Consider the following 554293-nt stretch of genomic DNA (forward strand, 5'->3'; position numbering starts at 1 on the left):
GTGGACATTTTGTTTGCTGCCCATGCTGAGCATCATTTGGTGCAGGAAAATTGAGAAAAGAAATTCATGAAGAAAAACAAGTGTTTTGGCGGCCTTATCTACTTTAGTTCATTCCCAATATCATATTAAACTTTAGGGATATTCCTTTTCTCTGTTACAAATCTTTTTGTGCCTGTTAAGTTACACCTAAAGGGAGTAATTCTATTACACATTGTTCCCAAACTGCCAGAAACACCCTTTTTGTTGTTAGGACTTTTTCTTCCCTTATTCATCTAATCATCATAAAACTTATTTGCATAATACCTGCCTGGAGGCTAGGTTGGCACACCTCTGAGGAAGACTGAGCAGCTGCCTCACACTGAGACATTTTTGACCGATTATCTGACCAATTAAGGGAGACTTCATGAGAGGAGCCTTAAGGAGACAGAGACTTAAACCAGTTACATGTTGTATGAAGAACTTAGCCATTAGTCACCTTTAAGAAGACGGCGACGTGGGAAAAAAATGGAATGAAGTGTCAATCAGCAGCCTAATTCTGAAATCACTTGAGTCAGAGGTGCAAATATTTTAAAAAGCATTAAGATTAGTTTGTTGAAGTGATGTTAACTTAAATTGCTTTTAGGGAAAACTTTATGTTACATATTTAAAAAGTGAATCTTTCTTGAAGCATAATATGGGCTCTTTATGTGAAGAGGGTCATTGATTAGGCGAATACATCTAGTGTTTACGGTTTAAGGCATGCAAAGATATACAAAAGAATTTTTGTCATAATCATGTATTGTAACGAAGATAATAATGTTCATGATATCTTTAAGTACTCTTCACAATGAAACCATCACAAGGACGCCAACAATGTATATAAAGGATAATACTGATCTATACACACTTAGCGTTGAGACAGAGCAAGTCCTGACTGCATATTTAAAATGTCGTCTTTTGTTATTCACTGTTAGACAAGATTATGCATTACAAGGGTGTGCTAAGGATCCTTTGATGCTATATCTGCAGTACATTTCATATTTCATAGAAAGTGGTCCTAGCTCCACCTGCCATCGAACTAATTTTCTCCCTCACGGCTCTCTGCCTCTGTTCTTTTGTTCTGTGCTTCTCTCTGTTTTGGCTTCTGCTGCTGCTGCTGCACTGCTGATGGAAGGGATTGTCTAGTTTTATTAATATGACAGGTGAGACAGCCCAGCTGCTACCTGAGTGTATGTGTGTGTGTGTGTTGCAAAAAGAAGCAGCTGTCTCATGCACGCAATGCACACATGGTACTATGTGAACCCTTTCACACAGGCATTAACGTGGTATTCAGATTTAATTTTTTTTCATCACACAAATTAAATTTACAGGATGCAATAATGTGAAGTAGATCAACACGTTTAGTCAGACTGGTGGAAAGAAACAACTGGTCACGTGCTCTCCACACTGGAACCTTTTTTTTTGTAATTATTGCCCTCATATATTACCAGTTTGTTTACCTCCTAGCCTGTAAATCACACATGTAATTTTCCCTGCCCATATGAGACAGCCATAACGACCCTGCTCTTCTATATACACTTTATGATTTGACTCATATGTTGGGGACACAGGCTGTATTCATAAAAGAGGCAGAGAGACATTTCAGACATTTCAGTGAATAGATGGTTATTGAGAAGCTCCTGGCAGTTTGATCGACGTGGTTTTCGCCTTAAGAGAGACGTCAGCCTCTATGTCTGTCATTGACTGCAGTTCAGGCATGACGATGGCAGGACAGAGGTCTTCCACCTGAGCAGATTTTGTTCAGAGTCGCTCCATTACCTGAGTGGGTTACCTTTGTCTTATAGCTCAATGTGGAAAATGAATACACACTGAAATGGACCAGGTCAGCATACATCATGGGATTGTTTGTATGTGAGCGTTTGTGGATTTTAAGGTTGAGAATGTTTCTGAATATTTCTATTTAGTAAAGCCACCTGCTGTATGTTTTTTGTTTTTTTTTTATCTGATCATAAATCTTTTTTTTTCATTAGGGTTACTGAAATCAGCTGAAAAATCACTGCAAAACAAATTTAAAGCCCCATAACTTATTTTTGTTTATGTTTTTTTTTTGTGTAAAAGCACTACGTGTATCATTCATTTAACACAGAGAAGTTAACAGATGCCGCCTCCTGAGAGCAATAGAACTGCCTGGAAGAGATGTGTTTTATTAGCATTCTTTGAGAAGTCAACAAACAGGCTGGCGGATGGACAGAGATAGTGCCGACCCACTTAGTTAACAGAGTCAAGGGACAGAGACGGCCTGCACTGACCCGTGACAGCCATTACTGGCTGCTGGGTAATCTGTCAGCTCCGCCACACGGTCATTAAGATTTTTCTTTTCCTCTGGTCAAAAAACCAGCAGTTAGAAATGCCATTATCTTCAATCTTTGGCTGGATGAATTTTAAATTATTGACAATTATGACACTTTATAGGTCTTGATGTTTATTAAATCAGTATTGAGAAATGCGATGTTCTCGGTGTTAAAATAAGCGAATAGTAAAAGTTTCCACTTCAAAGTACATTCAAGAAATGGGTTGCTGTATGACAAAGCTTTGAAGAGAGACCAACTCCATCTGTTTCTTGAGCAACCAAGCTATAAAGGCAGTTGGTAGAATTAGCACAAAGGTCCACTCCCCACAAGGAGGCCATTACTCATGAACTACATTTTCCATAGAGTGGAATATTACGTCTTTCTAGGTGTGGACCTGTCAAAAGACAAGGGGTTAATGCAGTGCAATGCTGCTTAGAGCACACTTTGCTCTTTTCAATTTTTACCATTGTGCTTGGCAAGATCAAACGAGCCCTTTCAACATGTCGCGGTGTTCAATGAGCTTTCATGTCTTACCTCATTACTGGAAAACTTTTCTTTGACTGAGCCGAGGTCTGAGCAGAGTCTAGTCAGACAATGGGGCTGGACGACTTTCAGCGTAATACAATGAGGAGGCAACAAAGATGTTGTCTCAAATCCCTCTCGAGATGCTGAGCCCCCACACTTTACTGTGGCCAACAGGCCTGTGAATTACAGTAAGTCTCCTAAAAGTGAAGATTTGTAACTCCTCTGATCAGACTCAGCTCACGACCAGTGGAGGCTAAATCCCTGCAGGGAACCAGCAGGATGGGATGAGCTGCCCATTTTAAACCCTTTCTGATAGTTTTACGAAGAATGGTTTAAAGGCTGAATTTAACTTTAAAATATGCTTGTTTTAGGAAGGTGAAATATTCAAAGAGTGGTTCAAATGAAAATATAATTGGGAGAGATTTTAATTTGAAATAAAACACAACATTTGTTCTTAAAAAAAATGTTTTATTCATGCCATTTTAAAACAGTTACAAATTTTTCTCTCTCTTTTTTTTGCTAACATTTCATGCCGGAGCTGCAATATTTTTTCCAATCATTTTTGGGCAAACAAAGCAAACAAAGCCTTGAGTGAATCCTTGAGTATACAGACTCCTTTCTGACTCTGAGAATTGGGCTACAAAAGTCAGAAAACCCAGACAGAAGTGATATTTCACTGATCAGCAGTCACTCTCAGAGGAAACTACTTTTAACCTTTTTTTCTTTAACCTCTTTCAAATATAGACACCAGCTCTAATAGCTTCACTTTTTCTATATTTTTCCCGCATGCCTGTCTGTGTCTCTTTTTCTGTATCTGCGCCTCTCACTTTTACAACTTCATTTCCTCTCCTGTTGATTTAATTTGTTTGTTTTGAAACATTTTTATCATCTTTCCAGCGATAACTGCTTTATAGGCTCAGGTAATTGCAGACTGTCAAACCAAAATGCTTGCAGGAGACAATATAAATATTTGAGTGAATATAAAAAAAAAACCCTCTCCCGTGAACTATCTTAAGTAGAAAATTGAAAATGAAATAAACAGCGCCTATTGTGAATTTTCCACTGATAAAATTTTTCCTTTCTTTGAGGGAACCAGCCAATACGAGCAAAGCTTTTGTTCCTGTTATCACTCACTGTTCATTTGTCTCCCACCCGGAAAGCCATGTTAAGATAACGCCATTCTATCATCTGATTGTCTTATCAAAGTTGAACGACACAGCACCCACAGCGTCTTTCTGCTGAAAAAGGTTAAGTGCCTCTTCTTGTGGTCTGCAGCTAAAATACTTTAATAACAACAATTAACCACAATATTCCTTATACACCCACTTTATTAAAGATTTATTTGCCATATAGAGGTACCAGGCTCATACAGACTCATGTTCAAGCTCTGTTTAATTTCTTATGGCCTCCTCTCAACATTTCAAGTGCAAGAGTGTGCAACCCTTATGCAGCATTTGACACCAGGGTCAGTGGAATTGCCCCACTTGAACTAAAAGACATTTAGTTTGGTTTGGAAAGTGAAAACTCGGACACCATTAATTTGTTTGCTCTCCCACTAGTCATGGCCACAGCAAATGCCATCACCTCAAAGAAGTGGTCAGCCGTCTTCACTTTTATTTGTTTGTTTCTTTGGAGGGTGTGAGAAGTTGTGGAGCCTGGCTGCAGCGGACATTGCACTTCTGCGGGGGGGTTGAGGGGTGCAGCTACTATCCAGAAGGAAGGCTTTGCAGGGAGAAAGCTATAGGCAGCTAGCAAACAAGTTAGCTGGTGACAGGGTGGGGGTGGAGGTGGTGATGGTGCTGGTGCTGGGAGGGGTGGGGATTCATTTAGCCAGGCATAGCTGCTCTTGTTTGTGGTTGTCCCTGACAGCGTCGGCAACGCTGCTCCAAAGCACCTGTGTTTGCTCACTAGCTTTCCCCCAATCTGCTCGAAAAATGCTGTGAGCATGTCACATGGTGGCCAGATAGCCTGGGCACCATGGGAATACAAAAGCCGGGGCTTTTAGAACAGTTAATCATTAATGGAGGCCTCTCTTTTGTTCCCATTCAGTTCCATGCTGACAGAGGCTTTGATAATACATATGGCAGACAGGTCAGACGCAGATATAGCCAAGTACATCAACAGGAAAGAGCTTTCAGGTCGCATGATGCAGGGGCATGAAAATGAGCAGCGGTGGAAGCGTCTATCACATGAAAATCCATGATCATCTGTGGAGAACAGAGAGAAAACACAGGTCAATATTACGCCACATTTTATATAATGTTGTTTTATTGTTCAACAATGATTAGAATCCTTTTATTAACTAGCAGGGAAGAGGTTGTTGAATATGGCCAACTCCGCAGGCCCTTGAGCTCAGCAGTTGCGTGTGCTAGAAACTAGAAAAAACTCATGATGACAGCATTGTTGCTGATTGGCAGGGTGGTAATAAGTAGAGCAAGTCTTTGCGATTGAAGGCCATTTTACCAACCCCTCAATTAATTAACATTCCCTAATCTCAGTTTGCTCTCCATCTTGAACTGTCAATGAAAGGTCCGGGACTCATTTCACGCTTGTCAAAGTAGGCTTTGGAACAAGGGTTGGAAATACAAATGCATGAACTTGCTTCCACAAAGCAAGGCCCAATTTATCTGGAGGGGAAGATTAGGTTTGCACAGCTACATTCATATAAAGCGCTAAAAGGTTCAGACACAAACTCTTATCTTTCATTTACCTCAGCATGCCAATAGTTCTTTATTGAAAGTTAGTCTCAACCTTACCCTGACCTCCCCCCCAGTGCTAATAATACTGTATAGGACTTGGGGAGGATAGTGGGACCACAAACCTTTACGGCTGAAAATGCAGCACAAGTGCAGGCAAAGTGGACACTCAATCCAGGATGCTTGGTGTGCCAAGAGTCAATCATTAACGTAGCACTTTTAGTGATATCTGCTCTCACACACTGAGTAGAAGTCAAAAGATAAATGAAGGTTGTGTTTCAGAGAATGAAGTAAGTCTCTGACTTACCAACTTAGGTGCTTTAGCAAATATACCAGCCCACACATTAGTTTCTTTTGAGATGTTTGTAGTCAGTTCTCATGACTCTCTGAGTCTATATGTTCCCAAGCTTGCCAACAACATCAAAATGATTTAGGAAAGCACTTCCTGAAATCTGCCATAGAAACCTTTTGCCTTTCAACTTTTTCAACATAAAATAGTTTGTCACGTATTTTATACTCCCTTATTCGTACATTAGGTAGCATTATTATCCTCTTTTTAAGATGACATTTCTGTAAAAATAACTTCAACCCAATGAACTATTATTGAACCTGAAATATTTTATTTCTGTTTCACCGGGATGCAGAAACTTAACCAGAAAATAAAAACATCTTCTTTGTCATGTGAGCATCATGCAGCCATAAATCTTTCCCTTCTTTCCATGCAGCTCCACTTCACTTCGGTGTGTTTATTTGCAAACCCTGGTCACCAGTGATAAGGGCCACCGATGTCCCTAAACTGTACTGTAGCTCACAATCTCTCAACACGCCCATGTTTCTAACAGAACTCACACTGTGCAATTCACAATAAGAGGAAAACAGGCAAAAACATAGGTGTTAATAAATCCTCTGTCCCTGCTATAGGGAAATGAATTAGGTTGAGTGCAGTAAAAGGATGGGCTTAACAAGTGTATGTTTCAAACAAAAGTTCCTGTTTCTGGAGGGAAGGTGCATGGGTGATGGATGGCTTGGCAAACATAGTTGACATACCTGGGCAATGCCATGGGCCGGTCACAACCCAGGACTGAGAGGGACATTGTGTGAGGTTTTGAGTGTGCGTTTGTGTGGGAGTGCATCAGCGTGTTTCCTCCAAAGCTATCCTTCTTCCCTCTGAGGCTTCCTCTCCCTCCTCTCCTCCACTCGGGCCGTGGGGATCACTTCAGTCAGCAGAGCCCTGTTTGACAGAGACACAGCCTCCATATAAATCCCATCCTCCTATTTATTTGATGTGCAGTTCTACTAGGACGCCTTCGATCCGTCCTCGGGGAGCCCGCATCTCAAAACACTCAAATAGTCTGGGTGTGCAGATAAGCACGGGGCTGGAATTATACTCCCAAATTCCCAAATCCTTGTAGAGCATTGTGCAATTCTATTTTACAAACACATATAAAAAAAAAAGGAAACGTATTTTAGTAATTAGAATAATTGCAACTGCTGTTTTATGTAATTTAATATGTTGTATTATTGTGCATTGTATGCGGCAGATAATAATAGGAAAAATAAGAGGGAAAAAATGTGCTTGTATGTTTTTTCATCGGGTGCAGTTTGAAGTGCGGGAGATGGGTCAGTGCAGTGTGGTGCGTGAGTGGCAGACCTTTACAGGGAACACCCAGGAATGTTTAGTTAACTCACCCGTTGCGTTCAAGGATGTGTGTCAAAGGTGTTTACAGCGTGTTGACATTCACACACTGGCAGAGAGGTAATGTGAATAGTATAGCCATGTCTGGCTGAGATGCTTCTTGAATTAATTTTTCAACAGATATTATGCGAAGCAGAGACATTAAAATATTCCAGTACAAACTGGCATTTAAATGATAAAATTACAATATTTCTAATTATTTTTCTATCTATTATTATTGCAACAGCAGTTGCAAAATGGTTCTTTTTTCATCACCACAAAAATGTATGTCATTGTAAATCACTGAATATATTTTCTGCAGAGCATATTACAATGTTTTAATATCCTTGGTATTTGTTTTTGCTGTAAATATTGCTGTTCACACTCAATCGATACATTATCAAATCATTTCTTTAAAAATAACTTGCAATAACAATAAAAAGCAATGAGTTAAAGCCGACACAGGGGCGGCTCAATAAAGCACCGACACAATAACGGGTTAAACTGGCCCAGTTCTCTGGGGGTATGATTTCATACAAGCAAACAATTCTTTTCATCCATTAATCCAACAATAATATATAAATGACATTCACACTGGGTCACAACAACCAGTTTGCAGCGGTTAAGTTAACCTAGTACTGGATCAATGCAGTATGACCTGACACTGGGTAAATTTTTAACCCGGTGATTTTTAGAATTGACACACTGACAAAGACACATACTCACATTTTTAGATAATTGTCCATATGTACAATTCATCAATAATCTGACACATTTGGTACACTTTTTTTTTTTATTAATGGTATTTGGGTAAGCTTCACATTTATAGAATTCCATCACACTTGTTCTGTGATATCTGTAACATTAGATTGAAAAAAAAATTCTATTTCTAAAAATATGCATGTTTTATGAATCACTCAAAAATCGTATCTAATGATGGTTTGAAATCTAAATATTTAAGTTTTTTATTGTAAATGATGTTCTGGTATTTTAGTTTGACTTTTTTCAGGGATTTATTTTTGGTGTGCATTCAAACTATTTTTTTAAATTGCTTTTTGATAAATAAAGTAAAATTACTCTGATGAATCTCATGTTGCAGTAATCAACCGATAATGTGTTATAAGCAGTTGTATTATATGTCATGTATTCACTCACTAAAACAAAGGCCAAAGACAAGATATACATTGTACAATTAAAGGTTTAATGATTTAAGAGTGCTATAAGTTATACTTCAACATTTTTTTTAATATAAAATCCCTGTTTTAACATCTGTTTTGTTTTATATTTGTGTGTTCATGAAATATTATCTCTGATCAGGAATACTCCTCATTTTATTTTTATTTATTTTCTATTTTCTATTTTGATAAAGGAAGACATTATGCTTATTGGAAGAGGGGACTGTGGGTGATAATGATATTACATGATGATAATATTAGTCTAATCTGGAAAATGATTCGTACGGGTCAAAGTCAAAACAAACAAAAAAAAAAACTTTTGTGTATTTTTCTAAATTTGCCATATCTATGCATGCCTCGGTTTTTCCATCTTAGATAGATGAATATCAAAAGACACAAATATAGCACCTTTTTAAAAAAAATGCATGTGAGAAAAAAATCCAATCACAATTAAGTCATGCCAGCAAGCCCTGTCTGTCTGTTTGTCTGCATGTCTGTTTGTCCACATGACCACCCACTGAGCGCTTCGGGGATGCAAGTGAGTAGACCCACCAACTCTATTACTTTAACCTACATGTGAACAAAAAAAAAAAAAAAGCAGCTAACCTGTTAAAGTGCCTGAACAACCAATTATTTTAGGTCACATCACCTACACATTTAGCAACTGAACCACACACCAAAAATCTACAGGCATCCCTCAGACATTGACTGTTTAAGGTAATTGGAGAGGTGTTGTAAGTTTCCTATGACTCACACGGTTCTTTTCTCCACCCATGAATGCTGGAAAATTGTAGGTCGTAGTTAACTTTAGAAACGAAGTCCTCTCAACTCATAAATTACACGGCAACGGACAACCTTAAGCGGTGTTGAAATGCCTCGAACAGAGCTTTATTTCAGTGTTGCTGGAGCGTGAAGCTGAGAGCACCACCCCACAAGGAGCCTGGCTCTCACAAGCACACATAAGACAGCAATTTATCTTGCCATACCTGAGGTCTGACATGCTGGCAAAGCACTGTTGGCGCACCAAAGGTGGATGTGAACACAAGAATGTACTGTTTCTTAATAATCTTGCTCTTTAAGGTATTGCTTCCGTAACAGAGCATACCTTTTTGTGATTGAGGTCCCTATGAATAAAGTCTGGTCTTAAATTTAATTTTTCTGCCCCAAACAAAAGGGTTTTCCTTCCTGGGGCCTGTCTTGGCACAGCTACTGGCACTTTGAAATCTGATCTTATAGATTAAGAGCTTAGCCATTAGAATAAACCATTGTGGAGTCATCATGGGTTGTGTTTTCACTCTGGTGAAGAAAGCACAGTTTTCATGCAGTGTCTTTAAGTGTAAAAGTCTTCTGGAAGCAAAGATCATCACTCTTCAAAATACATTTTAAACCTAACCAAAAAGCATATACATAAATATGACTTTCACACAAATGTGACAGTACAAACAGTCAGTGAACATCTTTTTTCAAAGGGTTGCTTCACAACATCATATTGTGTTGAAATCATCCTCAGTCTGACCACCCAGGGGGTCCTGACACCGCAACCTTTACAGAGGGGGATGGGTTTCTGTGTGTGTGTTTGTATTTTGGCAAGTGTCTGCTCACATGCATGAATACGCTCCTTCGTCTTATGTGTATTGATCCCCTTGCGTATCCCACTATTCCTCTTTTTTTGTGTTTGTTTGTTTGTTTTTTTCTGATTCATTTACTATTGTTATTTTCTTCCCGGCAGACTTCAGCGGGGAAGCTCACCACTTCCATTTCCTGCCACGCAGACAGCATTTCATGCATTGAGTCTGAATACACATTCAGCAGCAAACCGGTCAATGTAAATGCAAACACAAACCAACACAGCAAAACAAAAGAGCACAATATGGATCCTTCTCTCAGCCAGAGCCACTACACTTGTTGTATTTGCCCTCTCTTCTGGTTGGAGTTGCCATTAGGTCATATAATGGCCACATCTCATTTCTCCCTCAAGAGTCCTCAGAAGCTCTTCACCTTTGGCTGTAAAAAACACATCTTGGTCCTGTTCTAAAATAAGACTTAAGACAATGAGGCTCCGTACATAACATTTTTTTTTTTTCACAATTAAAAGCGATTAAACTGCTTTCATTTAATTCAGCTCAAAAATACGTCATTATCGCACTCAGTTGTTGACTTGTGCTTCCCTCTCTAGGATGAGGAGAGGGGTCATCCTTTATCCCCCCCTCCCTAGGCAGCCCTGCCTTTTATGACAAAGTGAGAGTGATTCAACCCCTAAACGAGTACACATGCTAAGGTGAACTGAGATACACATGCGATAACCCGTTCAATTAGACAACAGAATCATGGCAGGGAGAATGTGGACAGATAAATGACCATACAGTATGGCTTACAATGGGAATTAAAAGTATGGGGCAGCTGGGCTCTTATCTGGCCAGGGAAGAAGAAACCAGGCAACAAAGGGAGGCCTACGACTAAGAGGCTTGATGCATGGGAAAGCCATGGGCCGGCCATTGTGGCTGCCCTTCTGCTGAGCAAATAGTCCAAACTGTTCATTCCCCATCTCCCATTCTCTCGCCGGTACATTGTTTGTGTCCTTGCATTTCATTCTGACTGGAGAAGATTGCTCTCAGGGCCAGTGAGCAAACAGTCCAGAAAGGAGCCAGCTATCTCCTGCCGTTCCCAGGAGAACTAGCATTTTTATTTCAGCTCCAAGCTGTCAAAGGATTGGAGAGTTTATGTCAGGATCCTGAATTAATTGCTTTAAGCCTTGGGGCCGACGCCGGCGTTTTTATCACCAAATGTTCGGTAAAATGTTTCCTAGCAAATTATGCAGCACCCCCACCATCTCCTTTCTGAGTCGCCAAACATTTGGTATTGGATACATATAGCATGACTTTCAGCAACACAAATGATGTGTTTAGTTGTTGTGACAGCACAATGCCATGAATAGTGATGGGGTATAGCACGGCTGTCAAGGATTTGGTGGAATGAAAGCAAACAGGAAACTTTTGTGTGCATGTGTGTCTGTTTTCTTCCTTTTCCGTGATGGTAGGTGCACGAGCCAAGCTTGGCAATAAACCGAGTATGCTTACAGATGCCTCAATAAACCATAGATGTTGAGACATTTGGTGGACCAAGCTTTAAAGGCTCCAAACTGTCCCTTGAACTGCCAAACTGACTTCACAACCGTCTGCCATCCTCATATCCATCCCTTGCTACTGATTACTTTGTAACTATACACTGCATATCATATATTTGGATCTGAAAAACGTGTTCCTATGCCTTCAAGGCATATATTCGCCCCAACTCCATATAACAACTGTTTCATGGTCTTAAACAAGCAAATTAACCCATTGAATTGAGGCTACTTTGTTATTCTAAACTGTCACTGTCAAAAACATCCTCTAATTCAGACAAAAATTCAGACATCGGCTCCACAACTGAAAGGCCTCATGGATCAAACTCTGGCTCAACGGATGAAAGGCACTCAGGCTGAATTTGAAATACAATGGGTCTCTTTGTCATGACAGTTTCACTTCTGCTTGATCAAAAATTAGGAAGCAAATAAGAGCTGTTTAGCAGAAATTACACACAACAAATGCAGAAAATGCTAAATTTAGCCAGACTCCAGGGAGGACGAGCTTAAATATAAACTTTGGACTCAATTTTCTCTGCAGTTAATGCTTTAATGTGTTTATATCAGTAAGTCAAAATCAGGCTTTTGGTGTTGCTGAAAACTTCTGGCTTTTGTGCGCGGTTTTGATTCTGGTGTATCGAACAAAAATTCCATCAGTGCTACCCGTTTTTTTACTGTCAGCTTTTACAAACATCACTTTATTGGCATACTTGGATGTTTTTTATCCCACACTGGGCCAAAACAGGAATAGGCAGTTCAACGGTTAGAGTCTTTGGAGCCACACATCAATAACTGAACCAAGAGCCACCAGCTTTCCACATAGAAATGGAGTGACGTCGTGTACCATCATATTTGCATCCAAAAAGGTTTAACGGTATTTCACTATCCCGCATGATGTTATTCAATTTGCATAAATAAGCCCCTTAACAAATGACCACTCATCCACTCTTTGCTGACTTCAGTAGATCAAGGAATATAAATACTAATATGGAGATTTTCCCAAAAAATATGTACTTCTATTCATGTGAAGGATTTCCTTATGAAAGCAAGTCTATGCAAAATTTTCATCCTTACATAAATGCAACTGTCTCTGTCACTGACACTGTCACTTCAAACAATAGTTGGTTGTAGCAATTCTAAAATGATGAATGAATTTAACTGTAACCATACATTTCGGATGTGCAACATGTGCACTTCAACGTTTTAGCTTTCTATTGCACACTTCAAGAGACGAGTGTCCCAGCTCGGACCAATAAATCTGCCAGTCCACTTCTTAATCTTAAAAGATATTAGGTGACAAACTCCATGATGTTTCTGTCAGCGTCAAGCAGGCAAGGGTTAAATAGTGTGTATCAAGGGACTACTCTGCTGTGGGGAAAACATACAGGCCTCATCCTTCATTATAATCTGCTCAACAGCCCTATAGACACCTCCCAGCTTTCTTCAATCCTTCAACTGAGCATCCATCTTTCCATTATAAATAACACAGCCATTTATATGGGATTAAATTGGGGATTAATTTGATTCACGTCAGGGCATGGGAATTCATTAGTGGGCTGACTGTGGCAGTATACATAGAGAGAATTTAATTTCAATCCCCAAGGGAAGCACAATGACACCGGAGTTGAAATATAGCTCTTAAAGACAAGGGGGGGTATTTTTCCACTCTCAAGATTTTGACACCAGTAAAGTGGAACGTTATTGCTGTTGATGGGTTGTTATCTAATTGAAAGCAGCACTACTATTAGGTGAGGGTGGCCATGAAATGGATAGACCTTGTTGGATAAAGTGAGATTAGTTCATCTGAAGAAAAAGGCTTACCCTCAGATTTGGCCTTGTCTACCTGCATGGTTGAAGACCCTCGCATGAATGGGAGAAAGTATGCGCAGGTTTTTCTCTCACTCATGTATGGTATTAAAATGAGCACATTATTTGAATGTCAGTGATTCTCATGAATGTTGAAATGGCATATCTATTGCGGCCACTCCTGACAACCAGTGCAGTGTAAGGCAAAGGCATTAAATTCAACTCAAGTGCAGATTACAGAATTTACCCTTGCAGAACACCACCATGACATTCTCTAAATTGGACAAGTCCCATTGTAAGATATCCTATCAGTGTGCACATGTCTGCATAGGAGAACATATGCAGGACAAAATATTCTGTAGTTTGTTATTCCGAGGACAGCACTGGGGGCACACAGACTTGTTTGCCTTTGCTGGGAGAGGAGATTGGATTGGGGGTTTAAATGAATCGCTGGAGCACCACGTTTATAGGTTTCATTAACTTTTAATGAGTTGAGTGTCCTTCGCTGCGATTGGCTGGCAAAGCGTTGCCTTCACTTCCTGGAACTGGAGCTGAGGGGGAAGCCAGGACATATAGCAGCATGTTGGCTTCCATGTCATGACCATGTGCTGCTGAATGTGCCACACAGGGTGAAAATGGCTCAGAAAAATGGGGATGTAATGTGGCACTATACGTGGTGCTATTCATCAGCACTGGCAAGAGCTGAATCTAAGACATGGATGTATCGAGTCTCAAGGGGAATAAAGAAACCGTCGTAGATCAATCTCAGTTAAGCAGGCATCCCTTTACCACTTCTGACTGACATATCGTTTTATGGTGGCTTTGCCAGCAAGGTTTCATCTCAAAGACAGGCATGAGGCCCGCAGGGAAATGCCTGTGGAATTGTCAAAGAGGAGCGAGAAGCATGAGTGTGTGCTTGAACACAAATGAACCCATACCAATGCTTAACTTCACATTTTGAGCATCTTTAATCTCCATACAATATCGTATTTTTCTGCCTGGCTGATCACGTTTTTTTTTTTTTTATCATGTATGGCAGGTTTTTCTGTATGCTTTATGCTTCTCCCTGAGAAGCTAATCCACACCCCCCTCCAGTTTGAAGCTGAGCCTCACCTCAGTGCTTTTGTGAAACAATAGCTTTGACAGTCATTTGGTTTTATCTCCATCACACTGACATATGACAGAAAGCTCCCCCTCAAAACTTTACATTAACTTCACCACCCTTGATATTCCGTGGTTCCTCATTGGCTTGGTTTGGTGGGGACTCTTTTGCTTCCATTTGCATGATGAGGAAAAACACTGACCATCCATCCACTTCCAGCCGTATAAAAGCAGCAGGGTAGTGAGAGGCACCCCATCCAGGCCTGAATAGATTGCCTTTAGGTCACTGCATGTCCCACCAGCTGTTGCCTCACAGTACTCAATGGGCATTGTTGATGGATCTTTCTCTCTCCCTCTTTTTCTCTCTCAGGACATGAAGGAGTCCTGCACTGGAATGTCACAGAGTTGTGTCAGAAAAGTGCGGACACATCACAGTTAGCATCTGCATTCTCACCCTGTCCATCCTGCCATCCCTCTCTTTTTCTCTCTGGTGGTCTCTGTCTCACACACACATATCTCCTCCTTTTCATCATCATCGCCATAATTATAGATCATCAGAATGACCTTCCCATAGATTCAGATTTGCAAAATAATATCCACTTCAGTCGGTTACAAATCAAACATTTCTTGGCAATATGTTTTTTTTAGTAACGAAAAGAGGCGAATAGTTAGCAAGTCAACATTTACTTCAAAACATGTCCTCAATTTCTCAAATGTTTTATGTGCTCAAAGCAAAGAAGACTGAAGGACTATTTTAAATTTCAATCAAAAAGCATCAACTGGGGTGAATATTTTCTCTAAATCTCTGATTATACTCTAGAAGAATATCAAGTTAATGAGCACAAAGAATGAAGTTTCTAGTTTCTACTGTTTCACAGCTTATATTAAATATCAACATAACATTAAAAAATGAAAACTAATCACAGAGAGTTACTGACTTTGAAAACAATCATAATTTCCATGTGTTGAGAATGATGATTTATACAAAAAAGAAGAAGCTTATTACTGATATCAATAGGCCATCACAGCCAAACGATTAATAGATGCATTTATGCATTTCTTGAATTCTATCACGACTGTTTCAATTTTCCTCTTCTAAATAGAAAGTTATTTAAGGGAGATTTAACCCAAATGATAAATCTAAATTCAAACTTGAACCTAAAACCATGCAATTAAGTTTTTTTTTAAACACAAATGTACAAGATAGGTTTATACAATCGCGATTTGAATTACTAAATTATCAATACATATATTTTTTTGTTCTTTGGATAGCAAATATTTAAAAAACTCTGTACTATGGGTTCATTAAATGTGTGTTTGTGTGCATTTTAGACTTAAAGTTGAGCCTGTAGTATAGAAACAAAATTAATGAAAGAAGCATTTTTACCAAATGAGCCTATATCATGCAGCGCTGTTTAGTACTGTGCCGTGTTATTATTCATGTCAATTGATGGATTTTTTTTGTTTTTCGATTGTCCTAAATCACCGATAAACTTCCTGCCAAGAACAGAAAATAACAGACTATGGCAGAAAAAGAAGTCTTTCTTAGATGAACAGACATCGACGTCTTTAAAATTTCGATCCAATCAAAGTTTGTTTCCATAGGCCCTATATAAATATTAATTGAATTTGAATCTGCTGCTTTTATTTTTTACACTTTTCTCCAAATTATAAAATTGTGAAAAATTATGAGAAAACTTTTTTTCCGTTTACTTTGGAAAAATGCGGAGAAAATTGGACACGTGTACATCGGATGGACGGACGGGACGGCGGATCGTCACACCGGAATGGGCCGCCCGCTGTGAAACCATGGGTGGCTTTGAGTTCTGACTTTGTGGTCCCTTTAATATACTGAGGGACGACAGTTTGCCTTGCTAAGATATGGGATTAGGAGTATTTCTGGTGAAAGAGGAGTTAAGTCGGGCTAGTGTGGACGGTCCCTCCCCTGCAAAAGGCTGAGACAGAATTACAGCTTGTTGGACCGGTGTCCCGCCGTCTCCATGGAGACAGATCTACTTGGGTGTTCCAGTCTGCGGGCTGCAGCGCAGAGCCTATAGGTGCGGCAGTAGCCTGCTGTGGATATATTACCGCAGGACTCTCTGAAATAACCCACACCTGATTTAATAAATAAGTAGATAGCCCGATGAGGAGAATAATCAAAGATTTAAATAGGCCTAGTCTGTTTTTTGTTTTGTTTTTTATCTGCGGAATGGTTGATTACTAAACTTTCTCGCACTTGCACGTCAAACTGCTCACGCTTTTCCGCTGATGGTAATGTTGATTGCATTATGTCAAACGACTTCGGCCCTATATTCCCTATTTCCTCTTTTGGATAGGCCTGTAGAAATTATGTTATGAATGGAAGCGACATTGCCGCGCTACAGTCTGTTGCGCTGACGCCCATGGGTGGATGCGAATATGGATTATGGCAAACTGAGTCACTCATTGAAACAGAGGCCCAAACTCGCCGTGGCATTAGATTGTCTCACTTTTAAAGATCCTGTATTAATGGACGTTTTTTAAGGATATAAAAAGGGAAAAGGGAAATCTCCTATTGTTGTAAAACAGAATTATCAGAATTAAGATTAACTCATTTCTATATAGGGGTAAAGATATGCTCGTTTCCATGCGTGCCGAGACGCAACAAACTTTGTCACTTCGATGTTATACCTTTGTTGATAACTGGATGTTTCCAGTTCGCGTCATGCAGCCGGAGTCAAGCTGCCTGCAGAAGACGCGCCTGGATGCATTGTGTCTATGTGGGAAAAAGAGGTCTGATTTCCAGGCCCTTTAAGAAATATGCAAATACGACCACAAGAAATGCAGAGAAATCAGGTTAACTGGCGAAAAAGGATCAACAGGCACGACCACCCTTTATTCAGTTGCTATAACAACAGATGTCCTCGTCTGTGATGGCGCCGGCCAGGAGCTGCAGCGATATCCTCCTTGAAAGAAAAGCCGTGTTTAAAGTTTGGAGACGGGGAAGGTGTGTAATGCTGTGGCCTCGACCCACGCTTGTTCGCCACAACAGATTGAGGCTGGTTACCTTTGAACCGGCAAAGATCATAAAGGCCATTCCAGCCCCAGAGAGCGCAAGAGGGGGCTTGACTGGGGTTATCCCGCTTTGAAAGGGTCGGGGAGCGTCACGTTGTGATACAAATATTTATTATTGGCTGGGCGACATTTTGAAGGGCTCTCCATCCACTTAAGATTTAGAGCTGGTCGTTTAAATAGGGTGTCTTGAACACTAACTATGGCAAAATATGACATATTAAATTGATAAACCTTATATTATTATTATTATTATTATTATTATTAATAATAATAATAATAATAATAATAATAATAATAATAATGTTATTTTTATCTGTTGTCGTTGTTGTTTGTCGTCATTTCTGATTGACAGTTTTGTTTGTATAAGTTGTAAAACACTGGGAAATTCAAAGTTTGTCAGTGAGCTATAGCTACAGCTTTTACTTAATAAACAATGATACTACCTATTTCAGTATAATTTAATCATCGCGAGCATTCACATAAATTATCGTGTAAATTTCATTATGAGTAATTAAAATATGCCATGAATGAAAACTAAATAAATCCGTTTCTTAGAGGTGTAAAGACAGTGGCGGGATCAATGCTGCAGTTAAGCTCCCTTTTATGACAGCTGTGCAGCAACAGGATCTTTACCAGCCCGCACACTGCAAAAGAAAAAAAAGAAAAAAACTCCAACAGTAAGTCATCAAGAGCACTCTGAGTCTCATGCGTCTACAAGAGCAGAGATCCGCCAGTCATGTCTGTTAGTCGGTTTGAAACAACAAAGTTAAAGTTAGAACCGCTGACAGAAAACTCTTTCTCACAAAAAATGCCCACATGCGGATGTAAGTGAAATGCACTCATTTTATCTTTGTTTTAAAGAATTTTAACAATGTATCCGCTAAATTACACGTCCGTGCCGGGGTTTTTTTTGCAGTGCAGCAGCATCTCTCTACGCAACATGCGACTCAGTGATACAGGAGCTCAACGCAGCCTCTACAACCTGCAGATCCCTTCAGCCTTGCACCACCCTGTCACGAAATTCAATACGTCTCCTTTCCCATGAATTTAGGATATCAGCCTCTGCCCCCCTCCTCGTGCATGCCCGGGATCGCCATCAAATGATCTCTCCAAGTGGGAAAATAAAAGTTTAAGAGAGCGAGTGTTATGTGGAAATAAAAGCTTCATACCTGTTCAAAATAGCCGGTGCATGTTGTTGGCAAGCCACACAGGAGCCCATTGTAGAAGCTCGCCTTCTGCCTTCTGCAAAGGGCTCCAGACATCACGGCATTTATTTGAGCTCAAACTCTGTCACTGTTGACTTTAGCACAAAGCAAAGATTTCACTGCCCCGCTAGTTAAAAAAATGATTATTTTACAGAGATATCGATCAGTGTGCTATAAAAAAAAATCAGCTTAGCATTATATGTCTAAAATGAATAGAACGAAATTTAATGTCTGTGTAAATTTACAGAGCCGCGGCGTCCTATTCAAAGTTTACACTTGTGCAATTTGGTTTGTGTGTGTACTCTTCCTATATGTGGGCATAGCCTCCACTCTATTGTTTACTGGCTTTGTTTATTCGCAGATCACGCTGTTTAAAGTGCGATCTGTAAAGAGGGTCTGGAGAATAAACGCACACTTTAGGCCCTACGTGTTCGGAAGTCGAAGGGGTGTCATTTGATTATAAAGGGAGCAGAAATGTCCCCAAACTGTCCCCCGGCCTTGGATTTGAGCTCGGCGGGGAAGAGCGGCCACGAGGGGAGTTGGGATTCATGTGGACAACAGCTAGCCTATCTTATCTAACAAGAGGGGAGGGCCCGACTACTTTAAAAGTAGGGAGTAGACAATGGACCCCCAGATTGTGGGGAGAGAAGTTAGAGCATCACATTCAGGCGGCTCTGTTCCCGAATCAGCCCCCTTTTCCAGCAACTATTCTCCTGCGCCACGGGAGGCTGTTTTATGTGACAATGACACTTAATCTTATTCACTGATCTAAACTTTGCAGTGTATGTGTGTGTGTGTGAGAGAGATGCATACTTTTTATGTTTGCAGCATGGATGACTGACAGGCGGTGTGTGATTGGCATATGACTTATGTGTCACTGTATGTATAGGTATTTGAATGGTTGATTCCATACGTGTATATTCTTATTATCTGACCACCTCTTAGCGCACATGTACATTTGCGAGGGTCGTCTGTTTTCGCATTTGTGTCATCGTCTATGGATGGATTTTACCCCAATATATAGCTTTGAATTAGCTTTTTTAGCCTGTTTTCTTGCCTCCCCGCGACCCGACCGATAGATTCAGCGGGTATAGAAAATGAATGGATGGATGGATTGCCTGTTTTCTTCTTTCTAAACACCTTGTTGGGGTTTTTTCAGCACTTTACTTTAAAAAATATCATAAAACTGACGTGTTGGATAAATCTTATTTTACCCTCATCAATATCTCAATTTGTGTTTGGGATTAATGAGCATATATTTGTTTTGTTTGCATTTCCTGAGAGACAAATTGAGAGCATTGTTCTCGGTTTTATCCAGCAAAGCTATTAATCCCCTGCTGAAAGTATGCGCTTTATTTCAACAGTAGGCTACGTGTGTAAAAATAAATTCCACAATTTAGAATAAAACAGATAAATGTGAAACCTATTTCATGCCAATCTAGGGGACTCATTTGCATTAGGCGGCGTGCCAAAAGTGGATCTCAGAGAAACATTTGCTCTCTCTAGAGTTGTATTTCATTTTTGATACATTTTAGTTTAAAAAAATTGTATGTGTTTCTTTGATATGAACCATTCCATTTTATTTTATATGACCGGTAAGTCTACCAGTCTTGTTTATTCAGTCATGCTATGCACCGGTAATGGAAACAAAATTGATTTGAACCTCATCTTGTGGTGGGGAAGCTTATTTCATTAAACCCATGTGTAATAATAATGATAATAATCAATTCTAAGCACACCATATTCAGAAAACAAAACCAATAACACTTTAATATAGATTCTGTTCTTGTCACTACAAGAATACACATATACAAGCCATAAATAGGAATTACACAAATGATTGAACAAATCTTGCGAGGCATTTGGCCAAAAATTCATTTAGGCATCCAGCTATACAGATGTAGGCTATCTTACAGCAAGTTGTTGTGTGTCTTTGGGGTCCATTCCTGAAGCAGAACAGATCTCGTCACATTATCATCATCACTTGAATTATTATCATCAACATCCTCTCTCAAAATAATTATGCTACTAACAAACTCGACAACTAAAACGGTGGGAAACGTCAAAAATATCTGAAATACATATTGTACACAAAGTCTATATTTTTTTGTTTTTGTTTTTTACAAATGTACAAATCGAATGAGGAAGAAAGTCCACATCGGATGGCAGGATGAAGAGTTTATGAGGAGTTCATGATTGGCCTGGAATAGACGCCTTGATAGTATGATGTGTCAGGTATAGGCGCAGAATCTAGACCGGCTTTACCCGCCATCGAGCCCATAGAAAGAGCTCCGGCCATGGGGGAGCCATATCCAGAGTAGTGCATCACCTGCTCGTAAGTCTTAAGGTCCATTTTGTGATGCTGCTGCTCTGAAGACATGAGGTTATTGATGGAGAAGGGGTGGTTGAAGGAGTAGTGGTGCTCCGGCTTAAGGTGGGCTTCGTGCGCAAGGACCGAGTGATGCTGTGACATGAGGTGCTGCCCCTGCGACACCGGAGAAGCGGCGGTGTGCTCAGGGCTCAGGGCCTGGCTCGTCTTCATGTCAGACAGGGACCTTTTGTGGTCGCTGGAGGAGGAGTTGGAGTGGGGGGATTCGTTGCCGTTGCAGCTCTCCGAGCTGCTGTTTGAGGAGCCGCCGTCTCCAGGCTTGCGGCTATCCTTCACGGACATCTTCTTTTCGCACTTGAAGCGCTTCTGCCTCCTCAGGTAGCAGCCGTTCTCAAACATGTTCCCGGAGTCCGGATGGAGAGTCCAAAAGGAGCCTTTCCCGGGTTTATCCGGTGACCTGGGTACTTTGAGGAAACAGTCATTAAACGACAGAGAGTGGCGAATGGAGTTCTGCCAGCGCTGCTGGTTCTGCCGGTAAAAGGGGAAGAGGTCCATTATCCACTGGTATATCTCGGCCAGTGTCAGCATCTTACTGGGAGACTGCTGGATGGCCATGGTGATGAGAGAAATGTATGAATACGGGGGTTTGGCGTGCGTGTAGCTCCTGCGGTAGGTTTTGGGATCCCTGGACCTGTTGATGTTAGACTGTCCGTATATGGGGCTCATTGCGTTCATATTAGTGTACGATGTCAGGGCGTTCATGGACGCGGGCTGTGCGGTCATAGGACTCATACTGGGGCTCAGTGCTGCGCTCATGGCTGTCATGCCAGCGCCCATGCCGTTCATGGCTCCGGTGCCAGGTGACATGCCTGTCATGGAGGGACTCATGCCCGTGTTGACGTATGACATGTTCATTGAGTTGGCCGTCATGTTGGCCGTGCTGCTCATGCCGGACATGCTCATGTAGGTATTCATAGAGTTCATTCCCAAGCCCGTATTCATGTTGCCAACCGAGGTGTAACACTGTCAGTGAGGGGAAAAAAAGGCATTCATGAGTTTGGCACCGGCAATTATACAGTGAGGCATCAAAGTAGATTGTAATCACACATATTCCTTTTTAAAAACTTCTGAAATCATGTTATTGTTATTATTCTAACTCATAATAATTAAGACAGCTTTTTACAGCCGACGTGCATAAAGGTTGAAATTGTCTCGCAGGCGTTTTGGCGAGATGGTTTTAGGTTTAAAAGATAGCCTATGCATCAACAGTGCAATGTCACTTTATCGCAAATAAAGTGAATTTAAAAAAATCTACTAGAATGCACAATTTCGCTTAAAATGTTAACACCCAATAAGACTGTGCTCACGCAAACAGCGATTGCAACACATATTTGAACCAATTTCCCCAAAAGCAAACACCACAGGTGTTTATTGAGCGTAAACGTGACGAAAGAAAAAAAATAAACTGATTTAGTGTAGACACAAATAGACGTATGAAATTATAATCCAAGTGAAAAGTTTCCCCCACTACATGTCAAGCAACTTTGTTAGGATAGTGCGCTGCGTGGAGATGGGGGAGGATTTGGAGGCGCCTCAAGTCAATATTTGATCACAAAGTTAATATTATCTCAGGGCTAATATTGAGTTGTATAAAATGGGATCGGCTTTAGACGGAAAAAAATGTATATTTAAGGTACCCACCTCAGGCTCTCCGTAGTAGGTGCTCCAGTCGGTATGTTCGTGTCCTTCCATTTTAACTGCTCCAAGCATCATGGAGGACTTAAACAAAGCGTCTCCCAGCAGAGGAAAAGCCAAAAGTGTCACTAATAGCAGGTGACTGGGGACCACTGAGAGTATTTGTGTCGTCGGTGTGTCCCTTCGTCAAGGACTGGCGCATGTGTGTCTTACGGAGCCAGCCGCGATGCGTCTGTCAGTGACTGGAGTTCAAATGACGCTCAGTGCTGCTTGTTAACGCTGTGATATAGCTCTGTGCGCTAGGCAAGCCTCCAATCCCTACTTCTACGCCTTGGGCCCTATTTGAATAATCTCCTCGCACCTAGGCGTGAGACTCCTCAAGCTTCCCCCCCTCCCCCCTTCCCTCCCCTCCATCTCCCACCCCACCCCAATTGTACACCTGCGCTGACTGAAAAGAACAGTTTCATATGAAAAGCTTCATTATAAACTAATCTTATTGTTTGGGCAAAAAGCGAATTGAATGTTTGGCACTCTTTCTTGGTGTGCTTTTCATTACACACATCCTCCAACAATCTTACTCCACTTTGGCTGAGCTCAAATCATAATCCATTTTTATTGCGTTGAGTCCAAAGAATTCATAGCCTTAACCTAAATGTACTTATTGATTATTTCACCCCATCAACAAGAGAGCATATGAACACCTTCATATATTAAGGAAGGGTTGATTCTCTGTAATAATATGCACAAATGAATAATTTTAGGCAAATTAAACAACTGAGCAACAGTTGTATAAACATTAGACTGTCAAAAGGAATACAATTCCACACGTGTTAATGTGTTCCTTACAATGTAAAAAATACTTTTAAACATCTGTTTTTTTTTTTTAAACTAAGGATAATAAAGATCTTATATACAGGGAGCCAAAACTACTGAGGTCAATGGAAATAATTTCAGCATGGTTAATTTACAGTTAAACTCAAGCTAGTAAATGTCATCCCTTTGTTCCAGCTGTTTACCAAATAGAATTAAAAGTGGAACATAAACACTATTGATTGACCATTTTCCAAAATGATTTAGCAGATATTAGCCAGAAAATCGCAGGCTTATAACCAGATTTATCGACACTGGATGGCTGAATTACTGTTTCTAAATTATTTAATTAGTGTTGAATATGCCAGGCATGGCTTCAGAGCGCCCTCTCTTGGATGTTGCCGCCAAATGGCTTTGTTTGTGGCACACTGGGCAATTCTTTGAATTCAAACGTCCGAGAAACATTTTCAAATCAATAGGCTGCAATTTGCAAGTATCTTCTTTGATGAAGAATAGACGAAAAGTAAAGTGAATCATAATAAAGAAGAGCGCAAAGATGTCAGACCCCAAGCATTTCGCTATTTGAAAAATAAAAATGCAAAATGAACTGCACGTAGATCTGAGCAAATTCAGAGCGTGTGGTTGGCAGACTGTTATCTTCTTATTCAGTGATATTGGTTTTTGTGAGGCTTTTTAAATCATGGAAGTTCACATAATGTGCTAATCTTCCGTCAAAAAGGCCGGGGAGGCATGGAGTGTTGAGGGCCCCTTAATTCCCGCAACCCGTACAGTATTTGTATGAAACAAACATCAAGGTGAGGCTGCAGAGCGCTGTCAGCCACGTGTCGGTTGTTGTACATCTATTTGACTGCATATTTACGCAAGAGCATAACTATCAGTATAGAGCCCCATTAGTAAAGGCGAGTAAACCTATCGTGTTGACGAGGGACTAACACAGTCTGCTTAACTTGGAAATGAGATCATGAGAAAAAGCGCTGTGTGTTTGAGGATTTGGGATTGCACCGGCGGAGAGCTGGAGATGGTCAAATCTGCGCTTTTCTCTGCTTGACTCAGCCAGCACCAGTTAGATTTTTAGTAATGTCTCGTCTATATCATTTCTAATTATTTCATTGTTTTTTACATGGCATAGCATACTACAATTTCATAAGCAGATACTTAGACGTGTTAGGAATGTTTTGTACGAGGCCAGCGTAAGTGGCGCGTGCGTGTTTCATGTAGGATATCAGCAAATATATTTAACAACGCCGATGATCTCAACATCTTTAATGGCTGTTTCACAGCTGTTCACACGTATTTCTGCTTCATAAATTAAGTCGAGTATAAATAGGTCATACCTCCACACACCACCTGTTTACACGTGTAGTGTTTTTAAAAAGGCAAACAAATTAGGACGATTTCTTGTCAAGTGTTGAAAACCGACCTTGAGCGTTCTCGAGTATAAATCTACGTGAAGGGTTTGATGCTACAAACACTGGATCATTTCCAAATTACAGACGCAATTCTTCAGGATTCTAAAAAAAATTCCGTGACCTGCATGACTTAATGTTCCTGATTGAGACAGGTCGCTGATTCCATCGTTAATCATCAACCTGCCAGGGTCGTCTCATACAGCTGAAGGTCATTTTGGAGTTAGCCAAAAAACAAAAACCTCATCTGGGGCCTCCTGCAATTGCTCCATCACTCTGTTTTTATATTTTTCTTTCTTTCTATTGTAACACGTTTGTGCTGATAAATCAGTCGTTCCGCAACAGTAACTAAACAGAGGCACTTTTCATAGGAGGCACAAAAAAGTTGGCCAACACTGTGCCAGCGCCACAAAGGTATATCAGTCCGTGTTTATTTGACTAGACTGTATTTAGGTTGTGTTTCACACACCTGTAACTTGTCCAGTTTTTGTCTCTGTTTAGCTTGTCAGTGAAATAAATTGTCCAGAAGCAAAACTGAGTATTTTCAATGTTCTTTGGTTCATTTCTTTTCTTTCAATACTTCCAAAGTAAAGAGTAAAGGCTAATGTGATTAGTTATCACTTCTCCTTGATGGTTGGATGTGAGGTGATGAGTCAAAAAACACATATCCAGATTCATTGCATTATATATAGATTTAATATACAAATTGCATGTAAAACTGTTGTTAGACAATATAATGTTGTATTGAGTTGCACCTCTGCAGCTGATACAAACTGATATTAATAAAATACAAACAGATGCCAAATGAATAGAAACAACATTTTCACAAACAAAAAAAAAACTGAAACACAAAACATACCCTGCAGTCTTTTAGTTTCCTTATCATCCAAGAGATATCGTTTTGTTTTGAAATTGTTTTCTTATTTAAAATCCTAAAGTTTCTTTGGTGTGTTGCACAGAAAAATCATGGTTATTTTACCATTTAGTGTGAACCACACTACAATATGCCAGCAGGAAAACAGCAACCCTCACCGTACACTATTCTTTTATTCAACTAAGCTGAAAAATCTGTCTTTTCAATATAGTTCATTTCAACATATTGATTGAAGCTCTGTGATTCTTCATGCCTGACAACCTTATTGCGACATGCACTATTTATTGTGCGTCATTCAGGTCCCAGCTCATGCACTAACAGCCTTGTGCATGTTCTAGACAAAAGAACAGAATGCCTTTTACTTGTTGTCAACAGAACATGTCAAAGCAGCCTGTAGGGTATAGCTCATTATGGTCACGTAGCATTGATATATTTCCACTGAATATGCTTGTACCCACACTTGATTTTCCGGCAGCTTTGCTGCCTTGCCAATTCACGATCAGTTAGCCTCCGTCATAAACCGTGTCACATTTCACACATTCAGGTGTCATTACTTTACTGGTTATGACAAGGGAAAGCACTAAGTGGTGAAAGTTTAATGACTCAGTTAAAGAAGTGGAAGCACAACACCTACATGAGCATGAGGCCCTGAAATGACAGTGGGACGTTTTATCTGGGTGCAGGGCTGGGGGATGGAAACAAGGTGACCTCCGCTCGCTCTGTGAGAGGAAGGCGGAACTCTTCGAACATTCCTTCAAACACCAAGGAGTTGTTGGCAGGAATGTGTTAAATCTCAGCTTCAACTTTCAAAGTAAGGATTTTTTTTTCAACTGAAAATGAAGGATGCACTTAGAATGTCCCTTTTTGTGTCTTTGCATCCCCCTGAACACACTGAGTCACACAAAAAAAGCACAGGGCAAAGGGTTAAGCATGTAATTCATCAAAATAAAATTAATAAGGAGAGTCTTCCCCTCGGAAAGTGCTGGAAAAAGATGTTTGCTGCCAACTTGCCTGTGGTGACAGTAAACATTCCAGAGCCGGGCTGGAGTTTGGACTTGCCATTATCTGCCACAGCTGTGACAACGCCTGTTGGCTGCAGGTTTGTGGCTGGCCACTCTGTGTTTACCTGGAAATGAATCTGAAAAGCGGCTGGACTGGGAAGGCACACAAGCCAGCTAAATAAAAACTGAGAATGGTCACTGCAATGATAGGCAGTGGGAGGGAGTCCAAAGTTATTGCACTGGCCCCAGTGGGCCGGGGGGCAAACACAGGCGTAAACGCACTAAGGACATCCTCAAATACGCACCTTTTTGATATTGAGAGGAATGTGGTGAGGAATGCCATTCGATATGTTTTGTGTTGACTGTATCCAGGGCATGGCAGATTCAGTACTTGTCCCTTGTCATGTTAAGGGACCTTATGTTGACTGCTGCCCTTCATCGATCAAACAAAGTGACAGTTTTTCTATTAGACCACAGGAGTAGAGTAATGAAGGTGGGATACTGAGGGAAACACTAAGTAGATGACACTAAAGAATGCTTGTTCACCACATCAGAGTCTTTAAGAGCTGAGATTGCTGAAATATAATATTTAGAACTTCTAAAACTGTTTTAGGCACCTCCTTCCAATAAGACACCCTTTATTAAGTGATTATAACATGCAGCTAATGATTATGTTAGATTTAATAATTCCCTGTACATCAGTTACCTTCAATGTTTAAAATAGTTTCTCCACAAATTCTCAAAAAAACATCAACCAAAATCAGCACATTAACATTTACAACTGCACAGTTGGTGGTATATTTCACAGTGAGACACCCACAAGCCTTTATTTCATGGATGACAAACATCAGTTACTGAATTGCTGACATAAAGAAGATAAAACCTGACAACGGGACAATTTATTCGAGTAACACAGCTCATAGGTGCAACTTTTAAGCTTCTTGCAAAGACAAATTTGCCTAAAACAGTGTGGATAATTAGTCACGTGTGTCTACAACTAAGGAAAAGCCACAAGAAATGAACAAAAATTAAAAAAAACTTACCAGTAATCTAAATGATGTGACATATTAAATACACCTTCACTCTGACACAGACTGTCTCAGAGGCCATGACTGAACATTCTAAGAACCAAGGACTGGATGCGTATTAGAGCCAGAAGATTTAATATCATGAAATCAGCACATTGTTATTCATTAGTGGACCAACTGCAGAGTCAATACACATTTAATCACAGACTGGAGGCAATTAAAACAGGAGGGAAGAGCAGTAGTGCTATGTTAATTAAAGTGCCAGGCTCCCATGGGAAGCTCTGTGGCTAAATATCACTACAATCAAGCCCATGCAATAATCCATGATGAGCTGCTGGTGTTCACATGTGGCTGCCATGCTGTCAGATCCCGTCAGTGTGGACAAGAAGGTAAACCGGGCCTTGTGATTAAAAAGTTGTGAATCAGTAATGGTTTTTCTAATCTTAAGTGTCTCAGGGGACACAGACAACAGGTAGCATCCTTTCTATGACAGTTAGATTAATTACTCAACCACACTAATCTTGTGTTGATTTAATTAATAGTATGAGATATGGGAAAAATTCAGATCACTTCAAGAGTCTGTCTCTACTGGACTGTAGCCATCGCAAATGAACATCTTGAGAAATGGCACACGTGCACATCTCTACACATCTCACACATCTGAGTAGCCCATTTCCTTTTTCCATCAATCACGCAGACAGTCAGTTAGTGAGGGTCATATCTGCTGCTGTCTTATCGGTATTCTAGGCTGATGGGAAAATTCAACTTTGGGATTACCTCTGACTGCTGACCTGAACTCATCTCAGACAACAGGCAAGCCCTCAGTTTCATTATCACCATGCTTCAAAGCACTGTACAACAAAACCTTGCTCTCTCTTCAAAAGAGAATCACCGCAAGCATACTTAAAACCCCTGAACCTCAATGTTCCATCCTTTTTTGCATCCAAGATTAAAAACATGAAGCTGATAGTGTAGAATGTATATCTGGCCAGCATTACTGGAGAGCTGATATCTTCAACCTTTATCCTGCTTCCTGTATGGACTGAGAGCCCATCCATATGCAGATGGCTAATTTGTGGTGTTTACAGAGGAGCAAAGAGGGGGCGGCAACTCATGAGGAAGGCTCAAAGGGGGCTGCCTACGTGTCACCCCAGGAGCCTGGTGTTAAAGCCTGCCCTTCCAGAGCAACAACATAAGTGTCCAATCTGTGTTTGCTTACCCGTGGACACCGATGGCTGAGTCCTGGCCTGAGGCCCATAAATTGTGCCTTTTTTACAGGCCCCGACAGCTAACAGGCTATTGGGAACAGGGGCCCAATGACACAGCCTCTCAACAGATTAGCACCTCATCAGCCTCCTGCAGCTTCGAACAAATATGGTCCTTGCCTCCTTCAAGATACAATAGGGCGGTTACCGCTAAAGAGCCACCCGGCAAGAGAGCCCCCACCCCTCCCAAGCCACAAAACGTCCTGGTCTGGTCTTTCTCTGGGCCACAGCTGCATCAGAGGGGCCTTCCCCATCTCCGAGCCCACTCCTACCCCAATTGGCAAGATGTGTGTATTTCAGGTGAGCAAATATTGCCACTTGCCTGAGAGTTCAATGACCATCCCTTTCAGGGGGAGGAGGGGAGGTTGCGTATTGCGCCTGCCTGCTTTGTTACAGGGGTGCATGCGGCCTCACACAGCAACCAGTCCACAGGATGGGTCAGGGTAATTCTCCAGGCACAGCTGGAGTCAGCAAATCAAACATACCTATATAGCTCATCTGCATTTTCCCAGACCAGGAAACCATTTCCAGCTTTCATTTCCCCCTCTCCACAGAATTTACAACAAAAGATTGTCCCTGCAAGCCACCACACACATTGCTCTGATTTTGTGATCTAGATATACCTTATTTCATCTTATTTGATAATGTTATCTTTTCATACATTAAAATTCCCTGTAAATGGACAAACAAGGCTCCAGTGATTTAGGCTATTAGGCAAAAGGTAAACATGAATGGCAATCGGAGGTTGATCTTGTCAGCAGCTTGCCATGTTTTAAGCGCTTTTGTCTTGAATACACACAGGCTTCAAGTATAAATGGCCTCTGCTGCTGAATTTGTTTGTCACTCAGGTCTTACTTGTTTGTGTGTTGTGAGATACTAGAACTGATGCCCTATATCTAGAAAAATGAAAGAAAAAGCTGAACAATGAGGTAAGTTTGTGGTATGGTTGCAAGCTGAGGACACATAATATTCTTAACATTTTTGGCTTATGTTGTTTTAGTGTCAAACACTAATTTCGATAATCTGTTTCACAGCTGTATTCTAGATTCAATCTTCTAGTCTACATTTACTCAAAATGTAGAATAATGATCTGCAATTTATTGGCCATAGCGGAAAGACAGCATTTGAAAATGAAAGGTCACTGGTCAAATGGCACACTGACAAGTCACCCACATAAAGAGCAAGCTAAAGAAGAACTGGAGGCTACAGGCCTGTGGTTGCAGCCAGCTATGTGTTGTGAAGATGAAGATGATGTGTTTTGTAGACAGAGGACTGCCTTCATCCCCCCTCAAAGTCAAATAGAAGTGTAGGTATAGCCATGTCCTGGGAGGCCTTCTCTGCCATCATGGTGAAATGGAACTGGCCCAGAGAGCAAACAAGATCTCTCCCCATCTCTCCCCCAAGCCCAGACCAACCTTGTCTGGGTGATGTTTTTTTTTTCTGTTGTTCTGTTTGTTTGCTTGTTAGGTCTGGAGCCCATGGATAGCCAGCATGGGGTAGTGAGGAGAGGCCGAAGTGGAGGAGAAGAGGCGGACAGGTGGATGTGGAGGGAGGGGGCGTAAGGATGCGTGACACACAGGCCTCCCTTCAAGGTGACGAGAGTCCTGCCGAGAAACTACCAGGCGAAGCTGCTCAAACAATACACACAGACCCAGAATTAGTGCAACAAAGACAAGTCACTGTTTATGATCCTTTATCAATTTCCATTTCCAATATGCATCTTGTGCCATGCCTGGATTAAGTTTGAACCAATTGTATGTCATAGTGTTTTTAAAAGGGGGCTGTGTGATATTCATAACATCTTGATATTCATGTGTCTGCACAGGTTTGTTCTTTATGTTGCAGGCTGTTGTAGACATGATTTGATACTTTGTGGTAAATGTATCTACATCCATGTTAATGTGACAAAATACTTCACCTATTAGAGTGTTTCCAGAAATTATCCACAAACCAACAATTCCCTGACATTTTCAGTGGATCAGCCAACAGAGAGTGACACCTTCTGGTGACAAAGAGAATAGTTTTCTTGTTGGACAGAGGCTCAAAGACAATTTACTGGACACAAACGTTAAGTATGGAATTATTTGAGGGATGAGGAGCTTTTCAAACAGTTATTTTCTTCCCTGATGACAGCTTCACAACATCGTATTTCGACTGCATTAACCCTGTCATTATAAAGTCATTTTAAGGCTGATGTTTGTGCTTGACAGCCCCAGCAACAATGTTTAAACATGGCCTCAAGACAGATAAGATTCTCAATTTTGAGCAGTAGTTTGTTTCTGGCATGGTTTTCCCATTCAGAAGTTAAACAGTATAAATACTGTATACAAAAATGTTCCCTATGAATAACCCTACAAATAAAATTTCAGGTAAACATAAAATGTCTTGTATTTTCCTGAGAAGTTCACTCTCACTGTAATGTACTTTCCAGACAGAATTATCTTCTACAGCTGTTGTGGTCATTGAGATCTAGTTGAGGCCCAGAGAAGTGTGACTTATAATGTTACTGTTAAATGGAACTGAGAGTCAAAATACTGCTTGTATGAATGAGTCTTTGAAGAAAAGTGTGAGTGACATTTACACCACTGTGCTGCCAGAGGGGGGAGGCATTGCATCTGTTTTGTCTGATATTTTGATGTCTTAAATACTATGACATCTACAATATGATAAAAGTGACATGGAGGACAGCTCACTAGTCTGTTAAAAAACAACCCTATTGGACACTGCTGCTCGGCGTAATAATGTCCCCCCACAGGGGTTAATGCGGTCAACTGGCCCGCAGAGTAAGTCCACATCTTGAAGTCATTCAGACAAACTGATAGAGGACAGTTGTAGTATCAAGTATCTTTCGCAGAAAAAAAAGGAAAAGAAAAAGCGCCATCAGTTGGTATCAAGGGAAGCCAACTTCAAAGACAGCTCTAAATTACTGGCAGCTGTTTATTCTGTGTAGTAGTTTATGATGAACAGTACCTTCAAACAATGGGCCCATTGAGAAGTATAGTCCAGGAAATGGGCATTTGAATCATACGGACTGGACTCATTTGATACTTGAAGGGATTCTGTAATAGCTTTTATCACAAGTGTTTTCAAAGTCTTCAACAAACCCCTTCATCCCCCCACCCCTTCTTTAACTATGTCATTACCCGCTTGCGGTGAGCAACTGGCTCGGCAAAGTGCTCGGTGCGGTGCAACAATCACATCCAGCTGCAGAGAATGGGATATGACATGCGAAACCGACACACACAATCACTCACACATTACAACGCATCACACAAAATGCAAACTGGGGGTACTTGTGCGCACAAATCTGACGCCTGTCCCTGCACTTTGTGACAACTTCGTTAGAAATGGGCTTCATTGATTCATTTCATTCTGCTATTTGTAAAGTAAGAACAGAGAGACATTCAGTTTTAAGGCAGTGTTTCATTTACTGTTGAGCTTTAATTCCATTTGTATGTACTGAAATATACAAAACACTGACACCTGCCAATCCAGCGGCAACAAAGACAGGAAAATGAAAACAGGAAACAGAAACATTCTCCCAAAACACACAAACAGAGCAAAGTACAAGATTGTAGTTCTATAAACTCCCATGTGACTCAAACTGTCATCACACCCAATTTCTTATTTGTCTATAGTAGACAGAAGGGATTATGAAATGGTCCGCACAACATAAACAAAGAAACAAACAACATTTTGTTTTATGTAAAACTCAGGTTGGCCACCTCTGGCAAAGCAACGTTTCAGATACCTGCAGAGCATCAAAACACTTTCCAGAAGTGGAGGATTCAATCGTCACATTCACAAAAACAGCAAAAATAGAAAAATGGGACACAGAAACATGAGGTTGTGGAGTCCACTGTTTTTAACCTCATGTCGATGATGTGTATTGGCTTCATTACTGGATCTACCAAGTTCAGGATTATGGTCTTCACAAGAAGTTTACAATGTTGAGTAATGAAACTAGTTTGAAACATTTCTTAACATATTTTGGGGTCTATTTCTTCGGGGAAAGCTGACAAAACTTACACACTATTAGCTGCCAGTAACAGATCGAGCTTGACAACATGTTGGTTCAAAATAATTACAGCTAATACTGTGTGAGCTGCATAAACTCTCCGCCGATTATCACACTTCTTCACTTTGCATCAACAGTAGAAGTATAAAAACTATTCGCTCTCCGTAGCAGCGAAAAGAGTTTCTATTCAATTGCTACTTTTAATAGTTATATAGTGCAAAAACCTACCACAATTTCTGAATACATACAAAAAACATACATATGCATGTGATAGTTCCAGTTCATGCCAAAGGACAGTCTCACAAACAGTTAAAAAATGAGAACAAACTCATCATGTGCGTTTAATTCTCAGACTGTAAATCCCTTGTGAATAGTGCCCTTTACTCCTGGTGAGAGCTTTTCTTTTTTGCTGATCTCCTCTCTTACACCAAAAACATAATTGCGCAAAGTTGTCCAAAATTATGTCTAAATTAACATTATTAGCTTTCAGGCTCAACTTTCGGCTCATGGTTGTTCTCAAAAATGAACCAAACTCGAGCAAATCCATGGAATATTTTCACACTTTAAAAGGAAGAAGAAAGGACATTCCGATCTCCTGACAGTCTCTTAATGTGTTTCTGTGATATGCATTTCCACATGCTCACTTCAGCAGTGCGTCGTGCTACAATCTGTTGGGTTTTCCCCCCTTTCGAAGCCACTGGAGAGGCATTTCTCCACTTGTCTGGCTTCTCTTTGTTTCCACAACAAACAGTTCTGGAGGGAAAACCTGCAGGTCCCAAAGCTTCTTGTAAAAAGTCCCTGTGACAATCCCTGTCATCAATAAATGTGATGAAGTAAATCCCCTGAGCAACTAGGGGTCCTCCTCCATGTCATCCAGGTTGGGAGCCATGATAAAATGTTTGGGGTAAACAAGACTGTGCTCATCTGCATACTCCTCCCAGCGCGCATCGTCACTCTCATGCGTGATGTAGCGTTCGCCTCGCCGCGTCTCAAACTCCCTCAGATCCAGCCATGTCTGATAATCCTGAGGGAAAGAGACACAGTTACTATAGTCAGTCAAACTAAGTGAGGAACTGATCCACTTCGAATAATTCTTCTTTTCAATCTATTTAAGTTTCAGGCTCTACATGTCTTAGTCTTTGACCACCATTACTATCTAAGAAATTAGTTGGGTTCCTCTGTATGGATTTCCAACACAGGAGAGTCTCACTGAAGTATGACTTTAACTGCAAAATGGAAATTTTGATACAAACGCTAATATTAATATTATTGCAAATATTTTCTCGTAATTCTTCTAATTTGGGTAATTGGGTAATAATCTTAATAATCTTAAAAGTAAGATGTTGCCATCAAGCCTGCCCTTGCTAAGGCCTTTTCTTAAAGATGTGATGAATAATATATGCTCTGTCCAGTTAACTTCCAATAGTTCTGGTCTTTGGAGAGATTTCTGCTGGCGGAATCTGATCAGATATTTCACAACTCCTCAGTTAAAATGTGTGCAGACAGGGGAGACAGTAAGAGGTTTATGCTGGAGGAACTGTGGAGAACAGCTAGCAGACCATTTTCATATATTCTGGAGATGCCCAGCTATTCAACCATACTGGCAAGAGATCATGCGGATAATCCAAAATATTTTTGGCGATGAAATTCACTGCTCTTTTTCCACAATCTATCTCGGCAATATTGCACCCCATTTACTGGTGCGAGACAAATATCTTTTAAAAATATTATTAGCAGCCAGCAAGAAAGCTGTAACCCGGAAATGGTTGCAGGCTTCACCTCCAACAGAGACAGACTGGATAGATGTTGTGACAAATATTCAAAATATGGAAAGGATGACCTTTTCGCTAAGTCTACGGATGGATAAGTATTCGCAATACTGGGAAAAATGGATTGTGTTTGTGGCCACAAGAGATGCTCACTGAGCCATTACTGTATGAACTGACTTGTATCTCCATCAGCATAATGTCTGTATGAATGTGTAGGTGACCAACTGTTTGTTCTATGTTTTTCTGTATATTGTATGTTGTTTCTTTCTATAAAAATAAAGTACAAAAAAAAAAAAAAGATGTATGTGATGAATAATTGTAGTGTTTTTAAGTGATCTTAACTGTTATAGGGTGAGAATGGTTTCTTTTACACAATTGTAACGTATACTGATGTTTGTCATGGGACTGTTCTCTGTTTGTGTTGTGTGGGTTACTGCCGCTTCCTGCACAAACATAGTTCCTCACAGACAGATTAAGTTATTTTGATTTAATTTGATTTAGAGTTCTGTTTCTTAAGCCTTTGCATGTTTATATTTTGGCAAATTTGGACCCTGAACGTAGAGTATTAGCCTTTCCCATTTGCACCATTACTTTTGATGTTCAGGTTACTATTAGTATATTCAGCCATCAAAACAACTCTGAAAATATGTGTGATTTTTTAAAACATTTTTAAAACTGTCAATTTAAAGAGAAGAAAATAGAAAGACATGTCACCTGTAACCAGGGATGGCTGAGACACTTGTCCACGCTATATCTCTTCCTCATCTTGACTTGGAGAAGATTGTTGATCAGATCTGTGGCTGTGATGGAAACAAATGTTATGCAAAGTATATCAATAAACTAAACTTATTAAATGTATCATTTATGAGAGTAACAGCATATTTATACACAGTTCATGATGTTTTGGCTTTTAGAGGGACAAGTAGACATAAAAAAAGATGTCAATAGTGCATTGAGGTACGATCAAAGCTTACTTCAGCTGGCTTACTAAACAGTATCATTCTGTATTCTGCACTTTACGTAGGAGGAGCTGCACCTCGGACAGTTGGGGAGGATTGAAAGCGATTCATCTCAAGCACAGAGAAAAGTCGGTAAAAAGTTTAGACGACCCAGACATGTAGGTGGGGAGGATACTTCTGAAGCTCTATGTCTGAATTTCAGTTTGACTACAGGTGCAGCTGAGCCAACAACCGAATACAGAAGTAAAAGACAGAGTCCATCAGGTACTCTGGGGTTCTGGGTGAAGGAAATGCAAACAGACTGCTCTTTGTCATCCTACCCTCAGCTGAGATGTCCTTCCAGGGAGTAGGGGGGTACATGAAGGCAGCATTCTGGATTTGGTCATTAATGTCCTCGTCCTCGTTAAAAGGGAAGGTCCCACTCAAGCTGACATACACAATGACTCCCACCGACCACATGTCTAAAGAGCGATTGTAGCCTTTACTTCGCAGGACTTCGGGAGCCAGGTAAGCAGGGGTGCCCACTACTGACCTCCGGAATGACTTTTCACCAATGATACGGGCAAAGCCGAAGTCACAAAGCTTTACCTGCAGAAACGAATAAAGGTACGGTCAACAAAAATTCTCACAAAGAGAACAAAAACGTACTGAAGGGAACAAAAACATGCTTGCACAAATATAGATTTTTGTACCTGAGGAAAAGGCTCTGCAGAGGCCAACAGTACATTCTCAGGCTTCAAGTCACAGTGAACGATGTTTTTGAAGTGCAGATGTCTCAAGGCTACCAGGATCTGTAGCAAACACAAGTCGCATTCGCTCAGATTTAGCTCAAAATATCCAGATGTACAGTAAAGTAAACTCTAAAACATTTTAATGGTATAAACTTTATGTTATAAACAGAGTGCTGTTTGTTTAATCTGTTCAGTATAATCTATGGTGGAGCCATATGGAAATATAGTGGCAATGTAAGCATACAAATACCCTTAAATACTTCCATCTTGGCCACTACATTCACATAAAGACAGATGATTTCATCTCATCATCTCATCTATATTCACAAGGCCTGGCAAAAGCTAGTAATGCACAAATGTATGCCTATGGCTCTGTACCAAAACCACAGTGCGCCTGGCTCCCTGCTTTTGACCCTGGCTTTAACAGAAGTCCTCCACGCCACATCAGAGCCAGGCCCGCCGCAGCTAATGGGACTGTTGTTAATGGCCCCGCTCCCGTTTGGGACCCAAAATTTGTGGAGATCTAGGGGCCTACTGCTCCTTTAATCAGGCCACAAAGCCACCAGCACATGTAGGCTGTAATCCACAGCCAGGGAGGAGGCCATGATGCCATGCGGACCAATCTCATAAACAATTCCCCTCAATCAGCTCACCATAAAAAGACTAATCAGGCCTTAGAGCTGGAGCAGAGGCTCAAAACACCCCAAAACAGGGAAGTTAGGAGAAAGAACAGATAAAACAGTAGTGGAATGGATTTGAATTATGCTACCAACAGTTAAAGAAACTTAAATGCATGAAATACTGGAGGCCAATGAGGTATGCTGTAATTGTAATCTATACTCTCAGAGGGAGTATAGTAACGATAGCTTATGGAGGATACTAGTTTATGCTTGAGAGGTAAAAAAAAGACAGCATGAGACGCAGAGAAGTGAAGAGAATCATGTTTCAGCAGCACAGACCTGTGTAACGAGGAACTTAGTGATACGTTCAGGTAGTTTGCTCTTCTCGCTGGACAGAATCATCTCCAGCATGTCGCCGTGCAGCTTCTCCATGACAACAAACACCCGCTCTGGTGTCTCAAACATGCACTCCAAGTTAACAATACCTGGATGATGCAGATTCTAAAGAGAAGCAGATACAATATTTGGCATATTTGTTTCTAAAGTCCTGAGCATGGCTTGCATGGTATACAACTCCACACAAGGCTTGCCATAGTTAAAGTACATGTTATGCATTGTTTGCTTTATGCTATTAAAGATGGATTCTGTCATTACCTGTAATATGGCCACCTCATTCCTTAGCTGACTCTCCTGCTTGGTGGGAAATCTCATCTTGTCTATAACCTTGATAGCCACATCTCTGCCGCTCTTTCTGTGTTTGCCTAAAATAATATAGATGTGTAAGATGTGTGAAAAGAATAACAAAACCCACAAAATGTAATTTAATACAGTTTAGCCAAAGTATATATCATCAGAGTTCAACAAAAAGAGAAACATACCTCCATACACAATGCCAAACTGGCCTGATCCCAGCACTTCATCAGAAAATATTTGGTACACCGAGGCAATATCCTGTACAGATATAAATTGAATTGTTTTACTTACGGACTGTATTTTACTTGTGGAAACATTCAAGTTAACTTTCCTCGCTGAAACTGGCAGTTGTTAGCAATTACATCACCTATGGTTTGGCTAAATTGCTGCTTTTCCAAAATGTTTTTTGGTATTGCCAAATATTTAACTTTCACTCAGTGCAGAAATGGAACTGAGTCAAAATCCCCATGAGCAAAAAAAAAAAAAAAAGAGAAGAGTCTACAGCTTCCCCGTTTCTGCTGCATAAAAGCTTCCTCTGGTTGTTTTAATAAATGCAACCAAAGGATACGATTTCTGCTCTCACCACAACAGCTACTTTAATAGCACATGAATGCATGAATTTGCACGCTGTGCTGGGAAATTGTGCAATAGCTTGTCAATGAAAAAAAAGAAGCTCTACTTACCACATTCTCCTGGATCTGGCAGTTGGACACAGATATGCTGATGGATAGCTCTTCTGGAGGGAAAACACATGATGTTATTCGCATTCAAAAGCTGAAAAACATCAGTTTACTCATTCACTAGGCAGCAAGTAAATCCTTAAGTAATTGTAGTAAGAGATGCATTGCTCACATTCTAGTATTTCTCCCTTTCAGAAAGTTTCAATCTTATCACAGCTGCATGCAATAAGTCACAGCCCCACATAATGAAGCATTTTATTACACAATAAATTGGCTATAAAATTGATCTGGAGAACTATGTGTGACTGAGTGGTTCAAGTATGCAGTGCATTTGAGAGCTGTGAATTAAGACAGCCACAGGGGTAATACTGCAGACTAGCCAATGAACAGATAGCCTGAGATAAAAGCAAGAAGAAAACGAATTGCACACACAAGAATCTAATTTCAATCTTTGTAAACATGCTTTGATTTCAACTGACAGAAAGGATCACATAAATTACACCAATAGTTCCAAGATTTCATCGAATTTCTACTAGATAACTGAATCCAGATCAGTGTGTAACTTTGGAAGTTATACAATGGTTCCAAAAGCGACATAATAAGTGTCTTATTCAGGTCTGTAGCTTCTTGTGAGAGACTAGTTTTCTAATGTTATACCTCCATCTATCCATCCATCCATTTTCTATACCTGCTTAATCTGTCGGTCGGGTCGTGGGTAATGTTATACCTATGCCTGCAATTCTTTTGTACTAACGAGTATTAATCACTAATCTATGAACAATTCACAACTACAGAGCCCCAAAGGGCGGCTCAGACTGCTTTTATCTGTTCTAAAACTATTAGATCTCTGTCTTGACCCACTCAGTTTCGGTCGTTCTGTCACTACTGTTATTTTTAACAAACAGATACTTCACAGTCTCACTTCCTTTGGCCTATACGAAGACACTATAGCTGGGACTTCCCTAGCAATCAAAAGTCATGACACGTCATCAAATTTATTGGGGCAAACCTGCAACTTTCAACACACATAATGTTAAAAAAAACACTTCTCAATTGTTGTGCGCCTGGTAGGTAGAAAGTCAGCAAGGAAAACCCTGCAAAACTACAAATCCTCATTGAAAGTGAAAACATGAATCAAAGACAGTGGAAGACTGAGCTATGTTAACAATGTGACCTCTTCCCATTCAAGCTCACCATTCCACACAGAGATGCATCAATATCTTTTGCACTGGAGCAATGGAATAAATTCAACTTACTGTGATCTTTGCCTTGACCAGCAGCGCTGGCTACACTTGACTGAGGGGTGACAGGCATCAGGGCCTGTCTGATGGCTTTCTCCCAGCCTTGGGCCACCTCCATGCCGACTCCAGAGGCAGCCAGAGCAGGGCTATGGTAGTGACTGCCGTTGTTCTCCCCGACATAGTAAACCATGGTGGCTGTGATGATCTCAAAGCAGTGAGGGTTGCTACCTTGGGCCAGATTACTGAAGTCTCTGAATGGTTCTACCTGGAGGATCTCGGACAGAGGGATTTCCTGTGGGAGCGGTGAGGAACAACTGATAAGAAAAACAAGAGGGAACAAGAAATGATGTGCATGCTACACTACTCAAACAAATACCGAGTGAGATTTGAAGGTTTTCTTTTTTTTCCTTTTTTTCACTGAGGTGTAAACAATTTATCCTGAATGAAAAAGTGTAAGGGAGAAAGACTCCAACATCTGAAGACACCAAAAAGCATGAACACAGATACATGCCAATCCATACTTGCATGTAATAAGAAATCAAAAGGAAAGGGGTACATTATCTGATTTGCCTATCACAAAAAGAAATGATCCAGGAATAAAAAGCTGACTAGAAAAATATTGCAATAAAGCAAAAATACAAATCTAAAATTTACTTACAAATTCAAAACAACACATCATGTTACTAAATCTGCAGTTAAGACTTTGACTACAAATTTACTACATCCCACAGTGATTGTTGGCTCATTCAAGTAAATCAAAACATTATCTAATCACGTTTTAAATTAAACAATGCAGTGTAATACCAACATAGTAAGATGTTACAAATGAAGAAAACAATTATGATATGGGTAGTCGCACTCACACATTTAAAAAGTCTCCACACTCTGCAGTCCCAGCTCTAACTCTCTCCTTCCCTCTTCTCTGTCTTACAAGCCCAAACAGAAAGGACATTTGCAGCACACACTTTAAAAGTCCCCCCTTCCCCTTTAAACTCACTGTCAAATCAAAGAGAGGAGGGAGGGTCAAAAACCAAAAAAAAAAAAAAAAAAACAGAACAAATTCCTAGCCAATGGGGGCTCACAGAGGCACACGCTGTCCCCTCCGCGTGGCTCACCACACAGTATCAGATGAAGTGCTTGTGGTTAGCGAGGCCGGGTCACGTGAGCGGGCTCAGCTGCGGCCGAAGTGCTTTGGTTGCCTGATTACAAGGCAGAGCCAGTTAGAGGCCCCATCTGAGCACGAGCCGCTGGCGCTACCGCCAGCCACTGAGACGAAAGACAAGGCAACTACCGTTCCCCCACAGGGTAGAGTGTGAGTGGGTGTGTGTGGGTGCAATGTTTCAGTGTGACAGGACTGAGACACAGAGAAGCCCCCTCACCCTATGAAAGGTTCTTCAGAGAAAGCCACAAGTACAGGGGTCTCATCTTCAAACGAGGAGCCATTATGGCTTCCAAATGGTGAAAATGGCTGCCATGCCTGGCACGCAAGCCACCACGCGACCACCACTAATCAGATTGAAGGTATAAAGAAAAGAGGAGAGGGGAGGACGTTGGCCACACACTGATGAGCAGCAGGCAAGAAACTTCAGAGAAATAAAAGGAAAATGCCCAAGACCGATTGTTTCCCAGATGCTGAATGAACTTATAGAAAATCAGTGGCCTCGGCAAAGAAACAAATAGATACTCCAGAGAGAACAGTCTTTTTTCTTTGTGTACAGGAAAGAAATCGCATATCTTCTACCACAGATAAATTATACTCTGAGTCAACATATGTAGGACAATGACTAGCCTCTGGAGAAAAACGGAATTTGCAGCTACAATACCTTCAATTTACCTCCTGAATTTTTAAAACCTAGTTCAAAGCCAAGTTGATAGTAAAGAACCTCATAAAGTTGCCAGTAATCACACCCTGAGGAGTCTGTCCTCACTGAGGTTTCCTCTCCAAGGCTTTAGTGGCAGGGGATGCAGGGTGTGACAGAATAATTGGGAGAGAAGGGAGATGTAATTAAGTTTTCTTCAGTCTTGTTTCACAGCCAATGTGGATCGACAGCAAAAAAAAGGGAGAAAACCAGTACTCTACATAACAGCTATGTATGAACCTAGCTGTTTCACACACAGTCATGTGAACAGATGAACTGGAAATTCTGCATCCTACACACCATCCCACTGCAATATACTTCTGACCACAGCTCAGAGGTGTCAAAGATTTAAAAAAAAAAAACACAACAAAATGAACAATAGAATAATTACACCCACATCACCCTACACACACAACACACATGTGGAAGTCTTTACCTTGCAGGCTGTAGCTCCATCCCTCAGGGCTCAGAGTGTAATTACTGCTCTATTAAGCCCCTGTGGCTGTGTAATGACTGACTAACAGTTCTGCCACAGAGAGGGAAGTGTCACACATTCTCCACAACTGATTTTACACATCAACATTACAGCATTTCAATCAGCACCACCATTCACTTTGAAATGAGTTCAGGATTTCAAAAAAGGCTAAAACTCAGAATCTGAAAGTCTGGTTTGTAGAATCCAGCTGTTTATTAAAATAACCAATTCCGCTTTTTTTTGTACCTACAAATCCAGATACCCAGAGTTTTGACTTTCTCTTCAAATCCCCTTTAAATGTCACAGCTAAAAGATAGCAACTGTGAGTGATGTGACCCTTTCACTACATGCAGGGGAAGAGACCAGAGCTGAGTGAAAAAACCACTGGGGAAATTTCAGAGTACCCAACTGACCTCATTGTAGTTTACAGTCACAACACCACCACGCTTAAGCTGAGTCACATGGCTAACACTAGCTTTTATTTACATACCTCACAAGTATGACAAACATTCACTCATGAATATGAAAATATGAGGTATCCCAACGAAATTACTTCAGTATTAGCCTTTTCAATCATAAGTGGTGAACTGTCAGTTCTATGGAGCCATCATAAGGACTTTAAAAAAACACAGTTCACATCAGAGTCAACACTGAATCAACCTGCATCAGGCTGAACTATTTTATGACATTTTAATGAATGTTACAGTCTGTTTTGTGTAAAGGACAACAGATGTTTTTTTTTTTTCCAAGAACAAGACAGAGATGATCCTTTCAAGCTTACTTTGTAGAACTTGGCTCCAGTGTCGTTCTGGAAGAGACTCAGACTCTTGCTGTCCAGCCTCCAATAATGTCTCTTCCGCTGTTGAAGGGAAAATGAAAAACAAAGTTAGTCTAACATATACCCTGTACCGACATTACAGAAATGTAAGATTTTATTTCACAAGGGAAATACCTTCCGTGCTGAATTCAACACATGAGAACAGGTTGGGAGAGGAGTTTTGCCCAGCATTCAGGCTAAACGCAGTCATTTCAGACTGGGCTCTGTTGGGCGTTTGGGGTTATCAGTCTTACCAGGTTGTCCCTGCTTGTATAATGAACCATCCAGCCCTCCTTCACCACTGTGGAGCTCCGCCTCTTGGTGTGTTTGATGGACTGGACCACCCGCATCAGAGGGATGTTGCTGCTGGTGGAAGGGCTAAACACATGGGGAAAAAAAAAAAGATAAAAGCATAAATACAATATGGCTCAGTTTAATCAAATACTGAGTTATTATAATTTAATTCATCTACAGCCAGAGAAGTCCATTTACAAATTTGTAGAATTTTTTTATTTTATTTGAAATTATGACACAGAACAATTTGATTTCAGCATTTTTTTTGTTTAAGCTCAAGTAAAGAAAAAAATATGGAATAATTCAATAATGTGGAAAAACATTTGGAAATAACCTTGTAATTTGCATTTTTTAACAAATAAATTATCTATGGAAATTAGTCTTTGGTTAAAAGACAGCACTTTCAGAACTTCGTGAGCTGTTTTTAAGCTGAGTGTAAGGAAACATGGCCCCAAAAAGAGAGCTGTCAGAGGAAACAATGGTGAGGATTATAAAACTCCTTCAATAAAGTAATTCAGTTCTCAGTCAGCTGCATATGAAATTTGTAGCAGGTACAAACAAAATGGGAAGGTTGTGAAAGGGAAACATACTGGTCGACAAAGGAAGACATCAAGGCGGAAAACTTAAAGCAGTATGCCTTGAAAACAGAAAATGTACAACAAAAGAAATTAGAGCAGAGGCCAGAATCAAAGTTTCTGACTAAAAATGAACTGTACGAAGGAAATGAGATTTCCATCCAGAGAAGCCAACATAAACCATCACTAATATCTACACAGAAAACAAGATTACAGTGAGCTAAAGAGATGCAGACATGGACTGGATGAAAGGGATATTCTGTGATGAATCAACCATCTGCATTGGGCAAGGAGATGATGCTGAAACCTTTGTATGGTGCAGGTCCAATTAAACAGATAGAGATAGCTGTGTGAAGAAAATGAGCAAACTTCCACAATCATGGATTATATGGGGTTGATGTCAGGTAACAGACCAGGGGAGACGGCAGTCATTGCCTCTATAGTAAATGCACAGATGTACACTGAGATTTTGGACATTTATCTGATTCCATCAATATTATGGAGGTTTGTTGATGCTGAGCTCATTTTCCAGGATGATAATGCATCTTGTCACAGAGCAAAGAGCAGTCAAACTTTTCTAAAGAAAAGACATATCAGTTCAATGGCATTGCCCGCAAAACAGTCCTGATGTCAATTTGATTAAAAATGTATGATGGAAAAAAAGAAAATTTAAAAAATGTCCTGTGACAAGGTTCCATCCTACAAAGTTCATCTGTCAACTGCTGTACAAGAGTTTAAACCTGAATGATGAAGTCCTCAAACAACTCAAGCCTATATTAAAGCCAGAAGAGATGCAACAAATACTGTGATTTTTTTTGTTTATTTGTTTGTTTCGTGATTCCATATTTTTTTTCATCTTAATTGAGTGATTCCAATATTTTTTTCTTTACTTAATTAAAAAGCCAAAAAAAATAGCATTATTGCATTTGTTAGGTATGTTTTAAAAAGCCATAATATTGAATTACATTGTGTAATATGTGTTTTCTTTATGAAATAAAAAAGCTGTATGAACATCCTATAAGTTTGGTGATTCCATCATTTTTGCCAGGAGTTGTAATATAATGTAAAATCGACCTAGCTCGTGGGGATGGGCAGTGGTGAAGTAAATACTGCCACCTACAGATATTTATGTCATCAATTCAGAAAATAAAATGTGTCACATTGGACAGTCTTTAATAAATCAAATCATACTTTCATACCTAATTGTCTTGATAGGCTCTTCGTCCCTTTCTCTATCAATGAACGGGGAATCCATGACGAACATCCCATCTGGGGTCGACGGTTCTTCTGGATCATCCAGTCCTCTGCCACCCTCCATGTCGCTGCTGTCTACCTCCATAGTATCCATCGTGGTGTCTGAGTCTGGACCAGGGCTGGCTGGCTCTACACATTTAATTCAAATTCACAATTTGAAATTGCAAATTTTACTGATATACAGCATGAAATGGTGCTTGAAAGTTTGTAAACTCACAGATTAATAATTTAAATAAAAGACTATATTATGAGTAAAAAGACTTATTACTGATATCTTTAGGTCATCTATGCAGACATAGAAAATTCAAAAGGGCTCTCCACTTTAAGAGCTTACCTCCATTAAAGTCCACCTCCCCTAAACAGTCTCTTGGTACCTTTGAAGCACATCGCTTATGGCAGTTAAATCTGCAATCTGGCACATGATAATTATGGTAAAGCATTGCCATTTTTCTTGAATAAACCACAGAGTCTATGGACAGAACTTTTCAGATATCAATTTTTACCTTTGCACTGCATGCCTTGGCGAAATAGACCCTTGAGTAGCCGCTTGCAGTATTGGCAGATTGTAGGCCGAGTGTAGGTGTGAATGGCGAAGGTGTGCGGCACCTTAACCCGCGTTTTCTCCATCTTATCCATCCAGATAGGCCTGCCGCTCCACGACAGAATGCGCTTCCCTGCCTCCTGATGGGACCGCTGTTGCTGAGATTGGATTGATGAAAAAAGGGGAAGATGGATGGAAGTTAGAAATATGGAAGGAGCAGAAATAACTGAAAAAAGGAAAAGAAATTTGTCAAAACGCATTACCATGACTTTACATATTATTCTCATTCTGACTGGTTTCAACAAAGTTTTTAAATTCGTCCTGTTTTACACATGTGAGACTTTAGTTCTCATTTTATGTGCATATATCAAGCAATCTGGAAGCTCCTGACATAAATGGGAGGGACACTTTCTTTATTTTTTGCCAACAAGTGAATAGATACATAAACTTGGACTTAACTGCTCTTTTAATATCATGAGCATAATCACATTTCCTCATGACCTTTTGCATGTACACAGACAAGAGAGGAAGATTCCAGCGAGGGCTTATGCAAAAGCTGTTTCATAAGACCTCACTGGGAGCTCTGCACTGAGCCCAGTGTGGCTAATTCAATTTTCTGCATCACTGGTATTCACAACGTGGCTCTGGAGATTTAGCCATGGAAAAGAGCCAAATATGATAAGTTTATAAATATTTAATAGTGGAGATGGAGCTGCATGTGGACAACCAGCTTCATACACATATAGATTCACCTGACTTGCAGTCTGATTTAGAGTGATGTCATTCCTAAATCCAGTACATTTCAAGTGTGAGGATTCAAAAGCACATAACACCTTGCCTTTCATTCCCAGGGGAATTGATTTCAATAGTTTGAAGTTTTTGCACTTCACCACTTCAGTGACACCTCCATCAATCAGAACTCACCTCGTCTGGGACAACCACCGCATTTTCAGCAGGTAACGGTCGCGGGACAGAGAGAGACGGTCCTGGCAGTGAAACGTTGGACAATCGCCTCTTCCTGACTCCGGTACAATTATTTGGGATCTTGAAGGCACAACGCTTGTGGTAGTTTAACCCGCATCCTTACAAAACAAAAAACACACATCACGTCAGTCTGAAGAAACTACAAATACTGTGCCAAAAAAAAGTGGGAGTGAAGAAATGTTTCATTTTGCTAATCAACCACAACCAATAAAAAAAATAGTGTGAGAATTTATGACCATGTTTCACAAGTAAATTAATCAACTGAATCATTGGTCAGCAAGGACTTCAAATGCAATTAAAAGTCATTAAAACAACAGGATCTCATTCAAATCTGATTCAACAATGACAAAAAGTGAGAGGCAAGCCAGCATGCCATAACTCCACTGGGATCTGAATGTCAAGCATTTAAATGGCTACAGTTCCCAGACCAAATCCTTCTTGTTTGCATGTGTCTCCCTGATACATTCTCAAGGTCAGATATGTGCTCTGTTTGTACATCTGGGTGAGAGTACAGTATCGTTTCACTGGATTTTTACAATCAATTTTCCCTTTTTTTTCCAGTTCTTTTTGAGAAATAGGGCAGCACTCTAGTGAGATACAGGGAGACCTCTTTAAGAGGTCAGCGGATTGTCAGCCCAAAACCAGTGGGATCCACAGAATTCATTCACATTTGTGTGTCTTCTAACCTTCGCATTTGAGCCCCTGCCGGACAAGACCCCATAGCATCTCCCCGCAGTAGTCGCAGAAGGTGGGGGCCTTGTAAGAGTGCACGTAGAGGGCATGGGGTCGGATCTGGAAGTCCTCAACTGTGGCTTGAGCTTGAAACGAGCGGGGAAAAATGTGTGTTAACTCAAACAAATTAGTAAAACAAATCGACAAAGTAAATAAATATGACAAAAGACGGCAAAAGAAATTCAAAAGGCGAGAACATAGCAGTTTATTCATCATGCATTTGGGAGTTTGAGTAAGGAAAAAAATCTACACATCAGCAGTTAAATTCCTTTTAGTAAACATAGCTGCTATATCCTCATGGCTGCAGTAGAGGGCATCACATCTGCAACAACACAACGTCAAAGTATTCATTTCCTCTATCAAAAGATAAGACACACCCATAAGAAAAACAAAGAAATGCAGAATAATCTTGTTTAATCAGTATATCTATGTTATTATGAACAAATAATCAAATCTAGCACAGCTCTGAGTATGTTTCCCGTTCCGTTTCTTTCTAATTCTTCCCTTCAACTCTCCACTGTTATGTGTCAAACAAGCCACTCTTAGCTCATTGTTGGAAGCAAGTCTTGGTTATTCATGTCTGTGAATCATCATGGATGCGAAGATGACTAAGATATGGAGGTGAACGCTGCCAATCTTTTGTGCGCGTGACTAAAGCTTCTCTTTCTCTGTTCCTTGCTGTTCCCATGCAATCATTTATGTGGCCACAGTGACCAATAAGGGGATAGTTCATCTTTACACTGAAGTTAAATAGCAAAACCTGAGTGGGCAATGGTGATGTCATTTAGCTCGTCTAAGGAGAATAAATCCTTAAAGAAAGAAAACAAAAAGACTTCAGGTGATAGAAATATTCATTTTGAATCAATCTGAATGTTCATTTGGAAAGAAATACAACATTTGCACTTCCAATTTTCAGGTAAAACTAAATGAAGAAATTAACTTAAATCAGTTTTCTTCATTTTAATGTCAATACTTTAAAATGACTATATCAATAAAATGTTCTACTGATTTTTATATAGAGTACCATTAATACCAGAAAGGATCATGTGGTATGACTCGGGACAACGTTTTCTCCATTTCAGGGAACCGCCATGGCTTGTGGGGTGATGGTCGCAGTTTGGGTTTGATTTAAAAAAGATGAAAGAACTGTGGCAGGTCACATGTCATGAGGAGAACATAGCTCCCTGACACCGAGACATGAAAGGCGGCATTCATGAGCTCTTCACACATGTCTGCAAAACAACTGGCCACTTCTTAGCAGTCACAGTGTTATGTAATGCTCGTCTTGCTAATTAGAGTCAAACAACACCAAACATAAACTCGACACGTTGTTTTTTCGCAGCATTTCACACAAGAATGAATGCCCTGTTTGTTTGCTATGAGGCACTGAGCTTCCATTTGAAGGCCAAAACTTTCCATTTGATGAAAACAAGGACAAAACAGAAGGTATTATAAAATACACTCTTCCCATTGCCTGTGGTGGCGAATGAGGAGTTTATGAAAGTGGGTGGAAATTTAAGAGGAGTGAAAAACAGAACAAAGGGACAATCGGTCAGGCCAAACCTCAAACCTCATGGGCTGAGATGGCCTGTGCAGTGTTTGCCGTGTCCAGTGCATCAGAGCCTGTTTACACTGCATGGGTCTACTACAATCACTTACTGAAGGAAAAACAAGCCCTTTTCTTTGAGCTCACAGCCAAGAAAAACCACTTCTACCTCCCTCCTGCAGACAAGAAGAGATTTGGATCGTCTCTCTCCGAAAGACACATAATCCAACAACACACTGGTTAAGGGAAAATGAACGGAAGATGACAAGCGAAAAATTGTGGGTCAGAAAAGGTTAATATATTCTCTTAATCAAACAGGCCTGGGAATGTGGATCTCCCTGTCCCTATCATGGCATTCATTGAGTGTTTGAGTGTGAAATTTAAAAACACACAAGTTGCATGTGTAGCAAACCTGAGATTGTTCTACAGCAAATTTCATCGGGTAGGGTATGAACTGCGTAGGCCCACTGCTGGAGCTTACACCTGCAGATGAAGAGAGCTGAGGTCGGAGGGAAATAGAGCTACAAAGACTGAAACAAAGAGCGCACAAGACAAACACAGACACTGAGAAACAAAAAGAAGGAAGTTCTCCAGTCATAAGTCTACATTCCTCGGCCCCGAAGTATCCTCAGATCCTGGATCTATATGATCATCCGCTGTCTAAATCCGTGCAAACAATACTCTCAGCCCAGGACAGAGGGGAGGATATTCAGCACAGGTGGTGTCAGGTGCCTCCCAATAGAGATAGGTGGAGCAGGAGAGCGGATTAGAGCAACTCAGAAACTCTGAGCCATTCGCTGGTCACAGCACTGCAAAGGAAGCTGATTCATTGATCAAAGGAAATGACAAAGAAAAACCAGGCACCTGTGCAGCTGCTACAGAGGTGGACAATCTGATGGGCACTGTGATGAGGAAGAATGACAACAACGCCAAAACTACCAGCGAGTGAGTGAGTGCCATGTAGTTCTCTTAACATAGAACTGCAATAACATAGAATTGCTCAAGACCTCGTTTTTTTCTGGCCAGCAAAGTTTTAGTGAGTATTGCAAGTTTCTTGAACAAAACTTAACAGGTTGTTTTTACTGGAAGGAGAGAATCATGACTTGGCAAAAAATATAGCAAGAGAAGCAATGTATCAGTTTTAACCATTGTTTGGACTATAAAACACTTGGTTTACACTGCTAAGAGAATTTCTGTATCCATTTTGCTCCTGTTTTGGAAGTCTAAGAAGCATGAGCTTAAGTCTGTTTGGAGTGCAGCAGACTGAACAATTATTGTGCCATCAGGCAATTTGCAAGTTATACAAGTTGTATATAAAAAAGGACAGAAAAATAGTCCAGAAAAAGTATAGTGCCATATTTGGCAAGTTTTCATTGGGTGTATACTGAAAGCATGAGTTATCATCTATCATCTGTGTCTGGTCTTTCCCCTTTCTCTAAATATGTGGATCCAAATATACTAAAAGTCTCCCGCTAGGTCTTTCTCAGATAAATCTAAGTGGATACAACTCCCACTTGTTGCTGACTTCAAACCACTGCATTAAACATTAAATACATATGTCTCTATAATCCCACCTGATTCTGACTGTAAATACTCATAACCAGGGTATAAACTGTGACTGGCAATTAAAAGCTCTTTCTGTACTTTTACATTTGTCAAAAACAAAAAAAATTAAGAGGGTGCGGTGAGGAGCAAATCATCGAAAGGCCTTTTTGTCTCCTGTTTTAACTGAAGCCATCGTAGATGCTAGAAGAAGAGTGTGCAGCAACTTTGAGTAAAACAGCACATGAAATTTTGGTTAATTGTTCCTTTGCGTACATACCAGAGAGCACCACCTCAATCAGGTCCCCTTCATGGATGTCTTCTACTGAGGTCAGCCTCTGCAGGATGTTCTCATCACTTAAGTTGTGCCGGAACAGCAGGATCTTGTCATACATGCCAAAGAAGCCACACTCTGGAAACTGAAGAGAAAATGGAGATACATGTGAGGATATAACATGAGTAAACATACAGGTTAACAACAGATAAATAAGGGTATTACAGATCTATCTGGTTCATCTGACTCCTATTTACAACCTGTTCTATAGTTAAACTGCAACAAATACACTAAACTACTCACCCTCATATTACATCATTTCCAGTGGCTTACATCAGCACTGGTAAACGAACTGGAGTATTCTGAACCCAGTGACTCAGGAAATGAGCCTCTGCTCAGACCTCCTTTCCTCATTTCAAAGGAATTTACACTATAAGGTAGGAGCAAATGCAACTCAAAGGACCCCTCAGTGAATACTGAGTCCCATTTTTTTCGCTGTAATCAAACAAGCGGCCCGCACTTATTTTCATCAATTCATAAAGTCTACGAGCTCTGCTTTTTTGTGGGTTTTTATGAGCAAATCTTTCAATTGCTTACAGTCAAATTCCAACAAAAAGCCAAATTATTTGTGTGCTAGAATGTCTATGACCCACAACTCAGCAGTTACTGCCACTGCCAGGGCCTGGAACTGAACAAACAGGTCAATAACCAACATAAAGTCACATAATGAAGGAAGAGGGAGGTTATAAGGGTGGGAGAGGGACACTGGCAGAAGCAGGAGGTAAACATTCTGAGAGGAGTAGAGAAGAATCAGTGCAAAGGAAGTGCAGCTCTAGTCAAAACTGAGTAACTTCCTGCATCGAGAGCAGCCCATAATCTCTTCGAGAGCAATGTTTTTTATCAACAGGGGAGAAGTGATGAGATTATGTGACCCCATATGCATATTTCTAGTGTAAGCATGGCCGGGAAGCTTGCCCATCAATGTGATACAGTGGATCTGCATTTGGAACGCCTGTTTGGCACTCATCTCCTCTATTCACTCGTAGTTTTCAAACCACAAGGGAAAATTGTGTTTTGAATCACCTGCATAGAATAACAACATGTTTACACACCTAACAGTGCGGAAAAAGTCGATCAACACTGGATGGATGTTTGAAGCTGACCTGTATGGTTTGCATCAAAGTGGAAACTGCAGTTTTACATGATGACATGAGTCTGGTTTTGATGCCAAGCAGGCTGGTATTGAAGGATCCACAGCTGTTTCCCCCTGAACCAGGGTCATGTACAATGGGCCAAGCAGAACAATGCCACTGTGGCCTGGGAGCACCAGGGGTTGGTGCCGAATCTGGGCAGGGGACACATAAGACACCTGGAGCCTCGTAAGTGCCAAGAAACACAGACGGAAAGAAAAATTGATGGCTGGGGAAACATGAGCGCATCAGATGACTTGGGTGAACAAATACAGAACGATAAAGATATATCTTTGCAGAGGAAGTGAGGCTTCTTAAGGTACTTTTGGCTAGTTTAGTGGCTGGATAGACACTGCAAGAAAGGCCCTAGCCTCTCAGAAAATTACATCATCATGACAAAAAAAAAACACATTTCTTGCATGACAAATAGTTTTTCCCCTCCGAGACCCATCAGTCACAGAGTGTTTACAAGTATTCATGAACTGTCTGTCTGTTGATGATTACTCTGAACTGTTTCAAATCAAATAAAAAAAGATTTCATTATTTTTTAGGAACCTCAATTGTGATCAAGTGCTTGTACAACGCACAGCTGAACACGTGACAAACACAGGTGAAACAAACGCATGTGCTGCTTTTGACAGCTACAAACAGTGTGGTTAAAATATACCTAAAACTGTCCTGAGTAAATACAATCAGGCTCCAGGCTAAATCAGGCACTATCAAATCCAATAAGTGTACGCACAGTTTGAGATTTCCTATTTGGAAGAGTCCTTTATCTGACTTCCATTGTGTTTCTCTATTCATTTCCATGCCACTATGATGATGCAAACTCCCCACGTGATCTAATGATTGACTTCTAGGCCAGGGGTGTTTTCATATCTGTGATATTAATTATTATACAGACCTGACCATGAGTACCTCAAATAATTGTGAGTAGAACACAAAAACAAGCCCAATTAAGATCCTATATCCCACAGGAATAGGGAAAGGAACTACTGCCAACATCCTGGTGCCAGACACCAGAGAACACCCCATTCACAATTGTGAATTTTTAGTTCCCATTAAAACATCTGATTGAAAAATTACAAACAATTAAACTGTCCTTTTCTGTTCATTTTAGTTTACGATTAACAGAATTAGTATTACTATCAAAATCAACCATGTGATAATGTTTTCCTTGTATAAAAGTTATTTCAACTTTATCGGAAATACACGAGGAGCTTATTTGTATACGGAAAGAGTTCTGAGTCAAACAAGGCACGTGCCTGCATGACGGAACATTTCCCAACTCACCCCATCTTCTGACATATAGACATCGTAAACGCTGTCACGCTTTGAGGTGATTGATGCTATTAGGCACAAACCATCACCACAAAAGGTGGGAGAAGGGGGGCATCCTTCCTGAGCTGGCTGCCATAGGGTTTTCCTCCACTAGTCTGACTCACTTGCTCTCAGATGCACATAAAAAACACCGAGGTTGATGCATTAGTCTATCCAGCTCAAGTCACCTCCTCTTGGCCCCTGGAGCAGTACTTTCCATTGTACAGAATATGTCCCATTTCAGTGCAGAAGCATCTGCAGGCGAGCATGTAATGGTTAAGGGCAGAGGAAACACAGTTTTTCCATGCCCCATGGAGGCAAGGGGAAGTCAGAGGTACAAGAACAATAGATTGGCAGGTATAACAATGTGCAGTTCAGATCATTCTGATGTAGTGTTAACTGATGTCTAACCTGTGGGTGAACACGTGTATGAATAGTTTTCTCATTGATACACATTTTCTACTCCTGGGATGTGAAAATAAAGTATTCGCCTCCAACACGTTCCTATGCACATGTGCACCCTCACACATTATCATCCACACATGCTATTAGACACAACTCTAAAGGCCATAGTGACTAAGCATCCCTTTTGTCATCTTCAAACGCAAATCCATTCACCCGAGCAGCCGCGACCACACACGCACACCAAAGACAGGGGCATGGAGGAGCTGTGTGTGAGGTCCACAAGTCAGGCTGGAAAGACGAGTGGAAAGGGGCTTTGCAGTAGTAAGCTTTTGTCAAACGAACTAATCTGCCATTGATATGCTAAATCCTATTATGAAGAAAAAAAAGTGAGGGTCAGGAGAGACAGCAGCGATGATGGGGGGGGACAGAAACACATCTGAAATATGGTGATATGTCACAGGAAGCCAAAAACTAATAAACTCAAGACAGCCAGAACAAAATATCGTGGGGTATTAATTCTAACTATCGTACTAACATTTGCAATGTCTAACCCAACATAATAAACAATAACTTATCATGTACATTTTATAAGGAATTCCTCATTTATCTGGAAATGGATCTTCAGTTGTGTTTTGTTGCTTTAATGTGTAACAAAGTTGAAGTGTGGAGGCATTCAGTTGCAGAGGACAATAAGAATTCGTGTCAAAACACGTTGCACTTGATTATGTGGTGGGACATTTGTGTTTTTCCCAACGTTTGATGTGTGGCAGAGGCGGAAGGCAAAGGGGAAGCAGTATTGAGAGCGGCATACGGGCTATGACAGATGGGCACATAATGACAGTAAGGAAAGTATGCTGCTTGACCTCAGACTGCTTCACACCTTTAGTGAGCCAGGCAGATGTGGAAGAAAGGAACAGCTGAATGTACTGCTGTACATCATCTGCAAGAGGTTCAAAGTTACATCAATTGGTAGGCAGTCTTAAGAAGAAAAAAATTACATTTTTAATAAGTAGCCAATAAGAGCTTCATACTTCCAAAATTATTAGTTAGACCAACACATAATTACTGAGAAAAGAAGAGTCATGGCACATTGTCACATTAGATAAACTAGAATTCCCACCCTGAATTGTATAATAATACAAAGTTCCCCATCCACTCTCCCTACACTATGCAGAATTCTCCCTACACTATGCAGAATTCTCCCTACACTATGCAACTCTTTCTTCACACACTGTAAATATCTAATCTAACACAGCCAGACATCCATTGTATAAAGGTTAAGTTACACAACAGTGTGTGGAAAAAATGCAGTGGCCTGTCATTAAGGCAAAACAATCAGCCTTCAAGGCTTTTACCAAAGCCATTTGTCTGTCTGTCTATGCATTCATTCAGTTGTGCAGCATTATCTCCAAAGCCTGCACCAGGTCTTTTCTTATGTGAAATGAAAACTGTCACATTGTAACACTTTATAGCTGCTCGGGCATTTGAATCAAAAGTGTGCCTGAATAAATAAACCAGAACACACAAGAGTGGATGGGGAACTTTAAGTATTGGTACTTTGCTGCAAATTCAGATTCAAAGTCCAGCGGTGAAACCAAAGCTGTGAGAGATGGACATGAAGAAACAACCCTCTCAATCCACCACTACTTCAGAAGTGCCCCAGAGCAGCTGAGCTCTCAAGCGTAAATATGCAGAAGAGCAGATATACTTATGCTGTTCTATTGATATGCAATAACGTTCCAAAAACCACAGGGTATAATAATATCTAACCTTCCAAAAACTAATTAAGGTGCTGAGTTTGAGTAGAACATTAAACCAGAGTCAGGAGGTGGAGAGCCCTCATTTATTTAGCTTGAGGTGGCAAGATAAAGGCTGTCACATGATCAGTATAAGATAGAAGGTGCTTTATTCACCCGATAAATAAATCTGTTGATAAATGACGTTGCAATTGTTTAATGGGGCTAAGATACACATCACACGGCCCCCAAAACACTCCACCAGAAGAAACAACATGAAGATTTTTCTTTTTTTTGCCATATTATAAAAGAAAAACAATAACCAGAGCATTACTGGATGGCGTGAGTATTCAAACATGGTAAATGATGGCAAACGTGACCTGATGAGTAGTGATGCTTTACAGATTTAATAAACAACATGCGCTGCATTGCTCCGTAGTCACTCTCGAAACCGCAAGTTCTACTGAGCTATAAAAAAAAGATTCACAGAAAGGAAAACTGTTTCTTTTTATGTCAAAACAATGGGGAAACCATTGTTTGACTTCGAGGTGTATTTCAACACCCACAACAGAGGAAAATACGCTTCAATACTTCAACTCGTCAAACGACTGCAGTGGAAAATCCAATTATGCGTGCATGCAAACCTTGAGAGAAGGCTACAGATATTCTTTGTCCAAGTCACATCAAACACAATGTGGAAAACTGAGTTCATTTATAAAAGTCAACAGTGGAATTGTAGTCGTTTACTTTACGTGTTATTAATATAATACCAAAGCAAAGTTTTCCACGCAGCATGGTACAATAAAAACACATGCGCAGTAAATTATATGATTACAAGATTGAGGACAACAACAGCAGCCAAATAATTAATTTGTCATTTGGAATGATGCATCAAAAGAGGGCACACTGGAAACACTCTGGTTTTCCACCGTCTTGTTCAACAGTAACTGCTTTTTGCCCTTTCATTAACAGTTTCCATGTAATTTGGCTGGATGACTTCTAAATAATACCCTTTGATGGTGCAGATGTCCTAACTATACTGAAGTATGAAGCAAATTCAGTATAAAAATACACTCGATTTAGTTTTTAGATGAAATGACAACATTTAATCTGAATAGTTTAGTAGTGAGTTGAGGATCTTACAAGTGTGCTGAGGTGCTGCAGCAGCCACAGTGACATTCGTACACATTGTCACCCTCAGATGATACATCATAAATGGTGCTGACTCATGATGATGTATGAGGACTACGAAGGATACATAAAGTGCAAACATAGTCCTTCAACTTCAATTTGATGCTTGTACTGAAATATGTAAGACAAAACATGTATAAATATATTTATATATATCTATATATAGATCTAGATGTAGATATTAGCTTATCCTAAATTTGATGACAGCAAAAAGTTTAGATATGAGGCAACAAAAGGACGGAAAAGTAAGTGGTAGAGGATCAAGTTGCAACAAATTAGGTTAATTGCCAGGTCAGTAACCTGATTGAGTATAAATAGAGCACCTTAGAGAATGAGCTCAGGAACACTTCAAGAAATGAATGTCTGTGAAAAGTTGGTTCTGCCATCAACATAAAAACTCATCGTGCTAAGGCGAAGCTATGCCTGAACACGATCCAGAAATTCTGCTGTCACCTTTGGGAACAAAGCTCATCTAAAATGCATCTCTGATGGTATGGGTGTGCATTAGTGCCTATGGAACTGGCAACTCGCACATCTGGAAAGGCACCCACCAGAGATGCATTTTAGATGCTGAAAGGTATATGTACAGGTTTTAGAGCAACATATGATTCCATTTAGGTTATGTCTTTTTCAGGGAAGGCCTTGCATATTGAAGCAGGCATATTGAAGCAACACTTCATACAGCATCTATTAAAACAGCATGGGTTCATAGTAAAGGAGTCCAGGTGCTCTACTTGCCTGCCTGCAATCCAGACCTTTCACAAACGGAATATCAAAAAATGCTAAATATGTTGAAAAAGACCCAGGACTGTGGAGGAGCTATAATCCCATGTCAGACAAGAATGGGACAACATTACTTTCACAAAGGCCCAGCAACTGGCCTCCTCAGTTCCTAGACATTTATGAATTGTTAAATAAAGAGGGAATAGAAGAAAACATTTTACTATTGATAAAATGTGATTTATGAACTCTGCAAATCATTGTATTCTGTTTTCATATTTTAGACAGCATCTAAACCTTTTTGGAATTAGGGTTGTTTAAAAAGAAGATTGCCAACATAGAGTAGACAAAGTACTTTAAGCCAAGTCATGATCTTTTCTGAACCCCAACAAATAGTGTTTTATGTCTCCACCTTACAAAACGCTAGCAAAAAACTAAATTGTACAAGTTGTAAAGTGTAAAAAATAACTGGGTCAGACAAGAAAGAATTCGTAATGAAAGTCATGTAAATAACTCCACCATCTTACACCTTCAAAGGTCCAAATATGGACCTTTTTTTGCTTGTTAAAACTGGGGGGAAAACCCCAGTTTTAAAAAAGATTTCTTACAATGACCATACTCCTAAATATAATTATTTTTATTTCTATGCACACAAAAAAAGTAAATCATGTTGAATTACCTCACCTGACAGTTTTACAAATGTTTGATAGACTGTGTTGTACTTTTTGATGGTAATTATAACAAAATTCCTTACAAAATACTATATATTGACTGACCACAACCCAAGAAAAATCTAATTATCTGAACTTACATGTTTCCATTAAATCAAATCGTTTACATCATTTTATTGACCAAATTAAACTGAAACAGTTTGATTAATAACTTTCACTGCAATTGACCCTTTTACTCTTTTATTTGTTTAATGTTTTCTTCTTACATTTGATTGTATGTACTGTTATTTTGTGTGAATGCATTTAATGTTTTCTGTAAATTATCTTTGATTGCCTTACTGTGGAAATTTGCTTTGTAAAAAAGAAAAAACAAATTGCCTTTCTTCCACTTTGAAGTTCATAGAAAGAAAGACCAAGATGTATGCTTCATTTCAACAGTACATTATATAAAACTGTTTGTTCCTCTGGTTCCAGGCACAGGCCAAGAAAAATACACTACAGCTGGAGGCAGAAAAAGTGGGGGAAGGTACATTTAGCTGCCTGCTAAAGCACCATCCTCATATGGTTTATATTGACGAAGGCATCTTTGTACACGCTCAGGATCATGCAAACTCATCCCATCGAGCTCCACAGCACATTTCATAATGTGTGTTCCTCCTAAAGTCAACAGAGCTTCTTTTCCACTCCAAAAAGGAAGACTTCACCACGGTGTATCAACTGAAGCCACCGCATGCAGCAGAGAGGAAACACTTGCGGTGGCTTAGTGGCAAGAGAAGCAGTGACTTTCTTGCTCTACAGGCTGACTAACCTTTTTTTCTTCCATGTGGTGGGATACGGCTCACGGCTCATTCGCAGGTTTTACTCTGAGGCTGTGTCATCACGGAACAAAGCAGTGTGCTCTTCGAACCGACACATCCAAAGAATGACATTTGATGCCTCTCAAATGCTAAAAGTCTCAGCCGAGCATGAAATAAGGCTTTATTTGAAGAGTATCTGGTACAACATTTCATTTCACCTTGGCCATGCACTGTCATCACGGTGACACACGCTATACAATGTAACTCGTGATGCGGCCAATTTGCTCACTTTGTTTTTTGTGAGGACAAGGGTCAACATACTGACAGAGTAAGACCTCTGGGCACTAAACCTATTCTCACTCTTTGCATTTTTTCATAACTGTGTGAACACTGCAGCCTGGCTTAGACATAGTAGTGTAAGATGAGAAATGCTGTGGTTTGAAAAGGTGCCATACCTTCATGTGCAATTAATTCACTGCTGGCTTCCTTCTTATTGTAAGCTGAGAGTTCTCAATGCGTCTGATTTCAGCCAGTGTGAATCTGTAGTTCTGGAGCCAAAAAGGTGGAATCACAACTCTAACCATTGAGATTAAGTCCATAGCCTTGTCCAGACCACAACATAGTGGGAGAATATACACCTGTCATTCTAGACCCCTTTCAATCATCATGAGAGTCCAAGAAAGCTATACCGCTTACCCAATTTACATCAACCACAATAGCAGATGGTTTCCAGCCAAATCTCCTCCTGGTTTTACAAAACGTCGCTGTGAAGCATTCCAAAGAAAATCCCACAATTTTTCCACCAGGCCTTTGATTATTTGAATCTTGAGAAACAATACCCTTCTGTGGTAATTTGGCCTAAGACACAAAAGCACTGAAGTAAAGTGGAGATAATGGTGGTGAGGTCACTGTTTGGTTAGCAGCCACTGTATTTCCAAAAGAAGCCAGGTGGCATTTGGTCTAACAGTCAAAACTTTTTACAGACGTACCTCTCCTCAGAGACAATATCCTTTATCTGTGTGGATGTGTGCTTTCATGCATATATGCATGCATGCGTATATGTGTGAGCATGTGTGTGTGTGTTTGTGCATGAGTTTTGCATGCATTAACAGTGTCCAGACAGAGAAGAGGAAGGCTGAGTCACAGGATCTAAAGCCTCGCAGGAAGACAGCAGTGTGATCTAAGACATGCTTGGCCAGGCCCCCGCACACTACTCATGAGTTATAGCCCCACTGCAATCCTACGCCAGCACCTCTGCCTCAAAGATATACTGCAGTACACACTCCATCTTCCGTCTCTGGCCTGAGGTATCAGGGGATGGCCGCCAGATTCACCTCGACAAGGGCCAAATAAACAGGTGAACACAAGGGGAATTTGTGTGAGATTGATGGCAACTGCCCTTTTTCTTGCTCTGGTAAAGCGAGAGGTCAGAAGGTGTGTGGTAATAGCAGGATGTAGGAACAAGCTGCTGTTGCTCAACTAAAACATAATAATTGCTGTGGAGTCTGTTACCGAAAGTGGTGAAGAACGAGAAGCTTAAAGTCTTCATTTTCTTTATTATCGACATTGAAGGCGTACTTTTACCTTTGTTATTTGATAGAATTAGAAATTGAACAGAAAAACAACTACACCGGTGTAATAGAACTAAACTAAGCTCAAACATGCAGCCCAGCCAAATTCCAACACCATAGCGATCACCTTCTTAAAAACAGAGACACCAACAGGCATTTTCTCTGAGTGTTTATACACACAGACAAGAATAATAGCAAGTGCAGCTGAGAGGAAAAGTCATCCAACACAGACTTGAACAGGCTGTACTGCTTTGCCGACCACAACAGATTGGAGAGCAGGAGCAGAGGGAATATGGAAACAGGGAGCGGCTCTGAGGGGAAATAACTAGGGAGTAGGGCTGAAGAAAGAGACACAGTGACAAAAGGAGACATGCTGGGTGGCTGACTGTTCCTCTTGGGTTTTGACATGCTTAGACAAACCAATCAAACAAAATTGGAATTGAAGTAGAACCAATTTGCTTTTCATTAGGTCAAATATTGTTTATTAAACAAGTCTGGTATTACTGAAGCCATTCTGAAGGCCTTCTGTTTTTGCAGCTCTGAGGATTTCGTGTTTTATCAACATGTAATTTCACTTCCTCTGCCACCTTCCTATCAGCTCGACAGATCACTCTACACTGAGAGACAGGATAGGCAAACAGTGCTGAGAAAACAACACAGAATAAGACATTCTGTAACCTTCACATGCCACAGGGATCAATAATGCCACACTGATATGGCTGAGTGGCCACAATAGAGGCCATGTGGTATTTAATGCGAGACATCGGGGAAAGTCTTGGTATGTTAGCATGCTGTAGTCAAATTTTCTTCAGTCAGAGTTCCTCAATTCAGAGCAGTGACATTACTGATTAACTAGGTCAAATATACCCACGTTAATATACTGAAGAGGATAACATTCCTGTTATTAATCTAAGTTTGACTGCTTCTCTTCAGCATTTGTCATGCTTGAGGTCTTTCAAGTGTGCTGAGGTTGTCAGGAAGTGCAGTCAAGGTGGAATCCAGCGAGAGAAGGAGAAGAACACAACAGTTAATGAGTAAATTAATAAGGGAAAAGAGATATCCTCTTTCAGTGAACCGTGTTATGCCACAGTTACGAATTTAAGAACAGAAACACGTGGCGTTGCTCAGGAAGCACTCCTAGATCACTACATGTGGTTGGCTTCACAAGGACAAAGTCACTGGGATTCCTGAGTATTAAATGGCTCTACGGTGCTGCAGTGCTTCCCACCACTTCAATATAATCAAAATCAAAGCCATTTCAGCCAGCATTAGCAGAGATTGGAGTGCTGCGAGATTATCTCCCAACACAGGCTAAAGTCAATTGTAGCGAAGGACATTTGGGCAACTGAGGAGCTCAGAAAACCCAAAGCAAATCCACATTTGGTGGCAAAAGCGACCTTCTTCTGATGGTTTTGGCAGAGAAAATCAGCCGTGCAGGGCCCACAACCCCCTCTGTGCCTCATGCAAATCCTGCCAAGAAGGCTGTCCCAGCCTCCCCAGCCCCCTGTCCCATGAGAGGACCACGCTTCTCCACTCTGTCATTCAGACTCTTGTGGCCAGGCCCTGTGATATGCCTTGCCACTTTACATTTAAAGGAGAGCAAGGCGGCAGCAATGTGCACTGCAGATGGTAGAAATTACTTAGTTTACTAAACTTCTGAGATTTTTTTTCCCTTCTTCATCTCTCTCTCTTTTCCACAAATTACCCCAAGACTGGGCAAATTGATAGATTCCGTAATGTGTCTTCAAGTTGTGCATGTGCATCAATCCCCATTATGATATAAATTTAGTCAACTCCATGGCTTTGGAATACATCATTACGCCTGCAAATAAACACTGAAAACCATCTACGTAGAAAAAAAAGGTCATAACCATGTCATTTAGAATCAATACCACTTGTGAATATTTTCAGTCACGGGTGACCTGTTTCTTTTTTTCTTTTTTCTTTTTTACATCAATGTGCTTTCCAGGAAACTTTTGGCCCCATGTACATCACACATAAAGTTCTGTGCAGTTGGGATGCCTTCTGGGGTGAAATATGTTCACCAGTTCCAAAGGAACATGCAGATGTGGACTAGAGGAGGAGGGAGGGAGGGAGATGGTGGTGATTTATTTCCCGTGTGTTTCACTTAAAGTTGGTCGATCGGCAGAAGTGTAGTCTTTGAGTTTTCCATCTGGACCCTTCTCTTCACATTTTCTTCTCCTTATACTGTAGTTCTGTTGTTATATCTTGCAAGTTTCTATAGAAATTTCTTCGCAGACCACATTCTACATTAAGATCTCAAGTAAGATTCTAAAGGAAGACTGGACACAAAAGCATTTAGTGAATAGAAGTCAAAGCCATCACGAAAGCATACACATGCAAACCAAATAAAAACTTCTCAGTCATTGTAACATGACTTGCGTCTTGCACCTTGCAAGTGATGTTACTCAAAGGTTTAGAGTCCTTTCTTTCTGTTTTTAATTTTTATTTCCCTGTATATTGTCCTACATAGATGGTTTCTGACTCAAAAAGGCCTTTGTCTCCATAATTACAGAGGCAGCTGTACAGCTCTCAACCAGAGACTGGGAGTTAACAGCAATGACAAAACCAGTGGGGGAACGTGTGGCTGAGGCAGCTGCTTTTCACAGCATTTCCAGCTTTACTGCAAACATCCTAAGGAGAAGCACTAAAAAGCATTCAAAAGCAACATTGAAGAAAAAAAATATTAAAAGCTATTTTTTAAATGAACATTGAGGAATAACTTGAAATTTCTTTCCTCCTGGTAGGCGTTACTATCCCCGCTGATAATGAGAAACTTTCAACTGATGCTAAGCTACAAATTCTCCATTTATGTCAAACAAGTTAATTGCCAAAATTCACCAGAAATCTCGGCTGTGCTGTTGAAGGATATTAAATACAACTCCATGAAGACTGAGAAGAAAAAATGCATTAAACACGCCATGGACTTTACAGCATCCTGTGTTCTAAACTACCACAGAAAATATTTAACAGAAAATGTTTAATTTTCCTTGCAGTATAATCCCACCCATATGCAGAAACATCACATCATCCTCAAAAAATGCCTGGGGGGTGAGGAATGTTCTGTGGCTGGCTGGCTGGCTGACTGACTGGCCAGGCTGACCAGCTGGCTTTCTGGAAGTCATTCTCAGAGAGTCGTGAACTTTTGTCCTACCCCTGCTCCCTTGCTGACTGCACGAGAGGACTTGGGCGACACCAAACAGGAAACACTCAGCAAGTGGAAGCTATGGATGTTTATCTCGTGCCATTCATCAAGCCCCAAAAAACCAGACAGAGAAGTCAGGACCCGCTAGTGAAACAAGGCTCTCCCAACTTGGAGTCACATGTAGCATCAGTGAGGCTGTCAATGAGGCCATCATGGATTAGATCTGCCTCCACCGCCCACTGGCTGGTTCCCCTCATCCTTTCTCACAGTCTTTGAGGAGCCTGGCTTAGAACTGATTCTTGTGCCGAGTGGTGACACTATGAAAAAGTCATTTTTACATATTCAGTAGACTGCGGGAGCAGCGACCACAATAGCTGCTCAGTTGGACTGAGACTGAACTCATCAGGATCAGGTTGCTCCATACTAAAATTGATCTCAACTACTTAAATTGGTTATTGTGGTCCAAACCACCACTATCAAAACTAACTTCAGATCAGCACAGAGAACAGAGAAAGCACATATATTCTGTGGAATCTTTCCAAGTCATGTGGTTGAGTCTTTAGCAGGAAGAAGAATCGGTCTGACAAAATCTATACAATGTACTGCTATTATAACAGGCTGCATGACTCCCTGTCAAACAATGAGCCTGATTCAAAGCTAAAGGGTTAAGAGAAGATATGGAATGTCAACCTTGGAGACATGATACATAAGGAAAATTAGAGAGCACATGCAAACATCTGGAAATTTCTTAGCTGTCTAAACACTTCTAGATTGCATTTTCTGCCTCACATTCATGTACTCTCAATTTAAAGTATAATTGAAATGTTGACATGAGCTAGCTTGTCATGATGTTTTTGTCTAGTACACCAACAGATCTAAGAATTTAGTTTGGCAAAACAGTAAAAGAAATGGCTCCAAAGAGATATACAATTGTTTTTTGGTTTTTTTTTTACATTAATATCAAAGGAAAGAAAAGTACCAAGTTCAAAAGAAAACCAATGTTATGTCCTACAGCTATGGTCACAAGCTTTAAGATGATATCAAAAGAATTCAACCACGGACTGTTCAAATACTGATATCACAACATAACAGCAGCAATGGTTTCTTAATTTGTAATAAGTGAGTGCATCCAGCAAAGTGCTATCTACAAGCGCTCATACTATACATAATATACTCCAACCTAGTAGTTAAAGAAATAATAAAAAAGATATTTTTTGTCTTTTTAGTAAAAAAAAAGTGTGAATGTTAAATGTCTATTATATATTATATATATGCATTTTTTTTTTTAAATTTTCGGTAGAGTAGCAGCATCTCAGACCAAAACAGATGTTACCAAAATCATAACCTAACTTTGTCGCCTACGGCAGCTCAGCGGGCCCTCTGTCTCAGGAAAACCAGAGCAGTGTTGACTCTGGCCTTGTCCCTTCCTTTGTGGGATACTTTGTAGCCAATGAACATGTTTTCAGTTGAGAAAAATCTGGACATTTGTGAGGTGGAGGGAAGGTCTCATATGAGCTGACGTCCGTGCACATTCAGCCTGAAACCCGTAACATCAATTTTCAGCAAAGCTGGGAAGTTGTCTAAAAAGCTATAATGTATTAAATAATTTGAACCTAATAATAATTTGAAAGGGAAAAAATTAATAAATAATAATAATTTGTCATTAAGAAAAGTCAATAAGATAAAGAGAAGTTTATAGAATATGAAAGTAACTGCTCTGGAGGTGCCTTCAATGAGCAGTTTAACTTGTGACAGGTGAGGGTTTCAGGATTGAGTATAAAAGGAGGATTTCGAAGGAGTCTTTCTGAGCAAACATGCATATAGCTCCCTGCTTTGTGCCAAACTCATGCCACCATGACCAATATAGCAAGATGGGGTCAGGAGTACCTTGGAAAGTCCCCATGGAAACACCCAGAAATCCACATCCAGAAATGCAACCTAAAACTGTATTATGCCAGAGAGAAGCCATGTATCAACTCTTTACAAAAATGCTGCCAAGTTCCATGGGCGTGACCTGATAACAGATGGATAGAAAGACAGTGGACACGTGATCTGCAGTCAGGTGAGTCCAAGTCTGAGCTGCTTTTGAGAAGAATGAACATCGGATTCTTCTAAGACAAGAAGGACCATCGAGGCTGTCATCAGCAAAAGGTCCAAAAGCCAACTTCTGTGTTGATATGCTGTTATATAAGAGCTCATAGAATGGGTGACTTGCTTATGTATGAAGATACAATTGATGCAGAGGCATACATCGGATTTTTGGAGAGACCTTCCTGGGAAGTTCATGGTAATTTTATCAAGAGAATGTCAAACCCCATTGTGCAGGACCAACAACAGCATGGTTTCATAGACAGAGACTGTTTGTGCTTGACTGACCTGGCAGCAGTCCAGGTCTAATTCCAATTGAAAATGTATAGAGCATCATGCAGAGAAGAATCAAACAACATAAAAAAACCAGACTGTTCAGAAGCTGAAATCTTGTATTCAGCAAGTATGGACACAGATTGCTCTGAAGACCTGCAACAATTAATATCCTCAGTTCCCAAGCAAGTGCAAAGTGTAATTAAAAGGAAAAGTGATGGAACAAAATGGTACACATGACTCTTGTGTGTGTGACTCACAGTGACTCTTAAGTGTGTTGCTGGCATCAAATCAAATTCATCTATTCTTTTTTTTTTTTGCATTTTAGAACACTTGCCATACACTTGTACATAAAGGCTTAGATGACACACACAGAGTAAGAGTGACATACTGTTCTGGTAGACACTAGAACTCCACTCTAGCTTTACTTCATATGTGTTTGTTTGCTGTTAAGCTAACACTGAAAATACTGTAATCTTTAAGAAATTGGTGGGATTCTCATTACCTCCTTGCTTTGATTATAAAATAGCTTTACAAATCCAGTGGGTCAGAGATAGGTAGTTGTTAACTGTGTTAAAGGAGAAAGCCAGAACAGAAATGGGATACAGGTTGGGAGACTTTCACTTCGAAGTGCAACTTTGAATCCAATGAAAAAAGCTCCAGGAAGATGATGTGAAGAGTGCAGCAGGGTTGTTTGAACCCCAAATGCAGGATGATGGAGTAACAAGGTTGGAGGCTAGCAAGTTATCAACATGTTTAACATCATGGTTTACAGGCAACTAAAGACCGCTTTGAAAGTTCACAACAGCTGACACAGCAGAAAGCCTGACAATGAACTGCACAGATTTAAGTTGGGATAAGCATCTCTGTTTGTTGCATTGCTGAGTGGTGAGTCACTTAGTGAATCGGGCCAGCTCTCAGCGGAGGAAACAGCACCAGTGGGGGAATACACTTGCATCCAGACTCTATCTCCAGGCAGATATTACCAGATGAAGTCCAAAGTTTTTTCCTGTCTTGCATTTGCTGACAGACACCTGAAGTTCTGCTGACTGGAGACATCCTGGGACGACTGTCAACAGCCAGTCTAGCTAGGGTCAGAGATCCTCAGCTGGAAAAGTTGGCAAGGATGAGAGGGCTTTGCAAAAACTCACCCCTGTCATGAATATTTCATAACGAGAAGTGAGACAGGGTTGAACTGAAAGCATACAGTCATATTTTCCATTGATATCAAAGCCATATGGCTGGATTTTACAAAATAGTTGAAGCAGCACACTACATTTGGCAATGTTTAAGAGAAGAAATTCACAATAAAGAGGATGAACAGGCTGGATATGTTCTATTGTGATGACACAGTATATTACAAAAAAAAAATGTTTATTGCGCATATAGCTTTCTATTTTTTTTCTAAAGCTGGCCACAACCAGATTATTTCCTTTCCCATCTTTAGATTCTATATCGTCGTTAGTGATAAAACTGCACACAAGAAAGGTGGTCTGGATTTCATCTTGGCAGATTTTGACTCCTCATGAATGTTCTGCTCTGATTTTCTCTAAGGGCTGTCTTTAAAGCATCATATTTCTCACTCTCCCCCTGTCATAGATTCTTGCAATTACACCAGTATGATACAGACTCCATCTAAATATCTGCAGTGATGAGATTTTCTGCTCTGCAGACCAGAACTGCACATAACTAGCTAGTGAGAATCAGCAGACCTCGTAAAGAACAACAACATTACCCTGCTCTTCTGGAATGTCAACTTAGAGAACACTTGAAGCTAAAGTCACAGGCTTAGTGCAGATGGCCAATTCACTGTCCTCTACTAGTTCAGTATAGGTTAGCTCCTCATTCTGTTTTTCTTTATTTTAAATGATCATTTTCTGAAACATCAATATTGCGCTGGCCTACCTAAAAATTCCGGCTAGTCTCTGATTAAAGTGCTTTGTTTAATCACGCTCCTCTTTATTCAATCAATGATAATTACTGACACAAATGGAGTCATCATCATTATTCATTAGAGGCTAAAAAATGGCAACATTTGGATTCCCACACAAGCCATTTCATTAGTCCACAAAGCTTTGCACGCTATTAATCCCACGCAACAGAGAACCTTCATAGGCTGAAAGACGATATACAGTAAGTGGGGAAAAAAGTTAGAGCACATGAATGTGTGTTGAAATATTAAGTGGACAGATAAAAGATTAAATAAACTTTGGGTTTAAACTATCTATTTGAATATTGTTAAAATGTGCAATTAGTTTAATTTGAAGTTTCTGTGCATTATACAAATGCACACACACACACAAGCAGGAACAAACCATGATCAGACTGAATCTGGCGCCACTGGTTTACACTTCAGATATTCTCACACAACCACATATGAAATGGAAAATTCTGTTTAACAGTGCAGCCTATAGTTTTGTTTAAAGCCACTTCTTGTGCTGACCGAGGCTACAACACTGCGTTGTAGTGTCAGATTCACAATACCACTGTCATGGAAAATAAAATGGGTCCAACATACACAATAAGCACATAACCACTCCATAGGTCTGTGCTGTCAAATAAAATCACACCACAATGTAAACAACTGGCACAACAATAATTGGGCCATGTAACTGGAGGAGCTTCAGTGCTGTTGTCTGCATGTTTCTGCCACGTTTGACTCATTTTGAGGCACATGTCACAGATGTCTGCTTTGGAAAACAAAACCTAAACAGATGAATATGGCAGGAGACAGAAAAACACATGCTGGTGCCTCATTATGTTGGTCCTCTACTGCCTTAGACATCGTTTCTAAACTTTGAAAACAAGGTCACTATAGTGAGAATGCATGTGTTTGTGGAAAGCCTTTTACTACACAGGAGAGAAAGGAAAAGTGTTTGATAAGTGCTGACTTTTGTGAGTGAAAACAGAGTGTGGAATACATGAAAATGAGGTGTTTGATGACATTCCTACCTTCTGATCAACTATGGAGCACACCAGGTCCTTGACAGCAGACAGCGAGAGGTCACCGGCCTCCAGGTTCACTGTCTCTCTGGTCAGTCCGATCTGCAGCAGGAACGACACCCCATGGAAAGAGCTGCGGGAGTTGGTAGGGCTGGGTGCACTGTAACTGCCGTTGGACAGCCGTGTGTAGATCTGTCCAGGCGAACTAGGCAACAGGGCAGATGGCGAGGGCGGGTGGTGTGGATGGAGAGAGTGGAGGAAGGCTCGAGGTAAGGACGGGGGAGAGGAGGCAGACATTGGGTTTCTTCCAGTTGCAACGTGAAAGGCTGAATAGTGGAAGGTTCACTAAAGACTGGCAGAAAAAAGCCCACTTTGGTCTCTGTGAATAGACTTGTTGTGCGGGGGAAATTTGGTCCTCATCAGAAGAAGTGAGTTTTTATCTAATTGTTTCTTGTCTCTCTGAAATTAAGAATGCGGTATCCTTCCCACCCACCGAGCTCACGCATCATTCGCTGGATGGGCAGATGACGGATAAAAAAAGGCTTGACAATCCGCAGACTTCTGCTGTAAAGTCACTGCAACAAACTTCATATCATGGGGTTTTGCTCCTTCTCTTTACTGAAGTGAGTAATCCACTCTGACCACAGGAAGCCTGTTACCACAAACATACAGAGAGAAACAGACACATACATACTAGTATTTTCACGATAAAAAGTGGAGTGGAGAAAAGCATCCAGGGTATGTGAATGAATCGGCTCCTGCTCCCTATGCTATGCACACTCCTGTTATACATTTGTATTAATTGCCTTTACTGGAAATGTCTCTTTAAGACAGAAATGTTTCGTTGTTACCATACACTGTTTTGGTTCTTCTTTGTTAGGTTAGGTTTAAACCCCTCTGTAAATGCACCGTGCTAAATGAGGCACCACTTTAAAATCGGTGTGTAATGAAATTTGATAAATAACATTTCCATCAGCCGTTTTTTTCAGATGTTACTACATTCTTTCATGCCCGTGCGTAAAACAACAAGCCTTAAAGACACGCATGAGCTGATAGAGTTTCATGATTACGTTTACACAAATTCAAACTTCACATACATCTGGAACCAAGGCTTCTGAACATCTGCACCCCTCCCACTTTCGATTGGCTTGCTGGCAGAACACAACCCGAGTGGAGAATGCCAGCAAAACAAGTTATACAAGCCTTGCATTTGCACACTCTGAAAGCTCTTTGTTGCAACTAAATCCACTTCGTTAAAGTGTGTTTCAGGCCAAACTTCGGGTTAAATGTTTCTGAAATTATACTTTACCTTCACTTTCAGCGAAAGGCGCTTTTCTTTCCATTGTGAAAGAACTGAAGATGAAACTTTTCAACTCCATCAACTGAGAAAAGCGGAGCCTGAAGTTTACTCTTCTGCGCTTTTCCTGGAGTCACGCGCAAATACACAAGCGTCGTCGCCAACACATGTTAAGTACCAGCCTAAGTTCTGCGAACAGGCTCGCTGAGTCAAACCGTGCCGTCCATTTGAATTCTCATATCTCTTATTCCAGATTGTAAATTCATGCGCATCTTATTATCCTTCCAGCTGTGACTACTCCCCCTGCTCGACGAGAAAAAGTGCGGCGGCCGTGGCTGGGGATTGAAGTCTTTTTATTATCTCCGCATAACTGACTTCCCATGTGTGGAGAGGAAAACTTGAACTACAGTCCATATGAAGCAATGGCGCCTCCGATGGGGCTTAAACCAATGCGCATGTGCATTTCTTTTCCGTTATTTGAACTTGGTCATGCCAAGAAGGGAAAAAAAATTCACATGACCCGGATTGGGTTTAACTACCTTGATTTTCAAAGTGAGATACATGAATCATAAGGAGCGCTTAAAGGGGAACCTTGCCTCGAGCAAAATGAAGGATAAATGGATTACATTTATTTTATTTTTTTAAACAAACAAACAAAAAAAAAAACAGCAAAGTGAATAAACTTGAGTTTTAAGATGTGATTTGTTAAACATCATGAACATCTGAACAGTTTCTTGGACGTCCAGCACTTCTGATATAAAAATGGCATGCAGGAGATACAGGTAGACATGTCATCTACAACGACCTTTAAGAATTAACTGGAAGAAAAACAGGAAGAGTGACCTGATTTTGCAATTACCGTTGTACGTGTTATCCAGATGCCAACTCACAGTAGATTATGAAACAAAAGAAAAGTAGGAACTGGTCCCTTCTTGCAAGAAGCTCAGTATACATACGAGTAAAACAAATCAACAAGATGAAAAACGCCATGAGTAGTTTATTAACAAAAAAGTCATTTAAAATGCATCAGTACTGTGGAAATGTGGGGTCTATTCTCTTTGCCCAAACCATGAGGCCTCCACAGATGTCTTTCACTGTGATACTGTCCACTTCTGATCCACTCATCTTCTCCAGAACCTGCACCGCCCTCTGGGAGTCATTACCTTGTTTACAGATCACATAAACTGGAGGAAAACCACAGAGAGAAAGAAGAATGAGTCGGCAACACTTGCTGAGACTTAATATGATTTAGAAGACTAATTTATAAGCGTCAGATACCTGCATAAAAGCATTCGACTAAATACTACATTAGGTATAACCATGCAAAAGTTTAAAATCAACACTGTGTAGAGTGCTAATCTAAAACCTCACATGGCCAAATTTAACCCATTGATTAAAGAAGACCACTAAAATAACATTATGAATGTTAATTTTCTCTAAAGCAGACCAGCTGCTCAGGTTGAACATACTTGTTTTGGAAAAGAGGTCACCTAGCAACCCTATTATAACCTGTCCCAAATAAGCCTCCGTTTCAGCAGTATGAGACCACACAGCAGACTATGAATATGTGCAAGTGACTCTACGTTCCTGTTTGTTTTAAACAGCACACACAGATCATAAATGGTGTTGTGCCATGTTACCTGGCGGTTGGCAGTCAGCTGCCATCTGCTGTTTCAACTGGCTGATTCTTTCCTGAAGTAACTGGAGATGTTCGCTGTTCTTCTGCTCTAAACTGGAGAGTGGAATATCTGGCAGCAATATAAAGATGATAATCACACAGAAATGGGAACCATGAGTAACATTTTAATGGTATACAGAGGCAAAGATTTGTGTCTCCATTGTAAAAAAGGATACTGAGAGAGAAGGGTAAGTGGCATATATCCACTTCCACAAGGGGGCGCACATCCAACAAGATATGGGGCCCTGCACTGTCCACTATCGATTTATAATCCTGGAATAACATGTAAACATTCATTAACACAAGCACATTATAAACTGCTAAAATAAGAGACTCTTTCAAAAAAAAAAATATTAACTTTAATTTTTTCTTTAGTTTAACAGCTTAACCAAATTACAAAATACAGCAAATGTTGAAGTGTTGCCTGGATTTTTATTTCTGAAGTAACATGAACATTTTTACGGCTTTCCCCTTAAATCACAGGAAGCAAAACTGTTTCTAATTGGAGTCCCTTGCACAATCTGGACTGCACCCCAATCAATCATGATCCCCATCTCTGTGCTTAATGACTCAGCGGGTTTCAAAGCACCAATTCTACAGAAATATAAACAGATGCAATCCACTACCACTGCTCTCAATGCCAAAGGGAACATGTTATTCTTTCCCATAGAAAATCTACAGGCACATTTCAAGTCATTTCCCATTTGAGGCTGGGTCAGTGCTGAGATGTAATCAGTGTATGAATGCACATGAAAACTGAGAAAATTGTGAGTAATCATACAATAAACGGTACTAAATACAAGGAGGCACGCAATGACCAACTGTTGCGTAGGAGTATATACCCTACCTGCACTGTGATCCTCTGATCTTTGGACAGGAGGTTAAGTTTTTGGCACTGAAAAGAAATAATAAGATGCACAAATATCATAGGAATGAAATCCAGTTGATATCATTTATGCTTTACTTCCAAAAGCAACATTCCAGTGAAAATGGGCATAACTCGTATTGTGGTATGCCAACCTTTTCTTTAATGACCAACCTTATCTGTGGCAGCAGACCCACAGAAAGCCTCATAGTTTATAAGCTGAGTCACGCTCGGGTTTTCGCCGCAAACTACACAGCCAGGCTGTTTGGGTCGCAGCCTGATGGACCTGAATCTGGCATCTTGAGCATCAAATATCACCAGCTGCTGACCGCAGGAAGCTGGCACGCCCGGTCAAGGGCAAAGCTACACTGTGAAAAAGATTCAGAGAACTGTCTGCCATGTCTCCCAGTGGTACATTAACAGCTACACGTCCAGGACTTTTGTTGGGAAAACAGATCAGCACTTCCCTTACTGACACATCTTGGGCAGGTGTTAGAATGTGTGCGACAGTTCAAAACAAGGCAGGATAAGGCAAGTCTATTCTTTACTGTTAGTCTCAATATTAGAACCAGACTGCAGAAACCCCAACAGCTCCACAAGACAATGGCAAATGAATAGTCAGTAGAGTCCCGAGAACACAGACAAAATATTACAGTTTTGTCTTTGTTTTGTCAAACAAACAAAAAAAGTTGCTACAATAAAATCCTTTTCAGCAGTTCATTATTGATGAATGACTAGGCGAAAAACTCTGAAACAATGAAACAAAATGGCAAAGCAGTAGGTGCTGTATGTAATGAGGGAATGAGGAATGGAAAAACAAAGGATACAGCCCTGCCCAGAGGCAATTTTCAGGACCTCCAAAGCTTGGAAGCAGCCCATTATACCTGGAACTTAAATAAAAGTGGAACATTTACACAAAGAACTATTATTTAGACAGAAAACATTTAAGCTCTCTGTAACAGTAAGGGTACAAGACTCACCCACTCCTAATACCCCTCCATCAGAACAGTTGGTTACCGTCTCTGGGGGTGCAGGAACTGGGTATAAACATCTGTAGCAGGGGCCTCCACGGTAGTTATACACTGTCAACTGCACACACAAATTATATTTAACATCTAAAGAAGACGCTGGAGGAAAGAGAGGGTTACTTTTCAACTTACCTGCCCCTCCATTCTCAAAGCACTTGCTGACACAAGAGGTTTGCCAGTAAGCACGCAGGCATCATTCACCAGATAACGAGTAGGAACGTTGTCAGAACAATCAGCCACAATGTCATACATGAGGTCAGGGAAGTCAAGGTGTCCTCACAGACAGAGTTTATCCATAAAACAGAACACTCACAGCTTATTACGGCTTTCCAAACCGATACTCAGGTAGTATGTTGTGTATTTGAATACGAATAAGCAGACGGCAGCTATAAGATGTCATTCTGGCCAACATTTAGCCTGTGGCAGGTAACATGAGTTTCCTGAGGATACTGTTGAATGAGTTCCAAAGCGTTTTCCGGCGAGAGCTGCAGGTGGTAGGGAATACACTCAACAGTGGAATTTAGCCTGCAGACACACATTCAGAAAAAGTGCAATCAGGTTGTTTTTTTTCCTCTAGAAATGACAACTTCAATAGAAACTATTTGAGTCTCAAATTTCTTAAGACACAAATAAAAGCCATAAAAGTAGTTGGATTAAATGTCACAGCTAAAACTCTGTCTCAACTAAAAAAAAAATTTGGAAACAAAATAGTCATACTAAAAATAATCTTCTAACTCAAAACTCTATTATTTGTTTGATCATGCGTGTAATGATTGATCATCAAATAAAACAAGGAAGGATGGTTTTATATGTGTGAAACGGCATGGAAACATAGCACAAGCTGTTTGCTAGTCAGAGAACTGACGCCCTCGTGTGGCCACGGCTATGCAATGTGTTTGCAACCTACAGTAGGCCCACTGTGAGGAAGAGAGGCACCATAAACAGCTGCTTCTGAAATAACATGTTTACACAATATTTGTAGACTGGGGAGAAATGCACAACCAAATATAACCTGTGGTGAGACTGGAAAGCGCCAGCAAACATTGCAAAGTAACCAGAGGGTCAAAGAGAACATTAAGAAAACACTAATTATCATAATTACTTAACATTTACTAATAATATCAGACACTAGATACCCTGTTTTTAGTTTTCTTTGGGGTGTTTTGAGACAGATAAACAAGCTAAATTTACGAAATTCTCTTAAACATCTTTGTTCTACAACATGGAATCGGTATGAAGTTGCTACAGACCTCTGCACTATACTTTACAATGTGTGTACCTGTATGCTGAATCAATACCTTCTAACTGCTTTGGCAGCAGATAGAGCCTTGGCCTGGCCCTGGTTCTCCTCCCCATGAAGCACCTGCCTGTGCAGGTTACTTAGTTCCACTTCATCATAGTCGAGCAGGCCGAGGCGGCCTGAGGAGACATAAAGCAATGAGAGTAAGTCTGAAACACTCTTTTTAAACTCTGATACCAGTAAAAAAAACAAAAAACATTGGACTGCAAAAATATAGTCACCAAAAGAAAGACAAATCATGAATTTCAAAAGTTTTCTTAATCCCCATGACTAATTTTAGTCCCCAATGAAGTATATATTTATTGCATGTTGTTGTGATGTGTACTGGTCAGCTAGATCACCAACCAATGCCTGCTGCTGCCAGATACTGTGCCAGAGGGCAGCCCAGTCCACCACAGCCTACAACCAACACTGATGTCTTGGAGAAGTTTAGCTGACCTGCAGACAGTCAAGATTCACTCTGTCATGTTCAGTCATCCCATAATCTTCACCTGACAGAATTATTAATGCATAATATGTCAGAATAACACTATATGTGTCTCTACCTTGAACACTGAGCTCAGGCAGAAGGAGCTGTCTGCTGTACCGCATGATGTCCTCATTGCTGAGTGCTGGTTTGGCCGTCAGGGGGGTTAGCAGGGTCACTTTGTCGTGAAGCTCCGGTACCGAGGCTTGGCTCTGATATCATACCAAGAGGATATCATTACCCAATACACATCAGTCCTTAACTATCTACTTCTATAATATAAAGGCCTTTGTAGAAATATCACAACATATCCATCCCCTGCCAATACATCTAGAATGTGTTGAAATGTTTTCATCTGAAAAATGACTAAAACGTCTGATAAAATGTTTCCTTTTTCTACAATTAATACCTGTAAAGGGCAAAATTCAGATAAATTTAGGGTTTGGTGGATTAATAAATAAACTGGAAAAAACGGGGTCTTAACAAAAGATATGACCTTCCCTTTCCCACCATAAGTGTCATGACTTCAGTGAATTAAATAAGTGCAGGTTAATTGTACTTAGTGCTCTCCACTCTACAGTGTCGGTTAATGAAAGAATAAAAGCTGAGAATATGCAATTTTATTAATAAAGTTCATAATAAACTTGATTTAATTTGCATGCTAACATGAGGAAATAATTATTTGGGGTTTTTTATACGTTTAGTTTCAACAGTGGTTTCATCTGTACTTGTATCAGCGATTGGCAACTAACGAAGACATGAGATTTTGAAAACATCTTCAAATGTTTTGTGAAGTTATGAGTTACTAAAGCTGTAGATACAGCGAAGTAAGAAGTACATCAAAATCACAGAAAAAAGTTGTACTTTAGCATTCTACCAGAGTAAATACTGCATACCCAACACAGTCTGTGCATTCTGATGACTGCATAAAGAGCTGCAACATCTGTCCTGTCTGCAGTTGGCAGACACACCCAGACAGCACTGTTGTGCTGTTAATAAGGATTATCTGCTCGTTCTTGAAATGAGGTAGATTCAACCACAGACGAACAGCGATACATGATGTACTGCACTGTGTCATTGTACATCCAATAAAAGCTTAATAAAAATGCATTCAAATTCAAAGGTGCTTTTCTATTTGTACTGTCAGATTGAGCACTTAATGCTCATGCCAGGGTTTATTACTGTACTGTACGTTTAATAATGTTCCTCACTTTTTTTGTAAAAGTCTGGGCTGTGATTTCATAGGTGTCATGTGTTTCGGCCGTATTTCCAGAGCAGTTTTAATTCAAATTATGAGAGGACACCTGTTTATTTCCCCAGCTGACTAAACAAGTTAGTTGTATATTAAGCCCAAAGTTTCTTCCAGAATATTGAACGTATTGGTATGTTTAATATTTGCTAAGTAAAACAAGGCTACGAGATGCTAAAGGCAGAAACGATTAAAAGGAACAATAATGATGATAATAATAATAATAATAATAATAATAATAATAATAATAATAATAATAATAATAATAATAAGGCATGAAAACTGTGAAAAGCACACCAAATGACAGAACCGAAATCCTCAAAACTGTCGTACCTTTTCCAGTTGTGCCAACTTATTCGTCAGAGCAGCTACCTCTTTTTCTTTCTCCTTGAGTTGTGCCTTTAACTTGCACACCTCCTGGGCCATATCTACTGGCAACCACAAAGCAAACACCAACAGAACATACAGATACACGGGAAAATGCTGTAAAAACGCGATACAATGTAACTGTCTAACAGGAAGATGTTGACAAATGAAGCGCAAGAGCGCAAGGTGAAAACTTCCGGATTGACCACGTGGAATCCGACCACGTGACGAGTGACGTTAGAAACGCTTGCGTTCCTCTTTAAAAACAAAGATAGAAAAGAAAAATAACCGTATTATCGTGTTATTTACATAATGGGTTTATAATCTACTCATACTTAATGTTTGTTTTATTCTTGCAAAGTATGAAAGTAAAAATAAATCAAAGCATGAGCTCCTGTTGTATAAACTCGAACATCTCAATTCAGACATTCCCACATATAAGGTTTCCGCTTTTAGACACAAACCAGTAAGAAGAAGTAATATTTGATCTATGTTGTGTTCCCAATGCTATAGCCTATATATATAGCATAAATATGTTTGTACGTGGTCAAAATAAATGTTTATCAAAGAACTCAAAGGTTATTGTGTAGTCATTGTTCACAAACACTCCTGTGATTACTGAGTGAATGGAGCAGCGCGCGCGCACACATAGCAGTATAGTGACGTGCTGTGGGTTCAGAGAGCCTCCCTCCTGCTTTTCACATGATCTGAAAGCTCCCTCAGAGGAGAGACGGGAATGTGGAAAAGAGCGACAACATCGCTGCCTGGACGAAGCAGTAGTCGCTCCATAATGGGTTCTTTTCACACTTTATTAATCTGGGTAACATTCATCCTTTATGTTAATGGAATCCCTTGGACGCAAGAGAAGGTAAATCAATTGGAGGGGTTTGTTCACATTTTGCTGTCTAAAGATACGCTGTTACAGTGATTCATTGGTATAATTGTAAATGCTCAGAAAACGCATTTCAATAGTGAAACTATTAAAAAAAGAAAGAAAAAATCACCTTGACACGTGTAGCATTTTTGCATTTTCATTATAAGCAACTGCCACTGACTAGTCTGTTTGTCTGCAATTCAGAGTTCACTCTCATTTAAAAGCACGTCACATGCCAATTCTTCTGAACAATTTTGAAATCATTTTTGAATAATGGGAGAAAACAAATTTAGTCTTTGTGTTTATGTTGTGTTTGGGTGTGTGCATATGTTTCATTTCACAGATTGTTGATGGATGGACACTGCATGTACTTTGCCTGCTACTGTCACTGTTGATGGAAAGAAAATTAGAAGTTACCAGATGCTTTTTCATAATCCATGTAATGTGTACGTTTGTTTTCATGCTGTTCCATCACTATTCTGTGCTGCACACTCTTGTGTAACTCCCACGAGATGCACCTGGTTACGCCTGACCGTTCATTCTTAGTTGTGGTCTTCTTCTTGTCTCCCTTTTGCCCGGTTGCTATGGCAGCACAGTCATCATCACTGATCCTCCAATTGCGGGTCTTTGTTCTGACAAACCTTAAGTGGACCCTCTTTTAACCCTCTCTAAGCTCAGTGAGCCCCACTCTTTGGAGGTCTGCATTCATTCTGTGTGACCGTGTAATTATGCCTTTTCCACTTTTCGCCACTGCACTGCAATTACAGTTCTGATATATGAGTCATCCTGTGTGACTCCAGGTCATGCTTGGAACAGGTTTTGCAAGTCATTGTTGAGTTTTCAATTGAAATGAGGACACTTAATAAATGTGCCCTAACCGGTCTGGGAAAACAAATCTTTCATCAGCAGAAGTGAGGAGTCAGTTAGTTTTACCGGTCATTTTTTTTATTTATGTATGAAGTTACAGATGTTAGCCAGCGTAGGACATTAGATTTCTTATGTTTTTTATTATTTATGTCACTTCTGATTGAATTTCCCATGAAATTTTTTTATTGCATCTAGATTCAGCTGGGTTTTTAAATGACAACACATCTTCAAAGACAGGACTTTGGGGACATTTTATAAATTAAGAATTTAGATTTCTCAATCAAACAATAATCAGATTGATCAAAATAAGCCTTAATTTCAGCCCCAACTCTGTGTATAGATTTGGTAACCTAATTTCAACAATGTCTACGTGCTGTCTGGGGAGCCTTATTACAGGAGAGGATGTAGCAGTGTAGAATAGACAGAATGGCTTTGAATGGTCTCTGCTATTTACTGTCCGTTTTTTCTCTCCTGCTCCCTGTCTCTGTTTGTTACCAGGACAACCGTGGTTCTCAGCAGGTGAACTTTGAGACCAAACTAAACACAGCTATGGAACTGAAATATCAATATGTTTTCTTTTTCAAGCCGTTGACTGTAATTTAGCATTTGCTCAATTAACTCTTGGAATTTAAAGCCTGAATCCAAATCCATACTGGGCTCCTTAAACTGCACAAACGAGCTATTTTCCTTTTTTATTATCATGCTTGTCAGAATGTATTTTCAAAAACAAGAGAGAGTGAAAGCATGGTAGCAAGCCTCCCCGCCTCTCCGTTCAATAGATTCTTGCTTCACTAAAGAAGCCTTTTGTGCGTATTTGAAGCCATCCAGTCAATATCTCTTCACACATCTCTAATTAGCTCTTGTGTCTCTGGAGATGTTTTTAGCGACTCATGTAAAACATGGTGATTTTGACAGCATTACCACAGGATTAAATTAACAATGGCTTTTTATAAATATATTAATGAATATATATAGAAAGATAGATGTAGTTGTAAAAAAATCCATTTTTAGATTAATCCTATTCTCAGAAGACTCCCTCATGTGAAACGCTGAAATCCAAAATTCCCCTCTTGGTGGTGTAGTTAGTTATTTCTGGTAATGCAGGGGGGTGAGTGACACACTAGCATCGGTAGTTATTGGCAGTAAGTGTGATTCACATTGTTACACAACTCAACTTAAAGACATCATTGCAAGACTTCCTCTTTCTGTCTTTGCTATTTAGTTGTGGATGAGTAACAGCATCATGACAGACAACATTAATTACAGATCACATGTCTGATGTTTTGCCAGCCAGGCAGTTTGATTACCTTGAAACATTTTTTCTTTCATTCCTGCCTAAATATTGCCCAAATTCCTTGTTAATCTCATCTATCCATGTCCATTTTGTATCACTTTGTCCATTTGACTCTCCAGCTCCAACACAGAGCTATCACACTAACACAAGATGAGGTCCGTGTTGCCACGTCTCACACCGATCTGGAGCAGATGTGGCAGAGGGACCTGACGCCCCTGCTGGTTACCAGGTACCCGGGTTCTGTAGGTAGCCAGGCCGTACAGAATGTAAGTAAAGAAATCATCTAATTTCATTACCAGTTCCCATGAAACATTCTTTATATAATGAGACAAACATATTTTACAAAATTGGCACGTCGGATTAGCTGAATTCTATTATCTTAGATTACCTCATGGAAAACATTTGTTACTGGTGATATCATGGCAACTCAACCCTAAATAGGAATCTTAAACCACAGTTTTTTTTCCTATGTTTTAAAAAAAAAATCTATAAACAATTATAATAATAATAATCCCCAGTCAGCTAATTAGTAAAGATAATATAAGGTAAATTGGGAATTTAACAGCCAAAAATGATGTTTTGTGCATGTTTGTGTGTTTGCAGCATATAAAAACAACCCTTGGCTCCCTCGGAGCAGGCTGGGAAGTGACAGAGGATAAGTTTGTGTCACAAACACCCTATGGCCTCCTGCCCTTCATCAACCTAATTGCCACGCTCAACCCATCAGCCAAGCGCCGGCTCGTCCTTGCCTGTCACTACGATTCCAAGTACTACCCACCTCAATGGCACGGAAGGGAGTTCCAAGGTGCCACTGACTCCGCTGTTCCCTGTGCCATGATGTTGGAGCTGGCGCATGCCTTGGATGAAGAACTGAAAGCTCAGAAGGTGATGAACCAACATGTGCACTGAAGCTGCAGCATATATGAAGTTAAAATGTTGCACAATGCATTAATAATAATGGGAATTTTTATTTGTATTCAAGCCATTTGGGAGGGTGTGTAACTGATGTGTTTTTGTACTTGTAACCAAGTGTTGCAGTGCTTACCTGAGTGAAGAATTTGTAACAATACAGTTAGATCTAGAAATACTTGGACATTATACATTATATTATTATAAGTGAAGATTATCTGCTTTATTTTGAAACTATTTGCATCCAGACTGGCGACAGGGTTTTAGCTCTCTGATATGCAGCTCCTTGTTTTTCAAGTCACTGAAAGTAGCATTTGAATTAATCAAAAATCCTTTCATGGACTTTAGGTTATGTCGTTGTCCTTCCTGTCTTCATTAAGCAGGTAGGAGATTTAGAGCTGATTCTCAAAATATGTGGTATTTGCATCTGGATGCCATAGCTGTCAACCCAACGCACAATATGCAGTCGAAAGATCTTTCGATGCAAATGAAAAGGTTCATCCTTAGGTTGCAAAAACAAAACAAATTCATTTGAGAGGATCCACGGAAGACAACAGCAGTGGGTGATTGCAGGATCCGTTCCATCACATCCAGCCAAGTATAGAACTCTCTCCAGGAGGCAGACATGTTATTATCTGAGTCTACCACAAACAGAAAACTTCACAAGAGCAAATACAAAGTGTTCACCATAAGCCTTAAACTATCCGTAGCAGAAAACCCAGATTATACTTTGCTATGAAAAAAAGAAAAAAAGAAAACATCTCAAAAAGCCAGATCAGTCCTGGGACCGCATTCTTTGGAAAGATGAAACTAAGCAGAAGGGTGAATGCTGAGGTGCAACAGGATATACTGCCAGCTCAGACTCAGCCAAATGCAGCAAAGTTGGAGGGAGCTTCACAGTGCAGATGGTTAATGAAACTGCCAAAGTAAGACAGGAGTATTTGAAGGTAAAGAAGTGGAATATTTTGCAAAGGCTGACTAAATCATCTCATCTCAACCCAATCCACCTCGGGCTTCATTGTAAAATTTATTGTAATATAGTCATTTAAACCCCAACAACAACATATTAAAGAGGTGTCTATTGATCCTGCGAGGTAAAGAAAACTTAACAAATGGATAAAACAACTAATTTAAATTGAGATCATATTTTTGTATTTTTCTGTCCAGGGAAACACCAAAACAAAAAATGTGTTTGTCTGTTCCTCAGTATTTTTTGGAGTTAGCTTTTTTTTTCTTTTGGTGCACTACAGCGATTTGATGATGCAGGTCTTTAAAAACACATCATTAATATACAGTTTCACTTTTTAAAAACCATCATTTTTAAGGTACAGATTATATGCACTACATCTGCTAAATAAGCTGTGTCTTTATGGTAATGAAGAAACACAACAGCCAGTACACGTTTGAGGTGTATATTTGATTATTCTGAGCACCAGTTAAAGGTGGGGTCTGTAATGTTTTCTGGAGCATTTTTTATCATATTGTCTGAAAAATAGAATGTTTGGGAAAAAAACTAAATCTTTTAGTCCATTGTAGAGGGTGTAGCAAGAGGAAATGTCTGACAAATAGAGTAATGATGAGAATTACTTATATTGGATTCTGACACGCCAATCAACCGTCAACCCCCCTCACCCCTCACCCCTGCGCGTTCACAGACTCGTGACTCGTTCATGTGTTTTGAAGGCGTGGTTTCGAGGGGTGGGCTGAAGAGAGAGGCAAGGTTGTGTATTTTCAAAAATATAGCTTCCAGGAACTGTTTTTCCAAGATCTCAGACCCCACCTTTAAGCTCTGTGACATGCATGTTTAAGGCTTACACGCACACCCTACTTACTTTGTGTGTTGACATTGGTAATAGTGCATTTTGCCTGTGCTCACAAAAAGTAAAAAAATAAGAGCCTTCACACCTTTTTCACTGTAGACATTTGATTTGTCATAGTTTTACAAACTTAAATACCGAACATAAATGTAGTCTGTGATCCAAGTAGCCTAATGAGATCCTGGGTTTTGTTCTGGAAATGCTCCCTTGTTGGACATTTTTACAGCTCCCACAGGGATTTTTCTGTTTGAATAAGGAAAGAATGCACTGCTTCTAGCCTAAATATCTTTTTATAGATTGTCAATGTCAACATTTCAGCAAAAAGCCTTTTATTGATTATGTCCACCCTCAGATTATGATTAAGGAAAACATTAGCATTCACATAGCTTCCTTCTCTGTCTTTTCCCTGTTTCATCATTGCTCTCAGACACTTGTGTATTGGCAGATAGTGACATTGCCTGTGACGGGGATCAACCGAGGGTTTATCAGACTCAGCTGTCTGTCACAAAGATCACTGTGGGAGAGGGAATTGCAGTGCATACAAATGCACATGCAGGCTTGGAATACACATTGTATCATAGTTGTAAAAAAAACATGTGGAAAACTTTGCTTGTTTTGGAAATTTGAGGCAGATTTTTTGGGAAAACTGACAAAACTAAATAATTAAATTTGCATTTTACATGACAACTACTAACGGAAATCTTTCTGCTTTGTGTTGCTGTAATCTCAAAACCACTAGATGGCAGTAAATCTCTTGAAATGGAAGTTACTGAGCTTGAGTTTCTTTCCACTTGTCATGTAGAGCTCCAGCCCCAACTTGACCCTGCAACTGCTGTTCTTTGATGGAGAGGAGGCACTTTTCCAGTGGACCGCCACAGACTCGCTTTACGGCTCTCGCCACCTGGCCCAGAAGATGGAAAACACTGTGCACCCCGCAGGAGCCACAGATACCAACCAACTGCACGGCATAGTACAATACTCATCCTTTTCTGTTCAGACTACATAGCATTAATATAATCACTTCAACACAATCAAGATTATCCTTTTGTTTGACCACATCAATTTAACACAATTTGCTCACTCCTTATCTTCTTACACACGTAGCACACAAGTCTCAAAGAAATTTGAAATCACAAAGCTGCTCATTTTGTCACCTGGGAGGGCCTAAAATTGAACACATTTTACTAAACAGTCACTCAATATCATAGGCATTTTGATATGATTAAATGTAATAGGTATTTTTTTCTGTATGCTAGCAATGGGGAGATAGCAACTGCTTATCAAAAAAATCTCGACATTCTTGTGTGCAGAGATGCAAATAAAGCAGGCAGTATCTTCCTGAGGTTGCTGTGTGTGTATGCATGATGGGAGAATTTTGTGGTTGCTGTGTCAGATGCTGCACTGTGGAACATGTGATGCCATTATACACCTCAAAGCACCACTTCTGAGATGTGATTGTTATGAGAACAGCTTCGAGTCAGAGAGCGGTTCTCAGAATTTGTTCGCATTGTTCACCCCGCCCCCTGTGTCTTCTCCTTCAGGATCTGTTTGTGCTGTTGGACCTGATCGGGGCCTCTAGCCCCCGCTTTGGAAACCAATTCCCCAGCACTACACCATGGCTCACCAGGCTGCAGGACATTGGTGAATAACCATTACAGTTTAACGTGATTTAGATATCATATAATCCTATTAACTTGTGTGGACATGATTCATGTGCTACAGTCATAAACATGTTAAACTGTGTGACATGAATACATTAGTTATAGCAGTCATCTCTATATGGACACCAGTGTGTAGCAGTGCTGACAATTAAACATCAGAGTGCATTCCTTACATCTTTTTTTTCACTGTCATGCAAAATCATTGTATGTCCAAGACTGTTACCTGTCAGGAAGTGAAGAGCAGTCAATCAGTTTCCTTCCAGCTCTGCTTTGCACCGACCTTTGTTCGGTATTACGGACGGTTGGAGCCGTGGAGCTTTGCCTACACTTGGAAGATTCAGTAAAATTAAAATGATTAAATTTTAATTTAAGCTCTTGTCGATACTTTTAATTTTTTACAGTCGAGTGACCTGGGGCATGGATTTCTGAAGAAAAAAGTTCAAACTTGGAGATTGAATGTTTTCAATACTTAAGGAAGCCTTTTTTTTAACATCCAGTAAAACTAACAGATGTGCTTCTTTTCTCTTTGCCCATTTTCTTTCATATAAACTCAGAGAAACGTCTACACTCCATGAACCAGCTTGTGGATCATCCTAACAGTGTGGAGTATTTCTGGCCTGATCATCCTGTGGGCCGTGTTCTTGATGATCATGTACCTTTCCTAAACAGAGGTATAGACAGCAAGTAACACAACAACCGCAACTGTGATGACACTCTCGTGATGCTCCTTATAGTAAATCATGAAACTTTTTCTTCTACTTCAGGAGTTCGAGTCCTCCACCTCATCCCCAGCCCCTTCCCGTCCGTGTGGCACACGTTTGATGACAACGAACAGAACCTGGATCGCCCTACCATCCAGAACCTCAACAAGATCCTGCAGATTTTTGTCCTGGAGTACCTCAACACCAGACCTGTCATTGCTTCAAACCCACAAAATGCCCCATAAACTTCGCTGCACAACTTTCACACCATCACACTGTCGTAAAGATCTTCAGCTGAAAGAATAAATGATATTAGAGGATAAAACTCAGCTCTCCCCATCAGATGAGTGCACACTTTAGGGAATGTTGATCATTTACTTTCACTAGAGATACTAGAAGTCATCAATATGAACAAGTACATTTTTTATTTTCACAGTCTGATTTTGTTTTTTCCTTATGTGAGCAATATGAAATTTGTTTTCTAATGGCTTCATGAGTAAGGGTAATGCTTCTCGACTTCTTCCTTTCAAGCTCCCAGCAACAAGATCAGCACACAGGAGGTTCAGTGTATCTTTTACAACACTGCGCTCTTTATATCAGGCCTCATTACGCTGTGAGGAGACATCTTAGTGTCACCTCACATGGCGCTAATGCCTTAGATCGGCTGTGATTGACTCAGGTGAAAGATATTAATTAAATCCCTTAATTTTATTAATTCTCCCTGGCAGGGTTAAATATATGAAAACTTGATCATATTTTAATTATGTGTTGCTGTGCGAGCAACTTAACCTTGAAAGCACTTCATGTAATGATATTCAGAATCCCTGAATGGTTGTGAGAGTAATGCAATAGGGCCACCCACACAGATGCTACCAAACGTATTGGCTGAGAGTGTATGGCAGTGGTGTTTTTTAGCTGCAGGTTATGTGACATTTCCTCTCCTACTCTGAATATGTTCAGTATTTAGTGTTTAGAGAGAAAGCTGTGAGTGGCAGGAAGTGAGGTTAATTCTAACTGAAGCAACATCTCAAGCCCTTTGTATCCTGTCATCTTACATAGAGGAGTAGATTACGCCCTGAGCTGAAGTCTGATGTGTCTGCTTTTGTTTATATAACATTATCAGCCTGATTTTCAAATCAATGTCAGAATAATATACACTGCTTAAGCTAGACTTCCTGCATTTTGTAAATGAATAAATGTTTACATGGAAAACAAAGGAAATGAAGGAGGTTTTGCTTATCTTTACACATCTTTTTTTTAGTTACTGTGTCTCAGGAGTGGAGCCAGTGATAAAGACAGTGGTCCTGCTCTCATGCCTATGATTCAAGGTGTTATGGGTGTTCATGATAATGACTCATGTTGTTGTGAACATTTTTTTATTTTTTCTCTAATCTACAAAGCAACAATGACTCATACTCCTCTAGTTTTCCGTCTCATGCCTTTCCCCATGTGAGACTTCTGCCTTACCTCAATAGCGATCTCATGATTCCCTCAATCCTATCAAGGGGCCCTCTCAAGAATTCCACACCACCTAAATCCCCCTCACTGGAGACCACTCCCGTGAAAAGTAAATGTGGATTTGATTCTGTTTGCTGCAAGCAGAAATGTTTGTGATGCCTGCCAAGAATTCAAAGCAGAATACTGTATATCTTCTCTCAACAAAAATTAAAAGTTAAACTTATCTCAGTGTTTTATGCTCATCCATTACATTCATGGATTCATTGTCACTCTGTTTGCGCTTTTTTTGTTTCTGTCATTTTCTATAAGAAATTACTGCAGACATGTTAAGTGTCAAGTCAACAAAGAAATTCTGAGCTTTGAGATAGTACTGGACTATCCTTAATTCCAAAGGAAAGACTCATTCTCACTCTTGTATCTCTGTGTCTTGGCTGAGTTTAGTCATCAAGGAATGTGGCATGCAGAAAGGCAACAAAAGTTTTTTACATGGCTTCTGATATGTCTGTAACTGCAAATCAATGCATGGAGGTGTGAAATAATTGCACAGCTTTTATCAGCAGCCCATTAGTACAGAGTGCATAACAGCTTCCCGCTGCGTGACTGCCTGGAATGATGGGTAGGGCAGGGACTTTCTCCGATGCAAGGTGTGTTTCTTTCTGTTCCAAAACAATGAGCAAGCCAAGCAAGCTTTATTCTCTTTGACAAGGGTCATTTACTTGGCTCTAGAAAACGGATTTTATAAGTGAAAAAGTTTACAAAGCCTCAAAATAAGGGCATAACTGAAACTTGAAGCTGTTCAAGCATTACACAGACATGCAGTGAATGCACCTTAAGTTTTGCAACTGAATGATGCTTTTGTGTCAGGCATTTTATTTGACATAAATTCAGCGTGAGGTGACCTCTTTGCTGTCTGTTCATGACCACAGCCACCTGTTGCTGCTCTGTAAAGTCCCCTGAACCCTCTGGTCTCACAAATGCCGGTCTGCATCACGACAAATGTCATTCTGGTCAGGGCATGGAATTTTCTCTCATTTAATGTAGCGGCTATCACTGCAGGGGGAAAAGGGACAATACATAAGGATTTCCAGGGGTTCTTCCAGGGATTTCTTGATTATTTTGGGGGGGGATAATTAAGAGAATACTACATCTTTACAAAAGGAACTTTTAAAATGAGTCTCAACTGTACATGGGACAACTAACAGACTTATTCTGGCCTTAAATAACATAGTATTGTAAAGAGGGAAAAGTTCATGTAAAACATTATTGTATTTGTGGGTGTAGCACTGCGAAGCTGCACCTTGCTACATGACACTCAAGTTACCAACAGAGAGCAGTGGTGAGTCAAATTCAGTTTATATGTCTCCTCTGCCTCTTTTGTTTTGATACATGAAAGTCTATCCTGTTAAGCATTAATGCGATTGAACAGACTCTGCAAACATCACATAAAAGACTTAAAGATACGGAACACCCGTTAGGTCAGTGAATACATGCACATTTAACTGTGTCCCACCATTAAAGTTATATTAACGGATTACCATTACTGAAATGTGTGTGCTCCTGCATAACTTGTTTTCCAGACGCAATATAATATAAACTGGGCTACATAGTTTCCCATACACGCCCCCATTTTCAAATGAGGGCGGTGAATCCACAGAAATCACCTACATCATGTGGTGCATTACGGTGCTCTCCGTAAATTGTGCATTTACATGTCCTAAAGGTGCAAACAGCGTGCAATACATTCTGGGACGTGAGAGGGGGTTTTCTTGAGTGTAGAAGGAGATATCACAACAATCAGTCGAAAAAGATCGTGACAGTAAAGGAAATGCTCCATTTTATAATTTCGTTTAGACAAGGGGGGGAGGGGGGGGGGGGGGGGGGGGTTATCATTGTGAAATAATCTGTGTAAAATTATTGAAATCAAGTATCCTTAAAGTTAAAATATCATAAAATATGACTAGACTATGAGTCTAGCAATATTGACGTATAATAGGATGTTTTGTGGCTCGCTGCTTTACTATTTTGCAGATGAGTTGTGATTTTTCCCAGTGTTTCTGGCAGTCCGTGAATGCAGCATAATTCCAGAGCTGTGGGGGGATGTCCGTCCCACCTCCAGTCATGCGTGATTATTCACAATTGTTAAGTGAGCGAACACAAGCGATCGAAACTCTCCAGGCTGTTGAAAAGAATGTGACAGAAGATGGCTAAAAATTAACTTCGTTCTTCATCGGTTTTGAACATTTTGGCACACTTTCTGAAAGCCTGTGACATTATAGTGAAGAAACCATGGAGCCGATAACGAAGTGGACGCCAAAGCAAGTTGTTGACTGGATGAAAGGTGAGTCTGAGGCACTTTGTGTTAAAACGCTGGTTTGTTTGTGTCATACAGGGAAATTAACTTGACGCGTCTTCTAACGCTTCTCCCAGTTGCATCTCGCTTTTCTCCAACTAGTTTCGTAGAAACTGCTCCTGTGTGACAGCATACCTCCACTGAGGCGTATAACAATAGGAGCGCGTTTCTTTTTACTCCCACTTGAAGATGTTCAAAATCTGCGTCCCGTCTGCTGAATTGCTGTTCATTGGAGTCCCACTAATGTGCTGTGTTAAAAGTGACGTGTATCAGTTCACCTGAACACTAATCCGTTGGTAAATAAACACCTGACTGGGTGTCAGACACATTTGGTTTGAACACAATTCAGAAATGCCAAAGTTGGTGACACAAACTCACGTTTTAAAGACATTTGTTCAGTCTGACACGATTTTATTATTTTTTTGTTTTATTTGTCAGCCTGTACACTTAGCCTACTCGTTATCTTTAATTAAGTAAAGATAATGAATCAAACTCTCATTTCACCCTGTGATGGACCTCAGTTTTGAAATCACTGTCTTGTTGTGGCGAATGTCTACAGCTGGTGCAGTCTAATCATTTCATTGGTGTCAGTCCTTTAATACTTTGCTTTTTCCCCTTTCTTTTAAATTGAATCCACACTCCCACTAATCTAAACATCGTTGTTTGTGTTGGTATCTATCTCAAACACGCACAGTTGTAAATACTTTTACATAAACACTGTAATACATAAATATTAACAACAACCCAGTACTTTACATGCTATTAAAATGAATGGTCACAGAGAATATATCATTTACAACACCTGTAAATAGAGACACAAATCATAGATTGGCAATAATTCCTCAAAAGTTACTATTTTTAGGATCTGATACTCCGCAAAAAAAAACCATACTTGTTTCAGGCGCTGCAAGGAATGCTTGCTATGACAGTGACATAATTAATCTTTGAACCTGACTTCAGTCACAGCTTAGGTATGTCTAAGCAAAGTGGAGGTTAAAAGGAATGTGAAACATTGGTTGGAACTGTGAAAATGAGACCATTCCAATGACAGAAACAGCAAAGTTTGTTCTTGTGTGTATCCTACAATTGAGTTACAAACTGTTTAAATGGCCACTGGGGAGGCGAGGCTGTTTCTTATGGCTTTACCCTAAACAACACTTGAAAACTTTCCAAAGCAAATCTTAGCTGATTTCTATTTTATCTCAGCCCAAGCTCTTCTTCTGACTCAATAGTTGGGAGTTATGGGGGGATTTTGGAGCGGGTCGGTGTCCCTGTGAAAAGAAGCCCGGGCAGTGTGTACATGGGTGGAGGATTAGTTGTCCATACAGACCCTATTGCTCTCCGTGTCCCTGAAAATCTGAGTCAGCAGTTGTCTGTGTAGGTCCTCACCACTGGATTTGCAGACCCCTGTAATCACAATAGAGGTGAAGAACTAATTGAAATGCAGCAGCCATTTCGTGGGAACATTTCATTCAAGTCTTTCACATGCAAACCTGGTGGTGCGTGATCATAGGATGGTGAAGATGTGACAGACTTGCTTTTGTGGTTAAATACCAGGTGGTCATGTTCAGACTTAATCAGAAGTAGTTATTGCAGTTTTGCCTTTACACTTGAGATTTAGCAAGTCAAATACAAGCTTTCAGAACCAGCCCTGAAGTCTTGCTTCCCTCATTGTGGTCTGACTTGGCTAAATAACGATTTGCTTTAGTTATAGCTGTTGTCAGTATGTGTAAGCTACAATTACTTTGCAAGTAAGTGGATCTGCTTTTAAGCCACCAAAGCCCCAAAACAAACGAAGAACTTTAGGTCAATTTCAGCATACAGCATCATTTGTTGTCCGAATTCAAAGTCCGAATTTTGGCGAAAATTTATCTTGCACTATTTAATCCAGGTCAGGCTCCAGCATCTTTGTGCTAAAGACGATCAAAAAATGTTACTAAGAGAGCCAGATGTCACCAGCAAAGCCAGAAGAAATGAGAAGATTTAAGTCCACAGCCACAACTGGCATGAAACGACTGTTGTTGTTTGACTAAAGAATAACTTGTGTAATCCTTCCGGTGTGTACCAAATGAAACTGGAATAAAACACATATTCAGAGCAGGGTCATGCCCCCATGTTGACCATTCACACCAATGTCAAATACTGGTGTTTGCAGAGTTGCTGTACCTGTGTGACAGGAGTCAAATCAGGGTCTTAGGAAGCACTGTATGTAGACCTTTGCCCTCATTTGCCTTGGGCTGCTTTCCTCAGTAGGATACTGCTCTTGTGTGTCGAGACGGTTGGTAATCACTTTCATTGTTAGGAGATCAAGTGATGGATTGTGGATGTTTATTGCCAGTGAAAGGAGAGTTTGATTCTTTGAATTGAAACACTTTTTTTTTTTGTGTGGTGACTGAAGACGCCCTGAAGTGCTTTTCCCTCACCACACGCTCTGATCTCCCAGCTGGTCCTGCGATTGGTATGCCATATGTCATGTGTTGGAGTACTGACCCCGAGAGAAATATGTACTTTCCAAATGACAATATGTTTCACTAAATATATTTAAAGGCTGTGTGGATCCTTTAAGATTGAATGAGGGTTAGACCTGAGTTACTGCATCCAGTGACATTAATACAGTGACCCACATACCCGTGTTCACAATGTGAAAAGTTTAAATCATATGTTGCAAGTAATTTTCCAAATATAGTCCTAATTCCACACAGGCACAACTTGCGCAGAGACAGGCTGGCAACATTCAGAGAGTATTTTGCTCCAACTCAGCTATGTAGTTCCTCATTCACCAAATGCATTTTCTTTTACTCTCTACTTGTTGGGGTGTAAGACTGCCAGATTTTAACAAGGCATCCCAGACACGTAAAGTGGTGCAACTACTGTCTGACTGGATGGCTTTTGTCCAATTTTTTTTTTAACAAGCTGAAAGGCTGGGTGCCCTCCAGCATCTTCTGTACGTGTGTTCTGGCTACTCAAATTACAAAACGCTGTTTCTAGAAAGGGATTTGACATGTAAATGTAAGTTTTTGGGTTATTTTGAGTACAAGGTCATAGTTTAGGCTGCTCATCAAGTGACCATCTCACAGCTAATCCTGTCAGACCGTACAGCCTGATTGGTCACAGATCTGGGAACTCCAGTTGCACTCGCACGAAAAAGCATTGAACAAATTTTGACACCATTATAGGGTTTTCTATCAGCATTATGTGCTTGTGTTGTACCATCTTTACTTAGACAAAATGTAGTCTTGTTTTATGCACAGACGTATTTTGTCCATGTTACTTATTTCACTCGTTTTGAGTGAATGAAAAACATATCGAATTTAAACAACAAGACTGATGTAAGAAAACCCCATCAAACCTTTATTGGTTCATTCAACAGCTGATGGAAAATTATTCCAACCCAACCAATTAAGTTGTGACCCAGCACTATTGAATATTTTTAATCAACCCTTATAAATGATTAAAATCAATAGAATACTGAAAGAAAACCATATTGTGGAATTTTGTTCCCCTTTTTTTTCTTTCAATGAATGAACAAATGAATCAATTAACAAACCAAAACTCATAACGCCTTGATTTTTGTAGTTTTTTTAATTGTTTTTGAGTGCTTGTGTGTTTTGTGTGACCCAAGCAGAACTTACTGTGCTGACAAACACAGTTTTTTTGTATGTCGACTTGAGGGTAGACTCAAGGAGCGAGTCAGGTCACAAAGACTTCGGTGTTAACATCCACAGCTATACAAAAAAAACCAAGGCAAAGCAGCCGCTGTATTCAGAAAATTTCCATAAAATTCAACTTGGCTGTTTTTGTGCAATCTTCAGAATCAGAATCAGAAAAGGTTTTATTGCCAAGTAATTTGTACATCACGAGGAATTTGACCTGGTCTGTTTGGTGCCATAAGAACAAAACAAAAAATATAATAATAATAATAGAATAAAGTAATAAATGTAAAAAAAAATTAAAAATATGTGCAAAGTATTTGTAAGAAGAGTGCGTTAATGTAACGCACTCTGTAATGACAGCGAGACAGAACGTTAATATATAAAGTGTCAGTGGGGATAAGGGGTCATGTCAGTGGGGGGGTACAGCGGGCCTTATTGGTGAGGCCAACTGCAGAGGGGAAGAAGCTGTTCTTGTGGCGGGAGGTTTTGGTCCTGATGGACCGCAGCCTCCTGCCAGAGGGGAGTGCTTCAAAAAGTTTGTGTCCGGGGTGGGAGGGGTCGGCCACAATCTTGCAAGCAAGATTACAGCAGGATTGCTTCGGGTGGCATGGGCATTATTCAGTGGATATGCATGGTATCATCGGGTCCTCCCTCAGATCCCTCCCAGATTTGGTTTTCTGACTGCAAAAATCTTAGATGGTGATGACCAAATGCTGAACTGAAGGCTTCAAAAATAGCAAACGTGACATCACAGTGGCTATGTTTGTTGTCATGTGGATGGATACAGCAGTTGAGGCAAGGGTGTGCCCGTATCATACCTCTCAAGTAGCACTAAGGTGCCAAAGTGATAATTAGTTTGGCGTAGGAGTGACAAACATGTGCTGTCTTTGACCGCTTAAATGTCTGAAAAAATAACAGGACTGTGTTGGAGTGTTCCCTTGCTGATTGACCTTGCTGATGGGTACTTAGAGCAGCTTTATCAATAGAGGTGATAAGCAAGGTGTGGGTAATGATGGTCCATGATCCTTATCTGGTTAAAACAGACTTCCTAAACTGGAGTGTGAGCAGATATTGTGCAGATGCCTAACCCTTATTAAGGCATCCCCCAACCCCTGTTTTAGTGCCTGCTCTATCAGGCAAGTGGAGTTCTATGTTTGGATAGACACCACACACATCATTAATCCATTTTTGCTACCCTTATACTAGAGAGCCTTTGAGTATATGCCTCAGTGAGAGCAGGTGGGAAATGAATCCAAACATGTTCTTTAAGAATACCGGATATTTGGTTTCCCCCTCTAGCAGCCTTGCTTATAATAGGGAGTAACAAGCTGACATAATTTATTCAACCAAAAGTAAGTCTTCCCACAAAGTTAAAACTCATGTCTGTGTCGTTGAGCAATTTGCATTCATCCAGTCACACAGCTTTTAAAATCAGCCTTTTGTAATCCATTGATGGGCAGATAACAATGTTACCTCTCTACAGACACTGTCTTTTGAGTTTAGGGGAAGTGGTGTAAGAGGATTCCCCCCGGGGAGATGTTACTGAAAGAAACTGCTGTAGTCACTGTTGCAACCATTGCAGCCTGTTTCTCACACGGTCCAACTCTACCAGTCTTACAGCCTCAGGAGCTTCAACATATGGGAACTCTGAGAGAGGTGATCAATTGTTAATGTGGCTGTTCTAATCTAGTGTTCAAGAGACAAAGACGAGGCAGTAGTGGGTGTTTTAATCAATGTTAGGGTTTTCACACAAAGTTGTTGTTCGCTTTGGCATCAACACCAGCTTTGACATTGTAACGGCAGGGCACAGTAATGATCTTTCGTGTGAATGGCACTTCAGAGGGTAGATAATTTTGATCTGCAATCTAACGTCAGTTTGGATTTGCATTGACGTCCAACAGGATTTCTCACGGTGCAAAGATGGAAGAGAAAGTAGCTCCCCATATCCCAGGCAACCCAGACTAGACCTGTTTGTGTTTCATTCAAATTTCAAATGTGCATTGCAAATCTTCCAGATGACCTCGGCTGAGGAGGACTTGCAAGCTGTTTGGCTTCAGCCGGTCCTCAGAGTATCGGCTATGCTTAACTCGAAAGAAGAAGAAATGCCCCAACCTGAAGTGGAATGAGAGAAGGTGTGATAGAACATAAATATGGGTCATATTTAAACTGGTTCCAAGTGTCTGTCCTCATGTGTTTGATGACATGACTGTACCTGAAAGGCCTCTCTTGTCATCATACAAATAAAGAATATCAAAATAGTCAAGTCTTAAATTGGTACAGTGCTCAATGAGTTCTTGTAACGTGATTTAAACCCATTCACAGGAAAGTCTTTGGCTGTGTTGGTACTGCTATCAAAGCACCACTAATGCATTTATGCTCGAATAACCACAGAACATGGCAGGAATGCGGTTACTGCTGTTACATCTTTTTTTTTTCTACCAAACCAAACCAGCAGCTCTGTGAAAGAGCAGTCTAAACAGGTCACATATGTGCTTTTGTTGCATCTAGGGCCACCGGTTGCTTTTAAGGGATTTAAAATCCCGTCTGTGTGTATTTGGCTCGTTCACGCGCCCACCTGCTCACACTGTAATGGCGTTTAATATCGGTATGATTATGAAGTTAACTGTAATTTTATGAACTGTTACCCACATTGTGACTTAGCTGGGCACTTGCTTACTGGCAGATCAGATGTTGATCAGTACATGTCCAGACAAGTGCACATTTTCTCAGTCCTCCACAAAGACCCACTGTATTTCTATTTAGTTCTCACAGTTAAAAAAGTTAACTTTGTAAGGAAAGGAATCTTGAAAGTTAAGTTGCTCACTACCGTTTAGCATCAACTTTGTCTACATTTTTTTGTAATAACATGATGTTAGCATCACATTAATATACCATCCAAGCTGTTTTGTATCTAAGCTTATTTTGTTTTTGTTTTTTGCCTGTCTTGGTCACTGGTTACATTATAGAGTGATTCTAGATCAATTAGTTGTAATGGACCAGTCTGTTTTTACAGCATTGATGAGCCCTGTCAGCATCACTTTATGTATTCCGAATAAATGAATGGGTGAAGGTTCAATTGGAAAACACCTGCAGGGCTAAAGGGGAACCCTATACTGTTTTTGTTTTTGTTTGTATGTGGTTTTCAAGCACAAATAGCACACAACTAGACATATTTTTCAGTTGTTAGCTCTTAGGATGACACGGTTGTGCTAAGTATCTGTTTGCATTTTATTTATGGCTGAAAAACACCAAGGGAGTCCTCAGAAAATTCCACAAGCACAGTGAAGTTATACTTAAAGTGGTTCTGTGCAGGATTTCTTTCTCTTACTTCCCATCACAGGCATTACCTACTGGAAAAACAACCTTTTCTCTTTACTTATTTAATGGTTTTCACCTGATAGTCTTAGCATCTAGCATGCAGGTACCACATAGAATACTTGCCAGCCACCCTTGCATGCCTTTTTAATCTAGGAGTCTTTCATTTTTACCTTCTGGACTTATAATCATCTGCTGTAAATCTCATGACATTTCTCTGCAAATCTTGTCCAAATGGCTGAAAACTCGAGCAGGTCTCCAACAAAACTCCTTTTGTTCCCTTGATTTAAGCCCAGTATGTTGCACAAAGGATATTTGAGCAAATATGGGTTTTGAATTTGTTTGAAAAGGGAGTGGTGGTTCCTCTTTGAGAGAATCCTGGCCTTGAGAAACAATCATTGGTGATTCTGTTGATCCTTCCTTTTGTTTCCTTTGGCACAAACACCTGGGAAAACTATGTCACCTGCCTGTCGCCTCTGTGTGGCATCTTATTGGACGTTTCCAGTCAACGGCACATTAATCATTTATAGCATGAATGTCTCTTACTCACTTCATCTGCTGACAAGACTGCAATCAAATCTCGCGTGCCAATTTGTCTTTGTGGTGAGAGATTTTAGCCTACATGTCAGGGTGTGTTGATGAAGAATCCGTCGTTAGTTTTGTGCATTTAAACGGCACGTTGCGACATCAAAGCCAGATGGTTGGTAGAATAACTTCAGCACAACATGCATTGTTTGCATGCGTCAGAGGCCCCCTGTCCTGGCCTGTGGGTGAAACACTGTCACTCATTGCCATCTCCCACTGAAGATGACTCACCCTCCCCTTCACTCATCCCTCACAGCAGGGAGAACAGGATCAGCTACCCACAGCCTGTGGGCTGACAAGTGATGTCTGCATTACGTAATCCATTCAAATGCTTCTTTCTTTCTATCGTATCAAGAGAGCATGAGTCAGAATGACTTTTCAGGAAAGGCCTCTGACTTCTGGACTCGTATGTTTCCTGACATGGAAATGTTATGTGTGCTTTTGTCATTTTGGTTAGACATCTACATGATGAGACTAATGATGCTCTCAGGCTTTTCGACCCCTGTCGCCTCCTCCTCTGATCAGGACACAAGACTGCTATAAATTTCCAACATCTCCCCTGAAGCCCATCTCCTCCCTGTAGCCTTTTCTCATTTCCTTGTCACAAAAGTAACCTTGATTTTATTTACAGGCTCAGCCAGTTCTTGTTGACTGCCATTGTGGCTTAGTGGGAGACCACCAGTAGCACTGTCTATCTTGTCTGTCTGAAAGCCAAATAAAGCACTGTCATGTTACAAAATAACACAACAAATGCCATCTTAAATTTGGCTCTATTTCTAAAATATACCCACATGCAACGGTAGAAGGGCAGCTAGCATACCATTCCCATGGCAAACTAAATGAGTGGAGCTCATTTCCTCCTTCAAACCTTGTTCAACTTTTTTGTGGTTTCCATAGGCAGCTATTATTGTGTTGGTAAATTGGTCTGTAATCAACATGCAGGGCCACCCTGATCATACACCATATACACGTGATGGGGAAGTTACCACACTGAATTTCCTGTTTTGCTTTTCTTCCCTTTTAGATGTTTGTGCCTCAGTGGCTGTGACTTACTGCCCAGGTTGACGTTAATTCTGTAATGAAAGAACGTTCTGTTTTTTGGCCTTCGTCATTCTGTGTCTCTTTCTTTTTTCCCACTATCTTTCCTCCATCTTCTTCTCTTTGAAAAGCTTGGAAGTCTTTAATTGTAGTTTTCTCTGTGATGTATAGGTTGTAGCAAAGTGTCTGGGTCTAGTTGGCTACTCTCGGTCTTGCAACATCCTATCTTCGGCAGTGACTCTCAGGCCACACAGTGTGAGTGTTGTTATTACTTCATGACTGAACACTACGGTGATTAAAACTGGGAAAACAAGCAGTACTCAAATTACAAAAGTCACACTCGTACTGCACTTTCATAACACAAAGACTGCGGCTATCTTTGGATACTTGTCAACAGGCGGAACCACAACAATATGAATTTTGGAGGTGCCGGGAAAGACAACATCTTGTGGAGGGGCAGGAATGGGAAAGAAAAGAGCAGAGAAAGGAGGGGGTGTCTGAGACATTTTTGAGGTCTTTGTTGCTTTCTTTAGTGGGTGTTTATGCTAGTGGTAACGAGCTGCAGCGTGGTTAGGCGGCGGACAGGCTGGGGAGCGATGAGTATTTATGCTGGCCTGAGATGTAATTGCGCCAACTGTCGCAGTCACCTGCATAAACCTTCACTGATAGTGGCTTGACTTGTTCAGCAAAGAAAGCTCGCTTCTATGTAGGTTAACAAGCCTGATTTCTGTGCTTTGTTTGTGGTAGTGCAATGGGAGATTTTTCTACCACAACTTGGTCATAGCAGGAGGATCAAAGGTGTAATCAATATCCTCAGTAAGTAATGAAGTGTTCGATTCGGGGTGTTTGGGGCTTCATACTGCTCACCATGGCTCTGTTGCACTACTGAAGTCTTCTACTGTTTGATATTTTTGTAAGGTTTGGCTTGTTGGCCAGTTTTGTTAAATCAATAAATTGTTATTTTTTCACCCAAAATATTTATTTAGTCATCCTGGGCTTTCTGTACCGCAATTTGTTTTTGCCATAATAAAGGCCTTTTTTTTTTGTAGCCTTAAAAATAAAAATCAACTGGATACAAGTGAAGATGCCTACACAGTCCATTAGCTTGGATTTATTTTCAGCTGTAACATGTTATAAGCTATCTGTGTTAGTGGCTTGCATGGCTCATTAAAACTGGCTAAGAGTGCCTAATGTGTAAACATTATGGAGAAAACATCTAATGTTAAGAGAAATTAACACCTGCTTTTTCAAAGGAGGCCGTTCAAGGGCTTGTTTAGAGCCAGTGTCTAAGGTTGAACTATTTCCTTGTGTTTCAAGTTATCTAACAGGTATACTGGTTTCAGGGCAAAATCAGTTTCATGCTGGTCTAGGGCCAAGAACCAGTTACAGGTGAGGGTAGGATTATTGTTACCATTTTATCTATTTCTCTAAAAGCTAGTGTACAATTGGTTAGCCTAATCCAAGGGAGAAAAAAAAATAAATGCATATTTTAACACTGTTGTCTGCAACAGTGTTTCTAAACAGAGAGGTGATATCAAAGCATCGAACAGCGAGGGAAAACAAGCCCATGGAAGAGATAAACTGCCTGTACTGTAGATCTAGAATAAACTAGAGGAAGGTAAAGTGAAATGAAACTGGTAATGTAATAGACATGCATTGACCTAATAACCAGAACTCACCCCTGGTTCATGTTGGATATAAAAGGGGTCATTCTGATGAACATTAAGAAAATCCGGGCCACAATGCTGTTATTAAACTATTTGAGAAGAAAATCTGAAGAGGAAAATCTAAAAAAAAAAAAAAAGTCACATTTCAAGTGCAAACTCAGTGACCCAGTCGACCAGCATTTTTTCCGCACACTTAGCCTAAGGGACAGCTGTTTTGTTTGCTGCCCGTTTGCGGAGACATCCACTAATAAGCCTGCAGCAGTTCAGTGGTGTGCTAATCCCTCTGTCTAATGTCCTCCTTGTTTTCCTCTTTCTTATGATCTGTTTGTTGCCAGAAGTCATCATGTCACAGGCCATACAAGAGTCAAAATACCTCTCATAAACCCTCCTATGGTAATCTGCTCTGACCTGCATTGCCTCTAGACCTGACCTTTCCCCTTACTCCAGCCAATATTAACTGAACTATCCATCCCCCAAACACATTAAAATCTAGAAATTTAACTTGGTATCGTCCATGTTAGAAATGTGGATCACAGATTTAGAGGTTTCATGGGACACTGGCATGAAAAGTAACTTATCATCATACTGGATTGGAAAATCTATTTAAACATCTCCTGTCTCCAGTTATAGTAAAGCATTTGTTTAACCAAAGGATGCCTCCTTTTTCATTCATTTAAAGATCGTGGTAACTGAGAGTAAAAAGAATATTAATATTGCATCATATTTCCCGAGGCATACCATGAAAATCTCACACTGTTCCAACCCAAACTGCCCATGTGCTTAAACCGCAGCAGCTCAGTGAACTTTAACCCCTCTTTTCTCATCAGTCATCATCCATCACCCTGCAAGAGACAGAGCTGCTTTTGTCTTCCAATGGAGGGACTACCTCAGCTGCTTTCTCTCACTTTGGAAACACTCAAGACAAGTAACTTTTGGAGTTGTCTGTGTTTAAGATTAGGGCACATGAAGTGAAACAACCTGTGCTCGCTAGAGTGGAGAATGATAAGATTAAAAGATGTGTTGCACAGGGAAATGTACTGTTAATCACCTAAACATAGATAATAATAGAAAATCTTGTCCAGGGTACAAATCTTGCTAGGAAGAACTTTTGCAGGATTTATCTAATCATACATTCACATGCACTAAACAAGCTTATCTCCAGAGCAGTTTCAGTCGTCAAGAAAACAAATACCAGTATCTCAAAACATTGCAGATCCTTGCCCCTGAACTTATGACTTGTTTAGGAGAGAAAAAGTAACGTTCTCTATAGTCTGCAAATGAGGACAGAACAAGCGTATTGAAGAGATGTAAAGCATCATTGTGCAACTCCTATCCCCTGTTCCCAGTGTGAGCACAGGCTTTGTTGTTGTCCTGTGAAGTCATGCATTAGAGAATAGCTTAGCAGTAGCTGAGTGGAGCTTTTTCTTTCCTTTTAATTACAGCACGCCTGGTCCAGCCAGTGACCATTGTGCCAGAGTGCTGCGAGTTCCCACAATGGAGCTGCTCAGCGGAGAACAATGAGTCAAATTCCTGACCGTTCCCCACAGGTTCAGAGGCCGGCCTGACATATAAAGACAGCGGAGTTACAGTGGCTTTGCTATTCTACACCCAGTAGCTTTCCCAGTGGCTACCTCAGTGGGGATATTGGTTTGAGTTTTGTCCCTGTTTGTGTGTCTGTGTTACAGGGTGGCTACACCTCCCACTGGGAGTACAGGGAAGGGTTCAAAGATGGGGGAGGGAGCTTGTTTGGCTCTCTCTGTAGGACTGTTCATCCTTTTACTCATGTAATCGAACCCTTGAGAACGCAAAGTTGGTAACCAAAGGCTGCATTGAAGGCATTGTTGATCAAAAGCAATCAGCTTTTTTTCTGAGGACAGAACACTGAAGTTATGTAAGATGTCGTGCTTAGAAGCTGGACTTTAATGGGTTTTTCATCACACAAACACTTTGGGTCCTCAGCTATCTTATACTGTACAGACACCGCTTTAAACCCAGTCTGCTTTTAATTTGTTACTGCATTTTGTCAGAGGAAGGTTCTGTTTATATTGCCAAAAAATGAGTGCTTATACAGCCTTTAAGTAGGCTGTGGAGCTCGATGGCCTCCAACTGGGTCTCGTTCAGTTTGTGTTGCCCAGATTGTCCAGTTCTTGCTTGTCCAGCTGTCCAGAATTATGCTTGTTTTAGTTTGTTTATCCATACATGCAATGACACTGTTGTGTTGGAACCTGTTCTGCACATATTCAGTGTTTACTGAAACTGAGATGGTGGGTGGTAAGGAGGACCCCACAGTGAACACCAGGTGCCCCACAGAGCACACTAGGATATGCCAATTACCCCTGCACTTATTGTTAGCTGACAGATTGTATTCACATTTTCTGTCCGACACAGCAAAATGATGCTTTTATCAGTTGGATTTACTGTGAAAATCAGCAAGTTGTTTCCCTGTTACTGTTACTCTAACAGCCAAATCAAAGATTATGTTTCATATGTTTGAAAGACTTCCATGTCTCTGTCACACATCCTGTGAAAGTTAGGCTACGGGCCAAGGAACGGGTCATTTGTTGCAGATTGAGGAATTTGTTTAGGAAAGTTCCTAATATTATGAAACCTGCAACTCTGCACGTTTTAGCAATCTTATCAGGAGCTCCCTCTTCATTTTAATGGAACTCTGTTGCACGAATAGAGTAACTTTGTGTATTTTTTTTCAGACAGAAAGGGATAGAATAGCCTACAAAAAAACAGAGAAACAATGCAAAAAATCATGCAAACATGAATAAAGGTTGACTTTGGAACTCATTTTTTACAAAAACATTGATTTATGTCTCCGCTATTGAAATTAAGCTTTTAAATCCCTTTTTTGTGTTCTTAGATATTTGATGCATGTACCTGCAGCACCTAAAATCATTTCAACTCATGTTTGTAAATGGAATTGGTTTTCATGTGTGGTGTTTGAAATCATCGCTAATATATTTGAATCGTGTTAATGAATCAAAATGAAATTGCGAGGGTAATGAATGCTCATCCAGCCGACTGACAATGAATTTACAGTGAACATTAGGGCTGTTTGACTGTGCCTGTGCTTCGGCTACACCCACATGGTCTGCTTTGAGGACATTTGCCAAGTGGTTCCTTGAGGCTGTAAAACTCCTCCAAAGTGTTTCATCCATTGCAAGCTTTTGAAAAGCATTCACACAGCCCCCTCCCATTCAGTTCACGATAACGTGACACTGTATCTCTTTTACTGGTTTCGCTGCCCTTAATGAAAATTGATAGTCTCACACGCAAACACACACCCTAGAAGCCATTGATGGAGGCACAATAAATGCTTTATAAGGATGCCCCTTCTTTCTTTATACTCAGGTGTTAGTAGTTGATTCCAGAGGGAGAGATTATGTTGGAATGTTCCTTGTTGTGACCCTGAAGTTGGCGCAAGAGTCATGCATTTTCTCTGTTGTGCACATTGGCAAAGTGTCAACCGGCAATGCACATAAACAAACTTGGTTGTTTTGCTTCAAAGCTGTAATACATTTCTCAACTCACAAGTCTGACATGTAGCATCAGGCATAGAACTGGTGGGAAAATCGTGCCGACAGCCTCAATGAGAGGGTAGGCCCCTCTTTCATCAATTAGCTGTTACAGATTATTACCTCCCGCTGTTTCTTTCCAGACTGCTTTTAGGCATCCGGCCTGTTTGACTGATTTTTTGTGTTGGAAGAACAATTGAGCTAAAACAACACGAACAATTGAAGCCCCACCAAGTCCTATTGTCGCTCAAACCCTAACTTTCTCTTGTTGGCATTGGGGACGGTGACACCATTCCACAGAAAATGCCTTTTTAACGCAGCAGGAAGGAGAAACTTCGCCAGAACCCAGGTCTTTGTCTCCATCTAATCGCATTAAGTGACTGGCCCAGTGTTTGTATTTGGCTCAGTCCAGTACTCGGTCCCTTTCTTACAATTTGAAGTGGATTCCTTTTGAGAGCGCCAGTCAGTCAGAGTTAAATAAAAAAAAAAAAAAAAAAAACTCTTGATGTCTTGCCTGAAAAATTTAGCATGCCAAGGAATGAGAAAAATGTAATGAGCCTAACTGGTTTTGACTCGTGTGGAGGCTAATGGTAAAAAGTCAGGAGGGATTTTCCGATGTGGATCGACATATTTTCCCAAAGGATTCTAAAACAAATGGAGTTTAATGGCGTTGAAAGGTGTCGTCTTATTATAAATAAAGATGCTTGAGTTAAAGTTTGACTTCTAACTTAAAGACCCAAAATGAGATAACTTTTCATTATGAATCAGTTCTCTGTGAAATTAAACTTTCACGGTAATTCAGTTTATAAAAAGTGTATTGGTTGCGTAACACTGAAATTCAGCTTATTTACCTCACATGTGAATCATCAGACTCTGATTCCTCCATTCAGCACTGAAATTCTGATTGGTGGATGGAAGTATGTGATGACATAGTGAGCCTTTCCTCCATAACGGTGATGGAAGAGATTAAAAACATGAAACAATAAACGGTTTCAACATTAGTCAGAAAATACCGTTTATTTTGGACATTATCACTGACGATAGAAGCAAATTCGACAAAAAAATGTGTTTGTGGTCATTTAAAGCCTGATAATAGTTGGTCTAAATCTTTCTTAGTTCTTTATCTGTTCTTTTTTGTACCAGCAGTTCAGAACATGACAATGATATGCATATGATGTGCTATATATATATGTAGTCTTGCTTGGTGCTAAAATAATGACTATCAGCAAAAATACAGATTTTTCTGATAACTCGTAACATGTGGAGGCCGTACCTCTGACGCTTTATCACTTGTAGTCTAACCTTGTTTTTTCAGCGCTGGCCACCATATTGCATACACACACACACGCAAGTCCCTTTGTTGTCCGTGTATGCAAACTGTCAGCAACAGGTGCACGGACTGATCGTCACGAAGACGTAAAGAAAATTGGCTACATGACATTTTAATTTCAAGCTCTACATTTTAAAACGGATGCATCTGCTGATGGTACAAACCGCTTAAAGTCGGGCTTTTTGCAACCAGAACGTCGACCTGAAATCTTCATCCTGAGGAATGTTATGTGTGTGTGTTTGTGTGTGGTGTGGTTTGGAAAGGTTTGGGGTTTCTCGCAGCTGACAGGTCTTTCAGAGATGCAGGGCACACGTCCATGTCGCTGCAGCTGCCCCCTCTCTGTACGCTCTTTGATGGGGAAAGACATGGCGTTTACTTCCACACCCACAGCTAGACACACACACAAAGGCTCATTTTCCTCTCTGTCGCATGCGTAAGGGGGGCATGTATTGTCAGTTTGTTTATTGTAACGTGTTTAAGTTTATGACTCGAACTACAGTGTCAGAAAAACCCTTGTGCAAATTTTCCCAGTATTTTCAGCAGATACATCCTTCTACTGTTGGTAGTGTAACAGTGCAACTTGTTTGTTATTGAAGCTTCAAATAGCAGCGAGGGGACGCCCTGAGACTGGCACGTTTCCAGCAAGCACCCACACCCGCACACACTACTTATCCATACACATTTAGATATGGCACCCATTGTTTTACCAGCTGAATAGACTCCGAGGTCTCAACCGTTACTCTGTTTATGGTGTGTTTATCCAGGGAAGATAGCCGTCCCACCTGTTCCTTATCTGCACTGTGCATACACTCACACTTGCACAATTAGAGCAGATGCCTTAACAACACCTGATTATTATTTTTGTTTGGTGTTTGGGCAAAGAGCCCTGTGAATGACAACAGATCATCATTTCTTTCTTTTCCTCTCGTATGTGTCCAGGTTTGGATGACAGCTTGCAGCAGTACGTTTGTAACTTTGAGAGGGAGAAGATCAGCGGGGAACAGCTACTGAAGATCACGCATCAGGACCTGGAGGAGCTTGGCGTGGCGAGAATTGGACACCAAGAACTTGTTCTGGAGGCTGTTGATCTGCTCTGCGCTCTGGTTAGTACATTTATATTTTGACTGTACCTTCAGAAAGGGCTTTGAGAATTGGCTCTGCTGGTCGCTGACCCGTCCCCTCTGGCTCTCAGCGTTCGTATTCAGTCAAATCTGAGCTGGTAGTTTATGATTCTGCAACCAAAGCGACCAGCGATGCAGAAGGGCTCATCCTTTCCCGCACAGCTCAGCAGGGTGTGGAGGTACCACATCACATAAAGCAGCCTGAGGACACTGGGGAACAGCAATATGACGAGGTCATTTAGGTCCTGTGCTTTATTTGGCAGTTTGAAACCGTGGGAGGGAGTTGATTTCTCTTAGTTCATTTCAAAATACCATGTTTGTCTCCTGTTACAGCTGGAGGCAGCTGGCCAGCTGTCCATCATCACAGGTTCCCAAAGAACAAAAATGTCTCTGCCTTTAACTTGCCAGTTAGAGAAGAGAGATGAAAACGGTCCATGCTCCATCTCAAAGAAAACCAGGTTTTCCAGCAGATGGGATCGATTTGGAGTTTTATCACTTCCTGTCCCATAAAAGTCCCAGATTGTGGTCTCTGCATTTTGATCAGTGTCAGCATTTCTGCCTTTATGTTCTCTTAAAACGCTTTACATTAATCACTCGCGGATGGAGAAGCTTGAATGTTAAAGTCTCTCCTCCTACACAAGGCTGTGTCTCACCCTGATGTTGAACTGAAGGCTGGCAGTCAGAGTGGTTCTGATCAGCCACCTTTGTCTCTCGGAACACACTCAACAGTGGAAGGCACATGGAAATTTGATTATTCTTTTTACTCCATCAACACACACTTCTGTTCCCCTTTTTTTTTTATCTTTGTGTTCGATAAAACTGTTAGAAGCAACCTGTCCTTTTATCAGTTTACTGTATATTCTGTACCTGTGACACATGGAAGCACTTGGCACCTGTATGGTTGCTTTTTTTTTTTTTTTTTTTTTCAGCTTTGATAGATTCACTGATCATAAAATTTGCACCATATGGTGCATCCATTTGGATATGACATCCTCCGCTGTTGCTGTAATTAAACCCAGGTTTTTGGACACCCATTTTGCTTTACTGCAATGAAATCTCAAGTTGTTTTGATCTTTTTTGCTCGAATCATTGCTGTCTATGCACTGCATATGAATTTGCCATCTGATGGGGGAAAATTTGCCACTTAGCACTATTACCCTTCTTCCTTTTACTGTGGAACATTCAGACAGGAATCCTGGACTCTGAGCAACCTTTAACCTCTTGATTGAAGTAGTGCAGCTTAATGATTTTTGTCCGTTGGGGGTTTCCTTATTAAGGATGAGGTGTCAGCCTTCTACATGTCCCTTGGGAGGAAGTGAGGCCCCAGATTCAATTGCCTTCAACTGAGGCAAGGTCATTGCTACCAACAGGAACAGAGGCCACCAGCACCCTAACACCCAAACATGCTCTTCCCCTCCGCTTTCTACTTTTTTTATTTACTGCTTAGTGGGACACTTCCTGTTGCAGTCGCATTTATCTTTGCAACACTTGCCCCCCGGGCTTTTGATTTTTAAATGCTTATGCATGTGTGCACATAATAAAGATTTCACCTTGTTGTAGTATCATGTCCTGTTAGCAGTTTCAAACCCAAGTCATGACAACTGATGGCCAAACCTGGGGCCCCATAACCCTTTAGAAAAGATTCATATTAATGTTTCTCTTCCACCCAAAAGCTATTAAGTCCAAACTGCTATCTTGGGACAAAGAAAGAACATTCGATTAATTTTACTGGACGTCTCTCAGCCTTGATGTCTTCTGCAGAGTTAGTGCTGAAACCCAACACCTCTTTAGTTGTTCTCAAACCCCAGTGAACCACTAGCAATTCAGGATATACACACACAAACACACACACACATACATTAGCTGTATCCATAAAACATTGACTATACATTTCATAACAAATCACTTGGCCTCATCATGCCTACAGCAATGCGTTTTACCGTTACGTGGACATGAATCTGTCCTACAAATATGTAATGTAACACGACTTTAGATGGGACATTATAGCAAAAAATGTACACATACTACTTGACCTGGCTTCATTTGTATTTTTACAAGTCGGGTCAGATTAGTAATGCCTGTGGTGAGTGCAGGAAGTGATGCATTGTGAAAGCTGTAAGCTCGTTTCTCCCAGGGACACTTGTGTCAGTATACAGTCCCTTCAAAGAGCCCCAACTTGAGCTAAGCCCAAAAAAAGCTGCTGCCCTCTTGATTGTTGGTTAACTTGGTGTTTGTAAATAGACAGTGAGAGGGTAAAAATATACCTTCGTATGTTGTAAAAATGAAATGTTTTATAGCGTTGAAGCCACTGGATTATTTTTCAAGCTGAGCTGGCAGAGTGGAACAAAAGCTCGCCAGACATCTGTGGAGCCAGTCAGAGCCACTGTGACTGCATGATTAGCCTGCTAATAAACTGTAAGAAGAAATGTGTGATCTGGAAAACGCTCACACTGCCTTTGTGCTAAAGTTGCACTATGATTATGTGAATGGCTGAATGAGAAGCCAAAGCATCAGATGATTCCTTTCTCTTTATTCACAAATCCTTTAATCAGGTTTGATTATCTTTAATGTTTTAATATTCAATTTTATGTCAAGTGTGGCATTAATAAAGCTGCCTCCAGCTACTGTTTGACTGGTCCAATTATTTCAGTGTTTCCTTTGGGACTGAAATGAGTGAATTGATTTGTATGTTTGTTTGAGCTGCAGCAGAATAAAAGGAGACACTAACCACTTGCAGATCTCAGCTGTTGGTTGCCAAACACGTGCTGTTTTACTCCTTGCAAAGCAGTTTTTGGCTACTGGCACATCACATACGAGCAGAACTGCTGGCAGCGATGCAAGACCCTGTAAGCTGATATTTACAAGGACGAGAGCCAGGCCACCCTTCCTCTATTTACCTATAGCAAACACATTGCTCTGTAACCGTTTTATTCAGTCTAAACATAGCTAGTTAGTTTCTTAGACAGGCACTTAACCCTCAGAAAGAATGTGCATTCTATTGGAGCTCAGTCCCCTGCTGATTACTGTACCAAGTGACCCTTGAAGACTCTGAGCGTGGCTGCTTTGTGCATGTGAATTACTCATAAATTAAAGGAATGTGAAGGCAGGAAACAACCCAGGCTCAAGAATGCAAACTTTGCTCCGCTTGATAGAAATCAGTTGATAGCCCATGCACACTCCGAACAAATCTGGAGACTGGTGGTTGGTGGGGGGGTTGCAGATTTTATGCCTGCAGTATCCTCACAGACAAGTGCACTTAAATCATATCTGTCAAAGAAATTATTGCTGCCATGCGCTGTACAGGAAACAACATGTTTTGCCCAGGGGGTAAAAAAGACTCCAAGGCAAAGAGGAAAAAATGTTCGCACATCCCAGATAGACTGTTCTTTCCAGTCGGATAAGCATAGTGGTGCTTCTTTTTTTTTTTTTTATCCATTTTTTTGTTTGTCGTGCCTTATTTGATCTTCATAATACTTTTTTTTCAGAACTATGGAGTAGAAACGGATAACTTGAAGAATCTGGTTGTGAGGATGAGAGCTGCAACAAGTAGTCTACACATGGCTACGGCTGACCGCAGAAAGAGCCCAGCGTATGACGGCAGCAACTCCCGCAAGCCACCCAATGACTTCCTTACCTCTGTGGTGGAGCTGATTGGTGTTGCAAAGAGTCTCCTGGGTTGGCTGGACAGGTGATAACACTTCATCAGCACCACTTAATAGAGCAGATATCAGAAGGCTGTCAGTGGACCAATGCTTAAACTAGCTCCACATTAGCTTATTCATCAGTTTTGGTGTTTTTGTGTTTGCATAGTATTTCATGTAAACTGCAGATGGGATATAATTCTTCCTAAAGTGGTTATGATCATCTAGCAGATAAGCTTTTTTTTAGCCATTGCATGTCAGTTTTAAGCTATAAATGATATTAAAACAGACATGTAAGCTAATGTTAAGATAAGAGATTTGACTGGAGCTGGCAGGGTACCATGTGTCCTAATGTTGAATGGCTCTGAAACACTTTAGACCATAAAAGCAGAGCATATCTAGTACGTTACTAGGATTAGATAATTGCTGGCTGAAATGAAGCTTCTCTCTCTGTGGTAGGCTGGGCTAAAGTGATTGCATTGCATCATGATGTAAATGTTAGTTAACATGTGTAAGAGTTGTGATTTGCTTTTGTCAATCACCAGACTGAATATAAGATGATACCACAGCAAATCTGCTAATTTGTCACCTTTTTTTCAATGGGCTTTCTCTTTGTTGTTTCCTTACAGGACGCCTCTTACAGGAATCAGTGACTTCACAGCCACCAAGAACAAGATCATTCAGCTGTGTCTGGAGCTCACCACCACAGTTCAGCAGGTCTGCGCGCTACTTAATTCAACGTGTAGCTAGCCCCTCAGAAATAGCCTTTTCCACTCAGCACGTACCAGCCCAGGGGCACAGACATGCAGTATAAATTGTACGACAAGAGCGTTCTGGGAAATCTGGTCAGGCAGCCATGACATAAGCCTGAAGCCAGCAGTCTGAGCACATTATTGCAAAAGCTTGTGTTTTTCTTGGGATCTTTCCCCCCCTCATGCTGGCTAATGAGGAGACCCCCTCAGTGTGGGGACGTTTATTGGTAAACGTGGTTTTTGTGTTTCCAGTTTCATAAAACTCCACCACTGTTCTTTTAAAGGTGGCTGCCAACATTACCCGGGCTGCCGTTCTCTTTCAGCCACATGGTTCCTGTTTCTGCGTCTTCAAGATGCTTGCAGCGGGAGAACAAACTGTTTTAAAGTTGTGTGCACAGTAGGCTAAAGCGAGCTTAGAATCGTTAGATTTCACAACTTTATGCATTCCCAATAAATCTAAGTAGAGTTAGCTATCTTCCTCTCAGTTTCAAGCAACAAGTTGTTTCTCGTCATATTTACATATACATTTTACTCAAATTTCTTCATTATCATGAAAGTATGAAAGACTGCATGTACAGTCTTTAACTACCGGTAACTTATTTCTTTAAGCATTTTACACTACCAGTGAATTTGGCTGCTGGGACTCTAGGTGCCATCTTTTTTTTTTTTTAGTGGGTTATTGCATCAAAATAATTTCCTTTCCCAGAGTGCCCATTTCCCCACCAGAGTCTGGGATTTCAGCACCTCTTGTGATTTATTGTGGATGTCTCAGTCATGGTCGTCCAGTAGAAATGGGGGTATACATTTCCCACACTTCCATGAAAAGCACAGAGGTTATGGTGCAGAATGAACCCCTAATAGGTGCTGAAAGAGTCTCATACGACTCGAGCTATTAGTTTCCCCTCACAGAGCAGACAAGTTTGGTTCATTAATCTTGATCCAGCTCATAGCAATTGACTAATTCCATCATTCATGTGTCTAAACTATAATGCAGGTTTAAAAGAATCCTTGCTTCATTTCACATTTGTTTGGATCATTCATGTGGGCCAGCATACGGATCACCGGTTTAAAAAAATAGGTTGCAGAGGGGACTGCCTTTGTAATTAGTTTTATGATGGGGGAGGACAGCGTAAGGTTAGCTCAGGCGGTTCATGAACTTCAGCCAAGAATTAGTCTTTTCAGATCACACAATTTATATGTTGTGCCTGAATGAAGGCTGTGTGCACATACACAATTGAGCAAGGCCATAAAACTGTTAACACACCACCCATCTTGGCTGACCCATCAGAGTGGAGGTTGTTTTCTTTCAAATAATGTACTTTTCATGCCTCCCACTCCTACATTGTGGGATGATGTTAAGTTTATGTCTCTCTTTGTGGTAGAAGGTCTCTCTAATAACAGAAATTTATCTGATACATCCATCGGTAAGATCGCACTTTGAGATGAGACGAACATCAGGATGTCTGGGGGTCAGGGTTGAAATCTTGCAGTCTATGGCCATTATTTGCTTCTTGGTGTAAAGTCAGTCCAGATTGTCCAGCACTGTGGCAGCCCTCCTAATTCTCAGCCACTTCATTTTGGTCATTCAAAGCCAATCTGGTGGCAGATCAAAGGCCCAGCGAGCTGTACACACAGTCATCTGATCCACACTGGTTGTGGGATCAGGTCCATAATGTGAGGGATCAGTACAACCAGGGAATTGTCCCTCAGCCTCTTACAGTGCTTAGTTATGATCCAGCCCCTGTCTTTGGTTTTGGCGAAGATATGAAATTACTTTTGATATCACAAACAGATCTTGGAAGGATTATCTGTGCTTTTTTTTTTTTTTCTCACATGATTTGATACTTTGTAATAAGAGAAAAGTTCAATTCTCTGTAAATGTGGAATCTTGAGGGGGAGACATGCCAACTCACGTCTGCAGCTCATGATTATACTGTTTTGTTTCACGACTTCTAACTTTCAAAATAAGTATTTTTAGTTCATCACTCTTGGCCCAGTCCACTGCGTAGTCATCCAAACATGGGCCAGAAATATGTAGATGCTTGTTTACGTAAGCACTGCCAAATTCTTTCCGAAACCACCATATATTTTTGGCTGACATGAGAGAATTGTATGGAAACATTATTTTGGGACCAAAGTATGTCAAATGAAACCTATTATGATTTTTTTTTTTTTTCTATCTTTGGTTTTTTATTGAATTTTTGATTTTCCATCAAGAAGGGGAAACATGGCAAAGTCGAATGTGTAACAAATGCAGCTAAACACGGATGGAAAGGAATATTTGGGCATAATATTTATCCTGTTTTGATGTGAGACCATCCCTCAAGGCCACAGACAGTCAATCAAATCTCATCAGTGCAAACAAACCAACAGGATGATGAGTCAAGTGAGTTTGAAAACAGACGCTCCCCTTTAGTTCAGTGGAATGTGCAAGCTATGGAAATACAGAGAAACTTTTTCGACCCCCGTTTGCTGACTGCACAATGGATTTACAAAGAGCAACAGTGATGGCTTTGTACTTGGTGCGTGCCCATACATGCCACAACACCAGTTTTCTTTTATTTTTTTTTTATCGACCATAGCTTGTGCCCTGCGAGGCCTTTCAAGAAATAAGAGACCAGGTTAAGTAGACTTTTTTTGTGCTCTCTGGTTTTGATGGAAGACCTCCCTCGGGGCAGTCCTATCATAAAGTCAATTCCAAAATGTATTCCTCCAAATACATTTACAGCAAACTCCCACCCCTCTAACCATGGGCCCTTCCACCACCAGCAACACAGCTGTCAAGAGAGGCTGTTACCTCAGCTGCGTCAGAGCCGTGCTGGGACACACAGGCCGGACAGTCTCCGAGCTGAGTTTGCAGATTTCATCAGCGTTTTATTCTGCCATGGATCTGAGATCACAGTATTGTCTTGTTTCACTCCCAGAGACCCCTGCCTCCCTTAGCCCACCCACTTGAAACTGCTAAATGCCGCACTGCGTCTAAATATTTGCAGAAAACCAAAGCACTATCTGGGGGACCATTTTTTTTCTGAGCATGAGCACAAGTTTGATCCTTGCCATGTCATCTACATTCTTTCTATATGTGTTTAAGCCATATTTAAGTTGTAGCTCAGTAAACAGAACCACAAAAGTCATTATGCTATTATAGCATCCACAGAATTTAGCCAAAGCGGTCATTTAAGAATAAAAGCTGTTAATTTGTGGCTGCTTTCCATTTTTCTCCGGTCTCTTTGTGGGATTCTGATTATATCTTTTTTATCTTACCCCTATACTTTCACTCTCTCTTGCAGTTAAATAAACAACTTCTTCTTTTTGTTGTTTACTGCTCAAAAGTCTAATCTGTCATAATTGTCTCCCCTGCAACAGGACTGCAGTGTTTACGAGATGGAAGAAAAGATCCTTGAAGTTGTAAGTATGCTGTCTCTCTACTCCATATTTCACAAAACTAAACAAGACTCAGCAGTTCCTATTTAGCTGGAGAATGCTTGAACATTTTTTACATGGAGATTGTGTGACATGCTTTCAGCAACAAGGTCAGTTTTCGAGTGAAAAGAGTAGACGGATCTATAGGGTCGCCAACAGAGGAGGCGGCTCTAATACGCCCCAACCATCAATCAATGTTTCCTGTTGCTGACACTCTCCAGACTCTGTGGGTTTAAACTGGGCTTACTCTAGCGCTCCAGACAGCCCAAGTGTAGAATTGTCTTTGCCTCTCCCTTTGTTTCCTTTTCATTTCCCTGCACTTGCCTTGTTCTGTGTCTTCACTCCCTCTCTTTTGTCACCCGTTTCTTCCTCGCTTCAGCCTCTGCATGCATCGTCATTGCCATTTTCACCATAAAGTTGTCATTTTGTGGGTTCCACCATAAACTCAGCTCCACAGAAAGTATACTCCACTGGTTTGAAATGATGTTTGTGCCAAAGCTCCTCTCTAATGGTAGACAAATAGCAGTTTTTGTCCTTAAAGGAGCAAAGGACAAAGAAAGGGGTGTTTGCACAGAGCTGACTCCAGAGAGCGTCCATTGGTCCCTCCAGTTAATGGCACACTAAAAGTCCCTGTTAGCCCATTAAGCCTTGCAGTGAACGCCACCGTAGTAAGGCGTGTACATAGGGAGGAAAAAAACTGATAAAAGATAAGACCTCTGCAATGCAAACATCATGAGAAACGGTGCAACCTGACTATGTCCAACCTATTAAACCACATTAACCATGGGCTATTATAGGCATAACACTATATTAGAAGGTTTAGTGTCCCACTTATTGTGGTACCAGACTTGCTGAAGTCTGGTGCTTCTTACTATAATCACTGATGCATTTTGTTTTGCCTTTTCCTCTGCAGTCTAAGATTTTGAACAGTATCTGTGATCAGACCGTGAGAACCACATCTGACCCCCTAATGAGCCAGTCAGCTTGCTTGGAGGAAGTCCAGCTGACCAACATTAAGCCAGGCGAGGGTCTGGTGAGGAATGCTTATCAATATTTTTGTGTCCTCCCATTTGTTAAACCCAAAACTTGTTGTCTGCTTCTTGCATTTCTAGGCCAGGAATGCATGCAATGTGAATCCAGTTGTGGCCTTGCGTCTCTGTCATACATTTGTCTGCCTTTGGGAATATTGTGTTTATATCGGAGTGTTTGCTTTTTAACTCAGGGAATGTACATCAAGTCTACCTACGACGGGTTACATGTCATTACTGGAACTACAGAACACGTAAGTATGGCAGTATACACCCTGTAAGAACAAATTCAGCCCCTCTTCTTGCAAAAATTGATCAATGACTCTTATTCTTCATTAAAAGCTACTCATTTTGGTTTAAAAACACTCTTTCTCCTCTACCTGTTCTGTGGGATCTATGAGCTACAAAATCTTTACAAGTTGAGTTCTAATTATCCCTTAAGGGGATTGTTTGTCTCTTCACACTATTAACCAGCACACATCACAAATAGCCTCAAGAAAAAATAATTCCTACCTTTTACCCTCATTCAGACAGCTAGTCGGTGACTAATGCCACCAGCATCACTGCCAAAGTCGGATCCTCACATTTCCGATACTCTGATATGAATCAGCACCTGAATCATCCCAATTAATGACAAGTTAATCCTGTTTGGTATCAGTGATACATGAAAAACAATACAAAAACAAAACAATAATGATGATATTAATACTCTTGAAAACATGTTTTCTTGATACCTGCTGACTGAATACGACATATTTAAGGCAGACAGTAGTACAAAGTAAGCTTTGTGCAAGCAGAGATTTCTCAAATCAGTAATTTATCAGTCTTTAAACTTTTGTTTACATTTGTTGTTTAGTCTCCTGCAGACCTGACGAGAAAGATCCATGCTGGTGACGAGGTGATACAAGTTAATCAGCAGACAGTGGTGAGGAGCTCATTTTGTGCTACATATCTACAAGGTTGTAAGTTGAAATATGAATGAAGTGTGTAAGAGTCTTGTTTAATTTGTGTTCACATCCTGTTAATCAGGTGGGCTGGCAGCTGAAAAACCTTGTTTTCAAGCTGAGAGAAGACCCCAAAGGTGTGGTTCTACTACTGAAGAAGAGGCCCACAGGCCCAACTGGTTTCACCCCCGCCCCGCTTAAGAACATGCGCTGGAAGCCCCCTGTACCTCAGGTGCATGCTCGCACACACACTTCTTTCTTTACAAAAAGCCTGTGTATGAAGGCCTAATCATTGGCAGGCAATTATGAGCTTTTTGGTTCCAAAGCAGCAAGTTCAGACAGAGCTATGCTGAAAAGTGCTGCTGGCTGAATGGAATACACCATTGAGTTTTTCTTCATACATAACAAAAGAGGCAAACAAAGTCCCATGAGGCCATTCGGTCAAAGTCTGCTTAGCTTTTATCGGTCTTATCAGCTACAAATGACCCAGATGTTGCCATTAAAATAAATCATTGGGGCGTAAAACGGTGTACTTGGAGTCAACCTTGAACCTGACTTGAGTTTTAACCACATCTTTACACCTGAGTCTCCTAACAGACATCAGACTATGAACTTGGACTGTAAACTGAGACATCCGAGCTGAGGACCTGTCTCGTCATGCGTAGCCTGTTTTAGAACCCGAGAAGGCAAGATGAGACGATACTAGAGTTGGTTTCTCCGAAAACAAAGAGGCTCTGAACACAATGGTTGCCAATATTAACATGTACACCTGCGTCTTGTTTTAACAAGTACTCTAGGATATCAGAGTTGGCCACCTCGGTTTTTCTGTGACAATAACACTTCACAGCCAAAACAAACGAGACAAATCACATACCCTGATTCAAGAAGGAGCCGAAAAGGCTTTGCGGTACGATATAATTTGTAAACATGGGAACTATTTTTACAGGAAAATAAGGAAATGATTCACAAGATCCCAGATCCAATATTTAATTTGTCATTAATACATCATCTGCTACATTGTATTAACAGCTGTACCATTTTAGCTCTGAGACTTGCAGTGAATAGCAGTCAAATATTTAGTCAACATGGTGTTGTTGAGTGCTAGGAAACATAACTGTGGTAAACAAGTATTTGTCTCGCAGGCTATTTGGGGCTTCACTCACAATCTTTCCTTACCTCAAACAAGAAAATTTATTCTCAGAAACACACACGATCACAAAAGGTCTCACCACATTATGGTGAACTCCTCTCATTTTTCCAGCCAGTCATTTTTAGTCATAATTTGTGGATTTCAAAAGGCTGTAACCAGAAACTATAAGCAACAACTTAATTTGATTTCAACGGAGACTGGTGCCATACATGCCTTAAAGTGAGTTGGGCATATTAAGGGAGAGACCCTGCGGTCATAGAAAAGGCAGTGACTCATAACTGTGCTGTATCTTTATTTCAGAATAATTCCTCCATGATCAGAACTCAGTCCCCCTGCAGTTCGGCTAACGGATCAACCAAAAAGGAGAAGCCAGCTATCGTGGACTTGTACATTCCACCTCCTCCTCTTATGCCATACTCCCCACGGTGAGCCATCTGATAATTATTTTCTTTTTCAAAGCCTTTCATTTTATAAGTTTGCCTTTTATTCAGCATTTTGAGCTCTGACGAATAGAACGGTAAAGGTAAACCATGTCAAGACTAACAGAACTATCAGCAGTAAAGGTCATCTGCCCCCTGCTGTGAAAAAACTCGTCAACCTCTGCTGCGTTTCGCAACTCAGAAGTTTAAAGCTGGTGGATAAAGAGTGGGCAGCAGTCACGCTATCACCTCATCTCCCCGTCTTACCGTCTATTATCCTCTGCTTATCATCAGCCCACTCTGCTCCCCCCAGTCCTGCGGTTGTCCATAAGAAACAAGAGTTTAATTTTAACTGAATATGACCATTTCACTTCATACTGGAGGAACTGGATAAAAAAAAATAAAGTCTGCAAACTTGTCATTTTTGTTTTACGAGAATTAGTCTGAGGCCAGTAACATAACTTGCTTGCAAATCATTCTAATCGTGATATGCTGCTTTGTACTGTGATGCTGTGAAATGGCAGATTGAGCTGTGATTAATAAGTAAACATTTGTTCCTGCAGAGAGGTGAGAACAGACTCCTTCTCCAGCATTAGTAAAAGACCAAAGGGCTCTGAGTCACCCAACTCCTTCCTGGATCAGGAGAGCAGAAGACGCTGCACCATCGCAGATTATGACAAGCTGAGTGCTGGCTGCCACATCGAAGCCAATGTCATCGAGCCCAGAATGAGGGAACATAAGCCTTCCCGTGGTCAGTACCTTCTCATCGGGGTATCTCATGAATGTCCTGCTGATCAACACTGAGTCAGGATGTTCTTAAGATAATGCTATTTACCAATGCAAAACTCTTTTCTGAAGGTAAACCTCGGCCGCTGTCAATGCCAGCGGATACCTGTGTTGGAATTGTTGATCCTTACACCAGGCCCTGGGCACAGTGCAGAAAAGGTACGTATACATATATTTTTACAGGTTAAAAATGTCTAATTCCAAGGTATATCTTTATTTAATTATCTTCACTTAAATGGTTACATTGGTGGTTCCTTTAGTTTGCTTTTGAAAGTAGAAATGATACAAATTGTACAGTAATCATCTCAGTAGATCCAAATTGTTACTGACTGTCAAACCTGAATGGTTAACACTGAGAGTGTTTTGTTCCATGACTCACTTGTTCAACCTCAGTTTGTGTATCAAGTTATGAATATAAAATGACAGAGGTAAAAAATATGCAATGGCCACTGGCCAATATAGAGACCTCTCTATCTGAGAGGTTTATTGTCCTCCCTTATGCCATCATTAAACAGACATTAAGACTACTCTCTTGTCTAATAAATATTATGGGGATGTGATGATTTGGGATGATGTTATCTGTCTTCACATTTTAAATATTATAAGAGGATGGATGATAACCGAATGTGCTGCATATTTAAAACCCTTTTCTTGTAGCATTTCATTGCATCGCTGTCCCTTTGCTTTAGGGGAGGACCTTCTGTACAGATACCTGAGTAATGAGCGGATCACCACTATCGCTGAGGAGGTGCCGTCGGTGTCTCCACCCTACAGGCCTGCAGGGGAGCGTCATCTGGTCCGAGTGGACCACATCCGAGGCAGCCGCTACTACTCCAACTCGGACCTCCACAGCAGCGCCACCATCCCCTACCAAGAAGATACGAAAAAGGCCCCCGTAACCCCCATCTCCAAGCGCACGTCAGCAGAACGCTCACTACTGGTCAGTTGGATCACGCGGCTTAAGCTATTGACTCACTGATGATGTGCTTCCCGTGCGGGGCTTCCTGTACCTGTCCTGTGTCCTTCCTCAGTGCCTTTGATATTTAACGACCAGCTGTTTTTGGCAGCTTCGGGCTTTCTCACACTCCTCTCTCCCCAACCTCCAAATTTCCGTGGTGTTACCGCTACTACCAACTACAACTACTACTCCTCAACCAAACTTGCTTTTGTAGTACTCACTACATTAAGTCATTACCCCCTTTAACACTGCGCACAATCCTCATCTCTGACAACAAGCTTCAGCCTCAAGAGGATAAGTTTTATTCAGGTTTAGGACTCTTTGGCCTTGTGTGCTCTTTATAGACTGCTTTGTACATATTAAGTTATGTTTCCATTACAGTGTCCTCTGGTACCATTTTATTTAATATTTCAAATGCTGTAGGTCTTCAGTTATGTGCTTCTTTGGTTTTCATTTGCATTATTATGTTCTAAAATTAAAATGAGTGGATGAAAAAGAAAACAAAAAACTTTTGTTAGTGAAACTGCTTTTGTTATCATGTTAAGATTTTCCTGGATTGAATTTTTTTTTCTCAGTTACTTACATTACTGCCCGCCAATGGTTGCCTCTTGTAAGCTATGCATAATATTTTTGCAGTCACTTTGGTCGACAGTGCTGCATTGGTTGATACAAGGGTGTTTACATCTACTCGCAAGCAAATATTTGTGCATGTTTTAAGGCTATGCACTTCATTCAGTGAACTTCTATATCCTGTGTTTCACTTTACTCTGCAATTACGCACCTGAAGGGCCTTCAGTAAACGTACAGCTGGTTGACAGTGATAACTGGTCTTTTATAGCCAGTATTTTGAACCAATCTTTTAGGACATACAGGTCAAACTGCCTTCTGATGGCTTAAGTTATAGAAAGACAATAGATCATGAGTGAGAGAATAACAGTATTATTTCAGAAACCATAGGGAGGAAGTGTCTTGTTGCTTTATCTGCCTTTTTGTAAGACTGAAAAGCGTTTAATTAAAAATCGCAGTTCATTTCAGTGAACTTTTGTATTGTCTTTATTTTGTCACTGCGTGTTGAATGAGTGCCAAATGTCCTCTTATTAAAGTCATTTTGATTTTATCTAAAAACTAAACTGCTCAGTTTACATACAGAAAATAATCATTTTTAACTGAAAGGCAGCTTAAGACATTAATCATTTTCCACTCTTGGGCTGAATGCAAGAACAGACCGTCAGGGCCGTCTGTCTTTTTAACCTGTTTTAACCTCTGAGGTGAACCCTGCTTCTGTTTTTTTTTTAAGCTTGTGGTGAAACAGGATAGCTAATGTCAAGTTACCTTTTCTCTGGTGGTTATGTAACTACTTTCCTCTTTGAAGAACTTTAAATTCCAGCTGGGGGACCATATGGTCAAAGCAGGTTTTCCATCAGGGTATCCGTTTTCCTGCACATATGTTGTCTTTTAAACATTTAAACACCAGGTTAGGATTACCCTGGCTTCCATTGATTCTTTTTTAAGAAGTGTTTCCCTATGAGCAACCGACATCTTTCATCGTGGAAGTGAAGCTTTGACTTTTGTCAAGAATGACCCACCGCTAACCTCTTTCCCTGCTGCCTGTTGTTTTCTCACTGCATGTATTTAATGTTGAGAAGAGCCTCTTTATCTCTCCTTTACTTCTTCCTTCCATGTCTTGCACTGCCCAAGCTTGCTGAGCTGTATTCGCTCGCAGTCTTCACTAATTTGCACTTTCTGAAAACCTGTGGTCTGCTTAAGTACTACCTGCACCCTTTTTAACCCACTGCATAAGTTTGCTAACCACTAACATTTATGCCTGCACATCACAAATGGTTACACAGGAATGATGTACTGAATTACTGCTAGTTTGTGCATGTGGAAATTCACATCCTACATGCCATTTCCAATCAAATGGAAACATTGTGCAAAATTTGAATTTAAAACAAGAGTGCAATGATTTGCACAACATTATTAGAATTTTTTTTTATTGAAACTATGACCAAGTCAACATATCAAGTGTTTGTTTTTCTCATCTTTGCAGCCTACATCTTAAGTTTGATGTCAGTGACACCTTTCACTAACGTTAAGATGGGGACATTTTTTACCTCCGATGGTATTTTGAAAAGCAGAATGTTTTCTGATTCTCTCCTGTTATAGAATTTCAGCTCCTCACTCAATAGTTTACCTTTGTTGTCATACGCCCCAGAATATACTTTATACGTCATTGTCTCACTATAATGACAAATATGTTTTCTGGGTGGCAGCACATGTCGGTCCACATTCTACACATCCTTTAAAGACATCCTCACAAAGATGCAAATGAACTGTTCCGTGTGAACTGCTGCACATCTTCCACATCATGGATGCATGCTTTTGAACTGCCCTGATGACAAGCTGGATAATATCTCACTTCTGTAGGCCAGAGGGCACAGCAATTGTGGTTTGCAAAAGGGAAAGTAAAACTTTTTGATCAGGCCACAGGAAAGTTTGCCACTTTTCCTCAGTCAGTTTTTAATTAGCTCAGGCCCAGAGAGGCTTTGCTGTTCGATTTGCAACAGCTGTACCTCTTTGAATGGGAAGGTTGCTGGTTTGATCTCCACTTTCCCAAGTCTACATGTCAAAGTATCTTTGAAGAGAACACTGAATTTCCGACCTGCTCCTCACTGTGCTCCTCACTTGTAAGTCTGCTTGGATAAAAGCGTCTGCTAAATCAATGTAATGTAATGGCACAGTTTAATATGCGTCTGTGGATGAAGTGACAAACTGGATTACCGACAACGCTTTTGAGACGTTTTCCCGAGGCTGTGCAGTGGCTCCCACGACAACAACGGCTTACAAAACAGTACTCTTCCAGACCTTCTTTGAATTGTATTTTGTATTGCAGATGATGACATTCCCATGGTCCTTGAAATTTCACCTTGAGAAAAAAGGTTATTCTTAAATTGTTGAGCTTTTTGTCCCTGAAGTCACAGACTGGTGAATCCCTTCTCACCTTTACAGAGACTCAGCCTCTCTGAGGTCCTGTTCATACACAATCAGGTTACTGACCAGTTGCCAATAAACCAAAGTTGTTCTGCCAATAAACCTATGTTCTAAGACATTCCACAAGTTTATAAAAGCATTATACAACTTTGTCAGTCTTTCCTTGTCCTTGTCCTCACGTTTAGATAAGTGTTGCAGGCATGACTTTGCCTATATTAAAAAACAAACAGAAAAAAACATCACAATTTTCAGTTTAAACTCTTAATATGTTGATTTGGTATTATTTTTGATTAAATGTAAAGTTGCAAAAGTATTTCATCATGTTTTCATTAAGATTTGAATGTTGTTCCAACATCTATTTAAACGTGTATTTTGCACTACAAAAGAGCAAACATGTCACCATGCATGAATTAGTTTCCCGCCGCTTGGTTCTTCCTCACAGTTCACATATTAGCAGAAATGCACAAACCATTGCTGGGGCTTCATTAAAACAATCTTACAAAAAGTACTGATGGGAAGGAGTTGGTAAATGTATCTCAAACAAATTGAGCTTTTCAGCATCCGTGCGTTAACATATCAATTTTTATGTATCACAGGGATCTGACTGGTTCTCTAGCAGTGACTTCCTCAACCGGTGAGTTCCTTTGCCTCTCTCATCTATATAGATATATATCGATATATATATATACTGCTGCATAGACTGTAGTTCCAAAGGGAAACATAAGAGCAGGGTGGGCCTAATTTTCCATGCGGGAATGACAGTCAGCAGGCTGTGGAATCTTTTTAAAACAAGCCAAAGGGTGAAAGGTGCGGTGCTTTTATGGTCAGAGAAAGTGCACCCTGTGATCATTTTTCTGAAGTGTAGAAAGGTTTAACTTTCCTTTGAATACTAATTCAATTGAGAGCTCAGTTATCTCTCTGGACTCTCTGTATCCAACATGTCCCACACACCAGTGGGTCTGTCCACCCCCGAGACACCTTCATTTGCCAGAGAATCTTCCGAAATGTCACTGTTATGACAAATCCTGATACTTCTGAGCTAGCAGCTATAAATAACCGTATCTCACTGCAAAATCTGTGAACATACATGCAAGGATTGCTGTTTCCGTCTCCTCATCCTTGGTCCCTGGATCTCTCCTGGTCTTGGATGCAGGCCCTGAGGACCAGTGACACCTCTTGTTAAGAACACGATCGACGACTCGATGTCGTGCACAATTCCCCTGTTCATCCCCCTCAGTTCTATTCTTAGAGCAGCACACAACCACATCGCATCCAGTTTGCTATACGCTTGATCAAAACATATTACTCAAATTTGGAATATGCTATAGTGAATCATGCTGACTCATCGCTGGTGGTTGTTACCAACATGTGACACTAGTGTAGGAAATGGGGTTTGATTGACAGCAGATGTAATCAGGTGTCATATAGATTTTTGCTGGTCAATCTGTGAAACCAAGCCTGTTTTTTTTGTTTTTGTTTTTTTTATTTCCCCATGACAAAGCATATAATGCTGATTCAGTTTTCAATCATAAAACAAGTCCAAACAAGGAATGCATCACTCTCTTTTAGTGAAAGAAGGACACAAATGTGAAAATGTATGGATGACACGAGGAAGGGAGCAAAAAATGTTAGATAATCTAAAGGCAGTAAAACCAAACTGGAGTCTGCTGTCATTTGCTGAAATTGCAGGGTGAGGCCCATTTGAGGTAAACTGAGTGTTCTGAACGTTAGGAATGAGCCTCTTGTCTATCCATGCTGCAGTGGCTGGTTTCCAAGAGTATTATCAGAGCTACTGGCACACCAACTAAATGGCAGCTCCTTAAGTGCCACCAGTGGCCAGATTGGAACATAGATAATCATAATGATTGGTTATAAATAAGCTTGGGAGCAAGTTTTTTATATTCTCAAAAGACACCATATCTGATTTAAAGTATGATGATTAAAGCTCCTTGGTTTATGAGATAACTTTAAAGTGTAGCCTGACCTCAGCTGATGTGTTTCATACAACGAATGAGTTGTCTATCTCTTGTTCCTACAGATACAATCAACCACATATTCGATCCTGGTCCTTCTCTCAAGCAGTAAGTAACCAATTATCCACCCTTCTGCACTGCCACTGTGACACCACCTGCATATGTCAGTGTAAATTTGCAACATCCTCCGTGCAGTGCAATGAATGACTCTGGCCTCAGCCTTGATGAAAGGCGGTGAAATCAAGAGCCTCAATTACATGCCCGTTACATTTCACACAGAGATAAGACAGCATGCACAGTCTCCCGCACACACACAAACCACAATATTGGATGACAGAAATGGAACCTACAGATCATGTGAGAAGTGTTCATTCACAACAGGCCTCAGACTGTCTAAGCACTATTAATTCAGAATGGTAATTGCAGGTTTTGGAGCAATATATGCTCAAAATTGGATAACATCTTTTTTAGGGTAGGCCTATCTTATTTCAGCAAAATGATGCCAAATAACACGTTGCTGATGATACACCAACATGGCTTAATGATTGAAAAAAAAAAATCCATCTGCTAAACTGACCTGCTGACATGCAGTTCATACCTGTCACCCACAATCTCACCCGTCACCCAACTTTGGAGCAACTGAAATCCTGAAACTACAGAAGTTGTTTGTCACAATTTCTTTAAGCCAATTCCCAAATTAGCATATGCGCCCATGTATAACATCAGGCATGTAATTTGTGCACTAATTTCGATTTGAAATTATACAATTATCTGCAAATAATCAGGTTCTGTTTTTATCTTAATCCATTTAAAGCTTCCCAAATTTTTTGGAAAAGTGATTATAAGTTAAATGAACTACTGTCAGATGGATTTCCATGAAACTTGGTGCAGACTTTTGTGTCTCCCATGGTACGAAATTAACTGGTGATCCCTTTACTGTCCATTTTGCACTGTTAATGGGTGTATGAATTTTATCATAGCATATTTCTCTGCCTTCATATTGTTAGCTTCAGCTTTGCCTTGTATTTAGTTCTAATCAGTAAATGGACTTAACTAAAATGGAGCCTGCCATGCTTGCCCTGACTGTGTTCTTTCCTGAAGGTTCTGCAGGTGGTAAAATGATCATACACCCTCTCGCTTTGGCAGATGTGGAAATTAAATGACCTGAAGGGTAAAGGGAGGATTACTTTGCGCACACAGAAACTATACACCACAGTGCCATGAGTTCCTGTCAATCCCTCAGTGGCGCATACCACTCACACACCTCCACAGGGGTCAGATGGATCAGAACCATAAGCCGCTTTCGGACAGACCGTTCCAAGAAAGTAGTTATCAGAACTACCCTCCTCGAATTTCGTTCTGATAACTATCCTTCCCCAGCGGAACTGTTTCAGTCTGCATTCGCACATGAGTCGGGACCTGATAGGGACTGATGCGCCGCGCGCAGCCGTCTGCTTCAGTGACGTGTTAGCCGTTAGCCGTTTAGCGCTACATTCAAACACAAAACAAAACGGTAAAAGTAAGGAGAGTAGAAAAAACACCACCAAGAAGCTAATATGGAAAGCGGGGAGGCCACTGTGTTTATGGTCTGCATGATGGTGACATTAATCATGGACGATCACATCAGGCGTCTAATATCGAGGCTGGAAGAGCACACAGAGAGAGTCAGGAGACAATACTTTTTTTATTTCATGAAGGAAGAAAGGAGAGCACAGCGCTGCAGACAAATGAGACCAGTGTAAGTTGACTTATTAAACACCCGCTGGTTGTGTCTGTGTCATATGAGGAGACATTTCAGCCGTGATGGAATTACATGGGGCGTAGCTACCGACCACCAAACACCTCCCTTAGATTAGTTCTATAGAACCATGAAAAGACCCGACCTCGGAGAAGGAGCTAAATAGTTATAGGAACTAAGGGAGAAAGCCCCGAGTTGCTGCATGTCCGAACACGGGAGAAAACGGCCCCGCGGATTAAAAGGTTATTAGAACTGCCAAAGGTTCCTACAGTCCGAAAGCGGCTATAGTCGGCAGTGGCGAGTAAACAAATCACATTTGTACAGATTTATAGTCCAATTGTGACTTGTTGTAGCACCAACAAGAAAACATTGACCTTGTCGTCAGTCATTCTATAGAATAGAGGATATGGGATACTGTTGCTGTTGCTGTTTTCTCTTACAATTTTTGACTGTGTATACAGCTCTGTAGTATATAAAAAAACTGAGTTATCTAAGACCAAATCCTAATGCTCACTGCTGCATTTGTAGCATGGTCTAAATTGAGGCTGTGATCAGTGCCAGGTCAGTTGAGCGGTTACAACCAACAGCAGGCAAGGAGCATGCAACCTCCAAACCGAGCGAGCTAGAATCTGATATCATTCCCAGCCCTGCACCCCTCCCCCTTTCACACCATGTGAGTTTTGCCCGCTGAATAATAGCCACTCTGTTTGCCCCCTCGCCCGTTTCTCTCCCTCACACACACTTGGTTTCTGGGTTGGGGGTGGGGGGCATTAACTAAGTGCCATGACAATTCTCAGCATGAATCATGATGGGACATTGAGCACTACAATGGTGTGACCAATCTGCTCTCCCGTGAATCTTTTGGGCCTTTGACACGAGTCGCAGGCGAGATTATCTCACTTTGAGGAAAACACGTCTTCAGCAAAACGCCCCTCTAAATCAGCCTAAAGTGGTATGCTGAGTATTGTCTCTCATCACAGAAATGGGAAGGCGCTGAAATTAACCAAGTTAATTTTTTCAGCACAACACATTGAACTGAAATATTAAACAATTTCTTTTTTAGTTCCTTTTGGGAGAGGGGTAACACAGGGAAGTTACTTGATATGGATGAGAAAGACAGGGTGATAGATGGGAGGGGAGGCAGAGAGGAAGCTACAGTGTGAGAATGTGAGAGATAAAAAGGGAGGGGGCTCCCCTCATAGTCACTTCAGACCACTCGCTGCAGCACAATAGCAAGTGGAATGATGGAAAGACAGAGGAGGCCCCTGTCTATTTAAGCAGAAATAAAATGGGAGACTATAATAACGCAGGACTCAGGAATGTGTCTGCTGGTTTACCACCGTCCCAGCACAGACAGATGTACTGCAGGCCGGATCATTCAAGCTTCTGCACGTATACAGCTCAAGTAGTTGTGTTATGGCTTCCAACTTGCTCCCCACTGAGGCAGTGAGGGGTGTTGACAGGCGGGCCACAGCTTTCCAAAACACTGAGTGGACGCTGTAACATGAAACACTGACTTCTCTCGTTCTTCTTGAAAGCAGCCTTACTTGAAGCAGTCAGTTATGACCTTAACACTACGAAACTTATCCAGGAGGTGCACTAACAGTCACTTTCTCTGAACTGATGCATTCAGCTATCTGTCAGTGATTCTAAATGGTGATGCACAGTATGCTTTTAGCACATTCTTAAAGATCTTTAGAAACGGAGAGCCAAGTCTAGTCTAATGTTTACATGCATAAGAGGTGAAAAGTCAGACTACATGTAAAAAAAAAATGCATGTCCAATAATGCAAGAAAAACATGCTTGCATCTGTTGTGGAGTGCACATGGTACACGTGTAGTTTGTGTAGTTTGGTCATTTGATTGGTGTAACGGTAAATGCACAACAAACAAAATGTATTTTGTTTGCACTTAAATAGTTCAAAAGAAAAATAATTAATGTGGGATGCAATATTTCCAATGTTTATTTGAACTTTGATTAAAGTGATCCAGGAATTCCCTTTACATTATATTGTTCCATTCTTTAGATTAATTAAACTGATTAGTTCAATTATGTGACTCGCATCCTGACATTTAAAAAATTATCTGGCCCAACCCTGTATGTGACATAATGAGATTGATTTTAAATGTCAATGCTGTGATCTTGTAACAGCATCCTCTGTACTCTGGTGAATGACTAGTTTTAAACACAGCTTTGGCGATTTAAAAAGCGCAGAGGAGACCTGGTGCCACCTAGTGGCAATAACTGGTAACTGTGAATACTCTGAGAGAAACCATCGATTTGACCAAATAGCCACTTAAGAAAGACAATGTATAAACATATGCTCGCAAATTAGACTTAAGGATTTTAAGTTTTTTATTGCTAAACAGTAAAAACAACACGACCGGAGGGTGCGGAGGGTACGGAGGGTAACACCCACAGAGAACCTGAATTCACCTGAAACCACCCGAGCTGTCTTTGTATTTCTCCTTGGTCTGCATCCCCAACATGTTTGTCAAGATTTGGTCAGAGTTTAGGCGGAGAGTCCGGGTCAAACTATGCTCACTGAGGTTGTGGTGGCAGGTAAAGTTTTCTCAGACTGTTTCATTTGAGTAACTGACTGTTTACTTTCTCTGGGTAACAAGGCTAACAGACCTCAAGCTAGTTTCGCTGGGCAGACAATTGCGACTACAATTACTTTTGCGTTTAAATCGACAATGTTTTACCTCGTTTGAAATAGAAAATGTATTGTGTTTGTTTGCGGTACTTTGCTCTGTGATGTTTTACTGCAGCCGCACATTTGTCAGCTTTTGTGTACAGTGGCAATACTTGATTAACAGTTTTATTTGGGTTAGTTACCGAGCCAAACATTTTATATTGATAAATCTGGCACTAGTTCTACTACAATTAAAATATAATCAACCTAAATATATTTAAGTTTCAGGATTTTCTTGTAGAAAAGGGTTACCAGTAAATTTCCAGATAGGTTTGCTCATTGTGGATCTCTGAACTCGTCTTGAATTACGCGTGACTTGAATTCAGGATGCAAGTTGCCAAACAGACACACGCACAGCTTTGTGCTGTGGTTGATGTGGTGATCAACATCATCGCGTTAAGTCAAGCACCCGGAAAACAAGATGCATTCGTGTTGTGCAAGACAGAAGTTTAGACGAGAGTTTCTCGCAATATTTTCCCTGCAATGAGCAGGCTGTCAGAGTCACAGAGGCTACTGATTTAAAAAAAAAAAAAAAAAAAAAGCTGCTTGGACTGGAAACCTTTCAGAGAGCCAGGTGCCAGGCTCCCTCTTCTCACTGAGGTAATTTGTGGAAAGGACCAGCTACCTGGTTGTTACATTTCCTGAAGCTGCTTTTTCTCTTGTTGCATTAAATCTGTTTTATTAAGTAGGTTCTGGGCTGACATCTCAGATCTACTGAAAGGTGCATTGGGAAGTGGAGTTTTTCTGTATTTCTGTATTTCTGTGCAGTGACGTCCAGCAGAACGAAAGACTTTTTTCAGCTGTGAAAAACTGGTACAAATATATATGATGTGTGTCAGCGATGTTCTCTCTCTCTCTCTCTGTGTCAGTTTTTCACTTCAGAATTAAGGAACTCAAGAAGGCAGAGGAAGTTAGTCAATAAGGGTAACTTTGATTTCCCAACAACAGTCTACTTTTAGGATGTCAAACTGCACACGGACATGTTTCATTTGTCACTAAAAAGGTTTTTGGGCTGAGATACTGCAGAGGTCTCATTAGAAACCTCCGGGTCCTTGCTCTGGTTTCCACCGTGTTAACGAAACTGCTGACACGGAGCATTTTGACGCTTCAGCTGTGAGTCACTGCTGTCCATAGACAAAACTTTCAAATTTCAGCCTTTTTTTTTCCGTCTGACTCAACTTCCTGCTACAGAGATGGAGAAATTGAACTTTTTCTACCTGTTTTGGGTGAACATTTGTGCTTCTTTCACTGCAAAAAAAAAAAAAGAAGAAGAAGAAGAAGAAAGAAACATTGTGCTGTCTACCCATGACGCGACTTCCTCTTGATTTAAAGGAAAAAAAGTTCATTTTCTGCCTATTGATCCGTGGGCAGGGATATTGTTAGCTTGCACATCTTTTCAACACATCTTTCGTCTGATTTCTTTCAAAAGGCTGCTTTCCCCATTTCTGTGGCTCCTTCGATGGCTGCGGACGACTACAACCCTGTGAGTGTTCTGTTGTTTTAATGACATTTACACAATGGAGATACTTCTGCTTTTTCTATTTGATGATGACTGATTCTGGTAAGCCTGTTGGATACAAGAGAGATAAAATATATGGCTGAAAGTGAAGTCACACATGAGGATGTCACTGGGTGTTAGTACAGTGAGTAGAGAGAGCAGCTTAAGAAGATGCATGTGAGAAAACAGGATGTTCCAAACAGCCTCTGGGTCTGAGACTGACAATTTTCTCCTCTCATCTTCCTCCTCTGACCTCCTGTCCTCCTCCGCCTCTGCTCTCCTCTGAAAGGTCTCCCTCCGAAACAAATCCAAGAAGAAGAGCCGAGGAGGTAAGCCAGATGTGTCTTAGCACTGTGTCTGTGTGTGCCTTCAGCTGTAATTTGGACCCACAGTGGGTGGGTGTGAAGTGGCAGGGGCAATTAGTGTGTACAGAGGGATTGTGGGCAAACCCTCGCTCACTTTCACTTCACTGCTTCTCTATTCTGGCTCACTACAGTGTGTCGCATCTCCTCTGAAAGGCTCATTTTGTTTTAAATGTTGCTGTCATTAACGATTCAGGTAGGGTTAATGTCGTTTAGCCCTTTTAAATGGACTGCTCCGGAATTACCGTGTGGGCTTGTTCAGTGTTACTTTCATGCTTAATTTGGTTATTGATCAAACTCTGTGACCTATTTTGACTCAACTGGAAATGTTTTTCCTTGTTGGTGTAGGATGTTAGACTGCACCCTTTTGCTTCCTCTTAAGCTACACTTGGTTATAACCGTGGCTTTATTTCTCTGTGGACGATAAGGACAAAGTGGACTTATGTACATGCCTTTTCTGTGCATAGGCAATGGTACAATGAGCAGGAGACGGGTCTCGGTCAAAGAGCTGGGTCAGCCAGACCACCAAGGCTGGCTGTACAGGAAGAAAGAGAGCAAAGGCTTCCTGGGCATCAAATGGAAGAAGTATTGGTTTGTGCTGAAGAAGACTGCTCTCTACTGGTATGCCAACCAGCTGGTGAGTAAAACCATTTCATTCGGAGACATATTTGTGATGTAGACATGTCCCAGCGCTTGCTTGTCACAGACAGTGCAGCTGCAGTTGCACAAACTCTTACACACACGGAATTACATAAAAGTGTCTTTTTTACCAGCCTCAGCTGCCTGATTGTTCAGGTTGTTAATCCCTCTGTTATGATAGGCCAAGATATGTTTTACAGTTAACTTTTCCCTCTGGTTGCTAACATGCTTTGGCCTCTCCCTGAAATGGAACGCTCCTGTTTCTCTAATGTTTTGTTGTCAACGAAATCAATGAAAATATCAAAACCAACAAAGCATGTAACCACGTTTGTCAAAGCATGAGCATCCAGGAGACTCTTCTTTCTAAAAAGAAGCAACAAACAAAAGAATTTGGTAATATCCTAAAAGTGCTGGACTGAGTCATGTTTAGCATTTACTGAAAATAATTTTCAGCTGTGGGTTTGATGCGGTCATGAAGGAATTTACAGTTACATCGGCATAGACCCTGGGTCCACTGATCCCGTGTAAAAAAAAAAAGCTCAAAGCGGGTCTAAAGAAATCATCTTAATGATGAACCAAACTGCAACCCAGTGAAGTGGGGTGATTTAGTCTGTTTTTAATCATTTATTAGACACGAATGGAGATGAGCTGTTTTGAGTCTTGGGCACATAACTTGGCAACAAAGTTAATTTCAGTTTAGATTTGGATCTTTTCATGGAGTCTTTATTCATTTTTGACAACGTGATAAATGTAAAATGTCACACAACCTTTACACATTGTACTGAAAGCCAAACTGCAACCCCCACTAGGTAGTATTTCTGCATCTTAACTCGCTGTTTAATTTAGGATCCATGAGTATTCAAATAATGACTGAAAATTTAAAAAAAAAAGAAAATAGTCATGTGTGATATTTCTGCGAAGGATGAGTTTTTTTTCTTCTTTGTAAAGTTTTGAACTTAACATCCCAGCCATTATTTTGGTTGATTAAAGAAAATTCTGTTTATTGTAAAGATAAAGGGCCTCAGTTTGACTGTGTGCTTTTTATTTACTTGCCCTTTGTTGCTTCAGTGCTACTTTCTAAAGCAGCTAAATCACATAAAATCAAATACAACTTTGATATTTTTGACTCTTGAGACATTAAACACCTTGTGGGTCACTGTGTGAAACTGCACATGAGTCATGCTTGTTTCTTCCACATATGTGGCCCTGCCTGTCTGCCTGCCTGAAGACTGAAACCGCCCCAGCATTGTTACTGTGTTTCCTGAATGTGCCGGTGTCACCAGCAACCCTGATGTTTGACATGCGTAACTGCCATGTGTGATTTACTGGCACAATGACCTCACTTAGATCTCATTTAGTCACCAATACTGTCACCAAGGCTAAATAGATGCCTGATGGTACGTTCGTAGCTTGATGTGATTGACTTACTCATGTCTCTATTGTCAGGAAGTGGTTTTTCACTGAACTTTTGTTGTTTTGTTTTAATTCTCACTGGTGTTCGATCTGTGTTGCAGGCAGAAAAAGCTGAGGGCTACATTGATCTCACCAACTTCATGATAGACGTAGCCATGGAGTGCAAGAAGAAACAGTAAGCTCATTGTTTCAGGACTCTGTTTATGAGAGAGTTCTGTTTATGAATCTCACAACACCAACATTAAAATGAAAAGGAACTGTATTTATATTTAGAATTGAATCTGAAACACAGAAAGTGCTCCGACACACGTTGATAGGAAGTGTATTGTGATGAATCAGTCTGAAGGATGTTGGTGAAGTAGAATTAAGTTGAACTCACAGTTTTCATTGGTTCCAGTAGAACTTTTAAAAAATAAAAACTTTATTAACACAGCTTTTTTTTGTGCTGATCTTGTCTCATTGTAGTACTTGATTTTATGTATTTCTGCATACATAATACCTGAAAATCCATTACATTTAACGCTAACTCTTGAGTAAACAGAACCCATTTGGATTAATTAGATAAAGAAAGTTCAAGTGTTGCATATCTGAGTGGCTGAAGTATCAAGTGTGACCATCTACTGCAGAAAAAAACTGTAACTAAATGTTTCCTGGAACTGTTAATCAGTCCTTCGCATCAGCTTTAAGTCATTTTACCCCATCCCTCCGTACAGGACTCTTAAATGATAGAACCTGTCACATTTGGTCACATTAATTGCTTGCTTTCAGACCATTTAAACTGGATTTAAGTATAGTGTTTTTTATAGTATGTTCTTAAGGTATATACCGCCACCTACTGTACCAGAGGCTGTTAGACAGGTTCTACTCTACACATGTGGGCTTAAAAGATTAAGAAACAGATTCATTTTAAAAAAGAAAAAATGTCTAAACGAAAAATTCTATTATTGTTCTGTTGATTTCCCATACGCCATAACCATGTGATTCGATAATCTTTTCTAAATTCCATCCTCTTCTGATCTTATCTCTCATCTTTAGTTCTAGTCTGGTCTTCTCCTTACTGTTCCTGCTGCAGAGCATTAAAATATGTGAAATTACATTTCAATGATCTTTTTTTTTAATCCCATCTTTTATATCACATATATCAAATATTTTCTTACACCTCCAGTTTAATTGCTACTCCCAGATGTTCATATGCTTTTGCCACTCACAGATGAGTCATTTTCAGATGATTTTCCTTGATAAAATAAATGACCAGGTATATCGTGTTTAGTTTTATCATCTAGTCTTAGGCATTGAATGAAAATCTGCTTATGTTTCAGATAATATTTAGCGACCAGTCTAAACGCTCTGTCTGCTTTTCCTCTTGCAGTGCATTCAAAGCCTGCCATCATCAGGTCATGATGTTTTATTTTGCTGCTGATAGCCATGAGGACATGAATCTGTAAGTCACAGAAAAGTGTAAAGATATACCAAAGTTTTTATTTATATGTAATTCTATGTTCTTTTGTCTCAGATATTTGGTTAAATTGAATAACTCCTTGTTTTCAGGTGGCTGAATAAGCTTGGACTAGCCTCTATACAGTACGAAGCAACAGATGGAAACACTGCAGCTGGTAAGCACCTGTATTCTTCATTTTTCAACTCTTTAACTGTGTTTTCTTACTGTGCTGTGGGGTCTTTACACTGCTTGTGTCATGTTATAAATTTTGACTTTTCGCATTTCCTCACACAAATGTGGATGGTCAGAGTGTTATAGTGAGGCCAGTGATCACGAAGAAGCTGAAAGAACGGAGATTCCACCTCCACCATACTATGAGCAGACCATGCGGGACTCGGTGAATGTGTCGGATCAACCTGGAAGCACACATCAGGTCAGCCAAACACGATGAAACATGAAACTCATTCTCATCTGACAAATTGATTAAGTTAACTTGAATATGTGCTAAAGGAAACTTGATTGGTAGATGATTCCGTCTAACTGCAGTGTTTTCGTCTCTCAGGGTACGCTTCCTCCCCCTTACTCATCCGCAGTGCTCAGTGAAGCCAACGGCTCGCTCTCATCCCCGGTAAGTACGATGACTTCGCAGAGCTCCGCCTCCTCGCTCGCCAAGCAGCGGCAGTCCTGGTTGGACCTGGTCTCGCAGGCGTCTCCTCCGGCTGGAGAAACGGCAGTGGTGTGCTCAGTCCAGGTCCACTCGCATCAACCTCCACCCGAGGAGGAAACGCCGTTGGAGAGTACGGTTCCTCAGGACTCTTCAGATTCAACTGGGTCCAATGAGGAAAACCATGCAGTGAAGGAGGATGAAGCGAGGGATGTTTTAGAGGCTCAAGATGAAGGTAATGTTTCTTTTACTGCTTTTAATTGGATGTGGGATGTTTTTTTTGTAGCTTTTATGTGCTTTAACGTTCAAAGAGGATATGGTTGTACTGTATTTTCTGGCCGGTTGTTGTTCTATTCTATCTATTTCTGATTTTATAGTATTTTATTATGTCTTTGAATAATCGGAAAAGTGTATTGTTGATTATATTACTGCTGCCTGTTTGTGCTGCTGTTTCAATTCAAATTCTCCCTTGAACTGATCGCTACTTATTGTGTTGTACTTGGACTGATATATTGTAACCTTACGTTGCAGCACGCAACCATGGGAGCAGTTCAGATGAGATGGAAAAGCTGTATATTCATCTAAAAGAGGCCAGCCTCTCGCCAATAGGAGACCGTAAACCTTCCACAAAAAGAGAATTCAGGGCCTCCTTCATCAAACGCTGTAAAAACCAGACTGTCAATGATAAGCTGCACCTTATCAGGGTGCTGAACAGCACATTAAAGGTACATTTTTCTGTCTGCTTCGTTTTCTGATATTGTATTACTGTCAGGATTTATTAGTTCATGAATCACAAATGGATGTAGCTAAATGCAGAGATTTATGCCATAACATATTTCCCTGTTGCCTCTTTTCTGAAACAGTCAAAAGAGGCGGATTTACAAGCAATAGAGCAGGTGCTGTCGGACCCTCAGCTGACCTCGGAAAAGTTCAGAGAGTGGAAGGAGGCAAATGCGCCCTTGTTGCAAGAGATCTGCAACAGACATGACCAGCAGGTGGCACCAGAGGCCGTAAATGCTGCAGCACCAGTCATTGCTGCTCCTGTGGTAGAGACCAGTTTATAAAGACTCTTTCACTTATTTCGCCGTTTTTGGACTTTCAGGACTTCAGACACATACTATGAATACACACACTGCTGTCACTCACTCTTTTGACACTTTGGTTCCATATAAGTGGATATTTCAGTGCTGTTCAGCACTCATTGGCTCTATGAAGAGAGGATCCAGCATGGAGATGGAGACATTGTGATGAGCAGCTCACATCGAAATGTGAATTGTCTTAGTATTACTTTTACTGTTCAGTTTGTGGGATTTGCTAATTTTGCAGCTGATTGTTTTTATGTTGCCATCCTATAATGAACTTGTGCATAAATTCTTATATTGGAATAATGGAGTACGTTGAAATTATGAATCCATTGCTCTCTACATGGAAACGCTTGTTTTTAGTGGGATGATTTATCAACTTCGACTTCAGCTGCAGAGAACAATGTTTGTTTTTTACTTTTTTTCCCTGTCAGTTACTGGTGCCATGCACCTGAATGCCTGTTACACGTGTTTTACAGCAGTGATTGGTGTTTTGCATGCTCTTGATCTGATATCTTGCCTATCAGTAAGACTTTTCAGACTGAGAAATGTGGCCTGCGCTAACAGAACAGATGACATGATCATTTTGAATTTATAGGAGTCAAATCATTAAAGTAATGTCATCATTGTTTGTAGATCATTTTATTCCACTAAGCACAAACACACACTATTTTATTTAAAAATTGCTTAATAAAGTTGGCAACCGTGATAAAGCGTGTACTAGCTGTATATGTTTAACTTAGGGTTGGGTGTAGCAGTATTCATTAGCATTTTAGCACAAGATCCTTGTTAATCCTCCATGACAACTCCTTGGAACCATACAAACCAGTCTGGCATACCCTGTTCTAGTTAGATGGATGTATTGTCATCCATACATATATGAGGCATTATGTGACTGCCCAGCATCAGGTTTGGGAATCTCAGGCTAAACCGGGACCTTTGATCATGACAGTTCCTACTAAAAGTGATCCACCTTGGCTCCACAATGCCTCTCTTTCCCTTCACATTTCATCTCTCATGCATGTTAGATATTTACTTGATGTAAATAATTGTACATTGATGTGTGATTGTTATTCTGTTTGTTTTCTGTTATGATAAGAAAGTCTGTGCGCTTTTGTATACAGGGAAATAAAGTATTGTCAAAGTTTATCGCAGCTCTTTAGTATTGTTATTGGTTGCACTATATCTGTACACAGCAGCTGCTCCATACAGTGGTTTGCAAAGGTTTCAGATATCATTTGCATTGCGACTTGTAATTTAGATGGATTATAGTGGGGATTTTTTTGTCAAATAAATTTGAGCAAAATAAGAAGGTAAAAGTGGTGCATACATATGTAGTCAGCCACCACAAGTCAGTCATTTGTGGAGCCACCCTTTGCAGCAATTCCAGCTGCAGTTCTCTTTGGGTATGCCTATGAGCTTGGCACTTACCGCTCTTAGTAAGTCATGCCACAAATTCTCTGTTGGATTGAGATATAGGCTTTGACCAATTGGCCTAGAAATTCTGAAACCACTTGAGTGTTGCTTTAGCAGAATGCTTAGGGTCAATTGTCCTGCTGGAAGGTGAACCTCTATCCCAGTCTCAAATCTCTAGAGGACTAAAACAGGTTTTCCTCAAGATTTTCCAGTATTTCGCACCATTCATCATTCCCTCAATCCTGACCAGTTTCCCAGTCCCAGCTGATGTAAAGTATCACCATAGAATGATGCTGCTATCTCCATGCAGCCCCAGGGGAAATATGTTCTTGGGTTGATGAGTGGTGTTGTATTTGTGCCAGATATAGCTTTCAAAAAAGTTAAATTTCAGTCTCATCTGACTCAAGGACCTTCTTCCATATGTATGGTGAATCTCCAATATGCCTTTTGCAAAACATTTTGTAAACAGTGACTTTTTTTTTTAACCAGTCTTCCATAAAGCCCAGGTATATGTAGTGTACAGCTCATAGTCCTGTGGACAGATGCATGCTGATGTAGCTTCTTCAGGTATACATGTGCTCTCTTTGTTGCCTCTCTGATTACTGTCCTCCTTGCAAGGCCTGAGTTTTGGTGGACAACCCTCTTTAGGCGGGTTTGTTTGGTGCCATATTCTTTCCATTTTATGACAATGGATTTAATGGTGCTCCATGGGATTTTCAAATTCTTTTTTACAACCAAATCTTGATTTTAACTGGTGTTTGTCCCTGTCCTATTTGGGGAGCTCATTTGTCTTCATAGTATTGCTTACTTGTTGTTGCCTCTTGATTAGTGGTATTACAGACTGTGGCCTGTCAGAACTGGTGTATATGCTGAGATTATGTGACACCTAAGATTGCGCACAGATGGAGCTTATTTAACTAATTATATGACTTAATCACATCACCTATGATATATGCACATAACTCTTTTCGTTATTTATTTACTTTATATTTTTTTTAGATACGTTTTTATTACATTTCACTCAACCGATTTGGACATTGTTGTTACATTAAATGAATTCAAATGACAAGTTGTAACTCAAACAATTAAAAAAAGAGGAGAAAAATAAAACGCCAATGGCGATGAATTATTTTGAAAGCCACAACGGTTCGGCGCCACCTACAGTGTCCCAAAACTGACGCTAGGAGTCGCTGGTCTCTCTAAATTCCCTATTGAGGTTATGCGCCATATTGGCAGTCTCCTCCATCTCAGCAAACGTCGAGCATGCATCTCTTAAACCGGTTATTGAGGAGATATCTGTAAATATTTGCAGTGACCTGCGAGCCTAAACGCAGCACCATGGAGGCTGTTAAAGCCTTTAACAACGAGGTTTGTTTGAAACCCTTGCAAAAATGTCGAACATTTTCAGGATATGTTGTCTAACTCACATTTGCGGTAGCTATTTGGCTAATGTTAGCATCAAGTAGCACAGAGGGAGAGGAGGGTAGTATCATTCAAGGCCGCTGTTCTTACAGCCGTGGAGCGATAACACTTTCTAAATGTGTAATTCACGTGTTACGGATATCCAAGGCTGGTTGTTGTCTTTAAGCAAACTATTCTTTATAACATGTACCGTGGTTAGGGTGAAAGTCAACAAAGACATTTTAGTTAGGCTGGTGCTAACGCTAACAAGCTAGCAAAACCGCCTCAGTTACGTGATAACTTGGTGGGCAAACTAACAGATATGAAGAAGAGGAAAATACCCCTCCATCTTTGTCGAAAAATATCGCCTCGTAACTCTGTCTGCATTGGCTTTAGTTGATTGTAACATGGAATGTAAATTAAGTTGGATATCCGAAGATAATAAAATTGCTAGCTGTGTTTATCGTTAGCTACAATAGGGTTATAAGCTAATAGCGCAGCTATTATTCGTCTCCATTGACACTGAAGGCTGTCTGCGCTGTAGCACAATCAATGTAAATACTGACTTAACTGTTCGTTCACGTTTAACGCTGTTACCTTTTAGATTGCACAGTCAACAGAAGGTTAATTGAGAATAATCCCGTTTTCGTGTTAATGATGACAAAATTAATAATTGCAGTAAAAGACAGCCAGTTTAGTGGACCTCTCACCACTAACATGCCCAAAAAAGGGTTTTATGTTCAAAACTTAGAGAGCTAATGATGCTTTGGTTTACTATTTGTTCACACTGGTTTAATGAACGTAATCATGTGTTATTTTACAGTAGTAACATGATGTATGACAACTATATGACATGTTCTCTGATTTCATCTTCCAGCTGTACTCATTGAATGAGTACAAGCCACCCATCTCCAAGGCCAAGATGACCCAGATCACCAAGTCTGGAATCAAGGCAATAAAAGTAAGTATGCTAAAGGATGAGGCAGGTAATTGATGAATAAAGAAATTGTAATTGATGGGATCTGTTGTCCTCTTCTTAAGGCACAGTGCGTATCTATCCTCAGCATAAACCTTTTATGAAATAACTTTTTAAGAAGCTTAGCTCTGAAACAAATTTGAAGAGATATTTAGCTGCAATTTCAGGCCTCAGTAGACCAAAGACTTGCGCCAGTTAGTGTTTCTAGCAACACTTTAGAGCATATCAAGTAAATTGTGAATATTATGTGTACATTGTCAACATCTGTTTCAGCCTCAGGTGAGAGTTTGCGGTGCAGTTTAATACAATTTCTCAAATTAATGACCAAATTGCACTTGTTCAAATCTAAATGACTAGATGTTCACTAGTCCAATACTTAAAAAGGGATAAACTCCTAGAGATGAAAATGCAAATGAACAATTAGTGCTGGTGTAGCTTCAATAATAAAAATGAATAATAATAAAAATAATAATAAGAAAAAGTGTTCTTATCTCCATATTTTTATACTGAATGGCAATACCTGTGTATATGTTTATTTATTTTATATATATACAGTACTAGATGTTTGAAGAAATAAATATATATATATATAAAATATATATCTTCAAACGTCTAGTATTATAACAGTCCACATAGGCAGCTCACAGCTCTGCAGGTACTGCTGCCACTGACTGAGCAAGGAAGGCAGAGTTGTTGACAGAAGAACAAGTCTTTGCACTTGTAAGGCTATTCTGGCAACTCTGCCTGTGGAAAATTACCTACAGTTTGACCAAAATGTTGCTTTAACTTGGAAATCTGTAGTTAACTGGGTTTGCCTGCACCTCCAGATCTAAAGTGAGGGAGGGGCTGCCCGGACATGACTCTATAAGCGGCTATAAGGAGAAGATTTAGAAAGTACTGGCACAGTTATACAGAAGAAAAGGCTTATAAAGAGTAATATCAAACTACATGGATATACTTTTTGTTCTCATTTTATATCTTGTTTGAAAAAATGACTGAATATCTTAAAGTTAGTATTCTTCCTTTCCATGCGCTCATTTGCTGAGTGACCTCTTAAACCGACAGCTACAACAGCAATCCTACAAGTTAGATCTGAGAAAACAGACAGACTTTTGCTGACTCCCAGACTGTTGACTTGGTGCTTAAAGCTCCTAATAATACACATTCACCTCATGAAGAAGTGGGGAGATGTTGAATATCAATTTGACATTTTCTTTTTGCCCATTACTACGATGCAATGGTGTGTGGATTTGCACCCTAATCCACAACTTCAGTGTCTGTTGAATGTCATACTGGGGTCTTGCAAATGTTGATACAAGTTAAGTCTTGAGATAAACAGTGGATTGGGGGAAATTCTCCACTCAGGTGCCATTAAACCTCTGCTTGAGAATGAGATGATGACAACCTTAAATTTGTGCAATGAAAACAGAGGGATGGAATAGTTGAGGAAACGTCAGACTTCTGTTGGTTTCATCCAGCTGTTTATTTAGAGGCGAATGAAAATCATTGATGATTATTTGAAATAACTGATCCTTTCAAATAATTACAACCAGACAATTATGGAAAGGGGGGGATTAAATGTCAGTGAGGTCAAACAAGATTTTAGCAGATTTAATTTGCATTCTTCAGTTAAAATCAGATTAATTTATCTTCATAGATTTTGCATAATACCTTCTAACTCTATACACTGATTTATATAGGCTATTATGTTAAAGTAACAATGGGCACATCTTGTGGTCAACATCATGGGCTATGGTGGTACCTTTTCTCAACAAACGGCAACAACTTTTACTTATCGTTTCATGGTTGAATATTTTATTGAGTTCCAGACAAGATTTCAGAGATCTGAGAGATTCGGTTTCAAATCATTCAACTCATTTTACTCAATAGCTTTAATGTGTTATTACTGGCTGCGATTTAACATCGTACCTGCATTTTAAAAGGTTTAAATTTAGCTTAGAGAAATGTATAGTGAGATCGTGTTTGCAAAGGCAACACTGTGATGGGGTTTGTTGTTAATAAGATGTCTTTATAAAACTAATCTTATGAGACCCAGAGAAAAAGTTGAGCTGCTAAATGTCCTGTGTAGTGTGGGAAATGAGTCTGGATATAATTAGAAGTGCTCCCACTGTCTTGCTGTATGTCAGCTTGACTTGCGGACAACATTGACTTTCTTTGATTCTGAAGAACTTTTTAAAACCTGAAGATTCTCAAGCAAACCTTCCCCTTTCTGAACCAATTATTTTAATATATCCAGTTACCCAGTGGTCTGAAGTTTGATCCATGTGTTTTTTTTAGACTGTCAAAAGTTCAGGAAACTGAGTATAATTGTAAAGCAGTTAGATATGCATTCTGACTTACACACTGTTTGTGGAGTTGAGATTATACTCATTTTGATGGAGGATAGGGATAGGATCTTTCAGTTGCAGCATTCATTTTGCTTAGATATAGCAGAGATGAAACAAAGGCTTGCTTTGTCATCCTGGTTTGGTTCATGGTTGCCCTTATCCCCCTTGTAAATGACACCCCACACCCAAATTGATGTCTCAATAGTTAGCCCTTCGGGTGATTTGGTGTCATTTCAACCAGTCGCATACTTTAAGATTTTTGTAACCTGTCACATTAGCTACTCGAGTGATTTTAAAACAGCAAGCTGAGGCAAAGAGTGTCTGAGCAGCTGTCTCTAAAGGCACCTGTACGACATTTCAAACTACAATTATTCTAGATGCTACAAAACATCCAAAACAGCCATTTTCTCAGTACCGATGTACAATGTTAAGGAAGAAGACTGCCGTGAATCCAGCATGCCTGATGTGTTAATATAACTCGTTGATGGTGGTGTGTCAATCTCACATTTCGCCCACACAATGACCAATGCTCAGAGCATAAAGGTTAAAGCTCCGCACATCAACTATTAAGGGCATATGTTAAAAGATGTACGGTACATGGAATTATAAAAGTAGATATCGGATTCAAAGGAAGATTATGCTGAATCGGAAAAACCCAGTCCTGTCTATAACCATTCTTTGAACTAACAACCGAACATTGCTGTGGTCTCTTTATTGCAAAACTTGTTAAAATATAACACGTGGGATGTAAATGACTTTTGTTGTCACCTGTTATTTGTTACCTCAGACACAGTTGCGTAGCATTAGCAACTCAGCACACCCTTAATTAATCATAATCTGGTCATATGCACACAGTAGACACTCAGAAAACTTCTTTGCATAGTATTTTCTTGCTGTATCTTAGAGTACATTTTGATTTATGGTCAAAGTGATTTTACCATCTTAAAATATGTTATTGTGGAACTCTGATTTTCACATTTTGTACTCATCCAAAACTCTTTGATATTTGAGGAATAATGTCTCCTCTTCATAAGTGTCAAGTTTTTTTTGTATAAATCAGGATTTGTCTCTATTTCTCAGTTGTTGTTTTTTTTAAATGTTATATTAATAAAAAAAAAATTGTGGCTGGTTTCCTGCACCCTGGTCCTGATGTGAAAAAAAAGAGGCTGATCAGTAATCTCTGACCTGATGACCATCTTTACTTGTCATTTGCATGAAATGCACAACAGTATAAATGACAATCCTTTCGATAAATCTTTTGTTATCCATATCATTAGTAATACTACACGTTGATTAATTGACGAGACATAAGTCCAGGACACCAGCCGTCACACTATAATGTATTTCTTTGTCATGTTCATTTATAAAGGCATTGTAGATCTAGTGTTGCTGTGCCTTGTGTTGCCTGTGAATAACACCCGTCTCCCCTTCCCTCAGCAGCTCTCCCAGCTCCCCCAAAGCACTGAAAGTGAAGCAGGAGGATGGGGTGGAGAGAGTTACAAAGAGATAAGAGAATCCCTAACCAGCTTAGGTAGGAGTATGGGTTGTTTCACAAGGAAGATGGGAGAAGACTGTAGCTACTTAATTTGCTCCCACACACCAGTAGAAGCAGAGTTTTTGCTTTCTGGTTGTCATCCGTTAGTTGGTGTTGAGTTGTCTGAAGCTGAAGGTGCACTCTTGTCAGTTGTTATTGTCTTCTTTGGTAATTGTAAGTTAATGCCGTGACTTTTTCACATTTTCCTTTGTAGTCTCAGACATAAAATGGTTGAAGCTTGAGCAGTCATTGGTTATCAGAGGTTTTAAATTCAGGAGTTGTCAGGAGGCAATTAGACAAGTTGCCATTAGTGGTTTGTAATATCTGGAAGATTTGGTTCATAGCCAATCGCATCGGCAACATACATTTACAGTGAAGCAGCACTCATCTGCAGCACAGCAGACATCACATATATGCACTTGATTTTTGCACAACAGAATAGGATGGGTGTAGTGGTTGGATAAGGATATCCTTCATAGTGTTCCTTATAGAAGTAATTCAGCAGGAAGACAGGATAGGTATTGCATTAGTAAGACAGCCTCTATTAAAACAGTCATTTCCTACTGCTTGTTTTGACAGAGCAACAGTGTTTCCTGTGTTACACACATTACACACACAGAGTGCTCACGAGTTGAATTTAAATGACTAAATGTCAGATGTGTTTTTGTTCAGCACTGCTTTCTAATTACCTGTGTTCTCAGTGAAGAGAGCAGTAATGGTGATGCTTTAGAGGAACCTTCTCCCTTCCTGTCACACAAGGCAGAGGTTGTTGTGTCTATAGTTGATAACAGGCCGTGTTTATTTTTCTCACATTCATAATAGTTTGTCTTTTGATTAAAAAGCTTTATATCACTCATCAGTGAGCAGCATTCTAATGTTTTTCTGGCCATAAAGGAAGTGACGCACCGAGCCGGCTGTCGGTGGACGTCTGCTGCTCTTGTCTTTTCAGCGTGTCCCGCACTGTTTGCACCATTGGACCCCCACAGACGTTTTTAGCAGTAAATGAGCCCTAACAGACCCTTTAACATGATATAACATTAATCATTGAGTATAGTTTGTCAGTGCATGATAAAATGTTATGGAAAAACATAAATGAATATGATTAGTTTAAATTGAAATCTAAAGACGACATAAAACGTGAGCTAAAGCAATGTTGGACATTTAAAACTAAACTGAAAATGACTTGAAATGCAATGGATTGAAAACACATAGTTTAGGACACTTTCAGTCATATTTTCGCCATCACTGTTGTACACTTGTAGGTTTTCTATCTATATTTTGTTAATCTTTGTCCATTTTTCTTCAGGCTGTAGATTTCTTACTGTTTTTTGTGTCTTTGGTTTGTTGTTTATGTTGTATTTCTATTTCTTTTCAAAGATATTTCCGAAACCCTCCTCTTGAGACCATGTAGTGCTTGATAATGCACAGATTGCTGTTTGCAACAAATCCTCTAGGACTTCTAGTGACCAGTGACAGATTGAAATGAAATGTTTGTGATATAATAGTTACAGGCGTTTCCAATGTTACATGCTGCTGAGCAAAAGTACACTGAGTTAACTCTTTTTCGGCAGAAACAAAGGGGCACATTAGCCGCTTTCGGACTGTAGGAACCTTTGGCAGTTCTAATAACCTTTTAATCCGCGGGGCCGTTTTCTCCCGTGTTCGGACATACAGGAATTCGGGGCTTTCTCCCTTAGTTCCTATAACTATTTAGCTCCTTCTCCGAGGTCGGGTCTTTTCATGGTTCTATAGAACTAATCTGACGGAGGTGTGTGGTGGTCGGTAGCTACGCCCCATGTCATGCTGTCACGGCTGAAATGTTTCCTGATAAGACACAGACACAACCGGCGGGTGTTTAATAAGTTAAACTTACACTGGTCTCATTTGTCTGCAGCGCTCTTCTCTCCTTTCTTCCTTCATGAAATGAAAAAGTATTGTCTCCTGACTCTCTCTGTGAGCTCTTCCAGCCTCGATATTAGACGCCTGATGTGATTGTCCATGATTAATATCACCATCATGCAGACCATAAACACAGTGGCCTCCCCGCTCTCCATATTAGCTTCTTTGTGGTGTTTTTTCTTCTCTCCTTACTTTTACGGGTTTTGTTTTGTGGTTGAATGTGGCGCTAAACGGCTAACGGCTAACACGTCACTGAAGCAGACGGCTGCGCGCGGTGCATCAGTCCCGACCTGGTCCCGATTCATGTGCGAATGCAGACTGAAACAGAAGGACAGTTATCAGAACGAAATTCGAGTAGGACAGTTCTGATAACTGCGTTCCTATAACTACTCTGTCCGAAAGCGGCTATTTATGCATATGAACTACTACTTATCACTATAATGTCTGCAATAACCAGTGACTGCCCTGATTTTTTTTTTTACTCACATTGTTGTAGGTGGCTTAGGTCTATTAAGTAAATTAGGATTCATGTACCGAAGTGTTTGTCTACACTGCTGCTTCAAGACAAGCTGGTGTTTTCCATAAACATCTACCAGCTGTCACTGTTATCAAAGTGTCACTTTAGTCAGATTTACAGCGAGAGAACTACTTAAAAACAGGTGTGCCAATGAGAGCTAATCTGGTTCAACAAGACTTTTGCTTTTAAATTCTTTGCTACAATCTCTTTGATTTGCAATAACTTATCCCCACTTTCAGTATGAGATTTTCCTACACTTTGAGCCGTATTTAGAGCCATCAGATACTCTGGAGCTTGAGATGGGATTATATAAAAGACTGGCTATTGTTTCTCATTTCCCTAAAAATTTTAGTGTCCAAATTTGGTTAATTCACTTGCTTCACATAAAGAGGATTCAACTTGAGGGCACCACTGAACTATAAACTGATCCGATCTTTCTTTTCTTTTTAATGGTCATCTCTTTGAACGGTATCGGTGTTAGTCTTTCTTTTGGAAGTTCCCTTTTTTCAGTGTGCCCTGAAAAAAGTCTCATTATTTAGGACTTCTGCTCTTAATTGTTGTACTTATGGTCTTTGCACACTATTTCGAACAACTTTTAGCCTTCATTTTCTGTGAATTACTGTATTTGATTTAGCCATTTCTAGTTTCTTTGGTTGATTATTGTTGTATTAATCTACTATAAAACAGGACAATTGCAATTTTAGCTATAGTCTCTATTTTAGGAAAGATTCAATAGGGAGTGTGGCGTAAAGCTCAGCACTGGGGGGGCCTGATGTTATCTATGTGGATCACTCGGGTGATTTGATTGTCTGGCGCCTGCACAGCCGCTTGAAAACCTGAACTGATCTCTACTTTCCACCACAAGCTGCACATGCAATGTGAAACAATGGACCCAGAATTCAACTGAGCAACTCAAGATCTCTCCTCATTCAAAGTAAATGAGAAGGGAGGCAGTTCACATAAGAAATCCGTACCAGTGATAGTTAAGCGTGCTTTGGAAATATTTGCCCTCATAAATCATAGCTAGCTAGATAAGAAGAGCCCTCTTCTTCATCAAAGTGAGGTTGTAGATTAACCATCAGCACTCATATATCATAGATCCACTCATACAGCAAGCGGAAACGACCTGTCTTCCACCTCATTTAGCTTAATTTGCAACTTGTTACTTTCTCATCTAGAATACAGCTGAGCTACAACTCGATGCCAGCAGTAACTGGCCCGGCAGATTCCCTGTATATTGTCCATGTTGGCAAACAGGAAGAAATTGGCTGCTTACAGAGAAACCAAATCATAATCTGCTTGCTGCAGGTCTTTTAGCCCCAAACACTTAGGGTTAACTGTTTCTTCAAGTTTACAACAATCAAATCTGCTTGTAAACATATTACTGAAAGATGCTAAAACAGTAACAAGAGCGTAGGTTTGTGTTGAGGGAGACTTTGGGAGGACCGAGTCTTTCTGTTTTTGTTTACATTTTTTCTGTTTCGCCGCTGTTGGCTGAACATTATTAAATGATATTGCTGTAAGGGCAACATTTGCAGTGTTCTCTGAAGCTATGCTCAACACTTGGCATCCCACTCTAAAATTTAAGCACTAATCTAAGGGCAAAGCCTCTTTTGTTCTTATGGGTGGTAGACTGGGATGCAACTATTCCATATTAATGATAAGTTTGTGACTGATGTGAGATGAAATTACCCAAAGATGCAGTTGTAGAAATTAAGTCCAAATTTACTTACCTGACTCCCGGCCTCTGGTATTCGCATACCATCTGGGACGAGCCCACAACCGACATGATTTCAAATGGGGCTATTTTTTCTAAAACTCGTGCATGTGATTGGATGAAGAATCTGTCCGTCATCTTGACTGACACGCCACTTCAGCCACTCCCAATGACTCAACCCGTGACGTAGCTCAGAGCTTACCTGACTCCCGCCCTCTGGAGCATGAATGGGCGGCCATAACGCCGCCCATTCATCCAAAGTCCCACCCAGCGATTAATGATTGGCTCTGATTATTTTCTAATCGGACGAAACACATATGACTCCCAGGCTCCTCAGATGGTTGTGTGAGGAAAGTGAATGCCCCCGCGTGTAGTTGGTGAACGCAGCCAGATGACGTGAGTCAGGTTACAAATTTACTTCCATAGCAGAAAACATTTCATGATTTTTTTTTGTTTTGAGGATTAAGCTTAAACTAAATCTGTGATGGTAGAAATATGTTAAAGGAAAGGTAGTAAATCAAAGAAAGGCCTCAAAGATGAGACAACAAGTTGTCATATTTAAAAAAAAAAAATCATTGTCGATAGTAAATCTTAATTCTTTTTATCTGTTCATAGATGCTTGTTGTTTTAGTGGTGGTGTGTAATCTGGTGAAATACTTTAATCTTATTGTATATTCTTTTCCTCTTGTTGCGCCTGCCTTTGATTCTCTTCCTGAGCATAAATTCTACAAACTCCCTAATCTGTCAACCTGTAGCACAGCAAAAATAATATTGACCGCTATGTCTGAGAGCTCAAAGGTCTTTACCACTTCTTCTGTTTGTCAGCAGCTAATTGTCTTTTGTTTGCCTTTCTGTGTTAACACGGTGTGAATCCAGTTAACCCATGTCATGATTTAATTGGCAGGAAAATAATTGGTTTTCAAATTTAAAATGTCCATTTTGCTCTTCAGTTTAAGAATACAGTAACTGAACCACAAGTAAAACTGAGTTTAATACTCAGTCTTATGAAAATGCCACATCTACATTTAGATCTACATAGTTCAGACTCACAATAGTAATAGTACATCTTTCTCCCATTACATAAATACTGATATTATATATATATATATATATATATATATATATATATATATATATATAAAATATAGAGTTTTTTTTTTTTTTTTTAAGTGCACATAGCTCAAGATATACATTTTTTTTTTTATCTGTGCTCTTAATCAATAGAGCACCTATAAAAAAACAGTGAGTGCATTCTGTAATAAAGTAAAACTTATATTCATTATAATTAGTACTTTACTAAACAAGGCTCATGTTATGCTCGGTGAACATTTGACTTTATGAGGTTTCGCCTGGAGCCAAGTGATGCAAAGTTTGCCATCAAAGCATGTATGCGACATGTATAATTCATGCCTAATTTGTTATATAGGATGTTTGCTACTTGGGGTAGGTTTTTGCAAATCTAATGAAACGGATAAGATTTTAACCCTAGACATTGAACAGAAAACTTAAAAAAAGTTGTTGTTTTTTTTTTTTCCATTATTCCTCTGTTTTTGACATCCTCTGTTTTGACTTTTGAAGTCATGTTGAGTAAAAGCAGGCAGTGTTGTTCTGCATTATGCTTCATCAGTTGTTTAAAGTCAGTTCTACACTGCAGAAATTACTCTGGGATTGTTTTACATCCAAAAAAGACATGTGCTCATTTAAAGCAAGATTATAATTGATTAGATATTAATATTATTTTTAGCTATCACAAAATTAGACATGCCACAATGAATTTTTATTCAGTAAGACCTTTTTTTTTTTTTAACTATCTGACAATATTTGCAGTATTTTGAACGTTTGCTACAGACAGTGCAGTTCCCATCTTTCCCCTGCTCTCAGAATCAGAAATAAAAGAAGTTTGAATACACTTAGCTGAAGTCGGTGCTCAGTACTGCTCGCTGGAATCAAAGCAACAAGTCTTTTTCACTGAATCACATTTCAGTAGAAATAGTTTTCCGCTTCCCAGTTAAGCATTCATTTGCAGTTGCCCTAAGCATGTTTTTGTTTTAACACAATAGGGACCACACACACAGAGTTGAACTAAATCGTTTAACAGAAATGATTGATTTAAGGTAACCCGTAGCCACATGTTTTTGGAGCTGCAGAAAAAAGTTGTCTTACTTTATTTCTTCCCAATTTATTTACTTTGTTTTGTGTGTTTCTGAAGAGAGTCAAGGAGTGCTCGGTCTTATGATCACACAAAACAAGAAATCCATCAAATCCAATATTTTCATTATTTATACAGTTGTAGGTTTAAAGAGAAGTGTGATTACTTACTGTGAATATTTCTCCAAAGCCTCTAAGATATTGTCGTGTGAGCAGCTGCACACTTTAATCTTACTGCTTGGTCAGTCACACATATCTTTTTGTGCCCTGTAGATAACAGCAGTATCAGCATGTCGTGTCTCCATTTTTTTTGTGTATTTTTGCTTTTAAAAACATTATCTGGTACAACAACATACAAAAGTTGATGTTGCTAGACGATACAGCGGTTTGTCTTGATCGCTGTTATTTCTTCCCTTATAGAAATTCTGGATTTTAGATATTAAGTGAACATTATGTCTTCGTACTGTCAGTTGCTATGCAAGTCGTGAATTTCAGTGCTTATTGATCATAACTTTTTCTTAGATGTTTATTTATTATAGTTGTAGCTGATTTGAATAAATGAAAAACAGATTAAAGCTCTAAAGCTCACATGTAAAAAGGAGATGGCCTCATTTGAATTCTTGCAGGGTGCAGGCAGATCCCATTGAGCTAAGCTGCAGTTATTGTTTGATTTCAAATAATTATTTTTTTACCGAAAGCATTTCTAAGGCGGCTGTGGGGCTCTTCCTAGGTAACAAGAGCTGTATATGAAAGGCCAAAAACAGAAAAGCTCCACATACAAGGTTCTCATCCTTAACATACTGTAAAGTAAACGGCAGATCCATCCTTTGAGCAGTTTTCAGCATCCTAATTAAGCCAGACTTTTTGACTGTAAATGACTACACTTTTTACATCAGTACATCGATGTCTTCATCAGTCTGTTAAAGCAAAGTGGCTATGATTATTAAACACTATTTACTTTTATATTGCTGCTGCTAATGGCTTCATTCAGCCAGATTAAGGTTTCTTATTCACAAAGTTTTAAAGCCTGATTGTCAACTCTAAAAACAAAATAATCACCTGGTTTTCACTGTGGCAAATTAATAACTGTAGAAAAAAGAGCTATTTTACTGAAAAGTTTGGACATTGTTGTCATTTATGTACTGATGTAATTTGTTGGATTGCTCTGTAAAGAAGATCATATTCCAAAATTGTTAAAAAGTGATGCATTTAGGGATGCTATCTCTGACTAATTAAAGATTGCAGTCAGGATTTATTACAGAAAAGTGCCAGGGTGCCCGTCCATACGTGAAGCTGACATGTTCATTTGCTCTTAGTGTTATTGGAAAATTATGTGTCTGAAAAGGCAAAAGTAGCACATATATCTCACTTAAAGGAACAACGTTTCTCTACTGCCCCATGAAATTCAAAGTTTTTTGAAACGCTGTTAAACCACCATTTCCATATTTCTTTTTCTCTGAACGTGAAAATAAAACCCCCAAGTTTGCCAAATGTAAGCAATTCTTCTTTGTTGAATTACCTTGCGAACACAAAACGTATTTGAATGCACTAAAAAGGATTGTTTTTGTAACTAAACTATATTAAGAAATAAACCTTAAGTTAAAGAACCCTGAAGGTGGAGTACGTTATCACCAGTTATCAGTGAAAATGAGATCTGTTTGAATTTACAACCGTTGCTGTTATTTCAGAAACCCCAGAAGAAGTGCTTCATCTTCATCTTGATATTTAAGCTTTTTCACATAGTTTAAAAACTTCTTAAATGCCACGATCAGTACAGTAAAATGTCTTTTCGACACACTGGTTTCACCACCACCACCACCAGATCTTTTACGCACTTTATCTAGGGCACAGTTTTTATAATTAGAATGAAAGACTAACAGTCGAGCTTTTTTTAAACTTTTCAGTCTTAATGTTTTCTGCCACAGCATTCAACTGTGGCAGAAAGCCAGTCATGCTTTCATTGTGGCTTTTCCTTGCAAATGCAAAGTTGGTCATTTGATATTATCGTTTGTGACGGTTAAAGAGATCGAATGTACACAGGTTTACAAGTCATTACTCCAGATTTTATGTCCTTCAGACCCGTCCATGCCACTAATCTGTGGAATAAAAGTCCAGGAAGCACCTGATGATCTGTGTTGAAAAAGGAAAGCCTACTGGCATGTGTATAAAATAGCTTTGGCATTGCAAAGAATACAAAGTATAACATGCATTGCTCTTAGTTTGGCTAAACATTTGTGGGGAGAACTCTTTTAACCGGCTGAACATAAAGCTTAAACAAAGCAGGGACAGATGAACTGGAGGGGTTGCAACGAAGGCAGACATATTCAGTCCACTAAAGACTAAATTGATAGTGCAGTTTGACACAATTGTAAAAGAAGATTCATTTATCCATTTTACATAAACAATAAAGAATGTAGTGCATTTATGAGTTAGTTATCATGTGACAACCATTTAACTTCATTCAGATTCTTTCCCATTATAACTGTATCACTGATAAATGCTTTCATATAGATGGATACTGTCACATTTGTTTGTCAAATGTAAGGATAGATATTTGGAGATTAATTAGTTTATTTTTAAATTTGTTTAGGTTAATCCATTTTTTCATTGAAGCACCACCTCAGTTTGAGACTTTTTGATTCAAAATGAAACAGCAATTTGGTGTTGAATGTCAAATTGAATTGTGCTCCTAACTTTTGTCTCTTGTAGTAAATGCGTCTGTCGACTCACTTTAAAGTTTTTAAAGTCAGCAAAATAGTGCTCGTTTAACCCAACTTATCTAATATCAGTCCACATGTCACTGGACTTTATTCTATTTAAATGACCATATTCATAAAGAGTTTTTTAAAGAAAGAACCTATATTCAGCTCATCTCCTGTGTTTTGACTCCATCTACTGGCTGATTGTGTAACTAGAATCAGGCAACGGGTGGACCGAGCACTCCATCCAGCACAAGCTACTGGAGCCGAAGATACATTTTCATTTGCTGGTTATAAAACACAACCACCCTCTTATATTTGTCTTTCCTGAGATTCTACCGGGCACATAATCAATCCTGTCAGTAATGCAGTTTAGTTTTGTGTGTAAGCTGCAGTCAGTTAGGGAAAAATCATAGTCATATTGCCATGTGTGTTGATAATCAGTTCATTCATATTGATTTTCAGACCTCCTTTTTTGGTGTTGTCCTTGTAAAAACAGATGTTTATGTAACGCCTTGTGTTTTCAAATATTGAGCGTCTTGTCTGTTGTGAAAATCCTCTGTTAATGTGTTGATGTGACATACAATTGGGAATCTGCACAGGATGTTAAGTTTTTGGCTTGACATGCTTTCCATCACAGATATACTAGGCGTGTTGTGAATAGCAGTCCCTGGGACAATTCTAAAACACAATGGTGTATATGGTGGGATTGCAGGCATTGTTTTGAGTGGCGGTGACCATTTCTGGTGGCCACATTGCAGCCAGACACAGTGAAATCCAATGATGCGACCGTCTTATGTTCAGATACACTTTGAAAGGGGAAATAGGAGCAGCAGATGGCACAGACAGCAGTAGCTGATTAGTTAGTGCACTCAGGCAATGTGGCACTACAGCAATTTCCAGTGTAATTCAATAGCAAACAGTGGCTTAATTTGACACAGTGTAATTCTGTTGCGGATTGTGTGTATGGCCATGGAGCCTTGGAAGTTACCCAGTGTACTTGTTGTTACTCATTTAATTTAATTTCAGTTCATTTTCTTTATGTAGCGCCAAACAACAACATCATCTCAACACACTTTAAACATACAGTCCAATTCAAGCCAATTACAATCCACTGCCTTGTAATCCAGTTTTATTTATCATTTGATTAAATCATTATTTTACGTACCTTTCCATAGTATAGTGGGAATATTGCTTAACATTGGCGCATCTTATTTAATTGAATCAAATTGTGTTTAAAAAAAAAAAAAGAAGCCAGGTACGGCTCTGTCTTTGGCGTTAGGTTTAGTCTAAATAAACCTTTAAAATGACATGAGTCATACAATGGTATACTATTCTCAGCTAATTGTGGATAAAAGCAGAGATTTTCAACCTCCAGAGAACAAATGATTTGTCAACAAAGAGCTTTTTAATGTTTGGGTATTTTCTGTTGATTGATCTGAAGTCTGTGCAGCCAGGCTTCTTCTTCTTCTTCTTCTTCTTCTTCTTCTTCTTCTTCTTCTTCTTCTTCTTCTTCCGTCCCCGTCTCACTCCAAAACACGCTGTGCTTTTTAAAAAAGTTTTTCATAAACTACAATTTTGGTTGGTCTGTAATCCATGACTAATCAGACAATGAAACGGTATGACAGAAACAGAGCTTACCTCAGGGTGTTGCCATTAGTATAAGCTGAACATGGAAGATGTCAACATCCCAGCTGTAAATCGCTGCTCCTCTGCTAACTTTTACTTTGTAATGGCTGTATTTTACTGGACAGTTACACGGGCTGAAGCTTGCAAGCCTTAATTTCTAACCTTGTGTGAATGTGTCTGAATGAAATGAAACATGGTTACTTGTGTTTTAAAAATTTTTTTTTAGATCTACTGTTTAACAACCTGTTTCTAAATTATAGATATAGACTATTTCTGTCATAGAAAAACATCTACTACACATTAAATTACACATAATCACACAAGTGATCAGTTTTTGTTATTTGCATCATCAATGCTAAACAGTTTTTAAAGAAATTCTATTGATTTCAGTTCAGTTATATTTATATTTCATCTCAAGGCACTTCACAAAGGAAGTTCAGTCCAAATCCAGCTACATGCAGGGCTCTCCATGTTAATACAGTCCAATCCCAGTTTATTGTTTTGAAAGAGTGCCATTTATCTGAAAGCAGCCTATGTAAGGAAACCAAAAGATTGCATCAAATCTTCACTTAGATTAAGCCTCCGTCCTGAGCATAGTTAGAAGAGAGAAAGAATTCCCTTTTAAGAGAAAGAGACCTCCTGCAAAGTCAGATTCAGGTTGGATGGCATTCTGCCTCAGCTGTTTGGGGGGGGGGACAGAGAATACCTGCTATGTGAAATGAAAAAGAAAAGAAAAACACGTTCTTAATCACAACAATATTGGCTCATAAATACATGAATGAAATTAAATGAAAAGAGCGCAAAGTTAGAAGAGGTGCTTAGTGCATTGTGGGATGTCCCCTAGGAGCCTGTACCTCCATAAGTGAAGACATGGCTCACAGTCATAAGCTGCATCAAAAAGGAAAGTTTTAAATCCAATCTTACTATGAGGATTTTGTTCTGGATCTTCTTAAAGTCTTCTGGATTTTACATACTGTCGGTAAACTATAATTGGATATGTATGATCTCCTGTCCTCTCATCAGAACCTTGGCTGCAGCATTTTGGATCAGCTGGAGGCTTTTTCAAAGAATATTTGAGAAATTGCGGGAAAAAATAAAAAACAAAATCATAAAGTAATAAAAACAAATTAGTCTGTCTGTATCACTTTGGGAAAGAATCTTACCAATTTTGACAATACTGCATTGTTGTAAGATGGTGGTTTCAGTCACCTTTTTTTATGGGAATTAAGTTACATGCAATGGTAGAAAATAACTGATAGTTCACTGTAGCACTGAAAGCAAAGGTAATGCCATTCAGAGTAACTATATGCTCAGATACTCTTTTCCTGTAATGTGTGGACAAAGCCTGCTGTTCTACTAATGAATCTGTGCTCTGCATGTGCTTTTTTTTAAATTCCTATTTTCTCAGGTTTTCATCATGTTGAGCAGCTGTTTCACACTTTAGTGGCTGTAACTTTGTTCTTACATAGTTATGTTGAAGTCACTCAAATCTGTTCTCTTTACTTTTAGTTCTACAAGCATGTGGTCCAGAGTGTAGAGAAGTTCATACAAAAGGTAAGTTGTTGTACAAACTGAGATTAATCAGTCATACTGACACACAGTGGGGTTACATGGCACTGAAAGGATTGTATAATTGGCTAAATAACAATAAGAGTGAGTTGAGCAAGGGAAATTATCCTTGGATATATGCCGATGAATGAATCGAATCAAACTCAGGCATTCGAGAAAATGGCGAATGAAGAGCAAGATGAAGCTACGTCCCTCTACATTTCGTTTGTGATGAGCATGCTTATTGCACAAACACGATGCACAACGGCGCATTCTCCATCACGCTGTTTGTTTGTTTCTGACGGGGACAACAACAGTAATATCGTCTCTTCCGACTTCCGGTTCACGACCCCGGGAAAAAAATCTTGAGCATGCGCAGAACGCAAAGTCTAATTCACCACTCAGGGTCTTAATCTGATCGCGAGTAATCTGATCCAATTTCTTGTCCGATTAAGGTGTCTACATGAACTTAATAACTCTTAATAACTTATAGTCTTATTGTAATTTACCAATAATCCGATCCCTTCAGTGCCATGTAACCCCACTGACTGTTTGCTTAGTGACTTGCTTGTTTAGTGTTCTTATGACACAAGTAATGTGTAGACAACTCAGATGGCAATTTATTAGATATGCTCACCGTTTTTATATATCTTAACACCAACCGTCTCGCTGCTTCCGCAGTGCAAGCCAGAATACAAGGTCCCGGGGCTGTATGTCATCGACTCCATTGTCAGACAGTCGCGTCACCAGTTTGGCACAGAGAAGGATGTTTTTGCTCCGCGCTTCAGCAAGAATATCATTGCAACGTTCCAGCACCTCTACCGCTGCCCTGGAGATGATAAGGTGAGACGGTTTCTAACAGCTTTTCTTTCACTCGCTGCGGCTTTTCATTTCTTTAATTAGTCACGATTAAGTGGGAGGTGGTTTTTTTTGACAAATATATCAGGGATTGGCCGAACAATGGCTCGCTTATGGCTGAGTACTCAATTCAAATGATTGCCTGACAAAGGTTACAAGACCAAAATATACCTTTTTTGAATAATAAATTGTACTTTCTTCACATATCACTCAAACACCTTTTACTGCTGTGTCACAGTTGTTTTTGCCATGTATTGTTGGTTTGTCCAGAGTAAGATAGTGCGAGTCCTGAATCTGTGGCAAAAGAATGCCGTCTTCAAGAGTGACATCATCCAGCCCCTGTTGGACATGGCAGCAGGGATTCCTCCTCCCAGCGCCACTCCTGTTCTACCCAGCAGTGCCGCTCCCGTCAACAACACTACACCTGGTCAGTAAGACATCAGATATATCAGATAACTTATTTGACAACATTCGTGGTTCGTGTTACATTTGTCTCTCTGTCCGTTAAGGTACCCCAGCGACACCGGCCACTCCAGCAAACATTGTGCAGGGTTTGCCTGATTGGGCATCGCAGATTACAAACACAGATACTGTGGCTGCTGTTGCACAAATCCTACAGAGTCCCCAGGGACAACAGGTTAGTCAGCTATGGAACCAAAGGGTTGTGTACTGTTAACAGTTGAACCGGTTCCAGTACTGATACCTGGAACATGTCTTTAATTGTTATTTTAATATAGTCGCATTAAACCAAAGGTTTCTGATCATGGGTAAATATTTGTACAGAATAACTTCTTCATTTTCATAGAAACCTCTGTAATTTGTCAAACTGTTGGTGTTAAAAATGTGTCATACTCCATGTTGTCATGTGTTACAGCTTCAGCAACTGGTACAGAGTCTGCAGATGCAGCAGCAGAAGCCCCAGCCATCCCTGCTGCAGGCCCTGGATGCTGGGCTGGTGGTGCAGTTGCAAGCTCTGACGGCTCAGCTCACTGCCGCAGCGACTGCGAACAGCCTCAACCCGTTGGAGCAGAGGGTCTCCTCTTTTAATAAGGTAACACTGCAGTCAGCAGTCTCCTTATTTCTTGTTCTGTCTGAACCTTACTAATGCGATTATGTTTTGTATTTGTTGTAGAAACTTTTAGGTCCTTTTGACTTTGGGAACGATTCTGAACGCAGTGAAGAAGCTAAAAAGGACACCTCATCATCTCAGCTGTAAGTTCAGTTGGTTTTAGTGTTGTTGTTTTTTTTCCTCCACACCAAAGTGCATTTGTCTAATCAAACTCCTGACCACTTCTAGGCCTATGGTGTCTGAGCCCATTAACAGCTCACTGTTCCATCAACTGGCTGAGCAACTACAACAACAAAATCTGGAGCAGTTTCAGAAGCAGCTGCTAGAGCACCAGCAGAAGGTATATCAAGCAGACTCTATTATTACACATTGTTATTATGCTTGTCATTATTGGCAAATGTTATTTTTTGTTCCCTCTTCATTTTGCTCATTGTTCAATATTCTCATAGAAAATAGCTTTAAAGGGGGTCTTTCCCCCTTAAACTCAGGTTGAAGCACTTATGAGTAGTCTGTGTCTTACCTGCAGTAGGCAGCAGTCAGTCGCCTTAGTTAGGAGAATCAGAAGCTTTCGTCATGGATAATCTAAAGTAAAACGCAACGTGGAACATTGCCAGGGTGTGGTCATGCAACAGTAATGCCCACAGTGCCATCAATCAGTCGACAATATTGTGAGACCGCAGCAGTCTGAAGTGGGTATCTTCCAATGTGAGCCTAATTTGTTGTTGGAACTACCAGGGTCTTGTTATGTATGTTATGTTTTTTTTCTAGTCTCCTTTCATGTACAGTGATTTCTAACAGAAAGAATATGTCAAGGATTGTCGGCGTAGCGACGAGGTGAGGAGACTAAAAGTAAAGCTGGGCATACACTGTGCGATTTTTGGCCAGATGTCGACAAGATTTTCACTCGTGCGACTATTTTGGAGATCGGGCCGAGTTTTTGCTCAATCGTGCGTCTCGCATCGTGTAGTATACATGGGGTAATGACAAACGATTAAGCCCTCCCGACCACCTCCCGATCGATCGGATGAAAATCAAACTTGTTTGAAATCCTGGTCGCCCCTCGTGAGGCTCTTGCATATTTGAAGCAGTTGCACGAGCCGATTTACCTCATCCTGTCACACTACGCATGTGCGAACATAGGTACGGAAGAGAAAATTGTCAACAGAAGAAGAAGAAGAAGAAGACAACAGAACAGCATGGCAGCGACCGAGTCCGAGGTGTCGTGCAGTGTGAGCAGCCAGATCGCATCAGACCATCGGGTCGTACAGTGTGAGAACAGGAATCGTGAGCTGTGACGTTTTAACCCTTGCGATTCACTCGTACAGTATGAGCAGCAGCTGAATACCGCGATTGAAAGAAAATTGCACAGTGTATGCCCAGCTTTAAACTGTTTTTATTCCAAAAACTGTAAGACAAAACAGCGAAAATAAGAACTTGAACAGACCAATTAGCCATCAGGCGGTGAGGATCTGACAATGAGTGAATCCCAACCGGGAGTTTAAACACAGAGGAGGGTGATCAGTGAGTGAAGGCAGCTGAGGAAAGAAATGCAGGTGAAGTGGAGCTGATGATTAGACAGAACAGAGACTGAGGAAAGTGAGGAAATGGCAAAAATCACAAAAAAAACCAAAATCACAGACGTGACAAAAACCTAAGATGCAGATGTCACGACTCTCAAAACAGAATAATAATTACACAAAGAAAAACCTTTTGCATGGTAATTAAAAGGTACCCGACCACAGTTTTAAGACAGACTTTAACAATTGTGAGCCTGTTCTTAAGACTTGGAAGCACAACAGAAATGCTCAGGAAGAGTGCTGGGTGTGTTACTCAGTCCACTGATACTCTTAGATGTGCCTTCAAGTGCTTTAACAGAAAGCTGTTAACTCTGCTGTTGTTCCTGCTGCAGGCAATGAGCATAGAGGGGCAGGACTCAATCTTTGGGCAAGAGAACTCCGTTGCAGCTACTCAGAACAGCAGCCAGCCACAACTTCCTGAGCCAGAGAATAAGATGGATGACTCCATCGACAACCAACAGCAGGTATTTGTGGCAACTTCTCAGTTATTTATCATTTCTGGTTTTCCTCGACATTAACATATTCTTTTTTTTTTTAGGATATGGATCTGGATGAGGGGCCTGATGGAATGGAGGAGGAAATCTTTGAGGCAGAAGAAAAAAGGACTCTCAGCACGCGGTCCAGAACACGTTCTCGGTCACGCTCTCGGTCAGTCTCACATATCTCTGTAGCTTACTGTACATGGTAGAACTTTTTTTTTATGTCCCCAATTTTTCCAAGCACATGTTTATCAGGAAGGGATGTGATTCCCATCTATAGATGGATGTGTTAAATTCATAATGCATCAGAAACTAAGAAATATGTGATTATATTTTTAAACAGGAGTCTGTCAAAGCTATTATTATTATTATACAAGCTTGGAATATAAGAGTGCTGTAGTTTTATTTGTGATCAAATGATTTTGTTTTGTCTTTGGAAGGTCTCCCAAAAGGAGAAGATCCAGGTCTCGCTCTGGCTCACGGAAACGTAAGCATCGCAAAAGGTCACGCTCACGCTCCAGAGACCGCAAAAGGAAGTCGTCACGGTCTTACTCAAGTGAAAGACGTGCCCGAGAAAGAGAAAAGGAGAGGCAGAAGAAAGGATTACCTCCCATACGATCCAAGACTCTAAGTGGTAAGATGAAGTCTTCATTAGTTGTTGTGGAATGTTTTCATTTTCATTTCTTGCCATTGTTGTCATGACTGACATCAGCTAATCATTTCGTCTTTCCGTCTCCCTACTTAGTGTGCAGCACAACTCTGTGGGTGGGCCAGGTGGACAAAAAGGCCACTCAGCAGGACCTCACCAACTTGTTTGAAGAGTTTGGCCAGATTGAATCCATCAATGTAAGTTGACTAATGCTCCAGTTAACCCCTGAATGTAATTGCAATATGTTTTCCAGTCCTTAGATCCAACATCTGTCTGGTAAAGTTGGTAATGGTCTGAGAGTTTCCAACTACCATCTATCTTATAGTTTTCTGTTCCTTGTATTCTTTTAGTTGCTTTTGTCATTTAATTTTTTTCTTCAGTTGTCACACAACTCTATTGGTTTGACTGGTAGAGACTTGCGTTGTTATTTAACCTTCTCATCCTGTGTGATATGATCTGTGTGTCTCCACAGATGATTCCTCCCAGAGGCTGTGCTTACATCTGTATGGTCCACAGACAGGATGCATACCGTGCCCTTCAGAAGCTCAGCACTGGTTCTTTCAAGATTGGCTCCAAGATCATCAAGGTCCCCATTAGCTCTATAATTGAATTAATTCTATACTTAATCTCTTTGATGGTCCTTATATAATTTTCCATTGACCACCAGTGGTGATAGCCTAGCTTTCCAAGCACATCTTAAAATTCCTTTGGCTTTGTTTTGACCTTTTATATGTTTATCTGATCCAGATTGCATGGGCTCTGAACAAAGGAGTAAAGCAGGAGTACAAGCAGTTTTGGGACGTGGACCTGGGTGTCACCTACATACCATGGGAGAAGGTCAAGCTCGATGATCTGGATGGTTTTGCTGAGGGGGGAATCATTGACCAGGAGACTGTCAATGATGGTAAAAAGACACTTCTTTCTTTGACATAAACACTTAGTCTATTGATTCATTAGCAGTGCTTGTTAAAGTGTAAGCAGCCCTCATAATGAAAGCATAACAGCTATTCCAACAGGCACTTCCTGGCATTTTATCATGTTAATGGATTTTTTTCCCTGCCTCATTTATTTGTTTTGCAAAGTTAACGACCATATTCCTAAAACAAGTGTTGTATGAAATGTAATGATGATTTAAGATTAAGCAAGAAAAATCGAACTGATCTCCTGAATCCAAAAAAATAACTGGATGATAATTGTTAACATTAAAGTTTCTGTGTGTGACTGCAGAGTGGGAAGCAACCAAGAATTCTGAACCTGCCAAGGAAGTTCTAAGTCAGCCGGTCAGCGCTGAGACGGCAGCAGCATCTAATGCGCAAACCGAGACTTACAACCACCAGGTTACCATGATGCCTGTACAGGTACAGAAGAGCTTCTTTTACACTCTGTGGATAGGCTGGAAGCAGTCTTCCCAAGCATTATCTTGTCTATTTTTATTTTTTTATTATTATTGGTTACAGTTAATCACTCTTTTCCATTTGTACGACTGTGTCAATTGTCTTGACTGGTTACCGGAGACTTGGATTGAGGCATAAACAGCAACTGAGATGTGTTAAGCAATTTATGTCACATGAAACCAAGTTAAAAACTTTCTGTTCTTTTTCTTTTTTTTTTTTTGTTTAGCTCCCAGTGGCCCAGGCAGTTCCAGGTGCAGTTGGTATGGTGCCTCCTTCCTTCCCGGTCACAATGGGCATACCTCCACCAGGCTACGGGCCGCCACCACCATTCATAAGGGCTGGCTTCAATGCCACACAGCCTCCACCAAGTAAATAACAGTTACATTGTAGTGTAAAAAATGGATTGACACAAATCCTTCAGCTCACCCTGAATTATTTTCTGTTGTTCAGATTTCATGCAGGCCGCACAGACTGCAGGCATGCCTTCAGTAACTTCATGTAAGTCTTTTTTTCTACAGGCTCTCCCCATCACTTATATCTGCATATTGGTTTGAATGCCCTTTTAGATCTTTGTGTTCATTTTTTTTGTTTCTTTTGCTCACCTGTAGCTCTAGTGCAGCAGTCTGTGGCTTCCAGCCAAGATGCTGTCAAAGACTCACCATTCAGCACTATGATCCCTCCAACCGGCACTATCCCATGCGGCTTCATGCCCTCGGCCATCCCTGGAGCTGGTGTGTTCAACCCAGTGGGGCTTCAAACTCAGCAAGGCACGAATGAGAAAACTCCACAATCTGCAGAGGGTATGGATGCTGCAGCAGAGCTCACACTACAGGGTGAGAGAATGCTGACATGTTCTTAGATAAAAGAAACAAGCTTTCTCTGACCCTTTTTATAAAGTTTATATTTGGACTTATCAGAGTTGTTTGCCTTTGAACAATTTTTAACCTTTTTTTTTTTTTTTTTCTATGCTGTGTTTTATACCCAGGCATGCAGAATGCAGTCCGCAGCGGGATGGGTCTACTTGGCATGCACCCCGCAGCTTCCCTCAGCCACTCCCTGCATCAGTCTGGTCTGAGTGGACAAAGAATGCCCGGCCTGTTGCCCCTGGATGTGCGACCCAACCTCCTCCAACCTGGGGCTGCTGCCCGCTTTCCGCTCCTCATGCAGCAGGGTTCTGCCCAGCAAGCCGCTGCTCTCCTCGAAGGGTCGCTCCAGGCTCAGATCCGACCCAGGGCAGCCTTCCCTCCGGTGGACCCCTACAACAGGGCCCCTAACCTTATCAATGATAATGTATCCAAAAATGAAGATGAGTCCTCCTCAGGGGCTGATGAGGGCAAAGACCAAGACTACCGCTTCCCTCCTATGGAAAAGCAGAGCACAGGCCTTCTACGGACCCCTCCACCAGAGCATAGGGAGCCCCTTGGAGTTGGTGGAGGGGGAGGGGGAGGCAGACCACCCTTGCTCCAGACTCCTGGAACTCAGCCAGGCAGATCCAGCTTAGTGGGACGTTTGCAGGCTCTTGCAGGCTTTACTCCTGATAACCGCTGGAACCAGGCCAGAGGGGACTTTGATGAACGCGATGGAATGCGAGGAGGCCCACAAGCCCCGGGAGGTCCAAAAGGCTTTCAGGATGAGCGGCCCACACCTGGGCAGAGCTTCCCTAATCGCTTTGACAACCGTCCTGCAGCAGCAGGGGGAGCATCGGGTGTAAATGCTGGAGCAGTTGGGGGCCCACAGCCTTGGAACCGTGGTGGTGGTGCCACGGCTCCTTTTGACAGTGACCTACATAAAGACCTTGATGACCGTAGGCGTCCATGGGAGAGGCAAAGAGACCGAGATGAAAGAGATTTTGACTTCAGGAGAGATCTGAATGGTAACCGTCGTGAAAGCCGTGAAAACCGTGAAAGGGAGCGAGGCCGAGAGCGCAACAGAGAGCATGAACGCGACAGGGACCATGACAAAGAGAGGGACCGTGAGCGTGGAGGCTGGACTCCTCTTCTTCCTCTACCAACACCACTGCTTCCCACTCCTCCTCTAAATCCCAACCTGACACTAAATCAGGGCAAACTTCTCGCGCCACTTAAATTAAACCCTCCGATTCAGCCACGATTCCAGTCGCCACTTTTGCCTCAAGCTCAGGGCAAACCTCCTCTCCTGGCTCTGAACCTGCCACCGCCTCAGGTTCAAATGAGGTCTCCTCCTCCAGTACAGAGCCAAGCATCTGTACCGGAGCGCCAGTCAGAAACCCCAGCTCCAGCTGAGACCCCTCAGACACAGTCGCCACCCAGTGCCCATACACCCGATCCATCATCTGACGATAAGGGTAAGATCACCTTACCTGAGCCTCCCACTCAGTCCAAGTCATCACCACAGCCAGAGACCCGCCCACAAACAGAGTCGCCACCCGAGCCCACTGCCCAGCTTCTTTTAAAGACCACTGCTTCTCCAGACACTGAGACCCCAAGCCACACCTCACTGCTGCCTGAGGCCTCACCCCAAGACTCACCTGTGGCCTTCACACAAGCTGAAAGCCCCCCTGAAGATCCGACTCCCTCTGTGGAGAAGCAGGAACACCCTCAGAAGGATGAGGAGGAGTCACAAGAGAGCGCCTCCTCGCCTCAACCCCAATGGGTCAATGGACCCGGGAAGGACAGTGTCAGTGTGGCTGAGCCCACACACAAGGCTTCTCCTCAGCCCAACCCAGACCCCGCCTACGATTCTTTGCTCCCTGAAAGTGAAGGAGAGCCACAACAGGAGCAAGTTTCATCTCCTAAGGACCTAGACACTGAACAGAGTGAGTCCATGGAGGAAGCTCCGAGTCAGCCAGTGGTAGACACTGTCACAGACACTGAGGGGACATAATCATCACTCAGTAGGTAAAAGATCATTTTGTAAAGTTGTCTCTTCTTCTCTGTACTCATGTCAGCAAACCACCACCACAACACGGGACATGACGAATATTGACTCACACCAGTTGTTGTCTGATAACCAGTAACAAATGATATTATCTCTCACAAAAACCAGTGTACTTAAATAGAAGGCTCGTTAGGTGATTAATGGATAGATTTGTTTGTATTTTATTTCCTTTTTTCCTTTTTTAAGTTGTAAAACCACACCTCCCATTTTGATTAATATAAGCTTGGTAAATTTTATTGAATTGCCTGCCAAAATGTTTCAATTGTATATGGGGAAAATTAGCTTTGACCTTCCTATGGAAGAGTGAAAAATCCTTGCTGTTGGACAATGGATTGACTGCAGATCACATGTGGTACCTGAAAACAGCAGCTGCTCTCCGATTTCTGTCTCCTCTTCTTTTAAACTGATTCTACAAAGTTTTTATCATGAATGCTTTTATTATGTCCTTCAATACTTTGTTTTTAAGCAAAACAAATTGCCTCTATTACAGCGATACCAGAACAGCTTATTGGGTGAAAAAAAAATAAATTAAGAAATTTCAATTGAAAACATGAAAATGTTGTACCCCCCCAAAAAAAATAAATGTCTGTAATTTGTTTCTAACTCTACATTTAACACAAACGGAAAATCACTTGCCCGGGGTGGAGAAAATGAACAGAGGGATGTTCTGATGTCGGGTGCATTTTGTTTTAGTTTGAAATAAACATGCTCTGTCTGTTTAAACACATGCTTTAGGACTGTTTTCTGACCCAAGACCAGTGGAAAAATAAGACTGCTTTACTTTACAGACTCGTACACACTGTGTGTTGTCACATCAGTCGATTTGATGCTGTCAAGTTGCTGCTTTACCATCTATCCACAGAGCACTTTGTTGGATGCAACTGCAGGATTTGTAGTTTTTAGCTTCTGATGACTTCAGCCTGTATGTTTGCCTAAGCTTTTGCTGGGTGACTGTTGAGGATGGGATTGTGCCTTTTTTGAATGGATTTGTCGTTCACGATGCTGTCCAACACATCTGTGTGATGCACACCAGACTGTGCGTGCGGCTCGGTTTCAGAGGGCTCTCTGAAAAAGAAAGCTACCTGCACAGAATTGACTGACCCACCGATTGAACGGTAGCTGCGCAGTTTGTACAGCACTCACCTAGAGGAGAACAATATGTACTCCATTCTGTGCATGCAGGCCTGTAGCCATGTTTTAACCTTCCTGTCTTTCTTCATTTCATGCTCGTAGTGGTTTTCTGTTGAGACATCCTGCTAGAAATCCATAGTCTGCTGTTCTCTCAGACCAAATGTCTTATACAGGAGTTGTGATGTTGAATAAAAGTTGAAGGTGCATCTGATTTTTATTTTATTTTTTAACCCTGTTATTGTCATGAATTCCAATTCAAGCTGATCAGATGAATTATTTCATACACTACACTCCAGCTTGAAACACTGAAACATGTCTAGTTTAAACCGGTGAAAATATAGACTTGAAATGGATATACATGTGAAGTGTAGTTTTGTGTATTTAGATACCTACCATAAGCCCCTTTCTCTAAGCTAAGAAACCAAAGCTGACATTTAGGCTTTTAGAAACACGATTTCTTTCTGTAGAAATTTCTATAACATTTTGGACGAAGGCCAGTTCCACACTCGACTCAAAGCAATATCCAGTATTTCACACCAAGCAATAAAGATGTAGATCATTACCAAAAGCAGCCAAATTACTCGCTTCTTCCATCTAAATAAACCACGACAAGTTGTCCGTGTCCTCATATTTAAAAAAAAAAAAAAAAAAACTACCTGGTGCTTAACTCTGCTAAACAAAAAAGAAACCAAGGATAGCGGTAGATGTTAGTTATTTCCCTCCACCCATCCTTTCCCATCCCTGCCAGGATCCCAGCTGCCACGGGTGGAGGGAGTGCTTGCTCAGCACACGCTCTCACCAGCACATCTCTGCTCACTCATGGCCTCGCTGTTGTTAGAAAACACGTGCTGGAGGATTTCTATAAACTATCTTCTCCTTCGTGGTGTCTGCTGGTTCCATTTCGGCCCTTTTTATTTTTTATAAATAGCAATGGGAGAGGAACAGTGCTGAATAGTGTCTCTGCCTCCGGTTACACCTGAGCTTAACCAGATAATCCAAACAATACACAGTGAAACAAATAAACTCTCTAATTTGGCTCAGGATTAAGCGTCTGGAGATGTGTGGAGGAGTAAATCTAAGCTGAAAATATCCAGTTGCAAGTCTTCTATTATGACTCAGTCCATAAATTTCAATGTCCCCCTTGGCTCCCAAAGGCCCGGGCAGCCGGCCAGGGCCAGCGTCCTGCTGACCTCTCCGCTGAAAGATTTGACAGGCCGAGACTTTGAACCAACAACACTATCTGCCCCGAAACAGACACTCGTGTACACCACGGTTGGCTGCTGCTCTCATAGACAATAAGAAAGTAAATCCTCACTCCACCGATCCCTCAGCCTCCAGCAGTTATTCATCTGTAGGAGAGTGAAATAAATATCCCTGAGCCAGGTTGTTTTAACCAGGAAATATGGTGAAACTTTAAAATAGTGCCCGAGTGTGGGCGAAGGTATGATTTCTTTTTTTTTTTTAGGTTAGATTTCTCCGCAAATCTACCATCAAAGCTCACAGAGTTGTCTGTGATGCGAGTCTAATGATGTTTACTGTGCCTAGCCACTTGCACATCACAGCCTTTTTATGCTCTTTATAAATGCTAGCCAGTCCCATGGGATGGAAGCAGAGCAGCCGTGACCTTTAGCTGAGGATTACCCCAGTATGGGTCGCCCATCAGAGCACCAAAACAATAATGATACACTGCCAGTTCATGGCCCTGTGGAAGTAATAACGTGTGGTTTTAACTGGAGGTTAGATTGCAGAGACGTTCCCTACTGTGAGGAAGTCAATTAGACAGATTGCTGAATGTTAGCTTGTAAAGGGCTTTTACTACGACATAGGGGAATCATAACATTTTCTAGACTTGTATTGGCTGAACCTCAATGTCTGAGTTATTCTATTAGGAGCAATTCTCTGTGATAAATGATATTACAGAGTAGAGTAGAGGTACGTCCCTTCCACAGATACTGTGTTGCTGCTGCTCCAGTCGCCGTAGTGCCACTACCAAGTCTGGCCATCTGAGGTCAGTGTGGCACTGCACAACTCATCGGCATGACACGAGTGCGCGCCGGATCTTTGGGAGTGCGACAGCTTAAAATCTGCAGTGCTCACCTCTCTTACCAAGTGCAACAGCAAATCATATCCACGCATGACGTTTCTCCCTTTGAAGAAACCATGGATTTAGTATGATAAAAGCATAGAAAACCCATGCAGTATGTTTGTGGCGTCGCCTCCCTTAAATGCATCAGATGCTCCTTTTCATATCTTTTTCGGATCGATATGGGGAGCGGTGGGATGAAAGCAACACAGTCCTTTTAGTGTGAGACTTGGCTCATCTGAGCTACTTCTCAGTTGCTGCATTCTTGATTGATTAAAACTATTGATTAGACCTCCCAAAGCTCCCAAGACTAAAACCAGCCTCTCTCTCTGCCATTGCCAGATGCTCAGATATCATATTAGCTCATGTTGCAAGTCTGTGCCAAATGGGGAGGGACAGAGCGTTTGTGTTGGTGTGACCGCTCGCCCAAATTCGCGGGTGCCAGAGAAGGGGTTGGACCTAAGAAAACAGCCATCCATCTTTGGTCCACCTAGTTATTCAGGAGAGGAATCCCCTATCTCTGCTGGCACTCGGCTGCCACGGTAATTACTCACCAATGCGGGAGTGAACGCAACTTTTTGTCTGCTTTCAAGAAGCCACCGCATGCCTGGCTCTCCGTTATCAGGGCCAACAGACTCTCCTAGACTGGGAGGTGTCCAAAGTACCCCCCAACTCCCCCCCCCCCCCCCCCCCCCCCCCCCCCACACACACACACACACACACACACAAACCCAGCTTCGTCACAAGTTCAGCGCAGCTGCAGGCGCCTGCAAATCAGTTTAGAGGTGAGCAAGGTCACCTGCCACCATCAGCTGGGGGTTCGATGTATTGTTTTCAACATATGAGCTTAGCCAGTGGTCCTCTCACTGTCTCCCAATTTCCTGTATGAGCTCTAATGCCACGGCCAGAGGGAGGTTAGATTTTACCAACTGAAGTAAGAGAAGCAAAACTGAATCTCTAATTCGAAAAACATGATGCTGATGTCATGATGGTGTCCATTAAACGAGACAGAAAACATGGGAAGAGGAGAGTCCCGTTCGGTGCTTTGCAGTTGCATTGACACGTTCTTCTTCTGTGGTTTCTTTGATAATCAGACAGTTTTCATGGTGCCAAATTATTTCTGTAACCAGACTTAACGGTAAAGTAACATTAGGCTTGTGCTCGATAGGCCGAATCCCCACAATTTCTGCTCTAACATGTTTATCAGAGTTGCTTACTGGTGTTTTGTCAGTTTGCTTTTATCAGCTACACTAAAGGTACAACAGTTTAGTTTTTTTTTTACAGAGATTCATGTTCTCTGGAGGATGTGCCCTAATGACTTGGATGATTTTTAAAAAAATGTTTAAATACCTGATAAACTCAGCAGAAGCTCACGCTAAACTGAGCTCGTTAACACGTTGCTTTAGATTTTTCTACCTGAGATATTGTTGAAACCTCAGGAAATCTAGCGTTAGCATTTCTCCACGTTATGCTGTTAAACTGGATAAAACTGTCGTACCTTGCCCCTAAATTTGGTGCCAATTGTTCTCCTTTTTTCACGTGCTGGGTGCAGGAGGAGAGAAAGCCTGTGTATGCCAAGACAGTGTTTATTTGCATACCATTAAGGCATGTGTGTGTGTGTGTGTGTGTGTTTGTTATCGGGGGTGTAGAATGCTGTCACAGAATTGTACACTCATAAGTAACTGTCTGCGTGTGTGTGTGTGCAGCCAGAGTTGAACTCATCAGTGCAAACATGTGTCACAGAGGTAGAGACATTACACTCTCATTCCTGGATTGATGTCAACAACTGTTGACTCTGTTGTTGGTGGCTAATCTTTCCCGTTAATTGCCCCACCCCCACCCCCCATTGCTCAACATAAATATCAGTAAACAGACCTCGTCTGTTTACGTGGTGCTATCTGCCCCGCCGCGACCGTCTTTGAATCATTACAGGAGTTCTGCCCGCGCCTCTGCTTCTCGTCTCCCAACTGTCTGCACCTTTGGCGGGGTGAGTGCGGGGCCACGGGGGAGTGAGGGGTCACAGGTCAGCGCTGTTGGAAACACGGGGAGGAGCGTGGGGAAATGAAGGAGTTGTCAAGGAGACAACCACAAGCAGCAAACACCTTTCCCGAGCGCCGTGCATTTTTGCGTGGAGACGGGGGGAAGCTTATTAAATCTGCCAACACAAACCGGGATTGTGTGTGTTTGTTTGGGGGAGGATGGCGAGGCGACGAGGGGGGGGGGAAGAGGGGAGATGTTCAGGGAGGGAGGCGTGCAGAGGTGCTGAGCAAGCGGAGCGAGCTGTTTGACAGCGCAGCACATTGTGCCTGGAAAAAATGGGGGCAATTGGGAGACATGAAACGCATCGGAAAAGACAGGCAGGTACGAGCTGCAGCCTCTCGTCTCTCATGAGGCCGAGCCGTTCACACTCATTTAATTTTCTGAATATGAACCCTCGGCTCATTCTTCCTCCGCAGCTACAGGAGGTGAGCGATAAAGGCTCTGGCAGCATTAATACACTGCAGGCGCTTCGTATCCGCTTTATTCTCATGCAGTGTGCATCGCCTCCTTTCACACGCCTGTCATCATTTGAGACACATTATAAAACCTCGTTATTAAAGGCTGACTCAGCTCCTTCCTGCAGCTGTGACACCTGCCTCATCAACCGCCAACGCAAACCTCATTGTTTCCATAAAGGTGTACAGCATGTGTGTGTGTGTGTGTGTCTACCTGCCCACACATGCACAGTGTTTGTTCACCCCCCCTCGTGTGCTCCTGTGTGGTTTGTTAGCCGCAGCTAGCTGATAATTAGCCCTGAAGGCCTCCTGGTTGTCTGCCTGTTTGTTTACGATGGTAAGAAGCAGAATCCCTCCTGTGAGTCGGAGGTGTCCCTTACGAAGTGTGCATAAGAGCAGACGGGTGTCACATTAAGACGATAGGAAATTCCTGACGCACCATAATCACACAGGAGCAGGAGGGGAAAGAGAGGAAGTTACCATGTTTGCAAAGGTTAAGGTTGTACGATCAAACCTGGCAGTGTTTTTTACTGAAGGATATGAGCCGCGTTTTTCACTTAGAACCAAATGGATTGATGAAGGCTGAAGCCAAACAAATGACCAATATTAGCCTTCTCATTAACAGCTCCAGAGCAGCTGCTCTGATTTCAGTGGCCCAGAAACTGAGATCGGTTTGTGATTTGTGATATATGCAGTGGACTTTTAGAGCTGATACACTTCTACAGAAAAGTAACAGTCGTATTTATTTTAGAAGAAATGCTCTTTTTATTCTGTTTTTAGAGGCGCTGGTTGTCATGCAGAAATTGATGTGAACATATTTTTGCAAACAGGTAATTTGGTATTTCCAGCACTGTTGAAATTGCACTTAGTTTTTTTCCTTCCTCTCTCAAAATTCTTCACATCGTACCACACACCCACATCTTTATGGTCGGGTTAAGAATCACAACAAAGTTGTTCCTTTATTGTGTAGGAGTGAATACAAGCTGAAATAGTCAAAATGCTTCTGTTGTTCAGTTTTTAGTTAATACAAAAACCTATTCACGGTATCTGAAAACATCTTTGTTTCAGTTCAAATGGCTGAAATGAGCTTTTCTCCTTCATGGAGCACAAAGAGTTATTGTTTCTTGAACATTTTTCCAGTTATACACCGCATTCCTGCTATCAGTCCCTGATCCATAAATAGACTGCTCACACAGAAATCCCCATGTTAGTGGTGACGATGGGCAGATTATACTTCCACACACTCACTTCACCAGCCGGATTCTTGCTGCAGAAATGAAGACAGTGTAACCAGAAAGTTGTAATGTGACGCGTCAGCTCACTAAAGGCGTTCGTACTTTTTGGGGTTGTTATTCTCTCCCACAGAAAGCAGTAAAAGTGCGAGGCTGCAGACAAGATGGTGGACCATCTTAAGACACAATGATGTGATATCATCATTCAAGCTGACGGCCGTCCTCTTAACAGCTCAGCACGCGTTTTTATGTCTCGTTTGCAGTTAGAAAAGATTTTAATCAGTAAATCTAAAAAAAACAAAAACAAAAAAACAGGTAGTTAATTCTTGAAAATGTTTCACTTAATGTTTAAGTCAACGATTTCGACCAGTTTCCTACACAATGTGAGTCATTGTCTTCCTAACGGGAAGGCCCTGTGAGGTACTGATGAAAGACAGCCATCCTTAGTAGTTTTATTGCCTTCTTTGCTGTAAAAAACACTATTAGTCCCAGTTTACATTAAAAAAAAATAAAAACAAGCAGCTTGAATACTTGAGACCACACAGCAGGTTAAACTGACTAATGTTTTGCTGCCAAGTTTAATCAGCGCACAGTTCAGAATATGAATAATTCAATTCTTTCCTCGTGTTGACTTGTGCCAGTTATGATGAAAACAGTCTGCACACTTTCGTCAGAACCCAGTAACATATACATCCCTGTTTTATGAGCTGATTTCCCCACAATCTGCTTGTGTTAATGGACTGACATCAGCTGCATGGTACGCTGCAAGCTGTGACCTAACCGAGGCTTCGCATCTGAGCAGCTGCTGCTGCACATCAGCCGACTAATGGAATGTGATTCGGTTTCTTCAACACTGTGGTATCCATTATAAACTCATGTTTCATTTAAGCTACACAAACATCACTAAAAAGTAACTTTAGCTGCCACAGCTACGAGCGCTTAACATTTTCAAGTTGAAAGAATTAACAGAAAACAATGGGTTAAACCTCAGAAAGGTCCTTAACAGGCTCCATCTTTACGGCAGTAAACTTCTCCAGCTTTCTCGGGGATCAAGTGCACGGGCAACGGAGAAGCTCGAGCAAAAACGGCATCGAAAAAAGAACAAACTGTCAATGTTGTGGGTTTTAAGGGAGGACACGGATGCGGATTTTCCAAAAGTAAAACTTGATTTATTTAACAAAACAAAGTATCAAAAAGAAAGCGCGGCTGAGCCGGATAGAAAAACCTGAACTGTGGAAAAAGTACAACAAAACAAAACACTTGGCATACTATGGAAAAACAGGACTTAGCTTTGTGGCGTGGCGTGGAGGGTGACGTAAAAGAATCTCACAAGAAATGAAAGGAAACCTGGAAACTAAATACTGTGGAGGGTGATTAAGGATGGAGTGCAGCTGAAGGAAATGAGTGCAGGTGACGTGAATGAAACTAATCAAGACCTGAACCAAAAACATGATCTAAACTAAGAACTAAAGACATTATCTAAAAACCAAACATGATCTAAAACATAAAACACATGTCATGAGTCCATGGCATGACACAAACCTCATGTAATTTCTTCTTAGCTACGGTGGTGCCTTTAAGGGTGGTGCCCCCACAATCTGCCTTTTTGTCTGCTGCCAGGACTCGCTCCTGAAGTAGAATAAGCAGCTGGTACCTTTGGGTGGGGGGCAAGGAGTGAAGGAGACAGGCAGTAAAAGAGAGGGAGTCACAAAAGAATCCCCCAAAAAAAGTTTGAACCTGTAAATGTGCATAAAATGGATATCATAAATATTTGTGAGAAATTCTCTGTTCCTGACACCAGTCCTCTTGTAAGACCTCCTTCTTTTATTCTGATTTTGATGCATAGTTCATTGGTAAATTTGATTTGACTTGGACTGATTGTCCCACCTCAAACTCTTGTCTCGTTTCCCTTAATGGATGAAGTTTACAATAAATAGGATTGTCCCGAATGAGCCTTTAACCGCTCTTGCTCAGGAGTAGTTAACCCCATGTTGTGTGCTTGGAACCTCCCTCCTGCCACTTGTCCAATCTGTCACGTGCGTGCATGTGTGCAACAGTGGGGGTGTGGAATTTTGTCAATATCGCCCATGAGGGGTTTCCATGCCACCCCACTGATGGTGATTAAACATTCATGATCATGTTTATTAATGACCAGCAGGCGTCAGGGATCTTCAGACTGTCTCAGACACACACGCGCACACATAGATAAGCAAATGCACATAATGGTTTCCTTTTAACTCACACACATTTGCAGTTTGCAACGCACACATCCACAACCTCCTCCCACTCTCCCACCTCCATATATCACACGTACAGACAGACAAAAAACACATTCCAACCCACAATAAATGCCATAATGCACTGATGAAACACACTCTGGAATGAGAGCCACTTGTCTGATTTCATGCTATAAAGCAGCACCAAGGTCTGAAGTGTGTGTGTGAGTGTCTGTGTGTATTTATGGATCCACTGTCCTGTTAAATTGAAAAAGAACAGATTTCCTGTCTCTCAGTCTCTCTGGACCGCCGGCTTGAACTCTCCCAAGGGTGGAGGGATGGACTGAGGACCTCGCTGAGAACATCTGTGGCGGCCGGCCCCAGCAGAGACTGCGGTGTCACAGATCCTATCCACAGCAGATGTCACATCGTTGTGTGTGTGTATGGGAGAGGCTGAATGTGTTCAGGGTTGGGAAGTCTATGACCGGTAGGAGATGTAGAAGGAAATGGTCTCCGCAGTCACACTATCTCCCATCCTGTCCCTCTTGCCATTAATCCTATTTCCTTGTTAACCCCTGCAGATATAGTTGTAAATAAGGAAGTGGGTAAACATGACACGAGCGTCCTATAATTATTCTTATCAAATAAACTAGGAAAAGCTTTGAGTTTTTTTTAAACTGCATCGCCGCGTTTCTAAATGCTGTCTGCGTTGGCTCCTCCTTTCAATGGAAGAGCCATTTGTCCCCCTCTGATGTGATATGAAAGCTATACATGCTTTGCCCCACAGGCTCCGCAAATGAAATGACAAATGAGGGATGAGCATGGAAGTGCTGATGCTGCACTCCTTACATCCTACCATCTGATTCCACATCTACCCACTCTGCTCTCTGTGTCTCTATGGTTGGACTCTCTCTTCTCTGCTTTACCCTCATTATTCTTTTGCTATACTGCCCCCCCCCTTTTTTTTTTCTATCTTTTGGCCATATTTGTCTCATTTTACCTCTCTGCCTCTAAATCTCTTGTGCTCCGCTCTCCATTCCCCACTCATCTTTTTTTTAATACTCCCCACTACGTGTCTCAGTCTGCTCAGACTGCCTGGTAACAGAGCCCCTGAGAGGGAGCTGCTGTCCGGATCATAAAAACACTTCAAAAAATTTCCATCGCGTCAGAGAAGCTGAAGAGCAGTAAAATAGTCATCTCACAAAAGCAATTAAATTGAAATGACCAGTTCAAAATCACCAGTTAGCTGGTTATCATGCCAGTTTCATAATGAATGGATGCTTTTTGATTGCAGTTATTTCCAAGTGAGTAGCTTTGGTTTCAGAAGTGTGGCAGATGTATAGACCTGCAGTAGTGCTTTGAAGCAGTGAACTTTGACCTAAAACTTCATCAGATTTTCACACTTAAAAAAGACAAAGAAAATCTGTTTAAACATATGACTTCATTCATTTTTGAGAAAAAATGCTCACATATATTACACATAACAATCAAATGTGAGCGGGCGACCAGTTTTATTTAAAGAACATGGATCTATCGCTGTTTGATCTGTACAACACATGTTTGTGGAAGTGTATTGTGACGCAAACAAAGGAAATGTCAGAACAAGAGCTGTTGATGCTAATCGGGATGGAAAAGGTCAGAAAACTATCTTTAAAGAGTCTGCACTCCACCAATCTACAGTCAGATGGATTGTATGTAAACAGAGGAAAATTCAAGACCCAGGAGTGGTCGACCAACAAAGATCAGTCCAGATTAAAAGCATTTTTTAACCTGCAAGATCCCAAAGGAGCCAAGGACAACTCTGAGCAACTTAACGCCTCCCTCATTTTGACTAAAGTTAAAGTTCTGTTGATCCATCATTATGAGAATAGTGAACAACAGTGGTGTTCATTACTGGCATGGCGGGACTGCGAGGAGAAAAAAAGAACATTGTAGCAGCATGATAAAGATCCCGAGAACAAGGAGGCTGTTTTGCTCAGTGGAACATGAAAGAAAATTAGAGTCTTTTGGTTTGTGTGACAAGCTTGAAAAGCTAGAGAAGGAAATCACCAGATTCCAGCATAAGAACCTCGTCCATCTTTGAAACATGGCGGTGATAGTATCGTGGTTTGAGGCTCATATGTTGCATCTGGACCAGGACAGCTTGCCATCACTGATGGAAGAAGGAATTCTGAATGAAAACGTCACAATATGTGTCAGTGAACTTTGAAAGTGGGTCATGAAGAAGGACAATGACCCTGATATTAATAAAGGGACCGCTTTGGAATGGCCAAGTCAAAGTCCAGACATCAGTTCAGTAGAAATGTTACGCATGACACGAACTGAGCAGTTCCCACCAACATTCCCAAAGACGAAGCTGTTCTGTACGAAGGAATTACCAAGAGCTTCGGTTCAGCCTCGACGTGACATCAGTCCTTCACAGGACCAACACAGACAACCATTTGCTTTCACGCAGCTGACCTAGAATCAGCAGTTAATCAAGCATGCATGTTTTCTGACTGTGGGATAAAACCAAAGCAACCAGAAAAACCGCACCCAGGCGCCATTATGCTGCTCATCTCTTTACATTCGTCCCGTAAACAGAAAGCCTGACTAGCTTTCTGCATATGCATAAATGTATCAGACTAATCAGACTTCATCATGTTTGCGTAGCTTTCCAGGCTTTGTGATCAGCTGTTAAACATATGAATAAAACGTCTGATTGTTTAGTCTGAATAGCTGTCCTTTGTTTTTGATGCCTCAGCACAGGCTGTGCAAAAGTGACAACAACCTGATTTCAGAAAAATCCACGAACTGGGAAGCCGCATTGACGTCAACCAGCAGACTTAAAACTGGCTGCTGTGCTAAGAAATTCAGTCTGCCACAGTGAATGGAGCTATTATATTCAGCTTCGGACAGAAACTGAATCTAAACCTGAGAAAAAAATTAAATTCAAAAGAGAAGCAGATGACCTTGAAGGGAAAGAGGAGGGTCAGGAGGTTGGTGCTGCGAGTAAGCAGACCATGTGCCCTTCCACAACCCATCTTGGCTTTCACCCACCACACAAACACACACACACATGCACGCATATATTGTGTTGTCATGAAGGACATGAGTACAAAATGAGAAATTTGAATCTGGCACTCATCCCGACGTGTGAGAGTTATCGTGTTAAGACGGATGAGCGCGGGTGAGGTCCGAGCAGAGAATTCAGGATCCAGGGCATCGCTGGGGGATAAAGCGGTTAATGTTTAGAGGGTAAATGAGATTTCATCTGCTTTCCAATCATCCTTTTGTTGTCACGGTTCCAATGCCAGCAGTGCTCAGAAAGTGGGCAAGTATGCCCAAAAACACAGGCCGGGTGAAAAGGCAGTAACATTACGTTTCTTCATCATATCATGATTACAAGGTCAGAGTAACGAATGTGCCAATTAGTGGTGAGTGTCGGCCATAAAAGAGGTCTGACGATCACAGTTTAATGATTGCTTTGTGGCTCAGATGAACTCCAATGTGGATTCTTACATTTTTATAGTTTTATATTAGGCTGATAGTATTGAGGATGTTACCATGTTTTATATTTGGAAAGGTTTCAGTTCATTAAATACAGACTTCTCTGCTGTTCACGTCACTCTCTATTTTAACAGCTTCTACAGTCAGATATCCACATGTGTAAAAAACTTCTCTGCAAGAAGAAAAATGTCCATGTGCTTTTATTTCTGGAATGTATATTGTTATTAGCTGACAGAGTGTCGCCTCACTGCTTCAAAACTATTGATAATGAGATTTGGAGAAAAAGTGAGACACAATTTGGGATTGTTTATGATGAATATAGTGTCCATATAATTATTGTCTTTGCAAAGTGGCCCCAGGGCAAAAAAACGAATAAATAAATCAGAGAACCCCTTTTTTTTTCCTGGAGCCCTCTGTATTGGGTCTGGCTGCAAACAACAAACGCCGTTTTTCAAAGGTTTACGAGCGTATGATATTCAGATTGAACAGCCTATTTAGTGTTACTTTTTAGTTTTCAGACCAACAGTTAAGATGACTCCTAATTCAGTTTGAACATTCAAGAATAATTGTCAGAAAAGATTCTATTTATTTGTTGATATAGAGTTTAGATTCGGTGGAGTTTTCCGATCTGGTCTGATGAGAGGGACGGCTGTATCTAAAAAGTGTTTCGTATTTACGTAGCTCAGTATTTTTCAGTTTGGTCTTACAAGTGCGGAGCTGTTACTGACTGAATGCAATTATGTTTTCCAGATGGAATTAAAAAAAAAAAAAGAAAGTCTAGGGATTAAGACGTTAACTCAAATGGTTCCCATGACCACCCAAATCACCAGATTTAAACAACAATAAACCTGTCTGGGATGTCCTGTGTATCTCCCTAAGACTTGGAGCATCCTCCCCTCACAGAAAGCTCCAATATCCTGTTAGACACAGTTCAGGATTTTAGCAGCAGCACAAGAAGGCATTAAGCTGTTTGGAAGGGGACATGAAGTCTCATATACAGTGAAATGTTTCCATCTTTTTTGCAAGTTGTTTTTGAATGAAAATCAAAGGAGGGGTCGTAGGAGATCGCTTATTGCTTAAAAACTAAACTAAACTGAACAAAAAATGCATTAAACATCATCACACAACACCAATGCGTCACAACTAGTCTGATTTAACAGCCCGAATGCAAAGAAACGTGCACACATGGACACATCTATTACATACGATTTGCTAAATAGGCTAATAGCTAAACACACAGAAACACTGAGAGGTCTGTTAGGGACAACACACACATGGCAAAAGATAATGAAGTTTCATCTACAGGACAGCCCAGATTCTTTCAGGCCAAGTTTTATCTGGAACTTTCAAAACAGATGAGTACTGGTTTGGTTGCTGTTGGCAGATCAGAGCTGCTGAGCCAAAGGTTATCTTTGATAGAAAGATAAGCAGATAAGGAGCAGCTTCCACTCAACACAGCTCATGTACAAGTCAGGAACTTTCAACTCCACAAGTAAATGTAGTTAGCTAATTATATGCTCTTTGGCCTTGAAAGTGATGTTTGTGTACTCCTCTAAGTATGGGTTACTTTGCAACAGAGAAAGCCATCTTCTATCTATTCCATATACCTCCTCTTTTATGTGTTAGATACATTCAGCTTCATGCACACCACCTCTGCACTGCTGTTTGGATGATCAATGTGTCGAAGGGGTTTACCTAAGACCAGCGAGAAAAGGATCGTTTCAATAGTACACTGAACAACATTTTCACCAATTTCTTTAGAGATTTAGCGCTTAAGTTTATGCAAAAGGTGCAAGATGGACGTACCCATAATCCTAAAGCACGGACACAAACCTGTTAGATTAGGAGCACATAGGCCAATTCATTGTTGTTGCACATACCTCTAACAGACCTGTAAACAAACCAGTCAAACCAGGAAAGTTTCTGTTTTCCAATGAGAGCTCATGGTCACTCATTTCCTACTGTGTTTAAAACCTGTGCTGCCAGACGGACAGCTACTCAGACTGGGTTTGGTGCTGCTCTGCATCGTTGGAGCTCGTGTTACTTTTGTGGGAGAGACCCAGAACAGTGTGTGTTTCCAATTAAGAAAGTGAAATGAGCGGATTTTAACAAGGTCATTTTAACAGCCCTGTACTCTGCTCCCTTCACACGGGTGTGAAAGTGTTTCTCAGCGGGGAGAGAGGATGTAATGGATGTGGGAATGTTACCTTAGCCGATCCAGTGGAGAAACAATCACAGTCCTAATGGAGCAATACGAGTTTTGTCCTCAAGGCCAATAATATCAGTCATGACTTCATTAAAAGGTAAAAGACTAATTTGTGGTTGAATTTTGTTGCAATAAAGATTCATTTCTAGACCCTTCGCTCCAAGTTGTTTGTGTCTGGTTTGCCTGGCTTGTTTTCAGTTGGTCTGTCTCTCTTATTGAATTTGAATGGGCTGAATTTAGCCTCAGTACAGCCCAATACAAATCACATTAGACTTCAGAGTGAATGATTGCATTTGTCTCATTGGAATCAGCCTTCACCCTTTCTTTACTGAATGGAGCCTCTGATATCCAACAAATATTGGTTGTCCCGTAACGTGTTCTCTTATTTGACTCAATTTAGGCTTATGAGAAATAAATGAAATGTCCCCCTGTTTATTCCCGGATCACCTCGATTAGCTCCAGGGCTGTGGTTGTAATCACTTGACCAGAAGTGAAGAGATTGGAAGCAGCTTAAGCTGTCAGGCAGGCCTGGAGCTGCAGACTACACCCGTATTCTCTTTTATTGAGCCTGTAAAAAATAGAGAAATAAAAAAAAAAAACAGGGCTTGTCTGGAGCTGATCTTTCAGTAGTTTCCCCAAAGTTAATCAATCTTTTATATCCCTTTTTTTCCTCTCATGTGGGATGTTTGGCTTCTTACATGCTCTCAACTTTATCATTGTCAAATCTGCCCTACATTCAGTCGGGGGAAAATGCAGAAAATGGCCGCTTGAGTTCTCTGGGATGCATTTTTAGACTGAGTTGTGATGTCATACTGACCACACATTAAGCTGCCCACCATCAGTCTTGTATTAGTTGTAATTCCTGTCTCCTAGTCTGCACTTGTTACAGAGCCACAGTGTGATGGGAAAACAAACATGAATTTTTAGGGTTTTCTTGTAGAGTCACTGGCTGTTATTGCCAGAGAGAAAATCCAGGCTGAATGTTTTTGAGCTAAAGTAGGTGGGCAAAGTTGCCTGAGAGGAATTGCTAACAAGGTAGAAATTCCGTACAGATAAAGCTTGGGGGCTTAAAGGGATGAAGAAAATGTTGTTTTCCCCCTCAGTGTTCTTTGTGTAGCTCTGCAGCGTTAAGCGATCTGGTAAAACGATAGAACTGATTTCACACGTCAGATGCTCATTTATATCTGCAAAGCTTGTTGGATAGAGCCAAACGCTGTGTTATTCTAAAACCTAGATATACTGCATGTGAAGTGAAAATATTCTGATCTGACAAAGTAAACCAAGAGCAGAAGAAAGCAGAATACCGTAATTGAAAAGGGAGATATAACAGCGGCTGTTTTTTTTTTTTTCTGTTTTGACTGATGTGATGGCAAGTTAAACAGTGAATTTAAATTGTGGATTTTGATGCGCAAAAAGATTCTACATGGGGATGTGAAATATAGTGTGACTCGGGCAGCATTCACAATAACACTCCCCCACATTATTCTCACCTACAGGGACAGTCTGTATAGTTCATAGCTAACCCAGTTTCACAATAAATCAGGAGACTGAAATAAAATGAAAATAATTTCACTGGCGATCATGACAATTGACACAAATTGAGCTTCTTTTTTATACTGTGACACACATCACAACATAATAGTAATGCAGTAAGTGGGAGGCTTTATTTGTGCTTTCAATCCGTTTGTTTTTCACTTCTGGAGGTTGCAAACTTCAACCTAGACAACAAGATATTTCTGACTGTGACATGTAGGTCTGGTTTGTGTTTCTGCAGAAAAATGTTCAGGACATTTTACTGGTTCTAACTTTCTCTGTGGGAGATCACTATACATGTAAGTATAGCTGAATTCACGGCACAAAGACTGCTTATAAGTTACTTGAATTAAGTTTATTAAGTTACTTTGTCAGATGATGCTGCGGTTATAAAAAAAATCAAGATTTTATTAGAGCAGAGTGACAGTCTGGAATGCTTTAAGCTACCGTGAGTAGACATGTAGTCTCATTTGGCTTATTTCTAGTCACAATTTCTGATTTCATTTGGCTGTCTGACAAAAAAACAAAACAAAAATGTGGTAATGAGAGCAGCTTTATTGGAAATTCTACTGTGTTAGTATAAAGTTACTATACTCTTTACTGTTTTTACAAAAAGATAGAGATTTGGATCCCAACCACTTCTCATAGTTCAACACAATATTGTGCACCTAGCTCAAAAACAAAGGGTTTGAACCCCTTTGTTGTAGCTACTGTATGTACAAATATGAATAAAACCTCCAGCCTAACCATCACTATCACTGCTTTTATCAGTTAATATATGTTGAAGCTGCACAAGTTAGGAGACATTTTGACTTCTTCCTGCTTTTTTCCTGTGTGTTACTAATTTGTGGTCCTGCGCAATCCACAATCAACTGCTCTGGATTAGTTAAGCATTAGCATCATGACCTAGTGATAACATCCTAATCCCTGCTGGATGTCTCAGAGAGGCGTGAATATCCCTCCAACAACCTCAAAATGATGTTTTTTTCAGGAAGTAATCAATATAAATAGGTGGAAGCAGGAAATCAACCAAAGAAAGACAAATGGGGGTGATTTCCCATGAGGCACTTTCAGGCCCTTTTACATGATCTTGCTCCACAACCTGTCATTTATATAGATCAAATCTTTTACTGGGATAGCAGCACACCTCTTTGTTGTTTTTGTGGTCACCTTGTGCAGACTAGCTCTGGACTGTCTGCAGTCACATCCTCCTGTTCGTTAAATAGCCGGCTAAATTCGTTCTCCACATGCAGGGACACAAAAGACTAATTCAAGTCATCACCCTGTCACACTCTTGTGATAGTTTCCTCACCTAGAACTAAAGTAATCAACAAGCCAGTGGCCTCCAGCTCCCTGCTTTCTGTCGCTCTACCTCTTTTCTCAGTAATGACATATCTTTGTGGCAGACAGATGATGCAACGTATGGGGAACAGATCCATCATGTATGTGGTTTCCCACACCACTGCATCCATATAGGTTTATTCATCTTCTGATAACAGGTGCAGAACACTAAATCAATCCCTTACCTGCTCCATGACCGATCATTTGAAACTAAAGGATTTATTTCTGCACACGGTGACGTTTCTGCTAATTAATGCTCACGAGTTATTGTGAGACAGTTGAGTTTTTAAAAAAGAATTACAATAATTAATCATAATTAAATCATGTAAGTCAGGTGGTTTGAGTGCTCAGTCTGTACTTTAAAGACCCAAATAATACTGGCACAAGAGGTCAGCTGCCCTCACGCACAGTCCACTCGTCGTCGTCATTTATTTCTCATTAGCTTAGCCCACAGGAACCTGCAAGCTATCACTTGGATCAGACCTGTCGTTTTCAATTAAAAGCTTCTTCAACATGGCCCAGATTTTTCTTGCCTTATCTTTACACGTGCTCTTCTAAAGCCTTTCTTGGGTAATGGTTTCCTTTGTCTATTGTGCTGGCTGCTGCAGTAGCGTCTCTGTGTTTCGGTTGCCACATTTTGAAGCTAGTAAGGAGTTGGTTCAGGGTGTGGCATGGGTATGTCTTATTATTGCCCTTTCTCTTTCTGTCCCACACACCCACACCTTTTCACAAGCCCTTCCTTGTGTTTCTGGACCAGACACTTGCGCAGCACCTTCCACTCATAGCTGCTGAAAAAAACTACGAGACCATTTTCCTCCAGCCACGTGAGCCTTAAAACCTACAGTGCAAAGGCTGAGACCGGAAACTCCCTGTGGACGCTGAACAGGCCACACTTTGCAGCTCGCCACCTCATACAGTGGTAATAATGGCCAGATCACATCTAACAATAGGTAGGAGTGAGCACGGGTGGAGCATCACTTTGCAGGGGATGTGCAGCCCTTCCTCCGTTTTCCTCAGTAAACACTCACACAGACATGCTTTTACTTTCACAGCCCTATTGGAGTAACCATGTGGTGAGAGTCAGGATGGCTGGACTGTGGGTGTTAAGAAGCCTCCATTTAAGAGAAAGAAGTGGGGTTGAGATGATGGTTAGTGTGCGACTGCGTGTGTATTGTGGAAGCCAACACTGCCTGCCTGTTTGGGAAGTATTTTTTCAGTGTCAGCATTAAAAAAAAGGAAAATTCTGGCTGAGGTCACAGTTTTTCTGCTCCCTGATGTGTCTTAGAGGAATATGGTGACATTACCAGCATTTAATTTAATTTGTTATTCCTCTGGGAGTTAATGGGAGCAGCCCAGTCGTGACTTGCTGCCTTGTGTCAGACCAACAGACAGATTTATGGGAGGCTGATTGTGGCAAGATGATCGTCAGATCCAATTATGCTTAACGGGAAGTAGAGTGACCAGAGCTCCTGATCGAGAGCAGTATGTGGGTGGAGTATATCCAGAACTTTGCACTGAACAACATATACTGGGCACAGGTCTGTAACATGGCACTGGGAACACTGATTGCATTTGCCCTGTGGATTACTATTGCAATAGTTGTGCTTTTTATTATACAGCACAGATAAGAACTCCTTCAAATGTCAGTCATTTCAACTTATTCACGTCTCTATTTGTAATGCTTTGCATTCTCTCACAATCTGTTTGGGGGAATCCTTGACACTCCTACAGTTGCATAATAAGATATGTAAATTCCAAACAACATGTCTGGTTAACTGGAGCTGAAATCCCCATGGCTGTATCTAACCAAAGGGGTGAAAAGCTGTTTGTTCTATAGACAGATCCTGATAGGTCTTTGATGAAAGCAGTAAAGCTTTATAGGATCTGCTGCTTCAATGGGCAGAACAGAGATAGGCATCATCATTCTGGCACCCACTGATATGGAGAGTGGATAGGTCTGGCCAAGCTGACACGCCTGGCCAAAGAGCCACATTACGAAACACAAGATTTACAGGCATTGTCAAGGAGTGTGAGAGTGAGAGCATGACAGACAGCTGATCTTGAGCTTGTTATCAGGGAGTGGAGGCATTTAAACAAGGAACCATGTAGAAATGTAAAAGAGGAATGGAGGTAAGAATAACAATGACTAGGGTCATCACCAGCTTCCTGTCCAATTGTCTGAGGAGAACAAACCTGTTTCTTATTGCTCTGATCATCAATTTATTAGTCCATGTGACAGACAGGCTCGTCAGTGTTATGTAAAGTGTGACATCTTATCGGTCTTTTCAAGTAAAACAGCTACCTGGGAACCAAAGGGCAGGGGACTGTGGAGGTGGTCACTATGGCCACCATAGCTTACTCATCACTTTTTAATTTACTTAATAATTCAAATTGAATAATTAATAATAATTAAATTAAAATGTAATAATTTAATAATTAATTTAATATTAACTTGATATTTTATTCATCAAATTGCTGAATTTATCCGGAAGGAACTGTGAACACAGTGGCTGGAGGACTTAAAACAATATAATGTGATTATTTTAAGCACAAAGTGCGGTTAACCTTCATTTAGCAATGGAAATATACATACTTAATTCAAAGGCTGTAAAGCCTGTAGTGAAACAAGCATATAGAGCATAAACCAAAGATTGATGTAAGGTTTCCACATGGCTGCATTTTTACCTGGATTGTATTAGGGTGATTGTGGATAAGTGTTGCCAAGCTCTTTTGTGTTTTGGCATTGGCTCATTTATGCAAGCCAGCTCTAGTCTAATAATGGCTGCCAGATTTGGATAGGTTTTGTATTTGCACATCATAGCCAGTTTAGCCTGAAAATGGACATTTTAGCCATTTTTGACAACGCACTGTGTGACTTTTGGCAGTTTCGGCATCCAGATTTGGGCAAATGTGCATCCCGAATGTTCATCTATATTCTGTACTTTGGATGTGTTATTTCGTCCCACCTTCTCTTTGTGCCAAACTATTTTGGCCACCAAAGAAAAGCTGCTGTTACATGAAACCCACCTTCTTCCCTTGCCTGCGAGGATTCAATTAGTTGGTGTGCCTACTAAACACGTGAACAAGCTCACTTGGCATGTATCCAAAATGATTTGTCCAGTTGTTCTTGTGTCTGTTAACTAATTGTTTTGTAATTGCACTTACACAAAGTGTGTTGGCTCACAAAAACAACCACCTTCTTTCATAAAACCAAAGATTGTCTTTTCATGAAAGTGGAAGTGACGAGCATTTAAACCGCCATTGATTTCGCTTTAGACCTTGATATCCCCGTTAGGGACCTACAAAAGCCACGAGCCACTGTTTTGGAACCCCACCCCTGTCTCCTGTGCTGTGTTATATCAAACCGGTCTACCTTTCTCTAATCCCCTGGCACTTCATGCTGTATTCAAGCATACGGCCATCCCCCTCTCAGTGTCCGCGGAAAGGAGGAGTTTAACCCCACATTGTCTGGGAGGAGTCCGCAGTCTCTTGGCGCTGAGTCCCAGGATCGTTTGGTTTGGAAACGGAGATTTCGTGGAAAGAGACTGCAATCAAGACCAACTTTATATAGGTATTAAAAGCCGCTGCGTTCTATTTAAATGCTCCGAAGAGGGAAACGTGTGAATGCAGAGAGAAAGCGGAGGAAACATTAACCGGTAAGTTCGAGGCGAACTTAAACTCAATGACTCCGCTCATCCGAGAACTTGTAAACGCGCGTCTCTCACTTAAGATTATGCGCGCATTTCCCCTTCCACTTACTGATAATAAAATAAAAAAAGTTTGCGGCTGCTTCTTCTCAGCGTGTGAGAGATTGATTTCCAACACCGACCTCTCATTGGTTCCCGTGAGAATTAAAGCCCACCGTGGCAGCAGAAATCCTGCACGAACACGCGTTTGTCCGGTGATTTCAATTGTGTCACGTTGAAATGCGTTTGAATATCATGTGGCTCTGACTGGGGAGTACAGTGTGATGATTCAGACCTGTCCTTTTATAGCTCTAATTCTCAGATGTGAACACTCTCAGCGCTAGGGCTGTTTTATTCCTTTCCTTAATAAATCTGTGGTGCTGTGTGAAACTTCATTTCAGTGGGGTGATTTAGATCCATTTCATTCAGTCCTTATGTGCAACTTCAGAAATTAATTAAAACTTGCACCAAATGTGTTTGTTGTTATCACCCCAGCAGATCAGTGCAGGGAGTATTAGTGCGGACTTGCCTCTGATTTATGGACTAAGACATTGGGAGCATAAGTCATTTCACTAAATGTCGGGTTATGCCTCGATGTTGAGTTCAGATGTGATTTACATTCTATTTGTATTGTTGTTGGGCCGTGTGCTGGGGTGGAAGGGCTCTCCAGCCCTTACACAGAGGCAACAAAAGGGCCCTGGGACCCCTGGAGACGAGGGGCCAGCCCAGAGCAAACACTATGAGTCAGGAGGGGAGGGCCTTTTGGCATATTGGGCCCTCTGTCATGGAAACCCTGCACGGGAAAGTGTCTGACTGTCCTGCCACCGGTGCATGCCACTGAGGAGGGTTGGGATCCTAAAAAACACAGGCTAATGATTGACTTTAACAGGCTGGATGGGCTGCTCATTGATCTGTCTGATGGCTCTGGCTGGAGTCACTCTGGAGTGTTCACGCGGGCCATATTTTGGGCGTGGAGTCCAGTTCTGAGAGACGGTTAGGAAAGTGGTAATTAATGTGACTAATGATTAATGAAATATGGACTTATTATGGTGTTTACTTTTTTCCTTTTCATCCAGAAATATGTCTCAGCCAAAAGAATGCCTGGTGTTTGTTTTTCTTCGGGGGCAGACATGCTGTGTGATTGGTTTTCATGTCATCAGACCTTTCAGCTCCCCTGCCTGTTTAATGGGCTGCACAGAAATCATTATTTACTTACATAATTGGAGTTGTTCTCAAGTGCACCCTGTTTTGTGTTTGTTTGAGTTGGAGAGCGGCAATAGAGCTGCTGGGTCACAAGCGCCATCTGCATATTTGGGCCTTTGTGGCTCACATTTTTGCGGCAAAGAAATCTTCGACCACAGGGAACATTATATTTTTACTATTCTGTTTTTCCCGGGGTTGGAAAGGGGTCTCGAGCCAGATACATACAGATTGAGTGTGACTTGTCATTTTCCTTTTAGTGGGAAACACATGATTGTTTTGGGTTTCTGTCTTTCCTTTTGTAACACAAGTTGTGAGTTATGCTTTGTAGCTGGCGGGACTTTCAGTTGTAATTGTTTACTCGTGAAGAAGGGGAGAAGCGGTGCTAGCTTTTCACTTTGGGTGACACATCGATGCATCTACATCACTTGTCATGAAGTTCTGGGTCTCGGTAACACAGGGGAGCTGTGACACAATTACCACTGGAACGTCCCTCATGAAACAATCTGTTTTGAAGTAAGTTGATACACAGCGCGTAGCTTTGTGGAGCTATTTAAAGAACAGCACACAAAGTGTTGACTGCTCCTGTCTTTGGTGCTTTGATGCCTCATGTGAGCAGTGATCCTCATCAGCCAAGAAACGGGCTGTGTGAGCGCCCATCTTCAGTCCTGAAGTGCTAGCACCCTGGCCGAGAAACAATGTTTCATGTCTTCTACCCTGCACATTTTTCTCCATATAAGGTGCCGTGCGTGTGACTTATCAGGCATGGGTAACGTCTGTGCTTATTGTCACACAGAGTGTGCTTACTGGCTCTAGGTAGAGAGGCCTTGCAAGAAGGTAGCACACGATGCAGGCGAAAGATTTGAAATGGTTTCAACTTTGTTTTAATTTCTATCTGTTTCTCAACACGTTCCCCTCCTCGATTGCAAGGAAATGTCATTTTCAGGCTTCTTTTTCTGCTCTGATCCTGGTGGGATGTCTGCTTCTATTTCTTACTGCTGTGGTTGAAATTATATTTGTCGGTCAAAGTGTTTGCTGGTGGCGTGCGGCCAGCAGCGTCTGGGGTGGATGCTATAAAAAGCAGGTGGACTAAAAGCTGGCGTTGACAGCATCTTGGTCAAGACTTCTCATTTGCTACTCAACCGAGATGCGGGCTAAAGGACACGTGGCACTCTTTGGCCCTTTTATGAGTGCTCACAACTCGAGGTCAAAGAGACATATAAGCACAACAGCGTAACAGTTACAGATCCTGTCCTGAAGTGGCACCTAGGATAGAAGTTATAACTAAACCCTGTGATATAAAAAATAACCAACTCTAAAGAGATGCTTTGTACCTTCTGTTCTGCATAACTCAGTGATTCTGAATCGAACTCGTGTCGCTCCTAGGCTGGTACAAACACGCACACACATTTCCTATCTGCCCCAGTATAGATCCCATGCTCTGCTGTGCACACAGGAACCTTCTGTCCAGCGCAGCCGAGCTGCACAGTCTCATCCAGCTTAACCCACGAAGCCATTCATGCTCCTCTTAACAGCTACAACTTCTAGGTCTTTGAGGAGATTAATGTAAAGGTCTAAATTCATCTGAGCTCATTCTGGGTCAGCTGCTGAACAGCTTTAATGGTTTGAGTTGAAAATGAAAATTGAATAGAGGAGGACATTTTAAACAATGTGTTAAATTAGGTTTGAGATTAAGAGCTACGTTGCTGCTGATTGGGGTGTGTAGGTAATTAGTTGAGTGAGGTAGCTTTTAAAGAGCACCAGGCGACTTCACATGTGATTCAGACTTTCATTAACCTCAAAGAAATAAGTGCAAGACACGCAGTTACCACTCTTTTATTGATGGCAGCATAAATCACGCGGCGATTGGTGTGCATGAGGCAAAATGCTCCCGCGGCAGCAGTTGAGAAGCAGTGCGTGCGTGTAAATCCTGTAAGCGTACAGCTTTTCTGTCTGATGAAGATGGACTTTAAAGCAAACCAAGAGATGTACAGGCCATACAGGAAACTGATTATCAAAATATATGAACAATGGGACGGGGATAAAAGGGAGCACTGGGTACAGAAGCTGGTTGCAGGATTATTGATCCAGACGTGGGACTTCAAATCTTAACAATACGGCTGCTTCAGAGAACCCACTCGCAGTGTGTGTGATCTTTTATGCTCAAAGCATGTTTTTCTTTTTTCTTCAGAACATTGGTGCTGTGTGTAAACCCTGTTTGAGCTTTTGATTACGAATTCAAGCTGGACACAGTCAAGGTGCTTCACATCTGTGCTGCTTTGTGCATAGAAAGGCGTGATATTTGTGTTTCGGATACCTGCTTCAAAAGACGACACGTGCTGGCACATTCAACAGCCCTGTTTTGTATGGAAATAAGCCGTTCCACTCCCACTCCCCCCCCCCCCCCCCCCCCCCCCCAGTCATCGGCCCTGAGCTGGCTTACAGGTCAATCCTTACAACAATAGAAATTGGGATTGATCTGCCCTACCTTGGTCCAGTAGCCATAAGGTCCCACTTACTATCCATACCCTATTGGAAAGGCAAACACAGCTGGTGCTACAGGCTAAAGTGCTCAGTGTCGTGGTGTTCAATAGGCGCCATGTTGTCCCAAATGATGGATGGAGTAAATTCTGCGTCCACATTTACTCAGACACATTCCACCTGCTCACCAGTGTGTGGAGATTGAGTACCTTTTTTTGTTTTAATGGAATTTTTTTTAACATTTTTTTTTTTTAATTTTTATTTCTAATCAAGCAGATGAAAACAATTCTTTGATCTCCAAACCCAGTCTCTGAAAGATCGTTTAGCTTGTTCCATTATTACAAATAACACATTTCTGAATTACCTTAGCGGTAATTGGTCTCCTATTTCACTGTGATTCTTTCAAAACATGGTAAATCTTTGCTCTATAGAGACACAAAGAGCAGATGGGGGAAATGTTGAGACGCACATGAATCCGTCACTGACCGCACCGTTTCATGCATCCATTTATCATAGTCTTGCCTTCGGCTGCTGTGTATCCATCATCACAACGCTACATTGCTATAACTCTGCAGTTTTGCAAGATATGGATGTTTCTTCCCTTCTTTTGCTTGCTCAGAAGCTCGCTCCAGTGAACTGCGTGGAACTTGGCGTGCCCTTATCGGCACAGTCTCCTTGGCTTTGCGGTGGACGAGAATTGCTTTGAAGGCTCTTTGACTGATTCGTGTTATGTTGAGGAATATTTTCGGGCTCATTAGCACTCCACTGCCTCCTCAGCCCCCAACCCAGCTTTAAACAGTTGGTGGTTTGATCTCTGAGAAAGATAAGCTCTTTTCTCCACTCCTCAGTCTCCAGGCTTTTGTCATGTTGGTTCAGTCATTTTGGCGTCCGGCCAGCGTAAACAGAGGCAGGGTCCTGATTGCTTTAGGTCGCCGGCAATCCTGGCATCCACTCAGCAAACATGCTTAATTTAAGTTTACTTGAAAATCCTTTCCTCAAAGAGGTGAATGTATCTAGATAACCTGTTTCCGAAGGTGATATCATCGTCAGGGCTTATTTGTCTGACAGGCCTCGGCTGTTTAAAGGAAAAGGGTACAGCATACAAGTGAAGGGCCTCATTGTAACACATGTCAAGATAAGTGGAAAGAAACAGAAGTTGTCGGAACATTTTTATCAGCTGTTTAAACGCAGGACTCTAGATTTGCTGCTAATTGATGTAATATGTGTGTTTCATTCTCAGTGTAAGGGAAACAAGTAGCGTATCAGTCAGGCTGCATTTGGGGACCCTGTGTGTGGGCTCATTTTTTTTTTTTTTTTTTTTTTTTTACAGCACCCTCTTGATTCATAACGCCCGATTAGCCTTTCTTCGCTTCTAATGACGGTTGACGCAGGTCTGCCTCATTTTCGAGAAATTTCCATCTCCACCTGTCTGTGTTCAGTAAGAGCCAAGACAGGTTCATTGCTTCTCTGCTTCATGAGAGCTGTTTAACTGAGAGCTCAGTTTATGGGTGCCAGATTTCTACGTGGACTCTTCTAGCCAGGAAGCCCTGCTCCGTCTGAGATTTAGAGGAGAACCACTTTCTGATGAGCAGGACCAAATTTTTCAACTTGCATACCTTCAGCTGAAAATGGCACTTATTTCCCCCCCCCCCCCCCCCCCCCCCCCCCCACCCTCAGTTCTGCCATATTTGTGCCTCCTAACAAACTAACAGACATCACTGAGCAACTAAGCTCACCATTTAACATACAGTAGACACACACAGGTCAGTATTATTTGTAGCTGGTTCCTCCAGAGGTTGATCCCGAGCCAAGGAGATTACACAGAATGCAGGTCGCTGCTCAGCTTGTTTCAGCTTGGGACAGTTGTGCAATATTAATACCTGTCTGTCCTCAAATGATGTCGCATCAGATGCCACGACGCTGTCTCATAGATGCTGCCTCTCTGCAGTCTAGCCGATGGAGTTCACAGCCATGTCAGAAGATTATTAAATCTTGCCTCGCACAGAAACTCCGAGCAATAGTGCTGAATCTTTTAACCTGATAGCAGCAGATGTAGGGCAACCAGCTCACTGGGCTGTTACGCACACAGCAGAGCCGTGTGTGAGCTGGCTGTGCGGGGTAGGCTATTAATGGTATCTGACATTCTGGTGTCATTGGAGAAGCTGCCTCCTAATTTGTCCGCGAGCTCAATCCTAATAATATTTAAGTTGGTGGAGCCGAGAAAGTAACTACTTGGTTTGTAGACTCTAATCTGGTCCTAGTCCTCTAGGAACTCCGCTTTAATGCAACAAATATAATCAGTATTATTAGGGCTAAACAACAGTCCGGGAGTGTAAAGCAATAGTTTGGAAATGAGCATGCGTTCTCCCCTAGTATTAGACCAGAGTGATGCCACTCTGATATGCAAACAAATTGAAGGAAAACCAACAATGTCTTGGTACGGTTTTGAACCGTTACACCGTGTCACTTATTGTACAAGTTTCCGGAACTCTGCTGGAGGGAAGAAGAATTTGTTTGATAGTGAGACGGGTTACAGGAGAGTATTGGACTGACGTGCAGGTAACCCCAGGTTGATCATGGAGGGCAGTGCGTGGCTGTCACTCCATAGAAGCTGTAAAACTTTGATTTGCACATGTAAAAAATCATTATACATTTACTGAATTCTCAGAAGTTCGTGTTTGGTTGAGTGTTTGAGAGATTTTCTGAAATTCCTGGAAATAAAAAAAAAAATTCTTCTCCACAAACCGCTGACAGATGTATTTAAAAAAGAAAATGAAAAAAAGCACACCTCACAGACACACAAAACAGTTTCAAACTACAACAAAGCTCAGCTTTTTGGGGCTGCCTCTAGGAAAACGGTTTTAGAGCCACAGATGAAAGCGTTGTTGCTGGTGGTTGTAATTCAGGAGAAAAAATAAAACAAGAAATACAACCCATTTAGATCTTTGACAGGTCAGATGTGGTTGGCAGAAATGTTTTCGTGCCCCCTAACGCTCATTGAATCTTCTTCGAAACAGGCAATACCCACATCAAGTGAGTATATAAACCTTTTTTTAAATTTTATTTGCATCCTTTCATTAAAAAAATCAGACACAGCAACTGAAACCTTGCTACTTTCCTCACTGTGCTTTTTGCAAATAATTGCACTTCAGAGATAAACCATTAAGACTTGTCCTCAATACTGATGTATGTTGTATCAGGTCTGAATGGGTTAAAGCAGCCTACAAATGATCATGGTTCGTCCATGGATTTCTTAGCTTTGCTGCACAGTGACTCCTTTTTCTGTATCCCACGAGACTTTACACCACAACTGGAACGGTAGCCCGTATGGGTCACCTCACACAACCACTCAAACTTTCTGGTGGTTTGACAAACTCAACGGAGATCTTGTTGGCTTTTCCAGACGTATCTCCCTGGATGTGGATGTGTGTGTGTGCACAGTTTAGACTGTCTCTTTGTGGTAAAAGAGGGAACAACGGTTTCATAACCTCAGGGAATGTACAGATTTTGTGTGGGGAGCACTACTGAAGTATGAGGGGCGAACATGTTGTATAACGGCTCATGTGCTTGCATCCTTTTTAACTGAACAGTAGGAAGTCTTTGTTACTCCGCAGAACTGTCTCAAAGCTCTCATCCTGCATGTTGTTGGAGGAGCTGTGTGCGAGGCTGCCTGTTTAGAGTTTTGATCTCCCTACCTCACCTGCTTTCAGCAAACACGTCTTCTGCAAACACCCTTTAATGTACACCTTGATCTTCACCTTCCACGTTGCAGGATCTGGTGTACAGGAGCGAAGTCATTCCTTTTAAATCATTTCACTTTTGGAAGGTAAAATAATTTTAGTCTTTTGAGGTTAGTGATCTGAGAAGCACGGCCATACGGCTGACTAATAAGTGGCTGATGTTGTGTCAGACAACCCACTGAAGTGCAGCGGATCCTCTTGGGTGTCTAGGTTACTGTAATTCATCTTTAGCGTCAATACGACTACTAGAAAGTGTCATTTTGCTTTTCTAAGGCTTTAAAATGTCTGTTTCTCCCTCGCAGAGACTCGGGCTATAAAATAATGACTTTAATAACGTGTGATATGATATTGAAGTTATTTTAAAAGCAATTCTTGTCTCTTTAGGCACTGGTCCTGCTCCTTGGTAGTAATTTTTGTGTGTGTGCTAGCGAGCGGTCTTGTCTCCAGCGGCAGTCCCTGCGGTCTATTCGCGTGGAGAAACCGGCTTCACTGGGAACTTGTGGTTCCCTTTTTTTTTTTTTTTTACTGATAATAATATTTTACTGTCCATTGGCCCAAACTGGCATGTCCAGGCTTAAGCTAATAATAACAATGTCCATAACCACCAGGAACTGGGTTTTCCCTGACTATTAAGATAATTGTTGTCAGCTGAAAGCTGAACTTTCACTGTCATGTTGTGTTAAAGGTCTCATCTATCATTTCTTCATGGCCCCCCCTTCACTCAGTGTTTTGCATGTGTATTTAAAGTAAATTAGATTTTCATTTAATAAGTGGAAACCCTAACACATTTGAACTTCCTTCTATTCATTGTCTCACACACTGAATGGGCCCTTAAATGTGCCCCCCCCTGAAAAAAAAAGCTGGCCATTAGTCAGGGGGTAGCTTCTCCACCATAATGATGATAATGTGTGTATGTCTGTTTAACAGGGTTGTCTAAACGTTCATGTTTGGTCCCAGACATGCCTGCTGCTTTTGCTAATTAAGCTATCATGCTGTGCCACAGGCGAGTATTTAAACAAGCTGGAAGAGTGCGCTCATTCTTTCCGATCTTTAACCCTCATCTATATCATCCTGCTTAATGTCTGGGCCTCTTGGCAAGCCACGCACTAAGCTTAGGGTAGCCACAGGATTCCCAGGTCAGGATACATTTGAACATGGCATTCAAAACGCTGAAGAGCTGTTGATGCTGTGTGCAGTTGTACGTCGGAGCCGAAATCTTTCAGAGACTGGGATACATCAGAGCCGCAGCTTTGCACACGCTGCAGAAAAGTCGGATCAGGTTCGATTGTTCAAACTTCTACATCATGCGTCTGTGTGTTAGTATCGGCTGTGATTGTTGTCAGCATTCCATATTTTCCCTCGATCACTTAGGAGAGAGATCATCTATGAATTTCTTGTATTCTTCAGCAACTACTGTCCTTCTTTTTCCTTTTTTTTTTTTTTTTTTTTCTGGAATAGTTGCTCCACTAGTAATGACACAAATAGTGGATGGTTTGTGGTCAGCCAATTTTCTGAAGGGTTAAGCATCCTTCTTCATTCCCTCTGAGCCCGTCCCAGCTCAGGAGGAAAGCCTGTGAATAAAAGCCACCCTTGTCCTCTCGTAATGGAACAGCTTGACCCCTCGAGACCTCTGCTGGTCGGAGCATCTGCCCGTCCATTTTCCCCACACCCATCCTGGGATCCTGTGGGACATAAACGGCCTGTCACATCTGCCTGTGAGCAGTAACTCAATTAGTTGAGGAATTCATTTTACTGGAAAAAAAAAAAAATTAGGGACTGGCCTGTAATTTTTCAAAGTCAGAAAAGAAAGGCTGTCAACGTGAACATGACGCTGATTTACTGTTGGTTATCGTGTGAATGTTTCTTCCTGCGCGCTGTGCATAATAACCGCATTATGAGCATGATCCTCATTGACATTCTTGAGCCTCTTTGTATAGATGGGATAATAATGAGTTTGGCAGGGGCTTTAATTTAATTCGTGTCTGTAAAAGTGGTGCACATGTGGCACAGCTGCTAGTGTTTAGCCAAGGCTTGCCATGCCCTTGGATGAGGTGCCATTCAGTGCCAGCGGTGGCTTGTTTCTGTTTTATCTGCCATTTACGAACCACATTCCTGAGTCAAAAGGCTTTGCAGAGCAGCACAAAGAAGTTTGTTTTGCAGAGAATGTTGGTGACTTTTCCGCGGCAGTCGAATAAACTCACGTGCCTCGACATCCTTGTGACAAAAGAAACTAGTTCCACAGGTCAGTCTTTGTTGATGCACGTATTAAACTTTAGTGGTTGAACACAATGGCTGCTCGAGAGCTTTTCGTCCAGCACCTGTGGCGGATTATAGGTCAGAAACGGCTTCCAGCTAATTTCTTGTGATAATTCAGCTTTTAAAGCTAATCTCGGATTTTCCATTTGTGCTATTAGGGGGTGAACTCAATTAAACCCTGTTAAAAGGGAAGGTCTGTTTTTTTTTTTTTTTTTTTTTTTTTTTTCTTCGGGTGAAAACAGGCTGGTGACAAAAAGGTGTCACACCACATTCTCTGCTTTCTGAGGAAACGCGTTGTAACCTATGACGCAGTTTTAGGCATGGATAGTAGGTCATGCATCGTGTTCTGGCCAACTGCTGGACAAGAAGGCATGCAAAGTTGTGTCCATGCAAGCAGAAGCACACGGACCATTGGTGTTAAAGCTGTTTGCAAGTTCTTTTCTGTGATGAGTTTTAAACATGTTTAAATGACGAGCCAAGCATCTATGTTCTCACATGAGCTCCAGGCAAACTCATGCAAACGACTTTTAGTTGCTTTAAGTGTTATTTGGATGAAGCTATTCATCTTTATACATCAGACTACCAGTCTGGTATAATCTCGGCCGTCTTCCATTTTAACAGCCAGTTCACTTCGACACCTGTGGCTGGCTGCATCTAGTTGTATTGAGAACTCTTCTCTCATTTGTGCTATTGGCAGTAAGAGATGCCGTAGATTCTGGTCAGCCAGGCTTGAAGCTGCAACAAAACAACTGCTGTTTCCTGTTGGAGAAGTTGCTGGGGGAATTTGCCTTTGAATAACTGCCAGTCCAATAGCAAATCTGACATATTCTTCAGTTAATACAGATTTGTATTAAAGCTGTCCTGTGAGTGGGATACAGAGACTCTGTAAAAGGGACATTTACACTCTGACCACACATAAACATGCATATGTGTAAGCTGTAGGTACAGAGTGATTCATGTAAACAGACGAACTCACCTGAAGGATGGTTTATTTAGTTGTGCAGCCTGTGGTCCTGTGTTTACAGGGCTGTGATGTAGGTCCACAACCTGACACTGACAACTCCACCACTTTATCATGCCATCTACAGCCAGCCTGCACACTCCACTCTGCTTGGCTAGAGATGAGGTATACGCCTGTCTGACACAGGCTTGTCGGTGTGAAACCTCTCTCGTGAATCATCGCACCAATATTTCCTTTTTAAAGTGAACAAAAGACGCCTTCATGCATTGTCTAACACATTTGTGATGTGGTCAGAGTTTGCCAGCGTACAATAAAAGAGTTGAACATAAAAAAATCTGTTGTGCCAAGCATAGCACTCCTGAAATATGTTTGAGTTGATTCCTGCATTCATTTAGCGGAGATGATTCTGTGTTATGGTGTTTCTGTGAGCATCCGCGTTTGAAAACATAAAATTTCTGGTGTTTTAAGGGAGGTTTAACATAGTAAAAGTGAGTTTATTGTACTAAACCTTCTCCCACATGCACTAATAATGCGTTCCCACCAGGAAACGTCCACCCTGAGACCTCCCAAATGTGGTAAAAGAAAGACTTGTATTACTACAATTAAAGGCTTCAGGTAATGGCTCCTAATAGTTTGCCGAACATCGACTCCTTTGTTGTCTGTGATAACCTTGACCACAATGAGCAAACCAGCTAGACGGGCCCAGACTAGTTTAGCCACAACTAATGGACTTAAAGCATCACTGTGGTTTCTTTCTGTCAGTTTGTCACAGTTAAAGGCTTAAGTAGACATGACTGTGGTGCATAAACTGCTGCCAGAGTGCTGAGCTAGCGCCAACAATTACAAGGACCCAGTTGTTACCTGGTTTCTGATTTCCCATCTATTCATCACTTGTAAGGTCACTTTCTTATCAGTGGGGTGGTCTCTCTTCCCGAGTCGGTCACGGCTGAGTGATTCATGTCCTGCTTAGCCCGACTTTGAGCTGCACGTCGGCCTTCGATTGACCATAAAAGTCGAGATGCTGTCAGTTTGAGAGCTAGTTTACCGTGAACGCGTGGCTCTGCTTGGCAAAGGAAGATGGAGTTTGAATTAGCTTTTCTGTCAGTGAGCCTGAATCGCACATAAGTGATGCGCGTTGCCAACAGATTTTGAATAAAGTTTAGGCTTGTGAGCGATGCCCGACACCCATGTTGGGGGGAAGGCCACACAAGCAAACTCCCTCTGGCGTCAGAGCTCCTCAAGAATGCAGAGAGGGATTAATGCATGCCTGTGGCAGTGATGGATGAGACTTGGCGCCCCCCACACACACAGACATATACCCACAGAGCATCTGGATGCAGACTGTTTGGCCCTCCCCTGCAGCTGTATATGCCAGCTTAGCAGGTGTGTGTGTGTCTGCTGGGACAAAGCCAGAGTTTGGTTGTTTGCCCTACTACCCCAGAATGAGCTGTATTCACCAGCCGCATGTCAGTTTGATTTGAACGCTCGGCTTTTATCATGCCAGTTCACCCCCGGGACACTTTGAGTGATTTACTTTGTCCCTTTCAAATCGCAGATGGATCGATTTCTTCCCCCTCAATAGCTTATTCTTTCCTAATGTGTCCAGTGATTGATGCTGCACGTGTGTGTAAGTTTCAGTGTGAACGTCTTCCCTGTGTGAGCATCGATTACTGCTCGTGCACGTATCTAACTGCTCCCAAACCCCCCAGTGCCTTATCGTTTCCATGCTTCTGCGTGACCTCCAGCGGCGAATGCCGTGTGTCTTGATTTTTGTTCTTTCAGTGGTCAACGGTCTCTGATGGATCACCTTTGGGAGCCATGAGTGTCTCTCACATGGCTGCCAGAGTACAGTACAGTGGCTGCTGCTATGATCATGAGTGATTTAGTGGGGGGCTGAGCACATTAATCACCCGAGCTCGCACCACGTCGCGTGTGACCGATTATCCTGCAGTACACAAAGGACGGCAACAGTCAATTTGAGCGGAGATAATGCGGCGTGCGACTGGGTTTATTGCAGGTGTTGTCTGCAGGCTCTGCAAATCAGATGTGCAAAATCCACAAGGTCATTGTGAACTTCAGCAAAAAGCTGAGAATTTTGACAACACTTTTGTTCTATTTACGATGCCAGAGATTCAAACCGCCCTTCCTGAAGGTTAACAACGACATTGTTGTTCTTTTCCCCCCTTTTTTTTTTTTTTTCTTTTTCTTTCCACCTCAAAGGCACTTTTCTTCCCCTATCTCTTATGACGGGGGAGATAATTAGACGTCTCATTCCCTCTCTCTTTGAACGAAGAAGCTTTTGTGCTTTGCCCCGTCTTCCCGGGCAAGGCTGGGCATGTGCTCATTTTCCACCAGCCTCCAGGTCTCTTATCTGACCCTGTGGCTGCCACTGACTGTGGCACCACATATTTGCACCGCCTGCCATTCATTCACCAACTCGTCCCATAACCTCCAGGCATTTTTCTCATAACTCTGCAGTTAGAAAAAGGACTCTCCCAGCTCGCTGTGCTGAGATGTTCTGCTGCAGCACAGACGTTGAGGTGAGTGTGAGAAGATGCCGAAAGCACTGGAAAATCAATCCCACTAAATTGCTGGAATAGCCGGGTACTGCGTCTCTGGAACAAGTTCAAGTCCACGCTGTGTGTGTTGGCGTCTTCTTCCTTCACAGGTTTAACCCTCAAAATGACCTTCCTCTGTCCATTAAGCTGTTTAATTAGCAGAGTAGTTGATGAAAAGCTGATTTGCATCTGCAGTCGTCCAGCTGTTGGCGAGACATCCCACGCTTCATTCGCATTTTCGAGCTGTTAAAATATGCACATTTAAAAGTGCCCATGACTGTAAACACACTCTTACACAGCAGATGGACACTGACACCCCCTTGAGGATGTCTACAGTCACTGTCTCCTCCTGAAAAAGCCTCGGAACAGGTGAATGCCACATGTTTCAGTTTTAGATGTCTACACTGCCACTTGAAGCTGACAGCGACCCCTCTGGTGTTGTCCTTTCGCTCGCACATTGTCCCTCTTCTGTTAGGAGTGTGCACGTCTTAATTAAGTTGATTTAAAGTTCTGAGAATAAAATCTTGGGCTGAGTTGTTTGAAAAGGAGCTGAGGTGACAGAAGGGGAAGCATGCAGAAAACGTAGATTTCACAGTTACCTTTGAATGATTTGAATTGCACAGAACATAAGAAAGATGTTGGGAATGTTTTTCTGTCCCTGATTTTTGATAAATTCCCTCCTTTTCCCATGCAAAGAAACTCATTCATTTGAATGACTTTATATCAAGTTATTACTTATCGCCGTATTCTACATGCCAAGATGATTAGAGCGTACTGGGATTCCTATACATGCTCTAGCCCACTAGTCGCATTGTAAAGGATAGGGAGTGGATCTGAGGGTGGAACCCTGTGCCAAACAAAAGACTTGACCTTTCACCCTGATTTTAAAGCACGCCAGCTTAAGTTAATTCCATCTGTCACGCACACACACACACACACACTCACACAAAAACGCTCCAACTCCCTCTTCCGCCATCCGACTAATTTCAAATGCATTTCCAGATGCTTGATCTTTTAAATCCATGTTTCTTTGTGAGGCAGTGTACTAATTGCTGTTAATATTAAGCAATTAAGATCAATTTATTTCCTCCCAGTGGATAGTTTGTTCTCAAATTGCTGCCGACCGGAGTCCCCTGTGAGCCCTGCGATAATCAATGGCATCAAACCATAAACGGCCTCCAGCCACCAGAATGGCTCCATTATGCTGTTTATGAGCGAGATGTGAAATATTACCAAGCTGGCTGAAAACTCATATTTCTCCCTCCGACTCTCGTCCTCCTCCCTGTTTGTCAGAACGCTCCAATGAGCAGCACTCCACCAGTGCGTTTTTCACCAGAGATGGATACTCACAAGTAATCAGCCTCAGATTAAATGTGACATGATAAATGTGTTTTACATAAAAAGAATCATTTACTTGGAAGGTTAAGGCGTCTGCCACGCCACTTTAATGGGATGGATGCCTCACTGTAGTTACTTAAAAAACCTATGAGTAACTGTGCAGTCACTAAATTGGGTGCCTGCACAGCTGCCTTCCATTTAGTTGGGATGAAAATAAAGCACATTTCTATTCGATGTGGTCAGCATCTAAAGTTATGGCGATGGCTTGTTTTTCTGCCCTCTTATATTGAAAGTCTCTTAAATATCATTTACAAAAATCAGTGAAGTTATCTCTGATCGTCCAGGTTAGGAAGAAAATATTTCCATTTAAATGTGAACCTTTTTGAATAAGAAGGTATATTTTATGTGTTAAATCCTCCCATTCATCTCTTTATCTATCCACCTTTAGCTGCTGGTTTAGGTCCTCTTTAATTATTAATTCATAGATGTAAATATATTCATGCGCTGAGAGCTATTTAAGGTGCATTCAATGCGATTAAACCCGATTGGACATCCTCAAACCATTTTGAAACCATGTCAAACCGGCTCATAAAGCAGGTTTTACGTCTTGTGCTTGGGTCGGTTTTATTGTTGCATTAATCTTAAATTGGAGCAGAGGAATTTCTTGTCGCACTTTTATCATTAAGCCAAGTGACTAAAGGCCATCGGGAGTTATGTAGACTGCAGTATCTGGAGGAATTCACTGTATTTCAAAACAATATTTTGATAACGTTCTCGAACCCTGCGTCATCACACAGATACACACAGGAATTGCACACATTATTTTCCCCGTGTCAAAGCACTTTAGATACGCTTTCCTTGCATTCTTCCCCGCATTTCATTCAAGTTCTGCTCCTGGGGAAGACGCAGCAATGGGCACGAGTCTGACTTATCAGTATTTGCTTGTATTATTTCATTATTCAGTCCAGTGTGACCTTCAGCTTCCTTTTTGCAACTTCTGCATCTATTTAGAGGTTAGAAGATGTGAATAAAAATTACTTTGAGTTGTGCGCATGAGTCATGCGCCCAGAGCTCCGTAGAGGGATTTAATTCGGCTCTGGAGAGTTGAGCTTATTGGAGCCTTAATTGATCATAATTAGGGGTCAGACAATTTGGCCGGGTGGAATTAGGCCCAGCACCTGCTCTGTATGCTCCTCCCTGCTTTCTCTCCTCCTCAGTGCCTCACTCTTTTCATGTCACTGTCTTTCCAGGCGTGGCGTTGACCAAACTTAGCTGCCTGCATCTATAGGCGGACAAAAGCCTTTGAGAGGATCTGAGACTAAGCCACGGGGACTATTGTGTTGTTGACAATGTTGTGCAGCCCTGGTGGATGCTGCTCGTATTGTGTCCCTGAGCTGATGTCTCTATGTCAAGCAGCAGGCTGATGGAAGGTTATTCCACAGCTGCTCATACAGCGTGACATGGACATGACTTTGAATAGCTATTCAGACCAGGATGATTTTCTAGGGAAGAACCCAATTGAGCATTCTAGGTAATAGGCCATATGCTGTAATGTTTTTCACTTAAGGATTGATGTGATGTGTTCCTGAACTCCAGTAGTACTCTGAGGTTCTGGGATGTAAACAGCTGGCTTCCGAGCAGCTTTTGGAGCGGTTTCGTCCAGCTCTGGTGCTGTGTTGTGTTCTGCTGTGGCTTTTTGAACGGGTCCAGTTTGACTGTGCGACCACAGTAATGCGAACCATAGACAAATGGAGGCATGCATGTTTTTAGACCGACGGCGGTCTCAAGTTAGTCTCTGCTGGGATAAGACTTAGTCACAACACTTTCAGAATTCCTAATTCCAGGGAAGCTTCTGTCGCATTTCTTTGCGTTAATTGGCGGCTGATCAAAAATTGGCCCCTGTGGCGCCTCAGAAGCCATCAAACGGATTAGGCATGTCACTGACTCCTGTGTAATTTCCTCCCCCCCCTGCTCTTTTTCACCTCTCCTCACTCACTGAACTTTTTCTCCTTTTTCTCCTCCCGCACACACACATATACACACACTTTCTGTCTGCCCAGTTGCTGGCTGCCTCTCCTGCCTCCTCCTGGGGTCATTGTGGTATTTAGGGTCAGACAAGAGCTCCAGTCATTGCACCCTCCCCAGTGCCTCCCAGGGAAAGGCTGCAGTCATTACACGCCAACTTGTCTCGCCCAATCTCCTCAGACTGCTCTGAAAAAACCGCCTTGGCTGCAACAAACCCTGCATCTCCTCCTCCCAGCCAACGGAAAAGCTGGATGCTGGAAAAACAGGGCAGTTTACTTGTGGAGCCTTTTTTGCAGAGGATGTATGAGAGCTATAAAACATCTTTGCCTCTCTTTCTGAGAGGGCTCTTCTGTTGAGAACTTTTTTCCTCTTTGCTCTCTGGCTTTTCCTCTTGGCGCTCCGCTACCCAGAGTCACCCTGGGAGGATTGTGATTTGCTGCTCTTCCAACGCCGGGAGGGAGTTTCCACGTGTCCTCCAGTGTGTCTGGATGTGTGAGTCAGATGTGGTGTGTGCATGTTGCTTTAAGACTCAGCGAGCATTGGCAGGGAGAATCCACTTTGAGATTCAGAGAACACCAGCTAGATTTCTCCTTTGCAAGCTCTTCAAAGAGCTTTTAGATTAAAGCTGGGGCCACAGAGGTAAGACATGTTCTGGACTATGTGTTTTATTTCCCTCCCTTTGTTTCTCCTGTTTACTGGATGAAGAGGAGGCCAGGGTGAAGAGGTTTCACTGCTTCCTGTTGCTCAGATGCACAGGTGTGGGTTCCACTGCCAGTTTATTTGTGAGTGCTGTTTATTCCCTAGCTGTATGAGCTAGATATCGCTCTATATCATTCTATGGTCAGTGTCAGTGTGTAAGCCTTCAGCGTGTAGCCTTAAAGTGCAACGATGGGCAACGTGACCTTTCACAGTTCAAACTTTATCACTTCTGCCGATAGGTTTCATGGTTTTGAGCATTTTTCCTTGACTCACATTCATTAGAGAATAACTGCATTTGATAACCATACCATCTTGTCTAACTTATCTAAAATGTCTGGATGCCTGTACTGTGGGGAGCGCATAGTTTGAAAGTGTTTGGAAACATTTTCATTTAGTTGGCACCACTCAGGAGTGGCGGTGGCATACGTGTATAAATCTTTCTGAGGGCTGCCATGTCATATTTGGTCGGGAGCCAGACGCAGAGTTTCTGAACGTATAATGAAAAAGTCTGAAAGACACTTAACAAGCACTTTGATGGATGTTTGGTGGCTTTGGCTACATCCACCACACAATAATATCAGCTTGCAGTGAGTGATTCATGCACAGACATTTCTCCTCATAAGCAAACAACTGCGGGATACTTTAAATCTTGTTCATATGACAAAAGCTCAACAGGCGATGGACTGGTCTTTGGCTCCAGTAACACAATTTTCTGTTCTTCCTCACTTCCTGTTGCTGTTTGTGTACTGAAAGAAGTTGGGGATTGTTTAGCATCGGTTTGAACTGAAGCTTCAAGAGGGATGGTTTCGGCTTTCTGTTCCTTTCAGAGCTGGGTTGACGCAGCGCCAGAGAAAAAAGCGATAAGAGGCAAGTCCTGTAGGCTGTGATTTGACAGGAAGGCAGTGCGATTCAGTTAACAGTCCTCCAAAAACAAATGACCTCATAGCTCTGAGAGGGTAGTATTGTAATTCAAAAAGCATGAGATCTTGTTAATACCTTATTTCTTTTGCCACTCCCTTTTCCATTGTGATTTATTATTTCTTCCTTAAACCACGCATTAACTAGGCATTGTGCCAATATGATTGCTGTCTTTTGTGTTCTTTTGTGAAGCAACAGAAAAGTTCTAACAAGACTTCTGTATCTAGATTTCATGGCAGAGTGGGAAAGAAAAATTGCACTTACAGCGTCGTGATTTCACTGTGAGGCTTAGATCTCTGGGGAATTGTCTTGTTTCACACTGCTGTGTCAATGGTTTGTTCATCCTGCTGTGTTCATCGAGTTTAGAGTCGGAGACATGAGGGTCAGACTCGGCATGCCCAGGTGGATTTGTGAAATAGCTTGAGGTCTGTGGTTGGTGTTCAATAAATGCATGGTGGTCTTCATGAAGGAAGAAGACGGTGCGATCCTCAACACTTTGTGCACCTACTGTGTTTACACCACACCAAGGTGTGGCCCATTCCTTACCAGTATCCCAGACTGAAGACACACACGGTGTCAGACTAAACATGAAGTAGGAGTCACCCGGGGGCAGAGCTAGAAGAATGCCAGGTCATGGGGTGTGCTGGGGAGCACTGGGGTGGCAGTGGTCTCTCGGCCTTAGAGCAGATGGCCTGTAAGAAGGCGTTTTGAGAGGAAGGAGGGAGGGAGAGTTCAAGACCGGGAGCAGTGCTTTGCAGCTAAAAGGAAGACTTGTCTTGTTGTTCTCTCCAAACAGTCGCACAATACGCCAGTTGAGCTTGCAGCAGAAGGCGAACGTGTGTGTCTTAGGGTCTGTGTGTTGGCACGCCTTTGAGCCTTTCATACTCGCAGCCCTGCTTTGCCTGAATAAACTTTTCAGGAAAAGCATCAGTAGTGGCGTTTAAAGAAAGCAGTCACTGTGACAAGTTCGACAACCGGCTTTATGTTGACTCCCGGTGTTGTCAGCAGCTGCTTCCTCTGTCTTTTATTCATGAAACAGAATTGTTTAGTACTCTCCATTCACGAAGAGGCGTTTTGAAGCGTTTTGCCTTAACTTTTGTAGTCTCTGGATGTGAGAACGATATTCTTCTGCTTAACTTGGATCATTGCAAGGTGATGACATTGACAAAAGTCAGAAATTTAGTTTGAAAGTATGCCACGTTTCCCACAGGTCAATGGAGGGAGTGAAATGTTTAGCAATGGACCAGTCCAATGCAGTTGACCACATGTGCATAAAACTTTATCAGGAGTTCATATGCGCCGTGGCTCCAACATGACAAAGCTGAAAATGATTAACGCATTACTGCAGGTGGATTCGTCTCTTCTCGGTATGCTCAATTTCAGAGTGACGCAAGTGTTTAGTTCATCTCCTCATCAGCCCAGAGTGATGGTTCGAGTTCAGTACCAGACCTGCACATCTCCAGCCAAGTTTCTGCTGGACTATGAAATGCTAGTTTTTCATACATCTGCAGACGCACTGAATAATTTCATTGTGTGGCTCTTGTCGTGTTCTCCCTTTTCCAGGACCCCTCGCGCATACGGTTTTCAAGTCCCCTGGAATTTCCTACTTGAATTCACATATCAAACACACGCTTTAAAAAAAAAAAAAAAAAAAAAAAAAAAACATGAGTCAACACAAGTTAATCTGACCTCACAGTCTGGGTGCATCCAAGCAGAAGCAGTTAAAGAGTAAAGCTGCAGGTCACTTAATCCAGAGGGTTAGGGCTTTTGGCAGTGGGCTATTTGCACTGTAACCGTACACATGTGTTGCAAAGCTTAGTGAGGTTAGCACTATTCGAAAGCCCTCTTGAGTGCGAGCTGCATGCATGTAGGTGGATTACATTACACACACGACAGTCACACTGCCTCAAGAAGCCACAAGACTCCTGGTGCCTCCACAAACGGCACTCTTCAGCGCTTCCTTGCTCTGGGTCCTGCTCGCAGACAAATTTGGCGATGACGAGTGGAGGGGGAAAAAAAAAACGGAGCAGGCGCGGGTTCCAAGGTTTAAAAATAAACAGACGGGTAAAACTGTAGCCGCCTTTGAAAAACTTTTTCCCAAACCCGATGAAAGACGACGTCATTAACTTGTGCAGAGGTGGAAAAATGCCACATATGTTTGGTTTGAGGCTGATTCAGGAGAGCTAGCTTTCAAAGGGAGGAGTGGATTTTTAAACTGGTCGCCTTGTACAAAGAGAAAATATTATACTGTACTGCGGTGCCTCGTACAGTATAAAGCTTATTAGACTGGTCAAATAATTTGTGTTTGTTTTTAGACAAAATATTTTGTCTCTGGGGCATTTGCTTAATATTTTGCTGCGAAGCCCAGAAAAGTACCAGTTTTCTATTTATAATCTGATAACGAGATTCCTTTTTTATTTATTAATTTTTTTTATGTGTGTGTTCAACTATTAGACTGATTTATCTCTGTGAGAAAAAGATGATGCCAAACACTGTCCTGTGCAAAAAGAAACTAAAAAAAAAGCTGGGGATTAGGTTTGCTCTTTAATCAGCACACCTGTTATCAAGCATGGAGCTCATTACACAAAAGAAATTACAGTGTGGTGGAAAAAGACTAAGTCAACTTCTTCCTGTGTGTTTCAGGTGAGCCAGATGACGGAGGAATGAAGCGCATTTAGAAGCTCCACTCTGAGAAGAGACTTTCAGAGAGGTGAGCATTCAAGTCCAGACATTGTTAGTGATTGTTCTGACATATTTGTTGTTTTTTCACCATAGTATTCAAATAGCAATGGCTGTTACTGTGACTGTGCATAATGAGTTGCAGGACAATGCCACATGTTTTCAAAAGGTTTGTCTAAGTTCCCTAATCTGCTTGGTGAGCTATTTCAGAGACTGGAAGTCTGTTGAAGGTTTTAAACTGCGCTGGTTATGTAATCGCACCACAGCGGACGCAGCGACTGCCGCTTACTTGTGACGGTTTCCCAGCAGTTTATGTTCCACAGCCCTGGAATGAAATGTCCGTCTGGTCATGGTTCTCCGTATCTAACGTAAGAGTGTTGTGGACAGTCTGGAAGTGATATTTCAGTGTTCTAAGGATTGTCACACATAACAGCCATGACCACTTAAACCTTTTCATCTCACTTGAGTTTTCTGCTGAAAGAATGTCGTAAAATGAGAGGACTGGGGGGAGCAAACCTTACCCGTTAATCACCAGATGTAATTGAATTAGTTATTGCTATTCTCTTTGAAATGCTGATGGAAGATATTAGACCTGCTGCTGCTTCACTCTGTAAACAGCCATTTCATATTGAATTGTGTGTATGATGTGACTTAATATAATTAATTACTTTTTTTTTTTTTTAAATAAAGAAGTATCATGTCATAGCACATGTTAGATGATGATAAATAAAATTTTCCAGCTTTACCATGGTTTTGTTTTCTGTATTTTTCCAGGTCAGGATGGGAAATTCAGAGAGCCAGTACAGCATTGAGGGTCCAAAAAGCACAAGCTTAGTCCTCCCTGGGAAACAGAAGCCATATTCGTTGAAGCCCCGTTCAGCCAAAGATGACGTTCTGTCACCACATACATGGTGGAAAAACACTCCAGTTGGCTCAGGATACAAAGCCAGGTGTGTTGGCCGTGGCTGTCTGTCTCCTCCTAAAAGCAAACAACCTTACTCTGCCCAGCACTGTGACTATGTCTCCAAAGGAGCCAGGGGCAGCCCAAGTGAGAACCGCTGGCATCGGTCCCCTGGATGTGGCATACGAAGGCGGCATGTGTCGGATGCCTATGAAGAGAATCCGTATGCCACTGAGCCCAATGGGCAGGGACTGAATGGACATGGTGACGAGCACGAGGTTTTAGAAGAACAAAGTAGTCCAAGGGTGGTGATCAAGAAGGATGGTACCCTCAGGGTGGAGTTCACCAACACCTCAGGGAGCCCCCTCATCTTGGATGAGGCCTCAGGTCCTGTTCAGCTCCTCAAATTCTCTCCCAATATGGAGTCTGCTTCCACTCCCAGCCTGCCTGGTTCCAGTGGTAGTAGGCAGGATGACCACCGCAGTGGTGCACCACCAGCCTCTACCTCCTCCACGGCCAGAACCAGCAAGGGAAGCTCACTGAGTTCTGAGGGCTCCTGGTATGACTCCCCCTGGGGACCCAGCACAGAGCTCTGTGAGCAGGACCAGCCTTGCTCTGCCAGTAGAACATTGGTGCACTCCCCCATCCATCAACTTGAATCCTTTGCCGAGCAGTCGTCTCCAGTGACCATCACAGATCTTTACAGGAACTCCACAATGGCTGCTACTTTTCCCACAGCGAGGGACTTGTCCTCCCAGTTACAGGAGCAACCACCGAGCCAGAGGCCACACCGAGCCTCCTTTGCTGCTGTGCTGGATGCTCCTTTGGAGGAGGAATGCACAGAACCCTGCCAATACTCCTCGTACACCCTGCCATGCCGCAGGCCCAAAGCCCACACCATTACTGAGGACATGGATCGGTACCAAGACCAGGCACAGCACCAGGACCAGGCTGGGCACGAATTTGGCTTCCAAAAAAAAGGCTCTATCAAAAACCGCATGAGACGCTTCAGTGACTGGACAGGCAGCCTCAGCCGTAAGAAGAGGAAGTCTCAGGTGAGTTTACTGACAGTGCTCACACTGGGATCTTCTTTATACAAAATGTAAAACAATAGGTTGCATAGATATAGTGTTTGGAGTGATCCTGTCACCCATGGCCACTCCTCGGTTTTAGCTTCCATAGCTTCTCTATAGCTAGCCCTAGACAGGGAGGGCATAGGTAACAACTAAACACAGACAGTTCCCTGTCTGGCCAGGTTTATATTATTTAGAGCCACAGCGGTTGTCCTGGCATGGCTGGGAACCAACCGCCGTCCTCTGGTCCTTTAGCACCACAACACCAGCTGTCTGAGGACAGGGCACAGTAGGGTGGGACGAAATGAAATTTGTAGGACAGCCGGCGATGGGTCTTGTTGTTTTGTGAGGATGGAACGAGAATGGGAGTGAGTTCTGATACAAAGCAAGACATGGGCGATCCTCAGAAGCAGAGTCAGGGAGTGAAAATCGGATGCCATGATGACATTTTCTGGGTGCGTAAGCCTGAAATATTGTTGCATTCTGCTTGTGATTGATTGTGCGGTTAGTATTGCATGTAAGAGGTTTAAGCTCGTTTGTGTACATGTAGGCTATGTCGGTCTGACTGAATGCTTTTCCCGGATTTCTGATCAGAAGATCACATTTTTGTGCAAACGTTTTATATGTTTCCGCAAAATGATCTCAGAGAAAAGTGCAGAGTAATTTTGATTTAGTGGCTTGATGACGGATGATGACAGAAATGGGTCATGCAAGGTTTTAGAAATAAATACAGCTTGTCTGCATGCTGCTTGCACTTGTTTTTAAAAAGTCATGTGACTTTGTTGGACAAACAAAGTCTGCATTCTTAGAAGCTTAAATTTGGCATAAAACATTTGTTTAAACTGAGTCTGAACCCACCTCCCTCTCTGTGTCTTTGAGGCTGAAAAGCAATTGTTTCTGCATAAATTCATTTAGCTCTGCCTTGTCAAAGTTTAAAGAATGCTGTTTGGGTGCTGCCAAGAGGATAGCTGTAAGCCTGTCTCTGTGGAGCGAAACTAAATCCTCGCTGAAGATTTAACCCCACCCTCCTCTAATGTTAATGAATGACTTATGGTTGTTGTGTGCAGATTTGCTGGGCTCCTCTCACGTTCCTTAGAAAGTAAATCTGCTAATAGGGATTTGTGCTCAGTCACTCGAGTCTTGCAGCAAAACAAAAGACAAAATGGAACAATTACAGTATTCAGAGAGCATTTTCTTCTGTGCTGGTTTAAGTATTTGTGAGCCTCTTTTTGTGTTCAAACAGCAGATAATCTTAAATGAAATATCCGACATATTCTGCACCTGACCCTGCAGTTGCAAATGCCTGTTGAACTTGCGTTCCCTCCTAAATCCCTTGCTGTGATTTATGTCCATGTGTGGTGCTTAACTAGTTTGTGGGGCATGCTTGGATCTATAGATTTATAGATAAAACATTTTTTCTTAGTTAAGAAATAAAGTTGGCGTAAGGCTAAAGAAAAATAGTCTATTGTATTTATTCCAAGTGGGGATTTAGTTGTGGAGATAAATGCTTACATTTTTACTTGACTCACTTGGGGGCAATTCAGGCTCTTGTCTCTTGTCTCTCTTTTGAGATGACTGATGAGGCTTGCAAAAAGTCGTGGGGCTGAGTTTCCTCCTTCCTTCAGGGAGCGTTTTGTTGCGCAGTGCTGGTCACAGTGCTCCTTTCAACAGGTCAACCGAAATCGGGAGCACCTCCAGCGCTGGTTCCCCTCCACCTGAACTTTTGGATTTAAAGGTCAAACTGTGACCCTGATGCCAAAGACCATGGACCTGCTTATAACGAAAAGCAGCTGCATAGGGAAGGGGTGAGGGGGGGAAAGGGAAAAGCTGGGCTGAGTTGGCTGAAGGAAACAAGGGAAAGTTTTGGAAAGACCCGTTCTCTGCACAGCGTACGTTTTACTACAGCTTTACTGTATTTCTTAAACGTCAAACAAAGGTTGTTCTGAAAGGAACACAGAGTTCGCTGCTGCTCTGGAAATGTAAGATGAGCTCTGTGCTATCTTGTCACAGGATGAGAGATGGAACGTTTAATCAAATATGCAAAAAGGGACAGCAGAAACGGCAATGGATTACGATGGAAAAGACATGAACCGAGCCGAGTGAAACACGCGAACAGAATAAAAGATGCCGAATGAGCTCTGCCATGACGGCGCATACTGTGCGTCTGCGTGTTGAGAGTGCTTCACTCGGCTGCCAGCGGCAGAATCGATGCTGCAATCTATTCAAGTGTAGGTAGGGCTGTCATTAGGGATGAAAGGGTGCAATTCCATCAAGTGTTCATTTGGGGAATTGGGAAGCCACATCAGACCTGAAATGACGTGAAATTGTCTGAGCCGGGAGGGCTCCAACCTCCCAGGTGTCATCACAGGAGATTTGTCCCACTTTTTCAACTCTGTGAAAAATGTAGAGACTTTGAAGTAGGTTCGAGGGGTTTGACTAGATTTATAAAAAGTTGCCTCAGGGCTAATTGAATTCTGTCCCAGTGTAAACTTCTAGGAGCTTACCTTATATACAGAAGTCTGAACATAGATCCTCTGTGCTTCTGATTGACATCTGTCACACTGCCTGTGCCTCCCCAGGAGATGAGGTACAAGGACCTGAGCGATGCCTTTGACAGTGGGGTTGATGGCCTGACTGCAGACACCAGCTCCCCCTCCCAAGTCTCCAGCCTCCTCTGGTTCCCCGGAGCCTCGAGGGCCCAGTCTTCTGGAGCCATTCACCAAACAACCAACGATGCCCTCCGCCAGAACATCTATGAGAACTTCATGAGGGAGCTGGAGACGGGCACCGGACAGGCAGGAGCGGAAAGAAGAGACCCTTCCACCGGCACAGAGGAGGGCGATAGCAGCAGCGAGTCGGCCGAAGGCTCCTTAGAGCAGCTGGATCTTCTGTTTGAGAAGGAGCAGGGGGTAGTCAGGCGGGCCGGCTGGCTCTCCTTTAAACCCCTCGTCACCCTGCACAAGGACAGAAAGCTGGAGTTGGTGACTCGCCGGAAGTGGAAGCAGTACTGGGTGACCCTGAAAGGTAAGCTTGAATCTCATCTCTTTGAAACTAAGCTTAAGACCTGACGTGTGGTTTTAAAATAATTCACAGGTGAAGTAGATTAGCAGATAGGTTCCTGTTTATTCTCAGGGTTTTACTTTTGTTCTTGACACAGTTGACATTTAGGGACTTCCTTCTCTAAATGCTTTCTGAGAATTATGTTGTTTCTGACCATAATGATACAGTAAAGCCACCAAATGAATGTGGTTCTGCTTTTTTGACACTTTTTACTGCCGTTTGACAGTCTTCTCATTTTTTACATTCCACGTAGGCTTTTGGGAGTTGCTCTAACTTTTTATATTTTTGCTGGGAAAAGACCAGGCCTGTTGAAGTTTATCTCTCCGATGTTCTTTTGCGTCTTTTACAGAAACTGACATGCAGCTCACTCTCTGCCATCTTTCACTTGTTTACATTTGAATCCATCTCTCTTTTTTCCTGTGTCGTCCTCCTTTTCCAGGATGTACGCTACTGTTCTTTGAAACTTATGGAAAAGGATCTCCGGAGCAGGAGCTGTCACCCCGCTACGCCCTCCTGGCCGAGGACAGCATCGTCCAGGCTGTTCCCGAACACCCCAAGAGGGAAAATGTGTTCTGCCTGAGCAACTCATTTGGAGACGTCTACCTCTTCCAGGTGAAGCACGTCTGCTGGCACACTGCTCCTCTCTGGTCATTGTTCTGGAGTCTGTCGCTCACCACTGGCAAAATCATAAAAAATCATTTTATTATACAGCACTGAGATGCAGACACAACAGCATTTTGCATGTAGTTGTAGTAAGGAGATGAATTGCAGCATAAACATTTCTGGATTACTTTCCCTGGACTTCCACATCTGTGGAACCTGGAGGCAAAGCACACAAACTCTCCAGCAAAGGGGCTTGAAAGCGCATGCTTATCGTGCGTACTGACCTACATATTCCTGCAAAATTCATACCCTGGTGATGTCTCTTTCCACGTTGCCTCCTCCTCCAGTGCGCTGTTGTAGTGTTCAGCTTTACATCGAATAAAATACCTGTGTGTGGAGCTGACATATCCCCAGAAGAAAGCAATGAGAATGAGGTCTTTAACATGAAGGCAGCCTGGGTTTCATCAGTTTGTTTCCACTCACATGGCCCATTGAGCATGATTCATTGTCACTTAAAAGGAAGTCCAACTGAATTCTCAACCAAAATATTGCAACAGTGTTAACGGCTATAATCATGAAATGGCTTTACAGAAGAAATGCATGTTCATGCTCTCTTACAGAGGCACTGTTAATCAAGTTGTCTTTTATTGATCCAGCCCAGCCCAGCTCAATGGTCTTTTTGTAATAATGCATGGCAGAATAATAAAACGGAAGTGCACTGGCCGTCCTAAGAGATTTTCTCTGGCGTAAGATCTCGGAATACAGATGCTAAATTGAATACCGGCCTTGCTACTCCATCACATCCTTGACTCTCTTTACCCTTCAGGCCAGCAACCAGACTGACCTGGAAAACTGGGTGACAGCCATCCACTCTGCCAGTGCTTCGCTGCTGGCCAAGCGCCAGGGGAAGGAGGACACGGTGCGTCTGCTGCGGAGCCAGGTCCGCGGCCTGCTGCAAAAGATCGACATGGACGGGAAGATGAAGAAGATGGCTGAGCTGCAGCTGACCGTAGTCAACGACCCCAAAAACCGCAAGGCTATTGAGAATCAGGTGAGGATGACATGGACGGTAAAAACATTAGCTGAACCGAGCATGTTGGAGGGCTTGTGGTGCAGTGTGTGCTGAATGTTAAAAGTACTCTGCGTGCAGTTATTCCACATCATGTTTGTAGCAACCACATCGTGTGCCCTACTTAATTTTTCTGAATTGGTGACTGCGGTGACAAGCCGGTGCTTTATTTCTGTCTGTGGGTGGGTGAAATGGCCTAAATGCATCAGTCCCCAAATGCATCGTGAGGGGCCCAGGGGAGCAGCTCGTTCCCCGAGCATCAGATTGGGATTCCAGATGTTTCCTGGTAATGGGCTCTCAACATGCATTATCCTATTCCTCCTCCTCGTCAGGCCTGGGGGGAGAATCCAAAGCACTCAGCGCTGTGTTGTAGCCTACATACAGCAGATTACAGAGGGGCAGAAAAAGACCTATAACTTAGCTGGAGCACAAATACTTTCACGAGAAATTAGTGCTAGTTTCACAATGTGGCAAAAACCAACTTTATTTTGTACCTGCATCTCAGGTGGTCAATGACTTAAAGTGCCTCTCAAAGGGAATTCATAGTTTCTACATCTTTGTTGCCACGAGGGACGGCATTTCATGAGCTACTCTTTGAGTATTTGTACTTGTTGAAATGCTCCCAGAGTGGAGATGATGAATGCTGGAAAACTCACTGCAGCAATGGCCAAATGGAGATGTCACTGCCTGACTGCCACACTGACTGCGCTCTTGTGTCTGTTTCCAATTAGCCGGCATGCCACCTCAGAGAGACAGACGGGGTTGGAGTGATAGGGTCAGAAGTGGTATGGGACAGCACTCTGATACAGGCGCCTTGAGGCTGATGATAGATTTAAGGTTTTGGTGGGGTTGTCTAGCACCAGCAGGGCACTACTTTGATGTCCCTGCCTACCCCCACCCTTCGTCTACTGAAATTAGTGCCAGTAGACCTTGTTTGAAGTCTGCCATTGCCCCCTTTCATACACGCAAGCTCACGTTAACACACACACACACACACACACGCACTGTGATCAAGTTGCATTGAAAGACTTATCATGCATTAGAGCTTTTACAGAGAGCAAGGGGCAGATGTTGAAGGGGGTGAAATAAGAAAAGATGAGAATCTGTTTAAAGAAAGGCTTTTGCTGAGCTTAATGGCTCTAAAATGGATGTAAATAAGTTTTGCACGCAGGCCAGATGGGCCTAAACATGCCTCTCTTTTCACTGAGGTTGTTTGATGATTTCACTGCACTGATTCAATCCTGCATCAACGCTTGATGCACAAAGAAAAAGACTTAAGTGTTTCTCACCGTTTCACCCCTTGCTTGAATCATCGAATCAAATTTTACTCGCAGGACTATTTTAGTTCAAGGCTCAGATATTTGACTGTTGACACACTGTATTCAAGGAATTTGTGCCATGTATTTACACAGAATGGATTTTCCCAAAGCACTAACTCCTGTAAATTTGTATTTGCTTTTAGGGAAGGAGCTTCTCTGATGTAGTCAATCCCTCATCTTCTAACGTCATCTTCAAACTACTCACTGGAGTTTTATTTAATTAAAATAATAGCTGGATAAAACAAAAAAAGGGAACAAAACCAAAAAAAAAAGCGTTTGTTTCCTCATGTCAGAAGATTTAGGGTCTTTAAGGTGAAGTAACACCAAAATCTGGACCAAGCAGAGGGACCATTTGACAAAATGTCGTCTTTCTCATGAAGTAATGAAAACACAACCTCCAAAACCTCTAAATTTCTTTAGGAAATAAATCACTTTTGTCCTAAGCGTGCACATGCTATAGTCTGTTTGAAACCAGTCCTGTTCAAATTAGAATACTTACCATTTAGCTGTAAGAAGTGCTGTGTTAAATATGACTTTATATCCCTTTTTTTTTTTTTTTTCATTCCATCAGTCACACATATTCTTCTGTAGTACAAACTCATTGCTGCTAATTAGTGTCCCGGTTTCTAAAACTCTTTAATTTTGCTGACATGTGGCCACAAGTAACAATTGCAGGATGATGCTAAGACACAAGGAAGAAAAGTCATCAATTTAGCAAAGTGACAAAGTGATGATTGATATATAGATTTAACTTACCAGCTTCTGTAAGGCCCTGCTTTAGCTGAATGAAGTGAGTAAGTGTACAGCTTTATTGCTTATGAAGTATTTATTTGTATGAGTAGAAATGCAACACTGGTTCTTTCAAAATTGGCTTCGAGGCAAAGCATTTATGCCTCTGTAATAAGCAATTCTTTAAATGAATGTGGGTTTTAAGTCTTCTTTGTGTACAAGCTTACGCAAAATAGAGAGCCTAATTTCCTGAAAATCATTAGAGAAACAACATGGGCAAAGGAGTAACCCTGTACATATTGGTGCAGATCTGGCTCATCGTAAAATTGTGAGATTTTTGGCAGTGGATTTCTCACTCTGAGTGACCCCTCTCCTAATTAAATTCTCCAGTTGAACAGTTAATTATCAAGCCAAATGAAGTGTATTTTTAACAAAGAATGCACATTCCAGAGAACTCTCATAATGGTTAAAGTCAATGGGAATCTCTGAACGTTTTTGACTCGAGGCTTGTTAACTGAGGCCACCTGCAGTGACATGCATAGTTTTTCACAGAGTCTATTGGTCCCACAGTAATTTCTCTGCAAGGTCTTTTGTTTAAGATGTTTGTTTAGGATGTTCATAAAACGTAACGGTTTGTTCCTAATCCCAAAGAATGCAGTCAATGTGAACGAAACCTAATGGGACAACGCCATAGGGTGCGTTACTGTAAGTGGACTCACCATACAGACCAGACCTATTAAAGTCAGTTGTTATGGAGGGTTGTTTAACTTGAGTGTAGCCATTAAAGCCAGTCTCCAGCCAACAAAATAAGCACTTTCTTATAGCTTACATAGTGCAAACGGGGAGAGGGGAAAGCAACTGTAAAAGTGGGAGAGAGTGGAAGTTTGACGGGTGGTCTGCTCAACATCACTGGCCTCTCAGGACCTGCTTAAAAAAATGTGCAATTTGATTACCACACATGCACATACGCTTCTCTGCTAGATATGCAGTCATCTTTCACTATCAAACCTCCACTAAGTTATGCCCTTGCTCTCACCCAACATCTGTAAGCAATTGCAGCATGAATGAAAGCACTCGCCTGACCCTGGATCTCCTCCTTTTATTCCCAACCACCCTCCTCCTCCATGTAGCCCCCCACCCCCCCAAACACAAATTAATTTAAACCAAGTCTGACAATTTATTATTCTTTCTCCTCCCTCAGATCCAGCAGTGGGAGCAGAACTTGGAGAAGTTCAACCTGGACCTGTTTCGGATGCGCTGCTACCTTGCCAGTCTACAGGGTGGAGAGCTGCCCAACCCAAAGAGCCTGCTAGCCATCGCCAGCCGTCCCACAAAAACCACCCTGGGCCGCCTGGGGATGTTTTCTGTCTCCTCCTTCCATGCTCTGGTAAGGAAGCTCGGGACAGACCCCGCAGAGAGCAGATGAATGACTCAAAGATCAGCAAACAAGCTCTGTGTCACATTTAAGTGCTTCGTAGTAATGCTTTTTGTATGTGACGCATCAGTTTTAATTCTCTTGATGAGTAACAGTAACTTTGAAAATCTTCTAATCATCTGAATGTCATGTGAACATTCTCTGTAGGCACTGATTGAAGAAAATAAACTAATTAAGACGGGTTGATGGGCTTTTTTTCTTTTTTCGTTGATTTGCGGTCCTGATATTGTGTATCTGCTCAGATCTGTTCCAGAGACGAGGCCACAGTCAGGAGGCGCTCATTCTCCCTGACATGCAAACAACGGAAGAGAGGCCTGTTTTCCTCTCTTAAAGGCCTCGACAACTTTACTAAGAGAGGCCGGGACAAGAGACCCTCTGCATCTCAGGTATTACAAATAAACAGACCCACGTATTTTTTTTGTCTTTCGATGCAACAGAAAGTTGAAGCAATTTCGTGTGAATTTTTCACTTTTTTTTAACTTTGTTTAATGTCAAATTTTCAAGGCTTGAAGTTGCAAATTTGATCAAATGTTGTTAGTATTTATTCTTGCGGTCAAAGTTTGACATGTGGCCAGCCCATGAGCGACAACTTTAATCAGCAAGAGTCATCGCAGACTGCAGATTTCCACCTAGGCTGACATAAAATTCCGGATCCGGATTGACTTAAAAAATCAATCTTTTCTGAGTTGGGCCATGTCATACCTCAGATAGAATTCTCATGCAAATCCTAATCCCATCCCTAATTACAAGAGGGATGGGATTTGCTAAGCGGGCAAACAACTAAACCAGAACAACCACATAACGTCTTTAGCAGAGGTGAAAAAGTCCTGAAAGGGGTAATAAGAGGAAAGATTATATAATTGAACCCCATGCCAGGATCTTTGTGTCCAAATGATGAAAGCTGGATGGCAACACTTAGGCCTTGAGGTGACACTAAGTAATCTCCACTGAATCCCAGAGTAATGAAAACGCTTCAGGGGGTCTTGATTAGCAGGTCCTTAATGCAGGATAGCCCACCTCATGTATTCAGCAGCCGGGGAAACCATTGGCACACACAAACTTACACAGAGAGCATGAGCATGCAGAAGTCCCAAGCAGATAAAGTTGACATATTCTATGTGTGTGAGCATACACTCTCTCTTTTTGATGCCTAACCTCTCAGTGCACTTGGTGCATATTTGTTGATGAATTAACCTAAAGTCAGGTTGTTATTATGCTTACTCACGTACTGTATCTCTGTTGACATGAAAGAAAGCGAGAGATTGTTACAATCATGATGCACTTTCAGCACATTTCACTCTCAGGGGAGTTTTTATTAATTAAATGCACATAAACTCACATCCCTCCTGCTTTCCACTACGTTTGAGTGCAACCCTCTCATCAGCATAGACACATGGGAGCATTCCTCAGCCAGGTGCAGACTGGGAACTAAAGCCTTTCGGATTAGTAATTAGAATCATGTGGGCTGCGTGTTTATCAATACAGAAATCCATCACTCTGTAGGGCCCTGGAGAATAGTCAAGAAACGCTCATTTATTCTAGTGTTTCTTGGTGCTCCTATCATTATTTGAGGAACTACAAAGGTAGTGGCACGTCTTTATGCTGTGACCTCAATCTGGTATTTTATAAAAACATTTTTAAGCCACGAGTTAGTCATCAGTAGGTCACTCCCCGATGCCTGACTGCGCACTTAATGTTTCCTCCCCTGTTTCGCCCCCTCTTGCCCCAACCCTTCATCCATCCCACCGCCTGCCGTTATATGTATGCATCTGTCAGTGTCCAGGTAAGCATGCGTGTGTTGTTATTTTTCGGGGGAGCTCCAGCCGGCCTGCCTAATGAGGCCCGGTTACATTTCGTGGTGCAGGCAGCTGAGGTGGCTCTGCAGCACAAACATGAATTATTAAAAGCCATATGTGGTAGATGGCATTCTCCACTCTCTTCTCAGCCCCGCAGATACCAGCAGATGGTTGGTGTAAAGATGCTAAATATTAAACAGCCTCCCTTTATTTCCCCCCCCAGGTTTCCCTTCCCCACAAGCTCTATTTAGTGCTTTCTGGTCTTTCTGTCCTTACTTGGAGGCTAATAAGAGGCAGTTAATGCCTGCTAAGTGCTTCAAGAGATTTTCAGAATGCTGGGTTTTCCTGGACATCTGCTGTTTTTTTCTTTTCTTCTTTTTTTCTTTTTTGAGGAGTGAGAGATCACTGCAGTTTAAGTTGTCTTTTACTCTCTGAGGGGAAATTCAGTCGCGGCCACTTTAAATTGCATCATCATCTCGTTGGCTGCTTTTACTGTGACTCTGACAGGAGACACATCTTTTGCTTTAGGAGGACAGAAAAGCCGCCTCAGGAGCCAAGCTCTCCTCCATGCACCTAAAGTGCTCTTACCTTCTCAGGTTTTCTTATTCTGCTTTCTCCAAGATATTATCTTGCCTTGCCTCACTTTTGCCCTCCATTTATCCCCTTCGGCTCAGCTGAAACAGACAATCTTTCAGCTTCTTTTTTCACATGCGTATTTAATCTCTTAACCCCCCCCCCCCCCCCCCCCACACCCCCCCCAGTTCCTCTCACCATTTGTCCTCCCTCTCAAACCCTGTTTCTCAGAGCTTAAACATCTGAGCGTTACCCAGCGGCCCTTCTCCCACAATTTCCATACCGACTCATTTGTGTTGACGAAACCTAAATCCCATTTACCACTGTGACATTGGGCTCTAGAACTTTGCCCCCAAAGTCATGCCCCCCCTCACCAACCTCCTTCCCTCTTGGTTACTATTCTCTCATCTATCTTTGCAGGGCTACAGTAGGGAGCTGGCCATCAGTCGGCTGTGGGAAGTGGGCCAAGGTCTGAGGATTTGTGGGAGAGTTGGTTAAGCTTTCTAAAATTAGGCAGTTTACGGTGTAGCAGTACTGTTTACAGCCACTTTGTAAAAGTGCTCATGCTGGGGAAGGAGATGGTCTGCTGATCCGAGGTCAGACGAGGCCTTTCCATCATGACAGTGGTTAGAAAGTGTTTTTTTTTTTTTTTACTCCTGGGAAATGAGCCAGTTGTAAACAGAAGTGTGCATGCTATCAGGAGAAAATCTAGGTTGAGCTAATTTGATTTCATAGCAGAATACGAGAAGCTTTTAGTTTGTCTTAAACCCTTTTGAAGAATAAATTTCTGTTAGCATCTGTGCCACGTATTATGTGTCTCCTGCCCAGCAACAAACGGTCAATGCAAAACCTGATAACAGCCGTCCGTTTGGACTGGGCCCCCTCCCTCTTTATAACGGGTGGCTCTGTGTTACCACTGTACTGTACAGATGTTTACCGAGCCAGACACAGCACACCTCATGATCATTAACCAGAGAGGAGGTTGAGGAAGCTAGAACCAATCAAGATGCAAGACATTTCAGCGCAGAAGGCTGGATGTAGCTTGTCCTTTCGTCTCATCTGCCAGACTTTTTCCATCTTTCATCTCTCTGCAATAAAGAAACCTCTCGGTGTCCGTGCACATCCCCTCTGCGCACACACACAGCTTATTTCCACCATTGCACCTTCAAAGGCTGCAGATCCCGTTTGGAAGCAGTATCAAAGTGCTGCTCTCGCCACAAGTAGTTTTTAATTAACTACCTTGCTACTTGCACTGTGCGGGTCTTAATTTTGTGTTTCTGCTGTAACCCTTATGAGTCAGTTATTGTGGTGCCCTCCTGTCTGTGATCCTCACTCTATGCCTCTTGATTTCAGATCTTTGAGAGCAATGCTGGAGGTCAAACGTACGCCCTGCCTCCCAGAAGCACCGAGGTGAGTTAGAAAATTCTGTAATTCTGTCCGTTCTAGTTTGTGGATCTTTGATGTATATTCTTCTTCTTCAAAAAAAAAAAAACACTACTGTCAAAGCCTACTTGTGGCACAGTTGTCAGTGAGAGCGTGAAGTATCCATGACAGAAACGGCTCCTCTGTTACTTTGACCTCTGCTGTCTTTCATGGCTTTGATAGTGTGCTGTGTAACGATATTTTTACGCTTGGTGTGTGCGTGCACGTTGGGCATTAACAAGCTTGTGTGAGTCTGCCTGAGTACATTACTTGTTCAGGATCAAAGCAGAGATTTCTTTCATGTTGATCTGCGGGTGTCTGCAGGATAAACAGCAAATCTAACAGTTCAAAGTGGTAGAAGCCTTTTTAAAAACTGGTGCGAACAGTAGCTTAGTACATGCCATAACTAGAGTCAATGGAGTGAGCAGAGTGGATGCGTGTATGGCACATATGCTGAATGATTGAGGCGTGTGTAATCTGAACCTGTGAGCAGCCAGATGTTGGAAGATTGTTGGGTCATTAAATATCTGCATTACGAAAGTGTGAAATACTGCTGTAGATCTCAGCTGCAATCCTTGCTGGTTCTCAGGCTTCCACGTGTTTTCAGCTCGATTTATTTCCCACCTCAGCGAGGTCCTGTGGTTAAAAAGCCCATTTGCAAATTCATAATATTCTTTTTGGGGATCTTGTTGAATAGGTCCACATGTTTTAATGTAAAAAATGGTTTCCTCACACTGAACATGCCTGCAGGACCTTTTGTTACTTTCAGTATGTAATGCCTCACTTTGGCTCCTGCTTCTTTGAGATTCCCCTGCCGAAAAGCCTTTTCTGCTCTAATTGGTCAGTTATGCCAGATTCACCCATACACGTTGCAGGCTTCAATACTTTTGCTTCTCATTCACTTTGAATTGGGTGATAACATGTTTTCAGGTGTAGCTTGCAGTGGAAAGTTGCTTATAGTTTAACTTTTTAAAGCGGCATCGCCAGGCACTCAAATCACCCGACGAATCGCGTCTGATACTGTGACCGATCTTTGCTACAGTTCCAAACGTCAGGCTAGCCCACCATTGAACGTTATCACATTTCATTCGTGGGAATCCTGCTGAAATTTGCCTAAAATGGTCAGGTATAATGCAATTATGTTCCACGGTGATGTAGACAAATGATGGAAGAAAAGCACTGCCTACAAATGAGGCTGTTCGGGGGCAGTGAACAGTTTCTTCTTTGGTTATAAAGTTCACCAGCCCCCAGATAAAAAGATACTCGACTGTGAAATGGATATTCCATTCCTGTTGTAATAGTCTGGTTGCCCATGGGAGCAATAGCTGAGCTGTGTGTCCTAACAAAGACACTGCTGCACTTATGGTAGTCGCACTGCTGCTGGCAACAAGAAGGGGTTTGAGAAATGGCTGTTTTTATCTGTTTCAACCACATTTGAAGGACCTATATATTTAGTCCTTTGTTTTATGGTGTTGGTGTGTAGGATTAGACCAAATTAGCTGAAGAACTGTTAATGTATGGAAGGCAAAAACACATCTCCTTGTTCGGACTATGAGATAAAATCATTTCCGGTGACCCCCGAAAGCTAAAAACTATCCGTCCTCATGAAACGTAGCACTGATGGATGAGTATAATGGGCACTTTCAGGCAGAGCAGCTTGGTGTTATGAAGACCATGGTTTAGCAGGATGTAGTGATTCATAGTAGGAGTCTGTGGTGAATGTGGCGAGTGTTACAACAGCCTTTATTTAGGGTCTAGAAAGTCTCTAGAAAGAGACTTGGAACAGGAAGTGGTTTTGGAAAACAAAATGGCTTTCATTAGGTCGACGCTTTAATGTTGATTTAAATGCGGCGGTTTTCCCTTTCGGTCGAGTGTTTAAACCTCTAGTAGATATGGATGTGAAGATGGGAAAATGGCTCATCACTGGGATCCGTTTCTATTCAGTGGGGATAAAGACTGGTTGGGGAGTAAGAGTAGAGTGAACACGGCAGAGCAGCATTGATTTCTCTCCTTACGCCCATGCGTCATTCATTTCCGTCTCGATGACTTTGTGCCTGTTGTACTCCTTGGGTCTCAAATCCTGGGAGTTACTCTGATAAGCATTCATCTTCCTCTGATCCTTTGTAATAAAGTCAAGTTAAGGGTATGTTTGTTTGAGTGTGTGCTCGAGGATCGGTCGACACTGTCTCGCTGCAGCAAGACGGAAAGAAGAAGAGAATAAATATCTGTACGGGATGGACCTTCCAGTGCTACAACTGACTAAATATTACACAGAGTGGCAAAGTGTTGCTCCTCAATTCCTCAGTCCACCCACTCCTTCTGTCAGCAGTGGAGTGAGACTATATGTTTTGACTGCTTGGGGAAAAAATGACTTGCATGACTTGCATCGCTTAAGTTAGAGCCGTCGCTGTTTAATGCCTGCATTTTTTTACACTTGCAGTTTAAGAAATTAGCAAATTCTGAGCACATATATTAGTCTGCTATTGTTTTGGAAATTGGAAGACCTTTTTATATTCCTCCGCTCTTGCATACTAAAATGCCACTGGAGATTTCTTTTTTTTTCTTTTCCTCTCATCCATGAAAAATGGATCCCCTCTCTGTGTCACTGCCTTTCAGCACAACCCCAATACTACTGGAAACACACAAACTTCTGTATTTCTGAAACTGATTCGGGAGGTGCCGGCGTTTAGTGCAAAGAAAGTGCGAAAAAAAATAAATGGAAAAAAAAGAAGCTTAGGTGGAGCTTCAAGAAAATGAAGAGCGATTTCATTTCAATTGAAGCAAAAAGGGTAAAAATGATGGAAATTGTCTCCAACTGTTCCTTCATGGTTAGCCTCTCTGTTCGAGGCAGTGCAGTAATATTTGCGTTGCTAAGAGGAACTGCGCCCGTTATTCCACGTTCCATCTTTAGAAGCTCCTGGATGGGGAAATAATTTCCACACTTCAGAGGAAAGGCTGAAATATTGAAAGATTTGACTGAGTGCAAATATAAATAGCATACACACACTTGCCACACAGAGTGCCTGTTGAAGTCCAGCGCACGTCTTCACCGCACTTTTGGCAACCGATCATGGAACGTTGACAAGGCAACCGTCAATTTTTTCTTAAAACCATGAATGAGTGTACAGTGTTAGTCAGCATTTGGTCAAGCCAGTGTAGGAAACCAAATTTTTTATTTTTTTTTTCCAGTTACGCTGATGTTGCTGGGACACAGATGAGCTTGTTATGTAAACCTGTTGCCATGGCGCCCTTTTTTTTCATCTGCTGTTTGTAAGCATGACCTCACATCCCTAAAAGTGCAGGCAGGAGTTGGTGTGGTACCTTGTGTTCATTCTTCTCAGCAGGTGAAGCAAACATTTAGCTATGGACACCGATGGCTTTATTTTGGCACAGACTCTTAATGTAGCCCAGTTTACGGGTCATTAAGAGGAAAAATTAGGCAAATGTTTGTCCACTTGTGAGAGCACTACATGTGTGTGTGGCTAAGCTCTGAATCAGACACTTCTGCTTGTCCCTTCAGGCTGTCTGTCTGGCAGTGAAAAAGGTCTTTCTCCTCCTGAGGTGATTCATCAACAGTAAATAACTTCTGAGATGGACAGAAAGGCTCACACACATCAGACAGAAAATCACAAACACACACATTCTCACACCAATCATCCTTTTACGATCTCATAATATTTTTTAAACATTTGTAATTATCCCTGTTGGTCCCATGTCTCAGTTAAACTTGATACTGTCTGTACATCTGGTGTGATGGAGACTTTCCTCATGAGCTTGGGCCTTGATAATTGTGGTTTAGACCCCACACCGCAGCAGTGTTTTTCCCTCAAGAGACACAGAGTCGTAACCAAAAGCCCCAAATGGCTGCCTGCGAGGCCGAGCTGTGGGCCACCCCCAACCCTTAATACCCATTCTCAGACCCAGCTGCTAATGCCACGAATAACACATAATTACCTCCAGAATGGTGGACATAAATTGTCCCTTTACATCACTTGCCTTTTTATTTATAATAAAAAAAAAAAATAATAAAAAAAAAAACCTGATTCCTATAGAACAGCATCAAAAAAACATCCAGATATCATCTAGACCTGCCATTTGGCCCATGCCAATCCGCTTTTGTACACGGTCATTATGATGACTATAATGTAGAGCAACTGCTGGCTATGTCGTCAAATGAATTTCTGAAAGGCTGATTGTATGACATCTTTGCGCCGCCGCTTGATCAACAGCCAAGCATTTAGACTAATGGAACTGCATTGATTTGTATGCTAGGACTCTCACCCACCCTTTCCTTTCTGTTTACCTCCTTCATCCCCTCCCTTTCTCTCTTGACTCCCTCTTCTGTCTAATGCTACCCACCCGCTTCCCCCTAAATCCTTCCTTCCGAACCATTTTCCCTCTTCTTACAGCGACTGGATGTGCTGGCCAGCATCTACTCCATGTCGCCCCCTGAGGGTGGCATGTGGGACGGTGTCTGCGGTGCCTCTGACGTGCTGATGTGTGTCCACATGCCAGACGGCCTGACAATCCAAGTTCCCGTCAGAAGAGACCAGACAGCTGCCGACCTTCTCTGTGCAGCCTGCAAGGTTGGGTTTCAAAATGACATTTCACTACTGTGGGAGAACAGTATTTCTGACGGTTACAACAGCAATAAGTGCCCAACAGGTGCAGTGATGTCATTCGGGTTTAGTTGTCATCTGACATCTAGTTACGTGGGTACGGAATGTCGATATAAAACCTGACATAATCGTCAAATAGCCTTTTCTGAAGCATCTGCAGCAGCATATTTGGCTACATTTAGCTGAATTGTAATTACACACACTCATCCCCTATGAATGGCTGCTCATAAACTGATACTTCCACACACAACATGCATGCATGCAGTCCCACGAGCAAAGCATTCTTAGGTTTCATCACCAAGTGTGAAGTCGGTGAATAATTCACACCTTGGCTGCACAGCAGCTGCTAGGCTAAGTGTTGGTGCACGAAATATGTCAGATTACTTTGTGCACACAGGCCGCTGAACATTAAGGGCCTCTTGTGTAAACAGGTGAAACAGCTGGACCCGGGTTCTCACTGCCTCAGACTGCACAGGCGGGCGGGACAGGACGTGGAGGTGCTGTACCTGGCTCCTGGCGAGCTACTCCGCGATGTGGTGAGAAGAACAAACATGCACAGTCCCACTTGGATACACAAAACTCTTCATTATTTTCTCTTTTCTTTATTGAGTATTGATTTGATTCAAATGAACCTGTAGGTCGGTGATGATCTGGAGGTGGTCCCAGCTAATGTGTTTACACTGCATATGAGAAGGCCGAGCAGCACTGCGGACTTTGGTGAGTTGGCCGTGCACAGGAAGACTGATGCCTAGTTGAGTCTGTTTGCTTATGTACAGCTCATCTTTTATGTAATCCTTCTGTTCAGGCTTCGCCGTCACAGGGCACATAGACACCCAGAAGAACAGCAGGATTTTTGTTAATGAAGTGCTCCCTGATGGACTGGCTTTCTGTGAAGGTTGGTGATTGCTTACTTAGTCCTAACTCCAAAGACAGTGACACTTGTGTGATCCGTGTGTCCTTTCTGTGCCTCTATGAAACACTCTTGTCTGTGTATTCAGGTCTGTGTCCAGGCGATGAGATCCTAGTGCTGAACGGCCGTGGTGTGTCGGGATTGGATCTGACGTTGATCCAGACTCTGTTTGCTGAGCAAACCCTGCACCTGAGGCTGAGGAGGGACGCTCCGGTGCTGCCAGCCGTGGCCTCGGACTGCTCGGCTCCTTCCTGCACACAGAAGCAGGAGCTGAGCAGCAAACACCACAGAGCCAAGTCCTCATCAGGTGCGTTCTCACACATGCACAGAACATTTCTACCAGCAAGAAAGATGTAGATGTGTTTTTTTTTTTGTTAGTTCTTAGTGCATATGACCCGGTCACCAGTTTAACAATTTGAGAGCTGAGGTGCATTCTAAGCATAGGAAATGCAATACCCATATGCTGCATCCGGTCTTAAACGGCCACTTCTGTGGAAGCTGTGTCGTTCTACCGGGAAACAGTCGGGAAATACTGCACCTCGAAGTCTTTTTCTAGTTAGCCTTTTCTGATTTTGGTTGTATTTAATGTGAGGGTGCTGTTCTTTAAGCCATGTTTGGTAAGGCTGTCAAACTTAATTTATGTTAACCGAACAGTTATGGTCTGTTTCTCACATTAAGGGTAACTGCTGAGCTTGTGGGTGGTTTTGTCACCTCAGTCACAATTCGGCCATTCCACTTCTGTTTTAGTCGAGGTTTTAACTTCCTCGGAGGTTGCGTTGTCTCTTTTCTGAAGAACAAGCTTAAAGAGGCAGTTTAAAAAAAAAAAAAAAAAGATGCTTCCTGTTACAAATATATATTAGCCTGTCAGCTTGGTTTCATCTCATTGTGGGCAAGAGGTTTCAGAACTGAACACTAAGCAAACGCAGCTGATACCAGCTGGTAGAGGAGCGGTTTGTTGTTCAAGCCTAGCAGTGAAGGTAAGGGGGATTCGACCTGAGAAATTTATTGTTGTGATGTTGCACAGAAATAGAGGATTTTTCAATACGGTCTTGTAATAGACCATTTTATAAATTGCCTTTCATAGTACGAGTCAAAACAACAGAAATGATTCAGAATAAAGTCTTAAAGAGCGGAACGTTTATATTTGACCTATTTCTACTTATTTATTTTCTTCTTGTTCGGCCATGTGAAACGAGATGGTTGCACAGTGAAGCGTGTGACTTGCAGACTTGAACACAGGATGTTCATGAAATTAACTTGATCAAACTGCATCACCAGATCTGTAGATGATTGAATGTTCCTTAAAGTTTTGTTAATATTCTCCTTCAAAATGTGCAGGGCATGTTGTGACTGTTTTACTGCCGAGTTGATTTCATGGAAAGTGTTAAGCGTCATAATGTTTATTGCAATTCATTAGTCTTTCCTTCAGTATCGACAAAATAGAACACGAAAGGAATGCAGACTTGAGGTCCTCGTTTTTGTTGTTGATCAAAGTGCCTGCAGTTTTCTCATCTGTCTCTAGAGGGCGCATTGTCCCAGGCAGGCTGATAAGGAGGCAGGGAGGTGAGCGCAGACAGCAGAGAATTAACACTTATCAGACAGCAATTACAAAAGCCTTCCAGAAGGAAGACGTATGTGACCTGGTATTCATTCACCTTGATGCCATTGTATAAAACAAGAGAAATGAAAGCAGATGACTGGATATCTTTAGATATTTTCTTCTAACTCTTAAGAGATTTGTTGACAGTGATTGCATGCTTAAAACTGTGAAGTTTCTCTCCACAGGAGTTTTTTTTCCCCTTTCATTTCCTGCAGTCACATTGGCTTGCCTCCCTGGCTACAATCAGGAGCAACGTCTTTTCATGTGCCAACTGCTAGAGTTTGTCCTTGAGAACTTGAATTTCAAACTAATTCTCTTGTTTTATAATATCATCCTGTGATGGTGGTTGATATGCAAATGTGCATTTTAATGAAATGGATTTGAAGTAAACTAGACGTGAACCTTGTTCGCTTTTTGTCCAAACAATGAAAAATACAACAGTCTTTAATTAGAACTGCCAAGTCTGTGCCCTTTTTTTTTCTTTTTTGGGATAACTAATTGCCCTTGCCGTTTTTAGTTTTGAGATATATTTAAATTCTCGGAGACTGGCAGGCACCCATGTTGGTTTCAGACTCTGACCAGCGAACATTGTTTATGTTTTGTCGCTGGGAGGATGAGCTTTAGCAAAAATGACTGTGGGACAGAGCTGGTGGTATGTAAGCATAAGACACAATTCCCACACAAACAGACACCCTCTCTCCTGCTCTGTCTCCTCAGATGTGTGTGCTGCAGTGGACTGTGGTGAGTCCCTGTGCGTAGGATTGGAGAATGGTCACTCCCACTGCGCACACAGGCCTGTTCAACACAGCAAGGTAGGAGGGGCTCAAGTGCAAGAAAGACTGTATTTCATCCACATACTGTACCCATCTTTCCCTCCAGGTGTGTGTGTGTGTGTTGGAGGGGGGCGGGACTATGCATGTTGTTGGGAGTTTGTGCCCTCTGGTATGGCTGCTGTAAAGCTGTCAGAAAGCCAGACTGGCACCAATCCATAGCACTACCATAATTAGGATACTCCATCATAGCCACCAATATATACACAGCTTATTACTGTCATGCAGACAGGATGTAGACTGAGAGAAGAGGCTGTGTTTCACTCCCACTGCCTCCAACATACACAAGCATACATGCACATGATGACAATGACAAGTGGGGGGAAAAGCCAATATTTTTGCTTTTTTTTTTTTTATTGCAAATATTCTAGAAATTCCACGGATTGTGGCTTTTGTACAGTGCACTGCATTTAATACAAGTCCTCCTTTCAAACCATTTTACAGGAATATCTGTTCTATAAACCTGCCAGGAAGTTGTCCCTAATGACTTTTGGCAGATTGCATATCTATTCCTGTCCTGCTGGCTGTTGAATTTTCCTGTCAGGTTTTTGATATTTAAACCAACTTTACTGAAGTCATTAAACTGAGCGCGGGCCTGTCCCTCGGGAATTACGCCACAGTGATGCTGTAATATAATACGGGAAAGTCTGTGTGGTGGTGTTTGATGGTGGCACTAATGAGTGTGTGTGGTCACTGCAAAGAGCCATGTGTTAACAGTGTAGACATGGCAGGAAGCCTGGGAGCGAATGAAAATGTGTTCATGCATATGTACCTTCTCTTGAGTCATTCGGCTAATATTTCATGTTCTCCAAAGCTGCATACAGTAATTGTTATTACAGTTGTTGAGTGCATGTTTGGCTAATTTGCTCATTGTGTGATATAGGCTGAATGAAAAGGGAACCAGCATTTACTCAGATTGCCTGCGTCAGAAGTTACCTTGCAACATCTGACTTGAGGTCAGCCAAGAGGCGGATTTAAGAGGACAACTCTCCTCCGATCTCTGCGCTGGCTCTATTCTTTTCTCTTTTTGTCATGAGTCAGTTCCACTGCGCTGGGATCTGCACTGCACCACTGCTGCTGCTGCTGCTGCTCAGCCCCCTGCCAGTTGTGTTTTTACCGGAGAATGAGTGGAATAAAAGTGCGTGCGTGAAGGAGGTGTTTCAGTGGGTGTCTGTGTCACTGGTGTCATTGTGCACACATGAGAAACATAAGGAGACGAAGCTCGCCTTTTCCATCAGGGAGAGTCAGCCACTGTGAAGGGAATTTGAAAAAAAAGCAGAGATGAAACACACGGTGAGATATTGGTGCCGGTAAATCACTTTTTCTTTTTTTTTCTTTGCTGCCATGCAGAGCTGGATTTAATCGCAGCACAGCCATCACTTTGTTCTCCAGGGCAGGAAGAGAGAAAAATCGAGTCACCGGGTAGAAAATCGGCCGTGTATCAGCATATATGTTCACGCATGCGTGCACACTGCCGATGAAAGTCAATGGAGATGGATTGAAGGGTAGGACTAATTTCAAGCCTCTTGTCGCACCTTGTAATCAGCTGCCTCACTAGACTGGCTACGTTTGATTAATTGGTCTGCCGCATTCCAATTTGCAGTTACTGCAGGAGAGAGATCTGTGTGTGTGTCTGTTTGAATTTTGTTCTTGGCGTGGTTAAGGTTATTGTTTATCATCAGGATACTGATTATGATTCAGTACCTGGGAGTTACTTAATAAAATATTTGGCTATAGAGTGCTGAAGCAATTGGTTTAACACAGTGTTGCGCTTCTGTTATGAGCTTAACCAATTGATTGCTGATGTCAATTAAGGTTGTCTTGGGTAACTCTCACGAGGCACCACACATAGAATTGATTAAACATGGATAATGTCTGGAAGGATGTGGACAGGGACAAATTTAAATTGGCTGTAAGCTCCATGCGTCATTATGATTCAGCGATATTATTCAATAATTAAATAATTGTTTTAATTGTGCTTTTGTATAGCAAGAATACTGAAGTTCTGCTGTTTTTCAGCTTCTCATATGGGAGTAGATGCATGCCTCGATCTATTATGACATTAAACTAAATGCATTTGGTTGGTAGGTTAAGAGAAACAATTTTAAGATGTCACCTTTGGCTAACACTGAGAATATTTTACTTGCTCCTTTGTCTAATCTAAAGGGGTTTGTTTGCATTTCTATGGATAACGGACTGATGGCAGTGCAAAAAAAGCCTGTCCTGAAGTTGGAAACAAGGTGCCCCTCAAACTTCGTGAAATTATTCAGTGACTCTAAATGTTGGAGGGATTTCACCCCTCTTTTTCTTTTTTTTTGTGTCCACACTATAAAAATATCTGTTAAACTGCATTTGTAGGGACTTTTAGGTACCGTTTTAGCTCTTATCTTGTAATAGATGTTCGAACTGCACACGAGGAACCATCTGAGTGTTGGTCCTGAACCAGTTCAGAAATGGTTTGGTTTTCCACATGCACAGATCCACTATAGAGCCATGTTATTGCATCACCTTAAACGTCCTTTCCAACATATTTCCTTGTTTTCCCTGCAAACTGGTCTCTTAATACCACCAGTCTAATTTAGAAATGCTGCTGTATACAATCATCTATGTTTGTGAACATGTCAGAGTGCTGAAATCCTTCCCAAACCCTAACTGGAATTTATGAAAGCTAATGCAAACAGGATTTATACACACTGTTTCGAGCGGGATCTGTAAAGGTCAGCTGGTGAAATGAAAACAAAACCTGTATTATGGATTCAGCTGGAAACGATTCAGACCAACTATTTCAAACCATCAATGTCAAAACTTTAAAGGCAATTGAGAGGAACAGTGAGCTAACTTTTTCATTCTCCTCTTTTAAAAGAAGCAGATGCTACACAGGCTCTAGATTTTTAAAACGTGGGGGGTCACAACACATTAGTTGGGCTGGTAATCCCATCCCCAGCCCCTCCTGTAAGCTGTTCTTAACTGTGGACCGGCGAAAAGACTCGGTTGGACTGGAGCCAGTGTTTTGGTGGCTGAAACAGACACAATTCTCCCCCCAGGTACTGTCAGAGTCCCTTGAGCTTTTTGATCCGAAAGCACCTGAGAAAGCCACAATTATTCTAAATGAAACGTAAGCAAAAGCGGCGGCAAGAAGCCTTTCAGTGAAGAGTTGAGCTCAACTTCCACCAAATGATGCTGTGCAATGTTTTGCTCTCAAACTGAATTCAATTAGAATTATATAGTAAATACAGTATTGTTCTTACACTCAGTTTGATGTATTGTAAAGTAGATTTTTATGTCTTGTTTTAAACCAAAGGTTAGATGGCAGACAGACATATTTAAGCCTCTTTGCATTTGTCCAGACCAGACATTTCAGTAAGAGCATTTGAATGGACTTATGAAGGGGGTTATAACTGGAGCCATGCTCTGTCTGGCTGTCAGTACGAAGAGATTTGGCTTGACTCACTTGACTAAGGCACTGATGTTATTAGGGTCTGACTGTGAGTAATAGTGCAGAATAGACCTACACACACTTGGGGGATGGCAACATTTCTGCTCCTCCCCCCCCCCCCAGTCTGTCTTCCTTTTTTAATTTTTTTTTTTTTATAGATAACATCTCTGGGTGGACAAGATAAGTCTGAGGTGTTTTAACACCTTTTAAAAATGTGTGAATTAAAAGCAAGAGTCTCGGTTCTCCTTTCTTCTAAGGCCTTCCAGACTTTGCAGATATTTGCATGCACCCTCTTGGAACATGATCTTGCCTTCCTTTAAGCCACACACATCCCCTTCCTAAACTTTGGAGAATCTCCTTCACCCGACTTCTGCGTGTGTGTGTGGCTGTTAGATGGGAGAGTTGGGAGGGGGTAATTTGGGAGTGTGTGTGTGTATGTACATTATGACTAAGCCCATCAGCCACCATCTGGCCTTGAGCAGGCTAATAATCTGGGTTTATTACTGGCAGCCCAGTAAACACTAGCCTTCTCTCGTCTGTCCATTTCTTTGTAAACAAGTCGAAGATAAAAAAAAGTTCCAAATTTACAGGAGCCACAGAGCAACTAACAGGGACCCCCAACCCACTATGACACCGGTCTGGATGTAATGAGCACTCCGGGGGCTGCCAGTGCTGCAGCTGCACCAACGGTAGCCCCAAAGAGGGACGATGAGGAAGCAAAGCCGTGCCTCTATCTCACCACCTTAATTGGACTCTTTATGCACGAGCAGTCGCCGGCCCATGCCCTGTGGTCCCTCTTTGCCATGTGCTGGTTCTGGTCGTCCGGCTGTGAAGCCGAGGAGGATGAACTTTTTCTGGGTTCGGCGCTGCTCGGCCTGGGACGGCTACTTAAGGACAAGCTGGCCTGCCTGGCTGAAGACGTGAGTGCCTGCATGCCCTGCCAGAGAGACGCCAAAGGGGACAAACAGCCGGTAATTATGAGCTGATGCGACGCTCGCTTGTGGGTGGCCTTGACGGAGGAAGCCAATAATAAAAGGATTCACGCTCGAGCTCCAGTCTATCACACAAAAAAAAAAAAAACACAAACGTCTTTGGATATGTGGTGAAAATATCTAGTTGTTTTAGTATCCTAGAATTCATAAGCCTGTTTTATGCATCGGTCGTTAAAGGCACTTGTAAATTGCAGCATGGCTCAAAGGTTGGTTGACAACTTTGGTCCAAGTTGTAAGATTTACTGTTACAGAAGATGGGAGCAGGTTAAAGGGTCTATCCAGCCTTTACTGCTGTGATATCAGTTGTGCAGCTTTAGTTAGATCTAATGTGACAAGCAGTTCATCAACAGTCTCCTTGTGTGGCTTCATTATATCTTATAGTCCTCTCATGTTTGGTAGTTTTAGGACGTCTATAGTTCAGCTTTTATCCTTTACCTAGATTGTGCATGTGCCTATTCAGGAAGTAACATTTTGTCAGGACGGTGGTTCCTTTTAAGTCCTCATACTTGTTTGTCATCAACAAGCATTTCCACTTAAACTTTCATTTATTTTTAGGCATCTCGGGATAAGAATAACGTATAAATCTGGCATTTCTTTGCCTTTGTACCAGCAGTCATGCAGTGGAGTGGATCTGAATAGCCTGGGGGACTGAGTAGAATGGGTGCTTTAATCTGAAGCTGGTTTCATTATTAAAACACACTCCCCTCCCAAAGTCCTCAGAGAATCGATGGAATAATATTTGTTAAGGATGAATAATAAAAGGCGTAAATGGGCTTGTGTGGAGCGCGACGGAACCAGCCCTTCCCCCTCATCTTCCTCTCTCCTCCCTACTGCTCTGTTTGATTTATGAGTCGGTGTCTTCTTTTATCGGGCTTTGTAAAGAAGATGGCATCGTGGCACTATGGCCCACTAACATGGCAAATGAATCACCAACCTGCCCACCAGCCACCGGGCAGCAGCTCTCACTCTCTCCGCCTAACAGTGTCATGACAGGGCTGTTTTCTGAGAAGGATGGGTAAAAACCAGACCCTGGGGCATATCTCTAGTTCACGCTGTTTTCTTTATCCTCTCCCTCCCAACATTTGTTTGTTTGTTTCGGTAAAGATAGGGCTCCGCTGCGGAACAAGCGCTAGGCTTCTCTTTTGAATTGAGCTGCATTTCATCTGCAAAGCAAGCTGAGCTCTGCACATGACTATGACTCGGAGCACTAAAAGGGAAATGGTGTTTAGTGTTAATCACACACCCCTCCCCCTGTTTTTGAAAGTGCTTAGGCCCAAAAAAGTATTGATATAGAAATCAAATGGGACTCGATTATTTTTAGCACCGTGCTGTATTAGCTTAGTACATTCAAAACTCTTACATATGCAATCAGGAATTTAAATGAATTAATTTCATGTTACTATAACATGTAGCACTTACCAGACCAAACCCCCTCACCCCCTGACGGACGCAGAGCCTCCCCTCTGCAGGACAACGTGTCCTGTGCTGTGACAAAGAACCCAAGGTGTTGACCTGTCCTCCCCTGATCCAAATCCAATCAAGGAAACCTGATCCAGGGGAAGCCCACTCTGCAAATCACAGGATCCAAAAGGACCGCTGCCGGTGTCTCAGAGACGGACATCACGGGACATGGATGTCTGAAAATATGTTAATGTGCCAGCTATAAACCACAACAGCCAGGGTTCATTTCCTCACCTCTTGTTTGTTATATTCCTAAACAGAGAAGAGGAACATTAGAAGGATCTAATATGTAAACATTTACACCTGAATGATCTACTTGTACGAATCTATGCAGAACAGTCACCTTCCTAATCCTTTCTATAAGGATCTGCTCTCATAACAGTTTCTAAAAGCAGCCACTTTTTTTAATAGAAACAGTCTTCATCTGTTTATTTTTATTCCACATGACACTACCCTGTACATCAAGCGATACATATCCCGTTTTATTCTTGCGCGGGGCCATAGTTAACATTCCTGCCCTGTTACCCCCACCAGCTCAGAGCCTCCCATTTTCGAGTCAGCCATTCTTCTGTGTGTGGAGGTAACAAGCCAGAACTCTCTTCATTGTACTCCCGCTATTGAGAGACTGGACACTGATACAGCTCTCGGACTCTCCATTCAGCTCTCTGGAAATCACACCAGAGAGGTCACTTGTACCCAACGAGGAGGAATTAAGATCTCTAGAGGAAAACAGACAGAGGGGAGGTAGGATGGATGGTCAAGTGTGGAGGTAGAGACATAGGGGCAATACTGCTGATGCAAAGGGATGGATGGTAATAGCTGCTAGTGGAAGAATTCCCCAAAGTGGCCAGAGTTTACCCCACTGTTTAATATGCCAAACGAGCCGGCTGCAAGCACTTCTTCTTTGCCTACGCTCACAGAACCGCAGGACCAATGGCTCAATCCCCATCAAAGCAGACTCCACCTGAGAAGCAGATGTCTACTCAAGTCTGAGGCTTCTGACCCGGGCCTAACGGGGAGACGGGGAACAAATTAGAGGCAGAGGGTTGGGAAAGTCAGAGAAGACTTATTGATCATCAGTTGAAAATTAGAGGTGGAGAGCGCAAAAGGTAGGAAAAAAAATACCCAAGACGATCGAGCCGTATTTTCTCAGACTGGGTCAACTTTAACAACCACACGCGGTTGTGTGGAGCTGTCATGCCGACATCCAGAGGAGGCAGGCTGCGGAGGAAGGGCTGCTCACTGGCCCGGAGGACCCAGCGGCAGGCCACAGCAGCGTGGAGGCTGCTCTACAGACTGCTGTTCATGGTGACCAGGAGACTTGGGGAGGTAGCAACACTTCCAGTCTCATTTTTCATGTTTTTAAAAGAGCCCCATTAAACATGACAATAGAGAGTCATGAGCTCTTGACTGCTTTTTTTTTTTATTTTCTCTCCGCTCCTGAAAGTGAGTAGGTTCAATAAGAGCTTTTTGGTTTAACGTTGACAAAGATGTGGTTAAACTTCAGTGTGAGAACAACGCTGCTGTGTGGGTTTAGCTTGTATGTCACAGGATTTTCCATTGTCTGTTTGGACTTATGCGAGCACAGTTAACTAGAAAGATGTAGCATTTTGGAATGAAACCCCCCTTTGCTTTACTTTTACATATTCGATCACGCAAATGGATGTAATGTACCTGTGTGCAGGCAATTGACTGGAAATGAAAAGAAATGCTGCTGGATGTTGCCACAGTGTAAACGGGAGATCATGATAGATATTTACAATCTTCAAATGCTGTCAGACTTATTTTCTTCGTCGACTAAAGAACACGAGTAGAGGTAGAAACATGATGTGAAGCTGACACCTGTAAGCAGGAAAAGCTGAATAGGAATTTGCAGCAGCTCGTGCCAGATCCACTTTTTTTCCGTGGCGCTCCCAGGCTTTCCTCCTGCCTCTGCTGGCTCTCATTCTCAGCTCTTAATTGGTTATTTGGGCTAGCTGTCAGGCTGCGTTGGTTGGACTGTTGTGAGGCAGTTGCAAAGTCTGAGTCATGACAGTGTAGCCCCCACCCACCCTCTTCCCCTTTTTTTTTTTTTGCTTGCCCATCTTCTCTTGTCACGCTCCAATGCAGGTATCTGTTATTTAGTGCTGATAAAAACCAGTAAGAATGTATCTCTTTGTGCACGCGTTCCTCAGCATCCAAACAAGCGTATTCACTCCTTTTTCCTGCTCGGATGAAGCTTCATCATCTCATAATCGTGTGCGTATTTAAGGTGAGCATGTGCTCACATTGTGCCCCTGTGGGGGTGTGATAGGAATTAATTTGGTACCTGAGTGGTGGTATATGCACACGTGTTTACAAAGGCCCCAACAAGCCTCCCCTTTACGGTGCCTGTTGCTGAGATAAGCAGCAGATATGGCTGTTATCAGTCTCTACAAGGCTGCTCTCTCCTGTCTGGAGCTGCTAGTGGGCTGTTTGATGAATTTGTCGCTCTGATATCCTTCAACCCCTGTGTTTCCAATCTTCCCACGTCCGTCTGCCTGGTGGGAGTTTTCCCAAAAGGTGCATTGGTGAATGATGGCTGACTGCCTCTGTGTGTGGCATCATCACAGTCGTCATCACCGGTGGCTGGGGCGGGCTTTGTGATCTTTAAAGAGAAAGTCTGTCAGCAGCAGTATTTGCAAGCTAAACAAACGCTGACATGCATGCAACCACACGCAAGCGTATTCGCATTGCTTTTACATGTTTGCTCACATGGCTGTACACTCTCGATCTCGTTTACAGAAGCATGAGATTGCTTGTGAATTTACATGTTGAAGTGTGTCCATCGGCAGCAAATAAGTGCGTCTTGTGCTCTGCAGTTTAGTCCCTCCACCAGTGCGCAGGGAGACATTAACTCCTTTCAAAGAGCTCCACAATGGAGCACTGCTGTGGGTGGCGGATCACTTGAAAGAGGCTTAACCCAGACATACATAAAGGACATGGAGAGGAATTTTCTTCTTCTGTCTCTTAATTCTCTTTCACTCTGAGACAAGCAGTCTATACTGGAATAGTGGGAGGGCCATCTTTAGAGTGACCATGCTATAATGAGCTTGCTGATGAGTTGCCGGCTTATTAATGGAAGCCTTGATTGTCTCTGGGCTCCCTGGGAGTGGGTAGAAAGGGGGGTTATGGGTGGTAGCTCACACCAGTATTGGAGCTAAATGACTCAGACGAGTTTTCACACACTGCTTGGGTTCTGCGCATGCATGCGCATCAGTGCCTGTAGCTTCAGAATGAAGGGTGTATCGATCTATGTCTGTTGCTGAACACTCTTTGGTAGGGAGCTGCACTTGACTGCTTGCTCATGCGATATTTTGAATAGCAACACACACACACACACACACACACACACACACACAAGGGGAGGCAGAGACTGCTGAGCAGCTGTTTTGTTTGGCACTGTGGCTGTCCCACTGCTCTGTGTTGCTGTGCAGCAGATTGGAACCTGCTATTACTGGCACTTATCAGCCTTTGCTGATTTCAGGGACCGGCCATAGATTATAATGCTACATCATGTTATTCACTTGGAATAAGAAGGACTGGCCATCATGAAACTATTTTTAGCTCTAAAATCACATCATAATCGATGGCTTGCGCACTTCAGTCTAACAGAGCTTGCTGCTGTTGAGTAAGTTTTTTGCTTGTGTAGCTTGTCAGGGAAGAAATTTTTGCAAATTTTGATGAAGTGGACGTGCATTTATAGTAGTGCTTGAAATGCTTAAACCAAAAGGTGGCAACCATGTTGTAAAGTACAAGCCCAGTTCTAAAAGTGGGGATGATGTGTAAATAAAAAACATAATGCAATGATTTGCAAATGCCAGAAACTAATATTTTATCCACAATAGAACATAGAAAACATATAAAATGTTGAGATGTATACATTTTTATTGTATCTTTAAGTACATAATATCAACCAAAGATTCAGAGAATCTGAAGATGTAGGTTAAATCTCCGTCATATCAAGAACGGGCCCTTTGTGAACATGATGAGAAATGCCACCATATTCTCTGGGCCATAGCCAATTTCAAATGGACTGAGGCAAAGTGGAAAAGCTCTGTTGTCAGACACATTGATTTTTGTTATTCTTTTGGGAAATCATGGATGCTGTGTCCTCCAAAATTGTCCTTCATCTTTGAAGGTATGGAGTTGCATTAGGGTCTATGGAACTGGCAACTTGCATAAGGCTAAAACGCTCAAAGGTACAGTATATTTGGATTTTAGAGCAACATATGCTCCCATCCGGATCTTTCTCAGGGAAGGCCTTGCATATTTCCGCAAGACGATGCTAAACTTCATGCTGCATCTATTACAACAGCAAAGCTTCATAAGTAGGTGCTGGACTGACCTTTCACAAGTTGAAAACATTTGGCACACCATGAAATGCAAAATGCAGGATTGTTGAGCAGGTAGAATCAGACTAGAATTGGACTTCATTCCTCTCTCAAAGGTTCAGAAACTGTTTTTTTTAGATGTATTACTGCCATCAAATTCAAAATGAGATATATGAAATATCAAAATGAATCACTTTCAAGATTTGATATGATTTCTATGTTCTGTTCTGTATTGGTTGGGGGTCATTTGTAAATCATTGCTTTTTGTCGTTATATTTTACACAGCTTCCCAAATTTTCAGGAATCTGGGTTGTCAGTTTTGCCTTAATTTCTTCTCAGGTGCTCGAACTCTGAAGCTTTTTATTGTTAATCTCTCTGCCACAGCTGCTAAAAGACTACAAAATCTTATGTGCCGCAGGCTAGACTTCCCAATATGATGCCTCTATCTTATGTTAATTTTCCTTTCCGAGGCTGTACAGTTTGAGCGAATGAAAAGTGACGATTATCTGTCTCCACTGAATACCCGTGTAAGTAGTACAGTATGAAGCTTTGTTTTCCACCAGTTCCACCTCTAAAAGAAGTATACTGGAAGAACTTTTCTGAGAATAAGCACCCTCTTACTCTCTAATATAGACTATTAGAAACTAATACATGACCTCATGGGATTTCCTTGCATGTCAAATTTTAGGAAAATGATGTGACATAAAGCTTCACAACTTCTCGTCATAGATTTAGAGGGACAATGGAATGTCTGCTGGGATATAGTTAGTAGTAGGTCTTTGATACAAAGCCAATTAGTAAAAACTGCATAACTAAATCTTTATAACCCTCTTAGAATACCCAGAGGGATCACTGATCGTGCACGTTGCAGAATTATATACATAATTATCTTATACAGCTTGGGAGTGGAATACATTAGAAATAAATGGTTAAATTAAGGATAGTTTTAATGGATCCTTGTGTGTGAACATGCAGTGTGACCCTCATTTCATCCAGCTGACAGTTCTGATCCCCGAGCTTCCTAACCTAAATACACCACCCTCCTCTCTTTTGCCCCCTGCAGAGCGTGGACACGGTGTGCACCCTCTACCAGTCCTTCCAGGAAGGCTCCGGTTCGGGCGCTGGGGGTGTGATGGACGACAGCAGGGAACCCTCGATGAGGCAGGGAGGGGAGTTGGGCTCGGGTCCTACCAGAGAGGGCACCTTACTCAGACCTTGCCCCAAGCATATGAGCGCCACCGAGAGGCTGCGCAAGGTCATCCAGGAGCTGGTGGACACGGAGAAATCCTACGTGAAGGTGAGACCACGAAGCTTCCACGGCTGTAATATTTGAATTGAATCTAAGAAGCCAGCATGAATATTTAATCAAACTTGACCTTGTGCTTTCTAAAGATTTATTTTCCTCCTTCCTTATTTTTCATATTACAACCCCTTTCTCCCTGATGCACATTAAGAGCCACAACCGTGATCTTATCAACTCTGCAACACCTGTAATGGCTCGCATTTTCCCTCTTTCTTCTTAATTTCCTAATTTTCTCCATTTGGTCTCCCTCCCTGTGCACCCCTCCTCTTCAGCCTGATATTGAGTTATAATTGAAGGAGGAGATTGTATTCTCAGAGTTGCTTGATGCAGGTCGTTTCGTCTGTATCCATGCGCAACCAGGCGGGATGGCGTTGGGAGGGAGAAGGGGGGGGGGGGCTCATATATCAACCTAATGAGAATATCCCCACTGATATCAAGACAAAGTTACAGCCACATTAAAGGAGAGTAATAGAGTGGAATAAAGGAAGACAGTAGGAGGTTACAAAGGGAGAAATCTGATAATGAAAGGGGTTGTGTGGAATAAGCAGGTAAAGGGATAACATGTAATGACTGACCTTCTGAATTTCTCCCATGTAGGATCTGGACTGTTTGTTTGAGATCTACCTAAAACCTCTGCAGAATGAAACTTTTCTCACACTGGACGAGGTGAGTGATGCGCCTTAAAAACAACAAAAAAAAAACTGAACATGAATGGGGGGGGGGGTGAAGGAACCATAGACGAGCCCTGGTAGTTGCTGATTTTATACAAGACATCAATTCATTGTGTTTTTTTTACCCACCAATAAACTTATGAACTTCTCTGAGCCATCCCCCTTATTACCATTTCAACTGCCTGGGGGACAAATTAGCATTCCCCTGCACTGACCTTCCAGCGTCCCACACTAATAAAGGCAGGCTTAAGAATAAACCCACCCTCGAAGCACACACCTCAGTCCACTGATTGCGTTGCGTGCTCCTTATTAAGAATGTGCGATTTTTTTTTAAAAAAAAAAGAATTTTTTTTTTTCCCCCTCTTCATTTAAAACCCCTTTTAATTAAACAGTGACAACATACAGTGTTGCTGCAGCGTGCTAATGAACTCAGTTTCCTGCTCTCTGCCAGGCATGACCTCAAACGCAGAACGTCCCTCCCAAGATACGCAAGTCAATAGGCTCCTGAGCACTGGGGCAAATCAAAAGGCCATTAAGAGACACGGGGACGTGTCCAGACACAGAATGGACAAGGGCGTGTTAGCAACACTCTTCATTAAAAGCCATTAAGAGCTGACTCTTGCTATATGTGTTAGACAGTAGATGTTGGTACGTGTATATGTGCTACATTTCATAGAGAGATGGAGCCATCACAAGGGGGGGTGGGGTTATAACACTTTAGGGTGCCTGTCTGACTGACTGTTACAAATTACAAGTTCACAATTTATTTTTTTTCCTTCGCATAACTTTATATTTGCTCATTCTCTCCCTTCTCCCTATCTTCATCAATCAACTTCCCCCACTTTCACCATCCTCTTTCTCCTCTTTCTTCCCATAACTCTGCTTGCCTCTTCCTCCTTTGTCCTCTTAGATGGAGAGTCTGTTTGGCAGCCTGCCCGAGATGCTGGACTTCCAGAGGGTCTTCTTGCAGACGCTAGAAGAGAGGATTGCCTCCTCACCGGACTTCAGCACCCTTGAGACCCCATCCCAGTTTAAGGTGAGGTTCAGACCCACAGTGATAGATCTCATCATCGATTTAAATGTGAACGTCATTCTCAAACAAGGCGATTTGAGCCACTCTTCAGAAGAGAGTGCATGATCTTTGAGTTGTTGGGGTTTATAAAAAGTTGAGATGGTGCAACAGGAGCCTCTTCGGCTGATTTATAGGCTTGACATGACAAGGTGTGGGGTCTATCGATCGAGGCTGCGGTTCAGTGGTTGGACTGAGAGCTGCTGAAAGCCAGAGTGCTCAGAAGGTTAGTCGAGAGGGAGAGGACAGAGGGGGCGTCTGAAACTGCCCCAGGGGAGGGAGGACGGTCATGACTTTACATGTTCGCACCCTTTCATCCTCTCTCTCTCGCTTTGTGTTGAAGCACTCTCCATCTGTGTGCGACACTCACAACCCTGTATTTATTTTTCTCCTCACAGAAGCTGCTGTTTTCTCTTGGGGGTTCGTTCCTCTACTATGCTGACCACTTCAAGCTCTACAGTGGCTTCTGTGCAAACCACATCAAGGTCCAGCAGGTCCTGAAGAGAGGTACTACATCCCGACTAGTCAACACAACACCCTGAATTCACTTGTGCTGCACAGAGACTGAAAGTGGACATGAAATAAATACATTTCATTCCAAAGTGTGCCACACTCTTGCTATTGTCAGCATCCTTGCACCTGTGTTGCATCAGAGGTACCTCACGTAACTCACTTTGGGATTTTGGGGCCTTCTCTTTTGGGAAGCAAATCAATTATGCATTAAAGTAAATGTCCCAAAGTGAAACATGTGGATGAAAAATGAGGTGAGAGATGCCTCTCCCTGCTACATCTTCAGCATCCTGCACAGAAACACTCACTGCCTTAAAGCTGCCAGAGGAGCATTCTCTACCTTTCATTTTGTGATCTACAGTTTCAAAACAGTCGCAGTTTAAACAAATATGAGCACATCGTAATACACAGACTTGGAAAAAGCTTTTTCACTGCGTGCGAGCCCTAATAATTCCTTCCTTGTCCCACAGCATGTGACAGTGTAGAAATTTTTAAAGTTGATTCATGCCAGCCAAGATGCCGGCCTCTCTGACACTATTTGGGAACGCTGCCCAGTGAAGTGAAAGATGTAAGATTATTGGCTTCTTTGCCAACATGGGGGAAGGCTGGGAGGGTAAAATGCATCGCTGTGCCACTTAAATCTTCCCCCATTACCAGAGCCGTTAGGGGTATTCCTTGAAGTTAGCGGCAGGATGGCTGTTTAATAGGATTAGCGCTCAAAAGTCTCAGATGAGTTACCTGAAGGAGAATAAATACAGTAATTAAATAACACTGGAGTATGAAAGAGTTTTAAGCACCGGTGAGTATTTTTACTATAAAAAAAAAAACATTATTAATGCTTTATACTAGCAAGAGGTTTTTTAAAAAAATAAATAAATATAGCCCATGTAAAATCTGAATTAGTGAGTGGTCTCACGATGCCTGCAGTATGTGTGCAGTGCCAACGTGGCACAAAATGTCTCCAAACGTATGTATTAAAGGAGAAAATGCCAGACTGTGGGTAGCACTATTCTTTAATCAAAGCTTTAAATGACTGGGTGGGTGCGTTACAGCTGCTGAACACAAACTAATATTAGAGCGACAGGTAGCACGAAACTTACACATGACAAATCAAAGCAGCCAAGTGCACACATCCAGCAAAGGCTGATCACAACCAGCGGATCCAAGAAATCAGTGGGTGTTTATCAACCCTTTCAGTAATTATATGCAACTCTCCGCCATCTCCATCATCATGGATGTATTATATTACATCCATGATCATCGCCCCCTCCCTTCCCCGTTGTGCCGAGGGCTGTGGGCTGCCTCAGTTTCTCTCTGTTTATTTGTAGACTCGTTAATTGCCTGCCAATTACTCTGGGAGGTGCCGATGTGGCTGCCAGTCAGCGGCTGGAAGTGTTATAATTAATACGGTAATGGCCCCCCTCTGGAAGTGTTGTGGAAGCATACAGCTGAGGGAAAATGTCACCACCTTTTACAAAAGAGACGATCCTCAGTATACCTGCAATTTCACTCTTTCACGCTGTTGGCTTGAAAATATGTTTTTTTTTTTACTTTTTGCTTTATTATGATAAATTTGAGCAAATGCATCGAGTAGAATTGATGCAATACAGGATTTTCATGGTAGGTTGAGGAGAGGAATATATCACCCCCTGCTGGAGTTATAAAATTGCTCAATAATTCTGCAAGATCTGAGTCCAATATCTGGTTAAAACCAAAAGGAAGTAAAGTGCACAGAAAAATCCCCAATGATTCAGTGTTTGTGTACGTGTGTGTTTTCTTCTAAGCCAAAACGGATCAGGCCTTCAAAGAATTCTTGGACGCGAGGAACCCCACCAAGCAGCACTCGTCCACCCTGGAGTCGTACCTGATAAAGCCAGTGCAGAGGGTGCTGAAGTACCCCCTGCTGCTGAGGGAGCTGGTCTCCCTCACCGACGCAGAGAGCGAGGAGCACTACCACCTGACCGGTAAGACGCGTCCTCCCAATTACAGCCCATGGTCACACTTTGCATTTTAGTGTCACGTTGTTATCTCATGGTTGTGAATATCAAGTGACCAGTCATCAGACAAAACAAACATTTTTCAGTACACAGAAAACACGTGTTCTCATCTGCTACTGTACTGCAAAGCAAACATGCAAAACAAAACATCTGGTAACACTTTTTTTTTTCCCCTCTTTCTGTCCTTGCAGAGGCTCTGAAAGCCATGGAGAAGGTGGCGAGCCACATCAATGAGATGCAGAAGATCTACGAGGACTACGGCTCTGTCTTTGATCAGCTAGTCACTGAGCAGACTGGCCACGATAAAGAGGTGGATACGCGTTTCAAAATTAGATTTACTATCACTTGCAAGATATATATTATTTACTTAGTTTAGTTTAGTTTAAAACGTATGCACACTTGCTAGAAGGCTTAGTCAAGGAAAAAAAAGAAAAAGCAAAATCCGTATTGCCATTAGTTTCTGCTACTGAGCCCAGCTAACTGTGAGTACATCGGAGTGGAACTGTTTAACTTATGTGCACCGCCTCCAGGGATTGAATACATTTACAAATTGATGGAATATTTATTTGAAAATACTTGTATAAGTATTCAAAGTGAATGCTAAATAATGTTGTCAAGAGGAACTGTATGTTTTTTTTAATTTATTTATTTATTTTTTATTTAAATGCCTCTTAAAGGCCATAAAAAGGTTTCCCTTAAAATCAGCTTCCAGCCCGTGTACCAACTCTCGTTTGTAGTATTTGATGAAATCCATTCGCGGAAGTGGTTACTTAGTATTTATCTCACATTGCCTGGCCACAAAGTCTGGCTTGTTATTCTAACTGTCTGTTGCCCTACGCGTGCGTCTCTCAGGTCACAGAGATTTCTATGGGAGAGTTTCTCATGCATTCCTCGGTGATCTGGCTCAACCCTCATCCGTCGCTTGGCCGCATGAGGAAAGATCCCGAACTGACTGTTTTTGGTGAGTCTCATGTCAGTCATGGATGCTTGCAGTTGAACGCTTCATCTGTACAGAACAAGTGAACTGGATTTGTTAAGGAGACGCGCAGCAGCGCTTTAAATATCCATAGCCGTAACGTTGATATGGGCTTCAAGCTGGCATCTAAAAGGCTTCTGTAGATTGCACTCTTTCAGTCAGCTTTCCCCAAGAGGCATTTACAAAACTAAGATGCCTGTGTTATTTATTCCCCCCCCCCTCTCACCAGTCTTCAAGAAAGCAGTGATATTGGTCTACAGGGAAAACAACAAGCTGAAGAAGAAGATGGTAGGAATCGTGCCCGTTACACTTTGGATTGGTGTGAAACGGCGTTTTTTTCTAATTTCCCTCACGTGTGCTTTCTTTCCGCTTGGTGAACAGACCAACCCTCGTTCAGCACTGTGTCACGGAGATTCTGACCCGTTTAAGTTCCGCTGGCTCATCCCGCTCTCTGCGCTGCAGGTCAGACTGGGAAACACGGCAGGTAAGATGCAGGAACACTGCCACATTATTCACTTGAAATCACTCGAGAAATATGTAGACTGAATCTTTGTGCTACCCTCTCATTTCCCTGCACACACTCCTGAGATCATTGTGCCGCCCCACACCCCCGTCTTCTGGCACTTCTGTTCTGCTCTCCCTTCTTATCGCCTTCTGAAGCCGTAAACCGCATTTGGACTGTGTGATTAAGTGTCTTTCCTCTTCTCACTGCTCTCCCAGGAACAGGCACTGAAAGCAGCTGCATCTGGGAGCTGATTCACTCCAGGTCTGAAGTGGAAGGCAGACCCGAGACCATCTTCCAGCTGTGTAGCAGGTCAGAGATTTTTTTTATTTACTCATCATTTCTGATTATGGAAGCATGATTTGTGGTTCTACTGGAAAAAGTATTAATATTAATATTAATGTTTGAAGCCTGTTATAGAAAACTATGATATAACGGGGTAGGGCAGGTCATATATGAATAAAATTAATACATGTTTTATTGGGAAACCTGTTTGACGGCTGAATCCCAAATATTAGAGCAAAGTTACTGCAGCTTCTACTGGGTGTTGGTCAGATTTCCAGTTTTTGATGTAATTATAAAACAAATTTAGGGTCATTAATCAAAGTATTCTTAGAAATGTCAAACTTTTTTTGCATATTGGGACAAATGTGTACTCTGATCAGTTTGGCTCAATTTTCTATGATATTTTATCGAATACAGCCGCCAATTTAAAGGGTCAAATCAAGAACTTATTTTCCTTTCTAAATTGAAAAAAAATCCTTAAAAAGTCTTACAAATATAAATCCAATATATATTGTGCAATTCATTGTTATAGGTGCCTAATGTGATTAAAAAGTGACATTATAGATTTATTTGAATGAATTTCTTTAAAAGAACCTGATAATTAAAGGCTCTCAGTCAGCCTTAATCTTACAATGAACCCTTTTACAAATAAAAACTCTTGTGGTTGAAAAGATGCTTATTTTTTTTGTGTTCCACCTGTTTGGAAACACATTATTAAACATGTCCTGACTTGCATAAAGAGGCGAAGCATGATGATGAGTAAAGTGTGGTGAGTGAGGCCTGTGACCAAACTGGTAATTCTCATTACACACTGTGAAATTAGGATCTCTCTTAATGAATTACATCAGCCATGTCACACACACACTGTGGAACTCTCGCCCCAATCCTCGGGATCTATATTTAGTTTCTGAAATCAAAACGCACCATTTGCTCATGCTATCGCTGATTTCTCCTCAGTGTGCCAGAGAGCAAGGTCAACGTCATCAAGGTGATCCGCTCCATCCTCAGGGAGAATGTGAGGAGGAACATGAGGAGCGAGGGAACGCTGGAGAAGAGCTGCAGGGAGCGCCTGGTCCCTCTCGGCCGCACGCTGCCCTCCTCCGCCAAGCTCGGTGAGTCATTGTTATTGAGAATATGTATTTTGGATGAAATGTTTCTTTTAATCTTTCAATTCAGGATCTACAAAGATATGATTCTTGTCTGGAATTTGGAAGGTCATTTAAAAAGTATTAGCTTAGTAATGTTAAGTACTTTATAGATGTTTTATCTTACTTTTAAGGTCACGTATTGTGTATTGTGAGGGTGTTTTTTCTTAGATAAGAACCGCATTTCTGACTTCCATTTCCACCTATTTTTTTTTTTAACCAGGTTCCTCCAGGGCTTCCTGGTTGTGTAAGCAGCAACATGAGGAGGTCTCCACCCAGGGTGGGAATCCCAAGCTGGGGCAGGACTCAGATGAGGGAAGCCTGAGTAGTGGAACCTACAGTTTTTCAGGGGTTCCACCAGCTTGTACCTCCTCTGATTCGCATATTTTCCCTGCTCAGCACAGCTGGTCTCAGGCTCATGGGTCCGACTCGCAACCCCGCTCCACTTCTGTCAAAGAGTCCGACATTTTAAGTGACGAGGATGACGACGGATTTAGTGAGGGGGTTACAAGGAGGGATAGTGGAGACAGCAGCTCCCCAACTAGCGCAATCGAAGCTCAGTTCATCCAGCTTAAACTGTCGGAAGACGCGGTGCCAAAATGTGCCCCGGCCCCGTGTGTTCAACCGGAGGGAATCGGGGACACTCCAGAGATCAAACCAAAGACCGTGCAAGGACACTTCAGTGCTGTAAAGAGAAAAACCAGCAGTTTCAAAAGTAGCCAGGGCATACGGTTGCACAGGAACGAACAGAGCAGGTCGGTGGACAGCCCGACGGATCCGGCATCGTCATGTGGCGCGGTGGACCTCAGCACGCTGTTAGAGAGGGAGTTCAGCGTCCAAAGTCTGACATCTGTAGTGAATGAAGACTGTTTCTTTGACCCAACTGAGAGCTGTGCTACAGACTGTGGAAATCCCACCTCTACTTAAGATGCTAACTTGGACAGAGCAGAACTATACCGTATCTAACCCAGAAGTTAGGAGATGTTAAAAAAATGAGGGGGCTGTCTAAGGTCCCGGTCACAAGTGGGGAAACCCCTGTGGCTAACTGTAGTCTCTGCCAGGGTTGCTCAGAAGTCAGTACGTCTGACACCTGCCCGCAAAAGGTTAGATGTAAACGATCTCTTGGCTGGCTGACCTGGTGGAGAGGTGCCGCAAAGTGATTTCTGTCCCAGTGATGACTGCAATGAATCTGCCAAGCGCTGAAGTGAATCTGCGAGCTCCTCAGTTCTCTCCACAAACCATCTGAGTGACATATTACATTCTATTCCCCCCACGCAGCTCATGCTGATTGGCAGTTTTTATTTTATTTTTGACCTTTTCTGAGAAGAAATGGAGAGAACGTCCTCGTCTGTCAGTCCCAAATGCTCAGAGAGAGGCTGAAGCTCCCTGTGCATATATAGCCACAGGATACTGAGATGAATAGAGTTTCTCAAGCAGGCGCAGTAGTGATTTGGCTCCGTTTGCCAGGCAGCAGGCTTTCACAGGACCTCAGATTGCTGAATTCTTTGGTTTGACATAACCAAAAACTCTTGATCAGTGCTAGTGCAAATGAAATTGAGCTAAAACTGAATGGAGGACAAAGAGAGAGCTATCGCAGAGTTCCACCTTAAGATCTGCAAAAGTTATGTCGGACTTCTAGGTTCAAACAAGCAGGAAAGAGATTGACTTGCACAACGAAGCCTTTTTGCTGTATTTTGTGCACTAAAGTACACTGTTTGCCTATATATTTGAATTATTTTTTATATATGTACAGGTTTTAATGTTATTATTGCCGTTTTTATTTATTACTTGGATTGATTATGTATATCCTGGCTAAGAAACCTTTTGGGTGAAGGCTTGAACTCTTGGCTACAGATTTGATCTACTCTTGAATTAAAAAGATAATACAGTTTGTTGTTTCCCCACTTCATTTTAAATGTAGCCGGCTGGATTTCGTTGTTTCGCTGAAGATTGTAATTTCCAGTGGATGCTTTGGAATTTTCATGCTTTTTGGAGAGGACTGATTTAAACTGCAATAATGTTTTAAATCCAGTCTTTCTTTTTATTTTTGTACCTATCCTGTATATATTATCTTTTCTATCTAACATTTGTGTATATATATTTGACACTGTACAATTAAGAAATAAGGCAGGAATATGCAACAAATGCAGGTAATATTTTTGTAAACATGGTTTGCCACAGTAGAAAGTACATTTTTAAGGTACTAAAAGAAAGGCAAATCGCTTCCCTACAGTTAAAGTTTTACCATGCCTTTAATGCTAGTGTACCAATGAATGTGAAAGCTCCGTTCTCATGGAATTGTTTTCTAAATAAAAGTTTGATCTGTGAAGGATATCTGGGGAACAGTGCGTTCGACTTCCCATGCAACATCTGCCACTTCAGTTTTGCTGTCCTGTATTTAATGACAGGTGAAGCAGACCTGAGAGGTAAACATCTCATCTGAGGCTCAGTTCTATGGTTGGACTTGACGGATGGTTCCTGATTGCATGCCTTGGAAGCAAAAGGCATACCCACAATAAACTCATAATTACTGACAGAAATGGGGCACAGAAACATGAAGAACAGTGGGGGGAAAGTGGATTTTTATATCCAAACGTATGAAATTAACTAATCTACATGCTGGGGAATTTTTTTGTTTGGGTGATTACATTAGGCAGCTCCACGCAGACAATTAGTTTCTATATATAAACTGGAGACATCTTTTCAACATGCCCTGGTATCTGTACAGCCACGTCGACTCAGTCTCATTTTGAGACATCTGCTTGTATTCTACCAACATCCAAATGAAGGGAATTGAAATGAGGGACTAAAAACTAGCTCCAGTGAGTGTTGCTGAACAACAGCTGCTTTGTTCAGAATGTGAAACGTTTCATTCTAAATGTTTTAACGGTAATGTCCTTCCATCCCATCACACCTAACCCTCTAAAGTCGAGTATGAAAACTTCTATATTCCTCAAGAGCATTTCAGATATCTACGGCATTTTTCGCAGGACAAATGTTATCACGTCTCTCATCCAAAACTAATATTGAGGATATCTGGATGAAATTCTGACTTTTTAGAGATCAAGACTTTTGAAGTTCCACTCAATTCAAGATAAACTACACTATGCCTTTTAGATATCAAGTTTGAACTAATCAGAAAGACATTGTAGAAACTTGAATCATCAACACAAAATTTAGTTGTTGTAATTATCCGTCTTGTGCGTAGTAAATATGTAAAATGATGCATGGGAAAAATACCTTTTATGTCAGAGGCTACAGCAAGTTAGAGGCGGGGGAAGAGACTTGTTGTTCCAACATTCTTTGGCACTGCAAGCGTCCACGGCTACGGCAAACCGTGTTACTGCTGTGTCGAGCCAGCCCGAGGCTGAATGTCGAGTTTGATGGGGTTTCTGTATGCTGCAGCCCATTCATGGTTGGAGCTTTTACTAAGATATACAGAGAAGCTCCACTTCGCCTTTGCCAACGACACATTATCAAACAGGTCCAATTGGCACAACCCCAGAGGCCTGTGGAGTCAAGGGGCTCTCGTGTTATCCAAAAAAAATGCATGTATCTGTGGAAGTGTCACTAAATGTGACAATACTACAAATAGTAGAAATACTACAGGTATGACATTGTCAACATGTCTAAATCAGATCCATGATAATGCTCGACCCTTTTGTAAAACATTCATATTAACACATTATATTGTACAGTTATTCTGCACTACTGTCCAGGCATGTCTCAGTGCTGAACTACCCCGCTGCTCCTCGACATGACAAATTCTCACCATTAAAATCCTCCACATGCCGCCAAAATGATACATAAATAAAAATCTTAACGTAGCACTACTCACGCTCCATTTCTTATGGGTCACAGAGCAGGCCGAAAGACACACAGCGTATCTGCAATGTAGATTCTTGATTGTTGCAAGAGATTTATCACCCACCTCTCATCAAAACCGAGTCTCCCATTGGCAAGTTGACCGAAGCACACCATCTGCCGCACTGGCAGGGAGCGGCACGGCCATGTTCTGTCGGTGGCAATCTGTTCTAGCATTCAGAGAGAAGTATTTAAAACTTTTATTTATATAAAAGCTTAAATAAGAACAACAGATTAACATTTATTCACCATCTGTATTGTTTTATTTCTGCAACTTACTGGTAATATTCCATAATTTCAGTTTATTTACAGTTCATTTGGGAACCCAATCATTTAGATTAACATGGACATCAGTGCGGAAACATCTAAAGCTTACATAATGTCACTCACACATTAAGCGACAAAATGTAACAGACAGATATTAGATTTTTTTATAGGAGCCCTTTGAGCTGACAAATTCACAGCAATTTCTTCCCCCCTTTAAGCTCTGTCTTCCAAGTGACAAAGCAATACACGCCAAAGGGAAAGATGTCCTGGATATGGTGCTGCCATGTTCCCATTCTCTAAATCACCCTGAAAACACTGACATTTCATTCAGGTCCCACAGGACAAGGTGCTAGACAGAAATGAAGCAAGAATTGGGACATAAATATATATACTTATTTATAGGGAAGCAAACCATCTTGCCTTCTTTCTCTTTCCAAATACACATGACTGCTATGAGGTGTCGCATCCTAGAAAAAGATCCACTTAAACCATTCATGTATTCCAAATGACCCATTTCATCCTGGGTGAAGGAAGAATGTTTAAAAATGCATGCCTATAGCAGGTGGAAATGTCAAGGCTAAGAGCAGTCTGTTGTCTCCCAGTGCAAACAGAGGCTATAAGTGGGCTTCTCTGTGTTTCCATGCTTTTTCTCAGCAGGCCTGCGGGTCACTCTGAGTTGTGCTGCTTGACGGGTCCATAAATGTGTCCACGGCTTTGTTTTTATTCCTATTGAGGTGCTTCAGTCTGAGCTCCTCTCTGAACTCGTAGGTGAGGAGACCGGGCTCATGCATGCAGAGATGAGCGTATGCATCCGCTAAAGCCCTGACGTGGGGTATGGTGAGCTCTGTGGGGCGGAGAATGGGGTCCACGTCAGCCCTTTGCATCATCTCCCGTGTCAGCTCCACGCGGCACGCCTCGGGGAACAACTTTCTGTGAGATGCGAGAAGATAAGATGTTACTGATTTCAACATTCAGGTCGCTTTGATATCTCAAGGATCATGCAAGTTTAATGGCATGAGAAAGTTCAAACAGAAAGAAATTATCCCTCAGCAATTATTTCAATTCTGTGAAGTTAATTGAAATCACACAAAGAGCTGCTCATGAATTGTTAATTTACTCCGCTGCCATGTTTTGTAGTCAATGGATGTCAGAAAACTCACAGATGAAAACTTTTTACATAAAAAGCTGTGATTTAAATTTTAAATGTTTAGCAATTTTGCTAAGTTTCAACTGAAGAAGTCTCCAGTGCATAAAAAAGACAGGTTCTTTTATTTTTAGAGACATTTCCCTGTCTGAGATGTTCATCTGTATTCTTTTGCAGTGAATTAGTCAGCATTAGCCATCCGTACCCTCTGCAGTACTGGCACCTTTTTGGGGCTTCAGCACCGATTCTTTTTTACCAAATTGATGCCGCTGCCGCCAACCCGCTGCTGTTACATAAAATATGCTGCCTCGTCTTCCTGTGCCACCTCAGTGACTCATAATTGCAGCTCTCTTTCACACAGCCAGTCTTCTTTTGTTAATCGGGCCCACATACGCTTCCCCAACAAGCATGGGGGCGATGGGCAGCGTGCACATGCATGTGGCTGTGTGGGCTGGTTGCTAGTGGTTATGAATAGAGCTCTGAAGTTAAGAGTTTGGTTACAAAAAGACTCAAAAAGCTACATCTCCAACTGTCAAAGTGGTGTATGTGGAAAAAAGATTTCTTTTAAAAACCACTCTAATTAATGGTGAGATGAAGACACTGCTGTCTTCAGAGGCAGAATGAAAAATGTAAAGACAGAATGACAGATGAGGATGAGTCGAGATTAAAAAGTAAAAGAGAGAACTTGAGGATAGAGGCCTCGCAAGCCACATTGAATTTTAGAATTGTCCTTACTCTATTCCTTTATGGCAGTACTTCCTGCGGAACTGGAAAACATTCCTGATGACTTTCTCCACCAGCTTGAAGGGTTGTTGGATCTGGGGCTGAACCAGAGGGGTGAAGTGAACTACTCCCACGTCCACCTAGACACACACACACACACACACACACACACACACAGGCAGCATGAGGAAATCCAAACAGCAGGGAGGTTAGCAGAGACTGCAAAAATGTGGAAAAATTGGGAAAAATCCTGGCCTAAAAGAGCAGGCAGGTGTGATGAGAGTGGAGAATGCCAAGTGTGGAGAAGAATGCTCGAGAGAAAGCTCGCCTGATAAATGGCAAGAGAGGTGCAAAGCTGTGAAAAGAGAGGGATCAACAGACTGCGCTAAAACAAAAAGGAGAGGCAGCACATAAGATGACGCAGCATGGCTGGCGAGCTGGTTCCAGTTGCCACAGTAACACCTGTGCGATGGACCATAGAAACCGAGCCTCTCTCTGTTCCTGCATCACCAGTGAGCTTCTTAATACCTACAAGCCTGACTCACTGTAGCGTACATCTCTACCTCACACTCTCTCCATCAACACAGCATAAACACTGTGAGTGTGAGGCCAGTGCAGAATGACCACATACAGATCTAGTGATTGCTGCATTAGGCAGCCACGGAGCTGCTTTATGGAGCACTGGACGGATTTCATAATAACTGCCGTCAACTCCTTCCGAGCGAAAAAAAATATCAAAACATCTTAATAAAGTCACAGGAAACCAATCCCACGATAACTCTGATTTTGTCAAGCTTAGCTTAGCAGGCACAGTTTTGAAGAATGAATGCAGTAGATGTACATTTTTGAAGGTCAACTGAGCAGAAATACTACCCACGAGTGTTACAAAACAAACTTGATGGATAGATCCCAGCTTGATCTACAACAGCCCAGTCAGACAAAATCCGGTGGCTATTTGACAACGCCCAACACGTTCTACAAAATAAGAAATAACACGAATCTTAGGTTAAGAAAGACAAAGTATGACTCTTTTATTTTATCTGTTAAATTTGGTTCTTTAGAAAACAGCGCCATATTTATATATTCCAACGTTAAATCCTTACCTTTGATTTTAAGAACTGCTTTTAGCCAGTCAGGCCTTTTTAATCCCGACTCTACTTCACACCTTTATGTTGTATTTTGTTCAGGTTGGACCCTGATGCTCCACTGGCTCCAATTTTTACTTTCATGACACCGTCAACAGCAGCAAATATTGAACGTTGCAGCTGAACTGTAATTTTTTTTCCCCAACTGATCTACTTTACAATTCACATGGTCCCTGAAGAGGACTTCTGCGCCACCTTCGGCAGTGCCCGTTTGGAAAACTGAGCTTAACTGCAGTAAAGGACCGGCGGTGGAAATCTGGGCTCTTGTTGCACACTGACAGCCATCACCCGACCCTTCCTGCGTCAGCTATAAGCTGACATGACACGCTGTTGAAGGAAGTGTGCCAGCCTCAGCAGATCCTTAACTTTAGAGCCCAAATACTGCACATTTCCATATTTTCCCTTCTTATTCCATCACCTCTTCCCCTGGAAAACGTCATCTATTCAAAAGATCCAAAATACATTTCTTTTCTGAGATTTTGCAGCACAAAAAAGGCAGTCATCATTGAAGGATGCCTCACATCACGCCATTCAGTCCTACATGGTATAGCCTGAGGGGCTACTGTACAATCAGGGTGATCTTCCACTGTGTGCAGAACAATGGCACAGCCAGGCAGCGGGCAGCAGAGCAGAGCAGTCGGCTGTCTATCTTTCCATAGTTGGTAACAGCCTTCCTTCCCCGGTGAGAGAGCACTGAGCTGAGCTGAACATTGAGTGGCTGAGCAGACTGACAATGGGGCTCCATGGAGACACATCCGCGGCGGTAGTCATAATAATAATACATTTCATTGCCTTTAAGTGCTTTTGTAGCTTCAAGTGCCTTTCAAGATGGATGAAGAGTTTAAATATAGCAAGACAAAAATATGCTTCAACATGTAACGGACATGTCCACCTGAATGGAAACTTTTGAGAGCAGAACAGCAGATTGTAAAAGCTGAGAAGAGGAAAAAAAAAAAACACATCAGGTATGTAAACAGAGTGAGGCAAAAGTCTGCAGATAATTTAAGAGGATGTTAAAGTTTGAAGGTAAACAAACACAATTGACACACATTTTCAGGACAAGCTCAACCCCCCTATTCACACTTTAGAGGTAGAATTAAATGACATCTTACTCGGTTCAACAGCCCTCCTGTTGTGAAAACAAGCCCCGTGGAGGTCCTCGTGCATCTCTGCAGCTTATATTTCTGGACTGTGTGACTCATTCACAGCTGCCTTTTGCTACGGGCTTGGGGCTGGCGTCGATAATTAGAGGAAAGCTAAAGTGGCCCAAGGGCGTGCGAAGGATTTCTAATGAGAGGTTTAGATGCCACTTCTCTTTGAACAACAGAGGTAGTTTTCGAGCACTTGTAAACTGCAGCACTATCTCTTATCAGATCTATAGATCCCTGTGTAGTCCAGAGATGCCTGGCTGCTGCTGCTGAGCTTCCTGCCGCAGTGGCGTTTAATGGGAAGGCAGTGGTGGGGCCTGTTTGTTTCAACATCCCTGAAGGCTGCGCGATATAATAGACCAGAGAAAGCTTCAAAGTCTTGGGTTCAGCATTAGATGCTACGACAAGCAGGATCAAACAAAGGATGTTCCAGCTGTACAACTACACAACCGTCAAGTAAATCAACTGTTTTACTTTCCATGTGGATATTTGTCATGTCCGACATTGAATTATGGCTTCAGGATTTACTTGTAGTGATGAATAACCCTTTTAGTTCACATTTGAAAATAAAGGCCATATGGACGGCGTTGTCAAGGGCACTGAGAGCCGAGGCTGCATTGCTTGCTTTGTATTATGAGAATGAATTCTTCCACCTGTCCCACCAACATGTATGGAGTCTGATGAGGATTTCCTATATGGATTTTTAAAATGCTTTAAATCGGGGCTTCAGTGATGCGAGATCAAACCACTGTGTGTTAGGAAGAGGCAATAAAAAGCAATGCCTTTAATTTCACTCTACTGATATAATTAGGTCATTAATATTCCACACTTCATGATATAAGAGAGAAGCAAGGGGGAAAAGTCGATATCGGGACTATACAGGCAGCAGCATTTCAGCCATCAGCTTGTCCAAGTCACTTTGCTGCTATGATTTATGTATGGCCTTGCTACACGGCTTCACTAGGTAGTGCCACTGTAATATATCCCACTGCCTGCCATTAATCCTTCCACTGATAACCTCAACATGCAAGAAAACTCCATCTTAAATCACCTACTGTCACCTGGCCCTTTTACTGGAGGTGCTGTGAACATGTTTTCACCTCCCACAGGCCTCTCCACAAAAAAATTACTTTTTTTCCCCCTTTGCTGGTAGATCCTGAATTTGAGAGGCAGAATGAGAACCTTAAATATCTGTCCCCCTGGTTCAACCTGCTCTTGTTTGCAAGGGTAGCAGAAGAGATCAGGCATGCAAAGAAGACAGATACAGAAAACTATCCAATGGTAAAAGCGTCTTTACAGCTTGTGTAAACAAATGTATTAAGAAAAACAAGTTGACACAGATTTGGCCTTTTCATTATTACTGTTATGTAAGGACCTATACTCCGATTCTCTCAACTCAAAAAACACGATCGGTTTTGAAAAGAAATACTTCAAACACTCATACAGACTTTGAACCAATGTTAATATGTTAAACCAACAAGGACTCGCTTATTTTCTCTGAACGGAGACACCTTCTGTGGAGATAAAGTATTATAGAAGCGGTTCCTCTAGCAGAGAATGTGAAAATGTGAAAGATCTCTATCTAAAATCTCACATCTACCTTAGTCTGGAATTTAAGACCTTTTCCCTCCCGCTTGAGAACAAAAGTCCCCCATACTTATTAACACACTTGTTCATTTTCATATTTCATGTTTGACCTTCCCAAAGCTCAGCTGGGAGCTCCATTAGTCCAGCTTTGCCCTGCGGTTCTCCGGCTCCCCTTTCCACCTCCAATGTGTCTTTCTTGGTGAGTTCTTGCTCAATGGGGTGTGAGTGGTAATTTGTCATATCCCTCTAAGCGTAACCAAAATGAGATGGCAGCGGCCCTGGAGCACCACCTGAACCACCAGCACTGGCGCTTACATAATGGCAGGTTATGAGCGAGAGCAGTGGATGGAAGGAAGCTATAAACAGCCAGGGAATACAAGAGAGAAGCTCGCAGATATCCTGCAACCAAAGGGGGGGAAGAGCTGCATTAATCATGACAATACCTTGAGAAGACAACCTCCATTACATCAGTGCAGAGAGGCAGCCTCTTGGAGAGGAGAAGGCAGCAGTCAGAGCCACAGAATATTCCAGGATGACATTGCTTGAGGGGTTTCACAAGAAATGGCTTAGGCTTCCCATGCAGGCACTCCAGCATGCTTCCCATGAAATCGCCCATGGCATGCACGGAGGACATTCAAGACTCCAGCCTCAGTCTTAAACAAGTTCAGCTCCTTTGAGAGATGCTGTCATCATAGAAAAGCTTGAACTTTGCCCTAAAATGTAATTTACTGTGCCAGAAAATGAGGACTGCATGGGAAAAAAAGGTTTGATGGGATGCTCAAAATCTCATAAATGCTATTCTGCACTGTACACTTGGGAGTCATGCCTTAAAATGGAGTAAGATAAAGATAATCTGTAATAAAGCCAATGCCAGTAATATGTCATGTGTCTTCTTAAGACAGTTTTATACATTATGTATAGTAAGGCTGGACCTGGGCGCTTCTACACAAGACTAATACGTTGATAGCAACATCACAGCTATCAGACAACACCAGCAACTGCAAACAAATGATCCTTGCAAGATGATGAGCCCAAAAACCAATTATGCAAGGGAGGACATAAAAGAGGAAAATGCAAATTGATCGATAAAAGCTCCTCATGTGGGCAAAAATAAGCAGGGATGGTCCGGCTGTGCCTCAGAGCTATGCTGCAGAAAGCCCAGAGAGCTCTGCTGCGAAGTGGCACAACAAAGGGGACCACATTTACAACACCCCTCCAACATCTTCGCACATCACAGCGTCGCACATCTCCACTCACTGGGTGTATGTCAACTACATTTTGCTCTTCACTCCTTCCATCTTTTTCTCTCCTTTCATCCATTCCCTGGATAATCTATTTATTTATTTATCTTACTCCCAAAAGAACAACACCGGCATCAGCACTTAAGATCTCATCAGTTACAAGGAGACGGATCACATGCCATGCTGTAGTGTGTCTGCAGGGAAGCGGGATATTTCTCGTCTGCTGCAGCGGTATCCCACAAGGAGTTCTGGGAACGTAGTACTACTAAAGGTCGACGCCAACATCACACCAGACACAATGTGGCGTGCACGATAGCGTAAGCTGGCAAGAGCTTGTTTTAAGAAAAGTGTCTCTAAGAGACGGCACTGAGTCGCATTAAACAAAAGGATCAATAACTAAACAAATCAGCCAACAGCCTTTGGGCACGTAATGACAACACATCACTGCGACCAATAGCTGATTACATACTGAGGTTGAGGGATAAGCAAAAAAAATTACACAATTTCCAACAACTGGCCTTTTTTGTTATTTTGTCCATGCAGCAAAAACAAAATAAAAAACAAACAAAAAAAAGCAACACACATCTGCACATCTGCATTTATAAGGTCTATTAATCTTGGCTGATCCCCACCCCCCACTATCATTTTGTCCTCTTTGTCATTCATGAATCAAGGCCGCCCTGGCCACTCCCTCCCCTGTTACATGTCCTCTACAGAGAGGAGAAGAAAGACAAGCAAAGACAGGGCAGCAGCTGTGAGTTTTAGCCTCCTGCTGACTGATGAAGATGACGCTCAGGGGAGGGTCAGTTTTGGCATGGTGGAGTACACACGCTTCTCTGGCCTCTGGTCCAGGACATAAACAGATCAAGCCTCATACAATTCAAAATCTGACCTGCTCATCGTATCATAATGATGGAAGCTATTCCTTCCATCTAAATTTGATGAACCTTCCTGGGTGGGTGGTGAGGTTGCGATTGGAAATATTATCATGATTTTAAATTGCAGTCACCTCTTATCTTGTAATAACAGCAGTACTGTAGTATGATTACTCTAAAGCTCAGTGCAGGAACATGATTGATTTAATTCTTTTTTTTTTAAATCAGTTTATGTTACAGAGCAAGAGGCATCTTCTCCACTCACAAATAATGTCACTCTCTAGAGCAACTGGCTACCAGTTTGATAAAAAAAAAAAAATACCATTCAGGAAACCATCATGCTTCAGTGATGATGAGTGAAAAAGTTTCATTGGCCTGATTTCTGTAACAGCATACAATTTTAATTTTTACATTTGTCAAGTCAAATAAAGTTTATTTGTATAATAGATTTAATTAACTGGGAGTAAACTTGTTCAATTAACAATGAGTATCTGTGTCCATTTGTGTCACCATGTATTATATCCTTACAGAAATCAATTCACCAGACACATAATATTCACAGGTTACCTAATAATACAATACATACTGGTTAATTTACTAAGAAATTAATTTTGTATTCTTAATGCCAGATTTGTTACAGAGTTATATGCAGAATGTCAAACCCTCTTCCCAGGGTCAACACCCTGGCCCCGGTCAAGCTGCAAAATCGACTGAAATCCCTCAGCTTGTCATTTAAAGGCATGCGAGAAAATTTTCAAGGTTTACAGACTGCTGAAACAGGTTATCCTGTCATACAGCATGATATTTTGATTCACAGATTTAATAAACAAGAGCAATCTGACCATTAGCTCAAAACTAAAGTAAATCCACTGCTGTATCTTCTAAAATCTATAACTGACTAGCATCTATAATAACACAACATTTTTTTAAACATCAAATTTCAGAAATGTGGCTCATCTGTGATGGAAACCGATTTATCAGATTATTGGCAAAAAAATAAATAAATTCCCCTTTTTGCATGAACAAAAGGAGCAATTTTGTCACATCTTTCACTCAAAGATAAATACAGGGGGCCATAAATGTTAGTGAGCAGGGACAATAGGCAAGAGTTTAAATATGGTTTGATGAACTGTGCCGCTCATTTAAGATGAGGTCATCATGACTCGTTTGGACCGTGTCTCAGTGTTTAATTAATATGAAAAAAATATATATATATATATAAATATAAATATATAAGAATAAAACATCTGTTTGAACTTGCTTAAATAGAATGATACTTTAATGAAATGCTTCCATGTGTGTAATAAGTTAATTTCCTACACTCATAACGTGTTACCATGGAGATGATCTGTCATAAAATCACCTCAACTTCACCGGGTATGTACATTAGCCTAGCTAACACATATAGCTAACTTCATCTCAAGTCCAATATTTTGCTTGTTCGCGGTGGCATAGAGGAGATTTCTTTGAAGAAATTATGATAAACTAAATAACAACGAGAGGAAACAAGTACTGTAATTAAAAGCAACAGAGAGTTTGGTAGGTGTCCAACGTTTAAAATGAACTAGCGGTTACTCTGCTTCGGTAGCGTCTCGCACGCTCGTTGTCGTGATTGGGTGGAGGTGGTGGGGTGTTCAGTGCTGTTTAACCGTCGTTAAGTTGCGGGGCAGAGCGCACACATCCTCACACACACAAGCCGGCGAGGAAAGGGAGGGAGAGCAGAGCAATGAGAGGAGGAGAAAGAGGGAGACCACGGCAGCACTACAGTTACTTCTCGCAGGCGCCGACAGAGCCTGTGTGGACCCCCCTGCGCTGTTGCTAAGGAAATGGATGGCTTGAATGGATCCGTGGTCCTGGTTGTATCGTCTTCCTCGCCCCCTCACCAGCCTGCTCTCTTTCATTGTGTGTTTACAGGGATCACTGCGAACAACGTAACGTGTCAGCGACTGCTCTGCACCAGCCGGGGTAAGGGATTATTTCAACGTCGCTGTTTTCCCCTTAGCGGATCATAAACAACAGTAAACAACTAGACTGATCCCCGATTTTATTTATTTAAAGATAAAAAAATAAAAAATAGAGAGAGCACAGTGCACCAGCTACAAAGTAGACTTCCTGTGGCAGGCACCTTAAAAGAATGTAGTATAACTACTTAAAAGCTGGAATCAGATTAGTGGTTAACAACATAAAAATGAAAGTGGCAGTAATTATACTACATGAGAGGGGCTCTTCAGCTTTAGTCCTCATTGCTATTATTGAGCATTGCAAATACCACAAATGCATTTCTCCCTCTCCAATAATAGGTCTATAAGTATCTGTTTTGGTCTCTTTCCTCCAGTTCAGTGGATTTAAGTGGCAGCTGGTGCACCACCAAAGGAGGAGCGAGAGGCAGCCGGGCATTGGGGCTGACGAGCGTGGCTGCTGCTGGGTGAATGCTGCCTGGAGAGGACAGCGGCTGAGGCAGCAGCACTGACTTTAAAAGGAGCATGGCATCCACAGGCATGCAGATATTTGGATTTGTCCTGGCGCTGTTGGGCATCATGGGTGCCACAGTGGCCACCTTGCTGCCCAACTGGAAGGTCAGTGCAGATGTGGGCTCCAACATCATCACAGCAATCTCCCAAATGCAGGGGTTGTGGATGGACTGCACATGGTACAGCACCGGCATGTTCAGTTGCACACTTAAGTATTCAGTGCTTTCACTACCTGCATACTTGCAGACTGCTCGCACCACCATGGTGCTGTGCTGCGTACTGGCTGCCATGGGCCTCTGCCTTGCGTCCCTGGGACTAAAATGCACACGCTGGGGAGGTGGACGACGCTCCAAGCGTCATGCTGCGATTGCCAGCGGTGGCTGCTTTGTTGCTGCAGGCTTTCTGTGTCTGGTGCCTGCGTCTTGGTTTACCAACGAGGTCATCACCAAATTCCTGGACTCCAGCGTGCCCGAGAGCAATAAATTTGAGCCTGGGGGTGCTGTGTACGTGGCCTTTGTTTCAGCAGGTTTCCTTTTAGTCGGGGGGTTTATCTTCTGTATGTCCTGCTCAGGGAAGAGGCATGGCCCCCAAGACCTGGTTCTGCTCCCTCCGCCGGACAAATTGCTGCTCCAGCAGCAACAGCAACAGCTGCTCCAACAGCAGCAAGAGCTCCAGCACCAGTACTGCTCTCTGTCCCCATTAGACAATAAGACTGGCTACAGCCTGCAGGACTACGTGTAATAAAGCAGCGCTGTGTGCGCTACGGCTGAGGGAGACGAGCCAGAGGGGAAACCATCACATCGTATGCTACACTCTGGGGTCTACTCCAGACTGGGATGGAGAAGAAAAATGAGAGGAGGGCAACAACTTTGAATTAATTTCCCCCCTCTCCTCTATCTTGCTTGTGTCTTTTTTTTTTCTTCTGTTTTGCAAGCACAAGCAGTGGAGGAATTCCCCAAACAGCGCCTTGGAACAGTGTGAATGTGTGAGGAGCCAGGATACAGTGCTGCAGAATCGAAGGAAGCCGCTAAACAACACTGAGACATACTTCATCAGCAAATCACTGAAAGATCTCCTTGGGGAATGGATTAAGCAAATAAGGAAGCCTTCCGTGTAGACCCCCCCCACCCCACCAAAGGTTTGAATTAAGAGGAAAAAAAAAAGCAATCATTTAGCTGCTATTTACAATCGTTCATATCAGCACCCACCCCTATGAGAGGATAGGCAATATAAACCTTGGGCGCAGTTAGTAAAACCCCTTTTCATAGCAAGCCATTATAGTTTTTGTGTACTTATCCACTAGAATGCAACCTGGAACTGATTGAAATAAATGGTAATGATATTTTTGTTAGCTACTAGAATGATGTTGATATTTTGCCTCTGAAGCATGTGCTGTGTGGAGCCTGTCTGTGTATAAATACAGAGGAATGCCTGGTAGAAGACTGAGCCACACAATGCCTGTGCCTGAAAAGCTGTAGAAACATTACCCTGCTGTAACTGTTCAAAGAGGACTGTCAGGAGGAAAGAGATGTGGGGCTACTGGGCTGGATTTGGGAAGGAAAACGCAGACAAACAGATGCCTGCGTCTCTCTGCAGGTGGAAATATGAGAGGGATGGAGAGAAACTGACAGGAAGAGATTCACTGCTTCAGCAGAGTGGACTATCTGATATGGTCTTTTCATATTTCCATCCAAACATAAACAACATGCCTGTAAGTAGCAGCTACCCATCACTATCCATTCCAGACATGTGCACCCACACACTTACACATGCTCCGTGTGCCTTTATGCACACAGAAAACATTTAGGTGCTTTTTGCATGTGCTTTTCACTGCTGTCAACCGCCTCTGCACTGCCATGGAAACAAAATTCAATAGTAAAAATGTCTTTATTGTCTCGTGGGTATGTGCATGTCAGTCTGAGAGGTTGTTTAGGAGGAGGCATCTTTTTCTCTCACCATGGCATACCAGAAGATAAGCTTTAATCAGAGCCTTTGTTTTGATTATTAGCCGGTGATGTACCTCTGGTCAGAGGTTTTGGAAAATGCTCCTCTTTGCAACCTTTTTGTTTTTGTTTTTCATGTCTATGCCATAGAAGTAGTCTCAACAGATATTTAGAGGCTAAACCAAAGCAGAAAGTGAGAAGCCTCCTAAGTCGATTGGATAAGTGTGCAGCACGCGGCTAAAAAAGGTTTGAGTCATTCTCCATATGTGACTTGTTTTTCAAGTGCGTCAGCAGTGCGCATATGCTGCCAGTCTATACCTGCAGAAGGTCTTGGTGTCTTAAATTGCATCCACTTGACTATGCCAACATTCCTCTTATACGTGCCACTCACTTCTGTTTTTCCCCCCACTCATTCCCTCATTCTGCTTGTGTCACACACCACGTGCATGTGATCCCTGACAAGAGAACGCTGATGCATGTTGAAAGCGTGTCCTCCTGACACACACACACATTCACACACAGACAAAACCCCACCGACTCATATGTCACTCGCATGGCTATGCTTATATTCGAGAGTGTGTCTACTTTTTTTTTTTTTTTTTTTAACTCTGAGGGAGGGATGAGAGAGGTAGATCGTGTTTAAGCTTGAGACAGGCCTTGGGAGGCTGTGATGTATAGAACTGCACATTCTCTCCTTCTCTCGCATAAACGTGCAGCTTCCTAGGGGAGAGCAGATGGCCGAGCTCGCCACCTGCAGGCGGCTGCCAGCACACCACAGGCATCTCTGTGGGCACCACTGCCGGCCCTGGCAGCCCCGTAGGGCCAGGTTTCAACCCCACCCTGCCTCAGCCATCTTGCCCAGCTCTGACTTTAGCCGACGGAACTGGCCTCCTGACAATAACTCACTGCCCAGGCACCATAACCAATGCAATAAACAAGTAAAGAATGTGCCACGTCATTAACTAATACTGACACGTTGTGTGTTTTGAGAATGTGCCAAATTGTCTCATGACGACTCCTTTTAATAATATCTGGAGTTCTTTCCGTTTTATTTTTTTAATGGCGATGTTTGTACATGACTTATGCATTTGCAAATGTTTTATGGATTTGTGATTTGTTCTGCCAGACTGAGTCTCAAGTCAACTAGATGCTTGTGTACAGTCCAGTGCAGCTTTTGAGGGTTATTTTAAATCCTCTTTATTCCTCATTCCCCAAAAGCACAGCAAGACTTTACTTGGTTTGAGAATTTCATTTGGAAAACACGAGTGTGGCATTTTCTTAAAAAAAAAAAACTAAAAAAAATGTATTTGTGTGTTTCACTTTGGTCTGTGATAACTGTACACAAGTGTCTAGGTTTTTAAGGAGTTTGTTTTTCCTGAAGGACCAGTAGTCTTTCGGATTGTGTCAGTATTAAATATAAAATCATATCCATGCCATATCTTCTTTATAAGAAGACAACTCAGTGCACTTTTACTTTGTGTTACTATTTGACAGCAGTGTGGTTCAAATGAATGAGCAAGTCGAGCTCTCTGGACCAGTACAAATACATAACACAAGTGGCACTCGGGACAAGAAGGGAGCGATTTCTGTCTGATAGGATTCAGCAGGGAAATACGAGCTAAAGATTTCTCTTTTTCATGGCTGTGCAGCTTGATCATCGGCACGCAATTTCATTCGCTTAGAAACAGCCAGAGTGCAACGTGACTATGTCCGAAAAGTCTACAGAGAAACAACTCTCTCGCATTAAATGTACCGAGATGTCGATTTATCATTTTGATAACTGCAGCTTATTTTTGTGAATGCTTTAGCACTTCTTACTTTGCCGGAGCATATTTGTGATGATGAACAGTTCACAAGTTCTGATACAGTTGTCTCAATGTGCTTGTGCAAGTAGTTCTATTTTTTACCAATAAAACTATTTTGTGAAAGCAACGTGCCTGCTGTATGTTGTGTGGTTTTATGTGTGCGGTTGATAAGGAAACAGCGTCCATCCTCATGCCAAATGTACAGATTGCCTGATGGCACAGGCTGTTCTGAGTGCAAGCAGGAAGGCAGTCTGCTCATACGGAGCACCCACGAACACAGCAGTCCAACTAAAACAGGCATCCATAAAACATTGCTGTGTGCAAGAGGGTTTTGAAGTATTCTGCTAATACCACTCCCAAAAGCTCCTCCAGTGTCTGCTTGCTAAGATGATAGCATAAGCTAATACATGAATGGAATAATAACACCCCTGGGAGTTTAAAGGAATGCCTGTTATCTGGGTTAGCTGCTTTATCTAACACAAAGTAATGTGTTTACTGACAACATGTAAGCCAGAATGGTGAAGAAAAGAGCAGCTGCTTAGAAATAACAGCCGCAGAGGAAAAGAGAAAAAACAAAACAAAACCATACATGAATAACTGCTCTTCCAGACAAAGATTTGCAGATTTCGTCACCAAATACAAGTGCAAATAAAAAAAGATAAATATATATTTTTTTTTAAGAAGTCATTTGTATCCAATAATGGCTCATCACAGAAAAGGCCAAAAAAAATTCAAAGCAGATGCCTCTGCTGTCCAGAAATGAGATCTGTCACTCAACAGGTGAAATGATGAACTGATCAATGCACAAACTGATGGACAAAAATATCTAACAGGAGCAACTGTCATCATAATTACATTATGTAGGAAAAAAAAAATGTTTATCTACATTAAAGTAAAAAATGCTAATTTTCTCTGTTTTCAGGGTTAAAAAACTAGAAATAAAAAGAATAAAAAATACTCCATTAAGTGTTTAAGAGAAACATTATATATGTAATCAACAGAAATAGCTTAAGAAATGACACATTCCACCTTTGAAATATTTCTCATTAACCCAGTTTTGCTTGTGCTGAAGGTAATTTGCTTCCAAGTTTTCTTGAAATAAATCATCAGAACAGCAACATGTAGAAAGACGGGCTCCAATCCTAAATCCACACAATCTGCTCTGAATGATCAAAGTGTAGAAAATGTACTGCATCAAAATGTCTTTAGCCTTAAGCAGAGCTCGTTTCAGACCAGAATCCTGCACAGTATTGTCTTTAATATCTGTGTCCTACAGTCTAAACTCTTCACATGGAGCGCTTATTAAATTAGTTTGAATCTGGGCTCTCATTAGCGCTGATTGGAGTCTTCACGAAATCCGAAAGCGAGTGAGCCGAGTGCCTCCTGAAAATACCATGGATTATTAAAGGATCTCTCTCTCTCATTCTCCCACTCCTCTTGGTTATGCAACAAGAGTGCACTTCAAATAACTATCCCTCTTGTGGCGAAATGTTAATAAGATCTGCTCCTCTGTGTATTTAACCTATATTTTCCATCAAAGGTTTTCACCCCGAGTTATCGCAGCGACAGATCTGGAATGTGAGTTTTAGACAAGAGGAGGTGAGCAATTGTCAGCTACAGGCAAGGGTTAATTATGCACCAAGCCTTCCGTTTAAACTCCTTTTCTATGTCAAAATTCACAGATTATCTGGGCAACCCTCCTGACCAGCACAATATCTCCCAAACAATGTTATGCAAGCACACACACAAAAGTAATAAAAATGGAAAAGGAGCAAGAGAGTTGGAAGATGAGGCAATGATGGCACACTAATGAGTGGTTGACACAAAGACCGAGGTAGATTTTAAGAGAATATTGAAGAATGATTTTCCTCATTTACAAAGCTCCATTAAAAAGAAAAAAAAAAAAAGAAAAGAATTACTACATTCCTCAAAATACAGCGAGCACTAAATGGCGCCAGTAAGTCACCACTCCTAATATCCGGCTCTTTGTTCTGGACAGCTGTTATGCTCATGAAGGTTCACACTAGAGATATAAAGCAGGAAGAAATGACCTTCCTTTGTTGGAGCAGCTTCGCTGTGGTCCCGGTGCTCATGTGAGCCTGCTGGAATGATAGCAACGACCTTGGCTGCGCAGTAAACTGCTGACAAAGGCAGTAAAAGCTACGGAGATGACAAAAGGAGAGCTCGTTGGAAAACAATACTGTCTGACAGTTCAAAGGAGGCCTCTTAATATTTCAACTTAATGCATGGGACGGCACGCACGGCAAGCAACATTCTGCAAACCGCCGGGGAGGGAGGCTAAAAGCTTGAAGGGCGCAGACACGTCAATCGCTATTTTGCAATCTATATCTTCTTTGACGGCAATGATTGCTGTAGAGATTATGCATTGTTTTAAAGGAGACTGCAACGGAAAATGTAAGCAGAGAGACGATGCTGAGGCAGAGGAGTCCCCCAGCATACTTTCACATCTGCACAGAAATGTTGATGAAACAGAGTCTGTATGAATCTGATCAACATTCCTTCAGTCTTTAATAAAATCATACTACCTGAAGTTTACATTAAGATGTTGAACTCAACCTTCAAGTTAACAGCTTAAAAGATTGATGTCCGATTTCATTTCTCATCCGTGTATCTCACGCTACTTTACTCATTTGTGGACACGATTCCTTTCCTTGGAATGCAGCCACGGTTTAGAATAATTCCTCAAAATTCCTGCACCACCCCTCCTATGTGCTCACTAACTTAACATAGCTGAATTTGCTGAACTGCGAACGCTGACACTGAGCGAACCTGCACAGTTCCTTATTAGGTGGAGCAATAGATCTCCAGAGATGCTCATAAGACAGCTCTGCCAGCCTCTGCATTTTGTTTAAGGAGACAAGAGGAGGAGGTGTTGGGGCATTTTTAGCATTTCTTTACCTCGGGTCTATGATATATTGAGACCGTACCTTCTAGCTTTTTCCCCTCTGGCACGAGTCATTGAAATAACTTCCTCAATACTCTTGATATGGTGTTTGACCCCGTTTATGGGATAGGAATAAGTCTGGATGAATTGTGAGAGAAGAATGTGTGGCAGGAGGTCAGAAAGCAGCACAGCCCCTCAGAGTAGACTCTCACTCCTACTGTTCAGGCAAGAGCTGGGCCACTTGAGGTCACAGAGGAGGTATCCATCACTGTGACTGTGTTTTACTGGACTGTGGCGGGCGACAGTGAACACTGAAACATACGCTCCAATTAAATAAATATATATGTGTATTTCCATACATCAAACACCAGTTGACACCTTAGCTAGAGGGAAAACTATCAGGAATCTCCAGTTAAAAATATCAGCTAAAATGGAGCTACAGTACAGATGCAGAATTGTTACTGCAGTCCAAACTCTCCCCAACAACTGCCAGCTATTATGGATGTTCAATTCAGCATTAACAAATTTAATTTAGGCTCTGCTTATCTGGCCTGTGCTCTTGGTAGACGATTGTGTACAAGGCGAACATCTGTAGGGTTCTCTTCTTGTTAATTGGTGGCTGACGCAGCCATTACTCAGAGCGGACTCAGACAACCATCTGCTGGAGGTACGCCTCATTCTCCCTTCATATTCATCTCTGTCATGAATCTGTCTTCTGGTGCTCTGTGCTGGTGTAGAGTAGGCACCCCTGGCAGGCTTTGTTTCATTACATGCATCACATCCAGGCTATATTACAACCTTTATTGTTTTTATCTGACTAATTTTAGTCAGTTACACATGTCTTCTGTCATCTATCACGTTTTTATTTTGCCCATTTCTCTTATTTGTGTTTCTTTATTGCATTTTCTTTTACAGCTTCACCTCGTAGAAGAACACAGCTGTTGTTGAACAAAATGGAGCCTTAAAGACAGTAAAGTTTCCATTCCAATTCAGCTCAGATGCAGAGAGGCAGGGAGAAGGGAGGATAGATGTACAAGCCAACACGTAATCAGATCTCATCTATGTAACAATGATGCAAAGATGAGTTGAGATGACTTAATGTTAACAATGTAGATGAAGATGTTTGATAACAGAATGCACTCAAACTTGACCCCTGACCAGAATATAAATTAAACACGAAGATGAAAGCAATAGCAGAAAAGTAGTTCCTGCTCTCAGTTCAACGCCTTTTTCCAGATGTGTGTAAAGCTGTGAATGACGGAGGCAATTAAGGGATTGCTCACTGTGTCCATCTCTGGGAGAATTAGCAGGAGATAAACTAATAAGGAGGCAGGTGTGGTGTGAAGCAAGGCAGACACAGGGCACAGAGCCTGAGAGGAACACCATCAAAGCAGCCGACTGCAGCTCCCTGAAACCTTCAAGGACAATCTCAGTCACTCACTGAGACACAAAAGAAGTGCAGTGCAGTGCAGTCTGGGGGCGAGAGGGACAAATTAAACACCAGGAATAAGAGGCTGTCAGTACCAACCCATGTCAATATGGACCCAGCAGCTGCTGATGTAAGATAGAGTCAACATTTCCCTCTCATTAAGCCATATTGGTCAGCTCCTCTAGGTTCTCATCAACCAGCCAATAAACCAGCACTTCCCCTCCATTTCAACCAAAGCTTTTTTTTTTCATCAGCAATTTTGCCTCTTTTTCAGCCCCTCTTTGTGACTCATTGTTTATTTGATTACACAGCATTAACCACTTTAGAGGTTTTTCACACTTCACTTATTGCCATATGTGTAACTTCACCTGCCACAGCTCATTTCATTTACCATCCTGTACAAAGCTTTCCATTGGTTAATGTAGGGGAGCACATCTATAACTGCCAGGCGGTGAGAGGGGGGAAGGTGCTTAAAAATACAAAATTCGCTTTTACGAAAGATGGCTGAGCTAACATGATAAAGGAGGGACAAAAAGAACACATGAAACACAAAGAACCTCGTGTTCAGATATGACAATGAAAGTACAAGAAGAGACAAAAGCCCAGTTGTGCTTCTGTTTGAACAAATCCCTTTTCATTAACACAATCAGTGATCCCTGAGCTTCAGTAGGAGGGAGATAATACCTGCAATTAGACCACTGAGCTGATTTATTGGCTATAGGTATATGGCACAGTCACACACAGTCACACACACACGCATACGCAGAATCCCTGAAAAAGCTCAGGTGCAGTAGAAACCGAGAAAGACAGAAAAAAAGAAGAAGCTTGAAACAGCAAAGGGAAATTTGCACATTATTTTTAGAAACCACATCTTAAGGTTTTCACACAACATAACCATGAGCAGTGCACAGTTGTAAGGAGAGTAATCCCTCCAACCAACACAAGTCACCCGTAACATCAAAACCACCCGTCTAATTTTGCTTGTACAGCCCAAAACAGCTTCGACCCATCCGGACAGGGAGACTGGAATATCAGAGCTGCTTTCAAACACACACTGCAGCCCAGGAAGTTTTCAGAGGCTCCAGAGGGACGACATGTCAGAATGCAAAGATCACAGCGAGACAGAGTGTGAATGTAGCAGCTATTCGTTCGCAGCATTTACAGCGAGCTAGTGTGAAAGCTGGGGTGTACACGCTTCATAGTTTTTCTGCTGACCCGTATTATGCTTTCCAACCTACATTTTAAATGTATCCACTATATTACTTTCCAACAATTTTGCAAATGAAAAAAAAAAAACATGCGCTGTTGATATCAATACATAAAGAGCCATCAAGGATCCTCATCTGCCATTCTCTGCGTGTCGCAAACAATAAACATGAATTTCCGCAGCGTGCCCTCTGCATCATCTCCTGTGCGCTCTACGCAGACGCACCTGCACCCTCCCAGGTCCAGCTGTGAAAGCGCATCTCCGGCACACAAATCTCCTCCTTGGCAGTACACGTGTGAACAGCAATTGTGGAGAAAGTACAGATCGAACTGTCCACATATTTTCCTGAAAATTGTAGGAGTTCGGTTCTGAACATGACAGGATCTTTTGGTTCCTGTGGGGGTTGAGGCCTGTGTCACATGGTTTGCTTCAGCACGCCCTATGGATGCTTGTTTAGACTAGGATAAGGGAAGTTTCTCTGCTGTGTTAGTCAAGTGGTTCTTGAGCTGTTTTTGTGGTGTAGTGCCTAAGCATATGACTGGAGAAAAGTTCAATAATTCAATTTTATTAATGCCATGATTTGACTGGTTTAACTTCCAAATATGGGTGAGATTAAATGTTGATAATGAATAGATTCCCAACATATTTGAGTGTCACACTGGTAGCTATCGTGCCTCTTTAATCCCCATTTTGGCCGTTATTATGCTGGCTGTTTTTCTAATTTTATATTAAAAGTAATTATTAGAGTTAAACCTTTGGCAGATAGCACAGGCTACAGTCTGTAAAGTAAACACATCTTCACATAGTGACAGGGACTCTAAATGAGAGTTAACCATGCACTTTACTCAATAAAAGTGAGGTTTAACCACACCCAAATTAAATATACAAACAAATCAGATCATGGTAGATCCACCCTGCAGGGATCTACTGTGGAATTTTATAAATCTGGCCTAACTATGGTGAAACTGGGCAGCAAGAACTGTTCAGAGTTGATTTTATGTTTAGGCAAGCGCGCATTTTAACTTATATGATGCAAGTAACCTCCCACTAAAGCAGTTTTTTACCCTGTTACTGTTTGGGTTCTACTGTAAAATCAAATGATCAATGTTATTCACTTCACCTGTCAGTGGTTTTAATGTTGAGGATTATTGGTGCTATAACTTAGTTGATTCCATATATTGATCCATTTTATAATAAAAGAAAAAAAAATAACAACTTTGTTTTAGTTAGAAAATAATTTATATTCCTAAATATCACATCACAGCCTGGATCAGTCGCCTCCTCACAGCCTTTAATGTTCCCCATAAATCAGGCGAGACATTTTTACTGTTTCTGCAATTCTGCGTAATTACTCTGGTGTGCACCAGTAAACAGAGCCATAGCCATGCAGAGCCATAGAACTTTTTATGAATTATACTACATGACATACAGTAATAGTAAAAACGGGCCTGTATGGTGCAGAGGGGATTGTATTAAAACACCCTCCGTGTTCTATGATCTTTTATAGGACATCAGTGGCAGGAGGCCTGCTCATCAAACAGTCATCATCTCTTCTAATTATATTAATTTGACCACATGTCCATTAAAACATTTAGTGGGCATAGATGGCCTGAGTTGGCACATGTGGAAGGCGCTGAATCATCTGCACTGCCAGCACGCATGTGCAGCTTCAGTGCTCACATTTATAAACTATGCATATTGAAGGTTTTCAGAAATATTTCAAGCTTTGCATCATTTCTTCTTCGGACATTTCAGACTAATTTGAAATTCCTTGCTCGTGTGGAATAATGGATCCTCCTCTAAGCGTAATGCCATGGTTTGATCCTCTCCCACTCCGCCTGTGTCCGAGGCAAAAAACGGAGTCCCACACTGCCTCTGATATGCTCATCAATGTGAGATTGTACAGAAACAGCTTTGTGTAGAGGACTCAGTGCGCACATATATAACAGGCACTGTTTGAGTGTTTGTGTGAAACAGCAAATAAAAACACATTTTAAAGTGCCTTGTAGAGCTTAGACAAGGTTAAAAGTTGTACTTCTAACGGGCAACGCTTCTACTTTGCATGTTAGATTCCAAAAAAGTTGGGATGCTGCATGAAATGTAAATAAAAACAGGCTGCAATGATTCCATAAACCAACATTTCAAAATGATATTAATACTGATAGTATTAGAATTAATCTGAATAGTAATTTAAGATTTTTGACTTCCACAAATTCAGGTTAAAGCTCTATCATGCAAAAAGGAGGCTATATTTGGAAAGGCATCCTCATCTATATTTGGTCTCACAGTCAATGCCGTGAGATGGAAACCATTGTCAATACACACCTGCGACAGGATTGTGGGGAAGGATACAAGACTGCAGAATTTAAAGTGCCAAAAGCACAGCAGCCTCCATCATAAATGAGATGAAAATTACTCTGTGAAGACAGAGGAATCTCACAAAATGACAACCACTGGTGCAGCACTCAACCACTCAGGCCAGACAGAAGACATTTCCTTGTAAAAGGCACATAACAGCCTGCTGTGGGTTCGCAAAAAGGCGCCTGAACGAGTCTAGGACCATGAGAAGCAAAAATCCTCTGAGCTGATGAAACAAAGTTAGAACCATTTGGCTTCAATTTCCAACAGCCCGCGGATTCAACCAAACACCAGACATTACCACATTTACACCATCACTACAGACAAGCCTGGGGATGGCAGCATCATTTCTGCGAGGACAGAAACTGAAAGACCAGAAGAATGAATGAAGATAAATATGGATGGGGAAAAATATAGAGCAATCATGTCGGTTTGGGAATGGTTTGAGTGTTAGCAATTCTGATTCTAATGAATTCTTAAGTTTCAAATAAATAAAAAAAAGGTCTAATGTTTAGGAAAAATGTATCTTCTGACGATGTAAAACAACATGTTTGTTTTTGTATTAATGGGAAACCTCCTCATATAAATCATTCGCAATTTATGTTGATGCACAACGTTGTGCAGCCAGGTCCAACTTAATCACATACTAAGGTCCTAACAGAGAGAGCTGATCCATCGCAAATTGCTAAGAAAACACAGGAGTTGCTTTAGGAAAAGTTCTGGAGTTATTCAGTCATCTTTCCCAAGAAGAATTGAGGCTGCTTTTGCTGCCAAGGGTCCTTAAATCAAGGGCTAAGTAGTCTGCATACTTTATTTATTAGAAATTTTGAGAACAAGTCATAAAGTCATGTTTTGCTTTGTCATTGGGAGAAATCATGTCCAGACTGATGAGAAAATAATTGCAGAATCCATTTTAAGACGGGTCTGAAACAAAAACAAAATAAGGAAAACTTTCCCTATGAAGTGTTTATCATGTGCATGTCAACATGCACATGCACGTGAAAACTTTAGAGCAGTAACAAGCTGGCTGCAACCCATTAAGCCACAGTTTGACATACACAGTAAAATGAGAAGCTCTAGAGAAAACAAATGCAGAGAAAGACAGCAGTGTGTGATGAAATAATCATTGCAATTCATCTCTTCTAAGAGAATGAACAATCAGCACTGGTCCCATTCAGTCTGCAGCATTTTACTCTATGCAAGAGATAAAACATTCATCAGGAGTGGGTCTCCTAAAGAACCATGACATCTTCAAGGGACCCACAGCCCATGTGACATCCATCTAACACCTATCTTTTAAGTGTGGAAAAGGAAACATGGTTTCATTTGTGCAAAGATGTAAGAGAACCTCTGAGTCATTTAAAGTCCTTTCAGTCCCCAAGTCAAATTGCACCTCAGTGGAGCACTCTATTGGCCGAAGCTGGTGTTTAGAAAATTAAATGTACTGCTGCAAAATTCGAAAGTATCCCCTGGTCTTACGATAAATCATTAAAGGGAAACGAAAAAGAAGAAGTGTCATGTTGCATAAGACTGAACATCTTCTTCTTTTTGCCACTGAAACACTCACGTGGGCTGAAATATACAGAGAGTGAAATTGGACTCAAAAAAGAATGGGGCCCTCGTTATAGAGCGCAGTGTGATTGCGCCACAGCTCAAATACCCACCAGGCATCATTACAACCTAGAAAGGGTGCAAAGGAAGCAGAGAGACAACAGTGATTCAACGTGGTCTTAATGAGGCCTTAAAGCGAGAGGAGTGAGGGACAGATGAGTGATGGCGACATGATGAGGGACTTTGATGGGAACATGGGACCAGACGAGGAGTGGAGACGTGAGGAGGTCCCATTGCTGCCCGAGGGGACAAAGCTGCCAGCTGCCACCTCTCAAATACTGATACTAAAAGACATTTTATTTCAGCTTCGCTTTCGAAGGATGAATGTGCACGGGGGTGTGTATGTGTAGGCAGGGTACAGCTTTTGCAAATAAAATGAGAGAGTTTGCACAAACACCAAGAGACAGAGTTAAAACGACCAAACAGAGGCTGAGATGTAGCCTTGTCGGGCGACCTGGTGAATAAGCTGTCCTGCTGTCTTACCTCTGGCTTGGGGACAAAGGCTCGTCCAGGGATGGTGAAGCGGTTATGGACAGTGCACAGATACTGAGCCATGATGGAAAGACGACTCCTCTGCTTGCTGCCTGTGCTGGCTGTCAACCTCTGGAATGAGAAAAAACAACTGCTGTAAATTATGAATATATATTCAGCAACAGACTAATTCTTGATGTCATATAAAGGTTATATAAAGGTTTAGACTTGTCAAACGTGGGTGGCGTGTACACATACAGCGAGAAGGAAAATCTGCAACACGGTGTTCATCTGAATGAATCTCGATGATATTTTTGTATCATACCCGGATATAACATCAAGAATAATTAAATTCTGCTGTGGCCTGAATGATTTAGAAGAAAAATCCCAGATTTATTACTTAAGAGGCAAAATATTATTAATTATTGATCAAGAAATCCATATTTGATCTTGGCAGTAAAATAAGAAATTCATCACACCATATTTTCAAAGAGTTTTGACTGTATAGAAAAGGCAAAAACATTCAGGAAACTTTGCTCATGTTAAAGTTGGGATGCAAACATCCCTGAGCTGGTGACTGGAATCAGACGATTTTCAACTTGACTGGCGACTGACAGATCAACGCTAAGATAATTAAAGATCTGGTTTCTCCAAGTAAACACATCATGTGCATAGCCAGGCACAAGAAAATCTTTGGTGCGGCACTCTTCTATTTACTGTGAGTCAGAAAGACCCAAAGCTTGCAATATCTGTGAGGCAAAAACAAGCTGTAGAGGAACAACTAACAAAACTAGGAAAACAGCATCGATCGGCAAAACATGACAAATTTTTACACTAATATTAAAGTCAGGAAGGGCACACAGCCAGCCACAGCAGCTTCTGTTATCTTTCACTGTAATAAGGTGAATTATGAGGAAAGCCTCTTCTGATTCCCTTTGTTTTTATAACCTGTGCAAATTTCCTCATTTGCAAAGGTACAAATAGTTGATATTGCAGATATTAAATCTGGCGCATGACCAGAAATCTACAGTAATATCTCTTCAGCAGGTTTTTATTTGTACAAACACGTCTGTCTGATAACCTGGAGCACTTTACTTCCAGATTAGCAGTGAAAGAGAATGAATCTCTGTTACCTGCTGTATTTATGTGAAAGTTATCAACGGTCAATATTTTACTATAAAGACGCAGGTGAATTCTGAATTGAAACAAAAATTGAAAGTGGAAAAGTCAAATTGGATTGAGAAAGACAGACCTTTAAAAACAATTTAAACTTGCAATCAGCAGCAAAACATTTAGTTGGTGCATCTTAAATTGTCAAAGTGGTGCATGTTTCTTTTCAAGCCGCCATCAGCTTCTTTTGGAAGAAGCACAATATGTAAGTTTTTCCCCAAGTGTGGATCAACCTCATCAAAACATTCACAAACTGTGTTCGAATGGATGACCTAATCAAGCTGATCAGTCAGATTCAACTGAAAGGAAATACTTTTAGCCCAGAATCATTTCATTAGCTTCCCAACTTTGGAGACAATTACATGAATTTCGTCTATTCAAGAAAGCGATTACGACGGTTAGGACAGCAAAACCAAAGAAAAAAACTCAGCTTTTAGTCATGAATTTAAATAACTTAAGAACTTTTCTTGGAATATTAGCCGTTAATCTACAGCGGTCATCATATTGTAAATGAATGAGTAATAGATCAAAGTTAAATCAATTTTAATTAGATTTTGGGAAGGTATCAATCTGTACTCTTGAAGCTGTGACAAGCACCGGTACCCACCTCTGCCACCTCTTTCTGGAAAGTGAGTGTGAGTCGGGTGCGTCCGAAGGAGAAGGGCCCAGTTCTGTTGGCTACATGTTCCAGCCACTTGATAATGAGGGGGGTTGAGACGTTGAACGGGAGATTCCCAATGATGTGAAGGTTTGGTGGGTCTGTGGAGCAACACACATTCGCAGACATTTTAGTCACAAGTTTTTATGTAGTTCCAACAACAGCAACACCTTTTCGTACTTCATCCTCTCACCGTCCTCCCATAACTTAGAGATATTTTTTGGGAATCCTCGATCCAATCGGTAGTTGAGTATGTCCCCGTGGACAATCCTCATCTTCCCTGGTGCTGCCTCAGACAACAGCTGCGGAAATGACATAAAAATGAGAACATTTTAAAAAGGCCTCCACAAGATCTACACAGTCATTAATTACTCTGGAAGTGACTAATAATGCTGCAGCTGAAAGCAGATCGTGACCTCACTAACATTGGGTTACAAGTGTGTTCAGTTTACGTTGAGTCCAGGGATGAAGCGCGAATCTTTCTCCACAACAAGAAGATCTGTTACTCCGGAATTGAGAATGGAGCGGGTGAGTCCTCCAGGACCAGGACCCACTTCACACACATGGGCATCCTTCAGACTGCCTGCTTGACGAACTATTTTGTCTGAAAAGATGGAGAGATGACTCAGTCTACCTTCTTGATACTGGTTTTGGACACAGTCTGTTCAGTTCATGCAACATTATAATACAAAACACACTCAAATCAAAGGCCGTCATTCGACTCAGGCATTTACAATATGGCAACATTTTTCAATACCTGTAAGACTCTGTGTGCTGAGGATGAGATGCATTAATCTAACGGTCACCTTTTCGAAGGACAAGACGGCATATCTGATCTGCACTGCATCACTGATAATTATATTAGGGCTCTGGCTTTCAAGGGCTGCAATCTACTGAGTAGGTGCATTCACAGAAGAAGGAGCTCTAACTTAACCCACCCACGCAGGAAAGCCTGATACTTTCAGTGCCATTAAATACAGCAATGCTAAGACATGCTTTAAAATGAAAACACGTCACTGTGCCCATAGCAGGACCTAACAGTGCGCTCGCTGCAGAAAAAGGAAACAAAAGTGTGAGGCCGGACAACAAACCTGTGAGCCTCAAGTCCAGCAGAAAGTTCTGGGACAGCTGTTTCTCAGCTCGTAGGTTGTACAGCTTTATCAGCTCACCAACTGTGGGGAGCGGAGGCAGGCGGAAAGATGCAACTTTCCTAGAGGCTGCCATTGTGCTGGTGATCACTGAGGAAACAAACGCAATTATTGGTCTACATGTTGCTTTGTCTGGTTGACCTTTCACTATTGTGATTAGGTAATGCTACTGAGTTTGCATCCCGCAGCTTATGCACAACAGGCATTCCTTAAACTATTGATTTGTGTCTCTTCTGGCAATTGGTAATAATTCCAATTACTTACACATCAGGGCATGAAATTGATCTTCAATTTCCAACCTCCAGCTGTGGGCTCAGTGTTGAACAGCTAATCGTTTTAGTGACATAAATCTTTGACTGCAATGTCGAGCACTACCCAGTGGTGTTGTAACATGTAAAAATGTCTAACCTGAAACCACAAAACCTCAATTACAATTGGACACTCAACGTTTTGAAAACAGGGACATGTTTAATTTTTTTTCCCCCACTTTGCTACTCTTTTTTGCAGTCAAGAGCACCACAGCTTCAATCATAAATTATTGCTAATGTATAATATCAACTGCCAAGAGCTGTATGATTCATTAATCAGTCAAGAAGTAATGAAGACACCTCAAATAGGAGCCATGCGCTGTAGTAACACTTGGAGAAACTGTTTAGCATTTGCAGCTAATATTAGCTTCGTCGTTCAAATGCTGTTTACAACGTCCACAGGAAGGCTGTTTGTGTAACGACACACTAAACATTGTTTTTGAAAAGCGTCATAAGAATCTTACTAAACTATAAAGAGTGAAATGTGCACACAAGGCTGCAAATACAGAAGGGTTTACCCACACTTCTCACTGGTGCCTTGTCCTTCTTCAGAACATTTCCTTATGCGTCATCGTATGGAAGGCTGGGTATCCAATGAGCTTACGAGGAGGAACTGTATAACCAATCAAATTAAAGTAGGCGTGAATTCGTGTTGTCCTTGAAAAAGCTTTCGTTGTTGATGAAATGTTGTTTCTTAGCCAGCAGAGAGCGACATTTTACTGATGATATTCTTTTACTTACAATAAAAACTACAAAAAAGAATGATTGACTCAGGAGACCGATCGTTTCCCACCTTTTTTTCTTTTTACGTTATTTTCTCTCCAAGTGGCACATGATAAAATATCAGGATAAATAAGATAAGTAAAAACAAGCACATTATACAAAATAGAGGTTATTTCATTTCAAATAAAATATTATCAATTTCAAAGAGGAGGAAGAGGAGGATACTAGTTAACTTTCATTCCTCATGGTTAAAACTAGTTGAAGGCAGCTTGTGTGCCTTATATCTATTCATTGCCTAAGTACTTTTGTCAAACTGGCTAATCCATAGCTGTTGTTTGGAATGAGCCCAACGGTCTTGTGGTCTCCCCTCTCTGCTCACGACCCACGCTGGGTCATAGACGTCTGAGCTTGATTTGGAAATACCCATTGCATCCAGAGTTTGGCAGATGACTGGCAAACTGTCTCCTTTTGTGGCTGACCTTGGGACAGAGACTCAGACTCCAAAGAGGGAAGACAGAAAAACACTAGCGGCTGGTGAGAGTCATGCTGAGTCTACTGCTATGGAAACTACTTAAAATTTGATCATGCAGGATAATGAAATATACAAAGTAAGATGATAAAATAGCATAACTATTCCCCGCTAAAACGTTTTACAATAATTTTTATTATTTTTTTAAAACAAAACAATACAAAACAGTCTCTCAGAGAGTCACTTCCTCCATGTACCTCAATAACATGTGATCAGCAAACACAGGAAATGAAACATACGTAATTAACATTTCTGAGATGGTAAGTCATCACTGGAACTGGGAGATCAGAGGAAAAACAACGTCTGAAATTTTTAAGAGTATATAATTTTTGGAGCAATTTAGACTGTAGAAACAGACTCACTTCAATAAACACAGAAACCACAAGAGATGAAATGCCCGTATGTTCAGCAATAACTTCAGCCATGATGATAACTCACAGTTGAGTCAGTATTATTTTCCTGTATGTAGCTAGATGTGTTATTGATGCTGCAACAAGTTCAACAGGGTTAAAATCCCCTAAAGTGAAACCAGATGTATGCTATTATGAACACGCTGTTTACTATGGTAACACTAAATACCACTTAACAGTGCATTTTCACTACTGCATTGTGTTAATCAAAGATGAGAGTAGTTTGGAGGCAGAGTGCAGAAGGAACTATATGGTGAATAAGGTGTATGCATTTCACTGTATTGCTAAGTACGTTATCCCATCAAAGATCCTGTTAATCTTTAAATATCACTGGAATTTGACACGTCCAAATCAATCAAATTAAGTTTCACTGATATAGAGCAAATTTATACAGGACTTTATGTCTTTGAGACATGCAGATTTGTTGAATCTGGCTCATTAATAGTAGTATTGGTATAGTTGAGTATCATCAGTGTAGCAATGGAAATTTATGCCATAGGCCTACTGTCCAATAGCATTATCTAATGCAAATTTGTAGCCTATGTAAGTAAAAACTACTGGAACAGATTACAGTTTACATGGCATCAAACTGTAATCTTTCAGATAAATATGACTCAAACCAACGTGATGCTGTTCCTACAATCACGATAACATGTTCAAGTTTTGATCGATTGTTTAAATGAAGTACCGAAATCCAACGGGACAAGCACTGACTCGAGTTCAAAAGAGCTGCATCTAATCTTGGGTCGAGGACTGAATAAAAGCCCTGATGGCTACTTCTCCACCGGTCTGCTTATGATTTGAGGAATGTGTACATTTAAAAAGCTCGGAGGAGATGACTTACTGATGCTAACATGTGTTAATAAATGTTAAACATTATTACATCTGCGATAGTGTTGAACTTTTGCTCACAGATTCACAGATTTATACCGTCATGGTAAAATTCAGTCTTAATGTGTTTCATCTTGGGTGTCTTGCAATGAATAGGAGTTCAACTGTTTTATGATGTCAATTTGATCCTTTTTATAAATGCATGAATGATGTACATTTATCATTTTTGGACAGTTCACCATAACTGTGTTCAGAAGAGGAAAATCTAAACTGAATCTAAACTTGTCTGTCAACCTGAAAAAAAAAGAAGAAAAACCTATTGTACATGGCCACATAAAAGAAGCTGCAGTACTTCAACACTGGAATTCCTGTGGGGATGGTAATCCAGTGACACATGTTTTGTGGTAGTCTGAGATTTTTGTTAGCCGTTGTCTTTTTTCAGGATGATTTACTAAAAGACATTTTCTGTTCAGTTTCTGTCAGTTCCCTGTTGTTGAATATAGAATAAAACAGTGTTTTTTGCATGCTGTTTCAGGACAACATCAGTGTAATCAGTCAGAAGTTTTAAGGTTACATTGATAAATAGATTAGGTTTATCTTCAGAAAATATTCCAGATAGATCCCTGAACCAAGTTTTAGTTGATGCATGTTTGCATTGCTGACTTGTTGACACGTTTCTTCAGAATGAGCCGTTGTTTTGGAAATTTCATTCATGTCGTCAAGTTAATTAGTTCTGGCAGCAGACACAACACAACAGGACATGCTGACCTCTGTGCTGCACAAATTTGGATGTTGTTCCAAACACTTCCAGTTTAGTGCAATTTATCCATAAAACAAAAAAAGGAAATGTTAAAAGACTTTGTTTGTGCAGATATTTTTTTTCTCTGTGATTTTGCAACATCACAAGGACATTTATTCACCTTTCCAAATAAGAAATTTAGCTCGCTACGCTGAATAAAGTCTGCTGTTGATGAGTTTAAACTTGGAAATAGGGCTACCAAGTCTTGGAAATCTTTTTAAAACTGTTGCATTTCTGATGCAACTGAATTACACACTGCAGATATGGTTTGAATAATTATTCTGTAGTTGTAATACAAAATATTCCTGGAACTCAGAGAATTATGCTATTATTTGACTTTGCCTTGCAACTCATACCAATGTTACTTACATTAACTGTAGATCATCAGACAGCCTTTAACAAGTAAACCATAAAATCTTCTCAAAATTGAATAATTACACATTTTTTCCGGCTCTCATCCCTTTTTCTAAAAACCGCTTCAAGCACATCTTGGCAGCAGGCCAGGAACACCGCGTTCCCTGTTGTCTCTTCGTCTTATCTAATCTCACTCAGCTTGGAAGGCTCATTAGCATCTGTCAGCGCTCCCAAAACTGAAAACGATCCGAGAAAGCTGAGGTGATGTCTGAACAGGACAAGTGGAAATGAACTGAGGCTTACAGGGCTGTTTTGACAAGAGACAATGTTGGGTGGGACCTCAGTCATTGCATCAGCATAGAGAAACTTTCGTGGAAAAAAGGGGGTCTTTCATCAAAGATCATATGTTTGTCGAACACTATACTGTTTTTTACTCCAAAGATTTCTTTGATAAAACCTTAAAGAAAAGATTTGCACTGAAGCCTCCAAGGAACTCGATGACAAAACAGACAGCTCACTGCAGTATTTTATCATCCATCTTGTATTAATCAGATCTGAGAGCTATTCCTCCTGATTGCATCATACAAGTGTGGGAAGCTAATTCAGCCATCCCAAATCCTGATAATGATTCATAACAACTGCAGCCCCATTGAGCTCAGACAGGACCACCGTCCTGCGGGCATTGCATATATAACGGGAAATCACAACAAACCTCTTCCTCTCTGAAACCCACCACATTACTTCATTTTGGGTGTGGGAATTATGGCATCCAATCAAAATACCCTTCTCATGACCTTCAGTTTGGATAGATCTTTCTCTTTGATACCACATGTAAGGAGATGACTTCATATGTGGGGAGAAAGGTGCCTGTCAAACAAGTGTGCTTTGTTTTTTTGAGTTTTCATGTGCTCTTATTCATCAGTATTTTAAAATATCCTTTGAGGTTTTTCCAGTGCTGGTGAACTCTACGTTCTCATCTTCAGGTTAATCAAGAGGCGCCACAGACGCATGAACAAAGAAATGACAGCTGAAGGAAAATGTTTTAATGTGTAAATAAGCAACAAAATCAGAATTAAAAGGGCAAGAAATCAGCAACTAAGACCTAAAATAAGAATAAAGTTATTTTAAAACATGATTTGTGGGATGGTGCGGTGGTTAGCACTGTTGCCTCACAGCAAGAGGGTTCCTGGTTTGAATCCCACCTGAGGCCTTTCTATGTGGAGTTTGCACGCTCCGGCTTCCTCCGACTGTCCAAAAACATGCATGTTAGGTTGATTGCTGACTCTAAATTTTCCCTAAAAGTGAGTGTGCATGGTTGTGTCTCTGTGTGGCCCAGTGATGGAGTGGTGACCCGTCCAGGGTGCACCCCGCCTCTCGCCCAATGAGAGCTGAGATAGGCTCAAGCCCCCCTGCGAACCTGAATTGAATTAAGTGGGTATGGAAAATGGATGGAAAGATGGATTTGTGGAATTGGGAGGCACACTCGGCTCCTCGGCTTGGCGGGGATGTGTGTCACTTCACCAAACAACCACTTCAACCTGCAAAAACAAACTTTTCTGCCTTTTAAATGTGAAGTAAAAATCCTTTTGTTACTATATAACACGCTAAGAACGTTTTCCTCTGTGTAGTTTTTGTTTTGTGCCCATTAACACTAAAACACAGCAAAACTTGTCTCTGTTGACAGCTTTCATGATTGTCATGATTGTGTGTGAGACTGGTTTGGGCTGAGGGTTTTTTATTACCATCTTTATGGTTCTCTGTCTGTTCAATAGTCATCTCATTTCATTGAACAAAACATTACATCAACACCACACCCACGTAAACCAGAGACAGTATTGTGTGAACAATACAACACTTGGGTTAGACCATCATTGCAACACAGAAGAACTGACAAATAGGGAGTGAATGTGTCTGCATCCATCTGACATAATTCTACAGGGAGTTTATCTTTCTATCAGCTTTTATGTCTTTTGTTTGCTTTAGTTTCTACTTAGAGATCAAAATGTCATTCTGTTAACCAGGAATTTTCCCCTGGTCACCAGATAAAACTTCAACTTTAAGTAAAGGAAAATGCAGATAGCTGTGCACTCCCACGACTCCTCATGCGTCATATTATGTAACATAATACCTCAAAAATCACTCAACCACAATATTTCAAGTATTATAAAAGTAAGCGCAAAAAGAAAGGCCCTGCAATTGTTATGAGTCACAAATTAGGCAATTATTAAACAGTTACATAAATATTAGGACACAAACAAAAAGATTTGATCTGCAGGTCTTATGCCTCAGCTCTGGTCTGCTATGATGCCAACATTTTTAGACTGGGTATCATTTAGATAAAGAAGGACAGAAGTATTTCCTCTCTGCATGACCTCCTTTTCTTGCATATCTCTATCATAAGTCATGCAAAGTGTTGACTTTAGTGCTTACATTAAGATGATTTACAAGCTTAAAGAATCTAGGAAACAGCCAATGATCCTCTTTACAGACATTCACAAGTAATTAAAGAATTGAATCTGACATTAAAGTCATTAGGCCGCCATGTTGGAAGTCGCCATATAGTTGACTCCAAAGACCAGTTTTGCAAGATGTGAATATTACCAAAACCATCTGTGAAATGAAAAAAAACTTAGCCGTGTAATTGGACCACAATCATTGTCCCGGTATACATGCATGTCAATGGAATCAAGTTACTAACTGAAAAATGTCCGACACTGTAACGCTACGAACTGTGTGAAAAAACTTAAAAGACATTTTGCTGCTTCTAACTTTCTCTGAGCGAGATCGTTGGACATATAAAGCTGAATTCACTGCATAGACATTGTCTTTAAGTCATTCAAATGGTGTGAAAAAAACTGACTGAGCTGCAGTTATAAAATCGTTATTTTATTAGAGCAGAGCAACATTTTGGAAATGCTTTAAAAGAAAATGAGTTGACAAGTAATCTTAATGAGGTCACAATTTCTGATGCGTTCAGCTGTCTGACAAAAGAAACAAAAATATATGTAAATGAGAGCTGCTTTATTGGAATCATGGCTGTGTATACTTGTGCTTCACTGTTGTTACCCCCCCAAAATGCTAAGAGTTGTAACTTTGAAGCATGTATAGAGTACCTAGGCCCACTTGAGTCTAGATGAGGAGTGATTCAGTGTTTTCTGTTGGACAAATGTGTTTACATGCATTTTAAAAGTCCAATTTATGTCTGACTAACACAATAATTAATTTAGTTTGTCATGTCTCGTGTTTATTGCACTTTAGAAATCTACTTTTATGCTTTTTAATGAGTTCTACAAATCCCACTTCTTTAGCAAAAGTCTGAAATGTACTGTGAATTTGAAAGAAACCTTTCACTGAAGAACACTAATTTAGAAGTCACGGTGTGTGTCATGAAAGAAATGCACAGTTTCTGTCCATCTGCACAGATACACTCATTTTAAAATCTTTGCAACTGTTTAAAAAGTATTTTCCCTCAGAGATTATCCGGTTTGTACTATTCTTATTTTGCTAAACAACAGTAACTTCCAATATAATGTACTGAATTTACTTACATCTTAAATGTCACCATTTTAAAAACTGATGGATAAGACACCACCACAAATGCAGCTTTGATCTAACCTGAATGGTTTCAAGATGTTTTTCTTTAGAAGTCAATTTAACTTGGATTACCTGCGTCTATAAATGATCAGGATTTATGGTGGACCTGAAAAGCAGGTTAAGCCCCAAATAAATAGGTAGGTGAACCAAGTTTCTGCGTATTTACTCAACAGTGCCCTGGCAGCAAAGTTAACTATTCCCATTGATGCAGTGTACAATTACTGTACCTCAGATTTAGCAGCCCAAAATTAGATTGTTTTCTGAAAGCGGGACCAAAACTACAGTTTAGCTGCCAAAGTCCTGTAGAGTTTGGCCACACTCAGCCCTCCCAAGTCAGCAATTGGTGGTTCCTTCGACCACTGTTAGGGCTCTGGTGGCTGCTGTCACTGGACTTTCCCAGGACGAAAGAATGGCATTGCACGGTTCAGCTGTCACCAAGGGTCAGCAGAGAGAGTTGGTTCTCTCGCCAGCCGGCCAAAACATCCAGCATTCAGCTAGACTCAGCTGCTAGCAGCACCCATTCTGGCGAAAGAGGACGAGTTAAATTTAGAGCTATACCGTCGGCTTCTGGGAGTCTAATCACAAAGACAAGATAGGGGACGTTGGAGGAGTAAAAAGATCTGGCCCTGTGACAAAAGGCATCACACAGCACCTCTGCCTCTGTCATCTCTGGGCAACGGCTACTCTCAACTGCTGAGAGTACTGGCTGGCTGCCTCCCTCCCTCATCCCACTCTCCTTTTCTTTTTCACACACTCACCAACCAGCTTCTTGCGGGGATAGGGAGGAAAGAAAACGAGAGGTGCGCGTTTGCCTTCTGTGTGAAGCGGAATTGGGCAGGCTGTGGGAGTGACAGAGGGAGGGAGGGTGAGAGGGAAGTTACAGTGCTCTGTTATTGCTCTCTGCCATTCCCTTCTTGACCTGAAGGACTGAAACAAGAGAGAGAAAGGGGAAGCAGAGCTTGGGATGGCTCTCAGCACTACTCTGTAGCTGAAACTACAAGCGGACTACACCAGCCAGAGGATATAAGTGGACACTTTTCCTCCTTTTTTTTTTTTTTTTTCCTTATTATAGGATTACTTGGTGTGGCTTTTAATTGCCTAAACCTGGGGATATCTTAGTATTAGGTAAGTCAGCTTCTTTTGTTTTTGCTGCTGTTAAGTTAGAAACAGATAAAGACAGCCATGTGCTTCTGACAGAAAAGAGCTTATCAGCTGTTCTGGCTTCAAACTGAGAGACACAAGGATGAAGTGCAGGTGTTACTGCTTAGCTCACATCAGTATTATGGAGCCAGTAAAGAACAATTGTCAAATAAAAATCTGCACTTCGTCTGAGCTGTGGTTAGAACAGTTCCACACCATATGAATGGATGACTATTCCCAAATGTATGTATGTAATTAATTCAGCTCCCTTATTATGCATTCAAACAAAATTTCTACATTTTGCATTAACTTGTAATAACCGTCTCCCAGAGAAGACAAGTGGGGACTCAGTGCTGCTAATATCAATACAGCTTTGGCATTACGACATGCAAAACAGAGAAAGACACAAAGTCATGAATCAGAATGAATTTTTTTCAGTGACTTACATGTGACTACATGAATGAGACCATTTAGTGCAAAGAATTTTGTGCTTTACATGTGGGAGGAGAATCCCACAACTTCACCAGACAAAAGGGGATAGTGGTTCACTATATGTGATCTAGAAGCTCATTTATGAGGTCATTGCTGGGGATGATATGCACTTATGCACACATGCGACCTTTGCTCATAACTTCCCCCACAATCGCCTACCTCAACACCTCTGCAGCACTGATTAGTTCCTACTACTGCGCTGCAAATACACACACACTTAATACTGCTTTAGCTTGAGCCTCGATGAGCTGCAGAAGAACATCTTTCATCTTGAATATTTTTGGGGTTGTAGTGACGCCAAAACAAATTCCATTTCATACACATGAAGTCATCAGCGTCTCAGAGGAGAAGCATGGCTCCCGGGAGTCGCCGTTTGTCAAAGCATACATCACCTTGTCACAGTAAACTGAAAACAAAATGTGAAAGTGCAGGGGTGGCTCATGCTACTGTCAAATATCCTTTCCAACACTGCCCAGGGGCACCCCCCCCCCCCTCTCTCTCTCCAGCTTATATAGCCCCGGTGCTCTCAGTGGTATCACCACTGACTCAAGACAGAGAGAAGTGGTTTAGAGATATAACTCATTAACATTTTTGTGTTTGTTCCAGCTTCAACTGAGCACATGTCATGGACAGTTTGAAAAGTTCAATCAGCCAAATGGCCATTTTAAAAGGTTAGATCAGTGAATGTTGACCAGGGTGTTATCAGTCACAGCTTGTACATGAATCACTCTTACTATCAATCAATAATGAGGTCCCTGTTTTAAACTGAAATCGAGCCATCTAAGCTTGGGTGTTTGCCAAAGCAGCGTTGAACTAAGGCGCACCAAATGTGTCACTGGCTTACCTCATGCCATTACTGCAGCTCTATGTCACCTGAGTTGTTGATGACATAGTTTATCTATGAGGTGGGCTGAGAGAAAGCTGAGCTTTCTCTATTTTGGAACTCCAGAAAAACCCTACAGTAAACCAAAAATGCACGATGAGGATGATTGTATTTGCTATTCGCTAGCACCTATAAGTTCTTTTAGTTTCTCTCAGTTCTTTCCGCTGCATGTTCATGTGGGGTGATTCATTTAAGGACATGTCAATGTACAACATGAACAGAAACACAACATGCTAGGAGGTGGAGCTCATGGCTGTCAGTAGTGGGTGTCTCTCCTATAGGTCTGGAGGGCCTCACCAGCAGCTGTCACTGACACATGCAAAGCTCCAGTTGTATAAGAGCATCTAGTCTTGAATTCCAAAAATGCAGTTTAGACACATTTGGATGTTTCGCAGAACAGTGGCATAACTCATAACTCATGTTGCCTCAGTTTAAAAATAAGTCCCTAAACTCCATAGCAACCCAAGATCTTCTCTAGATAATTTGATATGTGGTGCGCAAAATGTCAGAGCATTCTTACTGTAAAAGGTCTACTGGTTAATTGGCCTTTGATATCTAATATCAGTGACCAATGACGTCACCCATTAAGTTACATACAATGTGCTGCAAGTGTTTCCTGTTTTTCAGAGCTTTACAGGCTGCCATTTTTCAAAAACTTTTTGAGCAAAAGACATTTCACTTTGCAAAAATGGGAGGAAAGGATTTCGATAGTTCCATCCTCCGAACCCATCCCATATGCATCTTTGTTGAGGGAAAGTGACACAATCATCACTGCTTCCTTGAACTGTGTGAAGACGGCGGCCACTGAAAGACCTCATCTGCGCAGTGATGTCAGAAAAGGATGAGTGGTCTCTGTGACTCATGTTGGTTATCTACGAGGACTGGATATTCACATGTCTTGAGACATAGTGAGACATAGTTCTTTTCTGCCTACCATCCCACAACAATGCATCCATTTTTTTCTCTGTGAAAAAGGTAAACAACAGACAATGGTACCAACACAAAACAATACTAATGCTCACTTATAAAACTTAAATTGGTTGTGGTTTGGAGATTTGGGGTGGTGTGGTCAACCAAGTGTTGTATTATCATTCCAAACACTCCAGGGTGCAAAATACTGTGTTTACCGAAAGAAGAAGTAAAAAAAAAGCCTCTTTAAAAGCTTAATTTTGTGGTTTGTAGGGGGCAACAAAAGTCCAAGGCAAACACACATATTTTATCCTTAAAAGGTTGTTAAGAGGCCCTTTTGGGACAAACGGAGTAACATTTGTCACTTTCTCCACTTTGGTCTCCAATAACTTGCACTAGGTGCTAAACCATTGATAGAGTCCTCTGAAGATTTGGAACACTTCTCTCTGATACACTTCAACTTTCTAAATGTTTGTCAACTGAGTTTTATTTGATTTCATGTTGTTGCTCCAGCCCCTACTTGAATTGAGTGGGTTTGGAAAAAATCTGGTACATTTGGGAATGGTTAGGGCGTTTAGAGATTGATTTACCCCAAATCCTGCTGCCTGCTGCTCAGACTGGGTTCATTACACGACCCAGTTTCTCAGTAACTAACCCAGATGTACAGTAACTATGTTGATCCACAGTGTAAAATCTATTCATCTTACTACCAGCACTTTAGGCTTGCTTCTCGAAAAAAAGTAAGGTTTAAGTCTAAACTAAACCATTTCACAATGTTAAGGCTAGACATGGGAGAACACAATAAAAACACATGTGACAGTCGATGGGAAAAAATATTTTTGCCGTTTTTTTTAGAATAAAATTTTACAGAAACAAATCAGGCTATTAATGAGTCATGAACAACATCTGTATTGTATATGATAAACAGGATCTTGCACTATGAGTCACACTTACACCACTTCCTGACCCAAAATACAGATGTAACAAAAGTAATTTGGTAGGTATTCTTACTTGTGTTTTAGAGTGTTTAATTTCCTGGAAAGCAGTAAGTGATGATGACTTATCTTGTAAATTGCATGTGTCAAAAAAAAACATTCAAACGTTTTTCAAATTTCAGCAAAGCTGACGCAGAGTGGTTGTTTATGTGTGTTCAGGCCAGTGGAGATGACAAGCTTAATCAGCAAACTTGTTTTAAAAGGGGGCTGGCCTCCCTGACCCTTGATATTACACAAAACATGTCAAATATGGGTGAAGCAAATAATACTCTACCAGTCGTTTATCGTGAACGTTGAGACCATTTTTTTGTATTACAAGACAAATGGCTGACTCTGCACTTGAGTTTGTTTCATCCATATGTTGCCTTGCTGTTTCTATTCATAGAACAGCCACAACTCGATCTCCTACGTGATCTCCATACTGTAAATATGATATCCAGCCTTTCCACTAGTCTGGAAAAATCTAGCACTTGATTAGTTGGCATCGGTTTACAGATACTCCGGCTAGATTTAATAAAATACTGTTCCCATGGTAAGTGCTGCTAAAATTTCAAGGTACAGTTTACCATGTAAGCCCTTTAGATTATTGATGAGTTCATGTTATCCATTATTTCTATTACACTAATCATGACAAATGAAGGTGAGTCATATTCCAGCAACTGCACCAATTTGTTTGCTCGGTCACAGTATTCGGGTTGTGTGAGTAAACACAAAATAACCTACATTAGCAACTCCCTCTTGCACAGAAGTGTTTGTAATGCATGACATAGATTGGAGCATGGTTCAACTTGTAGAAGTTTGCAGTTAAATCTGTTAATGTATGGATAATGTGTGAGTTTATCAAAGAGTCGAGTAAATATTCAACTGCCCTTTGCACAGCTATCATGAATACATCATTTCTTATAAGTGACTGATTCAGGAACTACCTGCTCTGAGATGCTTATGAGGCAAAGGGTAAGTCTGTTTTTGCTTTCATAGTCATAAATGCATACAGAATGCATTTCTTAGTTTACTGATTAGTGAAACTGTACCTGCTTAAGCTATAGTCTTCTCCAGTGAGAGGATCAGGTTAATGTGACATCAGAAAAATACTACAAGATGAAATCCACTACCAATGCTGACATTTTGCTCCAGTATGGCATGTCAGCGTTACTTTTAGTGTTATGTCGCTATGAGGTATTAATAGAAGCCGTAATTACAGTAGGACAAGCTGTAAATGCTGGAGTTTTGACCATCAAATCTCTTTGACATCTCAATTTGATGTAAGCTGATAAAAGCTTCCAAAGAGTAGAATGTGTGCCTCTTTCAGAGGATTACTGTCTGAATTCACATCACATTCTTTTGTACAAAATAAGTTTTATGTCACATTGAACTTCACTGGATGTCTCGGCTATGACGCACTGACCATGAAGATCCAGGAACAGACTTCAGCTTTGTTCCCTTCCATGCTCACAATTCTTTCAATATCAGATGGATTGACTTGTAGCTTCCACTCTTATCCACGGCCACATTTTTTAAATTGAAATTCCCATATCTTGGCAAACTGGTGTGTTTTTCTTGTCAGGACAGAAGGGCTTCATGGGCATACCAAATTTCATCAGTGTTCTCTGGCAGTACGAGTTGCAAAACGCTCACACGCAAAGAGCATTCCCCACTTCTCGCATTGGGTTTGTGATATAAATGTACATCACCAAAAAAATAAATCAATAAGTTCCCCCGAAACAGATTGTTACATAAATTGCAGCTGCTGTTATGTCCCTTGTCTCTGACAAATAAATCTGGCTGCATGCCAGATTTGATTCTGCTCACCTCTTCCTCATTTTTTCTCTCTTCATAAGCAGCACAGATGAACATGATGTTAACCCGAGTTACAGTTGAATAATTCAGAATATACTTCAAAATAAGTGCCACTACAGCATGATCTCTGATACGATTAAAGCTCCCTGTTTTAATCTTGTTGACACTAGTTTTGCTACTTTTCTTTATGACTCAATTTAACTGCAAATTCAGTGTAGGTATAAAAATTCAGTTACGATCACAATTCTTACTTTCATGCACATTTTTTCTCATTGATCATCAATCACAATCTGATACCAATACATTGATTCCTGAATATTTAAAAGGATACACGCCTTTAAGACTGACCAATAACCACAACTCTGAGGAGATTTGCTTAAGACATAAAGCACACATATGCAGCTACATATTTCTCATTTTCGCTGAAATAAATAAATGAATGAAGAAATAAATTATTATCTATCCCTGCTCCATTCTGTTTTGCTTTACAGCCTCTTGACATGCCAGAAATATTCATGCGTATGGCTTTACATTTGCAGGGCTGACACGAGATTTATTTTTACGACTGTTAGTGTTACACAACTGTAGAGGGAGAAATTAAGAAAGAAAAAAAGAAATCAGCCAAATGTATGTGTTACTTAAAGTAGAACCATTTCCAAATAAAACAGGAGGTAAAGCTAGCAGTTACATTGCATAATAATCCAGAAGTTTAAAGACACACAACCAAAACTAGTGAGCATGATTTCATCTCCAGTTGATTGGCTCTCTAATTAAGAGTTAAGTTGAATTTAAGAAGAACATATTTAAAGTAAATGCAATAAAAACAAAAGATAAAAGACTACAGATAAAAGTCACATCAGTGTTGATCTCGGACAAAATTTTACAGCACCTTTTTTTAACTTTGGAATGGATGCACGTGCTTTGGCCTATAAATACATATATATGTGACAGCTGGACCTGGGACAAACCTTGGGATAGATTTGGGGTTCCATTTTAAATCTAGGCTCAGCCCTTGACTGGAGACTTGCTGGGTTTCATACCCTTTCATACTAGAAAGGGTATCCTCATTGTATGCCAGTCAGTCAGTTGTGCTGATGATTTAGATGCCATGAACGTGTGTTAGCATTGTGGCGGAGGAAGACCGCAGAATGAAGACTAATTGTCTGCCAGCTCTCCTTTATATTCCATAAAGACAACTGGGACTGTTGCATGCCAGACTGGAATGCAGGGCATGCGGCTCAGGAATCCCTACTTGTTTCAAGAGAATTCATTGCAATCAAAACCTCACTGATCACTCAAGGTGGATCAGACAGCGAAGACTTCATGGTGATGACAAAGAACTGCTGACAGACATTGATACCTAACTATTACTTAGTTACGATCATTCTGTGTTACTTGGGAATGTGCGACACTCATCAGCTTTAGATTAAAAATTTGCTGTAATCAATTTTCTATGGTGGTTCAGATGGTTGTGTGGAATGCGATGACATCTTGCCTCCATTTTCTTGGTTATACATTTGGTATATCTCAATGTTTTTCATTCTCTATCTATGAAAGCCCCATCGTGATGCGCTATAAAATGTATAAAAATATATCACCTCCAGATTCATTGTTATTGCTGTTGTTCTTTTCTTTTCATTCCCAATTTAACCCCTCAGACAAAGTTAGCGACTATCTGAAGAACATAGTGCAACATTTAGTAGTTAAACAGACAGTAGACCAAATTGGAGTTAAAATGCGCTTATATTGGAATTTTGAATCTAAATGATGATGCTGACTGTCTGCTCAGTGATGTTAATAGGTAAATATTCAACTGTGCTGTAGATTTTTGCTGCATTAACCTTGTGTATTGTGCCGTACAAGCAGCCAAAAATGTTTGAATAAAATGTTGGAGCTTTAAAGAGTCCATTCTCACTCAATAGTTCACACAACAGAGCAAAAGTGAGTGCTACAATATCTAATCTATCTAATATCAACCAAAAGCAATACTTGTTTGTCAGAGGGAGATATTTCTGACCCTTTGCGCTTTTGTTTGAGATTTTATTGTACAATGTAATCTTTTACTAATATTGCTGTTAGCTATCACAAACTCATTCCCCTGCTTGTTCTGCTGAATGAGAATGATCCTGCAATGTGAGACGGGCTGTTACAGTGGCTCCTCTGGATCTTAATGGCATCAGCCCAAAAATTAAAAATAAACCATCAAGTCCTAACTCAGCGTCAACCATTTTGTTGCTTGTGCTCAGGAACTCTGCCCAAGTCATTTATAGTATTCATTTGCACACGTTTTTGTGTTTCATCACTCTCATGACCCTGCGGTGGCCCTTTTTATGCACACCTCTGGGCATCATTCAAATTCCCTGGCAATGCTTGAATGGTCCCATGAACACCTTGTGTAAACTGGTGTACTACAATATTGGACTCAGTGATAGAGGGCCAACAGCTGAAACTAATAGTTATGGACAGGAATCAGGACACTGCAATTAATCTCCAGTGAAGAAACAGATCTCATTGAAGCCAGAGTGCACTCGATGAACTCCAAAAAACAAGATAAAGGGTGCGCTTAATGTGTTGGTTTGTCTGATTTTTGTCTCTTCTTTTTGAACTAGTGGGAGCACACTGTTATCTTGTAGCCTCCTCAATCTTGTGCATGGGTATTTTTCCTGGAAACAGATTCGATTCAAAGAGACTTCAAGCATCATTAGACTTCACCGTTTTCTTTACTTTCCTGACCACTATTACACAGGAAGATAAACATTTTTCCTCATGTTAACCAAAAGCTTTGATACTCACTTTCTAACCTCTTGAGAATCTATATGTGGAGTCTAATCCTCTTAACTTTATTGTCATATCATGATGTAGACTGATTCAGATGGGTAGAGATGTTTCACCAGCATAGTAGCTATGCATGTACAAATAATTAAATGCCACTGCATGCATCCTTGTGCTCAGAGAGAAATTGTAACAGTCTGGCAGGCTTATGTAGGGTGTTTCAACACATGATTCAGAGGTCAGGGTGCTATGACATCATCGGAGTCCTTCAGAGGGGATTTTGGGGGTTGAGGTTGTTTTTCTGTTTGTAATTTAGAAGAGACATTGATGTCATATCTGAAATCCTCATCAAGTATGAGCACACATTTTGTTTCTCAAGGCTGCTCAAAAGAATTTGAGCACATACAAGCACTGCAAGAAGTTCATGTAAAAGGCAAGCACACATTTATCGCGTGTTTTTCATAATTTTTTGACTTGAGAAAAACAAATAAAGAAATGTGTGAACATATTTGTGTAAAGGGCAACTTTAGGATTACGTAATGATGCAACCCGGGTCTTTAGAGAATTTAATTTGTCATTAAGCACCAGCTAAGCCACCAGCCAATTATTTTCTTCCCACCAATGTTCCGCCTTGAGGATACATGGAAACTAGTTTTCAAGAGAGAAGAGAGGTACAAGTTATTATACACATAGGAAATAAAGGGGGAGCAAAAGGGAAATAAGTCATTACTTTAGAATAAAAGAGATAGGCCAAAGAAATTCATAAACAGCTAAAACTGTTACCTGTAGACAGCAAAACCAGCTCAGGAGTTAATGGTAGTTGGCTAATGGCTAAATTGTTCAAATCATTTGCAAAAAAAATTATTTATTTTGAGAATTTTGAAGTTTTGAAGTCAGCAGAGAGCTTGAAAACTAAAAAGTGTCACAACTGTGCTTCCAGACCACCAACACTGAGCATGGTATGCACAACTGTTAGTAATGTGATGTATCGGAAATGCAAATTTGCACATCCCCACACAGCAAATACACACTCCTGGGAAAATATGAATATTTATTTCAGGTTAGAAATGTTATGACGGAACAATGTCATCCATTTGTAACATATACAGTATGTCTGCGTTTGACTGAGTGTGCACTTCATCTGATAAAAAGGGGTCGGAAAGGCTGTGAATTCTTAGTTACGTTAGAAGAGGTAGTCAATGCCAGAGTCATAAAACTCACTGTCAATTGTTACCAAGCAACAGCACAATGTGGAAAATTACACCAGACTTATTCAGGTAAATTTGAGGTCATACTAAAAATAGCTTAAGTGGAAAAATAAACATGGTAATGACATGTAAAAGGAAAAAAATAAAATCATATTTTTTCCTTCCAAGGTAAGATGAGATCAAAAAACAGCGGAGTGGAAAGCCCAGCTGATGGAGTGCTTGGGGTCCCACAAAGTGACCATGACATCAGTCAGGATCAGGATGTGGGTCTGGCTGTGAAGAGCCTGAAGGCCAAAGTTCAACAGAAGGAAGGTGGGGATGAGTTGGAGGTGATCTCTAACAAAGAGAAGCTGCTGTTGGATTCCACCGAGGCTGGAGAAGAAAGAGGGAACAATATAGATCTGTCCAAAGAGGACCTGATGAAACTACTGGGAATCATGGAAGGAGAGGTTCAGGTAGGCTGGTTGTTGTTTCTCTTTGTTTTGTTTTTTTTCTCATTCTGTATGCGGCCTGTGGTGATAGTTTATGAGGCCAGTGCAATGATGTTAAAGAGAACATGCCTCTAAAAGGCACTGTGGATGAAGCCAAAGCCATTTTCAATGGTTCGAGGCAATTTCAGCACAATAGCTCTATCTTGTGGTTAAAAATGACAGTTCAACATGCCAGATGAAATGCACAAATGTGACTTAAAAAAGGATTTATTGTTTTTAAAACATGTGATTAAATAAGAAAAAAATAAGAAATCCATAACACGTACTAATGTTTGAGACCCTTTTTGATGCAAAATGTCTGTCACTCAGTGTCACTCTTCCTCAAGCCATATTCCGTAATATAATTTATGTATATATGTGGGGCTTCAGGCCAGGGAAGATGTTATCTGCATGCTGAAGTCCCAACAGACTCCTCAAGAGGCTCTTGAATCCCAGTATGGTTGCGCGGTCCCTGGCTCAGCTCTCAAGGCACTTCAAAGGGATGGCTTCATCACTGGCACCAAGCCGCATAACCACAGCGTCTACCAAAAGCCTATGGCTGAGGTCAGTAGGCTATAGCATTTAGTTATGGTGATATTTGTATTGTTGGGAATTAAAGCAATGCTATGTAACATTTCTACCTTAAAATAACAGTTTGAAAAAAATTGTGCGGTTAGAATGAGTTTTAATATTACGATTGGCCTGTCTCCTATGCCCTTCGGGGGTCTGAGTTGGAATAACTGCGCAATGTAACTTTGCTGGAGCGGCCCGGGAGCTGAGCGGAAGTACTTCGACTTGCTTTCTGGCACACCTACCGCAAAAACAAATAGACCCCTCTCACGCTCCCAGGTACATTTGATTACTCTTACCTTCTCGGTCGACATAGCTTGCACCTTCTGCCTCCTCGCCGGTTCGTCAACAAACGTGAAACGTGAACGCGAAAGGGTGTTGTATTTACGACAGTGTAACCGTACATATTACCTCCAAGCCTGTAGGGGGAGCTCCATAATGGGCTTTTTGAGAAGTTACATTGTATTGCTTTAAGTCCGTAGATATAATAAAGATTTCATTTTAAATTAAAAGTTTACGGGGCTCGTGCTTTCTCAATCCTAAAGGTTAAAGCAATACAATGTAACTTCTCAAAAAGACCATTATGGAGCTCCCCCTACAGGCTTGGAGGTAATGTACGGTTACACTGTCGTAAATACAACACCCTTTCGCTTTCACGTTTGTTGACGAACTGGCGAGGAGTCAGAAGGTGCAAGCTATTTCGACCGAGAAGGTAAGAGTAATCAAATGTACCTGGGAGCGTGAGAGGGGTCTATTTGTTTTTGCGGTAGGTGTGCCAGAAAGCAAGTCGAAGTACTTCCGCTCAGCTCCCGGGCCGGTCCAGCAGTTACATAGCGTAGTTTTTCCAACTCAGACCCCCGAAGGGCATAGGAGACAGGCCAATCGTAATATTAAAACTCATTCTAGCCAGGAAAACGCAGAAGAGGAACATTAATACCAGTAATGTTTTTGTTCAACGGTTTGCAGGGGGTTATTGCTACAAAATGGTTGACATACCACACCCATGTAGCCTAGCAAGCCAGACCCGTACAGCAAATAGCTGTACAGTAGCTGTTTTTTTTTTTTTAACCTCTCTCTGGAACTACACACTGAAACGTCGCACCTCTGTCGTCACTAGGTAGCCCGGCCTCCGACCCCGCTCCTCACGATTTGATTGGCTCGATCAAGTTTTGATTTGGAACGTTGCAAAACGACCACAAGTGACTAGACTAGCCCAGGAGCAAATTCCATTTGCGGCCGCTAGGGGCGTCTAGATTTCTAGGCTAACACCCATGCAAATAGAATATAAATGATCTCGTGTTTCCACGGTCCTCCTGCGTGCTTTTCTTCAGCTGGAACGTCTGCAGGAGAAGCACAAGGAGACGTACCGGCGGATGCTGGGTCAGCTGCTGCTCGCTGAGAAGTGCCACCGTCGCACGGTCTATGAGCTGGACACAGAGAAACGTAAACACGCTGACTACATGAACAAGAGTGACGACTTCACCAACCTCCTGGAGCAGGAGAGAGAAAGGTGAGGAGATGAGGGGTGTGGCAGGCAGAACGTGAAATTGCAGCAACAAGGCCTATGCATCTAAACCCTTTGAGAAATTTTGGTTATCTAACTGTTGGATTATTTAGAATATGTTTGGTGTAATTAGTAAATATACCACAATGTGTATCGAGATAGCCAAACTATGACAACTTTAGGTTTAAGCAAAAATGAAGGTGCTCTATCTGTGGAAGAGATGGAAAACTGAAGTGAAGAAATTGTTGTAAAATACAGTCCGGGAGACCCAGTTTTTGTTCCTCAGGCTCTGTGCTTCTGTACATTCAGTTTAGAATAAGGTGCTACACTGAATGCAGTGTCAGTCTGATTGAAAAGGTAACTGGAGGTCAAACTAACCCATCGTGTTCAACATTTTCTGGAAAATACTCGACCAACAGACTCCCCAGATCAAAGGTGTCAGGCTTCTCAACCAGTAAAAAAGTCTCATGGGTTGCTTTGGCTGTATTTTTTCAGATCCTGTTGAACGATAAGATGTTTTCCACTGAGTTTTGATGGATTTGCCTGGCTCTGAGCTCACAGAATGCTGCTGTACATCAGTAAATGCCAGCATGCAAAGTGATGCAGCACATTTTTCAGAACTTTCCTCTCTTGACTGAAGTCATTGTTTGAAATACAATGACATCCAACAGCACAGACAAGTATAAAGGTCTGACTTCAGTAGCTACATAACATACTTTGGATATCTGTTTTAGTTTTCTCTTTATCATTACACATGCAAATCCTTCTTGGACTTTATCAGAAATACAGCTATTTCATCATAAACCATGCAACTCTCCAACTATTCACCAAACAACTGTATCAGTGCACTAAACAATCTATTTTTGTTCAGAGTATTTGTGTAAAATTTCAGAAAAGTAGGTGTAAATGTAACGTCATGACATACATATTTGTAATGGATTACCAAATGTAGCAAATGTCATGGGAAAGAAAAATAGGTGCAACTGTCACATTTACTTAAAGGTGTATATTTAAGGTTATTACTTGTGCAAATAGCATAACTTTTGTTTGTACTGAATTAGCTGGCGAGACAGACTGGCTGAACAAACAGGAGAAGTTGATGCAAAGGAAACCGGAAAAACAGGGAAAGTGAAAACATGAATTATATTCCCAGTGTTTTATAAACACTGACTTCTTAAAACCGGTGGGATTAATTATTAGAGACAGGAGTATTGAGGGATAAAGTGCAGTGAATGATTACACCAACCTCTGAGAATGGCCTCATCAAGCTGGGAGGTGTTGCTTACTGAACCGATAACCTTACATACCTTTGTATGTGTGAGGAAGGGCGCGGGCTTTCTGACGATGGAAAGATGGGGGTCAGGCTTAGGGAGGGCAGGAGGCGCTGAACGGTGAAACAGGAGCACAGACAAGTGAATGAATGGAGCATTTTAGGGGAACAAATCTCTCATGACATCACCTGTGAAATGAAGTCATCGCTGAGGTGGTGACCTGGCCTCTTGGTCAAGGCGAGAAAATTGACGAGCGGGGGGGTTGGTTCACATGTGAGTTGAGGGCCTCACAAACAAGCTTGCTTGTGAGAGTGTTCATGCGCAATGAGAGCGTAAGAGGAAGGAGGCCCTACTAATTAAGAGTATTTACAAATGAAAGGGTTTATTGATTTTTTTATTTTTATTTTTATTTTTTTATTTTTTTTTTTATTTATTTTTTTTTTCAATTTTGTAACACACAAGTGTTCAAGCTCCCGCAATTACTCTGAGAGATGGAGATTAGTTGTACAAAGGGAAGTTAATTAGTGTTTTGCTTTGAATATGTACATTCAGAGTTTGCCAAACTACAAATATAATACTTTTTTGTAGAGAGAAAGCTCAGCCATTGACCAAGTGGATATCATTATCACCTTTCTTTTGACTTTACTGCAGGTCACAAAAGACAAAGCAAAATTAAAATCATGTCTGCTGAGCTGCCATCACGCATACAAGAAACAGCTCGGAAATGAGACTTGATTCAGACTCGAATCGTGACCTGAATCATGACTTGAATCATGAAGAAGGCACAGGTACCAACGATAGAATTTTCTAGAAGATGTTCTATGATTTCTGCCAGTTGGTTACAGAAATACTCATTCTACAAAACACACTGTTGAACACACCATGTCATACTGAGAATTTAGTTAGACTAAAATTCTGCTAACCTGACTCCAAAAGCTAAGTGTTTTAATGAATTAATTAATTTAGTACACCTGCAAATTGGGTTTAAAGATTAATGTAGCCTCAGGGGGACGGTTGGTAGATCTGAAGTGCCTTTAACCCACATTGTTTCTGCTGGACAGCAGGGAAGTTTGTGAAAAAGAATATGAGGAGATTACCCTACCTCTCTACTTGATCTGTTACCTGAGTGAACAGTTTTTGAGTGAATTTATATTCTCAATTGCTTTTTTTGAGTCTTATACAAGAGTGAAATAGAAAAAAAAACATCAAAGTTGCAACCATATGGGTATACGGCGGTATCAAATGGATCCAGACCTCACCAAGAATCATTAAGACTTTTAGTTGGCTGCAGAGATCATGCAAACCCGTGCCAATTAGCCAAGTTACAAGTGATTAGAATCAAATGTTTTGTGATCAAAATGACCGCCCGTGACTGGAAACAGCAAGCCTAAACCTAAGTTTGAAGCATGTGGTGCGATTCAAAAGAGAACTGAATACTTCACTTCACCTCAAGTCTTGGTTTGCACATAAGAGAGAGTTGACTCACCTCCTGTGCCAGGTAGTTTCCATGAAGTTCCTTGGCTCATGCACAAGTTGGGCTCTGATACCTCAAAGAAAGGGGGCAGGAGGTGAGCTCTGCTAGATCCTACCTTTTCAGCACTTGCAGAGCACAGATTCTTCTCTTTGTGCTGTAAAAAGACACAACATGTGCACAGAAGATGAAAATGTCATGATAAATTAAGCCAGAGACACATTACCCTTAATGTTGACACTTTTCATCATGGAAATTTTTGTGCTGAGACCGGTTACTGAAAAACAAACAAACAATATTTTTAGAATGTCACCCTGATTATTTATTGAAGATGAAGTTTTTTTACAACCCCAATAATAATCAAAGTTGGAAGGATTTATTTAAGGATTTTTCAAACATTTGTATTTACTGACCCTCTTGTTTGGCTGTTGTTTTTTATTTTTTTATTTTAAATGTTGTTTCTCAGACCTCAGTCTGGCCAGGCTATAGGGGCGAGTGTCTCCAATGCACTGAGCCCAAGGTTGTTCATTCTGGGCTTACAGGTGTGAGGATGTTACTCATTGAAATTTGGGATGTTTTTCCAGGTGGATATTTCCAAAAAGAGCCTAGGGCTTATGGAGTGAACATACTATGGAAAAACAGAATTAAAAAGCACAAAAACAGGCACAAATAGTTTCTTTCTTCAATCACTGTTTTGACAATTTGCTCTCTCAGAAGTGTGTCATCATCCCATACTCATCGATTTGATCTCCTCCAGCCATCTGAGGGTGAAGAGAGAAAAGTGAAAGGTCTTGTGCCAAACATCTGGAATGCAGAGGATGGGCACAGAGGCAGCTGTTGATGACTGGTAGCAATCAGCCATTAACACTCTCTCAGACAACAAAGCAATTTATATGTCAGGGAGTTCAAATTTTTAAGTGGCATAGTGGAATGTTTGGAGACTGACAGAAGAAACGGCCCCCACTCCTGAAGGGAGTCTCAAAGTCACGCAATCAAATTGAATATGCTGACCAGCAGCAGATCCCCAAATGTCGAATCAAACTAAGCTATCTTTCAACATCAGGGAAGATCTGTTTCAGCTAGTCTGAAGTCAACATGGCCTCTGATTTCCCTCTTTTAACACCATGTCAGTATTTGCAGTAGAGTGCATTGCGGCTGTTGCTCTCTTGCGTAATGCTTAATGCTTTTTATCCGTCGAGGGTTGTGATAACTGTTCAGCACTGTGTTTTTTGGCAGTGTTTGTTACAGTGAATCTGCAATGCCTCTGAGCAAATACCCCAGGAAACATGGGATGAAATGTTGTTCCCATGGTGAAAAGAAAGAAAAAAAAGTTCTCTCACGAATGTTGGCTTATGGATCACACCTGTGTATCTGCTTAGAAGATTACTTTTCACACACACAGTCACATAAGAAATTGAGACCATTCTTTAGATAATTCTGGCAAAAAAATAGCATTTATTTTCTATTTATGTTTTACATCTGCAATGGCAGTTAAACAGTTATTTTTGCCTGCTCAGTACTTGGTTCATTGCACACAGCAACTATTTCTTCCATAGCAACAGTAAACGATGGTTCTCACATGGCTTAACCATCAGTGTCAGACCACTGACATCATGCCTTTGACCTTTGCATGACAGTAATTTTAGAGTGCCAGTTTCTTAAGAGTAAATGACATCAGACTGTGTAAGTATGGATATTATGAGCTACACTGCACGGATCTGGGTGGTCTCTTTGTACAGTAGCCAGGTTTACTAATCTTTGATGGCAATAAAAGCTGCTAGTAATACAAATCTGTGGAGTTTCCAACTGCATTCACTCACAGATATGCGGGGTTACAAAACCTCACATATTTTTTTCAATGATTTACTTTCAATGCAACAATCTTGATGTAGAGCTCCTTGAACTTAGTGGTCCTATCCTCCCAGATCTTCTCCACCTCAAGAGAGACATCCAACTCATCCATATCTGGTTTCCTCATCATATGTTCTTTGCAGTGAAGCCCATTGAAGTTTCCCCTCAAGTGAAACTGCAGCACACATAAGTCTTCCCTCTCATGTACCAGCATATCTTCCAGTTTCCAGGAGCAACATCTAGTGCTCCTGAAGATATTATTTGAAACATGGACTGACATTTTTTTTCTATTTAATCATTCTTTTCAATAGTTTTGTAAACTGTGAGTCAAGCTTGCAGTTGCCAAGTTTTGAGTTGCAAAACACTCCCTCTGTGGTGAGGGTTCCACCCCCTTCCCTCTGTCCAAAGCAGAGCGGCACACGCACTCTCATACACATTAGTAGCCTTTATAGATGATATGACATCACTCAGTAGAGGTGCTCCAGCAGTGCTATGCTGTATTTATCCAGCTATCCTTGTCCTGGCCACATGCTTGGAATGAGAGTGTGCAGGATCTGTGGGAAATGATGCTCTGGTACTTCTTCTGCACTCTCATTGTATTTTAAATGATTAACTATCTGTAAATCCTACTTGTAGAGCTTCTTTTGTGGGTAAGTTTCGAATATACTATGATTCTGAAGGATCGTGACTATTTGTGTTTTGAACCAGACTAATTTTGAACTTTTAGAGGCTGTTATAGACGCACAGTCTTCCTCGTTCTAATTTGCTTTATTTTGCAATGCAAACATGTTAATTTTGAATATTATGCTGGAATTTCCCTGGGAGTGTACAAGAAGGAGATAGACTCGCATGCTATCTGTTTTGCATGCATTTTGTTAGAGCCAGGGTTGAGAGTGGGCATGAGCAGCATAGAAAGAAGCTGAGAGAAAAGGCTACCACTTGGTGAGGGTTTGTGTTCTTAGTTTTTATCCCATCAGCATGGGGCTAAATGTTTTTTTTCTCAGTTTGTGTAATCTTTTATGGAAAAATACTGCATTTGGATATTTGTTGTTTTATGTGTGGTTTTCTTACATAATTAGACTTTAAGAGTAGAAATTGTTCGAGAAAATCTAAATTTCATTAAATTTGATTAAAGAAAGTGTATGAGAGCTGTTACTTTCATGAGGAAAACTATGACATGCATGTAAAGCTTTAGTTTCTAAACAATCTAAGTATACTCTAAACTATCACTGATTATGATTGAAGAGTTATCCAGGATTAAACAGAAAATCTTTCAAGCTGAACGTCAGAGAAAGGTAGAAATAATGTCCTACTTCTTTGTTCCCCTAAATCTTTTAGATTGAAGAGGCTGCTTGAAAACGAGAAAGCCTACCAGGTGAGAAAGGAGAAGGAGCACTCCAAACGTCTGGCAAAAGTGCGAGAGGAGCTGGTGAAGCTGAAGTCTTTTGCTCTGATGTTGGTCAATGAGCGCCAGCAGAACCTGGAGCAAATGGACCAACAGAGCCAGCAAATCCAGGAGCTCAGCCAGCAGCTCCAGCAGCGGGAGCAGACTCTGAAGGAAGCCAGGGAGCGTGCTCAGGAAGATGGCCACAGGGTGCAGAGCCTGGAGGCTGAGCTTAAAGAGAAATCTAGTAAGCTCACCCAACAGCATGAAGAGATGATCGCCAAGGTAGCTACTCAGGAGCTCCACAATCGTCAACTTAATGCCAAACTTATGGGTCTGACACACAAAGTAGAGGAACTAGAAGAAACCAACAGGGCCTTGAAGAAATCTGAGGAGGAACTGCAGGAGTTAAGAGAGCAGATCAGTAGAGGGGAGCGTGGTAACTCCAACCTGCTTGCTGAGTTGGAGAACTTGCGGAAACGGGTGCTGGAGATGGAAGGAAAGGATGAGGAGATTACCAAGACAGAGCATCAATGCAAGGAGTTGAGGAAGAGACTAGAGGAAGAGGATAGCAAGAGTAAAGACCTCAAGCTGGAAGTAGAGAAACTCCAAAAAAGAATGACGGAGGTAGAAAAACTTGAGGAAGCATTCAGCATTAGCAAAGCTGAGTGTGCACAGTTATACATTGCTCTAGAAAGAGAGAAGGGTCTGACTAAAGGGCTTTCAGATGAAGTTATAGCTCTCAAGATCCGTATGAAAGAGCTGGAGTCTTCTGAACTGAAGCTGGAAAAGTCTGAGCTGAGTCTCAAGGATGACCTGAGTAAGCTTAAATCGTTGACAGTTGCTTTGATGGATGAGCGAAAGGCTCTGATGGAAAAAGTGAAGTCTGATGAAAAGAAAAAGGATGATTTGAGCAAGATGGTCAAACTTGAGCAGGGTAAGGTTATGGAGGTGACTGAGAAACTGATAGAAGAAAGCAAAAAGTTCCTGAAACTAAAATCGGAGATGGAAACCAAAGTAGAGACTCTAACCATTGAAAAAGGGGAGCTCAGTACTAAACTAGCTTATGAAATGGACAAAACCGAGGATCTTAATTCTAAGGTAAGCCAAATGAAAAAGAGGCTAGATGGGTTTGATCAAGCAGAAAAGCTATCTGTGAGGAATTCCATGATGTGTGATCTGGGACGAATGTCTGATCCCATCAGGAGAGACGATAACAAAGTTAAGGAACTAACATTTGAAATTGAGCGATTGAAAAACCGCCTCAAACAACTTGAAGTCGTGGAGGGAGATTTGATCAAGACAGAAGATCAGTACGACATGCTGGAGAAAAAGTTCATGACTGAAAAGGACAAAGCAAATGTTCTCTCCCAGCAGGTAGAGGAAATGAAGAATCAGATAGCCCACAACAAAGCCATTGAGAAAGGAGAAGAGGAAAGCCGGGAAGAAGACCTCCGACAACAATGCAAGAGAGAGGAGGCCAAAACCAGGGAACTACAAGCTGACATGGTAGCCCTCAAGGAGAAGATCCACGAGCTTATGCACAAAGAAGACCAGCTTTCTCAGCTCCAAGTGGACTACTCTGTCCTACAGCAGAGATTCTTGGAAGAGGAGGAGAAGGCCAAGAACATGGGCACTGAAGTTTTCCATCTTACCAAAGAGCTCGAGCAAGCAAAGCGTCATAGTCGAGCACTACGGCCCAGCTTAAATGGGAGGCGAATGGTGGACATAGCTGTGACATCCACTGCAGTACAGACAGAGGCATCGTGTACTGGACCAGCAGAGGAAGAGACCCCAGCTGTGTTTATCAGGAAGTCTGTTCAAGAAGAGAATCACATAATGAATAACATCAGACAGAAATGCTTGAAGAAGCCAGGGGAAAAAAGCAGCGCTGTTGAGCGTTGCCCTTCGTCTAGCAGTGACTTGGGTTTTAAGAAATCCTGGATTCCCTGGATGAGGAAAAAGGACAACACTCCTCATGAAACCAACCTGGACAAACCTCAGCATATCAATCTGGATAATTTGCCCTCTGAATTGACCATGCCTCAAAAGCAAGGGCAGCCTTTACACATCCGAGTAACACCAGATCACCAAAACAACATAGCTACTCTTGAAATCAGCAGCCCAACTGCTGAGGATGTTTTCTCCAGCTCAGCTCCCCTTAGCCCAAACCCATCTCAACCTAAATCCAGAATCACAATCATTCCAACCTGCTCTGCTCTGGCTCACCAGAGAAAGTCCCCTGCTCGACCTCAGGGCCCTGAAAGGGCAAAGTCTCCAGTCACCATCACAGCTATATCTAGAGCCAAGTCTCCAGAAAGCAGCCGACCCTCCTCCTCTATCTCAGGAAGGCCACTTTCCCCAGTTTCTATTATGACAGTAAGCACTGCTACAGTGCCTGAAGCATCTGCCTCCCCAGAGCCTCAGGAGATAACCATGGGCCGGGCTGTGTTCAGGGTTACGCCTGAGAAGCAGATGGTCCCAGTGCCTGTACGAAAGGGCCACAACAATGCTAACATAATCACCACTACGGACGATAACAAGATCCATATTCACTTAGGGAACAGCATCACCCCAAAGATGGTTGTCAGGCCTGTGGCTACTTCAACAGAAAGCAAAGAAATGACCCTATCAACAGGGACAGTTTTACGCTCGCCCCGCCAAATAACCACCACTACCACAAGAAGCACACAGAGCAAAGTGATGAGCAGTATTACGATATCGCCCGTTACATCTACCACTTCAAGACCTACCCAAAGCATGGTAAGTTTTGCTTTATTCAGCGTTTCCACTTTTTCATTTAGATTTCTATCTTTAATTTCTCCTTCCACTCTAATGGGATGGCAGCTGTGGCAGGTATTTACTTTATTTTACCAAAAGTGTCCAATCATATCTTGCTCTCTTCATTTTTGAAGTTTTAGAAAAACTGTTGTCAGGACCAATCAGTGCGACTGTTATTTCACAGTCATATTTGATGTTTCATGACCAACTCACAATGAGCTTCATCCAACATAGCTGGGAATGATAGTGAAGTAACAGTGTGTTGGGGTCTCGTGGCCCCTTAATAATATGTTCTGAGTAGATGAGATGAATGGCGTGACAGAAACAACCCTATGGGCAGGCCTCAGAGAAGCAGAGCTAATGATGTGGCATTTTGCCACCTTACCAACAGTCATGCTGTAATTTATAGTTGTTACACAGTGTTTACATTCACAAATAGGACATGCAGGGCTCAGTGCCCTCTGGCTGACACAAAACAGATTTGCACCAGCATCAGCACACTGAAACCTAATCTGGATGAAGCGAAAGAGGGAATAAATATTTACAATTTTCATTCAGGCAGTTCTTATTAAACATAATCAGTTACAATGTTTAGATATTTAGAATTCCCTTTTCCCTGTCATGGGGTTATGCCTGCTTTTTAAAGTATTCTTCTCTCTGTGCTACTTCTCCGTTTTCATTCTTCCTCCTGAAAAATGGTATTCTTTCTTTTTTGTCATACAGGTTGGGCATGATACCCAGACACCTCGCACAGGGCTGACCCGCATCCCGATGTCCAAGAGCCTGAAGACGGGAAAAGCTGCACTGGGATCCCTGGGGATTTCGTGTGGAATGAAGCTGGAGTCTCGAGCTGAAAGTCAGTCTATGAGGATAGAGGTTAAAAAATCCACTGTCAATAGTAATACTTTACAAAATGGTGGGAAAGTCTGATTGACACAACAGTTATGTACAGTATGTGGTGCTTCACAAAGAGTAAAACTAAATATTTTGCCAATGTACAAGAAAGTAAAAAGTACAAGAAGCAGAGGCATAATTTTTTTGTAATTAAATAAGCCATTTGTCTTTATTTTTATAAATTTTTTTCTACTTGTTTGTCTCATGCATTTATGCTGTTTAGATGGGGGCATATCTTTGTTTTTTCTGAGTGTTTTGTGATGGGAATTTGGATTTAATGTTCCATCTGTCTGCACTGCTATTAACATCTTCTTGCTTTGAGTGGTTGTCTGACACATAAAGAGTTTGCCGACGAGTTTTGTAAACGACACTTTAACGTGAGGACACATTTCTTTGTGTAAATTATTTTTTTGGCTGAAAAGACTTTTTACTGAAAAGCATTTTGAATAAACGTGATATCAGAGGGCAGAGTGACTTATTCGTGTTTGGAAGATAGGAGAGAAGAGACAATAAAATATGCTGCAATGACAGAGACAGGTGTGAGCAATCAGGCCAAACCTACGGTAAGTGAATGTGTAATATTTTTGCATCCAAGCAATGCTTTAATGATGCTAAAAGTCCACTGTGAATTATTTAGGCAGGGCACACGCACACATGCACACTGAACAATGCACATCAGAGGTCAGTCTTAGTTTTTGACTTTGTCAGAACAAAGACTGAAAATGCTACCATTCTCTAAATCTATTGTAAAATTTTATATAATATAATGTAAAATTTCGTTATATGTATAAACTGTTATAGGGACTCTGACCTTTCACTTAGTATTTGGTGAGAGTACCTTTAGCAACAATGGTGCTTAAACCACTAAACAAAGACCTTTTCAGGTCTCTCCAGAGATGACACAGTGGACTCGAGTCTAGATTCAAGCTGGGTCCTCCCATGACTTTTGCAGAGACTGCACACATTTTTTTCTTGTCCTGGGACCAGCAGACTGCCATGAAGCTATAAAAGGAGTTTTGCAAGTGGTCAAAATGCTTATCATTAAACCCTGAATCATCAATGTATTTTAAATAGAGAGTTAATTCTCGAAAACTTGCTGCAGAGTTCCAACAGGGAGATTACAATCATATAAATCCAGATAAGAACATGTTGATGGAAGTACAAGTTTCATGCTATAAATTCAGTGGTTTTAAGATCGAATTTAATGGAACTGAATCATAGTTCATATCCCAAAGGGACATTAGATCGGTGCAGGATTTAATAATGACCAAAACTATTTAAATAATAATAAAATAGAAAATGAGAAAAAAAATAGTCATAGTAATTATTTTTTGAGGTAAATATAAACATTACTCGTTTAGAGGTGACTCAAAATTCTAAAAGCTGTGGTCTTGACTCCTTTGTTACTTTTTAAACTATTTAAAACAAGAAAACCAACAGGTGTCACCGGATTCCTCCGCAGGGCTGTCAGTCTGAGAGGAAGCAGTACAGGGTTTCTCCGCGATGACGTAACTCCTACGTGCATCATCCCATTGGCCTTATAACTTCCGGCTTCTTCTCCGTTGAGAATAACAAAACAGATGAAATCAATACCAGTATGAGTCGATATTTGTATTAGACTGGGCGTAGATTTAACTTCTTACAAGGTTTTATCGGCTTCCCTTGAAGTTGTGCGCCTTGCTTGCCGTCTTGGATTAACGAATTACAGCCGGCTGTCAACTGAGGTGGATTATTTTACTCGAAGCGGATTGCAGCCATGATGGCGTCAAGCTACAACGCTAAGGAAGAGGACGGTCACCTTTCTGGTTCTACGAGTCACGGCGGGCCAGGGGCTGCAAAAAGTAAAAAACCGGACAATACGGCCTTTAAACAGCAGAGACTACCAGCCTGGCAGCCCATCTTGACCGCAGGAACCGTGCTGCCTGCATTTTTCGTTATCGGTCTTATCTTCATCCCCATCGGCATCGGCCTGTTTGTTACATCAAACAACATCAAAGAGTTTGAGGTACGGTTACAGCAATGTTTTTCTCCATCTCAGCTGATGTTAACCAATGTTACAGCCACCGCTGGGCAGCTTTGTCCACACTTTTCCACGCTTTCGATCATTTAAGACACGGCTGCTATTTAACGGGGCTGAACAACCATTAGACCAAAATAAAGTAATGTAATGTAAACAAGTGAACCCTATTTTGGATTATTTGAATGTCAAATTTAAGTCAGACAAGATCATTCACATTCCCACGGAGTAATATTTGTCAGAAGTTCGATCATATCCTTTTACACTTTGGCATTTCATGAATTTAATGTCAGCTCGCTTCAACCAATGTAGGCTACTGTATAAAGGCTTTGCTCTATGGAATTTATTAAGTTAATTTATGTAACATTATGCTCGTTCTGTTGGCTATTGTCTGCCCGAAAGCTTTAATTAGTTAGTCCGCCCATTTATTGGAAGAGAACTTCTCTTAGAGAAGACACCATTTATATGTTAAGAGTACAAGCAAAATATTCAAAAGTAGTCCAAGTATACCTCCCAATTCATAATAATAAGGCTGGGAGGATAACAGCTTTTAGTGTAAAACCTCTTTTATTGTAATAGGGTTGATGAAATAATAGAAAACTCAAAGGGAGGAAGGAAAGGTGTGTCCAATGAAAACATTTGATACAGTTCAGAGCCCCACAAACTGACTTTCATGTTGAATCTGTGCACAGACAGGCAGACTATAATGTATCCAAATAAGTATGTCTTAGCAGAGATGCTGGATAGCATTAATTCACACTGAATGAACTGTGTTTTTTTTACAAGCGTGTGGGCATAGAATATGTACAGAAATGTTTATTCCTCCTAATTGGTTCTTCATTTTCAGATTGATTACACTGGCATGAACAACGATAGTCCGTGCTACAACTGTGCTAAGAACTTCAGCTGGAACAGTACAGCACCGTGCGTCTGCACTGTGAACTTCACTTTGGAGCAGCCGTTTGAGGTGAGCTCGGGTCCTGCACCAACTTACGGGAAGATAGAGACAATGAATAATACATGACCTCAGCTTCAATACCGAGAATACCGAGAGCTACTTCTGCAATAAAAGGGGAAAAACAAACAAACCTGGCCTCCTGACACTGACCGTCCATTAAGATCTATTTTGAGTCCAACACTCAAGGTTTGATTCGACACTGCTTTATTGTTGATTATTGATGAGAGCCTTTTATGATTCTCTACAAAAAACTGTCCACTCACTCCTTTTTTCTTAGAGTTTTTGGACGAGATAAACTGGATTTAGGTTGTAATTAAGAACGTAAAATAGTTGAAACAAAATTGAAACGTGGGTAAAATAAATTTTTTTCTTTACAAGAATAAAAAAAATCTTCATTTGACAAACATGAGCTCAGCAGATCAAGTTCCGCTGACTGTGCTGCAGATGAAGCAGACCTTTAGACCAAGATAACAACTTTTAGTGGGCACTGTGGGATAAACAATATTCTTATCATTTTCACTGTGTTGTTAAAATGATACCATGGTTTTTCCAAGTGCACAATCTAAAAGAAAATTATACTTTTGATTTCCAAGAATATTTCAAAATTTGACATAAAGAAATGAAAACCACGAAAACAAAATAGTGGATACGGTTTACAACAGGCCAGCTGAACAAAAATCGCAGATAGAAATGGTAATTATTGTATTTGGCATGTGTATAGAAAGTCACTCATCCCTTAATAGACAGTATGGTATCATGTCAGTATCTATACGCTCTGAACTCTAGTTAAAAGGAGTTTTTAGCTTCTCTTTGCCAGTGATTTTAAACAAGTTTGACACTCCAGCTTTTTTACGTTGATGAACTCTCCTCTAAATACTGAACCCGTGGAGTGTCAGTTTGAATCAAATTTATTTGGACTAATTGAACTTTACTATGACTTCAGTTGCGTTGCCATGTGGGTCTGGAATAAATGCCCAAGCCCCGGCAGCAGTGAAGCTCTAAAAACGAGTAGATAAGAGAACAGAAACAGAGTTACCAGATGGGACACGAAAGCCTGCTTCAGCATATTTATTTCTGTTTATTAGGCTTGGGTGCGGAGAAAAAACTGCTTGTATGCTCACCCAAGTCTCACAGTGGTAGTTGAAAAGTCCTCTTTTTTTCCCTTTGTGTCATGTTTTTTTTAAATTGTTGGTTACAATCTTACGTAAACAAACTTGCATTTAAACACAGTGACAAACATTGAGATCAGCAAAAGTTATGAAGGTAGTGATATGATAAAGGCTTTGATATAAGTCTATAAAGTGATCATTGTAATATCTCTTGTGGGGGTTTCCTGTAATCATGCAAAGGATACACCCATTGTTGATACCTAACGGGGTATTCTTTGTGTCTTTGTGGGACACTTGCAGTCGCTTCCTTATTTATTGTAAAACAAAATATTTACAAGCAGGATGTCTTCCAGTTACCACTCTTTGCTGAGGCATTGGTTCCTTAGTAACACATGTTGATCAGAGACATGGTTTGACCCCAACCAGTGCTCTGGTAAGACCATATGTTGTGCCATCCATGTGCAAATGTATGTCCTTCTGCACTCTGCAGAGCAATGTCTACATGTACTACGGCTTATCCAACTTCTATCAGAACCACAGACGCTATGTGAAGTCCAGAGATGACAGCCAGTTGAACGGTGATCTTTCGGCTTTGAAGGTAGGATCTTTTCGTTGTTGTGGTGCAGAGAATCCACAAAATGCCTCTTCTATCAGCTGAGCACTCTTTGCTTTTTGCAGAGCCCCAGTAAGGAATGTGAGCCATACCGCACCAGTGAAGGACAATCCATTGCACCATGTGGGGCCATAGCTAACAGCCTTTTCAACGGTGAGTCAAAAGGAACCTTTTCTCTTTAGCTGCCCAGGGATCAGTGCCGGTATTGTGATCAACTACAATCTTGTCTGACCAGTGAAAATTTGCGTATGCACAGCTGCAGTCTTGACATTAATATTCCAGAAATTAAGCTTGTTTACAACATTTTCTTAAAGTCGCAATCTTTCTCTGTCTCAGACACTCTGGATTTGTATCACATTGAGTCCAATGGCACCAGAAATCCAGTTCAGCTCGCAAAGAAGGGCATTGCATGGTGGACAGACAAGCATGTGAAGTTCAGGAATCCTGGTGGAAACAGCAACCTAACTGCGGCTTTCCAGGGTGAGTTTTACAAACCTCTGTCAGATTTGTAAACATAAATCTGGGCTGACCAGCTTGGTTTTGTGTCTTTTCTCTTTCTCAGGCACAGCTAAGCCGGTAAACTGGAGGAAGCCAGTGTATGAGTTGGACCCATTGGATTCTGATAACAACGGCTTCATCAACGAAGACTTCATTGTGTGGATGCGCACGGCTGCGCTCCCCACCTTCAGGAAGCTCTATCGCATCATCCACAAGAAACCGAACACCACCCCGACTCTGCCCAGTGGCAGATATGCCTTGGAAATCACTTACAGTATCCTTTGATATTCACCTATAAAATCAAGTTTACACAATCATACCACATAAGTCATGTTGTAGCCTAGTGTCAATTTAACTCAATCAAAGCTTCAAAAGTTAAAATTATTATCTAGAAACACACATAAACCACTGATTTCTCTGGTTTACTGGGTTGAGTTAAAGCCAGTTCTGGTCATTTTTTGCTGGTTTGTGTTCCTGATTAGAGTAATTGGAGGGTAATCTTGGTTTTACTCTGCACAGTTATCCAGATATGTTCGTAGACCAGAGCTTAAAAAAAAAGCTTACAGTTCACATGTACAGATATATAAGTAAAACTTGTTAGAACAAATACATATTAATAATTTGAAAATATCCTTTTCTCTCTATTATTAAGTATAATAAGTGTGAGTACACTTAAAGGGTTAAAGATTTTGGTTTGGGGGCTCTTGAAGGCTACAAACATTTTTCTTTAACGTGATGTAATCAGATTACCCTGTGCTCAGCTTTGATGGCCGTAAGCGAATGATCCTGAGCACCATCTCCTGGATGGGAGGGAAGAACCCCTTCCTTGGCATTGCCTACATCACTGTGGGCTCCATCTGCTTCTTCCTGGGTGTGGTCCTGCTCATCATCCATCATAAATATGACACCCGCAGCAACAGTGGAGATATTCCGAACTGAATGGCTCCTGCGTTGGGCTTTTCAGTCTCTGCATGCTGAACTGCTTGTTTATTTTAGCTTGGGTACACTGTGAATGTCTGTGGTGCGATTGATGCAAAGCAGTTGAGTCTCAAGTGTCTCATCATAGCCATGTTTATGTGTTGGTCATCTATCTGTGTGTCTCTGTGCATATAGCTTCAAGCTGGTTGCTGAGAATGTAACTTCCTATCTTCAGATTTTTTTTTTTTTTATCCTGTATTTATCGACACATTATCAAAGCTTGTGTTTTATTTTTGGCAGTGCTTTGTGAATGGCTTAATTGAAGGATGTATATATTCTTAATTGCAAGTGTTTGTCCATATTATATACTGAAACAAGTCCTGCTGATGATTGTACATTGATCTTTCATGGACATACCTTTGTGTTTTTTGAGATGACCCTTGTTACAGAATAGGATAATCCTCGCTTGTGTGCTGATTCATTCTCATTAACATTGATGTTAAAGAAGATCTATTTAATCCTTGGAGACATATATAGAATATTCATGACAAATACTCCAGCTGATGTCGTTGGTCTGTACACTGAGCCTGTCCTCTTTATTTGCTACATAATGCCTATTGTGGATGGGGCATTACAGTTTACCATATATCTAGTATTCTTTATCCCAAGACTTTTGGACTGTCTCTGGATAGTTACACCAAAGTGATACAAAGTACTTCTTCGATGTTGACCAAATAATATGCACTTTAAAAGTGTCACATTTGTTAATTTACCACGTGTTTCACGTCATCTTCTTGAAATATTGTGTTCTTGAGTTATTGAAGATGAGAAAATTGTTTTAAATTAAATAAAATATTGGGTTTTATATGGTTTTCAGGGTCCAATTAAAGAACTTGGTGAATTATGGAAGTCACGTGTGGTTTTATTAAAGTTTTAAATGCTGACAAATCCCCAATTTCTACCTTTATTACCTATTTATTTACGAGCTAGCTGTCAACGATGCACGTGGTCTCTCCCAGTGACAGCTCTCAGAGGCTCTAGTCCCCACATGACCCTGAATTGTATTAAGCGGGTATTAACAAATGGATTCATTCACGGATGAATTAAACAGCATTCACACTGGTATAACACCATTGCATCGGATACTGTGACCAGACTGAAGAATTTGAGGCCTTTAAAACCAGTGACGCTGTTATAACTGCTATCGAAACCATTGACCTTTTTCTGTTGTATTTAACATAGACGCCATGGAGCCACTTTGAAGGTGACACCTCGTTATTATGTATATAGACTATGATGTAACATTCGTGCAACGATATCACAGCTAAAATATATATTTGGGTCACAGAACCGGTGGTTCACGGGTAATAACCATAGACATCATAAAGAACACTATGTTCTATATGATGTCTATGGTAATAACAATCCCACGCGACCGGAAGTAACAGGCTCACCAAAGGATTGTGGGAAGTCCGACTGACAGTGTCCGTCCTTGTGCAGCACCTTTACGTAAAGCTCAAAGTTTGCCAAAATGTACAGACAATTTACGGTAAGAAATAAGCAAATTTTCATTGTGTTTGTCTAAAACAGCTCTAGTTTGAATAATGTACGTGTTTTTTGGAAAGTTTAACGTAAAAGTTTGGGCTACGTTCGCCCCTCGTTCCGAGTAACGGTCTCAAGCTAAACTTAACCTACCGGTAATATGCTGTGAAAACAAACCCCAATACGATTATTTCAAGTTAAGTACATGTATTATCCTTGTTATGTGATGTTGTTTTCACATGTTTGTAACTTAAGAACAGCTACTCTGTTTGACCTGAACTGTTCTACCTGCAACTTTAACCGCTTTATTGAGCGGTTACTTAAAGGAGGTCAGGGTGGAAATTAGTGACGTCAGGCACGCACGAAGCTGAACATTTTAAGGCACTGACCATTAAAAGGTTTGTCAATTTTCTGGCTTTCTGCTCAACTAAAATCCGTTTAACCAGATTCACGTTTGCTTATTAGCTACTTTACAATGTTAAAGAGAAAAGCCTCGTGTTTTTGCTCTCTTATGGTCGATATGTAAAAGAAAGATGTAAAGTAGCCCCTTTTTTTCTTTGTGTGTGTGTTTGTAAAATGATCTTCAGCCTCTCTCAGATAATGTAGTCCAGATTTGTCCAGTCTAAAATAAGTAGTAGTCAAGGACCTACACTTTGTTCAGGATGGGCAGTGTTAGGTTTAGATCTTGAGGCCTAGTCTGATTTAGATGTGAAATGATAAAAGCAATGAAATCTCCTTTCTTCTCTTTTCTGATGTTAATTTTCACGTATTAAAGACTGTTTTTGACTTTCAAGCCCAGATGTGACCTGTCCATGTATGAAGTAGTTCTTGATCTGGACCTGGAGCATTCTCGTACTGTCTAGATGTGGATAAAGTAGTCAAACCTCTCTGTTTTCAATTAAGCTAATATGATAAATATTTTACAATGGTTGATTCGTATCACTGCAATAAATAATATTGACCAGCAGATGTCAACATTTTACTGTATCACAGACTTTAACACATATTTACTTTTTTTTTTTTTTAGCACACATGCTTCAAAGTGTTTTTTCTATCACTACTTAAAGTCAACTTGCTACACATTAATATTGTTTCTATGCTATTGTGTACTATAGTGTGTTAATAACACCTATCTGATTTGATTTATTTACTGCTTTTTATGACCAGGGCCTTTGGCAGCTTTCCAGGCGGACCATCACCACCAGTGCCCGCAGACAGGTTGATAACAGTGTGAAGAAAAAGCAAAAACTGTTTCAGGTGAGGTGAATCTCTTCGTGGGAACTAGACGTGTCTGTGTTCCTGTGTAAACTTTAAAAGCAGCCTAGTCTCAGGTTGAACTTTCTTTTTGTATGAACTCAGGCTTTATTAGTTTTGAGGGGAAGCCTGTTTGATATCCATTTATTTCTCATCAACAATGCTGCTGCAAAGGATTGTTGGTATGAGAAGGTCCTCAGCATTGTTGACTTAAATCACAGGCTAAACCTCATGTCCCTGTTATTCTGGTATGACTTGTGGTTTTAAAATGAGACTTTCATAGAATGAGTTTACAGTGCTTTGATATGAAAATATTAAGGTTTCTGTTTTATTCGCAGGTTCTGGGGACAGAATCTAATATTATCCTTTTTTTAGCATGACAGATAAGTATCAGTGAAGTTCCCCTTTTAATGTTTAACTGTCATAGGCTTATAGCTGGTGTTGGAGTTGAACTAATTATGCTTAAAGAATCATAACAGAATTACCATTCCAGTGTGGCAGGCTTTACTGATATTGCATAGTGCAACAAATGTATGTAGCTGTACTTTGACCACAGGCATATTATTGCTTTTAAATCCCAGAGCAAACACTGCTTTATTGCAGAGTGCACTCTGCGCCGTGATTTATTTGCTGCGGTTAACCAGAGATGAGCTCCTTACCAGAAAACTGGTTGATCGTTTAAAACACGAGACATATGCTCGCTTTGTCATCTTTTTAAACAGTAAAATGCCTTCATTCTTCTCTCTTTGAACAGGAGGATAACGGTATGCCCATTCATCTGAAGGGCGGGTCAAAGGACGCTCTGCTCTACAGAGCCACAATGGCTCTTACTGTGTTTGGTATGTCAGCATAGGTCTGAAATTTGATGAGTCAGGCTGTATATAGATGTCTTTGACTGCCTTTTAGGGATATAACACATGTAGTACCCATAGCTTCGCCCCAGTGTTGCTACTGACACTGAGTCTTTGATTGCAAAACTACTCTAATTTCATGATACACCTTCAAGGGTTGTTTAAAGTTCAGGTAGTAAGTTGTGCTGTCTCATAATCACATCTCTGACATTTGTCTGATCTGTTTGCAGGCAGTGCATATGTTGTCTATGAGCTGTTTACCGCTGCAATGCCCAAGAAGCCACATTAAAACAGGACTGCCCTTCTGCGCACTACTGTCTGATGAAAGAAAACGATACACAAGCTGTATGTGATTCATTGAGTCTCTGTTGTGCAGATTTCAATATAATTTCACGATTGAAATGTATATTTTTTTGATTGTACAAATCATGAGCTGCAAATAATAATAAAATAAATTTAAATATTGTGAAACCGCGTCAGCGTCTAAAACTTTATTCCTGCTGCAGATGTTGTAAACTTCACCACAATGTAATGACGTGTCGGATTATTGTCACCAGCCTAATGTTTAGTAGGCCCTCCTCACACCGCCAAAAGAGTGCTGAGCAATCAGGGCGCTGTCAAAGAAGATCTGAGGGTGGGCGGAGGTTTGTGGTGCCAGGACGATGGCAATAGATCCCTTGAGCTGCCCCTGTAGGGTGAAGCTGCTGCCATATGGGATGGTTCTGACCTATCTGTGAAAATGTTAAGGTAGGTGGCAAGTTTCAAAGTAACATCCTTGTAAGCAGAATATTGGATTCTAACAAGATGAGCAATGAGACTCACTTTACCTGGCAGTAGTATCAACATTATGGCTGATTGATGCATATTTAATTGAACAAATCAAGAAGTTGTTAGTTGAAGTTCTTAGTTCACCAGAATTTTACGAGGTGGTTGCAGACCGGTTGTAAGTGGTACATTTTAACAGACAAAATTGAGTCCACTTATCCTTCTTTAGTTCTGTATTGTGAGCACTAGAGGGCACCACGAACCTGTAAGTAAGTAAATCCAGTTGTCGAAGTGAGTGGCAGGATGAGCTGCTGCTGAAATACTTCACCATTCCCAGCGAAGTGGTTTTTTTTCTATTTAGTCTCTACATTTTAAACAAAGGCGAAATAAAAACTTGAACCCCCTTTGCTCTTTGCTGTTCTTGAATATTTCCCCCCATGCATCTTAAGGGCATAATTAGAAATCGCCATACTAAAATACCAATACACTTGGCTGAAAATCAAGAGAATTGTAGCCTATGTATACATACAATTTAATAAGCTGGGGGAGGGTGCCTGCTGAGCCAATAAAACACTTCCCCTTAGTGTTGTCTGTCCAACTGATGTGAAGTCACATTGGCTTTAGACTCATTAAATTGGCAGACCAAAGGAATGCAGGAAAAAATGTAATTTCCAAACTCGGGATCAGTCTTAGCAGGGGCTATATATCAACCGAGAGGCAGAGCTTTCGCAAGAAGCCCATATGCTGGAAAACGAGAGCTTGGAACTGCCCCCCTGTTAAGTAGCCGATGGTGGAAAGATTCTTCCCACTTGGAAAGAGGCTTTTCCTTCTTGAACATCTGTTGGCGGAGCCTCCAGTAGCCCGACACAGGAGAGAGGGGTCCAGCCGCAGCTTCTGACATTTCTCTGTTACTTTTCAGAGGAGGAGGCTTCAAGCAGGCTGCTCTGAATTAGGTCACTTTTTGGGGGGGCTTTAATAGGTGAGTAGACATTCTTTTATCCAAAGTAAATAGGTTATTGAGGTATTCAGGAAGGATAAATATCTATTTCACACAAAATCTGCGATTATCATTTTCTAACTTTTTTCTTATTTTTCACTTTTTTTTCCACTTTTTTTTTTTTTTTTTTTCTTTTACTGTGGAAGGTTTTGATCGGTGTACTTTTCTATGCCTACGAAGTGGGATGAACGAAATTAAAACAGGCTCGGGAACTTTTACTGAGCAGCTTCTGTTTTTTTCAACTTAACTGGATGGAAATTCAGCCACTGCAAAGAAGAAAGATGATGCGCTTAAGCAGCGGAGGAGTCAAAGCCTATCTAGCCTATAATATGGTTTATGCTTAATCTGATAATGCAGGTCAGATGAGTCCCTTGTGTCCGAAGGGCCAAGCGATTCATATCGGCCCCTGTGGCTGCAGTGTTGCCGCCTGTGCACCAGGCGGGGCGCATAGCCTGTGGATGAGACGATTGAAGCTGAGTTCGTGCTGCTGTAGCTTACTGTTTGGCTGAGGTGAACTTATTTAGCAAAAAATAAATCTACTCGCAGGAAAGCATTTCCATGAAAAAAGACATCTAGAAACACATTGTGCCCTATACATTTATGTAATTGTAACAAAGGAATATAATAAGTCAACGAAGAGGATTAGGGAACAAGTTTCATGATTCCAGATGGAAAGATTTGATAAAGACTAAATAGGCTACTGATTTTAAAAATATCAACGTAGCCTACAGTTATTGATGCATTTTATTTTCTACTTATCACGACAGAGTTTCTGGTTAGCCTACTCAAATTCCATCACTGTAGGGCTTTATGTAAGTGAGAACCACAGGTAAGACTCTGCTGCATGTAGTGATCTGCACATTGAATCACCAACGTGATCAAAGCAACCACAAAAGCAATCAATTTTTCAAGATGATATCTTATAAAAATGAAACCAGATGAAACACACGTTAAGTGTTTTTCAGTTCCTGACGATCCACAGTGTGTCATTCAGTGATAATTATGTACCTCAGGGCATTGGTGGTAAAAGGGTGCAAGGTGTGGCACTCTGTGCACAAAGATCTTGCAGATCTTTTTTTGTTTTTTTCACGATTTAAAGTGAGGATGAAATAATCAGAGCTGTCAGTGATAGTTTGGTAATTGCCCTTCCAAGGATCACTTTGTTTAATTATATCCAGCAAGACACAGTAAATTAAATTTGTAGCGGTTGGTCTCATCTCACTGACAATGTGATCTGCAGCTGAAGCACATGTCTCTTTGTCCACAGTCTGATTGATGCGCTGCTGACCCTTCAGGGTGAAACATGAAGATCAGGCTGTCACTGGCCACGGCTGCCTTCTTTGCAGCCCTGCTGTCCTCAATAGATGCTCAAGGTAAATAAAACCACCTGGCCTCACTCCTCTTACTGTCCTACTCTGTCTCTTTATCTACTCCCTTTCTCCTTTCATCCTACATCTCCACTGGTTATTGATGTTACAGGATATAGCTTTTGACTTTAATGTCAGAGTTATCACACTGGAACACTGTTTGTTCTGATAAACTGAATAAAGTTGTTCTTATTTCACGTGTATGCTTTTAAACTATGTGAGTGATTCCTTGATGACTGTCATTGTTTTATCTCTCATTTGAAGTACGTTTTGTTTGGTTGGCTTATTAGAGTTTACTAGTGGCTTTGATATGAGATCCAAATCCTATTTCCTTGTATTTAGGTGGTCATTTAGATGGTTTAAAGAAATACCGAGGGAGCAATTTTCTCATTCAGATTTGGCAGATATACGGAGCAAAGACCACGAAAGCTTGTTTCACTTAAAATTTCAGACTAAATGCATTAAACAGCTGGGCGCTAGCTAAAAGTAAAAGAAAGATAATTTCATGGCTGATGTTTCCGTACAAATGCTTGAGCAGGGCTGTTGCTGTTTCAGTTTTATGATGGCAAGTCTCTGCAGTTTTTCCCTGTAAGATAGGAAAACTACAAAACCTGTGGTGATTAAGCTAGACCACGACTTTTAGACCTTTTAGTAGAGCGCAGAGTTTGGTAATTTCATTTCTTTTACATCTAGAATAAAAGTTCAACCTAAACTTTAAAGTTTTAAAAATAGTGTGGCTGATTTTGCTAAACTTGCTTAAAGTGAAAGTACCGATTCAGAGGCGCTGTCGTAGTATGGATGGAGTTGTTTTCTGGGTTGAAATAAGTAGAAACAGCCAAAAGTATTAAAAACTGTCATAATTTTTTTTTCTAAATCTCATTTGAATTTTAAAAATGACCTTTTCAATAGAAATTAAATTCTCTAGCTGTGGAGATGTCATAGACGATTAACAATCTGTAGAAGCAGCAGTAGTTTTGACAGAAAGTGACTCATTTCAATCTATTACGCAAACATCTCAGTTCAAAATAATAGCAAATATGGAAAAATGGTGTGGAAACCTTCAGATTTTTTTCCCCTTTGAGAGCGCGCTTGCCTGGTGAGAAGAGTCTACTCTCGCATATCTCCACTAGCGGAATGGAAAGATGAAATACGAGAGTAGCAAATTAATCCTCAGACAGCACAAAGACAAAGAGCCTTTCTCGAAGTCTCTGTGGCCGTTCGCAAAAAACGCTGAGTTGCAGGACATATGGAAAGTTAATATGCAGTAATGTTTAATGTCAGCACATGTTGTGGAATTACTTTGGCATCCGTCCTGCCTCTTTGGGGAGAGTTGGTGTTCTTTCCTCCTCCTCTTGGTCTCTCCTCCTGGCGGTAGCTCAGTTCAGGATTGCTGGCTGGCTGGAAGGATGGAGACAGAGGTAACAGCAGTAGGCAGACTGTGGCCCCTGTGAGCCACAGGTGTCCTTTATTAAAAGCTGATGGACAGACATCCATATTATAAGAGCAACCACAAGGTCCTAATAAAATACCAGAGATTGTTATGTTGACAAAACCACCTTTGTTCCTCAAGTATATTTTCAAACCAGAAACACATAAGGTCAAAGAGACTCCAACAAATTCAGCGATGCGCTCCAGCCATCTTGCCATAAACAAACATGGGCGCGTCCGGTGCGTCATACAACTGAAGAGCCACCTAAAACATTTTTCCTGAATTTTTCAATCCATCATCCATTGCTTTGCTACCCACAACCCTTCTCCCTACTCATCCAAACCAACACATACCTCTATACCTCCACTTGGTGTTGGAGATGAGTTCTCGTGAAGAAATGCGGGGGAACACGGCCCATCGGGGCTCCTTGAGTTGAAATGCCAGGTTGGTGATCCTCCAATCCAAGTTTTTAAGTATTTGGCAGGCTCCTGTTTGTCATCTGCCTGTGCATTCAGTGTGTCCCAAGCTATGGCTTCCTCCTCATAGTGTATTTTACAATGATATTCTTGTCTCTCTCTTGTGTTAACAGGAAGCATGCACCCAGGCAGTGCAGCTCTTTGCTGATGCCTTGACATCTAATGCATGTTCACATACCTTACATCATCTGCATCATAGTGTGATATCACTGTGGATAAAGGAATCCTTGGATAAAAACTACAAGGAAATGCAAAATATACTAACCTCATTAACACCTTGAATATTAACATAACATTAATTTCATGAGTGTTAATGTTCTATTATGTCTAATAAACCTTTTAAAGCTGCATGTGACATGTCAAGATTATAGTTCTATTACTTAAGAGTAGCCTAATTTGGGAGATTTACTCACAAGTTATCAGCTAATACTGATAACAACAGGAAACTACAATACTTTGATGCACGCATATTATTTCTTCTTAAGGTTCACATACTCATCTTAACATGATCTATTTCCTTTGCTAATCACCTAAAAAAAATCTAAGACAGAATATCATTTTAAAATACGTTTGTCATCTCTGTCTGTGTGGTCCCCACTGTACATGGAAAACTATTTATTGTCCAGTCAGACAAAGTTGTTGAGTCAAACAACTTTCTCATGTACATGATGCATGACGCTGTGATCAAGTCAGCTGAATGTAATGGCGCGTGGTCTTGTACTTAATTCAATGTACACCCTTTCTCTGTTATCGAACATTTGATTGCCTAAAGAAGTCTTGTTCTCTCATGCCTTCTCATGCATTATGCTGCCAGTGAAAAAGTACACAAGAGTCTCCGGCGACAAATTGTGTATTCTTTTTAAAAGGTTTGCAATGGATGTGTGCCACTCACTTGTGCAAAGTGTTTTAACCAAATGAACAACAAACCACTTTTTGTCTTTGAAATATGTTTATATACAATGTATATATAACATATGGTGTTCAGTTCTGTCAAGAGTTACCTCAGTAACTATATGGCAACCTTGATTCCATTGTATAATCAGTAACTTGAGAATGAAGTCACTGTTGTGTTTTTGTAATACTGAGCTCAATTCCACCATGAAGGAGTTTAGTTCGTGGTCGGGGCATGCCATGTAATGACTGCACTTAGCATGTGTTGGATGGTTCACTCAGTGTTTGCACTTTGGTAGAGTTTGTGTGGAGTTGTGCACCTGATGTGTATGCCAGTGCTTGAGTTGCTGGCCATCTCGGTTGGGCAACTCAAACAAGTGCCATTTTGCTCCAAAATGGCTTCTCACACTTTTTCAATGTTGTCACGTGTTCCTTACCCTTTACCCTCACAAATGGACGTCAGTGCTGTGTGTCTGCCACCAACAACGAACAAGTCCACTTCAGTCATGAAGTGTTTGTTGTTGGGATTAATATGAATGCTTGATGAAATATGCCTTACTTTAATGTGATCATAGATACAACCACATTCATACACATTTTGTTTTTGTGTGTTGGGATTTAACAGTGTTTCATGTCTTATTTGCAGTGGAACCACCCTCAGACTTAAAATTTAAAATTCTAAATGAGAACACAGTGGAAATGTCATGGGTAAGACCCTCGTCAAGGATAGATGGCTTCAGAATACAAGTTGTATCAGACGCAGGTAAGTATAATTTTAGTCGCCGAGCTAGTAATACACATGCACACAGTTTAAACACACAGTGCTCTCCAACAACCTTGTAACTCCTAGTTTTCTTCTTCCTAGATGAACCAGTCAGAGATTTTACGCTTGATGCATACTCTACTACAACCTCAATCACTAATTTGACACCTGACTTGGACTATTCAGTGTCAATAAACTCCTATTTTGGTTCAGAGGAGAGTATCCCCATGTTTGGACAACTGACTAGTAAGTAAATGCCCTTCTCAGTGCATTTTCACTTATAACTTTAAACCATATGCACTATTTTAAAAGCAGCTTTAGCAGTTCATACTTATCTTCAGCAGTGTGCCATTAAATATTTTCTTTTGTAAAAAGGCCAGAGTGTAAAAAAGTATTGCTTTTAATTCAGGAATTTCTATGTGTTTTGTATGTTATTATGGACTTATGTGTTTATCAAATGTATCAGTGGAACATCAGAAATGAAAATCATTTTGTTGATGGCTACATTAATCAGAGAAATATGAAAATAGTTAATGGATACCATTTACCATTTAGCCACGGAGGCTGTCAGAAAGTAGCAGGAAATCACATCTGTTTCCTTTCTAGTGTTGTTCACTGTTCATAACTAACGAAGCACAACACTTTGAGTTTGCACGCATGTGTTTTTGATCCTGCGGACCAGCTTTTATGATGTGTTGATTTTCTTGCCTTTTTCCTCTGTGAAAAAGTACACAGTGAATCAGTGGTGGCAGTGTGCGGTGCTAACTCATCAAGTGTTTCCTGTGTTTCAGTCCAGTCCAGTAACACCAGTGGACGAGTCAGGAGGCCACCATCAGATGCAATCAGTGAGTATTAAACTAGTGGGCACATTAAGAAAGTTGGAAAGGAAGCCTTGAAGCTGTGAAACAATTGCTCTGTTATGTGTCATGGAGTGATGAGGTGCAGGAGACTGTTTTTAACCAATGAACTATTCACTTTGACACTCTTAACTGTTGAAAAATCTTATTTAGACATCACCTGTTCAAATTATGGTGAGTTTGAAATCTGTTGTGAGTGACTGAAAAATATGCTGTTTTCCCCAACCTGCTGATCAGAAACTGTAACCCCACTTTCATATTCATATATCATGTTCAGCATGTAGAAAGTCTTTCACAACCACTTAAATTCACCAAAAAATGTCTCATCGAGAATGTGGTTTATGAGATATGGGGAATAGAATTTAGAGTCAATGAGACCAGGGGGAAGGAGGATTAAAGTCCATCCACATAAGCCCTGCCAACTTTTTCAATAGAGTCATTTTAAATGTTCCAGAAAATTTCATTCATGATTTAAAACCCTGTGGATTTTAATGTAGAAAAATGAACATTGATGGTGGAACCTCTGCTGAATGTTTAGTCTATTAAGCCAAATTCTGCCTCCGTCTGTTGGAAAAACAATACCAGCCCACTGTTTGGCATCGGTTAAAGTTTCCTTTGATGTCTGAATGCATCTCTTAGTCGTCCAACTAACTGTCAAGGATTTTATTTTATTTAGAAATGGGCCAACATAACATATTGTTCCGAGACCAAGTTGCTACCACACCTTTATTGACACTTTTTTGGATTGAAAATTGATTTACAAAGGATGTGGTTTTCTCTATTTTGAGTCTTTACACCCATCATTATCCACTAGTTTAACCGTTTTGTGAATGTTTCTAATATATCAGTCAATCTATGTTAGATAATTTCTAAATGTTCCTGCTTTCAACTGACTGCCATATATCTCCGCTGTGTTTCCCCAGAGTGTTCCGTCAGTGCATTAGCAGATTTGGTTTTTCTGGTGGATGGTTCATGGAGTGTGGGCCGGGAAAACTTTCAACACATTCGTAGTTTCATCGCTGCACTAGCAGGGGCCTTTGATATTGGCGAGGACAAGACCCGCGTGGCTGTGGTTCAGTACAGCACAGACACACGCACAGAGTTCCCCCTCACTAGTTACACCAGAAGAGGTGAACTGCTCCAGGCCATCAACACATTGCCATACAAAGGAGGGAATACCATGACTGGTAAGATACTGAAATGGATTGTCATTCATTTTTTAATGTCTAGATATAGATGCAAATTATTTGAATATACATGCACACTTCTTTTTTTAAGGTGATGCCATAGATTACCTTCTGAAAAACATCTTCACTGAGGCTGCTGGATCAAGGAAAGGTTTTCCAAAGGTAGCCATGATCATCACTGATGGAAAATCCCAGGACCCAGTGGAGGAGTATGCTAAAAGACTTAGGAACATTGGAGTGGAAATTTTTGTCCTAGGTATGTTTTATTACTCAGTGTTTTGTTCAGTTGTGCTTTCCCATGTGAACGTCTGCCTGTTCTTGGAAACAGTTTGATTTTCCATTGATTGTTCATCTTAAGATTCATATTCGCCTCAAAAAAAAGTCAAATTATGTTTCTTTTTCCTAACATAAGCAACACTCCAAAACCACCAACATTTCATCACATCTGCAAAGCAGACAGTAAGAATGCATGAGTTATTGGTGTTGTTGTACATTTTTCCGCTCAGGTATCAAAGGAGCAGATGAGGATGAGCTCAGGGAAATTGCCTCCACACCTCACAGCAAACATGTGTACAATGTGCCCAACTTTGACCTGATCCAAGAGGTACAGAAAAAGATCATCACAGAAGTATGCTCTGGTGTTGATGAGCAGCTCAGCTCTCTGGTCAGTGGGGAAGAAAGTAAGTCACAAGATGTTGATCTAATGTGCATATGGAGGTGTAATTTTCAACCCCCAGCCATAATCTGAACTTTCTCATTCTCCTACAAATCTTTTTCTTTTATCTTGTTTTTTTTTCAGTGGTGGAGCCTGCCTTTAACCTGCAAGTAACAGAAATTGCATCTAAGTCAATGAGGGTGATGTGGGATGCATCATTGGGTGAAATCACAGGTTACAAGCTCACCCTTATTCCTATGGTACCTGGAATGAAGCGCCAAGAGCTGTACATTGGACCCACACAGACGTCAATCAATGTACGTGACCTTTCCCCAGAGACTGAGTATGAGATCAGCTTGTTCGCTCTCAAAGGTCTGACTCCCAGTGAACCCGTCTTGGATCTAGCAAAGACCCAGCCTGTGAAGGTGTCAACAGGTAAGGTGCTTTCTTATTTTGAATCAGTATACCTATCGTTTCTGGGAGTCACTGTAGACAATGTTTCATTTTTGAGTAATCCATGATCTCCCATCTTTTTCAAGAGTGCTCTCTTGGAGTGGATGTGCAGGCTGATGTGGTCCTATTGGTTGATGGCTCATACAGTATTGGATTACAAAATTTTGCCAAAGTCCGTGCCTTCCTGGAGGTTCTAGTCAATTCCTTTGACATTGGCGCCAACAAAGTCCAGATCAGCTTGGTCCAGTACAGTCGTGATCCATACACCGAGTTTGCCCTCAACACCCATCATGACATCAATACTGTCGTCAAAGCTGTGCGCACCTTCCCCTACCGTGGTGGTTCCACAAATACAGGAAAGGCCATGACCTATGTCAGGGAGAAGATCTTCATTCCAGTTCGAGGAGCGAGAGAGAATGTCCCCCGCGTCATGGTCCTGATCACGGATGGAAAGTCTTCGGACTCGTTCAAGGACGCTGCCACCAACTTGAGGAATGCTGATGTGGAGATCTTTGCTGTTGGTGTGAAAGATGCAGTGAGGTCGGAGCTGGAGGCCATTGCTAATCCACCATCAGATAGTCATGTTTTTGAGGTAGAGGACTTCGATGCCTTCCAGAGGATTTCCAAGGAGCTGACTCAGTCCATCTGTCTGAGGATTGAACAGGAGCTGCTGAAAATAAAAAAGAGAAGTAAGTAGGAGAAGAATCAAGAATATCTTGTACATCCTCATTATAGTCGCTTAATTTCTTTTCACCCGTTATAATTTCCCTTGAATGATTATGTGTTTACACCTTCATGCTAAAAAGTGTTATGCTTTATCAGATACTGTGCCATCTGTGTGTCCCAGTCAGATTAAAGGTGTAGATGTAATGGCAAAGAGCAAATCATGATACAAAACTGATGGTGCTATTTCTACTCAGTCATACTTTTTGTTCAAAAAGCCACTCTGGGTTTAAACCTGGTTTGGACCTGGGCTTGTTTGACACTATGTTACAGTGCGAAACTCCACCCACTTCACTGGTTTTGCTTTTAACAAAAAGATAATTAGAGCTATTCATTTAACAGAAGATGTAAGGTGCAATTTAAAAACTTTTTTACGTGATTTGACCCTGTGCACTTCCCTTTACACACAGTTCTCAAAAAGTAATCTTTCATTCTCAGACCTGCTTCCACCTAGAGACTTGCAGTTCTCTGAGATCACCTCCCGAAGCTTCCGGGCCACCTGGACAGCCCCTGCTGCCAGTGTTTTGTCTTACTTGGTGCGTTTCCGCAAGGCAGAAGACACGACTGGAGACTATATTTCCCTGGCAGTGCCTGGAGATACCACCACAGCTGTTCTTCCCCATCTTTATCCCGTCACCGCCTATGAAGTCAACGTCTATGCTCAGTATGAAAAAGGAGACAGTTTCCCTTTGACTGGTGAAGAAACCACTCTTGAAGGTAAGAAATTCACTTAGATTTGACATGACTCAATTGAATATAGAGTAAATTTTGAATTTATTATATTCTAACCCTTTCAGAGCAAGGGACTGTACGAAATCTACGAGTCACAGAGGAGACAACAAACAGTTTTAGGGTTTCATGGCAAGCTGCTCCAGGTTCGGTGGTCAGGTACCGACTGTCCTATGTTCCACTAAGTGGCACAGGAGAAATACTGGAGGCCCAAACCATTGGAACAGAGACTACCATAATTCTCCAGGAACTCTTCCCTGTTACCACCTACCGTGTGTCTGTGTCTGCTGAGTATGCAACTGGCATAGGAGGCGAGATGCTGGTAGATGGTACCACTAAGGAAGGTAAGTCAAGAAATTTTTCGTCATTAGGAAATTTTGTGAAACTAGCAGTTCTGTTTGATGAATATTAATTAGTTTTCTTAATTATTTTGGTTTACTTTTAGTACGTGGCTCTCCTCGTGACCTTCGTGTCTTTGATGAGACCATTTCTACAATGAAGCTGGCATGGAAGGCCGCTCCAGGAAATGTCCTTCAGTACCGCATTGCCTTTAAACCTGCTGAGGGAGGCGAGAGGAAGGAGATATCCGTCAAGGGAGAATTGACCCAGGCTGTGCTGAAGAACCTCAAACCAGCCACTGAATATGAGCTGTTTGTTACTGCACGCTATTCCACCGGTTTGGGTGATCCTCTCCTGGGTACAGGAACCACGTTAGAAGGTAAGGAGGAACGTCACATAGCTCAAGTCCAGTTTGAAATCTTTGAAGTATGGTTGGTTTATTTCTGTGGTCGATGCTTCGTCACACTTGTGACGATGAGGGAAAAATGCATTATGAAGTTCTGCTACTTCTCAAGAAACCCGAAGGATTAAAACATGACCAGTTTGTGAGATTTTGTTTAGTATGTACAGCTTTCCGATGCCCTGCTTGGATTAAAATGGCATTCATCTCTCTGTTTGATGCCACAAGAATGCAGCATCTGGGATCTCTAAATGGTTACTACAACAGAATTACAAAGATGTGTTTTAACTTTGAGGTTGGTGAAGAGAAGAGAGAACATGACACTTGATAAAATTCCTTTGGCACAGACAGTCAGTTTGGGTAGGTTTGCCGCCCATGAAGGCAGCGAGATGGAAGTGGGTGTGGAATGCTTGTAAACTTCGAAAACGTATGGAATGGCTTGGAACAGACTTTGAGAGCCATATGCCAGCATGGTAATACCTTTACACCATGGCCTGTCTGGGACCTATGATTTACTGCTTTTCAATGGCTTGAATGATAAATTGGGGATATTTTTGTTATCAGTCCCAGATAATGTTTCGCTTCATCTGTAAATAATCGCCCATTATTGGCTCTCGGTTTAGCTTGTCTTACATAACTCAGCAGTCAGCAGCTGTAGGCCAGCTGTAGACTATATTGTAGAACACACCACAAAGGTCTGGTCTTCTGTTGGTTTCAGACAGAGCAGAAAGATTGTTATAGTCACATCACAGGGAAGGAAGTCAAAGAGGAGAGAAGGAGTGAGGTCTGGGTGGTCAACAACAAAGTCTCCTTGTCTGGCAGAGGAGAATGCCACAGATTTTTTATTTTTTTTTCAATCCCACCTTTGTCTTTAAAGCCGGTAAACTTTGTATAAAGAATTGTTCCAGCAAGGTGCAAGGACATAACTTGACGAAGCAATCCTGGACTAAATTGCCTATATTAGCTTCTGAATTTGGATATACAATAAAATCTCCTGCTTGGCACAACAATGGATAACATGCTTGTAGTAAGGTAGAGTGCATTGTTTGGGCCCAAGTGTCCAAAAAGGAGTAGAAGAGAGAACAGGCTTGGATGGTTTCAATTATGTGTTCTTTCTTTGGGTGCTTAAAGATCAGATACTGACTTTGCAGTTATAAGAAAAAGTGGAATTGTGTTTCATTCATCACTTAAGAGTGCCAACATGAAGAGAGCCTAGTAACTGTCTTTAATCATGCCCAAGCTTTGCTTTAACTAAATTGGACCCCTCTCTGAAATCAGTTTAGGCTCATGCACATATGAAAGAAATTCTGTTGGATGTGGTATATAAAGTGGAGTTTATGTTCTTTAATGTTGCATTTTTGCATTGCTGACAGTTGTGAAGTCTTTTGTGCTGCACATCTGAAATGAATAGGAATATACTACTGATCACAAAGTACAGTAAATGTTGAATGAAGTGGCTTCAATTCATTTTTGTGTTCTGTAGAAACATGCATATTTTTCTACAAAAATGAATGTTAACATTTTGGTTATAGAAAGAGGATTTTCTTTCAGAAAGGTTTCTTTTTTTCCCTTGTTCCCACAGTGGCCTGCCCTTTGATTACAGAATAAGTTTCTGCAGGTCAAATCTGTGTTGTCATCTGCCACACACCCCCACAGGAAAAAGCTCAATCTCTGTACAGCTGTCATGACGCGAGCATGCCACAACAATGACCTCATTGTTCTGAGTGCCACTTTTTTTGAGTGACCCACTCTGTGAAGTCCTCGTAGGCAAGAACTGGAAGAGAGTGCCTTGCACAAAAGCCTCCCTTGTGGCTAACAGGGATGCTAGCCAACACAGAAGCCTTAACTCAGCAGGAGCACAGAGACAGTGTCACAGGGAATGCTTGGATGAACCACCCAAATGTGAATATTGCACAAACATGGGAAAATTATTTATTTGAGAAGAGGGAGTATTATTCAGCCTGTGGAAGAAGTTACATAAGAGTACCTTGAAGGTTGTCTGTCTCGTTTCTGGGAAAACTGTTCATCTTCCTCAGGGGTGGGGCAAAGAACAGGCAGAGGCAGCAACAGAGGGGGAGGATGAGAGGAAAGAATGGTACTTCAAAATGTGAACTGCAATGCCTCAGGGTTTCCTGGTGAATCAAAAGCTTATTCCATAATTATTAGGGCCTATGTTCAACTCGAGGTGCAGCAAGAGTAGCCACTTTGCAAAGTACTTAACTACTTGCATGACACCTCAAATGTTCTCACATGTGACACAGGTTCTGTTTATTGTCTTTTTGATTTCCTCTTAAATTGATGGCTTTGGCAGCTTTTACTCAGCACCAGGTGGTGGGATTCAGTCAGTGTGATTGCCAGATTGATTTCCTTTATCTCTCTAAAGGTCATTTGAGGTAAATGGCCACGGAGAGACAACCTTTGCTGACAGCGGCTGAACACTTAATGTTGTAGCTCATGTAGCTCATGTATTTGAGAATGAAGGAAAATAAGGTAACGGAAATTTTAAGCCAGGTGCTTGGGCTGAGATGTACTGATGTGTTTTATGGAGCAATTTTAAAGGGTTTTACAGAGAAAGTAAGACTGCATAAGTCAGAGCTTAGCTCAATCACTCAACTAAATAAATAAGCATAGTTATTACTGCATAAAGAAAAGGTAGAAAACAGTCTTTTTGGATATCAGGACATTGTTGGTAGAATGGTTGAGCTTCGTGTTTCGTTTTCACTCATTTAGTTTCTTTGTCTTTGGCTGAAGATGTGAAGTCTATGCCATCACATGCCCAACAAAGAATGATCTTTGTCTCATATGTTGTTTATTAGACACCTGGGCGAGGCTTTCATGTGTATATGAGCTCCTTAATCTTAATCTGAAGTGTAGAGCGTTGCATATAGGTTGCTATTTGATATCTACAGCTGTAAACAATTAAACAAGATGTTAAAAAAATTTTTTGTAAACAAACACAATTGAAAAATGACAAATAATGAATGAATATTTACTGCTTGGCTGTGAAGCTTTTGCACGTCTGTGGACCATGTGTTTCATGTATGCGTGCCTTGGCTTTTGGAGTGGCCCCCTTCTCTGTAGCTTGTCTGCAAGCACTGACAAAAAGTGAGCCGCTGTCTGCAGAAGTCATTATCTTGAGATCTTTTCACCCCTTGGTTCACGCACGGCCAGAAAAGTCAGTCAAGTCAAAGTCCAGTTCATCCGCTTTTTTCTGCCTGGCAATGATAAATCTTTTGATGGGATTATGTAAGTTTTTGTACTAGACCCACACTGTTTTCATGATTCTCCAAAACTGGGAACTCTTCACTAGTTTGTGGCCTTGGCAATTACTCCCGATCGGTGGCCTCTGCTCTCAAGGTGTAGATCGCTCGGCTTGGCAACCACCCCTGCTGCTGTTATATTTTGTCAGATCAATTTCCAGGAGGAGTGGGTGGATTCTGAGAAAGACTCCTAGGGTGACAGACAGGATACTGTTGCTATCTTGTAACTTAAGATTATTTCAAGAACATCATGTATGTCATTTGTAAAAGATTTGTGCTGTATAGGGCATTGTGCTTGCACCCTGCTGCAAGGTTCTGCTATGCCGGTGATTATATTGTCATTAGCTACTGGCATGTAGGAGTTCAGGAGCTTGAATGAGGATCAGGATTTCAGAGGTTGCGTGGGAGGCAGCCCAAGGTCGAGTGGTAGATCCACCACTATATGACAACCAGACCATAGAGTCCACCTCAACGTGGGTATCCCTCTCAGCCAAGCATGTGCTGGCCAGTTGTCATGAAACACCACCACAAAATTCCCTCCTCTGCATTTCCTTGTCTTTCTTCCTTCACAAAGGTCCCCTTGGAAAAGTGAGTCAAGGATAGAAAAGAAGAGCGCAACATCTGTAGCTGTAAAAAACACACTTTTGTGGATCTGATTTCCTCTGTTTCTATGGAAAATTAAAGTGCTGCTGAGGATATATGAGGATATGTGATTTGTGATTAGTTTTGCAGAATTTTTTTTTCCAAGAGTCAAACAGATCCTGAGGGATTAAAGCAGAGGCAAATGAGTGACTGTTCATGGTTTATCGCTGGGGTTGTCTCGCTCATTTCCTCAAATCTCCATACATCTACATTGGGAATCAGCAACAGCTGGACAGGACTATTTCTGGGCTGGAAAGACCGAAAGCATTTTATACCTTGCTACCAACTCCACCACCTTACACCAGCTGTTACGCATTGATTTGAATCAAAGCAAGGAAAATCCTGGGAAAAGTGTTTAGGTTACCAAAGTAAAATTGTGCTCTACTTACGTTTTTGTTTATATATTTATTATGCACTGGCTGATCTATAACTTTGTGTTATACTGTCGCTTTTATTTTACCCACAGAGCTTGGTTCACCCAGAGACTTGGTGACCAAAGATGTGACTGACACCAGTTTTGGGGTATCTTGGACTGCTGCTCCGGGTAAAGTTCGCCAGTACCGGATCAAGTGGAAGTCTCAGTTCAGTGATGAGGCTGGGGAGAAGACAATACAAGGGGACACCACCACTACAGTTCTAGAGGGTCTCACCCCAGAGACACGTTATCAGGTGTCTGTCTTTGCCGGCTATGGCCACGGAGAAGGCCAGCCATTGGTTGGAGAGGAAACCACAGATGGTAAGTTATTCTAAATCCGTTTTTCTTGGTATATTCTGCTTTCTTTCTTCCTAGTCTCTTTTATTTTCCCTTTTTCTCAATTTTCTAACATCTCTTCATTGACTGGATTACCTTACTGCCGGCCACTATGTGTGTTACCATAAATTGTACCACGAATCAAAAAAAGCAAACTTTTTGTCTCGTGTAACACTTAAGCATATGATTTTAAAACCTAAGAGTGAAAAGGGCTTTTCATACTGTAAAGGCATTTTTTGTGTAATGTGTAATGTGTCATGTTAAGCTATACATTTAAGAACTCAAAACTAATCAGAAATTGTTCAGCTAAAAGTACCATTTTGGGTTTTATGTAGAAGTAGGGACCCTTACTGTTCAGTTATTTCTGCTTCAAAGATAACGTCATAGCTGCTGGGATTTGACTGAGCCATAAAGAATATGGCGACTTAACACGCACATCTTAAAGGCTGTGGATGTACGTTATATATAAGTGTGGAGGTGATGTCATGTCCCAGACACCTCCACGGAGTTTTCATGGGAGATACAGAACAGATAGACACTGGCCTCTCCCTTTTTAGACTACACTCATGCACGAATGAGAAAAGCACATTGAACGGAAACTTTGCACCAGTTGGGAGGAATTCGTCCACCAGTTAGTGAAATGGAATGTGCTCAAGGAAAATTATTTCCAACCATCATTAGTGTTTATTGATTCTGGCAAGCTAGAAAGGTGGTACAGACACCAAATTTAATAATGTGCCAGCTTTGTCGACGTAACCGTTAACCTCAGTAACTCCTTCCTTTACTTTGCACTACTATCTCTTGCTTTCATCTTTTGTGCTTAACATAAATCATAAGTCTCTTTGGGCTGAGCCACAAGTGGCAGACTTGGACGTGTTGCTATTTTCCGTTAATAAAAGTCCTTACTCTGAAGTAGAGCATTCTGAATATTTTCCTTGAAACTTTTTTTTTCAATTCACACTCGCTTTTCCTTGCTCTGAGAATAAAAAAAACATTCTATCGACACACGATGGAAAAATAGGAACCATGGGGTTTGCTAAAGACATCTAAATCTCATTCCCAACACCACTGACTAAACACGATCAATCATGTAAATTTGTGCCTCTTTGATATGCACGTCTGGAAATTTGAAGTTTGTTAGTCGGTTTTATTCACACACATGTGGAAACTGAGCAGATTTTCGAATGAAAGGCTGCAAAGTAGTCAAGCATGTCACTGTTTACGTAACTTACCAGAACCAAAGCTACGCTGCATATAATTTCAATGGTATATTGGAAACATGGGTGGTTTAGTGCAAATTTAGCACAGATCCCAATCTGAACAAAGCCCAAAGTCTGCATTTTCACTCAAAGCATTCATTCATCATTTCTCCTCTCTGAAATTTGTTCATATTTTTCTTTCTTTGCAGTCTCAGCCGCTGGCAGAGTAATTGTCGTCTCGGATGAGACAGAGAAGAGCATGAAAGTGACATGGCAACCAGCACCTGGAAATGTACTCAACTATCGTGTTAATTACAAACCGCAGCCAGGAGGACGCCAGCTTGCAACCAAAGTACGAGGTGGCACAACCGTTACTGTGCTTAGACAGCTCACTGCCCTCACCACCTACGACATCACCGTTTTGCCAATCTACCGTGATGGAGAAGGCAAAGCAAGGCAAGGAGAAGGAACAACATGTACGTTGACCTATCACTCTCGACACGGCAAATGTTGCCTTTTCTGTTAAGAAAAAATTTGACCATGACAGGCTCAACCACATCCTCATCACAACCATAAATAACTCATGCTAACTGAGTATAAACTCTTGCAGTAAAATTAGCCGTTATTTTTCTTCTTTGTCAGTCTAAGTCAGTCTGAGCATTTCTTTCCTCTCCAGTGTCACCTTACAAAGCTCCAAGAAATCTCCAGACTTCGGAGCCCACCAAAACCAGTTTCAGGGTAACCTGGGACCATGCTCCTGGTGATGTTAAGGGCTATAAAGTCTCTTTCCACCCTGTTGAGGATGATATCGACCTGAGAGAACTTCTGATCAGTCCCTATGACAACACTGTGGTGCTGGAGGAGCTCAGGTGTGTCTTGAAACAGATTTCTCATTTCATTTTCATCGTTGCCTGAATTCTGTTGAATATACCCTAATATATGATCTAAAAAATCTTTTTGCTCTACAGAGCTAATACCAAATACACAGTGAATGTGTCTGGTATGTTTGAGGGAGGAGAGAGTATGCCACTGGCTGGAGAGGAGAATACCACTTACTCTGATGATCCCGATTCTCCACCTATGGAGACACCAAGTAAAGTTTCATAATATTCTACCATAAAATTCGCCTTTATATGATCTCAGGTGTACAACATCATTTTAAGACACATTATAAAAACATGTTAGGTTCAAATACTAACAAGAACAGAAATACAAGGAATGATTTTAGTCGTTCTGTTACTGTCTGTCATCACCTTTAAGGCAGAGTCTTCAGTATGTTATGTCTCTCAGCAGCAACAGTAAAACATTGCAGGCTGTATCACATAATAAAATTTTGCTTTGGAAAATATACTCTAAACCCATGCCCTATTAAAGATGAAGAGTCTCTCTAAATGCCTTTCCTCAAAGCTAATTGTCTCACACAGTAACAGATGTAATGGCGGTTCCATATGTCTGCCCTTTTCTTGCTTTTTTCTTTGTGTCACTTTGGGCTTCCACTTTTATTTCCAGTCCAAGTCCAGCCTGCGTAGATACGAGCCATGCACATATAATCTGTTTGCAGTTAAAAATGTTTTACTACTCAGTGAGTCAGAGCGTGGCAGGAATTAAATGCAAGAGGAGGAAAAATGTTGTGTGTGCTGGAAGGAACTGTGAAGGTCAGTTTGACTGCTCTGTCCTTAAAGGGAGACACATTCAGATTCAGAGACACCTCAAAGCTCTGCAAGATAAAATGAAGAGGTGAGAGAAAATCAAACTTTCTGTAGTTTTTTAAGCTTGCCCCTGTTTTCCCTAGTATTTGACTTAAAATATAGATATAGATCTTTGCAGTTGGAGCAATAACGTCACGATCAGCAGTCACTAAATGGCTGCAGTGTATCAACACAGGGACAATCATACTTTGCAAAGTAAAAGTACTTGTATTTACAGTTCAATTATAAATGTGTGACAACACTATGAAGAGGAGGCCTTTAGATGTGGTATGGACATTTTTGTTCATGTCACCCCTCTTCTGGTCACAGTTGTGTCATCTCTTCCAGTGCCTGCTACTTGCATGTAAGTGATGTCATATGATATTTTTAAAATGAGAGATCATGTCACTTCTAATCAGACTTGACCATTTATTTGAGTAATCACAGTCTCAGACTTAAAGGAACTGCCAATATTGATTTATTTCTATTTGCCCGGGCAGAATATTCAGCTGATGTTCAGCCAGATTCAATATTTTTGTTCAGGAAAAGGTGCTTTGGTGTAAGATTTCTTGTCTCTCGTTTTTGGACTGGCAGTCGTTATTTCTTTTGAAAATGTTCACCGCAAACACCATTGCCAGCAAGGCGCAGTGTGTTGACAGGAGTCTTTTCAGGCCTTTAGTAGAGCAGCATGCAACAGCTTCAGCTGGCCTTAGTCTTAGTCTCCTGAGGGCCGCCTGTGAAAGTTTCAAAAGGTATGGCTGAACATTTTGTTAGCATAGATTTGAAAAGTAAAAGCTCAAACCGCTGTTTGAGTTCGCATTCATGTAAACCAACTGTGAAATTTAACAACACACTTCCCCTCTCAGTCCACTCGCACAGTTTACACAGCAGACTTATGTTGTCAGATGCTTGTAATAACTAAAGCACATTCAGTTTATTGAATGAATGGGCCTGTGTTTATATACTGCCGTCATGTCAGTAGATCCATTTTTGTTCCACTGTAGGTTTAAGTTTTTTTTTTTTTGTGTAAGCAAGCCAATCTGTAAATCAAATGTAACCTGTTTTCAGTTGCAGCAAGTGGCAGTTAGTGTAACATCTGCCTATCACCTCTGCACATCTGGAGCCCTCTTTTAGGTACACAGGATCGGATGCCTCCCTTGTCATCATACAGGTGTTTGGAGGACAGGATATAAATATTACCTTGCTGCTCTGAATGGCACAGTAATTTCTACAGCGGAGGCCTTTGATATGCCATTAAGTGCATATTTTCTTGAAGCTCCTTTGGGATGTACTTGTGGATCCAGGATGAACAATTGAGAGGAATTACTGTCTCAACATGCTGCAGAAAAGAAGATCATAAAAACACCTTGGAAATCAAAGATTTTTAAAATATTGCAGTCAGCATGCAATGTTGTGGAGATGTTATGATTGTTAAGATTACTGGAAATCATTTTGATCTTTCGTTCAAACAGTGAAGTCCAATTTCACATCAAAAACTGTTTTCCCCTTCTTTCTTTACCTCTTCCATTTCCGTGAATACCTCTTTCATCATCATATTTCACCTCAGACATTTTTTGTGCATTGTTGCTTTATTACATCTGCTTTTAAGTGTGCATCTCTGCTCCATCATAACATAAACTTCTGTGCTGTCAGACGTGATGTGTAAGACCACTGCACAAGCTGACATTGTGCTGCTGGTGGATGGCTCCTGGAGTATCGGACGTCTTAACTTCAAGACTATTCGGGCCTTCATCGGCCGCATGGTGGGGGTCTTTGACATTGGTCCTGATCGGGTCCAAATTGGTGCGTCTGACCAGAGCAAGCAATATAGATTAAAGTTGACCTGTTATTACTAATACAACAAAAAAAAAAGTCTTTGAGTTGCTCTAACAAAGAATTTGTGGTATATCCAGGGCTTGCCCAGTACAGTGGAGACCCAAAGACTGAATGGCATTTGAATGCTCATCCAACCCGAGATTCACTCCTGAATGCTGTATCTAACCTGCCCTATAAAGGAGGAAATACCATGACAGGTACTTTGTACTTGTCTGATTCTTCATGATTCAGATAGTTTTGCAGTCGGAGGGATTAATGCACTGGGATTTATTCATTATAGGTCTGGCTTTGAACTACATCCTTCAGAACAATTTCAAAGAGAATGTTGGGATGAGACCCAACTCTCGTAAGATCGGTGTCTTGATCACTGATGGCAGATCACAGGACGATGTCATCGCCAACTCTCAGAGCTTGCGAGATCAGGGCATTGAGCTCTACGCCATAGGTAAGCAAACACAATTTCCGTAAATTTTCATTTATTTATTGTATGAATTAAATGTATACCACTGCTAATCATCACTAAATGAATCATTTTAGGTGTGAAAAACGCTGATGAGAATGAGTTGAGGTCCATTGCCACTGATCCAGACGATATTCACATGTACAATGTGGCTGATTTCTCATTTCTATTGGACATTGTTGACGGTCTTGCTGACAACCTCTGTAACAGTGTCAAGGGACCAGGTATGTATGAGTTTACATAAGAGTATATATATATATCTCGAGCTGATTAAACTTAACAACACACAGCACACTGAAATGCAAGGGTAAAAATTAGATTCTTAAAAAATAGAAGGTCTAAACCAACTTCCTCACTCCAAGTTAATTGATAAGCTGTGGAAACACATTGTATTGCATCCCAGACGTATATACAGTTGGATTCCTGTTTCATGGTGGAAAACAAATAGATATATGGAACCAAGCAAGCTCTTGGAAGTAACTGCAGATCTATTATTTTCTGCTTCCCTTATATAATTTTCTGCCTCCCTGGAAAAGGAAATAATTTGCTCCATCATCAAATTAAAGAGCTTCTTAGGAAGAATGCGACTTTTAGTCTCAATATGTACCATGCTGTCTCCAAGGTTCTGTTAGGACTTGTAGCTACAGAGGCATGCTATATTTTTTATCTGTTGCCAAATAATTTTTCCTCCTTCATATATAATGTTTGTGAAGAGACTTTTCAACAAGTTATACCAATCCATATTTGTTACTGCATATGGCTAATTTTAAAGGAGTGATTATTAGTCAAAGCAATAAAGGTAGAAGGCAAACAGGTGTGGTTTTAAATGATGGTGTATGATCATGATAATGCAGCGGTTTTCATGTTTTTAATGGTTCATCTAAATAGGAGGTGCTCCAGATGCACCTACTGATCTGGTGACATCAGAGGTGACTCACCAGTCCTTCAGAGTTACCTGGATTGCTCCAGAAACCCCAGTGGAAAAGTACCGTGTCCAATACATGACTGTGTCAGGAAGCCCGCAGGAGGTATGCCAGCCAAAAGCTGCCTCTACAAAAAAAACACCACCACTAATTCTTTCAGACCCTGTCTCTGATACTACTGGGACACTCCACTCAGTCTTCTATATCCAGCCTTCTGTGTTGGCCTCTGTTTTGGTGTCAAATTTCATTACAATCTAATCCAGGGCAAGGAAAAAAAAGCACATACACACACAGCTTTCACTTTAGAGGATTAAAAAATTATTTTATGAGTGATAGCACTACTGGCCAGCAGGGTCTTGGCTCCAGAACATGCAGAATAGATGCACTATTGGTATCTGAATCTAATTACATCGTAGGAAGTGTTCGTTTTTGTCAAGTTCTCAAGGTTTTGATGAATGGTGATTGCAGATTAGCTTTTATTATTGTTCATGTTTTGGGAAACTGGTTCATGGGGGAGGTTTTTAACTTTATGGAGGAAAATTGTTGGATGACTTTCTGGTTTCAGCTGATTTCCCAGTTCTTGCTCCTTCACACTACTTTTGTAAATGTACATTCTTGAAAAGTTTGTGTCTCATGAATGTGAGCTTTGAACCAAATACATTGCAGAAAAAAAAAATTGAAATTCTTCCAAACTATTCTTCTGACTATGCACTCTATTCCACTGTAGGTGTTTGTGGATGGTACTGGGAACACTGTGGTTCTCACTGGCCTCACCCCTCTGACAGAGTACCTGGTCAATGTCTACTCTTTGATGGGAGAGGACAGCAGCGAGCCCCTGAAAGGAACTGAGACCACACGTATGTCTTCCGTTTTTTTGTCTCCACCACCTTGAGCCATCTACCAACTGAAAAACATAGCCAAATTTATTCAGAAACAGTTCTACAACAGAAAAGTGAAACTGAACAACCTCACATGCATGAAGTTTTGCCAACTTTAATCCTGGCGAAATTTAATGCATTTCACAGTTCTCCTAAGTCTTTTTCCTGGGAATTCACCGCATTCATGTTGTCATTTAACAATTAGTCAGTGACACTGATATTATAGAAGCTGTTCAACAAACTGTCAGCTGAATGTCTACCAAAACTGTTGCTACAGAAAAGAAGCACAACTGATTCTTCATGCATTTAAGTCATTCTAGTATTAGATGCCTCTTCAATCTGGATGTCCAAGGTTTGGAAACCCTCAAATCACTAAAGAATTGCAGTTTTTTTTGTTTGTTTGCTTGTTTTAAATAGAATTACAGCCAGATCATTTGCAGAAGGCTCCAGGGTAGAAGTGATTAAAAAAGATTCAATTATTAAAATACGAGTATGCTGAAAATTGTTGAGTGGGAATGAACATTTGTTCAGCCTTCCTATGGAAACTGCACTACTTCTGCATCCGCTAAAAAGAAAATAAATTGGAGCTTTATTAGTAATTCCAAATAAGTAGATTAATTAAAGATTAATGTGGTTGACAAAGACTAAGAATTTTAATTTCAATATGCCTCTGTGTACTCATGAACCTTTAGCCATTTGTTTAATCAGTTTCTCTTTGAGCTGGCCACCGTCACTGAATTCCTTCGGGTCAATTGCACAGATTTAACGCACTCAGTGACTGTGATTCCTGTGTGGTCTCCATCAATAAAATGTTCAAAAGTAACATCTATATCATTGTCTGTTTATAAAACCATGTGTGGTTCCAAAAAGATTGCAGTGGTAAATCTTAATTAAACACAAACTCTGAAGGAATTGAAATGATTAGATTTGCTTTTAAGTGCAATTTTTTTCTCTGCTTCTTTTTAGATGTTAGTAGCTGCTTTACTGGTGCTCTCTGGGTTAGCAGAGATTTAATAGTGTTACATAAAAGTACATATAAAACAGCACTGTTTGTGGACCGTGAATGGCGTGCAAAAACTAAACGCCGTAGCATGCAGGAAAAGAGAGTGTATCATTTTGTACTAATAGTATTTCTCATAGATGTTTAATCTGGATTCGGTAATATCAATGGGTTAGAAGTGCGTAGGCACAGATAGATACATTCTTTAATAGAGTAGTAGTGAAAATCTCAGTTTCAGTGTGAGATTTATTGCTGCCTTTAACATCACTTCCTGGATTTCTAGTGCCCGTAAGTAGCGTGCGGAGTATGACGATTTATGATGCACAGACGACTTCCCTGCGAGTGAGATGGGAGAAAGTTCAGGCAGCCACCGGGTACCTGCTGCTTTACAGCGCCATCAATGCCACCCAGCCGACCAGTGAACAGGAGGTAATACACACAAAGAAAACAACGAGCAAAAGATTGCAGAAAAACATACCAAACAAATCACTAAACTCTGAAGATGGCTAAGTACTTGAAACTGATAGCATTTTTTGATTAAATACAGATGTCACATATTAAAATAACGTTATACAAAGCCACCAGTATTTGTGTCACCATTCAGCCAACAATGAAAAAGGGAAATTACAAAGGAACATTGTTAGTCAGAAAGGGGTGGATGAACTATGAGCTCACTCTGACAAGGGAACATCATTATTTGCTCATGAAGTGTTGAACCCAGTGGGTTAAAACCAGATTCAGCAGCATAAACTCATTTTTCCTCTAAATGTTTTCAGCCACATGTCTGGTTCTGTGTAGCTGAGGTGTGTCCGTCATCCGCTTCCCCTCTGACCTTGTTGTTGTTTGTTTGGTCTCCCTCCAGATTAGAGTGGGAGCAGAGACAACTGATACCCAGCTGTTGAAGTTATTCCCCAACACAGCCTACTCAGTTTCCCTCTCTGCCCTTTATGAAGAATTGGCGAGTGAACCACTGATCAAGGACGGAGTCACCTGTACGTTGCGATTAATCACATGTGTTTCAGTCATTCAGCACACATTTAAAGATGCTGATTGTAGATTACAACAGAAAGTTAATCAGCTATTCTGCTGTAAACTCACCAGCTGTATGTTGAAAGTATTTCCAACCATTGTTCCTTCCTCAGTGCCCATGCCTCCAGCGGGTGAACTGAGGGTACGTGAAGTCACTCACAGCACCATGGTGCTTTTCTGGGATGCTGCTAGTGGTCCTGTTCGCAAGTACCTCATCACGTACAAGCCTGAGGATGGAGAGGCTAAAGAAGTGAGTTTGGTTCCAGACATGTTGAACTTTCCGTCCCAGTCAATACTAAGAACAAACACATATGGCAACCTGATTGTTGAGTAGTTAGGGTGTATAACACATGGGTGAAAATGCTCCTGCAGTTCCCATATCTCCTGTTTGTCTCCATTGTGGTCCAAGTAAAGGCATACAAGCAAAATGTTAGCAGTCTATGTTTTACCAGTCCTATTCTCCTTTTGCATTACTTGTTGTCTGTTAGAACCATTCGGTTTGATAGTAAGAAATTTATATGTAGACTTTTGACTGATACTTTATTATATTGGCTTAGACCACATGATGAAGACTGCAGCTGGTTGGGTGGAATTGAGCAACATTCTGGGATCCAGTGAGAAGATTATGAAACTATCAGAACATGATTTTGAAGGGCTTAAGGGGGGTCATCATGGACAAGTACTTTATGGTTGCATGCCCCCTTTTGGGAGTTCCTGAGCCAGAGCAACAAAATCTGTGGTTTGCGTTTTGCTACATCCTTAGTCATAAATCAGGTGGAGGTGATCCTCAAAGCTCCCAGGGTGGAAACACACATGTGAAAGTGAGTCACAGGCAGAGGAAGTATGTGATCGAAGCCAGTGACAGCATGCCACTCACAATACAAACTGCAGGACACATTCCCTCCAAGTGAGGTCTTTAGCATTTTTTTTTTTGGTCTGGTGAGACAAATAAAGTGCCACTTTAGACAAACACATAGCAGCTGTTAATGGTTATTTGTTCAGTGCACATAACTGCTGTTGCTCGTGTTCCTGGAATGTCACACTGAGAGGAGAATTAATAGTTTAGAATACGTTCCAAACGATTTTTTAATTTACTTTGAGTTTACCACGTAATTGAGTTATTTGTTTTGTATAATGTTTAAAAAGCGTATTTTCTTATTTATTCATTTATTTTGTTCATTTATACAGCTGGAAGTGGGAGGAGGTGTCACCACCAGACAACTGGATAACCTGCTCTCACAGACTGAGTATTCTTTAGGTGTTACTCCAATCTATGATGAAGGACCTGGGCAGCCAATGTTGGGAAGCGCAATCACGGGTACATTAAAAATCATTACCATGATGACAGAGTGAAAGGAGCACTGGTCCCTTTTTCCCTGCTTTTGAGTGACATAGAAATTTACTTCCTTTGCTCTGTTCTGTAGATGTGGTCCCAGCGCCAAAGAACCTACGATTTTCAGAAGTTACCCAGACCAGCTTCAGGGCCACCTGGGATCACGGGGCCCCTGATGTGGCCCTGTACCGCATTGGCTGGACAAAGAAGGGAGAGGGCAACTTCCAATATGTAAGAGAAAGCCAGCTGTCAAAGATGTTTACATTTGAATAAATTGTGCAGGTATTTTGTCAAGTGCTTCTGCTTTGCTTTGGGAAAGACCTCCGGAGGAGGCGGCAAGAACATCTAAAAAACAGACTTTAGCAGAAAATCTCCAGTATTGAGCTTGCATTGCTTCCCTTTGATTTGTATTGGCTACGATTTTTGTGTATTTGTTATGTTTTCCTCACCAGGACATCCTGGGCAACGATGAGACAAGTCGAGTCCTGGAGGACTTGGAGCCAGACACGCCCTATGACGTGTCTGTCACTGCAATCTACCCAGATGAATCAGAGAGTGAAGATCTGCTGGGCACCGAGAGGACATGTAAGATGCGCATCCTAGCAGCTGTGTGACCACATCTGAACAAAAAGTCTTAACACTGTTTTGCTAAAATTACTTGATAGAATCTCTGTGTTGGATCTTGACCAAAGGCTCGAGCAGTTATTTAATTTTTGCCTACCTATGAATGAGCTGATTGAAATTTGAAGTTCAGGGTATGCCCATTATACCTTTCTATTTCTGCCTCTATAGTGTCCAAGCCAGATGGTAGACCAAGTAAGTATGTTTGCGGTAAAGCAAAAAGAAAAAGCATGTCTTAATATCTCATTAAGTCATCACAACAGTTGTTGTCTGGACAACTGTTCATCACCGAGAAAGGCTCTTAACCCATTGACCGCTCCAATGGTGCTGCTTCTGACACAGCCCAGATTTATTATGTGTTTGTTTGTCCTTGTCTGTGTTTGGCCAATTGTCCGTGCTGTTCATCCAAAGGCTTCTTCCTGAGTATGTTCGTACTCAGATGAATTAAATGGCTGAAGATGGATTTCCACCATGCATGCTTGGCAAAACAGAGATTTAAATCCCTGTTTTTGAAGCCAATCCCATCAATCATCATCTCTTCATCTCTTCATTCATCCATCCATCCATCAATTCATTGCATTTATCCATGCATTTATGAGTCCTTTCATCCTCCTCCTCATCATTATCATCATCATCCTCAATCCAGTGCCATTTAAAAGAATCCGTCTCTGCTTCAGAAAAGACAAAATCCCTGATGATTGTCTTTTCCTCTTTAAAGCTGCAGTCCTTGTCAGTTACAAGTTATTGATAGATCATCTTTGTTTGTGCATAAAGGAAAGGTTATCAGCTAGAGATTATATTATTTTAGAAATGACTAATTAAAGAAAAAAAAACAGACATGGTAACATACTTTCACCAAAATGATCAAGGACTGTGTCTTTAAAAGATATTCTGAGGACATCTCAATGATAAATGCTCTTACCACATGCAACAGATCTTGATTTGGTTGTAACTGTGATTTTTGTGTGTCTTTGTGCACTTTGCAGCACCTAATGCACCTCCCACCAACTTAGTTGTGTTCAATGAAACCACCACCACTTTGAACGCCAGGTGGACTCCACCTCCGGGCCGTGTCCAGAACTACAAGATCACTTATGTCCCCTCAGCTGGAGGCAAGAGCCAGACTGTAAGTCACACTGAATCCAATAACAGGAATTTCTCAAAAATATTTTTAAATGGTTGTGTTGAAGAACTGGAGCAGAACTAGACTGCAAATTAGCAAGCTTGTGATCCTTGTTAGCTTTTGAGTTCGATTTTATTATCTCTAAAAGGAAAACTGTCTGTTGCTGATACATTTTTAAATATAATTTCCGTTTTCATTTAAAATCAGTTACACACTTCCTTTTTCTTTTTGCTTCTTCACTGGACTTTAGTGGTGAATCCACAAGCCACTCCACAAGTTGTGTTTCATGGCTTCTTAGGCTTTAACTCACTCAGTAAATCTATTTCTAACTCCTGAGCAGCTTTGCCTCTAAGAAATACATCTGTGAAACTACTGGAATTCTGTTTGCTTTTTCATGACATTCTGACACTGCCTAAGGTCACCTGCTGGTCATGCATTTTTGGCTGCTGTACTCAGTGTGTAAATGTTTTTTTGGATGACAAATTTTTTGGTTTCAGTTTTCTGTCTCACATTTCTCATTGCTTTTTTAAAAGCAAGACTTAAAAGAGAAATACAAGAATGCTAGCTGTGCTGGCACACATGCTCACACACATGTTTACAGATTGAGAGCCACACAAATGAGCTGTGATGCAAGCTAAATCAAGGTTAAATGTTCCAACCAACTTTAGTTCAAATATTTCTCCTTCATTTCTTAGCTTTTATGGGATGTTAGAAGTTGTGCAAGAGAGTAAATTTAAAAAGTTCACACAAAACATCTTGAGGGCTGACACTCCAAAGACTCCATAGGGAGAACTTTTATCTGCAATGTGGTGTGACGATCATCTGCAAGCTGTGTGTGTGTACATGAAAAATGGAAGGCACTTGTCCAGCTAGGTCAGTGTAAGTGTAATGAGAGAGTACTGCGCCATGTGTGTCATATATTATGCAGCAGATCATGTTTAAAGTGCGGAGCAAAGATGCTGTGCTCCCAAACCTGGCTTTTAATTTGCTGTTTTTACTCACTGTTAATAAGACCCAGATGCTATCCAACATATTGGAGAAACCAACAAAACATTTCTAAATTTAAATTTCTTATAATTCACTTTGTTAAACTTTTTGTACAAAAACATTAGCTCAGCTGGTGTTATGTAGATCTTCTTGAATGAAGATAAAACTCCATATTTAGCCAAATTGTCTTGATTTGCTGTCAGTATTTCAAAAAGTATAGCTAGCTCAGAGAGTTTTTGATTATTTTGTCTGGGACAAGTGGGTTTTTCAGAAGTGCCTTACCCACATTGTGCACTTATGTTCAAGAAAAGCACCACTCCTCAACATCTGTCCTCCTGTTTTCATTCTTTGCTGGTAAAAGATTCAGTGATTTGTTTGAGAAAGCTTGTGAAAGTGTTCAGCAATAAGAAAATTATTAAGGGATTAACTTGGATATGCACGAACAGATATTAATACATACAAATCCACATGCTAGCTGACGATCTTAGAATGAACTTTTTATAGCGATCATGTCCAAAAACACTCAAAACATTCCTCCTTTGAAATGTTGACAGCTCCACAGTTCTCACGGAAAATACTTTTTTCCCATAAGAAATATTTTATAACACCCTAAACTAGTTGAGCTTTTGTTTGAGTAGCTTAATTCACCACATCTCCGTTCCATGATATCACTTAGAGTTTAGGCTTTTGAGGGCATCAGTAACTGAATTAAATCACATATTTCCCCCAAATTAGACTCAGATTGGAGGAAAGAAGACAACTGTCCTACTTCCCAAGCTGACCCCTGACACTGAATATTCCATCAGCGTGGTGGCAATATATGCTGGAGGAGTTAGCAGGGATCTTAATGGGCTTGGAAAGACCAGTAAGTAACCTATGACTATAAAAGGATTCACAAAAAGAATGTAGTATAATGAGCCTGTGGCTGTGGCAGTATATGTGCTGTTGTAACTGTATTATACATTTCTGCCTACCCCAGAGCCTTTGGGTGGTGTTAGGAACTTGCGGGTAACTGACCCCACTACTAGCACCTTGAATGTCCAGTGGGAGCCCGCTGAGGGTAACGTCCGCCAGTATAAGATCTTCTATGTCCCTGCAGCCGGAGGAGATGAAGAGATGGTAAGCCGGAAATAAGCACTGAAGCTTGTTTCTATAAAGCATCGAAACAAGTGAAGAATTTGAATCCTTTTTATTACCCAACATGTTGTATGTATTGTGCTTCTAGGTGCAGGTGTCAGGAAGCACCTACAGCAGCGTGCTGAAGAACCTGCAGTCTGATACCGTCTACACTGTAACTGTGGTTCCTATTTATCCTGCTGGAGAGGGACAGCGCATGTCTGAGAACGGCAAAACATGTAAGGACTGCATGCATGTAATCAGTATGAGTTACAAGTTGCAACTTATACCAGGGTGTTTTTAACTTAAAGAAGAAATCGTGACATTCCTTGAAGACAGCTTTCAGGGTTTAGAAAAGTCAGTGGACTTTGAATGACAAGCTTGCATTACCACAGAGGGATTGTTTTCCCAAGTCGGGAAACCATTCATGTTCGTCCAGAATGAACTCACTGGCCTTAGTTGCTGGCTTGTTCTTGCTTAATGCTGGAACCTTCAAGTAAGGGATTCGGTTATAACTAATTTGTTCATGATATCATCCAAATCCTTCCAAACCTTTAAGCCAAATCGACCTGGTCAAAAGCAAATTTGTTGCCTGGAAAGTAGATAAATTCACTTTATGTTTAAAATGTAACATAATAAGACAACAAAACTGTTCAGCTTAGTTTAAACTGTGACAAAGAACATGGATATTCAAGTTTCTCCAACTATTAAACAAACCAAACTCATGCTAGGAATGAGTCAGCATTTTGCGGGGTGATTGCGTAGGAAGGAATTCCTCTGGGCTGGCAGCATCATAATGGTGTCTCCTCTCTCTTTACTGTAATATTGTCCATTTATAGGTTGGAATGAAGGGTAGTGGTTGGGATAATGGAAGGACTGGAGAATGGGGGAAGGGATATATTGAGTATTTGGCTCTGCTATTGGGAAAAAGTAACAGGGGAGCTTTGAAATGAATGGCTAGCATTATTTCTTTTATGGCTCTCAGCTCACTTGGCCAGGGTCATGCTCCATGCATGCTACTGCTACCCCAATTTTCCCTCCTGTAGCAGGGGTCCTTCATGGTTAGTAGCTTTTTTTTTCATACATGTTAAACAAATTCTTATACAGTTTGTAGAGTTTATCACTCATACACTTACAAAGATTTTTTTATTGCTTATCTTGGAAATTGTCTGCCTGTTGTGCCCACTTAAATGGCAGTTCTTTAACTTGTCCTCATTTAATCTATTAATGAGGAACCTGCACTCGCTGTTTGATCTAACATTGCCTCTCAGCTAGTCCTCATTGTGTCTGACAATTCAAAGCAGCTTTCTCTGCAGCATGCTTACGTCTGTGAAACTTTAAAAGTACGGAAGCTCGTTCTCTGTGCTCTTCCCCCTGTGTTTCTCCTGCATTTATGGGGTTATAAGAGGGAGCGGCATAGAGCCTCTAAACATCTGCTTTGGTTTTTTTTTGGAAGGCATGCCTCACACAAGGCTGCAGATACGCCTTGTATATCCTTTTCATTAACCTTTAGGGCACTGACAGGAAGCATCCCATTGACAGCAGTATTGTTAAATAATGTCTTAAACATGTCCCTCTTGGTTGCTTTGGTGAGTTGTTCCCATTCTATTGAAATGCTCTCATATGGTCCTGTTATGGCTATCCACAAAACTAGTGTAGAACTTGTTTTTAAAGCTTTGGTAGTGAGGAAGAATTATAGTACCACTGGTTCACAAAGGTAGCATTTACATTTTCAAGTAACTCCCATGAAACTACCTAAGCTAAGGCATAAAACAGACTAACTCACACTAACCCTTGATGTCACCCCTGTGTCTGCCTCGAAACCACCTTCTTACCATCCCACCTTTTATGTCTCTGCAGTGGAGCGCAGCCCGGTCAGAAACATCAAGGTCTACAATCCCACAACCAACACTTTGAATGTTCGCTGGGAGGCAGCAACAGGCCCAGTCGAACAGTACCGGGTGGTCTACGCTCCTCTGACTGGTACCAGGCCTTCTGAGTCGGTAAGTTTCCATCGGCTGTATCGGAAAAAGTATAGCACAGCTCATATGGATACAAAGAAAACACATCAGGAGTAGTGTACAACAACATACTTTAATACAGTGCAAGCAATGCACAACAGAAGTATGCTTCCTATTTCTGAAGCATTTGAATCATATATTATATATGCTTACACTGATGGTCTTATTGGTGTACTTAGAGTTGGAGATGTGACTAGATATGGCCTCAGTCACAGTTTTTTAAAACCAACATTTACAGTACACCGTGTGTCAGGGTATGCTGTTAAACACAACTTGTCTGCTCACCAAATGGAGTAATGCAAGTGCTTTTGCATGCATGCATGTTTTTAATTACCTCCAACTGTATTCTTTAATGCATCTTAACTACTAAACTGTTAAACCAAGACATGCTCATTAAAGCAGAAATGCTTTAATTGCAAATCCTGCTTGCCACATAACATGTGCCATATGCCATCAGAGTACCCACATCCTCACGTGTAAAGGATCCATAAAAAGCTCACCATCACACCGTAAGCATCAGCATCTGCCAGAAAGATTGCACCATTAAGAACAGATTCTTCCCATGTCTTTTAAAAATATCACAGTCTTTTAAAAGTGACGCATATTTCAGTTGATTGATGGATAGGAGGACTTAGCCTTTTTCCCTATCTGTTAGCACATTTATGGCAGGTTAAAGACTTTTCCTTGGCCAGAGCCAATGATTTGCGTCAGTGGCAATGCAGCCTTTTTCATCCAATACCATCAAATTCAACACCAGCTGGAGATTTGTAGCACGAATTATTAGCTTTACTGGTGTCGGCTGTTATATTATTTTTTATACTGACACTTCCAAACACCTCTGAAAATTTTTAGCCAGGAGAGACGGGAGCAGACTGCAAGTGGTACAAACAGAGGAGAGATAGATTAAACAGGAAAACATTGTTGTATCTGCAAGCGACATGAAAACATGGCAAGCAGATTCAGACATCCAGCTGTAGCTCTGTGACACACACATGGTGCCCCCTTCACACACACAGCCCTCTTCAAAACCTATTTTTTCCCTATTCATCAAAAGCCTCAGAGGATATGTTTACCCCTCCACCTCTGGGACTCCCTCAGAGAGGTTATCACCAGGTCAGAACCCTGGAGGAGCTCTGACCTTACTCTGTCCAGCTAATTAAGACAAAGACAAAGACAGATTGAGGGGAAGGTAGCCTCTGTGTAATCAGCTGTCACACTGTCAGACTGTGTTAATCATCCATGTAGACTGTCAAGCCCCCCTTTCTAACCACCACGACTCTGAGCATCAAAGGAATATTTTGCTTCTCCTATCCCCTTGGTGCTGACAGTGAGGGGCTGTTGAGTAAAATGGAGGCGGTAGTGCTACGTAAGGTTCAATACAAGCAGCTGTCAGGAGAGAAGTGAAAGATCTTCATTTTCTGTACAGGTTGTGTAAGGATGTGTGTTCCGCGATGCAACTCTTTTATTTTGTTTTCGGAAAATTGAAAGTGTTACTTGGATCCTCTTAATGTTGCACGTGTCTGTTTTGGTTACATTTGCACAGTTTCAACACCAACTAGCTAAATGATGACAGCTGATATTTCTCTGCTGTCTCTGCACAGATTTTGGTACCAGGCACCACCACCACAGCTCTGCTGACACAGCTGCTTCCAGACACTGATTACAGTGTTGGAGTTGTTGCACTGTACAGCGATGGCGAAGGAACCACCGTCACTGATAATGGAAAGACATGTAAGCATCTGGGCCAGAGCGTTTAAAGAAAACAGCCTAAGGAGCGGAGCTATGAGTTATAAAATGTTTTTGTCTTTCATAGTGCCCCGTAGTGGTCCGAGGAATATGCGTGTATATGACCCCACCACCACCACTCTCTCTGTTAGCTGGGAACATGCAGAAGGTCCTGTCATGCAATACCGCATCACCTATTCTCAGACCACAGGAGACCCTATCGAAGAATATGTGAGCATATTTATAACTCTATATATTCAGTTTGAATGAATTGTCTTCCCTGCTATTAGCTTTTAGCCATACTGTAGCCCTGAATAATGTAGCATCTCTCAGTAATTAGAAATGTTAGTAAATGTGTAATTTAAACATCCAAATATGCTTTTTATTTGTTTCTTATATAAATGATCATTCATAATGTGATATAAATTATTTTACAGACTACAGTTCCAGGGAACAGAAACAATGTGATCCTGCCGAACCTGGATCCAGATACTCCTTATAACATTAAGGTTACTGCCATCTATGCTGATGGACCAGGAGGAGAGCTGGAGGGAGATGGACGCACAGGTAGAAACTGATCAGTCCACGAAATCCCATAAATGTGTCCTTTTCCTTTAAACTGATGCTTCAATCAAACCCTGACAGGTATTAAGGATACTATTATCTGCTGCACAAACATATAATCACCGGCGTGCATAAATCTGAACTGACTGGTTCATTGCTTCAGTTCATGAATCATTGTGCAACGGAGCAAAAGTAAAATTCTTTACTTTTCAAGAATGCCAACAGGGTATAATTATGTGTTGCTTGTACGCCAGTGAGGGAGATTTAGTACTTGCGGTGTTGGCAAGTGTCTTGCCTAATTTTGCTTCTTAAACAAAAGAAACAACAGAGTATATAATAATATCCAGAGGCCAGAAGCTACTTGAGGCAGCTTATAATTGTTTTGTAACTACAATACAGTAAATACACTGCTGATAGATTACCACACTGAATACATTGAAATTCAAAGCTTCTGCTGTGTTGACTGTGTGCTGTTTTCTGCAGTGGGAATGCTCGGCCCCAGGAACCTCCGCGTGTCTGATGAGTGGTACACCCGCTTCAGAGTGTCCTGGGACCCAGCCCCCTCCAGGGTCAGCGGATACAAGCTTATCTACCAACCTGAGGGTACGAACAAGCTTTCATGTGGCTGAAATAGTGTTATTTTCAGGAGAAAATACCATGTCTGCAGTAGTTTCTATTCAATTTGAACCCTTTAAGCTGTTCACTAAACTCTTACATGCTATTTTTTTTATTTTAATATCCATTTTCAGGCTCTGATGACTCCTTGGAAGTGTTTGTTGGTGACGTGACCTCCCACCAGTTGAATAACCTGAAACCTGGAACCACCTATGATCTGAAGGTGCTGGCACAGTACAACACAGGCCTCAGTGAGCCTCTGATTGGTCAAGGCACCACATGTAAGTTGATTATTCTGTTATCTGTTGTGTGGCAGGCATTGGCCATTGGTTATTAATTAGACATGATAGAAATATGTATTAAAAGAGTTCTGATTTGCTCCCTTTTAGTGTATCTAAATGTGACTGACTTGACGTCCTACAATGTGGGCTATGATTCTTTCTGCATCCGTTGGGCACCTCACAGAGCAGCTACCTCCTACAGGCTCAAAGTCAATCCTTTTGACAGTAAGAGCTTTACCCAGTAACACATTATAGTAGCTAAGCCATGAGAAGATGTATTATACCATAAATCCATTCAATTTATATGCTGTTTTCTTGTTTCTTTCCTCTTCTGTAGCCTCTAAGAGTGGAGCTCAGGAAATCACTGTCAGAGGCTCAGAGAGTAATTATTGTTTTGATGGCTTGACCCCTGACACTCTTTACAATGCCACCGTGTACACCCAAACCCCCAACCTTGAGGGACCTGGAGTCAGCATCAAGGAGAGAACATGTAAGAAAATGTCCTTTGTGTCAACTCAGAGCTAATATTTCAGAATACAGGCCTCCTATACAATTTGAGCAAAATCTACTAGGACTGCTAATTCATTAACTAAACTACCATAAAGAGCTATGATGCGGTTTTAAAGTTTTTGCATTTAATTTCACTTTTGCATTGCAGTGGTCAAACCCACGGAGGTGCCGACTGAACCTCCCACCCTTCCCCCTCCAGCAGTTGTCCCCCCACCTTTAGATGGTGAGGAGAGCTTTAAAGTTTACATCTCTTGGCTAGGTTAGTTATTTTCATAATACAGGTGAGATCAGTCATTAACTTTGTTTTACCTGCACCACAGTGTGCAAAGGTGCCAAGGCCGACCTGGTCTTCCTCATTGATGGCTCCTGGAGTATTGGAGATGAGAGCTTCAGCAAGGTCATCCAGTTTGTTACAAGCATGACTGCAGCGTTTGATATCATCAGCCCTGGTGGCATGCAGGTCAGCATCTTTTTTTGGGCTTCATCCATCTATATACAGTATTTGTTAGTCTATGTATTTCTGCTATGGCCACCATCTTACGATACTCACTTTCTTTGAACAGGTTTCATTTGTGCAGTACAGTGATGAAGCCAAGACTGAGTTCAAATTGAACACTTACCATGACAAAGGCATTGTGTTGTCAGCTTTGCAAACAGTCCGCTACAGAGGAGGCAACACCAAGACAGGTACCCCGCCAAAAAGAAATAAAAACTCTTCGCAAACTAAAAGTTCCGAAGAAGGTGGATTGTTCAGATTTGTGGTTCTCTGTCTTCTCTCATCCTTCCTCCAGGCATTGCTCTGAAGCATGTCTACGAGAAGGTATTCACGTCAGACAGCGGCATGAGGAGGAGCATCCCGAAGGTGCTGGTTGTTGTCACAGATGGCCGCTCGCAGGATGATGTCAAGAAGAGCGCAGAAAAACTACATCATTCTGGTATGTGTGAAACTATCTTCATCACTGTCATGTGTGTTCAACTTGTCATTGTGTGTACAGCGCATGTGTAAAATGTAATAGTGAAACTGTTTGTTCCCAAACTTTCACTTGCTTCAGTGATGTGAAGCTTGAACTGAAGAAACTCTTCCAGTGGTGATTAAATCTTCTGTGGTTTTTGCTTGTCTAACAATGGCCTTTGTTTACGTTTTGTGTGTATGTGTGTGTGTTTTGCCTACAGGCTATAGTGTATTTGTGGTTGGAGTTGCTGATGTGGAGAAAAGAGAGCTGGCACTTATCGGCAGCAAGCCCAGTGATAGACATGTGTTTGTTGTGGACGACTATGATGCTTTTGACAAAATCCAAGACAACCTGATCACCTTCATCTGTGAAACAGCCACTTCGAGTAAGGCAAAGATTCATTTACTTTTGACTTTGCAATTTCTATAGTGGTTATTATATTGGTTATTAGCACACCTGCAGAGGAAGCTCTTCTAATTACTACATACTTTAAATCCTACTGTTTATTTAACTCCTTGTAACTTCTTGTCATCTTTCAGCTTGCCCTCTGATCTATATCAATGGATTCACCACACCTGGTAAGCATACACCTTCAACATACACGTACACTAATCCCAATATATAGCTTGTTGACAGTGTTAAAAAGACATTTTACCTTTCTATTGAAATTCATTGTCTTTTCTTACTTCTCAATATGACTCCTCTTGTTAATTCCTTTCAGGCTTCAGGATGCTGGAAGCTTTCAACATAACAGACCGGACGTTTGCTGGCATGAATGGTGTGTCCATGGAGCCTGGTTCCTTCAACAGCTACATTGCCTACAGGCTGCACAAAGATTCCTTCTTAAACCAGCCAATAAAGTAAGAGCTGAAGCCAAACATTAATTGTCTTAGAAAGTGGTAGTGAATATATTCTCATACTATTAGCCTTATCTCTTGTGTCCTATAATACTATTCAGCCCACATCATTATTTATAATGATGGTCAATAGCCTCTGCAGTAAGAGGAAATTAAGTCCAACACCCTTTTTTTTGTTGGAGCTGGTTGAATATGAGCAGGAATAAATATTGCGATGACAGAATTCTGTGTAACAGGCCCTGCTTCCTTTTATACTAGGAGTATAAGAATAACCTCTTTGTCAAGGGCTTTGTATCTTGTTTAAGGCACTTAAGTGCAGAACTTGCCTGAACTTACAGAACTGCTGGAGTTTTTAAACAGTTCAGAGAAATACATTTATATACATATATCCACCAATTTAATTCACACAAAAGGAAATGCTTCGAACTATAACAAAGGAGAAAAGACAGGAAATACTTTCAGTATGTGGACTGTTAATTCAAGACCATGTGGGAATCATTTTCATGCTCTGCAGCCTGTGCGACATATTCAGTATCTCACTGGAGCTAGGTTTAATTTAATTTTGTTACTGTAATGTAATATCCTGACTGATAGTGGGATGAGAGCACAGTTTTAACTCACCACGATGTATGATTTTAATGCTAACAGGGAGATCCATCCAGAGGGTCTTCCCCCATCTTACACCATCATCCTACTCCTCCGCCTCCTGCCCGATACACCCTCTGAACCTTTTGATATCTGGCAGATTTCTGACAAAAACGACAACCCTGAGGTCGGGGTCACTATCAATCGTAAGTCTCCATCATAAGCTGGAAAGGAAGTTGTTGTACCTGACGTAACATTCATTTGGCTATTCAGTCTATCTTTAGCCACTTTCTTTCTCTTTTATGCAGCTAAAGTTAACTGATCCTTGTAAAATATATACAATACATTAAGGTGAAGTAGAAAATTATGACTGACTTATATCTACTGTTCTTAGGTTGATTTTGGACTGGCGGGACTTTTTCATTCAGTCATATAGAACCTTACTCTTTCAGTCTGTTACAGGATTGGGGTTCCACACATGGTTAAAACACACAGGGAGTTCCAGAAATATTTTTAATCTCTGCTTGCCTCCCCTTTATCACTCCTCTCTTCATAAGCATATGGTCTCTATAGTCCTGTCTGTACTTTGCGTGCCACTGCATCGTAACACTCTGTCAGGGATTCATCAAAGCCTCTTCTCTCTTCAGCTTCCAGCAAAACACTCACGTTCTACAACAAGGACACCAGAGGAGAGATCCAGAGAGCCGTGTTTAATGAGGAGCAGGTTAAGCGGGTTTTCCACGGGAGCTTCCATAAGGTAAACACACCGCAAGCTTCTTAAAGAGAGCAGCACTGTCTGTGTGTACCACATCGTGATATTTATAAAGGTCGACTTTTTGTCATCTATTGGGGGATTTTACATATTGTTTTCATTCTTTACACTTCCCGTGTGGCTCTTCTGCCTCATTTAATTTGGCTGTATAACTCTCATGTGAAACTCCGACAGCTTGTGCCATGTAGCTGTATCGTGTTACCTGTTGAAGAGCTCTTGGTTTCAATCTTCAAGTCAATCTGCTCTCAAAGTGGCTTTTGGCTCGTTTTTATGATTTGACTTTTAAGCTTTGTTTTATTTAGACTGGGCCCCTCATTTGATAAATGGGCTGTGGTGACTATAAATAAGTTTAAAGGGTGGTGGGAGGGAGAGTCTGATGCCTCAAAGACCAAGAATAATGTGCAAACTGTTTGGTGCATCACGGAGGTCTGAACACATCAAGACTAAAGACTATAGTGGTCGTTGTTTAGTGAATCCCTAACAAATCTGCTCTGAACTGTATTAATTCTTGGTTTCAAAAAGAGGATCATACACTCTAGTAGTAGTTCCTAAAGTCTTGTGCACGGTTCTTAAATAATTAAGTATTTTACTAACAGAAAGTTGGGAGAATCGTACAAAAAGAGATTTCAAAATTATTGCAGATGCAAGGACATCTTTGTAGTTGTGAAGCAAGAACAGTGCAACATCACATATGAATAATTTAAAGGTTGTATCCATTTGTTTGCAATGGTTTTCATAAAACATTTTCTTCATTTAGAAACTGATCCATGCCATCATCTGTCCTGTCTTTCATGTGATAAGTTAAGCAAGGACTCTTTCTGTGGGCCCTCATTATTATAAGAAATTCACGAACATCCCCACTCATTAAAGTGTCTGTTTAAACCTTGTATCTAACTGAAAACATTCAACCCCAGAACAATAAACAGCACTGTTTTGCAAACTCTTTGTTAATCTTTAATAGTTAAACCCCTGTATAAGGCCCACATGCCAAGCTTATATTATGGTCTCCCTCGGAGCCACCACAAGAGGCCTAAAGAGACATCAGATGTCTCCACGTCGAGCGCAAAGCAACAGAAAATGTAAAACATCCTGTGCTATTTTCCTGCACAGTGCGGTGTATAAAGTAGAACAATAGTGTATATATTTTTTTCATTTTCACCCAGAATGTCTTGAGTTAAATTCACGAAACTTCTTAAAGTCCAACCGCAATTGAATTGGTAAGGATAGGAGGTCCCCTATTTTTGGTGCACAGATTCCTTTCTCCCCTAATTGTAAAGTAATCAAAATGAATGACCCCATTTCAATGAATAAGAGTCTTATCCAACATCAAAGTTCGCCCACTTCCTGACATTACACAGTACAAAGCGATGTATTGGCCCAGATATCAGAGCACACAGTAAATGGCTTTCCAGATTGATGATTTAGCATCTACATGACTAATTGTAGGGTACTTTCCTGAGTAAATGAGACTGGAAAATGTTGGGTCAGGACTTGAAGAAAATTACATCATTCTCTGCTGGTCTAGTTGGAAAGTAGCCTAATCTTCTTGTGTGAGTGCACGTGTGTTTGTGTGTTTTTGTTCTCCCCGTCTGTGGCCATAATGGAGACTGTAGTCTGAATTTGCAATGGGAGGCTAGTGTGTGGTGCGCTAGTTGTTATTCCATGAGCTGGCGAGTCTGCAGTGGTCTACCTAGCTGCTTATTTGTTGGTCTGCTGAGTAAGTGCCGCTGCTGACTGCGGTAATGGTGTGAGTTTACATGTTGTCAGTGGTTTTCCAACACTTTCTCCGTAGCTATTAAACCTCAATGTTTGTGTGTGTTTTTGTGTCTGCGCTAAAATCTTGGGGACAATAACCCTAGCCATAACTCCAAGACAGTAGTTAATACTGCAGATCAGGTACCTTAAGTTATGGCTTTTCCAGGTAGTTGATACTTAAGGAACTTTCAACTCAAAAATCGCTTTGACTTTATGTAATGGTACATCACTGTCAAGCACTATGGAGGGGACATATCGGAAACCTGACAGATATAAAATCATTTTTGGGTGGGACAAATGCGCTGGTCTCCAATATTGGGGGACACACGTGCCGCCCGGTTCCTACGTCTATGCTGTCAAGCAAAAGAATGCATCTAGATATGGCTTTTTCTTTCTGCGGTTAGTTGATGAAGAATAACCCAGCCTGTAGAGGTTATGGTCTACTGCTAGTTATGACATATGGGAAAGCTCTCAGAGGTAACAGACGCTGGCCATTCAGTAGCCCACTGGGGAATCCCCTGTCACATAGGAATGGTGGGTGTTCTTGTAAAAACTAAGTTAAAAGGACATTTCCTTAAGTTATAGTGAGTCATTTTGTGTTCAGAAGTACTCTGGTAGAAGTTTCAGGGTATAAGTTGTTGTGCCCAATGAAAAGCCCTATGTAGTTTTCATCTGCAGGTGGAGGTCTTGAACCCAAACTTTCCTTTTAGGGATTTGGTTGGGAAGGTTGTTCCAACTTGAATGGTATGCATGCCCTAATTAAGACAGAAGAACAGTTAATTGGAGATAAATAAGGAGCCCAATTCTTTAATGATGCTGGCTTTAAGTTCTCTGTTGATGTGATGGTCACTTTGCCCAATTGATCCCTATCTGCATTCCTATTCTTCCTTTGCAACAACAATACATGTTCTTTCTGTAGCTTAGCCAAATAGAATTACAGAACCAAAGTCCGCACTAAGAACACAGAAAGTTGTACATGAATTATTTCCATCTGCCAGATTAGACCCGTAGTTTCCCTTTTGTAGAGATAAAGTGAAACGAATCATTTCAAGATTAGTCACTTTTTGCATGAACACCAATGTAACTGAGAATCTATTCAAAGTATTTATATCCTTATTATCATAACAAGAACAAACTAACCTTTGTTGCTCTTTGATAGAGAAAACTCAATTCTAACAATTGGTACATTCATAGAATTAGAGCTATAAATTATTCCAGGTTTTGGATTGTAATAAGGAACAATCAGAACAGAGCCAATAACAATGAAAGCTAATCTGATAGGAATCATGGAAGCATATGACATATATTGAAGCAAAGCGTTGACACAATAAAGCACATCGAAACCTACTGTGTTAATGAATGAAAGTTTTCGATCTGTCAACACTTTGCCTCAGCAGAACCAGCACCATCTCACGTAACAGCAAATATCAGCTAAGGAGATAGTGGTCGCTAGAAAGTTAGTTTTCCCGAAGACATATTTTCCAATGACTGAAGTGTTTTCATTGGGTTTACTTGTTGGTCAGTGAGGTAATATATACATGCTCATTATTTGCCATCCCAGTTTACCATCCAAAGTTGTTTTAGTAAGCCCTCAAGAGCATCATCATACTTTACATCTATGCCAGGATCCTGGGATAAATGGCATACATTTCTCTTTGTGGTCCACCAGTTGGTTTGTTCTGTTGCCAAGGAAGTCGACTGTAATTTTGTTATTGGTTGCCAGGAACTATGGCCTAGGCTGTGGTTGGTATAGCTTTGTTGAAAGAAATGGTAGCTTGCTTTTCCTGACAGAAAGGCTTGTTTGACTATTGAGCAAAGGGAAATTTGCAACTGCAAAGGGAAAGTATGGAAAGTGTAGGACTTTTGATGGCAAACCACAAAAGATATTGTTTCAAGATGTGGGGCTGGGTTTTCTGCACAGGAAACTTAACAATCTGGCACTTTGTCATTCTTTGTTGTTATATAATAGCTGATTACCTTGAAATTGTTAGATGTTACATATTTCCTTATTTTATGTTCCACTAATTTGTATAGGCATCAACGATCAGTCTCTTGCTAAATCAGTAACCATTTGGGGATAATATGAAAGTCTATAGTTACTTCTGCAGATACTTAGCAGTTCTGAACTCTTGCAAGAATGTGAAACACTGTTTTTTTAAGCTTCAGGCAACAAAAGGTTCCACTAGGCTGTTACTAGCCTCATGGTAGCACTTTCTTAAAGAATTTTGCTTTTCTTTCAAAGTGGGAGTATATCTCCTCGAAATACAAATTATATCCAAATGCATCTTTTTAAAATCCTTAAATGTTCTTGGTACAGTTTGCAAAGTAATTGTGCTATAGGCAATATTTGGCAGTCTTTGAGTTCTGAGAGGACAAGATTTTTTTTGTTAATAGCAGACCCCTCCATCATCTCTCTCCTGCAGCTCCACATTACCGTCTCTCCAGAGAATGTCAAGCTCAACCTGGACTGCCAAGAGGTTGCAGAAAAGCCCATCAAAGAGGCCAACAACATCACACTGGAAGGCTACGAAGTGCTTGGCAAGATGGTCAAGACAGGAGGTGGAAAGAGGCAATCTGCTACAGTAAGCATAAAATAAGTCAAACTTGATTAAATGGCCAAAGCTTGAAAAAATATGTTAGGAAGAGCATCTTACAATGTTTCAAAGAATAAATATCTGAAAGCTCTTGTGCGTAGATGCTCAATGTGGTCTTAATTGCTCCCAGTGATGACTAATGGAAGGATGAAAGTCTGCAACCTTTTTATTTTTCCGAGGTCATTCCGTCTGTCTTTAACATAGTACATTTTCATTCTGAATGGGAGCCATTTGTAACACTCCTCTTTTTTTCCCTCCCATCTTTAGTTCCAGCTCCAGATGTTCGATATTGTCTGCAGCTTGAGCTGGATCAGCCGAGACAAATGCTGCGACCTGCCCTCCACAGTAAGAACAACGTCATTACTGAATAGTTTCATAGACATATCAAAATAGGTACACTACAGGGATGCTTTGCTGTCATGCATACTGTGATACTATTTCTTTTTTTCAATATTCTTTGTGAAACTGGGCCCTTAATTTAGTTCTTAGCTTCCAAGGTTAGTTGTTTAGATTAAACTGTATTTGCATTACAGACTACAAAAGATATTTACTGATATGTTTTCACTAAGCGAAAAGCTTTGGGTGAACTGAAAGAAACCTTGTTTGCTGTGTAATCATGCAAATTGGACGATTGAATGTATGACCTCCCAAATGCATGAAAACAAGTCCTCCTTTGGATAATGAAGCAGAGAGTAAATCACATTCATTTTTCTACTGTACAATAAATACCGGATATCTGCACATTTTGCCAATTTCCAGTAATTCATCTGTAATTTGCTTCAGATATTAATATATCACATCAATCACTGCTGGGTTTTATATCAGTGAGCGTTTGTCCTCAAAGCCCAACACTAACTATACCAGTTCCAGTCACATTTTAGAGAAAAAGCTGTTCCATCATGACCTTTGCCGGGCTTCTGAATTGTCTGCGAGGAGTTTTGAAAAGAACAAAGTAAAAGTCCTAGTTTGCCAGGATAAAGTCATAAATCACTGTACATTGTCAAAGCAAGTTCTCAGTGAGCAGTCGGTGTGAAATGGACATGATAATGCTCAAGTGTGCATGCACATTTATTTCTCTGCATCCCCTTTTTTTCATCTCAGAGAGATGAAGCCAAGTGTCCATCCCTTCCCCACTCCTGCACCTGCACACAAGACAGCATTGGCCCCCAGGGGCCTCCTGGACCTTCGGTAAACACCCACTATCCTTGCTTCTTGTCTGTCTACTTTACCAGATAAAATGTTCTCTCAGAGGTCTTAGATGTTTATGATGATGTTAAAGCCATGTTGTTCTCTGCTAGAGTTACAGTGACCACACAGCTTCATATTTGCTGCACAGTTTGAACTTAAAGAGGCAGATGATGTCCCTTGCATAAGAGGAGCTTTTTTTTATTTTTACTCGAGAGAGAAATGGAGGATGAGACCGATGGCAGGAAAATAAATGTGGGATGAGGGAGAAGTGTCAAAAGATAAATGCCTGTCGGATATCAAGAAGAGAAGTCGGAATATTTGTTTATAGGAACCTCATAGGTCCCAGCGAGGATTTCATATGGCCTGGGGTTTTAGGGCTTTTGGAATCTGCTCCTGTTGTTATGCTCACTCTGTTTCTGGCTCCACACTTTTCCAGGGTAGCCCAGGTTCTAAAGGACCTCGTGGAGACAGGGGAGATACTGGCGCCACTGTGAGTTAAACATGACATTACTTCAAGCATGCTATGAATTATTATGTATGTTCTTTCAAGGCTTTGCTTTCATACATCCATACAATAAGATAAATATTAGGCATATAATCTGTTCATTGTGTGCTAACATTATCAATAATCATTAACTGGCAGCTTCTTAGACTTTGATATGACAGCTGTTATTGCTGCTCTGCTTGCAAAGTGCACACATCTGAATTCAGTTAACGACTGTATATTTTTCCACAACTTGATTTTAAGGGAGGCCCATGTCAAATACCTGAAAGGTCCATCTCCCAAAACTGTTAACATTCATTATCTATCTGCACAGTTACTGGTCTGATTATGTCTGTTGCATTCTTTCTAAAGAATGTGACTTTGTAACACCTCTGTGAACTTATACCAACACCTTGGTGATGGTATAAGTTTACATATTTATGTATTTTTATCATATATTGCTTGTTTTTTCACATTTTGCCTTTCTTTGTTCACTAGATTGAGTTTACATGTAATGAAATGTGCTACATAAATAAAATTTTCATTGTCATTGTTTTTGTAACACTGTAGGGTAGTATGGGTCCACGTGGTGAGCAAGGAGTCCCAGGCTCAATGGGACCACCAGGTCCACAAGGCCCTAACGGACTATCGCTGCCTGGAGAACCTGTAAGTTATCCTGCACTTCAGAGAAATCCCGTCAGTGGGAAATGGGTCTTAATGAATGCGACAGACACTGTCACTGTCTTGCCTTACGATAGGCTCTTATATGTTGACAAGAGTTTGTGTGAAAGTTGTAGAATAACTGATCTCTGCTGTCCATCCATCAGTGAGTAGGATTTATTACTAGTGTCATAACACCCCTCCCCTCTCCCCTCGACTTGCACTCAGCCAGCCAGGATACTTTATTGTTTTTTATATTTCCTGTCTAAATTAGTCATCAATCACAATTATAGACTTAAATTGTAAAACAAAAGACTGAAGCCAACTACAAAACCTTTCTTTTTTTTTTTTTCTTTCCTCCACCCTCAGGGTCGCCAAGGACCAAAGGGAGATGCTGGAGATCCAGGCCTGGTTGGCCTGCATGTAAGTACTCCTTTCTCATTTGTGGTTTATGAGTAGGAAACAGGAGACTATCCGCAGAGTGTAGCGTCACTACTGGAGCCTGGATTCAGTCCACACGGCCAGATTGAAACCACACTCAGAGTGGGAGGTTCACCATGCCATCCTCAGGGAGACCCACACTCCCAAAGCAGCTCGTTGATTGACAAACGGTAGAAGGCCAGTAATGCAGTTAAATTATTATGAACCATAGACTCATGTTACTGAAGAGGAAACAGGGAATGGAACATGTTTTTCTCCAGCCTTGTAATCGAGGATGATTGTGATTTAAAAAAGACTTACAGTCTCCTTGAAGTTTTAGCATCTTTGGCTTCCAGTTGAAATCATCCTGAGAACTTTTGTGGATGAAAAGGTCTGCGAAAACCACATTTACTCTTACCAAAGTTCTTAAGAACCTCAAAGTGCTTTTAGCCTCTTCACATTATAGATATTAATGTCAAAAGCAGATCTGAAGTTAAGCTAAACCCATTTTTCACTGTGTGGGAAACATTTGGTGGAAAGGTCATTTCTAATGGGCTGGTTTTGCAAAGCTATCTAGCTGTGGTCATTCATCCAACTCCCATTATCGAGCTTGAGTGAACGTCATCACTGGTTCTTCTGGTCTCTGGATAAGCAAATATGGAAGAAAGTCTCATTCTGTGATATTCAGAACATCTTGGCAGCATTATGTTAGACATTTTATGTAACACAACTGATTATAACACCGATTGTATTCTATTATCGTGAACATCATATGTCAAGACACAAGAGACTTTTTCCAGTTTTACAAGGAAAATAATGTATTATCTTTGGCTAAATAAATGGGAAACTGCAGGATTTTTTTCTGTATATTTGAAGTCAACAGAGGCATTAGGGAGCTACATAAATGTCCAGTTCTCAATCATTAGCATTTGATTAAGTGTCTCTGCTTTTTTTCCCAGGGTCCTCCTGGGCCACGCGGTCCTCTGGGTCCTGTTGGACCAAACGGAGTACGGGTAAGATCTCCCTCCAGGCTTGCATAGCCTACATACCATTTTATAAACTAGATCTAGTTTTTAAAAAAGCACGTGTTTATATGTTTATGCTGCATTCTCACTTGTGTCAGCTTTAATATTGGAGCTACTTCTCAATTTTGAAATACACACTTAAGGCTAAAACCAATATTAAGTAATGACGCTGATGTATTGCATAAATAGAGTCCCCAAGGAGTTGTAACCCATGTGTTACTGCCTGTTGTTTCTTCTTAGGGGCCACCAGGAAAGGAGGGACCATCTGGACCCAGAGGCCCACCAGGGCCTATGGTGAGTGTCTATGAGAGCCAAAAGAATATTGCTCAGTGTGCTTTATTTCAGGAAATATCTTCAACAATTACTCTTCTGGCTCCACAGTTTCATTCTGCTGGAACAGCACATAGAAAACAGACTGTAGTCTTCAGGCTCCCCCACTGTTGAAAGGATGGTGCATGCATCTTATTTTCTTTTCCTGTGGTTTGTGGAGGTCTGAATCTACTTATCCAGCCATCGTGTCAACAGGCAACATGCCAGCATTGAATGCACATGGTCTATACCATCCTGAGTGCTCCAGGAGCCATTAGCAGTGCCTGGTGGCTAGTGTGCGTGTGTTTGTGTGTGTGTGCACGCATCCTGTCTGTACTGCTGCTGTGCATGTGATTGTTTCCATCTCCTCTTTAGCGTTCTTGGCAGCTTGTGCCCCCCTCACCACTGCAGATGTCAAAGCATAGATTCCAACTTAAGGCTTGTTATGAAACCATTAACTGGGAGCAGGAGTTAAACATTACAATTACATTTACTGAGCAGTAATTAAATAAACACCACTTTTCCCGGGATGTTTTCTTTTTTTCAGGGAAGCCCAGGAAATCCAGGTGTGCCCGGAATAACTGGAAAACCAGGGAAACCAGGAGAAACAGGAAACCCCGTATGTATTGAAAAACAAGGCACAAATATATAACCCTGATGCTGTTTAGGGAAGAACAAGGCCAATGCTTGTACTAACATTATTCTTCTTGTCAAAGGGAGCTGTTGGCCTTAAAGGAGAAAAAGGAGAGAGGGTATGTATTTTGTTTATAATGAAATGTTTACACCTATCGATAAGAAAGAAAATCCACCTCCTCATGTCACTGCCTTTGCTTTCCAGGGAGACTTTGCATCCCAGAACATGATGCGCTCCATTGCCAGACAAGTTTGTGAACAGCTTGTGAACAGTGAGCAAAACGTCCTTTAACCCTTTGGGAATGTTACTGTCCTTGAATCTTACAGCTTACTCAAATCCATCTTATTTTGTTCTGCGTTTGCAGGCCAGATGAGCAGAATTGACGTGCTGCTCAACCAGATTCCGTCTGGATACCGCAGCAACTCTCCTGGGCCGACCGGTCCTCCTGGTCCCCCTGGCAACGAGGGATCCCGTGGAGAGCCTGGACAACCTGGAAGAACTGGTTTCCCAGGAAACCCAGGATTACCTGGAAGTCAAGGAGAAAGAGGTGTTTTTTTTCTCTCCATATTCTGAATGTTAGTGTTCGAGATGTCCAATGATCAGCAATAACACAATTCAAATTGTGGTGATATCCTGACTATAGTGCAGGTTCAGGTGACAATTCCAAGTTAGCAGTGGAAACTTTTCATACATTGTCTTTAAATATGAATTTATTTCTAGGCACAGGAAGTTATTGCTAAGACATTTCTTTTCTTTGGTAATGCAGGTTTGCCAGGAGAGAAGGGAGAGAGAGGATCTCCAGGAAATGGTATCAGAGGACAAAGAGGCCCATCTGGACCACCAGGTAACACAGTTAATCTTTTTCTACTTTTTCCTAAATGAGATAGTCAATTCAAGCTAAAACTTCTGTCACAAAAAGCTGAAGAACTGCTTTCATGTTGCGTTAAATATAGTACTACAGCAACTGGAGACCCCCTGCTTGTCTCCCACTGTTCAGTCCCATCCACACACTAAAACAGAGTTCACCTTTTTGTGGAACTTTCTAAAACACAGAGTACTCCCATGAGTCCAATTAAGAATGACACATTCCAGCCAGAGGCTTTAATTTACCTGCAGTATGTGTGTCTCAGGGACCTTCATTTGGGCAGCTGCACTACATAAATTCTTTGAAATGACCCCAAACATATTCCAAGTTCTTTCATTTCTATGGATTTATGTCATGTGTATATCATGCTTCTTCTCCAAACACATTTGAAATATGTCCTGGTTAATGGAAGGTATTTATGGGAATTATTAAGAGGATGATTTCTGTTTGTAGAGTAAAGACAGCCCTATGTGTGTCTTGACTAAATGTCATGATGCTGTTCAAGAACGGTTGCTAAAAATGATATTAGGGCAATTTTTGTTTGGTTTACCTCAGTTGTAAAATATATCGAATATGTTTTTTTCAAAATAACGTTTCAGAAGATTTCCTTTTCTTTGGGAACTGATAACAAAGCAGCATGAAGCTTCAATTGAAGTCTGCTTTAAAACACCAGACACTGACAAGTCTGTTTCTGAATGAAGTGAGAAACAACCAGTGGGAGGAAGTCCACACTGATGACTCATTTCAGAATGTGTGCGTGCGTGTGTGTGTGTGTGTGGGAGAATCAAATTGTTGTACAATGAGCTTTCTTTGGTGGCTTCATTGACAACACATGGGCTCACTTAAGGGAGTGAAAAAGAAGGGGAAAAATTCCATCCTGAGTTTGGGATGTCTAGACAGACGGGGCCGGGGGTAACTCCACACAGCCCCAGACTGCATCTCTTTTTTTTTTGTCAACTGTTTAATTTAGCCATTGAAAATTGAAGTTACAGCACTGCTGCTTTGTTTTACCCCCACTGTTTCCACAGAAGGTTTACAGGTGATGTCAGGGGGTTCTGTGCTGAACTCCTCTCTAACTGGCCTCCCTCTCATTTGCAGGGCCACAAGGAGAGTCAAGAACAGGTCCCCCAGGTACCTCTGGCTCCTCTGGGCCTCGTGGCCCTCCAGGTCGTCAAGGTATTCCAGGTGTGAGAGGACCACCAGGACCTTCTGGATACTGCGACTCCTCTCAGTGTGTTGGCATTCCTTACAATGGACAAGGATACACAGGTACCCTCAATACTATCTAAGTCCTGCATGCTTTTACATTAAAGAAGAGGCTTAGTGTACGCTCACTAATTACATTTGCAACTCATAGCGCTACTTCATTGGTAATGTATGGAGATATGAATGTAAGTGTTCCAACAGATTTTTAACAGAAGATTGTTACAGTTCTTTCAGACACAAGGCCCTTAGAAATAGTCACTTTGTTTTACAAATTTCTAAAGGTATTATGCCTACAACAGACTGCCAAACTATTTAAAACACCTGGGTAAAGGCTTTTCTTCCAAAATCTTAATATGAATGCCGACTTGTTTTTATATAATTCAGGAACTTCAGACTGACATCTTTATCAGCTTTTGCACCGTTTTGCCTTCAATATGGTGTCTGTCTGGATGTCTCATTTTTATTGCCGCACAGGTATTTGTCAGTGTGGCAAGCTTACCCAGCATCACACAAAACTTTGCTCAATGCATTTCCAAGCTATTTTTGCAACACAAACCATAGTAAATTACATTAGTGTTAGTGGTGTTGCATTACAGTAATAAACAGTAATAAAAGGCTGTTTATTGCCAAAATGAATGACTTTTTTAAACAAATTGTGTACAATAACAGACAGTGGTGGATAATACTTGTAGACATACTTTTCTAGCCAGCAATATTTGATTGATCCACTTGCTAATCAACTTTATCCCCATAAAGTGGCTGCTTTTTCAAATTTATGTGTTTTCAATGTAGCACTAGTATCCCAGATTGTATTAAATCCTCCTTGGCCTTAGCTGCCATGATAGTAATTCCATCTTACATAAGGCTAGATTAATAGCCCATTTGATCCAATCTTTACACTCAATGCACATCTATTTGCTTTTTGGAGAGACTAACACAAGGCAGTCCCATGAGTACCATTTCAGGAAGTGAATAAAGCCAAAGCTTGGCAGGCCTCTTGTGCTAAGTTACTGCTGCTAAGACAGGATTTCACAACAGCTGCTCGGGGGAGGGGTTTAGGCTTTGTGAACTACTATATTTTAATACCTCCATACATTTGATGTAGAGTTTTGAACCTGGCATGTGAAGCATTCTAGCTATATGTGTATGATGACTTAACATTATATCAAATAAGATGCTAATAACTTTGTTCCACAGAGAAAACTCACACCTTCTTTGAACTATTTTCAGGTTTGGCATAGTAAACTTTCTAAGTCATCTGTGCCGCTTACACTCTGAAGTCCAGTTTCTGAGATGTTTGCCCAATTGCTTTGGGGCTTGTAAGGATAATCACCATGGACATAATTACAGAACATTAAAACAAACATTGCGAAAGCCAAAAAAACAGAGCGGAGCGGACTGGCACTAACATCATCTCACAGCTACAAGCTACAGTGATGGCAACCTGCTGGCCTGTTTGCATCTTGAACTACAAACCGTTGGGATATAAAAAGATAAAACATAAACAGAGACTGAGCATTTCTACGAAGGAAGTAGCATGTACAAATACCAGCCAACACAACTACTAACAAAGAGGATATCATGATTTTAATTATGAGGTGATATTTGTAAATAAAACTAATTTTTTGCCTTGTAAATGATTGTATGAACCAAGACATTTTACTAAAAATCATGTTAACATCTTTATTGAGCTTGTGCCTCATAACCCACTGCTTACTTACCACCAGCATAACCTCTGTTTACGATGCCTAAGTGACTTATACAGCTCTGGTCCACACTAAAGCATGTTTCGTTTGTTCTTTTAATTCCATTAATTTTGTGTACATTGGCCAAATCAGGGCTAAAAGTTGCTCTCCTTCCATTTGTGTGTCTTGTGTAGTATTAGCTGGTCATTTTACTACAGCTTATAATCAAATAACTGTATGGGTTTTATTGTTAATGTCATAACAGCATTTGGAACAGTTTTTTTTTTGTAGATCTTTTGGTACTTTAGGAGGCAGTCATTTGACACAGGGCATTTTTTTAAGTCCACGTTGTACTATATATAAATTGTGCATGGATAAGTTGTAGATGCAACCTGTTTTTTTGATTGGCCAAATATTTTCTAGCCCCCCGCTACCAGCCTGAACCTGAGGTAGTGTCTATACCTGTGGAGCCAGCTGGAGAGTTTGAAACAATACAATCACCTGGTTACACAAGAGACCAGCGAGGAAAGAGATCACTACCACAAGACAATACAGGAAGACTAGCATCATAGCTACAAAGCGGAGCTCTCAGAAAGAGTACTATTGAAATAAATTTCATAACAACTTCAGAGCGGATGAAGTGATACTCAAAACCAATACTTATATGGGTTTGATACCCCTGGCTATATTGAACATATATTTTTTTGACATGAAAAAGTTTAGCAAGATGAATAGAAACCGTCATGTTACAAACCTGTGTGCTTGCTAAGTGTTTCCCTTCAGTGTCTGCTTGTAATATAACTGCAAGTGTGTATCAGGCTCCAGTGAGTAAAGCACTAATCATGCAAAAACCAGCAGAAGGTTTGTGCAAACTAGTACAATATGTGTCCTTTTAAGCACTAACAAAGTACCCAGGTTTTTTTGGTTAAATTTTGAATTGTTTAGCAGTTTTTTTTCTCTTTGTTGGCTAAAAGCAAACTATTTTATCCCCAAAGACTTCTTTATTGTGATGTTTTGTGCTGCCTGTAAACCAAATGATAATCTTACCTATTGTAACACACCAAAGTTATTTTTTCTCTTGTTTTGTTGCCAAAAGTGGAATTGCATGATTGTGCTGTATATTTACTGAAGTCAGAATATAGTTGTTGTTTTCTATCAATGCAGTTTGGATTTGGTTGCAAGACTATGGACATAGGATTGCTTTTCTCATGTTTTAACTGCACATTTTGTGAATTCCCCACAGCCTTATTTTCTTATTTATTTCTGAAACGGAAGAGGCATTTTTCAATAAAACTACTGAAAATGTAGCACATGTCTTGGATTTCAAATCACTTCTGTCTCTGACTGATTAACTAAACTGCTGTCTGTACAGTACCTTGTGTATCTAGCCAAAGTTCTGGTAGAAAAACCATCAAAATGTTAGATCTGCAACAAACATCAATTCTGAATTCCTATAGACAAGTTTATTTCACCATGACCAACATAGCCTATGCTTTTCATCATTAGGTATTGAAAGATATGCTTTGAAGTTAAAACATTTATTTATGTTGACAGCTGAAGGCATTTTGAGCTGCCTAGAAAGTTAGGTCATGTCAGGGCAAAAAGAAGAGAAAAGGGAGGAGTTTGAAAGCAACTTCTCCAACATGTGAACTGCTTCGCAGACCTTTACATGCAACCACTTGGCTTTCATGCTATCAGGTTCTAATGATTATGTTCAGATATCCCAGAGGAAACAATGCAAATGTATTTGGACCAGCACCAGTCTAGCAGAAAAATTTCCACCCATTGAGCATGTCTAATGGTGAAATAAGAGCTGTATGAGGTCATGAACAATGGTTTATTGTGATAAAGGCAAAGCATATTTAAGAAGTTTTGTGAAAATGCCAGAGATAATGGCTAGCAGTGAGCTTTCAAGGCCAAAATCACTTCAACAAGAAGGCTTGGAAAAACTTCTCCCAGACAACCTCTTTTATCTTTTACCCTTATTTCTTTATATGCACATGCAAATTATGAATCACTCTGTAAAACAACTCAAGAGTTTCACTTATATGCCACTTGAGTATGATAAAAGTAGTGAGTGTTGTGCATAAGCATCTGTTGTGTGTAAGTCATAAAGGAAGCAGTGTGATGATGTAAAAGCTCTTCACATGCACAACAGTGCTTACATGGGGAAATACATTGTAATATGTGGAGGAGATAACAAAACCCACAGCTGTGCTCTAAGTGCACACTTTATAGTTTTTCTGTTTTATAGTTTTTTTTACTGTAAAACCTTCCCGTCTTTGCACAGCACTCTTTTAGTGAGACATATTGGCATCGTTGAAGCACGTTCACCTGTTTTAGGCCATACGCTGTTCATTAGGCATTGATTTTTGCCATAATGTCACTCCATGAAATTTCCCAAGACTTTGCTAAGGTCCATAAATGCCCCCTACAACCATTTTCAACCATTGTCCCCTCCAATGTCTAGAAAAATATACAAATAATGCTGGACATCATCCTTACTGTATTCCTGTCTGGTTTCTATCCACTAATTTCTTTGAGTTTGTTGACAATCTGGCAAGCATCTGTGCTCACTTTGTGGTAAAAGTTTTTAGGGAGCTGCTTCAGAGTTTGCGGTTGTTAAAAATTCATCTAATTCTGGTTTATCTTCAATAGTTACATAACAAAACAGCAGACAGTCTTTTCAGCAACAGTCAGTGAGCTATTTTTGATCTTTTGAAGCACTTACTTACAAATTTAAAAAAAAGATAATTGAAAACTAGTATTTATGTAAATATACATGTTCTCTTTTGAGCTGGGAGTTTGATAAGAAGACAAACCACTCTCATGTTTGTCTGTAATGTTTGAAATAAAAGCTCCAAATTTCCTGTTATCTCAGATTCAGTTTTTGACCCAAACAACCAAAGAGGTAATTATTATTATATTAATCCTTGCTCATATTTAAGGAAATACATCAATGATGTTTATTAAATGTATATCATATAGTGGTTAAAATTTGACCCCACATAACAGAGAAATTCATGTTTGTTACCAGAATTTTGAAATGGTGACCCTAGGAACTTAGGCTCTTGAGAATAAAGAACCTTGGTAACATAGCACTCTTAGACCACACCCAGGAGAAAAGAGACCCTGGAAACTTGAGATCATATGAACACAGGACCATGGGAATTTAGGACACTCGGAACGTGGAACTCTTAACATAGGACCTTAGCACCATATGCCTCTGAGAACATTGGACACTTAGAATTTAGGACCTCATAGAGGCCTGTTGGAACTTAGGACATAGGAACATAGGATTCTTGGAACTTAGGTTCAAAAGCACACAGTGTTCATAGAACACAGGACTCTGGAGACATAGTACTCTTGGAAGTTTGGACCCTGGGACATAGCATCCTGGGAATACAAGACTCTTGGAGCTTATAAACCTAAGAACCTTGGGAATATTGGACCGTAGGAACATAGGAGTCTTGGAACTAAGGATCCGTGAAAAATGAGAGTCTTGGAATTCTGAGAACTTAGGACTTTGGGAATATAGCACTCTTCAAGCGTAGGTCACTGTGTCTATGGGACTTTTTGGACTTAGGACCTTCCAAACATAGCACCACAGGAGTGTATGGCTCTTTGAAATTAGAACTTCTGGGAACTTAAGATCTAAGGAATATAGGACGCTGAGAACAGGAGCCTAGTAACATAGGAGTCTTGGAACTTATATCCCTTGGAACTTATAACCCTTGGAACTTAGGAACATAGTACCTTGAGAAGGTATTATTCTCGGATCCCTAGGACTTTTGGACCTTGGGATTATCAGACCATGAGAACACAGGGCTCTTGAACCTAAGACCCTTGTAACTAAGGACTCTGGGGACATTAGAGCCTGGGGCGATATAATCGTGACAACATAGGACTCTAGGATGAAGGACAGATCGTTAGTTTACTTCTGCATAATGACTGAAAAATAAAAATTGTTTGGCGTGTCCTTTTAATTTGTCATTGGTTTGCCTCATGCAAGTTTAATCAACCATTCATGTAGCTCTCAGTAAGAGGAGAGCGATGCTGAACTCCTACCATCTGTTCGTTAAATAAATGTTGAATAGCATGATGCGACACATACAAGACGATGTTTTTCTTAATTTTCAAAAAAGCTTTTGCTTTGTGGGTTAGGGTTAGGGTTATGACTCTCAATCATTTTGCCATAGACAAAACAGTAGCTGGGGGACCTTTTGTATGAGTTTGTTGTCATTGTTTAAGTTAGTCAGATTGTTTATGTAATTGTTCAGTGCTCACAGTAATGACAGCGTACTTACCATTTCATTAAAGAAAATGATCAGAAAGACGAAAAGATGAGAAACACATTATACTCTAGATCAGTTTATATAACAATGACGAAAACAGCTGTGTGAAAACAACAAGGAAGTGCCTTATAATGTAGTACCACAGACAGTCACTTGGTTCTGACTCAAAGAGACTGTTCCAAAAAAAAAAACAACTACTGCTCCCATGAAAGACAAACTTTTGTCACGGTTACTGATGCGAGCAAAGGAGAACCCAAAAGCACGACAATGAGGCAGGCGACCAGCAAGGGAAGATCGGTTTATTCAGTCCAAAAACAGTCCAGGTCACAACCAAACGATCCGAGTGAGGCAAACAAATCCGACAAGGAGCAGGCAGGTATCAGGAATCCAGGAAAGGCAAAACTAAGTCAGAACAGGTAGGCAGGACTGGAAAATGCTAGAGAGCTTGGGAAAGAATAACACAAGACAATCTGGCAGGAAACAAGTGAAAGTGATTAGTATATATACACTGAGGAACTAATAAGCAAATAGACTGCAGGTGAGGAGGAGATGGGCAGGAAACCTAGGTGAGGGAAATGAGTAAATTGCATGGCAGGATCTGAAATGACAGGAGAGTTAGTGAAGTGACATGAAATAAAAATAAATACAAACTAAGAATTAGTGTAACTACGTTACACTTTGTCAATTTTTCTTCCAAGCTATTATGATGTCATTAGACAGTCCTTTTTATTGGTGTGCTGGTGGTCCTGATTGTTTCGTTCACAGAAACACATGGGATGTTGTCTGTAGAAACTATGTAAGAAAGTACAGATATTTTCAAAAGAAAAAACAAACTGACAGACATACATCTATCAAAGTCAAGAGTGAACTTAACACAACAGCTGAACCAAGCAAAACCACCATGGAGCCAGTGAATAGGGGCCACTAATGCTGATTGTTGTCATTTGTGGCATTCACTATAAGACATTGAATGGTACAAGTTTGTGCGATTTTGCCACAAATGAAGAGCTTAGAGCATGATAAGATTATCTCCTAATCATAATTTTGCAGATGCAACGGGTTCTCGAGGTAAGTGCCTGCCTCCACTTCTTACAGCAGTCTATACTGTATGCACAGCTCTACCTGGCTCTACAGACACAAGACTTGGGTGGTAACTGTGTAATGTGAACTTATTTTTGGGTCAGCTGATTGAAGGGATACATTATGTACATGCGGTTACATGAGGTTAAAAAACTAAAATAGCACCATGTAAAAGGCTGACCAATAAGAATTTTTGAAGGCAATAAAAATAGGGCCTTCACTTCAAGCAGATATTCTATTTATTTTTCTTTGCCCCTAAATGTGAAACAGCACTATGTTACTCTCCTAATTAGTAATTAGAATAAATCTTAACTGAATGATTTATTATTTTGGATATTTTAATGGAATCCCAAAAAAACCCCACTAGAATCAGATTACACTACTATCACCTTGTATATGTTCAAATTTTTTAGCTTTGCTTTAATATTGTTCAAAAAGGAACACACATATAAGATCTACAAGGCCACATATTAGGGCAGAGTGGCTTTGATTCTTGGCTTGCCAATTAAAACCTAAAGGAAGGAATGAAGTAGTTCTTTTGAACTTGAAGGGGAGCTGACTCCTCAAAGGGCAAATATTCAGTCAGTCCACAGGCAGCAGGTTTCCACCGACTTAGATGCCAAAAGCAACAGTGGAGCAGTACTCCCTTTTAAGCCAACAGTTCTCCAGCTGAACTTGTAAAAAAGAAGCACTGGTCGTGAATCATTTTTCTTAAAAAAACATGTCCTCGTTTGCTCCATTACCTGTCACCAAAATGTCCCTACAAGGAACTATGGAGTGTGTTTTATATCTAAAAATCACATTCAGTTTATTCCAAGAGATCCTTTTACAACTACCTATAGTACGGTATTCTAACAGTTATTACATAACTTTCTTCACCTGCACAGCTCAGAATTATTCTGCTTGTTACAGGGTAGATTCCCATGAATATGGACTTTCATTGGGCCCTGAACTATATCACCACCATGAGGCTCTCTGTTTAGTGGCATTTAGCCATTGGTGGAGAGCAACTTTACTCAAGTAATGCACAACTTCTGGCTATTTGTGTTTAGAATAGAATAGAATAGAATTGAAAAATACTTTATTCAGTTTACTTCAGTATTCTCACTTTACTCCACTACATTTATTCATAGTTAAACTTTAGATACAGTGCCTTCTGCTGCAAAAACTGATATACATTTTACTAAATGTAAATATTGATTTTATGTGTTTTGTGTAGTATTGTTCCTTTTAGTGAAAGAAAAGATCATTTCACTACTTCCACACCTTGGTTCAAAGCATCTCAAGCTACAAAGAACAAATATGCAACATGTCTGTAGCCCATAAGACCGCATGCTGTCATTGTCTATTTTGAAAGCAGGCGAGTCTTTAAAAGTCATCCAACCTGTTCACAGCTCTGCCCTCTGCTGCAGGAAGGATCCCATGCAGAGCACAGCTGTGGAGATCACTGGTTGAAGGCCAACAAATGTTTTGATCCTTCTGCCGATCCCACAAAAAGTTGTAGCGATGATTGCGAAATGTCTGACCTTTTTTTGCAGGGTGAGCTGCGGTGGTGTACTTAAAGAGAGATGAGGGTGGTCTCACATGTTGTGACTGGAGGGCTAATAAGGTGTCACAAAGGAACATGTGAACATGAGATAGTTGTTGGCAGGAAGTGTGAGATGAAAATCAACACCTTTATTTCTGTTCAGCTCATCCAGGATCATAGGTATGGATGAGCCTGTCTGTAATGTTTTTCTGCAATTACCTTAAACATGAATGAGTAAACATGTCTACAAAAATGGTTTAGGCCAGTTTAAATTCTCCCAGGCAGCTGTGAAGGATTTCATTGCAATATGTTGTCACAACTTTTGATTAAATCCATCTGCTTTTTTTTTTTTACTTTCTTATGTCTGCATTATTGTCCAGTGCATTGTGCCCAAGAAGCTGTAACAAGCCACATTTTGCAGATATCAAGCATCTTGAGTTGGCTCATTACGACTAGGTTTAGTGCGTGTCAACAAAGACATCAGACACTGAGCACAGCTGCATGTCAGAGGGATCTAGCGTGAGTCAAAGACAAAGTAAGGCAAATATGTTGAGAGATTTCATCCTTTGCATCTTGTAATAATCAAGTTACTTGTAAATACAAAAAAAAGCTTGGTGTAGAAGGAGTCAGTTTGTCATCATTCTTGGAACATCAAATACTGTTTCAAGAAGAGATATGCACAAAAGGTCCTTTGGTGTTGGTGCTGTGATGCAAAGGCTGCACCAGTCTTGTATGACCAGAGTAAATTCTTAGGTGACAGGAAATAGTGTATTATGACCAAGGGAAGGAGGAGTCTTTAGACTTTAACCCTAAAGATCCAGATTCAACTCGTGTAAGATCATTGTCTTTTCATTTAGTTTTTGTTCCCTTCACCAAGGATTTAAGTTGGTTGATATTATTTGTCTGTTTGATAAGGATTACACAGGTTTATGTCATGTTTTGCATATTTGGTCATGTTTTCTGTCTAGTGCTCTAGTCTTTAGTTTTGCCATGTCTTCCCCTTCCTCAGTCTCTCTCGGGTGTGTTCATCAGTTCCACTCCCTTCACCTGTGTTCATTCTCATCAGCTGCACTCACTCGCCAATCACCCTCCATTTAGTCTCCCATTTTGTTCATGCTCATTGTCAGATCCTCACTGTCACTCGTGTCTGTATCAGATTTGTCCTTGTCAACAATTCATGTTAGGTTTTTTTTTTTTTATATTCTGGCCTCAGCTGCGCTTTTTTTTTTTTTACAGTACCTTAGAATAAATCAAATTTTCATTTAAATATCTCCATCCGGGTCCTTAATCACCTCCACACCACATGTCTTGACAGATTAATCAAAAAGTTACACTTAGTACAAGAATAATTCTATAGAGGAGATCAAATCTGTGAATATGAGTAAGTTGAGAAGATAGGAAAAATTTACATTTGTTGGGAAGGAATGCTCCTATACAAAAGTATTTAGTGCAGAGTGATATGATTCAAATGGATGGTTTCCAACCTCTTTTGCAATGCCTTTTAATATAAAGCTAAGTGCAGCCTCTTTATTTCTGATCACTAATACTTTGGTGTGCTGTTATGTATTCCCATTGAATTTTACTCATATGAGACATTAAAAGACTTAAAAAGGTATCTGATATCTATGTTATTTCAAAGGACTAGTTGAAACACTTTCAAATAGCTGAGATCGAAACTCAAATTTTCGACATGAAGTAACAGCTAGCTGCTGTTGTGTTTAGCTCTAGGACTAGAAAAAAAGAGGAAAAGGCTGGCTTGACTTTTTCCAAAAGTCACAATCTCCTGCCTATTGCCAATTCTAAAGTGGTAGTTTCACCAACTGAGTATTAGCTTGTCCACAGAAAATATGACTATAGATGATGATCTCGCTCAGTTTATCTTTTGTCGGCACTTTTTATTATTCTTTTCACTCCCCTTGGCATTTTATGTGCTATCTCACATAATTTTACACAGTAAGAAGTTGCTGAAGAGGGAAAACTCAAAGTTCTCATCGGAGCTGACAACTTGTTAGCTTAGTTTGGTTGCTAATGGGACAGTGACTTGCGAACTGTTCTTTTGAGAATCATTTCGTACAGCATTGGAAATTATTAGCATGTTGAGACCAATTGGTTCAAAGTGCAAATTCATGAGTCAAATTAACCCCACCAGCTGAATGGCACTTAAGCTTCGCTGTGTTTTGTTGAGTGGCTCAGCTGATCGTGGTGGTGGAGAGTATAGTCCAGTAAAATTACCAAAAATGGTTAACTATTTCTTTAAGCCTTTCCCTGAAGTGGTCCTTGATTTAGCATTTAACGTTTTTAGAATCATGACAACCACAAATATTTTTGTAGGGTTGTAAAGTATTTGTCTCACGGGAAAAACGGAGAAGACTAAATAACCTTTTTCCAGATTTAACTTTTATCGCTTTCATAATCTGGTTACTCCTCAGATTTATCTCAAAACTGAGACAACTCATCAAGTTAATTCATTAAAACATATCACTATAAGATGGATTGCAACAGAAAAACCCTAAAACATTTGTCACTGAGAAACCAAAAAGGTTAATTTCAAAAGAATTAGTGTGTTATGCGAGCACACATTACTTCATTTAGACATTTGTGTAGGCGATGGTTTAAGATGGCTGGATATGTGGCCCTGGGCACTCAATGCCTTCCCAGGGGGTGAGGAAAAATGCTTAACAGGGTCAATGCAGTGCTGTGTCACTCTTTCCTTCTGGAGCAAGTTTGAGAAAATCCTCCTCATTTTCTCTTCTGGGCAACAGCAGCTGTCGAAGTTGTGAACCCCCAACAGAGGAAAGGTCTCCATGACTCAGCTCACAGAGACATCTGTGAAACTAAATGAGAGGAGGAAAGGGCCTGTTGTTCTGGGAAAAGATTAAAAAAAAAGTGTGGGAGGAAATATCCATGAGAGCAGGTCATGATGTCATTCATTCTTTTTTATTTTTTGATGAGAGGAAATCAACATAAAGCTAAGAATAAATCATTTTTTAATTTTGAGATAATTGCAAAAAGATGCTTTAAAATGAGAGCACCTGTTCCAGTGTTCACCATTAAGTGGTATTATATAATTATGGTGTAATTACAGAAACAAGATTGAATTCAGGGTTCCCTTGTTTTAATTTGACCACAAGTAACCATGGGTTACCATCACAAACTCTTACTAAAAAGGGATGGAAAACAACACTGTGCACATAGTACTTGGACTGCATTTTTTCCCACATTTTTATTTTTCTCTATCAAACACAAAGTCATGCACAGAGGAACAGATCAAAGTCAGGATGGGGTTCTGAATCTTTGTCTGACATTTATCACATTGACTGGTGAGGCCAGGGGCGACTGATTCACCTGAGCTTACCCTTAAATCCTATTTCGCTATGATCTAAAATCTCAACACTGTTTTCAGTGACATGCTATTTCTTTAAATTACTTTTTTTTTTTTAAGTTAACGATACGAGAAATCTTATAAATAGAACTAATATATTTCAGCAGATACTGAATAAACTATGTGTGCAGTATGGAATTAAGAGGTATATGTGCGATATAAGTGTCGAAACAAATGCCCCAAAAATAAAAAAGAATTAAATGTGAACTGTGGGTTACCTACATTTAATACTGGAGGTGTGGCCATCAAAGGGAATGTATTTTTTTGCCTCGCAAGGCAGTAGACTTACCCACAATTTGCAACATTACAGTGGTGGGAGAATTTATTGTGCTACATGCTTTTAGCTATGTTTGTGGTTAATCCACAGTAGGTTTGAACAGTTGGTGCCTTTCAGCTTGCTGGTAGCTGCAGGTGTGTGAAAATAGTCTAAAGTGGTGGCTCATAGCGTAGATTCTGCTATAGCATCAGTTATATTATTTCTTGAAAATATTTCTCCATTGAAAGAAGAGCCAATGACGCTTGATCATAAGCTTTTATTGAATGACGATATTGCTCATCTTTTTACTATTGCCCTGCTGAAACCAGTTTGATATTCTAACTGGTTAAAGTTCTCCTCTCTTACAACAAACAGATGGATATGCTCTTCCCCACACAAGGATGATTTATCACATAGTTCAGCGTAAGAAACCAATTTTGATGACGACACAATTATTCCAGTGCCAGAAGTGATCTGTTTGGTAGAAGCAAGACCGACCGATCTTTAGAGGGCAAAATTATTCACTCAGCGGCACAGGTTGAGAAGCTCAGACATCTGGAAGGACTTTGGAAGGGACAACTGCTCCTTCTTGTTGAGATAATTTACTTGCGGTGGAGTGGTTTTGGTGGAAGGGACACTTTCCTGAGTCACCATCCCAAGTGACTCAGGAAAGTATCCAGAAAAAGCTAGAGAACATAGTTAGGGAAAAGGACCCTGGGGCTTCATAGTAAGGCATTGACTAAGCATCATGAAAATGATGGATGGAAGGTTGGTATGAGACTAAAGGTCAGGAAGTCAACAAAATAATAATATCTCCTTTGAGTTTCTAAAAACCTACTGTAAATTGACTGATAGACAACTGAGAAAACTGTGTTTTGTCATGAGTCAGTTGGTTGATGGAAAACTAAAACAGGATTGTGGTGCTGGGAGTGAAATAAGGGAGTCTCCCATTCATGAGAATGTGTCAGTCATACCTCATTTGATGTCTTCACATCTGGTGACACCAATTCGGCAGCTAACCAACCCGTAGTTGGGAAAAATTGCAGTTGTTGTTAAACAAGGGGAGCGTCTAAATTTAGATGTCACTTATTTCTTGTCAGTATGGCCAGGTTGGATTTCATTTCAGGGTAAAAGTGGTTTTCATTCTGTCCAGAAAAGCTGCCATTCCTATCCTCATACTGAAAGCACTGAAAGGCTATGTTATTTCTATAAGCCCTAATTACATGCATACTGCTGCAGTCTGCAAACAGTAAGCAGACAGAGGAAAGAAACTACAGGCGCGGCTGCTGCACCATGTGTCCCTCATTGGTCATTTGGAGGCATTTTACAGCTTTACACTGAAGTCATTGTCAAATGTCTTGCTGGAACATGTTAGTTTAAGGTTACAGAACATAAAGTACATCGTATCTCGGTCCATTGACTTGGTGTTTCCATGACGACCTGTAAAACTGTCACCATGATGAAATGTAGCTACACCAGCTCTGGAAGGAGTAGATCCGTGTATCATTTTAACAGATAAAACACCTAAAATTATAACAAGATCCAGTACGCTTTTCGTCTGTACTTTCTTTTGAATTCTCCTGCTGAATGACTCATTTCTTTTTCAGACTTAAAACAAGGGGGGCAATTTGCTGAAGGTGTTATGAGGCCTGATGGTCTTTCTCCGTGTGGGAAGGACATTCCAAGTGGATGACAGTTTGTTTTATAATCCTGTTCATATCAGTGATTGATTTCCCAGACAATCACCATTCACTGCTCTGCTGTTATTGAGAAACCGTATGACAACTGAAGGAGTTTTCCCTCTATTACCCCCTCTGGTCCACACATGAAGCACATGTCCTCAACAAATAATGCGTAACAGCAGTTGGCCTTGTTTTTTTTTTTTTTTTTTAAGATGGATGGTGCTTAGTTTTAATATGGAACAGACATACTGAATGTGTGTTTGAAGTGAATCGGTATAAATAAATTCAAACTGAAATCTGTAGGGGAGGCATTCAGAGAATAGTCAGCAAATCACTGCCTACTTGTGAGTTCATTCATTCAGTTTTGTTTGTTCACAAACAAGTGTGATTTATGATACTCTTTCCCTAGCATTGTGAGAACATAAGGTGAACAGCAATACCAGAACACAGCACAATATTGTTTTGATTCATTTCAACCACAACAATTACAACCAGATCACATTAACACTAGAATAATCATCAATCTTTAGTGGTCCATTATGTCTTCATGTGATTAACAAAGGTCTGTTCCTCTCATGGTTTTTCAATTTGGAAAGACAACCCAGTACAGAAGGAGCACAGATGCTGATGCAGAACTGCAAATTAAGATTATGAAATCGTTTACAGGAATGTCAAACTAAAGATGAATCAGAACCAGTTTGAGAAATATTCCCTGCTGTCGTCTAATATAAAACTGACAAACATGCTATGAGAACAAAAGCTTTCAGTGCAACCTGACTTCTAAATTTGGTGGTTTATTTCATTTTAGAAAATCACATGCTCATTTTTTTGTGTATGATTCTGGAAAACAAGCTGCAAAGTTTAAACTGATGGACGATGCAAGCTCTGTGTGATTTTTTTTACAGGCAGTTTGATCACTTTTGCCTAGATTAATCAAATTTTCAGTAAAACTTTTTTGCCACAGCTGAATAAAATTGTCTAATCACTGTTTGAGCTTCTGATGGTTTTAGAATGAATCACGAAGGGAAGGTTTTGATGTCTGATGAGGTTTTTAATTTGGGCCTCATCCTTAGCCCAAGATGTCAACTGAATGATGATTAAGAGACTGTTTCTGCACTTATGCAGTTTTGGTTTTGCCCTCAAATGGCACACAAAATGTTGTACTCTAAATGGAAAGACTTGGGTTCCCTGCCACATGGTAAGTTGGAGTGTGGAGGCACATTACCGTTACCACTGATCTGACAGTTTTACGCTGCTTTGAAAATCAGATGAAAGCCTGAAAATTGATAAAACTGTCAAATATCTCACTAAATGTCACACCTGACATTAACCAATCAAAAGTTTGGACACACCTCCTTATTTGAAATTAATGGGTAGAACTTTAAGGTATGGTATTCTGATTTTACATTCATTTATCTGCATTTAAATACTGACAAAGCTCCCTAACGGCATCAGTTTAAATCTGATTTTTCACAGGACATTTCCAAACTGTATCACATACTCCACCACAGGGGCACAGGGTTTATTTTACTTTAAGATGATGGCTTTTCATCTGAAATTACCCCAGGCCCTCTGATTGTTCTGTCAAAATTCATATATCATAACTATGGACCAATTAAAGGCTTTTTTTGGACTTTATATTTTAGAACTGTAAGGTCAAAACTTTCCTTTGCTCAACTGCAGGCTGGAGACACAAGATACTCTGAACAATGGAGGCAATTTTCCCTTCTACCAGGCTTTTTATACTAAGCTCATTGGTTTATTGCCTTATTCTGGGCTGTCTTTATTGCAACTCCATCTGATAGGCTTGTCACACAGCTTGCCAGCTGAAAATGATCCTGACTCATTTATTTCTACTGGTGACTTTGCAGTTTAAGGTGTTCATTTTGCAAAATCTGGCAAAGAGACTACAAAGTGTCCTTTCAGTCTTTCTAATAACCAGTGGGAAAAAGATAAGCTTTTAACTCCTTATTTTGTACAGTTACCTTCAGGTTGATGTAAAAACAACAAGCTATGATTAATATGGTTACGTAACTTGAAGTGAAAGTTCATGGGTCTGACCATCCTCCACAGAGTTTATGTTGTGGTTTTCTAGTGGTTTGTTTCGCTGCTACTCATAAGAAGTCACCATTCTGTTGAATTGTTCTTGTTTGCCAAACTACCCCTCCCCCCAAAAAAAAAGAATCACCAAAAAGCTTGAAACTGCATGTTTACTTTGTTGTCAAGTCCAATTTGTCAACTCTATCCCATTTGGAATGTTTTCTGAAATGCTGCAATAACCTAAACCCATACTTTGTTCGTTAATTTGAACCTTTATTGAAACAGACTCTTATCCATATTTCTTGACTCTATTGCAACATTGGAAATAACTTTGATCCAAAGGGCATAACACAGTCTGCCACTGCATCCAAAAATGTAACCTGAAACTGCATTACTTTAGAAGAAAGCCAATTATCAACTCAATGCGGAAATCCGACTTTTCAGGGAACACGCTCATCTAAGATCGATAGAAAGACTCAGTGGACACATGTTCTGTGGTCATATGAGTCCATGTTTCAAGAAAACAGACATGAGGAAAACAGACATCGGGTTCTACTTGCCAAAGAAGGTAAAGATCTTTCAGGCTGTTCAGCTGCAAAAGCCAGCTTCGATGATGCGGAGAGGGGGAGGGGACGCAGTGTTTATGGTCTGCATGACTTCAAATGTGTGAAGATGTCAATGATGTAGAGGTATATAAGAATTCTGGGGATATACAGTATATTTTACCATCAAGGTCATTTATTTTCCCAAACCTCATTCAGGACGACTTCCAACAGCGTGGCTTTGTAGACACAAAGTGTATGCGCTTGACTGGCCTACTTGCAGTCTACATCTGTCTCCTACCAAAAAAGGCATGGAGGAGAATCAGACATCAACAACCACGTCTGTTGAGCAGCTGAAATATTGTATCTAGCAAAAATAGACACAGTTTACTCTAAAAACTGCAACAATTACTATCAGTTCCCAAACAGTTTTAAACAATCAATTAGAAGGTAGGGTAATGTAACAAAATGGGAAACATGTCTCTCCTGAATCATTTTTTTCTTTTTTGGCGCTGCTCAAATCAAATTCAACACATTTATATTTTCTAATTACGTCGAAGTAACAGCAAAGCCAATATAAATTCAATTCCTTTGTACTTTTATCTGTTAAATGAAGGTTAAAGAAGGTTATTAAAAAATGTACAGATTTAAGTTGCTGCATACATGCATGCATGGATATATCATATCCTGTGCAAATAGCACCAGCATCATAATTCTGGGCATGAAAGTGAATATGATCATTTTCCACAAATTTTCTTTAAAAAAAATAAATTCTATATAACGGTAGCAAAACGTCCTTGTGGTGGTTCTCTGCCACTGTGGGTTCTGTCAGCAATGATGCTTGAGATTTGGTATGGTTTGATATAATGTTTTATTTGTACAGTATTATCTCTCTGTGGAGTCGTTCGCAGGCCTTCTCCCTCCCGGATTCGTGCTGCCGACTCCACATCCATTGGCTCTGCTCTCTTCTCCCCAGGTCCAGCACGCTACTGTTTTTAAAAGAGGAGTGATTAGACAAATGGATGCTGGTGTGCTAATCACTCACCTGGTGCTGCTTCCTGAGCTCTTTCCACACCTCTCTCCTGCAGCTGATGCACCACGCCCCCTCCACAGTCATGTTGTCACTGCTTCGTGCTTTTTCATGAACAAGGTTAGCAGTTTTAGTTTTGGTAAACATGACTCAGGCTTAGGCTTTGTTTGGTGGAAGACTTTAAGAGACCTTTTAGACCTTAAGTTGGAGCTCTGGTCACATCATAGACAGGCGGCACATTGCCAAAGAATGGCAGTGCCTCCCAATCCTCATACTGGATCCTCTGTGATCCTTACCTCTCCAGTCTATGAGAACACTCTGCTCCCCTTGTGTTGTGTTATTCATTATCGAGTGCTAGTTGTAGTATTTCAGTGATGTGACTGAACATCCATTAAAATACTGACTGAATTAGGGCCTTCCTCAAGAGCTTAACTGATCTCGAGAAGGCCCTAAGGCCGAAACGTTGAACAATAAATTTGGATGCATATGTAGCCAGAGTACGCTTTTTTGAAAGTTTTTTTTTAACGATTGGTTCCCTGTGATTGGCACCTCACTAGAATCTTTGGTGGGCTGTACCTTTCTACAATATATATGTGAGTGAACATCCAGCCAGGTTCTAGCAGATGTCTTTGATTTTGGTTATTTTTACAGTGCAGAAAAAGAGAACAGCTTAGATCAGAAAGAGTGTAGTGCAAGTACAGTTCTAATCCCCCGTCTGGCTTCACTTAGATCCCTGCAAAGTTAGATAACAGGCTCTTGCATCAAATCCTGAGAATGACTGAGTTACCGCTCGCTACCCCTCTTATTTTACATTAAAACACAAAACAGAGTGTTCAGTATAAGTGATTTCATGCTCAACATGTCAAGAAAATAATGATAAAATGCGTTCCCAAACCATTTAATTTATTTTCCAATGAAATGCCGTAACAATGATGAATGATCTGCTCCTGAAAGCTGCGACATCTGCATATGGTCTAATTTAACTTAGATGTAATCTAAACATTGACAGACAGCTCAAAAACATTTCATAGAAATACACAACTCTGGCTCAAAGTGGTTTGTGACTTTACCAGCCTAACCTAAAGGTAATCTCTGTCCCATCAAGAACATTTCAAGGTTTTTATCTATAACAGACCAGCCTCAACAGAAATTAGGTATCACCTGACCGAACCGTGTTAATTAATCCTAACCCTAACAATGCAGGAGAAAAGTAAGAAATTCTGAGTGGGAGGGAGGTAGAAAAACGAAATGACTGCGAGGGAAAAGTGAAACATTTGGCAGGATAAGTGCATGAAGGTCACAAAGGTAAATGGATTAGCACCCTCAAACATCCCTTCCTTTCTGCATATATGTGTTTTATGGCCTATTGAATACTTTTGAGACATAGAAAGTGGATGTCATCATATATAAACATACATGCAGACAAAGAACATGGAGAGGTTGATTGATCAGAAGTTAAGTGACGTCTTTGAAAGAAAAATGTAGTAATTGTACACTTTTGAGCCTATAATGAGAGGCACTTTTTGCTGTAGACTATTTCATGTTCTATCATGAAATTAGTTATAAAAGATACCAACCTGTTTGATATATATCTGTCCAACCTCTGTTAATTAAAAAAAAGTGCTAACGAGCTTGGTCTGATATTCTCTTAATGATCTAAAGATATCTTAATATTGATGTAGATGGTATAGTATATTAGTCTTAAACAGAAAGGTAATTGATGAGAGTTTTTTTGTATGACAACGTCAAGATATCTGGCAGTTATGAATTCGTGACATTGTAGAAAATGTTTCTGAAAAAGATTTTCCAGTTACACTGATTAGTATTACATGGTAAAACTCCCCAAAACAATGCATATGACTCACAGTGGATTAGTCTGAGTCTAAGCATTTTCACAATGCTTAGAAATTTTCACAATGCAAGCTGGATATGAACAAAAATCAGGTCTTTGGACACACCACACCATGGAAATATACTCAACCTCTGTGAGAACATTCTTCTTTGTAAAGCTGCTTTCTTTGGATTCTCACATGTGTGTCAAGATCGTTGGTTTATCTGCAAGTCAGGGCTGAAGTTCACAGCGGTATCCTCTTGTCAATGAGTCATCACACAGACTTTCAAAAGAGATCCTCTGGCTGCATGCCACACGATTTGGGCCAAAAAGGCCACATTTATGATGACAGCCCCTGAGACGATGTTTATTGGAGGAGCGGTGCTGCCTCCAAGCGACTGGGAAAGTCCAGTCTGCCATTGGGTGTGTGGGTATGAGCAAGAGAGGCTAGTCAAACAGGGTCTTGTCTTTCATCGATTCATAGATCCCGCCTCCAAAACCTCACAAAATCGTTCAAGCCTCTTCTGGCATTTCAAAGGAGCTTATATCATGAGAGTCTGCACAAGCTGAAATACCAGAGACAAAAAGCATATATGTTGAAAGCAATTTTTAAAAAATTAAAGGAGGTTACATGTCAGGTTGGAAGTACCGGCAATGTCCACCTGCAAGTTTGATGATTGATCAGAGCCAATGCTGCCCAAAGGATCACGAGGAACAAACCAATTGAAGAAAAAAGTTTATTTTCTTTGTACCATACATGTGAAAAAAGATTCCTACGATAAGTTTAACACTCTGAGAATGTTGAGATGCTCCCGGAAAAAGGCAGTGAAGGAAACAAGTGCAGGTACATAGGTGTTAGGGTTTGTGGTTTTTGTCAATTCTTTGGACTTTGGTTAAGTTTTCTCAGGTTTTGGTTTTTCTGTGGTTTACATTATCTCATTTCCTCGTCTGTTATTTAGTCATTTGTTGTTTTTAGGATTTTGCTGTTTCATAATTTTATAGTGTAGATTTGTCTCTTTGTTAATAGATTCCTCTTGTTCCTGTTCTTAGTTGGGTTTTGTCTTTATTAGGTTTACTGTGATGAGTTAGTCTTTTCCTCAGTTCCTTCCTGCTTATTCATGAGCTCCTCTGTCTCACCTGTGTTCATTTATCCTCAGCTGCACTCATTCACCAATCACTCTCCCCCCACTGGCCCCAGTATTTAGTGTCCTTGTCGTTTTACAGCATTTATTGGATCCTCACTGTTTCAACCTCTTGTTCAGTCTCTGCTTTCTCGTTTCATTTGAGTTTCTGGTTTAGTCACAATTTTGGTTTGTTGTCTCCTGTTTTAGTTTGTATGTACTTCCAGCGATGCCTTTTGTTACTATTTTGGTTTAATATAAATAAAAAGTTAAGCTCACTATCAACCTCCAGCCATCATCTGCTGGTCTGCATTTGGGTCCTTCATCAACACTCTTCACTCAAAATCAAAACACATAGGTTTCATAGATTAGAAGAAGATGGAGGTCTTGCTTTGCAAGTTCTCTATGATGGAAAAAAAACAAGTTTAATATGTTACAGCTCAAGGATATACACACACACACCTCACAATTCAAGCATACCCGTTTACAATAAAACTCCAGAGAATATCTTTAGATGTAGTTTTCCAGACAGGCTTTGAGTGCAGCGCAGAGATGCTGAAAGACTTGTTCACTGAAAGTGTTTTGACGTTTCACAGCTGAGAAAGCACAGGTGTACACAAGTGTCCACTGCCACACCACCAAGTTTCTCTGCGGTTTTTATTTTCTCAGACCGTGAGCCAATTTGAATAATTTCCCAAAATCCACTGTAACTTTTTTAATAAGTCTTTTTTTTTTTAATGAATAGCATGAAGAGACTAAATCTCTAGATTTTTTTCATGGTTGTATGATGATAATTGAATTGAATCAAATTGATATAGATCTAAATTGTACTTTACAGGATGCTGTTATTGGTTATATTCAAGGGTATGAACAAACAACTTTTATGACCACTTGTTAGATGATCAGACAGTTTTGCAAGCTGAATCGGTGTTTTGGAAAGAATAAGGTAAAACTGAAACCAGCCAGGGCTAATAGTGATGCAGGTTCTAACATCAGGCAACATGTTCATCAGAACATCAGATAAAAAATCAGGAATTCTGAACCGTTTTCTGTTGTAATTTTGCATTTCTTCATATTAATCAAACTGATGTTGAAGATAAAGAAGACTGCCTTAAAATCCAGAGATTATTCTGCCATAGAATACTTTTTAGTGGACAGGATGAATGATGATATAAAACACTACATCTGAAAGACATGGCAGCCCCTTTTCTTCTCATTTTATGACACCCAATGTCAACTGTGATGTCTGCTTTCTGTTAAACAAGGTGGCTGTGAAAAGTCTACTTTGGCTCCCTGCAGACATTTTACACCTCTAAGTTGTTATTGATTTATTCACTCAAGGCCTGAAAGCCTGCCATGTCGGCTGAGAGGCATGTACAGAAAATGGGATCCTTGTCTGTGCAGTCAGACACTGTCTGCTTCAATTAGAAATGTTCAAACTGAAGCTGAATTTTTTTTTCCAATGTTTGCTCTTCAACCACTCACGATTTCCATCCTTTATGATTTTGTTCCAACATTTGGTAGCAGGGAGCAATTTCTTTTTGCTCCTAACCTAGATAGAAGATAAAATGGATTTTGATGCTGGATTCACTTTTACAGTTCTCTCATTAGCTGTTATTGTAAGAACACACTGATAAACTCCTGAGCTTGACTGGATCTTGGGGGTTTCTATTGGATTTAGTTAAAAAATGAACACATTTTTTTGCTGAGTGATTGCATGCACTCTGTTAAGACACAGCTATGTATATCCTTTTTAATAGCATTAGCCCCTTAATTTCCACCCTCTTAAAAAAAATCTCCTAACTGGCTGTTTATAGATGTGTGGTCATTACACGTCGGTCACATTATGCATCAGAAAGAAACCGTGAAATTACTGGAAACTGTTAAGAGAAACTCTTGTGTCATTTTCCATAATCATTCCAGTAAATCTTTTTTCTTTTTTTTTGTAGAGACCAGAAATGGCCTAGGAGTGAATGTTTCTTTGGCAAGTCTTACAACATGATGTAAACCGGGACTGGGATATCATTTTGGTTTTGGTTCAGCCACTGAGCTGTGGAAAAATTGGTCTTATCTGGTTCAACTTCCTTTGATGTATTTGCCGATCGCACTCGTATCAAAACTTCCACACATAGCAGGAAACTTTTTGAGAACCCCGGTCTGGGTTCGTTGGCTTGTAGGCACATTTTTGTTTGGTCTTCTGGAAATGATATCGAAGGCGAACGTATTGGGAAAAATTGCCATTTGCTGATCTGATGTTCAAAATATAGGTGAATCTCAAACACTGCTGGTTAAGGGAAACAGGCAGCATTTTCAAACAAAGCAAAAACAGATGCCAAAATATTTTGGCTTTAAGACTATTGTAATTCATGTTGTAAAATGCCTGCATTTATTTTCTGTATTTTCCACAGTAGAAGATTACTACTGTACTCAAATGTCTGGGAACATGGCAGAAACGCAAGAGAAGAGTAGCTGTGAACTTTCCTCCTGCTTCATAGCTTTAAACATTTTGGTTTTTTCTTTGATTGAAATTTAAAAGCTCGCCCTATCATTACACTATAAACTTTGGGGGTACAATACCCACACTCAAAGAGTCACTGCCAGGAAGCAGAATTATACTCTTCTTGTCTCAAACCATAATTCTCTCGTTATTCTCTTCTCCAAATGAGCCAAAGCAGCATTGAGCAGAGGGTGGAAGATCATACTAAGCCAGTGCAATTCAGTGGCTGCCCAAGAGACAACCAGAATGTTTTCCTAATAACTTTCAACCTCTTTTTGAGGGATGACGCAGGCGAGGGGAACGAGGTTGCACTCGGAGAATAACTGGAGTTCATCGATGTTTTCAGTAGAAGAAGAGGAAGCAAGATAGTGATCATTGTTCTTACAGAAAAATCCAAGCTTCAAGTCTGCACATGTTTGCTTTGTTTCCATCATTAAAACAAACAGCACCTGAATAAATGACTCATATATGTAATTAGAGACTTGTAAAACTGTCAGTATGAAGACTGAGGTTAACGAGTTTATGGCAGGCAGGCAGAGTTATGACGGATACTCGGGTATTATGTTAATCTAAATATCTTTATGGCTGATATCACCAATATTTTATATCAATAATGAACCAAACCAACATGTGAAATGTGAAGGGAATTCTGCAGGTCCCTTAGGTACACAAAGAAGTCCAGCATTTTTAAGCTAAACATTTCTATTTTTCTAATTATTTGGCCTGCAACTTTGTTTTGGTTCTCTTTCAAGGCTCTCATAAATGTTTCATTTTTTGCCATCAGCTGCAGATGATTTCAGTTCAAAAGAAACTGACCAGCAACAAACCGCAGACAGATTGACACTTTGCTGGTGAACATATTGAAGCATGGAGCTTTAAATCCAAATTTCAAGCTGCAAAGACTTTATATTTTATGGACATACACTATGCCATACCTGAAACATGAGCAGATATGAATGCTAATGATGCTTTGTGTCTGCTGAATCTGTACAGTCATTTTCTTCTGATTAGATGGTGGTTTATTTGGAATGAATACTGTATCCCACTGTTGTGTTTTCAGCTTTCTACAGATTTCATAAAAATGTATACAGTACGAAGCTGCTGAGTTCTCATGAGATGTGGGTGATCAAAAGAGAATCCATCCAGGATTTTGTGGATTGGTTTGGCAGAAATCACCTGCTTTTAAGTGTGGCAAAGACCAGAGAGATGGACATTGACTTCAGAAGGAGGAGGACGGCCTCTGTGCGTTCTGGGAGAGGACGCTGCAGTGGTGGACTACAAGTACCTGGGAATGCACCTAGACAACGGACTGAACTGGAGGACCAACACGATACTGTCTACAAGAAGGGGATGAGCCGATTCTATTTTCTGAGGAACCTGAGATCCTTCATTGTGTGCAGCAAGATGTTGGAGATGTTCTATCAGTCTGTTGTTGCCAGTGCACTCTTCTTCGCTGTGGTCTGCTGGGGGAACAGCATCAGAGCCGGTGACACCAGCAGGCTTAAAAAACTTATTAAGAATGCTGGCTCTGTCATCGGCTGCAAACTGGACTCATTTGAAACTGATCAAACTTTTATCCATCATGGATAACCCCACCCATCCTCTCCACCAGCTGCTGGTTGGACAGCGGAGCTCTTTTTCCAACAGGCTCATCCAGCTCCGCTGTCACAAGGAACGATTCAGGAAATCCTTCCTACCAGCAGCCATCACCATCTACAACACCTCCCCTCTGGCTGGAAGAGAACTTCAAGCTCAATAGGCTTGAAGTCTCTCCTAAAAAAAACAAAACAAAAAAACAAAACAGAAAAAACTCTTCATACTGTAGATTTGTATATAGCTAATGTTTATTCACAATTTTTATTCTATTCTATTTGCTTGTTTTTACTTTGATTGTTTACATATTTATACTATATGCTGCTTCAACACAATAATTTCCCAAATTGGGATGAATAAAGTACTTATCTATCTAGCTTATCTATCTTGCCATGCTTTCTTGGGTTTTTTAGGTATGATGACAAACAACAATGTTGGCCCGTATTCACTGGCTGGTTTTGTGTGGTTCTACATGGTTCCTCTGTCTGACTGAAGTTCACTTTTGACGGACACATGCTCCAATCACCCTTTGAGAAATGTTAAAAGGGCCTGCCCTTCCAATTGGTGTCTGTGTTGAACTTCCTGGGTCATTCTGTGAAACATTTCTGTATTACTATGGGCTACATTGCTATTAATGACAAGACAGAGTGCTATGGCAACGACCTAATGAACATGTGTGCCATCACAAATTTTATCCAAACATTTAGTAAATTGCCAAGAAAGGTTATGATAAACTACACTGGCCCAAGACATGATGGTGACTAGAGGGGTTCCTAATTACAAGCATTACTCTATGCATACACATGCAGGGGGCACATATGTGGTTAAGAGTAAGAAAGTTGTTTCATGGTTGTTGTCCATTTTTGTAAATTCTTGTTGACACACTGATGAAATAATTGTTTTATTGTTTTATTGTACCACTACAGCCATTGTTGCCTCACAGCAAGAAGGTTCCAGGTTCAACTCCCGACTGGGGCCTTTCTGTGTGGAGTTTGCATGTTAATTCCAATTCCATACTGATTCTTACTTATTAGTGTCAGGCAGCAGAAAATATTTAATTATTTACAAATGCTACTGGCCCATTGTGGGGGCAGTGAAATATGACAAATACTGTCACTTGCTATTGTTTATAACACAGAGTAGTTAGACAGAAACCCGTCCATAATTATGTGTCACCTTTTCAGAAACGTGTGTACAAAATGAATCACATAGGATTATTTTTTGCTGAGTCTCTTCATTCTATTCTTTTTGCATCAACAATCAGCTGAAAAATCTCTCACAAACTTCATTACAGGCCATTACATGAGTAGTTAAAAAGTGCGAATCTTCACCAGTGACAGAGAAAACGCTGTTGTTCTGACTCCAGCACTGAGAATAAGAAGCATGACCAATTTTCTCTCCCTGAGCACTGTCTGCCCATTAACCACAACCACAAAAGTGCCACTCAGCAATATGTGAGCCTCAGGGCAGTTGTAACTTAGACTCAGGGTTTAATGGTTATGGTGGCCACTGAGGTTACTCAACTGAATATAAAGCACCACCAGCTGTGTTGGTGGTCTGAGCCCAGTTCTTCTTTAACCTTTTGACTATCTCAGCTTGCTATATAATTTCAGGTAATCACCATTAGGTCATCGTTACTAAAATGGCTAATTCTCCTCCAAACAAAAGACATTGTATAAACAGCAAATGCAATTGAAACACAGCAGATTGGTTGTTATCTGATCTGACGATTTTGTCAGCAGAAAAATATATCTGCAGCTCATTCTATTATAATAACGACTTTGCAGTCAGCCATGAACAATCGTGTCTGAGAAATCTCATCAGTATCATACACAGCCTTAATGTTACAGGAAGGAAAATGTAATACCTTCTACTGTTGTCACTAATATAGATGATTGCTGTACATTATGTATGTGGTTTGCATGTTTTCATGACCCAAATGACCAAATGTTTCATCCACTCTGTGGTTCCAGGCCCACGTCCAAGCATCAGAGGGCTGATTATCAAATCTGTCCGCACATGACCTCATGTATACATCCATAGTGCGGGTAGCAGTCTGCTGGCTTTCAGTCAGCTTCAGTGTCGGGGAATGCTTCTCATTATCCCCTGGTTAAATATCACATCCTGACTCACTCTGTAATTTAACATTAGGAAGGAGCTTGTAACACTGAAAATAGCACACATCACTCTATTTGTTGCTAGAGTCAAGGGCCAACACAGTCTGCTTCTGTGCCATGACTTGTGGCTTCAGGAATGTTTAGTCATGATTTCTTAGTTTTAAACGGTATGGTGTTTGAAGGCTATTTTATCTTGCAGTAGTGTTTCCCTTCAGTTCCCAGAACGTACTAATTACTTCAACGTAGTTCAAAAGTACACCAACTGTTGCTGCTTTTAATCGCCAACGAGATTTGCAAAGCAGAACCTCACCTGATCGCAGACTGCCCCCTGGCTGGGGCTTTTCCGTGTGGAGTTTGCATGTTCTCCTTATGCATGTGTTGGTTAGTTGGTTACTCTCTGGGTACTCTTCCTCCCACCATCCAAACACATGCATGTTAGGTTAGTTAGTGATTCTAAACTGACCCTAGAAGTGAGCGTGTGTCCATGGTTTGCTGTCTCTGTTTCTCTGTGCTGGTCTAGTTACGTACTAGCGACACATCTACGGTGTGCCATGCCTTTCACTTAATGACAGCTAGGATAGCCCCTTTTTCCCCCATTTTGTCAAAACTGTAAATCACGGGCTAAATGACAGCAACGCAACAATACAGTGATAGGGATATTATTGAATCCAGCTCTAATAAATCTTAATTGCAGGTCTACCAAGTTTGTTGCTGCAGAAATGAATTCCACCAAATTTATTAACTAATTTTGCCATTGTAGTATTTGGTAGACTCTTCAGTGAGACTGTAATCCGTGAAAAATTGTTGCAATGTCATTACAAATACACCCAGACTTAGATCAGGGGGCTGAAAGGAGGAATAGGTTAAATCTACTGCAGGACCTTTAAACAACGCTGATGATTTTGAGACTGTTAAAGGTGTAAATGTTGTAAAATTGCAGAAATCAGTTAACAAAGTGTGTTGAATAAGAAATATTATTTTATGAGGTGCTGAAATTTACTTGATCAAAAACTGTAAACAAACAGCAACAGTAAAGCAGTCTGAAAAACCTTGTGGATTTACAGAAACTGCTACTGAAATACCCCAGAGCAGCGGAAAAAAAACGAACAGGATGTATCCTCTGAATTCAATCTCTCAGACGAAAAGATAAATAAATACAGTAGTTACTTCCAGTAGATGACAAATGAGAGCTGCCTTGGTTAGTGTTGCTGCTAACAGATGATTTACTTTAATGGAGGTGACAGTTTTTTCCGGTGACCTCACACTGGGCCTAAAGGACCTTATGGGATCAGCATCCTATAACATAGCATGGTTTCCATTAGAAAGCGAACTAATGCAGAATATACTGCAATATGATTATTGTGAGCTGTTTCACTGATACTAACCTTTATAGAAAACATGAAGTTGATGATGATGTTGAAAGAAATGTGATATATTGGTCATTTTTGGGTATCCACAGTGAGCGCCATCATGGTCAGCTTTCCATGATATGGTGAACAACCATTAAATCTCACATTCCATTGATTCATTTCCTCCAAACAATGCTTTTTTTCCCTTGAGCTTGACTTTATAGGTGGAAACTGTTAAATGAGAGCATGTGCTGTGTTGTCTGGTGTCAACTTCAGCTTCTGTCATTCCATCATAATGTTGTTGTATTAACATTTTGTTGATGCGTTTAAATGAAAATACCATGACACTTTAACAACTTTCAAAGACTTAAGCCTATATGTTATTAAATTAATGAATTAAAATGTCTCCTTTCATTCAATGTCTTAAGGGTTTTTCATGCTCAGACTTTTCTGACAGTCAGCTGCAGTAAAACTAAAGGTGCCTTTGTTCGCCTTGCACTGTTGTCCTTTTAAATGAACCACAAAACCACACTTTCCATGGTGCCGATCTGCCAGACAGCCAGTTCTGCCACCACCGGGCCCCACTACCTGTGGAGGAAGGATCTGAAGGCTGTCTGGGAACTGACTCATAATGTCCACAGCTGAGATGCCTTCCACACACATTCATAGATGCAGCAGTAAATCACTTTGCACATGCTTTAGTCCTGCTGCAGCTTGCCTGAGAATAGCAAAACATCAATGATGTGGGTATGTCTTTTAAATAAATGATCAGCAGAGATGATTCACAACTATTCCCTGAAATTCAGAACAACATTTGCACTGTTGTGTTTAAAGGAACAATAACCACATTTGTCCATAGTATGCACATTCTAGAAAAAAATGCAATGATAAATCAGTTAAATATTAATGCAACTATATGTAAATAGTTTGTAAAGTATTCTCATCACTGATTAGGACGGACAGCATGTGTTTTGGCAACACCTTCCATGATGGGGGCAGTAGGCCAGGAAGCCAGCCAAGACTGCATAGCTCACAAGATGAATTACAGCAAATGATGCTGTCTGCTTTGTCTCTGGAGTAAACATTTGGAAAAGGACACAGGAGGAGACTAATGATGTAGTGGAGAGAGATACAGAAGCAGAGGCTAACGCTGTTCCAGCAGAGGCGAGGCGATAACTTCTGTCTTCTTTCTCTATTCCTTCATGATAGAGCCATACATTCAGTGCTGCACCAGACAAAACTATTTTAAAGCAATGCTTGATGTATAGGTAGCTGCATGTGTGGCTACGAGGACCCATCACAAAACTGTAAGAAAACAGATAGAGGGTATTTCTGTCTGCTACTTCACGAGGGAAGTCTGATGTAGCTTTATGAGTCTTTGAGATAATGCTATTGGTTCAAAGAGGCGGTCTAAAAACACATCCCATTTTTATTGCACAGCAGAAATTTGAGCAATTTTAAAGCGTATGGACCATTCATTCAGTTTAATTTGATCCTTTTACATCAGCACTTATTAAGTTCTGTTTATTGTTTCACAGTTGAGCTTTTAACTTTTTACGTGAGGAATAATCAGTGAATCATGGTGAAACTTGGCAGATTAAGGGATTACCAAAATACCGACTAGTTGCAGCCCTACATCCAAGACAATTATTGGTTCAGTAAAAACAATTTAACATATCAGAAAGTTTAATTGAGACACAGAATCCTAGCTGCCTTTATCAAACAGTTTTGGAAATTCCACCAATTCTGAGCGACAATTTATCAAGGTTTATCAAGACAGCACTGACTATTATATTGATCTTCATGTTTCTTTTTTTACCCCCTTCATTATAAGATTTCATGATCAAAAGTGGTCACGGTGTTCAGGCTAACATATTCAGATCTGATCTGATTAATGGAAAAGTAGTATATATCTGAAAAGAGCTAAACACACTCCTGTATCCTGATATACAAAATAGTGTTCTCGATTAAAGGAATTTCCATGGAAAAAAATAAAAAAATCTCCCCTGGACCTTCAGCAGAGGATACAGAGGATAATTACACAATAAACAATCCTGCCAAGTATAATAAAGTAAGATTCTGATAAGTGAAGTCTCTGTGTGGGTTTGATTGATACTTAAGCCTGCTTAATTGTGAAGTTCTGCCAAAGTGACTGTATCTCTGTAAACAGCCCATATTCAGAATGCACAGGTTTAAGTTCTCATAATGTTTGGTAAAGCCTGGGGCCTAGAAGTCCATGCAGGGGAAAGAAAAAATGTATGACACATTCTCGCACCAGTGGAAAAAGTTCTCTTAAGTGTTGCCACATGTTCAAGTAGACATCAAGCAACCATCATGTAACAGGAGAAACGCAGACAGGCACAGATCGTTTCTTCCTTGTGGTTTGCCGTAAGACTGAAATGAAATTACCATACAGTTCCATGATCATCAAGATGGATATTTTGTGTTACAACCATCAAGGGAGGCAGTGAAGGAGACGTCTGGGATGGTCTCAAGCTTCGGTCAACATTCTGACATGATTATCCACAATGTTATGTAGCTGTCTTACACATTAAAAATATCTCAGATGTATTTTCTAATAAGGCCGGCTCCTCTCTTTCAACTGCCGACCAATTCTGCACACTTAGTGTTATTTTACTGCAGTCAGAGCATGAAAGAGAGAGACAATGGCTGTCATTTTTTCTCCACTTGACCTTATTCAGTGTAGGGAAACAAAGTACGTAAGACCTAACACCACATTTTCAATACCAGAATGTTTCCATTGAAATTCAATCTCAATTCCAAAAAAGTTAGGATGTTGTGTAAAATGCAAATAAGGACAGAATGTAATGATAAGCATGCCGGGACAGTGTTGAGCTTGGAGCAAAGTTCTGCTTAAAACCTGTGGGTCCTGATATGTATGTGAAAGCTGCTTTGACTCATCCCATCTATCTAAACGTTATTAAAGATCATGCAAAGTATTCCTCTGATTGTAGTCACTTTCAGCGGGACAATGTGCCAAAATGTGGATCTTGTTCAGGAATGGTCTGAGGAACAAAATAGAGTTCAGGGTTTTGAATTCAAATTTTTTCCAGATATAATCTGACTGAGCCTCAGAAAAAAGTCCAATACATGGGGCCCCACCTCACTGTGAAGGACTGACAGATCTGCAGCTAAATGTCTTGGTGCCTGATACCACAAGACACAGTCAGAGGTCTCGTGAAGTCCATGCCTTGGAGCTGTTTTAATGGCATGAGAAGGAGCTACACAATAATAGGCGTGTGGTTTTTATGGATTGTATTACAAAGTGTAATGTCTTACTCAATCGGCTGGTTATCATTTGTCTTAATGCTGTAAGAAAATTAAATAGTCTGGTATGCTGCTCTGTAAAAATGATAGATCAGCAGGAGAACAAGTCAAGGGGAGCTGTAATTTGGGAACAGAACGTGCTTGAACAGAACTAGTCATTTGCAAATCTCACATGATCATAAATATAAGTTCATTTTAAAAGACACCCCATCATGCACCACAGTGGCTTCCAGACTGGTGGAATAATCGGAAACACATGCTGCAAGAAGCTCTTAGGAACGAATATTATTGACTTTAAAATCAAACAAAATGAATAGAAACTAACTCGTAAATAGTACTGTGGTCACTACTGTTTAAAACGTGCATTAGTTTATGAGAACTGGCAGGGCTAAATTGTGTGAGAACAGACGGTCTGTGTAAAGTAAAAATCAAACAAAAACTCAAGGTGTCACAGCATATTTTAGAGAGTTCTGACCTCCAAGCTCTCAGCGTTAATAATCATGTCCTGATGTCATGGTGGTAGCATTGTCACTGACCTGTTTCTCTCTCTAATCCCCTCTGGTCAGGTTTGGCCTTTGAGTGTTTTTACAGCATAAATGGACACAGACTTTCCACAAAGATCTGTCAATGGGGGATGAGTAAAAGTCTGCCTGGGCCACGTCCATCTGAGGAAGACTCCAGATATCGGTTCCTGCCAGAAGGCTGATTTGGAACAGATGTGCTTGAGAGGAGGAAGTAAGCTTGAGAGACAGATAATAAAGCAGCTACTGCATTTAATCCTGCTTTATTCAATAAAAATTAAACATTCTTAAAAATATTACCACAATAACGCAGAGCTAATGGGATACTTTGGGTTGAATTTGTTGACAAATAAATTTGTTGACATCACCCTGCTTTTTTTCTTTTTGGCTGCATAATTTGCCATTTCTCTCTCTAATACACATGAAATTTGAAAAATCTTCACCAATGCCCTTTGAAACCTGCTGAAATTTGCAACAGTTCTCATAATTGAAACCATAACTCTCCTCATCGTCTGTGGCAGGCGTTAGCTTCATTTCAACGATGACATCACCCTGCAGACACCATACACCGTGTTAACAACAGCTGCAGCTATTAGTGATAGTCATCACAGCTGTATGAATCGCAGATGAATTATGGAGCCGCAGAGGCAACTGTGATTCCTTTCTTTTTTTAATCCCATTGTTTACCCTTAAATCGGCGATAATCCTATCATTACTGAGGAGATGTGCCTTGGCCGCAGCTGACAGTCTGAATTCCAGCATGGCCCCTCCTTGAGCATGAACATGATGGTCACTGCCAGACTGCATGCAGATTAATAACTACCTCTGAATGGAGTCAATGGGATAATGATAATGACATGTTTTTGTTCAGGTAGACTATATTAGAGTAAATAACAGAAAACCCTTTGCAAATGTGATATAAATTAAAATAAAATTATATACATAAAATATCTAAATTGGAGACATATTTCCCTGAACTAAAGGTGTCCCTTTGGATAATTTAGGAGATCTTTTGTTCAACAAAGGTATCCTTTCTCAGTTCTCTACTGCGATAAAGTTCCCTCTACAGAAATCTTTGGGACCCATTCTTTGGAGTTGGTCCAGTTATGAACTACAAATCTTAACAGTGGCTACAATCTAATTTGTGGGGCAATTTCTCATAAAGTACTTGAATTTGCCTCTTGCACACAAATGTAAATTTGTGACTAGAGATAATGACATAAATTCGCTATCTAGAACAGTCATTCATCAACTCCTTGTCAAAACTCTGGAATGTTTCAGAACTGCAGCGCATTTGTGAAACTGGCTTAAGTGGAAAACATATTATCATAGTGTATGAACATATTAGGTGGAATGGAGGAGGAGTAATTAAGATGCACAACTCAACGTCTTGCAGTTGTCAAAACTGTGCTCTAATTGTGTGAATTATGTTGCAACTGTGCAGAACAACAGCATACTATCAGCCTTACACTAAAATATTAGGGCTTAGAGAAATAATCTATTCAGTCTAGTCATTTTATTTATCCATTTGCCAATAAAGCATAAGATTTCCCTTTGAGAGCACATCTGTTCTACTGGGACAATATTTCTGAAAGAAACTAACCTAATCTATTTAGTAGATTTGGACAATACCTCCTTCAAATGCAAATATCTTTGATAAAGCAGATGGCAACACACAGACTGGTGCTAATGTCGACTCTGTGTTAAAATTTGAGCTCATAGCATTTGAAGGGTGTCAGTTAATAAAGAGAACGTTATGATCCAACTTTATTAGGTGATTGGCTCCAGTTCTTTTGTGCCAGTTGTGAGGTAATCTACAATGAATAATACAGACAATAAAAAGACTGGAAAGGAGATACAGGCACAACAAAAGGCACATTCAACACAGAAACCATATTAACTGCAAATGAACTGCAGATTTCTGGAGTGAGTTCATTCAGGTAGTTGATAAGATTGATTCTGCTCTTGAACTACAAAAAAAATGCTGTGTGGAAAATTAAAATGCCTGGCTTCTAAGTTCGGATAAAGGGGATAAAAGAATACTTGCGGAAAGGTGAAAGAGTAGCACAATGAACAGAAGAGAAATAACAGGACCTGGACTGTTATGTTGGATAAACAGTATAGATTATTTCAGACATACAATCAATTGTGTGTCAGCACCTCTTTTTTTTTGTAATTTTGTGATGTCAAAGCTAGAAATCTTTGATGACAAAACATGCAATCTATTCCTTCATTTCCCTTCTTTGCTAGTAGCACCTGCAGGAAAGGCCCAATTAGAGAAGAGCTAAAAATCAGGGCTATAGCGCAGGAAATTCTCTGTACACTCCACAATGCACCATTTTTTTTTTACAGTCAGCATTGTGTATCTCAACTTCCCTTGAAGTTGCATCATGTCGGCGCTGTATATCCAGCATCTTTCTATCTCAAGCTAGTTTTAGTTGCCTGTATGAAATGGGTTGGTTAGGACAGGCCTCGAGAAATTTCCTCTATTCTTTTCTTGTTGATGTAAATTTATTTATTCTGTAGTTTATTTGTTATGAATTGTTTTGTTCTATTCTGAAATATTAAGTACACATTATTACTCTCTCCTGATGGAGGGAGAGAATAGTCTGAATGTGATCAAATGTGTGAGGAGATCAAAGTTTTTAGAAGTTTCACGTACATGTTGCTTTGTAAGTAAAAGCAGAAATATGTCTGATCCAACTCATAATCCAGGACCAATACCCAATCAGGCACGCTGAGTGTTGCCAGACTTTGTGTTCTCTGAGTGGGCAGCAGGCAGTGGACCAGAATCCCCAATTATTCCTGCATCTGGCCATGCCATTCACACCAAATGGATATTAATGATGATAATAGAGGGGAGTGAAATTACTTTCTTTCACTGAGATTACATGCTCAACTTAGACTCAGGAGTATGGATCAAATGGAAAGGTTTTTGCACTGTGTGATTCAACATGAATAATTTCCAGAGCTCGATAACAACAAATGGGAATTTGATGAGCTGTTGTTAGTACCTGTATTTGCCTTCTTTGCTTATTTTCTTTAATTTTCTAAAGAATTTAAAGCTGTTTGGGGAAAAACACATGCATGGTTATTAGACTATTAGTGGGTTTTCCAAAACATGAACTTCAAGTATTTTATTTTGTACTTTTCAGTCATCCAGGTCGTGGTAATCATTTACTTGAAAATGGGCAGCTGGACTTCTTCTTGGATCTTGAAGACGTTTCACCTCTCATCCAAAAGATTTCTTCAGTTCTACATTTACTTTACTTTTTTTTTTTTTTCAGGACATTGCACATTAATGAACATATACATAGTCTACATACATGTAAATGTGCCAGATTTTAGCACAAATGCTAATTTCCATCTGGTGTCCAAATAGACAGGCTTGGTGGAGCAAAGAAATTAAAAATCAAAGACAACCATTACAAACAAGAACACTGTTAGTAACAAAAGAAATGGTACAAACACAAAAGCAATAAGCATGTTAATAGAAACAAAGAGACCCCAAAGTAGGGCTATGTATTAGTGATGTGCGTGTATGCATGTGTGCGGGTTCAAAGTAGTGGTTAATTTGAGACGCCAATGCATTAGTCTAAAGTTGATGGTGGGGAGTATCAGCTTATAAAACAGACATAGAGAGCAGAGAGGGTCGCTAAAATAACATGCGTCACTGAAGAATGGAGTCCAACCCAGACCCAATACCGGCAGCATCAACTTATTCACCTATGACATTGCCAAACACCTTGCCTCCATCTTAGCACCACTGGTAGGAAACACTCTGCATCACATTCAGAACTCCACAGAGTTTGTGAAGAAAAAACTTTGATGTGACCTCGCTTTTTACCTGCATACCAATTTCAGCAGCAGTGGAGACTGTCAGGAAACGGCTGCAGCAAGATGACTCACTGATCGACAGAACCAACTTCAGTCCTGATCAAATCTGTGTCCTGTTGAACATCTGCCTCTCCACCACCTATTTCAAATACAATGACTGTTTCTACAGACAGAAGCCCCCCATGGAGGGTAGAATGAATACGGTCACCAGAATGACTTTTGAAAAAAATTAACAGAGTTGATGTTTCATTTGAAAACTTTGTGTAACGTAGTTACACTAATTTTTAGTTTGTATTTTTATTTCATGTCACTTTACTAACACTCCTGTCATTTCTTCCCTGCCATGCAATTAAATAATTTCCCTCGCCAAGGTTTCCCCGCCCATCTCCTCCTCACCTGCAGTCTATTTGATCATTAGTTCCTCAGTGTATATATAGGCAACTATTCCCTTTCACTTGTTTCCTGACAGATTGTCTTGTGTTGTACTTTGCCAAGCTCTCCAGCATTTCCAGTCCTGCCTGTTCTGATTCTGTTTTGCCTTTCTTGGATGTTCAGCAATAAATGACTTGTAGTCAAAGGTATTAAACAGCCATTTAGAGCACCTGACAGCAGATGATTACAAAAACTTAAAAAGCTTAATAGGTATTTAAAACGTATTGGAAATATCTTTCAAATTGGTATGCCGTGACATAAAGTCATGTGCGTTGCTGGTTAATGATCCGGTAAAAAATGATTGGTGATTCCCTGGCTGGAATGGCAAAGGTAGAAAATTGCCCTTACACGGCAGATGAGACGGACGTACCTGAAGATGATAGAAGGGGCTGCTGAGCGCGGCCTGAATGGAGGTGCGAGGCGGTTCCTTTCTCATGAAGAAGATGGTGAATAAAGAGTAAAATATGCATTTCCACGTATGAGTGAACTGGCCGTCCATTCACTCTTTTTGGAAATCTCCAGTCTTCGATAGGTGTGTGAAACTCACCTTTTTTGTATGTTGTATGTTGGGAATTGAAAGTTTTGGGTGTGGATTTGGGAAAGGCTGCTCCCTCTGCTCGGAAGTTGTATAAAAAAAACTGAAAACTTGAAATAAAAAAGTTGTGTTTAGTTAAAATTGAGTTTTAAATATTTCTTTCACAAAAGTGATTCCACACCGAGCAGACCAGACTACAAACTAACAAAAACAAATGCATTCCCAACTTTGAATAAAGAATTATGGGTCAAACATACATACGCACACACAATTAAATATATATATATATATATATATATATATATATATGTGTGTTATTTCATGGCAGTGTAAACCAAACTGAGTACATATGAGTGATTGAGCCTCTCCACATCATGAGCCAGCCATGTGCTGAAACATTTTCCTCTGTTCTCCTGTCTGGTGGTTTATGGGAAAGCTTGTATTTCCAGAAGATTTGTTTGAGGCTTTGAGAGAACACTGGAAACACCTCCACTGGATTTTAAATCAAGATGGAGCCTGATCAGAGGGTGGTGGGTGAATTCTCTGAATCGGCAGAAAGTCCCACCAACCGGCAGCAAAAATGGCGGGGGAAGAAGGCGAAGAATGCCAGATACTATCAGAACTTTATAGATTGAACCATTAACATTTTTCGGGTTTGCGGATTTTTTTTTCTTCTCTGACCTTTTTAACATGTTTTCTTCTTATTATGAAATATATTCCGTCCGACTTGTCATCACAGGTTAGCGTTTCTGCTGTTCATCATTCTGATAGAACAAACAGGTTTCCTGTGCCATTAGTGTCAATGCCGCATTTTGTTGTTCATGGTCAACCCACATTTATTAGCGATCTATTTCAACCCTGACACCGCTGTAAACAGATAGAGAGAATAATATTATCTAAAAGATTTCCTGCGATGACAGTCCCTATTTGTGTTTTGACTGAATGGTAGGAAAGAGTTCCTCTGGGTCTTCAAAGATAAACAAGAGCATTTAATGAACTTTCCAGGTGATTGTTTTGTCCATATTATGACAGACGAGGCTTGAAAGCAAAGAAATGTCACTGCTTTGCTGGCTTGCAATCTCATCTTCTGTCTAATCTCACCTGCCTTTCTGATGAAACTGGAGCTTTGCATCAACTTGTGTCTGCTAGTTGTTGTTTTTCTCAGGTTTGGACCAGATATAACTTTAGTTGGAGAAGTTAAAGAGAAATACAAATGTCTGTCATGACTTGTATCTACACTGTGTGCTTTATTTCATGTGTGATCAGTTTTGGCACTTTCCATTTTTTTCCATTTGCTTTCCCCAACAAAGAAGCTCAATATATCTTCCTTTTTGACAGAAAGTAAGGGAACATATTCTGTGTTTTTTAACTTTATACTTCCAAGCTACACTTTTGGTCTCCTACTTTGTTTAAAACACAACAATGTAGCTTTTAAACGGAGTGGCTGAATTATACTGTTTTAAAGCTCATCATTCAGTTCCTCACGATCCATGCTGAGGGGAACACATTGGATGTAACATTTATAATGAGGCAGCTCAAGACATGTAAACGTGCTTTGGGACGTTTGGGATTTCCAAAATGCTTTGAGCGTGAGTATCTTTTAGAGTTTTTGCAGATGTGTGAGATACACAATCCTTTGCAGGCTTTGGGCATAATGTCACTTACACCCTATCAAAACACTCCGCACACCTTAACGCCGTTCAGCCAGCAGTCAAACCTGATCACACTGAACTCCCTTGACCATTTTCACACATTTTCATCCAGGCTGAGATCATTCAGTTCCTGCAGCTTTGCAGACACTGAAGGAGTTGTGGGTAAAATGAGTCCCTGCAGATTTTTGTCTCACTGCTGCCAGACTTCTGCTGAGTTGAGGTTGGAGGCAGTCTTCATTCGGAAGAAAAATGTTTGCAGAGAAACTGCAAATCTCCCTACTTCTGCCATGCATAAGACGGATGTGATGCACACGAATTCAAGAAAACTTTGTCAAAAACTAAGCTCTGTCAGAACATTTTCCATGTTTAAAAGAACTTACTGGTTGCAAGAACAAATAAAAGGGAAGAATAATGTTTTCAGCAGATTTTCATGTGGATGGTTAAGAGTTGCAGATGTTCCTTTTTTGTTTTCCCCTTTGGCTGTCTGTCCCTATTTCTGTGTGTTTATGAAACATGTGTATGCGTGCGTCTGTGGATGGGGAGCAAAAGAAAGCATTATGGGAAACAAAGTACTTATTTATCAGCCTCTCTGTAAATTATTACTCTCAGTATCAACAGGTAATGCTTGACAGATCATTTCTCCTTGGTGATTCAGATGGTAAGAAGTTGTGTTTTTATGCTCAAAGCTTTAGGCAGGAACAAACAGTGATCAGTACACCGGCTGTGGCTCATTATCACAAAGGCAGCTGGGTCATCTGGTATCTGCTGCTCGGTGGGTCTTTATGTTGTAAGTTAACATTTTGCAGGAATGGAAGATATTTCTATTTCATACCAAAAAAATGCCTGACCTTTAAACTTCTAACTCACTTTTTCTTTGGTGTAAATCAGTACCAAGAAATTGTGTTTTTTCCTTTGTAATTCAAATAAATTACACACAAATTTAATCTGAGCATTTAGGATGATTAAGGATGATTTTCAACATTCAAGGTAACAATTATTTGGAGCATTTCCTGAAGCTTTTCAAGGACATGTAATTGCTATCAGATGACTCCCTTTACAGTAACTTCAGAGCTGGAATGATCCACTTATGGACCTTGGGGAAAAGATGAGAGCCCCTGCTGAGACTCTAAATTCATTTTTCTGCAATCCATTTAGCCCAAAATCCAAGACAAAAGTGAGTTTTTTACACTGTAATACTACACAGTTCAGCTGTAGGTCAGCGTGAAGGTTTTCGGTCACCTCTAAAGCTAGTTTGAAGCAATAATTTGAAAAGACACAAAAAAGAAACATGAATTGGTGTGAAGTAAATAAACTTTGCTGCGTACTGTTTAAGAGTGCCAATACACACTATGTTGCCAATGGTTGTAAGCCAACAGATATGCTGTGTGGACATCCATGAGAGAAAGATGGACAGAACTCTTCTACAGGAATTACTTTCTTCCCTGGGAATATCTGGGATATTAATTATGGTAAGACAGCAGTCAGTCAAGGAAGTTTTTGTTTGGCGGTCACCGGAAACATAGAATAGAATAGAAAAATACTTTATTCATCTCCCAATGGGGAAAATTCATGCAAGGGTTCGTATTTTTAATCTTTGCCATGAAAGATGTGATTCTTGGAAGTTGTTTTAATTTCCTCTAATGCTCATTAAGTCTTCTTTGAAACAGACAAAAAAATCCACTCAAGTCGGGTTTTTGTACATTTCACAGCACATTAGTGGAAGTTTTTCCCATCTTCCAATTTTTCCCATTAGCATTTTCTTATTCCTATCCTCTAAATGGGTAATAAGGTTGTTCTACCTAAATGAAACATAAGAAATACTGAAGGAATTAAAAGCAACTCCAGTAGATTCAAATTTGTAATCTTGAATGGAATAACTTAACTACTGATTGAACTGGCATGTAATTAAATCCAGACTTCCATGTTTAAAATGTGATTTACTGTTATCAGTTTGGTCAACCTTGATGTCCTCACAAGTACCATAAACATTTCAGCAAAAGATCAAAACACCACAAGCCTCAACTGTATCTTGTTTTCAGTGCAAATGACAAAAGCATAGATAAAACTGTAAACATGATCTAGCTATTGTAAACACTGTTTTTCCTCAGTTAGTCAGTTATGTAGGTTTATATGCTCTCCTGAGGTGGTTTTTGCACGTCAGGGCAGATGGATATGACCTTTGTCCAATTTGCACATCTAACAAAGTGAACATGCTTCTCACAGACTGATCACATGATTAATTGGGTGTTTCTGCTTCTAAAAAAATCATAAATGGCCAACAACTAAAAGTTTGGTTTGTGGTTAGTGACAACTACTAACCGCCAGCCTACACTTTGTACTGCTGAAAACAAGCCTTCTAATTTATTCCCTCAAATTCAATGAATGTAAATTAGCTAGATGCGTGTTTTCTATGCATCAACATTCTAAAAGTTTGCTTTGGAACTGTATGCCTTTCTGAACATGTCGCTAATATGGTGTCACAAAGCTGACAGTACGGCTGATGACTTTTTCTCTTGTTTAAGGTGCACATACACAGATCAGAACAGAAGAAAATTTAAACCATTTCTCATTTGATCGTAATGGGACGTGTGAGATCACTGGCAGATGAAATGAGTGAGCTTAGAGCCCTGATGAGGTCAAAGCAGAAGCTGAAATAGAGTTAGCATTTTAAAAATACAGTACTGGAACAAATTACACATGTACTCTAGAACATGTGGAATCCGTTATATTTTGTGTAAATTTCCATGTTGCTGTTATTGATCAAAAGACACGTGGTCTCACCACAGCTGATGAGCAATTACTCCAATTGTTTCTTGTAAAATGTATTCATTTTCAGTGAAAATATAGATAAAAACAAAAGCAAATAATACAAGTAACCATTAACAAAACTGGCAACCTGAAAGGTGCAACTTACTTTGATATGCAGGAGACCATATTTAACATTTAGAACTGATCAAGTTAAATTACCTTTATGAAACATGCTGGCCTAAACATCTACTCCAGTACTGTAAGGTTGACAATTTACATGTAAACTGATTATACATTTTTCAAATGTACATCAATCTGATTAGAGTTAAATACTTGTCTGATTACAGACTACATGGTAACAGCTACCAAGCAGAACAAATCTGTAATTAAAATCATGGTGGTATTTCTTGGCAGCAAGTCTGAGATACAGTAAAAACATTTAAAAAAAAATACCTGTAATAACCCAGTTGAAAGGAAGAGTAGTTTCCTCTCTGCAGATGTAACCAGTAAAAAAATCCATCCTCTAATTTTGTAACAAAATTTTGTCAAGTTCAGACAACTTTTATAGGTTGCTGTGTTCTTTTACAGCCTCTATAGGAAATTAAAAGTAGTGCATCCTCTCTGAGTGGAAGTAACAGGTAGAAACCCAAGGTGCTTTCAAAGAGGAGATTCCCTCCATCTTAAAGCTGACATGTGTAACTGTTTCACAACCCATGGGAGTACTGGCAGAGATAGGAAAGTTGGCATGCAGTCAAATCCAAGATGGAAGACTGTAAAGATGATTTCACTGCCCATTTCTTTGCAGGCTGTTGGTTTTTTCATGTTGTGGATTTATTTTATGGAGTGAGAGGAGACATTTGGAGTGTTGAAAGTAAAGATCAGCAGATGAGCCGTGATGTTTGAAGTGGACTGCACCACTGTAACATCTAGGTGCACTCACTCTGCAGATGATCATGAAGCTAAACAGAACTTCAAATTAAAGCCTGAATGTAATTATGGGTCCCCTCGCTTTTAATTTTCAGATGCTTATTATGCGGTGGGCTTTCCTCCAAAACTCTCCATTTGTTTGTCCCCCAGCTGTGCTTGATGCATTTATTTTTGGTATCAGTCGCAAAAAATGGGCCCCTTGACTTTCTCCGATTGCTAGGTGCCAATCATCTTGTGAGTTTTAACAGCTTCTCCACATGAGGATGTGGCGCTGCCACAACAAAGGCTGCTCCGCCTCTGCAGCTGAGACACAGGAGTGAACGAGTTGGGCGTCTGCCCAAGAAATGATTTATATGATGTCTGCTGATTACAGTGTACACAGCCCGTGTACATTATAACAACATGGCCCACACATCTGTATGTTATCATTACCCAACTTTTCCTTAAAACACACTTAAAAATTTTTAAACAATATGCCAGTATCAACAAATGAAAAAAATATTCATATTAAGCCCTTTTCAGAGATACTCATCTTTGGCTCCATCAGTCTGTGAAACTGATGGTATGCATTCTTTTAGACACTGGTCACTTTTTTGTTACTTATCTTAATGCTTCATTCAGAAAATTAAAGTAACAAAGAGACAGATGGCATGTACAATATTTGCCATTTGCACAGGACGGGACTGTATTTAATATTTGTACAACATAATAATCTTTATAGATTCATAGGTTCCTCAGAATAGAGAATCTTGTATATGTCTATGTACTTGGCGAAATAAAGCTGATTCTGATTCTGATCTTATGGAGCTGGTGTTACCAAAATAATCCAAGCACATTTTAAACATTCTAGTTGCAAAGACTTCTGGCCTTGACTTGGCCTATGATCGATCATTGTCACCCATATTTATGGCAGTTTTGACAGTTATTTCAGTTTATGTGTCTGCACAGTTGTAACCATTGCTGGTCTGAGCTGCTACCTGTCTTGGCCAGGACACTCTTGAAAAAGAGATTTTAAATCTCGTGAGTTTTTATCTCATGGTTAAACACTGGTGTAATGACAACCCTGCCACATGTGAATCCATATCTTTAGCTTATGCAACATGCTTTTAGGTTTGTAATTGACTTGTATTCGCTTAAATGGGAAGTCCCTGTATTCAGTTTCCAATTCAATGCCCTCAATTTTGTAAATTGTGAGCAGGGATTTTTAAACAACTTTTCTCCTCAGAGAACAAAGAAGTTTGCTGTTCCATGCACGAGTTTAGAGCCACTGAGAAAATATTACTCTTACAGGTGAGGATTCTCTAACCTGTAAGTGGTCTGCTGGGTTTACACATCCTGGTTTTGTAAAGCTCAGTTTGTTTGGACCCTCAGTCGAGGTGGTGTAAAAAGAAGTATGTGATTAGAGGGTATTAACAACAATAAAAACCAAACAATTGAGTATATCACTGGGGATGAATAAAGTATAATCTATTCTATTCAATATCAACTTCAAGTAAAAGCTCCTTTTATTTGCACAATATTTCATGTAAGTTTTTCCTTTTAAGTTTTTAAGTTCTGTTTTGGCAGATCATCACCACTCCGAATGACAAAGCACATGAAAGAAGGAAAGGACAACATAAACACAATTTACATCAAATGTGTTGGAATGTTCCAAAGAGAACTTGGACGCTAATCTGGACATCACAGCTGAGTTTTTAACGTCTCTGGCATCACATCATCTGCTGCAGAGCACTGCAATAAAGCAAAAGCATGTGAAAAAAACCTTTTAACCGAAAGGAAAATAAAAAAATATGTTAATTGAATCCATTTGTTACAGACCTACATCGATGCATTACAGACAAAACACACAGTGCGATACCTCCAAAAATTCAAAGCTGTATTCCAAATGAAGCAGTTGCAGGTGTTCAACTCTCAGTTTATGCCATTTGTTTTCTTTCTTTTTTCAGTTTTATATAATCTTGTGCTAAAGTAAAACCACAGTTTGTAGATGTTAAGATTTCACAGCTGTGTTTTGTGTTGTTTTAGCATTATTATGCCAAACCTACAGAAGACATGACACATATCAGGGTAGAACATGGAAAAAATGAGGACGAAGTAACACTGATGATACTGCGGAATAAGTAAAGTTAAGGTAATTTACATTAATGTGTGGGTTATATGCAAACATGTTGTGATGATGTGTCTATTACTTTATCATCAAAATGCTAATACTAATGGTTGTATTGTTGTCAATAGGAGGGTCCAGTTGTGTTTGCTTTATCTCGAACCAATCCATGACTGCAGGTATTGCTGGATTATAATTCTTTTCAACAAGGCCACCTATCCACTTCGGCATGCAATGAAGTCAACTTTAATTTATTGATCCAAAGAAAATTCTGGAAAAGGCTTAACAGCAACGGGCGGATCGTCCCTTTATTTTGTTAATGCTGTCAAGTGGAAAAATCTTCAGAAATGCATTGAGACACTCAGACAAACTATGGTAGCAGCTGTTATAAAGTTAACTGTTTCTTCATCTGTGAAACGCTGGTAGCCTTACTGGTCTTGTGATCCATCCCCCAGACTGAGGAGAGGTGAGACCACGTTGTTTGTGAGAAACCAAAACGATTTTGGCCTCTGTGACACGTTCATTACAACCCAAATGTCTTTCACATAATATTTGTCCAATACAAGGTGTCTTAAATAACTTTAGATGGCACTGTTATGTCATCAAAAACTCCCTTATACTCAGTCTGCTCTGGTATAACTCAACCTGTTACGCAATTATTTTATGACAGGCTCCAGATTTCTGGCTGCATTAAGCTTTCAGCAGCACACTTGGTGCTGTTTCTCCTCTCCAGGCCACACTCATCTCCATCTAAGATAATGTGCGTTCTTCTTTAGAGCTCAGCCAACGTTTTTCCTCTTTTAATACACAACACACATTGCGTGATGGCAGATTTGAGGAAAAAGAAAGACTTTCCTTGCTCAGATATGTTTTCTTAGCTGTCAGGGAGAATTAGAGAATAGGCTTTTACTTCAACAGTTTAAGTGTTAAATTAGCAAGTTACACAGAATGGATATTACATTTTAATTCTTCAACTATAGAATGGTATTATCCTGTGTTTATCTTATGTCAGGAAATATAAAGAAAAGGCCAAAAGCAACACAATTATTATTCATTTCTCAATTCTCTCTGACATTCCAAACCTGTCATTGGCCCCGATTTGTTCCGACTGAATATATGTTTTGAAATAAGTTTCATGTTAAGTCTATCAGGTAATGCTCTGAAACGGGTTGGAATTGTAGTTTTTTAACCAAATATCATTTAAACTAGATAAAATTGTGAATTTATTATGATCGTTTTCAGAAGCACATTAATACACATTTGGTGAAAATTTACACCGACATGAGGTTGCGTGTGGGGTTGTGATTCACAATGTGTGCATTCAGTCTAATGAAAATGTGTCTGATTTGTATGTTTAGATGTGGGACAATGATCAAGGTCTATGGCACGGACAAATACATTATATCAGGCCCTGGCTACAAAGATAACATTTTTCAGTAGCAGAAAGTCATGGTTGTTTTTTGTCTTTGCTTCACATTGCGAAATTGACTGTATATAACAATCATTCATTTGCTTTTAAAACACCACCCAACAAGTGGTACACACTTCCATTTAAAGACATTCTGTGGGCAATAATTAGTCCATAAATCCATGTTGTGCAGTCACTGTGGCAGCTGCGCAATGAAAAGTGATGGTTAAACTGTTAATTTGTTTTTCTTCTGCATAGTTATGGGTTGATTAATGTCTTGCCCACAGGCCACTGAATTTAAGCTTTGAAATTATATTGGGAAGTAGCAGAACATAAAACCTTTTTCCAACCAGGTGACAGCACACAATAAGAAGAAAGACGTGTGAGAAGACTAGATCAGATTACATGAAAATAAAGATAGTGTTGTGATTGTTTTTTTGTTTTTTTTTGGCTTAATTCTCTGGTCTGGACCTGAAAGTGCTGTTCATCCAATACTGTCAACTACTTGCAGTTGCATTTCTTACATCCAATTTCCTTAAGCTTCAACTGTTTTTGCACACAGGCTCTAATAGAAATCAGTGGTTGTCATACCTTATTATCTCTATCCTATGTCTTGAATTAGGTTTCATCTTATATTTCCATGAGAAGAAAACTTCAAAGTCTCATTAACTTTTCTTTGTTTAAAGGCTCTGATATTTAAAAAAAACCCAAAAAAACGAGGACACGGAGAAAATTTAAATCTGGATCAATGTAAGAAGAATAAAGAATGACTTACATGTGTTGAACATCTGGAGTTTTTGGAGGTCCTTCAAATATTAAGCCTTAGAACTGCATTAAAATACTGTCAAAGTTCACATGTAGTGCATTGCTCACACAGCTTGTGCACATTTGCATTGCCAACACTCCAAAGGGTGAACTTGCTGAATCTCCCTGCAGTTAAGTTACCCACCAAAACTCATATATCAAAAGCTCAACAATTCAATAAAGGACTTCATGGCGTGTTACCTTTAAATGGATTGTTCTGCGTCTGTTGCACTGTTGGACAGACACCCATGGGAATTATTGTAGCATGACAACAGACGGAATTACATGAGACACCGAGTACCTGCATGTCCTGAAAGGTATTTACTGAATGGACAAACTGATGTGGACCTAAAACCAGATGGTTTTTCAACAGTGACATCTGGATGGTTAAAAATACACCAAACTGCATCCTTACGGCTGTAGAAGACAGAGAAAGGCATACTAAAACATCGATTTTGGAGCATCTGGGTCGTAGATAAATGGGACTAATTCCATGTAGTTTGAATATTGCATTGCAAGGTTTTCAATGAAAGGGTCAACGAGTTGTGAAAACGATAAATCAATTTCTTTTGTATAAATACGTGTTTGAAATTGAGAGGCTCAAAAAAATATACAAACATCACTTGTGATTCTATCTGTTTTGGAGAACGAATGTTTTGTTTTCTTCTACATTCTGTACAATTCTGCTTCATCCTGCAACAAACCCTGTTCAAATCGTGCTTTGCAAGTTGATTCATGATAAACATGTTATGCATTAATGTAGGATTCATTTTGTGTCAATGTCAGTCGCACAAACTCACAAACAGTCATGGATCACATAAGAAACCAAACACCAGCATGCAACAAGACTGGGACTGAATATGCAGTCCAGTCATTTTATACTGTTGACATCTCTGTGTGTTTCTGTTTGAAGACTTGAGACTGATGGGGAGATCTCAGAGCCCACCAACAAGCCTAAAGTGGAACCATGTTTTCCTTATTACGTTCTCACATAATCCTATCCCACATCTGCTGATTGTATGTGTTGGACTGTATGCCCACCCTCAATTACTGAAGCACTTTAATGGGAAGAGCTCGGTTGTTGAGATGCTCACGGTAGGCTCCTTCCCAGGATGTGGCAACCATTCATTGTGTAAATTGAGCCTGTGAGGAATGTGGTTTGAATAGCTTTAAGTGTAAAGCTGACAGAAAACATCAATTTTATTTATCAGCTGCAAGAAAAAACTTTTTGGAATGAAAAGAGGTACACAAGGTAATAGTTTGCAGTACAGATTGTAAGAAGTTTGAGTCCCTTTATGCTAGCTTCATGGAGTCAGCTGATTTAGTGAAATAAAGTGAGACTGTAAGTGTTGGTTCAATAGGTGCCCCTCCCTCTGCCCAAAGGCATGCAAAGTCTGTTTACTGACAAATCTGCTTTTCCTAAAAGAGTTTGGTTGGTATAAATCATGTCTTAAAGGTAGGGGGGGAGCAGATTGCAGTTTGATAGACGGCATCAGAATCCAATCATTGTGAACGGATAGTGTTTTTCCTAGATTGTACGTTCTAGAGGCCACTAAAACTTTTCATATTTGTGTCAAAACTTTTAATTAATTGGTTGCAATGAGGGTGTGAAGAGTATTTTAAGCAATATGTAAAAAAATGTTCCAGAAAAAGATCCCCTACCCCGCCTTTAATTGCAAAAAAAATGAACATGACCACAGAACCAATAAGGGTTGTCTCCACATGTCATTTTTTGGATCTTTTTCAGTATTTCACAAAGCTGTATATATGTATGGTTGAAGGAACATGGGAGGTCTGGATGCTTTGCAATCTGTGAGGGGATTTACATCTCGATCCAGACATCCATGTTCTGAATCCTGGGAGAGATTGAGTTGTGCAATGACAATGAACCACAGTACCAAAGTAAATAAACCATATTATAGTTGAAAAGCAATAGAATTGTTGTTCAAGACTGGCCAAGTAAAAATTAATCAAGACACCCTTGAAATGTTGATGAACTGAAACAGTTGTATAGGAAGAATTTGCCTAAATCTCTTACTCACCAATGTGCTCGTTTTGAGCTGCTACAAGGTCCCCACTTTTCAGTCGCTGTTTTGTAAGGTGCAGGCAAATAAATTACAAGGTTACATCAAGATCACAGTTTGGACAGCAAAACTACTCAGTGTATGCAGATATGTGAATGAATTTCCAGAATGGCAGCGCTAGATGCAGGCAGCCTGCTGCAGTAGTTTTGGACATACTGTGTCTTTCTTTGTGAGCTTTTTTTTTCTCAAACATTTTCTACGCTGGTTTGGCTGCTGTGCTGCTGGAAAGACTTCTGCTGGTAACTCTGGCAATTTTTCATTTCTGTTATGAGGCGTAACCATGACAACAGTGAAATTGTTAACCTGTTGGAGCAGCTAATTGAGCTTTCCAAAGCCCAAGTAATGTCTGGAATAAAACCCTGAATCAAGATGAGTTGAAAATGAGACCTCTAGGATGCAGAGCAGGAACAAAAATGGACAAAAAGGTGAAAGAGGGTTAAACCATTTCTTCCCTTGATCTCCATTGAAAGTGAGATCACTCAAAATATCAGGCTGGCAATATCATTATTTTCATCAGGTCATGGCTGCAGGAACAACTCTAACACATCTCTATTCAGCTTTAAGACTACACAGACAGAGACTACAGCCAGAGAAGTAACGGTAAAGGAGGAGAGATTACAGTGCTTGTTAACAACAGATGGTGTAATTAAGGACATATCACAGAGAAAGAGCATCTCTGCACCTCAGATGTTGAACTGTTTGCTGTGAGGTGCTGTCCATGTTGTCACCTGCCAATGCTGCCAGTGCACTAATTAACTAAGTTGTTGCCAAGCTGCAAAAAACAACTCCCCAACCCACTGATGACCACCTCTGAAGATTTCGACCACATCTTTCTCTCTACTACACTTCAACTTTCTACTTTTGTCAGCTGATTTATATTTTATTTTGTTATCTTTCTATAACAATTGCATATATTCAATCATATATAATTTCACTGAAATTGTCGAGCAACAGCTTGCATTGCTTTCTCTGATTCTGACGCATTATTTTAGAAAGTAACATGCCTCCACAACGTTCTGTGCTTTTTAGAATTTGTGCTCCTCACATGATATTGTGAAAATTGTAACGGCAGGTTCAAATACACACTATTTACAACTGGCTTTTAAAATGCATTTTGATGATCTGATCAAAAGTAGTAAGCTCTTTAATTCCTTTAGTTTACTACTGGTAAAAAAGCCTTCCTTCAAATGACCATATGTAACCCAGTGTGTCATTTTCCACCCCTTTAAAGCAAATAAATCCCACAAATTAACATCAATAGAATGTCTACTTAAAAGAATCTCAAACTTATTCCAGTGTCGTGACTACCATGTTTTAGGTTTAAGTGAGTCACAAATAGCTGCATTCTGACAAACACATCAAAAAGCTTTGCTATATGATAAATGTTATTTAAAGAAGTAGTAAAAAGAGCAAATGGTTGATTTAGGAACCTCTGCTGACTAAAGACAGTCAAAATGAAAATTTTAAACTCTGCTCTGAACCAGTCTCTCTGCTGAAGAGAGCAGGGAGAGAAGCCTGAAAAGACTGTAAACAACTCTGTTCGAGATCGTTTGCAAATAAAATAGACAAGCTTGGAGCACTCACGAGGACACAGCAGAAATATCAAGAATTCAGTATTATGCATTTCGTTGAGACATGGATCCAAGATCACATACCTCACTTCAACACACGGTTTTTAAGACTATACCGGGCAGACAGAGACATCAAAAAGAGTGGCAAAAGCAAGGAAGATGTACTGCAGTGCTGGTTAACAGCAGATGGTGTGATCCTGGACTGAAGAGGTGTTATCTGGGAGTTTGTGTCTGTACTATCAATGGAGAGAGTTCACTGTGTCATTATGATACCGGTGTAAATCTTACCCTGTGTTGCTGCTGACACTGCCTGGGTTGTCACCAGCTGAGTTGTTGCCAGCTTCCAAACACATCATCTTAATGCATTCAAGGCAATCTCTGGACATTTTAACCACATCTCCTTCCCTGGTACACTTCCAACTTTTCTAAAGTTTGTCAGCTCCTCTGCCAGAGACAATAAAACAATTTATTTATTCTACGCAAATGTAAGATGAAACAACTCATTTGACAGGTCCTCCATTCAGCAAATCAGAGCACAATCTCATACCTCCTTACCTCAATCTATACAACTATAATTCCGCGGCAACCTTAGATGAAAAAGAGTTTGAGGAGATGGTCTCTGGAAGCTGAACTAACTCTGAAGGGGTACAGATCAGAGTGCATTCTGTGAGCCACATAGAGATGACATCAGTCTCATGACCAAGTGTATGAAAGACCACATTATTTTCTGTGTGGAGAGTAGTATGCCCAGAAGAACAGTGAGGTGCTTTCCCAATAACAAGCCCCTGATAACTGGTGACCTGAAAAAGCTGCTGAACATGAAGAAGAAGGCCTTTAGAAAAGGTGACAAGGACTTATTCAGAAGTCTCACAATCTATGAGGGGAAGGGGGATCTGAGAGATGGAGTTCAAAACAGAGCTAATAAGCTGAACGTGTTTTTCAATAGATTCAGTTCAGAACAAGACTCAGCATTCTCTCCTCTTTTGTAATTTAAGGTTGTATTGGAGTAATTTAACCAAACACTTCACTTCTTGAATCACATCTCACAAAATTAAACAAAAAATCTCAAATTACATGACTAATGACCAATGATGCCCAACAAATGATTCAAGGATAAGTAGAAAAACAAGCCCTTAGTTTAATTTTTAGTTGTTCAGTCTTAGATTGTTACATCTGAATTTGATTTTAGACTAAAAATACAATTTAAAAAAATCTTCATCTCAGTCTATTTCTCTGTTTTGTGCTTGTGTTTGTACATCTGATGATACATATGTTTATTTATTTTTATGCATATGTTTATTGTATGTTTATTTGTCTGTTAATTAATATGTCATTGGGTTTTAGTACCCATCTGATAATGAACCATCAACTACAGCTTTCAGGTAAACACTGAGTGACAAGTTGCCTATAATTTTCTCTCAAATTAGAGCAACATTACATTTAAATATTCAGCTGAAGGTGCAACCTTTTTAGAATTGCAAACTGAAACTACTTTAATAAATTTCCTCAAAACAACTCTTTTGTTAATGATTTCATCTTGTATCGTGACAATTCTGAAACACATTCCTCTATATATGCATACAAAACAAAGCAATACTTTCAGTTAATACAGTTACAAAAAATGGAAGAGTGGTTTGATGTGTAATTTGTTCCTTTAAGCAGGATTTTTTTTAAGAGTTATGCAACAACTTCTCATACTTTTAATTTTAAAGGTACAGCATAATAATTAAAACTCAATTGCACATTCTTATTAATCCCATATTGCATGGTGACTCCATGCCATGGAGATAGCTGCGAACTTAGGAATGACTTTTTACAGTGATCTTGTGCAACCTACTTTGGGTGTTTCTGCTCAGGTTACCAGGGAATGTTTATAAATTTCTCTTTTGCTCGAGCAGGCTTGAAATGTTTAAAACATGTCCTTTTTCAATTGATTGAAAAGAACATGAAATGTATTACTCACTACTTCTCCTGTCACAGCAGAATGACTTCAGTTTCTTACTTTATATGTCAAATGGAGGAAGACATGAACTTGGGCAGTGTATTTGAAGATGTTGGCAGAAGAGATAGTGTTTTGTAACAATGGATTTAATTCATGTTAAACCTGGTTAAAGATGCCATATACATATGACATCTGACAAATGATGTATTACATTCCCGTAAGAATTTCCCTTAAGTGAGTTTTTTCCCCTTAGATCCAAAAATAATGAATAAAATAAAAGTTTTGGGAGTGCTTCACATCTGGTCTGTAAAATGGCCTCTCACCACTGGAAATTCTGTGTGCCAACAAAGTATGCTATGGAAATAAATTCTTTTTACTTTTTTTTGTGAATTATTTAAAAGGACTTCTGATTGGTAGATTAACAAAGGTTGTATTTGAAAATAAAACTCAAACACCATGAGCTTTCAGATTATGATTTCCATGACATTAAGAATTTTGTGCGGTCACTCAAATGATTTATTTATTCTGTTGTAAAAGCCTCTCCAACTCCATTTACTTCTTCTCATGTCCCAGTGGATGAAAGACGACGAGCTATTCCCACTTTGATCACAACGTGTCTTTAAGTGGCAGGTTTGAACTTAACAGCTCCAAACATTTGGTGCGGTTCAACTTTGGAGCTTAGAAAACCAGTTTCCCAGTTTGCCAGATTACAACATCATCTGTTGAGTGATAGCATTTAATCCACCTGATTTTTTTTTTTTTATTTCCACAACCCACTTCTACACACACATGTGCCCGAATGTGACCTATAACAATAAATAATATCAATTGTTCTTTCGAGTGAGCACTCATATTGTTTCCAAGATGGCAAACCAGCTATTATAATGTTGTAATTCCTCAGTTGCATTTAATGTAACAACTCCCATGGGTGTACTGTGTCATGATATTCATTAAAACCACAACGCTACAGGACAGAACAATGGACCTAATTATAAAAAGGCCTGTTGAAACGGCTATATCTTCTCTATTGGGTAAGAGTGAATGATTGCAATTAAACAGCAGATGTTTTCAAGTCACATGACACAATGATTTACACAAACAAGCACCACCACAACATAGCTTCTTTCATTTAGCAAGTTCTAAATCTTCTCTTTGTTGTGAACAAATGTTTGTGGTGAAATTAAAAAACTCTTTCCAAAATTTTGAGCACAATGTCTACGAGTATGCAGCCCTACAATCACAAAATTAGCTTCATTGTGTCACAATATACAGAAACGAGAAGTCTCGTCATTTAAAAAAGTAAAAGTAAATGAAACTCAGAGGATAGTCAGAATTAGTTACTTTTCCTACTTTAGTCTGACTAAAGTCTGACTCTGAGGATAATAAATCTTAAAGGGATACGCCACCCCCAGGCCAAATTAAGTGTATCCCTGCATTCCCGAGACATAAATAAGTGTGTGGGAGCGTTTTCCTGGCGACCCAGGCATTGTCCGAATCTCACAACAGTGACCACTGCTTGGTTGTGCGTAATACATACATGCTAGCGTCACCAGCGTTGCCAATCGAAATATTTAGCCCAACGTGAATTAATTTACTTGATTTACCTTCTAATTACTGTTGCTCATGTCGGTTTGGGAACTAGTTTCCGGTGCGGAAAACACAGCCGAAGCACACTCCCCGCTACGTCATTGGGAATCCCCACCCCCGACTTCCTCAAACAAACCAGCGTGAAGCAGCCAGGGGGTGGGGATTCCCAATGACTTGGCGGGGAGTGTGTTCGGCTGTGTTTTCCGCACCGGAAACTAGTTCCCAAACCGACATGAGCAAACCAAGCCTTTCGTGTTGATTTACACAGTCATTTGCACTCGATGTGAAAGTACACCACTCACACAGTAATTAGAAGGTAAATCAAGTAAATTAATTCACGTTGGGCGAAGTATTTCGATTGGCGACACTGGCGACGCTAGCATGTATGTATTACGCGCAACCAAGCAGTGGTCAGTGCTGTGAGATTCGGACAATGCCTGGGTCGCCAGGAAAACGCTCCCACACACTTATTTATGTCTCGGGAATGCGGGGATACACTTAAGTCCCCTGCTTCCGAGCAGTAAACACCGTAACAGGTGCAGCTATCGCTAGGTGGCTAGGGAGTGCTCGGTCTGCTCTTCGGTCTGCACAGTTTTACATTGGACGCATTGATATCAAGGGAGGCAAAAATAGCGCCAAGCGAAGTGAGGTCTGACTTTTTCCTGGACAACATTTTGTGATGCAAATGTATTACTCTTTTCAACGGATATTTTTTTGAGAAGCAAAACGCTTTATTTGTTTGACCCCAGCCAACTAGCCGGACCACCTTCGTGGAACGCAAAACTCAGCTGGAATTCGGCTCACAGGACGCAGCGGAGGGTAAGTCAATGTTCATAAATGATATTGCTATATGGGATGTCATACAGCTTCATGTCAAAAGAGGCGAACTATCCCTTTAATTTGGCCTAGGGGTGGCGTATCCCTTTAAATATTACACAGTCCAGACTGATTATGCTTAAATATAGGAAGGCATAGGTGGCAATGTGGACAATTGTTTTTTCATTAACCCCAATTGAAGAGCAGGTGGTGTTGCTATTGTGCACAGAAGAGATAGTTTCCAGACATTAAAGGACATAATGCGGAAAATCATTCTATGTTCACATACATCTGACAAACCTTCAAGGAACTGCACTGTGCTAGAAGTTTAATTGTTTGCCTAAAATCATGAAACAAATTGCTATTTCTTTAATTGATATTTAAAGTATCTTGGTAATTACTTTTTACCTCAAGAAAGTGACGGGACAATGTAAAAACTGAATAAATTCCCATCAGGTTAACGCAGTATTTGTCACGGTTGTGTGTTGTGGAGGACCCAAATGCAGACTCACAGGTGATAGGCGAATGAAGAACAATAAAGAACCAAGAACATAGAATCCAACTAAATGAAGAACAAAACAATGGAAGAGCTGGTGACAAAACCAGAACATGAACAGAAATAGAACCAGTGACTATCATGGTGGACTACAGCTGCCATCATTAGAAATAAATACAACAAAAACAAGGAGCATATCTTGGGTTTATCCCTTATCCCAAAAGTGTGTATTCTTTTTACTCCCAGCCATCCTGTTCTTCCCAACTCTGCGGCTGGACCCAGTGTTGCCAGATATTCTAACCAAAACAATTGCGCAGTTAAGGTGTATACATGTCTACAGAATTTGAGTGGGATTTGCATGCTTCACATGGCTTCATTGAATAAGTACTTGCTCTCAGAATGAACTGAACTGAATCCAAGAATGAAAGCTCTCACAACATAAAACATGTACTAGGGCCATTCTCTCCACTAAAACATGAGGGAAAAACTGTACAAGAGTACTGAGATTCAAAAAAGTATTGAAGTGAGCCAAAAAGCTAAATGATATGCTGCCTAAGAATGCTATATTGTTACAGTATAAAATCTTTGATTAGATGATTCAACATCTGATGTTGTCCAAAGAATTTACCAATGAACCAATTTCAAAAGCCAGTCTTGAAAGAAGAGTTTTAATTACTTTGCATAAAACTCACTAATTTGATAAACTACAGATAAAAACAGGTGATACTGTGCAGTATCTGCTGTTCTTTTAAACACCTCATTATCTTTAAATAGAGCCAGTAGCTAAATTTAGAGCTTGAAGTTTCGCCTCGCCATTATAAAATGACCCCAAAAAACATTTGACAGTGACTGTTAAACTCCACAGGATTCATGATTCTGTAAAAACAAACTCAGCTTTTATGTGGGTAGGTGGTGCCTCTAAAAAGAGCAGCTGGACCTGCCGTGTCCAGAGGAATGGAAACTGCCTTTCCACAAGCCAAACCTCATGTATGGCCCAAATCCCCTGACTTCAATGTAAATGTGCCCTTCTAAGATACTGAGGATCGGTTTACACATACTTCATCCAAACCACAATCCTGATGAATGAACATGCCCAAATGGATCCAAAAGCAGTCTTGAGGAACAACTTTTCCCTGTTCGATCATTAACATAATTTGAAAAATGATTTTTGCACCCGGCTTTTTTGATTCCTGCAACTGTTAACCAAAATTGCTGGGCAGACAGAAAGAGAGAGGCATACATGGTGAAAATTTTAAGGGTTTCTCTTTGCAGCGTGGATGCGGGATCTCTTGAAACCCCCTCCACCACCACAACTAAGAGCTGGATGACCACAGATATACTTTGCTTTGGTTGTTTGTATGGATTGATGTCCCCTATATAGAAGCCAGTAATGAAGAACAGAGAAGAGGGGTTTCCTATTGGTTAACATTATAGAATTCAATAGATCATAGGCGTAAAAAAGAATAGTGTAGTGTTTGGTTTCTGGTGTCAACTATGAGAGTATTTTGGCTGTGTAGTAGCTCCATGTGACTAAACAGTGACATGATGCCATTGGAATTACAAATACCAACTGGTAATATCTAGTTGTTCATTTTCTAAGCATAATCAAGTACAACAAAAGAACAAAACTTAACTTCTGGAAAAGGTTACAACATTAAACATTTGATGATTTGATTACTTTCTAATAGTCTTCTTGCCCCTTTTCTTTGCTGAGCAGGAACACATTAGACTTTTGCATTTTATGTACTGCTAAAGAGCAGTAAAAAGATCTGTGGGACACTGTGACAACATTTCAACCAAATGAATTCAAGGTTGCGTACAAACCGTTGTGAACTAACCTCCCAACTTCCATTCATGTTCAGACATGAAACCTGCTGACACTCTGGTCAACTCCCTGATGGATGGCCAATTAAGAGCCATTAGTTGGTTAAGCCTATTATGGAACTATGTTGGGAGGTGTCCCCAAGCTTTAGGCTACGGCTACACGAAAACGAAACGAGGTTTTTTTTGAAAACGGGTTCGAAAATTCTTGCGACCACACGGAAACGCGCTGCTGGTCCAGACGAAAACGATGAAACGATGCAGTACACACGCCACTGTGTCACGCCACGCTGTGAGACAATAGAGAAGTGTTAAAATTGGCACCCAGCGTCAACGTGTGACTGACGCAAAAACGTTTTAGCTGTAACAATGGAAACGAAACGAGGCCGTTTTCAAACTTTCCCACTCTGGAACCCGTTTTCAAAAACTATCGTTTTGGGGTAGTGGGAACGCCGGCTCCGTGTGGCCGCGACAGCGAAACGATAAGAAAAAGTATCGTTTACAGTGAAAAACGTTTTCGTGTAGCCGCAGCCTTAGGCACAGTAACCTGGAGGTATGTTGAAAATGTGGGGTGAAGGATTCTCCTCTCCACTGGCAGAGTAAGACAAGTTTTTGTTTTGAGATTTACACAAAATTGCATTGCCTCGTGACCTAATGACTGGGAAAATCTTTGATTTAGCAACACCAAATTCTTTTTTTTAACCTGCAATCATCTATGAGGATCTAATGGTTTCATAGTGAAAAAAAAAATCTAGGAGCATTTCATCATCTCAGCAGTTAGCTATTAAAGAGGCGTTCCCTGGTGTTCCACTGATCTATTTTTTTGATAAAAATCCTGACCCAGCTTGCAGACAGGATCAAAGAAATAAGCTTGGATAATAAATAAAACTTGGTTCTCTCACATAATAATAATTTTAATAATAATCCTTATCCTTCTGTTATCTGTAATTTACACTCGTTTTTTCTCCTTGATGATATTCATTTATGTCACCTGACAAGAATTTAGTCTGTAAGTTTTTACAAGGACATTCTAAAGTGGTAGGGTGCAAAGCAGTTGATGGGCCCTAAATGCACTTTATTTTACTGTGTGTAATAAAAGCTAAATTCAAATTAAACCAAATGACATAACTACTTCAGAAATGTTGGGATACTGAATCAGTTACTGCTGCAGTGTTTGCAACCCAGGATTTCCAGTAATACTCTATAAGTATAAGGAATAAATCTGCAGAATCAGAAAAAAAATGCTCTCATGCTTCTCAATTTGTGTGTGTCTACCAAGTGAATATTTCAAGTAATAAATTGTGTGAATTGAAAACAGTCACACAGGCATGGTTTCTCTTGCGTGACAAGCAAGAGAAAACCAAAGTGGCCTTGCTGCTCAGTGTGAGGAATAGATAACTTTCACCTCCAAAGACATGTTCAGTTCGATATATGTGCACCTGCCTTTGAGAGGAGGTGTCAACGTTTCTGTTTGCATGTGTTTGAGTCTATCCACTCTGCACTTACCATCAAGTTGGACATAATTTAGGATTCTTACAAGATGGATGAGCCTCCTAGCCCCTGGATGCCTTCAGTTTGTGAATGCTACCTCCAGTATGAAAACGTGTATTTCTCTTCACCTTCTTTGTCAAAAGCAAAATATTGTTGATATTAGAAAATTGCTGACAAATGAGCCATTTTTTTACACTAAACAAGCAGAATGCCAACTTCTCCTCCACATATTTGCATAATAACAGCCTCGGGGAGTTGGCGGCTAGAGAACTTCAGAGCCTTGACGGGTTGCAATTTAACAAGATATTTTCTGTTTTGAAGGAATGTATAACAGAGACTAAACAGATTTTCAGACGGTAGTTTTAAAGATCTGATATACTATCAGGATCACCTCTGAGCTCTTCTCATTCTTTCTTTCTTTTTCAAACCCACAGCCACCTCGAGAGGAGGTGCAGCAGATAAATGGTGACACCTGCTGGCTAAATTTTCAACCCCCACTCGTCTAGTAACTCCCCTGCAGTTACTAGTTACTATTCAGATTACAATTATCATATTTCTTGTCCTGTAACAGCCTATATCTGCAAATGTAGAGATTTAGAACTTTAATTTTTGTCATAAGCTGCAGCACTGAGTTTTTCTGAAAGGGTTTGATGTTTTCTCATGATTTATAAATTATTAGTAAAATCTTTTGTGTGAGCTGGAAAACATATTGCAACAAAGTTGAAACCAAAGCTGTTTTTCTAAGATGGAGACTTGACTTTTAAGAGCCACATGGTTTCCACAGGACATCAATACTAAAATCACATAAGACAGTAAAGTTAATTAATTTTATTTAATTTTTTTTAACATTTCTTTAAACTTGTTCAAAAACATCTTACATAATAGGAAGACACTATTGCTCTTCCAAATCTTTCATTCTGAGTATGATTTAGAGCATTTTACTCTTGAAGCTTGAGGAAAAGCAACACTTTTATTTGTTTTCACACTATGTTATTGCTCTTCTTCAGTGAAGGATCTGAATACTCCCTCCACCAAAAACCTTGAAAAGGAGACGGATGAATAACAAATTAATTGGATGTGGGAGAGAGTTTACCTGCACAGCAATGTAAAACAAAATAGCTTGAAATGATAACGCAGGAATTGCTCACAAATCATCAGTTTTCTGTGCTCTCCAACAACTTAGATTCATTGAGTGATTTCAACTATACATCCATTTTAATGCCATTATCAGCAACAGATCTGGTCCGACATATTGCTTAAAAGACAGGATCTGAATGTCAGACCTTGATCAGATATTCACAATGTTGTATCTGTGATCTATCCACAATGTTGTCGCTCTATCTATCCATCCACACACTGACTGGCCTGGCTGCCCGCCTGTCTCTCCTCATGACATCATCCCACACCGCTCTGGATCCCATTACCAGTTTCTGGTCCTTTCCTCCTCCCATGCGGAGTCTGTGATGCCTCTCCGTCTACTTGGGCCTTATCAACAGCCTCCATCTCTCCCCAGGCAGTCACTTTGACCCATGACCCCTTTAAAGGTTTAAGAAACAAAGAATAACAAATATAAAAGCCCTGTTAAGTAATGCATTGCTTACTGTGGCGTTCTACTCCAAGTATCAGCATAGCCCACCAGATAGGATGCAGTCAGAAAGAGTGCCTTTTTGACTTTACTGTACACCTATTCCGGCCACTTTCAAGAAAATTAAATCACTTCTCAAAGGTCTATATATCCACTTTGAGGTAGAGTAAATATGCTGAAAAACAGCTGAGTTTACCCCAACTGAGATGTACATGGTTTTACAGATTCTGTCAACGGCTCCAGTTTCCCTCCATCCTCCGAATACACTCAGCATCTGCGGCTTGAACTTCATAAAATGCCTCTGAGCAATTCCTCAGTCTGGGGAATGGTCTGGCTTGACCAAACATTTTGGTGAATTTGACATTCTTCATTAACAGACAAGGCAGAGAAGGTTTACAACAGCTACAATCTCTGTGTGGAGGCAGACAGACTGTAGACAGCTTCTGGTTACAGCACACAGTAATCCCCCAGAGCTGAAATTATGGTAAACTAATTTTCTGACTCAAAGATGCTGATTGCTTTTTGTGTTTGGAAGAGTCCAGCCAACTTTTCCTTCAGATGTGGCTCTGTTGTGGAAGCTGCGATGTATAAAGAACGAAAAATAAGGACAAAATATTTCCATTAGCATGCTAGAGTTCCAGCTCCTGACATTCTGGTAGGTTAAAGATAGTTTTAAACTAAGATGTAGACAAGGAAAGTATGACTATGAAACTCACAGCCCAACTGCAAACTATCATGCAACAAAATCTACTGATTCGTGTTCTTGGGTTTACATAGATGACAAAAATGACTTGCATGACTGGTATGCTTGAAAAGGCAACTTTCAGGTCAGCAACCCAAGTGATTAACATCCAATGGCATGAAGCAAGGACCAGGTTGTTTGAAAAGGTATGTCTATAGGTGAATAGCTGTTTTAGTATCAGAGTTTTGTTCACTTCAAAGACAAAATAGCTCCACGCAGGAGTTTTAAAGCTAAAGGGACTGAAAATGTAAATGTACAAGCATTTGAGAGACCACAGCCCCATAATCATAAGATTGATGGGCGACGAATAGACGTCTCAGCACAGTCGCATGCATAGTTGAGTCAAGCTAGTGTTATAGCTCAATTTGACTGTTTAACTGGACCACCAGCCTTAGCCCATCAAGAGCAGCTCAACAAAACTATCCATATATCTGATGTTAATAGCAAAGAAACAAAGCAAAACTTCCACAGCATCTTTCTTTTCTCAGTTGTATTATGGAACCCATGAAAGATGAAACTGACATGTCGGTTAGACAGTTATCGAGGTGATTTTTGAGACAACCACCTCTATGTTGTAGAGTTCTTGCATAACAGTCCAGGCTGAATTGTATTAAAAATACTGGAAAAGTCAAAGAACATAATCCTCTGAAACCTACAATCATTTTAAGCTACATATATTTTCATAAGAGCAGTTGGTGTTTCGGTCAGCCATTTTCCATACTCAGTTTGCAAAAAGTGTTTGCGTAGTATAAAAGTGCCGGAAATGTCTTTGTGGGAGAGGGCCCCTGACAGAAACACCTATTGTGTCCTGTGTTTTCTCTGCAGAACTACAAAGATCTCCTGAGTTGTGAAATTACGCTGAAAATACAAAAAAGTTTATGATCAACTCAGGGGGTGAGTAAACTCAATGAGAGCAACAGGAGGTAACTAAATCTCACTGGTAAAGTGCAAACTCCCTGACCCCACTGTGATGTAATACATATTTCTGAGTGTGGGCTTGTGTGTTTGTGTAGCACGAGCACCCCTGAACCTACTCTCCAACAGTCAATAAAACCTCCAAGCCTGAGAACCAGGCTACTCCTGTAACCAATGTGGGATGAGGAGGAAGTGCTGAGTCGACACACTGTTGTATTGTTTTAGTGGAGAAATGTGATGATGGGAGAGATTTGTCATGCTGAACTGAAGTTCGAGGGCCTTTCTTTAATAAGCGGAAAAAACAGAGCCAGGGAGCTGAATTTGCATGAAAGGCTTGGAAACTCATCATAAAGTCTGGTGGGTGCTGGAAAAGACAGAATCCTTATGTTGTCTGTAGTCAACAGGGGCTCCAACTCTCAAGATGAACTACTTTCAACACATTTTTGCACATGTTCAAAGAAAGAAATTATGACATGACTTCATTTTATGGAGTTGATACATCACTTTGTCTTGGAAAACCTCATTTCCAATTCTATCTTCTACATTACTGCTATCAGCACCTTCCATTTAGGCTTGTTCACCATGTGTTAAATTAGGTATGAAGTCACTATTCAGGCAGACAGATTGTGTCAGAAGCAAAGATTGTTAATAGGGTAGACTTTGTTTGGCTTTAATGATGTCATGACTTCTGTTCTTTTCCTTGCACTTTTTTTCAGTGAAATGAAAATAAAAAATGGCAGCCTGTTAATTTCATTATCACATTAGGATCATTGGGCCACATTCAGAGATAAGGAATTGCTTTCATTCACACCAAATTCAACACATTAACAACTTGCATCTTTTATATCATCGCTGCATGGTTTAGAACAGCTTAAAGTTTATGGGTAGAGGCGGTTTAAGAAATAGAAAGTTCATGAGCAAGTAGTTTAACAAGAGAAAATATACCAATGCAGCAATCATTTGTGAATGAATTCAAGTTATATTCAAATCACTGTTGCACCAATGTATTTCCCCTTGTCATTGATGGCCTGACTTATTAAAATGTATTTATTAAGTTTTTGTATTAAGTTATATATGATATGAAATCCTACACTCATTTAAAAAATAAAGGATTTAATTTTTTATTGGAGTGGAGTTTCCTTCTTTATCTGACATGACTCTCTTGAGTTTCCATGAGGCATGAACACAGCATCAGACACAAATCTAAATCCTAAAGTCCTTGGTGTTACCTGATGCCATTTGTAGGGGAAGAGTTCACGTTAAGTGCCGGGTAGGGAAGTGGAACTGCACCAAGTGGCGACGGTCTTATAAGAAATCCTAGCTTGTTCTCTGACCATCCTGCTTTCACATGGTTGCCTGCCATGGGCTTCAGCCAGCGCTACATTTGCTAATTCATTCATTCTCAAGCTGTCATTCAACACAGACACGGTTACAGAGTGAGTAAAAGAAAAATTGAGTCTCTAGACTCCACTACTCATTTTTCCACTCACGTTGAATTGCAGCCAGACTGAACACTAGTGACTCAAGTCAAGTCAAATTTATCTATAAAGCACATTAAAAATAAATTGCCCATTGACCAAAGTGCCGTACATTAAAGAGCAATTAAGGCATCACATTAAATTGATGTAAAAGACAAAAATTTAAACGGAAATTAAAATAGATTTTAAAAAGCAATAAAATAAGGGGAAATAATCAAATACTGGGAAAGTACCGCATGTGGAGGTACAGCGTGGTATTAAATGGCCATATGAGTATATGTTGACTGATTAACACGCTAACTTCAGCAGATACTGTAACTCTGCATAAAAGGGGGGGAAAAGAACACATGGCGTCTGTTCATAAACTCATCAGTTATCAGGGAAAGAGTATGCAATTCGTATGCCAAGATATATCACTTCTTTTTTTCTGTTCTCCCACAGAGCTCTGACCAAAGTGATGAAGGTTTGTACTCAGCACAAAAGTCTGAGTTCTCCCTGTTTGACACTGCACACCTTCTGTTTCTAAAATGTCCCATTTCAAACTTCAGCTAACCGAAACCAGCAAAAATCCCTTCAAACTCTCAAGTAAAACTCCAGTAAAACCACAGACTGTGCCTAGTTTTAGACGGAAGAAAGAAAACATTTTGTGCTCAATGTGCTTTTTTGATAATTTATATTTGTATTTAATCCTCTTTAGTAATTGAGAGGTGTTATATAGTATGTTTGTTATTACGGCTGCACAACAAATTGTCCCTCTGGTGACAAATAAAGTTCTCCTTGTCTCTGTGGTCTTGTATCATCAAATGAAGGCTAAAAGGGCATAAAGAATGGAGTAAAACTTTAAATGTTATGACAAAAAAAAGTTCAGCCAATGAGTAAAATACTGAGAATGGTGGCAAAAAAAGACCAACTGAAACCATTTAGCATTATTTATCTTTTCACTGTTAGTGATTACTTATTAGTTTCCCATCCACTTCTCATTCCAGGAAGTCTGTGATTTTTTTCAAACAAATATCAAGTGTTGTACCTCTCTCTCACACACACACACACACACACACACACAGACACACAGAAATACACATGGAATGATTCACGCATCCTGTTTCCCCTGAAAAGCTCTTGAGTTGTTTCTGTTTAGTCTTGCCTCCACAACATGCTCTGCCATGCTTACATGCTCAGCCCACATAGGACTAGAAGCAGAAAAAAAATTATATTTCAAATTTGAAAAATAAAAAAGTTATTTTATGAAATGATACTACGATTCTCATTTTGAATTTGATTTTATGTGAATGACTTTCCCCTTTGATGAAAATAACCAAGTGATTTGACTGAAAATGTTGGAAAACCTCATTGTGACATTTTTTTTTCAACCAAAAATAATGCTGTTTTAGCTTCTCAGAGCAGAAAGAATTATCGGCAGCCCTCTGACATTAAATGTGTCATTACTTATTTAAAAGCCAAGCAGCCATCATCACTGTCCTGCTCAACAGCTTTCTAAGTAATTGGAATTTTAAAGAGAACATCAAGGTTCTTCCAACGTTTACACACGCCTGCAATTTCAATGAGAAAAGCAAGTTAATATAATTTGATGGAAGTCATGTTACTCACACTAAACTTTTAAATATTGAGCTAAACTGCACTCAAGACCACAGTGAAAGCAAAGCAAAATATTTTGATGTGCAATTAAGCCATGCATGCTGAAAAAAAGCCTGCTCCTTGTCTGCAGCACCGATGCGTGACATAACCTTGCTGGGTGCTGACAGGGATGGTTCAAATTCAGGACAAGAGGAAATCCTCTCACTTGGTCTGCATCTGTTTAACAGCTCAAAAGCGATGGTCAGTGGATGAATGAGCATGAATGAACAACATTTGTTATCAGACCGGTAAGGACCTCTAATGGTTCGATGGGACCAACAGAGTCACAGTCAGACCAGTTACAATGGGTGGATTTTTATTCATTCTGTTTAAATAAATGGAACAACACCAGTATATGGAGTTAATCTTTTTTTCAGACTGTAAGATATTCAGAAATGGTTGATCTAAAACTATTAACAAGTTTGACAAGCCTTGCTCCTAGACAGAAATAAAGTAATTTTATGTCAGATCTCATAAAAAACAAACTTAAGTATTCAGTTTTTTTATTCCTCTATATCAAAATAGCTCTCCCCCTCTGAAGGTGCAGCGTCTGCTGACTTTCACAGTACGTCAGCGTTCCAGCGGCATAATGACTTGACCAGGTAGGATGTTCACCTGGGTGTTCCGCCAGTGAAGCAAGTGTTGATGTTGAGATTAGAGTGAATGTGGCAAAAATGGGGCCTGAGAGATGTGAATAACATATGATCTATAGTTGAAGGTATATAGTGGAGCCATAATGGACCAAGTGTCTTTCTGTGGGTATATTAAAACGGATGTGGGATGTTTAAAAGTAATATGGCCCACCTTTGATACCATTCGGGCTTAGATGAGAAACATCTACATAAAAGAGTACGCAAGAGTGATCATTTGAGAGGTTTACAAGACAGTATGTGTAGATTGTTTTCTGCTGTCATAGACAGAAGTGACTGCTACTGTGGACAAGATGAAATTAAACTATTCTGATCAGGTTCTCTGCTCTTTGCTCTTTACTAATTGAAGGAGGGGATGAAAGTCACCAGAAACAACACACACATCCCCCCTTATCCTAACACTCAAGCACATATGCAACTCCCTCCCTGCTGCAAGAGCAGCACATCAGCATGTGGTTTAAAGTGGAAAAACGGATCTAAATCTGAGAACCACAGGCAGGCTGCAGGAAAGTTTCAACAGTCACTATTACAGTGCACGTGCAGCCACACGTTTGCACATACACCTCTTGGAGAGAGCTTTCTGGTTAATGTTCTCATCAATGCTTCTCACCAGAAACAAAAAGGAAGACTAGAGAAATAGTTGAAGGAGTGAGGCTATCAAATTAAGCAATTAAAAGCTTTGAGGCCAGGATTTTCCATGACTTAATTCTAGCAGCTTCTGGTGTTCACCATGGAGGCTCCCAGGCGTCTCCTGAAAAGAGGCCTAAAATAGGGAAATAGTGGTCTGATACAGATGGATGTGCATCCTCTGTTCAGTGGTCCATGCTTCCACAGTATTTCAGGGGAAGTCCAGACTAAATTACTGCTCCTGCCACACCAAGAGGAAATGATGTTCTATCAATCATCACTGTCTTTGGCCCTTTCTTTTTCTTTCCTCTTTGTGTTGTTGGTTTCCATGTCTGTATTGAGACTTTATCTCTTAAAAGTTAACTCTCTAATTAACCACAAAGGTTACCTGGAGAAAAAGGGCAGGGTTTTAGCTTCAGGCAAGCTGGAATACAGTCTGTCTGGGTAGGATTATGTAAGACTTGGCAGGTCTGGTTTTCACAGCTCCCTCCCTCTCTCCACAGGCTGCGGCCTGCATGGCATTGAGTTTAACCCAATCTTATCTCATGCCAGATTATGCAAAGGAGGGAGAAAGATAATGTCTGCTGCTGCTCACCTCTTCTTAATGTTTTTTGCATATGTTGGTTCCCCAAGCTGAGAAGGAACGGCTGAAAAATCTATTTAGGTCAAAGCTATTATGTTACAACCCTTGTTCCCTGCCTCAGCAATTCAAGGGGTTCAGGGTGCCTTAACTCCATTCGTCTTAATCCTGTGGATGTTTCTGCCTTATGTATGGAACATAGTTTTCAGGCAACACGGAGGACAATGATACAACACAGACAAAAAACTGGTTAGATTGAGGTATTCAAGGTAATTAGCTCAGCGTGCATGCTCATTTTCCTTAACGCTTTCCTGACAATTGTCTTGTTTTTCTATGGTAAATGCCAATTCGTAAAGGTCTCCGAGGTTCTGCACAGTGTAAATTCTGCACTTCAGGACATTTTACCTGCAAACCATCAGTCTATTAACCTCAGTGTATTTGAATCTTTGGTGTTGGAGCTATGATGAACCATAAATGGCAATAGTAGATGCAAGCAGCATAAACATGTGCATGCCGTCAGAAAAATTGGAATTAAGATGTGAGCAGGGTAGAGATGAAAAAAGCTGTGTTCGTTTTTAAGCATTATTTGGCTCTAGTGTCTTTAGCGTCACATGTAAAAAAAAATTTGTTGTTGTTTTTTTGGTCGTCATTCTCAATGTTTGGTTTGTTTTGAGCACCAAAACTATTTAAGGGTAGGAAAATATAATAGGTCTGCATAGAATACAGCCTTTCACAAGCCTGCTTGCTTCTGCATGCTGTATGTGACGAGTTGGGAGTGACACCCTATTATTTGAGATCAGAAACCCCCCGATGAGTGACATTTGCAGAAATGTCCCAAGCCAGCATTTAATTCTGTTTACCGGCCTAAAAGAAAAAAAATTCCAAGTTTGTTTGAGCTGCATGGTGTGTCCTCATGCAGTTTGTGACCACTCTGACTGTACTCATTGCAAGTCCCATATGTGCATGCCCCAAGATAAAAATCAGTGATTATGGCTGTATTTGGATATCAGTTTCTAACCACAACTTAATTAATGGAATTGAATGTAACACAAATGACATGACATAGTTTTTTTTGTTTGTCATGTTGAGCAATGAGGTTTTCAGTTAAACATTATGTATGTGGCCCACTGACACCCTATGTGAAATATGAATGGAAATGCATGTGTACAGTTGCCCACCTCGACATATGCCAATCATATGCCAATCAAGCATGTGTGGGTGAAAATCATGAATTTGCCCTCAGATTGGAGAGACCCAGTGGCTGGTTAACTTAGCTAAGGAAAAACATAGGAGTTTTGCTGTGGAGCTGGAGATTACCAATTGGAAAACTATCAGCTGCTTTGAATAAAAGTGTCTTCTAAATGAGTAAATGTAATGCTTTATTTCTTAGTCTAAGGTACGCATCTACAAACATAATTCATTCCTAATGGGAATTGACAGCATGCAAAAGAATATTGCTTGTAGGTTGAATGACTACAGTATTTAGCATGTAGAGGATCTTGTATTTTAATTTCTTAATGTTCCTCCTTTGTTGTAACTGTTACTATACTGTGTAGTGTAGTGGCACAGGGTTTAGTAAACAATCCAATGTAACATACATGTCCAGTAGTCACATCAACATCATTGGTTTTTACACATTTTAAAACCCAATGATGTTGATGTGACTACTAGACATTTATGCTGCCTTTTCCACTCATTTAAAGTTGAACCAAGAAGAAGATGCGTGAATGAATGTACCTGTGGTTCGACTTGGCTATCGGCCGTTCAGAGAGATCCAGCATGTATGGTAGATGCTGCTAGATGAACTGAGGTAGTTGTGTTACTGTGGTAATACATCCCCAACAGGCAAAAAGGCTCCTGTGTAGTGATGTGATAACACACACTGTAATACTTACGTCTGTTTATTCAATTAAAAGTAAGTCAAACAAAATTGGAAAATTTGATCAAACTGGGTAATTTAGTATAAAACTGGTTTATTTTGGACACAAAAACCCTGTTTCCTGATTGTATGGCAAACAAAGCTAACAAGCCACTGATGATAGAAAAATATTCACAGCCAGGTTTATGCTGCATCATACACTTACTGTGATTTGCTACAGTAGAATTCCATAATGGATGAGTTAGCACTGGACTGTAATGATTTCCATCTCACTTGTTCCAAGTGAAATATGCTTTCAGCATATTCTTGTGTGTGTGTCTGTGTATTCTTGTACAATATCAATGAGTCAAATGCGTATGTATACTGGAATGGATGCGTTTGGAGGTATAGTAAATACTTTCGGCAGCTGCTGAAGAATATTCATGGCAGATGATGTCCAGCCTCATGTGGAACTCAGATGTTAGATGCTGTCAGAAAAAGAGAATTCCACAGAGTACAGACAATATTTCAACAGCCGCAGACACTGCAGCACTTTGACAGAGTATATGGTATGTAAAAGGGCAGATCAGAGGGAGTCAATTTGAAACAGAAACAACATGGCTGACAGTTGTGCAAGAGAAGACTTCGGTGGACGGGTCCTTTCAGTTTGAGGAGACGAGGGCAAAGGGAGGTCAGAGTCCGACTGTAATTGTGGGACCATCCATCCTGCGAACAGAGATAATTTTAATTTAAGCACAGAGTGTCCAGACAGACAGTCTAGGCTCAGCGTGAACCTGGCAAACATTACACAATACTCCAGATCATCACTTAACGTGCTCTGATGGGATAAAATGCTGTCCATCAAAATCTGAGATGAGACAGGAAGTAGTTCTTACATTCTTGGTTAGATTATTTAGTCTGCTTTCCTTTTCTTTTTTCATTCATTCTATTTTTTGCAACATCAGTTATTTAAACTACATTGCTGTGTTTCAGAGAGTGTAACATGTGCTCACTGCTCAGGTTTCCACTGGTGTCCATGGTCGCATAAAGAATATTTCACTAAATTGTACATCTATAGAGGGCTGCATGGCAGTCACTTCACAGCATGAAGGTTCCGGATTTGAATCTTGGCTTGGGTCTTTCTGTGTGGAGTTCTGTGCATTTGTGGGTTCTCTCCGAGTGCTCCTGCTTCTTCCTACGGTCCTAAAACATGCATGTTGGGGTGATTCTTAACCTACAGTGAGGTTGCATGGGTGTTCATCTTCTATGTTTCTTTGTTGGCTCTGTGATGTGTAACCCACCTCTCACCCAGTGGTAGCTGGGACAGGCTCCAGCACAGCAGTTGCGTTAAACAGCTGGGTTAAAACTCTTTCTCAAGTCAACCCAGACTGATACCCACTACATCTGTCACAAATTCTGTTTTGGAAATAATTTTTTACTGTCAGTGTTTAATAACAAGTTTCAGTGGCTACTTTCCACCTGGAAGCATGGACACAGTGATTAGGCCTTGCTGCACATGTTTTTATGGGAATATGCCCAAAATTCAAGGATGGCGTTATTTAAATGAATAACATACTAATGTGCTGAACCGTTCTCTGCTTTTTTTTACTCCAACCAAAAAAGCATTTCATACAGTTTATGCCTGACATGGCTGCATAGGGATCTCTGTGCACCACAAAAAGACAGTTTCACACTGATGGCAACTAATGAAGTGGATTAAAATTAAGTTGAATGTATAACTTAAAATGAAAACAGATTGCACCAATAGTTACAAATGTGTATGTGTTTAAGTAAGTCCACTTTTTTGTTTAGTGAATTAACATGTCTAACATGTCTATTAACAACAGGTCAATTGCATTTTTACTTTCCATATTATATTGCATGAACAGAAGTATTCCGTGCAGCAATTCGAACATAAGAGATATTCAAAGGTTTGGTCTGTTGTCCATGGCTTCATGTGCTTCCAGCCTCTCCCATGTGTTGCCCTGACAGACATTCCTTGTCTGTCTGTCACAACAAGAGCACATCTTGTCTCCAATCTTCACAAGTTGGATGGAGGGGGATCTACAGTTATGAGTAAAATCAACAGATTGGATGTGTGAGTGTGTATTTCCCCTGAGGTATTCAAATGGGTGGAGTAGTGGTTCATACAGTGCATGTATATACTAATTCTGACTTTTGGCAGCAGTACACTTTTAAAGAACAATATAATGATTGGCTGAGATTTGGCTGTTCCTGTATGACTGTATGGGTGTGTGACTGTTTGCGTTGTCTGTATTTGCACAACTGGGGCTTGATACCACAGATGGATTTTTAAAAAAGAGTCATTTGAGTAGCATTTAACTTGCACAATTTCTGAATGTCTCATTCGGCCTTACCGTTGGAAATATGAGAAACAAATCATCCTCGCTGTGGCCGTCGGATATCATGAAAAGACATATTTTGCAACCAAAATTGTCCAGAATCAGTTTGTTTTCACAAAAAGTACACTTTAATGAGACATAGGAGAAGAGATGAGAGAATGACTGTCAAAGTAATCACAAGCTCCACTAAGCTTATAAAGAAGGACCTGGATGCATATTTCACTTCTCTGAGCCAAAACATAATCTGTTTGTCCTGAATGTCCACAAGTTGCACTGTGGCCTCACTGATGAGGGTTCAGGCCAAAGATCAGACTCAAAAACATTACACCTGTACATATATACACCTTTGGAGCATGCCTTTTATGATCTGAATTTATGACCTGCAGATGCCGACTCGCACGTCTGGATGAAACTCATGAGTGTGAACCTCATAACATGCTAGCAAAAGTACATCCATGCTCATTAATGCTAATGGAGTGGCAACATTTTACATCTTGAAGATTACACTTTGCTTACCTTCCATGTGGCGACACAGGGTGCCTTCCTATAACTCTGTCACTCACTACATCATGGCCTGCAGTGATATGCCTCTGAGTTTTACAGCAGCAGTCCTCCTGCAAAACTCCTTAAAACTGGCTGTGACAGGAAATATTTAGACAACAAGATCAGCGCTGTTGAAATCACAAGACACAAGGGACCAGGCAGAATGTGGACAGACCGAAAGAAAGAGACTGTAGCATAGCAGCATGACCAATTATGAAATCTTCAGAATGTTTTCCTCCACGTTTGCCAGCCAAGTCTGCAAAAGATGTTTGTCTTCAAACAGACCTTAGACATAGACTTCATCAGCACTTTATGTGTTAAATCCTGAAATCATTGTGTCTCCTGTGTTTCCTGTTATTCTTTGCTGTCAGAGACCATGGCCAACACAAAGGATTGTAATCTTAAAAGGGTAATTTAGTTCTACATTTCTCCATAAAGTGAAGAGACTTGGCGGGATTGCACATAATGCATCCATTAATGTATTATTTGCTTCGTAAAGATCCCAGACACCATATTCCAGTTTGTAATTTTCATTAAATTGTCCTTACTTAAACCCAAATTGAGGTAAAATTATCACTGTTATTCTTCATTTCACACTTCGGAAGTACCTCCAGAACGTCAGAGACATACAATTTCTTTATCAAAAAAGTCTTTAAATTTTCAGAAGATTTGGGTAAATCCAAATGTTCTATACTACCCAGTGGTGGGAAATACATTGAGATAATGAAAGTTCAGTTAGTGAATGTGGAGCAGGGATGGGAACTGTTAACAGCCATTCTTGATGTTGCTCATCAATCCTATTCTAGCCTTATCATTTTTTTGTCTGATTTTCTACAAAGAAACAAGTACACTACACAAGTTCTCAGTTTCAACTCAACTGCTCACTTTCTGGTATCCCAAACCTAATAAATTTTGGTTTTCGTGTCTTTGTCAACTCAGCACAGACAATTTAAACCAATTAGAGTAGATTATCAACATGGAACTTTACAATTGTGAATCATTTCAGCCACAATTCTCCAAATGTCTCTCCTGAGCATCTTATTTTCATACCTGACGATAAAAGAGCATGTAGCCTGACCTACATGAAATGTTGGTCTTCTGCTGTTAAGACAGGGCGTAAACCTTTTAGAACTCTTTTGGTGAAAGCAAGGTGATACTCTTTCACCATTTTATCACTCATCACTTTCCGTGCCTGCAGCAAGTTGTAAGATGTTTAGCTGAGCTGTCAGTAGTCTGGGAGCTAATGTTAGCCGTGGCAACAGTTTCTCTGTCAACATCTAAACTGGAGGAAATTAAACAATATATTTTGTATCAGGATTTCTGAGTCAGAGAAAAATGGGGAAAAGCATGATGCTTATGTTATTTTAATCCAAGATATCCATCATTGGTTACAGAAGATCTGTTGGGTTAGTAAATAGTAAGAGTAGAACGTGTGCTGCATGTATGGAGAACTTCTTGGCTCTTTACATGTTTGCTTCTCCCCCATGCTTGTTTATCCAGTCATTTCTTAGAGCTACATAAAGCTGCCATCATTCACAAAGTTTTATGTGTCTTCTATCTCATGGCAAAACAGTTCTAAAATTGGAAATGAAAAGGCCACTCATCAACTCGCGGTAACTTTGAGAACATTTTCGAGGCGGCTATTAAGCTTTGATAAATATATACTATGACTTCCCATCCAAATAAGTTAGAGACAATGTTTGGGCTTCAGCTATATTTACATGTCTCGTGCAAATAGTATAACACACTAAACGTTTTGAAATAGTTTTTTTTTTAGTGTAAGAAAATGGATATGTGGTGTGACAGCCTTTGAAAGTGTGAATTTTAAGTCTCACACTTGAGATCTTGCCTTGCGTTTATGGCACTGATTTTCAATCAGTGTGCATGTCAGCACCTGCTGGCATTGGTAGACAAAATGATAAGCTCAGAGATGTGTGATTCTGATGCTTTAAACATTTTGGAACTGGTTCTCATTTCCCATTTTTAGTGCTGAATGTGGAAAGTCTCTTTGACTGTAATCTCCTACGCTGGCTGGGATTACGTACCTTATTATCACTTTTACCATTAGATTTGGTGACAAAGGAAATGTTTACAGGCACAGCAATATTACAATATTAATACAATATTTATTATGAGACACTGCCATGACAACAGTGTTTTCATATTACCTTAACACGAATTAGGTCATATTTGGAACAAGCTATCACTGAATTAAGTTGTGTGGAGTATTTTAATTGTGGTCACAATATGTAGATATGTACACTCTTTAATCTCATTATTACATCCTGCAGAGTTCTCACAGCATTTTGTTACACACACTGTCACTTTACAACTTATGTCCTAGTCTCTTCCACTCAGCGCAGAACAGGGTGGCTGTGGGAAAAAGGAGGACACACAAGGAAGAGAAACCACAATCATGCTCCCTGTGTTAAGGGATATAGATATATAATATAGATTTTGGACATCACACAGACACACAGCAGAGAAATGTAAGGTGAGCTTGAGTCATTAATCCAGCTGTGCCTCTTAAAGTAAACAGGCTTTTGTTTCAGCAGACCAATAACAGTTAGAGACAAGATGACAGTTTGTTGGTGAAAACAGGGGAGCTTTCAGGAGCTATAGTTCAGTCACAACCAAAGAGATAAAAGCACGTGTATACTGGCCAAACATTCATCAAGTGGCCAGAAACTTAAACTAATTTGATATCATGTGTTGCTTCCACTCCCCCAAGCCGTCAAAAACAATCAGTTATTGCAATTTTCAGTAAAGTTCAGTTACTTTAAAATTGTATTTTCTTTGTCTGTAAAAATGTATGAAATAAAACAAACTGGAACATTCGTTACTGTTTGTATGCAGTAAGCCTTCCGAGTGATTTATAGCACAGAATTTCATCATTTGATGAAATACAATTAATGAGGTGCTGCCAGATGACTAAGCAGGGAGGCTTATATCTGATTCATTACTCTCCGTTTCAACTGTGACTTAAGTATTTCCAGCAGCATTTATATCTGCCATTTCAACTGTTCATTATTATCGAGCCATTCGTCAATGGAATAACACAGTTGGGACGTTTGTTTTCTCAACTCCCTCCATTCATCAATCCTGTGGATAACTACTACAGCGTGAAACCTCAGCTCACATGAGTTTGGCTGAGGGGTGCATAGCCATCGGGTTACCACCTCAGGAGTAATCAGAGCAGCTGATTGAACAACTGCAGACGACTCAGACGGTGCTCGGTTCTAATCAGTCTGCAGGAACTCCCACTCTTTCTGTGGTTTTAACCCAAAATAATCTCATGTCAGTCAGATCCGTCTGTGCAAACACATAGGCTATGTACCGCTGTCACAAGGCTTCCACACACTTTAACTTCTTCTCTTCTTTTTTGTGTGCTCTTTTTTTATACCTTCATTAACAAACACTTCTGTATATACATCCAGAATCAGTCGAGCAAACCTCTTTCCACCTGTTTCTGATTACTGTAATTGGCCAGTGAGTTGAGGAAATGTGTGACAGCGGAATTTGGGCCAGCAAAACTGACCCCGGTGAAAAATGAGTGGAAAACTAGGAGAGTGCCTCAGCGGGAGAGGTCATACTTGCATTTGCAGTCATGATCCCCCGTCTTTGTGTTTAGTCTGTTTTTTACTGGGAACTATTAATTCTCTGACTTTCTTTTTTTAACACACACAAAACTTGAACTGAGCCCCACAGCCAGACTGACTCACAGACTGATGCCAAAGAGTGTGAAAGTGGGTAAAAGGAGCACAGAGGCAACAAGTCAAGAATATATCCTGAGTCAGACTGAACCAATCAATGACGGTTCAGGAGCTGTTTTTTTTCATTATCAGCGATGACATCACAATTTTGTGATGAGTAAAAAAGAGCATCTGCCCTCTGTTCTCAGTCACCATCTTGTGTGCAATTTTGCTCTCTTGTTCAGTTTAATGATTCAATTTTTTAACCTTTTTTCTGTGAAATCTCTAAATATTATTGTCCAGGTCAGTTTTAATGTATTAATTGTATGTTATGGTACTCACGACTGCTTTCTAAATGCCTCCACTGGGGAATTGGACCATATTCTGGGATGATATGCAGGTTTGAAGGCTTCTGTTCTGTCTCTTCTGTTCTGTGGTTCCAACCACAGATTCTGGATGGAATTTAAGTCCAGATTTCAGAATGTTGATTTGTGTTCTCTGTTAATCTCTCAACGACTTCAGCTGTAAACTTCCTGCCACTGTCACGTTGGAAGGTCCACCTCTGCCAGTTTTCAGCAACCAGTATAATGTTTTCCACCAGCAGTGTTTTCCAAGACAGAATAATGTCAGGTTTTTTTTTTTAAATGTTGCCAAAACAAACTTTTCTTTTTCCACATTTGATATGTTTCACTTGCAATTCAATTCAATTCAGTTTTATTTATATAATGCCAAATTACAACAAAAGTCATCTCAGAGCACTTCAATAATAAAGTCCAATTCAGGCCAATTGTTATCATAATCCAATTAATTAAATTCAGAGCCAATTCAAAAACTATTTCCTAGCTAAGGAAACCAACAGATTGCACCGAACTTGCACTATTTCTAATTAGATATAACTTTTTAATAGTTCTAAGAACATATCTTTCTGTTTTTATTTGCATTTTACAAAGAGTCCCGAGTAATAATGAAAGTGGGGTTTTAATTTTAAGAAAAAGCCTCAAAATAAGAGTGATTTATAGGAGTATGCAGGGATTCATTTCCATCTCATGAACAGGTCAGTTATATTAAACAGTAGGGCCATGTAAGCAGCAATCAGGAGAGTAAGGAGTTCACATATCATAGACAGAAGCAACCTTCCAACTATTCAAAGCTTTTAAAATTAGTAATAAAATCTGACAGGTAACCAGTGTCACGTTGCCTTGAAGTTTTCTGACCCACATGCAGTATCACTCGGAGAACCAGTAGATTTAAATGTTTTATTTACAGTGACAAACAGGGATCCGGAAAACAGGACAAAGTGGACAGTTTACGTCGGTGAAGTAACAACCAGCCTTCCGATTAGTATTGATTGTTGAAGGGGGGAACATGGACTGGGTAAAGGATTTGATGCGGAGGGTCTGCAGAAAGTTCCCTTGGTGATCCAGGAAGGGTGAGAGCGAGATCCGGGAGGATAGGGTTTGCAGGAGGCGTGGCACTGGAGAGTGGGCAGGTAGGTGAAGGAGATTGAAGACAGCTGTACACAAGTTGGGCCTTTCCAGGAGGGTCAAGGACGAACTGGGCTCTCTGGTCGTCTAGAGGCAAAAACAGGATTCACATGAAAAGTTCACAAAAAGGGCAACAAAGATTCACAAGAAGGCAGATTCTTATTTGAGTACTTAATTCACATTCATGCTGGAAGTACCGTCAGGGTTAATCATCCGGTGAGGAGAGGTGATCCTTCTTCTCCTTATAAGCACCAGCCAACTTTGGCCCCAGGTGTGCAACGACCCAGAACTGGCCAACTCTCCAGCAAAGATCCTCTCTGTAGCCGGAACACTCACTCTCACACAAAACACAAACACCAAATCCTAACAACCAGGGAAGGAAGGACAAGAGGCAGGGAGGTGGTCAACCACTTTGTGGCCTGGTGTGGGAATAATCAACTCAGCTGTGGATTTTAGGAGCGTCAGCAACAGCGTCTCCATCCTGGGAGAAGAGGTGGTCGAAGAATACCTAGGAGTTTACCTGGGCAGCAGACTGTACTGGATTCGCAATGCTGAAGCTGTCTTAAAAAAGGACAGACCAGACTGTACTTGTGAAGGAAATTTAGATCCTTCAATGTCTGAACCAAGATGCTGCATATCTTTTATAAGTCTGTGGTGGAGAGTCCCATCTTTCTTCAGCGCCATCTGCAGTGGCAGCAGCATCAAAGCCAGAGACTCAAAGAAACAAACTGCTAAAGGCTGGCTCTGACCTGGGGACTACTTTGGAGCTGTGTTTGATGAGCACTCACTTCACCAACTGCTCCATTCAACATCCACCTGGAAACGCTCGGTAGCCTACCTGTACCTGCCCTGTCTCCAGCTCCTGTCTCCGTCTGCTTCAAGAGGAATTAACTCTTAAATCTGGCTTTCTTGTTTACTGAACTGTGAAAAATCAGTTAATAAATAGTCTTCAAACTAGTTGGCTTTTGTGCCCAGGAGTCTGGTATCATGACACTAAATGTAACCCACTGTAACATTAAAACAGATCTCTGTAACCTTAAGGAGAAAGTTGTCTTTGCTTGAAAGTTTGAGCAAAAATAACTTGTAGGTTCTTACTGCTCCCTTTCCACTGTGCTTCAGCTCTGATTCCCCAGACTCTCCCTGCAGAGGCCACCACATTCCACCACTGTCGAGGTGGCAGTTGCTCTGGATAAAAGTGTAAACAAAAGGAAAAATATTCAAGATGGAAAAAAGGGACAAATTAGTAAATTCTTGTTTTAATCCAAGCTCTCTTCATACCTAAGGTCACATAACAGTCATAACACCAAATATATAACACAACAAATGTATATGAATAAAACCACCATTTTGATTAAAGTACTCCTGACTAAAATTACATTATTTATATAACAAATATATATTTAACAAAGACAAGTGCCCTGCAGCTGTTCTTTTAGCCATTTAAATTGTTCAGACAAGATTCCTGTCAGACTTTAGTTTTGATGTGGATTCAGAACAGATCCTAGGGAACATTCACATCCTCCATGTTGCTCTTCCACTGTCCAAGCATCAACTCATAAGATGCAGTCTCAGCCTTTGAATTTACACAGTCTTGAAAGTCACAAGATCTCTCAACTATCCAGTGCCTGATTCGATAATATATCTGTAATATTCACTATTTTAACACCATGTCTGCTTGACAGAGAAAGTGTGAATATCATCATTAAAGTAATTAGGATTCATCGCCTGAAAACCATAATTATCTGTGCCATATTTTGTGGGAAACCATCCAGTGTGGGAGGAGATATTTAAACTTGATAGTAGCTCATGTAGATTTGTCATCAGCGCAACACTAATGTCTGCACAAAATTTCCCAGTTTTTTTTCTGTTTCTTCCCAACAGTTGTTGAGATCTTTCAGTCTGGATATGGTTTTCTAATCTTAACTCATTCCTACATCTTCTGGGAGAACAGCAACACTCCAGGGAAGGACACCACCTTGGATTTTACATACCGTAGTTTATGTAGATTTTACCATTTGGACAATTGTTTTCCACTATGAGCACCTGTGACTGAAAAGTCCAGACAGACAGTCTGATAGGTTTCTGTATCTGAGCCACAATGTTTGGTTTAATCTCCCATTAGGCTTGTAACAGCTCATAGTTACACAAACATCAAAGATGCAGAGAAAGACAGATGTTGATGAACAGTTGATGACACATTAAGAGACAGTGATTCACCCAAGGGGATAACACTTGCATGTGCATGTACATGCGGACAATAATCCCCCAAACATAATCTTTGGTGGTGACACATCATGATCCAGACTCCTAGAGTCCTCTCATCTCTTCCTGAGAGGATCACACCACAGTGATTGTCTATGTTAACAGTCAGTTCTGCTGTGTTGCTGTTCAGGACAGATTTGTCTGTCTGGCCTAGTCAGCACAAGGTCACCGGGGGGTTGTGTATATGTACTCTCCCAGTGGGTGGGATAGAAGCGCAAACGGATTTTCCATGACTCTCCCAGTGAATGAAGTATGACTGGCCAAACAAAATGAGTCATCCTCGTCCTAGTTGACATAGGGGGCCATTTAGGTAGCATCGCCTGGGAGTTAGAGATTTTCCCTTTGATTCGTCTGTGTCGTTGTAGCAGCTCCATGACTCAAACTACAATAGCTTTCCATAGGATGTGCTTGTTGATTGTGATGGTGATTCTTTCCTACTGATGTAATCTGCAGCAGGGCCATAGGGAGCAATTTAGTACCTCTGTTTTTTAGATACATGTGTTAGTGAAATAAAGCAAACTTGCCAAAAGCACTTCCTGTCCATATCATCGGACTCTGGGTAACAGCAGTCACACAAACTATCATATTATCATATACTATCATATATTACTATCATATTATCACATTATAGTAAATTGTTAAAGTTGTTACTATACCTCTTATCAATATATCCTTGTAAGTCACATCTATCAGTGCTGGGTGAACAAAGGTTCTACATGGATATAAGTAGTCTAACTTTATATTTGATGCACATGTTTGACAAAATCTGTTTTTAAAAAAAGAGACTTCTCTCACGTAATACGAACCACTCCAAATCTGCTGTCAATGTTAATTGTTTATTAGAACAAAACAAGCACTTCTTCTTGCTTTCTGACAGTGAGTCCAACAACAATATTAAATGTTACTAACCCCTCCCGTCGGGAGATGAAAGTCATAAATAATCATCTCCTTCGCTTTGTTTATCCCATCTGCACCTCCTTAATGGAAGGCGTGTTGCCTAAATAATTCTTTGAACAGCGACATTGACGAGAACGAGTGTTATAAATGTCTTCACACTTAATGGACCTGATTTAAGAGTACAGACATCAGTGCTGTCTTTGCCATGATGCGGGCTAACCACAAGCTCCAGAAACATCTGAATAAACATTTAAGTGATTTCTATAAAAGCCTTTTTATTTTCAAAGAAGATTTTACATTTCTTCCTTTATTATCTCATGGTGCTCTTTACAACTTCATGGCGGAGTAGTGAAAGATAAATGCTCTGTACAGACATAAATCTTCTCCCCCCACACAAACCTTTATGCTGAGGAAGGCTCGAGTTCTCTTAATACTTTCACTGCACTTAACCTAAGCTATCTGTCAGATAAGGCCATTGAATTTATGTGGTTGTCAACCCTCAGACATAGTGACTGCATGACACCATGACCATTGTATGCGACTGATTGACTGTCTGTTTTTGTAGCTTGACCTACAGGGAGGACCCAGGTTTGCAAGGTTCGTTTGTCATGACCTTTGCATGTGCGGTTATCTCACACGAATACATATTCAGAGGCGCAGTCAAACAAACAAAAACTTGCATAGGAAACCTTGCTCTGACATTGCACTGAAGACTATTCATTGTAGACAGCCTAAACAATCCCCTAATCTGCACCCAGTTTTCATTCACACTTTACTCTTAATCCCACTCTTACCCACTTGCCTCATAAATATAATTTTCTTCATTAGGACTACAGTTTGCTTCCCAATAGGACACCAGTAGGTGTCAGTAAAGCTGGTGATTGCACTATAAGAAGTACCAAAGAGAAAACAAAGTACACACCCACAAACATTTAAAAGTAATAAATCTAGTGGTAGCGTACAGTCATGTGAAAAAATATTCAGAACTAAAGTTTTACATGTCAGGTCATAGCTGAAAACATTTTTTCCTTTCCAGGTTTTATAATTTGGGAAATATTATACTATGTTATCATCTATTTAACAAAAAATAAGACAATAAAGCCATTGTGTGTGGAAAAACTAAGTACACTCCATAATTCAGAAGAACCACCTTTAGCAGCAACAACTTAATGTAATCATTTTCAGTCAGTCTCTCACATCACTGTGGAGGAATTTTGGTTCACTCTTCTTCTTATTGTTGCTTCTGTTCATTAATTTCATTCCATTTCAACACCTTGATTTACTTTCTTTTTTCTAGAGAGGACTTTCACGATCGACTCAATGACTGTAAGACGCCCAGGTCCTGTGGCTGCAAATCAAGCACAAGTTATCCCCCCTCCACCACTGTGCCTGACAGTTGGTATGGGGTGTGTGCACTAATATTCATAATTTTTGTTGCTGTGCATCATCTCCACTTTGATCTTGTCTGTGTAAAACAACTTTGCTCCAGAATTCTTTTCCAAAGGCTATTTTTGTGTTGCCTTTTAGAGAGAAGAGTCTTTCTCATGGTAACAGTTTAAAACATGCCGTTCAGTATTTTTCTAATCGTACCATCTTGAACTTAAACATTTGACACGCTAATTGACGAGGGTGTGATGCAGCTCTTGGACTTTTTCGCAGTTTCTCAGAGCGTTGCACAGTCCGACCTTAGGGTGAACTTGCTGAAATGGCCACTCCTGGAAAGATTGGCAACTCTCTTGAATGTTTTCCGCATCTTTGGCCTCGTAACCCTTCCCAGGTTGATGGGCAGCAACAATTGCTTCTCTAAGATCTTGCAGATGTCTTTCCTCCTTGGCATTGTGTTAACACACACCTGCATGCTCCAGACCATCAAACTGCTTTTATAGAGGTGCACACACCTGCTGATAACCAGATAATAAAGTGCATTTGATTTGGATTGATTTGATTACTTATCTTCTTAATTCCAACAGAAGCAGAAATGGTACTTAGTTTTTAACAAACTGCTTCTGCATTTTGCTTAATTATTTGTTACATATTTGATGACACATTCATGAGATCAGCTCAGGTTTTATTTACCTAACTATAACATCTGGTATGGACCAGATGATTCTTTATTATATCCTGATTCATAAAAGTTCAAAACTGAAAGGGGGAGGGCTATCTTTTTCACATCACTCAAACACTGGTGGTTACTCACTTTGTACTTGTTATATTCATTAGTGATGGCAAAGTTATCCAATTAAAACACATGTAAAGTGTTTAGTATAGAGATTTCTTTCCTCTAATGTGATCCACGCATGTATGTTTTCAAAAGTTTTCACCGAAGCTTTGAGGCCATCACTATTATGATACCAAGCTTGCCATCTAGTGTTTGTAGATTCAGAACTGCAGCTTTTGAGCTTTTTATGGGATCTGTATTGAACAGCTGTAGGGTAGCTGGCAAGAGGTGTCCAGGTTCTGGTTTAAGTTTCATGTTAAGCTACTGTTTTGCACTAACACTCAGAGCAACATGCAATATACAACATAATGACACACAACTGTAACATCTGAAAACAATATAAGAAGCAGGGTGAATAAGTTCAAGACAAAATATTCACAATTAATTCTCTATTGAAGATGGAAGTACCAAAAGTATCTTCCATCCAATTAAACAAAGCACCTGTTACAATTAGAAATATATTTAGCTTTTCTTTTTTTTTTCCTGTAGAGCTTACTTTGCTTATATTCAATTAGAGAATAATGCAAAGGAAATGATCCTACGACACACAAGCTGTAAACTTTAATTACACGCAAAAGAAGTCAAAGGTTTAAGGTGTGTGAATACTGTATTTGCTTTTTGAGTAACACCAACAGTTCTCTTTCCCATCTCTGCTTTTGCTAATTAACAAAACATTGTATTGGCCCAACATGGAAACTACTTTGCCTTAGAGCATATAAAATAAGCAATTCATAAAACCCAGACATGCATTTCCTTTAAAACACAAAAGATTAGGACTATTAACTACTGATGTACTTAGAAAAGCAGAATGTGGCGTCCCTAAAAAGAGGTTCATTTTCATGTTCGGCTTGTCAAGCAAATGTCAGCAGGACATGTTTTAATTTAAGCATAATGACCACTTTTAAAGTGAAATGTTCAGAAGAACAAAAATAAGTTTTTATTTTTTTTACAAAATATGCCATGCATTGAGCAAGAAAGGGCAAAATTTACCAACAGCATTTACATTTCATGATACTGTCACTGATGTCAAGCCTGGTTTCTCACTGGAGATGACTTCCATCTGTGTGTTCGCTCTGCATACTTCTGTAGGTTGGTATGCATTCCCCCTACTCACAGTAATATGATAAAACAGAAGAATAAAGTAGGCTTTATCTCACTCTAAAGCATATCCACCCCCTTCTGCCATATTGACATTGTAACTCAGACACATATCATGCAGTATGAAGATATAAAAAGAATACAAAACGATTATTCTATGAATCTGCTTTCCAGCTAATGGCTAACTCATGAGTTCAATTGCTTTGACTCCTGATATATAACATTACTTAATAAGTGAACCAAACTTAACTGTCTTCTGCCAAAAGTGTGAGAACAGGACACATATGGAAGATAGAAATAAATCGCCTTCATTTGCTCTCCTGCCATCCATCCTTCAGTTTCAGTTCTTTATTAAATGTTTTAGTACAGTCAATACATGGAAACATTTGAGGAATGGAAACTAAAAGACTAAAAGATTTGGTTGAATTGATTTTTTTTGCTTCATAATGTATATAATTTTCAAAAATGCTTTGCATAAATTAATGAACTTCACAGTGATAGAGTTCTAAGGACAATCATTTTTGATCAGCTTGATTTATAAAATAACAACAAAACACAGTAAACTTGTGAAGTCTTCATCCAATCAAACTAGAAAAAGAAACGCAGTGACTCCAAGAAACAGGCAACTTAAGCTGAAGGTTGCTCCGCTAACTGTTTTAGATAACAGTGGCGGGTTCACTGTGATTGTGATTCCCGGCCAACAGAGTGCACAGTATTCACCACAGAAGAAGCAGGAGTCCGTGTTGCGAAGAATGTCTGAGTTGTATGAGCGTGTTGCTTTCCTCGCTGAAAATATCATAATGACATTGCTGCGTCAAACTCTGCGTCTATCACAGTCTACAACAAACTTTGATAGCATCACAGCCAAAGGAACATTCTGTGTTTCAGGTTTAGGTTTGAGATAACAAAATGATTTAACATAAATGCATAGTGTCCCCCAAAAAAGTTACATAAGTTTTTGCAATTGTACTCACTTGGTTCATAGTAGTCATAAACCTGCACCATGGCATCCTTTACACTGGCCACCTTGTAATGTCTGACCATAGGGAGTTGGATGCAAACCTCTGTCTTGGTGAGCTGCAAATGATGTCAGAAAATATGAGTTATATAATACAAGAATTGTTGCTCACAGCGTTAAAAGTTATTTGACTTTTTAAATATATTTTGAGCATGTATTCACAGATTAACCACACACTAAAACTACTATTACGTAAATAGCACTGACTAATTACTATGCAGGAAGCATATTTTTGAAGTTAATGTGCTGGATGCAGGAAAAAGGATAAACATGAAGAATTCTGTGACTTTGATCAGGTGATGGATACAAAACTGGGTCAGAGCATCTGTAAAACTGATTGTGTGTTCTCTGTGCAACCAAATGTGGTCCAGAGATGAGCAATCAGTGACCCGAAGTGGGTCATGGGTGCCTTAGATTCATTTACAGAGACAGGCTCCACCTGCACAAACTGCTGAAAAAGTTTTATTCTGGCTTTAGAAATATGTCAAAAAACTCCCGTGGTACTGCAGCTGGAGGAGTTTGCATGGAAACAGGATGCACCATGAAAGAAGGCTAGCCAGCAGAGTCAATGTGATGCTCTGGACAAAGCTCTGCTGCTAAACCTTGGGTTCTTGGCTATGCTTCTCTGACATATACTGTACTACCTTTCTAAGCAATATTGTTGACCACGATAGGAATAGGAACTTCCCTGGTTTCAGTGGGATAAGGACTAATTGATGATGGAATTTATAAGTATGACAAAGAATTAAAGATGATCGCTTGGCATCAAATCAGAAAAAAGCTTCTCTGGGATGCCCTTTAAAAACAAGTCTCATAAATGGCGACTCCATTTAGTCATTTTTGGTACTCCTAAAAATCTGCTGCTAAGGTCTCTGAGGTTGTTACTACAGGAAGTCTTATGTGGAATCCATTCTTCAGCAAATCGCAGCTGTTTTGATAACACAAGCGGGAGCCAGTGCACACAAAATGATGTAAGGGATTTTCAAGTTGTAGATTCTTATTCATATCTTTTAAAGAAAACTGCTGTTTTTTATCTGGTGGTGAGGTTTGGATTAAAGTAAAACTTTAAATAATAGAAAGTATAGAAAGAGCAACAAACTTCAGGGTTGGTAAGACATTCCTGCTTAGATGGCTACTTTTGTGGGTCTAAAGGGATGATGCTGGTTGTTTTTAGCATAGACTATTTAAACAATCAACAAAGCTATTCAGGCAACACACGCCGGTTTGTGCTCTACCACTTCAAAGCCTTGGGTATAGCATTGCAGCCACTGCCATTTAGTTTTTTTGGAAACCAGAAGTCATGAATGATGGGTGAAACCATGAAAAGTGTAAATGCCCCTTAGTATTTCTATCTTTATCATCTGCTTTTCTCTGAAGGATAACATACATTACAAACTGTATATAATGGTACATTGAAAAAGACTTCAGACTAAAGATGAAGATAACTGATCAGATAATAAAGGGTTTTGTATAATTCACCAACCACAGGACTCACGCAGTGCTGGAAATTAGAACGAGAACAGATCTAAGACACTTTCACACTGACTTTATTTTTCAGACCTCATCCTATGTCTATCTTTCATATTCAGTCTATTTTTGAGATAGCAAATGCTTTAGAATGAGACTAAAAAAACACATAAAGGTAAGGAAAGACAAACACTCACTGAATCCAGGTACAAGATGACTTTCTCTGGAGTTCTCTCCACCTTCTTAATGAAATTTGCCTGGACAGCAACTCCAGGAAAAAGAGAAAAACCGCTCAGAATGCTCACATCCAGTATCACCATACCTGTATGAGCCACTGCCTGATTTTCCTTTAGACTAAAGAGAGCAAACACAAAACATCATGACTCTACACACATGCAATCCAACACGATGAGATTATCATCCATCCATCCATCCATTATCTATACCGCTGAATCCGTCGATCGGGTCGCGGGATGAGATTATCAATACATTTTAAATAAGAGTTTATTTTAAATTGACATTTCCGCTTTGTTGTTCTTACCTGGTACATACAGACAGCGTCATGTGACTGCTGTCACTGTCCACGGTAAGATCAACCTTTAATAAGAACGTTTCCCCGTCAGAGGCCTGCTCGAGGTTCTGCGAAGATGCTTCGCTCTCCACATTGTAAAAAACGTTCAGCTGAATGAAATCATGGAGATTATTTAAATGTGATAAAGAGCTGAAATCAACAGTTTTTTTGCACTCAATCTGAATGTTTGCTGACTTCGTTTCAGCAAATTGTTCAAATGTGCAAAGTTACACAGGGCTTAAAAACACAAAGTTTAAAATAAGAGCGTTTAAAAAAAAAAAAAATAAGCTTGTTAAGCTGAATACTGTGAAAAAAAAAATACTCTTGTCACTGTTCTCTTGAGTGATGTTAAAATAGATACACTGAAAGCAGATAAATAAAGTCCGCATTCCAGATGTTTACTTCCAGGAGTCCACTATCATAATATATTGGCATCTGCTGCTTTGATTTAGCATTTATAATGTGGGTCATTGTTCTGGGAGAAGCTATCATGCACAGCTGCTGCCATCAATGTATCCAGGTCATGCTCCAGTGGTTAAAGCTCTTAACTGTCTGTTGAGCAAAACATGATTAAGGTACGAAACATTACAGCTGTTCAGGGGAAAGTGGAAATAGTATCATCTGCATCTTAAAGTTAACCCATGTTATGTCAAAGCCATTTTAAAAGCACAGAAAAACTGATATATATTATTTAACTTTACCTGAAATATGGCAAATCCTCTTCCTTCTGTATATATATTTAGAGGTAAATCTTTATCAGCATTGATCTAAGAAATAAAAAAATGAGGTGATTACAGTGTATCATTTATACCTCTGTAGGGATTTTATTCAGTTAATACAGCACATATAAAGCATTGATCTAATCAATTAATGAATAAACAGTGAGTTTCCACTGAAAAGTATTCCTCTGCTACCTCTTGGCTTTGATAGATCCGATAGTTAGTGGAGTTGATTTGAAAGAGTGACACAAATGAAGATGTCGGCGCAGATATATTTAACCTGAGGTCAATGGCATTGGCTCCACTGAATGCAGCATAGTAAGCCAGAGCTTGGAGGGCAACTACAGTGTCCTGCAGAAAAACAGAGGCAAAACACATCTGGATTATATCAACATTTATATTATGAAATTTTGCACAAAGTTGGGGGATATTCTGTCAATATGATACCAAGTTGGGGTTGAGACAAATTTACTATGCAAGCAAATGTCTCCAGTTTTTATATAGTTCGTATTCAATGTTCTGCTTTATAGTGCAAAGATCAGTTCCTCAAAAACTAACAAAAGGTCTAGTCTCACCTGAGTGGTCCTAAAGCTCCCAAGATGGTTCCTCTGAGTACAAAGCCACTTCATAAGTGCAATGCCTTCAATAAAGCTGCCACGCTTAAATAAAGCCAACAGCACATAGGAGGCCATCTCAATCTGTGTCGAGTGTGGTTGCCAGTCATGTGACCTCAGACCAGCAGAGGATGTCCACATCATGACTCCATCTTTAGAAAATAAAAGACAGATTTAATCAACCAATGAGGTTGATTGCATATTGTCCACATGGGTAAAAGTACATTCTGACATTAGGTTCTAACCGCCAACATTGTGTAGAAATCTTGTTTTTGTTTGAGTATCTGCAGCTGAAGGATAAAAATGGGCTGCAACATTTAGTTCAAATGGGTTGAAAAGGTGAAAACTCTCGTGAAATTTTTTTTCTTTTTAATGTTTCTTTTTCAAAAAATGGTTGAACTACCACTTCATGGTAAAAGATGGCTCAAGAAGGCTTTCTTCCATTTTCCACAAGATAGAATAGTCACAAAAAATGTGCTCTATCAAACGGACATTGAAGGCTTAAAATGATTGGTCTTTGGGGCTTATATACAGCTACAACATCAGCTTTTATCTTGAACGCAAACCTTTTCGACTCCTTGTGGTAGAAAGCTATGGGAAGGCCCACTAAAACCAACATTTGAAAGTAAAAGTTATGAAAGATATTCTGGCATCTTGTGAGTTTTAGCCACAAAGTTTTTATATTTCGGATTTCATTAAAACACGACATGAAAATTCTGGTAAATTTCAGTTTAAGCTGGTGTTAAAATAATCACTAAATTCTTTGAACCAAGCTATAACATAATATATCATGCATGCTTGTGTATGCCTAATGTAATATCTTATTACATTTGGCATGTATACATATAACATTAAATGAAATGAGATTGAATAAAAAAGTAGAACAACAGAAAACGTTTCACCTGTGTAGTCAGCTCTCTTGATGAGCTCAGTGAGCGCCTTCCCAGCCACAGGACTGTTTCCCAGAGCTAAAGCATAAGCCACTAAACAAAGGCTGTAGTTACTGACAACACCACTGGACACTTTGCTCTCCAGGTACCTCAGGGCCTGAGACACATTGTCTTCATGCATTTCCTTTAAACAGAGAAACCAGACAAAAGCTCATTGTGTGGCTCAATGTGTTCTAAAGAGTCAAATCTACATTTCCCAGTTGGCATAACTACAAAAGAATTTTAGATCAATTACAAAGTGTAATCAGCTCTTTTTACTGACACACATTGTGCTCCTAACTCACTGCATAGGTATCGTCCTCCAGAAATGCCAGTAGCACGTAAGCAGTGAGAGCCACTGGGCCATCATCCAGCCCTCCCTGCATCTCAGTGTGGATTAGCCTGCCGCCTTCGATGAAGTCCCCCTGAGGCCTTTGATGTTTCAGGAGCCAAGTCATGGCTCTGGTTAGGAGCGTCTGGTTTACCTGCATGTAGGGTTGAGCCTGAATGAAGCACCGGAGCACAAAGGCTGTCAGCCTGGCTCCAAACATAGGAAGAGGGGAGGAGAGAAGAAGAGTCAGAGGCAAAGATGAATCTACACTGAAGACTCGATGCATGAACCCACCATGACCTACCATGTGCTGCCAGAGGTGTCGCTCGATCCAAAAGCACTGAAGGAACCGTCATCTCGTTGGTAGGACAATTGTTTTTGATATCCTACAGCATAAAATACAACTTAATATAAAATCTTAAATTAACTGTGTCATGACACTGAAAATATTAATAAATGCCTAAAAAGAATGAAAGAACCATAAATCAAATCCTGGAGATTATCATTCCATATATGTTATGTCACATAAAGAACTCAAAATAACTGTTATATAAAACGCTGCGCATATAAAATAGTCGGTGACTGAAGCCAGCTTACCTTTTGTCAGATATTCCAAAGCTTTGCTCCTGATCTCTTTGTCATCCTGGGTTGACTTGTCCAGGTACTGGAGAACATAGACACTTGGAGCAAAGTGGATCATGTTCTGCTCCCCACACCCAGTCGGCATCTGAACCAGTGAATCCAAGTTGTTGATGGACATAGCCAAAATATCACCTGTATAAAGCATTAGTTGTCTTAAGTTGAAAGGATTTGACTGTTGCACAACATGTTCTCTATCAGGAGAGCACCGCAGACAGGACAGACCTTACTATCTCTAAAAGATTGTCAAAATAACCACTTGGAAAGTGACATCACTGGTTTGTTAATTAAGAAATAAAACAAAGGGAAGCCAAACAGCTTAGCCGGATTTCAAAGTCTGCCTTCCATTATTTTTCCTGTTTCACGTCTACCCTACCTTTTTCCCCTACCCTACCATTTTTCAACATTCAGTATACCCAGGGCTATTGTCGTCACTCAAAAGAGAAGAATTAACACAACAGGGAGAGCAAATGGCCAACGTACCACCCAATGCTACATAGGCTCTCTGGCTGCCTGGAACCACATGTGGTGGAAAAGAGAAGGAGACCGATCTGGTATTGTTGAGCTTCTCTGGTGCCAGCTCCAGGAACACAGTCTGCGAGAAGGACTGTTCAACTCCCTCAGGCTGCAGGAACATGGAAGTAGTTCACTGTTACTACAGGATTAACTAAATGTCACGTAGCAAGTGGAATTTTTAGTGCATTAAGTATAAATACACATTTAGATTCCTCACAATCCTATTATATCCAACCCCAAATTAGTTAGACTTCATAGACTTCATGCACTACATGAATCGATATGATCGTTTCTTTTTTATATGTCATACCTTCACCATTACTCTCCGAACAAGGCCGCCTGTGGCCTTCTTAGATACAGCATCCACTGATATTTCCATCTCGCCCAGAGCCAAAGACCTTATAGGGAACAGGGCTGAGGCAGACATGTGTCTCTTTAAGCTGAGTTTCTTGGCATTTATCACAGACCCATCCCCTCGGTCCATCATAACAAACTTGAAGGCTTCACTTTGTGCTATTATCACAATGACCTACAGAGAGAAACATACTGTAATGGAACAAAGCGTGGACTTTTAACAGTAAGAACAGAGATAGAAGTAAATGATCTAACAGTGAGACTCTTGGATCGACGTCTAAAAAGAGAGCCGGATAATTGACTTGTTCCAGTTTCATTTTAGCTATCTCACATACCTCAATGTCCTGCTCTAAATGGTTAATGACGTTTACTTCCAGCACAATTTCCTCTCCTCTGATAAGGTGTGGAGGGACATCAAGAGACAATGAAAAATCTTTGGATACAGTCAACTGTCAATGAGAATGGAACCAGATTAGTGGAGAAAATCTACTTTTAATGGCACAGCACTCGAGAAACACCACAGTCTTATAGAGGTGAGGTTTTATTACCTTTTGTGGCACAGGAGTGAAGCCCAAACCCAGGTTCTCTGACATCACCAGTGCCACAGCTCTCAGGGACATTACGCCATCAGGCACAGTTATTTTTCCACTGGTCCATATCTTATCACTGAAAGATTTCGATAGGAAAAAACATCTTTCGATCTCAACAACCACCTGCATTGAACTGATATGGATCATTTAAAATATCACTCTTTCCCAGCATGTGCAACTTTTAACCCTCACCTCACATTGGTGTCGAACCACAGGAGGGATTCACTGGTATCCATCCAGTGGCTCAAGTATTTCTCCACAATTAGATAATCTCCTCGCTTTTCTGGAAGATTTTCACCTTGTGAAAGCCATCCAAAAAAGATTAAATTTTAATGGGTTTACATATGAAGACATTTTGAAATGATTGAGTGAAGACAACATTCTAAATGAACACTAGAGGGAATTTCCAACGAGAGCAAATTTTACCATTTTTAGGTCCATTTTTCTGATTTTCCGTATACAATCCTGTATTGGTCAGCATTTTGAGATTAAATACCTGCATTGTGAAAATAAAAAACATGTAATATTGTATCAGCATGTTTTTAGACGTGTAGAAAAAGAGATCCACTTTCAGATGTCGCTTTGGTGTCAATACCCATGAAAAAGAGGTCAGGTGATGTAACCTGTAAAATAGTCTCAGCTCTGTCGATGCCTGAGGAGGCTCAGTTTTTAAATAATCTTTTATACTACACATAATACAGGCCACCAGATATTTGGAGAAGGAAAAATATGGTGAACCTTTGTTTCCTCCTTTTTACAGCCATCATATCCCTCAGGTCCTGCAATCAAAAACTGTAACATTTCCAGCTCCGAGAGAAGGAAAACACCTCTGAACAAAGCAAGCAGATATGTTACATCTAGAGCAGCCGGTTCAATGGCCACACTCTGAATACTCACATTATCTTACTATGAAAAGAGCCTAAAGGGATTACGATGACTTGAGAGATTTCTTTGTTATAAAAGCAACAAAAGGGCCATGTGTCGAAACAGGTGAGTTTCTGATAAAGGTCAGCAGAAGTTTCTGTTTCAGAGCTTAATTTTTAACGCTTTTGCTTGCTGATATAAACAGTATCTACTCGAGGCCGGCATGTCACTTCAGAGTTCTGATCAAGTGATTCTAAATCCCATTTTAAACTAATATTAACATTTTGGACTGTAAACAAGAGTCGACCTTTAGGGCTTTTCTAATCCACAGAGTTGTTATACCTGCTCCACTTTAAAGTCCAGATCAGACTGGGGGTCATCATCATGTGTCCCCATTACCATGATTCCTACTTGGAATCTGGATTCAGGAGCAGCCACGGTGAGTGACACCTGCTCACCGGGCTTGGCCCTCTCACTGCTCCAGTTCAGAGTTACCTGTGGAGTTTAGGCAAACAAACTATCACCAGAGAAGCCAGCAAGATCACTGTATGGAACTATTAGAACGATACAATATAATTCACATGATAAAACAATGAGTTACCATACATGGTTGTGCTGATGGATAGGTATGTGCGCTGTGTCAGTGGTAACCTCTCCGTTAGAAAGGATGCAGTAAACGGTGACAGAGGCCTTGGGAGACCAGGACAGCGCCGGTGTCAGGGACAAAGAGGAGGAGTTTTTTGTTCCGGCAGCCACCACCTGACCTTTAGAGCTCACCTACAAATACAAAAAAAAAACAAATAAATAGGAGAAGATTTATACTTTTTGCATCCAGATGAAAACTTCCTTGCATATTGTGGCAAAAGTGCATAAAAATGTGTTGACCGTTAAAACAAAAAACTCAATTTAATAAAATAAAATGAAAACAAAAATCCATCTTAAAACTTTTCTTCTCTTCCAGAAAAATATGTCTCAGCTCCACATGGTTGATGTACTGGCTAGGCTTCTAGAATTAGGAAGAATATGTTTATATCTATAGAGTCACTATATCATTAATTGTCATGTAGAAATGTGTTATATGAATAAATTTACGACTGCCAAGACTCATTTTACATTATGGTCTTATGTTCTTATGGTCAAAGAGATATTGCATCTTGGTAATGGAACTATCATAGTTTTATATTTCCACAACATGATTATGTTGGGCGGCCTGTCCAGGGTGTACCCCGCCTCTCGCCCATTGACTGCTGGGATAGGCTCCAGCCCACCCGCGACCCGATCGACGGATTCAGCGGTATAGATAATGGATGGATGGATGGATGGATGATTATGTTGGCCAAAAGAATTTACAGTTATTGTATTATGGCGATATCTACACAAGATTTGAAAATCTTTGCCTCTGACTTTTCTTCTCTCCTTCTCTTTTGCAGTGTGTGATGCCAGGCTAAAAAATAACGCTATCATTCAACTAACCGTTTCTCTCAGTATTTTGTATATTTCCTCTTTTTTTTTTAAGCAAATTAATTATGCACAATAGTACAATTACTCTTACAACTAGATAAAATGATCGAAATCCACAGACCAAACATCTTCCTACTAGTTTTTTTCACAGTATCTATTCAAAACCAGGTTTTCCCATACAGCGGTGGGCGTATTAAGCAATTTACAACAAACTGTTCATGTATATGGACAATTAGGGACATTTAAGAACACCCTACTTAGACTACAGGCCTTGCTGTTGTTTTTCCACTACCTTTTATCTGTAAAATACATTCAAAATGCTGCATTTGGGTTACGGTTAGTTTTTAAATCAGCTTGAAATGATTATCACCTTTATTTCTCCTCCATAGAAAACACACTCTCTCCCAGGTACATTATGTGGACACAGTATTTCATTGTTGTGGGAAAGAAAATTGGTAATTGTCTGATGAACTGCATGCATTATTTGATGGATTTCAACTTTCATACCACAAAGTGAAGTGTCACTGGTTTGAAGGTGCTCTCCAAATTAAGTTGAAGCGGAAATCCAATCTGAAAGTTTAAGATAATATGTGTATTATCCTTGTTTTCCATACAGACATTAATGGTACAAAATGTGTTTCGAGCTACCTGTGCAGGTAATGTGTTGACTGGGGAGAGCTGAATATAGGAGCCACTCGGAGATGAGTAGTTAGTGTAGACCCTCAGGGTCTCCTCGCTGGACTGGAATCTGGCCTGAATTTACAAGCAAAAAAATTCAGTTGGGGCTCTGTAAATTATGTCCTTAGTCCTTATGCGTTCTTTCAAAATCAGAAAAAACACAATCTTACACTTCAGATTACATAATGTAAATTTCCTTCTGTTATTATTCTTAACATTAATGTATGTAATCTTTATGTACTGAAACTGCTCATCTTATATGCGATGAAACTGCTGAAAAGAGCTTTCCCAGAGGAAAAGCTTCCAGGAACTGTGACTCAGAATACTCACTTGAACAAAAAGCATTACTATTTGATCCTGTAATTTAAACTTAATGTGGACATTTCCATCCTCGGGCACAGGAAATGTAAGAGTAGTAGCTTCCATATCATTCAAAGAGACTCCCTGAGTGACTTCAACCACTGCAGAGTGCGTGAGCTCCAACAAGCTGAGAGGCTTTCTATCATATCTTGTGATCTTAAGCTGTGGAATGCAAGAAGGACAGGAATATCTCAGGAATGATAGTTTTGATTATCTGTAAAATAAACATAGTTCTAAAAAAAATTCAATCACTTTTGCAGAGAAGTGCAAGGATGGCTTTAGTGATGGTGGATAGTCGAGGAACATCATCTGATATGTGTTCTGCATGAGATTGACTTCAACAGTTTTGTTGACTTTAAATCCTAAAGAGACAGCAAAACAGAATTCTGCAGCTTAGCATCGCAACTGAAATAAATATTATACATGAGCCAAAACTGGATTAAAACAGATATATACCTGTGGAGCTGTCATTAACACAGGCAGCAATGTGCACTGCAATATGACCATTGCTGCTAAAATCTGATGGAAAGGTTAGAGCTTGAATCTGTTCTTTGCTGAAGAGAAACTGTGTTGACCCATAGATCTGAAAGAGATTAAATTACTTCATTAAATAACTTGATGTAAGATCCATCCTAATTGGATTCCAGTTTATGTTTATTGATGAATAGATGAGCAGCAGAGACACTAAAACCTTACCTCTTTAGTTTGAGTAAGCAGGAAAAGAGAGGCTATTTTGTTTGGAGGAGCCTTCAAAGTGACATTAACAACTAATGTTCCATGTACAGGTTGTCCGCTGGGGTAACTAGAGGGAAAAACATACTAAAGTATGACTATATACTTGATTAAAACATCTTCAAGTGTAATATTATTCAAACTGAACTCACAGTGCTCTCACTGATCCTGAAATGTTATCTCCAAAGAGGAACTGTGAAGAAGTCTTTACCAGTACTCCAAATTGAAGATGCTCTGCAAAAGCAAGTGGTAAAATTACCAGGAACAATTGTTTTCTTTTACCTCTGTCACTGTCTTTGTTTAAGGTGTGTGCACATTCATTTGTTAATTAGAAGCGATCGTAACACAGAGTGCTGTGGAAGCTGATGTCTGTCCCTGTACAACATTTTGTGTCAATTCATCCAAAAGATCTACTGTAGATCTTGTTATATCATGTCGTCATACTGAAATGTCTCGAGTATGATGTTCAGAGGCTGTTTTCAGTAATTTAGAGTCTCTTTAGTCATTTTGAGGATGTCTTTTTAAAGGCTCCCACTTCCAATCCATTTTCTAAAGCACAACTTGGAAAAACACATTTTTGAATGTGCGGACAGAAACGGAGCTATTGTTTTGATTCTTCTTCCTTCTTTGAGGTTTGACTAACAACAAATATTAATCAGTTCAAACAGAAACCCTGGACCCTTGGGCCCATGGGCCTCCTCCTAGTAGGCCCCTACAGAAATCCTCCCATGACAAGTGTTGCTAAAGAAAAAGTCCTGCACCATATCTGTTGTAAATAAATCTGATCGTTATCATGATGATTCACTCTGAACACCGGACATCATCTGCTTTGTGGCTGTACAGGAAAAAAATCATCTGAGTCATCCTCTGGGGACCATGAATCTTCCAAATCCATTTAAAAAAAAAAAAAAATGGCTGAAAATGTAACAATAAATTGGTAGAAATGTTACCGATATGCTCCACAATGAATGCTTTCTCATCAGTCACGCCCTATAAAGAGGAAGGTGGAGGAAAAAAATGGGATGTTTCCTGTTCAGTTCAAAATACAAAGGCCAAACAAAGGTGAACGCTTTACTGTTTTTCAACCTTACATTCACTGTTGCTGTGATCTCCCACCGCCCAAGAGGAGACATCTGGGTTAGAGTGAAGTCTTGCAAGACAATCCCCAGATTCCCTGTGGACACCCACCTGTCAACAATGCTCCCACTGGGATCCTGTGTGACAAAGGAACATCAGTCAAGCCTCCATTGGGACAACACACCTGATGAAATATCTTTTGATGTCCTCTGGCTTTGTTCTTCCAAACAGAAAGCAGAAACTTACACGTAGAGAAATGTCCAATCTGCCTTTGTAAGGAAGGTTATCCAGCTGAACAGAAACTACTCTGATTAAGACAGTGTCCCCCGGTTTGTAGCGTGATTTGTCCGTTTGAATGAAGGAGGTGACATTCCTGAGGTTGAAGGCGAGGGTGGTGGTGTTGGAGAAAATTAGGCTGCCCGTCTTGTAGGCCCTCACCGTCAAGTTTAAGAGGGAATTCTGCGATATAGAGCCGGGAATCTGGAGAGATTATTAGAAGCATTCTAGATTTCATTTCAGATTTACCCTAAAATCATTTCTAAGAATTATTATCTCACTTTTAATAACTTTCTAAATTAATAAAGATGGAGGAAAAGGAAAATATACTCACAGGAGGAAGCGTAAGGACTCTGGTCAAACCTTAAAAAAACAAAAGATGTTTTAGCCATCTACAAAGTCAAAACAAGCTTACAATAAATTCTTGAATAATTGTTGCATTACCTCCTTGGAAGTTTGCCGTTTGGGCTACTTTGGTGTTGCCATGTGTCAATTCAGCCGTCACTTGGCCAGGAAAGTCATCAAAAACAGTGATAGCCAGAGGAGTGGTTGTACCAGCATGTACCACCTCTGGACCTGAGATCAGAAACAATGTGGTACTAGAATAGAGTGAAGAAAGGAGCATTATTGACGAATTAAACTATCATGACTTAATTTGCTTTAAAGTGATTTTTTTAGGGTAAAAAAATGTATGACTGCATTCCCCACAAACCACACCACTTACTTGGATGAAGTCTGTGCTGAAACAGAAACAACACAAAACCCAACCAGGGTCCAGATCCTGTTCATTTTGTCCCGCTGCACTTTCAGTCACACGTCAGGCTTCACTTTCGGACCCCAAACTGAAAGCCACTGCTTCATGTATCTAAATCAGCCTGTCGTGCACGTGACAAAACTACCCCTCCCTGGAGAAGGGGATGCTCTCACATTATTATCACCTTTGCCCAGAGGGATGAGTCTCATCTGTCTATTCAGAGACAATTCCTAGCCCTATTAAAGTGTTACCGTATCCATGCTGAGAAACAAAAAACACGTCTTGGATGTCTGAGGGGACAGAACACTGCATGAAATATGCATTAAAAAAAAAATCCCCTGGGAGTTCAATTTATAATTCTATAATATTAAAAAAGATGCTGCCTTTTAATCTGCATTAAGAAAACAATTAAACACATTACAGAGCTCTTCTTGGACACCAACATCAACACAATATTAGCAGGGTTCAGCAACGTGGTAAACATGCTTGACATTTTAATTAACTTGTGACAACACAGGATGACAGCCCAGGAGTGGATGCTTTGTCTCAGGACACAATGATGAGAATGATCAGGCATCAAATGACATTTATGCAAAACAAAATCCCAAAAAAACACAAACCACAATTGATAGAGTACTTTAAAACTAAAAAAAAAAAGTGTCTTGTAATTGTTTTACACTGAACGAATGGGACAGAAAAAAAAAGGTTCCATTAAGAGCAGCTTAGAGGATACAGGTTGACATTATGGGTCCAGCATGAACCATGAGTTAACCATATGTATAATTCCATTTCTTAACCGAGGAGCATGATGATGCAACAATAAATGCCTGTATTGAGCCGTCATTACCAGCAGGTGGCAGTAAAGCCATAGCTAACAGGGCACTTCAAATTAGCTCCTCCCAACTCCAGCTCAACAAACGGAAGGGTTGAGAATACCTCACCGAAGCCCATAAATGGATGTCCATGTCAATTCTTTTCACTGTCACAGCTGTTAAATATTAACATCACATGATTACAGAATGCTCAACAACATTTCAGCGGTTTATTACTTTGGCATTATCTTTTCACACTAGTTACATATACACATATTTTACAATGGAAGGCATATGTGTCCAAGATTTAGCATGAACAACTTTGGCAACAAACTCAGCTTTAAACGTGTCTTAATAGTACCAAGTTGCGCATCTTTGATGATGTAGATAAGAGGTGAGACAATGTTGAAATTGGATGTGCAAGCCTGTGTAGGCCTGTATTTGCCTTAGCATTCTTGCATTTCACATCCCAGAGCAACTAAACATCACTGGCACGTTTGTGATAACATGAAGGCACTGTTGGAACCACACTGTGACCGTTTTCTCTGTGAGAAAACACACCAGCTCACAGAAATCTGATCTTGGCATCAGTCGTTTCTGACCAAACTGCAGCCCTGCTTTTGTTGAGCCCTTGAAGAACACAGCAGTTCTGTGACATTTGTTTTGTACACTGTTACATCCTGACTCTAACAAAGTGCTGACAAAAGTGCAGATTTACAGGGTGCTAAAAGGGCTAGAAGAATGCAGAATCCTTTGAAAGAATCACATGAGAAAAAGCGAATAGAAAACATTTTGACAGATAAAACCATGTGCAGCTGGACAGCTGCTTACAGATTTACATGAATTACAGTACTTTCTGCCAGTGAAGTACCAGTGTGGAGACATTAACAGCAACATAACATCTTCCTGCTTGACATCTAGTATTTCTGTTGGGTAGATAATGATTCTTATTTTGAAAACTGTAAATGCAACCTTTGTGAATAAGGAGTGGTGGTGCTGCCTTCTTTCTCACATATACAACAGGCGTGTGCAGTGCACTAACACTTATTTTATTGCATGAGCAACCTTCCCTTAAGTCACATAAAAAATAAATGGAAATGGCCTGAGTGTGCACAGCTGACGATCGTCTTAGTCTCTATCTTTTGGTTTTGCAGGCTTTTAGCCATTGTTTACTGCTATTTCTAAGATTTCCTCTCTTTAACGTCGAGCCGAAAAAGTTACAAAGTGTAGCTTTAAATGTAATTTCGATCCACCAAAAGTAGCACTATTTCTATAGCTGTATTTTCCTTGCTTAAGTCCTTTAGTATCCACAGTGGGGTTGTTTGTCAGTACCTCCAGCAGTCACATCTCAAAGTGACGGTACATACTTTCCACATAGCTCAGGACCCTCTGCCAGTCAGGGCCACCTGCTCTCAGCATCTCTTCCACTGTCTGTTCAAAAAGAGTTTCATCCATATTAGGGGGTTAAAACAAACAGAGCCAACTTTGTGTGCGTGTTACAAAGAATTGAATCTTACCAGAGATTGTGCAATTCCTACAGTCTCTCCTGTTTTGAAAGCCAGACTGAGATTATCTCTCTACAAAAAAGAACAAATCAATAAGTTTAACACCATAGCACACTTTGTCCAGTCCATAACAGTCAGTGTGCACAGTTTTTACCTTGTTCTCTGGACTAAGGGTGCTGTAAGGGATGTGAGAGGGGAGGTAGGTGTGGTAGACAGCACAGAACGCGAGACCATCGGCCCAGCTGCTGCTGAAGTTGGTAATGTCAATATTCTGCACAAAAAGGAAAGGTGAGATTTGCCTTTACTTGAGAAACATACACATCTAATACATGCATTGCCTCAGTGTTTAAAACCAAATCATATGTAATCTACATCAGCCTAGCCTTAGGAAAAGCACGCCACAGGCTAAATCAGGTTCAGGATCACCTTGTAGCCCTGGGTTCGGCTCTGACACCAGCGGAGCAGCGAGTTTCTCTTTGAGCCTCCATGGCGACGCAGCAGCAGGTTGAAACCATCCTGGGACCTGACAACACGATAAAAGCAAAGTAAGAGTTACAAGTCTCAAGGCTTTTTTGTACAGCGATAACAAAAAACATCCGTAATACACAGTCGACTCAGACAGAGAGAGACAGAAAAAAGTTTGCCTAACGATGCGGAAGGAGATGTTCTCTATGTGGAGGTTTCATCACACAAATTGGATGACAACAAGTTGGAATATTTTAAAAGGATTTGAGTATGAGTATGGGCTTAGTAACACAGTGGTAAGTATGTAAGTATGTGTGTGTGTGTGTGGACTCACTTTGTGGTTGGCAACTCAGTGAGGGCAGAGTTGTACTTGTTTAAAGAATCCTCACGTCTTCCTGGAAAGGTAAGCAACAGTATGAGACACACATAATGACTAAATTCCTTGTCAAATAATCTGTTGAATATTTTTTATTTATTTTCTAAATGTCATTGTTTCCCAAAGCCCAAGATTATCTCTAACCCTAAACCAAAATCTCCAAGTTTGTCTACAACACAGAGATATTTCTTTAACTGGCATTAAGGGAGTGATAAAAATCAGTCATGTTAATATAAAACGTTAAGAGGATGTGATCATTGATGTTTCTTTCTCATTCAAATGATTTACTTGCTCAATAAAACTGCTGGTAATTAATTCAATAGCTAACAGCTAATCCTATAATCAATTAACTTGTTTACTTATTTAATTTAACTGTCAATTCAAACACTTGGATCAATAGGGTTTAGTTTCACCACAAATGCAAACATGAACACACTAACAAACTTGTTAACAGCAGCCCAGATTTATTAATTATTATAATCCTACTAAATTGGATGTAATTTGATTTAATTTAATTGGATTGTACTGAACTGGCTTGTTTGCAATGGATTAGAATTGAACTTGTTCGCTTTCTCTTTAAAGTGCCCTGAGATTACCTCAGATAACCAAGGGACAGGATAATCCAAACTGAAGGGGGTTGAACTACCAGAAGGCATTAACGCAAACGTTCAGGACAGCTAAAAAATACCCTGGGGTCCCACAGGCAAATGGCAACCATGGCCGCAAGGAAGTCAGCCCCAACCAAATATCCAAAAAGAGTAAGGTTCTAAAGAGTCAGCTGAGTGGGAAGAACAAAGTCCGAGTCGCCAACATTTATGCTTTGCCAGTTACCAGATACCCTGCTGGCATGAAACCTGGCTGAAGGAGGAGAAGCCACTGGTATCAAAACATGAACATTCCTCACAATGCATGGAGGATTTCACTCCCATTCCAGCACCCTCAGGCTGTGCACTATGTGGAAGGAGGGAAGCCGGGAGCTAGTGAGTGTCAAAGCCACTATCCAGGACAAAACAACAAAGATACTAAATAGATCAGGAAGATGCCCTCACTGAGGAATTGTTATGCGAGTGCTTCAGACACCTGAAACCCAGAGAAGGGGAGGAGGAAGAACCATCATGGAAGAGGAAGCCTCTGCATGGCGATTACCACATACAAATATCGAGAAGTCCTAAACCTGGCAGGAAAGGAATGGTCGGAAAGACAGTACTAATCATGGCAGCTCAAGAACAGGCCCTAAGCACAAGAAAAATAGGCGCCAGGGTCAGCCACACTAGACAGGATCCATGGTGGAGGCTATGCAAAGAGGCCTCCGAAACAGTCCAGCACATAGTTGCAGGGTGTAAAATGGAACGCCATGACCAAGTGGAGGGAATAGTGTACTGGGACTTCTGTGCCGAATATGGGTTGGAAGTCCCAAAGTGAAAGCGGTAGATGGCTCCAAAGGTGGTAGATAATAGCAGAGCAAATTCCTGTGGGACTTCCCGATCCAGACTGATAAACTGGAAGTTACTAATCAACCAATCGGACTTTGTGGTAGTCGACAAACTGCTGGACAAGTTCTTTCCTTTTACTCTCCATCGTACTCAGTTTTTTTTCTTCTGGGAAAAGTAAATGACTAAAAACAACCTTACGTGAGAGGTGAGACTGACCCAGCAGTAATGCTGAGGATCCTACGTTTCACAGTTTCAAAGGCCAGCTCAAGTCATCAGCCAACTATCCCAGAACCCAGATTTTAAGTTCTGAGCTTATTACTTTTGGCCAAAATGTCCAGAACATTGTTCATGAACAAGAACCACAAAGGCTCTCTGCAGTTTAAAAAGCCCGACAGTTGTTGTCGAAATAAAAAACTGAATTAGTGCAACTTGGAAGTTCTTTTGTCGTATATATAAATGCATGTTTACATTCCGTGATGTTCCCAAAACTCATAGTTCTTAGAGTCTAAATAATATCCTGAATACATTTATTTGCGACGCTGTCTTTTTTTCAAATTTCAGACATATAGCAGCTGTCATTTCCCCTGCTTCTGTGGGTGTCTTTTTTTAGTATTACCACCATCACAAACTGGAGCCTGTTGTGTAAAAACCTTGGTCCAGAGTGCCAAAAAAAGCTCCACCACTAATTCTAACATACCGTGACACAATGCAACGGCATTTTGTAGAAAAATGACCTGACCTGTGTCATTGCTCGACTTGCTGTCTTGCCATTCCAGATTTCCGCGTCCTCTCAGTTGACTTGAGTTCTTGAAAACAAAGAAACGAATTAAATGAAATCAGGTACCACAGCAAATCAAACTGATAGCATGTATAAAATCTTAACTGATCAACAACCTGAATAATTTTGCAGGATCTTCGTCATGGGAAAGTATCTCACCTTGTTTGTGGGTCCAAGAGTTGAAGCAAAGTTGGACTGGGATGTTCCATTGTGCAAGGTAAGGGAGTCTGAGGAGGCAGGTAATCTGGACAGGCTTCTGCAGCACAGTAAAAGACACAGATCAGATAAACCAGCTGTTTTTGTCTGGGACTTTTGTTACATTCGACTCTAGCTATAAATTAAACTACTCAAACTGTCCTCAGCTGGCCCAGTGCAGCTCTATGGGTCGAGTGCAACACATTCAAAAGAAACCACAACCACAGTCCTAACCAAACATGGTAATTGTTATCCATCTTTGCATGCCAGAGAAAAGAAATGTGGAAGGAAAAAGGCTTTGTTTTGCAAAAAGTGTCACAGTAAGGTCCCATCAATACAAAATGTGCTTCAGTGATGTGCTGCAGAAGTATTGTGTTATGTCTTTCCAGGCGAGCATAGGTTCACACCGTCTATCTCACCTTGATCTCTCAGTAGTTATCATCCTTCGCGTCTCACTGGATCGCACATCTGCTCCTTCTCTGTCCTCATTGGTCACATTTCTCAAGTAACGCTTTGTCACACTTTTACAGTCTATTCTCGCATCATCACTGACCACCCTCTGAGTCACGTCACTCTGATTCTTACTTTCCTCCTCTTCTCTCCCCAACCTGTACACCCCCCGTCCCCTGCCCCTCTCTGTTCCCTCTTTTCTTTCAGTCTTCTTGGAGTCTCCACTGGGCCTCTCTGGTTCCTGACAGGGAGCCGGTGTCTGGTCTTTAGCCTGGGTGAGAGTAGCCAGTCTTTGCCTGCTCTCCTTTAACTCTTCTCGCAGGGTGGCCAGCTGCGCATCAGCCTTCTTCTGTCTCTGCTGGGCAGCTGCCAGCTCCCTCTCGATGTCTTTATGAGCTGTTCTGAGTGCCGTCAGCTCTTCGTCTGCCTCAGCTCTCAGGCGGTCTGCCACTGAGACCGCCACCTGGAGGTCTGCCTGGAACTGCAGCCATTCCTCCCTTTCCGTCTGGAGGGGAAACAGCGGGTGTTTGTAGTGACAGAACAAAGTTAATAAGAACAAATAACTAAAGGAGCTATTGGGAGGAAAGTGAAACAGTTTACATGTATTAATTGCTTTTTCATTGAGTGAAAAGACTGCAACACTGAAAAATGTACTATTTTTTCAAGGAAATCAAGAAGATGCAGCATCAATAAATAAAGTGTTTCTACTCCACTACAGCACCAACAGTATCCAACACTTAATATCACTTTAAAACATAGCACAACACATACCCCCCACATAAATCCACATAGGCACGAAAGACAAAAGAGGTTTTAACTTGTGAAACCTGTAAAGCCAAACAGAAATGAGTGAAAAGGTGTGGGGAGGCTGGGGTCAACATCAAAGGAGCATTTCATTCACAGAGGGGCACATTACTAGTCAAACTGTGGTAACACAGGCAGACAAATCTCCACACTTCATTTTAGCACTGCACCATCACTGTGGAAAACTCAACTAAAGCTTCATTTGCATCAAAGTTCACTGTGTAACATCAGTTAAAACTGGAACTAATTTTAGTCTCTTTATCTACTGCTCGGTGGCTTAATCTAGATTACACAATGTACTGGTTTACAATACTTTCTATTTTTTAATCTACGGTAAATCTGCCTAAAAACAAATTAACTAACTAGTTACAAAAGACACAGCCATTATACACAAATATAAGCAACTATACTTTTAAAATACCTCAAATGGAAAAGTCAGTAGTTTAACAAGTTATTTATTTTCTTTGTTAGTATTTCTTAGGCTTTACATCCTCTTCCAATTGGTAAGTTTCTTTTTTACTTAGAACAACAGAGCATTTTCTTGGATCCCTCATTGGTATTTGTAGAAAAGGTTCAAACATATATCTAGCTGCTGTTGTCTACTTTGACTTTCATTTTAGTTGCTCCCCTCTGGAAAATGTAGCTGCACAAAATGTTACTAGAGTCACCAGATAAACCAGATCCAAACCAAATCTCTCATATCATGCAAAATACAGTATACTAGTGCTGATAGACCCAATCAGCATTTTGTAACCTTGTTCGGCAACATATGTTTATTAATGTGTTAAACTCCGACTTTTTTTTTGTTTGTTAAGCCACTTAACACTAATCTATAAATCATTCAAGCATTAAAAGGCACCTAACACCAGGGATGTGTTGTGTCTACACATAACAGAGAGCTTCCAGTTTTAAATAGTAAAATACAGCACTTAGTTACTGTTACCCTAAGAGGGTTCAGGATGTGTTCAAAAATAAAAGGTGGTCATGACAAATATTGACTTTCAAGCTTGTTAGAATTGCACAAACACTGTTTTTGCCATATATACTTCCACTAATGTTTGCACGTGTTTCAATAGTCATTACACATATTTCCAGTGTTTCTGGAAATTTGCAAAGAAATGAAAAGCAGCACAAGTTTTTTTGCACAGTACTGTAATTTCCACAAAAATGTCCAACATATTAATTATGACTGGAATATGTAAACGTACACAGATTGCCAGAAGCAAACACAGCTGCCCCCACAAACTGACTATAATCAAATGAGCAATCAAATATCCATTTAGCCACCACAAGCTGAACTGAACTGAGCAGCAAGCCTCTGCAAGCTGAGAGGAGTGGAGCTGGCAGGTCACTTCTAATGAGGCATAACTGGAATGAATACCGATCATAAGCAACAAATGTGCTTTTTATTTGTTTGTTTTTGTTTTTTTCGGGAAAAAAAAACCTAAACAAGATTACATAGTGAGACTGCCCTTTTGTCACCATCACTGTGGCTTTGATCCAAAAACTTCTCTTCACCTTTTATAAATGGGCTGCAGAGCTGGATAAGAATCTCACTCTGAAACAGTCTCACTTTTGTACCTTTGAGGATGAGTGAAAAAGTTTATTTTCATTCTGCCAGTACACTAGCCTTCGACATGTACTAACATTACCCCAAGACATCTAAAGAGGCACTCCAAACCATCAAAGCCAAGAGCTAAACGATAACAGACTGTTTCGAAATTTTAAGCAACCATTATCATAACAAGAGAAGAATGGGGATATAAAAAAAAATGACAAGAGGAAGCAGAATAAAAGGGGTTTAAGTCACACGCTGCTTCAGCATACAGACTGTGGAGCTATGTGAGCCAGAGAGCTGTGATAGAGTGCTGAGAATGGAGGGGTAGGGAAGGTTGGTAATTAGATGAAGAATGGATGGAGATGTGGAGGAGGAGGCCATGTCTGAGCCAAGTTGCTCCCTCATCTGACCGGTGACTCAAGACCACAGCTGGACCTGATTACACTGGATTCATGTGCACACACACAAAGACAGACGCACACATCATATCATGTTCCTTTCCTCTCTCCCATACATACATCCCTCCTATTCTTTTACCTCAATGCTGAACCACACGCTCTGCCTGGCAACATGAAATGAACAACGAAATGGTGGTTCCCGTTTGGACTTTGGCGTCTAAGCTCTATATTAAGCAATCTTAAAAGACCCACTTAGTCTTGACAGATATTGTCTTCACAGAGTCTTTCTTATCTGAATGTGGACACTCCAACTGGAGCGTGTCTGCTTAAGGAAACAGGAAGGGGCGCTCCTCAGTTTACAGTGAGATAAGGGTGTGGATTGTCTGTTTTTACACACACTCACTCAGTCCCTAAAGACCTGAACTCATGCCCCACTGCAGGGCCAGATGTGGTGTCCAGCCTTGACAGGCACACATACACGTTTCTGTCCTCTTGATGCACATCTGAAATCCTGACAGTTCCTGAGGAAGGGATCCAAGCACACTTGGAGATTGTGGACTCTGTGTGCATTGGTGTGAGTGTGTGTGTGTGTGTGTGCGTGTGTATGCGTGTATGTGTGTGTTGATGTGTTCCTTCATCCAACATCTGTCCCTAGTTCACCTCCACACCCAGTTTTTCTAATACATACTTGGGGAAACATCCCAGCTCTGTAATGGCTCTTCAGTTTTCCACAGCCTTTTCTGTGTATTCTACAAGAGGCCGATCACACGTCTGCGTCTTTTAAAAGACATTTTACGCCATCTATAGCAGTAACACATTTTTACTAATCAAAATTGCCTAAATCCTGTCAAATGACGCACACAAAAGAACTTGGAAGAGCCTAAAAGTTATTTTCTCTGAACGTCTACAGTTAGACTATTAAGGAACTCTCTCTGCAAAGGAAACCGAGCACCACATGCACACACCCCCCTCCTTGAATCCAGCTTGCTTGACCTCCAGGCACTGGCCTTTTTAAGCCTGGCTTGTGGGAGCAGTCGAGCGAGTAAAAAAGACAGCAGAGTGAACCTGGAGATCATTCCTGAAAATCTCTGGCAGCATTCACCTGGAACTGATTCCAAACTTCTGCTTTCAGATCAATTGGAGGGAACACAAATCTGACCAGCCATCCACACACCCAACTATCCCCCCACTGAATGGAGTGTTTTCATTTTTGTTAGTTAAGACAATTGAAGACTGGCCGTGCACATAAGCACTGACAGATGGCACATTGATGTTAAAATACATAGGAAAAGTGAATAAAGGAAGAAAGGAGCATTTGGGAGGGTGGTAATGAAGGAAGATGAAGAAAGCATGTAGGAGAGGCTCGGCTGTGAGAATGTGACTGGAAGAATAATGACTACTTGAATTACATGGAAAAAAGGTCAAGCAACAGGGTCAGACCTACAAAAAAAAAAATGGCTTTAGCAAGCTGGGCTCAGATAAAAGATGGATAGAAGAAGTGAGAAGGAGAGAGTAAAGTGAGACAGTAGAAGTGAAGGAAAGGTGTAGAGAGGAAGGGAGGATGAGATGGAGCATGGCACAGCAGCAAAAGTCTTGTGCTAAGGTAAGGGCAGTCAGCAGAGAGTGAGAAGAAAAAATAAGGCTTTGAATGCATTTATTTGAGTTTGTTAGTCTTCCTTCTAATGTGCGTGGCACTCAAAAACACATGGTTAGTCAATTAAGCTGCAGCCCACAGCCTCCTCTACCTCACCACACAGCACAAAACAAAACATGTTTTGTGTCCTGAACAGCCGAACGTGAACCCCCTCCTCCGTGCTGCAATTCCATTCTCTTAAGACCGCAGAGCAGACCGAGAGGGTTCATAAAGCTGAGCTCTGCTGGCTCATATCGCCCTACAGTGGGCCCATGTAAACATAGTATTAGGTTGCCCTGCATTTCCATAACACAGCTCCCTCGCAGCGCTGTACCACAGCCTGTCTGAGGTTAGCTGACCTGTGAAAGCATTATATTTCTATGTTCCTTATATGGTGGGAAAGTCTACAAGAAACTGAAGAAAAGATATGGGGCACTGAGACTGAATATAAAGTTGACATCACAGAAGTGTAGAGTACAGGAGGTAGAATGTGTGATGATCAAGTGTGTCAGATTTGTACTACGGAGTAAAATCTAAAAAACTAACAGATGCAAGGGAGGAACACAGCAGGTCATATTCCAGCTGTTGTAATCTGTGGCAGGTCTAAAGGAAGCTGGGAGCCTCTGGCTACAATCATAAGGGAGGGTCAGGAATTGGAACAGGCGACTGAAAGGAAATTACTAAAGAATATCCCCCTCATAAGAGCATGGAACACTTGAGCAAAGGGACTGAAGAATTCTTGCAGAATTTTATTTCATTCTTATTGTGCTGAGGCTATTCAACTTGGGGTCTGTGCTCTGAGAAACATCTTTTGCCCTGAAGTCCAAGGAAGAAATATGACTTTCAAGTTGAAGTCTTCACTTCTTACTTAAGATGTGTTCTGCTGATTCCAAAGACCAATTTTTCTTTCAAAAGGAGCCATAACAGTCATCACTATCTTACAGAAGATGATTTCAATGATTTTTCTTCTTTGGGCCTCTCGAGAGAAGCAGAGAACAGGAAAAACTTTAATTAGCAAAGCTGCAGCTCCGAGGGGGGCCGAGCAGGGCCCATTCCATGGTCTATTGTGATTGGCAGGAGTGTGACAGAATGTGTGTGTTGGTGTTATCTCCTGGCTGAGAGTTCATAAGCATTACACTGAATTTATCAAACGTGTTGCCAAATAAATAGCTTTTTATCCCTAAATCCTAATGATATGAAAAGTTCGTTTTAGAGAAGAAAACAACAAACTTTATTAAACTGAGACAACAAACTTCAAAAGAGTGAGGTCATTTCTCTGTCAGTTCAGCCCCAATATAAACGTTCACAATTCCTTTCCTCACAGAGGGATTTAAGGAATGGTCACGATTGTCAGTATTACAATTCGATGAGCACACAGATAAGAATTAGTAAAGAAAGCCATCAGGCACATCTTACCTGCAAAGTACTCTTCAAACTCTTCACTTCTGTCAGCAGAAACTTCAGCATCTCTAAGGGAGGGATACAGAAATGTCAGAAGACATCACATGCATATCAAGCACCAAAAAATGCCAAGGACATGAACTTGCCCTTCTTAAAAAAGTTAAAAATTGTCCAGCAATGCAAAGCTAAAGTACTCAAAAGTTCTGCTGGGCAGATACATTTTGCACTAGAATATAGTGAAAACTGGATTAGTAGTAGTGGAAAGAATAATCTCATTCTTGCCTGTTGTGTTTGCGGTCCCGTCTTGACTGGCAGTAATACCAAGTGTTGTCCTACACTCCTCCAACAGGTCAACCAGCTCCTCACCCTGGCTGTCCCTTTCTTCGTGTCCTGCTGGCAGAGACTGACTCAGACCCATGTTTCTTTCCTTCCAGTTCTGCCCCAAAGAGCTGGTGGGAGACGGGGCACTGGACACCGAGGAGGGACACTTTATAGGGCTGACAGCCACACTCTTAACTTGGGAAACGGAACTCCTTGGTGCAGAGTTTGGGGGACTTTCATTCCTCCCAAGAGAAGCTTCTCCTCTGCCTGCTACGGTACTTCCTGTCTTCTTGTGCACCGAGCTAAGTCCAGGAGCAGCTGTGGAGCTGTTTGAGGTGACCGGTGGAGGAGGCCTCCAGTCAGGAGGGGGAATGGGAGTGCTGGGAGTGACTGGGGTGCTTTGCTGGGATTTCTTCCCACTGGAGGTGACAGCTGGTGCTGAAGATGAGGATGAAGCTGGGACTGCGGGAGAAGATGGAAGTTTGGGAACACTGGACATGAAGCCAGTCCCATCACTCTGTGGAGAAGAAGGTGGAGTATGGAAACTCTCCCCACAGGCTGCTAGGGGGAAAAAGTAAATAAACAGGTTTGTAGTTTGTAGGCAGCTTTTTAGTTGTTTCTCTTTCTTTCAGTTTGTATGTGCATGTAAAATGTCTGCAAAGTTGCAGAACTCAGTCCACAGGGAGTTACTCTTTACTCTTTAAGTCCTGAAATGCCTCATTGGTATTCCAGGATTTATCATCAGAAAATACATTTGCATTATGCCAACAAGAATGCAAGTTTGGACTTTCTAAAACATAGAATGAGCAGCTCCCCCCAAAATATAATTATAAAGCTGCATATGAGTACAAGATAGGCTTTTTAAATTCATATTGAAACTGAAAGACAATGCCACCAAAAACAACCCCAATTCTCCAAAAATTGGGATGTGTAAAGTATAAAGTAAGACAGAATGTGATGACTTACCAATCTCCTAACATCCTATTTACAACAGAACATGGAAAACATATTAAAAGTTTAAAGTGAGACATTTCTAATATTTCATAAAAAAAAAAAACATTTGCACATCTTGAATTTGATGGCAGCAAACAAACCCCTTGGAAAGAGTCATGCTGACCACTGTGTAGAAACTCCTCTTCTTACGACAACATTCTGTAAATGTCTGGGAACTGAGGAGACAAGTTGATGGACCTTTTTGAGAGGAATGTTATCCCATTCTTGTCTGATATAGGATTCCAGATGCCTTAACAGTCACTGGCTCTTCTTTGTTGTATCTTCATGTGCCAAATGTTTTCAGTTGGGGGGAAGGTCTGGACAAGCAGATGGACTCTTCTACTAAGAAGCCATGATGTAATAATAGATGCAACATGCATTGTCTTGCTGAAATACGCAAGGCATTCCCAGTAAAAGATGTCATCTGGAGTTGCTCTAAAACCTGTATATAGCTTTCAGTATTTGTGCTGCCTTTCCAGATGTGCTTGCTGCCAGTTTCATAATCCAGTAATCTCCACTAATGCATCCTTATACCACTGGAGATGTAGTGTGGAGGACTGAAACTGTCAGAATCCAGTATAAATACAAAAACATATAAACTGCTAAATAAATAAGTTGATATGATGATAACTGCTACTAAATTTAAATAGAAAATTAATTTATACAGAAATACTGATATAAAATGTGAAAGAAAGAAATTATTCTGCTTCCATTTGAAACTACATTCTTTTAAACTTGTGTCAATTTTGCTATCTATTTGCACGATGGTGTGGTGGTTAGCACCGTCACCTCACAGCAAGAGGGTCCCAGGTTCAATTCCCAGCTGGGGCCTTTCTGTGTAGAGTTTGCATGTTCTCCCTGTGTATGTGTGGGTTCTTTCTGGGTACTCTGGCTTCCTCCCACTGTCCAAAAACATGCATGTTAGGTTAATTGGTGGCGCTAAATTGTCCACCAATTTGGTGTGAGTGTGAGCGCCCAGCCACTGGGGAACATGGGTTAGTGTATTTCTAGTGCCGGTTCAAAGCCCAGATAAAAGGTGAGGGTTGCATCAGGAAGGACATCCGGCATAAAACATGTGCAAAATCAATGACGCAAGATCGACTCGCTGTGGCGACCCCTGATAAAGAGAGAGGCCGAAAGAAGAGGAAGATTCTATATTTATCATATTATCTTATCTATAGATGTATTTACCTCTCTTGTCCCCTCATTTGCATACGGAAGTAGAAATGCATACACAAATGCCAAAACAGGGACAGGGAAAATGTAAAAAGAAAACAAGGAAACAAATGGGCTTGGGGAAATAAAAGGGGAGAAAATGCAAAGAGGAAATGACGGGTTAAGTAAATAAATTGATAAACAATGTATAATTTAGAAAACGTAAGGTTTAAAATGAAAGCAGAAAAAAATATTTATTTCACATTCTGTTCAATTATTTTTGCATAAATCATTTTTCTTTTAATTGTAGAATGGATATAAATCTATTCTTTAGCCATTGATATACTTTTGTATTTATTTTGGATTGTGGCAGTTTCAGTCCTCCATATTGTAGGCTTTTGAACTGAGTGCTTATAGTAAGTTGAATGATCCCCTTTCTCTTTAGTCTGGAAGATGCAGTGTCCATGATTCCCAAAAAAGGATTTCAAATTTCAATTTGTCTGACCGTAGAACAGTTTGCCTGAGTCCATTTTCAATTATCTCTGGCCCAGCAAAGATGGCCGCGCTTCTTAATCAACTATGTTCACAGACATGTTCATTTCCAGAAGCGTTCCTAACGCCTTACGCCCACGACAGAATCATCCCTTTTTTTTAAAATACAATTTTCCTTTTTCAGCAAAGATACCTATTTCTTTTTTAATCTTAAATAACATATAAGACAAATTACACCTCATATATGAACATGACTGATATTGAAACTAGCTGTGACATCACAAAATCAGCTAAATGATTGAAGCGAAATATATGCTTAAATACAAGTTTTTAATCTTCATTAAAACAACTGAGAGGACCAACTCAACAAATAAACTGTAGACAGAATGAAGAAGGAAAACTGTTTTGTCTTCAGTGACACTGGTCAGTCACTGGTCTGGTGTGTTGACACTCAGTGAGGTGGTCAGGACACGGCACTCACAGACCAGCTAAACACCAAGCCATACCCGTAAAGATGAATGCTGCAATACAGACATTCCTCTTGGACTGTTCATCCATTATGTTCCTGCAACCCCCATTTTCCAAATTCAGGAAAAACGCACATACACACAAAGCCCTAATGTTTCCCAAACAGAGACATACTTTCAGCAGTGGGCAATCAATACATTTCCAAATCTGACACAACAACACAAGTGATTTCAACTTTTTTGGGCTCAGCATTCCTTGCCCAGCACAGCGTGGCAACAATAATAACTTTAGAAGCTATGGGAACCAAAAAGCACAGTGTCTCGTTCGTTTCTTCCTTTCTTTTCCTTGTTTGGACAAAAGCAGCACTGCTAGCAAAGCTAGGATTTTTTTTGCTTAAGTGATGTAAGAGTGAACATTTGCAAAGTTATGCACCACCTGCTGCAAGGCCAGAATCCCAGAGAAAGAATGACAGGATGGTCTAATAATGCTCTAATGCCACCCCTGCTTTTTATTCTCAATTCCATACCTTAATGTGCTCCTCCACCCATGTGCATCGGTGGCAAGACTGAATGAATGAGAGAGGATAAGTGTGCGTTAACCAAGGTCTCTATGAGAGTGTGTGTATGTTTGTCAGATAGCATTAGGCTTCCTATGATTAATCTGCTGCCCTTGTGCCGAGCAGGGGAATTCTGCCGATTCATCACAGCTGGCCCGGCGGGGCCAGAACGAATCACACGGGGACGCGAGGAGAATGACCACTCACTGAGCAACACACAGGAGGGCTGCCAAGATTCCTGCAGCCACACACACAGCTTTTCCACTTGTTTCTCCCTTTGTTGCCTTCAGTTTCATGATTACCTCTAATCCACCCACTCTTTTCAGGGAATTCTTGTGTTTTCCTTTTTTCTATCTTCCTCTTGTTCTCACCCCATCACTGCAACTTCTACCCTTCCACATGAGTTCAATCTTCGAAAGTCAACCGTGCAAATATCCTAAATCCATTACATTAAATACACTCAGCAGAGAAGAAGCAAGGGAGGTGATCTGCTCAGAAATGATAAGAACAATGATGCAATCTTAGACTTAGTGTTTGTGTTGACCTACCTGTGGGTCCATGGCTGTCCTTGCCGGAAAAGTTGCCCATGCTGCAGTAATAGAGTGTGGACCTGTGATGCGGCCCTGCAGGTGCTTGTTGCACTTTCACTCAGCCCAGACCTATGTGGCAGCGTGGAGGTGACCTACACGCGCGCGCGCACAGCCACAGGCACAGGACATCCAGTAAATTGACGGGTGAAGTCGTGCACTGCTATACAGATACAGAGAAATAATTCAGTGAACACAGCTCTCAAAACCAACGCGAGTCCTAACAGTGAGTTGAACGTGGGGCTCGTGCTGATGCTTATTTACATGGTAATAAAATCAGTCTCTTTACATATTGAGGCTAAATCACATGGATGAGGTCAGCAGCAGAGCCAGGACACTTTTGTGTGATCACAGCAGAAAAAACAAAAGTGCTTATGAGTGAGTATCGATTGTTCACAAGTGCAAAAAACAGCCGAAGCAGCGATCCACGCAATCAAGGACGACATTACTTGTCCAAACTGACAACAGGACGAACGTACTCGGTCTTAATCTTTGAACCATAGTCGCGAAATCGAAACTTTTATCCACGAGCTCAATAAAGTCTTACAACCAAGAGAAGGGAAGCTAAAACTCACACCTTTAGTTGGAAAAAGCCACAAAAGTGGATACAAACCTTTAAAAAGCGGACAAATAGTTCCCAAAATCTTCAGATCTGCGTTTCATGAACCTTCTCGCTGTCCTTCTTTTCCAAGCTTTGCTTCCTTCACCGCAGCTCAGCCGGACGCACAGCCGCCCAGTCTGCGCAGAGGAGCGGCTCCGGCAGCAGGAGAAATGCAGCTGCAGTTCAGACTGAGTAAAGCTTAATCCAAGCAACATTTTGCTCCTGAAAGCATCCTGCTTAGAAGACGAAGCCTGTTTTTAATCCACACTATAGGCTAAAGGAAAGGGAACTCTGAACATGGATGACCGAGGGCACCGACTTTCCTGGATGCGTCCACTGGAGGGCACAGTAAGACTGTGTAGGAAAACCTGTTGCTCCTGGGACGTGTGGCCCGCCCTCAGTTTTCTCTTACACTAAGTTGAAGCCCATGACCTCCTGACAAACTGAAAATGTATATTTCTACACTTTAAAACTCTATTCAAACCAACTGGATTAAAGTGGGGAGGAGGAGAAGAAGAGAAACCTTGATTGTGTGAAATTGAACAAATTATTGTTTTAAAGACGTTGGAGCTGTGGATAAAACGGTGATCGATTAAAAAATCATTTAAAATCGTCGTGTTTAACCCTTGGATGCATGAACGACCGATACCTACACTCTTCCATGAGTGGGGTCAAAAATGACCCCAATTAGAATCAATGTGTTTTTGCAATGAATTTAAAAAATGTCTTTCATTGTGGTTAAAGGTGATTGTATTTATTATATTTGAGTCAACAAAAAATGATTTTACATTTAACAAGTTTATTTATAACTTCTTTTTTTTTACAAGAAATAACATCAAAAATCTTTTTAAAAAAAATAGAAATAAGCCATAAGTCATTTGATTTGATATTTCAATTGCATTTTAACATATTCACCTTTTTTCCAGACTGTTTTCCCCTTCTACCAAACACGTTTTAGTACTGAATTATCAGTGTTTCCATCCAACAGTATTTTATATTCAAAGATAAATGATTGAAGAAAAAAAGAAAAGAAAAGAAAGTTCAGCCAATGGATATTAATGAGCAGCGTGTGTAATTGTTTCGGAGGTATATTTCATTCAAATGTTTACATCTATTTCTAAAGAACGTCTGAATTACACAGTTGAAAAATCGGGTGTGCCAAGAAATTTGACCGTCTCAGGGTATGTCATAAAAAAAACAAGTTTTGGATGCAAGTGTGTGACATAAGAAGAGTTTTGTGGGCCGCTTCAGATTTTTTTTTTGTTTTTTAGTTTTTTGTGCCACTTCAGATACAGATTTTCCCTCACAGGAGTATGCATATTTTCTTCCAGGCAGGAAGCCTCTTATTTCTATCCTTCTGATTGCTCTTATTTTGTTTCATTTTACTGCATTGTTATATCTAGACAGTCGTTATCATTTCATATCACTTTTGTTTAGAGCCAATCAGGTTTCAGTCACAGCCAGACTCTGCCCCCAAGTTGACTGAGCCAGTAAGATATCAGCAGGACTTGTCTCCTTCCTCTTTGATGCCACATCAGTTTATCTGAATGCCATATTGTTTCCTTGCTTGCTCTCCCAGGTTGTCTTCTTTTTTATATGCAGACCCTGAATTTTAACTTGAGGATAGTATTTCTATGCTGTCTTTATCTTTCCTCTTCGACTTCTTTTACCCCACGTAACAAAGAGAGCCTGTAAACTCTTGCATCTTCCTTTCGCAGTTGGTAAGAATCAAAGGTCCCCAAAGCAAACCCTTGAGATTCTATAGGAAAGGCTTGGGGTCATTTTTGACCCCGCAAATGAAAAACTGGGGAAGTGACACAAAAACTGCAATTTCTTAAAATGTATAAAAACATTTTTAAAAAATCAAATGGTCTCAAGTCACAAACATGTTTTATGAGGAATACCTGGAATATGGAATTGTAAAAACTTTTAATTTCAGAGATTTTGAAGACCCCACTTATGCATCTAAGGGTTAAGCTCAAGTAGTTTTCTCTAATGAATCATTATGGTTTGTACACCCTGGTAGCAGATCAGTAACTGCCACCCTGCAGCCTTGAACTGACTTCAGTGCGATCACATTACGTGGTCTGGAATGGAATGACCTTCCTTTGGACATAAGACAGGCCTCTTCACTTGTTGTTTTTAAATTCCTTCTTAAGACCCATCTTTTTTCTTTGGCTTTTGACACAATCTGAGATGTTTGACTTCGTTTTATTGTGTTTACATTTTAATTACTTTAGTACTGCTTTTATATTTGACCCTTCTATTTTATGATTGTATTGTATTTTATGATTGTGTATAGCACTTTGGTCCTGTGGGTGTATAAAGTGCTTTATAAATAAAGTTGGTATGGTATGGTGGTCAATATTATGTTAATTTGTAAGTTAATAATTTGATTTTGGGGTCTTCGAGAGAAGGTTTTCAATAATTGATAAAAGGAGGTCTTCACAAAAGGGCTGTTACCTAGAATATGTACAAAACATTTTAAAATCTTTTAGGTCAAAGTGCCTTCAACAGTAATAATTGCTGTGCTCAGACTGTTCAGAGGTGATTGCTTTCTGTATATGTTGTAGAAATTTATAAGAAAATGTTTCAGGATCAGTGAAACATTGATAGTTTTTTAGCATTTCCCAAAAAGTATCAAACGTTTCTAATTCATGACCAACAGATTTTCAAGTTATCATAATACTCTCAGGTCGTTGGTGAGCCTTATATCTGAACAGGTCTGATCTGATGCTTAGGTCTGGTGTTATTTTTATTTGTTTGTTTACTTTTTACTTTGCGGCACAACACGTAATTTCAAAACCTTTATTTTTTTCTCCTTTTGTTCCCCTTCACATCCTTCCACTGAGAAATTCTATTGTCATCGAAATATCCTCGTCTCTTTAAGCCTTATTACATCAAAACAAAGACGACATGCAATTCTTTTGCCGTAAAACATTTATTTTCTTTGTGCAGAAAAAAGAGAAAGACTTCATTTCATAGGTGTGTGGGATAATTGACCCACAGCTGTGACTAAAGTGCAACAGTAGAACAGAAGGTTCTCAAAACACTTTTAATAAATATATCTTTTCCAACATGGTCTCATTAAATATGAATCCTACAGCAGACTGAACAAACTTATACCTTAATGGACACAGCTGACATAATGTTTGCAGATCTACTCAGACAGTAGCAGATGAGCACTGACGTGTGACACACACAACATCCCCTGCATTTTCATTCCAGCAGCAAAAGTTTTCAGATATTCTTGTTTTCTGGGGCTCTATTGTGGCAGTCTTCCCTCGTAAACTGCACAATGCTGATTGAAGGTTTACTGCAGAGAGGAGACAAGCTCTCCTCCCTCGCAGTCTGATTGAGATCAATAGGTTTCCAGAGTGCTTGGTGCTCAATGTGCACCACTGCAGTATGGACAGAATCCATCAAAACCATTCAGGTGCATTACACAGCCTCCAGCCCATAACCACATTGATTTCAGAACTCCAAAGCATGAAAATCACTACCGAATGCAGTTTGGAGCAGGGATGACAAATATGTCAACTTGGATGTTGGAACAGGTAACGACCATAGTTGCGTCAGACATGTTTGTGCACCAGAGCTGAATCTGTATTTTCTTTCCACATTTGTTCCCATTACAACCCCATTATGAAATTGTTTAGAGGTGTTGGTCGGTATACAGTATAAGGTGACCAATTGTTCAGCATCTGATGCCAGTTGGAGCCATTAGCTCCCTCTGCTGAGTGGATTATGACCATTTAGTAGGTGACCTGCTGCGCGAACGTTCTGCAGGGCCTCGGGGCTCTAATATTCCCAACCTGCTACAACTCGCCGCTTGTCCAATTTGGCTGACGGACAAGGCTGGCTCTTTAGCTGCGAAAAAGGAGATTACAAGGTCTGGCTGACCCCTACCTGATAAAACACTCAACTTTGTCACCATCTCACCATCTTTTTCACAACACTGCAGAAAGCCAGGGAACTCCTTACTCTCCTTTTAATGACTTGTGTCACCAGTATATGTGATACACCTCCACATATCTATCAACTCAACTAAGTCAAGACGGTGTAATCCTGTGCAATCCATAAGGCACAGTGTGCGTTCTCAACCACGCTCAGTGCCTCGCCAAATCTCAAGTCCCCTTTCACTGCCTCATTTTTGGTGCAGGCATGAATGAAAACACCAACCCCATAATCTACTCTATAAATCCATGTATGACTGTGAGACGGATGGTGGATACTGCAGGGTGAACAGCACAACGTTTGGATGCACAGGAGCTGTCTGCCTCTCATGGGTCCTTGTCTCTCTAATGCCAGATTATGTATTAATGAGTGTGTCTGTGCCAGGATTGATTTTCCACCAGGGTTAATCCCCACTGAGGACAGGCTTATCCTGGTGGAATCATCACTCCACCTTGCCTGACTGTCTCGTCTCTGACACCCAAATTAGGACTCATAATCCAATAAGGTGTTGTTGTGAAAACATTGTCTGCAGACTCATATTGAGGAAAAATGCCAAATTACTTACTTCCAATGAAAGCGCTGTTTTGGATTAAGACTTCAACGTGTATCACTTGATGGACGACCAGTGAAAGCTGAAACAACACGGTTAGTTGATTGATGGCACCTGCTCCTCCTCAGAGGAAATCAGTTGAAGCCATGGGCATGGATGGGCTGCTCAAGCACTTACATGTGGCTTTTTGCCTGGAAAAGGATAGAAGGGGGGGTCACGGAGAGATTGCTGCCAACCATCTGCGTACAGAGGGGCCCTGCCAACCGTCAGTCCCTTTTTAAACCAGGGTTTGAGAAGACACACAATGTCTCCAAATTAAACATGCAAGCTTGTTAAAGCCACAATCAGCAACAGTCTTTGGGAAGCTCCAGCAACAGTCACGTACTCATCCAGTCACTCTTATTGTTTAGTGCCCTATCAATGCTTTTGAAGCTATTGTAGTGAATGAGCTACACAATCAAGAAGAAAGTAAACTATTCTTACTGAATATGTATTGCACTGGTTAGAGAATTCCATTTTACTACAATTCCCAGTTGCCTTGTCTACGTGTGGGTTAGGTCAGGTATCTACACTTGCCCGTCTTCAGAGAGCACATGGGCCACATTGCTGCAATGGGCCAGCATAGCTACAATCTTAGACATGCGAAAGTGTAGCTACTCGAGCTCAACCTATGATGCTACCCAATCCATATCCAGTAGGTCATCACAGGTTATTTCAAAGGAACTTTCTGGCCCACAAAGGAGAGAGGTGGGATCTCCTGATAAGCAGCAGCCTGGCGAGTAACATCCAAGACGGGGGTCCGATGTGCTGCTGTGCCCATGCTGCTGGCATCAGTGTGGGTGCCAACCCGGTGCAGCACACGGGCTGAGGGCCGGTGGTGGAGGGCCAGCTGCCTGGAGCTGTAGCCACACATCCCGATCCCCACAGCCCCCAGCAGCATAGCCATGCCAGGCATGGTCTTCTCAGCTTGAGGTGTCATAGGCATATTATGGTAGGCTTGGGTCTGAAAGGAGAGAAAAGTTAGAGCTGCCTGCATAAAATAAGTGACGCATGATATGCTCATCTCCACGACTGCCCCATTCGACCCTCCCACCAATTCTGTAGAGATTAAAAACCCATCTTTTCTCATTTACTAAATTGTGGTGTATCGGCATCTTTTGACAAACAAAAACCTCATCTATCTTGCGACATGGACAATTTCCTCCTTTACGGGGCTCTTGACAATTATGAAGAACATAGAGGAGCAAATAATAGAAGGCTTCATAGTTTCTAATGGAGTTGTGTCATAGTCTGTTAAGAGGCCATTACTGTGGCTCACTCATCCACTTCCCATTTCTACTTACAATGCAATGGACCGTGACAGCTTGGATTTCTCCATTGTTAGTGTTAAACACAACTACTACTGAGCTAAAATATAAACAGTTCAATAATCACTGGGACAGCAACCTGGAAATATCTCCTAATTGTGTTTTGTGAGTATATCATACTTAGTGGTATATTTCATCATCTTGTCATGAAGAATTTTGATGCACTGTTTGAGCTGCCTCTTTTAATAAAACTGAGCATAATTATAAAAACTTTACACTTTAGCATATCAAATATTCAAAGTGATGTCTTCTAACACTTTATTCTACCTCATAAGTTGTGATTGAGATGGAGCATGGTAAAAACACTGCAATCTACACAGTAAATCCAAAACATTTGGCAGGTTTTTTCCTTTTTTAAAATTTATTATTCTTAATTTAAGAATGAAAAACAAGTGTCCTGGTGCAGATAAAATGCACTCTATGGAGTCTTCTACTCTAAGGAGCATTGGTGTCATTGGAAAGTAATCTCAACAAGACTTGAGCACAGAGATTTCCATGTTTTATTAATGCTAAATTTGACAGAATAATTAAACTCTTCTGAATCTACAAAGGTTTACACTCACCTGCAGCAGCCTGATGTAACCAGGCGTAAGTCTTGGGATTCTGAAAAACATTTTGGAGCCCTCCACGATGATCTTGTGGTGAAATGTGAGTTCAAAGGCCGGATGACACTTGGCTCTTTAACTTGAGCTCCTCTCCCTGGAGTCCCGGGACAGGAAACCCACTCAGAGGGTCTGTCTGGGTGTGAGTGTCGACTCTCCAACCTGTGCTCAGCTCTCTGATTCAGGATCGTCAGGTCAACCCTTATATCTCCTCCCGCCGGTGTTTACATAATAGGAAGGCTGCAGGAGGTGTTACTAAGGGGATTACAGGAGCTGGCACACAGGGACGGAGATGTCAGTAAACAGAAGGAAGACTTTGGGTTAGATGGAAGTATATGGTTAGATGATACTTTGATGTCAAGGGATACCAACTTTTAAGGGAATTGTGTTGAAATGACATAGAATTGTTTAAACATTCTACAGCTTAAGGCTACAAGGTTGCATGTTTCCATCCTTTTCTGACTGTTTCAAGGTTTAATATAAAAACAAATGATGACTAATTCAGGTCCACAACAGAATCAAAGGTGAAAGATTTCTGACTTCAGCAGCTTTGAAATAAGTAATCTGAAGTCGGAAGCACCAGAATCCCTTTGACTCACTAGAATCCAAGGCAAGGGTGGCCCCTCCTGCCATGTCAGCAAATTTCTTCAAGCTTTAATATCCCTCCTGGCCTCAGGGTCCTTGGCCAAGTGAGGTCTCATGATGAGATAGCGTGGTTGCTGCGCTGAACGTCCCTCACAGGAGACAGGAGGGATTTTCTCAAGTGATGGCAGGCAGTGATGACCTCTTCTAATCGCTGTTCACAGGGTGCAATTTTGCCTAATCTCAAAGCCCTGCAATTATGCTGCAGTGCTTAGTTGGTACTATAACTTATGATGCCCAGAGGCTTTCATTTAAAAGAAAAAAGCATTTCACATTTAAAGAACTGTATGGGAGAGATCAAATCACCAATGAATACTGTGTAATAAAATGTAAAACAGGCAAATGTGAAGGCTACCCATCTATACTTAACTGAGACATTTCTCTAAAAGACGAAAAGATTAATAGTGATGAATAGATGTATTGTCTGGGAACTAGAAATATCCACATTAACATTTTAGCCTATCCAACAGAAGAGAAGACATTGCTCTGGCTACAGTGTCTGAAGACTTCAACGTGCTTTCACCAGTACAGGAAATGACATGGATCACCAAAAAGTTCAAATTCATGCTATTGGCATGCTGGATATCTGCCCTTAATTTAATGGATATCCATCTAATACCAACATTCCACATCAACCCAACCAGGGATTTCCCTCCAATATATTTCTGGTTTGTTCTTTTTTTTCTTGGGAGGGATGAATTTATATGACAGAGCAATTGTATAAAAGTCATGTGGATAAAAGGTTATCAGGCAATTTTATAGTGAGTCAGACTCACAAATTTCATCCAAATTAAAGAGGAAGTTTAGGAGTAAAATAAGCCAACTTGGAAATATCTTAAATATATATATATATATATTTTAAGTAGAACGATAGTCCTTGACCTATAAGATTCAGGTCAGTTTGTTGTATTTGTTTTTGTTTTTTTCCAGATACAAGAACCTAAAAATGTGTCAAAACAAATTTACATGACTAAATTAAATTGTACAGTAAGTTCTCTACATCCGGATTTTTAAAATCCAAACTGACCGTTGAACACTTTCAAATGAAAATGTCAAATTTAGCTTTTATAAAAAGAAAAAAATTACATTACACTTAGCTGACGCTTTTCATCCAAAGCAACTTACATCTATTTAGATACAGGGTATTGGTTACAGGCCCTGGAGCAATGTGGGGTTAGGTGCCTTGCTCAAGGGCACTTCAGCCATGAATAGAGGTAATGGCAGCACTTGAACTTGCGACCCTCTGATCTTAAGTCCACCTCCCTAACCACTAGGCCACGGCTATATACGTCTATTATATTGTATAGTAACATTATGAAAAAATATTTATAAACCTTTATTTTGCTACCTAAAATTGAGGCCTGCACTCATATTCCAATAATAACCAGTCTATGATTTCACCTTAAAGTGAGAACTTTTAAATGTCGTGAAGGAAAATATCTAAAAGCAGCCGTAAGGCAGGATTCACATGAACACATTTAAGGCTCCAACTGTCTCGCTTCTTTTCACTTTCACTTTGGGTGTCTTGCATTGCTGAACTTGAATTCTGTGCCAGTCAATCCAATCAACTAGCTGATCGTTTGTTTGATCAAAAGGCTTATTGTAGCACACAATTATAGATGTCAATCTCGCTCACTGTCGAGTGTTAAAAGGACTGCTTCAATGTAAATCCCTGAGCCAAAGGTAAAATTTGAGGTACGGAGGATTGAAAAAGATAAAAAAAAACAAAAAAAAAAAACTCCAGTTGTTGTTAACCACCACTGAAATCCCTCGAGACATTTAGTTTGTCTGAAAAACAAAAAACGGCATTAATCCTTTAACGATAACCTTTCTTCTATCTTCCATAATCATGTCCCACACTGTCTGCCTTTATCTTCTCCTCTGGTTAATGTCTGCATAATGAGCCCCTGAACTTCCATCAGATGAAGCACCTGGTGCGTTCATCCACGACTGAAGACCACAGATGGCCGCCCCCGTGTTAACTGTTAAATCCCAAACTCACACACTCAGATCTGTCTGTCCCTTATAGTGGAAAGTGTAACCTGCTGCTGACTACTGGCACATCCCATATCTACAACAACAGTTACACTAAAGTTGGTAAATAGCAAGCAGCTTTCACTAAGGGCATCAAAATGTCACTATCAAGCTGAGATAATCATTTGCCCTTTACCTGAACTCGTCAGTTGGCACTGAGCTATGGGGAAATGTATTAAAATAGATTTCCTGAGAAGCAGGCAGATTTGCTGTTGATGTAGCGGGTTAAGCTAACAGCTCCCGCAGGTAGCACCGGCTTAAAATATCCATCAACAATAGTCTGTGTGGCCATATTAAGCACATAGTTGGATAAAGGGGAATGATTGTAGTGTTCCTTATCATTCATCTCTATAATGAATATCTGTAAAGACATAGTTTGAATTGAGGATTTTCCACCCAGCGCAGCTAGTTTAAAAGCAAAGATAAAAAGGCACAAGGAACAGCCATACCTGGCAGAGTAGACGTTTGCTTTCCTGGCAATAAGAGGGCTAGAGCAGAGCAGATAGTGACGCTGAAACCAATTCCATTTTTTATTCATTTAAACCACAGAAGAACAACAGGACTGTAAATAAAAGTATCAAAGGATCAATTAAGTCATTTTCAAATTAACTATTTGTAGGTGAAAAGATACTCAGGATTTGATTTTGTTCTCACAAATGAGACAATGCAATGTAAAAATAGACTGGACACAGAAAGCAAAGTTTAAAATATGTATTTATAAAAAAATAAATTACATGCAGAAGAAAAGGCAAATTTCCAGAGTTTGCAGTAAAAAATAATCCCTTTGTTTCTGAGTGATTGCTAGTCTCAGGGGTGTACTGTGGAAAGTCTTGTTTTCTGGTTTCTTTGCATGGGAAGAATGTCTCTGATCCAGTATTTGAACAGTGAAACGACCGCAGTGGTTTCCTCTGAAAGACAAAGAAAGAAAGGGAAACACTTCAGCTTCTGCTGACAAGACAACTCCACAGGGACACTCAAAGTTTTATTCCTATACTGAAATAAAGTTAGTGCGACTTCTAACATTAGCAGCACATAAGATTGTTCAGTCTGTATAAAGGGGAGCAATCAATGTCATTCGTGAGAGGAAGTCTGGGATGCACTGAAATACGATTAAAAGAAATCTACTTTAAATGTGCCCCTGTGGTCAGCAGATTGCCACTGCGAGGCTAGACAGAAAAAGGAAAGGTTTAGAAAAATCACCTGAAGGGCTTTAAAAGCACGCATGCTCCTGGATTAGCTCCTTTACAACAGCGCATGTGGGCTATGTTTAACTACAAGGCATGCTTCAATGAGGTTGATGAAAATCTTAATAATAAATACATCTAAAATGTTCCAATTGCAGTGATTCATAAATGTGAAGTCAGATGAAGAAAAGTATGCAGCAGAATACTGGGAAAATTACACCGATATATTTTCTGTTTCTCTGATATTTTACGCAATATTCAAAATAATTACTTGATTAGGGTTACTTGGGATTAAATTGTTATTCTTCAATGTTTGGGTTGATTTCTTAGAGGTATTAAAATAAAACAAATTAAATAAAAATGATACACAATTAATTCAATTGAACAAAACGCTGATGAAGGGGCCCCTGTGTGCATCTGACGTAGGAACTGTCATTATTCAGGAGCGCTATTTCCTTTTGCAATGCCGCTCTTACAGTGGCCAAAGAAAGACTTTTACTCTTTGTTCTCTCCAGCATGAGAGGGAGGAGGCAGCAGAGTTGTGATCACTCCGGCCTGCAATCAGTAAGCAGGGAGACACGCAGGTGCATGCATGGAGAGAGAAAGGGCTCACCTGCCCAACCCCTCCCACCGTGGGGAGGCACCGGTGGGCCCTGCTGTAAGAGCTGGGAGGACTCCTGTCAGAGCAAACAGTTCACCTCTACCAAGACGCTTTGCTGTTTTACACTTCTGAATAAACAGACTTATCTCCTCAACTCACTGTGTTTCTTTTGAGGAACCAATATTTCCTCTCAGATGAAAGTCTTTTAAAGATTTGTTATCATTCATTATATCAACTGTTCTGTTATTAGCTATATTTTTAAATGCCTCCTCTTAGAGGAAAGTTTATCCATGTTTGTTAGCTTTTGTTTATTTACTCAAATTACCTGTTACAGTTATACCAATCCTACTATTAGCTAAATTTAATTTTGCTCTGTTATAGTTATACCAATCTTACTGTTAGCTAAAATTACCTGATTGATATTCTGTATCTGTATTTCTGTGTTTGATTTTTTTAATGTTTTTATTTCTGTATTTCTGTACCTGATTGTTGTTTCTGTGTTGTAAAGCAGTTTGGATCGCCTTGTTGCTGAAAAGTGCTATATAAATAAATTTCACTTCACCAAATATTGGTTTTCTTCTGTTCCTTTCTTCTAAAAGGTGCAGATCGCTTCCAAGCGGGAACTCAAGCTTTACAAAATGAATACTGATTTATAAGTTCCTATGCTGTTGAGCTGTAGTTAGACAGGACCGCTTTCAATCTGATTGAAATGCTGCATTAAAACCAGTCGAGTTTTAAAACTGTGAATGGAAGCAAGACTCATCCAGTGTGATGAGGGTGGGGTGGTAGGGAAAGGATGGAAAAGTTTTGAGTCAGAGAATCAGAATCAGAATTCGTTTTTATTGCCATTGTTGTGTTCACTAACTAGGAATTTTGCAGAGGAGAGAATAAGCATAGTTTCTCTTGTATGCGTTTCAAAACTAGCTCATCCACCAAGTTGTGGGGTGACAGGAAGGGGCACAGACAAACGTCACTCTGTGGCCAACGTAACAAGGCCCAAATCTTTTGGCTGGTTTCCCTCAAGCTCATTCTCATACACGTGTTTGTGTGCGTGTAACAACAGCAAAGTCCCTGCTGATCCAGTTAAATAACGAGCCTGCCAACAAATGCACAAACACACTCAGATGGTGTCAGGGGATGCAAGAGATGTTTGGCTGTTGACAGACTTCAGGCGAGATTAAACATGTTAGTTCATTTTAGACGGGGGTAACCTGTGTGTGAGATGCATTATGGACAAGACCAGCACCTGAATTAAATACTCGTGGGCAGGTATGCACACGCAAAAGGCTAGTAAAGACAAGAAAGGGCAAGTATACTCAAGTAAGCAACAAATATTAATGTTAGAGCAGACTAAATAGGAAGCAAGCATGGGCAAACAAAGGCAAGTATTAACCTGCTGGGACAGGTCAGTGAAGTGTTCCAGCAAGAGGAGGCCAGTGTGCACCGGGATGCAATAATAAGAATGCGCCTTCACACAGGCCTCCTATCAGCCTCCTTCCCTAACAAACACCCAATGTTTTTAACTTCTGGTACTTTTACTCACCTGCAGACATGGAGGGGTTGTGGTTGAGCTCATCCAGTGCCTTTTCAAGAGCGTCTGTTTCACTGTGTTGAGCTAAGGCCTTCAGACAGCATAGCTGCTTCAGAACAGAGCAAGGCTTGCATCCACTCGCTATGCTGCCCAGAAGGTCATCCACTGTGGCAGACAGGTGTGGGGCCTTGATTTCATGCAGCGAGGCTGTAGGAGCACAGAGAAAGGGAGAGTTGGTCTGTTACTGATAGTGTTTTCTCCCCATTCACTGTCACTGTTACTGAAGGTGCTCCAACCAGGATTTTTGGGGCTGATTGACCGACTGAAACTGGTTAAATGGTCTATTTGCAGCATATAATTCACAATGCGACCAAATATTTTTTATTATTTTTGGGGGCTTTTTATGCCTTTAATGTGCTGTTAGGACAGTTGGAGAGAGACAGGAAGCAGGGGGCAGAGAGAGGGGGAAGACATGCAGCAAAGGGCCATCCGGTGCAGGACTCGAACCAGGACCCGCTGCAGCGAGGACCGCAGCCTCCGAACATGGGGCGGCTGCTTAACCCACTACGCCACCGACCACCCCACAATGCGACCAAATTTAGTGATTTAACTATACTGTCATTGAAATTAGAAGATGAGAAAGTATAATGAATTAACAACTGTTAATCTATTATTGGGAAACATATGTGTCCATCCATCCATCCATCCATCCATTATCTTCCGCTGGTCCGGGGATCGGGTCGCGGGGGCAGCAGCTTGAGCAAAGAGACCCAGACGTCCCTGTCCCCGGCCACTTCCTCCAGCTCTTCTGGGGGGACCCCGAGGCGTTCCCAGGCCAGCCGAGAGACATAGTCTCTCCAACGTGTCCTGGGTCTTCCCCGGGGCCTCCTCCCAGTGGGACGGGCCCGGAACACCTCACCGGGGAGGCGTCCAGGAGGCATTCTCACCAGATGCCCGAGCCACCTCATCTGACTCCTCTCGATGCGGAGGAGCAGCGGTTCTACTCCGAGCCCCTCCCGGATGACCGAGCTTCTCACCCTATCTCTAAGGGAGAGCCCAGCCACCCTGCGGAGGAAACTCATTTCGGCCGCTTGTATTCGCGATCTCGTTCTTTCGGTCACTACCCACAGCTCGTGACCATAGGTGAGGGTAGGAACATAGATTGACCGGTAAATCGAGAGCTTCGCCTTCTGGCTCAGCTCCTTCTTCACCACGACGGGCCGATGCAGAGCCCGCATCACTGCAGACGCCGCACCGATCCGTCTGTCAATCTCCTGTTCCATTCGTCCCTCACTCGTGAACAAGACCCCGAGATACTTGAACTCCTCCACTTGGGGAAGGATCTCATTCCCGACCCGGAGAGAGCATTCCACCCTTTTCCGGCCGAAGACCATGGTCTCAGATTTGGAGGTGCTGATGGTCATCCCAGCCGCTTCACACTCGGCTGCGAACCGCTCCAGTGAGAGCTGAAGGTCACGGCCTGACGACGCCAACAGAACCAAATCGTCCGCAAAAAGCAGAGACCCGACTCTGAGGTCGCCAAACCGGACCCCCTCAACGCCCTGGCTGCGCCTAGAAATTCTGTCCATAAAAATTATGAACAGAATCGGTGACAAAGGGCCGCCCTGACGGAGTCCAACCCTCACAGGAAACATGTCCGACTTACTGCCGGCAATGCGGACCAAACTCTGACACCGGTCATACAGGGACCGAACAGCCCATATCAAGGAGTCCGGCACTCCATACTCCCGGAGCACCCCCCACAAGAGTCCCCGAGGGACACGGTCGAACGCCTTCTCCAAGTCCACAAAACACATGTAGACCGGTTGGGCGAACTCCCATGCACCCTCCAGGATCCTGCGGAGGGTATAGAGCTGGTCCACTGTTCCACGGCCAGGACGAAAACCACACTGCACCTCCTGGATCCGAGATTCGACTATCCGGCGGATCCTCCTCTCCAGTACCCCCGAAAAGACCTTACCAGGGAGGCTGAGGAGTGTGATCCCCCTATAGTTGGAACACACCCTCCGGTCCCCCTTTTTAAAGAGGGGGACCACCACCCCGATCTGCCAGTCCAGAGGCACTGCCCCCGATGTCCACGCGATGCTGCAGAGACGTGTCAACCAAGACAGCCCCACAACATCCAGAGCCCTGAGGAACTCAGGACGGACCTCATCCACTCCCGGGGCCTTGCCACCGAGGAGTTTTTTGACCACCTCGGCAACCTCAGCCCCAGAAATGGGAGGTCCCACGTCCGAGCTCCCCAACTCTGCTTCCTCATCGGAAGGCGTGTCGGTAGGATTGAGGAGGCCCTCGAAGTATTCCCCCCACCGACTCACGACGTCCCTAGTTGAAGTCAGCAGAGCCCCGCCCTCACCATACACGGTGTTGACGGTGCACCGCTTCCCCCCCCTGAGCCGCCGGATGGTGGACCAGAATCTCCTCGAGGCCGTCCGGAAATCGTTCTCCATGGCCTCCCCGAACTCCTCCCAAGCCCGAGTTTTTGCCTCAGCAACCGCCGAGGCTGCGTTCCGCTTGGCCTGTCGGTACCCATCAGCTGCTTCCAGAGTCCCACTGGCCAAAAAGGCCCGATAGGACTCCTTCTTCAGCTTGACGGCCTCCCTCACCACTGGGGTCCACCAGCGGGTTCGGGGATTGCCGCCACGACAGGCACCGACCACCTTGCGGCCACAGCTCCGGTCGGCCGCCTCAACAATGGAGGCACGGAACATGGCCCATTCGGGCTCAATGTCCCCCACCTCCCCCGGGACATGGTTGAAGCTCTGCCGGAGGTGGGAGTTGAAACTCCTCCTTACAGGGGATTCCGCCAGCCGTTCCCAGCAGACCCTCACAATACGTTTGGGCCTGCCAGGTCTGACCGGCTTCTTCCCCCACCAGCGGAGCCAACTCACCACCAGGTGGTGATCAGTTGACAGCTCCGCCCCTCTCTTCACCCGAGTGTCCAGGACATACGGCCGCAAGTCCGACGATACGACTACAAAGTCGATCATCGAGCTGCGGCCTAGGGTGTCCTGGTGCCAAGTGCACATATGGACACCCTTATGCCTGAACATGGTGTTCGTTATGGACAATCCGTGACGAGCACAGAAGTCCAACAACAAAACACCACTCTGATTCAGATCGGGGGGGCCGTTCCTCCCAATCACGCCCCTCCAGGTCTCACTGTCATTGCCCACGTGAGCATTGAAGTCCCCCAGCAGGACGAGGGAGTCTCCCGGAGGAGCACTCTCCAGTGCCTCCTCCAGGGACTCCAAAAAGGGTGGGTACTCTGAACTGCCGTTCGGTGCATAAGCACAAACAACAGTCAGGACCCGTCCCCCCACCCTAAGGCGGAGGGAGGCTACCCTCTCGTCTACCGGGGTGAACCCCAATGTACAGGCGCACAGCCGGGGGGCAATAAGTATGCCCACACCTGCTCTACGCCTCTCACCGCGGGCAACTCCAGAGTGGAAGAGAGTCCAACCCCTCTCGAGGAGGCTGGTTCCGGAGCCCAAGCCATGCGTCGAGGTGAGTCCGACTATATCTAGCCGGAACCGCTCAGCCTCGCGCACCAGCTCAGGCTCCTTCCCCAGCAGAGAGGTGACGTTCCACGTCCCAAGAGCCAGCTTCAGTAGCCGAGGATCAGACCGCCAAGGTCCCTGCCTTCGGCTGCCGCCCAGCTCACACTGCACCCGACCCCCATGGCCCCTCCCACGGGTGGTGAGCCCGTAGGAAGGGGGACCCGTGTCGTTTCTTCGGGCTGTGCCCGACCGAGCCCCACGGGCACAGACCCGGCCACCAGGCGCTCGCCGGCGGGCCCCACCCCTGGGCCTGGCTCCAGGGGGAGGCCCCGGTGACCCGCGTCCGGGCAAGGGAACACGGCGTCCAAAAGTATCACTCATCATAAGGGTTCTTGTGAGCTGTTCTTTGTCTGGTCCCTCATCTAGGATCTGTTTGCCATGGGTGACCCTACCAGGGGCTTAAAGCCCCAGACAACATAGCTCCCAGACTCATTGGGGCACGCAAACCCCCCCACCACGGTAAGGTGACAGCTCAAGGGGGAGAACATATGTGTCATATTCCATTATCTCAAACCAGAGCATCTCGTGGTTGTTGGACCAACGCAGAACTTTTTAAATGTAGGTTTCTTTTGGCACAAGATAAATAATATTTTATGAAATGAGAATTGGCAAAAAAGTCAAGTGTATACAACACACCAGATTAAAAATAAAGTAACAAGGCCAGTAATATAAAACAGTTCTCTGAGAGCTGTTTTTTTTAATGAAAACTGGACAGTTTGTTCCTATTTTTTTCCCTTCCTCTGCCTTTCAAATCAGAGTGTGCAGCATAGCATGCCTGCTGTAGAAGGCAGAGGTTCTAGCATTGTTCCAAAAATGGCAGATTCGGGTTGGATTAAGAAACACAGATATTTTGGCAGGGTGACTTGTAGTAAGCTGGTGACAAATTGTTTGAGGTGTCTCCTTAAAGTTTAATCAGTCGGGGCGGTCGGTGGCGCAGTGGGTTAAGCAGCCGGCCCATGTACAGAGGCTACAGTCCTCGCTGCAGCGGGCCCTGGTTTGAATCCCACATCTGACAGCCTTTTGCTGCGTGTCTTCCCCCTCTCTCTGCCCCCTGCTTCCTGTCTCTCTCCAACTGTCCTATCCATTAAAGGCATAAAAAGCCCCCAAAAAAAGTTTAATCAGTCAAAGACAATTTCTTGGCAATGATAGTGAGTCAGTGCTTGGGTACACATATTGTCCAACTTGTAACTATCGAATCTTAGATATTCCCATCTAATACACTCAATTAGCAGTGCAATATCAGCATTTTTTTAGTTAACTATGGGGCTGCACAGTAGTGTGTTGGTTAGCACCATCGCATCACAGCACAAGGGTTCCTGCTGTGATATGCATATGCATTTAAAAAGGTGTTTCGTGACACAGTCACAAGGAATTGTCTAGTTTTATGAACTCTTTTAGCGTTTGTCAGTAAATTATATGAAAGAAATTAAGTCCAACGGTGAGCATTTGTAGAGAGCATGGTCACTGTCAAAGAAGGCAAGCAAGAGGGATCAGTACTTACTATCTGACATATAGATTTCCGTTGTTGTCCTTAGGAAGTCTGACAACTCAGCAGCTCTTCTCTTGTTATCCTCCTCCTCTTTCTCCTCTCCATCTTTATTGTATGTGAACTCCAGTGCAGCAGCCCGGGGCAAAAGACCCATGGACATCATCTTCTCTTTGTGCCTTTTCTTCTTCAGCTTTCTCCTCTTGTTTTTGCTCATGCGCTCCCATTCTTCATCCACAGGCACCCGACTCTGACCTGTGCTGGACTCACTCAGGGCTGCTCCATGTTTCCCAGAGTGTCGAGCAGGGGCTGGTTTCCTCTTTCCTCTCCTCCTCCTTTGTCGCTTTTCTACCTCTTTCTCACCTTCCAGCTCTTCGTTGCTTTCATGGACACTCTCCTCTGCAGGAAATATGACAGTAAACACTCGATCAGTTTCAAAACGTGTGCACTTTGATGCATCTACACCGCCAAAATAATTCTTTGCATGAAACAAAATGGGGAGGAAGTTCGGATTGGGATGGACCACAGAAATGCTGTGAAGGCTGAGACTGAAGGTTTCCTTCCAACTGATCGCTGCAGCCACTGATAAGTCTGATAGATATATATCTGTATATCTACATCTCAGTTTGAGCATTTGTATACACACTAGAAATGAACAAATTTCCGCTAGTTTCATTTTTTTTGAGTAGAATTTTTTCCACACTGCCAAATATCTTTTCTGACATATGCTATTATTTAAACTTAACTTAACCAATGGTGACTCCAGTTTCACTGCTACATCTCCCCTAAACTTAACTGGAGGTGTCGTCCCATGAAAATATCTAAAGCATGTGCACAAGGAGAATACTTTGTCTAATATGTTACAACCGAGGATCCAAATGCAGACATCACGAGGAAGAAGCTAATACATTTTATTAAACAAAACCAGAAGCGCTGACATGGCAGGATGTCCAAAACACAACGAGACAAGCAAGGCAGGAGGAGAACAATACTTAACATGGGGGAGAAAATAACTATAGGCACAACAACAACAAAGAGGATCTGACACTGAAAGGAAACCTGTCAGTAGTCCTGTCGACTGAGGGATGTGTGTTCCAATCACTAACTGAAACCTGGGGCCTGTATTACGAAGCAGGTTCAACATATCCACAATAACTTGTAGTTATCTGGCTTGACTAACCCTAACAATGGAGATTTAACCAAGTGGTACCGAGACATTGGTTAACAACTCGATAAGATAACTTTTCCAGCTCCGGATATCTGCCTGTTCAAGTAAAAAAATGGTCAGATTATCAATAACAATACAGCCTTGGAAGCTGAAAATCAACAACAGCCGCAGCCAAAGCAGGAAGGAAGGAAAAAATAACAATGTCAACTATGTATATGTGTAAATTAATAAACTGATAAATATCGCTGTCATGACACTGCAGGATGAGTAGATTAAAAATGCCTGATTGTGTAGCCTGTTTTATTAACCGACTGTTGTGTGGGTGTATTCTTGAGATAATCTTATCCTTCAGACACACTTCTGACAGTTTTTTATGCTTCTTGCATCAAATAAAGAACAAACAAAACAGCAATTTAAACCACTCGTGGGATTTAGTGCAAATGTCATCCAGGTTCTAAAATGTTCAGTAAAACAGGTTTTAGTTGTTATTCTAATGATCTATTTTAATAGCTCAAGCTGCTGCCCCCGCAACCCGATCCCCGGACCAGCGGAAGATAATGGATGGATGGATATTTTAATTAGTTTTCAGAACATTTCATAAGATCAATGTGGATGTTAAAAGAAATATAAAGATATCATTTGATGATATCCTGCACTGTGAGAGGAAATGTCGAGGAAACAGTTAATAATGCAGTGATGATTTTAACAAATAAAAACAATTATCGTTAGTTCCAAAGCTTCAAACATCATCAAGGACGAGCTATACAGTAATCCGTCTCCAAGTACAGAAGCGTTCCCTTCTGACGTGGTATCTTGTTGTCAGTCAAAGTCAAACAGCTGGGTTGGACTTAGGAGAATCAGAGAGAAATTCTCTTCCTGTCCAAGAACCGATATCTTATTTTTTATGTTCCAAGAGAATTGTTTGCTCGGGAGTAGGTGGTTTTACATGGGTTTATGTCTTATCTGAACCATGCATCCTGATAAGAAGTGAACCATCTTCGCGACGCTGAAAATCCGATCTGAACTCTAAGTTTTCTTGCTAAGCCACTAATCCTGCTTTGTAGTACACCTAGTGTGGGAAGGCAGGAAGCAAAACACCTTTCAAGCTAATCCATACACTTCTTAATTAGCCACAACTGCCACAAACACACTGAAATCAATAACACTGATGAATAAATATCTCAGCCTGATACATGTAGAGGCAGAGGCGCATTCTTTGGAATCCAGAAATGTTGTTTTCTTTGGAAACCAGAGCACTGCTCCCTTAAAAAAATATATTTGAGTGCTACAATGTGTGAATATAGCATTAAACCTGCGAGTGTGCTGGTGAAGAGTTGCTGCTTCATACCCTTTTCTGCTGACCAGTGTGTAGATGATCAAGTGCTCATTGCTATTGTGGAAACATTCAGAATATTTGCGGCACTGATAAAACACAAAATCCTGTAGACTCATCCGCCATTTTCATGTCTCGCCTCAGAAATCTGTTTCTCCGTATTCTCAGTTTGCAAATGATGAATCCAACTTCCAAGCACTTTGAATTGCCTTGTGTACAAATTGTGCTCCACAAATAAACTTGCCTTGCCTTCTCATCTCAATTACTGTTACGAGTCTTTTGCTTAGAAATCCTGATATTCAATTCCCTTTTTGTCAACCTAACACAGCCCACACACTTTAACAACTACATGTTTAGTCCGACATGCGATCCTGTCCCTAACCTTTGTTTTTCCGTCTCTGTGTGGATGTAAAAAAAAAAGAAAGAAAGAAAAAAAAAAAAAAAGGTCTGTTTTGATCCGAGCATTGCAGTTCACACAGTTAAAAAAAGTGAAGATTGCTTGGGGGAGGCAAGGTTTAAAGACACTTGGTGAAGACAGATTTCTCTGTAAGTCTATCCCTCAAATTGCTTTATCGCTTGGGAGCAAAAATAGGAGGGTTTACAAACACGACATTATGATCACTGGGCAAAAGATGCCCGTGTTTTCTAACCACCTCCTCCAATGACTGAGAGATAAGTGAAAAAGCAGTAATCAAAATAACAATGTATTTGTCTTGATTACATAATGTGGCTCAGTTAGCTGTTGATCACCTGTGAGACCACGGTCTCAGTTTGAAAAGGATTACACCCACTAATGCATCAGGTGCGCTGAGGAAAGCTGAGGACCGAAACGCTTCCGTTTTTGTTGCCGTTTAAAGTTATTACAAGACTTCTTTGCATTTCCTTTATTATGCCTCGGCTCCTGCATGTCTGTATTGCAAAGGCCATTGTGTATCATTAAATTAATTTTTATACTTTCAAACCCCTTAGCGAACCCTTGTTTCTTATGGATGGGGGCTTTGCCATAGTAAAGCAACCAGATCATCTCACTGTCAGGGTCAAAGATTCAGGGTTTTTTTTGACACCCATTTGTAGATCTGGTCAATTAAGAAAACCACAGGTTGTCTTTTTTGCGCACAACACATTAATCATTACTTTACCACACCAACTAGATCTGTTCTACGGTTTCTGTAATGCCACTTTGATGGCTTATTAACCTTTATAAAAATCAAAGCCAAGCTGACCTCAAACAGGACTTTAGATAGCAAATTGCCTCGTAGGTTCAGTACACAGTAAATCAAAAAATATGTTCAATTAGGAGCTGTTAGGCTGACCGGGGCAATTAATCAAACTTAATCTTGCCATTCATTCCAGTGGGTACCCTCAAACAGTGTCCTGCGTAAGCCAACAACTTTCTTTCATTTCACTGAAGTAAGCATTAGTCTGTCACGAAGATCAGCATTAATGGATATGATGAGCACGGCCAAGTGTAATGAACCATGGCTTTTACTGCAGCCTGATCTTTTTCTTAGAAAATAAATAAACAGTCATTAAATGACTCACACCAATGGCGGAGCATGTGACATATCTATGAATAAGGCAGCCTTCAACCTCAACGCATCATAGGTCCAAAAAAAAAAAAAAAAGGCAACTTATCCAAATTTATCCTGGCAATCACTACAAACAGATGAAAGTGAAAACATGATCACAGAGACTCAACTAGTATCTCCACTGCATTCAAATTCCCTTTCATCCAATCTCCAAGAATTACTTTCATTCTGGACAGCCAACCAGGAGAAATACCACACCATAAATTTGTTATCGCTCAATCGTGCATAATAGGAGTCCATAATAACAAAGATTAAGCTTCTCTTACCAGCTGGATCCTCTGCACTGTTTATGCTTTCTGGCTGGGGAAGTGTGACAGATTTCTCTGAATGTAAATTGTAGTCTGGGGGAGGCGGTAGAACCGTGTACATCCGCTGGCAGGGAATGTTTCGCTCACCTCCTGAAGGAAACACGGCCAATTAAAGAATTAAATTAAACTCAAATCAAGAGCAGAAATGTGGCGACAATGGTGTGTGTGTGTGCGCAGTGATCATATGATTTCACCAAACACTGTGTCATCTCCAGAAGTTTTTCTTTTCACATGAGTTGTTCTGGCTTTGGGATCTACTACAGCTGGAGGGTTGTGGTCCTTTGCAGGTGTGGAGGTTGTGGGGTAAAGCTTCCGAAGAACTTTAGACTGAAACGCTATGGGTGACAGAAGAAAAACTCTCTTGAACTGGTGCATTACTATTGTCAAACACCTATTCAGTATCCAAATTATTGAATATCATCAAATCAACCTTGGAAACTGTTGTAGACCATTTGTATACAATTCCCACATTACCAACAGAAACAATGCTAGTTGTAATAATAATGAACAGTGTAAGGCACCAAAAGTTGAATAAATAAATAGAACACCACAAAAAAAAACTCATGAACGCATTGAAAAACCTGTAAAAGTAGGTCTATTTACTTCTAATGTTGGCGAATGACCAATAAACTTATGATAAATTTTAAGGACATTTAGAGAATAAGATTGAATGAGTGAGTAAGTGTTTCATATAGTATACGTTGTACACATAAGGAGTATCGGTGCGCTGGATGTGAAAAGAGTGAATGTTCTGTTCATTTGACAGTGGAGCACGTGTATTTGTTTACAACAAAGCTAGTCACCTACTTTGGCACGAGAGTAAGAAAGTTAGTTACATTAGCAAGCTAGCTTACTGCATTTACTTCTGTTTGATTTCAATCATGTTTTGGGGAAACACGTGGTACTCACCTTCTTTCCTATGAGCCATATTGGCATATCCAACTCAGCCGAAGCGAAAAAGCCACGGAATTTGAGCTCGCCTAGCTTCCGAGACAGTCAAGCTAGCAAGCTAGCTGAATCAACAACAAATATGCTTTAAATTTAGCCCGCTTTGGCTGTCTGCCTCACATCCGGTATTACACACAGGTGATATAACAGACTTTTGCATCTCTAGGTACCGATAAAGCGCTAAAACCAATTTAAAGGAAACATTTAACTACACCTAACAAACAAGATTAACGCCCAGTCCACTTTTGCTGTTTTCCACCTCTTATGACTCGCATACTAGCAACGGGGACTACAAGACCTCCGCCCGGCTGCGCCAATTTCCACTCAAAATCATGCCAATTTAAAGTTGACTTTATTGACAGAACAGAAAAGGATCATTTTATCTCGAGTTCGTCCACATCTTGAATAAGTCAAAACCACTCCTCAAATCGGCATACGAATTAAGCTTTTTAGTACAATATCACAGTTTGACACAATGTGGGGCACTTTGATAAAAACAACTAAGGGAATAACAGCTGTATATTTTACCCTGACTCCTGGTGATTTGAAAATAATCACAAGGTGGTTGAACGATTGTGTCATTGCAGCCAAAGTAACCAGAGCTTCTTAGATTAAAAAATGTATGAAAATGATTTACTTTCTTCCATGATGATACATTAGGATAGAGCTCCCCATGTGTTTGAATGTAGTATTAACAGCGGCTTGGGGCGTGCGCACACCACACCAGCTGTAGGACGGGGTTGATGCGAGATGAGAATACTAAGCAGGCACCTCATGGCTCAGCATCAGCACCGAGCTGAGTTGAGATTTGCGCACCCATCAAACTTGGCTTGGGACCTCAGCATGTGAACAGGCTTTGCTGGAGAAGGATCCACCTAGAATGTCAGCTCTGAAGAAGGTAATTCCTCTTCTCCCCTTTTAATGTCTCAACCTTTCTGCACACATTCTTTCATTCTGACAGTAATTATGAAAATGTAAGCCTGAGTGACAAATTGTGTGTTTTAGCAGTTTGGTGGTAGGATTTTTCTTCCTTGTGCAAGAGAAGTCGACTAGAAATCACATGCATGAGCCTTATCAGTCAGACACAAACAACAAAATGTAGCGTGATTTTTGCCATCAGGTTTGACTTGTTACATTTCTTGGATTTGATAACAGTTGCATCAATTCGTTAGTAAGGAGCTTGGGTGTGGAGAATGTTGCGCAGAAAAAGCCCTCTTAGCTTAGGGTAACTTCTCAAATGGATGTTATATCATGTTTGATCTCCCAAAGACTCCTTCTTTTGTGCACTGTCACGTAATACTGTAAGTGCCGACTGTAGTCTCTGTGGGTGGAAGAGCTTCACTGACTGTCTGACAGAGCCCCATCCTGAATGAGAGTGGAGCTTCCTACAATCAAACAGAGAAAGGCATTGGATGAGTAAAGGGCACTGTAAGATTCCACAAAACTACAGTGATTCGTGTGAAAATGTTACATAATATGTTGTAGTGCACAAGACACTGAAAAGCACATGCTCAATTTGCATAAGTCTTCTTATTAATCACAGTGAGACTTGCACTCCGACGAATGGTGTAAGAGTCTGTGTAGGAATTTCGCTGTTGAGAGGATATTGAAAGATGAGAGCAAGTTAAGCACAGTTTTGTGTAAAAACCTCGTCATCACTGTCTGCTGTACATTCAAAAATTGTGTGAAAAATTCAGCGCTGTTGTAAGTCTTGATGTCTCACCACAAAAACAAAGTTGGATAGAACGCCTGCTTCAGCGCTGCTGCTGAATCCACAGCAAATACACAGCATTCAGCATGCTCTGTGAGTGACAAAGTGCTGGCTGCCAGCACTCACACAGAAGACTTCATAATCACAGAGGTACTAAAAATAGGGGATCGTATTCATTGCAATTCTTTGGAAGCTCCGTGGAGTTATTGCTGTTCACCCTAGTGGCTCGAAGCTTTGCCACAATACACCTCAATGGTGTACACCCAACCTGTTCAATAATACAGAAAGGTTTTTATTTTTAGACAGCTGGTCAGCCAGTCTTTCCTCAAAGACTCACAGTGACATGCATGAGTTGCGAATGCATGTGGACTTTTTGCATAGATTACACCCTGTACCTGGAAAATGCATTTTCTGAATGTTTTATGAGGGACCTTAGAAAAGTGCTCCGTTTATTCGTAATGCAGGTGATGACAGGCGCTTTAGAACTGGGATAAGGAGTACCAGGGCAAGAAAAGGGCCTTCGAATTTGTTCCTTGATGGCTCAATCTGTAGATTAAGCATGTTCTATGGATTCTGGGTCTTTGGAGAACTTATTTCTTATGTAAGTACAGAACATCACAAAATGAGCCCTTAAAATACATTTGCGAAATTTGAACTGTGGCAAAATCAAGCAATCAGCTGCCCCCGAGCCCTTTAAGTAAAAAGATTACAGAACACACTGAACACACTTCTCTATGGACCGTGCATCTGTTCTTCTAATGTTAATAGATCTTTGATTCAATATATTTTGAAGTCTGCTCCACACTTGGAATAACAGCCCAGTTTGACTGAACAATGTAATATAGTAACAAAACAGAAAACTTTGGATTTGAGCTTATCAAGACAAAATCTTGATTAGCACTGTAACCTGTCAACCTCAAGCAAGCTCATAAACAACCCTACCGTGCCACTGGTGATTTGTTGGCCAGATCTTTTGGGGCTGTGCTGGCTCTCCCTATTTTATGTTGCATGTCCACCTTCCATCCAAGTTAAGTTCTGCTCTGCAGTGTCTGACTGACTGACAGCAGCACGAGAGAAGGGCAGGGAAAAAAAACAATGTGATCCAAAGTTAACTTTAGAGGACACATTAAACTATTCAGTAGACCATTGCCAATGATATTAGAACACCCTCCCACTCTCGTCTGGGCCAGTAACCGCACACTATGAGCCAGATAATTAAGATGCATAATAATTGATTTTAAACTGCCTTTTTTCCCTCCTTCCCTATTTCAATGCTGTGTGATTTATCAGCCTAGCTGTCCAGCGGCCCAGTAAGAAAACACCTGGTGCTCCTGATGACCAGTTCACTCTTGTCTGTGAAAGTGGCAGCGAGCTCTCAACACGGTTAGATGCACAGTGGAGGCGGGCTATGGTTGCAGCTAGACTGGGCCGTTTCACTGGAGCACCGTCTGAGTTATTGACTGAAGTATGTCCGACACCATAACGCTGTGGGCTATATGCCAAAAATGCACAAGAGATTCTGCTGTTTCTAACTTTTTCTTTGAGTTGCTGGAGTGGTGACTTTGTCAGAAGGTGCAGTCGCAGAATCAGGATTTTATTGCAGCGGAGTGACAGTCTGGAAATGCTTTACACAGGTTGACACATAGTCTAATGGGCTAATTTTCAGTTATAAATTTTGATTTGTTTGGCCGTCTGACAAGAGAAACTGTGTAAACGTCACTGAGAGCACCCTTTATTGAAAATTTGGCTGTATTGATATACACTTATTCTTTATTGTTTTTAGGATCCCACACAGAGCGCCTAGACTTGTTGAGTCTAATTGAGCACAGATGCAGGAGTAAATCAAGCTACAACTGCATTATCTCGGTGTGTTAGTCTGGTTTGAGGAAGTGTTTATACGTGTATATGTAGAGGCTGTTCAGTACGTTCAATTATGTTTAGCCTGTCATACCTAACAAGAAACCCTGTCTCTGGGATGACAAGTGGGAGTCATCACTATAGGTACTTATGTGACTGAAAAAAGAAGTCATTTACCATCATTAAAAAGGCCCCATATTTTTACCTCATTCCCATCACCACGTCTGCTTTACAGGCAACTTCTCCCACTTTCAGTGAAAGGAGAATGATTCATATTACATGGAAGATCTTCACTCATCATTTAGGCAATCTCTCTCTTTACAAAGAAGACAGCTCAATTTAAGCCACCACTTGAGTTAAATCAATGAAGAACAAAGACAAAAAACATACTTTGTTCTTTTTCAGGTTATTTGTAAGGTTTCAAGTCTTCAAGCTCACTCATATACATGCCCATACAAACAAGAGTCATCAACAGGAAGCTTGTGTGGACTTTGCTCACTTGGCTCTCCTAATCCATTTGAGGATTCACAGCAAACTTGAAACACCACCATCGTGTACATAGTGATGTCATGTTGATTTACAGGGGGATAGAAGCAGCTGTGAATGTGAATCGGTCTGACTAAAAGTAAATGTTGAAACATTCAGCAGGCTCTTTTCTTATTCATCCACTGACCGTCTCAGATGTTTCTGCTTTCCCCCTCATTTTTCTGTTTCACGTAAAAAAACATTTTCTAATCTTCTCATGCACTCTTATTCACATCCTCCTTTTTCTATCACTTCTGTCTACATGCTCTTCTTTTTTAAATGCTTGTAGTTTTTCAAGGATGAAAGCCCCTGTATATCTGTAATAGTTTGGCTATTTGGATGAGAGCCAAGTGTGTGTGCATATGGGAATTTATGTGTCCTCATGTACCTACCTGTGCCCCACTCCTGCTCAGTTTATATAACCTTCGAGTTGAAGGTGGACCGAGATCTTCCGGGCAGGTGGATATCAGTGCGTTCTCCCAGTGTTGCTGTTGGCGCAGCAGCTGCATTAAAAGTCACATGCGACCCCTTGCAAGATCCATGAGCAGCTGTCCTTTGAAAGTTTTCACAGTGTACACATCAGTGCCCGTATCTCTCATCAGCTGCAAGCCTTTGAAACCCTTTGAGTGGAGACAAAGGCAAATCATCTTGTGGTCTAATTGGAATTCTAAATTTGTCCGTTACAGCTTCCTGTGTTAAAGCCCTGTCAAAATGCGAAATTCAATCCAAAGACAAATGCAAAAGACCATATACAATTCAAAATTCACTTGAGTTTTTCTTTATCAAATCTGGAAGTCATATAATACTATTACTGCTGGCAAAAGGCCCAGCTCTTTGCAGTAGACCCTTTAAAAAAAGCAACAAACCTGACTTTATTAGCTTAATAAAGAAGGCCAAACTAATGACAGACAATCAAGACAGCAGGATTTTTTAATAGGGGGAAAGAGTAAAAGAATTGATTAAGCTCCAGGGAATAGATTTGTGCTTTAGACTCAATGTGGTCCGGCTGTTTCTACTCGTATTACCTAGACTACTCAGATACTTAGAATTACGGTTATTTGTAAAAAATCTGATGCTCAGGGTACAGTGTGTTGCCCATACCATGTTTACAGTTCTCTTGGGTGGTTTTTATCTTTCGCCAAGAACTCAGCGGTGAGAGGAAAAAGAAGCATAAAAACTCTGTCTTTATCTTTTACTGGGAAGTGCACTTAAGGTATTGAAAATGAAATTCAGAGCAACAGAACTGCACTGTAACAGCGAACATTGCAGATTTAACAAACATAAAAAATCTGAGGTGGATTTAGATAAGCAGCACTTGGACAATAATATTCTTTTCTGTACAGTTTCATGACATTTTTTAGAAACAACAGAGCACTTTGTTTGCTTTGTTCTGTTCAATGGAGTGTAGAATTTTTTGTCAGCCGTCTTACATCTAACTGGCTGACTCACTCGGTGTCTGTTTTCCATTTCCATCTTTTTCAAATCCAAAATGTCTGGCGTATTGCCTGACAGACTGTTCCTGTAGACTGATCTTTTTTATGCTTTGGACTTACATTTGATGTAAAGGCATTGCAACATGTTATTCCATATATGGCTTCCGTCATCCAGCCATCCAACATCACTGCACTCTGCACCCCTTGCCTCCATGCTTGAGCATCTGAATGGCCTCTCAGCTACATGCTACTCAGCTTTTCCCTTAATCATGCCTTAACATTTCTCTTATCGGGCGTGACACATTCTGAGGAAGTGAAGTAAAGTTTGCATATTAAATTTGCTGCTCCATGTATCTTCCATCAATATTGATGTAAAATGAAAAGTAGCATGTGTTATTTAAGTTACCACCTTGTTAAATAAGAATATTGTAAATAATTTATAACAAAGCTCAAGTAAAAGTTATGTAACTGTAAGTATAAACTATGTTGACACTGAGCTGCAAAATGTCTATTTAAATTTTAACATGGTGCTCTCCTGTCAAATAGGATCAATCAGGGTTCAATAGCATAAAGCTAATTCATACATTTTTAAACACCTGTTTGGCAGTGTAGTCCTGTTATGGATACTATATACTATACATACTCACACATGTACTATCTGAAGATACTAATTTGTTAGAGACACTACGGTGTTAATTCAGTTCTTAGATTGGCGAGTTTGATGTGTCGTTCAGATCAACTTCATTACACTGAGAGTAATTTTGTCTGGTGTGTCATGACACCCATAGTGACTGCAAAGCTGCGTGCAAACCTCATCATCAGCTCAATCTGTACACCATTGAGTTCCAATGCTTTCATGGATAGAAAGGGAGCAGGCGGCGCTCAGGTAGACAGGAATAGCTTTGAAAAGCTCTGGAGTGACTCTACTTCCTGTTCATCCACTCAGATCTCACCAAGTGGTGTACTCTACCCATCCACAGCAGGCAGCAAGACATTATACACTGTGACGTTTTAAAATTGCCTACAACCTGCAGATGTAGCGTGTCAAGATCACTATTAGTGAGTCTGTATTTGTTTTATGAATATCCTGAAACATCACGGGGACAGTAGTGGTCCCTCTCTGCTGTGGTCCATTAAGGCTGTGATTCCATTCAAATGAATGTAGTACACTAGAGTCTAACTTGTTTGGAGGCATTTTTGACAAAGTACACTTCAGTAAGGTCCACAGGGTTTGTGCACGTCACAGTGCATGGCCATTACTGGGTGGAAATCCGTAGTTCAACAGGAAGAACCGAGACTTGTTCAGTTGAACATTTTCATTTTGTTGCTGAACTTTTCTGAGCATCGGTTTATGCACGAGTTCAATTATGTAGCCTATCTCTCATCCTCACTCCAGTCTGATGAGGTAGGTTCCATCAAACACTAGACAAAACAATCTTCTGCACTAATGGATTTTCATTGTAAAAAGTAATCTGTACTTTTATATCTGAGGGCCATTTTCAGAGAGCTTATGTCACAGAGAAAAGTTTTCTGATCAGACTTAAATGGTGTGTGACTCAGCCAGCTTGCCCCATTTGGCTGTTCATATATGTTAATGGAAAATGCTTTTGGTTGTTTGTCTCTTATAATGCACCTGCCTCACCGGTCTTTGTATTTGAGTGCTCAGACTCTCTAAAGTGCACCACTGCAAAAGGATTCACACTGCCTAGTACCCGGTTATTAGAGACGTGAAACCATATTTACAATACGACAATCAAGTATTTGTGAAAAAACTAATTTTGTTCTGATTATTTTCAGAGGAATCCTGTAAATCTTAAGTGTGCCTTATGGCAGTAACAAGTCTTAGCCATTGCAAATTAATCCTAGAGGCTCAGCTATGAGGCTTGCTATGCCACTCAAAAAGGCTGGAATATACTGTATATTGAAACTGAAACACCATGCCACAATGCAGTCTCAAATAACTTGGCTTGTGCCAAATCTGTGGCTGATCGATTTTAGTCCTCGTGAAAAAAAAAAGGTTTGTAAGAAGATAAATAAATAAAAGGTTCCTTGATCAGCACTTTCTATATATTCTCTCTACCTGCTCTCTGATTAAACAGTATACTTCACACTTGCATTTCCAGATCAGCCAACTTATTTGCAAAAGTTCAGATATCATTTTAATAACTTTATTCTAGTTTCTTTACTTCAGCATGTTAGGCCTTTGGTTTGTTCACAGTAACATTTACCAAAGACTGGGGGCCTTTTCTTATGCGGATGTGTTTTTCTTGCCATGCCTCTCACTTGACTGCACCAGGAACTGCGGAATCATGTGACTGTTATTAAATGGACTCTGATGTGGCTGGTCTTAGTATGACATCAAGCATTGTTAAAATCCTCTATAAATATCCACAGTATCGAACCTGATTCCTGATTGCTTTGTAAGTTCCTCATGTCCCACTTAGATGTGTCCATTATGGAATCTTTCTTGTTGAAAAATGTGAAATAAATCTTCTCTTGAGCTTCTTCCGAATCTCAAAAAACACAAACAGATGCTTAACACGTTTTGTATGGGAAATTAGAAGCCTTCCTTCTAGACTCAAATCCTTTTAAAGCGTAAATGGGAGGCAAGTGACAAGAGTATCCCTGACAGCTCGTTTTCCATAATCCCCCAGTACAAGCCTCTGCCAGCCAATAGCATCAGTTATATCTGTACGTCGTGGTCTGTGTTTGATGTATTACAAACCAATTGGTTGTGTCATCATCTTTTCAGGGCTATCAATTTGTATCTCCTTACCTTTCTGATCCAGCTCTTTACTGATTGGCACTTTGGTGTAGTCAGTTCATGTGAAGCAGGTATATGACCTAAAGAGGGACCTAAAGAAATATTACTACAACAATAAATGTTTTCTTTTTCGTGCATCACCGTCAGATAAATCTGATAAATCAGTGGGCAACAACACGCACAGTGCACTAACACAAGAATATTAATTATTTTCAAAAATCTAATTTGACTTCATTAAATAAAATACAGCTGATAAATTACTCTAAACCAGATTTTATTTCACAGCTGCAACTTTTAAAGTACACTAAGTGTTCACTGTTTGCAAAGTTGAAGTAGACCTCAGGTGTACGGTATCTTTTACTGTTGCTTGTTTTTAATTCATTTTAATTATTTTAACTTATCTAGACTGTTGCTTGTTCCATGACAGATGTGAATTTGTACATAATCCGCAAGAGTGATGCCACGACAGGTGTGTTTTTGTACATAATCTGCGATAGCGATGCCACGACAGGTGTCTTTTTGTACATAATCTGCGATAGTGATGCCACGACAGGTGTCTTTTTGTACATAATCTGCGATAGTGATGCCACGACAGGTGTGTTTTTGTACATAATCAGCGATAGCGATGCCACGACAGGTGTGTTTTTGTACATAATCCGCGATAGCGATGCCACGACAGGTGTGTTTTTGTACATAATCAGCGATAGCGATGCCACGACAGGTGTGTTTTTGTACATAATCAGCAATAGCGATGACACGACAGGTGTGTTTTTGTACATAATCCGCGATAGCGATGCCACGACAGGTGTGTTTTTGTACATAATCAGCAATAGCGATGACACGACAGGTGTGTTTTTGTACATAATCCGCGATAGCGATGCCACGACAGGTGTGTTTTTGTACATAATCAGCGATAGCAAACCACGACAGGTGTGTTTTTGTACATAATCAGCGATAGCGATGCCACGACAGATGTGAATTTGTACATAATCAGCGATAGCGATGCCACGACAGATGTGAATTTGTACATAATCAGCGATAGCGATGCCACGACAGGTGTGTTTTTGTACATAATCAGCGATAGCGATGCCACGACAGATGTGAATTTGTACATAATCAGCGATAGCGATGCCACGACAGGTGTGTTTTTGTACATAATCAGCGATAGCGATGCCACGACAGGTGTGTTTTTGTACATAATCAGCGATAGCGATGCCACGACAGATGTGAATTTGTACATAATCAGCGATAGCGATGCCACGACAGGTGTGTTTTTGTACATAATCAGCGATAGCGATGCCATGACAGGTGTGTTTTTGTACATAATCAGCGATAGCGATGCCACGACAGGTGTGTTTTTGTACATAATCAGCGATAGCGATGCCACGACAGATGTGAATTTGTACATAATCCGCGATAGCGATGCCACGACAGGTGTGAATTTGTACATAATCAGCGATAGCGATGCCACGACAGGTGTGTTTTTGTACATAATCAGCGATAGCGATGCCACGACAGATGTGAATTTGTACATAATCAGCGATAGCGATGCCACGACAGGTGTGTTTTTGTACATAATCAGCGATAGCGATGCCATGACAGGTGTGTTTTTGTACATAATCAGCGATAGCGATGCCACGACAGATGTGAATTTGTACATAATCCGCGATAGCGATGCCACGACAGGTGTGAATTTGTACATAATCAGCGATAGCGATGCCACAACAGGTGTGTTTTTGTACATAATCAGCGATAGCGATGCCACAACAGGTGTGTTTTTGTACATAATCAGTAGCCGCTTTCGGACTGTAGGAACCTTTGGCAGTTCTAATAACCTTTTAATCCGCGGGGCCGTTTTCTCCCGTGTTCGGACATACAGGAACTCGGGGCTTTCTCCCTTAGTTCCTATAACTATTTAGCTCCTTCTCCGAGGTCGGGTCTTTTCATGGTTCTATAGAACTAATCTAAGGGAGGTGTGTGGTGGTCGGTAGCTACGCCCCATGTAATTCTATCACGGCTGAAATGTCTCCTCATATGACACAGACACAACCAGCGGGTGTTTAATAAGTTAACTTACACTGGTCTCATTTGTCTGCAGCGCTCTGCTCTCCTTTCTTCCTTCATGAAATAAAAAAGTATCTCCTGACTCTCTCTGTGAGCTCTTCCAGCCTCGATATTAGACGCCTGATGTGATTGTCCATGATTAATATCACCATCATGCAGACCATAAACACAGTGGCCTCCCCGCTCTCCATATTAGCTTCTTGGTGGTGTTTTTTCTTCTCTGCTTACTTTTACCGTTTTGTTTTGTGTTTGAATGTAGCGCTAAACGGCTAACGGCTAACACGTCACTGAAGCAGACGGCTGCGCGCGGCGCATCAGTCCCTATCAGGTCCCGACTCATGTGCGAATGCAGACTGAAACAGTTCCGCTGGGGAAGGATACCAGAACGAAATTCGAGGAGGGTAGTTCTGATAACTACTTTCTTAGAACTGTCTGTCCGAAAGCGGCTAGTGATAGCGATGCCACGACAGATGTGAATTTGTACATAATCAGCGATAGCGATGCCACGACAGATGTGAATTTGTACATAATCAGCGATAGCGATGCCACGACAGATGTGAATTTGTACATAATCAGCGATAGCGATGCCACGACAGATGTGAATTTGTACATAATCAGCGATAGCGATGCCACGACAGGTGTGTTTTTGTACATAATCAGCGATAGCGATGCCACGACAGGTGTGTTTTTGTACATAATCAGCGACAGCGATGCCACGACAGGTGTGTTTTTGTACATAATCAGCGATAGCGATGTCACGACAGATGTGAATTTGTACATAATCAGTGATAGTGATGCCACGACAGGTGTGTTTTTGTACATAATCAGCGATAGCGATGCCACGACAGGTGTGTTTTTGTACATAATCCGCGATAGCGATGCCATGACAGGTGTGTTTTTGTACATAATCAGCGATAGCGATGCCACGACAGGTGTGTTTTTGTACATAATCCGCGATAGCGATGCCACGACAGATGTGAATTTGTACATAATCCGCCATAGCAATGCCACCTCAGGTGCACGGTATCTTTTACTGTTGCTTGTTTTTAATTAATTTCAATTATTTTATTTGTTTCTCTTTATATTCTTTTATGTATTTTTAATGCTTCTTCCACTCCCCGCTGCAATGCTTTTATTTTATGTGAAGCACTTTGAATTGTTTTGTACATGAAATGTGCTTTACAAATAAATTTGACTTTGACTTTGACTTAGAAGTGCTGCCAGTCACAGAACAAAGCAGAAAATCAGAGAATTGAATTGTTTCACAGTTGTTTGATTGTAAAGTTCAAGTAGAAACCTCAACGGAGGGGAAAGAGAATGCAAATCTATCTGACTATAGGATTTATAGTCATTACACTCGCGCACTGTTTATGGATGGTGTCTAAACAACCTCTGTACCAGCAGGTAAAGGTGTCGGCAGAGAAATGTTTCCCCGCAAACCTCTAAAGCGTTATCAGACATAATTGAAAGGAATTTCCCTGGTATGAGTCTATATAGTCTTTAATATACTTATCATTAACTATTAGCCTTGCAGCATTCTTTTTTTTATAGCCTTGCAGCAATTATTTGTTTAGCTCTCTACTTTTGTGACCAGATCAGGTTGCTGTCTGTTACGTCCTATAAAAACACTGTTTCACCAAAATGGCAACATTCTAAGAGTCATGAAAAACTACCCTTTTTATTTTCTTTAACCTTTGTGAACTTTTCTGTTCAATGCACCAATAATGATGGTACAACTTTGACTTCCTGCTGAACAGATACTACTCTACTCTACATCTGTCTTAACGCACCTCTGAGCCCCACGTCAGTTGTTGCTCTCGGCAATGTTTCCAAAGCGTCACTTGTGTTTTCTTTTTATTGCATTTACATTAGATGTATGTCTGGATCAGATTATCAGACTTTCTTTCTGATATGATGATCCATGTGGGTGTCCCGGTCATGCAGTGGTTGGATTGTGTAGATTTTCCTTTCACAGTAAAAATATTTGTATGTTTGGTCAAACAGAATTTGACCATAGTTCTAAGTTTAGTTGCTCAGGGTTGTCTGTCTCTCACTGATGTACTGACGACCTTTCCAGAGTTACATCCCTTCTCTCACCCGGCGACAGTTGGGATAGGCAGTATGAGGCACAAACTGATGTCATGACAGATCTACTTATATTGCTCCACAGGGCAAAACACTGAAGTTTCACATTAATGCTCAGCACAATAAAGCTGTTTTCCTTAATCTGTTCCCTGCACGGTTAAAGCTTAAGTTTAAATTCATCACTACATTGATGTCGTATGTGTCCATACATGTTTCTACGTGATGGCATTTGTTTTCCATGTGTTGCTAGCATTTATAGGCTACAAACCTTTATAAGAGGCTGGGAGGGTATAGTGCAATCTTGGAGGGCCAGCAATCTGTTGCTGGCTTGTTCTTCACAATGTTCTCAACAGCCCTTTGGCAATTCCTTATTTTTTTCTTGGGTACTCTCACCCATAAATGTTTAAGGTTAGGCATTAAAAGTACATGGTTAGGGTTAGAAATAATGCACGTGTTTCAGGCTATATGTTGCAAAATACACAATAAGACAGTTAGAAAATCTGCATAATTAGGACTTACACATTTTGGAGTGGATGCAAAACAACGGCCTGAGAATATAACACTATCTGACAATTTGCAGCCATGAATTGTAACATTACTAAATACTGGAACAAGTTGACAAATTTACCTACTACTTGTTTTCTTCTGAGACTTCTTGTGAGGTGTAAAGCAGCTGTGGTATACTGCAAATGATCTCCAATATTTATATTATAACTAACAGACAAATACTTACTTTATTAATGTGATTGCATAGGATTTTTCATAATATAGCAGGATTACCTTTTGTGTACAGGAAAAGTTCAAATTGAGCGTAGATGTAAAAAGCATATTTTCTTGAGGCTCTTATCTTGTATGAATGATGTAGCTTCATGATACATCTCTAAGTTCCGCCCAGAGACGAGCGGTTGAGTTCATTTCTGTTTTTATATCTGGTCTTTTCTCTCGTTTCAAGAGCTGCTATCCTCTTTAATTAAAAGGGATGCTTATCTGATGTTTCCCATTCAAACCCTGAAAGAAGTGTAATAACTTTGACAGACAGAGGAGCTTGAGATGGTCGGAGAAGTGCTAATGTAAATGAATGTCAGCTTTGTTAAAATTAAGTGGAGTAAAATAAGAGGGGGATCTGTCTATATTACAGTAGTAAGGACATTTGGGCTGCAACGAGCCTGTCAGTCAGGTACAAGGACGAGGAGGCATTGTTAGCACATGCTGAGCCACCTCCACATTTCATTTTTTCCAGTTGAAATTTTTCCACATTTGTTCCATTTAAACACCAAAAATGAAATTCACTCTTACAGCAAAGCTTAACAAAATTGTTATTATGCAAAGAAATGAAAACAGCATACTCTATTTTGATTCTCAGGTCTGCAGGGAGATGACCTTGTAGAGTTTGCTGCACAACAGCACAAATGATGATGCTAGACATTTGCATCTCAGTTTCAACTGTAGATCAGTTGAATTTTTAGTGAACACCTCACAGAATAGATTGTAAGCATGCATTATTGATTTGTGTGGCCACCTCAGGCCTGTAAGTAGTCCAATAATTGGTTGTTGTGTTTGCAGCCACAAGCCCCTGCCATAACAAAGCTGCTGAGGAAGCAAGAAAGCTTCTGAAGTAACCACCCTTTCTTCCCTGTGAACTGAGCAGTATTTTAACTCTATGCTCCAGTGTAACAATGGATTCTTAGAGTATCATAGTTGCCTTCAAATGCCATTTACCCCACCTCTAACTGTTTGTAGACTGAATCAGAGACACAAAGTTTAAAATAAATCCTCCACGCACATACCCACGCCATAACCATCATTTAGTGCTCCATTGCTCAGATCACTGTGCAGATGAAAGATCTTAGATAAATGTGGAAGCAGCTGCTTTTGATGCAAATGGTGCCAGAAATGGGTATCTGTTGCTGCTCTGTAAATGAGGGTCTCAGCATGCCTCAGTGCGTTTCCTCAGAGCTCCGACTTGTTTATCTGCTTTGAGCTGCTGTGATATTTACGTCTTTCTCCCTCTCCCTCTCTTCTCCTCCTGCTACCCCCCGGCCCCCTTGTTGTTTCCTGGAAGGTGTTGCCAAGCATACTGCAGAAGCATTGCTGTATCTTACCAGACGGGAACACAGGTAAGGGCTAAGCAGAGGTTCCCTCTCCACTAAACACACCAGTCAGACACATGGCTGAGACAAAAGTAGAGAGTCAGACTGTGAGAATAATGAGTGGGTGGCAATGCTGGGGAATGGATACTCAGAGAGGGGACCTCAGTTGCCTGTCAACCTGTTTTTGTGTGTGTTCTGTGCCTCTCTGTGCTCAAACTGTCTGCTGTCCATATTCACTCTTCTTGACTGATGTGTCTCACATGGTTTGAACTATCCCAATGCTACTGTCTAAACACAAACATATTACTTCACCTTTGCCATTCTTTTTATAAATTTGCTATTCTTTTAGTCCTCTTGTGAAAGATTAACATGTTTCAAAATGGTCTAAATTAAGAGGGGTTCTCATGCCTGAGGGAGGGAAAAAATTGAGAGCAATAATTGCGAACTTGTGATGATGACAGGCTTCTTCACATCATTGCAGGTGTGAAGAGGTTGCTGATGAAATTGAAGAGCAGGGAGATATATTCAGGTACCTGGCCGCAGTCCTTTTGACAATAATTTTTTTGTACCTCTATGTTCCTTTGGCAACTCAAGCTCCCTAACCTCTCGACTGGGCTGAGACTGCATGCACATGGGCTCAAACACCATCCATCTCACTTATGCTGCAATGATGAAAAATTTTCAGCCCCTTGTCCATTTTATCATCTTAGAAATCTATTATGACCTTCGTCCTCTGTTTCATATTTTTTTTTAAATTCTCCTAAACTAGCTGCACACTCTATCCAGGTGTCAGCACACACACTGAGCATTAGATGAGGGTGCAGCAACCTTGGGGGTTACATGTGACACGTAACCGCAAAGCATCTCACAGCACAAAATCATTTTTTGATGGAACATAAGTAGGTAAGGAAGCTGACAAATCTGTAAAAAGAAAGTTTCAGAATCATACTGAGCATGAAAGTTTAAATCCAGTCCTATTTGTCTCTGTATTCAAATGATGCCAGATGAGTGGGAATAGCTGTTATGGAACAGGTAGGTTCAGTCAATCACAGAGAAGTGTCTGAAGAGATTTAACAGGACTTGATTTTTCCACCAGTTCTGTTGAGTTGTGTGTTTAGTCACTACATGAATATTTAGGACTCCAGGGGCGCAACTCTTTACTGATCTTTGAACAGAATGTTCTTACGGAGTGAACAGTGAATTAGAATAACCTTCTAATAACCTTATATGGATGTCTGAATCTCTTAAACTTTCCCATGGAGATTTTTTACACACATTTTTCACGGAGAGAGAATTTCCTTTTATTTCATGATATTTGCATACGGGTGCGTGTGTGTATACATATTTGTGTTCAGTCTGCATTATACAGGTATGCTTACAAGTTCCATTTTATTTGGAAAAAAATAGCTCCTCTCTAAAAATATATTTATTCTGATAGACTGTGTTGTCAGGAAGACACTGTACATTGCACTTCTCTTCAGTTCTCAGCAGTGGTGCATCCTTAAACGTCTGATTAAGTCAAAACATTTCCACCGAAGTTTATTGATCACCACTGAGCTACATGTTTAATCTAAAATTCAAGGCAGGGCTTTTGCAGAGCATTGTCTACCTTGGCATCCTGTTGCCATGGTAATGCAGCTTGGAGCATAGGTGCAAAGATTTGATCCGTTTGTTAGGAACATTACTCATCTGCAGTGACTGGATAATGCGAGATTTTCACATGCTAAACAGATGCCATGAATTAGAACTGGCATTAGACAATGCAAAATTGCAAGTACAAAACTGTTGAATCAGGCCTGAGTCTGCCTGACAAGAGACCTGAGGAAACAAAGACAGATGACCTTAAAGGTGGTAAAAGAGGGGTGAATGTTTAGGGTAGGCTTTGAAAGTAATGGCCATTTCCTTGTATTTCTTTGAGAGGAATATAAATAAGATTGTTTTGTAAGTATATTTATGTCAATGCTCATGAGCTCTTCTCGGTTGTAGTACTTTGATGCAGGGCGCCCTCTCCTGGCCAGTTTCCCAGCTTTCACAAATCCATCCTCTCAGAGACCCCTCTCATCTATCCCCTGCTTCTATTCTGTACTTTGAAAGCCTGTGCATAGACACTGAAGGGATGAGGCTTATCACAATTTGTCACTCTCCCTGTTATCAGTGTGTCCCTTTGCTCCTAATGGACTCCATATTCAGAACCTCTTGTGCTGATGAGCACTCTGCATTTCTATGCTCCCCATTCACAGACTTTTCCTATTTATAGATATTAATTAGTGTGTGAATATTTCACCATTCTGTTGCCACTTATTATGTCCATGCTGAGTTTTTTGTGTCCTTTTATCAACCTTTACTATGCCTGAGTCACAGTAAATTGCCAAATCTTGCTCTGGTGTTCTGGAAAAAACTGGTAATTTCCACTTTGGCAATTCCTTTGAATCTGCTGTTTGAATTTAGTGTACTAGAATATAATGATACTGAGCACATGTTCACATCCACTGAATGAACATCAGGGTTGTTCTGTTGCAGAGAGCAAGTAGATTTGCATGAGTTTCACTCCTTATGTTAGTTTTGTATTAAGTGGAAGACTGCTCTAAAGGGACATGCTGACTGTTGCATACAGGGAAACCCTTCAATCATCCTCTCTATTCTCTTTTGCATTCATGGCCTACTTCTCATTGATTTTTGTTTCCCCTTGTGTCTCATAACAACCTCTAACAGTATCCACACACTTGCAAGAGCACAGATGTTTTCATTACCCGTTGCCTCCATTTTCAGTTCCTATCTTAGATGGTGCACCTTCGTGTTATTGTTTCTTGCACATTTTCGAACAGGACATAGATGCAGGTGATAGTGATACGTATTCCATGCGTGCACTTAACATTTCTAACACAGTTATCGTTGCCTAGTTTGCAAATGGGAGAGTTTGCAAAGTCTTTAGTGGACTTGCATGCAGACTACATCTATTTCTTTGAAAAAAAAAAAAAAAAAAGGCAAAGTTTTATACTATACATGACAACACTGTATGATGTATCTATTTTAAATATGTACAACAGTTAACTTTAATGTATCATTCTATTATTTACAAAAAGATCTGAAATAGAAAGAAAAGCAGCAACACTATTCATTTAGTGTATTTGAATCAGATGTGTAGTATGAACAATTATGGTACATCATAGCTTTTTTAACCCTAGCAAAGTCCCAGGTGGGCCTTTTGAATTACATAAAACTAAGCATAGAATATGTAGAAGTCAGTTGGGATACAAACACAAATACACAAGGAATACAAACATCACACTCACCAGGGCCAGGCATTATAAGATACAACATACAGACTACAAAACAGTAAGATAATAAAGGGAGAGGTGTCCAGTCAGTCTTGACTACTTCCAGTATCTGTTCTTCCCTAAAAACTCTCTCAGTTTTAGTCAAAATGATTCCACAACTTAAATCAACATCATTGAGACATTTGGATTACATCAAGCCTATTAATAGATAATATTATTGCTAAATGCTGGATGTAATTGCCAAGAAAGACAAAATTAAACAATTGCCTTGAGGTGCAAGTCCATATTTTTTGCCATAAAATTGTAGCTTCTTAACTCAAACACTCTTACAGTAAATTTTGGTTAGATCCTGAAAATGTAATTAAATTAGCTAATTCGCAACTTCTGCTGTGTGTTTTGTGTCAACTTAATGTGGAAGGGTTTGTCTGGGGACACGTTGCTATAGAAACAAATCGGCCTGGAGGACTTTGCGAGTATGTATTAGCTGTAGTTCGAAAGCAAGAGGATTTTATAAAAGATGAAAGATAACACTCAGAAGGAAATAATTGGAGAATTGTGTTTTAAAGTCGTTTGAGGAACTTCACTGCCTTTCAAGTAAGAGACCTTTTTAAACTGAATTCTGCAAGCTCTCACAGTCATACCTGTGTCTGCGGTCTGAAAGTTTCTCATATGTCCTTTTCCAGAGACAGCAGAACTCCCTGAACTACACCAGTGGCTCTTCTCTTCCTCACCGTATGGAGCCTCAGCACGTCCATCTTAATGCTCCGCATGTCCTGCTGTGAATCTCTCTGACATGAGAGTGAATCAACAGCTGCTCTATTAGCTTGTGTAATTAACGTGCGGGCTGTTGCTTTCCATCTGAGTGTGTCCAGCCTGCTTTTGTGAAAGCACACACACACATTGTACATAAAAACACATGCTCCGTGGACAGTCACATAATCAGCCACCATACAGATTGACAATGTGTCCTGCGGCACACTTGATATCAATCCTTAACAAAGCGCGACTTCTCTCAGATGCCTTGAATGCCAACTCTGTGTGCATTTCATGGCAGCTCGAAAAACAGACTCCCAGAGAGAAAGAGAGACACTTTGTTAGAAAATTACCAAGCACAAATAAGATGTTTTGTATTCCAAAAATCGAGACAGAGAGAAAAGCAAATATGTTAGAGCTGTGTTTCTCTGTACCTTCTGCTGTTAGTCTGTTCTCTCAGCAACTGTTCACCCATCTCTCTCTCTCTCCTCCTCCTCTGCAGTCCCTACAGCGCCACAAAGGCGTACTCAATGAACTGTTACAAAAGTGGGTAGCTTTGCAACAAGACTGCTTTCTCCAGGCCTCCCTCTCTGTGCATTCAAACTACAATGGCACCAAATTGATTGCAAACAAATATGACACGGGCCCAAGGCATCAGAGCGAAAATCAGCAATACTTTTTGGATGTCTCCCACAAAGTGCCAGAGATCCCCATGGTAGATAAGCTAGTAAAGATGCAGCATCTTAGCTGAATATTCACAATAAAATGCTTGTCGTTATTTTGAGAAACATAATTTATTGAAAGCTCAGGTGAGCAATGGCTGATATGTTTAAGTGTCAGGTCCCAGTAATAGCTTTGGCCACAGTTTTCTCGTGTGTGTGCACTGGCACATGAAATGGGAATATAATAGTTTAGAGACAATGAGACGTTTAAACTATGGACAGAAGTGACAGAGTCATATGATCTGATCATAATAACTAATGAAGGTCCGTGTCTAAAACATTCAGCGAGCAGGTTCTGATTTTTTAGCCAATGCAGTAGGTAAGAATAACAAACTTTACCTTCAAAAGTTATATCTACTGTTGCATATGAGCTTAATGAGTAACCAAAAGTTTGGTTTTGTTTGGTTTGTGGTGGCAACATCTCTGGTCTCAAACTCAAACTTTGGTTTCATGGCTAAAGGTTTATGAATCATGTCATCACCACCAATCAAGAAAGTCTTTGCTGGTTTACAGTACTGTACAAAAGTCTTGAGCCACCCAACCAACCACATTTCCTCACACAATGCCAATAAAACAGGAAGTAAGGGCTAAGATTCGTTGAAAAGTGTGCAAACATGAGTTGATATTTAGTATATTAGGTAAAAACAGATTTTGTGCAATTCTAATGACCATGAAAGTCAATGTTTAGTTAGTCTGAACCCACAAGCTTTCTTGTCATTAGTCTTGAGGAGTAGTTCTTCAGGCTTCTTGAGACATCCTGAAGTTCTTCTTTGGATGTTGGCTGCCTTTTGTTCTGTTCTCTGTCGAGATGATCCCACACTGCTTCAATAATGTTGAGGTTAGGGCTCTGGGGAGGATTCATCCCTCCATAAAACCTGTTGCCACTGACTTTCAGTCCACTTCTGGTACCATTTGGCATACCTCAGCCTTTTCTCATAGTTTCTCTTAAGAATGGCTTATTGACATCCACCCGTCCACGGAGACCATTTCTGATGAGACTTCAGTAAATAGTAGATGACAATCTACACTGTTTATCTGCTTTACATATTTTACAGTCTGCCATTTCTTCTCTTGTCCTCCATTTATCCAGCTTTTATGCCAAATATTTGGCTGATAGCTTCAGAAAGCCTGGATAACTAGTGCTCAGAACCAAATACAAATATATACATAAATGTATATATTTGTACATGTATGTGCTACTCTCTGTTGGGACCTTTGCTATTTAACTGCATTCTTTCAGTCTGGAGGACAGCTGGTCTCTGTGGACTATCTCTCTAAGCCTCTCCCTGACATAATGAGCAAACTGGAAGTAAGCTTTGATCTAACGCTGAGTCACTCAATTCCGGCTTGATCATTAATGACTGGATGACGTGACAGGAAGAGAAAGAAAAGAGCGGTTCTCGTCGTTTTTGTCGCTGTACTCACAAACATTTCATTCCTTTTAATTCTCTTTGTCTCACATCTCACTAGCCCTCTGCTTGCTTCATCACACACACACAAAATATCTCTGTGGGATGCTGCGTTCATTAGCAGACAATCAATTCAAAACCTATACATCTCTGCTAAAGGAAAACAACGGTTATCTAGTTTCGTCTTTTGTTGAACGGTTATTATACGTCATCCAGGCAATAAGAGCTGTAGCTTTAGTCTTGCATGAGGAATGATTGCTTTGCAGAAGAGATTAGGAAGGAAGACCCACCTCTCATTTCTGCTAAAACAGACTGACAGTAAAGAAAGGGAGATATTGAAACCTGAAGGTGTTGAATTTTATCAGTATTGGAGTATAATATTAGTGAGACTACAGCTACTTCAGAAAAATTAGATACTGGAAAGACATTGTCTTTTTTTACTACTGTCATACTTGTCAAATGTATCCATGCTGGACTAGCTGCAGTTGGAAACACATTTAAAGCTAAATTCAATCCATACATGAATTGCACGTGCAAGAAGAAGAGTGGAAGAAAGCAAAAGAGACATAGGCAATTTTTGTTTGAGGAAATTTAGGGGAAAGCTGCAGCCTAGTACCTGCATGCTAATACCAGCCTCCTTGGAACAGCCAGATAGAATTGGGGTTGCAAGGTGACAGAGAGGGCCGATTATAAAAGCTTATCTGGAATCTGTGGTATGGTTGATCTGCTAGATAGTCCAAATAAAGCCGCCAATAATCTATGCGTGTGTGTGCAATTTTGCGCTTGCAAATCTAGCCTGTGTGTGTAATTCAAATCCAACTCATGAGACCACAAAAAAACATTGATGCAAAAGATGATCCATGCTTGTTTTTGGGCTTTGATGTAGTTTACTTGCCTTCGTTATCACAACAGACAGAATTGTCAAACATACATCTAAAAAAAAAAAAAAAAAAAAATCACAAAAACATGCTGCAAACTTTTTAACATATTTTTAACATATTGTTTTTCATTTTCAGGATAAAAGTTATACAAACAGCATAGGACCAATATGTAAATGCAGCACAACTGATATTTGGTCGAATGTCCCTTTAACAACTTCCATATCGACCAGACACTTTTGTTGTCAAAAAAGAAGCTTGTGGTTTTTGGCTTATTGTGGTTATCAAAGCATATTTCTTATCACCTAAGAGTCCTTTTTTAGATTTCATCATAATGGCTACATCTAGCAACATTTGTGTAGAATTATGTTAACTGATCCGAGAAAATGCAGTTGTTTAGAAAAGGCTCCAAGAGACATTCCTGACTGGTGCAAAGCTGCGATCCTGTGCCTCAGCTCTTTAGTGAGCTCTTTTGACTTCCCCATTGTGCTGTGCATTGATCAATCCCATAATTGCTGTCAAGCAGAACCTTTTTATGTTGGCACGGAGCGGCTTCCAGTGCCTGTTAATTATGATCACTAACACAAAGTTAAAAGGCTTTTGTAAGTTAAAAGTCATGTTGGAACTTTCAGCACCGTGAATTTAATCATCTCAATGGGTTTATTGATTAATTAAAGCTAATTAAAAATTTGGTTAATTAAACCTTGTGCACCAAATTTTGTTTTTGCTTTTTTGCAAGAAGCCACTTAAAGCCCAATTTTGCCCTGACATTCACTGGTAAATGTAAAAATTCTAAAGGAACTGTAAATGTGCATGTGTGTGTATGTGAGACGGTGACACGTTGTTTGGACTATTAGCAGCAGATACTGAGACTAAACAATGCATCGTATCGATTTACAATTGCGTCCCTCTCTCTGAAAATCATGTAGGTGCCTAGATTTACAATGTAATGTAAATAAATGTATAATTTGCTCCTTTTTTTTGCAGAAATTTGATCAAATTGTGTTATTCATTGCATGATGTAAATTTGTATGAATTGTGACAATACCGTTCATGTTATTTCTGTAATCAAACCGATGCCCTCGGTTATTTTTTCCTGCTACGATGAAAAAGTGCAACATGATTGATTTAAAAGTACACTTTCCTCATCACTGTAAATCACAGAGTAGGGTTTCAGAGCAGAGAGGAAAGAGAAGTCCTCCTCTTAAGAGTCTGAGGTTGCTGAGGTGCTACGTGGTGCATGCTGTATTAGCCTCAAGTGTAGTTTCAGTCCTTTAAGAAACACTAGCAGAAAGTAAACAAATGCTGCAACAAGATGATGTAATCAAAAGAATGCCAGTCAAACATCAAACTTTGAAAAAAAATGTGGAAATGATGATGAAAGTATGACATTTCTGTTAGTTTCATCAGAGTGTTTTCATACATGCATTTGAAATTATGCAAAATGACTGCAGTCAGCTCAGATAATCATGATCAGTGATTTATTTAATAAATGGGAAAGAAATGTTTGGGCAGCACCAACATTTACCTCTTTGATATCCGACTCGTTTTCTCCTGTCCAGCCCTCCCTCTCTTCCCTAGTTACCCTGCAGCACATGTTGTTGTTGTACCCAATGTCCTGAAAATGCTTCTCCCACTGCTGCAATTACACTAAAGCAACACCATTCATTTCAGCCCTCATTATTAGCACAGCAGCAGTGCTGAATAGATGGCACTCATTTAGCAGCCTGGAGCCCCCTAACACCTGACAAGGAGAGTCTTACTGAGCTCCACCTGTTTGTATGAACATGCTGCTGGCAAACGATGCAACAATGCAAAGTGCTTTTTATTAATCCTGTCTTTATCATTGCTTGTGTCTCTTTGCTGGCTTGTGTACACACGCTGTCATCACTGTATAAGAATAACAATATAAAGCATGCAGAGACCAGCTTCATATTCATTTTACACTTTGCACCGTCAGATGTTTAGATTTTCAGGAGGTGATAACGCACACTATCACTTTTCACTGAACAAAACATTTGTTCTGCCTATCAACCAGCATTGGCTTTGTAGTATTTACCAAAGATAAAGTTTTGGGTGTTTTTTGTTTTTTTTTGCTATTACTGTGACAAATAACAGGGACCGTGTCTGGTCACAACATCAGTTCGTTTTCAGAGAAAGGGACATTATCTGTGGAGGAGCTTGAGCCGGCGGGTTAGCAACTGGCTGTCTGGAGAAGCTAGCTGTGATTTGATTACCCAGTATCACAGCCACAACAAATTCAAGGCAGGAAGTCAAATGAATACCAACAACTCGCTCTGTTCTTATTCTCCTATGTGTATTACAGAACATAAATGAGTGGATGGTTAGAAGCACGTGTAGATTGTTTATATATTTGGAGACCAACAACGTCTTAAGTCACATTTTATAAACGCACCTCAAATTGCAAAACTTGATTGACGTGATTGCATTTCTGGTGAAGATGGTTTTCTAAAATGTAACCTAATAATGAATTTTTCTTATTTGAAGTTTTTACTCACAGAAACGAGTACAAAGGAATTGGTGTTCAGTGTCTTCAACGACTAACTTAATCGTATACAGAAAATAAAAACAAATCTGGAATTTGATGCCAGCAACACATTAAAAAAAGTTGGCTTAAGAGACGTGTTTATCATTGTCTTACATCACCCTTCTTTAAATGAACACTTTTTAAATAATTTGAGGGCTAAGGATACTAATTGTTGCAGTTTTGCAAGATGAATCTGTGTCCAGTCTTGCTAAATACAAGATTTTAGCTGCTGAGCAGCGCGTGGCTGTTCTCGTCTTCATGATTTTTTATACATTCTCAACAGGATACAGATCTGACCTGCAGACTGACTGACTATTTAGAATATAAAGATTTAGATCAGTTTTGGATTGATGGGGTCTTAACCAAAGAGTGAAGTCACTTGTGCGCTTTAGGTTGTACTTAGACTGTCTCTGTTAGAAACTGAATGTGCCTCAGTGAGTCAGGGGGCTTGTAAATGTCCACATCCCCTTTGTCATCCAGGCTGTAAAACAGAAAGGGGTTTATTGCCCGGTGAACTGAATACATTTTTTAAACCTTTTATGAGATGGATGTGGCTATGAATATGAACATACAGACATCATCAGACTTTAGTGACTTTAATACGCTGCACGCTCGTATAGAAGAAAAGAAGGAAATCTTCTACAATCCGGTGTTGATCAAAGAAAATTAATTGTGTTTTTACCAAATATTTAAAAGTCAGTAGGGAACAAACTTTAGAGTAATCAGTCTCTGAGCCGAGATATCGCTCATGAAGATGCTTCTCAATTAAAGTCCAACAGCGACTCTGGTAGGAGTCAGAGAGGTACTGTCCTTGCATTGATATCATTTTAATTTAAGAGACGTGATTGATCAGCAGGTGTAAATCTTCTATCTTTAAACCTAACATACTCCAGAGCAGAGCAAAAAACAACATTTTGAAAAATAACAAAAACCAAAACCAACAGAGCGTAACAGAGGCAAAATCAATTGCAGTGTTTGCTACATGCTGCCTAACAGAAGGAACTGCTGTTATACACCAGTTGTAATTATTTATTTATTTCCTTTTTTTGTCATTCACTTTGTGTAACCCTCTAAGCCGAGTTCTCCTCGGTGTATCACCATCTGTAGTTTCAGTTTGCCACTCTCTGCTGCCTCCATAGTCTGTCTGATCTCTCTGACCATAAGGTTTTCTTTGTGTTTCTGGATCAGAGCACCTGTTTCCACCATGCAGCCAAACAATGTGGCATCACAACTCCTTCGTTCAGCCAAACACCATTTGCTACATAAAATTGGATGTGCTTTTTCCTACAGGGACTTGCAATACCCTCACTGCTCACCTTTGAAAATTATAATTAGGAAACCAGCATGGACATTGTACCACACCATAAAGTCCTCTGGCTGATGCTGACGGTTCACAGAAAATGAAAAATCAGCTGAAGCTCCCTTGGGGTTATGGCTAACTGTTTTTTATTGCAGTGAGAGCATTTCAAATAATTCCTTACACTTTTCTTAATATGTCATGACATGTTCTATCCATCCATCCATTATCTATACCGCTGAATCCGTCGGTCGGGTCGCGGATGACATGTTCTAGTTTAGCTTAAATAGTTTCCCACTTTATCGTTTTATTCCTTCTTTTTTCCAAATACAGATGTATTTTAAGCTTCTTTTGTGGAATCCTTTGCAAATCTTCTTTTCAAGATTTTAGGGAAACATTCTGTCAACAATGATCAATGGCTCAGATTTGACTCTTTATGGTAAACATCAAACTAAAGGACAAACTGAAATTAAATGAGATTGCATGTGACTTATGCGTGATAGTTCTATTGTGAAAATGACCTCTGGTTCTTTCAGTCTCAATCGACGACATGTTTCAGCTCTGGAACCGAGCGATGTAGGGAATAAGTGGCCAGTATGACCCTCAGTCCTTCAGTAATGATGTCCTGTCTGCCTGATTGCACCTCTTACGGCCAGAGTCAAACCTCCAACTGGGCAGATGATAAAAGACAAGTCAAGATCATTCCACAGCTCATCATGATGATTCACCGCTTAGGGCTGAACTGTGGCGTCTCTCTGGATGTGCGATGAGAACTGAAAAAGGAGCAAGTAGAAACCTAATGGAACTATAAAAGGTAAGGTCCCAGAGGCTTGTACATGCTTATTTAGATAGACTTTTGGTTTTATTTCAAGCAGAACATAGTCTTACTTAAAGGGCCAGAATAAATCAAAAAGTTCTCATTACTACTTAATCACATAAAAAGAAAAAGATTCCTTCAAACAAAATTCCTTTTTCTAAATTTCTTGCCAAAAATTTGAGTTAAGTTTCCCAAAACTCACTCTCACAGCACGGCAACAGCTAAAGATATCTTTGATCTCATTATAAGAGCAGGGAAAGTATTCATTAACAAGCAAATGGGAAACACTAGAGAAAATGAAATAAAAGATGTCATAAAGATGTTACAATTTTAATCTATGATCAGGTAACTAAGGAAAACAGTGACAGTCAACAGTATGTTTGAGTAGATGTGTAGAAATCTCAATTCTAAAGTGCATGTCCATGCAGACCTGAAAGGTACAATTGAGAATTGGCAGCCTATACAAAATGAAAGATTGTTGATTTAAGATATCCTGGTCTCATCAGAACATAAAGTTGCACATGCAACAGTGTATTACATTAAACTGTGATGAAATACTAAAGAAAAAGAATAGATAGATACACGACGGAGCCTCAATGCTAACATAACTGTGATGGATGATATGGAATACAGGGCAAGTTTTTTTAAAAGCATACATCTGAACTCTGCAGACTGACACATAAGACTGGAAACAGCTGGTGAGTCATGTCATTTCATTCTTTGCCATGTCACAGGGGATCTCCATGCCTTCTAATGCTTATCAAGTTTTCTTCGAAACAGGCAAAAACCACCTGAAGCAACCATATAAATTATTATGTATTTTATTTTAGTTACATTAAAATAAGTCTCTTTTTATTTTGACTTTACTGTTTCCATTCACATAATCTAAATGGGAATCAAAAACAACAATGGAAACCTGGCAATTGATCTTGAAAAGATGCAGAATTTCTTTTTTGCAGTTTTTTGCTTCTTTTTTTTAGGATTATATTTGGACTGATCTGACTGCATTTATGGAAATGGAAAAAGTTGTTCCATTCAATGGAGAAACATGTTGTGTGTGGTTTGTGCAGTATAGCAACATTGAGATGCCTTGAATCGATACCAGATCATATTTTTAATCTGACTGAATCTTGTGTGTTGTAAAAATGATTCACAAAAAACAAAAAAACAAAGGCACTTTATTTTAACAAATAATTCAAAATGCCTCTATTTCCATGACAAAGTCATACTGACTTCAGCTTTATGGCCCTGTCACACTGTTGCGTATGAGAGAAGCGTATGAGTTGCGTATGAAAATTAATAATATAATTTTCATACGCACGAAAAGTCCTTGAAAATAAAGAATTGTGCGTATACTTACCGTATTGAACCTATGAGTAGCTTATGGTCAGCGTATTGACAGCGTATGGCCAGCGTATGTCAGCGTATGAACAACATATAACTCTGCGTATGACTAGCGTATGAGTAGCATATGAACTGCGCATGCCCAGCGTACGTTTCAACGCGCCTATATCAGCAGCCTTTCCACATTGCTCCATAATTGCAGTAGACGACGCGCTCCCAAGAAGCAATCGTTTGCCCGGGCCCTGGGCCAAGGAAAAGGCAAAAAAACACAAGAATCATTCTCACTCAAACCTGCTGAAATGCCTGATGCACCTGCGGCTGATGAGTTACATGCTTCTGAGCGATCAAGATCCCCAACTCCTCCTCCTGACCGCTCCCGTGAATCGTCGGTTGCCTCAGATACGTCAGTGACGGGCGGAGATGGAGGCGGCAGACGGGCGGAGGCTATAAAAACGCTAGCTGTACGGTACACCTTCATGCCAATGTATGGCAATTTATGTCCAGCGTTCTCGACCTATCAGTAACGTACCCATATCGTACCTCTAGCGTATTCAGCATATGCCAAGCGTATGCTTAGCGTATTAACCATACGCACAAAAGTTTTGAGCATGTTCAAAAATGTATTTCTGCCTCAGCGTATGCCAACGTATGCCAGCGTGCTTGAAACGTATACAACCTATGCCTAACGTTCCCCTAGCGTATGTCAGCGTATACCAGCGTATGAGTGATAATTTTCATACGCTGGCATACGCTAGTGCCATACGCAACAGTGTGACAGGGCCATTACTGACCGTAAAGTTTGTGCCATCCAAAGAAAAATAATGTAATGTATTAGGTTAAGCCCTTTGAAGATTTACAACTGATATAGACTTTGGATGTTGACTGATCTGATTACAAAAATATTGGTGTGAGTAATATTAATGATGAAGACATGCTTTCCACCAGTTTTATTTATATTCCTAGTTTTATTGTATGAACAATATGGCTCATTTTCACAAAATTTCTATTTTCCTGTTGCATAAAGGAATCTATAGCTAATATGTATTTTTAGCAACGATAATCATTTGGAAACTAACAAAGCAATGAACAGGTGGTTCGCACTGACAATGACAGCATGTGAAGTGCAAAAGAATGTAAATGCACAAGGGAAAAAAAGATTCCATTGCAGTGGCGATGTCTTATCATCAAAAACAACAAAACAGTAAACGTTCATCAAGTAAACAAACCTCACAATAATCAATCAATCAAATCAAATTTTTTTTATATAGCTCTTTACAATAGCCAATTGGTACTCAAAGTGCTTTACAACAGGATAAAAACAACAATACATAAAACAAAACATAAAACACGATTCAGAAATGGTAAAAGTGCTAAAAGTGCTGCAGGGCATTAAAAGCCTTCCACAAGTGCAATAAAATGAATTGAATAAAATTACAATAATTACAATAACAACAAGACCTCTGTCAAATAACAAGACTGATACAAGACATTTTCTGCTGGCAGTTTGATTCTGTATTCTTCAGGAAATAGGCTCAGGCTTTGAAAAATCCATGTCACCTGTTGATCTGAATAAATGGCTTCTGTGAGCTTAGTGTACAGAAATAGAAACAATTTGTAAGACAGGTAAATGCAGTACAGTTACTGTACTTTGTCATTGTTTGTCGTCTCAAGTATGAAATCATTGGTTTATCTTTTCTAATGACTTTAACGCTGATGGAAACCAACAGACCAATTATATATAAGCATCTGCACTGATTTGATTAAACGTGAAGGGGCAGTCAATCTTAAGCTATTTAATTCTGAACATTGAACTGCTGCACAGGTGAAACCAAAACAATAAGTGCGCCTGTTTGTTTGTCTCTACAGTATTGGGCCAGATATTGACTGGCAAACTATCCAGGTTGTATGCTGCAAATCATCCCATGATAGATGTGAAAATTCCATATCATGGGAAGATATTATTGTCATAAATGGATTTTTGCAAATCGTTGCCTTTCATCGAGATGAACCCATTATGTTTACCTCGCCACACTCCACGCCAGAAATATAAAACCATGACAACTCACACACATATATTGCTTTTTGTGGCTGAAGGTAGAGCTTTCAGAATCACTCCTCCTAAAACAATAACAGGCCGACAGTCATGAAGACAGATGGTCGTTAACTCGTCCATCTAGTGTACCTTACGGTGGAGGCTCAAATAAGGCGCTGCTGGGACCATCACAAAGGGAAACACTCACTTTGCACTCTTTAAGGCAACAGCAATGATGTTCCACCATCACACACCAGCATCAGCAATGTGTATTTCAGATTTAATAAAGATATAAACAGTCTTTAATGTTGCCCCAAAGCTTTTGCTTTCCTCCCTACTGTAGCTGAATTATAATTTATCAGTGTATTACTCTTAGTAGCTTTGAAAACTTCCACATCAAACTGTTTGGAAAGTCGGTTGTGTTTAAAATTAAGACATGACATCCATTTGAAGGGATTAATAGTTCTCAATTTAAACTGTGAAAACATAGGGCATGGAGGTGGATGAGAGTTAAGGAATAAATATAAACGCATATTAAATGCTAAATATTAAATCCACAGAATTAGCACTTACAGCTGGTGTTGAGTTCCCTCATAATTAGATTTCACATTTTTTTAGCAACATAAATATTCAGTTTCTGCATATCATGCACTATCCTCTACCCAAGAAGTGGCATTAGCATCAATTTAATTTTCTGCACCATCAACCTATGCATAATTTAGCTATTATAAGTGTAGCTCAAGCCTCCTTTCAACGCAATGTGACTTCTTGTCATTGCCTCTCTTTCCAGTCTTGATCAGACAGGTTAGAGTATGTAATAGCCTGCCACAGCCTCAGCTTTGAACAACTAGCTACTATCCATATGTTGCAGGTCTTCCCCTTCGTTTGATGATATGAAGCTACAGAATCCTAGAAGGGAGAAACCAGACAATGGTTCCAGAGCAAGCCTTTTGCATTTTTTTTAAGCAGATGATATTCAGTTGCTTGCAATAAGCAATTTATGTCACTAGATGTCACTACATCCGACCTGCTGGACCTTTGAATGATATAGCAGCCTCTAAGAAAAGTTGTACAGTTTATCATATGGGTCTATCTCATTCCAGCACCAGCTGTCATCTTTGATGGCGCTTCAAAGTATTTAGGATGGTATAGCAGGATATATGCTTGTCAGAAGATATTGCCAGGAATCAATACATGAAGTCCTGCTTTGTTATTCTACAATTCAGATACAAAAGGACAAGACTGCTCTGCAACCAGTGGCACTTTGTATGTGTGTGTGTGTGTGTGTGTGTGTGTGCAAATTCTGTGTAAACTAACAATGCACAAATGGATTTGAGGGACATTCATCTCTTATCTTTGCTATGTAGAGTTGGATTTACTCCTCTTATAAGCACCTGTACGTAGTCATACTGGAGTTCTTGGCAGCTAGTTAGTCTCACAGCTGCCTGAGATATTATTTTTGCTGTAGAAAAGTTTTACTTACTCGTTTGTCACTGTAGAGAAGCATAAATAGAGATGCTGCTTGAATTACACCACTCTGAAGACGGATGAATTCCTGAGTAAGACCATGAGATGGTGCTGTGAGTCTAAAATGGGACCTAAATGTGGAGAAAAAAACATTATGCTGTCGTGCATGGTGCGCATAACATCACTAATTTACAGCTCATGCTGAATAATACTGATGGATGATCTGAGCTTTTTAATTTGAATGCGTTTTGTGGCTATGATGAAGCATGAGAGGCTGTTTCTGGGGTTAAGGGCTCTGCAAGGACATCTGCAGAGCAAGAGCTGCAGCCCCGAAAGAACTCTTTCACCCACTTCTTCACTCTTCAGTCCCATGATAAGATTCAACCAAGCTGTCAGGTTCACCTGTCATGCACTATGAGTCAGCTTATCTTCACTCAGCACTACTGAGAAGGTGAAGCTCCAGCTCCAGTTAACAGACCTCTGTCATAGATTTCTGCATCACTTTCTCATGGTACACAGCACTGGGGAGGAAACAGCGGCGGGATATGAGCTAGCAGAGCATGCCGGGGACCCATGAAGCATTCAGTTTGTGTGCCATCAGGATACATCAGCTATGTAGCTCAACCATGCTACCAGCTACAGACATTTATTTAAAAAAGTTTTAGAGGCCTCCCCAGGCACTGCAAGGTCAACTCTGAAGTAGGAGGCTGAATTTAGACACAATGCCGGTTCTGTGCGCAGACTTGGAGGAGTGACTGGCACAAAGCAGGGCAAGTGGTGGACAAAATTTTATTTCATGTCAAGCTTGTTTTCTGTGATTTACTTTCTTTTTTGTATTGTGAATATCACATTTTCTTGGATCTTTTATAACAAGTCATTATTTTTACCCAGGTGCCCTGTAGTGACCAGAAATCCTATATAATATTCACTGTTCCTGATTCATTATTCAAAGTGTTTTGGCCACACGTTCCAATTTTCACTGTTGGTGTCCTGTACTTGGAAAATTGAAGCAATTAATCATGGCAGGGACACCCTTTATTACCATTAAGCACTGCCAAGAAGTGACCTGAGTCAGCATATATTGATGAAAGTCCATTTGAATACTTCAATTATTAATAAGCCGTCTTAGACCTAAGCTCTGAAGCAGGGGATTTCCTCACATAAAAGACAGGCCAAAGTGTAGCAGTGCAGGACCTTCGTGTCATTTGAAGATGAAGAGATTTACTTTACGACTCAGATTTACATAAAGCAAAAAGAAAAAGGATTTTGTTTTTGCTCTGATACAAGAGAGAAACATATATGCTTTCTGACTTAATGCTGTAAGCTCATCTTGCTGTAGCGAGGGGGTGGTGTGTTGTCTTCCCCCAGTAAAGGAATTTGGGAAATCGCTGAGGTATGAAGAGTTATTTGAGGAAGTGCAGTTTGCAGATATGCACTCACACATCATTCCAGTCCAGTGTTTGTAATGGAACAAGGCTCCATGCAGAGGGAACAAGAAGGCTGAAGCTGCCATTCATCCATGTTGGAAAGAGGCCCAGAGAGAAGGAAGAACAAGGGCTGAAAATGGCTGGCTTGGCTGTGTGACTTTTTTTTTTTTCCGAAGGAAAAGAAGAAAAGCTGTCTGCCTTCGGTTGGTACTGTAGATCTACTTCTTCTTGGAGAAGCACCTCAGTAATGTGTCTGCGCTGAATCCATTTTCTAAAGATTACTTTTTTTTTTCTTTTAGTTTTGTCCTTTATCTTATCTAACTCATCCTCACCCTCATTCGCCTCCATTTTTCCTCCCTCGGATCATTTTAACTTATTCTGCCACTCAACTGACTTCTATCTACATATAGATAGTTCATCTCTTTCTCGATATCCACGTTGAGAGGGTGTCAATGCAAAGATATTTTAGATGGTTCCCAGATTTGCCCTCACTTTGACAGTGTTTGTAAAATGTATCCATAATACAGGACTTACCTTCCAGATCTATAAACCTTTTCCTTTGTCCTTTTAAACTTTCTTTTGCTACAATACCCTTTATGTCAACTCTTTCTATTACCTCTTATTTCCAGTCACCTAAGAAAACTGCTGCTATTTGTGCCTCAGACCCGAGCACACTCACACTCTCTCACATGCATTACTTTTGACCTCTGAAGGGAAATCCTAATTGCAGGAGAGTGATCTTTTGACCCCATATCTTTGTTTTTTTTCACAGTGCCAGCAGCGTGTGCTTGATAGAGCAGCCCTGATATGACATCTGTCTAAAATATGAAATTGAGGGATTAAAGTAAACCCCAGCAGATGCGTTATCCACCCCACTGCTGTTTTACAGATTTCTGCATCCCTGTGACTTTGTCAGGGCCAAAGAAATTTGTCTTTTTAGGATAGAAATGGCAGGTTTTGTGAATTTTGTACCCCACCTCCTGCCTATAGGGTTACACTCATCCCAAAAGATTGAAGCTCAGACATTTGCCCTTACTTCTTAGGACCTTCAGAAAGACCATTCTTTCATTTAAAATCCGATTTAGCCAGAACCCTGACAAAAATGGTCTGTTGTTTCGTAATATTGTCGGAGTCATGCTGTCTTGATTGCCTGTTGCCATTTGGGCTGTGAGAGGAACAGGCGGATCGGCATGAGAGCACAGGAGGGAGGGAAGACGTAGAGAGAGTTTGCAGGAAAGAGGAGAACGGGAAAAGACAGACTGTGTGGAGGAAGGCAGGTCTCTCCAGCACAGCTGAGTGTGTTGGACGGTGGCTGGGAGAACAGCCGGATAAACAGTGAGCAGTAATGAGGGAACACGCTTTGTATTGCACATGTATGAACACAGAGATCCACTGAATAAAAACTTTAATTTCAGAACAGGAAAGATGCATTGCTGCTGTTTTGATATTTTAGCCAAGCTTGTTGCAGTGCCCTGCTGGCTCATTGGCATGTCTTACTGGACAGATAATCGAACAGAGCCATCGCTAAGAAATCAGTTTCACCCATATTTAACATGTCAAGATGTTTGCCATTAAAAAGGTCCAAAAGCATACACAATAACAAGCACAAGGTGTCGGAGTGATTCATTTGTGTCATTTCGTGCCAGCCAGATATTTAGAATGATATCCTTCGTTATGTCTATGACATAAGTTGCATTGCACTTTAAAGCAGTGTTGCCATAAAGTGTCATACATGACATGGACACCCAACGTGATCTCACAGATCTGACAGATTATAAAATATGTTTGTTGGTCTATTGAAAAATAGTATTTGACATAGATGCTCGCTGTTTAGTAGGACAAGAATGCCATGTAATGGGGGAGTTGGGGGGTGTTTAACCTGTTGGCCTTTAAGTGTGCGCAGATCCAGACCTGAATACCACCGTTCTTTGGTTAGGGTTAGAACTAATGTACAGATGTTCAAAAATACATAGTTAGGGTTAGAAGATTGTAAATTGTCATGGACAAAACACCTTGGTACTCATTTTCTCGGGCTCCTGTCATGTGACATACCCATTATAAAACAGACTACACAAATGTTTTCATCTTACAATTGGTTTGCAAATTTACTTCATAATGAACCTGTGGTCAAACACTTGAGGAGACTTGGCTGGCACACCTCCGTTTTGCTCCTCAGAGTCATCGTGTCAGTTTGGCTGATGACCGCATGCTTACACTTCTTCTCAGAGAGTTTCCCATTCACACTCATACATTTACCATACAAGGTGCTTTCCTTTCGTCAGGAGCAACTCCGGGTTCAGTTATCTTCTGAAGGAAACTTCAATGCATTTAAGTGTCCAGGATCAAACTTCAGCATTTAGTGGGCAATTTTCTCCAACATCAGAATCAGCTGTCTGATATTTATTGTATTGCATACAGCACGTGACATAAAGAGTCACATGATAGCACCATAAAGTGGAATATCTGGAGATTTTCTTTTTTTTTAATAAAGATACATACCATATAGATTTTCGTAAAAATTGATTTTTCTGCACCATCCAATGTCACTGAAATCTTCATAACATCATTTCTGGATTGCTTTTACTGATTTGAACAGTCAATTTGTAATACACTGCTAATCAGGGGAACATTTTGCAGATACTACTGAAACAAAAACATTATTTCAATCATCAAGCATCAAGTGACCACCACTCACTTTAAAATGATCTTGCAGCAGCTGGATGTGAGAACAGCTGCAGCTGCTGTTGCTTGCCTGTGATGCTGAAGTTGTGATTGTATATTGTTTGGACTTTTGCTGTGTCTAAATGGTGCTATAGATATGTAAAGCTGTTATCATTTGAACCAGCCTCCTCGACTGGCCAACACATCACAGAAGTCCAGGAACACAGCAGCTTAAACACAGAGCCCTCGCTGTCCAAACACAACATGTAGTCATTGTTACACCCATTTAATGCTAATTTGTTACAGCTATAATTGTAACAACTGAAGCACAGACATGGTCACAGTCACAGAGACAACTATGTAATCCCACAGCTGCAGACATAATCAGAACCACAGATAAAGGTGCGTTGACTCTCTTTATACTCACAACTAGCAGCGACCTGCTACATGATACTGTGTCATAATACACAAATGCAAATGTTAGTATGTAGTATAATTAATTTTTTTTTACAACAAAGTCCACAAAAAGGTAACTAAAAGAATACTTATTAATTATTTGTACATTTAGATCCCTCTAAGGTTAAAATAGTTGTGACAAAATGTATAATTTTCTGTAAGTGATAAAGTTTAGCTTGAAAAAAACTAAAAAATCTTAAATGTCTATGATAGGAAAGATGACAGAGAAATTTAGGCAAGATGCGAAAAAGTAAATACCATCGATGAAAATGAGCATCAAATAAATTTTAAAAACTACAAAAATTCTATATTTTCATGGGTCAGTATTTGCCAAGATAGGTCTGTACTGTAATTAGCAAAAACTGGACAAAGAAATAGGCCTGGCTATGTATCTGTCTGCCTCTTGCAGAGACAGGATGACCTGTAACATTTGTAGTTCAACCTTGAAAATTTTATATAATTCAATTGACAAAATAGAGAAGGTTACTAATACTGAGGACAAATTCCATGGAATATCATTATCTGCAACCTGGCTCCTTGTAATATACTGCATGTACAACAAAGTGCACGAGAACATGCTTTCTGATTGAGTCAGTGGCGTTATTTCTTGATCAAAGTGTGCACACTGACAAAAGCAACTGGTCATTGATGACACTCTTCATTCTTCCTGTGTATTATTGATAAACCCAGAGTCAATTCACTGGGTTATGTTCTATTCCCAAGTATGATCTTTTCTCAGAGCTATCTTTGGAAAGTGATAGCCTCCAGTTGAAGCAATAATATTGGTTAGTAGCTAGAAGGACTATTTCATGTTGTCCAATCTTTGAATCATAGACCAGTGTAGCAGTCACCGTGTGTGGATTAAGAGGCCTTCAACCTCTGAAGATACCAACATTCCGATAGGGGGATGTTTATTTTCTGGGCAAGAACAGATCGGAAATTCTACACAAAGTAGAGGGACAAAAGTTAATTTACAACGACCTCCGGCCCTTTGAAAGCTTTTGGGGAGTGGAACTAGCAACAGACACTCGCCATAAATTGGAATAAGCTCAAATGAACAAAGAACCTTTCTTTTGGAAAAGTGGGAGGCTCACCCCTCTTATCTGGACCAATAAATCGAAGTTGACACTCAAACCCCATTTCCCCACATAGGGGACCAGATGGCTAAACACAAACTGAAAAGACTTTACTAAATACCCACTTTTAGTCGAATCTTAAAACTGTATTGAATGTGTTTGATAACCTTATTCAAGTTTTTCAGGTTTCCAGTGAGATCACAAGACGCATATAGAGACAATTTGTACGATCCTGGCTTAAATATTGACGGAGAACTGATCTTGTTGGAAAATGACCAACCCGCCTATGGAACCACATTGCCCCCTAGTGGTCTGTAGTGTTGAACATTTAAATTCCCACAGACTCAATAAAATGGACAAGATATATGCAACAATACAACTTCTAACGATGTCCCTTCGGTATCTATTTGTTATTGTTAACACAGAAAATTAACATTGTGTGGTTCGCTATTCATATGTCACGACTTTACAGATATTCATCTGAATTTTGAGACTCATAATCATCTGTATCATGTTGTGTTATTTGATGTCTTTATATCACAAGTCTATGTTATATCTTTAATCTGCATATCTTTTGTGTAACAAGTTGTGGTGTTTTCAGAATCACCGAGACAAATGTTCTATGAGACGGAATTAATGGAGAAATAAGAGTTTCTTTGTTATATTTAGAAGTCTCTTTAAAGACGCTGAACAGATCACCTCACACAGAGACACCCAGGCAGACGTCACCACAGTTCAGGCATATCATTGGCTGAAAGAGTAGTGTAAGCCTACGTCATGCCCCGCCTCCGCGAGTCAAACCACGGACCGCGCAAACCCAAACTCAGATTTTGGATTTTGATTTGATTTTCAGTTGTTCAGGTTTTCAGAGATATAGAGATGATTTGAGAAGAGAAGAAGAAGAGGAGAGCTCACCAGAGTTTTGGGAGTTTCCCAGAGTCTCAGGAGAGAGCGGAAAGACGAGAGGATGAGTCATCCATAACCAAGGAAGGCCCCGGAGACGAGAAAGAAAGACCCGAACAAAGATAGGAACAGAATGAATTTTTCCTACCAAGAAAGCCAACTCTAAACAACCTTTTATTAATCTTCTGTGAACTTAAGTTCACTTCATCAGAGAAGCCAGCAACCAACTCTGACACTCGGACGAGTTTAATCATGCACAGTGAAGTCTTTGGCAACAGCGTTCCCGTTTCCCGGTGAAGATAAGCAACCGTCCAGGCCGCTGCAAAGCCCGCTGAAGTAATCCACAACCAAGGAAGGCCCCTGAGAGCAGAACGCAGAGAAAACCCCTCGGACTGCGTGGCCACTACCTGCCGCGTTCCGAACCGACTAAAAAGAACTTCAGTAAAGTAAGGCCGACCCGTTTGTCACCTTAAAGTGGTTTGATGGATGTCTCGAGACTTTCACTATTAGAATGATAAATGAATTCAAGATGTCAGTCTTTAGCTTCAAATAGTAAGCCAACCTAAATTATTTGAATAAATCCAGTATCCCTCCATTCCCATAATTTTTATTTTCTATTCACTAAGTGTTTATATAATCACCCATATTCAATGCATCTCCTGTTTGTTTAAGGTTCATGTCTTTGGTCATATCATTTTAATAAATAGATCATATATCTTTATATATGTTATAATCACAGATTGTGTCGTATGCTTTCTTTACGTAATGTCTGTCCAACCAAACGAGAACTTTCACGAAAGTAGCGAGATATGAGACTGATTATTAATTGAAACATTAATTTAACATACCAGAATCGTAAGATTTTGTGTTTTTCCTTCATTCGAAGGTGGTGCCCCTACATTCGAGGTTTAAGGTTTATTGAGACAGTGAGAACGTCTTATAAATCCTTATATTTGATACATATATAAATGCCCAATATCGCTACACCAGGTACAGTGAATTGTTCCTTTTATAGCATGAAAAAAAGCAGCAAGAACGCCGTGGATGGCCTATGTGTTTCTTTGTTTTTAATCTAATCTTTACAATTGTTTATATGTGATGCATTACGATTACTTCTGTTTTAAAGATTAATTTATTTTCCTTTTTTTGTATTGTACAAGATAAAAATTAAGATAATTTTCCAAAGTTACACAATGAGAAATTGCCTGAATTTCCGACTCATTGCAAACTCCATGTCAGATTGCTGCTGAATAATGGATTAAGTGTGGCCAAGAAAATATGAAGCTTCCAATCCTATTTCTCTTTTCTCGAGAGACTCCCGGCTGTTTAAAAACAAACAAGAGCTTATTTGCTATATGCTTATTTACAGCGGATACACCAGCATGTGTGTTGTGTCTTCACATGGAAATAGACCATCCATTGTTCAGTGTGATTTCAAAATATAGCTGTATTTCATCACTTCATCACATCATTTCATTCAACAGAACCTTTGTGCATGCTATCAAATGTTACCACATTGATCTTCTGTTCATTCTGCTCATGCACAGCCAATTCACGCAACCTCATTGGTTTTCTCTTTATCTTTTTCTCTCTCCATGGATTAGTTTTCTTCACCCCCCACTTCAGATTGCATATTCTGGGTTCTATAATGTACCGAGCCCCTTAGGGGACATGGGGGTAAAAAAAATTGATGGGTGAAAAAAAAAATGAAGGACAGACTTTTGCGAGATCCTGATTAAACTTTTGCGTGATCTCGAGAAACTCAAAAGTCCGTCCTTTTTTTTTTTTCACCCATCATTTCCCCCCATTTCCCCTAGGGGGCTCAGTAATAATGACACATAGGAGCATAAGCTTTCCTGCATCGATAGAAAGATAGATAAAAACTTTGGTCATCTTAGGAAAATTTGACTCGGACTCCTTAAAGGTAGGGTAGGAGATCCTGGATTTGGAGTCCAGCGAAGCTGCATTTTGAAAATACACAGGTAAAAAGTCCCAACCCTTTTCTTCACTTTCCCCCCGAAGGCACGCCTCTAGAGTACATGAACGCGCACGAGCACGAAGGTGCACGAGCGCTGTTCTGACAGCAAGCATCGATCGTTGCCGTATTTAATATTTAGTATATGATAACTATACGTTTAATAATGCTAGGTGCAGCCAAGCTGGCTCTGGTTTAGCTTCCTGCCAAGCATCTGGACGCGTAATTCGTTCACGGAGCAGGGAACGCGCACAGGGGGAAGGAGGGGGAGGGAGGAGCAGATTGCAGTTTGATGGACGGCATCAGAATCCAATCATTGTTAACGGTCCGTTCACAATGATTGGATACTGTTTTTCCTAGATTGTACGTTCTAGAGGCCACTAAAACTTTTCATATTTGTGTCAAAACTTTTAATTAATTGGTTGCAATGGGGGTGTGAAGAGTATTTCAAGCAATATGTAAAAAAATGGTCCAGAAAAAGATCCCCTACCCCACCTTTAATGCTGACTAATAACATTTTCATTTTAAATATATTCTCTTAAAGACGTATAATGTTGTATATTATAAATACTGAAGTTAAAATTGTGTAATGGAATTGTACATAGATTCATTTGTCGAAGCACAAATAACAGAATAGAAGAATAAATGGTAAAAATTCAGTAGATGCATGCAGCGACAATCAATTCATGGTTCACCCTGCAAAAAGTCTTGGTGAGATTGCTTTATTATAAGCTACTGTTTAAAACACCGCCTGATAACAGGCAACAAAGGAATTCCTAAATCAATTCAGTTTGCTTTGCTGAACCCTGCATTGCCTGCCTGTTGGAAACAACTCACATTCAGTATATAGAAAATGAGATGGATCACGCAGGAATCTTTTTGCATACGTGAGTGCACACTGATCAGAAATAAAATTAAGATTAAAATGATCATTCTGGCCAGTGGTGTTCCTTTCCACCTGGACCAAGTGAGTTTGCTTTGATTTTTTTTTAGAAGCAGAAAGGGTTCAGAACCATGCGGTCATACCTTATCTAATAACGCTCTCAAAAAAACAGCCTGGTTTTTTTTTTTTCGTTTTTTTTTATCTGGCTAAATGTGCAGAATTTAAAGAAATATATCTCACTTATCCTTTAAAATGTATCATGAACAGACCTGCTGTGGGAAATTAAATGTCAATTACAACCAGCATGTCCATTGTCAGTGAGAGTCTGGGCGCAGTAGAGACCACACCACATTTACACTCTGACAGCTTCACTTACAAGAGCTAACATATGTTTACGTTTTGGCTTATTTGCCTCTCTGTGAAACTGTCCTAAGTTTTGTTATGCTCACGTACACAGAAAGCAAAGAAGACTGTAACTTTTGCCTTTGTCAAGATTTATTGGCAGTTATATTGTACGGTAAAGGTGTGCCACTGTTACTGTCATAACCATGATCACAGGAGAGAAAAGCCCTACATATGAAAGAAATTTCATTCCAAATTCCTAATGCCAGCTTTCATGTAAATACCATTAAATCAAAGATGAGAGTCTGTATTTTTAGGTTTTACTCTTGGGCTGTAACTTGTAAGAGTTATTATGATATATTTAGTTTATTAATTTACAACCTCTTCTGATATAGAGTGCTGCCTTACCTAGAATAATAAAGTTTGATTTCATTTTTCACTCTTTGTTCCTGTACTTTTCTTTTTATAAAAGAAATGTTCAAAGTTTCCATTTATTTTCCGTTTGGCTCACCAAAACAGTCTTTATAGCTGATCTTAAGTCACGTGCTCAAGTGAACACCGTCTCTGTGTTTGTACAGTCTGAGCTCTTGCAGTAAGATCAGATAACCTGCTGTTTCATGTAAACCAGCGTGATCCTTGTGTCAGCTTATGCTGCGATGCTGGTAATATTCAATAAACAGGCAAATAGACACAGGATTTACCATATTGACGGGGAGGGTGCACATTAGAACATGTTGCTGAATCAAGAAATACAAGCGATATGTTACAGGGTTTTTTTTAAGGGTTAACCCTTTGCTTGGGATACAGATCTTTATTTATCTTTATATATGCTGCTTTCAACAGGAAGTAAGGTGATATTTTGTACAGGAGAAGATTAATACATCTCATGAATAGCAAGGCTAGTGTCACAATGGAGTTTCCTGCTTAGCAGAATTAATTTCCCTTGTCACAGACTGAAATAAAACTTAATTCTAAGCAACACAAACACACAGATACACATCACATTACCAAATATCCAGCTCCTGGGAGAACACGTGCACCCGTGTATTCCTCTGTTGCTAAGGGGCCATCTGGTGTGTTTCTGTTTCTGCTCTGTTTTTGTCTTTCAAATTGCGTTGAGGGAGGCCGACCGTATAGAAGCCACATGTGTGCACAGTCCTGCCGCAGTGGGCAAAGCTAATTTATCGCAAGCGCACTTTGTTTTAATTTTCCTCAGCCAACATCAACAGATGACCCTTAATCTGTCTCTCTGCCACAATACCAGATGCAGGGCCAAACATGTGGAGGCAGAATTTTCTGCAAGAGGGCCTGTGAAATGAGTGTGAGTCACATGCTAATTACTGGTTAATTGTTGCTTCGAGAGAGGTGAGAACAAATTTTAATTTACAAAGCGGTTTCCATTTGTTCAGCATGAATGGTGGAGATTAAATCATAATTTTACTTGTGACCTTATGTGCATATCAATATCATGCTGTAGGTGTGTCTCTTCACCCAACTTTCCACAGTTGCTATTTCTACACCCGTCAGACTTTCACTTTCAGATAGGTCATATGAAATTCATAATAACAGGAAGATGCACAGTTAAGATCCCAATGTTCTCGAAACAATTTTCAATGACTCCTCATTGAGGTTGACAAAAGAAAGGCTCACATTTAGAGCCTGTTACAATCAATTCTGTCAGCTTATATGACAAATTATTCAAGCAGATGTATTGCTAATTAAGCAAAGACTACCGCTACGAGTTTCTTGAAACATTGTCTCCAGATGGTTAAATGTTTCCAGCTCACTTGTTTCAAAAAGACTGTCCCAAAAGAAGTTGTTTGATGGCTATACCCATGATATTGTGCATAGACGTCTGCTTCTTTAGTGATATAGTAAGTAGTGTTATAAGCTAGTGAACAGAGAATTTCCAATCAATGAAATGCCAGAAGCAATGCGTAAAACTCTCATAGCTCACTTCTGAAGGTGGTTAGCCTGACATGGTTAAAAATAATCCCCATCATCGGCACTTTCACTTCTTCTACTGTCCCCTGCTGACATCACCAACACTGGATAAAAATCACCAGTTTGCCCCCCCACACCAAAAAGGGGTTGTTACACGTCAATGAAGTTGGACAATCAACACCCAGGGAAATGGTTTAGGAGGGTTAGAGCGTAAATCTCACGACTTGTTTAATTACCATTGGTGTCAATCACTCTTCCAATTCATTCAGTTAATTATAGACTTGAAAACAGTGTGGGCATTAATCAAACAAGTTCTTCTTATGAGCATGAATGTAAAGCAATATTGGATTTCAGATCAAGTACGAGTCCTGTGCATCCTGTGGCTTCTTTTCATAAAGTCCGCCACCGGTTCTACAAAAACCTGCCCATGCTGGTTTTGCAGTAATCACTATTACTCACTCGGTAATGCACTTAATTTCCCTTTTCAGGAACAGAACAACTCTCTGATAGAATTTTTGTCACCATTACGGGTGTCCTTTCCCAAGGATTGTGTCAGATGGGTGAGAAGTAATTGATGTCATTGAGACTCCACATTTTCAACTTCCAAACTCAGAGATGACAAAGTGGTCTTCTGAGAGTCTGGAGGAGCTCTCAATGCAGCTGCCAAGGCGGTATGTGTGCAGTGAGCATTTTTCAGGTTTGCTGATTCCCACCATCAAAGCTCAGATAGTTTTTGCATTTTGTCAGATACATGTTGTGTGAATTTTGTATGTGATCTTGTGACTTTTTCCTTGTCATTTTCAGAGTACCTTTTTTGTTTTAACATATTTCAAGTAGAAAAGGGGGGTTTAAGTAAGAACAAAGATGTTTTCCAGGAGAGTAAAAGTTGTCAAAGGAGAATCTGACCGAATATTTGTTGATTCTAAGTATTTATATTGGGTGTCATGATTGATGACCAACTAACCTTTAAAGATCATGTTGCCTCCGTTGCTCGATCATGCCGCTTCGTTTTGCTAAACATAAAAAAGATCAGGCCATACCTAACCCAACACGCCACCCAGCTCCTGGTGCAGGCTATGGTCATCTCCCGCCGTGACTACTGCTGCGCTCTCCCAACTGGTCTCACAGCCTGTGCTGTGAAAGCGCCGCAAATGGTCCAGAACGCATCAGCCGAAGAGAGCAGACATCACCCCTCTGTTCATTGAGCTCCACTGCCTCCCCATAGCTGCCCCGCATCAAATTCATGTCACTGATGTTAGCCTAGAGAGTCCTTAATGGAACAGCTCCCATCTACTTGAATGCTCTTGCAAAGGCTCATGTCACAACTTGGTCACTCCGGTCGTCACAGTATTGTCGTCTAGCAGTGCTAGCTCTAATGTTATATCCTCATTTATAAGGCACTTTGGATCAAAGTGTCTGCTAAATACATAAATATAAACATACATATAAACATAAACATAAATATAAATATAAATATAAATATAAACAAAACACTACCTATACTGGAACCCAGTCTCCCCTGAACGTGTGAAATAGGAAAATTTATTGAAAGGGCCAACACAAGTCCACCACAGTCCCCATGACTCGCAGTTATGGCCTTCAGAACCATTTGATTGGGCCTTTAATGTGTTTGACATCCACAAAATTGTTTGATATTTCAACTTAAAGTCATTCAAGGAACATGACAAGTTAACGTCAATGTCTTGTACTGAAAAAAAAAAAAAAAAGCATCATCAAATGGATTGGGTCACATTTAATCTATTTTAACAGACTGGCTATTTTTGGGCCATAACCTAAATGCCAGTTGTGTTTCAAATCAGTTAAATAGTGATTATGCAATTGTTTGAAATACATGTTGACATGGCATGAGCCCAGAGGGGGAAGGTGGTCAATCTTCAGACTGCGTGTGTTGTCTGATTTGCGGAGAACTATTGTGCACTGGCTGCCGTGTGAGAAACTTTTTCTCAATGTGCAGACTGCTAATCATATTTTTGATCATGCTCCAGAGGAGGAGCCGGCACCACTCCTGATTTACACCTTTGATGTCTCCTGGCAATAAACATTCACCATTCACTGCAGTGTTTTATAGAATTAATGATTTAGATGAATTAGAGACAAATTGCTGAAGGTCTCCCGACTGCTGGGCCACAGCCACAAAGTATCCTGCTGAGTCAGGGCTCTCAATAGGCAAACACATTATTTACAAAGCTCATCACTAACTGCACCAGATGCAGGCCTGGGTGGATTGATGTCTGGCTCTAATCAAACAGTCAACTGAGAGATGAGGGTTATGCTACAATGTTGGATTTTTTTTAATAACATAGCTGCAAGAAATAAAGCGCATCAAGAATCACAAGTGGAGATGTCAGACCTTTCTACTTTTACATTACAAGACCAAACAAGGTCAACTGTCAACTATCAGGAGTAGGAAAATATTACATTGGTACCCAGTGTAAAATGATTGAAAGGAAAACACATTTACACACTGACATTTACACTAGAATGCAATAAGTGGATGATTACAGGAAGGGGCTGAAAGAGGCTGAAAACGTAGACGACATGAAGGAAACATAGAGACAGTTGCATCAAATTCGCATTATTTTACACCACAAGGTTCCCCCCATTAAACTCAAATGCACTTCTGAGCGTGTGTGTCACCTCTTGACTGTGCAGTTGCAGTTGTGAGACTTGCAATCGGTCACTAGTTTTTATTTTTATAGAGAAATATGAGAAATACATGCGTGATGCTCCTGGCTTTAATTCACCTTTCTCATGACCAGAGGTTGATGGGGATGGGATGGACCACCCGAGACATAAAATGTTTAAAATCTGCTGATAATGATTCAGATATCATGCAGCTGGAGTCCCCCATGTGGTACAGCCAGCAGAGATGTGGACCAATGATGCAGACTCTAATCTGAACACATTAGTGGGTTGTAAGGTTTGTCTCCGTGAGACATCCTTATGAATACTGTGGGCGACATCACCTTGAACTGCTACAACAGTCGGTACGGTTGTTACATAATAGACAAACAAACATTTACACAAACAAAATGTAAGAGCAAATGAGATCACAGAAAGCAGATAGACGAGGAGGGCCATTATTCTGGCTGCGAGCAGACCCCGATATGCCAGGAATACAGACACAGTATTACATTAACTCTGAATTTGATTTGTCTGATAGACTCAGATGTTTCCTCTTGGATACATTTAATGTCACAGTGGTTTAGCAGTTTCAACATTGTGCAGGTGATGCACACACGACCACACACAGTTGCATGTTGGATATTGCTGCCTCGCTGGTAAACAGATCCTAGTTAAGCTCTAGAGAAAAGACACAATCAGCGGAGGAACAATTAGCTACGCTCATAAAATACTCTGGAAGAGGTGAGTTCAGGTAACTTACGTAAGTAATACTCAAGTGATATTACATGTCAAAGTCAATTCACTGGGAGCACTACACAGACTGTGAAAACAGCTGTTTAATGTCGTACATGAGTCTGCAGGAGCCTCTGTCAGCTCCAACTAAAATATACAAGTGATATTTCGCAGTTAGCAATTTGTAGGCCAAGAGATTATACAGTACATTCTTGAAACATGAGGGTTTAGCAGGCAGGGACCAAATGTCCAAATATTAAATGGAAAGTTACTATCAAGTTTCAGTGCATGATTCGAGCTTGTAGAAATGTTAGAGTCCCAATTCTTTCCCTTATGTCCTACACAGACAAAGGTGTAGGGTTATATAAAAGCCATTTTAAAACATAAATAGACCATTTTCATTTGAAAAAACAAACAAAAATAGATATATATATATATAATTTCATCAAAATGAGTTTTTGGGCTTTATAAATACAAATATAAACTTAGATTACTAACAATTATATTGACCAGGTTAAGTTTGAGAAACACTTCTGGCTTTGAAATAGTTGAGATGTGTATTGTGTAAAACCAGAGTGATACTTTAACTCACTGTCAGTCCTGTTTCTGACATGCTTTCATTAAGAAAACAAGATCCAAATTATTGCGCTTTGTCTCAGTCTCTCCATGAATAATCTCCCAACAGTAAGTGGCCTTCATAGGGTTTGTCATGTGTATCATTAAACGCTGACGAACTGCCCAGAGCACATCAGCCCAATGCGATGCGACAGGTGAGACGTGCCTCCTTTGCACATCATTTAGCAAAAGTCATTCGACGGCAATGATGAGGCCTGCTGGTGAATAACCAGAATGAATAGTTAGCAGTGGCTTCAACCTCATTACAAGGACAAACCGCGTACAGTGGGAGGTTGATATGTCTGGCGCGGCCCCAGATCGCTGTTCCCAATTTGAATAGAGGAGGGAATAATGCTTAATGCTTTTCCCTGTGTGGATATTTGCTTGTATGGGACAGCGACCCGTGAAATGAATATTTTTGTGAGATGAGATTTGAAGTACACAAAAAAGAAGACCTGATTTTCCAGCTGAAGGAGAAACACCCGTCACCAGAGAGTAGAGGTATTGCACATTTGGGATGTGCAGAGCTTTGAGAATGATAAAATCTATGAAAGAGAAGAAGAGAAAAGACGTCAAGAAGAAGAAAAGCATAAGGAAGATGAATAATGGGAAGGAAATGTGTTGATCTGACAGAGCAGAGGCCTATGGTGTATCCAAAACATTTTTGAGTTTCTTGAGTCCTGTCTATGTGATTGTGTCATAATGTAATTAGGCCTTGAATCTCCGAAGTTCTTAATTCCATGTCTTACCTAAACCTCTGACACTGTGTGTTGGTTCTGATCTACAAGCGTGACACTGACAGTTTTTATTTGACAGGAGTAAAAATGGCAGTTTTTTTTTCTGGTGTTTTCAAATTGCTCTGGCCTATAGCGATAAGGATACTGTATTTTAGAAGTATTCATTTTATTCTTTTCCAGACTGGAGAGTTGACGCAGGAAATTGTTTGGAAAAGTGAAGGTACTTTCAAGAAGAGCCTTGGCAGTCGATGAACCATCTTTCTATCAGCAAATGTCACAAGTGAACTTATTCAATCAAAGGAGACAAAACATTTTTCCAACCTGATTTAACTGATGCTGTAGCAGTATCTATGCTTACCTCAGAAGGAGTTGCGCGTTGGCTTGTTAGCGGTCACAAACTTTAGCTTGAAGTCTGGAAAGATGGATCCTATAGGTCACGATCATGCAAATTACACAAGAATACAGCCGGTTTGCTGGGTAAACTTGGAGATGTGATGCTTCAAAAATGATATTTATGATTCAACAGCAATTTTATTTGTGTTGACTTCATGGAGAGAGAAGAGATTAGATATCTAATTTCTTGTTGACAGTCATTGGTTTTAAAACAGCCAGTATCCCTGCCAGCTATGATCCCCATGAGAAATTAAAAAGCAGAATGTAATAGAACTTGTTCAACCTAACATTATAATACAGCTTTATAAATGTTAACAGATGACATTGCCTATGAGTTTGGCAGTTTCATCTTCAGGGTGGGGATTGGCAAACTGATATCGACACTAATCTCACCAATATGTCACCAATAAAGCACAAAAAGTTTTAAAGTTTCAAAATTTATGTCAATATCTTAGCTCTTTGTTGCTTGGGAACAAAGGTAATAAGATATTGAGTTTGAAGTCATTTGAATGGGCAGTTCTTCTATTTTTGGTGAAACGTTGGTTTCTACTACTACATTACAGCCATCAGTTCTGATTATATGAGGCATATCTGTATATTGGGCACAAACTAAAAAAAAATATGTGGTACCTTTCTAAACTACTAACTCTACACATAAGAAAATGGATAAGATGATAATAGGTATGGTAAATAAATGAACATGTTTTTTAGAAAATATGTACACTATGTATTTTGACAATGAAATACAAGAGGTTTCACCTGATCAACTCATCTGGTCTGAGATCTGAGCTACAGCTTCTTTCTTAACCCAAAAAGCCTATTTCCCTTCTTTTTCTTGTTCTCTGCTCCCTTCATTTTTGTGTCACCTGATTGAGACAGGGAAGAATATTGATATTATGCATGCACACACTTTTCTGCTGAAGGGGAAATTCATTTTTTCAATGGTATCATAAATCCCTGCTCTACCTGGTTGTCCACTGTAAGAATGCGGGGTGGACGGCTGGTCGGCTCTCGTGGCCGCGAATATAGAACTAGATTGACAGCCTCCTTGTCCTGTCTGCCACTGTTAATCATTGAAGGATTCGGGCTGCCGGCAACAATTTCTGCCAAGCGACCTTGAGCCCTGCCGGGCCGAAGGACTGCAGCTAAAAGCCACTTCCTCTCTTACAGCAAGGAGGACACTTTAACCAGGTGGCCCGATTGCTCCGCCAGAGAGACTGATTGATGTCTAAATGTGGCATGCATGCTCAATGCATCCCCTTTAAAATTGGCATGCGTTGAGCATGCACATCCACATGTGTGTCTAGTATCCATGCTTCTGCAAGTGCATAATTTGACTAGTTATGCAACTGAAGTCTGAAGATAATTTGCATTTCTTTTGCATTATATTACATTCTTACTGAATAATTAGACGGCGATTGTCAGTGATGATTGTAGCGTCAGATTGGTGCAAATCTCTTTGCAAGGCGCTTTTGATATGTTGTCAGTTTAATAGTTTATCCACCATGACATTTGCAGAGTGGGGAAGGGAAAAATATTTCATGTCACAGAGGAGAGAAATGAGATAGTGGAGGAGTCTGCTTGGTGCCAAGAAAAAATAAGCCTCTCACTATATCTTGCTCTATTCCTCTTCTCTGTTTGTCCCCCCTT

The 554293-nt window shown here is 40.7% G+C and overlaps 16 protein-coding genes and 1 long non-coding RNA gene across 29 annotated transcripts; 8 read left to right on the top strand and 9 right to left on the bottom strand.

Annotated features, from left to right (window-relative positions):
• Positions 1 to 3336: 3336 nt before the first annotated feature.
• LOC142366275 (uncharacterized) lies at positions 3337 to 18809 on the bottom strand. The gene is made up of 3 exons (XR_012766770.1): positions 18653 to 18809; positions 6599 to 6782; positions 3337 to 5062 (listed from the first exon to the last, which is right to left on the bottom strand). It is a non-coding gene; the product is annotated as an uncharacterized LOC142366275 (long non-coding RNA).
• A 1650-nt stretch (positions 18810 to 20459) lies between these two features.
• Positions 20460 to 22976, bottom strand: foxa2 (forkhead box A2). Its single transcript, XM_075447749.1, has 2 exons — positions 22719 to 22976; positions 20460 to 22040 (listed from the first exon to the last, which is right to left on the bottom strand). Exons 1-2 carry the CDS (start codon positions 22788 to 22790, stop codon positions 20868 to 20870), a joined length of 1245 nt encoding a protein of 414 aa, XP_075303864.1. The 5' UTR covers positions 22791 to 22976; the 3' UTR covers positions 20460 to 20867.
• Positions 22977 to 32525: 9549 nt separating this feature from the next.
• On the bottom strand, positions 32526 to 70491 carry prkd3 (protein kinase D3). 2 transcript variants are annotated; one of them, XM_075447757.1, is made up of 19 exons: positions 70102 to 70491; positions 68802 to 69444; positions 50728 to 50866; positions 47314 to 47445; positions 46568 to 46725; positions 45606 to 45795; positions 45437 to 45514; positions 45048 to 45231; positions 43234 to 43357; positions 42944 to 43021; positions 39844 to 40120; positions 38591 to 38643; positions 38093 to 38165; positions 37869 to 37975; positions 37554 to 37715; positions 36556 to 36654; positions 36184 to 36451; positions 35619 to 35704; positions 32526 to 34159 (listed from the first exon to the last, which is right to left on the bottom strand). In XM_075447757.1, the coding sequence occupies exons 2-19, from the start codon at positions 69087 to 69089 to the stop codon at positions 33986 to 33988; spliced, it is 2670 nt and encodes an 889-aa protein (XP_075303872.1). In that variant the 5' UTR covers positions 69090 to 69444; positions 70102 to 70491; the 3' UTR covers positions 32526 to 33985. The 2 variants fall into 2 exon arrangements, with proteins under 2 accessions (XP_075303872.1, XP_075303871.1); XM_075447756.1 differs by having other exon boundaries at positions 45606 to 45801; positions 70102 to 70490.
• A 577-nt stretch (positions 70492 to 71068) lies between these two features.
• On the bottom strand, positions 71069 to 77185 carry mocs3 (molybdenum cofactor synthesis 3). The gene is made up of 13 exons (XM_075448429.1): positions 77009 to 77185; positions 75506 to 75638; positions 75306 to 75398; positions 74959 to 75079; positions 74107 to 74185; positions 73793 to 73906; positions 73613 to 73721; positions 73460 to 73522; positions 72807 to 72970; positions 72615 to 72662; positions 71944 to 72040; positions 71730 to 71837; positions 71069 to 71273 (listed from the first exon to the last, which is right to left on the bottom strand). The coding sequence occupies exons 1-13, from the start codon at positions 77099 to 77101 to the stop codon at positions 71116 to 71118; spliced, it is 1380 nt and encodes a 459-aa protein (XP_075304544.1). The 5' UTR covers positions 77102 to 77185; the 3' UTR covers positions 71069 to 71115.
• A 542-nt stretch (positions 77186 to 77727) lies between these two features.
• qpct (glutaminyl-peptide cyclotransferase) lies at positions 77728 to 86846 on the top strand. Its single transcript, XM_075447793.1, has 7 exons — positions 77728 to 77909; positions 80196 to 80342; positions 80680 to 80961; positions 83605 to 83772; positions 84344 to 84443; positions 85018 to 85134; positions 85228 to 86846. The coding sequence occupies exons 1-7, from the start codon at positions 77778 to 77780 to the stop codon at positions 85407 to 85409; spliced, it is 1128 nt and encodes a 375-aa protein (XP_075303908.1). The 5' UTR covers positions 77728 to 77777; the 3' UTR covers positions 85410 to 86846.
• A 1906-nt stretch (positions 86847 to 88752) lies between these two features.
• Positions 88753 to 135948, top strand: LOC142366787 (connector enhancer of kinase suppressor of ras 3-like). The gene is made up of 25 exons (XM_075448758.1): positions 88753 to 88960; positions 105024 to 105187; positions 108691 to 108893; positions 109476 to 109563; positions 112965 to 113006; positions 113935 to 114054; positions 114244 to 114303; positions 114906 to 114974; positions 115079 to 115225; positions 116444 to 116568; positions 117126 to 117313; positions 117421 to 117507; positions 118038 to 118288; positions 121894 to 121931; positions 123336 to 123378; positions 129133 to 129186; positions 129491 to 129530; positions 130031 to 130200; positions 131717 to 131790; positions 132985 to 133056; positions 133164 to 133228; positions 133362 to 133486; positions 133616 to 133952; positions 134249 to 134442; positions 134581 to 135948. Exons 1-25 carry the CDS (start codon positions 88909 to 88911, stop codon positions 134779 to 134781), a joined length of 3009 nt encoding a protein of 1002 aa, XP_075304873.1. The 5' UTR covers positions 88753 to 88908; the 3' UTR covers positions 134782 to 135948.
• Positions 135949 to 137452: 1504 nt separating this feature from the next.
• LOC142366141 (rho guanine nucleotide exchange factor TIAM2-like) lies at positions 137453 to 248812 on the top strand. 6 transcript variants are annotated; one of them, XM_075447949.1, is made up of 27 exons: positions 163512 to 163533; positions 205805 to 205871; positions 206615 to 207796; positions 210394 to 210838; positions 211314 to 211486; positions 212304 to 212528; positions 215796 to 215981; positions 216272 to 216415; positions 219752 to 219808; positions 224230 to 224406; positions 224871 to 224975; positions 225078 to 225156; positions 225245 to 225334; positions 225438 to 225656; positions 227667 to 227761; positions 239084 to 239317; positions 239921 to 239989; positions 240905 to 241030; positions 241462 to 241570; positions 243358 to 243537; positions 243762 to 243880; positions 244423 to 244531; positions 244776 to 244834; positions 244928 to 245030; positions 245267 to 245360; positions 246291 to 246445; positions 246702 to 248812. In XM_075447949.1, the coding sequence occupies exons 3-27, from the start codon at positions 206621 to 206623 to the stop codon at positions 247403 to 247405; spliced, it is 5232 nt and encodes a 1743-aa protein (XP_075304064.1). In that variant the 5' UTR covers positions 163512 to 163533; positions 205805 to 205871; positions 206615 to 206620; the 3' UTR covers positions 247406 to 248812. The 6 variants fall into 6 exon arrangements, with proteins under 6 accessions (XP_075304067.1, XP_075304066.1, XP_075304068.1 ...); XM_075447948.1 differs by lacking the exon at positions 163512 to 163533 and adding an exon at positions 184766 to 184955; XM_075447950.1 differs by lacking the exon at positions 163512 to 163533 and adding an exon at positions 202006 to 202183.
• A 1764-nt stretch (positions 248813 to 250576) lies between these two features.
• On the bottom strand, positions 250577 to 278517 carry tfb1m (transcription factor B1, mitochondrial). Its single transcript, XM_075448426.1, has 8 exons — positions 278479 to 278517; positions 277592 to 277738; positions 276953 to 277104; positions 276694 to 276802; positions 276450 to 276601; positions 274685 to 274804; positions 252489 to 252616; positions 250577 to 251539 (listed from the first exon to the last, which is right to left on the bottom strand). Exons 2-8 carry the CDS (start codon positions 277722 to 277724, stop codon positions 251260 to 251262), a joined length of 1074 nt encoding a protein of 357 aa, XP_075304541.1. The 5' UTR covers positions 277725 to 277738; positions 278479 to 278517; the 3' UTR covers positions 250577 to 251259.
• LOC142366546 (claudin-20) lies at positions 260124 to 264811 on the top strand. The gene is made up of 2 exons (XM_075448458.1): positions 260124 to 260437; positions 260808 to 264811. Exon 2 carries the CDS (start codon positions 260956 to 260958, stop codon positions 261682 to 261684), a length of 729 nt encoding a protein of 242 aa, XP_075304573.1. The 5' UTR covers positions 260124 to 260437; positions 260808 to 260955; the 3' UTR covers positions 261685 to 264811.
• Positions 278518 to 285935: 7418 nt separating the features above from the next.
• LOC142366290 (filamin-A-interacting protein 1-like) lies at positions 285936 to 308056 on the top strand. The gene is made up of 6 exons (XM_075448126.1): positions 285936 to 286321; positions 295561 to 295847; positions 296253 to 296426; positions 297764 to 297942; positions 303868 to 306676; positions 307418 to 308056. Exons 2-6 carry the CDS (start codon positions 295566 to 295568, stop codon positions 307622 to 307624), a joined length of 3651 nt encoding a protein of 1216 aa, XP_075304241.1. The 5' UTR covers positions 285936 to 286321; positions 295561 to 295565; the 3' UTR covers positions 307625 to 308056.
• A 1047-nt stretch (positions 308057 to 309103) lies between these two features.
• LOC142366274 (cell cycle control protein 50A-like) lies at positions 309104 to 314610 on the top strand. Its single transcript, XM_075448107.1, has 7 exons — positions 309104 to 309593; positions 310453 to 310572; positions 312163 to 312270; positions 312351 to 312438; positions 312622 to 312765; positions 312848 to 313057; positions 313529 to 314610. Exons 1-7 carry the CDS (start codon positions 309345 to 309347, stop codon positions 313720 to 313722), a joined length of 1113 nt encoding a protein of 370 aa, XP_075304222.1. The 5' UTR covers positions 309104 to 309344; the 3' UTR covers positions 313723 to 314610.
• Positions 314611 to 315153: 543 nt separating this feature from the next.
• LOC142365907 (cytochrome c oxidase subunit 7A2, mitochondrial-like) lies at positions 315154 to 317819 on the top strand. Its single transcript, XM_075447659.1, has 4 exons — positions 315154 to 315250; positions 316411 to 316500; positions 317252 to 317336; positions 317579 to 317819. The coding sequence occupies exons 1-4, from the start codon at positions 315233 to 315235 to the stop codon at positions 317635 to 317637; spliced, it is 252 nt and encodes an 83-aa protein (XP_075303774.1). The 5' UTR covers positions 315154 to 315232; the 3' UTR covers positions 317638 to 317819.
• A 1044-nt stretch (positions 317820 to 318863) lies between these two features.
• On the top strand, positions 318864 to 371245 carry col12a1a (collagen, type XII, alpha 1a). 4 transcript variants are annotated; one of them, XM_075448814.1, is made up of 66 exons: positions 318864 to 319092; positions 320378 to 320483; positions 323920 to 324036; positions 324139 to 324282; positions 324828 to 324881; positions 325817 to 326080; positions 326172 to 326336; positions 326587 to 326760; positions 326880 to 327170; positions 327275 to 327877; positions 328350 to 328628; positions 328709 to 328984; positions 329086 to 329358; positions 333748 to 334017; positions 335441 to 335707; positions 335908 to 336100; positions 336200 to 336324; positions 338573 to 338722; positions 338833 to 338952; positions 339036 to 339200; positions 339293 to 339439; positions 340104 to 340243; positions 340866 to 340995; positions 342300 to 342445; positions 342879 to 343008; positions 343159 to 343295; positions 344234 to 344363; positions 344470 to 344609; positions 344831 to 344963; positions 345171 to 345194; positions 345986 to 346125; positions 347845 to 347974; positions 348089 to 348228; positions 348335 to 348464; positions 350086 to 350228; positions 351848 to 351977; positions 352060 to 352202; positions 352409 to 352538; positions 353019 to 353138; positions 353285 to 353431; positions 353540 to 353656; positions 353769 to 353921; positions 354090 to 354164; positions 354262 to 354401; positions 354505 to 354628; positions 354733 to 354876; positions 355115 to 355279; positions 355434 to 355472; positions 355616 to 355754; positions 356400 to 356542; positions 356984 to 357093; positions 361287 to 361445; positions 361725 to 361802; positions 362559 to 362645; positions 363082 to 363135; positions 363700 to 363795; positions 364159 to 364212; positions 365169 to 365222; positions 365475 to 365528; positions 366091 to 366162; positions 366260 to 366295; positions 366382 to 366448; positions 366542 to 366724; positions 366944 to 367021; positions 368141 to 368311; positions 369479 to 370447. In XM_075448814.1, the coding sequence occupies exons 2-66, from the start codon at positions 320414 to 320416 to the stop codon at positions 369487 to 369489; spliced, it is 9213 nt and encodes a 3070-aa protein (XP_075304929.1). In that variant the 5' UTR covers positions 318864 to 319092; positions 320378 to 320413; the 3' UTR covers positions 369490 to 370447. The 4 variants fall into 4 exon arrangements, with proteins under 4 accessions (XP_075304929.1, XP_075304927.1, XP_075304928.1 ...); XM_075448812.1 differs by having other exon boundaries at positions 318865 to 319092; positions 370357 to 371245; XM_075448813.1 differs by lacking the exon at positions 345171 to 345194 and having other exon boundaries at positions 318865 to 319092; positions 370357 to 371245.
• A 79935-nt stretch (positions 371246 to 451180) lies between these two features.
• On the bottom strand, positions 451181 to 465126 carry LOC142366678 (CD109 antigen-like). Its single transcript, XM_075448633.1, has 33 exons — positions 465102 to 465126; positions 464888 to 464903; positions 464608 to 464762; positions 464498 to 464526; positions 464134 to 464367; positions 463902 to 464024; positions 463761 to 463800; positions 462963 to 463044; positions 462775 to 462880; positions 462535 to 462661; positions 462331 to 462440; positions 462049 to 462240; positions 461689 to 461793; positions 461548 to 461610; positions 460186 to 460356; positions 459922 to 460074; positions 459142 to 459211; positions 458908 to 459013; positions 458674 to 458791; positions 458461 to 458574; positions 458082 to 458300; positions 457739 to 457880; positions 457214 to 457390; positions 456921 to 457002; positions 456591 to 456822; positions 456259 to 456430; positions 455318 to 455508; positions 454938 to 455093; positions 454725 to 454790; positions 453994 to 454133; positions 453650 to 453806; positions 451942 to 452044; positions 451181 to 451753 (listed from the first exon to the last, which is right to left on the bottom strand). Exons 1-33 carry the CDS (start codon positions 465124 to 465126, stop codon positions 451551 to 451553), a joined length of 4179 nt encoding a protein of 1392 aa, XP_075304748.1. The 3' UTR covers positions 451181 to 451550.
• A 214-nt stretch (positions 465127 to 465340) lies between these two features.
• Positions 465341 to 482216, bottom strand: LOC142366409 (uncharacterized). 4 transcript variants are annotated; one of them, XM_075448286.1, is made up of 12 exons: positions 481911 to 482216; positions 481259 to 481392; positions 477008 to 477607; positions 476741 to 476793; positions 470901 to 471436; positions 470446 to 470542; positions 470248 to 470314; positions 468034 to 468094; positions 467661 to 467757; positions 467389 to 467505; positions 467247 to 467306; positions 465341 to 467160 (listed from the first exon to the last, which is right to left on the bottom strand). In XM_075448286.1, exons 2-12 carry the CDS (start codon positions 481296 to 481298, stop codon positions 467071 to 467073), a joined length of 1818 nt encoding a protein of 605 aa, XP_075304401.1. In that variant the 5' UTR covers positions 481299 to 481392; positions 481911 to 482216; the 3' UTR covers positions 465341 to 467070. The 4 variants fall into 4 exon arrangements, with proteins under 4 accessions (XP_075304401.1, XP_075304400.1, XP_075304402.1 ...); XM_075448285.1 differs by having other exon boundaries at positions 481259 to 481457; XM_075448287.1 differs by having other exon boundaries at positions 477008 to 477604; positions 481259 to 481460.
• Positions 482217 to 484835: 2619 nt separating this feature from the next.
• Positions 484836 to 488535, bottom strand: LOC142366138 (uncharacterized). The gene is made up of 2 exons (XM_075447944.1): positions 488336 to 488535; positions 484836 to 487408 (listed from the first exon to the last, which is right to left on the bottom strand). Exons 1-2 carry the CDS (start codon positions 488384 to 488386, stop codon positions 487115 to 487117), a joined length of 345 nt encoding a protein of 114 aa, XP_075304059.1. The 5' UTR covers positions 488387 to 488535; the 3' UTR covers positions 484836 to 487114.
• Positions 488536 to 491746: 3211 nt separating this feature from the next.
• On the bottom strand, positions 491747 to 505070 carry erich1 (glutamate rich 1). The gene is made up of 6 exons (XM_075447874.1): positions 504741 to 505070; positions 504026 to 504166; positions 503790 to 503921; positions 499449 to 499832; positions 494379 to 494573; positions 491747 to 491958 (listed from the first exon to the last, which is right to left on the bottom strand). The coding sequence occupies exons 1-6, from the start codon at positions 504757 to 504759 to the stop codon at positions 491858 to 491860; spliced, it is 972 nt and encodes a 323-aa protein (XP_075303989.1). The 5' UTR covers positions 504760 to 505070; the 3' UTR covers positions 491747 to 491857.
• Positions 505071 to 554293: the final 49223 nt, after the last annotated feature.

The sequence above is a fragment of the Odontesthes bonariensis genome, chromosome 17, assembly GCF_027942865.1.
Source record: "Odontesthes bonariensis isolate fOdoBon6 chromosome 17, fOdoBon6.hap1, whole genome shotgun sequence".
NCBI classification, from domain to species: domain Eukaryota; kingdom Metazoa; phylum Chordata; class Actinopteri; order Atheriniformes; family Atherinopsidae; genus Odontesthes; species Odontesthes bonariensis.

Excerpts from the sequence above, each read along its gene's own strand:
- foxa2 (XM_075447749.1), bottom strand. The coding sequence starts at position 22,790 with ATGATGCTTGGAGCAGTTAAAATGGAAGGACACGAACATACCGACTGG. Across the intron at positions 22,041-22,718 it reads CCTACTACGGAGAGCCTGAG|TGTTACACCTCGGTTGGCAA; the intron begins GTGGGTACCTTA and ends CCTCACTGACAG.
- prkd3 (XM_075447756.1), bottom strand. The coding sequence starts at position 69,089 with ATGTCTGCCTCCTCTCCCCCGTCCTTACCTCGAGCCTTCCTCCACTCT. Across the intron at positions 43,022-43,233 it reads ATACAAGCAGGGACAACCTG|CGGAAGAGACATTATTGGAG; the intron begins GTAAGACTGATA and ends TCCCTTCAACAG. Across the intron at positions 34,160-35,618 it reads TCAGCCATCCCTGGTTACAG|GATTATCAGACATGGCTGGA; the intron begins GTGACATGTCTT and ends TCTTTCCCTCAG.
- mocs3 (XM_075448429.1), bottom strand. The coding sequence starts at position 77,101 with ATGGCCCAGGAGGTGTGCAAGTTAAAGGCACAACTCAAGGAGAAAGAA. Across the intron at positions 74,186-74,958 it reads GCTGCCAAAGCAGTTAGAAG|GCTAAATTCCACTGTTGAGT; the intron begins GTATTGATTCAG and ends GTGTGTCTGCAG. Across the intron at positions 72,041-72,614 it reads ATCAGAGGATCACAGTGCAG|GATTATAAATCGATAGTGGA; the intron begins GTAGGGTATATA and ends ATGTTATTCCAG.
- qpct (XM_075447793.1), top strand. The coding sequence starts at position 77,778 with ATGTGGAAAAGAGCGACAACATCGCTGCCTGGACGAAGCAGTAGTCGC. Across the intron at positions 80,343-80,679 it reads GTAGCCAGGCCGTACAGAAT|CATATAAAAACAACCCTTGG; the intron begins GTAAGTAAAGAA and ends GTGTGTTTGCAG. Across the intron at positions 80,962-83,604 it reads AAGAACTGAAAGCTCAGAAG|AGCTCCAGCCCCAACTTGAC; the intron begins GTGATGAACCAA and ends CTTGTCATGTAG.
- LOC142366787 (XM_075448758.1), top strand. The coding sequence starts at position 88,909 with ATGGAGCCGATAACGAAGTGGACGCCAAAGCAAGTTGTTGACTGGATG. Across the intron at positions 121,932-123,335 it reads AGCAGTGACTTCCTCAACCG|ATACAATCAACCACATATTC; the intron begins GTGAGTTCCTTT and ends TTGTTCCTACAG. Across the intron at positions 134,443-134,580 it reads TGCTGAACAGCACATTAAAG|TCAAAAGAGGCGGATTTACA; the intron begins GTACATTTTTCT and ends TTTCTGAAACAG.
- LOC142366141 (XM_075447949.1), top strand. The coding sequence starts at position 206,621 with ATGGGAAATTCAGAGAGCCAGTACAGCATTGAGGGTCCAAAAAGCACA. Across the intron at positions 207,797-210,393 it reads GTAAGAAGAGGAAGTCTCAG|GAGATGAGGTACAAGGACCT; the intron begins GTGAGTTTACTG and ends GTGCCTCCCCAG. Across the intron at positions 244,532-244,775 it reads TCCCGAACTGACTGTTTTTG|TCTTCAAGAAAGCAGTGATA; the intron begins GTGAGTCTCATG and ends CCCTCTCACCAG.
- LOC142366546 (XM_075448458.1), top strand. The coding sequence starts at position 260,956 with ATGGCATCCACAGGCATGCAGATATTTGGATTTGTCCTGGCGCTGTTG.
- tfb1m (XM_075448426.1), bottom strand. The coding sequence starts at position 277,724 with ATGGCAGCCTCTAGGAAAGTTGCATCTTTCCGCCTGCCTCCGCTCCCC. Across the intron at positions 252,617-274,684 it reads CCTTTGTCCCCAAGCCAGAG|GTGGACGTGGGAGTAGTTCA; the intron begins GTAAGACAGCAG and ends GTGTGTGTCTAG. Across the intron at positions 251,540-252,488 it reads TACTGCCATAAAGGAATAGA|AAAGTTGTTCCCCGAGGCGT; the intron begins GTAAGGACAATT and ends CGCATCTCACAG.
- LOC142366290 (XM_075448126.1), top strand. The coding sequence starts at position 295,566 with ATGAGATCAAAAAACAGCGGAGTGGAAAGCCCAGCTGATGGAGTGCTT. Across the intron at positions 296,427-297,763 it reads ACCAAAAGCCTATGGCTGAG|CTGGAACGTCTGCAGGAGAA; the intron begins GTCAGTAGGCTA and ends GCTTTTCTTCAG. Across the intron at positions 306,677-307,417 it reads CAAGACCTACCCAAAGCATG|GTTGGGCATGATACCCAGAC; the intron begins GTAAGTTTTGCT and ends TTTGTCATACAG.
- LOC142366274 (XM_075448107.1), top strand. The coding sequence starts at position 309,345 with ATGATGGCGTCAAGCTACAACGCTAAGGAAGAGGACGGTCACCTTTCT. Across the intron at positions 312,271-312,350 it reads GTGATCTTTCGGCTTTGAAG|AGCCCCAGTAAGGAATGTGA; the intron begins GTAGGATCTTTT and ends TGCTTTTTGCAG. Across the intron at positions 313,058-313,528 it reads TGCCTTGGAAATCACTTACA|ATTACCCTGTGCTCAGCTTT; the intron begins GTATCCTTTGAT and ends TGATGTAATCAG.
- LOC142365907 (XM_075447659.1), top strand. Across the intron at positions 316,501-317,251 it reads AAAAGCAAAAACTGTTTCAG|GAGGATAACGGTATGCCCAT; the intron begins GTGAGGTGAATC and ends CTCTTTGAACAG. Across the intron at positions 317,337-317,578 it reads AATGGCTCTTACTGTGTTTG|GCAGTGCATATGTTGTCTAT; the intron begins GTATGTCAGCAT and ends ATCTGTTTGCAG.
- col12a1a (XM_075448812.1), top strand. The coding sequence starts at position 320,414 with ATGAAGATCAGGCTGTCACTGGCCACGGCTGCCTTCTTTGCAGCCCTG. Across the intron at positions 344,964-345,170 it reads GCTGGGCACCGAGAGGACAT|TGTCCAAGCCAGATGGTAGA; the intron begins GTAAGATGCGCA and ends CTGCCTCTATAG. Across the intron at positions 361,446-361,724 it reads GAAAGAGGCAATCTGCTACA|TTCCAGCTCCAGATGTTCGA; the intron begins GTAAGCATAAAA and ends TCCCATCTTTAG.
- LOC142366678 (XM_075448633.1), bottom strand. The coding sequence starts at position 465,126 with ATGAGACTCATCCCTCTGGGCAAAG. Across the intron at positions 462,881-462,962 it reads TCAGGATCAGTGAGAGCACT|TTACCCCAGCGGACAACCTG; the intron begins GTGAGTTCAGTT and ends TTTTCCCTCTAG. Across the intron at positions 455,509-456,258 it reads CAAGAGAGCTGACTACACAG|ATGGAGTCATGATGTGGACA; the intron begins GTGAAACGTTTT and ends TATTTTCTAAAG.
- LOC142366409 (XM_075448286.1), bottom strand. The coding sequence starts at position 481,298 with ATGGGCAACTTTTCCGGCAAGGACAGCCATGGACCCACAG. Across the intron at positions 476,794-477,007 it reads CGGGACCGCAAACACAACAG|AGATGCTGAAGTTTCTGCTG; the intron begins GCAAGAATGAGA and ends TCCCTCCCTTAG. Across the intron at positions 467,506-467,660 it reads GCCGAACCCAGGGCTACAAG|AATATTGACATTACCAACTT; the intron begins GTGATCCTGAAC and ends CTTTTTGTGCAG.
- LOC142366138 (XM_075447944.1), bottom strand. The coding sequence starts at position 488,386 with ATGTTTTTCAGAATCCCAAGACTTACGCCTGGTTACATCAGGCTGCTG. Across the intron at positions 487,409-488,335 it reads GTTACATCAGGCTGCTGCAG|ACCCAAGCCTACCATAATAT; the intron begins GTGAGTGTAAAC and ends CTCTCCTTTCAG.
- erich1 (XM_075447874.1), bottom strand. Across the intron at positions 503,922-504,025 it reads TGGAGATGACACAGTGTTTG|GAGGTGAGCGAAACATTCCC; the intron begins GTGAAATCATAT and ends TGTTTCCTTCAG. Across the intron at positions 494,574-499,448 it reads GGAAATCTATATGTCAGATA|CCTCGCTGCATGAAATCAAG; the intron begins GTAAGTACTGAT and ends GTGCTCCTACAG.